Genomic DNA, 576,716 nt, shown 5'->3' on the forward strand with positions numbered 1-576,716 from the left:
ACCCCCATCAAAATACGGCCGCCGCGGCTAGGATTCGATCTTGCGACCTCGTGCTTAGCAGCCCAACACTACATCCACTAAGCAACTACGGTGGGTAAAGAATGTTGGCAGTTAGAGGAAGGTGACAGTCGGCACGTGAGACAATTTGTTTGCATGGTCATGGTGTGAGAATCGGTACGAGCCGTCGAAGAATGACCGTAGAGTGCATTGTATTTAATGTGATGGAGTCCGCGCCCAAAATTTTACACCCGAATCACCCTGTAACGACTGACGACCAGGCATCTCGCTTATGTGTGCAGTCGCCTGACAGTTGCCGGGAGCTGGCGTCGGCCTCAGGACCTACTTGGCCTGTCTACAACACTTGCCGACATTCTCGCCTTATTTCGCACCATCGGGCTTCGGCTGAACTCCTTCAACAGCCAATTTATTTATCCAGAATTTTGGCTACCAACTTTATGCTTTCTTTGTCTCTAAGTCATCCTTTATATTTAAGGTAGTACTGTCCTGAGATTCCAGCGGGTTCACCTTTCCCAAAATGCCTGCAGTTTTGTCGGCTTCTGCTCATATTTTGGGGGATTTTTAGTAGACGTTGAAACCATAGCAAGGCCCCCTACCATGCTGCTTAAACCCCCTACCATGCTGCTTAAACCCAGGAGGAGAGACACGAGGAACCCTGCGAGACCTATTATGAAATAGCTCATCGGTATCGCTTGAGGCGTCGCGCGCTTCCACCACCGGCCAAGCAACTCGACAAAACGCAAGCGGTCGCGTTTCGGCGACTTCAGACAAATACATACCCACACCCAAAATACATTAACAAAATCACGGGGGGCAGGGAAAGCGACAAATGTAGGCTATGTTCAGAAACAGGAACACTAACACACATAATGTGGGAATGCACCTCGCTCCCGTTCTCTCATCCCCCCGTCAGCAGCGAGACTGACTGGACAGCCTGGCTCAGTTCCGGGGACGTCGACCGACAACTTGAGCTGGTGGACTGGGCGGAAAAGGCCAAGCAGGCCCAGGGCCTTACTTGAGCCCTAACCCTCAGCCACGTCCCTCTTTACCCTTCCCCCTTTCAATAAAGTTTATTACCACCACCACCACCTACCATGCTGCTTAAAAAGTCATTTTATTTTCCTGAGGTCTTGTGCAAGCTTCTGTCTTCTTGCCATTAATCAACTTCCTGATTTTCCTGTCACTTATATCCCATTTTGACGACTACAATCCCACGGAAGTTGGCAATGTTGTAATGGTCATAGTATTGAAGCCGTTCTACCGTGGACGCGACAGTCGCTTTCGCTCACTGCGAATGAAAATATTGTATTAATGAGCGCCAATCTTAAGCATATGAATTCACAGCCTAAAAAATTATGCTGATCCCACACACTGTGGGAATCGATGTAAGCGAAGCTTGTGTGTTGTTTGCTTTTTTGACGATAATTAGCGGTAATGCTGACTGCGAATGTATCATTTCTTAAGCGTTTAGTGCAGTAAGAGAGTAGCGAGTTGACGGCAAATGTTACCTTGCGTGCCCCACTGTTTTCTTGTCTGCGTAGTACACACTTACAGCGAGACGTGCTTGCTTGAGGCATTGTTGTGTGCCATTGTTTATAACTTATGAGAGGGTTTAGCATTGTCATTGCTTCACATGGCACATCGCATCTCGGCAGACGTGTAGGCAGAGCTATGAGGCTCTGCGTGCTAAAACCATAATAAAATTATGAGGCACGCTGTAGTGGCGGACTCCCGATTAATTTTTACACCCTGGTGTTCTTTAACGTGCACCTAAATCTAAGTGCACGACTGTTTTTGTATTTCGCTCCCGTCGAAACCCAGCTCACGGGGTATTGGGGGCGAGGATAGAGTCACTGGGAAAAAATTCAGAGTACCGCATTCGTTTTCCCCGCGCCGCCGACGCGTTCATTGGCCCAACCGTACCATGTGACCTCTGAGGTGCCATATACATTCCAAGCGCCAGGCGGGCCGGCTGAGAAAGCGCAGACAGCGCAGATTCCCTACGTTTTTTTTGTGTGTGTGTGTGTGTGTTCCGATTGTCACGCTCGCATTTGACTGCAAGAAAATCATGCCTGGCTGCTGCGCCTTCGGATGCAGCAACCGAACTGAGACTGGAAAGACTTTTTTCTAGATTCCGACCGGAAAAAATGACCGAGAGCGTCGTTCTGCGTGGTTACACAGAATCGGCCGGGAGAACTTCAAGCCTACAAAAAACAACCGCGTGTGCGAGGTATAAGTACACCTTGCTTGTGCTTTTCGGCACTGTTTTAGAAGATATTTAAGCGAAGTGCACGCGGTGTTAGCGATGGTACGAAAATAGGAGTTCACTGCAGGGATCGCTCGCGTCTTGCACGCTTCACGCGGGTACACGTATACGCGTTTGTTGCTCAACACACGCGGTTATTCCGTGCTCGTGGCACGAGAAGACACACTTGTCGCGCGAGAATTACACGTCCTCACGTGCACCAGGTACCCGCATGACTTCTCCGCGCACGTGAGCGCGCTCTCGCCTCGAGTCACTCGACCCATACGGCACTTGTTTTTCGCAGATCGTGACGATCGCAGTCAATAAAAACATGGTGAATACGAGGCCCATGATACTTCCTTTTTTCCACTTATCCTTTGCTCATTTATACATACGCATTTCGAGCTTGAAACCAATGGCCAGGTGATATTCACAACACATGCTTCAAATTTTGAGCTGGTAAGCCGAGCACATGCAATGAACTGAAGTCAGCATACATATTATGTTTTATGTTGAAATCCTACGGTGCATAACCAAATAATGTTGTGCTTGATGCATAACAGGAAATACAAAACAACAGAACACCCAGTAGCTTTGGTTTCACTCTGTCACTATGCATGTTACATAAGCCTCTCTAAAAGCACAAGAATTTTATACATCGCCTATGTAACTTAGAAAAAAATGTGCTGCGTCACCAGCGGGCGTTCCTGCCTTTTTTTTACACATGCAGCAAATCTTGGCAGTCTAAGAAAACAGTCATAAATAGGTTGAAAAGAGTAGCCGCTCATGAACGCACTACACAGCCGCGTTCATAAATCGCAATGTAGCAAACTCTCGCTCATTATCAGTGTACAGAAGTACATATATACGTTGCTGTAATCACGCAAATTGCTCATATTGGCCTTCCGCAAGATTTCGTGCGCAAAATGGTCATCAAAGTTGGTTTTTACGCCTGCTGTGCACAGATCGTCCTACGATCACGGCCAAACACCGGTGGGCACACGGCAGTCGCAGTGTGTCGTGCGTATACGGCGGACAATGTCGCCCTGCAGAATCGAGAACGCGCGGTATCCGTTTACAAACTAAATAAGATGTATCCGATTTAGCTTGTGAAATTATACAATGAACGTACGTGCTTGTGACACTGTCAGGTGTTAGTTTCGTCCTGCTTGGAAACATTCCATAGAAGCCGACGGCGGTCCACGATGTTCATGCCCAAAAGCACAAGCTTGCCTCATTCCGGCTCGAAGTGACGAAATGTTTCCTTCGTAGCTCGCTCCGCGGAAGGGGAAAAGAAACGCGTGCATAAGCTCCCGATAGCAGCGCTAAGCTGCTGCCCACAATCGCAGCACAGTTCCAGCAGTAAACACGATCGCCGTGCAAAACAACCACCGGCTGCATTTCTTCGCACAAAATAACATTTTCTTTTCGTTCTTAGCAACCATTATCTCCGAGCACAGAGGATTTGTACTTCAGTAAACACTCAACCCGATGTGTCACCGAATATCAAGATCTTCCAACACGGCGGCCTTCCCGCGACGCAGTCGGCTTGGAAGGTATATGGCGGTGGCCGCTCAGTGTTGCCAGTCAAATCCCGACCTTTGCGGTACTCTGAAATTTTTTCCAGTGACTCTAAGCGAGGAGTTACGGAGTCGCCATCTGTCGGAAGCGCCTCCCTTGCGTAATATGAGGGATCACGTGGCGCGCTCCTCATAAGTTTCGCTTACGGCGCTCAATAAGAACAACACGCGACAGCCTTCCTGGGCATTTATGTAAGTACTCTCAAAACGAGGGAAGTTTTTTACTTTCGATATGATAATCTTGGGCAAACTGAAAGCACAGAATCGGTTACAGACACTATCTCTTTACCGAATACGTACAGTGAACGCCACTGCGCGTCGTCGCCGCGATGGAGTCTCCCGAACCGGCTTCTTGCTTGAAAGGTAGGCAACGCTGAGAGTAAACTATGTGAAGTATGTTCTCATAGTGGGCTGTCTGTATAACCACATGGAGCATAACAGAATGAAGCATCAATGCAGCGACCGACTGCGCGTATGCATGCATCTCCGCGCACAATGTTTTGCTTTCACTGTGAACGCGTTTTCGCACCGTGCCATGATATTTAGGCCGCAGCATATGAGCATCTGACGGTACAATATACCAACCATTCTTGCGTGGACGCTATCAGAACTGTTAAAAAATAATTTTGTTATAGAGACTTCGACGCCTAGGGCGATTGCGATGTGCCGTCGCTACGATTCAATCTTTCTTTGTCTTGTAAATTCTTGGACATTTCAATATTATTTCTCAAGTTGCATCGCACTGTATGTTTGTCGGCCTTCTCAGCGTACGATTTCCATCTGCTTCTTTTTCGTAATCCAGTGCATTCATTCATTACACAAACATGACCATATGCCGTGCCTTTCTTTAATATGCGTCTTACCGCTCCCTTTCCGTTCCAGGGAACTTGCCAGTATCTAGCATCAACAAGTTCATAGACTAAACCGTCATGACATTAGCCAGGCAGCGGACGCGGGCGAGTGTCTCAGTGCGCGTTTTCTGCTACTCACCGAACATCGCAGTCCCGGTGCCGTAGCAGAAATCTTCGCGGCTGTGCTTGGTGCATACCGGAGTTGTAGCCGATAGCCCTCTGCCGGTTCTAAGTTTCGCGAGCCAAGCTTCACGCAGCTCCTTGTCCTGCGGCTACGTGTGAATAAGGCTGACACCGGGCTCCGTTGCGTACGTCTGGCACTGCGGCAACGAGCAGTAGCCTACCATGCTGCACGCCTCCAAAGGCAGAGAGTATACCTATTATAGTAGTTTCAAATGTTGTCAAGCGGTAAAGGCTCACCACTTAATCAGAACCGCAGCGCAGGTGGGACTTTAAACTTTCGTTTTCAGCTCGCTTCGGCGCTTCCGAAGCAGCCGACGCGGCCGCTGCGTCCACGTGATCCCTCATGCCACGTCACGCCGACGGTGGCGCCAGCTTTTCCACTGGTGGAGCTCGCCCCCAATAGGGATCGAAACCACGACGTCTTGCGATGCCATAGCCGCACAGCTACCGCGGCAGGCACAGAAGCGTTGATTTGACGTGCGACCGCTTCCTTCGTGTTGCATAGACCCTACGGTGATTTAATGTGGCTTTGCATCTGCACGTCCTGCGTCAATAGTCCGCTTGACGAATTTGAATGGTGTTTTTTTTTCAGAAAAAGCAGAAACGTACAGTACCGTACCTTCCATTTGGCCCGCAACTGTTGTCGTCTCTATAGTAGCGTTTCCTTATATTCGTTTCCTTAACGTAACCTTTTCACTGTCACGACCTTCCCTCCTGTGTGGGAACTGCGAGCGAAGAGTGGCGAGGCTGTTATTCACTCGTTTCGCGATTGCCGCCGGTTTTACCCATTCTCTGTATCATCTCCTTGCTCACTCTATACCATTCCATTTACCTCTCCTCAGGACTTGCACGTTAGTAGAGCGGTAAGCGCTGCAGTTCCTGCAATGCTTTTTGCGGGGGGTCACAGATAATTACAGCTGTAAAGAGGCTAATGTAACGACGCCCAGAGAGCTCCAGAGAGCACTGTGCACATGTGACGCGATGAAAGACGCGAATGGTTCATCCAGTTTGCTACAGACATACAATACTTTTTTTTTCAATATGTTCATTATTTGCGTCATCCACAGGTATAATGTGGAGGCACTTCCTTTATACTGCATTGTAATAATAAGTGAACTTGTTTTCGAATCATCTTCTCTTATAATGTTGTATTCTTGCTATCATTATCGTGCGTAATCTACACAGACTACTCAGGCAACCTCTAATGCTTTCACTTTTTGCTTAATTACGCCCGCTATTGAAATGAACATAAACATAGCTTGAACTCATTTTCTCCGAGATAAACGCTGAATAAAACGCTGACGTCATGCTGAACAAGCTCAACAATGGCCGTAGTACTCGATTTTCTGATGTCCCTGTTCGCAAGCTCTTCTTTTTTTAAAGATGTGATCTTGTACTGTAGAAACGTCTTTCGGACGTCTCTGATGCGCTCATTTTTATTCTCAAGTACCCAGTGCAAACTGCCATCGCCGTAACTCCACAATGTCCCAGTGGCAGGCCTACAACCATGGCGTGTCGCACAAGTACGACCACGCTGATTCATTTGGGTTCGCATATACTATTTGGCTTGAAAAGGCCGTCCATGTAACCTGATTGTCTTCTTCAATCTCTTCATACACGAGACAAGTTCTCTCATTAATCTAACTTTCAACTCACTCGGCCCTTCTTTTCGTTTTCGCAAAGTGTGTGTTTATCGCTGTGGTTACCAAATACGCCCAACTGTGTGCTACCACTCAAGCCTTTCTGGCGACGTGAGCAATTGAAGTCGCTGGCTTTCTTCAAAACGGCGCTGACGTTCAATATGGCTATCCTCAACTACTTTTCGCCTCACCGCTTTCTCTTCAGTGTCATCTCTTACACTATCGCTTGTGCTACACACAACACAAACACGCAACGCCCTTAATGAAGTATCACTTACACGCTAGTTGACATGCTGTTTGTGTTCATTCCCTCTACTTACCGGGATAGGAGCGCTACCCTGTCTTTGGGGACATTATCGGTCTACAACCTCGCTCAACAACAGTGCTCGTTATTCATCACATTTTTTTGTCTATAGGAGCACACTGTATTTCCTCTGAATAGACTTCTCGGCTTAGGTGCGACTTTGCACGCCCGCGTATTCTGTTACGCTGACGGCGACCGTTGTCGTCAAGCCGCCGCCTCAATCTGAGCTTCGTCGTCACCAGAGAGCACAGAAAGGTGTTTTCACGAACAAGTCACGTGATTTGAGCCCCTGTATCCGCAGCGTTCTACATTTGGGAGCTGGGCACGCTAACCACTACGCTACCGCTTTCCTTCGCCACCTTCGATTTATCGGCCTTCCCACTTCTCGTTTTCGTCACTGACGCAGGCAGAATGGACGCAGAAACTAAAAAAAAGGGAAGATTGTTTGAGCCGCTGAGTAATAAATGGCTAACTTTGACAGGCTACTATCATCGGAGCGCATGTGGACTTGCGGCTGCGTGCAGATCATCGCCTTCGCTTTATTGTAAATTTTCTTTCACTAAGTCTTTCCGGTTAAAACTGAAACGCTGGACAAAAATGAGACATACTGTTGTATTAAGGCGTAATCCTTTAGTGGCTCATGAATGTCCGGGCGCAGTCCGCGGTGGACGCAGGAAAGCGGTGATCACCGGCGAGGGGAGCAAGGAGAGGAGGCGCCAACGGCGAGGGGAGCAACCAGAGGAGGCTCCATGACAGTAGCGCTGTGCGAGTGGGCGCGTGGGAGAGCGCGGACATGCGGGTAGGGGTGCGCGAACATCAGCGACAAACCTTGCAGTCATGTAAAATTCTTGCTTGGGCTAGTTGGTTCATGCTTGAATGGCGCGGGTCCTGTCGTTTGTGTTCTTCTTCTGTCCTAATATTTGCGCCCTGCTCTTTACACATTCTTGCAGCCATATAGCTGCGATTGCATCCCATGCTCGCGGCCACGGCGGCGTCCGTTCGCAGGACAGTTCAGTCAACAGCAACAGAGGCAGTCATAGATAGGCTTGCGTTTATCGCAGTTTAGCTCAGCAAAGTGCCCATATATTGCCCACAGCACAATTAACTACAAGAACTCGCTTTACCATTGTTTCGTTAAAACAAAAGATCCGAATCTTCTCAAGAAATATAAAACATATCGAAATAAGCTAAACAAAGAGATTAAAACGAGCAGATCTCGTTACCTTTACTCTGAAATCGAGAGTTGTTTATACAGAAGTGATCAACTGTGGAAAAAAAAAACAAATACCTTTATGAGGCCTAGAAAATCGATACAAGGTATCTGGAAATTGTCATTGGATGGCAGGGAAGTAAGCGGCAATGCACTTGCCAATTCCTTTAATGATCACTTCCTTCAGTATTCTGATTGTGGAGTACTTAATGAGTTCATCGACTTTATGCCTGCTCACAACCAATGTTGCGCTTTTCCCAGTCCAGTAACCGGATCCGAAGTGATAAACCTACGGAAATGGCGTTACTTGAACAGAAAGAATTTATTTTATCACATTTTGAACAACAAATGTTAGTACCGAGTATTTATGTGGATTTCTCTAAAGCCTTTGACTGTATTCATCACTGTACACTACTTAAAAGACTTGAAATATATGGAATCCGCGGACATTTCCTGCAACTAATTCAGTCATACCTTAGTCACCGGCAACAGTTCGTAAAAATTGAATCATATCAATCTGACTTAATATCTATTATTAGAGGTGTTCCCCAAGGAAGCATTCTGGGTCCACTGCTCTTTAATATTTACATCAACGACCTTACAAATATCTGCACAAAACCAAAATATATTTTATATGCGGATGACGCCAGTATTTTTATAACAGCTCCCGATTGTAATCAACTGGTAAGTTCAGCAAACTCCCTCCTTATAAACCTGAAAAAATGGTCAATAGCAAGCCAGCTGAAAATAAATGTTAATAAAACAAAATCTGTTATATTTAGGCCGAAATCGAAGCAGTTCAACGCTCCAGTAAACTTAACGTATGGGGGCGAACCACTATAAATAACTGATCACATTAAAATCCTTGGCGTAACTTTTTCCAATAATATGCTTTGGGATAACCACACTGACACTGTTTTGATAAAGTTAACTCGTGTAGTTGGCGTCTTATCTCGCCTAAGAACATATCTGCCATTCAAGGTCAAACTTCTTCTTTATAATTCGCTTTTTTACTCTCATCTAAATTACTGTTTATTGGTTTGGGGCACAACTACTCAAACTAACTTATAGAAACTTTCTTTCCTCCAAGAAAAATTTGTCAGACTGCTTTATGACTTACCATACAACAGCCATACACAGTTTTTTTTTTTTCAAAAAACAAACATTCTACCAGTAAAAAATCGTTATGACTATAAGCTAACACTAGCCTTCAAACGCGAAGTATTTGAAAATAGAACGTTTCTACGCGACTTGTCATCACTAAAAGAGAACATTTCCGTACACATTACCCGTCACAAAGAAAAATGGAATGTTATAACTCCTCGGGCTAACTACTCCACAGAAAAACTGTCCTTCACCCTGCCCACTCTCCTGAATAATTACAACAAAAGCACCACTGACATTTTAAAAATAACTAATGCTGCAATACGGCAACACTATGTATAAGGTATCTAGTCTTTCTCATTGGATGATTTTTGTGTTCATTCCTAGTGTCCATTTCGGTGCCTATGTAGGTTTTCGATGTTCTTTCCTGTAACCTTTTTACTGCCGCCTTGTAGAGGGGGCTGCGGGCCCCTGTCAAGCTGCCGTTTATTCGTGCAGCTTTTACCTGCAGCCTCCTCCATCTTTCTTGATGGAAAATAAACATTATTATTATTATTATTATTATTATTATTATTATTATTATTATTATTATTATTATTATTATTATTATTATTATTATTATTATTATTCAATCAAAAACGCTCATTCCTAACTTTAAAGCAGCAACAGCTTCATCATCAGCGACTCGAACACTCATTTAAACAAATAGTGATGTTTTAAGAAATGGCATAAGGATACTATAGTTCGAGGTCATGTCGCTGCCAATACGGGCCGGCACCAGGTATCGACGAAAGGGCATCACACTGCCGATGCACGCGGCAAGTTACTGAATGATGAAAACAGAAAATATGACTGTTTTTCAGTTCTCGCAACTTATTAAACGCAATGCACCTGCCACCGTGACACATTTTTTTCTACGACAGCCACGCACAACGAGGGGCTGATATTTATGTATCATATACTTCTTCAATACTTCTTAAATACTACTTAAAGGGGTTTAATTTTAGTTTTCATCGCGGAACCGCAAGTGCAGGAAGCGCCGCGCGTACATCGCGGCCACATCTATGCTGGAGCCGCGCTCTTTTTCTGCTAGCAATATGGCCGCCGGCGGCTCCACGCATTCCCGTAGGCGGCGACTGGGACGGGCACTCCAGAAATTTAACTATATAACATCCTTTTGCATAGAAACGACAGCATGGTAGCTAATAGATTGTTGGCTTGGATATCTTTGGCATGAGGCCCAAGACGGCGCCCTGTCTTCTAAAACGCGCTCTTATGTTTTGTTATGATTGGGGGCTCAATCTCATCGCTCGTGATCCGTTGTCAAGATTGGAGTCCGCAATGAATTAGAAGGTAGCTGGCCCATGCCGTCGTCCAACTTATCCACGTTGAGGACGTTGATGAAGGGAATAACTGCTTCTCATCGAGAACGAGGAATATGGGTTTATTTACAATATTTACATGCAGTTCATCAGTCTAGCATGACTGCGAGAGAAAGTACGTCAGTCTAACACGACTGCTTGAGAGAGTCTACTGAGCAGCCGCACAACAGCGGTTTATAAACACTCGGTCCTCCCCTTGATTCCAAGGGGACGGAAACGTTCGTCCAGTCATTGCAAACATGCCGCCTCTCCCCGGGACGGCTTACACACACACACACACACACACACACACACACACACACACACACACACACGCACACGCACACGCACACGCACACACACACACACACACACACGTTCCCGCGGCAACTCCCCCGCTCGCGGCAGATCAGGTCCGCGTTACTGGGTTCGGTAACAATAGTTGGCCCGCCGAACGCATTCAGTCACGATGGCGATTTAGTGACGCCGTGGCTAGAGGTTCGCGGCGGCACTCTAGGAAACGTTGACGCCCGTTGTCGCAACTGGCTGGCAACACTTTTCACCTCAGCTGGGCCGTTCTTAACAGCGCCTCCATGGCCCGCAAAGTCTCGACTGTCCAGCGCTGATAACCGCTGGGCAGGAAGAGAATGGCTGGTGGCCAGGGGGTGATGTCTTGGCTCGCAGTAACCACTTGTGTAATGATGTCACCGCCCCAAAACATCCAACAAGGACAGGCAACTGCAAAATGAACCCCACAACATGGCTCTGCGCCGAGATGACGTACCTTGACTCCCACTTTAGACCCGCTAGGCTTCAAAAAAAAAAAAAAAAAACATAAGTGCAGAAACAAAAAATGCTGCATTTCGCTATGCGAATTTTGTAACGCTGTAACCTTCCTCTCTTACATTTAGTTTACGGCTGGCATAGAGGATAGGATGCTCCTTGTTATCGTCGCCGACCTGACTAAGTACCACGCCCATACCTCTGTCGCTTGCGTCGCATTGAACTATGAATTCCCTTGTGTAGTCTGGCGCGCGAAGCACAGGACGAGAAACTAATAGTGTTTTCAAACTTTGGAAAGCGTTCTCTATGTCCTTATCCCAGTGTATGCTACTCGGTGCTCCCTTTCAGAGGGCGTCCGTTAATGGACTTGCCATTTACGAGTAATTCTGAATGTACCGTCGATAGTACCCCACTAGTCCCAAAAATGAACGAAGGTCTGTTTTCGTGCGCGGCTAAGAAAATTCTCCAATCGTAGCTATTTTCAGCTCGGCCGGCCGTCTCGTGCCCTGGCCGACAACATAGCCCAGATAAGTAACCTGCGAACACCCAAATCTACACTTTTCCGCTTTCATCGTTAAGCCGGCTTCCCTCAACCGTGAGAACACCTGTTTGAGGTGCGATACGTGTTGTTCCCAGCTGTCCGAAAAAAATTACTACATCATCAAGATATGGCAAGGCGAACTCCTGCAAGTCTTTCAGGACAATATCCATTAACTTAGAGAAGCTAAACGGCGCGTTCTTCAGCCCGAAGCTGAGTGCGAGAGGGCGAAAAGTGCCTACAGGTGAGATGAATGCGGCATAGCGGCTGGTACTTTCTGAAAGGGGAACTTGCCAGTACCCCCGCACGAGATCTATAGTTGAAATGTATTTAGCAGCGCTGACTCTTTCAATTCGTTCCTCAATGTTGGGTATAGGGTACAGCTGATCCCTAGTGATGGCATTTAACTTCCTGTAGTCAACACACGGACGAGGGTCCTTGTAAGGGGTTTCTACCGGTATTAGCGGTGACGTGTAGTCACTCTCAGCGGACTCAATAACTCCCAACTCTAGCATGCGCTGTATCTCCGCCTCCATAATCTCTCTCTGTCTTGGAAACACCCTGTAAGGCTTTGATCTTACGGGTTCAGTTGATGTCAGCTCTATTTCATGCTATATTAGTTCGGTTCTACCCGGCCGATCGCTGAATCTGTCGAGATATTCCCCTAACACCCCTTTTAGCTCATCTAGCTTCTCGGTTCTAAGAGCGTGCGAGCTTACCGAATGTTTTACTACTTCTTCTAGACCGATTTCAGAGTTGGAGGTCGCCCTATACTCCTTAAACTTGGTACTAGTGCCATCCTGCTTTTTGATGGTATAGTTAACGACTCCACTCCGCTCTACATACGGCTTCATCAAATTGCAGTGATATATCTTCACCTCCTTTTTGCGACCGGGCATTTTCAGAGCATAGTTAGTATCTGAAAGTTTGTGCAACACTTTAACGGGCCCGTCCCAGTGAACTTCAAGCTTGTTCTTTCTTGAAGGTTTGAGGATCATTACCGGGTCTCCGGCGTTAAACGTACGAAGCCTCGCATTTTTGTCGTAATAGAATTTGGCGTTCTTTTGAGCTACTCCCATGTTCTTTTCGACTAGTTCTTGGGTTGCGCTGAGCCGTTCCAGCAAATTTAGCACGTATTCAACCACTGTTGGACTCTCCCCTCTTTCCTCCCACATCTCTCTTAACATTCTCAGTGGAGAACGGAGTGTCCTCCCATACACTAGTTCTGCTGGCGAGAACCCTGTCGCTTCATGTGGAACCATTCGCAAAGCAAACAAAGTTGCTGGCAGACAGTTCTCTCAGTCCTCCTTGTGCTCGTAACAGAGCGCACGCAAAACTCGCTTAAGCGCTGAATGCCACCTCTCTACACTGTTTGACTGAGGGTGATAGACGGAACTGTGTATTAACTTTACCCCGCACTTTACCAAGAATGTGGAAGTCAGTGCGCTGGGGAATACTGACCCTTGATCCGCCTGAATTTCGGCTGGAAACCCAACTCGTGCAAACACTGTCAAAAGCGCGTCTATACTTCGGTGGAGCTGGGCTCTTTCAGCGGGATTGCTTCTGGAAACTTTGTAGCCGGACACAGCATGGTAAACAAGTACCTGTAACCCGATTTTGTTTTTGGTAGAGGCCCTACCGTGTCTATCACAAGTCGTCTGAAAGGTTCCGTTATTAAGGGCACTACCTTTAGTGGAGCCTTCCATGTCTCTCCTGGTTTACCCGAGCGCTGGCAGGCGTCGCATGATCTTACAAAGTTTTTTACGTCTTTGAAACAGCCAGGCCAGTAGTATTCCATAAGCAATCTTTTCTTTGATTTGTTTATGCCTAGGTGGCCGGACCACCCATTTCCATGACAGAGACTCAAAAGGTCCTCCCTGTACTTAGTAGGTACGACTAATTGATCTAAAATCCTACCCTTTCGATCTCTGTAGTGCCGATACAACAATCCTCCTCTCTCATGTATCGTCACGTTGCGCCTAGCAATGCCTTCTTTAGCTGTGTGGTGTAATTTAGCTAAGCTGTCATCATTCTTTTGCTCCGCTGCCAGTGACTCTCTATCCACACGCAAGAGCTGATCAAAGTTCTTTGAGGCCGGTGATAATAACGACCCTGTCTCGCCTGCGAGTGTATCAGCGGGCTCTTCCTGCAGGGGTGAACTTTGACACCCTAGCGATACGCTCTCATTGAGCTGGTCAGCTGGCAGGCTTTCCTCAACTGTTTTTTCATCACTCGAGCCTAGCTCGGATTCGGTTATTGCAGTTATCTCCTTTGCTACTTCCGCTGGAGCAGCTTGTGCATTTTCGGCCGAAAGCGACGCGATTTTACGAGCTTGGCCGCGGGTCAATGCCTGTACTATGCCCTCTCCCAGTTTAAGCCCTTTGTCACGCAGTAACTGATTCGAACGATTCGAAAAGATGTAAGGGTACTGCAGTGACAAAAATTTGGAAACAGCAGCTTCAGTCTTTAGCTCCCCGAATGGTCCTCTGATTTTGACTTTGGCCATGGGCAGACACACGCTGTGTTCTTCTACAACCTGTTTGATCCATGCTACTTCTCCGGTGAAGTCATCTACCGTCACGTAAGACGGATGGACAATGTCCATCGTGGCGGCACTGTCTCTTAGCACTCAGCATGGTTTGCCATTAACTTGCAGGTCGTGAAGATATGGACTTATAAGTTCCATATTCTAGTCTTTTTCCTCCACGTAGGAGAAAACTACGCTAGGCTTCCCGCAGTTTACAGCTATATGTCCCAGTTTGTGGCATTTATAACAGCGGATCGGCCTAAAAGATTCGAATTTTCTTTTCTGTTCCTTTTGTGTGGTTTCCCCGTTAAGTTTCTCCTCGCTCTTTTCTGCGGGCTTTTCCTCCACTTCTACAGGCTCTGATCGTCTGGTCTGCGAACCCTTTTTGAACGGAAATGGTTTCCACGGTCCATTTCGACCGTCCCAATTTCCGTCCTCGGCGTTCAACTTTCTACGCGTTGCGTACTCTTCGGCTAATTCAGCCGCCCTTTCCACGGTGTTTACATTCCCTCTGCCTTGCACCCACAGTTTCACAGCTTGGGGAATGGTTTTGTAAAACTGCTCTAGACACATGCATTCAATGATCATGTCTCTGCTGTCGTACGCTTCCGCGCTTTTCAGCCACTCGACTAGGTTGGCCTTTAAGCCGTATGCAAACTCCGGATACCCCTCGCTATCTTTCTTGCCTGTGCTTCTAAACCTTTGCCGAGAAGCTTCGCCTAAAAGGCGGTATTTCTTCAGGAGACTAGCCTTAACTTTTGCATAATCATATGCATCCTGTGCACTCAGTCTGGCGATTACTTCCGCCGCCTCGCACGCCAACATAGACAGCAACCGCTGTGGCCATGTACTCGGGCCGAAGTTCATCTTCTCGCAAGTCCTTTCAATATTGCTTAGGAACAAGCCTATGTCGGTCCCGACCTCAAATGGCTTTAACAGCCTGTCCATGCGGTATGATTCTGCCTCACTTGATCGTCCCAGAGCCCCTTCATTTCCTTGAGACAACTCCAAACGTTTGCTTTCCAGTTGAAGTTGCATTTTTCTTAACTCGCGATCTTTATCGCGTTCCTCTCTCTCTCTGTCCCGTTCTTCTTTCTCTCTATTTCCCGTTCTTCTCTGTCCCGTTATTCTCTCTCTCTTTCCCGTTTCTCTCTTTTCTTTAGAAGTTCCAATCCCATTTCAATTTCTTCCTCACTGGGATGTTCGGAAATTAGCTCCAATAATTCCGCTTTTAGCATTTCTTTGCAAACATCTAGGCCCAGTTCCTCACCAACAATCAACAATTCGTCTCTCAGCAGTCTCTTTAACTCCATGATTGCTGCTTTACTGCCTTGATCCTGCTCGCTAAATCTAGCTAGGAAAACACAACCTAGCTAACACTCAACAATCTAGCTTCCCTACTGTTCTAAACAGAACAACAACAAAATGAAGCCTAGAGAGTCAAAGCAAGAACCAAGCACTCACCGCAGACACAGCACCACGTCGCAAAGTCCATCTCACCGCTGCCAGCCAATTGTTATGATTGGGGGCTCAATCTCATCGCTCGCGATCCGTTGTCAAGATTGGAGTCCGCCATGAATTAGAAGGTAGCTGGCCCATGCCGTCGTCCAACTTATCCACGCTGAGGACTTTGATGAAGGGAAAGACTGCTTCTCATCGAGAACGAGGAATATGGCTTTATTTAGAGTATTTACATGCATTTCGTCAGTCTAGCATGACTGCGAGAGAAATTACGTCAGTCTAACACGACTGCTTGAGAGAGTCTACTGAGCAGCCACACAACAGCGGTTTATAAACACTCGGTCCTCCCCTTGATTCCAAGGGGACGGAAACGTTCGTCCAGTGATTGCAAACACGCCGCCTCTCCCCGGGACGGCTTACACACACACACAGGTTCACGGTCCGAAACCGACATCACACGAATTTCGTAGAACTCGGAGCGGACCCTCGCAGCGGCCCGGGTAGCCATGGTCCTGCGTCTTGGTCGGCGCGTGAGAAGGGGGCCCCGACGACGTTCCCGTGGCAACTCCCCTGCTCGCGGCAGATCAAGTCCGCGTTGGTGGGTTCGGTAACAATAGTTGGCCCGCGGAACGCATTCAGTCACAATAGCGATTTAGTGACGCCGTGGCTAGAGGTTTGCGGCGGCACTCTAGGATACGTTGACGCCCGTTGTCGCAACTGGCTGGCAACACTTGCACCTCAGCTGGGCCGTTCTTAACAGTTTGCGTTCGCATCTTTGAGCCACCGGGCACGAAGTACCAGCGTTGACGCCAATGTGCATGTTGTACCGCGCATGCGCACTGGCGTCTACGCTAGCCCACTGGGCCCGCTGGCCTGCTGGCTCGCTGAACTGTAACTCTCTTTTGTCTTGAAGGGACGCGCACCGTAACATACTGCAAAGGTGTTTGCGTTGAGCGTATGTAACGCGAGAAACGCTGTTCTAAACTGTCTGTTCCCTAACTTGTGCAGTAAGCCCGTGTTTATAGTATTCCTGCAAACGCAAGGATCACGAGTATGGCAACTGTAACCGCAAGAGTCACGGTATGGTCGCAAGTTGTCGCGACAGCGCAGCTGTAATTCACAAAGCCTGTCACTAAGGGATGCGCGGCGAGGTATAGCCGAGGAATAAGTAATTGCCAAGATTGGTATTTGGTAAACGTTAATTACCAAGAACGGCGGGTGCTTATATACTGCCGTGAAGGACGGATGCTGGGCGGTGACTCCAATCATTTGCTCGCTACGTCACACATCACTGAAACTAAACTGGTTTCAGAAATTCCCGCTTATATTCTCTCGACCCTTAACTGCGACTTCGCCTCCCACCTGGACTCTTTCTTTTTTTCTCTTTTTGTACCTCGCTCCTTTCCCAATGTACGGGGGCGTGCTTCCACGACGTTCGGTTCTCCTTTTTTTTAATCAATTCATTCACTCATTCATTTAATCATAAATTGCTGCAGAAGATAGCGTTCATCTCCATAATCATCCTTTTTCTCTCACCTGGAATGTGCCATCGCAAAACAATGCTGCTATGTTGCATATGGCTGGGCGTCGCATATACAGTTTTCTATATGAATGTCCAGCAGCGCGCATGCAATTTTCGGTGGGTGACGAGACAGTATAGAGCCCCTTCTCTGCTACTTCCATGCTCAACACTCTGCTCTGTGAGCAACTATTAGACGGTTCGAGGCAGACCACTATCGGAGAAAAATATCCTGGGAACTTGGTCTAAGCATCATTCGATTCACAAGGCCACAAAAGACCCACTGTGCTTCTTGAAAGTGCCTGCGCTGCGTGTACTGTAGGGTTCACTCTCGTTACCTCTTCATTCTTTTTCGTTATATCTCTGTTTATATTTTAATACGTAGCATTAGGATTGTTAGGTGGAAAAGAAAGTGTGAGCGTTTTAAGTTTGGCAAGCTGGTCACGTGGGAGAAGTAGCGAGGAGATAGATGGGACCGCTTAGAAAAATGTATGTATATATATATACATATATATATATATATATATATATATATATATATATATATATATATAAGCTCACAGCTGGGCACGTGCGTTTAAGCTCATAAACTTGATTTGCGCCAAGCAAACCTGTCCATTATTTCACACTTGCTTCATAGGATGCCTACTGCACTATCAATATGCCGGCTGTTTTTAACTGCACCAAATAAAAATACTAACCAATGTAAGTCTTGGTGAGACCATTTTATCATTCGAGTGTTCATATTGATAACCTCTATATACGGATAAGTTGAGACGTTGTGTCCGTAATTAACGAAGCTACGTTAATTATATTTACAAGTATTGATCTTAAATGGCTAAAGAAAATGAGTAGTTTGGAGCCCGTCCTCGAGATTATCTAGCCGAGCGAAGACATTTTGATTAAACATGCTTCTGTAAGAGCTATGTGAACAAATATTTTCCAATTAAACGGTCTCGGAAAGCGTAGCTGACACAGAAAAAGAAAGTCTGTAATGTCAACCTGACCGCACGTAGCCTTTTGTCATGACAGTAATATGGTTCGGTCAGCGTGTTCCTGGTGGCCAGTCCGCTTTCGATTTTGATTAAGAGGAAGCTATAGCTCAGGCCCAACTCCGACGTGGCCTATTCAAATACATGCTAAACGTAATAACGTTTTTCTGAGATTTTAATGACCCTGACCGATTTTAATGAAATTTGTTGCATTTGAGAGAAAAAATTAAATTCTAGTGACTGTTGGAACCGGAATTTCAATTTAGGGCCTCAATTTTGTTAAAAGGATTTTCAAAAATTCAGAAGTTTGAAAAAAAAATAGAAGCACGAACTTTACAAATTAGAACAGATATCGTGGTTCTGTAAACGGCATCCACTAGATCATTGAAAGCGGACAAATTTGATATGTCATTTGATATCTTACGTGAATTTCTTACGTTGTGTACAAGGGTTCCGCAAAAGCTGTATTTACATATTACTAAATTTTTTTAGAATCATGTGTAACGTATCAATTTTGTCCGCTTTTGATGTACTCTTAGATGCAATTCACATATTTGTTACATCATTTTTCTTTGCTGAGTTACAGCGTTGTAAACTTGATAGTTTCGTTTTCTGAAATTTCCGATGTTTGCCACATATTAATAAAAAATTGACGACTAAATCGAAAATTCGAAACCAATAGTCACTAGATTTTAAATCTTTCTTTTAAATGCAACAAACCTCGCCAAATTTGGTGCAATGGTTGCCCAGAAAAACGAATTCCCATTTTACATGGATTTAGATAGGACACCCGAGCTAAAGCTTTCTCTTAACGCTGTTTATTCGAAGGCAAGCAGTTCACAGTTTTAATATAGTATACCAGCGAACATGTGCCACCGAAAGCTTGCTTGGTTGTAGAAGCGACGCATGACGCAATGATGGTGGAAGTTTAGCGCGTCGTTGGCTTGAAGACGGTGAGCTGCCGGTAGCGGCTCACCGAGCCGTGCCGATGGTGACGGCGCCATCCTGACGAAATTTGCGGCGGTGATATTGACGGCTCAGGCGTCTTTTTTTGTTGTGCCTTGATTTCGCTTTCACACACACACACACACACACACACACACACACGCACACGCACACGCACACGCACACGCACACGCACACGCACACACACACACACACACACACACACGCACGCACGCACGCACACACACAGAGAGAGAGATACGACATATATTTGTCCACGTTCACATTTATACGAGTCCACGCGTGCACACATGCACAAAAATGTACGCACGCAGGCACACGGAACTGCACGCACACACAAACGCGCGTATGCTCGCACACGCATACACGCACTCGTGCGCACGCAGATTCAAATACGGAGTGTACACGCATATACGCTCCCTCTCCTTCCCTGCTGCCTCGCAAAAACATGCGCGTGCAAACTGACTGAATGGCACTCGTTCTGCAATCACCATTCGAACTCCAGCTGTAATAAATGGCTTTACGGTTTAAATTTGGCGCTTCTTCAAGTCAATGCGCCCTTTGCCCATAGGGTACAAAACCATTTGCTCCTCTCGTGTAACATAACCGCCCATCCCCGACCAAAACACTGCTTTAACGCACCCCCAATGTTCCGACTAAGTGCCATAAATGCATATGTTGTTACAAAAGACTACCCTGTTGGCGCAGACAGTTGTAACGTGTTGATTCTCGGCTATTATAATAAAATTGTTTAAAATTTTGCCCATTCAGTTACGCATGTGAATTACACACAGGATGGTCAAGGTGCAATGTCCAGAATTCCTGAGTATGTCCATGCTACAAGGCACGATAGTATTTTTTTTAACGTAACACAAAGACATGCGCATGCTTGTTATGTTGTCCAAGGAATAAAATATCATCATAAAAGCTATGACTTAACAAATAAGCAACCCATTCCTACGTTTTAGGAAGTAAAAATAGAAAATATAGTATTTGAAGAGCCCTCCCGGAGAAACCAAAACTGAAACCAAATCGTGAGTTTTGTATTTCGGCCATCTGGTGGAAGACTGCTGAACTCAGTCCTACGCGGCGTTAAAAAAAGATTTGGTATCACGGCATCGAACCGCTCCCAGCATGACGTAGAACGATAGGTGCTAGCGGTTAAACGACTCTGCCATGCACGGCTTCGGACTTTTTTTTTTCTTTATTTCCAGACAATCGGCAAATGCATCAATACACACTGCTGCCACCATCTGACAATATTCACTTTCCCGCCGCTGCGCTTGGAGCTTGCGGTTGAGATTACAAAACTTTCATTTTGGCAAGGGTATCCATCAATAACAACAGTTCATCGTCATACGCTAATTTCTGAAACACTTCTCGTAGTTTACTCATATAGTCAGCAAAGTAGGAGTTCACTGTTCTCACATTTATATTACAATTCCTTACAGCCATGCGGTTTCTCCAGATACTGTGAAGGCCCACAAGAAAGAACATGTCATAAGGTATACTGTCTTGCACTGTGGCTAGGTAACGAATACCATGCGCTGTTAACGGCAATTCTTTTTTAATTGTTCTGTGCATAATATCCAAAAAGAAGACCGCACTCCAACAGTCTAGAAAAGCGTGTTCTATAGTTTCTTGTTTCTTGCAAATCAAACAGTTAGCCCCCCATGGTAAATAGTCCCCTCGTTCTTCTAGCCATGTTTTTACAGGCAAGGTATTATTATGTAGTTTAAAAAAGAATGTTTTCACTCCCCCTGGTATAATCATTCGTTTCACACGTTTTAGCACATCTTTCCCTTGGCCTTCGTGGTACATTAATCGATATAAAGGTTGTGGGAACATAATATCTATTGAATCCGAGCTTATCCGCTTACTACTCACTGTAGCCAAATATTCTATGGAAAAGTGGTGGTTTAAAAATATAAATGCAACGACCACCTCATGTAAAAATTTACTCGCTGCGTAACACCCACCCTCCCTCATCGAGACAACAAAGTTAGGTAAGACATTGCTCAATCGGACTTGAATAACTGTTCGCAAGAAAGGATTTGTCGTGTCTCGTAAGAACAAAAATCTAGAAACCAGTTAAGTATAAATACGGTAATGACAAGCCCCCCTGACCCAACTTGCGAAACAAGTTGTTCCTGCTTATTCTTTCATATTCAGTCTGCCACACAAAAACAGAAAATACTCTATGGAATTTCTTAAAGCCTAATTGGGAACAGCTCAGGACGCATGAGATACCATAGCTTGCTCACCAAGAAGATTCTGCAGATAGCCGCACATGCGAATATAGAGAGGTCACGTCCGGCCCACTTATCAGTTTGAGCTTTTAATTCCTGCACTTTGTCATTCCATAAACCTTTAGTGTCTCGATGTATGCCTAACGGTACACCAAGATAAATCCCAGGCGTGAGCTTCCACTGCATACCTTCAAAAACACGCGGCGTTGTTTGCCACCGGCCATGCCACAAGCCGACACTTATTCAGGTTTATATTGCTGTCCGTCATGTCACAAAACTCACGCATAATTGTCATGGTAGCTCGAACACTCTCCTTATCGGCACAGAAAACAACAACATCATCAGCGTAAGCTAATAAACGCACCTCACACCCTTCTAGGCTGAATCCTCGCACATCCGGACTATCAATAATTCTTTTACAGAGATCCTCTAGATATACTGCGAAAAAAACAGGTGACAGGGGGCACCCCTGACCAACAGAGGAACGCACTTCAATACTTTCAGTTAGCTTATGGTTGATAATGAGGTTAGTTGTACAATTATTGTATGCCATTTTAACTACCTCTGTTACCGTGATCCAACGCCGACATAACCAAGAATTGTCAATAGGAGGTTGTGACATACTCTGTCGAATGTCTTTTCTAGATCAATTTATAACATAGCGACTTTCCTAAAATCTGCATCACAAGTTTCAAGAATGCTGCGAGCCACATGGATATTAGTAAATATAGACCTCCCTCTTATCCCGCAGGTCTAATGCTGCCCTACTAAAGCACCAATAACCCCTTGTTGTCTCCGCGCAAATATCTTCATGAAAATTTTATAATTTACGCTTGTCAGCGTAATTCGCCTGTAGCCTGTTACTTTAAGTTTATCCGCGTCATCGCCTTTTTGGTATCAAGACTGTATACGTCTTTTTAAAGGACGCTGGCAGAAGACCCTCTTGATACGCCTCCATAAGAACACGTTATAATACGATGGCTATCTTCGAGCAAAAGGCTTTATAAAAAACTGCTGTTAAGCCGTCAGGTCCTGGCTATTTTCCAGGGTTAAGGACTTCAATGGCCACTTCGATCTCCTTTGCTATGATATCTTCTGATAATCTTTCTGTTTCTTCGGCATCTAACCTAGGTAGAGTGGTTAGAAAATGGCTTTCATGCCCAGTCTTGCTCGGTATTCTACACTTGAAGAGCTCCCTGTAATATTCCGTAAACGCATAATTGATTTCTTCCGCATCTCTAGATATTTTCCCTTTGTATTCAATCTCAACTATTTCGTTTCTCCTCGCATACTTTTTCTCAGTTCCCAAAGCACGCTTTGTTGACATTTCATCAGCCAAGATCTTTCCCATTCGTGCGCGAATAAGTGCGCCACGGTATTTTTCTGTGTCGATAGCCTCAATTTTATTCTTTGTTTCCCTTATTTCTTCTATAAAGGTGCCTGGCGTTGCAGTTTCAGCATTCCTGAAGCATTTTTTAAAGGTTATTTTCCTCTTGGCACTCTTCAAAACGTATTTGTACTGCTCGCTCTATGGCGTTCATTTTTACGACTTCTTTAAATCGCTCCTATCGCTCACCCCACCTTTTTTCACAATAATTATTTGCTTTAGCAATTTTTGTGCGTACACTTTCTAGAAATTGGTCGTCCTTTAAGAGTTTCGCGTTTAATTTCCATGTTTCCTATTTCATTCTAGGTTTTGCGGGGATCTTTTTCCCTATCGTGAAGGCTACTAAACAATGGTTGCTAAATGCTATGTTCAACACCTTGTAATCATCACACTGTGTGGCGATTTCTTGCGAAAGATAAGCTCTGTCTAACCTTGCATGGCTATTGCCTTGAAAATGAGTATAATGCCGATCATTGCCTCCATTCGCGTAATGTGCAATGTCCTCCAACAGAGCTCTTCCAATGGCCCCCCTCAGAAAGACAACGCTCTTATCAGCCCAGTATCCATAACTCGAACGATCGTCCGAGCTCAAAACGCAATTGAAATCTCCTAACACTATCAAACATCTGTCTGTTTTCAGATCCTGCGATATTTCTTGAAAAAAAAAAAAAAACGTAGCCGGTCACTCACTTTCGTTGGTGCGTACACACATACTATTCGGAATTTTATGTTGCAATATACGAAATTGCACAGCACGAATCGTCCACTCTGACAACTTATAACAGTTTCTTCAACTATTCCCAAACCTTTCTTAATAAACATACAGCAACCGGCCGTTGTGCCAATAGCATAGCTAACGCACACAGTATAGCGGTCACTAAACTGTGCAACCATACCGTCAGTCTGACTCACTCTCTCTTTTAGTCTATTGAATCGCCAATATATCTAAATCTTCTTCCAACATTACGCGTCGGAGCTGGCGCTGCCGTCGTCTCGCCCTGAGACCTCTGACGTTGAGCGTTCCCACGCGCAATGGAGCTAACAACATAGCCATTTCAAACAGCAAGAGTAAAACAAAGGTAAGGCCCCCAGCAAATAGCAACCTTCACAAACCGAGCGTCCCTGTCGGCACGACAGCTTCAACGGGCACCCGCGACGCCATTCGCGTTGGTCACTGCGTCGCCTGCTCTTCTCGTGTGAACGACGCTGACCTTTGCGCTGGGGCGTACTTCCCTTTCTTGGCCCAGGTCGACCGGACCACCATCCACTGCGGCTCCAGGAGTTGAACATTGTCCGCCGGCGTCTCCTCATCTGGAGCATCACTTCGGTGCCGCTTGGAAGGTATGGCCGGCTCCTCAGTGGCCGTCTCATCCGGCGTCTCATATGGCGTCTCTGGCTCCGCGTCCATCTCCCCGTTAAACGCGTCACACCCATGGTCCGTTTCTTCGGGTGCAGGTGGTGTCCTCTCTTCTTCGTTCATTCTTCTTTCTCTCTGCTTTCTTCCTGCTGTGGCGTCCTGTGTCGACGCGGATGGCATTGCCACCTTTTTCGCGACACTTGCCATCTGTTCAACCGACGTTTCCAAGGACGCTGTCAATTTCTCTGTTACCTCCTCTTCCATCAATTCGAGATCTTCGTCGTCAGGTTGCGTGCTGCCAGTAACTCTTGCATACGTACGCACGCAATCATGTGCTTCATGGCCGAATTCCGGGCACTCAGAACACCCTGGCACTCTGCAGTCTCTTCTAATGTGTCCTTTGCGCCGACATCGAAGGCAAATTGGAGCTCTCCCGGGAACGACGGCCAGCACTGAGCCACCAAAGACCTTGAGCAAATGGGACAGAGCGTCCGGTGTTAAGTTCTCTCGGATCGTCATCCGCACAATACGCACGGTAGACTCGGCTTGCTCGAAGCCCCTCACCCTCCAATCCTCTTGTCGTACTTCTTTCACTTCGCCATAGTGGTCGAAAGCCCTCTTCAATGCTTCCCCGGTAACGTGGAATGGAACCCAGTGCACTTTGAGTGTGATGTCTTGCTGCACTGGGTCAATGACGGTGCAAAAGCGCCCTTTTACCTCCAGGCCACCCCGCTTTAACCAACACTTCCTTCACTTCTGGAGTTCGTAGCTTGATGAGCTACACATGAGTCATTTGTAAGGGCCCAATATCGGTCTCCCGGCAACGTCACAGTGTAAGAACAAACACTCCTTCATTGTTTCGCCTGATGGCAAAGTCGGTAGTACATACCGATAGCACGGTAAGGCGACAGAAGACTTGTTACCACGGCCAGACGCGGCCGCTGATACCGCTCTTGCAGAGCTCAACATCTTGCGTCCCAACGCGTCCGTGTCCAGAGGCAGAGTGGCCACGGCTTCCAACGTTTCTACAAGTGATACGCTCGGGTTTTTATAGATACCACGTGAACTTGCACGACTGTGTGTCAAAAATCGCTTTTGGGAACAGTGTTACGCCATGTGTAGAGAGTCAAGATAGGCATCAATCGAAAGCTGAGTCTTCAGACTGCATACGCTGCAGTGACTTTTACGATAGACGCCGTAGTTTTATCGCAGCTATGCTTTATGTCTCGAAAATCGAGTACAAATTTTCGTCGGTTCCATAGGCTTCCATTGCTGAATCTTTAACCGCTCTGGGAACAGAATTCTTGCTTGTCACAGTGTGATCACTGCATTTGGCTCGTGTGGATTATCTTCCAGAACATGTCTGTCACCTGCCTTTTTCAATAAACGACCTGCAGCTTTTGTTATTCGCGAGAAACCCGCTCGTTCCATTGAAAACGTGCTAGCTTCGTGCCGGGGCCGCTTGGGGCGCTAGTTGGTACGTGTCCAGAAAAGCTGGATATGTAGGATAAGGGAGGACTCGGAATTCTCTACCTGGGCATCGGGGCTGCTGCACTACACGTCAGGAGGACCCAGGTCGCTCTTAACTCGGATATGCTCCTGACTCGAAGCTTTACTTCCTTTTTTTCTTACTACCTGACTCCGTTTGTTTTCGCAAAGCACATTTTCCCACTGTGTGCCTCGCTCAGGCTCCACGTCCACCATTTATGCGTTATGCCTCCGCAAGGTTCACCCAGGCATCTATTGTAGTTTCAACTCCAATCCAAGAACTAGTCGATATCCTCACCCCAGGTCTCCCCCCGCATTGCCAAAGGTACGATCTGTCCATCCACAGGCCAAGCTGGAAGCTCATTACGGCCAGTTTCCTCGACGCCAGGCGAGCTATGTTCATGTACAGCCTGGCGCGAGGGTGCCTGCCGTTGAGTTACAGGCCCTTCACAGCCAACTCGGCTCGTGGAGTGTGCCCTTTTTGTGGCGGTCGTGAGAATTAGGTTCATATCTTTACGCAGTGTTTGCTTCCCACAGCTCTTCTCCAACGGATTGCTAGTCTTTTTAGTCTCCCAGGTGTTCCATATCAGACTGTTCGATTTTTGCACCCTTTGCCTAAGTGGGCGATTAACTAGCTCGTGCTTGTTCTTGTCGAGTGCTCATACCAAGTTTGGTGGGCACGCTATGATGAGGTTTTCGGGGGACCGGCGCCAGGCCTTCACGAAGTGCTTGCGAAAGCTAGGAAGGAGGTCTGGTTCCATTTCACCCGGGAGCGGCATCACTTGGGCGACAAGAAGTTTCTCGAAGCGTGGGCTCGTCCTGCCGTGATTTTTGATGAGTCAGGTGGAAAGCTCTCCATTAAGTTATGATGCACGCGCCTAAGGTCGCTCGACTTGGCCGTGTGGCCAGTCGATCCACGGGATTTTGTTTGGCTCATTGGAACCCAGAGCCGGAATCGGTCGTGGCGCACCATCGTGTGGTCGCGCTACTCCGCGGATGGCCTTGGTGGTCTCCGTGGTTGTATGCCTTGACCTCTTGGGTCTGTCAGGCTCGTGTCCTGTAAGACCGACTTGGCTGTTGGTGTGTTGAGTGCAGTAGCTCAGTCGCGCTGCACCACAGCAGCCCCCTTGTGCGGGAAGGACTGTTGGCCCGAACCAAAGCCCCCCGCCCAGTCAACACGGGTAGAGGGAGAGTGCCGGGGTCAATGTACCGAATGATGTTTGTTTGATGAGTACATGTAAGCTCTGGGACGCGGCACCTCCGGGTGCCAAGCCCTCTTCCCATCGGACAATAGCACCAGAGACCAGCGGAGCTGTGGAAGCCAAGCAAAAGTTAGACTAAGTGTGCGTTTTGGCACTACTTTACTGGCCTTCCCCCAGCTCCGCTGGTCTCTGGTGTTTGCGATAGCAGAGCCACGCATAATTTTTCGGATACGTCTTCCGACAGTTCAATAGCATGCGCTTCATGGGCAAGCGTCGAAATTACGGAGATGCAAAAAAGAACAAGTGGAACCGACGATACTGCTGCGTAAGAGACTCACAGACATGGAGGCCAGCCCGGGATAGATTGGTACGTTTCCTAGCAGGCCTTACAAGCTAGAACGGCGAAAGAAATGGATCGCAGCAGTGAGGGGAGTGAGGTAAGTAAGCTTCTGGATCATAATTCTGTGAAGGCTTTGTTTCGTAAATCGTGCTACACGTGCGCGTTTCGCAGCTTGTGCGACGCCAGCGGTCATGGCCGGGTCAGCTACTGAACATTTAAGATACACTTGTCCCGACTGTGCTGATTTGACTACTGCTTAATGTAAGGCTTAGCATTTGGTATGATCCGGATAACACTGGCGTGTGTGATGAGCAATATTTTATGCCGAAGAAGCTTATTTTATGCTGGCGAGCGCAAAATTCATAAACGATACTCGTTTCGGCTGCTGGCGTCAGAGGCGCAGTTTCACATGGTGCGATTTTTCTTGCGACTTCACATTTGCGAAATCGCCTTGCAAAATCAAAGCGCGTATGCAAGCAAAAATCAGACCTTTTGAAAAGGGCATAATGAAATTCAATCATTGTACATGATGAAAAAGGAACATTCGCGTCATATAAATTTGTATCTCGTCGTTAATAAATATTATTCTACAGCTGCAGATGCCTCAGAATGGGTCCCAAACGAATAAACCTGGACATGCTCTTATCATTTCGTCAATGGAGAAAAAAGCACAATCGAAAGTCATCCTGACAGCAACCCCACGCTTTTCCCGGACGTTTACAAAGTGCGGCAAGCTGACGAGATTAATCTGACGAATAACAAGACCTGATAAAGAAGGGCTCGCTTGTCTCACTTAATTGCCGCGCGAAGTGACTCGTAGTTGCGCTGATTACGTCGGCAAGTAGGTCCTGGTTCTGTGTTGAGAAGTGAGCCACGACAGACCGCTTACAACTGCTTCAAAATCGCAAAAGCTTTCGTTTGGCGCACTGCCAGATGACGACGAAGCACACGGAACGTTAGAGCACCGTGGTGTCACGCAGTGAATTTCAAGCAAGATCGTGCCCGACCGGATCAAATTTCTCAATTTTGATCAAGCGTGGTCACTGCTTCACGGTCCAACAATTTGAATCGAGTTAGTTTAGCTCACTCGGCATGACGGTGCTGACGACAGCCTGTGATCGCGATCATGAAGCTCGAACTCGATGCGCAAAAAGCAGCGTTTCGGGGAGGGCTGCCGCTTGTTGCCGCTAGAGCAGGCGACTGCCCTCCCTGAAACGCTGCTTTCTGCATGCAGCGGACGGCAGCTGGCATCAACACAAGTTTTTGCTTGCGCCGTAGCGGCAGCAGCTCTCATCTTTATAAGCGCAGGCACATTTGCAATTTTTTCTTAAAATCCAGGCAATTAACTGTGCCAAGTATTGTACTAAACGAAGTCGACGCCAAAATGCGATCGTCCTGCAAAATTTTATCACGAACAGTGTAACGGTGAGCGCAATACCGTTTTTCGAACACGCGCGGCGAAGTATTCAAGACCCTGTACATAAATCAACCGGCGAAAGCCCCGGGTCCCGGCATAGAGTTCCATACAATAATTACTGTATGAAAATCAGTAGGCCCTGGCACCCTTCCAAAATGTTTCCAGCGACGTGCGGCAGAGGGCAGCCCAGGAAACTGAAACTGGCGGATTCCTTACTTGTGCTGGCAACACTATCCAAACAAACGAAGATGCCTACGACATCCACGGCGGCTCTTTCGTTTGGTTATAGTATAGAGGCTTTCTAGCCTCTATAGTTATGAACTAGAAGGCTTTCAAAGCCTTCTAGTTCACTGTAGTTTGGTGGCTGTGCTCGCGTTTCTCGTTTGTGATCAGGGTTGCCATAATGGTTTATTAATAGCCAAATTGGGCTACTTTTTGTGTGGGTTGGCGTCGAAAATTCCGAGTTGGCTACATGGCTACACTCTAAGAACAGTTTACACCCTTTGGAGTGCCCCTTCTGCCACACAACAATAATCGTCATCTGCCTTGATCCGTTTCCTTTCTTTAACGCTGCGAGCCCGGTACTTTCCAGTAACCAACGGCATGCGCGTTATCGGGTACCGCGAAAGTACCGGGCTCGCAGCGTTAAAGAAAGGAAACGCATCAAGGCAGATGACGATTATCGTTGTGTGGCAGAAGGGGCACTCCAAAGGGTGTAAACTGTTCTTAGAGTGTATATTTGGGCTATTTTTGTCTTGAGGACTTTCGAGTCCCAAGGACAAGTGCACACTGACAAAATTCTGGAAGGCCGCCGTAAAACTCAAAGCTCATTGCTGCTACAAAGATACGTAGGCAATCTCGAAGACTTTTTCTTAGTAATGCCGGCGCGGGGAGGATGGCGTTACGTCATGGCTGCCATATTTATACGTCATTCGAGCGCTAAGCTATCTTCTTTTTGTTTTGGTTTCGGCGCCATCTGCTGTCGGTTCACGTGTGGTTCAGTAAGAAAAACGGTGGGGCTGACAGTTGTAGAGCACATGTGCCATGCCGGCTGCTATACAGCAAACTATTCTGTTGACTTAACACAACAGCTCAATTATTCGCACGCATGTCGTAGCGAGTCATTTTCGTCCGTGTTCCTTCAAAGTTGATTAAGGGTTCCTCGAAGCCTATTGCTTGGTTTTCCTGCCAATCAGCGCGTTATTTATTTACCCAGTAAGCTTAAGAAAAAATCCATAAGTTGCTTTAAACGAGAAACTCGACGGTTCGAGTCTTGATGTACATGCTCAGCGAAGCGCAGTAGTCTCGACTGTCGATCAAAACGAAATATTCTGCTCTAGTATCACCGAGCATTAACAAGCATCAGGTATGCAAAAAAGATTGCCGTAAATCCAATGTTCCTCCTGCTTGCTGTCTGAGCTCGCTTTGTGCCTACTTGCGCAGCCTCTTTCGAACGCACCATTCCAACGCGTGTTCCGCCAGGTTTAGTTGACAAAGAATGATTTGAGAAACCGCATGTCGGATGAGACACTGCAAGCTCTCCTTCACGGTAAGTTTGGTCTGGCAGAGAGTGGAGACTGATGCAAATATTTTCAGCCAGATGAATAGTTTCTGTCACGTTTCAACTCTGAAGTTATTTATTTATTTATTTATTGTTATTTGTCTATTTTAATTTATATAGTCCAAGTGGCAGTAGAAGTTAATTAAAACGAGGCTAGATTGTATATTTAATCCATTGCCGTAAATTCCCAGTGTGAGAAATGACATTTGGGACTCTACACAATGTTTTTCTTTTCGTTCTTTGTTTTAGTGAAGCAGCTACGTATTACGTGAAATTTGCGATTGTTTCATGGTACTTCTTGAACGTTGCATATTATTACAATATTAAGCTCTATAAATATACGAAAAACGATGTTCGTCCAAAGTAAGGTGGCAAGGCAATTGCTCACCAAAGGTCGGTGAGCAATTGCCTTGCCAACGTCTACATGATAACTCGGCAGTTTTCATATCGTACTCCTGCGACAATTTTCCCCCTTTAAACTATGTGCGTACGAGTAATTGTAATTATGGCTTACTTATTTATATGCACGTAATTTATCATCATTGTAATTTCTCTTCGTTCTTCTTAAGTCATCAAATCGTACTTTGCTCACGCGTATTTTCCCTGGCAGCTGTGATGAGAAAAGAAACCTGCGTTTGATATACATAATAGGCGCTTGGGGTACGGTTACGCCCACATTTCATTATTTTGCACGCATTGCAGTGGTGATTTGACAAAGAGTTCCTGCCAGTTTATATATATATATCATCATCATCAGCCTAGTTACGCCCACTGCAGGGCAAAGGCCTCTCCCATACTTCTCCAACTACCCCGGTCATGTACTAATTGTGGCCATGTTGTCCCTGCAAACGTCTTAATGTCATCCGCCCACCTAACTTTCTGCCGCCCCCTGCTACGCTTCCCTTCCCTTGGAATCCAGTCCGTAACTCTTAGTGACCATCGGTTATCTTCCCTCCTCATTACATGTCCGGCCCATGCCCATTTTTTCTTTCTTGATTTCAACTAAGATGTCGTTTACCCGCGTTTGTTGCCTCACCCAATCTGCTCTTTTCTTATCCCTTAACGTTACACCCATCATTCTTCTTTCCATAGCTCGTTGCGTCGTCCTCAATTTCAGCAGAACCCTTTTCGTAAGCCTCCAGGTTTCTGTCCCATATGTGAGTACTGGTAACACACAGCTGTTGTACACTTTCCTTTTGAGGGATAGTGGCAACCTGCTGTTCATGATTTGAGAATGCCTGCCAAACGCACCCCAACCCATTCTTATTCTTCTGGTTATTTCAGTCTCATGATCCGGATCCGTGGTCACTACCTGCCCTAAGTAGATGTATTCCCTTACCACTTCCAGTGCTTCGCTACCTATCGTAAACTGCTGTTCTCTTCCGAGACTGTTAAACAATACTTTAGTTTTCTGCAGATTAATTTTCAGACCCACCCTTCTGCTTTGCCTCTCCAGGTCAGTGAGCATGCATTGCAATTGGTCTCCTGAGTTACTAAGCAAGGCAATATCATCAGCGAATCGCAAGTTGCTAAGGTATTCTCCATCAACTTTTATCCCCAATTCTTCCCACTCCAGGCCTCTGAATACCTCCTGTAAACATGCTGTGAATAGCATTGGAGATATCGTATCTCCCTGTCTGACGCCTTTCTTTATAGGGATTTTGTTGCTTTCTTTGTGGAGGACTACGGTGGCTGTGGAGCCGCTATAGATATCTTCCAGTATTTTTACATATGGCTCATCTACACCCTGATTCCGTAATGCCTCCATGACTGCTGAGGTTTCGACTGAATCAAACGCTTTCTCGTAATCAATGAAAGCTATATATAAGGGGTGGTTATATTCTGCACATTTCTCTATCACTTGATTGATAGTGTGAATATGGTCTATTGTTGAGTAGCCTTTACGGAATCCTGCCTGGTCCTTTGGTTGACAGAAGTCTAAGGTGTTCCTGATTCTATTTGCGATTACCTTAGTAAATACTTTGTAGGCAACGGACAGTAAGCTGATCGGTCTATAATTTTTCAAGTCTTTGGCGTCCCCTTTCTTATGGATTAGGATTATGTTAGCGTTCTTCCAAGATTCCGGTACGCTCGAGGTTATGAGGCATTGCGTATACAGGGTGGCCAGTTTCTCTAGAACAATCTGACCACCATCCTTCAACAAATCTGCTGTTACCGGATCCTCCCCAGCTGCCTTCCCCTTTTGCATAGCTCCTAAGGCTTTCTTTACTTCTTCTGGCGTTACCTGTGGGATTTCGAATTCCTCTAGGCTATTCTCTCTTCCACTATCGTCGTGGGTGCCATTGGTACTGTATAAATCTCTATAGAACTCCTCAGCCACTTGAACTATCTCATCCATATTAGTAACGATATTGCCGGCTTTGTCTCTTAACGCACACATCTGATTCTTGCCTATTCCTAGTTTCTTCTTCACTGTTTTTAGGCTTCCTCCGTTCCTGAGAGCCTGTTCAATTCTATCCATATTATAGTTCCTTATGTCCGCTGTCTTACGCTTGTTGATTAACTTAGAAAGTTCTGCCAGTTCTATTCTAGCTGTAGGATTAGAGGCTTTCATACATTGGCGTTTCTTGATCAGATCTTTCGTCTCCTGCGATAGCTTACTGGTTTCCTGTCTAACGGCGTTACCACCGACTTCTATTGCGCACTCCTTAATGATGCCCATGAGATTGTCGTTCATTGCTTCAACACTAAGGTCCTCTTCCTGAGTTAAAGCCGAATACCTGTTCTGTAGTTTGATCCGGAATTCTTCTAGATTCCCTCTTACCGCTAACTCATTGATTGGCTTCTTGTGTACCAGTTTCTTTCGTTCCCTCCTCAAGTCTAGGCTAATTCGAGTTCTTACCATCCTGTGGTCACTGCAGCGTACCTTGCCGAGCACGTCTACATCTTGAATGATGCCAGGGTTCGCGCAGAGTATGAAGTCGATTTCATTTCTAGTCTCACCATTCGGGCTCCTCCACGTCCACTTTCGGCTAACCCGCTTGCGGAAAAAGGTATTCATTATCCGCATATTATTCTGTTCTGCAAACTCTACTAATAATTCTCCTCTGCTATTCCTAGAGCCTATGCCATATTCCCCCACTGACTTGTCTCCAGCCTGCTTCTTGCCTACCCTGGCATTGAAGTCGCCCATCAGTATAGTGTATTTTGTTTTGACTTTACCCATCGCCGATTCTACGTCTTCATAAAAGCTTTCGACTTCCTGGTCATCATGACTAGATGTAGGAGCGTAGACCTGTACAACCTTCATTTTGTACCTCTTATTAAGTTTCACAACAAGACCTGCCACCCTCTCGTTAATGCTATAGAATTCCTGTATGTTACCAGCTATTTCCTTATTAATCAGGAATCCGACTCCTAGTTCTCGTCTCTCCGCTAAGCCCCGGTAACACAGTACATGCCCGTTTTTTAGCACTGTATATGCTTCTTTTGTCCTCCTAACCTCACTGAGCCCTATTATATCCCATTTACTACCCTCTAATTCCTCCAATAACACTGCTAGACTCGCCTCACTAGATAGCGTTCTAACGTTAAACGTTGCCAGGTTCAGATTCCAATGGCGGCCTGTCCGGAGCCAGGTATTCTTAGCACCCTCTGCAGCGTCACAGATCTGACCGCCGCCGTGGTCAGTTGCTTCGCGGCTGCTGGGGACTGAGGGCCGGGGTTCGATTGTTGTATTCATATAGGAGGTTGTGGCCAAGTACTGCACCAGGGTGGCCAATCCTGCTCTGGTGAGAGAGTGCGTTACCGGTTCTGGTCACCGGGATCAGGCCGCACTCCAGGCCTGTTTGTGCAATTTTCTCAACACACGGTTTTTTTTTTTTTGTATTTTCCGGTGGAGAATTGCGCGGCACCGGGATTTGGATCACGGTCCTCTTGCACTGGAGGCGGATACTCTGCCGTCCCCGTAGGAGTTAAATTAAAAATTAATTTATGGGGTTTTACGTGACAAAACCACTTTCTGATTATGCACGCCGTAGTGGAGGACTCCGAAAATTTCGACCACCTGGGGTTCTTTAACGTGCACCTAATTCTAAGTACACGGGTGTTTTCGCATTTCGCCCCCATCGAAATGCGGCCGCCGTGGTCGGGGTCCGATCCCGCGACCTCGTGCTCAGCAGTCTAACACCATAACCACTGAGCAACCACGGCGGGTCCCGCAGGAGTTGTACGCCTCATTTAACCTACAGTGGTGCCCTATTTGATCAGTCAAGGTGAACCAATCTGAGCTCGGTTATACCGCATGGATGGCACTCGGCTAGAGAACCTGGTATTTATGACCTGCACATGTGAGGCCATACATATTTGAAGATATATATATTTTCTTTTTTTTTTAGGAGGGTTCCCGTACAGTGATAAAATAAAGGAAAAGACATTAAAAGAAAGAAAGAAAAAGAAAGAAAAAGGGGCGAAAAAAAAAGGAACATAACAGGTGATTTGAACTCGTGACCCTTCGATGTTGCCCGGACAGATAGCTCAGTCGGTTGGTTCGTCAGGCCCCAGGCTACTTTCAAGCGCCACAGCTCCTGCTCCGAGCCTCACACTTACGTGGAAAGAGACTCATGTTGTCCGCGATAGTCGGTTTTGTAGTAGTGGGAAGGCATACTTTCTAGGAAAAATGGCCGCTCGAGGAGAAGAGCGAACTCGAGCGGCTTTAGAGGCTAGGAAAACTGCCTTAAAATATTTAGACTTGAGGGAAAGCTTCGTTAACAAACTATAACACGGCAATCAGCACTCGAATACGACGAGAGAAATTACTGAGACGTGGAAAATTCCCTTGAAAAAAATCTGGTTTGCGAGACAAATGCTTGTATGTATTGAACCTCTCAAAAGATGAGGGGGGAAATATGCGCTCACCGAGAGGGCATCGTCAGCACGAGACCACCACAAGGCACCTTACAGAGATGTGGAGAGCTTCGCGGCCGGAACGAAGCCCCCCCTCTCCGCCGGCCAAGAGGGGAAAACGCGCTTTCCGATCGCTCAAGGTTGCGCGGACAAAGCATAACTCTAGCGTCTAGGCAAAGCTTAACCAGGTGCGATGGCGGCACGCATAGCGTGGGAAGCTAGCCGCCAGAATAACTATACCAAGGACTGCTGCTGACGAGGGCGAAATACCTTCGTGTAATTATAATAACCCTAATAGGACTACTTTCGAAAGAAAAAAAAAGGAAACGGCCCAGAGGGCTATACTACGAGAGCTATGACTGATAGTTTTCTATATATATATAGATGTATATATATATATATATATATATATATATATATATATATATATATATTCATCTCATCTATGGGATCGCATGCGCGCGCTGTTGCTTTGTCTCTGCGTGTAGTATAGTTAAGAGAGCCAGTTTAAGGGCGGAGAAGAAGAAAGGAAAGAAAAACAAAAACTGCAGCGCCGTGGTTTTAAAGCGCACCCGTGGTAGAGAAACGGAATGCGATATAAGCGTGCGTAGCCATGATACGCACACGACAAACTGCCTTAAAATATTTAGACTTGAGGGAAAGCTTCGTTAGCAAACGATAGCACGGCAATCAGCACTCGAATATAATTATAACCCTAATAATAATTGTAAATATTCATCTCATCTATGGGATCTAATGCGCGCGCTGTTGCTTTGTCTCTGTGTGTAGTAGTTGAGAGAGACAGTTTAAGGGCGGAGAAGTGGGAAGGAAAGGAAAGTCTCTGAAGCAAACTTGCAGCGTGAAGCAAACTTGCAGCGATATATATATATATATATATAGTCAGTAGAACTATATATATATATATAGTTCTACTGACTTCTTGTTCTGATGTATAGTTCTTGAATTTGTCAAAGGAGTTTGCTTTGTACTTCATAACAGCCGTGCGCAACCCATATAAATCGATTTTGTGTGTTCCCTAGTGGAATTACATTTCTTTATTTTTTTTTTCAAGTCGCACTGAAAGTAAGGTGCAGAGTCCTCCTCGGAAATTTGGCAATACACGCATTCGTGCCTGCATTCACAGAAACCTACGTGCAAGTTTTTTTATTACACGAATCTTGCCAGCGAATACCTGTTTAAATATTGCGCCGTTATACTCTTTTCGATACTAATACCACCTGGATTATTGCCAGCGCCATAATTCAGGTGGCAATTAAATGTATCAACTTTAAGTCACACCTTATGTTATGGGCCAGCTCGTTCTGTTTGTTCCCACTCAAAGGGGAATTGCAGTCACAACTTCCGCTTCTTCGCGCAAGGAAAACGCGTGAAGGTTTCAAGTTTTCTCCAGAGCCCAGTGTGCCATCCAAGCGGTAGGAGCGTCCAGCTGCTTTCGAGTAAATTCAAAAAGAAGGAGAGATAGCGGGAGAGAAATAACATGATTATTTTATGAACGAAGCTTACGACAGGCATCCCTCATTTAATGCCTTGAGCTCGGACCGCCTCTTGGGCACACAATCGTGTGTTATCCGCGCGTTATTTGACCGCGCAAGCTTCACCTGCGTTTAACTGCACCTCGCTGATTGCTATAAAAGAATAAGGTATAAAAAACAGAATAAATTCGAAAGGAAAAACGTTGGTGCCAGTTAGTTCCGAACCCACGACTCCACGCTCAGAAGCCGAGTGTCTTATCCACTGGGATAAACAAGCGCCTCCTAGGTCTCAGGCCTGTGCATTCTGCTTTATGACGTCATTCTACCTGGACAGACATTTCCATTGCCAAGCCCGGCGTGGCGAAAGCGGTGACGTCAAAATCGTGGCGGCTTACTCGGGAGCGTCCCTATTAGATTATACGGCAGTCGGAAAAGATAGCATGACGTCACGGATCGAATCGCACCGGCCTTGTGCCATCTTGGAGGCGTTGTCCAAGCGTCTCAACGCGCTCGCTTGCCCACGAGGGGTTCATAAGTCGAAGGACCGCTCAGCGGCGTTCAATTGAACGCTAATGCTTTCGCATTCACAACTCATAAGAAGTGCTTAGGTGTCCTCGGATTTTTTAAAAGTGAAACAAAGCGATTACCGTGCTAATTTCGGTTTGTTTCTAGCTTTGCTATTTTTCTTCTTCGCTGCTTGCTGTTAATTTCACTGAGATTAATTGATTGTGCAAATTATTTATTAATGCGGTTTTTGATGTCTCCTTCTTTATTATCTCTTTCATAATTTTGTTTCAGTTGATCTGATGGTTCAGTCACGGGCTATTCTGGTTTTTCTGGTCTTTCCTGTGCCTTTCTTTAGTTCTCCTTTTAGGAAGAAGAAGAAGAAACTTTATTAAATACGTATACGTGGATGACATTGCTTTCTTCGCATCAGACAGCGATATTCACTCTCTATATTATCGACTACAGAACTACCTCAACGCCAAAGAAACCTGGTTAAACAAAATTTGCCTTTCACTTAACGTTAGAAAATGCTCGATATTGGTTTTCCCTCTTAACAATCCCGTTAACATATCGATGTCCTATCGCCTCGAGACTATACCTCAAGTGGAGTCGGTGAAATATTTAGGTGTAGTATATGACGGTTCCCTCAGCTGGCTCGGCCATATTGACCATATAGTTAAAAAAGGAGAGCGAGCAGTTGGTATGCTATACGCAAGCTGTGCAACAGTCGGTCCGGAATGCGGAGAGATCCACTTTTAATGATATACAAAATGTATGTGCGGCCCATTTTAGAATTTGGATGTGTTTTATTTTCTGGTGTTCCAGCTTATAAATTACGTCCCCTTGTTCTACTTGAGCGGGAAGCCCTACGACTGTGTTGCGGATTACCGAAATGTGTTGCCAATAACATACTACACCAAGAAGTCAGGTTGCCCTCAATATTGTGTAGATTTCGTTTACTGACGGTGCAAACACTCTTAAAATTGTATGAATTCCCTATTACAAGATTGGAATACATATTCGTTCCCAGCCTGCACTTTTCTTCGGAGTACACTGGCATCGTTTTCATACACCACAGGTGGTCTTCGTACAAACATTGATCAACCCCTTAAATGTACGTCTCTGGGAGGTACCGACTATTTGTGATGTGCGAGAGAACCTACAAATTATATATGATGACATCTACCCAAATAATGCAAAACTTCTCTCTTATAATATATTAAACGACTTATTACAGGACCATTTATTGAGTTTATCTATAAGTACGGTCATTGCGACAGACGCCTCACAGTGTGAAGAAAAATCTGGAATTGGCATTTTCTCTCCCGCTCCAGGCTGGTCATTTGCAATCAGAATTCCGGACTTTTTTTCCGTATTGTTGGCTGAATTTCTAGCTGTAGTTGTAGCCTTACGCAAACTAAATTCGTCAATATCGGCGGTAGTAATAATAACAGATTCTTTATCCTTATGTTCCTCGCTCACAGCAAATGGTGTCACTAACCTTTTACGTACATTTCATTTTCTAGTGCCTGCCAACATAAATTTAATTAGATTGCTTTGGGTGCCTGGACATAAAGGATTAGTCATGAACGAAATGGCTGACAGTCTCGCGAGAGCGGCCCTCAGGGGCCCTGTATTACCATTACTTCCTACAATAGCTTACCTGACGACTACTAGATTCTGGAGATATACAATTATTCAAGACTGTTTGAACCCAGCTGTAGCTAATTTTTCAGAATATCGACACCTCCTATTCCCTTGGCCCAAAAATTCCTTTCACACCAGAAAAACTGAAGTAATCTTTACCCGATTACGTTGTCGAATACCAAAATTAAACTTCTATCGTCACAGGGCTGGTCTGGTGCCCTCCCCTCCGTGCCCAGTCTGTGGAGAAGATGAAACAATAGATCATTTTTTCATATTCTGCCGCCGTTTTACTTTAAGAAAAAATATTCTAGAATCAAGATTTACAGAGCTTGGTTTAAGCTTTTCAATTATAAATATCCTTTCTCTAGGAGCCTCCTCTCTTGGAAAGTGCCACAGGGATATTTGCTCAACCGTGGAGGAATTTATAATTGCTACAAAGAGATTGTCTTGAATTCTTAAACATTTTATTTTTGTTCATTTCCTCCAGTTAGCTTTACCAATTTTAGTATTTAATAAAGATTGCCTAATTTCATCCAAATCTTGGCCAATCCCCCACAGTGGGTATGCGCCATCGCATAAGGAATACCATACCATACCATACCTAATGGTCCGGCAGTTTTTGTTGTGGTGGCCTCAGGTGGCGGCTCGAATTCCTTCGAGTCGGGCAGCATCTTCGGCTTGCCGGACGGCCCAGAGCTGGTCTGCCAACTCTGAACTTTTGAGAGCCGCCTCTCAGCGGCGGCGACGCCGACGGAGAAGGTCCCCGGCGGCTCCGGCAGCCGTGGCGGCGTCTGGAAGAAGCCCACTGTGATTCTTGTTGCTGCATTTCTGTCGTAGTGTCCCGATCCGGCAGATCCGATGCCGCTCTCTCGGGGGGGAGGCGGCGGCCACATAATCTGCGGCGGCGCGGCGTGTGAGACCTCGAGCCGGGCGTGTGCCGCCTCGTTGCCCGCGAGCGGGACATCGGTGTGTGCCGGGGTCCAGAGGAGGAAGACCGTAGAATTTTGGGGTTGCGACGGCGATGACGAGTCGCCGTCGTCACAAATCTGGAGTATGCGGGCCGCTTCCCGCGAGACGCGACCGCGCGCGAAGCTGCGGATTGCCGCCTGCGAGTCGCTGATCACGATCGCAGCGTTCGGTACCGCGGCGAGTGCTAGGGCTATCGCGGTTTCTTCGGCCGCCTCCGTGTGTCCCGTGGCCACCGAGGTGCTCGTGATTTAGGATAATTATTTAATTTTCAGCACACAAAGATCAGCACGTGCTTATGCTACCTCCCGCCACCTGATTCCTGACCTATCCCCTTTAATGCGCACGTGTCATAGCTGCGGATCACCAGCACTATCATCATATACACCACCAGGATTTTACTTTTTTACCCTCTCAACTATCTACAAACAATGAATCCTTAAATAACCGCTATTATCTCGTCGTATACGAGAGCTTCCTTTACACGCTTTTGAGCTCCCTTTGCCTATCACATCAGCGCCGAATATTCACGTCTCGTGTCATCCATAGTGGTGCACCAGCGTATACCCTCCTCTGTTGAGGCTCTAGGTCGAGGCTCCTCTGTCGAGGTCTATCGAAGTTCGTTCTCTCTCTCTCTCTCGGACATCGTTTACACGTTGACAAGTATTTTGCGACAAAATGCGGCCTTCAATTGGATACCAGAGTGTGACATGTCATTCTCTCAACTGAAGGTTCCAATCAGTCGGTCGAAGTGAACGGACGTGTCGTCGGCGCGCTCCGCAACCACCGAGACTACGCGACCTTCACCGACCGCCCTGACCGCCCTTGCCCGGGCCGCTTTCGCCGGGAGTCATATGGGAAGCGGCTTTCTCGCCGTTTCCCACCGACCGCCTTTCCTTCCCGGGACTTTGTTGCCGCTCCCCGCGCCTCTACAGCTCTGAAGCAGTTCCAACGCGGCTGCCCCTGCCGGGGCCATAGCTGCCTTGGCGTGTTTTCTACACCATGAACCAAGAGCGCCAAGCGACCAGCTCTTCCGAGGCCCATGTTCTAAATGGGCGTGCAAAGGTCCTTCGGCCAATTCACCGCTCTGTTTCGATGGAGCATTTATCTACCGCAACGTCATTTTCCAACGAGCAGAACACGCAATCGGCGACGGAGAACGCCGCCGCGCGTTTTTCGACAACAACGAAGACGCCCGAGGTGGATACCGCGGGAGTGGCCGCCGATCTCATCGTCGCCAATTTTCCCTCCCAACAACGAGAGGTAGACACTCCGACCGGGGAAAGGATGGAGGAGGATGCTACCCCGAACATTTACGACGACAAAACTGACGACGACACAGGTGGCTGTTGGAAGACAGTCATATATAAGCGACGCATCCGTCAAACGCACGCCAAGACGCAACCCTCCGAGAACATCTCGAGCATTCCGGATGCCTCCCAGCCTACCGTACGCAAGCGCAGTCGGAATCAGAACCTGCCTCAACTTCCTTTGCACGACGAAAAGGTAATTCTGCGGCCTCACGGAGGACTTTGCCTCGATAAGTGGACGCGCCCAGAACTCGCCAGTGCTCTATGGAGTGCAGCCGGCTTGACCACCGACGATCGTCAGGACATCATATTCCGACTGCGACCTCAACAGAACTTGGCAATCATCAGCACACCCCAGTCACACGTAGCCGACGCATTGTACAAGGTGAGGGAGCTGAACCTTGGTCAGCGGGTCTATCCCATCACAACATATTTTGCGGCCCCAGACAACTCATGCAAGGGAATTGTTCCTGGTCTTTTGCCCGGTACACCGTCTTCCAAACTAGTGGATGAGCTTTTGGCTCCTGGAACTCAAATACTTCAAGCACGAATGATGGGTCAAACCAACGTTGCGTTGGTAACATTTGAATGACTTAAAGTGCCTCGCTACGTGCGTTTCTATGGTGCAGAACTCCGCTGCTACCCCCATCGACCCCGCCAACTGGTCTGCAAGATATGTCACAAGCTCGGCCATTGGGCTGATTACTGTCCTACGCCGCACGTGGTCATTTGCGCGGCGTGTAGGACTGACAACCCCACCCCGTCACATCCGTGCACCCCACACTGCAGATCCTGTGACGGGACCCACCCTACAGCGGATCCAAACTGCCCGCGGCGAGCTAGGCAGACACTGAATAAAGCTTGGGTGCGGAAAGCTCTCGAGAAAGAGCAGCGTGAACTCCAACCCTCCAGCGACCCGACCACTACCACAGATACGGCGGAGACCCGAACGTCGCGCGCCCCAACGAAGGAGACCAGACAAGACCGGTGGGAGACCCGTTCAAGATCCCGTCGCAAGTTCCGGACCCGTTCCAAGTCTCGGTCCCGATCCCGCGAGGCATCGGTGCGCCTCCCAGAGAAGTGCCCTCCTTCCCTACCTTCCCAACAACCCTACAAGAAGGCTCTGCAGACCAACGCCCCAGCCAAGGTGGCCCTGGTCCCTTCAGGGGTGCAGCGGACCCCGGAGAAGAAAACAGCAATGGAGGTGCCTCGGGAGGTAGGTCGGGCGGAGGGTCCCCCACAGCTCGCTCCGCCCCGTAAATCTCTCCCTACCCCTTCCCCTGTTACCAATTCGTCATCAAATCCCGATCCTCTCATAGAAATAGCCCGCCTACGTCGTGACATGGAGGCGCGCTGTGAGCGCCTGCAAAAACAAATGGACGCGCTGGTGGCAGACATGAGCACTAGTATGCAGGCGGCTCTGGACAGGATAGAACGCCAAATGGAGGTCCTTCAAATAGGGATTACGGAGCAAGTAAAATCATGTATAGAGAGCACTTTCGCACGTATGCAAGTTCCTGAGCTTAGCGGTAACAACGAAAGCGCGCTTTCCGACCAAGGCTCTCGGTCGCAACCTTCAAATATGGGCACCCGGCGCCCGCATCCCTATGCACGACCGCCTGCTTCCTCTCGCGATGATGGCGCCGCGTAACGCGGAGCACCTAGTGGTGTGGTAATGGAATTGTAGGGGATTCCGCCGAAAACGAGGTTCCCTACAGCAGTATATCGCCACATCCACGAACCCTCCCGATGTCATCCTCTTACAGGAAGTGAATTGCACCCCTTCTTTATCCGGCTACAGCACGCTCTCGGGTGTCTCTCCTCTTGTGGGAGCCTTAGTTTCGAAACATGTTACATGTCGCATGCATACCACTAACATTGACATTCCTCACCAAATATTGGAAATAATTACGCAAGGTAAACGCAGCGAGAGTCTGTTTATACTCAATGCATACAGTTCCCCTCGTTCGCGAACGCACTGTTTTCAGCACCTATACTAACAGAATTTGGTAGGTTTGGACGGGTTTGTGTCGTGGCCGGCGACTTTAACGCTCCGCATACTGCATGGTGTTACGTTAAATCGCAGGCTAAAGGGACCCGCTTATGGAATGCCATCTGTAACATGAGATACACACTGTTTACCGAACCAGAGCACCCCACTCGGATAGGCAACAGCGTATCTCGTGACACCTGCCCTGACCTTACCTTCGTGCGCAATACTGGCCCAGTCGTTGCGCACGGGCCTTTAGAGGAGCACCTTGGTAGTGACCACTACATTGCGGCGACCACCTTGTCATTACGTGGTGCGCGCAGGCCCGAGCGAAATGTGCGTATAACAGATTGGGCGAAATTCAGGGAACGTCGCCAGGACCCACCTGAGCGCCAAGGGTACGAACGCTGGCTTGAGTCTCTCGCACAAGATCTAGAGGCCACCACAAGCACACTGCGCACCACAACCGAGACACCAGACATAGACCCGCATTTACTTCATCTTTGGAACGCCCGTAGAGGGTTGACACGACGATGGAAACGACAACGCCTCAACCGCAAACTTAGGAAACGTATAGATCAAATTACACGGGAATCTCAGGAGTATGCAGAGATCCTTACGAGGAATAACTGGCGAGGATTTTGCGATCGCCTCTCAGGCACATTGAGCAGAGCAAAAACGTGGTCGATTCTTCGCTCACTCACAGATCCCACCACAACAAAGGGAAAAACATTTCAACAGCTGCACATCCTAATGCACGAGTACAGGGACGATGTCTCGACACTCCTCAGAGAGCTAGAGAAGCATTTCATACCCACAGGCCCGCCGCCGCAGTACCCTGATTATCCTTATGTAGGCGAGACGAACGAATTGCTCGATGCAGACATCACATCTGACGAGGTGCGGATGGTCCTACAAGACCTACGCCGCAACACGGCACCGGGAGCCGACTACATCCGGTTCGCCACCCTTCGTAACCTCAGTGACGCGGATATTAACCACCTCACCCATATTTTCAATGATTGCTGGCGCAAGGGCATGCTTCCCCAAGCATGGCGACACGCCGACATCACACTGATCCCCAAGCCGGGCAAGCCTGTTAAGGTTGAAAACTTACGACCCATCTCCCTAACATCCTGCATTGGTAAGCTCATGGAGCATGTACTCTTGCGGCGTCTGCAGCCCTTCCTCGAAGAAAAATCATTCTTTTCTGACTCTCAATTCGGATATCGGGCTCATCTGTCAGCCAAAGATGTGCTTTTACAATTGCGGGAGGAGGTCATAGGACCTCCGTCGTCCGCCCAAACGAGAGCACTCATCGCCTTAGACCTAAAAGGGGCATTCGATAATGTTGAACATGACCTCATCCTTCGCAATGTTGCACATTCACACTGTGGAATTCGTATGTACAACTATATCCGCGCATTTCTTCGAGATCGCACAGCCACCGTAGGAATGGGACCGCATCGATCCGGTACGATTCGCCTTGTAGGACGTGGGACACCCCAGGGCTCAGTTCTTTCCCCTACTCTATTCAATACCGCGCTCGCAGGGCTCCCCCGGCTACTCGACCAGATCCCTGATGTCGCCCACGCTATTTATGCAGACGACATTACTATCTGGTCGACACGGGGTTCCGACGGAGCCATCCAGGACCGACTGCAGCAAGCAGTCGATACAGTTTCCGAGTACGCGAGAAAATGCGGCTTAAGATGTGCTCCGGAAAAGTCGGAGCTCATAATCATTCGCCCCCGGAGTCGTTCCTCTACTTCCCCTATCACTGTGCACGTGGATGGCATACCGATACCACAGGTTAATCGTGCTCGTATCCTCGGCCTACACGTCCAAGCGGATGGCAGGTCAAACTACACTGTTTCCCTTCTATCCAGACAGATTGAGCAAATTCTGGCCATGATCCGGAGGGTCTCCAACAGGCGCTCGGGCCTTCGAGAAGAGGGCCTGCTGCGCTTGGTGGAGGCATGCGTGATCAGCCGCCTTGCATACCATCTCCCATTTCAGCGGTTGACTCAAGCGCAACAACTTCGCATAGACGCAATGATTCGCAAAGCGACGAAGCTGGCCCATGGCCTCCCGAATTATACTTCCACACGCCGTCTCCTTAACTTAGGGACACATAACACACTTGGCGAGCTGCTAGAGACACATTGGGTCAGCCATCGCCAGCGCCTCCTACTCACTCCTACTGGCCGCCATCTTCTCACACGGCTAGGATACTCTGTCCCACCCCTTGAGTCTGAAACCCGTCCAATGATCTTGTCGTCAGCGATACGCCAAGCACTAAGTATTCATCCATTGCCACGTAATATGCACCCCGAGCATGACAAAGGGCGGCGCAAAGCCCGTGTACGATACATTGGCCGCATGCTTGCAAACATCCCGGAAACACATACTTTATACACGGACACATCACGCACTCAAGAGGTCTATACCTCGGTAGTTTTGGATGGCACCGAATCCCTGAGAGACTCTGCTGCAATGCGCGGAACAAATGCCGCTTACGGAGAAATTGTCGGTGTTGCTCTTGCAATTCGATACGCCATCCGTGTTCCTGAGGAAGTGTATATATTGACGGACTCGCAACAGGCATGCTGGGCGTTCCTATCAGGACATTGCATCCCGAGAGCGGCGCACCAAACTCTCAAACAGATCCCGCAAAATACACCAACCACATCTCCCCGCATCCACTTACTCTGGACCCCTAGTCATTCCTCGCTGCCGGGTAACGAACGCGCACATACGGTTGCCCGAGAAATTTCCCTCCGGGCGACTCGGCGTGGTGAGGCGACTAGTTCAGAGTGGGGGGATCCCTTGCTCCGTTACAAAGACATACTCCGTCATTATACACGCATTCGTCGCACCCACGCCGCACCACCGCCGTCCTTCTCGCGGGAGGAAGCAGTGGCATTACGCCAGTTACAAACCGCAACTTTTCCAAATCTTGTCTCTCTCAATAAATTCTACCCACACTGTTATGCAGATCGTTGCCCTGGCTGTGGCAGCTCGCCCACAATCTTCCACGTCATGACTGAGTGCACTGCAAACCTCTTTCCTCCCTTGCCAACTCTCCTTTACCCCCTACGCAACAAAGAGCTGTGGGACGATGCCCTCCGCGACGGACCTCCCGAGGTCCTCCGAGCTGTGATACAACGGGCTCGAAACATCGCCGGAATCATCTTAGGGACCCTGGACTGAGGGTTTCTCCCACACTGCTCTCGCCATTAAGTATTATTAATAAAGAGGTTTTACTCTCTCTCTCAACTGAAGTTTATACTAACGTCAGCACCCCTCTTGTGTCACTTTGACCCATCTTGCCCGACTGAAGTTCACACTGATGCTAGTGGAATCGGGATAGGAGCGGTGCTTGTACAACGTCACAGTGGCGCAGAACATGTACCGAGAGAGAGAGAGAGAGAACGATCTTCGATCATAAGGATGGCACAGTGGCCGGAGCAGGGGTTACGGTCACTGGTGAGGATCGCTTAAAAAAATATGGGGTTTCACGTGCCAAAACCACGATTTGATTATAAGGCACGCCGTTGTGGGGGACTCCGCAATAATTTGGACCACCTGGGGTTCTTTAACGTGCACCTAAATCTAAGTATGGGAGTGTTTTCGCATTTCGCCCCCATCGTAAGGCCGCCGCGGCCGGAATTCAATCCTGCGACCTCGTACTTAGCAGCCCAACACCAAATTCACTGAGCAACCACGGCGGGTGGTGAGGGTTATAAAGTATAAATAAATAAAACCCGCTCATAGCATGCCGGCAAGCCGGTCTCGCACACGAAACCCCTTGAGCGTTTGCAGTTTGTAGGGCATCGGCTTGAAGGGTGGCATACGAACGTAGTCCATGCGCCCAGTGAGTAAATGCCAGGAGCGGCTTGCACGAACATTTAATGACGAATATAATGACGAATTTGAGAATGCATTCTTGTGTGGACTAGGCGTTGTCTGTGGAACATTTATGAACGCGTACTTAAATTCGCCATTATTTTAGTTAATAAATGTTCGTGCAAGCCGCCCCAGGTCTCTTGTGCTTCTCCCTCACCGTCGCGAGGCGAAAACTTTTTAACCACCCACCCGTGTTGTTTTCTTTGCTCTACAAGCCTCGGCTCCTCTCCTTGCACGCTCCTCTCCTATGCATACGGGAAGTCAATTTAGACTCCCTGATACGAGGCGTGCGATACTTTGCTCCATCCCTTCACAGGCATCGAGGTCACCCTGTAAATGAAGACCCTCTCTCGCATGACAACAAAGACACAAAGAGTGACTTATATGAGCTTTATTTCTTACAAAAATTAGGTTCGTTTGCGGCAGTATACAAATATTCGCTATATACAAGTCATACTACACTGCACATATTATGACGATGAAGAGTTGTTTTTTCGTTAGTGAACACAGAACAGCCGGAGTTTTCTCACTGTTTGGGGCAGCGTTTCCAATTACATTACGTTGCAATTGTTCTGTCAGTAAATTTGGCGCACTTCAAGTGCATGAAAAAATGACTTACACGCCGATACTTATAGGTCGTGGCGTTTCCGAGAGATGCACAGTCATTCTGGAGTATGTAAGGGTAATGATGCCTCGACGAGAAAAAAAAAAAAGAATGCCGCCAAGCGCGAAAATCGAGTAGCTTGAACCGTCCAGTGAGTTGCTTGAAACATTGACGAGTTTCACATGCACGTACACAGAATATCTAAGTGTTCTAAGATGACTGTACATCTATAGGTCCAGATTATAGTTTCGCTCATGATGGAAATGACTCATGCGACGACAACGACGACAGAAAAAAAAAATATATATATATATATATATATTACGAGGGAAACAACACGACGCTAGACGCGTGTGACTTCTAGTGTTCAAGCATTTAAGCATACTGCCGCCGCGAAAAATGGACGATAAAAAAAAAAGTACACCTGAGTTATTGCTCTCTCTCTCTTTTTCCGGCATTGTTATGGACACTGAGAGATGCAACTCTACAGGAGTGGAACAACGCGCGGCGTGAGTCTATCCCGACGACACCGTCTTTTCGATATAGACCTGTCTTCGGGCCCAGATGATGCACGGAAGAGCCTGCTCTGTTTGTTGCGGGTTAGAGGAGGTGGAGACGACGGAGTGTTGCTGCCCAAAACCGCCTAAAGCGACTTCGACGTAGGGTTGCGCGCCGCTATACGTTAGTTAGGTCGCGTTAGTGCCCGCCCCAATGGTCTCTGCCTACTACACATTGCTGTGCGTCGGGGGCACAACGTTATCGAGCTACCACGACGAGCGAGCAACACTTGGCCGTCACGCGACGATTCTACTTGCCCTATATGTTCGCGCGTGAAGGTCCCTCCACCTGCAGCAGTGCTCGTTCGTGCAAGCCGCCAACAGTTGGCGGCGGCGGCTCGCCAGGCACGCCGCTTCGAAGCAAGCCGCCGCTTTTGGCAATAGACTGTTTGTTCTACATGTGTATAACGCTACGGCATTCTTTTTTTTTCTGAGCATGCTCACAGGTTTGGTGTCGCACCAAGAAAAAGAAAAGATATATACACACACAGAAACACACGCACAGATGCAACACACACGCGCGTCCTCGGTTCCCCAGTGTTCATCCGCAAACGTATAGCGGAACGAGAACCGATGCAGCGTGGCGGCGGCGGCGGCGGCGACGGCGGCGGGCGTGACGGCAGCTTGGAGAAGGCACTTTCTTTCGTCGCGGAATGCATCCACTCGCAGCGCACTGCACACCCAGTCTGTTCAACAGAGTCCGGCGTCTTGGGCTTCGTCACAAAGTCCAATGACTAAATGTGCGTTGCACTGGAAAAACAGAATGCGTGTTGCTCATTCGAGGCGAAGGAGGGGGAACGTGAAGAAGAGAAAAAAAAAAAAGGGGGGGGGGGGGGTAAGGGTAAAACACAACGCGCACTTGCGTAGTCCAAGAAGGCCGTTCTTGGGTGGGTCACGCCTTGGCTTTGCTTAATAGCGGCAGCAAGTTGCCGGTTAGCGCTTATTAGTCAAATGAGGCTTGCTTGTTGTTACTGGTGGCTGGCCGTCCGACGTGGGAGGCCCGCTGGCAGCTGCTGCGCTTGCTCGTTCCCGATTTGCGCATTCGTCTTTTTTTTTCAGTTATTTTTCTTTTTTTTTGCCAGCGCTTGCGTTAGGGCGAGGAAGTAGGAGAAAAAGAAAAAAAATCTGACGCACTAGTTGGCGACGCTTATGCGGTCGGCTCATAACTCCGTCACAGGTTTGCTTCGTGACTGATGGGACCTTCTCGAAGACCAGCTCGTGAAGTTCGAACCAGTCATGTCAGATTTTCTGAAAGGGTGTTAACAGTTGGTTACTCTCCCATGCCGTTAAACCGGAAAACGAAAACAAGAAAAAAAATCACACATAACAAAGCAGGCAATAAGTACAAAAAAACAAACAAGCATGCGAAGTGTGTAAGGTGTGGTTAAAGCCCAGTGTCATGAAAAATTCGTGCCACGCTGTTGTTACTCTGACTTAAGCAAAACTGGTTAGCTTTGTCACTGCAGAACGGCTCGGTGTTTTTCTTTAGAAGTGAGAATGTAGTGAAAACTGGCGTGTTTCGCACAGCTGTGCAGAAGCAGGACTACGTCAAGCTCGGTTCTATAGAATATTTGCAGCTTTGTGAAACAACATCGTAAATAAACAATTAGGTCACGGGTGCACTTGATCTAGCTTAATTACGCTATAAAGCTGACGACTAATTTATTAATATTTCTTTTTTCTTTGGAGATATTGGAAAAAACGTTTTAACCCAATGTGCTACAATGGCACCGTCTTGGTTTGTTGCTGTGGTTGTGTGGAAAGAGGAAACGTAAAATTACCTTTTCTTTCAATGTATTTCAATAACGCAGGCAACCAATAGTGTAGTAACTTCCTGCGCTGTTAAAAATATGGCTACTGTCAAAGCTATTTTAATGTGTCATATTTACTGTAACGCGAAAGCAACTACAGTGATCCAGATGTCTCAGTATGGGCAAATGTAGCGGTGCCTACATGTCTCTTTTTGTTAGCGCATACTGCTTAAAGGAAAGCCTGTCAATTGCTGCCATTTTGGCTATCGCAACAGCCATGTTACGTGTGTTGTTGGCATCGAAGGCGTGGCGTGAACAGTGCAAACACTTACACAGTCTCCACATCCCTATTGTCGTACCAGCCGTTCTCATTCTTTCCGTATCTCTCAAAGCGTGGGCTACGCGGCGGGTTGAGAGATGATGCGCCGTCAGGGGCAGTTTGCCGTAGTTTCATCCTGTTGTGTTTATTTACAGAGTAGGTGTCTGTGATGCTGTCATTGTAATCCATGCTGCAGAGACGAGGGAAGAAAAAAAGGGAAAGGCCACAATTAAGGTGCGGGAAGCGACTGACGCGAACTCTCGCGACGACAGCAGCATTTGAAGTTTTTACAAAGCATTTACACCGACTAGCTGCTGCTGCGCTCCATGCAAGTACTTCGGGATAAGAAGTGTTGCGCTCTGTCGCCAGAGGATTGTGAGGATAAAGACGATGGCGGCAACACACCGCAATCTCTTTTGCAAGGCACCTTGGACACCACCATACCACGTGAGACTTATTAGTTGTGAGTGGGGTCTTTACATGACAAGTTAGTTTCAATGAGGACCAGGCCCACCGTGTGAACAGAGATTTAGATGGCGTGTGACAGCAAGATAATTGTTTCAATTCAAACTTACCGATTTGTTCACACTAGACTTACTTTGCATGTGATAACCATCTTTATTTTCACGACGAGCTGCACTTCTTTAAAATGAGCGTTCTTCAGAAGAAAAATTTTCAGGTGCACTACAGCAACAACGCTCTAGGCCACTTGGGTGCCAAATTTCTTTTGCAAATGCGTTTCTCGGGCTACCTTCCCGGACTACCTTCCCGCTATGTCCTGAGCGCTAGATTTTGAATTCACTGGGTCAGCGTTCCTGTCAGGGCTCTTTGACCTGACAAAACCGGTGGTACTGCTGAGTCTTCCATGTTTCTGCCAGCACATTATGCTAAGGTCCGTTGGTGCAGTCCCAGACATTTTGCGAAACCCACCAGACTGCGTTGAAAACCCGTGGAATTCTAGCATTTCTTAGGGCCACTCTTCAACATTTCGTTGCATTATCAGTGTGACGCTTCTAATATAGTACTATGGAAGCGGAATAAATAAACAAAGATGGCTTTTCTTTTTCGGTCTAAAGCCACAATCATGCAATGAGAGACTCCGTAGCTCAGTGCTCGGTATTAAGTTAGGCAACTGGTATTCTTTAATGTGCGTCCCAAACGATCGTTCTTGCGGTTCGCCCCCACCGGAATGCGGCCGCCGCAGCTTAGGCTCGATATCCACTATGTCATGCTCTGCAGCTGAAACTCATAGCCATTGAAGCGCTGCACCGGGTAAATGCCTTAAAAGATTTTGCTTGCGTTTCTTCTTAGTGTACTATGGAAAGGAACGTTCTTTTGTTCCGAGTCACTCAAGTGACTAGGCGTGCGGCAACTTCAACAGTGTTGCGCCTTGAGATAACCTTGCTCTACGTAGCCGCATTAGGTTGTGCCAGCGTTTTGCTTTCTTTCTTTTTCTTTCTTCTTTTCTTAGCTACTACCAACAGACTATATATAAACGCTTCAGGGGAGTTATAAATCTTAAAAAGGGTTATGTAGCTGAACAAAGGAGGTTGGCAGTAAGGACTTGTGAAACGTTGAGTATACTTACGGAACGTCATCGACGTTGTTGTACTGCAGATTAGAGGGTGGAACTCCGATGGGCGGAGGGCCAGCTGAGACCCTCCCGCCGCCGTACGGGTTGGCCACTGCTTTGCCCATCAGCGGGTTCTTGATGCTGTACAACCGCTGCTGCTCCCAAGTTTTCTGGCGTTTACGAAGCTTTCTGTAAAAACAAAAATTCCATGTGTAGCGCGTTTCTCCTAGTTGTTTCAGTGAACTGGTTACAAAGCGTCTATGATGCTACATCTCGTCTGTGCCTTTTCAGCTTCGCGAATGCATTCGTCTGTTTTCTTCTATACAACTTCTTGTCCCGTCACGGAGCACTTGCTCTGTCCTCCTACTGAGATGCTATTCTGAACTTTGCATCAGGATTATCTCTCTTCGCTACCTATAACAAGGCCCCATAGCAAGGCATTCGATACATGCTCCCGGTCGGAAAATGAAGAGCGAAAGACTAGTTTGCTGGAAGAAATGTTGCCATAAAAGAAAGCTGTTGTTTTGTGACTGTCTCACAAGTGCATGACGGACCATCGTTGAAAAAAATAAATAACAGTGTAGCTGAAACACTGGTATTGTGCCACAGATAACAGAAAAAAAAAACCTTGGACGTTACATCTCCGTCAAATAAGCAGTCGTTTTGTTCCTTATTGCGTGTCACTTTAGCAGATGTAATGTCGTGAGGTAACACATAATAAACTAAAACCACACAATAATATACGATAGATACTGTAAGACTGCGCACTCCAAACACTAGAGGTTATAACTTTTGCTGCTGGCAACGCGATCTTGTGACAGAGATGTCCCTAGTGCGTCGCAACTTTGGAACTTCCGTCACTGCAGAGACTGTAGGCTCAGCAGACACAGACTACGCTTAGTCTCTGCGCTTTCCCGTGCCAATGTTATTCAACCAAAACCTCACTATACGCTTTGATGAGAGCGCAAACATTCGCAGTTGGTTTCGGATGGATTAGGACGCGCGGTGTATTATTGCAGTGAAAGAGATACTGAAGCAAAACAGATTGGCGCATAAACTACAAGCCAAGGCGGGCGGCCTATATCTACATACCATGCTTGACGTCTAAACTGAAAATTGTAAGCCACCAGGCGTGGTAAAATAGTGAGGCACGCGCTGAGAAAAAGCGCGTATAGAAAAAGAGATTTTGCAACTGGAAGAGCAGCTGCTCGTGTGGGCTAGCAACTTAGCGGCGACACTCACTTCCTCTGGCAGGAAGAGCACAGCAGCACAATGCCCAGCACGGCGCCCAAGAAGATGACGCTGCTGAGGGCGATGATCGCGATCTCAGTGGTGCCCATCTGACTGATCTTCTCCTGCACAGACACGCCCTGAATGCGCCGGATTCGGAACGTCTCCAGGTAGCGCACGATCACTTGCGAGTTCTCGTTCAGCACGCTGAAAAAGAAATTGAAGCCATCGACTGATGAGCGAAGAACGAATGGTGTGCACGTCGAATACTAAGCGCCGAGTGCATTAAATGCACACTTCAGGCGCAGCTTTGCTGAGCGCTACTAAATGCACTATACGCTACGAAAGAAACGAACAATATAAAGCTCTAACACAAATGGTCTTTACGTACTTGAGGAGCGTGTCCGTGTCAACGATCTCATTGGTATCCTTGTTGATTGCGTACAGGAACAAATCAGACCTAAAATTGAAAAAAATAATGTCAGGACACACACGCGTGCTTCAGCTGCATTTAAGAAAGTTAATGAAATCCATGGCACACAGGAATCTTTTTAATTCTGCTCATTTCAATGAGAGTGTGTCTACAGGACCTGTAAATCATCTAGAAACATAGGTGCTCATTGTTTGGAGTGCATCTTCGTCGCTAGACGCCAACAGCAGTGCAAGTAATTACGGTCCGCAGCGCCGCTCTAAGTTACGTCCACGTAGAGTGACGGTTCCTAATCTCAAACATCTAACGACGACTCACGATTCTGGATGTTCCATTTCGTCCTCGTGATGAGGTTCTAGCTTCGCCATCTTCACTTGGAATCCCGTGATGTTACCGAGGTACCTGATACACAAAAAATCAACATTATGAGAGCATGTACACGTATTGTGTGTTCACTCAGCGCCGCGAACGTGACTTCTTCCTTAATTTATCGAAGCATACGTGCAAGAAAGAAAACACCGGAATCACATTCAGTGACGAGAAATCCTTACCCAAGTATTCTGTCAATGTGTTGCTCAACGTGCACCGGAGGAGTGTCAGTGACGAAAAGGACTAGTTTTGTTTCCGGCAGCACGTAAACCTGAAAGTGGGATTATATCATTAATGAAATGTCACGCTCTTGTGTGATCAAATTTGTGGAGAAAGCACACCAAGTTCTGATTTTCAGAACCGGAACAAATTTGCTGCATGCTATTCATGAAGATTGCAGAGAAAAGTGAGAACCTTGACCCGTATTGACACTTGACCCGTATTCACAATAGCTCCTAGGCTTGAATTCTTCGTAAGAGCAGCTTCCACCCAATCCTGAAGCTGGATATATCATAAGCGTAGGTTACCGGCCAATAGAAAATAACACTGATGAAAGAAAAGCTTTGTGAATACAGGCCTTTGATCCGTATTCACAAAGAAGTTCGTAGGCCAGAGCGGTTGGTAAAAACAGGGCCAGCCAATCGTGATAACGAACAGATTATTAGCGATGGTGATCGTCCAATGGAAAACGTCTCTTATAAGAACTAAAAGTGCTGTGAATATGTTCAGCGTCACATTTTACCGGAAGCTGCTTTTACGAACAGTTTTAGCGTGAGAAGGCTCTGTGAATACGGGTCCTCATCCTCAAAGCTGTTTTATGTTCCTGACGGTAAACAACGCGCTTGTTAGATATAGAACTTGCTGCACATTTAATAAAGGCACAATGTCAAAAGCGGTTCAATAGCGCTGATGTTCTTTTAAATTGCCTGGCTGGGAGACAAAGCACCAATGGAATATGACAGAATCATTAGACGGGAAGCTGCATCGTGAAGTTTGTTTCTGCAAGCTGGCTTTGATGTAAGGCACATGCAAGTGTCGCTGCACTATTTCATCATGTTAGACTACTATAGCACTAGAAAGGCATAAACAGTCCTTCATAGTCTTTCGTGAGAAAATCGCGCCGCGAGCGCTCATAGCAACTTACAAAGACATTGGCGACGGCGGCGTTGCCTCCTTCAGAACCCTCGCGGTCGACGGCCTTGACATCGAATCCGTACATTTTCCCGCCGTCCAGGGAGAAGGTAACCACAGAGCGCACCACGCCGGTCACTGGATCGATCTGGAACTTGGACGACGCATCCTCGGGCTTCTGGATAATTTCGTAGCGAATGGCGCCGTTGAAGCCTGTGTCGGCGTCGGTGGCCTGTCCAGGAGTCGGAAAGAAGAGTGCGTGATCAGGATAGACAAGAATAAATAAAAAAAAACGCGCTTGTTGAGGCCTTATTTAGAGAAAATAAAGACAGAGTAAAGACCGAGACTTTTGCGAGTTTTTGGTGCAATACATCAATAGCGTGCGCCCTGGTGGCGGTGTAATGCATAAGAAACGTTCCATACTGATCGTAGCAACGTGTTTATCGCACGAACGCATCCCTGCTGCTTCGAGAAGACTAGCTTTAATAAGTGGGATGCGTGCTCCTTGAGCACTTTGATGGCGTTTTTCAGTGGCCTAGAAGCGCGAGTTGCAGCAAGAACATAATTGCCGCATTTATATGTTCGATCAGTGGAAAGCTCCATTAGCGTAGAACCCCTGTTGTGGAAGCACGGTATCTATAGCAAGCACTATAAGCGTGGGGTTTAAGATGCGAGAAATGCTACTGATATGGATAAGCAGATATGCTCCTTGGAGAAACTACGTGGTGAAAACACAACGAAGGCGTTGTATTTGAAGGTGAAGCGTTGTAAAGGAAATACCTTACGAATAAAAAAGAACACTCGCCTAAGTATATAGGCAGCTGAACAAACAATATATTTGCGTTCATGGGCCCATGCGGATCTCCCGTTAAAAATAACTGCGCGAGGATTGTCTATATTCTGGCACTGACTTCGGAGTCCGACACCAGTCTTATAGGCGTCCTGCTCTTGTTCTTCCATAATGTTTGTCCATGGTGAAGAGTGGCGTTGCCAACCACGTAAATCCATATACTGCTTCTATGCAAGCGCTCCATTTCTTTCTTCCAAAAGTACACCGACTGGACGACCAGTATAGAGAAAGCGAAGTGCGTCTAAGCGTGAGGCAGGCTGGAGTGGCGCTTACGCCTTCCGTCACCTGGCCCTGTGGTCCAACACCTGAAAACTCGGTGAACTGTCCAAAGTGTGCTGCTCCAGCTTCTACTACAGGTGACATTCACCGCTTGTCGTGGCTTTGACAACGAACGAGGGCTACTCGAGAAGTGATACTAAACCCCGTATTCAATGACGCACCTTAACTTCAAGCCTATACGCTTGACTTGATCTAAACGACGCCTGTCGTGAGCGCGCCGAAGGAAACGCAATAAGTGTCTTGGGCACGTTCACGCTAGGCGTCATTTATATCAAGTCAAGCGTGGACTTCTAGTAAGGGTGCATTTCTGAATACGTGGGTAAGAGCTGCCAAGGTACGAGGGGACAGAAATTTATAGGCGTTGGCTCATGAGCGATAAATTCGTTAAGCCACTACAGCAATTTCTGCATGAGGAGGCCCTCCGCGTATTTATTTAAATAAACATATATGCTGCAGAGCTAGATGCAATGCACGAAGAAAAAAAAGAAATGGGACTCACGTGCAGCTTAGTGACTTGATAGCCGAAGGAGGCCTCGAGAGGCACGGCGGCCACAATGGGCTTGCCCTGGTGGTCGAAGACCGGCGAGTTGTCGTTTTCGTCACCCACGTTGACCACGACGAGGGCCTCGTCGAAAGCGACGTGCGCCGACTCCTCCTCGGGCTTCCTGCCTTTCTTGGCCGCTGCAATCGCGAGGCCACAAGAGAACACGGGTTGACCGACACACGAACCACATTGTAAAAACAAGAGCTGGAATAATAAGTAAAATGCAGTGACATTCCACTATCGTGCGTCTGTCTTGCACGAATGGCAGCTCTTCAGCTCGGTGTTGTGCCAGGTAAGTCATGTCGGTTCTTCGACTTTGTTGACAGGGAACAAAATGACCGCGCGAACTTCTGACATTCTGACTCTTTCGCGGCAAATTCTCACGTGTGTTATTCACATTAAAACAATTCCTCGTTTATCTCTTTCTTTATTTCATTTCGGCGAGAGCCTCTTAGGAGCTCTTCCCTTACTCGAAACGGGGTTGCCGCGTGCAATCACTATCGCCAAACGCTGCAAGAAATAAGTACCAGACTCCCGAGACCCCTGGATACTCTCCTAATTGGGACCTACACGCCAGCTGCGTCCGCCCGACGTTCCGTTCTTATGTTCTGCGTATACGGACTGTATAAAACGTGCCGCTCGCGCATGCGCGACGTACGCGGAACTCTCTAATTCCAGACAAGTATTGCGCCAGACACGGATTTGCTGGCGCGGACAGCCAACACGTACTTGTGGGGAATGCAGTCTTCTGTATTTTTTTTAAATCAACGAACAACTCAATACTTTTGAGACAACCAATCGTTAGATTTTATTCTGTTCCTTCAAATGCGAGAAGTTTCAAATACAAATGAGTTTATCAGTTGCCGGGCCAAGACAATTTCCAGTTTCCCGCGTATTGATCGAGACAAGGGCGCCTGACGTAAAGCTGATTCTCATGTGTACCTTTCGCTAGCACGCAAGTCGATAACTATACGAATTCAAAGCTACATTCTGCAAAGAATAAACACTGCTGCTTCGCAGCAAAGCAGTTGCTTGTACATGTGAAGAACAACGCTAAGCAGAAATGGCCAGGTGAAATCTCGATATTACGCGTGTTTGTTCTCCAACCAACCTTGTTCAATACTCGTTTGCTTGACTGTATAGTGGGCCTAAATGCATCTACACTGTTAAAATTGAGAACAGGAATAAAAAATTGTGCTGTTTGAGCGCGCCCTAAATACGCATTCCAGCCACCTGCGACTGCCCTCAACGGCGGGCGTTTACGGCGTGTGTACTACGATCGCGGCACCGCCCGATGTGTCACCACTTTAAATGGGGAGACGCTGTACTAGCGGGACGCATTAAAGACAACCAAACAGCTGCACGCCAATTTCAAGTGCTCACCCTCAAATCAGTAGAAACGCGAGTTATGCATTTTTACCGACAATGCGTGTCCGCCAAACTATGCAAGTCTCAATTGGCCATTTCCTCTGCTCCCCGTAAGGTGAAATACATATTTACCGCAAATAAGACATTTGCCTTACTTACAGCAATTATGTTTTTCAGTAAACACCAACTACGCCAAGAAGCAGTTCTCTCGATCTACGTATATAAAGGTGCAGACCGTGGCGGAAGAAGTGCAACGGCAAGCTAAACGTGTCGGTGCAGATAAATAATGTTGTACTCGCTAAGAGGCTTCAGCGTGACAAAAGAGCACAAAAAATCACATAAAGCACGTCGCCTGGAACTCGTGGACCCGGCGACTTTGACACCCCTCTGACGAAGGGCGCTTCATCAACTATCACCGTGACTGTGCTACGAGTTCCGCGAAGCACAGTAACTTAAGTATGATATGTCCTATTTGACTAATTTCGTTTACAAATTTGATACTTGGGATTATCTTTCAAGCAGACCCCACAAGATGAAAGCTTATAACAACAGCTTCAATCGCAGAACTTCCAAGCTTGCAGTTTCTCGGAAGACGCTTGCCACAGTGAATGGTAAAACGACACTTACCCGCACTCTCTCGCACCGCTCGGCCCACTCGTTTCTTGTTCATGGCACGCACTTTGACCACGTATTTGGGAATGGCTTCTCTGTCCAGGCTAGAGGTCACCGACAGTCGGCCTGTGTCGGGCTCGATAGCGAAGAGTCCTGCGGCGATAGGGATGACCGCGTATTGACCGTGCATTCTAAATGATGTAGTGCCTGCTACCAGAGTAATTGCGTACGCATGGACCTCATAGTTTCGCAATGTTTCAAGTATAGCACCTGCCACGTACGTGCTCATCGCTTCTGGGTGGGCAGTGTATGCGTTAAAGGTCCCCATTAATGTTACTGTTATCCCACAAATGTTTAAAGCAAGAAAGGGGCATGGCGTCCCTGCCGGGGGCCAGAATCTTCTCACATACACGGTCATGCGAGCTGAATGGCGGTGCTCCCTGCGCGAAAGTCGAACTAGCTACTCGTTTATTGCATGCTCACGACCCCCCCCCCCCCCCCCCCTCCCTAATCAAGCCAAAAACCAAGTAAACAAGAAAGTTCAATGGGCAAAACGGAAGACAACAGCATTTAACTCTGCTACTAGGCTGTTGCGAAAATTACTTCTAGATTTGAAGAACACTCAAAACAACACTCGTTAGCCGGATTAATATGTTGCTGATAATCAATTAATTGCTTCAGATGTTAATTCAAGTGGCGTAATTACGCAGAATATCATTCATCTTATTATTTATATGAGGTTTTGCGCGCGCCCAGAAAGTCGTCCGTATGCTCGAGAACGTTTCCTAGATGCGGCAGCCAATTAATCATGGTGCAAAGCAAGTTGATAGCTTGGGAGTACAGTCGCTAACACTAAGAGGTCGCGAGCACAAAGCTTCGTGAATTCAGGCGCCTTAGTGTATTACGACAGACGCTTACCGTTGTAATTGTTGCCAACTATCGCATACTGAACGGGCCTGTGAGCGATTTCTTCTGTTGCGTTCAGGTCAAGAATAACCTGTGGCGCCAGCTGATTTTCGAACACAAGCACCTCATACATTCGAAGTGGGAACAAACGCACTCCTTGTCCGCTACCGATGATGATGTTGACCTGGAAGACGAAGGAAATGAGTATACAAATTATGACATTGCAACATTGCAAGGAACAACGAGAAAGCAATACAAGGTTCGTTAGCATGATCATAGAAAGGTTGAAAGTAAAGTTGCAGAGCTGTAGTTTCAAAGCACCTATCGATGTCGATTCATATGTGTTCTTCCAACTTTCGCTACAAGCAGGCAAGAAGCCCTTTTACAAACACTGCGCAACTAAGCTCGTCCTAGAACAATGAGACAGAAGTACAAGATTCGTTACCATGATCATATGTAATCAGGCTTCATTTAGTGCAACAGTGAGATACGAGACACTTAGACGAGGGCGCGAGTACGCGTTTTGCGTTTCCCAACACTAGACAAAGGCGCTTCCGAACGTGAGAAATGGCAAGCTTAATCCACATCCAAACTGCCTAATCGCCCAATTACTGCAAGCTTAGCTCGACGCACTGCGTGCCAGCTGCTTCCGGAGGTATACGTGCACTCACCTCGGCGTGGTCAGATTTTGGCGGGTCTCCGTCGTCGGTGGCCGACACGACGAGTCGGTAGTGGCTCTGGTGGATGCTGTCCAGTGCCTTGGCCAGTCGAATTTCACCCGTGCTAGGCTCCACCGAGAACGTGTCTACCTCGTTGGGATCTTAAATATAGTCAAAAGCAGACGCAACACAGCTCAGACAAGGTGACAGACACTACGCTGAGCGCATTCAACACTGGCAGCGTGCGCTTTCGAGCGAAATATCCATAGAGTTCCCGAAAAAGGAATCCTCTCGATTGTGAAAAAGTAGTTACTTGAAGATGTTCTTTTTTTAATGCACACGAATTACATTCTTGAGACGCGCAAGTGCACGTATTCAGCGAAACTTCGAGGCACACAGTGTCCATTCAAAAATCATATAGTAGCTGCGTTGTGATGTTTCTCGTACTTCTTAATGACTTGGCCGGGTTCGGGCACGGCCACCCCCCACTTCCTCCTACATGCGGGGACGCCGCACACTTTGCTTGCGCGTTTTCCCTTTAACTCATTGCAAATTAATTATACCTAGATTGCATAGAACTTAGCTTATCAGCAAGAAGACGAAGGGGAAGAAAAAGAAAAGGAGCTTGAAGCCAGTATATTTTATTCATGGTGTTTTTTTTTCATTATTAGCCGCAAGTCATACAAAACCAACCCACTTAATTCAACCAAACTCAAATGCCAAATGATGCGTCTGAATTGTGACCTATAAAAGAAGTGAAGGAGGGGACGAGGTGACTCGTCTAGCCTTTAGGACACCCACGTAATAACAACTCAAGCAGGAACGCCGACAATAATATTTGAAGTGCTAGAGCGCACCCACCGCTACCGTCTGCACTCGAGCTATGAATCTGGTGCCCGATTTAAGAAACATCCATTGTGTAAAAGTAGTCTGTGATTGGCATGTCTTATATCATAGAGCACGAGGCGAAAACGAGATGAGAGCCAAGGCGCTGGAGAATTACTAACCGCTTTTACTCAAGAGAAGGAGGGAAGCGGTGATATCGAGCTGAGCGGCACCGCAATCTGCTAATGTCGCAGCGACTCTGCTATGACACTGAAAAGTGTTGCGTCGCATCTCACAATGTGGACACCACTAGAAACACGCACGTCACTGGCTCCATACCCAAGTGGCTCCCAAATGCCATAGTTATTCGTAACTGCGTAGCTATCCGTGTTCTCGTACAGCTGCACAATGCGATCACTACGAGTTATACGGCTTTCCCTGAAAGAAAATTAAGATAGCAAAAACGAGCTAATAATTATGACTTCCCATCAGCGGTGAACTTACTGTCCAGCGTGTAGAGGAAGTTGCCGGGTCCAGCGTCCAGGGTGTAGACAACGTCGCCGACACGTGTGTTTTCGGCCACCTCGAGAGTGTAGACAGATTTGGGGAACTCTGGCACTACATCGTTGCGATCGGTCACAGTGACCCAGAGCTTGGCCGTGGCGCTCATGCTGGGCTTGCCCTGGTCGTACGCCACTACGGTCATGTTATAGAACTCCTGCTTCTCGAAGTCCAGCTTGCTCAAAGTCCACACGGTGCCGTCTGTTAAGAGGAAAAAATAGTAAAGAGAATGCACAAACCGAGAGCGTTAACAAGAGTCTCTTGAGCGCTTGCTTCATTTTGCCCAATGCGTATTCGTTGCCTTTCTGCCATGACGGCGAGTTAGCTTGTTTTAATCCAGGGAGCAGCATTAGTCATTTTTACTTTGTATTACTATTCTGAGACGTGTCTGGAGTAAAGGCATAAGTATTCGTTCAAGAGTGTCCTTTCACAGTTTTATGAATAATCTGGAGCTGTCGCTGGGGCTTTCGTAACCGTAAGGGTTTTATTGCGCTATCCCACTTGTACACATGCGAAGGAAAATACGACAAAGAAAGAGGTTCTGTTGAAGAAGAAACGCCATTGTGAAGGCCCCACATTAAATTCTGCAGCATCTTTCGTTCCGTTTATCTGACGCTCACAAACGCCTGTAATTATCTCCTCTGGCACACCTTCTCTATCCTAGCGTTTCTTCCAAGTGTGTAATTCCAGTTCTCCCTTATTAGCAAATTATAATATTAACTACATGACACGACCGAAATAGCTGCTCACCGATTGTACAGAATGTTAAAACGTCTTAATAGATTTCACAGTGTTGCACCGTGCGTCGTAATGCAAGTTGATTAGAAACATATGAGCAGTAATTCTCCGGGCTAGTTTTAATTACAATCTATTCTTACTTGTCTATTTGTCTCTACGCATGCTTAGGTAATGCGCCCTTTATGGGTTTTCAAGTCATGAAACAAAACGTAAAAATACAGACCTTTGCTGTCAATGTAGAATTTGTTATCATGTCCACCTCCAAGCTTGTAGAAGACGAGACCATTTTCACCAGTGTCAGGATCGAATGCGCGGATCTGCGTCACCTAAAATGCGAAAAGAACCAATTCATACATGATTTACGAAGACTAAACACGATGCCTTGACGTCTGCATTTCAACGAACAATAACCAAGTTAATCGTGCCTTTTGACCAGGGTCGAGGTTCTCCGGAATTTGAGCCAAGTACGGATCAGTGAAGAACCTTGGTTTCTCGTCGTTGGCGTCTTCAACGGTGACAGTAATGTTCACTGTCGAGTTTTGAGGAGGGTCTCCGTTGTCCAAAGCCTGAATCCAGGAAGGGCAAAAAAAAATGTATTTGACTCTTGCTGGCTTTACCTTAATGACAGTAAAACGCGGAAACAGACAAACAAACAGAAAAAAGCAGATAAGTCAATTTTACTCACAAGAACATGGAAGTAATACTTGAACTTGGTTTCTCTGTCTAGTATACCAGTGGCAAACAGTTCTCCTGTATGCACATCTACATGGAAAGGAAGGTCTGCGAAGTGAGAGAGAGAGAGAGCGAAAAACGAGGAAACACGCTTGTTAGGAGTTGTGTACACTTACTGAATGAGATGTTCATGGCGTTGGGATTGCGCGATATACTGCAATTACAATTTTTTTTGCAAAATTTCCGCGTGCTTCCACTTTTGTTAGGTGCATCACGTACACCGGTCGACGTCTGTGGTGGTTCAGATGGGTCCATGATTAAATTTTGTTTGTATCTCTCTATTTTGCCTCTTGTTGTGATCACTATTCACTAATTTCGTAGCCTATTCGTATCGCATTTCACGCGCAATTACATCGACCTTGCCTTATTTAGCGTCGACACTTGGTTGACCCGTTCTTTTATTTAAGGTTTGGCGAGGTGGGGCCGATTCTTGAGATAGTGCAGTCTATGGTATAATGTGGTTAATATTAAACTATTTTGGCGCCAATTACGCTCATACCGTTAATTTTACCTACTCTGAGACTAATTAGGGAGTTTTAGATTTTGCCTACCCATAGTTAGCGGACGAAAACCGCCGGGCGTACAGAAGAACGCTGAAGGGTACACAAAAGAACGCAAGCAGGGTGTGGCGTGGTGCGCAAAGGTTTCTTTGGGTACCCAAAACTGTTTGCATACACAAAATCTAAAACTCCCTATTCTTGCTTTTCGGGGCGCCATCGAAGTCGCCTTCCAGACACCATTACTTCGTGCGAGCACTGCTTAGTTCATGCAAACTCTTTCGTTTCCCAATAGCATGTGGTACGACAGCTTTCCCTCAACATAACCCTACCTACGATGCTGCACCCTTTACAGGGATATAGTAGAATTCGGTTCATTTTCGACTATATTGGCGCTAATCACACCGGTACCGTTAATTTTACCTACTCTGCGACTAATTCTCGCCTCTTGTCTACCGTTAATTTTACCTACTCTGCGACTAATTCTCACCTCTTGTCTCGTTGAGACAAACATTTTGACACCTTTTTCAGGTTCGTACTACACTCCAATGTAACGAAATTACCCCTTTTGTTAAGAGAATACAAACTAGATAGCCAGAAACCCATGTGAAGTCACGTATGAATATTTTCTCTTCAACGAATACAAGTGCACAAACGAACTGTTTGGATACAGGGAAGAATATCCGACATCTAATAAGCTGAAATTTAATTTATGCAGCAGAACTCGCCACCAGTACTAGGTCGGCACGTGACAAGCGTCGCAACGTTGCTGGCGTAAATTTTGTCTTTGTCAGGCGGATGGTGATGACCGCCTCGCGTCTTGAAACGTGGGCTGTGCGGTGCTCTAGTTTTGTTGTTCACTTTGCATGGTAAGCCTGTATCAAATAAATTGCATTCATGGCGACCAGTCGCCTTATGCTATACCAAATGATACGCTGATAACGTTACAACGAAAATGTGGAGATGACACGTACTCTGATCTTTCCTTGCAACGATGGCGTAGTCGACGGCGCCGTTCTTCCCGCGGTCCTCGTCGACTGCCCGGAGCACACCAAGCCTTGCGCGCTGTTCCTTATAGTTGCCTTCTGAGATGCTGAAGCTGTATTCGGGTTTCACGAATGTAGGCTTGTGGTCGTTGACGTCCAGCACAGTGATGTTCACCACTATCAGGTTGGCCAGGCCACGGCCGTCTGATGCGGATACATTCAGCAGATAAACCGTCTCGGGCTTCAGCGCACCCACCACGAAGATCTCGCCTGCGAGTGAGCGCACGTTAGTTCTTTCTTTCTTTCTCTCTTTCTTTCTTTCTTTCTTTCTTTCTTTCTTTCTTTCTTTCTTTCCTTCTTTCTTTCTTTCTTTCTAACATGAGCTCTCTTGACTGACTGGTACTTCACATAGAGGGCTGTACTGAGGCGTTTCAGCGAGCGTCTGTAATAACAATCAGGCGAAAGTATGTTTTAGGTCTGACGGAAGTAGAATTTTGACACCATTCCTTTCTAGATAGGTAACTCTCCGCCGACTAACATTGGTAGGTACCGGTACAATGACCGCCTTTGTCCACCTTCTAGGTACTTCGGGAATAAGTTCACCTGAACTGAAAGAACGAGAATTTGAACCTCTCATCAGAACGTATTCGAGGATATAGACTAATTTATGAAAGAGCTCCGATGAAATGGCAGGTACTGAAATCAAAGTGCGCTGAAAACGCGTGTTGACGAGAACACTTAAACCCTGCACAATACGGGTATTCTTGTTTCAATACCACGTGCGTGTGATTAGCGAATATTCGGGCTCCCAAACTTGTGCACATGAATGGAGGCTGGGCTAACCGACATCAGACAGCACCGGTCCTATATATATATATATATATATATATATATATATATATATATTTATATATATATATATATATCCTCGTCTGTCGTTAGGTTTGGCTCTGAACTTCTTTTCGTGTGTCAATTCTTGGCCCAGCCTTCCATTTTTGTAAACGTTTCGTTTGCGGAAGGCAAAAGAAGAAAGGAAGAGTAATACCAGCCAGGGAATGTCAACGGCCATTTTTGAGAATGCAACATTACGATCATTACTCTGCACTTCCTTTACGACGTCGAACAAGTTTACTCCTAGACACCCTTTCTTTTCTTTTTTTTTTCTTTCTAAATCGCACACTTCTCTTATAAGCCGAGCGCTAATTAATGCGCGATGTGTGCGACAGGCAGCTCTGGCCTGCAGGTCACACTCAACGGCACAGTGAACTCGGACAAGGTGCAATGTTTTAAAGCCCCAATGTCGGTCTCAAAGACTCACCGGTCTGACGATCGATCCGCACATTGCCCCGGGCGCCAGACACGATGGAGTACTCGACCTTGGAGTTGGGCCCCTTCTCATCAGCGTCGATTGCCGACACCTGAGCGACGCGGGCACCCGGCCGCGCCGTCTCTGGAAGCAGTACACGCAGAGGACCATGCTGAAACGTGGGCGCGTTGTCGTTCTCGTCTTCCACCTTGATGGTCAGGTACGTGGTCGAGGAAAGATTGCCCAAGTCTCGGGCGGTCACCTGCGCGATGTCACCGTCGCGAGATTAGCAGACGCTACACGTACCGAAACAGTCAAAAAGGAAAGCAAGGAACGTCGACAGGGTAATTATGCACTGAAAGACACACCTATATGGAGGCGCTTACGATGTGCATGTGAAAAAAAGGAAAATAAAAAGCTTGAGTAAGCTCTTTTTCTGTCTGCGTCAGTGTTCGGCACGAGAAAGAGGCTGGGGAAACTTAGATGGTCCTTTATTAGCGCATAAAGGTCTGCCTATAAGTGTATTTGTACGCATATAACACGGCCAAGAATATGACTAAGGGTAAGAGGGAGGGCGGGGGAATAAAAATTATGCAGATCCCGCGCACTGTGGGAATCGGTGTAAACGAAGCTTTCTGTGCTGTTTGCTTTGATTGACGATAATTAGCGGTGATGTTGACGGCAAATGTTTCATTTCTTCAACATTTTGTCCAACACGGGAGTGGTGAGATGATGGTAGACGTTACCTTGCGTGCACCACTGCTCTTTTCCTTTTTTTTTTTTTTGCGTAGTGCACAAAACACAGAGGCAGAGGTGTTTGCTTGAGGCGTTGTAGTGCGCCATATTTTATAACCTTTGAGAGGGTTGAGTGTTGTCATTTCCTCACATGGCACATCGTGTTGTGACAGAAGTATTAAACTGGAATTTGATTACGGGGCTGTACGTGCCAAACTACACTCGGATTATGAGGCAAGCCGTAGTGGCGGACTCCGGGTTCATTTTGATACCATGATGTTCTTTAACATGTTCCAAAATCTAAGTGCACGTGCGTTTTCTATTTCGCCCCCGTCGAAATGCGGCTGCCGCGATTGGGATCAAATCCGCGACCTCTAGCAATACCATAGCCGTAAAGCTAACGCGGCAGGCACAGATGTGTTGATTTGACGGTCGACCGCTTCCGTAGTGTCTCCTGGAACCTGCGGTGCGCTCTAATTAATGCGGCTCTGCTTCTGCACGCCCTGCGTAAGTTTCCCGCTTGACATATTTGTATGGCGATTATTTTTCAGAAATAGCAGCGAGGTATTGCCCCGTACCTTGAAATTAAGTTTATCCTGTTTCCCCGCAGCCGCTGTCGTATATTAGTGGGCTTTCCTTGCCTTCTCACGTCACCTCCCCCCTCTCTTATATGGCAACTGCCTCTTCTCCCCTCTCCTTCTTCTCCTCTTCTTCTCCTCTCTACAGTTCTATCTGCGTCGCCTTTGGCCTCGCACGTTAGTACAAAGGGAAGCGCTGCAGTTTCTGTAATGCTTCTGAGGGGAGTCACGAATAATTACAGCTGTCAAGCGCCGTTGGCCAAAATTAGATAAGCTATCGCTGCAGGCGTGAGCACAAATGAATCAACGCGGCCTTACTACTCACGGCTTTACTGCACGTATAAAGCAAATTTGAAACTGTACACGGCTGTCATGTGAAAAGCGGGAAGTAGACTTTCGATCAATACCACATACAACTTCCAAGTGTGGTGGGCTATTTCACTGGCGCTTTCACTTTCGCAACCTGTAGCCACGACTCGAAGCTCAAGAAGAGTTGAAAAGCGCTGCACGAGCTTTTCATCAATTGGGCACGTCTTGTTTGGATGGCTCGCGAGAATGTCTCCAAACAGACACGATAATGTCACCCTCTCTTCACGCTATGTCTCTGTTGCTTTCCAATTGAAGCGTCAGAACCTGCAATAATATAAGTGCCATGCTGTGGCGATCCCAAAACCTCCTCTTGTTAATGCTCCCGTCTATCGTCTGTCTTCGTCTAACGTGCTCAGTCCTCAGCGACAGCACTGGTTACTCCCTTTTCCACCACTCATCTTTTGCAAGCGGCGTCAGATTTTCACGCGCCTACTTTAGCACATAGTGAATCCAAACGAGGGTGACTGAAAGGTTATACTCACCAGAAGCTCGTAGCGGTCGGCGAGTTCACGGTCAAGGACGGTGACTGGATTTCCGCCGCTGAAAATCACCACTCCAGAGTCTAGGATTGTGAACAGGTCGCTGCCCGAGCCGCCAAGAGAGTAGTGGACCACGGAGTTGTTACCGCTGTCGTTGTCGACGGCCATGATAGTCGGGTTCTTTAGGCAAGAGTAACAAAAAGATTTTAAAAAACATTTCAAGGCATGTAAATCAGACGAAAATATCAACATGGCCTTTTAAGGTCCCATGCATGCGTACGTGTATCTAGTGCTCGAAGGACGGGACACTAAGAATGAAGAGAAACAAACTAGCGCCGCTCGTAGCAATGTATTCGTAAAAACTCGCCGAGCTGTCAAATGTATTTACGCTTCTTCCGTTATTGTTGCACACCCATTTATACACGAAATGTACAAAATACTCAAATACACATATACACGAAAAAAGAAGAAGAAAGCTCCACATTGCACTGAATCTTTGGTTCCCCTAACACAGTTACTGCGAACAGCGCTTACGAGCCGCCGTCTCTTTAATATATCTCTTTAAAATAATATTTTAATATTTTAATATAACGAATATAAAAGGAGGTGTATATTTTCGTAATGTCATGTAGTCATTCAAATCGTACGTTGTAGGCAAGTGGCCAAAATTAAAGTGTATTAATAATAAAAATAATGCTGATACTTGCAAGAGTCCTAAATGTATTTTTGTGAGCACTTAATAATTAAGAGAAGCTGCGGAAATCGATTACAAAACAGAGATACGCTATGACCGAAGCCACAGAATGTAGTAAGAATTATTAAAGCCATCTGTAGAGAGCGGAGGCAGATAAAAAATACCGCTTTCACGCGTATACGAAAGAACTTTTCCCTCGCTGCACGTTATCACAACCCTTAATTAGCAATCTTGCATTTACTTTGACTACTCTGGTCTCCAGGTAGTCACGATAATAAGTTCAGCTATGTTTATCCTGCGTAGTCCCTCAAGCAGCTGCTCTTTAGGTTTTCGTACATCGCCGCACAGCGATTTAACACTGAGAAAACATAAATAAGGACCTAATTCAAAAAATCAGTTCGTACGCTAAAGCGCTTCGCAAGAAGAGGCCGACCGTGGATGCGAACATTAGTGAACGTGATCGGCCAGTGACGAGCAATTCTTACGAACGACCGAAAGCTTCGCGAATTTCGCCCCAACTTCACATGATAATGCTTCCTTACCACTGTGACTAAAGTTCCCGGAGGCGAGTTTTCCCTGATGGTTCCCTGGTATGACTGCATGAACGTCGGTACCTCGTCGTTGACGTCGACGACTTCTACGGACACTTCGCTGACGCTCTGAAATCAAGAGAAAAGAGGATGCTACAACACGAATCTGCTGACGAGCCCGCATGAAGTTTTGTGCCGCAACAAAGTTAAATTATTATTCGCAGGAGGTTTGAGGCTGAAGCACAACTTGTCTAAGGGAACTCGGGTGACAACGCCGTTACAGAGACCCGCTAGTAAAGTGAAACCATCTTTGTCACATTACAGAGGAGGCGAATAATTCGTATAACAGGCGTCGCGCGTTGTGACGACAATTTGCTCAATAGCGTGTCACGTCAGCTGCACTCACCACTTTGGTTGTAGGTCGCTTCTCTTCCAGCATGACCGTAAACGTGTACTTGCTCCTCTTCTCACGATCCAGGCCGATCTTTGTGAATATTTCTCCATCCTGCAGCGGGGCGTCGCCGAGAAAGGATTACCATTGGTGACGTATTTCTGTATACCGCTGTGCTACATGCGGTTAAGTCCTAAAGAGAAAAGCGTGGCAATGACTGCAAGCCGCTTACCTTCGTGATGTTAAAGAAGGGTCGCACTTCAGTGTTGATAATGCTGTAGCGCATCTGGCTGTTGGCGCGGATGGTCCTCGTCTGGAGTTCCACTTGGCCTACGATGGCACCCGGGATGTTCTCGAGAACCTTGAACTTGTAGTGCAGCTGGTCAAACCTCGGATCACGCTCCTCGGCTTCGCTGACGTAGATCTTCATGGGAGCCTGATGAATGATCAAAGAAGACGTACTGATTACTTGAACTGCTCTAAAATGTCGACCGGCGTTTCCGCACGGCGTACGATTTCAGTTTGTGAGAGTCTGGTTCCTACCTTTCGCATCACGTAAAAGGAACTGCCAGGAAAGACTAAGAAGTAGTAGTGAAATAACAAAACAAAACAAAAACGTCTTGTTCACCATGATAGAGTGTGTATATATGCGCGACTAAACGAAGACGTAGAAAGAAAGATATATACAGAGGAGGAGGAGGAGGAGGAGGAGGAGGAGGAGGAGGAGGAGGAGGAGGAGGAGGATGGAACTTTATTATTGCAGGAACCGTTGCGGCGGTTTATTCCTGGGTGGTTCCCTCTGACAGGGCTCCACTGACGATCGCGGCTCGCCGGGCCTGGTCGAGACAGCACTAAAATACGGTATAAATATATACCGCACGAGCGGTAACAAATGAGACAATAAAAAAAATAATTCAGTGGTGCATGTCGATAAACCGTAACATGTGTCCAAGGCATGGCCAAAACATGCACTGCAATGGTTACGATAGACCGAGGAATCGTATCACTTTTTCAGATAGCGACACTGATGGCTTGCTCACGCATCTTTTCTCTAATTTTGCAATTTCATAAGCCTCCAAAATATCCCTTGTCATCCTGCTATGAGCTCTATACAGAATAGAAGCACTTTCAAACATGAGTTTGCAGGGACAATCTCGGCAATGAATGTATGTTCTACTCAACATCGCAAACAGTTTGTAACCTGCGCTCCTAACGTTGTCTATGCCATTCCGATTTCGTGCGGAAGAACGTAAGTTGGTCAAACTGGCAGATGCATCAATGAGAGACTAAAAGAACATCAATATAACGTCACTAGGGTAATCTCGGGTCATTTGGGCATTGATTGCCGAGATTGCCCCTGCAAACCCATGTTTGAAAATACTTCTATATTGTATAGGGCTCATAGCAGGATGGCAAGGGAGATTGTGGAGGCCTATGAAATTGCAAAATTAGAGGAAAGGTGCGTGAGCAAGCCATCAGTGTCGCTATCTGAAAAAGAGATACGATTCCTCGGTTTATCGTTGTAACCATTGCAGTGTATGTTTTGACCTTGCCTTGGACACCTGCACGGTTCATCGACATGCACCACTGAATGTTCTTCTTTGCTCTCTCGTTTGTTTCGGCTTGTACGGCATATATTTATCGATGCGTGCGAAAATAAAATCTATAGCTGAAAGTAGCACTGTCTCTGTGTATGTGTTTCTTTCTACGTCCTCATTCAGTCGCGCTTAGACACTCTATCATGGATTCAAACCAACTAGCCCACCAACGCGTTTTAACCAAGTCTTGCTTACAAATGCCGACGTACTAGGACGGACGCGGTATATCGAAGACGGACCGACGCTGGGGTGACGTTATGGTTACAGTGCTCGCACATGGATGCATAACAGCGGCAGGAAGGCTTCCCATGGCCTGGGGATAGCTGCTCTGTAGGCGACTCAGCTACGCTGACAAGCATTATCGAATTCCAACCTGGAACTCCAGTTTCCGCTCAGACTTCGAGCGCCGGGTAATGGAATGCATTCACCACACGCGTCGTCGACTTCGGTGACACGCTGGCTATCGAGCGCGAACGCGACAACCGTCGCTCTGACAGCGTTTTTCCTGCCGATTTGGTAGCGAGTGTTGCCGGAAACAAAACAAAGCTGCAAACATTTCACTTTTTTTTTTAGCATATGCTAGTTACCGGTGCCAGACCGAAAAAATATTGCCGGGAACTTTGCATGTGAATCAGCGTCAATCGAAGGATGAACTATATCTTTTTTTATTTCTTACCATTGTAAACGCGGCTACATTAACGCTCCCGATACAGCTTACGGAAAATTTATGGAAACGTTCCGCTAATAAATATATGTATAGTGACAGCCAGTTCCGCACAAAAATAACAAGTATACGTATTCGATAGATTATTCCTCTAGAAGTGAAAAAAAAAAGAGAAATAAATTCTTACCGCTGCTTTCCAGAGGCCGTCATTTGCTTCCACGGTCAATGAATACTCCTGGCTCTCCGAAATGTCGAGTGCTCGGGTGATGTTCACCGTTCCGAGAACGGGGTCGATCATGAAAGGCACTGGGGTAAACAGTAGACAGGTTAATATGGGTGAGCGGGAAGCAGGCTTTCAGAGTACAGGCAATCACGGCACAGTTTGGCATCGTGTCTTATTTCAGATGTTGAGATGAAATAATAAAATTAATGTTTTTGGGCACTGTAGACGATCGGCGAAAAATACGGCGTCCGTGGTCAACGCCCGCTGGCCAGCTAATAACGCTAATCAGGATAACGCTGGAAACATTGATCTCGCCTCTTTGAAAGTGTAATTTCGAAGCACCTTTGTGCCTTATGTGACAATGTTAAACTAACATTCTTACAGATATCCCAAACGAAATTTTTGCCCTCTCTGTATTTTTACTGACGGGATATACTAAGGATTCTTGTAAAAAAGAACAAGCGAGGAAACCAACAAACAATTTCGCCAAACACAACGAGACACTCAATGGAGTCGACATTATAACTTTTCTTTTGCACCAAATGATCGCTTAGCTTCTTTTTTCATTAACATGCTCTTTACACTCGTGCGCATTTTATGACGCACACTCACATATCCTTAAATAACTGAGAAGTGTTTCACATATTCATTTATGAGGTGCCTTTCTTTGCTTAAAAGATCTGAATTTTACGCTTGCACTCCGCTTGTACGCCTCTCGATCCGCACATATAGCTTAAAACATGTCTACCTGACAGGCACCGCCCCCATTTGAAAAAAAAAAGAGAAAGTAAGAACGCTCGCGCAGATGCCACCAAGCATACTCATAAAGCGAATTCACTCGGATCTCGCGATGAGGAATGCCGTCTGTTCCCATTATGCCAGTGTTCGCTTCGAAGTTGCAGAGTTGCGTGAACTGTCTTTCTTTACTAGGAAAAAAAAAAACATGCTCCAAGCGGAAAAGAACTTCTAGAGAGTGTTAAATGTAGCGCAGTAGACTTCAATTTACGCGGTAACATTGGAAGATTCAGATCCAGTTTTCACTTCATGAATGCGCAGCCGATTTTCTCATACCCCCTCTTGCATGCAAACTCCCTACCATTTGACGAAAGCGGCGTCTCACTTTATCAGCAGGGCCACACACGCACGATTATAATATTTGTGCACAACGTGCAGACAAGCGTTCGTTCTCATGCAGTGACCGCCTGCTGGGAAATGAGAACCACTTTGAGAAGGCGTGATCGATCACTTAACTCTTGGTCAAGAACAACAAAAGAAGAAAAAAACCGCCTGCCATACTTAGCACCTTGTATGTCGCCCATGTGCGATGACCCGAACGAAATCGCTATAGCGCCAGCTAGTCTACCAAAGAGCAAAAAAATAAAAATAACAGTGGTGTTCGCCAACGGGCAGCCGCAGAAACCAGCTTCTCGAGAAGGACGGCTTCTCGTCACCAGCGTTGTCCTGCCGCGTTATGTTTTCTCGACTCGCCCGACTGCGCGGCGGCGTTCTCTCTGTCATTATATTTCGTTCGAACTTTCTGAGATCCAGCAACCTCCGCGCGCGCGGCCTATCGCGCGAAAGAAACTCGCAAGTGAACAAACCACGAAAGGAAGGGGGGAGGGTAAATAAACAATTTTGAGACCGTGCGACTAAGCGCGAAAGCTGAAGAAGAAGAAGAAGAAATAGAAGATTAAAAAAGTTTGCCAAGATGCTTTGTTCGGATTTACAGTCAACAGGGCGAACTGAGCGAGGGAAAATCGAAACCGCGATGTTATCGCTCCTTGCACTGCTTCCATCGAACGACGGATAAACCGCCCGCGTCGCGGCGCCGATGGAAAGCCGTAGTCGTGTCATGTCGTGTTTTCATCTTTTTCGTTTTCTTATACTTTCCTTCCACTCTGTTTCTTTTACCGCGCTTCGAAAGGCACCGCAGGCTGTTGCGGGATTATACCAGCATCTATTTCAAGATGTGTTGTTACGCCAGCTCGGGGAGCAAACAGAAAGATTGCGTTATGCTACACCGTAGGCGCAAAAGAAACTGGGCGCTTTTATTACCATGTAAATCGCGCCGTTCTCAATCGTTTCACCGCGCGGCGTCTCAGTATGTTTCTACTACGCACTTATGCAAACGACCACTCAACTAGCGCGAAAAGCAGTTCCCACAATAGCTCCGGCACATCCGTTTACGCAGGAATTAATTCGAAAAGTAATGCGAACGCTGAAACGCTTTCTTGCTATTATTTATTATGATTATTACTTCTTTAGGAAAATGGCGCGATTTCACATCACGTACGGCTCAAATTACCTGATCTCAAATTGCAACCGTTCCCCGGCTGTTGCCCTAGCAACCTCGACCGGGTCTGCTTTGCATAGCGATCTAGTTGCGTGCTCTAAATCATCCTGATGCACTTGTGGACAAAGGACAGAAGTGTATAATGGTTAACTGCGCCGATATTCTACTTGACTCAACCACCAGCCACGGCAGAAATGCTTTCTAACAATTAATTCGAGCCTTGAACAATTGATGCCAATAGCAGAGCATCTTTCGTAGGTCGGAGTACTCCCGGTTGAAAATCAGGATGCGTGCATACCCCTGTCTGCAGGCATGACCTGGTGGAACATACCAGTGCGGATTTAGAATATTTTGTCTTTATACGAACCCCAGTAAGTAGCCCAACACCTGCGCAGTACAGCTGGTAATATAAGTAATTACATACGGGGACGTTGATCTATCGCTTATCCACGAACTGGTTCGAACCCAAGGGCTGTGCATAAAAAGCACGCGATTTCAATTCCTCGTAGTGACAGGAAGCGCAGTCTGGCGGTACCTCGTTTGCTGGTGCCCCGGGCAAATGAGTAGGTCATGTTAGTGTTCATCGCTGAGTCAGGATCCGTAGCTTTGACGGTATCGATGACCGTGCCCACGGACGCGCTCTCGGAAACGAACTCGTAGTAGGCCTCTTTCTCGAACTGCGGAGGGCTGTCGTTGACGTCCTGGATGAAAACTGCAACCTGGTGTACAATAATGGGCATATTATTAGATCAAGGCCGAAACATTCTCGCATCCAAAATTTACTACTAAATGCAAGTCACTCTGCGAACGTTTTTAAGCCAGACATCACAGGCCGTACGTTGGTGTCAGTGCGAGACCTCGGAGTGTGAGCCGCGTTTTTCTGAGCCTAAGATTCTACGAAAAAGTAAGAAAAAAGACAAAATGCAATTCACAGAAAGCCATCACTCGGACTGGGATAGCTTGCATGAGCAATACCTCAGTATTGCTGCATAGCACGAAGCGAACCTATCCGGATCGATGGCTGATATTTGGATGTGGATAGTAGTTTGGTCACAATCTATCTGCGCAAGCGTATTACGCTATATTCTGACGCAAAGCGCTCTCGAAAATCCATTTGTAGTCTGCGCTCGTCCTGTCCATGTCTTATCGCGTTGCACGTATTTATTTGCGCTGTAGTTTTTGTCGATGAAAGGTCGCATAGCTTAAAGTAATTTATTGGACACTGACATCTTTCGTAGGCCGGGGTACTTCCATCTACACCGCACTGTTAGTTTACACCGACACTAACTCCCTTTTTGAAAAAGGTAGAACGAGAGCGTGAACTACACGATTACTTTATCAATATTGTAGCGTGGCCAAGTTCCAATACCGCTTGAGAGCATCACCTTGAGCGTCTATGGCTATCAGGGACCGTCTTGATCGAACGAAGGAATGCAGACGTTTCAAAGCGTAACTTGGTAAAACGTAACCACAAAACAACGTCATTTAAATATTTTATGTTTATGAAAAACCAGTCACCGGACGCGTGCAACAGAGCGACTTTCAAGAGGTGACACCAACCGAAGCGTTTTCGCGCGGACAGTTCGTGTCATCTACTTACTGTGGTCGAGCCGGTCCTAGAGGGAGTTCCCATGTCCCTGGCAGCCACAATAACCAGGTGCAAAGCGGATTCCGGAACCTTGTACTTGTCTCGGTCAAGCTCGGATACCACTCTGAGCACCGCCTGCACGGTGAAGCAGAGTTGCAATGTACCGCCGACTGAAGCAGCAGCTTCGGGTAATTTCGGCGTGGGATATTTCTGCTGTTCTACGTTCATAAAACAGGTTTAATGACCACCTCGTGTCACGCTTACAAATAATTCGGGGACTACTTCATATTCAATAATTCGGGGACTACTTGCAACACGTTGACCGAAAACGATGCGACTACCTCTCCTGCAGTGTCTTCTCATTTGAAGCACGTATGGGGGCACACGCCCATGTATGTTTATAACACCGTGTTTCAGTGGGGGCTACCAGCAATGATTAAATGTATAGGAATCTAATTAACTTGATCATTGCTACCAGCCACATTCACCACAGTGGCGGACACTGATATACTTTCATGCAGGACTAACCAACAAGTAACTCAAACTTGCTGAAAAAGTCATTCTTACGATAGTAATTGAACAAGTGTAGTCTTTAGTAGGTTATTTCCTCTTCGTATTATTGAATCATGTTTCATAGGAGACTATGCAAAACGAGATGACGCGAATTAGTTTCCCTCACTGCATTGACGCCGATACATTGTGCACAAAAAGCGAAGAGGGCGACGCCTGAAAGAAACGACACCTAGCGATAGAAAATGACGGAACAACGGGAACAGCAAGGCTTGGGAGCAAGAATGCACGGCAGAGACACTGCAAATTCCTTTGAGCGTACCCCGTTTTCGTTTACGCCGAGCCGGAACTGGTTCTCGTTGTTGCCATCGACGATGTACAGCTCTACTTGTCTGTTGATTCCGTCGTCGTAGTCGGCGACGGGCAGCTGGACGTAGGCACCAACGCTCGGCGGTCCTGCAAGAGTCGCATAGTTAATGCGCATCAATTGTGCACCAAAATTAGAGCGCCTGCAAGTGTTGGCGTAACCACCTTGTCTTTCGCTTTCAGCCATTACTGATACGTTAAGGCCCACCGCTCGGCACTCCTTGTGGTTTTATGCATGACAGTTATACAGCAGCTCCGACTTCTAGGAAGCTTGGTTATTAGTATTCGAGATATATGTAAGTGTGACTGGTTTATAGGTTATGAAAAAGTGGTGCCCGACCAGCGCCGGCTGAGTGGGCACGAGTTCCCACACTGCCCAGCCGCGATGTTACGCCTGAGGAAGGAGCCAATGTGGCGCAGGACCTAAGCTATCCGGAACTTGTCAGCGTATACTGTCCATCTACGAGTCCGAAATTTTGGACCTGCGGCATGACGATGTGGATAGGTTACGGCTGAGCTAACAACCTGTCACTCAGATATTTTCTCTGGCACTCGTCTAACTCTTGCCCTCTTCAATACACGCTTTGCAAATCGCATTTTACTGTACGCCAATCTACACGGGAAACACTTGACCTGAGCATATAGTCTATGGTCTTGGAGAAATAAGTTGCTTTTATTTGCCGAACGCACTTCGATATGATATTTCATATTTTACGCTGTAGATTACAACTGCGCGTTCGAACGAATTTGTAAGCAGACGACCAGACTATAAATATTCCTAGAATTTAATGATCGTCTCACCTTCCGTGACATTCAGGTAGAAGGTGTCGTTAAGGAACGTCGGAGTCCAATCGTTAGTGTCCTTGATGACAATGTGAACACTTGCACGGCCCTAAACGAAAATAATAAAAAAAAAGAAAAACATGCGTGTCATTTGAGCTACATCAGCATTCAGTCAAGTATCGCTTTGTACGTTTTAGTTCTTATATGACATGCGCCGACGTACCGTGTTGTTAGCGGAATCGACGGCTAGAACCTTTAGCATGAAATCTGGCGTCTTTTCACGGTCCGGAATAATCCTGACCGATAAGATGCCGGTCGTTTCGTCCATGCTGAAATCTTCCCCTTCGTTTCCTGCCGGAATAAAAAACAAAACATTCGCTCGAACACTAGCACGGAAGAACTCATCTGCTGAACTAGGATGCCTTGCAACGTACCTTCTATGATGTAGTAGCGAATCTTTCCGAGATCCAAGCCATCACGATCAGCGGCGCTGAGATGAGTGACAGTCTGACCTGGCGGCGTATTCTGAAAATGACGAACAGGGCTTAACTCCCAGGTTACCAAAACAGTCGCTAACCATTACCACTGATGACATTTAATTTGTTCTCACCTCTTCCAGCTCAACGACGTAGTCGTTTTGTTCGAACACTGGGCTGTTGTCATTGACGTCTTCCACGAAGACCTTGACTCGGCTGCTTCCTGAGCACTTGTAGTTGCTGGCCGTGACCTGTTTTCAATTAGTGCATGCTGCAGCTAGAACCATTTCTCTGTTCACTTCAATGAGCGAAAACACGCAATGTTTTGTCATAGGACAACTATTCAACACTTTCCCCTAATAGAAGATGCGACCTACCGTTAGCGTGTAGACGCCTTGAAGAATAGTTGGCATGCTATCTCTGTCGAGGGGTTTCTTCACTCGCAAAGAAATAAGGTTTTGCTTTGTGTCCAGCATGAAGTTGTCATCGGAATTGTCTTCCGTGATCTGATACGATATCTAAGGAAGAGAAGTAAAACCAGCAAGCAATAAAAAGCGGCCCTACATATAAAAATCAATTTCGAAGAGCTTGTGTAGCAATAAAACAGGCTCAAGCTAGAAAGATAAGCTGGAAGGATTGCGTAAATTGTTCTGGACCCACCTTGCCAAACTTTTCAACGTCTTCAGCGATGAGGTTAGGCAACACGATGGTGTCAGGAGGGGAGTTTTCTTGAATGGAAGCGAAGTACTCCGTGAACGGGAACTTAGGACACCTAACGTTTTTGTCGGTCAAGCGGACAACAACCTAGAAGGAAAACAAATAGTTGCAAGTTTATTACTGACGTATGTCCACAATGGCTACGGATGATGGTTGAAATGTGAGAAACGTACGCCTGCTTCAGCTTGGTGCTGTGGATCGTTCCTGTTGACGGCCACCACCATAAAGTGGTAGACAGATTGCTTTTCTGCATCGAGTCGTGTTGTTGTGACAATTCTTCCCTGCACGAGAAAAAGAAACGGAATATAATTTGTTAGGTACGAAACTACGGTAGAAAGAAAAAGAAAATGCCCGGAAAGCTGGCTTCCGGGTGCGCTTGTCGACGAGAAGGAACGTCAGTGCAATGGCAACGCCAAGCCAAAAACCTCGCAACTTTCTTCGTCAGAAAACTGTCGAATTCTCGAGGCGTTCCTTGTCTGCTTAGCAGTCTAGTGCATCGTAATAGAGCAAGAGCTATGTGTGCTCCTTGTCTATTAGGCACGCTTGCAGCGCAACTTTCTTGCTGCACTGCTGAAATTATATTTATGTTGCATGCATCTGGCCTTGTCGATATGGAAAGGGTCACTCTAGTTCAATCAGGCACCCAGACGGACTCGCGCGCAAGTTGCTTCGCAGTACCGATTAAGGGGCGTGCACAAGCTATATGGCAGGTGCTTCCGTAAGGCGCTCTCGGAGCGCGCTACGACAGTACAAGTGCATAAGCTACCATATGGAAGCGGGGCGTGTCATTCTGAATGTATTCTCCAGTATACTCACACCACGACGCAGTCGTAACGTTATGGCTGTAAAGTGAGTTAGCGTTGAGTGCAAGACCTGGTATACGGCCAGGTGTGGATGCGACCTCATTCGCTCGAGAGCCATTGTGACACACACAAAAAGAAACAAGGGCGCGGCCGCCACTCACGCTGTCGTGGTTGATTGAGAATCGCCGCACGTGGGAGCCGTCATCTCCGGTGATGTTGTACCAGACGGGGCTTCCGTTGGGCACCGTGGCGCGTGCCTCGAGAACGGTCGAGCCGGCCTCAATGATGGACGCCGAGTCCACCGTGTACTGTACTGCCGAGAAGGCCGGCGTCGGTTCGTCCACCGAGTCCTTGTACACCTCCACCCGCATCTCCACGGCGCTGCGCCATCAAATTGTTTATTGAGAACTCGCTTCTTTCCTTTTCTTGCTTGTAAATACGCAACGCTGGACAATGCATTTGTGATCACTTTGCATGCGCGTTTGTAATATGGGATGTATGTTTATGTACTGTCGCACCTTCTAAATATGGATTACGCGAACTATGTGGTGGCGCATCATGTCACAAATGCTGCTGCGTCAATAGAAACCGAATTGGCCCCTACGATGGACACATTCCGCGCGTATGCTTACGTGTCGCTAAAGTGGAATCTCACTTTCAAGACAACGGACACCGCGAAAAGGAACAACACATTTTATAAAAACTTAAGTATGTTTGTCTAGTTAATACAGACAGTGTCGGTAACAGAGCGCAATGTTCGAAACCACAAGCAAACATTGTGCCAGTATTTCGAGTTTCCAACAGCTTCGAAAGACGGGGTGAAAACAGCGCTGAGATATCCTGCCAATGAGGTGCTTCCATTTGCCACTACGGTTGATTCAACACAATGGCCCACCGGAAAGCGCATCGGTAAGTTTGTGTAATAAATACGCGGAAAACATGGCTGGCTGCAAACGCGTCATTAAAAATAAAATTAAAAAAAACGAGCAACATTGACGAGAATGAAGTTGATGTGAACATAGCGGATTGTGAAACTGCAAATAATTTGAGCAAATATAACTGCCAAAAGCTTCGGGTGAAAAAACCGAACTTGTACCCCGAAGTCGTTGTGCGGGAAATAGAAGGCATCCTAGCGAAATTACCGCAACGTAGCAACGCTAAATGCAATATAATTGCGCTTATGACAAAATCAACTTGTCAAATATTGAGATATCATCGCCAACTATCTTAATCCTATTCAGTAGTTCCTAACTACCTCAGTTACAGTGTTCTATTCAATACGCTTTTTGTTATTACTTGTTTGTTATGACTGTGTGCCACTTACGACATGGTTTAGGGAGAGATGCCAGCAGGGCGCGAAGTATATGTGGCATTATAAGAATTTCACTGCTTAGCACTGTAGGATGTAACACATGTTATAAATTTCGCTGTAACACTCGTGCCTTTCGCATTATACATATATTCTACACACTTATATACTATTATATTATATTAAACACGATTGTGAAGCACTTCAAAAATGTTTTTTTCTAATTAATGAAAAAAAAATTGAAACTCAATCAGGTTCCCGAAAGGTATCCCGTGTTAGACGATCAAGTCTTGTCATCCAAATTCAAAACCACCTGTTCGCCTCGCCAATAAGTTGCAACGGATGCAATGACGATACATATTCTTTATATTTTCACCTGGCACAGATGACTTAGCGAAAGTGGAAATAGATAAATACACAGATTGAATAAAAACGATTAAAGCCACGCTGTCTTATTCTCCTTAGATTGCGAACAATCGCTATTGTGTGTTCCCGTATTCGCGACATGCAGTCCGTGCTTTGGTAGGCCACCTCCGGCACCGGAAACAATAAATCACTCGTCTCCACCCCGTACCTCATGAGAGGGTAAATTGAACTGTCGGTAGCCACTATTCGTAGCAGCTCAGTTCCGGGCTGAAGCGGCTGAGTGGCGAACACCTGCCCCGTCTTGGGATGAATGGAGAAGCGTTGGCTCGGAGGGTGCAGCTCGAACTTGATGTCGTTGTTGCCACCGGCGGATGAGTCGAGATCGATTGCCTGTACGCGGTAGACGAGCTCGTTCTGCGAAGTGGTTTCCGGAATCCTCAGCAGCCGAGGCATAGACAGGAACTCTGGCGCATTGTCGTTCACGTCGTTCACGGTAACCTGAAAGAATGACCAAGCACGGTATATAAAGCCAGAGCTCTCTTTCCTCGTTCAGCGTGTTAGTATTGATTTATATACTTTCATTTTTCTTTTCTTTTTGTGGCAGAGATGTAAATTCGGCTGCGTAAGAAGTGGTCGAACAGTCTTGAGTATGTCATGGCGTATAAGTATGGTAAATGAATCGAACCGTATTGACAAAGGCCTCTTACGCTAGGATTGTTCGTAAGAGAAAATTTGGACCAATCCTGATGCTGGGCATATCATTAACGAAGGTGGTTGGCCAATGGCATTGGGTATGTACGAACGAAAAGCTTTGTGAATTCCGGCCTTGGTCCTGAAAGGTTTCATAAGGGGATAAATTTGTTTTTCAGAAGGTGGCTTTTTTATCGTTTGTTTCCTTTTTTTTACTTTGCGGCAGATCTCCCTTTCCACTGAGGTAACTTATCACTGACAGGTTTAGTTTCTCGGTAAACAATAACGCTTAAGATACTATGCCAAGCGCCTTTCTTGTTAGGAAAATATTTTAAGAAGGGTCATACTGTCTTCTTGACATAGCTCTTAGTGAGAACAGCAAATTTCCTTGCTGTTCTTCTTTTATTTATTTCAACCGATGTCCTTGTAATTCACCCTATAGAGGCAACACACCGCATAATAGGGGTATTAGCCCTGCTATTAAATTAAACGCGTAGACCACAAACAATTCGTCGAAATGACGTGCGGCTTGTTTTCGCTTATGCCACGGCTATTACAAGATCCCCCCCGGCTTGTTCTGAGTAGGCGACGCTGTGAATAGCCGGAGAGAGACTTCGCGCTTAGACACCACTTCTCGTCGAGGCACGCGCGCGTCGAAAGGAAAATCAGCTGGAGGCATTCAACGAAGAAGGCGGCAGTCCACCTACCTGCACGATGGTTGTGGCGAACTGGGGTTCGGCGGCGTCGTCGCGTGCTTCGACAAACACCTCGAGGTGCTTGACCTGCTCGTAGTCCAGCGGCGCCACCAGCGTTATTTTGCCCGTCTGCGAGTCTATTCGGAATGTCTCGCGGCGCGTGGCCCGCGCGATGCGGTACAGCACTTTGCCCGCGCTGCCGGGATCCGGGTCCGAGGCGTGCACCTGCACCAGCGGCACGTTGGCCGCGTTCTCGTCCACGCTCACGCTGTAGGCGAACCGCTCGAACACGGGCGGGCTGTTGTGGGTGCTCGACACGCGGACCAGCAGCAAGGTCTTGCCGATGTTTGACGCGGCGCCGTGGTCCTGCGCGAACACCTCCATCTCGTAGCTCAGGTTTCGCATGGCATTGAGCGGCAGGCCGGCCGCCATGCGCACTAGGCCCGTCTTGGCGTCGATCTCGAAGATGCCGTGCGTGTTCTTGATCCAGTAGGTGATCTCGCCATTGTTGGCCACGTCCAGGTCGATGGCGTGTAGCTGGATCACCGAGCGACCGGCCTGGGAATCGTGCGGAATGCTGACCGTGTAGCGCTCCTTCTCGAACCGCGGCGGGTTGTCGTTTTCGTCCACCACTTCGATGCTGACGGGCGCCTTTACGTCGAACTTGCCGTCGGACGCTGCTACGGCGAACTCGTACGAGTCGCGGCGCTCGCGGTCCAGCACCTGAGACGTGCACACGTCGCCCGTGCGCGCGTTAACCGTGAACGGGACGTCCTTGTTGAGGATCTCGTACGTCAGCTGGTCCACGGAGTCGCCGCTTTCAGCGTGGATCTGCGGATGGGAACGACGAAGTCAACCCGATACGCAGCGCGTAAGGCGGCAAGCAGTTTTTTATAATGCTGCTCGCGAGTACGCTTACTTGAATGACGTAATTTCTGGCGGCTGGTTAGCCGACCAACCCTTGAGCAAAACGTGCTATTTCAGAAATGTCTACTTACGCTCAAAAAGCAGTGCCCAGACGGTAGGTTTTCAGGTAGTGATGCCGAATAAGCTGTCTTCGAGAATGTTGGTGCGTGGTCATTGGAATCCAGGACATCAATGGTTACCATCGATAAACCGTACAGAGGTGTGTTGTGAGCTGCAAGAATACGGAGCGCACCATTACAGCAAGACTGTAGAAACAACGCAGCGAAGCATCTGAAATGTGACCTTGACGTAATAATGTAATATCAATGTAATAATATGGGCCTGTCAGAACCAATCTAAATGTCCAGGAAAACGATAATTGAAAAATCTAATGGGATGCAATTTACTAGTGACTTATATTTCGGAGCAAATCGAAGTGTAAACGCTATAAAAGCGCGCTACATCGATTGCAAAACTGAAATATAAAGAAAAGAAGAAAAAAATAAAACTCTTTTAAAACTGATGGCCTTCGAGGGAAGATAGAGCAAGTGTTGCAGCAAACATTGTATACGGTGTCGGGTTACTATAATCGAAGTGATTTGTGGTGACTGGAGCTAGCCTAAACCGAGGTTGCATGCGTAGTGTATAATAAGGTACTCACAATCTTTGGCCTGCACCAGCATGACGAATTGTTTCTTGCGGTCGTAGTCAAGGAGATTAACTGTTGCTGGATTGACGCGGATATCGCCTGTCTGATGGTCGATCAGGAATATGTTGTCGTCATTGCCACTTGAGATGTTGTACGTGATGGTGTTGTTCTGCAAGTCCTTGTCCGTGGCGATGAGCTGGTAAAACAAGAAAGAACGCGTAGAACGCACGCGTAAATTGAACTTCCTAGCACCGTGATTCTTGCAACTCGCTTTCCGTTACTTTCGTTCGGAAATGCTACGGACGACTGCCTTCGTAGTCGCAATGACTGGGCGGTGGTGACCACGAACGACAATTAAAAGGCTAATTATATCTTCAGAAATGTTCCGCTAACATGAAACTAGAGTTACTTAACTCCAAAAGCTATGGTGACACATGCTTGAATACATAAAACATTAAAATTTTGTTTATTTCCTTTTTATTTGTGCAGAGTTGGTGTGATTGTCACGAGTGGTGACAGCTGGCACCCGGACGTCAAAAGCAGCATTAGTTTACAACGGTTACCATGGTATAAACAAGGGCACTCTAACCATGCATACGAGAAACCTAAGGTAGGAAACCAAAAATAATAAACATTGAGAGAGACGCACCTTAATAATGACGCGGTCGGTGGCGTACTTCTCGAGCACGGTGCCCTTGTAGCTGGAGTGGGAGAAGACAGGCGGGTAGTTGTTGACTTCTTTGACGTACACGGTCACCTGGACGCCCAGCGTGCGTGTCTCGGGCTGGCCGTCGTCCATGGCAGCGACCACGAGCGCATACTCGGTGCGAGAGTCCAGGTTCTTGCGCACGTACAGCTTGCCAGTCTCCGCCTCGATGCCGAAGTACTCTGCGTGTATGGGACAATGGCGGATTATTATTACTCAAAATGGGAGTGCGCAACACATGGTAAGAGCTCGTGGAAGCGCACAACGTCAACCAGCTGGAGAGACCAAAGGTGACAAAAACGGGAAGGGCCCTGCTCCAAGATCTGGGCTGCGAAGTCGAGGATGAGAGGCACCTACCTACCACACGAGATCAGAGACAGGCTACACGTAGGTACCATACCCAGAAACATGCATCCCAAATACGACGAGGAAAGGCGACAGGCGAGAATACGATCGCTCAAGCAAACATTCGAACGCACCAGCAACAAAGAAGAAAACGTGAGATACACGGACGCAGCGGCGTACAGAGCAAAGAACCTATTTACAATCAGCGTGGTCAGCGAGAGAAGCGAAGAACTGACAACCACGTCCATACGTGCCAAGGACGCGAGCATAGCGGAAGAGTTGGGCATATCCCTGGCCATCGCAACATGCAGGAAGACCCGGGTTATCGAGATAACGGACTCGCAAGAATCGTGCAGAAGATATATGAACGGAAAGCTCGGAAAAGCAACACTTCAGGTCTTGAACAACACCGAGATAGAAGCAGCACAAATCCTCTGGACGCCGGGACACGAGTCTTTTGCGGGGAACCAGGCGGCGCGCGCCGCGGCTCGAGATCATGCACGCCAAGCCATCTCCGACACGCAGAGAACAAGGACCAACGGCTGTCACGAAGAGGATGAATGGATGTCCAAGAAGTACACGGAGATCTTGACACACAACAGGAACGAGAGGAGTCGCTACCCGCCCGCAGATAAGAGGATGAGCAGGGAACAAGCGGTGACCTGGAGAAGACTCCAGGCTGGAACCTACCCGCACGGAAACATTGCTACATGTCATGTATCCGGGGACCTACGGGCGGGACTGCAAGTTCTGCCCGCCGGACACGTCCAACACCCTGCGCCAGATGGTACTGGGGTGCAGGAATAACCCGCACGTACCAACGTCATCACCTCCACCAGGCAATAACGAACTGAAAGAAGCAGAACAAGAAGAAGAATCGGAAGACCAGTGCGAGGCTCAGCTGATGACGCAAGACCCTGAAGATCAGCTACGGTTGGTGAACAGGGCTAGGGCGACGGCAGCGAGCCATGGCCACCTTGACTGAGGAGGCCACCTACTTTTGGGCTCAAGTCAACGAAGCCTGGACAATCAATATAATTTATTCCCTCACTCTGTCAAGGATTGACAATTCTTTAAGAGAGAGTGATGCGCCTGGCGAAGAACGATGCTGGACGCAAAGGTCAAAATTGTTCTCCGAGAGGATATTGCCTTCCATATGGAGCCACTGCCATCCTCAACATCTTCCCACACAGCGCAGAACTTCTAACGAACCCATTCCTTAACCCCACTTTGAGATATGTAGGTACCTTCGAGCCGAGCGAAACAGTAGTGGCTGAGCAGGCACTTTGGGTCACTAAGGCTCGAGCAACGTCTATACTAGGAAGTGAGTGGCACTGAAGAATAAAGGGCTCCTTTCTCTTTAGTGAGGCCGTCTGAGTGAGGCTCATTGCTCATGTTGAGAACCTATTTTTATTTTCCAACTGTTGAAGCTTGTGCATCTGCTTGTTCTCTGGCCACATTCTTATTATATTCGTTCTTTTTTTGTGTGCATGTTTAGTATATGCACCGGCGAGACGAAGTGAGCGCTGCCTATAGCGTGACGAGTCGTGAACTCGTTAAAACAGACGTTTGGGCGAGTTGGTAAGACATATTTGAAACAGAACAGCGCGGTATTCACGGGGACAAGCAGGGAGAAACGACACGGACGAGCGCTGACTTGCAACACCGTGCGCATCTACGTGCGAGTCACTTATCAGACCAATAAAACTGCCTTCGTAAAGTGCCATGAACCCACGCTGTTGCCTGTTGCGGCATCCAGGAAGGACGCCCTGTGCAGCTTTCAACCGTAGAAACCATCGTTCTTTACAAGTGAGTGCCGAACAAGACGTGCGCCGCTAGGCTCCCTCCCCCTTCCCCCGGTTCCGCTATCTGGGTCGAATCAGCTGCGAGGACAGTGAAATATATTGCAATGGCGTCGGAGCCTGTATAAGCCCGTCCCGCGCTGAGACAGCACCGGTAGCAGCCAGCAGCACCAAGGAGGAGCAGCAGCAGCCAGCGTTAGACTGGCGCACATTAATTTCTATACCGCGAATGGTGGAGAAATATGGCTCGCATCCCTCACAGAAGCTTCCGAAGGACGTACACGTGTGCGGGGCAGGAAGGAACAAAAATCGGCTACAAAAAAGCAGACACACACTCACAGAAAGAGAGAGAAATAGGACGACAACCTCGCGGGGCATGTGAGGCGCTCGGTCGAGCAGCAAGTATACAAAGCAACGACGGCGCTCACAGCGGCAAGCAAGCGGTGAGCAAGCGAATCACCGGTACGTTTTTCCAACAAACAGCAGCAACAAGAAGGGTAGAGCCGCGGTGATGAACGCGTTCCGCGCCGAACAGCGAAGGCGGCGGCATCCTGGCCGCGGGTGTATACACGCCAGGTTCGACAAGCGGCACACGTACGGAGGGAGAGGAGGAAAGGGAGGCGACGTCGCCCACCGAACGCCGCCGCTTGCTTGGGTCAATAAAACATCTCAATCGGGTAGGTCCGCGGACACGAAATAACGGGCACCGAAGCTGTTTCCGGCACAATCGTTACTGCGAATTCCGAAACCCAGCGCTGCCCGCGCTCCCCTGTTCCGGCACTCTCCGCCCGTGCGGCTGTCTTCCCCGAAGGGGAACGGCGGAACGTAGACGTCGTTGCGGCGTTAATAAAGAGAGATAAGAAGGGGGGGGGGGGGGGGAATGGGCAGCAAAGGGGTGAAAATGAAATGAGGCCACACTGCCTGGCGAGTAACGGCGCCGACTGCGTGCTGCCGTAGTTCTCAATAGGAAGTCTCGTCACGCTCAAGGCGACGCGATACAGGCAAGAATAACGCCCGCGGGTCGGCGCGTATAGGTATCTGCAAGCTAGGAAAGAGACAGACGGCATACGGCGAGCACTAAGGAGGGAAACGAAATCCATAAGATAAGGGACGATCTGAGGAATTCGACCCGAAATGTCTAACACGGGCGAGCACGCGCACAGGCAGGCAAACATTCGATGAGATGGGCTTCTGCCCGCCGGTCGCGCGGGGAAATGTGCGCGATCTGGTAGGATAGCTCCAAACGAGGATGTGCCTCAGTGACACTTAGCACGTAGAAAAAAGAAAAATAGAAAAACGTGCGGGAGCGTCATTGGTATACTTGATTTGAATCAAATTTAAAGAAAGAAGGAAGGTAGGGACAACATTATGTCGCGCGATAGCAAAATTACTTGGTATGTAGCAGCCACTTCTGCACGCTAGTTATTTTTCACGTAATAAGGTACTCTGACCAGTTCACTGGTGCAGTTATATGGCCCCTTCCCGATCGCCTTTCTCTCACGAGCATTTACTATAAGGCACAACAGAGAAATTCGTAAAGGCCGAGATAAGGACTGGAGGGACTGTAGTCTCACCCGACAGGGGCAGCTCGGATGGCCTGAGCCCGACAACGTTTTTAGACGCTTGTACAACTCGCAACGCCATTTACATTTCTTCACGGTGCACTGTAAAATGAACATGAGAAGAATAATGGCCGGTATACAGTGGCCAACACATGTGAATTAAACCGGCTATTAGACCTCAAACGTTTTCACATACGCACTGGAACAACTTGGCCTGTAGTAAACCATTTCTTTCGTAGAATTCCTAGTGTCGAAACCAGATAAAAGACAAGAGAGATAGAGAGAGAGAGCAAGGGAGGGGGAACGAACACCAGCACTCGAGTACGTCCCCTTTTCCTGTCTTTTGTCCGAGCTATTTTCGAGCTGTTATTTCTTGTAAAATATACAGTTGGGTCTCAAAGCCTGCTTCGTATTCAGAAGTATGACACAGATCGAGAACCAGCTCCAGGTCGAACAGTTCTTCTAGCTAGGAGAAAGGAGAACGTGAAGACAGGTGATCTGGGGGTAAGCGTAGTAAGATCGCGCACGTGTTCTGGTTGCGGTGTCTCTCCTATAGTCTAGTCATATATGGCGACTGACCGATAATGGAAGCCTGATTGTATAGACAGCTGTGCCTGCACTGTCAGCGGAGACACGTTTGGTAGAGAAACAATTAAACCTCTTACAAGCTTCGCGGTCTTCCCCCTTCTAGAGGGGGCGCGAAAGAAGGCCCGCATATACTCGTATACTACATACACGCGCGGTCATTAAGGACAGAAGATCGCGGGCATAGACTGACGATGTCTTGCTTCTCCTTCTGGGCCTTCGGGAGAAGATAGACGGTAAAACAATGGTGAGGAGGGAGAGAGTAAAGGGATACGAGGATGCAATCGACGACGATGGAACGGAGTTGGGGAGAATATAGCTCAAGAGGACCAATTAATGAGCGAGTGCATTAAAGCGAGTGCGCGGGCACTGTTACACAGGCTGCCTTAATGGAACCTTTATAAGCGAGGGCGCTGCCGATTCCCTAATGCGCAGACATTCCTCCTGAATGGGAACGCAACAAAAACAGAAAAGCCGAAAGGTAGGAAACATAACCGGAAAAGACGTGTCGTTATTTCTCTGTCACTTCCCTGGTTGCTTCTGCCCATCTTTCTCTCCCCCCCCCCCTTTTTCCCCCCTTGACTCAGAATAAAAATTTTTGTCTCGCGTAGTCAAGACGCAATAATGTTCTTTTCTTCCTCTTTTTCGTTTCCCTCGACGCAGTGTATAAATACACATGTAACTAAAAATGGCAACGCTCACTGCGCTGACTAAAAGAAATGCAACTGAAGAAAAATAAAATGCAAACTGCAAACATTCGGGAAATTGATTCGACAGGGAAAAACGTGAGGAGACGTCCCCGAAATTCCGCCGTCATCAATACTTCGCATCATATATATATATATATATATATATATATATATATATGTATATATAATATGCATGCACTACTAGAACTGGTCGTTGACGGCGTCCGCTTCTTCCGGTCAGAGGTTTCATTTGCGTTGCATCGCTCCCTCCTTTTGCTGATTAAGTTGCGATCGCAAATAGCTTTGGCTTGTCGCTCGCTTCTGTGCTCGCCGACTGGAAGTACAGGCGAACACGACACGCGCAATCTGAGTTTTTTTTTTTTAAATCTCTCCCAATGCTTCATTCGCTACTGACTCCGTATTAGATTACTTAACAGCAAATATATGCAGGACAGTACCTGTGTCACCGTCAGAGAGGGTGTATGAGATCTTGTTTCCATCCTTGTCCAGCGCCTGGATTTGACCTACACTAGTGCCACGAGCCGCATTTTCCGCCACGTAGAAATTGTACGGAAGGCCGATGAACTCGGGGCTGTATTCGTTGATGTTCTGCACAGAAATGATGATGCTCGCCGACCTGCGGGCCAGGAAAGAAGCACAAGGAGGAGCCATGTAACGGGCGCTGGTGAAGCAAATACCGCGCAAAAAGAGAAACGGAAAAGGCAGCAAGCGAAACCGCTGGCATGCAGCGTTGCGTTATGGTATAACTAAAGTCCCTAGATCGGCTTTTAAAGCTCATAAGGGGACTTTAGGCATAACCGGTGGCGTTGTGGAACCTATTATACACCTTCGTCATTTGCTGCACCAAGCGTAATCGTTCCCAAGCGACAGCATTTGCTGCATGCATAAAGTGAAAATCGTCTTTTTCTGTCTTTTTCCTTTTTTCCCCCTTTTTCTTTTGGTACTTATCAAGAGCATTTGCGGGCATGAAGGCACAGTAGTCTAAATGGCCGCCGCCGCGTGATATATGCTGGCGCCCTTTCGTCTTTCCACTGAACTTTATCTTCCGGTATGTCGCGTTCGCAGCGAACCATCACTAATTCGATTGATTGTATACAGCTGCAGCCCCTTCGCGCGTAGCCTTTTTCATAAGTAGACGAGACCGAATGCTGGATGTATATGTAGCCACGCACGAATTTTCTCGCTTCAACCAACTAGTAAACTTAGGTAACACAAAGGCTGACCTAACTTCGGAAATAAAACTTGCAGCATCCATCGCGTGGTAACGAGGCGAAGCTCGGAAGAATCGCGAGCACTATAGCATGCGCGCAGTTCGGGCACCATTTCTTTCGTTGCACTTAACCTTAGCTTCACGCACAAAAGCATGAGTTCGCGCATAATTTTATTTTGCCAGCTGTGGTCGAACCTAAACAGTCATTTTTTTTTTAAGTTGTCCCCGCAGAGGCTGTATTCCAGAGGCATGTGCAGCTGTACTTGTGTGGTACACCGAGGGAGCGACGCAAGCCACGCAACAAAAGAATGCGCACAAGCAACGAGTTCTCTTTCTAAACAGCATTACAAAAAAAAAAAAAAAACGAATCGAGCGGTTCATCTAAAGTGCAGGTAAGACGGTGGATAAACTCAGAACGAAAGAGTGCGCAAATGACGAGGCAAAGTGCATCGAACCACTAGAGCGTCATGAAATTTTAAGCGGCACTTCTTGACGGCCGTCGGTGCCGGGGGAGCAGCGCTTGTTGACTCGTAGCGTTTGCCCCACGCGGCGAGGAAAAGGTCAGAAGTGAGCCCGTATTGGAAACCATTAAAGCTGATTTCAGGATCAAAGACTTCATTTTTCACGGAAGCGTCGGGAACGCCAACATTGCTGCCAACTGTTGTTCCAAGATTTCTCTCTCTCTCTCTATCTCTATCTCTCTCTCTCTCTCTGCCGTTCTTATTCCTCCTCCTAAGTTGGTTTTTGGCTTTTAGGGACGCCGATACGGCAGCACACCACTCACGAATCGAAGTTTACAATTTAAGATTTTCTAGATGTCGTCGTAAAGTGCCAATAAAAAACAAGCAGCAAAGACCATCTGACGCGAAAAAACAAGGTAGCGTCAATGGCAATAAAAAAGGAGCAAGAAAGAAAAAGAGACGAACGAATCGGGAAAGTGCAGCTGTCAGAGATTACGGGTTTGAATCGGGACTGGAGCGACCAACTTTCATGCGAGGATGAAAAAGTCGCGATCAAGTAATGAATCCAACCTGAGGCAAAATTTCAAACGACACGCGCATCCAGAGAAGGAAATACAAAAAACTAAACAAAAACAGAAGGGGTTGAAAATTTGTAGGAAAAAAAAAAGGGCTATACAATATGGAATCCTTCACAACACTAAGTTAACTTGCTGTTTCTTTTTCATTTATTTCTCAACCGAAACTTCACGGAAATGAGATCTGATTCCGTGGACGTAGCCTCGATGTTTCTGTAGGAAAACAAGTTTCAGAAACATTACTTTAATAGGCGTAGAAAAAAAAGAAAAGAAAACTGATAACTTAAAGCAGACGTTTTCTACGACGTTCGGAGAAATATTTCCCACATCAAAGCGGTGACTCTTGCTGCGATACTCTGGTGCCGCGGTATATCTCGCGTTTGAAGAACGCTTTAGTCTGACTCATGCTGCTGTCGTGGAATTGATGGAGAGGAAACGTGACTCCATGGCGGCAAGCGTACCTTTTCCCCCTTGTTTCCCGAGGCTTTTCGGCGCATGATCGCATACTTCATTTCTGCAATAGACGTTGGTACACTGCATCTGCTGTAAAAATTGCCGCTCCTTCGATAATTTTCGTTAAATATACCGTGCAGCAGTCCTCTTGTTTAACCTAAAGCCCCTCCATCCACGCGCCAGCGCCGCTTTCTGGTCGGCGGAAGCGTGTATGGAGGGACTTTAGTTTAACCCACTTTTCCCCATTTGCTCTCTCTATTCATTTGTATTTCGAAAATTGACTTTACGCTCGCGATTTTAATCAGTGTGCGGGAAGAAATATAAATGTAGAAAGGCGTGTTTCTGTCTGAAGCCTTACATAACATATGAAGATAAAACAAAAATTCTAATCATTTACGTCAGGCGTGCGGTCCCAAAACAATTTTCGTCTCAGTTTTACATATTTAACGAAGCGTATTTACTTTCCTTAACTGACGTTCCCACAATCGATCATCACCTTTCCTCGACCTATTAGTATTTTTTTAAGCTTTTCATTGTGCGCGTGTAAGCCAGCAGGTAATTTCCTTCATACAACCGAGTTCCAGAGAACAGAAACAGACTATAGTTTGGAGACAGTTGGCCACTCCTGCGGAAGACGTAATGATAAGGAAGAGACTACACCTTTTTGTCTACTTTTGAACAAGTCCTTCTGGTATTAATTTCCTGCATGCTTCCTCTCATTTTCCTTCGTTCCATACTTTCGCTACATTAAACTTAGCCGTCAATACTCAGCATCACATGAAGAAAAACATGATAAAAATAGTTTCTTCTCTCGTTAAGCAACAAAGTTAATACATAATTAGGCGTGTAGGTCGACTAATACAAGAGATAAAATACACTGTATGAAACACGTCGCTTTTTATATATATATACGTCATTTTGTTCTACACTAACCCTGTATCCTCCAAAGGAACCTGGGAACTCAGTAATTAGGTTCCGCGTTCCTGCGCGCCAGCAAGCAGATTTCGACGGTATCGTGAAAAGTCCACACATCATGGAGAATAGTGCTTACCCAGTCTTGGGCGGAGTTCCGCCGTCAATGGCGAACACGGTGAATTCGTGCGTTTCTGCTGTCTCGTAGTCCAGGTCCGAGATGAGTGTCAGGGCCCCGGTCATGTTGTTCACGAAGAACTTATCCTGTAAAATAGAAAACGAACAGTATACGGGGAAATGAGAAGGCTCGTAGCAATGCAATTCTTAGGTTTTTTTTATTTTTCTACAGCCGTTTCGCCTATTATCATTACGGAACGCACACCAATTGTAAAGTCGGGTGTGGACAGCAGTACCGATCATGCGGAATGTGGGGCTATTATAGGCATGCGAAAACCTGCCTCCTCTGGGCATCCTTGAATTGTCGCCTCTGTGATAAATTATTCGTGGAAAAACGGCGCTTCCCCATAAGACGCCTTTTTCCAGCTCGCAGCCGTTCGAAACTGCGTTGGGTGGATGGTTGTTGCGTGCCTGGACTTGTTCGGAAGGAATAGCGGGTGCATGCCTTGTATTATGCTGACTCACTCACCTCCGATCCCTCGATCATGAAGCGAACGATTTGTCCGTTGGGTCCAGCATCGATATCGCGTGCCTTGTAGAATGCCGGCAGTTCGGTCCCCACCGGGAGACTTTCAGGAAGCTCGAGAGCAAACTTCTCTGCAAGGGAAAACAGGGCACAGGAAAGGCGTTCTTGCGCGTTGCTTCGACGTAGAAGGTCAGATACATTATCCAAAACGTAATTTCATCCAGAGGTGTGCGCACGAAAATAGAGCACGCATTCACAAAGCGCCCTGTACTCCAGAAATTCACGCAAGAGAAATACAGAGGCGCGAAATGATCAACCTTCGGGAAATAAGGGCATCATCATTCCGGAGCCAACGTTTCGACAAAGGACGCCTTCGACAAGGCTCTGTCGCAGAACGGTTTTCCCTACAATATGTCGGCTGTCACGATTGACCGGCTCTTATAGATGTAGCTCTGGCGTACGGACTGATGTGTGAATACAGGGGTCGGACCGACAAAGGGTTTTCGTTCTGGCGAACTTTTTTTCTTAGCCATTGGTCCGTTGCCTTCGCTAATAACATGCTCACCGACACAATTAGCTTGTGCAAGTTTTTGCGACACTCTGCAGCGTAAGGACTGCTTTCTGAACACGGGCCGAGGATGAAGATAGGAGCGCCGACTCGCCCATCTCGCAATTCATCCGGCGCGTCGCGACGCATTTGGCTCTGCATAGGCAGGCAGGCACCCCTGCGGCGGCGGTGCATGGCTGCACAGCTGCCCTTCGGGCAACCTGATACCTGTGTCACGTCAGACGAGACGCTGAATCGACTAGCGCAAGACAGACACACAGTAAGGTGACATACGAGCCTTATTTGTTGCCCGTTCTCCCGCCTCAGCTTAAGTAGTGTTTAAGCAATGTTCTACCGCCTCTGGTTAAGCAGTCCAGCGACTCACCCTGCACATCTTAACCTTAGATATTTTGGACATTTATTATAGTGTTGTTTCGTGTGAGCTTTCATAATCATCATAATTTTGGCTTTCTTTTCGTTGATATCTGAAGTGGCTGACGCGTTCTTCAATTGATTTTAGGGGATGGGTGCAATTACATGCCGATACAGAAAGGAAAGGAAGCAGACGTCACCATAACAGAAAAGAAAAACCGTCTTTTTTGCTTTGTTGTTCAAGTCAATGCGCAAAAAGGGAGAATTGGGAGAAGGCAGCCACGAGCCAGTATACTAAGGCGACACGGAAATTTCTATTCAACCTTTTTTTTTTTTTTTTGCTAAGCTTCATATACAGCATTCACTCAGCGCAGTAATTTTCTACAATAGTTCTGCCTATACCTTTTATTCCCGTTTGCAGTGTGAATTATGATGTCCGTCAGTCGCTTCAGAAGTCTCTAAACCGGAAAAAAGTTACACTTGCTCTTTTTCGTCGCTCGGACTTACAAGTAATAAAATCAGTTGTGGATTCAAATCTTCTCTTGAAAAACAAGATAAGAAGGGTATAACGAGATTTTGTAAGAGCCATACATATGCTTCTCTCTCTCTATCTCTCTCTCTCTCTGCGTTAATAATATCGCATGGCGGAAATTACTCCTAGCTTACGCGATTAACTTGCACTTAACGTTGAGTGCTCATTCTCAGAACTACGCGTCGCATGCAGAAAACGTGGTCTGCTATCCAGCAGCCCGCTTCCTTGTCTAGTTAAAATTTTCTAGCCATAATGAGTGCTAAAAAAGAGTAGTAGCACCGCTCGTTTGACGCGAACTGCTTGTCCTCAATGGCAACGCAAAAAAAAAAGAAAAAGGAAAGAAGAAAAAAGAACATCTAAATGGGATTATTGAAAATCAGAGCGTTTTTCCGTCCTTCCTCGTTTCTCGTTTTAATTTTCCGGGGCATTGGACGCGTGCTTTCCGAGCGGAAAACGCAGTTACAAGGTTGTTTCTTACTTCCAGCTTCTCTCTCTATCTCTTCTTTTTTTTTTTTCCTGTGTGAGTGCTTGACGAAGAGTGAAGTTCACTCTACGTGAAACGGACACCTTTGTGTTGTCTGATGCGCTACAGAAACTCCGGAGAAGTGCAGGCCATGGACAGAACGTCCTTCTGGAGGGGTGGGTTCACGCCTCGCGTGGCAGCCGAACGCGTTTGGGTGCGACGTGCGGGGACGCCTCCCGGGAACTAGCGCAGCGAACACAGCGCAAGCGTGTTTCGCCACGCCTATTCTATTATGCATTCGATTTGCACATGCTTGGCAGTGCGAAGAAAAGTTGCACTGCTAACGGCGTACTGGACTGATTTAAAGGGCCCTCATGAATTTCGGCGTCTGGGCTCAGAAAGAAGCATCGCTGGGAGTGCCGCTGTGGACTATCATCTGCAGTGGCTTGTAATGGACATCGAACATCGTTTAAATGTTGTCAGTGCGGCTCTAGGCTAACAGTTTCCACGCGTGCAACAAGGTATGCTTCATGGCATTTGCCTTTCTAACGCCACGCGCTTTTACACTCTCATATGGAAGGGGTGGATGCTGGATTGGGGGGGGGGGGGGGGTGCAGCTCCCGTCAACATACTAGTGCCCACACGGCGTTGTGTGCGCGCGTGTGTCTTCTTTCTATGCGTCCTCGGGCGCTGCAGTCTTGTGACAATAAACCAACAAGTCTTGACAGTCTATTCTCGTCGCCCATCTCCACTTGCGCTGCTCATGCAAGAACAAGCAGAATCCTCTGTATAACAACAGTTGTGAGATATTCTGTGCAATGCGGAGCCTTCCTTGCCTCTGGCGCGCGTTTGTTTCTTGAGTTCAGTTCCTTACTTAGTGATATATGACCAGCTTTCCCAACAGCGTGGGTGGTACGCGCAAATTCTTTCTTTCGTAAAAATATTTTGTTAACGGTCAGCCTTCTTTACTAATATGTGCATTTCTGTATTTATATGTCATATACAATGGCTTACATGTACTTCGATAATAAAAATCTTGAAGTCTTGAAATCTTCAGCCATTACGACTAGCCGGCGTCTGTCCTTACGAACCAGTTTAGCCTGAGAATTGCTTTGCGAACACGGGTCCAGATTCTTCTCGTGGGCGAGTTGTTGCGGCAGCATTCTGGGGCCACGGACGATCGCGCCGCACGGACATGACGCAGTCCTCGCAGCTGCAATCTATCCTCAACGACTCATCCTGGCCTCGGAGGCCTCATTCGCCTTCTTGTGCCACGAGCAGAACCGATCGCCGGAGCACCCTGACAACGTGAAGTCGCCGAGGGTAAAATTACAGGTCTTCTCTTGTCGCCCGAAAGGTACATAAATGCAGTGCCAAGCAACCTGCACTTCACCGGACACTGCTTTTTCTGGCGCGGCATAGAGAACGGTGTTCGGCAACACAGGGCGCATGAAGATGACGAACACAAAAGCGCCTCTTGTCCCGTGCAAGATAGGGACTGTAATTTTACTGTGGGCCATTTCGCGCAGTCCGAATCACGGCGCCTATCATATCTGTGTTTCGTTCGAGTATGAGTGTGCGGCCTCCGACGGTCACAGAAGACGCCGTTCAAGCTAGACTGTCGCCGGATCCTTCTTCACGCTGATCGAAAGGAGCCTAACATATTCTTCGGCCGCACGCTCTACCGCTTGTCTGGACGTGTGATAGCCCCTTTTCTTACACAGGTCTTAGATGATTGAGACAGAAGCTATTTTGTCTACACGCAACGGAGGAGCGGTCACCTTCGCCAAAGGTAGGCGCGTTGTCGTTGACGTCGAGCACGTCGATGATCACGGGCACCGAAGTGTTGAATGGCGCGATGGATTGCAGATCCCGCGCGAACACTTTGAGCCGGAACTGAACCTGGTTCTCCGGAGGATCCCGGTCCACGCTGTCCATGAGAACCAGCTCGCCCGTGCTCGGGTTGATCCAGAATTTGTTTTGCGCGTTGCCCTCGGAGATCCAAAAGGTCACCTGCGCCCAGAGAAGAGCACGGGTGGTTAAATAATGCTCGCGTTAGGCCACCCTATTGCCTTTCGCGTTGCATTTCGGCCTCGAAGATGTCACTGCAAGTGTTTGCTTTCTTTTTTCTTTTGTTGTGTCAAAAAGTACGGACACGGCATCGACACTGGCTAAGCCTCGCAAGTGGTCCTTTTGCGTGCGCGAAAACCAACCGATGGTCAATATCCGACTATGCAGGAGCACATGGCAGGCTTTCTATTTACACTGCATATATTTTGTAGCAGCTCAACTACCGGACTACTAGGGTTGTGTGCTCCCTCGTAATTTTTGTTTAAACGTGTCACTTTAATTGCTGTATGTTGCGCTCCATATTAATATTTCTGTAAAAATTATTTAATATTATTATTCTGTGAGCAAATGGTATTTGTTAAATTTGTGATTACTCTCCACTTGATTGTAAGAATGCAGTCCTGACAATTGTTACTTGGGAGGACCTATTATTTCATATTACTCTTGCACTTCTTAGAAACGTACTGTATTGAGGGCGTTAACATGGGAGGAACTCGAAAAAGAAAACCAGATTAAAAAAAAAACTGACGATTTTATAGTTTGTTGCTGATATGCGCTTGCTAAATTGCCGGTGGTTATCAGAGCGGCAGCAATATGATTGTGAGGGTCCCAGCGATCTCTCACAAAGCCAGTGCATCTGTGAAGGCAAAGTACTCCCGAGAGAAACACCGCGTGCCATTTCATATGTAATCCCTTGCTAAACAATGTCACCTCTATTGAACTCGAAGAGCTGATTTCTTTTATAAGCTGCTGAAACAAAAAAATAAAGTAAAAATAAAAGCGTGCCAAAATCCTGGGGCACTGTGTATCACGTGAGCGGGTGTACCAACCTGCTGGTTTCCGGACTCTCTGTGCTGGTTGGTGGCGTTTAGGAAACCGACAGTCTCGCTGCGCGTCGTGTTTTCCCAAATGCGGAAGTTGTAGGAGCTGCGCTCAAACGTCACCAGCTCGTCGTTCACGTCCTGCGACGAAGAGCAACGACGGAGTGCACCAGATTCAAGCAGGGAGGTTAGGCAGAGATGCACAGTAGTATACATTCGTTAAAGTGCCATTTCGCCGGTTGTTTTCTTATCCTGCAGTTACGCTTACAGTTCAGACGACATTGCAACATGCTTGCAGGCTCTGTAAAAAAAATTAAAGAGAAGACATCGCGCTCTTCATTTTGTTCAACTTACTGAGCGGTCACAACCAAATTTATGGTCTGCAGCCCATCACTTGGAATCTTGAACGTTATACCCTTTCTTTAGGAACATTTTTGTGACTAGCTGTTGACTTATTTTCAATAGTACAGGGTTTTTTTGTAATTTGCGCCATCTTCCCTGAAAAAAATAAATAAATAAACCTCAAGGAAGCTGGCACAAATTACAAATTAGGCCTCGCAATGTCGACGAATCCCGCTATCTGTGACCTGCTTCAGTCGCTTTTGCTAATCTGAGACCATGCCGTTAACAAACTTGCGGTTTTATTCCGTTACACAAGTTTTATACCCCATTCAAACAACGTTATACAGGCAGTGTTCTCCTTGCCCCTCTATTTACTTCCTTTCTTTCTTTTTTAGTAATATGTGACTTGTATTTATTATTGTTGCACTCATAGCATGTAGATAGTCACTCGGCGGCTGCGGTCCTGGCATTCGCCTGCTGCGAACATTACTCGCACTCTTGAGGTTTTCTTGGCGGTGCCCATTTTATATAGTATATCTGTTCACCACTCCATCTTCAATCGTTATATTTACCACGTGCTCGGAAGTTTCAACGTTTGCATTTTACATTTTATGTAGTATATAGTATTTTATTATACGTTTTATATAGCGTATCTACTCACCACTCCATCTTCAATCGTCATGTTTACCACGTACTCGAAAGTTTCAACGTTCTATTTTTCGGTCCGAACAAAGACGACAGAAACGAGTAGCCGCCATTTAGGTATATACCACAATGGCCCTTACATATTTCTCGAGTATAAAACATCAGCCCAATATGTGAGCACGATGCCAGAAATCCTACGCTGTTTTAACGCCGCCGGCTCCTTTCGCCATCGTTCTGGCGCCTTCAAATCGGGGTTTAGAAAAACAGAAGCGGAGAAGAACCGCGCGTGTTTCGCGCTGCCTGACGTTGTCCGAAGACTCCCGCTTTCAGCGTCCCGTGCATACCTGGACCTTGACGATGAGGTTGACCACGGGGTTGCCCATGATGGCGGCGTTGGGGCCCTGGAACGGCTTGACGTTGAAGGCGGCCACTTGGAGCGCGTACTCTGCTTGCGTCTCAAAGTTGAGTCGCTTGCTGGTGCTCACGGCTCCCGTGTCCTCGTTCACCGCGAAGGCAGCATCGTCGTTGCCGCCAATGATGCGGTACTTCATCACGGCGTTGTCGCCCAGGTCAGCGTCCTTGGCCTGCGCATGCGTAGCAGTTAGCGCTGCTGCTCAAATCTCGCGCTTTGCTCAAGATGGCGACAAGAAAGAAAAAAAAAAAGAAAGAAAAGATACTGTGCTTGGGAGCGCAAACTGCCCGTCCAAGGAAACTGGCCAGCAGCCCCTCATCAGAAACTTGGATAGCTGCTATGCTTGCTGGTTCGTGTAGATGCTAGGTGCGCCATCGTAGCGGGCACCGCGTCTCGATCGAGCAGTGGTATGATGCACTCGATCGATGAGCGCGGCGGAAGACCGTTGCACTTAGTCAGCGTGCAACATAACTACTGCGCGATCGCTTACGCAAAGCAGTCATGCCGTATGCTGGTTATAATGCAGGGCCCGAAGTGGCAAAGGTGGTTTCTGTCTCAGGACAGAATTCCTTGCGTCGCGTAGTTCCGTAATCGGTTTATTCCATATATATATATATATATATATATAATGCAGATCTGGCGCACTTTTTGGAATCTGTGCGCACCGAAGCTTTCGTGAAGAGGGTTAACTAAAGGTTATAGGACTGCTTGTTAGCTGCAACGCGTTTTGCGGCATAGCGATTACGTGCTTGCCAACAAACCAGCCAGGCGCGCAAAACCCCGCCACGCGACCCACGTGATGCACGCGACCAAGGATTCCCCCTGTATCCGGGATCGGCCCACTTTTAATCACGGCATCCCCGGGATCAGCCCAGTTTGCTACTGCACTATTTGCAGGACCGACCCACCTAATTCGGCAGGAAGCCGACAATGCAGACGTGCCAAACCTCGGGAAAGAAGGCATATAAAAATTCACTTAACTAAAGGAACTGTGAGCTTGAAGGCGCATACTTGTTGCACCGAGGACGTTTGCGCACCGTTTGTTGTTTCACTGCGTGATTACGTATGGAACATAGCGGGCCACCGGCACCTCGGTAAGGGTACGGTACAGGTAGAGCTACACATAAGCTGCCCTGCGTGTAAGCTATCGGGCAAAACGGCAGCAGAAGCCCCGGTTATCAAAGTTCGTAAGGTATTCGCCTAGAAAGCTTCGCTCTAAAGAAAAAAGAAGACAGCAAATAAACTTCTTTAACTTTTGTAATTACACTCGATGCAGGTGTTCTTCATGCCCGCGCAAGTGCATGTAATTTGACAGGTGCGATAGCAAGAGCTCGTATGCTTCGTTCTCTATTATTATTGACGTTTACACATAATAGATAGAAAAAAAGAAAAGGATACTCGGAAAGTGAAATGTCTAAAAACCTGAGTTCACGTTTACGCAGGTCATCGAGGTGCGTGGGGAAAAAAGCAGTGGGGGGGGGGGGGGGGGAAGAGGACGAATACGTCAGAGTAAGTAAACACACTACAGTAAATTGAAGCAGCGAAAAGAAGAGTGCATTGCACCTTTGTACTGGTTGCGATAAGCAGTTAGTGGGCGTTCTTTAGGGCACTCGAAAAAAGACAACCGCAGCAAGAAGCGTGTCGCCTCCGTCAAAAGCAATTAGTGCCATCATTGCACTTGCAAAGTCTTCTGGTATCCGATAAGTTCAGCGAACGAAGTTCGCAAATGATGCGCCACAATAAATTGATTGCATGGCGACGTTCTTGATGTCGATAAAGGTGGTAATAACATAATAATCAGAGCACAACAGTTTCGTGTGCCTCTGAAATGAGGTCGGGCCTAGAGAAACGTTAAATAGACAACAAATTCATGGTCTATTATGCTAAATTGTTTGCTGTGTAGAATACGGGAGTAAGCCTTTTTTGTTTGTTTGTTTGTTTGTTTGTTTGTTTGTTTGTTTGTTTGTTTGTTTCGTTCACAAAGCAACTGATATCGGAGTTGCTATCGATTATTTCTCCGCTTGCCCTGAGTGTCACTTTCGAAGCGAGCAAGAGAAAAGAGCGGTGAAGGTTATTAGTGTGGTACTAGAAGACTAATAGACCGGCAATGTACCGATAGAGGATAATTTAAGTCTAAGCCATTACGCATGAAGCCTACCATGCACGTCAAGGATGAAAGGGTGCTCAGTAAAAAAAGAAAAGAAGGAAAAGAAAGTGAAACGACAATAGAAAGGGGCAATGACCATAAATATGGCGTGACACGTCACGCAATAATGCCCGATAATTGTTTTCATTAGCAAAATCTGAAAGTTGCCTGCAGGGTTATAAGTGGTGCGATAGCACTGCGGCATCTTTCAGCCTTCAAAAGCAATTAAGGAAGTGAGTGGCTGTTTTAGTACGGAAGAGAAATGACAAAAATCTAATGGCATTTTAAGACTGACAGAGGGAGAGAGAGAGAGAAAGAAAACAAGGTTGAGTTGAAGAAGACAAAGACCTTCTTCTAGCACGGAGCGCAATACAGTCAGTCCTAACGCTCCTTCAAATGGTTCCGAGAGGGGGGGGGGAGAAAAAAAAAAGAAAGCGCACTTTTCTTATACCGTCTGCGGTGCGGCCGTCCTGGAAAACTTTGAGAAAAGTTTCGAGCTGTCATATTCGCGGAACGCAGCGGCATTGCGGCACGGTGGCCGCCGCGAAACGACGTTTATGCAAATCGTAACGACTCGACGCCACATTGCGCCGCCAACGACAGATTCTTCGCGGCAGGAAAAGAAAGGCGCGTTTGTCTCAATCCGTTACGTTCGGACGCAGCCGGGCGCCCGCACGCCTTAACGACATGCGAAGAAAAAGTGCCGAAACGTTACGAACCGCTGGAAACCAGAGCGAATATCTGCCACGGAGGCAGGGAGTTTTTTCTACGTTTCAAGCCCGAAGGCCATTTTTCTTCCTTCCTTTCCCACCCCTCTTTCATTTCACTCTCCCTTTTGTGTTTTAACTGGGGCCCGCTGCCATCTATTATCCGAACGACCGGGCCATTCGATACACATAGGGCTGTTTACGAGCCCCCATTGAGATGTAGCCGGATCTGCGGCGTCGCGCGACGAATCCAATCCGGAGCACCCTTCGCAGCCGCCACCAGATTGTTTGGCTCCGCGAGACAGACTCAGTGGGCCGCCGCGATTTCTCTAAAGCGCGCGGCGCCCGGCACGGTTTTACGCGGTCCATGTTCGAAGACCAGGGACGGCTTGCACGAATATTTCATAACGAGAATAATAACGAAGTTCAGAACGTGTTCTTAAATGTTCCATAGACAACGCCTAGTCCGCACAAGGACGCGCTCTTAAATTGGTTATTATTTTCGTTATTGAATGTTCGCGCAAGCCACCCCTGGTCCATTTTCAAGACGTTTGCGGCAGGCAAACAGCGCCGCGAGAAGTAGATTGATTGGTTAATCCAAACAAACGGCCGCTGTGCTGGCTTGCAACCTGTCAACTGCAGACGTCGTGCCGTTCGGTTCACCTCCTCTCTCTCTCTCTCTCTCTCTTGTTTTCTTTCAATCTGCAGGAACGGGGTCGAAGGCGTGTCTATTTGGGGCAGGATGTATAAGGGAATCGGCGCGCCGGTTCGGTAGCGAGTGCTTGTTCGCGCCCAGCTCCTGAGTGGGCCACGCCTTATTTGCTCTATTGGCCTCCCTCTCGGGTGTATCAAAGGCCCCGTCAATCGACTAGCGAGAGCAAGTAATTCGATTCCGCGGGCAACAAAGGACCACGCAGACAAATCAGTGGCCCCGCGACCTCCGCGAAACGCTGCGAATGTGTGCCACTCATAGCAACGGAACGGTAAAGGAGTACATAGCGCAGGCACAAGCAGTACCAAGGAATAGGGAGACACTAAGCTTTCTTTTTATTTTATTTATTTATTTATTTATTTATTTATTTATTTATTTATTTATTTATTTATTTATTTATTTATTTATTTATTGCTTTCCTTTGCGGAAATGTATACAGAAAACAGCATTTCTGGCATAAAGCTGCATCGACGAAAATAATGTAAGGTGGACATTGCTTCAGCTATTAAAGCAAGTCGAGACGATCTTGAGCGCTCCTGTGATAAGCCTTTAAAGGCAGGATGAGAGATAGAGAAGAGCTGTGCGACCAGGTCTGCCCTTAGCTTGCGTAATGATTGGCTGTGCAGACGTTCTGGTGTGACCGAGTGCAAAGCAAGCACGCGTCTCTCCTATGCCATTTCCTTTCTTCCAGAGCATCTATCTGCCTAAAGTTTCCTATGCGGCTCGGCAAACACGCCGTGTGACGGAGAGATCGTTACGACCTGGCTTACCATCAGCTTGAAGACCTCGATGGGCGGGTCCTGTTCCTCGGGCACTTGAACGAAGAAGGTGTCGCCGTCAAAGTAAGGCGGATTGTCGTTGATGTCCTCCACCTGCACAGCTACCGTGGTGGTGCCGCTGAGCTGCGGGATGCCGCCGTCGAACGCAATGACCAGGAACTCGAGCTTGGACTCGCGCTCGCGGTCCAGGCTGCGCTTGGTCACGATGTTGCCTTCCTCGTCCACCAAGAGCGCGCCGTTGGCGTGCTCGCCCAAGATTGTGTAGCGAATGGCGGCGTTGCGACCAGAGTCGCGGTCGATGGCCTGCGTGCACGCCGGTGCTCACTGCAGCTGTGTTCGCAGCCCGCGAAGTATCCGCGTTTTGCGCGCTCGAGTGCGCATAAAGGCTGCCAGCGCCACTCGTTCAGCTGGCAAAACACGTGCGCTACAGCGCGTGCGTGCATGTTTTTTCACTCTTAAAGGGAAAGAATTCACCAAACCACAACGAGAAGCTAAGTTACGTGTGCTTCGCAGTGTATTTGAGCTTCTTGACGCTGTATTCAATAGCTCGCAGAGGTTTTTTTTTTTTTTTTTCGTCTTGTTCTGACACTGCCTATACAGCAGTGATTTATAAGGGGTTAAGTCTTTCTTTCTTCGAGTTACTTCAACTGAGGTGAAGTGATCAATAATTCAATTTTTATTCCAGAAATACATTTAGTGACAGCACTCAACTGACTGGTATAAGCACATTGCGCTTGTCGACAATAAGCAATAGCCACGCGTACGCACGAAGCCTTGCAGTAAATGCCTTCTGTTAACCCTAAAGCTTTGTAACAGTTTAAATGCACGAACGAATGCCGATAGCACGTAAGCAGCGGATAAATGTACACATGACCACAAACATTTTCGCAGCAAGGAAGGAACCAGCACATCCTCGATGCTTCAGCACTTACCTTGGATTTCATAGGTACAGTGTGGCGTTCTTATGGGAAAATTTACCCTGCACCTTTTAATGCTGGCGCGGATGCGTATATAGCTGCGACCAAATTTACTTATTTTTTTTATTTTTGGCGAATTCTCTGCTTCAAGAACGTTTGTGAAGAGCCGCTCATTAATTAGCACATCTGTGTCTCAATGCGGTGTCATAATCATGGATACAACCTTGTAATTTTTTTTCACTCAGCTCAATTGTGAGACATTTTTTTAGCTATCTCTGCGCAATGAGTTGTGCGATGTTTCGTGCATACGCTCAACTCGCCAACGTATCCTGTTTGACACGAACCTGTGTTCGATATTGAGACGTACAGATGTGAATTGAAGCGTAGACATCATCACCGGTTTGCATTCAAGCATTCTGTTTTGTTTCTCGCGTCCTCCTTCTTAGTTTTTTGTGCCTTAAAAGGAAACAAAAAAATTGAACTACGGTTCAATGATCGTACAAATGATCGTAAAAGAGATCGATCCCAGCTAATTGTGATGGTGGACATGTTATTAGCCAAGGTGGTCGCAGCTGATAGCAAAAAAGTTCTTATCAACGAAAATTCAACTCCTGATTGTATTGCAGTCAAGATTTTCTGCCTGTTTAAGGGACGGACGCTGGTTCCAAACCTAGTGGAGAGTTCCATGCTGGTACATATAATAATAGCTGGCATCTGATATTCCAAAAGAAAGCGACGTGTGCTATAGCTACGGGTGTCCAGACTTACTTTACTCGCTTTCAGTAAGAGCCCAGTAATGGGCTAAACGGCACTGCAGCAACAAAGGCACTAATTCCGTGCTATTCCCAAATCATATATCTGGCAACCTCTTGCCAATATGAAAGGCGGTGGCTACGTTAAAATTGAATGGGTTACTGTTCTTGACAGGCCTCTCACTGGGGATCCCTATTTTCTCATTATCACAAAAATGTTATCACGCCAGTAAACGCGTTCGCGAGGCTTGGGGGTCAGCCAGTTGTGATGTTGGACATGCTAGCGAAGGCGGCCGCGACCAATGAGAAAGAGTTATTACGAACGAAGCGCTTTGTAACTTGTAAGCCTCTGCAATGCAAGCGTTCTGCATTGAAAGGGAAGGATGCATGTGTACCAGCTGGCAGGCTGTCCAGTTGCTCTTTGCAAGAAATAACTGTGGTTCTGCAAGAGCACGTCTTTCCTTAGTTCATCTTCCTTCTCAGAGAGTTAATTTAGTTATCTTGCTTTTAGTTCCATGTGTTGTTTTTCTGCAATAAATGAGAATCTTATTGTTCTTTTTTGATGCATCCAGGGGCTTTGTCACATATGTGCTGTATTTTTTATTATTAATTTGTTGTACATATTTATACTTTTTTTTTCACCAATAAACTTGCAATTGTGAATCAGCGTTCGTGTGAGCCTCTTGCGTAGACATGAACCTCTAGTCAGCTGATAATGCCGATAAATGAGTATGCTTTCACCATTTGGAAAGCAGGGCCCGTATTCACGAAAAGCTCGTACGCTAGAATTGTTCGTAAGAGCAAATTTCAGCGAATCCTGACGCTAGAGATGTTATCAGCGAAGGCGGCCAGCCAGAGAGCTACTGCGAAGGACAAGCTTTGTGGATACGGGCCCAGATGAAACCCGTCAATAGGTATATATGAGAAGATGACAAGACGTCACCTTGGATCAGTTCACGTTTGCTGGCAACCACTCGAATTAACTCAGAGTCAAACTCTGATTTTTGAAATCATTTGGTTAGTAACACTCTCGTTATGCTACCCTTGCTTCGAGTTGTCGATTACTTCGCCCTCGCGCTACCATCTGCTCGTTTACTCGCAATTAAGTTGGTATAGCAACATCTTAGAATTTGCGGTGATCCTGGATTTGATTCCCGGACCTGCCACTGCAACGTTCACTTTCAGTGGACTGAAAGTGGCTCGTAGATCACTAATTCGTAGCTCACAGTAATTGCTGGCAGGTGCGTGAAAAAACTTCCCTTCATGAGAACCAGTCTTCAGGCGCTAGCGATGCTGGCACTTCTGGTAATTCTATCACGTACCAATTTCCCGCGGTAAGATGATAGCGCGCCGAAGTTCACACCGATACATTAAGAAAGTTTTCCGCCAGCTCCATCGCCTGGCTCAGAAATCCACCGGCTGCGTTCGGCATCGTTAGCTCCGACCACCAAGGGCCAGCAGGTAGTATTACGTTCCCCTCTTGATGATCCGCGCAGCGCCAAATAAACAAGAAATACCAATTGCATACAGTGGTGCACGCGAGAACCTAAAGATGACGGCGGAGCTATGGCGCATAGCTGCAGGCCGCGCTCCTTTGAGGAGCACGGAAGCAGCTCGATACCATTGGCGGCGCGCTATCGGAGCAGGTCAGCACGCAGGCGCGGCTTCTTCTAAACGACAGGCATCTGGTCTGCGATGCCGGGGGATCGAGCACGGCGGCCTGGGCTAAGCGCCTCCTGGCCGCGAATGAACGGCCCGGCGCAGTAGGGGCCCGGAGGAGAGAGGCAGCGAAGGGGTGCAGCTGAACGTGCGGGACTCACCCTGATGGTTCCCACCGTCACGTTGTCGGTCATTTCCTCGACGACCGAGAAATTGTAGTAGTTGTGCGTGAACACGGGCTGCTGATCGTTGATGTCCACGACGTGCACGGTGAGCGGAGACACGGCCGTCTGTGAAAAGGCAAGCGCGGAGATGCGCGGAATACAAATCATTACCGCCACCGGCTCACAAAAAGCGGCGGATAGGCTTGCCTCGGCTTCAGGCTTGGGCTCTCCACGAGCCAGCGCAAGGAGCAGGCCTCGGCACCCGCCGTTTCGCGTGCATGTGGAACGGATCATAAGGCAGCGGGCCCTTTTGTATGGGCACCACGAATGGCCGTAGTTCGTAATGGTCCGAGCGGCCGTAGAACGCGCAGTGCTATAACAGGCAAGATCCTCGCTCGTGTATGTGCTGCGTGCTTGCGCGCGCGCGCACGTGTGTGTCCGTTCGCGTGTGCTCGTGGGTGTGTCTTCGAGTGTGTGTTTATTTCTAGCAGGGTAAGCAATTTGGACGGTCATTTGTTCCCAGTTTTCTCGGCGAGCTGTGCCGCGTTAACTATTACAGCAATTAGCAAGGCCTGACTTGGTTCTTTCTCTCCATTTTTTTTTCGCGTTCCTGATTATAGCGTTGTAGTCCGACAAATAAATTATCGAGGAGTGCATACAATTGATACTCCATAGGAGAGTCGTACATTATTGCCGCGCGACGAGAACAGCACCACATGGGTAATAAAAATATTTAGCGCAGATTTATTACCCAGCTGCGTAACAACGCTGCACTATTTGTTAAGAAGCAGTCATAATAATGGAAGAATTTATCGACTCCAATGAGAAGATTTTGGATCGCACCGAGCGGAAGTGTTTTTGACCCAGTTTGGGAACATACTCATGGGTGTACAAAAAAAAAAAAAAAAAACATTTCAGTTATAAGCATGCAACGGGATTGTTTAGACATTCAGCGATCGGCAAATAAGTACGCACTGCGGTATTTTCAAACACTGCATGATCGACTTGAATTCACAGAATCAAATCTTATGGCCAAATGTTCTCACTGGTTCAATAGCGTGGAGTATACATCCCATTTGCCGCTCTGCGGGAGGCGAAATTACAACCTAGTCACTGGTATAAATAGCTTGAGGAGTACTTTTGGGGAACACATGCTATACAAAGGAAGACAAAAGAAGGATTGAAGAAGGCTAAACAATACAGTCATATATGCCCTACCTGCACATTCAAACTCTTGCAAGCTTGCCGTGGTCACACCGACGTCCTATATTTAACTGTGCACTGTGCACTGTGTATTGCGAATAAAGAGCCAACTCGACAAAATACGACCTGTCAAGGTTCATAGGTATGACTGCGTGTATTAATAAATAAGCCTAAGGCAGAACATATGCCATTGTTTGGCATAAATGCATAGTTTCACCAGGGCCTTTCATCAAAATCTTGTTGTGAAGTGCAATCAAGCAATTTGTGTCGGGCTAAAGTTCCATGTACTACCCTAACAAACACACTCATTTAGAAGCCTGCGAAACGCCATGCAAATACTTGTTGTCTCATGTTGCAGCCACAATGAAAGTAACTGCTGCAGTTTATATTCCTATTGGCTTCGTAACATTTGAACGAGCAACCCCCCCCCCTTCTTTATTTTAAATATATTTTTTCTTCGTTTTTTTTTATCATTTGCACGCGATGTGCAATCATCTCGAGTTGAGAAGTTCATCAACGTAAACAAATGCTCAATTCATGCCCTAAGTGGCTTGTTCTTTTTTTTTTCAACTCTTAATGTGTTCCCGAAGGAAAGTACCACAATTCGTAGTGAAGAAATTTTTACCTCCATACATAATAAGACACGAATGGTATTTTTAACGTACGTTGAAGCCGTCGGAGACTTGAATCAAAAGATCGTACGACTGTTTCTTCTCGTAGTCCAGGACAGTGCCCGTAGTGACGATTCCACTGGGGGAAAAAGAAAAGGTAAAGATGAAGCACGTTTATGCCGTGTAGACACTAACATTCGGTACGAGTCAAAGACCAGACCAACATGCCGATCAGCACGCAGGTCAGCATGCACGCGCGATGATGTGCAATATTGATGGTGATGTGTGACGCGGTAATGTGTAATATATATATATATATATATATATATATATATATATATATATATATATATATATATATATATATATATATAATTCAAATAAAGAAGTCACATCAACGAAGACACTTCACAAAGCATTTCACGAGTTTCATAAGAAGAACGGAAGATCCGGTGAAGTGCAACGAAGATACGCACGTGAGCGCAACGGAGTCTGCTTCTTCGTAGACGAAGCTTAGAGATGCTGCTGCCAAATGCGTGCGCCATCTCGATGAGGAGTTTTACCTAAATTAGTCTTCCTTAACACACCGCTGATATACCAGATCAACATTCCGCATAAGAAATCATCGAATGGTTCTTGTTGAGGAGGCCGGTACTCACATGTGAGGATCCATGTGGAACGTCTCGTCATCATTGCCAGCAATGATGGAGTACGTGAGCACCGTGTTGGCATCCAAGTCCTTAGCCTACAAGAGAGAGAGAAAAAAAAAGTTGCTATGATGCAGCCTGCATACAGTCATCGCGGCAACATTATTCGATATTGCTTTGCTACCAGGTGTCTTCAACCTCTGTTCGTGCCTACAACGCAGCGATATGCCTTCGATGCTATTGGCAGAGCCTTGCAGCTTTAGCGTTCGAGATTCCCGAGTAAGAATTCTGGATTCGACATTGCAGTGTACAGAGTTTACGCACCACGCGGGCTGTCGTTGGGCGACCTCATTTCACGTAAAAAAGAAAATGGAATATGCCATCCCTGACGCATAATTCCACAGAAATGCGTAACGGATAGCTTCGATGCTGCCACGCACGCAGTTGTGTAACCCGCAGAGCAGTGAGAATAAAATTACACACATTGGCCCCGGGATATGTTGCTCCTGTGTGTCATACGTCTGAGGTAGATCGAACGAGGACGACTGTATTATGAGATCAGGAAAATATTAGTTGCCGTCGCTGCCGAAAAGAGGGTCGGCGTTCCTCCCCTGATTAAGCTCAGAAAAGTTTTACTACGTCGGTGAACTGTGAACGATCGCCTTTTAGCCCTCCTCACCCATTCAGTAGTACGCGAATAGGCCGCTTATAGCGTAAAGAGAGCAGCACCTTGACGACAAAAGAAAGAGCCACTGTTTATCTCTTCTTTAATTTGAATTTGCACTAAACCACAATGAGACTAACAATATCAGTCATTTATGACTCATTCGATGCAGCGGAGGCATCTTTACCGGATTCCTTCGTGAGCATTTGTTTAAACTCGTATGCGTTATTTAAAAAAATCATAATAATAAAACGCTTTCGGCATAAAATCTGAACGTCAAGCACACTAATGATTAGCAATGACAAGTACACCGTCGGCACTGAATAATCGCTTTCTATACCGCTTCCATACTGCTCAGAAGTGAAAGCGGAGCTACAAAGATGTCGCTCCGTGCATCCCGCCCGAAGTGGCGGCTTACAGGCGTCACTTCGCACCAAAATTACTCCTGACGCAGAGGGGTATCTTGCCCGGCTCGTTATTTCTTCCCTATACGTCATCTCTTAGCGGTCTTTTAATCTACAGCACCCCAGTGAGCACACATTACCGTTTCTATTACTTTCGTGCTTAATATTACAGCCTCAAAAAGTATCGCCAGTCTCATTCCAGCGAAGCTTTCACCGCATCTATTGCCGGTCTATCAAGTGTGGCGGATAACGATCAGCATGATAGGCCCAGGCTGGGTTTGCGCTAATTTGGTTCGTTTCATAATAAAGGGGCACTAGAGTAGAAGCTACGAGAATACATGTCCATGTCCATGTTCACCTGTTCGAGACTAAAATTTAGCCGACGACGCCCTGACGCAGAGGAACACGCGGTGTCAGGAGACGTGCATTCGCACAACTGCGCGTTTGATTGGCTCTCCCATGCCAGCTGTAGTTTCCTCTACAGTGAAACAGAATTTATTGGGTATATCACTTCACAACAGCATGCACATTGCAATAATGCACGCAAGAAAGGGGTGGAGGCAAATTACGACAACTCCGTTGACTATCGGCTGTTAATTGACGTGTGTGTCAGACATAAATAACAACACTGGCCTCAAGTGCGCAGAGCAGCTAGTAGAGAAGGGCTTCGGGGTGGTCTAATAATTACCTCCTTCGGACCAAAATTGGTCGAGCAAACGATGTCTCAGGAGCGAACGTCTCGGCTTATCTTCGTGAGGGCGAAGACATGTCTAAACATCGACTCCAGAGGCATTAATCGGTCGACCACTGTCAATCACTTCGCCTCCATCTTCCTGTGTGCCTTTGTCTCGCTTGAATACTATCCACGGCAAATTCTCACGCAGCCACGTATCCTTATGTGCGAGATGTAGTTGACATGCCTGAACCCTTCCCCCTTTTGAGGTAAACTCACGGCTATGCAACTGGCGTTCATTAATAACAAACATTAACATAAGCAGGTAGTGGTGAACGAACTGTCGTCGATCGTTCGCCAGTGCAACTGTGTTGACGTTTCTGCCTACCTTAAGAGGCCGCTCTCACCAGGTTTGGGCATTAGAAGCGCGGTGCGTATAGATTAGGGGCTGACGATTGTGTATACAAAATACTGCGGCTATTATTATTCGTTAGGTTCGAAAGTATTCATACCGTTGACAGATAGCTAAGGAAGGAAAGAAGCAAGCCGACAACTATACTCGTCGCGAAAACAATAACTCAAACGAAAGAACACGTGCTCTATCAGTCTCCCTTCCAGCAAAGACGACGTCATTGGTGTCGCCTGCGAAACACGGACTGCAAAAACTGGGCCTCTGTAACGGGGAGGGCAGCTCGCCTCCTCGCACCCTGGCCTCGCAACATTTCACTCATTTCCGTTTCCGATACTGATAAACCATCGAGAAGAGAAAAAAAATGCGCGTGGTAGGACGCGTTTTGGACGTTGCATTACCAAATTCCTGTGTATGACGGGTATTTCCGGATGGGCCTGGTGAGCAGCATTTGAAGTTCAGGCTACGCGTGTGCTCTCTGGACAGGTCAGAGCGCGAAACCAGCCAGCTGATGCTTTGCCCAACGACGGCGAATGAATGCCGTAGCCGGTGAAGGCGCGCGCCAGGGGAGGTTGCACGACGTTGTACATACTCACCGACACCTGAGTGACGAGGGCCCCCGCGGGAAGCGATTCGCCGACGTGCGCCTCGTACGGTGCGCCCGCAAACTCGGGAACGTTGTTGTTCACGTCGGTCACGTTCACGTGCACCACTGCCACGGCGGTCCTGTCGAGCAAAGGAAGACGCAATTTCTCACACTCGCCGCCTCTTGCAGGACTGAATCATCGTGTGCTTGCGCGCCACTCCCCCCTCCCATTCTCTAAGGAACAGGCGCGCGAGGCTTTGGAGAATTTGGAAGATCAAGGATTCCGGGCGCTGTTGTTTGGCGTGCGCCGCGTGTCAAGCTGCAATAGTCTGTCTTCATTTTCACTTCCCTTTCACCTTTTGCCGCTTTTTATATCGAAAAGCGATCCACTGAACGTGTCTCGCTTCCGGGAGGCAGTCATGATTACTTTTTCTGAGCAAGGGCTTACGTATCGAAACAGATGATGAGCCGCAAGCGGCAGAGGGAATGAGCACGTGTCTACAATCTGAAACTCGAGATGGCTTAAATCCGTTGAAAGGGATCGAAATTTAGATGGTCGCTGTGTTTCGGGAACACGAACAGTGCGCCCTCCTCGACAAAAGCCGCGAGAATCCCTGGCAGGCATTTCCAGGGTTTCCGATCAGTGTAAGATAGATGCTCCTGCCCCCTCCGCCTCCACGTAAAAAAAAATAAGAAGAAAAGAAGAAAATAGTATAACAACTTCGAAAGTATTAGCGAGGATGAGTTAATGTGTTCGCTTTCACTCCAATGTCTTGCGAATGGCTGAGAAAAAGATATGTTGCGTGGGCATCGCAAGTACAGTTTTCAATGTAATTTAGCAATGCGAGAGCTACGCTCACTGGCCACACGTGACAATTACATCGCCTGTTCGCTGCTAATACGTTACGCGTATATGTGGTGTTACAGTGGCGTAAACGACAAATTTCGTGAGAATGTCAAATTTTGAATAATCTTCTGCAATCTGGCAATAATCAGAGCTGCGAAGAATTGGCATTGCATTTCACGCTTATTGCGATGGCACTGTACTGTACACGTACTTCTCTTTCGGCGCAATTTATAGTGCGAGTATATTATTCCGATAGTTCAGGTTGGTCGACATGCGAGAAATATTGGGCTCAGAGACACGGGGATAAAAGTTCACCTGCAGTGAACATTTATGAGCGATATGACGCCGGGGGCGCAAAGAATTGCACCTTGACCTGCCGCGGTGGTTTAGCGGTTATGGCGCTGTGCTGCTAAGCACGAGGTCGCGGGATCGAATCCTGCAGGGTCACGGCGGCCGCATTTCGATGGGGGCGAAATGCGAGAACACCCGTGTACTTAGCTTTAGGTGCACGTTAAAGAACCCCAGGTGGTCCAAATTTCCGGAGTCCCCCACTACTGCGTTCCTCATAAACAGAAAGTGGTTTTGGCACGTAAAACCCCGTAATTTTTATTATATTCTCATTTCGCAAAAAAAAGAACATACTGCGCGACTTTCAACGTTTTGAGCCAACCTGAGCTCCTGTACTAAGGTACGGGTTCGTGTTCGAAAGCTCGTCGCACAGGGCGCTCAGTGTGCGATTTCCACGGTAAGCAAGCGCCCGAATAACAAAGCTGCAACGGTCTGACGGTCAGCAGCCCGTTGCAAAGGGCGGATTTGATTGAGCGCCGGCGGCGGCTGCGGAGGGCTGCCGCTAGGCCATTGACATTCGCCGTCGTGCATGTGTCCTGCACGTTCCAGTGCGGCGAGCCACGTGCGATGAGCGATGACCATGATGGCCCATGCGAAAGTGGTGCAACAGCACTGCACCGCACTGTCTAGCAGCGCTGTCTAACGAAGCCAGTATCGATCAATCCCCACGGCTTCTGCTCGGCTTCGAGGTCATCGACGTCACCCTTTCATGTGATACGAAAGGCGAACGTCTTCCCCTCCCTCCTGGCCTAGGCTAAGCAGCATGAGGAAAGTCAAATAAGGGAAAACAGTAAATGTGCGCGAATATTTCGGACGTTCAGGTAACGAATGTCCCGCTGTTCGATTCGGTCTTACAGCCGATTGCCTTTATTCAAAATTTCGAAATTTTCTTTGAATAGTTTTTAAATGAACTTCGCTGATGTGGAATAGATTGACAAAAGGATTTCAAACAAAAATGGGCGTTAATCTTAGGCCGAATCTCAGCCCGACTGTATGGCAGCGAAGCATAGATACATGCAGACTGCGTGGTAAAACACAACCCTCTTCTGCTCCTCACCTTCTACCTGGAAACCCGAGGGTGTAGGATAATATCTCCAGACTCACGATCCCCTTAATTCATTTACTGCGGAGGGCACGTATTTGTCCTAGATTCCTCGGAGCGTTTGAAGACTCCCACGTAACCTTGAGATGAACCCCTTCGCACTCCTGGAAAGCTTTCGGAAAAACTCGAGTGGCCTCCTGAAGAACTCGTTAATTTCTGCACTTTTCTATATACCAGACATTATTGGAAACTCGAGATTTGCGTTAACCCTAAAGTTAGGTTTTGTTAACCACCGCTAGCGGAGAATAGCTAACCATTAATCATACGAGCAAACGAAAGGAAGAGCATTAAAAAAAAATAATCCTGGAGGCAAACAAACACATTGGGACTTTTGTGGCTCATGCGCCAAGCGAAAAGCTTTTCCTTCCGTTTACTTTAACAACCAGGATAAGCAGACAAATGTACGTCTCTTCAAAAGATTCTGTAGAATAAAAGGGGATATTTTTCTTTCTTTCAACAAAAGCTTAGGTAGGTGCTTGAATATCATAATGCAACTTGTGGCTTCCCTTAAAATGGTGGTATTAGGAGCTAAGTTGTGGCTTTTTAATACTTTTATACTAATGACAACCTTATGTCCTTTTCTTTGATTTTTTTCTATTTTTCTTTCTTTCTCTTTAGTTTCATATCTCGCCCTGTGAAATTCTCTTGTGGGATATTTCTGCGCCCCCTAGGCTGTCAGAATGATTACATAGTTTTCAACTATGTATTTTGTCATCGCTCGTCTAGTTAGAGCTCCTTTGTCGGCCTCTATATAATTTTTTGTAAGGCCATAACGGTAAGCGTGTTACCAGTGCGACAAGAAAACACCCTTAAGTGCGTAAACACTTCTACGGTGTATGTGTATGGGACTGACCGCTTGTCCAAGAGTCATCGCGCACACACCTACAACTATAAATTTTGCCTGCAATGTCCTGAGAATCTTGCTTCGTCCATTTCATTTTGCTTCGGTCGATACTTCGCGTTGGCTGTCGTTGGAATATGTTCTCGTTAGAGTGTTTTAGTTGAGCGTCTTTACGGTCCACTCCGCTCCGAGATCCACAGCGGAGCGGCGGGTGATTTTCACGTTTTAGTTATACGTTTAGCGTAACGGAGCAGACCTTTCGTAGTTCCAGCGCCCTCAAGCCAAATTCAGGGTAATGAAAGAAAATAGAAACACCCACTGATCCCTTTTATCAAGTAAAACGAATATATATAACTTATTTGTACACGGAGTTTCTAGACGTGCGCTTGTAATGCGTTACAGGTCCATTTTATCCAGTGGAAAATAAAGCGCCGTCTTGAGGAACACCACGTGATAGCCAGTGAGCTTGCTTTCCGCATCCAGTGCAATCCTTTCTGACGCCAACGCGCTGTACAGCACGCACCACATCTCCTCCCACGCTACGGGGTATTCAAATGGGTCAGCAGTCGCAACTTCTTGTAGCAAACATAAATCTTCGTCTATGCGAAATAGATTTTGTGGCTTGCGCTGCGCAGACGAACGTAAAGGCGTGATTGAAGTGCACGGCATGGTCGAGATGTCACTGGAGGCAACCATCTTGATAAGAGCGAGACAAGCGAAGTGCCTTGATGCGCGCGCGAGAGAGGGCGCGCGCATTGACCACACCCTACCACCCCCCGCTAGCGAAAGACGGCAGCGACCATGCAACGACGATCCGCGCTCCGCTCAGGCAGCTTGTGAGCGGCCGTGTGTGTCGCTCCGTTAGCCCGCTTGGAGGGCGCATGTGCATTCGTGCTTCCGCTCCGCTCAGCTGCTGAGCGGAGCGTAACACCAAACTAAATCACTCTATTAGCGATAAAAGTACGTCAGCAAATATGCGCAACTTCACTAGCGCGTTCATGGGTGTTCTATAAAAGACACCTTTACAGTTGTTTCTCGCAGTGGCCTGAAAGCAACACTTCGCCTATAAGCGCTTATACGCACACAAAAAGATACCTTAAAGCTTACTGTACAAATTACCTAGATTTCTCTTTCGCGACATGTTTTTGTCTAGTGTGTATATATCAACTTTTATCTCTTGAGATACAAATGTACTTTTGCATCAATTTTCGTGCATTATTGGCCGACGCATAAATCGTTTAGTTGCTATGTACAGCCGCTTATCAGCCTAAAAAATTGAGAGAAAGATAAAATAAATGGCTATCTAGCAGCCTTTAGCTGTTGATTTGTTATCTAGAGAAATTGAACGCCCGTTTCAAATAAAATGCCATCAACCCGATATTAACAGAGACAGGGCGGTATACAAAAGCAATTTAAGAAACCTGCTTAGCATTCGGGAGCTTTTCCGAAAGCGTTTGATATTCTAATGCCAATTCGGTGTGATCCCTACTCGATACGTATAATCAGTTCAATTTTGAAAACCACCATTCGCAAACCCCTATAAGGCATCCAAACACGTAAACACAAGGTGGAATGCATTCGCAGCGAAATTGTGCATATTCCACTTGTAGGCCTCCCCATTACAGGATGCCGTTCCTCAGAGAAAACGCACTAGACGTGGTCAAGAATGTCCTTTTTTCGCGCCATTGTAAATTGCAAATATTTAGTATATACAGCACTACGAAACGAATGGCAGGCTGATTCCACCACGCACGCGTACACACACACACACAAATAGAAAAAAAATGGAAGAAGAAAGAAAAAAATCTTTTAAATATAGATGATATATGCCAACACTGGATAGTGACAGTGATGAAGGTAACAGATGGTATTTTCTGTCTATTATTATTATTGCTATTATTCCAGGGGATCCATGTCTTTAGAGTAACGTTTTCTTTTCATTCCGTCACCGGTATACCTCGCAGCAGTTTGTATGACATCTCCGTGTGCCTAGCGTGCGCGAGTATCTTTACATTTACACATAATAAGCTAGTGACAGCGTCAATCGGGCCAGGGCCGCGGTTTGCGACGTTCCCGGAACGCGAGGAATGCAATAGGAAGGCGCGGCCGCGGGCCGGATCGTCCGATCGACTCGCTTCACTTCGGCGGGAACCCACGCCGGCGTCGCCGCGGGCAAGCAGCCGCAGCTTGGGGACGTCGACAGGCGCGATGACCGGAGAGGAGGCGGACGAAGGGTAAATAGCGGGCGCTCGCTGGCTCGCGCGCGTAGCCATCAAACCAATCCGGACGTTATTGTTCCGGCCGCGCTCCCCTGTTTTCGCTGGCCGCCTATTTTGTATTTCTCCTTGGCTCCCTTCCCCTCACGGCTGGCAGCCGTCCGCTCCCATCGTATGATTGCGAGCCGGCTTCCCGCCCCCGCAGCGTATACACTGTGGGCAGGATACGACCGCTTGCCTTCGTGACCAGCGAGTGACGGTTGCAGCTGCGGCATTTGCGCGATTGCGCCAGCTCGAGTTCGTCCGGACAGCGGCCCAAGAAAAGCGTCTCCCCTTCCGTCTCTGCCGCGCGATGACCCAGTGGCAAACACCGGCTCTCGCAGCGGTGCCACGAAGGGGGAATCTGGCAAAAAAGCGGCTCAAGCCACGACCCGCCCTCCACCACCTTAACTCGGCATCTCCTTTGTTTTTTTTTTTTCCTGGGTCCTCTTTCTTTTCGCTGCCTTTTCGGTGCACGGTCAGACTGAGTCTGTTTGCGCAAGGTGAGGTGGGCGAGGGGCCCGGTGCGCCTCCCCCTCGTGCGAGGTGGGCGCGCTCTCTGTGCACACTAATATCCGGCGGTGGCCGGCCAGCGCAGCGCTGCTGACGCCGGCCGTGCGTGCGCCTGTCCGGTTGATTTGTCAGCGAGACCAAGGCGAACACGCTGCGGTGTAGCGACGGATCGCCCGGAGCAAACACGGCGAAGGAAGATAAGCTACATCTCCGCGGGAGTTCGTTTTTGTAAATACGCTGCTACGAAGCTCTTGCAACATCAGTCCTCGATTTCTTTCTTTAGTTTAATTCAGCGAGAGGTTTCGCAATCTTTGGACCAGTGAGCTGCGAAGGTGGCCGGCTCACCAGGCTCGCTGTTGCCCCCGCTCGCAGGTAGCGGACCGTAACGTGGCGGGAGCGGTCGCGATATGACTCATTACTACTTGGATCGGATGAACTGCTGCGAAAAGGTTATGACGCGATATCAGAAAAGCCTGCATTGAATGCTGTGAACACCGACACCTTTTCATTTTTCTGGTGCGGGGGGGGGGGGGGGGCGGGAGGGGAGGCAATAAAGTCAGTGTAGTATCGGCGCATGAGGTTTTTCATATAAAGACCAGCGTATTATACCTCTACTTGATTTTTCCTATTTGGAGAACTGCTGCCAAACTTGCGATATGAGCGGGATGGTAGAGAAGAAAACGGCTGGCTTAAAGAAACCTCAGATAAATGGTGCAACTTTAAATCTCTTATTTGCGACGTAACGCCCAGAAACGCTTTTTGGATTTGAAGCCATTATACAGACGACACGCTTTATTAGCTTACGTTTTAGATTTACATTGTAGCTTTATTTATTATTATTTTTTTCTATAGGCAACTGTCCCTAAGTGGATGTATTATGGCTAAAGGACTGCGTTCCTGGACTATGCCAGTAAATACGTGCGACAGCTCACCTCCTCTCGTGGACACTCTTGGCGACGTCGGAGGCGATGACGAAGAAAGTGTATCGGTCCGGCTTGACGGCAATGTCCTGGAACTGGTTCAGCACGTACACCGAGCCGTTGAACGGGTGCACGCCGAAAGGTACGCTTGAGCTCAAGGTGTCGTTCTGTTTGAAAAACACCACGCGTCCGTTGTCGCCCATGTCCGGATCCACCGCAACCACCTGAAAGAGCCCGGCGTAGGGTCACCGCCTTGTCATGCAACGGCTTTAGGCTAATGACAAAGAGACGGTGCTAACATATGGAGATGCTCTGCGGTTACGAATATAAGCCTTAGCAAACGCAGGGAGTAAACAACATGCAGATGCATTAAATGGACTGCAAACTGGACAATGTGTTGTGAGACGTTGACGGAAATGAAATGACCGTGATTTATAGTGATAAAACCCAGCACGCTGTTCGCGACTTAAGTAGGAATTATAAATTTAAAATGGCAAAGAAAGTCCCCAAAACCAGTAGGCAGCGCGGCCTGGCGGTGAACTCTTAGCACTTCGGATCTAGTATAGGAGATTACTGTACGTAAGTCGGCGGTTGTTAAGTACAACATACTTATTGCTTAAAATTGGAGTTCGTTTATTATTAGGCTTTTGCACTTTATACAATGCGTATTACAAAGCAAAAAACTGCACGCTAACGAGCGACGCTGCCTACGTGGTAACTAGTGGAGCGGCAGAGCTGTTCATTGCATCGCGGCGAACATGAGGGCTGTTGTACGCGCGCGAGTTGGCGAGTTAGTACCCCGAGTTCTGTTGTCTCTGCGAAATGCAAAATGCCATCGACGAATTGTGCCGTAAATGTGTACCAGCACTGCAATAATAGCACTACTTAGCTTGGCTTGGTACCCGCCGTGGTTGCTCAGTGGCTATGGTGTTAGGCTGCTGAGCACGAGGTCGCGGGATCGAATCCCGGCCACGGCGGCCGCATTTCGATGGGGGCGAAATGCGAAAACACCCGTGTACTTAGATTTAGGTGCACGTTAAAGAACCCCAGGTGGTCAAAATTTCCGGAGTCCCCCACTACGGCGTGCCTCATAATCAGAAAGTGGTTTTGGCACGTAAAACTCCATAATTTATAGCTTGGCTTGGCTGAAAGAAAAACAAAACAAAAACCCGGCGCATGCAGCGCGCAAACGCGTGGCCTTCGACTTCAATTTGTGCTACTTGGAGGGAGCCGCTGCTGCATGCTTAGATTCGGACGCCACATATTATTGTAAAATAACTCAACGCTTCATATAACATGAATTGCAGGAACATCTGCTTGATAAGCAAAATATTATTTTCTTACAGCTAAAGCCGCACTAGCCGTCTGCGTTCCACCAATGACGGCGTACAATCGCTGTCGCGCTTATCTATCACTGTTTCCAACACGTTTCTTCAGCACGACTATACATCCTAATGCACATCGGAAAGTTCTGATAAAAAAAATGTTCCACGGCGTTTTCCGCGTTACCACTGTATGATTGGACATTCAGATCAGTTACCTTTCCGTTGCACTAAAAAAAAAAAAAACAGGTACCATAAAAATTGGTTGTCCGTTCATTTAACGTTAGTAACACTGCATTCACCTTCGGCTACGTGTTGTTAAACTGCGCCACCAACGAATTCAGGTCTTTGAATGGCGCTGTGGTTTCCTTGTTACCAAGAAACCAAAGCTCAATAATGGAAGGCTGATAACAATAATTCGTGCCCTTATCTCAATTGAGACGCTTTGTCATGAACAAAAAAATAGCATGTGAGGCAAGAAGCTAGAGGGATGTTAGCGATCAGGCACAGCGGGAGGGCGTAGGCTGCCTCGACGTCAACGCCGCCGCCCGCGAGTAGCGCGGATCGAGGCGTGCGAAAGAACTGGAATAGGTGAAAAACGCGAGATTAAAAAAAGGGTCGTAACAGTAACGCGAGTTCGTGCTATTGATCCAGAGATGCCAAAGAATGGTAAAGCAAGCGGACAACGCTTGCCATCACAGCCGCCTCTGAATGTATACGGTTTCGTTTACTTGTGCATTATATTACGCCAGGATACAAGTTCTAGTGCTATATTATCCCCGCCGAAGTTAGTGTGAACCACAATACGCACCCACCGACAAAGCAACGCCTTCGGGCAATGTCTACACGACCCGCACGCTGCGCGTTTTCACGAACTTTGAACAGGCCAGACGGTAAAGCAAGCTCTGCCGGTTTCTCTCGGTAGGTTGAACGATTTTGACCGCCGTCTGCTGATTCACTAATCAATACTGAAACGTACGCACTCGCCGAAGCAGTAATTTAAGCGACGAATTTATAGAAATGCAATTAATGCTTATAAAGCTCCCTATACGCGCGTTCTTCGGGCAGCTACCCCAAAGCGCTAATCCATATATGGAATAGGCGCCGGACGGAGTGCCTTCTTTTCATCCATCCCCTGTTTGTCACCACTCTACCGCGTTCATTTGTTCGCTAGACCGGGACTCATTACGGGCATAAAACCGCGGTTTCGGCCTGCTTGTTCTCTCGGTAGTAAATGGAAACGAGCTTGAATCAAAACATGTATTGAACACATGGGTTCTCCGGTGGCGGCCGAGGAGAAAGTACATTTTCAAGTGCAGAGTGGAGCGGGACAGAGGCACAAGGTTCCCAAGATGGGTCCTCATCAGCATGAAAGGGCTCTCAATTTTTGGGTTCCGGGCAGTGGTGGCGGACATACGTGGTGCCAGCAAAGCCTTGAATCGACGGGAGGCAGCGCCTACTGAACAAGCGGGCACACGCTTGGAACAGCTTCTTATATTACTGCGCGGCATATTTTGTTTATTGTCTTTGTATTCGCCCTGTTTAGGCATCTTATTTTGTTCTGCGGTCGTGACGTCGCTGTTGAAAGCTGGTGGAGTGCTGGTTTCAGCAAATGACCTTGAAACCCGATTATATATAACATTTTCAAGCTAAATTTCGTGAGCACAGCCTGAGGAGTATTACAGCATTGATTGTTAGGCAATCTTTATTTGTGTTTATTACTGCTCATGCGGAAATGCGCAATAGCTGTTAGATCGCAGTGGGAATAGCTTATTTTATTCCATTAGCTTTTTTTCTTCTGTTTTTTTCTGGGAGGAGGAGGGGGAGGATTTTCTCATATTTTAGGGTTTAATCTACTAATTAAAAAGAATAATCATGGCACATTAATGCCAGAACCCAAGAAAGAAAGAAAGACGTGATCATGAGTGTCAGGGTTAAAATAACCACAAACAAGTTGGTTACACTGAATTCTTACAAATTCTCGAAGCAATTTTTACTTGATGGTCAAGCTTTTAATCAACCGCGCTGCACGTGATACTTTTGTCGCCAGAGCAGCATTTGCTGTTGGTATAGTATGTGCCATATCATGAGAAGCCAACAAACAAATACGTCAAGGACAACATAGGGAAAATTACTTGTATTTATTAATTGAATTAAAGAAATGATAAATTAATGGCAATGAAAGTGGAAAGTGGACTTGCCGCAGGTGGGGAATGATCCCACGTCTTCACATTACGCATAAATCAGTAAGTACGAGTAATTGTCCCTATGTTGCCCTTGGCGTATTTGTTTGTTGGCTTCTCATGATATGATTAATAAAAATCGGACCCCTCGGTAAACCCCCTTTCTTCTTGTTCATTATAGTATGTGCCAGTGACTTGTAAATAGCTTCTCAGACAAAACAACACATTACCTGCCCTTATATTTTGTGTTTTGTGGAAATCGATTGCTGTCCACGCCTGAAAAAAAAGTGACCACGTATTACATGTAAAATAGAAAACGAATAGGCTGTGACCTGGATAACGCTGCAGTAAGAATAGCGAAAGCCTTCTTTCTCTCTGTCTCTCTCCTTTATTTTTTTTGTCCCAGTGTGCCCATTCTGTCGAGATGTCTCTCTTATCTCCGCCATGCGACACGAGCATAATAGTCGGCGTCAGCTTTTTGCTGTTCTCGTCCTTAAGGAACAAACAGCTTGTGACACTTGGCACAGCAATTGCCTGCGGCATCTTCTTCTTTTATATACGAGCACGTGTCGCTTCGTTGCGCTCTCCGTGAAAAGGACGCTCGCATCCTTTTCAAACTAGCATAAATGAGGTGCAACAAATTCGTCCCCAGAGGACGATCACCCCATTGTATCGGCCCGTTCAAGCCCACCGATGCCACAAGGCAAAATGAATAATAACAATAATAGTAAAAAAAAAAAACAGAAAGGATCTCGTACCGACCGTCGGAGAGTAAGGGAGAAAATGACCGAGGTACCAGCCCTGGTGATCGGGGATGATGGATCGGCGGCCCGTTCAATACTCCCGCCACCAAAGTCTCGCGCGAGATGCCCAGACGCGTATGCCCATTTTGATTGCCCGCATCGCGGAATATGAGCGCGAGGTGGCCTTAATATCGGGCTGGTGGCGTTATCTTCCTATTTGCGTAGGGCCATCCACAGCCACGACCCGCGAGCAGGCCACCGCCGGCCGTTCACTGCAAGATTACGCATGTTCCTTCTTTTTTTTTTTTTTGCTCGCGATGAAAACAAACGAAGCGGATCGGGCTGGGGCACCTGAGATCGCCGCTAATACAATAGAGCACCTCGCGAGCGCCGGTGCGGTAGCTTAGAGAATGGACACACGGCTCGCCCCTATTGTATTATAGGTCGGCCACATTGCGCGCGTTTTTGCTTCCCCTTGCTTGCTTGCTTTACCTTTATTTCTCTCCTCACCGCTCCGTCGTCTTTCGCAGTCTATATTTAGGCAGCTCGTTCTTCTGCTAACCCCCCCCCCCCCCTCCCCTCCGACGTCGCATCTATACACACAGCGAATACGTGAGCTCGGTTTGTTTTGTCTTAACCCCACACACCGTACGGACGCATTTCCCCTTGACCTTACGCGCGACACTGTTGCGAGCGAGGACCTCGTCTTCTTCGTCGTGCGTATGGGAGAGAAGACGCAGTCGTCCCGCTCTGTTTCTATGTGCCTGGCACACCCCCTCTCCCTTCGTCACTCTCCTCACCCTTAGCTCAGCTCCCTCCCTGTCCGCTGCAGTGGTCTCCCGCCCCGCTTGTATTGAGGCGTCGCCGCCAAAGACAGAGCGTGCGCGCTGTGCGGCAGGCAGCAATGCAGTGAAAGAAACAAAAAAGATAGGAGAAAAAAAAAAAGCTAACGACCTTTTGTTCACCGCTCAGAAACAATCAGCTTCTTTTTCCCCTCTTCGATCCACTGTTTGGTCGTTCCTCCGCGTGAATGAAATGAGAACGAGAAGACGGAGAAAAGAGCCAGACGCGAAGAGAGAAACGAACGCGCGCGGCTCCCGCCGAACAATGCCGGCGATTCATGCGGAGGCGGCACGACGCCGCCGTCGTCGCTGTTATTTCTGTATGCTATGCCCCCCCTCCCCCGACCCACCGCTAGCGCCGCGCTTATTGCGCTTGCGCGTCAAAGAGCAGCAAGCAAGCGATTCTCCGTCACCTCCGAAACAAAGACAAGCGCCGGTCCACCGTTTTGTCCTATGCCTGCTCTCTCTCTCCTCTCTCTCTCTCTCTTCTGCTTTCCTTTCGCCTTCCTCAGCGCGTCACTTGTACCCTCCTGTTTTGCTTGGTCGAAATAAATTGCAAAACTGTGGAGTAACCGACAAAGCTCCAAACACTCGCTCGCTGTTATATATATATATATATATATATATATATATATATATATATATATATATATATATATATATATATATATATATATGCGTACCTCCCTATTGTATTCGGACACTTCTCCTGTCATGTGTGTGTGCTTGGTGTTTCTTCTGCCTGGCCGTGTTCGGGAAGGGGAAAAGTCAAATTCGAAAGAAAAAAAAACGCATATTATCTAAGACTGTTAGTCAACTATTATATCTTGGTTGCTTAGTGGATATGGTGTTGGGCTTCTAAGCACGAGGTTGCGGGATCGAAGCCCGGCCACGGCGGCCACATTTCGATGGGGGCGAAGTGCGAAAACACCCGTGTACTTAGATTTAGGTGCACATTAACCCCAGGTAGTCAAAATTTCCGGAATCTCCCACTACGGAGTACCTCATAAATATATCGTGGTTTAGCACGTAAAACCACATAATTTGGTTGTTGTTTTTTTAACTGTTATGCTTACTGCGGAGTAGCAGGTTACTTTGCGGGCAACATTGCTGAGCAGCAAATACTGCGGCGATGGGAAGATTTAATAACTTTCTGTTTTACGCGCGCCCTTTCATTAACTTCTTGTATTGAGCTGGGACACATTATTTGCATTTAGGTTCCGGAAAGCTCTTACACAGGCAGAAGGCAGTGATCACTGGCTCTGAGCGCGTATGCATGTGAATACTGAATTTACTTACAACGGTGAGCCTGGGAAGAGTCAATTGTTAGCGTGCTCGATTGGTGCAAATTAGCGCTTGCATGCATGTTAAGAGCATCTGCACTGACCTGGAAATGTTTTGGGAATAGGACAAACGTCAAGTTTACTCTGAGAGTGCACCCACCGATCCGATGGTGGTTCCAGGCGGGTCTGTTTCGGTGACGCTGAACACGTACACGCCTTCGGGCAGGAACTTCGGGTTGTTGTCGTTGGCGTCCAACAAAGAGACCTCCACTACAGTGGTACTGGCCTTGGCATCCGGGTTCACGTTAGGCTTGCGCTCCAGTGCGAGAACCTGCGTGTGAGAACAGCCGAGCTTGAGTTATATATACCAGCAGTCAACAGCCGTCGGCCCGTGCGTGCGGTCACCAGTGTTCGCGCTGGAGGAAGAAGAGGGGACTAGGAGTCCAGATGCAATCCTGTCATAACCTTACAGCGACCCATGATTCTGCGTGCTGTCGCATCGCTTATATAGTGAATACAGAACTTAAACTGGAAGTGCGATATTTTTTCTTCTCTTCCTGTTGGTATTGCTGGTTCAATTAGATTGATGCCTGTTGTCGTCCGCTCCATGCTTCATTTACCAGAAACGATTTAAGGTAAGAAAACAACTATGGTGCAAATGTGAATACTACACACAGGTATCTTCCATCATAACGCGGCCTAGTAGTAGTTCAAAATGGGAGAACGTTTGCATAGATGGCTTTTGAAATAAGGTTACCACCCACGGGCAGCAGACTTATTTAGACACATACTCAGCGAATGTTCTTTCAATGCAACGGCCATCTCTGTCCACCTATTTTTGGACCGAAGGTCACACCGTTGAAAGCTCCCATCTGTGCCGTACGATTACTACACAGAAAGCATCTTTTTACTGGAGCACTCTATCACGTCCTCCGGGATGCGACGTTGGAATTGATGAGCACTTATTCAAGCGCGCCCTGCATCGCTACCACCTCCAGTGCGACCGAGCTGCGCTGCCATGCGGTGATATTGAGGTGTGTAGTATACGCGAAGCTAGAAAGAGCGAAAGATTGCGCTTTAAGTGCCAATTTCCTCGACTCGAAAGGTCTGGGAACAATTTCGCTGACAGCGCTCACCGCGCTGAGTCTTTGGCGTAATGAGCGGAAGCATTTACGTGCGGCGGAAGCCTGTCGCGCGAGCCCGAGCGGCCGCCTCTCCAGTCACGGTGGCGCTCTCCTTGCGTCGCTCGGCCGCAGTTTCACGGTGAAGGCTCGATTATGTCACGCGAAGAAGGAGAGTAATGGGGGCGAGTGCCTCTCGGCGCCAGAGCCAAGCCGACCGCTCTTGCTGTACTCCTGCTACACACGTCCCGCGAGCGTCGTAGGTAATGCACGCTATAAAGGGAGCCACTTCGAGCCGTCGGTTTCACCTTCTTGGTGAGAGCGGCGTTGCGGTTTCTATTTCTCCATCCTCCACCCGCCGCTATCACGGCGTGCGCAACAGCGCATTTCCAGCCCCGCGTAACCCCCGTCTTTGTCAAACAATGGGCGGCTGTTCCTTGAACGCGGGTAGGAGTGGATGAATTATAGGACTCTCCAGCCGTGCAGACTTCGCTCTCCTTTAACGAGGCGAGAACAGCGGCAGCGCCGCGCACGACATCGCTGCACCGCTGGTGAGCCAGTGGTCAGACCGGAAGTCGTCGCCGCCGCATGCGGAACTTTGTCGTGAGGCGAGAGTAGTAGTGCCTGACCCACATTTACGGGTTTTCGCGTCGTCTTGTTCGGTTTACGACGTCCAGGAGATGAGCGGCAAAGGGTACAAATGACGATGCTCCTAATACAGGGTCCGTGTATGAAGTCTGTTTAAATGGGGCGTCCCTAACGAGGAAGTGCCTAGCTAACGAGCACCCGGGAACTGCGTTTGGTTCTCTTGCGGCCGACGGCCCGCAGGCTAACTGAATCGAAAGCACGCTACTTCTGTACTCATTAGTGGTGGTTTGCAGAGCGGTGGTGCGTTGAGATTTCGTTATTGCGAGCGTTAGCTGTAACGGCATGTGCATATATATAATTGCGTAAACCCTCAGATAAGTGCAAGTGTGAATGAGGTAGAGCGCTGATCATCGCCAGCGGAGAGTGCCTATAACGTTTGAGCTGCACAACTAAGTTCGAGATTCTTATCCGTAATATTAGCGACAGCTTCTGTGCCTCTCTTTGGGGAGGGTGAAGTGCTGGCTGAATCAAGCATACCAAAAATTTTGCTGCTGTTTCTTGTTTGCATCTGAGGACTGCGAGGGTTCACACAACTGTCCAGAACTTTGTAATCACGCTGAAAACTTTCAATGCGAAAGTGTCTTTAAAAGTAAACATCAGGGAAGCGTGCGATACTTTCAAGCATGACAGTAACTTCTAAATGAAATAGAGAATAAATACATCCTTTGTTTTCCATAAAGCAAAGTGTATTGTCTGAGTTGACGCAGCTTTAATTGTTCAAAAAGAAAAGGGTTCTTATAAAAGACGTTTCTGGCGCGATCATCGCTGTCCAGCCTCCGCGGCCCCTGACCTTGCAGATGGACCCGGTGCTGAGGAAGAGATGGTGGACGTTTTACTGGAATGGTGGTATTGGGAGAGGGTGCCGCTACAGTTAGCTCTTCACTGCGATGAGTGGTTATAAGCGTTGGGCTTGGCTGTCTCTATAACTTCGCATCTGCAACATCAAGGTGGAAGACGAACGGGAGTCGATAAAGAAATGGGACTTGTAAGAGGGCGACGACAGGTGTGCGTATATAGACTAATGGGGCAGCCGACAGGTGCCTCGTCACATTTGCAAATGGTGTTTTAAATAAGAAATAACCACGAAAGAGTATAGTCCAAATAAGACCCAGGTACACAACAATATCGAATTTATCAACAGTGGTTGGTCTCCAGTGCTAATGTTTCGACACGGGGACTTGTCCTTGTTGAAATCTTGATTCCACCTCGTCTAGCGAAATCGATGCGCCATGCAGCTCACTAACAGTTTCGATCAGATGAGTACTTTATTACATTTTTTCATGATAAAAGAATATTCCTCGGAGGAATCGCAAAACACCTGACGAAAGAAAAAAAGGACAAAAAGAAAACAGAAAGAAAGAAGAAAGAAACAGGGGGAGGGCGTGAAGCGACGACCATTTTTCGTGTAGCCCTCGCCTCCCTAGCTCCTCCTTGCCTAACGTTGATATCACATACACCGCGTTGCCCAGCGGTTGGTTATTAGGCTGACTCCAACGTAACCTACAAGCGCATTCGCAAATGGATTGCACTGCAACTCGCGCATCTGTCTTCGTCACGGCGTGCCAGAAAGAGAGTAAAATTATGAGGAAGTGCGACCCTGTAATAGGCTGCGATCATATTGCCAAAAATCGGCGAACTTTTGCATTGCATCGCGGCTTTCACGTGCTGTATGATGTGGCAGCGCTTTAGATACTGTTCCTCGGCCGGGAGCACGCTTCGCTCACAATGGCGCCGAGGCGTTCGGTTCGGACGACGCTCTGTGAAGGCGCGTGCATTATTTAGGGCACGACCGCGCGAGCGCAGGCTGCCTGCGATTAACGTCACTTACTGGGGAGGGGGGTCCGTGTTCGCGTATGTTGTACCAACGCAGTGGCTCACTTCTTTCATATTACAGGAGCAGCAAACGCACATTCCCGAATGAGAAATTGAATGGTCGCCTGAGACGGGCCGGTCATAAAGTACATAGGCAATAGAGGGCAATCAAGGGGGGGACGAACGGCAAACTCCCCTTTAATACACTTCAATCGCCCGATGGCATGGCTGCTGCAACTGGGTCGCTGATGTGTAGGCACGCTTGACCGCACATTAGTGAAATCATAACTGGAAAGCTGCATTAGGGGCCATTTGTCACAGAAAGCCCAAACAATTCCCCGCGTTTTCGAAAACGCCGAGAGTTCGCGTAGCCGGACGTGTATTTGTTATTCCTCTTCTCTGCCATTTTCAATGAGCCAGATAACAATACCGCATTGTTCAAGCACTGCGGCAGTGTCCGATGCACGAAACGCTTGGCCAGAATCTCTTTTGTACAATGTGCCTGCGTTTGACGTGCTGGCATTACTTTCTTATAATAATACGCTGAAAAGTATCGCCGGGCTCGTCGCATCTGTACTGTAACTTTCAAGAATACATCTGCGTTTCCCCAGGCTTTTTAAAGCGAAAGCGTTAAGGAGCCTGTGTCGCAGAAAATCGTCTAGCGTCGGACGTCTTTTGGGAAAAAAAGATTTTCGAACCACCCATACCCAGGCCCTCCATGTGGCGCAAGCAAGTTACTGAAATAATTGAATTTCTCACGCAGAAAAATCGTAAAGTACGACTTAAACACAACCTACAGACATGACAGCGTCAGATTGTAATATGAATATACAAGAAAACGTAATTCTGTTACGCGAAAACTAAAAAAAAAACCTTTTCCAGCGTTTCTACCAACATAGACGGGCCACGGCATCCGCCATTTGCGCGCGCCGGCACGTGAATATCTCGGAGGCCACGGAGCGGCGCGCCCGTTTCCTTGAAACACTTCCAGATGGCGCTCGCCTCCGCCGCATCGCGGCCACGCAAGAGGCCGCGTTTCTACCAGAAAGCCCGCCTTCGTGCATAGCGTTCGCCGCGAGCGTTTCCAGGTAAACATTACGGCTACGTACGCTGCAGTTGCCGGGAAGCGTGAGAAGCAGTCAGGGATCTTTAAATGCTATCGTGTTCCACTCTTAAAGGTGAAGCTTAAGCCTCCTCCTAATTTTTTCTTCGTTGTGTAGGTTGGTACGTAATATTCTGAGACCATACGCGTGGTTCACACATTACATACTCACAACTTATATTTTCCCAAATGGGGTAAACCTTTGCTTAACAAGCATATGTTCAGTGATGATTGAGTGCATCTAATGCTGTCGAAATTGTGGTGTGCCTGTACCTTCTGCCTCTCGCTAATTCACGGGGTATCTTTTGTGCCTAATAGAATTTTAGTGTGCCTCTTCGTGCGACATACAGTACTACAACCATGCACACTTCTCTCTCCAGTCTCTGTCAATAATCGTCATTGCATGTCACTAACACGGCTCCTATATCATTTGAATGATATCTCTAATTTAGCAGCGTTGTGGTATCGCCGACTTGCACGTATCCACATAATGTAAATATGGATGTCGTATGGCATTAAACCTCTCCATCTACCAGAAGAAGCGTGAACAAAAAAAGATTATATCTTTCTTTTCGGCAGATGGCGACACCGTTGCAAGTTTTGTGTACTTACACGTTTTCCGCGCACAAACCATGTGAAGGACGTGGATTACTACAAAGGGGACAACGCCGGATCCACGCATCTCCTTGGCTTTAAAGGATATTGCATTATTATTATTATTATTATTATTATTATTATTATTATTATTATTATTATTATTATTAGCAGTAGTAGTAGTAGTAGTAGTAGTAGTAGTAGTAGTAGTGTGCGTGCGTCAATGACACTTGTCTTTCTGAGTTCCCGATCGTGTTATCATAGAACGATTGAGGGACCTAAATATTAAGCTAATGACCGGCACTTCTTTGTCTCGAAACAAGCCGTGATGCTACGCGCGTTGACGCGCAATGTAATTCTCCGTCCACTGTCAGTTAGTGTTGCGTCGTCTGAATTAGTTCACTGGCATGTTTAAAGATTTCACAAGTGCGTACGTTTCTCCCAACGCATCAGGGGTCGAATTCGCAAAGCTTTCTGTTCGTAAGTTCTCTTTGCCACTGGCCGGTCGGTTTCGCTAATAATATGCCCAGCATCAGGACTGGCCGGAAGGTTTCTTAAGGACAGTTCTAACGTAAGAGCCTTTTGTGAATACGGGCCTAGATTTTTGCTAACTCGCGCTTAAAGCGGCACCATAAAGAGGTATTAAGCTGCTTTAGTTAATTACGTTTCTTCAACAGAAAACCATCACCCTTACCCTGACAGCATGCTTGTTAAACGAGGAAAAAAAAAGAACGGAAACAAACTAGAGAGAGAGAAAAGAAAACGCGTAAGGGCGAAAGACTGTGGCGACACCGCACTCACGTGCCTGCACCTCCTGCCTTGACGTCATGAATTCTGGCAGCGTTCACTGGGCTCTATGGTTATTTTTTACTGGTAAATAATTATTACATTGCTTTCTAAGCGAACAAGATACACAGCCTAGCCATTTTTTGAAAACTTTCGCTGCGCCAAAACGACATAAATACGCACGCGCATACAAAAAAAGAAAAGAAGGAAAAGATTGAAATGTAATGCCGTCACACTGACGCACCGGCTAGAAATTCAAGCACGATAATTTTGCCCTTCCATTTCTTCAGTAACAGTCAGCCTTTCTCCGCAAAGCGAGTGCAAAGAGAGTTTTTAAAGAATAACTTAGCAAGCAAGGCTGACTTAGTCTCGCTTTTATGCATTCTCTTTAAAGTGAAGTGTTACAAAACATACTCACAGTCCGCCCCCCCCCCCACCCCCCCAACCTCCCCGAACCCACACACACATGAAAGAGGTATGAAAAAATAAATAAATAGGTAGTTGCGGTTTACTGCTGAAATCATTCGCCGAGTGCGTGGGCTCGTGCATACGCAACGGGACGAGCTCTGCAGAGACTAAGTGGAGCGCCATTGTGACATCCACGCGTTTTCCTACTTCGTTGCGCAAGTTTCTCATTGAACGAGTGCACGAAACGACAACAACAAAAAAGTGAACTTCCGACGTGAAAGCGCGATGCGGCGCTGTCGCCACGCACAGGATGTGGTGCCTCCGTGTCTAGTGGTGGGCGAAATTAATGCTAGCAGTGAGCATGGATGCGGGCTCTACAAGGTGCAACGACGCGTCTTCGAAAGAGCACTTTGAGCGGGTGTGTTTATCTAGCGAGACGGCCATTGCTCGGCGAATTGCTTTCTCACAGCGGCCACACTCTCCCTGCGAAGGGACACCAGAGAGAAAGTAAAAAAAAAAAAAAGCGCGTTCTTTCGCTGCTTGTATACACTCGCGCACGGGACCGCTGGCCCCGGGCCGCGACGCCAAGTCGAAATGCCAATGCGACTCGGCGGACCCCGCATGCTCCCGTTTCGTTGGCGGGCAACTGCGCCGTCTCATTTCGCGAAGTGAGCTGAGGCGGACATCTGTCAGGGGAGCGATGTGTATGGTCGCCGCGCGCGATACAGCTCCGCGATACTCGAGAGCGAGCGAAAACGCGTGCACGCGCGCGCGTTCATGTACATATACATTTAGGGACCCGCGCGTCTGTCAACAAAAGCCCCGAAAACGCTTTGTCTGAGCGCAACGAGTTGGTGCGTGTCGGCCGAGATGAAAAATGAAAGCGCATACTCAAATTTTTCTTCCCCGTGCGGCTACATGAGATCTCTCTCGCTCTCTCTCTATTCTTGCTATGTAAGAGTGACTCCGGCAAGAAAAAAAAAAGAATGCTCCGTCACCACGCCCATTTCCCTACAAGATGACGGACAGCGGCAAGCCATCACAGGGTTTCCGAACGAACACCGCAGACCGCGGCGCCCACACATTTTCCCCAATGCCTATCTGCTCTATTTTTGTGCCCACCCTACCCACTTCGCCGTCGAGGGAAGTTTCTCGCTCGATGTTTGCGCGCATGTTTAAAAAAGCGTGCGCGCTTTCTTCTCGCGAGGCGCTTTTCGCGCATACAGGCGCGCGCGCTCTTTCAAATTGGCTGCCGCTTGCTGGAGGCCAGGAAAACATGCTCGCCCGCGCGCGATCACTCACGGTTGGGCCATGGCGGGCCAGTGGTCTCCGGGCGCGTGACCTCGGCGTTTTGAGGGACGAAAATATGAATTGAGCGTCACGGTGGTGGTGGTGGTGGTGGTGGTGGGGGTGCTGCTGAGGCAAATAAAGTATAGCTCGAAGCAAAGAGTAAAGCGGCAACTTCTGCTAGACCAGCAAAGCAAGTGTGCATTTTTCAACTCCCTGGCCAAAATGCAAAGCAGCGCCGCTGAAAACGGCTGAAAAATGCGAGTGGTATTTCTTCCGGCCAGTCTTCTCTCGTGAATACTTTATTCTGCCAGTGTTCGTTTCACACACACACTCTCTCTCTCTTTATTTCGCTCTGTACTTGCGACGCAACTCGGACCAATTTACGGAGCGCGTGAAAATTCGCGCTTAGGGGTTATGCAATAGAACTCTGCAAAAGGGAGTCGGAGTTCCAACTTTGTTCATGCCACGATGACTGCTTTGTCGAACTTATGTTGATTCTATTGCCACTCGGAATTAAAGAAAATAAATATAAAGAAAAGGGAGTGAATGTGGTGCTGCCGAGGAAAGACGGGCTCAAAAATTAAACCTTATTCTAGAATGCTTGGCCTGCGCAATAACTCTATATAGCTGGTAAGATCGGCCCGCAACAGTATTCCTGGGATGTTGCGGCAACCGAAACAGTACGTTTTAGCGAAATTGTTGGCGCAACAATATCGGGGTGCCACCTCGTGCGGACATCAAGGACAAAAGAACGATGGCGGAGAGAATTAACGGAGGCCGGGCAACAGGATTTGAGCACTTAGTTCTACCGTCAAGCAGGAAGTGCGAAGCGACGCAGATGCAGTGATCGGCGATGTGGTCGTTACAGGGGGCACCGACCATGATTTAGATTTAGCTGCAACGTCTCTCTATAGCCCAACCAAATTGACAGGGCATAACGGTCAGCGCCAGCCGTTCTGTATATAGCGCATGGCAGTGCGGAAATCATGCGAGCCACTTTGGCGACACATGCGACCCGTATACTTCTTTTGAGGGAAGAAATAGTTGTTCCGGCAGAAGAATTTATGTTCTTTCCGGATCACGGGCGGCCACTTTATGGGCGCGTTCGTTTTGAAACGGTTCCTTTTGATCCGGCGCGCTATACATCCGGCGCAAAACGTATCTCCGCTCGAAGGTATAGCGGAATCGGAAGCTGTGCGCCGCGTGAGCGCAGCGTTATATCCGCGTCGCCTATTCTCAGCCGGTCACCGCGCGCTGAAAAATTACCCAGAGGATAGATAATAATGCCGGCGTTTTATTTGTTTTAGCGGCGCATACAGTTTATACTGTTTCTCGCTGAATGTGTTTACTTGAAAGATGAGCAGAATAGAGTCGAAGGACGTATAAGGATACAAACACGAGTATTTGAACCACATCCACAGTTGCGGTTGTTTCTTTCTTGGCCGGCAAACACTACCCCATGGCCTCTATTCTTCAATATAAACAAGTTGACGTCAGTCGCGTGCGTACTATGGCATATGCTTTGAATTTTCTGTGACTCGAAGGTATTGGGGGCGAGATCCACCACTGGAAAAGCTGGCGCCACCGTCGGCGCCACGTGGCATGAGGGAACACGTGGACACAGCGACCGCGTCGGCTGCTTCGAAGCGAGCTGAAAACGAAAGTCCCATCTGCGCTTCGGTTCTGATTAAGTGGTGAGGCTTACCCGCCTTGGGTGTCGGCTTGACAACATTTGAAAGCACTATAATAGGTAGTGGCTGCCTTTGGAGGCGTGCAGCATGGTAGGCTACTGCTCGGTGCCGCTGTGTCGGACGTACGCAACAGAGCCTTGTGTCAGCCTTAATCGCACGTAGCCGCAGGACAAGAAGCTGCGTGAAGGTTGGCCCGCGAAACTTAGAAGCGGCAAACAGCCATCGGCTACAACTCGGGTATGCAGCAAGCATACAGACGCGAGGAATATTTATGCTACGGCATCCGGACTAGCTGAAAACGGCACTGAGACGCTTGCCCGCGCCCGCTGCCCGGCTAATGTCATGACGCCTTATCTGGTCTGTGAACTTGTTAATGGCAAGTTCACTGCCAGGATTCTGGCAAGTTCACTGCAATGGAAACGGAGCGGTAAGAAGCACATTAAAAAACGGCATGGCACATGGTCATGTTTGTGTTATGAAATAATGTACTGGATTACGAAAAAGAAGCAGCGGGCAATCGCACGCTGAGAAGACCGATTAACATACAGTGCGACGGAACTTGAGAAATAATATTGAAACGTCCCAGAATTTAGAAGAAAAAAAGAAGAGTGAATCGTCACGACGGCAAATCAAAGTCGCCGTAAGCGTCGAAGTCTCTATAACGACATTATTTTTGAACAGCTCTGATAGCGTCCACGCAAGAATGGTTGCTTGTGTACCGTCAAATGCTCATATTTTTTGCCCTAAAGCTCACAGTATGATGCGAAAACGCGCTCGCAGCGAAAGCAAAACATTGTGCGCCGATATGCATGGAGACGCGCAGTCAGTCGCTGCGAACCCATGCGATCGCTGAGTTGAGGCTTCATTCTGTTATGCTCCATTCGGTTATACAGACAGCCCACTATAAGAACATATTTCACATAGTTTACTCTCAGCATTTCCCTACCTTTCACGCAAGGAGCCGGTTCGGGAGACTCCATCGCGGCGATCGCGCGCAGTGGCGCTCACTGTACATATTCGGTAAAGAGATAACGTCTGTAAACGATTCGGTGCTTTCAGTTTGCCCAAGATTATTATTTTGACAGTAAAAAACTTCCCTCGTTTTGAGAGTACGTACAGAAATCTCCAGAAGTGCTGCCACGTGGTGTTTTTATTGAGCGCCGTAAGCCAGATCTATGAGGATCGCGCCGCGTTATCCCTCATACTACGCAAGGGAGGCGCTTCCGACAGATGGCGACTCCGTAAGTCCTCGCCCCCAATACACTGCGCCCTTTTACTCATGGAAGTGTCGAAGGCCCGCCAAGTTGGAGTAGCTTGGAAAACTTGGACCAGCGCAACAGCCCCGTCGTTTTCTTCCCTTTGTGCTATGCGTTAGTCACAGTATAGTTTAATCAGTAACGTCTTTTGTGATTTCTGTTTCGAGCTTCAGTTTCGCAACCAAAACTATGCGTTGCCATGAGTACCAAGTTTCTATAGCTTCCCACCGATCCTTTTTATTTATTTATTTTTTTGCTATACGCGTAAATGCTTTTGTTCCTTTCTGTTTAGGGATGCATGCGATTACATGCGACACACGAAATGTACATTTTATGTATGTCAAAAACAGTAAGAGGAGTGCAATTTTTTTTGCTTCTGAACTAACATTTCACTAGCTTTTATTCCGTCATGTCGCTTTTCAGGAAGTTCGCAGTGCTCTCTGATTATCTCGATGCGCAAACGAGAATCGATATTGAAAGCTGGTTGATGCCGCCAGGGGCGTACTTAATGGCTCATGTCGAGGGCGTGACGGACTCCTTTCTTTCTTTTCTTTATTGCTGTTGCTGTTTACCATCGCTCTACCTTTTGTGTTTCTTGACCCTCGAATTATGTAAATAAGCTTTATTTTGTAATATATGTCAATATTTTACATTCCCAACGAAATACTGAACACATTCATATATATGCTAATACAAAGCACCTTTGAAGACATGCAAATATACACTTTATGAAAAGTTCAATTTCTTTCCTTTACAACTGAAAAATATTGAAGACAATGATGTCCGATAATACATTGCAGCTCTTCATATAAATCGCACCGCCCGTTCGTTATAATAGACTTGCCCGAAACGAAAATATACAACAATAAAGTATTTGAATTGCTGCAAAGTGTTGATAATTGAACCATTTAGACTAGATTCCCCCCCCCCCCCCCGCCTCAAAAAAAAAAAAAAAAAAATTGTCGCTAGCGCAGATGAATGATGTCCAGGGTTTGGACAAAACTCAAACATAACGATTGATAAGAAAATGTTTCGTGCTCGAATTTTTTCTCTCAGCTACGTGAGAGGAAATGGAAAATAGCGTTACTTTTTACGCATATTAGAGTCGACAGTCTTTTCTCTCTCTCTATCTCTCTATCTCTCTCTCTCTCTCTCTCTCTAGTTTAGAGAAACAAGCAGGTACGTCGGGAGTAGGGGTTAGTCGCACCCACCGCCTTCCCTTTCCGCCATCATTTTCCTCCAACGGTTGACGTTCCTGTCAGGCAGCAGCGATAGCGTCGTCTGGCAGCGCGCAGTATTCGTTGCATGCGAAACACGGGCGAAGACGCGGCACACTCACCCTCATGGTCAGCTTGTCAACCTTCTCCCGGTCCATCTTGGACGGATCGCGCACACGGATCCAGCCTTCCTTCTCGTCGATCGAGAAGCCGCCAGTTTCGTCGACCAAATGGTACAGGAAGTCTGCGTTTTCACCCTGCGGGAAAAGGCCGCGAAATCAGCACCGATCACGTTGCTCGCGCGTCGTAGACGCAATCTTAGGGCGCGCGATTTTACGGCATTCGGCCTATAGTTATTCCCCAAGTATACATGGAGGCAAACGCCGCGAGTACGTTTTCCTCGGCCGAACAGTAAAAACCGAGCGTCCAACTCTATTCGCAGCAAGAAAATGTGCTAACCATTCACTGAAATTGAATGAAACTTCCTGGGGTGGAGACAACTGTCTGTCATGGTGACTCTTAGTGACGTGCTCGCTGAGGCTTACGAGGGACGCTGGTTAGTCTCTAACGCCTATGTGCGCCTCACTATCTATGAAAGATGCCACAGCATAGTCAGTATTCCAAGACATTGAAATGCAGCCATTTAACGCTTATTTCTAGTGAAATCCTTTTAAAAAAATATTAACAGAAATGAAAAGGTGTTTTTCATGCCCGAAGCGTGCCACCAGTGATTCATTGCAATAGAATATACAATTTCAAGTTTGCCATCGCGATGAGCAGCGGGAATTTGTAGAGGCGCGCCGTTCGCGGGTATAGGGGCTTGTTACACGCGCTCCTGAGCGAACGTTGTCGATATTCTTCATACATGTTTGGCTATTAGCAATGTGACCTGGCTGTAAACACATGTGAAGTACGAGTACTCCATTAGCTACCATGGCAACATCTGTGTGCGTATACGGGATACGGCGCGCAAGCGTTCAGGAATCTAAACGCCCTGAAAATTGCTTTGCGACTTTACCGAGAGGTTGTCGCTTGGCATACTGAACGCTCTAGTTCTCAGCGACGCGGGAGCCATAGGCCAGCGCTGCACCCTCACCGTGTCCCTGTCGATGGCATGCACCTGGACGACGGTGAAGCCAGGGGGCAGGTTCTCCATGACGGTGATGTTGTACATGTCGTAGTCGAACACGGGTACGTTGTCGTTGATGTCAATCACCGACACTTCGACCTTGGTCAGCGCGTAGCGCAGCGAGTTGTCCATCTGTGTCGCCTGCGAACACGAGAAGAGAGAAAAAGTGGGAGGTCAGTTCGGGGTGCGCAGCAAAACGGCGAACATTCTCCGCGACAATTCTCTCGCCAACGCGTGCGCTAGCCGTATGTAACTTCTAGTTTACTGATGTGCATGTACGTGACTCGTACGACCGTATAGATGGTTGCCTATTCGGCGAATATAAGTAATGAAGCTCTTCTTAAGCGCATGTAAAACATCTGCCAAGCGTTTGGGTGTTATTACATGTAAATGTTTGCATATACCGACAGGTAAACGTATAGGCGCGCAGACGTATAGTTTGTAAACAGTGTCGGAGCATGTATTGGTGTTTGTTTGTTTGCTTGTTTGTTTGTCTCTTTTTTTTCTTTCTTTTTGTGGATTGCACGTCTGTAGCATACGGTCCCGGTGGTGGTTTGGGCGAGTAGATTATGCATTGCAAAATGGCTTTGTCGCTAGAGACGCGGACAAGGAACGGGGGTACAGGACACACAAAGCGCTACATAGAACTAATTTATTCCGAAACAGAACATGCGCTAATCATGCAAAACATGGTACGTTATGCACCCTTTCAGTGCACACTATTTTCTACGTAAGCAATTTCTTTGTTGGATAGGGAGAGGGAAAGCATGTACGGTAAGAGAGAGAGGGAGAATGGAAGAAGGAAAGGCAGGGAGGTTAACCAGGCTGAGTCCGGTTAACCTGCGCGGCGATAACACAGTTTGGTTGACGATTCTGTAAGCATGCCTAAATTTGTTGGATGCCTCTGGCCATCCAACAAAGAAATTGCTTACCTGAAGAATAGCGTGCACTGAAACTGCGCATAACGTACCATGTTTTGTATGATTAGCGCATGCTCTCTTTCGGAATAAATTAGTTGCAAGTAGCGCTTTGTGTGTCCTGTACCCCATTTCTTTGTCCGCGTCCTCTAGCGCCAAACACATTTTGTTGAATACGTATATGGGAATAAGGGTACCTGTTTTTTGTAAGGTACCTTTTCGTCCTCTGCCGCTCTCGTTAAGCTGCGTGCCAGTGGACGCTGTCCCTTCGGACTGTGCCCAATTCGAAGTGAACTAGCATCTTCCTTCTCGGCAGCTTCGTTATAGAGTGAAGAAAAGCGCCTTCATGTTCAGCGGTGTTCAGTGGAGTTCCAAAAAGACGTTTCACAATTGTATTCTATCTCTTTCTCTCCTTGTCTCTTGGTTTTCCTTCTTGCTTAAAGGAACTAAGCAGGAACATTAGGTTAGTCTTTGTGCGGGCAGACGCTTGGTAAGCCAGAAATGACGCAAGAATGTGAAACTGCTGCACCAGTTCGCTATGACGACGCAGATTTTGATAGCGTTCACCCAGAGTTATTGGATTATTAAAAGAACAAAAAAAAATGCCTTGCGTTCGAACACCCAAAGCAAGAGCTTTCTGGAACCTTTCCTGCATAATTTGGCGGACCAAATGTGCGAAAATATCTTTAAATTCGTGACGTCCCACTGATGTCATAAAAAAGGAGCAAGTTTCGGTCTTCATTTTCTCGGCCGATCATCAACTTTATTCTATTTATTTATTTTGCAAAAGAAACGCCACATAGAGATTTAAACGCATGCTCCAGCAATCTAAACTAAATGTTCTTCCTTAACGCTCCTTTATGAATATTGCTGTGTTCGCGCATACGAGAACACTAAAGCCGCCATGGCGCGGCGAGTCCTCGTATGCATATTCTGCAAAATCCTAAGCGCGACGCTGTAGTATCAATTATACACTTATGCAGAACGCAGACCGCTCTGTGAGCGCGTAGTCACGGGACATACTATACCCTTTGAAAACTGCCGCAATAAAAGTGCATGGGCTTGGCTTTTTCTGCGCACTGGGATATAAATCCGACATTCTTAATTTAATTGCTCAGAACGCCTGTCTTGCATTAAACACCGTGAGTTACAACGTAAATAAGAATAATAGGCGATGCACACTTTTTACATGTATCCTGTCTGAACTATTTCAGAATACGATGTTTAATTGTCGTTGTTTCTTTTTATTTTTCTGCTATTCACTTTCAATAATTTAAAGCCAACACGCATCGTAAACGAGCATACTAATTTGCGACACTTTTAAAGTCACCGCCTTTGTGTACAAGGTGCTCGCTGCACCTCTGTGGGGTTCACTTTGAACGTGTCCCAAGTAACAATTTATGCGCGAAATGCGAAAAAACCCGTGTACTTAGATTTAGGTGCACGTTAAGGAACCCCAGGTGGTCGAAATTTCCGGAGTCCTCCACTACGGCGTGCCTCATAATCAGAAAGTGGTTTTGGCACGTAAAACCTTATAATTAAAAAAAAAAACTATTTATGACAACATATTACGTTATACGTTCTGGTGTAAAAAAAAATAAGTAAGGAATGAATGCACTGTGCTGACGAGACAAGGCTGCATGCAGTTGATTGGTTTGCTTTACCGAAAGAAGCATGTCAAGGAATGCGGATGCTTGTAAAATAAACATCAGTGACAAAATGGTCTCCCGGCAAATCGGCACTTTACAGTTAACAAAATATCCCTCCTGAGTCGATGTTGTCCTTTTATTACGAAGCCTTGTAATGATCGATGATGGTGCTGTTAAGTCGCCATACGCTACGCGTTTGGAGCGGTGCAATTTTTATATTGAACATTAAAAAAAGAAAAACGAGGAGAGAGGCTCAGCGCACACAGCCTATAGATTACAAGATAACATCCACCATTATATTTTATAACTTTGTTTTTATTTACGTTGGGTAAGCTGTGAAGGAGCTTACTTATATTTCTGGCTACTACTTCGTACACTTGTACAGAACATTTTTTACGTGGCTTCTCAGAGCGCAATTGAGTGCCAAAGCTCAGCCGTTAGCAAATGGCTTGTCCGCCTAACTTTGCTGACAGCTAGATTACTGTTCTTGAAGAATGGATGCAGTCTCAAGTTTCCCGACGTTTTCCTGCTACATGTGGCAAATCAAACGTACCGGCAAAAAAGATAAAATAGATAAGATTTGGCAGCAGTGGAATTTCGACAAAACAGGGAACTTCAGTAATAATTAGTGACAAGAGCATCTAAAGCGCTCATTGAGCAATGTACGAATTTTGTTTTCTTTTTTTTGGGGGGGGGGTGGGTGGGTGAGGGGGCCACAAAGCAGTTACATTTGTCCGGCTTTCATGCCCGCGCGAACCGGCGTAGGGGGCGGCGCTCACTTAACCACCGCCCTCGGTTTCCTGTGCGACTCAATTGAAATTTACATCTTGCGCAACGGACCTCAGTGAACTGTGAGCGACAGCCTGGGACGTAGCCAGGGTTTAAACCAGCGCGAAGGCCCCACACGTCGGCGGCTATGCGCCGTCTGCTCACAGCAGCGCGCGTTTCGCGCCTGCAGGTTCCGGCACGCAGTCTCTCTTGCGCATGCTCTGCAGACGCGCGGGAGCTCGCCGTGTCTCTGCGACACTGCACTGGATCCCGGCTCATCGAAGTAAATACGAAACTTCGCGTGGTGGCACGCGCGCTCCTTTCCAACGCGCCCGCGGAGTTCGTTCACCATTTCTGGAGAGTGCGACGAAGGATGTGACAAGTGGCCCTCTTTGCGACCCATACAGTACTAGACTGTCTGGCTTGCAAAGAGTGTCGGGTAACTGACGTAGGAGGAAGCTACACGCCACCCATGTGTACCAGCGTGTCTATAGACCATTTCCCTGTTTACAAACAGTGATTCTAGGCTTCCGGTTTTGCTCACTGACGTAGCCCACGAAATGCAGCGAGCAAGAAAAGCATCGGCCGCTATACCGAGGAGTGCGTTAAAATCTAAGCCCGCAGATGTTCAACACTTTTCCTCTGTACATAACGACCATTTTACAAGTCAAGATTGCCGTAAGTTATACAATAAATATTATGTATTATTCTTAAGGCGTAATGCGCATGTCTTCTATCTCAAAACTTAAAAATAAGCTTCCGCATATTGGAATAACTTAAAAGCACGCTTTGTGTTCCGGCGCAGCAGGCTGATGAGTCCCGTGACCGGAAGTTTCTTAGGGCCGCTCTCTCGCTGCTGTTATCGCGCGAGTGAAACCGTCTATATACGACCTAGCGCCATGAAAGCGATGTCGATCGCCGTCGGTTGTTTTAAATATTCATTGTAATAGGAGCCGGTAGTGCTTTCTGTTCTCTTTTTTTTTTTTACGCAGTTTAGGTTGTGGCGACGTTTTTCTTTAATGTAAAGGCTGACTTCTTCCCGCGCCCATCCAGAGTTAAAAAAGAAATCCACAACTTTGAAATAAACTTTGATGAATACATTAACGCGTAAATAGGAAATTTAGCTCCCCATTTCTCACACACGAAGTACGATGCCGACAGGACACAAATATAGAATATAATGCGCCTGTTCTCCGCCAGTCTCAGAGGACTAGAAGGTATACCGGGTGTTTTAGCAAACACTTCCAAACATTTTTAAATGTTACCTGTGGTCTACTCGAAGAGGCGGATATTACTTGCGCAATATAATTAAATGCATGACCGACTATTGCGCAAAATTTACGAATTACCTTTTTAACTAATTACCCTATGGCCCATACTGCAATTTACAAATTCTAGCCGTGGAGTTCGCAAGGCGGATGGATTCACTTGGAACTAATTCTCAGGGTTTATTATCGTTAAATTATCGCGATTCGGTGATTATTCATGGGGGGCTCATAAACACGTCCATCTTTGCTTAAAGCAACGTCGAGAAAAAAAAAATGCGATTGGCACATCACAGCGAATGGGCGTTCCATGTAGCTGCAAAAGTGGATTTGAAAACACCCGTACCAGCGACGACAAAATGCTGTTTAAGACGGCTCGAAAGTTTCCCCCTCTAGCTTCTCTTTGATGCTTCTTCCAAAAAAATAAGAGAAAAGAAAAAGAAGGAAAGGAATATAGAAGATAAAAGTGGAGAGAAAAGGCAGCAGCACACTCTTATAAGCGAGGCTGCATTCAGCCAGGCATCGACGAGGTATTACAAGGACAGGCACGGTCGCTGGATGCACGGTGAAAGTTTGCTCGGGTGGCATTCGAAAGTAGCTGCGATCGGTCCCACGCGAAAAGTTTTTTTTTTTTTTTTTTCATCCGGTTGCACTCAAGCGGAGGATGGAATCAACAAGCGTGCCACGTTCGGTTGACACGAGAGAAAACACACGCTAATCAGGCATGCACGCACCAGTCACGGCCGGACGCACGCAGGCGTTATTGACAACGGACTGAGTAGGAAAGCGGCAGCGAGTGAGAGAGAGAGATAGAAAAAAAAAACTGACGCGATACGCCTTGCAATTATTCTATAAAAGTATACGCGATCGGAGAAATAAACCTCGGGAAAGAAGACAGGATATGGAGTGAATGCGCTGGCAAGTGTGTAAAAGAGAAAAACACAAACAAACAGAAAAACGGGGTGTTATAAAGGAAGAGAGCCACCCAAAGGGGGAGAATCAGAAACATTATATTTACTCAACTTGCCGGCTGCAGCGGCGCTAATTAAATTTTTCCTATGGCGACCTGCTGTAATAAAGAGAGGTCTGGGAAAGGGGGGAGACACAGCGCAAGCTTCGCGATCCAGCATCCATCGCGCACGCCGCGCGGCTGTTTCCCGTTCAAGTCAAGAGGAAATGTGCGTTCGGAGAAGGCACACAGTTTCGAACAAATGCATTGAAAGGGGACGGACGGGATGACAATATGCCTATATCGTCTGTTTCCTCCGTTCGCAGTGTTCCCTTCCTTTTTTTTCCCTATCTTTCTTTTTGTCTCTCACGTCCGCAGCCGACGTTATGCCTACGTTGCATGCGCTGTACACCCACACATACATATATGAAAAGCGCGGGAAGGTGCTGCAGCTGCGAAGAGAAAAGGAAGAAAGTAAAACACGGCAAAGGTCGAGAAGTGCTTGCGTCCGCGAACGAAACAAAGACGGGGACAGACTCGAAAGGCTCAAGCGCGGGCTGCTCTGCCTTTCAGTGGCGCGAGCAAATATGAGACGCGCCTGTCGCGTGCGCCAGCAAAATTGGAAGACGGGTGGACCCTGAGCCTTCACTCTTTTTGCCTCTGCTACCAACGCTCGCGAGAAGGGCCTGTCAGTGCTACGAGGGAAGGGGGGAGTGAATATGGGAGCAGAACAGAGCCGAACGCACAAACTTGTTCGCGCGCCAGTTGGGCGGTCCAGCGGTGCTCGTGTCTAGCAAAAGCAACGGAGCGAAGATTTGGAGCGAGAGGCGGGCCCAGTTGCCAGTCCCCAGCGCTGAAGGCTTGTCACTTCGACGAGACCCGAGAGAGGAGACAAGCTTGGAGAGAGAAAGTTGGTTTGCTAATTTTGCTGCTGCGCGCCGCCTTCTCTTATGACACGGTCTCGAGCGAGATGCGAAAGCAAACGAGACGGAGGGCGCAAAAGAAAGAAATGTAAAGGAACCCGTTCATGCAGCTTACATCTTTCCCCGGAGTGAAACTGTTATAGGGGAACTAATTAATTTTGCTCCAAGTTTTGTCTCGTACTTTCTTTGCCCGTGTACGCATTATACGTGTTCAACTAGCTGCGCCAAGATTAGCCATGTCTGGAAGGAGCACGGACACCGCATGCGATATCGAACGAGGCATTCAGATAACAGACACTTTTGGCATAAAAATGGCAGCGTGTCTTTTTCTTTTTGACTGTGCTTCCTTGACGAATGCATGGGATATTCTTGCGTACTCGCCCTATCAATTCTTCGAGAAAACTGGTAGCCCGGTGGCCCGGTTGGTTGATAAGGAAGTGCAAAGCGTGAGCTCCAAAAACGGTGCCAGTATGTAATGGCACAGTTAGAAGTTCTTTGTGTCACTGAAAGCGTCGAAGTTAAATGTTTATTTTGGGAAGTGCTCTCAGCCTGCTTGTAGCCATATCCTCATTTTTCGGAGCGTGCTCTGATAAGTACTGTCAAAATTGCGGGGGCGTTCCATTACTGACACATTCCCCTGATCAATCACCTGGTAAGAGCCAGCGCGTTACTTGTGGTAGGGCACGGAGCAAGAATTATTGAGGAGGTGAAACAGCGCTCGGCCTCGGGCGTCTCAATAAAGCCACGGTGTCGGGAACTAGGGTGCCTACATGGTCTATCCCTCGCCGCCGCTCCTGCGGCGAATGAGAGACCATTCAGGCACCCTATCGGGTACCGTGCCAAGGCGCCCTCTGTCCGCGCCTTCCACGAGAAGACGAATAGTTCCCTCAGTTCTAGTCAGTCACTGACCTGACTAATGGCCATGTACTAAGTAACCCGAAGCAACGAACAAGCATATTTTGCGCTCGCAGATGGAGCGCGTTGGCAGAAGGCAAGCCATTATCTCTATATAGCGAGCCCCTTCTGGCCCGTCGTATGACTGAGCAAGACTGGCGGGCGATCCGGTGCCCACCACGGACAGCGCAGATCAAATTTTCAGTGTGGCCTTCGTCAATAGAGTAACGAAGCATGCATGCTGCGTGGAGGGCGCTGCAAAGCGCACCACGTTGCGATCGGATTCACTTGTCGTTTCTTTGCGCGCCCACTTCGCCGTGTCTTGTTGTGCATTACAAACCCGATCATTGATTTTTCTCGTAGCAGACATTTCAAAGAACTGTGGGCGATAGCGCATAACACGCGACCTAGACAAGGCCGTGCCGCAGCTCGGCCAAGTGTCCCTGTAGAGTCATCTACCGCTTACTGCCTCCAGCCTTCTTGCACCAGAGGGAGGTGAGGTGTGCGGGACGCGTATCGGGGTGATATAAATCAGCGAGGATTCGCGCTCGCGTGGCGGCCATTTCTGCAACAGCTCGTCGTCACAACCAGCTCGCAATTTCTGGCGCACGGCACCCACTGCTTCGCCGAAGGGAAGCCGAGGCCGTGTACAGTTGCGACGCTGCAGCCCAGAGGCGTCGCCCGGAGCCCAGCCGCTTCCTTCTCGCAAAAGCGTGGACGCTCAGCGAATTCGAAGTGCTCTGGGCCAGTTATCAGACCGAGCAGGCACGCCTTGCACGAGCAGGCAAGCGGTAACCTGGCCGCGCTGCTTGTGCATATTGACCATTTTTCTTTCAGTGTGGGTAACGTTTCCGCGCAGAGTTATTAAGCAGCCGAAGGTTGTTATTGTCCCACATTTGTTTTATTTGCTTTTTTTCCACAGCGCCGTAGCTTCTGTACGATTGCAGATTGTCGCAGACACGTTGCCTAACCGGGGCGCAACAAAGCCTATCGAAATGCCCGCGCTGCAGCCGTCATAATTGGTGCACGAAGTAGCGGCCTTCGATAAAACGCTGCACGTTGTGCGGGCAAAACTGGCTGCGCTATACCCGTTAAGTGGATTAAATTATTATCGAGGCTCGTGAACTTCGTGAGTGTGCACGAAGAATAAATAGAAGAAAGGCCTCCACACAATACAAGGACGGACAAAGTGTGCTAGAGAGCGCAAATAAACGGCCATTCTTATTGTTATTTGCGGCATTCTGCGTGTGTGGAGGAAGGAGAGAAGGCAGCTCTTATGCGACTAGAGTGGATATACAACTCAGGCAGCAATCTGTGTGCCGAGTGAACGTATGTAATGCTGGTTTATCTGCGTTACTGAACATGCACAGTCTGCTCGAAAATAGATGTAGCCTCACTGCCACTGCAGCGGGCTTGCATTTTTGTGATAGGGATGCGTTCTTGCTTAGAATAGCTAGTCCTGATACTGCAAAAAGTATACAAAGGATACATAAAGCCCCCGCACTTCTTTCAAAGAAGACATTGAGCTGTTTTGAGAGTATGAATCACCAAATACGGCAAAAGCTAACGCCAACGCTGCTCACGGCTATACAGTATAGGCTAACTTTAAAAGCGAATCCTTTTTTTGCGTTGCATACCTTGCCTTGCATATTTGTTCACTTTTCAAAATCTTTTTTTCCCATCGCGCATGGTGTTCTTGGCTATAGAGAGGTAATGAACGAAATCTGAAACAGGGGATTACCATACAAGTGCATGTTTCTTCTGAATACCCAGTTCTGTTATCTGTACTTCGTGCGCTTCAAGGAAAACGACTTTTACAGGCGTATTCGCTCCGTGCAACATTTTCTGTCGAATGCCACGTGTGGAATTTCCTCCTATACCGACCACATCTAGAGCAATAACTGCCGAGCAACGTTCACCGTTTGTTCCAAATAGTTAGATTCTTTATTAAATAGCGTTACGGTTCCTTTCGTTCACAGTCCCGTACAACTGGTAATATCACAAAATCTCATTAAGCGCCGCGAAAGTATCGTAATTATAGCACTCGCCGTGAGACGGCGATTAAGCTAGACCGCATTCCGTGATACGTTCTTTTCCGAACGTGCCTCGCTTCCACTCGACACGTTGCGCCAAAATGTAAGCTAACACAGACGAAGCAGAAAACAAGGTGCACAAAAAAGCGAGAGGTCGATCGCTAACCAGTGTATTTTTGTTTCTCGAGCAGCCCCGTTTTCCATTTAATACCGTGCGCCATTATTGCCAACGGGCAGAGAGCCACATAAGCTGGAGCCGTCAGTTACCACGGGACGGGGCGGGCGAGGGGTTCGGCCGGGAGGAAGGCGTGTGCGGCGACACCTCCACGGTGCGATCCCGTTTTCTGTCCGCCGGCTGTCAGTTCGGCTCTCCACGACGCTCGGTTCTTCCAAGCAGCAGTAAGGCCCTAGATTAAACTACGATAGGCTCGTGTCGCGCCTTACTGAGGGCGGGACAAAATAAACACGGCGAAGAAGAGTCGAGAAAACAGCAAAGCCCGAAAGGCACGGGGTATAGGATCAAGAAATTGAGGGAGCTGCGGGAAGGGGGAGAGCGGCCACGCGAGGGGAAGGATGGAAAGTTGAGCAAAGAAGTCGTTGGGCGCATTATCGCGCCCGTCCCGACTAGGCCGCCCGAGGAAAATACTCCGGCCGGGCCACGGCGGGATGGTCGTGTTGACTCTGGACGCCGTGTTCTTCGGGAACAGCGTCGTCTGTCTCTGTCGATCACGCTGGGAAGGGGGCAGGCCACGCGGTCTTCTCCGGAAACAGCGCTGCTCTAGAACATTCTTTTTTTCCGCTTCCCTTAGTTCCTAGCTCCATTCCTTCATTTACCGCGTTCCCTTGTTCTCTCTCTCTTTTTATCCTCCTCATTTCCTTGTTCACCCATTTTTGCTGTTCGTGCTTTCTTGGTTCAGTCCTCTTGTCGTCGACCATTGTCTTCTTCCTCAGAGTCACTTTTTCGCGCACATCACGTACAGGAGGAAATAGTTTTCTACCGTTGTTTCGGCCATTTGGCATTTCTGTCTCTCTTTGTCCATCCCGTCGTCTTCGTCGTATGCAGCTGCTCTCGGCATCGTCTTTTATGTAGGGCGCCCTGTACGCAACGGCCTTGTTCCGGCCTTTCAATGCCGTCTGCCGGCCGCGTCGCGAACCGATATTTACCGTGGCCATCTAGCGGGTCTCCGCTCCGTTTCTCGCCGTCGCTTTTTCTTGTGTTTGTACGCTTTCTCTCTTTCTCCCCCTCGCGTAATTCATTGAGACCGATTTCTGATCGCGGGGCTGCGATGAGTCGGCCCGGCGTTAACGGTGGATGTGCAGCGCTCCGGGAGATGGCCGCCAACTCATTATGTTATATAGGTCCCCCCCCCCCCCCCCCCCCGCGCCATGTCCCTGCCGCTATTTCCTCCATCTTCTTCTTCTTTTTGTCATTTCGTCCCTTCATTTTAGGGTTTTCCTGCGTGGGTTCTCCCTTCCTTTTTGCTGGCAGCGCGGCGCTAGAGTTGTCTGGTAGTTACAGGGGTCCACGTGGACGAACAATGACGCCCGCCGTCCGAATCGACTTGTTCCGGCCGACTTCCGTCGACGTCCGTCCAGCGCTCGGTGGAGAGAGATAATCTGGCTCGGCGACTCAGTGGCACGGACGCCTGCAGGATGCTCTCTCTGTTTTTTCCCTGCGGTCACTGCTCCCGGCTGCCAGCGAGGACGGCTGTACCGTACGTGCGCACACAATTCGCTCACGGGAGCGAAAATGATATCCTCGTTCAGCGTTGCTCGGCTTTCCGTTTTTATTTTTCTCCCCGCTACTTGGCCGAAACAAAGGAGGCATTAGAAGTCGCGCGCGGTGACGGTGAGAGTTTCGTGAGCTCCGAAATGTAAATGATGATAGACTAAGGCAAGCAGTGTGCAAAAAAAGAAAGAAAAATGGGGATGGGGGGGGGGGGGGAAGAAAGAGGTATACCTCCATAACGTGAGGCACGAAGTATCGGACGCAGCAGCTGGTTGTCGTCGCGAACGGGAGAAATAAAACGAAACAAGAATTATCATGAATTTGAAAAGCAAAACAGATACGAGATATGAAAGCTCGTGTTTAGACAGAACTGAAGGCACTGCGGTAATCTACTGCTCATTGAAGCATCGCCAAGTAGGTGTTAGGCCTCTGAGAAGTAAGGGGAGGTTTGTGACCCTACGCTTTGAGTGCCAGAAAAGAAAGCAAGCAAGGGCCACTGCAAAAATTGGTGTGTCGTGAATTCTGCCCTCACTATAAATCAGAAGCAACCATATATGTATATATATATATATATATACGAGTTTGTCACTCACGATAATTAATCACGTTTCCCGCGGATACACGTGTATGGGTTCTAGATTTCATATGTCATATCTAGACTAACGACATTTGTCGCTCTTTACTCGCCTTCCCCGCGAATCACGGATCAGCGAAGGGCGTGCTGTCGCAACACCTCCTCTCTAGAGGGTGTTGGCTGCCCGCGGTTGATACCGCGCGCCACTATCTGCGACGCAGCAACGGTATAGGCCCCGCAGCAAAGATTAATGCTCGTACTCGGCAGCCATTAGCCTTGCAACATTCTGGCGCGTGTCGTATCTGCCCGATGATCGTATACTTCCTCTCCATGTGCCATAACGAAGGCTAACCGTGCACATGCATGCCATGTGCGAAGGGGCTCCGCTTGTGCAGCTTTTTAAGACCGCGCTGCTAATGTTCACCTGGAGGGCATAGATGCAGCAACTGCAGCTTCGCCGCGTAAGAAATATAGCAGCGTCGGAGCCTGGGTGCGAACATTAAGGTCTAAGCGTATAAAACATGCAAAACAGACAGGCCACGCCGTGCGTCACGAGCCGTGGTTTGCCTGCGTCCAATCAAGCCGCTCGACGTCTCCCTTTCTCTCGGGCTCGAAGCTCTTTTTTTTTTTTTTGTCGTTATTAGGTTCTTCCGCTCCAACGTCCGCCCTCCGGTCTGATCCCGGAAGCCGTGGTCAGGAGCACAAGAGGCGCACAAAAACACCAGGCGGAACGCAGACCAGAGCCAGAACTCCGAGACGCTTCTCGTCACTGCAGTAATGATGTCCCACTTTTGCTGGCGCGCTTTGTATGACTGGCCACGCGTGCCAGTGAGCTTGTGTCATTACCGGCTCACAGAATAAAAGACAGAGACGGGAGGCCGGAGGCGACGAGCACAGGGGCGCCCCCCAACCGGGCGCTCCGGAACAGAGCTGATGAGGACGGCTGCGAGGAAGGCTCGGCTTTGTCCGGCGCCCAACGAGCGCCCGTGCTGCAGGGCTCGGCGATTCTCGGGATGATTAGAGAATCGCCAAGGCCGAGGTGAAAGCAAAACAGCGAGGGAAAAAAATGTACGCACCTAACACTTTTAACGCGTGTTCGCAACTCGTCTGATGTGATTCCGAAGCTAATTGTCGCGTAACGGGCAACTTATCGTGTTTGTCTGTTGTGTTCGCACGTCTCTGTATGCCCCATTTTCTTCGTACAAGTGTCGCCGTTAGATAAGAATTACCATGGAGTGGTCAGACATGCTATACGAGAGAGTTCTGCCTGGACTGGTCGGTGTATATGCCATGCCTCGGCTGTGCATATACCGGCCCAATGACTTGCCCGACTGCCGGCCTAAACGAGCCCTGACTCAACGTCTCATTAACCGTGCGGACGAGATAAGAAGCAAACTTAAAATACAAATATGAATTGAAGCAGAATGAGGCCAACGACGAGCTGCTGTGACTTGCCCATAAAGCGCGTTCACTGGAACAGGGAACCGTGGTGCGTCCACGTATACACGTATGTGGTGCACACTAAACAACGCCGTTGTGAATGAGTCTACGCATGTGCAATGGTTCGCGCGATCAACCGCTGAGTAAAGAACGTATATATATATATATATATATATATATATATATACACACACACACCTTCGGTCGAGTTAACAATGCTTTTTGTTCGTTAGAGCTGTTTGTACGTCATTGACCGGCTGGCCGCCTTCATCAATAATATGTCCAACATCACGATTGGCTGACGTTTGCTTTCACGAACACTTCTATCGTAAGAACGTTTTTTTGTAAACACGGGGCCCTCGATCATATGCGTATATGAGGGATCTTTATGTCGGTTCTTCGATGGTTAGTTGCGCGCTATTATGAAAGAACACCATACGCTGTGCGTTTGTATGAGGGCGTATATAAAAAGAAAAAGCTACCTTATGTCAATTACAACCTGAAAAACAAGCTGAACACTCATACAGCACTAAGCCGTGCCTAGAAATAAAGTGACGTAAGCTTCTGAACAAGTCTGCATGCCTACTTCAGAAAAATTTCGAATGCGAGGAACAAACGGAAGCGGACTTCTTCAAATAAGGATGTGCTGGAGGTCCTTTCATGAACTACCGCTCTTCTCTCAGTGTTCCCGATCACGATGACCTGGCACTTAGCTGGCCAATGTTCATCAGTGGGAGGCAGGCCCAGTGTGCTGCTACGAGATAGACATCGGCGATGAGGAAAAATAAATCTTTAGATAGAAGGGCCGTGTAAGGCGTCTCTCAAGGAAACGGGTCGCGTTACATCCGGTGGCGGGGCGGCGGAGGGAGCTCTAAAGAAAGGTTTCTCTTGGTACCTAGCAAAGAAACTAGTTGCTCTCGCAGTAACCATGTCAGTGAGCCATGGAGATCAGACACAGGCAAGACAGAATTAAAACGAAGGCGTCGATAGAAAACAGAGCGATTCCCGGAACTAGTAAGAAAGCCACGAGAGGGACGAGAACAAGAGGGAGGCAAAACACGGCTCTTTGTTCCAAGATTGCAGGCAAACGTCAACATGAGAGCACGGCGGCGACAAGCGGGCCCACCGGCGGAGGAAGAAGGTCTCCTCCGCGGAGTCGAGGAAAGCGCAGAACGGACATAAAAATAAGAAGATTGGGACGGCGAGTATAGAAGGAAGGGCAGGCACGACCCGATACGTAGGCGTATCCCCACGAAGAAGCAAGAGCGGAGGAAAGAGAACGGGCAGAACATCGCGCAGGCTTCCCAGCATGGTGCACACTGCTTTTTGCTTTTTCTTTTCCTTTCTTTTTTCTTTCTTTTTCTGCGAGCTGTTCTTGTCTCATCACCCTGGTGGGTCGCCAAGGGGATGGTGGTGGTCGGTTTTCGTGCTTGGTGCGGCCACGGACAGCCTACTTTTTACTTGGCGACCAAAGACCCGCGTCGGCGGCGATCGAGGCGGAAAAATAAGGACAACAACACTGCGTCGACAGGGATGTGCTGCGGGCGACGCTGTCAGCGTCAGGCGCTGCTGACATCCCGCGCCAGCGGCGCGTGCGCAGGCCATGGCTCCGGCGTGGCATACCCCGACCCGCGCCGGCGGATGAGAGGAGAAGGCCTCCCGCGCAGCACCGCATGCAGCTGTGACGCAGCGCGCCATTCCCCAGAAGAAGCGCGCGGAAAGGAATCACCAGCGGCGATCTTCCTTTGCTCGCTGTATTGATCGAGAGTCCCAAGACAGCCAAAGTAAGAGACCGTAGTGTTGCCGCCCTCGATGTCTGCCCGCTAGACCACGTGGACCAACGTGGCCACCAAGAGCACACAGTGACGATGGGGCGAAATATACGCGGGAAATAGGGCGGCAACGAAGGAGAGAAAGTTGGGGAGAGCTGTCCCTCCAGAAGATCCGGGATCAAGTCATCTCCGCTCATCCTGTACCGATTACATTTTTCTTAGGAATTATTCGCTCTGCCAGCGCTTCTATAATAGAGCTTGCCTTAATACCTTTCTGCAAACGTATACTACTTGCTCGACATAACGTCTTCATACATACGCGCGATACAAAAATCCAGGAGAGTTCGTCGACGTCCAACCTTTCGCTCTCCACTTATGCCTGGGCACCGACATTTTGCGTATGTTAGGTGCTGCAGTTTCAGCGTCGCGTCTTCCGAGTCATGTCGAAGCCGCCCTTACGTAGCGCGGGAATCAGCTAGGCTGTAAGAAATATACGCAAGAGGGCCACCGGGGGTATACACTGCGTGGCGCTGACTTGTTCTGTCGGTATATATCATACGCTTCTCCTGGACGCTTGTTCCGGTGGCTTCCTTTTAAGTGTCCATTGCCTTTACTTTCTTGGTCTTCTTTCCCCGCCGCGGTGGCGAAAATGGGAATCAGAAGGCCCCTAGGTTAGGGTTGCGTGTCTATACGCGACGCGCCGCCAACGAGGACGATATGAAATCCGTGTTTTATCGGCAGTAAACGCGCGCGAGTTTCGCAACACACGACGCTTCAGGGCTGCGAGAAAAAAAAAAATCAAAAGTGGGAGGGGGGAGAGGTAGGGCGGACACCCTCGGCGCGTAAACAACAGAGGTTGTCCGCGTTCGCCGACGCGGGAGCACGAGAAGACGCAAAGGGAAAAAGTGACGAAGAGTGAAGCGAAGTTGCCCGCTGGCCATAGCACGCTCGTCCCAGCGTCGCGAGCTTTTTCTTTTTCTTTTTTTTTTCTCCCCGCACGGCGCGAAAAGCCATCAAATCTATAACAGTTTCGAGTCGGGCTATAGCTATGGCTCGTGCGTGGCGAAAAGAAGTAGAAAGAAGCGCGCGCGGGCTATGAACAGCAGCAGCCTAAGGAGGCTATATAGCTGCCAACTAGAGGCGAGCTATTGGGCCATTTCCCCAGGATTGACCACCCGTGGGCAGTATTCTTTTGCTCTTCGTCCGCAGCGTAGAGGACGGACCCGCGGACGCGGCACGCGCGCTCGCAGAAGAGCAGTAGGGGACGAAGAAAGGAAGGCGACCATAAACAAAAACAGGCGCGTTAGTCGTAAAGGAGTAATTTACGGGTATATCTTGCGTTATACGAGCACGGCCGGCACAAGCAGCGGCCGCAGTGGCGGCGCCGAGGAGAGCAACGAAAGTGGGCGGAGATGCGAGAACGACCAGGAGGTGGCAAAGCGTAAACAAAATGGACGTGCCCGGCTCTTCTCTTTGGGGCACCGGGATTTAGGTGTCCCCCCCCCCCCCACCTTCCCCCAACCGACCGCCCACCCGCTTACGTAGATGACGAGAGGCTGCCTATACGCAACCGCACCGTTGCGCGCACAGCTTTCGCCCGCGCACGCTGAGGCAACAATCGTCGCGCGCGCGCCTCGTGGGGCAGCTGAGAAGCTGACGCGGCGATTCGGCCGCCCCGCTCGCGTTATCCCTCCTCTTCTATACCAGCCCTTTGGTGCCCGCTTTTGCCTGGTTCGGGCGGCCGTTAACAACGTTATCCACAAACTGCGCACGGGCGCGCTTCTGCCTCGTATATGTAGGCAGTATCGGTAGCGATCCACGGGGAAGGTATTAAAAGGAGAAGTACCGAAACAATGGGCCGCGCCGTTTGAGCGTGGATATGAGGTGTCTGTTACTATTTACGACGCGCAAGTACCGCCGGCGTGGCTGCGTTCTGAGCGCGCTCCGCCGAGGAAGATGAATGGCGGCTGCCAGTATGCGGGGACAAATCTGCACCCCCCCCCTCTTCCGCCTTCATTTTTTTTTTCGTTTCTTTCGCCATAGCCCAGCGGACTACCCGCAATGCGAGAGAAAAAGAAAATGATGTGGAGGGAGTGGTACCGAGTCAATGCGTACCTAACGAAGGATGCTCTTGCGGAACACGAGTGACGGCCAGGCGCGAAGGGCGCCTGCACCGCGGGATTTCGGCCGCCTAGAACAATTGTCCTTTTGATTCAGCACTATATTGCTCGGTCTGTCGTCGTTTTGCTTTCCTTTCTCGATTCGCTGCGAACACAAAACTGATGACTCTTCTCGGCGAGTTTGTTTGCTCCTGTTGCGAACACTGAATTGAACGATTCAAGGAATAGCGCGACGAGGCGTCGCCGTGTCTCTCGCACGCCATTCGCCCTTGCGCAGAATGTCACAACCAGCACCCTTTCTAACTTTTAGGAATGGGTGGGGTAAAAGAGCGAAACACTGCGAAAAGGGCGCGGCCTATTCTTTTGTTTTTCTCTTTCTTTCCCATTTGGTCGCGAGACACGTGTGCACGTAGTTGCTGTCATAACTCTCGTTCCCTCATTGGCCCTTCGTTGCTTTTTTCGCTCTCTCCCAGCATGACACCAATGGCCGAAGGAGACAGCAAAACTAAAGAATTTCCCGTCTTCTGTTTTGGTCTAAGGCACGGTGAAAGTGAAGCAATACAGTAGCGAAATCCGATCATAATATTCTTCGCTTCTCTTTTTGAAAACTCCCGTTGCCTTTTTGGTCTAAACGTCTAGCAGCCGCACTCCCGCTGAAACAATTTGTACTGCCCATCTTTCACGAAAGTGCACACCTCGTCAGAATACATCACCGTACTTTAACGAACGCTTGTCAAGTTTGTTTCTTTGTCAAAGCCTGCTTTATACAGTCACGCGGCTTCGAGTATTACCAATGAAGGCGTTACTTTATAGCGGAGGCCCGATCTTTATTAATCATATCATAAGAAGCCAACAAACAATGACACCAAGGGCAACATAGGGGAAATTAATTGCACTTGCTAACTAAATTGAAGAAATGAAATGGATCCGGCAACATTGATGCCTTCAGGTAGCATGTGTGGGCTTATTGACCAGTTGCCTTCACTCAAAAAGATCACGTAGTCGTGACGCCTGCGGCAGAAAGGATGTTCCACATCCGCCGCCAAGGTTTGTGAGTGGTGGCGCTGGCTACCACTCTCAGGGTTAGTTCTTGTAGTGATCGATACATAGACACCCAAGAAAGTGGATGGGAAAACGATGCCGCGGTGGTTCAATTGGTAGGGTATCGCACGCATAATGTGAAGACGTGGGATCGTTCCCCGCCTGCGGCAATTTGTTTTTTCATCCACTTTCATTTCCATTATTTTATACTTTCAATTCAATTAGTAAGTACAAGTAATTTCCCCTATGTTGTCCTTGGTGTCACTGTTTGTTGGCTTCTTATGACTGTATATATATCTGGAATCCGAACAAACTTATATCATCTGGGATCCCGAACAAACTTATATCATCAGTAACATCGAAGCCTTGCAGAACCGTGCTGCGTTATTTATATGTTCAGATTATTCACGTTACACCAGCGTCACCTCGTTAAAGCACAAAGCCGAGTTGGACAACTTAGCACTTCGCCGTAAAATTTCTCGCCTAGCACTTTTCCATAAGCTTTATCACCATCCATCACTCCACGATGATTTCTTTCAGTCACCACCAATTATTTTTCCACGCCGTGACCATCCATACAAAGTCAAACGCATTAACTGTCAGTCATTACATTATGCATATTCGTTCTTACCACGCACAATAACTGAATGGAACGCCTTACCATCAGTCATTGCCACGGAACCAGAGTTGACTAAGTTTCAACATTTAATTCGCTCACGACTTGTCGACTAATCTTATTATTATTATTTTTTTGGACTTTCTTACAGTGTTTTCGATATTTGTTGGTGTTTTTCATTGCAGTTGCCTTATGTTCTCCTAATATGTACTAATGTTTTCTCTGTAATAATTGTGACCTAATTATCTTGTATATTACCTATGTTTCAGTGTATTATTAGTTCTGTTACATTCTCTTGTTTTTAGTATGTACAAACTATGACCAGTGCCTGTGATCGCCCCCCTCCCCATTTAATACCCTCGTAATGAGGGCCTTTGGGGGTATTTTGAATAAATAAATAAATGAATATATATATATATATATATATATATATATATATATATATATATATATATATAGCAAGATCGCTTTTGTTAGGTTAGAAGCTTATACTTAAAAGGAGGGCCCAGCTTTTTCTTTTTTATCAAGAAAGTTGTATTTTAAACTCTTTATTCGTGACATCGTCGAAAATGTTTCTCGTGAATTCCCAGCTGCGTCGCGCGCGCGCCTTTCCCTCTCGCCTCTTCTTTCCTTTCCATCTTTCTAGCGCACACCAATTCACTTTTCCATTTTTGTTCCGAAGAAAGCTCCCCTCACTAACCCCTCTCCCCTTCCCCCATCCACACACGTGCACATTCCCTTCGTTATATGGTTAAAAGAAAGAGGTGCCAGCACTTCATTCTGTCTAGACCTAGACAGCGGCCTCGGAACCGTCTAAATTAACCGACGTAGGGCAGCCGATTAATTTCCTGCTCCCGCTAGTGCCTGTGTAACTCACTCTGCACCCACCAGCGCCAAAAAGCGCAAGAATATTTATACATTCGGAGTTTTTCCTTTCTTTCTTTCTTTCTTTCTTTCTTTCTCTATTTATTTTCCTCTATGGCTTTGATCTGGCCTTCGTGCTCACGTGTTACCGCTGCTTCAAGGTTGTCAAGAGCGTTATCACTGAAAAGTAAACACACACGTTGCCGATAACCGCTCACGCTAGCGGCTTGTTTCGCCGGTGCTGTCCTACCTGCACTCGAATTCATTGACATTGCTGTTCTCGATCGGCACCAAGTTTATGTGTGCCCCTGCGGAGGTATTCCTCGAGTTGGGAACCTGGGGCGCTATAACGTAAAGCTATTCCAAACATTTCTATTCTAATCCTGCAATGCATGAGCCCTCCGCGATTGGTCAAAGACTTTTTTGGACCACCCCCACCTCTCCTGTCTGTCACGCGACGTCACGAAAACCGCGATAGCTCCCCATCTGATATGACGTGTCCACACTGATTATGCATGATTGGACCGAACAAAAGAAAAAATAGTTATTTCTCATTTGACGCCTTTTCGCCATTAGCCCTTGGCTATTGGCCAAAAGTTCTAGGGCTGCACCCACTTCACCTGCCTGTTACGCGACGTCACAAAACCTCGAAAACTTACCGCGTCAAAGTGACCTATACGCGTTAAAGATGCATTAATATGCCGAACAAAACTTAATGTTTTTCTGAATAGCTGCATGCTGCCCCGTTCCGAAAAGAATAAGAGATGGCTGCCGCCGATCGCTCAGGCACTGGCTACTCGCGCCTGCCTATGAGCCTGCCTATGAGCATGCCTATGAGTTTATTTCCGTATAATAAAACTTTCTGTGTGACCATGTAACGTTTTCGAGCACTTTCGGCACGTTTACGACCTCGCTCTGTCAGCTATTCCTTGCTGAGGATTCGTTTTAGCGGCATTCTTGACCTTCCGTTGCACGCCGCCGCGATTTTCGGCCAGCCACCGCAAGCTAAGTAAGGGAAAGCGGACCAATCGCAGGCGCCGGCACCACCCTCTTCATCCAGTTATCTATTTTCAGTGTGCTGGCTCGGCACCGTCGAAACCTTCACCACTTAAGCGTGCTCCTAGCCTCCTGGCAGCTAATTACAAACGAAAAACCACTCAATGTAGGCAATATTATTCGTTTTGAAAGCAAAGAAAAGTGACCTCCTATAATCTAGGATAGCGTTTGATTGGGCTGTTGAGGCAACGCTGCGGGTCACCGCCCGATGCTTGCGTCGGCGGTTACGCAAATGTTACGTGAGGAGATTGGAATAAAAACATATTGGAATAGTTTTACGTTACAGGGCCCCTAGCTGCGGCCCCCAGTTCACGACGCTTTTCGTTTGAAAGTGGTGTTCGCCATTGGCTGGCCGCCTTCGCAAATAATATATCTCCAGCATCAGGATTGGTTGGAACTTGATCTTAAGAACAGTTCGAGCCTAAGAGAAATTTCCAACCGATTGTGATGTTGGCCATTATTACCGAAGGTGGCGCCGCCCAATGGGGATGAGTACTTCGGCCCCTGTATTTGGACCAAGTTATTCGCATGCCAAAAAGCTTACCGAAGCGACTGTCGTTAACCCAACCTCGTACTTTGTTGATTTCCTTAATTCACTGGCACTGCGTGATTCTCACTGTTCGAAAACCTTCTGGTCTGCTGTTTTATTAACACAGAAGTTGAGGGCGCTCAGCGAACAGACGCTTTCGCAAATTTCGACGTAAGCTTTCCCACATGCCGATTTGCCTATACGTGAAGGAGTCACAACCAAATCATAAATGAGTGGCCACGTGCTCAGCTACTATGTGCTTACTGAGGTATAAGATACAGACGTGGAACACGTGATGTAATCACGTGCATTGATGACATCGCGAATTCATATAATGCTAACCATTAACTGCTAGGATGATATGTAGAAAACGAACCGCACTTCACTTTTAAGCTCTAGAATGCATGGTTCACACTTAGTCTTCATTTCAGCGATTGCTAGTGCCGCCATTAGTTATGCGAAATGAATAGCGGGAAAGCACACTCGGGCATCGCGAAAAGGTTTCCAGACCCGTCGCGTTATACAGCTCAGGGCTACGTGCTTAGCTCGAGGGAGAGGGTGCGATCCCCGCAGCAGCGGCAGCATTCCAGCGGAATGCAAGAACGCTCGTGTTTCGCGCATTGGGTGCGCTTATAAGAAACCCAGGTGGTCAAAATTATTGCGGAGTCGTCCACCGTGGCGTGCCAGCCCCACAATAAACGCCAGAATTTATTCGTTAACAGGTAGCTGTATGTGCTTGGGAGTAAACAAACCGACGCCTCGCGTTATCTTACTGAGGCTATTGGGAGAATCATTGTGAAATGAGAAAATCGAGGCCTTTTAGTGAATGTATCATTATTATTATTACTGTTGTTGTTGTTTCGCTGCTACTGCTATTAGTACAGCGCGGGTCACCTGCTCCCGTTCAGAGAACATGAGAAAGCCGAGCTGAAGAACCGACGGCAGCGCGGGCCATCATATTCTCACGAGGGGCGAGCACGCCGCTGGAGCGCGTTGGCCTTTGCAGATATCGGCTCACAGCGGCATATCCTCGATATGGGACTCCTCTTCGATTGATCTCGAATTAGACGGGGCGCGTCAATTACGGCGTGCTCTCCGTTCCTTTTTTCTTCTCTTTTTTTCCCCCTTTTGCTGACCCTTGATAATTGCTTAAGCACTGCGACCGGCGCGCGTGAGCCAGGCGTCTGTACGCACGCCATTTGACACTTGATGAATGACTCTCGGCACAGCCATCTTCGAATCTGTCGATGCGCCGCGCAGGTGCGATGGTAATGAGCCATTGTTCCTTCCGCGGTCCTGCGCTCATCTCGGAGCGTGGCGCCGGGGACTGGGCTTTCTCTGCATGGCGTAAACTTATGAAAAAAAGATGGCGAGGAAGCGCATTGTGTCTCGGCCAGACAGCGCATCGTGCTCAAGCCAAGGACGCAAAGGAAGAGTGCACGCGCGCGCCTGAGGCTCTATTAAGTCCGCACTGGAACGCAAGCAATCGTGTATGCTATAAGCACTCGCCCGAGAGAATACCGCAAAAATCATCATAAACCCTCGGGGCACACGGGCGCAACAAGCTGGGACAGGCTTGAGCGTGCGCTGCGAACAGCGTTGCAGTAAAACTGGACGCGGTAGCGGAGCAACGGTGCGTGACTGTATACCTTGACATGGGGTATAATGCGAACACAACGAGGGAAAAGAAAGAAAGAAAGAAAGAAAGAAAGGAAGGAAGAAAGAAAGAAAGAAAGAAAGTGAGCAAGCCTTCCGGCGTCGACGGTGTTAATTAATTTCATCCGTTTTTCTGTGAAGCGACATTTGTTTCGTGGCAGCGCCGTTTGGCGAAAGTGCGTATTATAGGACACCGGAGGAAAAGAAGCCAGCTTCCCGAGAGGTGGCGCCCGCATTGTTTTAGTGGAAAGAAATGCCACGTGCATTCATCACAGCGGCACCGCGCGACCCTCTTTCGCGCCCAAGATGTTCGGGAAAGTGCAATCGTCTTCGACTACTAAAATAGAAGCAGTCTGTACTGGCCGACGCAAGAACATAATGGGGCATTTCACTACGCCGATCCCACTGCCCGCTTTGGCTTTCGAGCAGCATGAAAGAGAGCGCAAATGCACCCAGTCAGCAGGCTCCCGAAGCGGTCTTCTTTCTCACACTGATGTCGCGAAAACTGTCAGCGCGCTCTGGTTCAGTCTCGCGCAGCAAACGAGCACCAGAATCACCCTTGCTCGTCTTAGTCCCTGCAGTATAATGGGGTCACTTGAATCGCGCTGCGGTGTTCCGGATATCCAGCTCGCGATGGCTCCGCGGCGCGTTGTTCGCCGGAGGGCGCAGTGCACGAACTCTGGCTGGCGCTTAAGTAACGGCCGGTGCTTGCGCTTTAGAACTGTGACACCGGAGAACGAGCAGGCGTGTAGCATTCGCCGCCGCTACAGAGGCGCACGAAACGGCATTACAGGTGTCCCCAGCCAAGCGCGGCAGCAAACGACGCGCACTTACGTGAATGCTAACAAAGACACACGGCACAGAGCGTGCTTATACCTCCTAACCAGACTGAGCTACATGGCAAGGGGAAAAAAAGAAAGCTTGCGACACAGGTGGGCATTACCATCCGCGGGGCAAGCGGGGACATCTTCTTTGGGCTAATCAGAATTTATTCTACATTCGGTTTACGCTTACAACTTGCCCCCACGACGCCTTTGAAAAAAAAAAAAGAGAATGAGAAATACAAATGTTGCCCGAGCACGCGAGAACGAGGAAAAAGGCGCTGGTATACAAGGATCATATACACCTGGCACGAAATGACCTTTTCAGCGGCGCGCAAAACGGCCTCCCCAACCCCTCCCGTCGGTATAAAGCAGGATGCAGCACCCTGAGTTGCTGCAGAGCTCCGTTACAATCGCTGCGCGTGGGAGTCGGCCGAGTGGGCGAAGCCGTAACCGCGCCGTGCCTCGGCGCAAATTCCCGAAACGACCGCAGCAGTACAGCGCACGTATGGCGCCCGTGCAGTGCAGAGAAGCTTAGCAGCGACCTTTCCAGTGCGCGGACGGCCGCTCTCGAGAGGGAAGCCACCGGCGCGGGCAAGAGCCACCACCCCAACTCTCATCCCTGCTGTAGCGTCCCCGAGAAACACGGAATCCCTAGGGACGCGACGTAGAAGTGGGCCCCAGGTGGTTAAACTCTCGCAATTAGTAAATACATTCCAGTTTCTCTAGAGGCAACGATGCAGTTATCCAGTGGCGGCCGTTGGCGGTGGCATCCGGCCGCCAACTTGGAGCTGCGCTGAGAGGGCTGCAACGGGCCGCGCCAGCGCGGTCGTTTCGACGACCTTACCGCAAGAGAGAAAAACGGGTGCCCGCCCGCGCCCGCTCCCTTCTGGTTCAGTGCATTCGCGGTGCGTGGTTGAAAACTGGCGTTGAACAACCGGCGCGCGCGCACGCAGGCTTCACTTTCCTCCGTCCCACGCCGGAGCGGTTCGCAAAAGGAGCGCTTGCGAGGGCAAGCCGGGGGCGGAGGGCGGCGTGAAGCCTAACTGCTCCCGGAAGTGCCATAAGCTTTGCGCCGGAGAGAGCGCCGGAAATTAGGCACGTATTACAGCGGCTAACTGCGGGGCTGCTCTCCTGCCGGATGCCGGCCGATCTTAGATGGGCCGCGGAGAACAAAAGAACGGACGGCTAGAACACGCTGGAACTGCCCACTCCGCAGAGCCCATAAAGATCAGCCCGCAACGATAAACCGCGTGGAGCAAGACAGAAATAGAATTTCCGGCTTGCACCGCACGGGCTTGTCGGGGACTTGCAAGGGTTCATGCAAGTATTTCAAGTTAAGCTCATTACAGCATTACCCATTTCAAGGAGAGCGAAGTTGAGAGCGCGCGTTTCAAGAATGCCGCAGAAAGGCGCGGGGCATGGGTGGATGCAAGGAGGCGCCGGGAAGGCGCAATGAAGCAAGTTATGTTGAGTCAGTAATGAAAAACCCACCAACGTTCAAGAGTAGGTTGTTGTATCAAATTTCCAATAGCAAACGATCAAACAATCCATTCATAATCGTGTGAATGACAGAAGCACACCCTTCAGCCATATATGCTTTGAAATAGGTCTCGCAGGTGGTTATACCATGGCCGCTGGACAAAAAAAAAAAAAAAGAAAAAGAAGAAAAAGCGTTAACTTTTTTTTAAACCAGTGGCCATGGTTATACTATGACGGTCACATCAGAGAAAAAAATAGTGAGGTAACTGGACCGTCACGGCACCAACATGTATTCCTTTCGTTGGCCCTGACATGTGTCAACGCGGCAGCGCAGCTCTGGAAGTTGCAGCTCGCATGATTATTTTCGAACCTCAAGAGGAATAAACCATCCGCATTGAAGTGGCACAATGCATTTCATTGCTTCGTGAGGCCCGGTACTGTGAGGAGTTGACGAGGAGGTTCGACCATGCGTTACTATCAACTGCATTTCTATAGCTTGTAATAACTTCCTGACAGAGAAATCTTAGTCGTTAGTGCACGGGAGTTTCAGTCCATTGATGGTCTTCTCTGCTGATTCACTGCCAATATATTAGGCGGGTTAGAATCAAAGGCATCTACGCGCACTGTGACACCACAGCAGTTCTCGTGCGTTCGCTCGTGCTCTGGTACACAAATTCGCCATTGATCCTGCCACGTAGGAAAGTGGACGCTGTCTGGTGAACCCAGCTTCGCTTTGAGAGTGGCAAAACGGGCTCCACGTTCGTTGTTAAAGAACCAGTTATACGTGCGTGCAAACATGCAAACTTATGTCTGGCGCTGGTACACCCACCGTCAGACTCAGCTGTAACAGTATACATATGATACCCTTCGTGTGCCCTGTTCTGGCTGCAGAATACCAAAAGCAACCACAGTTGTGTGTGTGGTTGCTGTGCACGTGGAACCACCATGGTTCAAACTATCATTTACAAGGAACTTTCATCGGAAGTAAAACGTCACCCACGTCCTAAAAGAGAAAGAAAGAAAGAAAGAAAGAAAGAAAGAAAGAAAGAAAGAAAGAAAGAAAGAAAGAAAGAAAGAAAGAAAGATGACTCTAAAGGCACACGTTTGGACATGTTCTAGGTTGTGTCTGAAAGAGGGGGCGGGGTTGGAAGCGTTCAATGTTTCTGCCGAGGCTACGCTTCTCTCGTTATTTTCCTCGCGCCAGACTCTCTGATGAGTCGTGCATAGACCGGAGCTGGTCAAGAGGATTATGGCTGGCATAGTCCAATTAGCATGTCTCGCACTACGACGGGTATAAGCGGATCTGGTTGTCGACACTCTGTACGGCAAAGCTCGCTGCTTGTTATGCTGAGTCAAACGGACGCGCTAACCTATAGGATACGTAAAAGAGACAGAGCGGGAGCTCACGACAGCCAGTGGTCGCAGTTCGTTTGACCTCAGGTGCTTAAAGAAAACAGGCAAATATTTTACTTCAAGGCCGGTAGGTCATTTGATATCATATATTCCCATAAAGTTCGCGCTAGGTATAAATATGTTAACAGCGAGCACGCACTTCCCTGGTTTTGTCGGGACTAATCAGAGAATGCCGTGGCTGGTACACATGATTTGAAGCGTTCGTTTATTCTCTGCACATGACAGACTGATGAATATTTTCCAATCACTGCGACAAGGACAGGGCAAGTTATTTTGTCAAACAAGCTTGCAACAACATTTACAACATCGCTGCAGAAGGCATGAGAACAAATGAATTACTGTTGCAGATGAAATTAATGCACGACCACGAATGTGGTTTGTATCATAAAGTTCATACAAAGATTGCTAGAGTGAAATTTGGCGCTGGTGTCGGCATGCGCTGCGAGCATGGTGATGAAACCAGCATGGACATTGCGAGCAGTGTGGGGATTTGTCCAAATTTCTTCATTTCGGACGAGAATGGCTTTATGGTTTCTTATCTGAACGGTTTTGAAGCTCATCTGTCATCACATATTCATCCAGAGAAATCAATATCATTTAACCTCTAATGCCATTCGGATGTGCGCGGAATAAATAAAACCAGTCGTTTAGAATGAAAGAATGACTTTAGGTGAGCATTGCTGCCTTAGTATCTGAATGTCGTGGTCCACACATACTCAAGTGTCCTGCTCTATTTATGCACTGAAACTTACACGGTAGCGTGATAAAGCTGAGAACGTGAAATACTCTGAAGAAAGCGTTCCGAGATAAGCGCGCAATACACCTTGCGTGGAGAGCAAAGAATATTAACGAAAGGTGAACTGCTCTTTGTCAATGAACCTGTGCCTCATCGTAGGGGTGTACTGCCAATGGTTCCCACGCTGGCTGAACGACTGCAGCCCTCTAGTGACCATGGTATCAAGCTAAATCGTTTGCATTATCACAATCTATATTCGAGGATCTGTGACTATTTTGATTTAGTAATTGTATTGAATTGAAAGCCTCATAGTGTACTAGGCTTTTAATCGCGGAAGGCGTGCCTTCTCGCCTGTCGTCTGCGAACTATTCTGCGCTGCTTCTTCTTCACACATCATTTTTTTTTTTTTCACAGTGACGCTAACCTTTGGTGCCTACACAAATATACGGCACCGAACGACTGAGTTCCTAGGTGCTCGCGCGCTCCAGGTCACTTCGCTGTTTTAAATGTCCGATGAACGAGGCGAATGGGTTCAGCTGACGCGGCCAGATTTCTCAAAAGCTGTTCCATAAGAACGCCGATCTCGTCGAAGCGTACACACGGGTATGAAGTGGTCGGTGTCCTTGTTTTTACCCTTCTTCATGATGCCTCCCGACCAGACGGGCTTCCGTCAAAACCTCGACTTCACACGGGTATGAAATACGTCAGTATTGTATAACAGTGACAACATTAGGGACAGCCTCCACTTTCTTCGAGACTGATGAGAAGGATGCAAGTTTGCGGTTCTTCCAGGCCATCGTTACGTTTATCTCAATTTGTGAGAATGAGGACGCCGTGTCTTTGAGTAAATGGGCGCAGATTTTAAAGACGTCCCATATGGTATCTTGTTTTTAATTTTCTTTCCTTTTTGTCTAGCATCCCTCCTCATAATTCCGCAGCTCCTTTCCCTACTGTTTCGTCTGACCAACCGCTTACGTCACATATAAAAAGACAAAATGAAGTAGAAAATAAAAGGGAGGCGAAGCTATTTGTGTCCTGGTGAAGAATGCCGATAAACGAGAACTCGGCTAGTGGGCTTATTTTTTTTTAGTTATTATTATTTATTATGTCTCTTTTCTTTTTTTGTGCCCGAGCGCCAGTCGCGGCTTGACGTTCCCATAACAAGTTAAACATTACAATAATAAAAGGAAAACGCCGTCGCGCACTGAGAAAAACTTGTTCTTCTCCAAGGTACAGCCAACGCACGGCGACTGGAGGCGACAGTGAGGGAGGGAAAAAAAACAGGCATCGGAGAAGAGGGAAAGCAACCAAAGTGAGAGGCGGCTGGTGCTGCTGCATACATAGACACACAGGTAACGTAATTTATATACGCCCGGCTGCGGGGCACAGCCGCAGCCAGTTCTCGGTGGTATAAGCACGCAGGAATGTCCGTTATATTGACCTCGATACGCCTTTTCGGCCTCCTTTCTGCCGGCGCTGGCGAGATGAAGTCATGGCTGATGCCTCGGGAGGAGGAGCAGGGAGGCTGCGAGAGGGCCCCCCGTTGTCTTGCCGTGAGGCAAAAGCTCTCGCTTCTCCGCACGACCTCTCCTCGTACGCCCGTTTTCTCTTTTTCTTACCCTCTCCCCCTCCCCCCCCCTACTCGCTGGCTCAATCCTTCCCTCGCCTTTGTTTTCTGACCTTACACAACTCCTTTGTTGGTCGGAATGCGAACTGGCCATCCGTCAGACTGCCTAGGGGCACTTTCTCGCCGGCAGCGCTCGTTGTGCCCAGTGTGCGGTTGATTGATTACGCGGCCGGAATAAAAAACCGCGCCGAGCTTCTTTCTCCGCCGGTCCCACCACCACTCTTGCTCTTCGCGGCTGCCTAAGCGACGCGGCAGCCATCGCTTATGTGCCGCAATCTTGGCTCCGGCGCCGTGAACCAACAGTCGGCGCTCGCGCCCCCGAAGAGTGGCCCTGCTCCGCTTGAAGTGTGCTCGAGGGTCCGTGGCTCGTCGCGGGAGCATCAAGAAAGGCGACCGGTCTGTCCGGCAGCCCTTATTTTGGTGGGGAGTCAGCCAGTTTGAGTAAAGTTAGGTTGTGGCGCTGCCACTTCTGCATTCCCCGCCTCCCCTTACCCTCTCTCTTTTTTCCTTTTCTGGCGACCCTGTTGCAGAAATCTTGAGTGCAGAATATAAGCTGGCAGTGGTCTTCACTCGGCTTATGACGATGGAAAAGACAAGAAAAATAAAACAACGATGGGGACTCTAAAAGGATCCCCTTGCCAAGGCGCTCAAGTTCCGAGCGGCAACGCTGGTTTGAGATGATTAGACTGGTGGGCCGTTTAAGCATTTTGTTTTTTGCTTCGTGAGTAGTGCCACTCTTTGGCTTGAACGCATTTCTAGAGTACACGACTTTCCACTTTAGAACCCGGTTAAGAAAAAAACACGTCTGTCTAATATCGAACCAAGCATCTGTCGACGTTAGTGTGTATACTCTGCCTCGTGAAATACAGTTCGCAGGCGCACATGTATACGTTCGAGAGAAAGTGCACGCCTGTCCACAGCAACGTATGTATACTATGGATGTCTATGGCAACCGTAAAAACCCTGCCAGCGAGCAGTGGTTCTGACTTATGCGGTAGTCACATTTCTTTAACGAAACGCTCACGCACGCCGAACGTCGTTTTAGAAATTAGAAAGTGTCAGCCGCTGCAGGCTGCGACAGGAACCATGCAACTCTGTGCACACCTCGTTGTCTGAGGATAGTACACTCTTGTTTTCTTTTTTTTTTAGTGGCATGAGCATCAAGTGACACTCTTGTTTCTTGCGCAGCACTTCCGGTTCACCTCCTAAGACGACCGGGGACGAAATTCAACATAATCAAAAAAAAAAAAAAAAAGAATAGCACATTACAACATTCATGGGTTTCATTATAGATATAATATCAGAGAATAAGTTTAGTACAAGTTGAGTTACTGAAGTGTCAGGAACAATTAGAATTCATTATAAATCACTGATTACCGCACACGAAAGCACAGAATCGTAGACTTTAGAGTACTGTCACGTGAGCAGGACTTTGGCGAAATTCCTGGAAACCCGGAACTAGAACGCGGAAGTAATGACGTCACTAATGACGTCAGACACAATAAGGTGTCAATTTACGCTGCTAATTAATTGAAAGCAGTAGCCTGGCATAGACTGAACATCTCCCTAGCAGAGCGGATGTGACGTCCCTCCCTCCTCTCTCGCTCGCTTGCTCGCAACAGCTGCGCGTGCGCGCTCGTTACAGGCTCTGAACTCAGCACCGGAGAGGGCACGTAAGGTGCGCTTCGTGTGCCACTCGCTAGGGGGCTACGCCCCGCTAGATGGTGCGCGCTGTGCTTCCTCCTCGCCCTCCCTCGCTCCTCGCCCGCATATCGTGCCAGGCGAGAGCGTAACCTAATGAACACCAACGCCGAGATGCGAGTGCCACTAGGAGACACCTAAGTCAAAGATTACGATGGCCTACCATTTTAAAGCGAATCTTTCTTTGTCTTTTCCTTCGACTTTCCAACTGCTGCTGCTGCTGCTGCTATCTGGCACACCGCGTCGGGGGGTGGTTCAGAGCGTGTATATACATTGAAGCTCCTTCAATGTATATGCTTTCATCAGAGAAGAAAAGAGACGCGAGGAACTCGATCGCTTGGGCCGCACCGCGTCGAATGTGCACAATGCCCTCTGGAGCGCCCGGGTGACCCCCGCAAGAGCCTACCTTTCTACCAACGTGCAAATCCAGAGGGAGGCTATAGCGGGTACAACTTTATAAAAAAGGAAAGGCCCCGCTCAGATGACCGAAGCGCGACAGCCGATTGCCTCCGCGACTGAAATAATCCCGCTCAAAAAATCGTGCTTCTGAAACGCACGATTCTCGGTATAAATAAAGACTTGTATTTTGATGACTGGTTTAGTAGAGCTCTCATGTGCTACAGCACATGCCGGATCGCGACGGAAAAATAACCCCGTGCCTTACACAACGCTGCCCGTCGTCTGCTCTTTGATAGAATGATAGAATAGATAGAATAGAAAAGAGGAGGAGAGAGGAGGCAGGAAATGGGCAGAACCGACGAGGTCGCGAAACGAGTGAATAACAACCTTGCCACTCTTCGCACGCAGTTCCCATACAAGTACCACGGGTGAGGGGGGGGGGGGGGGTGGATAGCGAAAAGGTGACGTGAGAAGGCAAGGAAACTCTAGATAAACTAAAGTTCAACTTACGGTACGGTGCATTTTTGTTGTTTCTGAAAAATAAAGCCATGGAAGTATGCCTAGCGGACAACTTACGCAGGGCGTGCAGAAGCAGAGTCTCATTAATTAAAGTGCACCGCAGGGTCTAGGCGACTCAATGGAAGCGGTCGCACGTCAAATCAACACTTCTGTGCCCCCCGCATTAGCTTTGCGGCTATGGCATTGCTCGAGGTCGCGGATTTAATCCTGACTGAGGCAGCCGCATTTTGACGGGGAATAAATAAAAAACGCTTACGCACTTTGATTTAGGGACACGTTAAACAACACGACGGTGCCAAAATTAATCCGGAGTGCGCCACTACGGCCTGCCTCGTATAACCGATTGTGGTTTTGGCTCGTTCAGCCCCATAATCCAATTCAAGTTCAATGCTTCTGCCACGACGCGTTGTTCCATGTGAGGCAATCACAATACTGAACCCTCTCAGTGGTTATGAAATATGGCGCACAACAACGCCTCAAGCAAACACCTCTACCTTTGTGTTTTATGTACTACGCAAAAAAAGAGCAGTGGTGCACGCAAGGTAACGTTTAGCATAAACTCACCCCTCCCGTGTTGGACAAAATGTTGAAGAAATTAAACATTTGCCGTCAACATCACCGCTAATCATCGCCAATCAAAGCAAACAGCACAGAAAGCTTCGTTTACATCGATTCCCGCAGTGCGTGAGATCTGCATACATTTTTCGCCATTTCTCTCGTCTCTGTTAGGAAATTATGTATATATATATATATACGCAGTTCAAATACGATATACTGCAAGCAAATATGATGTGCGAAACGCAACATACCTGCGTGAAACCGGTGTAGGTTCTCTGTTTATGGATAAAAATTCGCATAGGAAGCGCACGCGCTTTGTGGTGCTGATAAAACCAAAAGTAGATGCATATAGCTCTGAGACCCCGCAGTAAGCACGAGCAGGAAAAGTAGCACCAACAGTAGTAGACGCTGCAAATTATCGTGAGCCTGAATCTATGGGCTGTCGCGCTAGTACGATGGTAGATCATGCCTTGATATTCTAAACCACGCATGTGCTATCTGATCTCGGAGGCCGTACTCATGCAATAGTACTGCTCGGTACGTCATTCCATCTTATCTTTTTTTTTTTCTCATTCCTCTTTGTGTGGACAGGTAGGTGCTCTCGCATATCTTTGTACCTGTATCCGTACAACAGACCCGAAAGGAATGCGGAAGGTTTCTTTTTCTTTTTCCGGACAAGCGCAAAGTAATCCAGGCCGTTTGGATATTAAGATGCTAAAGTATCTAAAATTCCGTAATCAGTTTTACGTGCCCCAACTCAGTGCCGTTATCAACAACTGGACACATTGGAGGGGTGCATTTACGAGAGGCTGCAAATACGCACTGATGTCCGATATTAAGGTGCCAGTCGCTTCGTTTTATCTACAAGTGCGACAGCTTGCCACGATCTACCGACCTCAAGTGGGGTTATTAATTTGAGTTTTGCACCTTGCCATTTAGTCACGAGGCGCAACGTGGCGAGCAGCCGAGAGATGACGTCACAACGCGCATGAACCGGAATCCCGAGATCGTTCTTGCTATCATCCTTTAAGCGTGCCTCGCGCTCGAACAACTTCCGGCACTTGTTCCATGGTTAGCGGCGATTGGAATTTAATAAGCCCTGACGAACCGATAAGCAGTGCATAACCGGTCAGACAAGAGTAAAGAGAGCCGTGGCTTGAGAGGAAAGGTGTTCCGGACCAAACGAAAGACGAAGAACAAAAGCGTACAGGCGAGCTGGGTGTGCGCCGGCGTAGTAAAAGCGCCATTACGGCTCTTTGTTTATTTTTCAAAGAAAACAGGTTCTGGGAGATCTAAACGCAGCTCAGAAAGGAGATCAAGTAGTTGACGTGAGCGAAGAGACTGCTGCGCCCCGACGCTACAGGACGCACCGTGCGCGCTCTCCGCGGCCAGGAAGACGTCGCGGCGGCGCATAACAGAGTTACCTGTTTCCAACATCGTTTCGGCGCGAACTCGCCAAAGTTTGAGAAGACAGGCCCCGTGGCTTCGTTGCAGCAGTGCATTTAAATAGGCGGCGGCAGGCGGAAGTATGCACGCTTCCGCGCGTGTGCGAAGGCACTTCCGACAGAGGTTGCCCGCACGAGGGGCTAGTGTATTATGCATACGCGATCTCCCTGCAGTGGAACGACGTTGTCTGCTCCGCTTCACCAACACCCGTATCGGCCATTTATTTTTCGGAGTTATAATACTATCTCGCGCAGCTTCCTTCCTCTGTTGAGCGGCATGTACGCGTTTTAAAGAGAATTGCGCTTTCCGAGAGAGGTCCCAGAAAAGTCACTTTCGATGAACGCCACGACGCGGCGGAGCGCGAGAGATAATCCTACGTGCGTGTCCTGACATGTAAGCACAACGTCAGCCGCACGTAGACCAGCGCCGTCAGACGCCGCGTGACTACAGCGCCGCTCCTTAGCCTCGTTACAGTTCGGTTACCGCGTCGCGGGTAAAGCGCTCCAGCTTCTCGTGTTCAGCGAATGGATTTGGCGCAGCACCCCAACAGCTTGCACCTCTCTGTCGCTTACCTGCCGCTTCTCATTTTCTCCTGGCCCAGACGCAAGGGCCTCATCTGCCCAGATCGTGCCGTCAAAGCTGTCCCCCGACTGCCTTTGTTGCAGCCTGCCCATGAAAAGCGACGTGGTGCTCCCGGCTCCCATAGCTCGGCGTGTTACCCGTTTTCCGCTGGCCCTTCCTGTACTTTCGCGAAGCGCAGCGCCTATAAGCGCATCAATAGTCTCGTGTCAATGCTACAGGTCTCATCGAGGGACATTGACGTCACTGCTAGTTCAACTTCCTTTCTTTTGCGTTTTAATACTGCGTCGAATGAAAAGAGATCACGCTGGTGAGCTCCTGTCCAAAGTGACGTGAGATGTTAGCTTGCTTCAATTAGCTTGCTTCAAGTAATAACAACTCTTAGATTGCAGCAACACTTCTGCAGAGTGAAGAACGACAGTAGTATTGTGAGCCCTGCTTGTGGTTTTCAGTAAGTGGTAGTCAACATCTGAGTGATAACCGTTTTCATTCGCGACTCTTGTTTAACTCAAGCGAACCCTGACCTCTGTCGCTTATAGTTTTTTAGGCATCCTATCGTTCGGTGTCATCCTTGTCTCCAAATCGATCACATACACTGCGCCGCAGTCAATATCTCCTACTAACTTCCTGTTCCTTCGTTAACATCCTCATTTAGCATAGGCGTGGCAGGGCGTTCGACTTGGCTCACACCGGCGGGAACAATGCTACGCAGGCTAAGAACGGCACGGAGTATCGAAAGCACAATGAAGAAAGAACACTTTAGAACAGCAGACCTGGCTCGAGCCACAGAGGAGCAAGGCAGACGCTCCGGAAGCGCCGCGTTTAATCGTACGTTCACCGAGGGAAGGATGGTGGGATGGCCACAGGAAGAAAACGCGGAAAGCCTCCGCTGCCGCAGCTCTCCTGACACGCGAGGTGGGCCCAAGTGACCCCTCGCGAAAGGATCCGTCTCTGCATCGCAGCGCCCGCTCCGAGAGCGAAAGTGAGAGCGAAACCAGTAGACCGCTCGCTCGCCGACGCTGCTATCTGATCGAAGCCAGGCCGAGCTGCACATCCGCACCACTGGCCTTGCAACGCCGCGCACCGGGAAGGATAAGGTTGAAGGGGAGTGTTACGCCGGGGCGCGCAAGGGGCGTCGAGACGCCGTTGTGGGCAGAGCGTGGCGGTACGCAAACGGACAGCACGCGGGGGAGCTGGAGCGAAACCAGCCTCGCGAAGAACGAAACATAAAAATAACGCAAGGATATGTGCACAGACCCGAGGCGTGCGGCGCGTCATTTGGTCGGCTGGTGGTGCGAGAATCGGCACGACGTGGCGCGCTGTTGGGTTCCTGTTCCCTGTGAACTCGTGCGTGAACCTGCCAGGTGTCTCTCCCCCGCCCTTGCATGGTGGCTATTTTGAAAGGGAAGGGCATCTCGGCGCGGTGGCCAGTTACCGATGCCGAAAACTAGGCCTGTCTTGTTTCCTTGCGAAGCCCAGAGGTCCGTGTCCCACTTGTAGCGTATTCTTAGCGGGGCGTACGGCGATTTTGGTTGCTTGTTTGTTCGTTCGATGCTTCATTCGGGCAGCCTATCGAGATGAGAGTGCGGCCGCAGGACACCGCGTAGAAATGATACGTCCTGGAGTACTCACTCATCTCGCTATAGGAAGGTCGCCTTACATCACGCTGAGAGCCTCGTTTCTGTGCTGCCATCGTGACCGCTATGGTTTTTTGTTTTATTTATCTCACTTAATTTGTATCGCTTTCTTTCGATATCGTGAGGTTCAGCTTTTGCGATCATTAGAGGCGAGTATAGTGGGTAAAGGCTCTGCTGCCATAAAATGTATTACTTGTTTTTGTGTGTATGTAAGTATGAGAGCGTTCCAGAAATCTGTCTGCGGTACATACAAAACTTGCGAGGAATGTACGCCAGCCGAACGCATTGGATGCGAAATTTTCGTTTGATAAGACGGTTTATTACCTCGTGCGCAATGCGAGTGGTGCTGTATAAGTGGGATGAAGGATGAAAACAGAAAGACACGGTATACCTGCCTTCTCCTGCGCATCTCCTTTGTACGATTAATTTTCGCTCAACCAACTGTGAGATTGGTTCTGTCCCAAGTATACAGTTCTCCTCCCCCCTTGCCCACGACGTACATCTTTCTTAGACACGCACCGACTCTATGGGTGCGCGATGATCAATGTGCAACCCATAGTTCCATCAGCGCACGGAAGCCGTGGCTCGTTCGTGCGTGGGAGCAAGTATGCTATAAGTGTGCGTGTACTTATATACATAAATGTACACACGTCTAAAAAAAAACAGGGACCGCGAACGTCCCGGACTCGAGAAGGCGTTCCCTGGGCGCGAAAACGGCGCCAGCAACCCGGATGCGGCACGTCCTAGGGCGTACGTCTCATCAACGTCTTGCACGAAGCGATCAATAACCAGCTTGACACCAGACAGAAGATGGGTCACGCTTCGAGGGGCGTCGCGTTTCCCCGTAGGACAGATCGGTGCGCGAGGAGGTGCACGGCCGCATCGACGACGCAGTCTTCAGCGACCAGCCAGCCCTTCCATGCCTCGGCGACCGCCTCCCCCTGCTTCTCGGTCCCTCTGCCTTATTCGTTTATTTTGCTCGTATATTTCGGTGCACGCGTCGCTCGCGCAACCGATGGGATCACGAAGCGTGGCATGCCGCAGCACGCGCGAAGTTTTAGAAGTTTAACGAATCTATGATCTTTCTGCGAGACCAGAGAAGTGCAATGCCGGCAGCATGGGAAAAGCCCCTACGATGCGCTCTTGTTTCAGCAGTGGAACGACGGAGCAGCAGCAATGGAGGTTGCGGAAGCCGAGGCGCCTTTCGGCCAGACTTGTTGGAACTTGAGCAACTCGGAAACGATTGCCCGGCACTCCTGTTCTGCCCACTATTGCAAAACGACTTGTCAAAGTTATGGTTCGAGGCTCCGAGGGGAGAAGATAAAAAATAATATATTAATGAAGAGAGAGAGAGAGAGAGAGCAAAGGCTAATCATAAAAAGCAGGGACGTCTCGCACAAAAACTAAAAAGTTGTATAAGAAGCACCTTTTTCGCAAATTTAGAACCGCAATAAAGGTGGTGTCACGGACTTTAGTGATATATAGAATATCCCGACAACTAATGAGAAAATTGGATAACCCTTCGCTAATCCTCGTCGGGCGTTAAGGCGGGCTAATTTACTTTGCTCGAAGCATAACGGCGCTCTTCAGTTTTGTGAGTTTTGTGAGCGAGCTGGAAAGGAAAAAGATGGTCTGCGAAGCTAACGCTGATTGTCGTGTTCCTGGATCGCAAAAAAAAAAAAAAAATAAATGAGGAGGAGAAAAAGAAACAGAAAAAAAGGAAAATAAAAATAAATAAGAAAAAGTACATACGAAGAGAAAAAAAACGGAAATAGAAATTTTTCTTTCTTTTCTGTTTTTTTCTGCAAGACCTGTGCTGTAATTCCAGAAGAGCCGAGCTTCTTCCATTCTGAGCTTATAGCAGGCATAGGAAAGTTTACACCACTTCCATCCTGTTAAGTTAACGTAATGATTGGTTCTAACGTTCGAGCATCACTGCTGCAAACAAAAGTAGTGGCAGGAATGTTTCCAGACCATCTCTATATATCTAGGTACATGCACAGCGAGTCACACCTCTTTAAATGACTGTCCAAATAGGGAGGGTTATTAAACAGGAACGCTGCCCTAGGGCGAATATTCTTTAGTTAAAAAAATTGGAGGAGGGTGCATATACGGGGGGGGGGGGGGGTCATAAAGCTTGCATGGGAGAGTCATTCACCTGGATTTGAAGAGTGAAGACAGGGGTAGGCAAGGCTTCGAGATCCACTTCTCGAACCATGAATAGTTCGGCAGTCTGTTCTTGAAGCTCGAAGATCCCGAGTTCGTTTCCTGTCAGGAAAGAGGCACGAAAAGTTAGTTGAGCATATTTGCTGCACTCGTGCCTGAAAACGCAGTTCCGAGTGGAACCTTGGCAGTGCAACAACTGGGTGATGCTCGATCTCCTTCTGTTATAGCTCATTGCACTTATTTCCCGTGTAAACTCCCTGTGGTGCGAGAAAGAGCTGATAAAGCGTGACGTTTAGTCGGCTGATGCAATATTTAAAAAACAAAATCAAGGCCACTCCGTTCTGCGGAGGTGGATGACCAGCGGAGCTGTAAACGTCGTGGTAAGAAAGCTTGTGGTAATGACTTTACTGCGTCACTCATTGTCACTTAGTAACGACGGTCGCAACGGCTTTGTGATCGCTATGAAATACACTGATCGGCATACTCGCAACTGCAGACACACTCTTTGAGATTGTCAAATTGATGCACGTACACCGTTGTGTGGTCGGTTGGGCCGGACCATGGCATCGCAAGCGAAATCTCTCCAACACGAAACGCGTAAAACACTCCCTCTTCGGTCCCGACACATCCACATTGAAATCACTGACAATGACGACAGGGGTAGTGTCATCGCAACTAACCCACGCAAAGTGAGTAGCCATGAACCTTACGGGGCTATGAGCCATTCCTTACGTGGGTATGAGCCATTGATGATGTAAGTTTTCGACATGCCGTTCCGTATGTTGTATGCGTGATTAATGTAAACACTGTTCGCTTCACTTTGCTGAGTGTTTGTAGTCTCTGCCTTACGGAGTTATGAGCCATTGCATTTTTTCTTTGCTTACGGGGATATGACACGAAAATTCTATGGTGCCCTATAGCCATATGCATCTCCGCTGTAAAAAGGCTACCGTTGCATGTGAGGCTGATTGGTGTACGGCCACGCCCCACCACTTGAGGGGCTTTATTTCGCCATCACCTCCATACAGAAAAGGCTTCCCTTTGTGGGCACACGAAAGAAAAACACCACTGGAGTTAGAGTATAAGCTAAGTCTCAAGCTGTTAAAAACTCAAAGATAGGCGCGCGCGAGAAGGAATGCGCCAGAAATACTGTTGCAAGAAAAGCCAGAGAAAGCAAAGCGAAAATAAATTTCAAACCACCTTGCTGCTCTTTAAACGCGAAAACCGCTGCGTTGTTCAAATAAAAAAGCCTTGAAAGCGAGATAACAATTTAATATAGTTGCCAATACATAGGAACTTCAGTTGATATGTTAATTTACTGAATCATAGCTCTGTCTCTATGTCGGAGCACTGGCTTCCGCCGAGCGAAACACCTTCCATCTTTTCTCCCGCTACATTGTTGTCGCTGCTGTGAAGTGACTTGACAACAAAAATTGCTCGCAAGTGGTTATACGAACGCCTATAACGCCATAAACACAACTTTCACTGATACGCACAACAATGGAATACACAAATTGCTGCCTCTAGCTCCTTGGGCGTTATTAAGCCGCGAACACTCTTGCGAAGTGCGCCTCCCCTCCGCACCCTCCATGAACAAATCTCATCCTATCTAGCTGTGATACAACACGAGAAGCGTATGCTGTAATGTCGCTAGAGTAAGCTTGGGTGTTTTCGAAAACTTGCTCACAGCGATGATCTGCCAATAAAGCAAAACATTTAAGGGTTACGCTAGCGACGTTTCACCCTTCCTTTAGCGACGATTGCTCGCATGGCTGGACTTTAATGCCGCAAGACAAATAATCTAACGCCCCAAAGAAGGCGGGGGAAAATACTGTTAAAGTAGAAGAAAATTAAAGAAGTTTGTGGAGCGCGGGAGCCAGCGGTGCACATCGGAAGGGGTCGCCTGGAAGATTGCAAGAGCAGTGCGTCTGCAGCCGCGAGGTCAGACTCGTTCGTTTGACGCCGCCAGTATTGCTAACAGTCACGAAGACGGGTTAGGCCGAGCCAAGTGCGGCGCGTTCAATTGTGGCCGTGCGACGCGTTCGCCGTGGGATCGAACAGCCTCCGTGCACCAATCAGACGGAGGAGGCACGCCGCTTGTGCAGCGTGAGACAAAGCCCCCTCCCCTCACGAAATGATTGCGTTCCTGGCGAGAATAACGGATCGGGCCTTTGCGACACCGCGAGATGGACGTCGCCCCGCCGAAGTGGCGGCAATAGTGGGAGAACCGCGTGCGGGCGGCTTCAGGGCGAACCGTCACAACGAAACCCCGCCTCTCGGAGACCGATTCTTCTGCGCGTTCTTGCTTGCTTGTTTTCGTCTCGCCCACCTCGCCCAGAGCACGCACTCGCCAAGATGACGCCGGCGGCGCCCCGAGATGTCGCCTTTCGCCTCCTCGCCGCTTCATTTATTTCCGTCCACCGCCGCAGTGCACTTATCACGCAGCACGCATCAATCTTGAACAAACGAAACATACACAGAGCCGTCGAAACAAAGGAGCGCGGGAAAAAGAAATATATAAGGAAAAAAGCACAGGGAGGATCCAGCACGCACAGTACACGACGGGGTGCGGAGATTCGACTCTTCTTGGTTGTGACAGGCGAGGAAATGAAGGCTTCTTGTAATCGCCGGGCCGCCTCAAGGGAAAGGGCGAAACGGCAGGGGAGGCAGAGCGCTCGGGACAGAGTTTTCAGCCACGGGTTAAACGCGAAGTTTAAAGGGCCCGAAAAGAATCGCAGAAGAATCGGTCAGAGTAAGTGTGAAGAAGGACGCCACGAGACTTTCTCCGGCTTTCTTTTTTCTTCTCTTTTGTTTCCCTCGCACATGCACTTTCGGAATGGAAGCCGAGTTTTGAGGCCACGAAATTTTGCGGTCGCGTGCTGGGCCGCCACGCTGGCTGAGACCACGCGTGACCCCAGCGCATTGCTCTCGCGCCGGGCTTACCGTGGATGATGGAGTAGCGGAGAGGCGCGTTGATTCCCAGGTCCTGGTCGAATGCGCTCACCGGCGCGTCCGTCTGAACCTTCACTCGAAGCCGAGCGCCCTGCATGAGAGATGCGCGCGTGCCGCTTATCTGCACGCCAGCGCAGCGTATATACAACCGTCGCGCACGAAGACAAAACTGAGGGGTCGGCATTTCTCGATTCTACCGTACTTTTTGGAGTAGAGCTTTGCAACACCTTGGACGCGTTTCGGCAAGTTTCTTTTGTTGCTGCACCAGGTGTATGTGCTGCGGGATGAGCCACTTCTACGCCACCGAAAGAAAAAGTAATGTGGTGCCTCTACCCTGTGCATCTATCATGGCGTATCGCTACGGCACTGTAGGTGGAATGGGAAGTAGACGGTAGTCTTTGTCAAGAGCTCACGCTTTCATTGCTTTGGTTAGCATTAAGGGCAGAGTGTAGGACATTGCAGAAGAGAGTATCAAGATAAAGCTATGATTCCGACACTGGTTGCGCAACAGCGGTCGCGCAAATGACATCGTTTCCGTCGAGCTGCCGCCTCATTACGTTGTGCGATGTGTTCAAGGTGTACACACTTTCGTCATTTATTGCCTTGCTTGTTAGTTTCGTTCACGACAACAGCACTGCTTAAAGGTCCAATGGCTTCTTTATCCAGTGAGAAGTTACGTCCCAGCTGGGTACAACTTTCCTCTCTGCAGATAGGCTAATCGTTTAGGCTCCTTTTTGGTGCCAGCAACTGCGATGTACGATGCAACCTTGATGAAACATGGAATGTTCCTTTGCTTGAAACCAATAGTGGAATTATTTGATGTTATATTACGAACCAAACTGTGCTGCAGGGCATTTAGATGTCAGTTGGATACATATGTTAAATACTCGAATCATTGTCTTGCTTCCTCTGGAGCAGTCGGGAATATGACTTCGAGAGAGAAAATGGTGCTCACCGTGATGACCGCTGCTTCCGTGACGTTCGCCTTGTAGATCTGGCGCGTAAACACAGGATTCTGGTCGTCGGCGTCCTTCACGCGGATCGTAACGCTCGTCACGGACTGGAAGCTTTCAGGAGAACCGTGATCCTGCGAAATGAGATTAGCACTTTCAGTACAGACTCTGTAGCGATGCGCGCACCGTGAAGTCAGTCCCGCGACGCACAAGTTTCTACAGGCTATCTTTGAAGCGAGCTTGTTTTGGGAAACAATACGATATGTCGCTACGCGCTTACTCCTACAGAACCAACATGAAACCCCTAGAGTCGGATCTATTTCATGCAGCTCGTATCATACACCTCACTTCAACATGAAATAAACATTGAAATGTCGTTTCTGTGCTAAGCAAAACCGTACGAGGGGTAGCCGCACCCATTCCGAAGAGTACTCCGTTATGCACCTTAAACGGAAAGTTAAAGGATGAATATAAAGACAAAATGCGCAAAGAAATGCAGTTTAAGTCACTATTCTTGTACGCTATATTGCCGTCAAGGTCGGTTAGTTTGCACAATCATACGCCTTCCACGAGTAACTTCCGTAGTCGCATCGTTTTCTTTTTCCCTCTCCTGATATAATAGAATCTGCGTGGAATGGTCACAACAAACGCAGAGCAAGCGTCAATAGTAGCGCATGTAACTGCTAGGCCGGGTTAGTGTAATGATTCTATTCCAATTTTTTTCCTTGTCGCGCTTTGCTAGGGGTCAGAACGGCGCTCCGCGTTGTCAGCAGGATCGGTAGGTCGTGAGCGGTGGATAGGAAGGAAATGGAGTCGATTGAGAAGAATAACTACGTTATCTTTATCATTCATTAAATATAACTACACTGCTCTTTCCTGCGTACGAAAACGACGGCTGTTACTGTGGTGAAGACAGTTACGCAACGACAAGAACGACGTGTCCGATATGCATAGCGTGCCGTTATTAAGCGCTCGAGCGTAAGGGCGCACACTGTAGATGGTACGACGTCGCAACGCGGCACGTCACACATCTCCCCGCGATTTGATGGTTGCACAGTATATAGTATCTCGCAGTTGGAAAATCTCGGGGCCCCGAAAACGCGGGCCACCAAACTCGTTAGCGTTTCCTTGCTGTATCCGTTCAGCGGCACACTCATTATCGCCGTTCGGAGGAACCGAAGCCGTGATTTATGTCTCGTCGTTTTGCGCAGTTCCGCGCGAGCGTAGACATCGCTCGAGTCGTCGCTGCCCACTTAGCGTCCGCCACATGTACGCCCCAACGCGCGCTGGCGACGAATGGTTGCCGCGCTGTCTGACAAACGACCCGCACGCTCGTTGGCCGCGCTGGACCCAATGGGGCGCGAACAAGGCCGCGGCTCAGGAGGAGAGGTGCTCGGGCGCCGTTTGCGTTTGTGGAGCGGGCGAGCGAACTACGTGGCCGGAATGTTCGAGAGCCGCATGCACGGGCTCCGACAACCCCCGGAAACGATACGGGCCGCCTGATGAAAGGCCTTTGTCACGCCCGGGCACGTAAATGCCACCTAATTCGTGTATGTACCTCCATTCTCGCACGCCTTCCGACCTTTCCAACACAAGTACGTCGACCATCAACTGGCTTTCCTGCGGTTACGCTCGGGCTGCTAGCCGTTTGTTACCGAAAGAGCTGCTCACGTCCGCTGTGATATTTCGCTGCCTTTCGCTAGCGCGTTCAATGCCAACTCCGCCAACGTCACGTCTAAGAGCAGCTCGGAGAGCACGGAAGTGACGCCGAGCTGCTCTTAATGCTGCTCTCTCATAATGCGTCAATTTTGTCTGCTTTCGATGTATTGTTAGGTGCAATTTACGGAATCGTGATATCGTCGTTCATTGCAGATTTAGAGTTGTAAACTTATTAGTTTCAGTTTATTGAAAGCAGCTGCTAGACTTTAACTTTTCTTTTTTGCGACGAACCTCATCGAATTGGTGCATATATATATATATATATATATATATATATATATATATATATATATATATATATATATATATATATATATATATATATATATATATATATATATATATATATATATATATATATATATATATATATATATATATATATATGCTTTCTCTCACCGCTGTAGTTCCCGACTCGCGTAATTTTTTTAATTTTTTGTTTTCACTGTCTAAATTCGGTGACCGCAGCGATGTGGCTCTACAATAGGGACTGTACGCCAGGCCAGTGAGTGGTGGGGCTCTGAGCCAGCCAAGCTCTCGCGCTGTCTCGTCTGAGCTGAGAGGGAGTCGGATACGAGTGCAAGTTCTTTCTGGTGGCGTGCAGCTCTCCCGAGCACGCGGCAGAGCACGAATGGAAAGAAACGTGATTTCCGTTTCGCGAATGCGCGCGCTTTCACAAGACCCATCAATCTGCGCGGCTGCACATAAGAGTCGAATCTCAACTATACTTGGATCCCGCGTGTGCGTTTTTTGCCACTCTGGCGTTCTCCACACCACTTCGTTTGTTTGCTTTCTATCTATCCATCGGCTGTGGGCCGGAGATGCCTCGACCAAATTACCAGTAAAAAAAAAAGGGGGGGGGGAGGAGTGCTTGGGGGGGGGGGGTGACTGCCCTAAATCTAAAACAGGTGCGACATTGGCGCGCTTCCGACTAAAGTACAATGAAACACACTTTCGCGAGGAACTTCTTAGACAAGGGGACCCTCAGAGTGAGCCATCTATCTTCATTGCTCGTGCGTGGTCTCAGAGGAGGTGGCCGGGCCTGCGGCACGTGGGCTGCTGCCGCTGAGGCGGCAAGCAAATCTTCTCGCCTTGTGTATTCGCGGCTCTGATCCCATGCTTATCCTTTTGAATTTATTTTTCTCTCGCTCAGTCTGTTTCAGTTGCTCCAGGAGACTGTGGAGAGAGCACTAAGCCGCCCCGCACGATGCAATTAGCGCTTCATTACAGGGGATGTTAGTGCGTGCGCGCATAGCGGGTGGAGACCGTCGAGGCGAGGCTCATCATTGTCATTCAGCCTCTCGACCTGAGAGACATCTGCAGTGCTGTATCCCCAGGTCATAGAGGGAGTCGCGCAAACGAGGAAAAGACGAAGAACGGCCGTGGAAATGAGAACGAAAAAAGGAACCGGAATGGAGGGAGCCCGCCGAAATTGTCCTTCGAGGTGGCACTGCGAGCTGGAGGAGAAGTTGAGAAAAACGAGGATTTCGGAAAATTAAGCTGCAGCCAGCGCGTCGGCCGAGAAAGCTGGGACCGACTTTAGCAGCTTGAATGAAGCACACATACGGTGGCTCCCAACAGACGACGAAAGGCACAATTTTTTCGACTGCATTTCTGAGCGCTTACTGCGATCGCTGCCAAGGGAAGATACTGTTGCAGAGTGAAACTACACCGTCGTTATACAGTCGTTGCATCTTTTTTTCAGAACGCCTATACACATACCTTTATAAAACCGTGCTTACATATTCGGAAATGAATCACACTTTAGTTATGTTGTTCGCTGCCAGCAACAGTCGTCGATTTCATCTTTGCGCATCAAGCTATACAGGGTGTTTCAGCGAAAACTTTCAAAAATCTTTAAAAGTTGCACACAAGTAACTGGAACGCCAATGCATTTATCCGCAAAGTTCTGAACTTATATCTCGAAACTGGTGTAGTGCTGAGAATTCCCTCCAAGTGGACCCGCCTTGCGAAGTACACTTCTAGAATTTGTAAATTGCAATATGGGTCATAACATAATTTGCTAAAAAGTTAATTTGTGAATTCTTGTTAATTAGTCGATCACAATTCTAGTTCGTGAGCTGTTCTACTCGAAGCGGCGGACAATACTTGCACAAGAAATTGAGATCCATAATCGACTAATAAATAATAACTTCACTAATTAAGTTTTTAACTAATAACATTATGACCTATATTGCAATTTACAAATTCTAGCCGTGCAGTTCGCAAGGCGGATCCACTTGGAACAAATTTTCAATATGACACCAGTTTCGAGATATAAATTCCCGAACTTTGCGGAGAAATGCATTGGCGTTCCAGTTAATTTGTTAACAAAACGTCATTTCACGCACTGAAGCACACAAGTAACTGGAACGCCAATGCATTTATCCGCAAAGTTCTGAACTTATATCTCGAAACTGGTGTAGTGCTGAGAATTCCCTCCAAGTGGACCCGCCTTGCGAAGTACACTTCTAGAATTTGTAAATTGCAATATGGGTCATAACATAATTTGCTAAAAAGTTAATTTGTGAATTCTTGTTAATTAGTCGATTTTTCATTTCAACTTTTTGTGCTAGTAGTGTCCGCCGCTTTGAGTAGACCGGCTCATAAACTAGAATTGACCTATCTGCCACAGGCAACCTTTAAAAAATTGGTAGGAGCATCGCACGCCTAATGCTGGTTTCGTGCCCCAATTGAGGCCAGTTGTTTTTTCATCCACTTTCATTTGCATTAATTTATCATTTCTTTAATTCAAGTAATAAATACATGTAATTTTCCATATGCTGTCCTTGGTGTCTTTGTTTGCTGGCTTCTTTTGATATTATTACACAATATGAAGACGGCGCAATTTCGGCGGCGCTTGTAAACGTGGCAAAAACCAATGTTCAAGGCGCTTTGACACCTTCAGAAGGTAATGACGAGAGCGTAAACGCGCTTGTACAAAAAAAGAAAAAGGAAGTCGTAAGAAAGTATAAAAAAAAGAAAAAGAAATGCTGGCTCTCTCGTAATCGAGAGTAGATGTAAGCACAAAATGGCAACCGGCAAAGCAGATTGGTTGGAGATGATACTAGCCACAATCTTAAAATGGATGTAGTGCATGTTAGCAACGGCTAACCCCACCACACCACGCCCATACTGTGCCCTGGTCCACATATGGATGCTGCCCAAAACCGGCTGACGGCTGCACGACAGGCAGTGAAATACGCCACGTAGACAGAGCGCACTGCCCAGCTAGAAGAAGAATGAATTGAATTCTGGTGTTCACGTGCCAATACCACAATCTGAATATGAGTCACGCCGTAGTGGGGGACTCCAGGTTGATTTTGACCACCAGGGGATCTTTAATGTGCCCCCAATGCACGGAACACGGGCGTTCTTGCATTATGTCTCAGTCGACGTGCGGCCGCCGCGGCCGGGATTTGATCACGCGACCTCGTGCTTAGAAGCGCAACACCATCACCGCTAAGCCACTGCGGCGGGTAGAATCGCCCGAAGGAGGCGCCACGCAGCGTGGCGCCACCTCTCGAGGCGACGCAAAACCCGTACCGCCGAGCTCACGGACCGCTGGCGTTCAGCGCTCAGCACCAAAAGATGACAATGAAGTGTGTATCTGCCTTTTGAACGTCACCCCCTATTGGAAAGGAGATATAAAACTTCAGCGTACTACAAGTTACAGCTTCAGTGATATTGTGAACAAACATTTGGAAGAACTCGGAAGCAATATTTTTTGTAACTTGTTTGGGCAGTAACTAGCGTATGTAATGCAGTGCTGTACAAAGGGTTGGGGGCCAGAGACTGCATTTTTTAAAAGGTTTGACTGGTTGCCCCGATGATCTCGTTTCCTTCTCGCAGCTTGCCCGGATAACGGCTCTGGCTTTTGCCTCAAGGACACTTGAAGGTCACCGACAGCGGGATGCTAAAAACATTTCATGCTTGAAACGTGGGAATTGGGGTAGGAGAAACGGCGCAAATCTACAGGGACGCTACAAGCTTTTGTGCACTTTCCGGCAATGCTCGCCACCAAACCGGGGCAACGCGCTCACGAACCCTGAGCTTTCCCCGATGCTGTAGCTGACCGCGTAAAAATGAGGGCACAGACGAAGCAGAGACGCTTGTAAATACATACGCAAGCGAGCGCATAGCCGGAGGCATAGCTCCATTGTTTGCAAAGTACAATGAGCAGCTGTCCAGACTTGGTGCGCGTGACGTTGTCATAAACGCCAGGGCGGTTCTCCCGCACGAGCCCATTCAAGCGTGCTCGTCGTTGCGCAATCGCTGCGCTCCGCATGTTTCAAGCAATCGTTTATTTTATTCAGCTAACTATAGCAAAACGAAATTCCGCGTACGGCTTGTAAGTTCGATAATGCATATCCTCTCCCCCTTCTTTTGTTTTCGCACTCTGAAGCGACGTCACATTCGGGCTGCTTCAGAACCTCATTACTGACTCCCCGGTTTTATTTTGCACGTATCACATCCGCAAGCTGTAAATAGGGTCGCACTGAATAACCAATTAGCTTGTCGGTCATAATGTTTACAAAGCATTCGTAAATACAACTGCGTGTACTTATGTTATATAGTGTACCACTACAAATGCGCTCAAGCAAATAAGAAAATAAAAGAGAGAGAGAGAGGGGGGAGGTGAAACGAACACAAATGGAATGAACGCTCCTAAGGTGGCCTTTTTTTTCACGTTATTCATATCTGAAATTAATTTTTCTAGCCCTTCATGCAGGCATGCAAGCAATGATATAGAACGAGCCTGTGCGCCGGCTTACCCGAGCTTGAATTTCAAGCCGGTACTCTCTAGGACCGTGGTCGTAGTCTAGAGGCTTGTTGATGACGATGATGCCCTCCAAGGGATCGGACAAGGCGAATGAGTTGTTCTCGTTGCCGCCCTGCAAATATGCACACAAGAATTGAGAAGCGAGGAAGAAAGCACTTCACAACAACAACGCGGCGTGGTTGTATATAGATTTTTGTGCTGGCCAACATGATGGGCACGCAAAAAAAAAAAAAAAAAAAGAAAACGTCACTGCCTGCGAGTGCGCGCCCGCCTCGACTTCAGCTGAACCAATGCGCGTAAATGGACAACAAAGTTTGCCGAGGCAATCGTCCTGTTTTGAATGTTTTCCTTTTGCAGCGTAGGTATAAACGAGTGAGGCATCGTATACTGCACGCGCAATAATAATTGGTCGGCAATGTTGCCATAAGTCTCATGCCCAAAACAAAGGCAATAATTACTGCAGCGCTACCCCCAGCTGAGCAGTTTATCTGGCAGTTAGCCGACGATCTCTCATTAATATCGTTCACACTTCATGAATAAACGCATCATTGTGGCTTGCTAAAAGCGCGACTCACTCTCCACGGATATTTAACCTTCCTTGAGAGGACTTTTTTTTCGTCTGCTTCGCGAGCATATAGCGTCATCTCCAGACGCTGCTCGGATCTTCTGCTTGCACTGCTTGACTTTCGCCAAGCTGAGCACAGAACTTTATGCTGTATCTTCGTTCAACACCCCTCCCTCATTTTTTTTTTCGCTCACTGAACATCGCGCCGAGTCGGGACGACAGCACTCAGCGCAACTGTACACCTGCACAACAGCAGACGCAAGTGACGGCCGCGCCACCTGCAGGCTAAACACAGCACGAACACTCTTCCCACGTGGCATATAGTGTGGCCATCGTATACGCCCAGCAATTTTCTTTAAAGTAAATGAAGTCCAATACTTTTCAGTCGGGACTTGCGACACTTTCAAAGGCATCACAAGATGTCAAACTTGGCGATGAAAAGGTCCGGCGATGTTCCTTTTCTCACCCAATTCCTTTTCTTTTTCTTTCGCATGTCCTAAATAAAATGCGACTTGAAAATCGCAAAATAATACTGAGGGCGCAAGGTATGTACGGGAATTTACAGTCGTCAAGCAGCCAAATGTCGGTTAAGAACGGAGATGGTGCCTCATCCATGTTTCAAGACAAATGTCCGAGGTACATTTATGAGCCGTTTCGGTTTCCGCCGCGAGCATGGCGTGCGATTTGGGCGGCCGCGGCTGACGCCTCGCAGCGCTTGTGCAGCCATACGTTGCCCACGTATGCTCTAGCAAAAGCGTTATAGCTACAGTCACGTTTGGTACTCTCGCAACGCGAGAAATTATTTACGCTCAGAAGCAGGCAAACTACAGCGCCTACGCACTTGTGGTAATAATGCACGCGAGGCAGCTTAAGCTGATTAGGCGGAGCGTGAATCCTCGATCTTTGCATCGGGCACTAAGAGCACACGAGTGGCTTAAATGGTGTGGAGTGGCTTTGATAAAACCCCGGAGCGCACTTAAGATTCCTGGTTTGGCAGGAACGTAGGTGTATACATAGACTATTGAACGTGTTTTCTTTCGAGGCTTGTTTTACATGCAGATATGTAGTACACGCTGGAGAGGAACCACAAGCACGCATTATGCTGCATGAGAAACGAAATGAGCTTTTACGTGAACAAAATTAATTTCGTTCAATGTTTTGCGTGAAGAAGGCGTTATGTGTCCTTTAACGTTGATGTTGCTCGTATGTTCAAGAGCTCTCGTGCTAATAATACAAGGAACGTTTTAATCCCCGCAAGTTTGATGTCCACGACGATTTTCGCGCAATGTGCACGTCATACAATTAATAGCGCGGTCGTCTGTAGCGAAATCTGTGCCGCCATCTGCTACCTGCACGCGCATGCGGGCGGGAGTCCTCGGATTTGCGCAGCGCTCATTACGCTATATATATGCAAGAAAGCTCCAATATTAGTGCTCTAGTGTAGCGCAATGTACGATATTATACAGCGATTCACCTCCACAGGAGACCACCGACGCATTCTCAGCTTTCCTGGCGCATGTGCAAATTAACCGTCTAAGCGTGATACCGCAGTAACGGACCATGCCTGTATCGATACATTCTCCCCCTCCACCAAAAATGTGTCCAGGTTACAGCTCTGCAGTTACTTTTCAAATCTTCAAAGTCAGTTTAAAAACTTGTTAAACTTCATTTAGCAACAAAAGTCTGTTCACTCAACTAACTATGTGGCGTGCATAATAGCCACTTAGCAATGACGTCAAGGTGAAAGTATGTAACAATGAGTCACTGATAGTATGTAGACAAACATCGCTGCAACTTTTGCCCACCTTCTTTAAAGAGTACGCATTGTGAAAATAATTTTAGGTTGTACATAGTATATGAAGCGACTTTAGCTCAAACTTTCTTCTAGTCACGCGTGCGCCGCACATACAGGGCAGTTTCACAGTATAGGCAGCGTCCACCTTTATGCATCATAAAAAAGAAAAAAAGAAAGAAAGAAAAAGAAAAATACGGGACGGGGGGAGGGGGAAGAGGGGAGGTTGCACTGTCAATCTAATACGGCCGCCGGATCACTTCTGCAAACGTACGCGAGTGTTCTACAGTACTGGGGACACACACACACACACACATGCCCCCCCCCCCCCCCCCCCCCCCCCCCCTTCCGTTGATGCCTTAGCGCAACGGAAACGTTCGATATTTATTTACTCTTCACTGACGCGTGAAGATAGGGCAAGTGAGCGCCAGTTATCAACTCGTTGCCCTTACGAACGATCGCACCAGAACGGAAAAGAACAAGAAACGACTGCAGGGAGCACGACTTACCACAATGGCGTACGTGACGTCGGAGTTTGGTGTGTTCGGCTTGTCTCGGTCAATGGCGTGCACGCCTCGGAAGACAGTCAGTCCTACTGGTGTCAGCTGCAGATATATCGTGGGGGTGAATGAAACAGAGAGGGAGAGATAGGGAAACAGCATTAAAGTAAATCAATCAATAAAAGGCAGCGAGCGATTACGCGCACATATACCGGAAACGGGCTCCAGCTCCAGGCGGGCCTTACAATACCCGCACGTTGGACGGCGCTGCCTTTTAGCGATGGAGACAATCGGAAAGCGCGCGCTCGGCCATCGATTGGCCTAGGCTGTTTTGGCCAGTGCGTTCGTTAAAGGCTCCCTGACGGGACCCCGATACGGATTCCCGCCTGATTAGAGCTTAGTCTCGCGAGCGTCAGTGCACTTTTGCGGGCGGGACTATTTGCGGAATGCGCCGCTCCGCAGTACTTGAACGCGGCACGTCCGTTACCCTTCGCAGCGCACCATTTATGGCTCTGATGGCTCTGTGCGAAAGCGACGCATCACCCCGCGTATGCGAACCAATGGAAACGGAGGCGGGACCTGAAGTGTCAGAGTGTGCGCGCGTGCATTCAGCCTGCGTTTACTTGGTTACGTCGGACGCTCTTCTATTTGTCCGCATATCATGTTCTAGCTAGGTAGCGGCGTAAAGGCAAGGGGACGTTAATGCATCGGTAAAGAAGAAGCTGCGTTAAATAAGCAGCAGCAGTATCTACTCGTGGTGACAGTTGGTGCCTTCCTGATGCAAGAAAACGACTGATTTAGGCTACCATTCCGCACGATATATAGTTCTAAAGACGGCAATGCACATTTTGGCGTTTGTAGACGTGCTCTCTTCAAAGAAGGCAAGCTGACGATTCCGCAAAGCGCCATGGCCTAAAATGTAGCTGCCCACACATTGTTAGAATTATTATTTTTTTTTATTGCGTTTCTTTGTTACTTTCCGAAATGTTTAGCGTACATAAGTATAACAATAATGCAGACGCTCTGCGTAGTTTAATTCTCCTCTTAACGATGACATGGTCGCCAAAGTTTGGCGCATGAGACGCTGTAGGAAAAGCAACTTAACAGTCAATTTGCAAAATGATCGGTATCAGAACACATGGTTTCATGCTCGCTTTGACCTATTTACTTAAAGGCAACCTTAAACTGCATGCTGTATCACATGAAGAGCAAAGATAATTAGCGAGGGAAACATTGTGCGCGTAACGAGGACAATTTTCGTGTTGATACCGTCACATGGGCAAGAATGCAATGCTGAATTACAAAGGTAGCAAGCTTGAACACCAGGCATTTAACAGAGCGATGAATTGGGCTAGTCGATGCACCCAGCGGTACCTGCGCTAACCTGCTGCCAGTTCACCGTTAAATGTGGCTTTAGTAAAGGCAAAGTGCGAACATCTAGCGCTGCACTCAGCCTGACCTATGTTTAACCTGCGCCGCCCGTCGTCCTCATGTCGAAGACAAGCGTTGTGCACGAATCCCCACGGCCGCGAACCCTACCCGCGTTGCAAAATCAAAATAGCCTCCAGCGTGTGTTAACATTATCATCTCCCGCGCCACATTAACCACAACGAACCCCGTTACGGTCACATTGAAAAAAAAAAAAGGAAACTATGTGGAGGAGTGCGCTGTACAGAAAGCGAATTCACGGCGACCACAATACATTGGCCGACACAGCTTTCACAAAGCAAGCGAAACGATGCAGCGACATTGATAGAGGACCTGAATTGTAAGCTACGTGAAGCTCGAAGGGCACTCGTCTTGGCTACAACGGTTATCGTTCAAGTCTAAGCTCGAGGAGAGAAGGAGCCTCAAGTTGTGTCCACGTTATTTATTTATTTATTTTATGCAAACGCGAGATCGCTGGAAGCCTTCCAACGGTACGCCCTTATCTCTTTCGTTGTATGTGTACAAAAGTTTTGTTTCTGGGCGAGACACTGATGATTTTTGGATGTGCGGAAATAATGTAAACACTTTAATAACAAAAAATATTCCCTCTGTCATAAAATGGACGGCTTTAGTGTTAAAAGATCTAGGGCGCTATAACGTAAAGCTATTCCAAACATTTGTATTCCAATTCTGCAATCAACCCTCCGCGATTGGTCAAACACTTTTTTGGACTTCGCCTGTCTGTTACGCGACGTCACGAAAACCGCGATAGCTTCCCATCTGATATGACATGCACACACTGATTATGCACGATTGGACCGAACAAAAGTAAAATAGTTATTTCTGATTCGATGCCTTTTCGCTATTGGTCAAAAGTTTTCAGGCTGCACCCACTTCACCTGCCTGTCACGCGACGTTACAAAACCGCGAAAACTCACCGCGTCAAATTTAGTGACGTGTACGCGTTAAAGGTGCATTAATACGCCGAACAAAACAGATTTTTTTTTCTGAATAGCTGCAGGCTGCCCCCTTCCAAAAGGAATAAAGGTGGCTGCCGCCGATCACTCATGCACTGGCTACTCGCACCTGCCGGAGAGCATGGGTTTATTTGTGTACAATAAAACCTTTGCGTGGCCATGTAACGTTTGCGAGCATTTTCGGCGCGTTTACGACCTCGCTCTGCCAACTCTTCTTTGCTGAGAATCCGTTTTAGCGGCATTCTTAAACTTCCGCTGCACGCTGCCGTGATTTTCGACAAGCCACCGCAAGCTAAGTAAAGGGAAGCGGACCAAGCGCCGGCGCCGGCACCACCCTCTTAATCCGGTTATCTATTTTCAGCGTGCTGGCTCGGCCCTATCGAATCCCTCTCCACTTGAGCGAGCTCTTCGTCTCCTGGTAGCCACCTACAATGAAAAACCGCTCAATGTAGGCAATGTTATTCATATTGAAAGCAAAGAAAAGTGACCTTCTATAAACTAGGAGAACGTTTGATTGGGCTGTTCAGGCAACGCTGCGGGTCACCGCCCGATGCTTGCGTCGGCGGTAATGCAAATGTTACGTGAGGAGATTGGAATAAAAACATAGTGGAATAGTTTTACGTTATAGGGTTCCTAATTGCCGAAAGTTTTGTCGTATACGTCCATCCTATCTTTATTTTCTTGTACACAGCATATTACATAATTTCAGCGAACGTCTTCTGAGCCATGCTATAACAGTCCAGCGAACAAAAAAGACTAAACTAAAGCAAGATGAAGGCTAAACGTTTCCCTGAATCTCTTTGAATAACGATTGCTGTGGCATTAAGTTGCGCCAGTTCCGGCAGTATGATTACGATTGCGAGTAAAACGTTTTCCTCTTTCTCGGTGGCACGTTGGTAGCGAAGTCATTAAAACGGTTAAAGAAAGAAAGAAAGAAAGAAAGAAAGAAAGGAAAGAGCGTGAACCCGGCCGCAGGGGAGACCGACATGCAGCCGGTAGGGGAGAAATAGCTGGCCGAAATCCGAGGCCGTGTGCGCGCGCATGTCTGACGCGGACAGAACACGAGACTATCCTTGCCTTATGCTCAGGGCGCCACCTACCTATCATGTACACACGCATACAAAACAGGGCAAACGGCCTGGGTCAATATAGACATGGATGGATTCGGTGGAACGCCTGCCAATTACGGAAGAGCAAAGAAGCAGAGCAGCGCCGGCAGGTGGGAGGGAGGCAAGCAGCTGGGCTTTAGCTCGGGACGGCGCGCCGTTCTGGCGGCCATAAGAGCGAGGAGGAGCAGAAGTATCGAGAGAAAAGTGAGAACGCACAAGATCGAAAACACGAGCGACGATAAGAGCAAGGAGAGGCTCGGCTTGAGAGAAATCGTGTCTCGCTATATCCCCATCCACCGGAATAAATAAAGAGAACCGACCAGAGATAAAAGAAAGAAAGAGAAAAGTAAAGAGGCTGCTGATGTATAAGGCCACGCATGGCGGTCGGACAGAACCACGTTTGCATTTTTTTTTCGCTTTTGGCTGGCCGTCACAGAATGTGCAGCTGGACGCTACGGCAGTAGGCACGCGGGACTAAAGCGGGCTCAAGCGCGGGAGAGGAAGACGCTGGTGGCGTCGCGAGTGTCGGCGACGCAGGAAGGGAGAACGGGGTTAGGGGTCACGTCTCGACGATTCCTCAAGGAGAGAGCGCGAACCGAGGTGCGAGCCGAGGCTTAGTGAAAGGCGAGCTGAATCGGGGCGCGTGGGAAGAGCGGCGTGTGCAGCCTGCGTAGAGAACAGAAAATAACGGAAATAACCGGGAAGAGGAAAAGGTGGTTGTGTGCGCAGCACTCCAGAGCGTCGCGGCGTCCTATACGGCCCGCCCCTCTCACGTCCCATCGAAACGAGCCGGACCTGGCCAACTAGAGAGAGCGGTGCGCGAAACGTTCCCCGGGGAGTCGTCGTCGACGGAGGCTGCCGAGCTATGCCTCTCGCCGTTCTCTCCTCCGCATCCCATCTGGTGAGGCTCCAGATGCATCGCCTCGCGACGGAAAAGCCGCCGGGCCACCGGCATTGCCCTCTCCGCACCTTTTGTTCACGGCTACGCGGTCAGTGCAATACCAGACGAACGCATCGATGCCGCCGCTACCCCGTGCGGGTATTTTTATGGACGCGCCGTCTGGACCGCGCCCGCCGGACGGCCCTGCCTGCCGTGCGGCGCTGACGCGCGCCAAGTAGCCATGAGGGCGCGGGAAGCGCGCGACATCGAGCCCCGATGCTTGCTCCGGAGCGCCATTTATTCGTCTGCACTTTTCGGTCTTTCCGTTATACATATATATATATTTTCCCGTCTTGCACAGCTATCTTAGGAAGTCGTTGGCTGTACGAACGAATTGAATAGATGTAAAACACACGCACACGTAATATCAAACTTTCTCGAAACGCCGAGTCCGGCGCACGTTCCTCTGCGATGCGCAATATAGGTCCGCCAGCGGTTACACCGGTCTTGAGAGGAAGTGGAATATGGGAAAAACGTGTAACGCCGTGCGTATTTCGAGCGGGAGGCCTCAACGCCGCTACGCCTGTGCGCGTTGCGAACTTTCATACAGCAATCACCTGTTTCTCCTCATACGTGTTCTGCAAGGAGTATTATGAAACTTGAACGCTGGAATGAAACGCTGGTAAGCAGGGAATGTATATATGACACTGTAAAAGCGTGCCTTTGGACGTGCCTGACCTGTGTGCGTCATTGCGAAAAAAAAAAACTCCGGCCATCCTCTTGTAAGTTGTTTACGCATAAGCAGCGTGCCATGTTCGGGCTAGTCGAGATGTCAGCGCCCGTAAAATCCAAGACCTGAACAACACCACTCAATATAAGATACGTCTTCGCCAGGAATGTTTTTCTTTTGTTGTGCTCCCGTCTTCGTTTGCTTGTTTTCAAAGCCCCACAGTTCAAACATTTAGCAGCAGCTCCTGGTTTCTCACGAATGTCAATTCAGTTTTGTTCACACGCTGGAGAGTGCAAGCTTCGCTTTATATCATGAGCCATAGAGATGTGGCGACGTTGTTCTAGCTTAACATATTGTGCTCCGCCCGACTTTATTTCCCTTTGTATGCCACTCGTATACTGCAAGAGCCAATATAATTCTGCCAAACATTACAGCTGGGCTAATACAAAAAATATCCTACGCAGAAAGCTGTGATAAGATCTTTGGAACCGAGCCGGAGCCACAATATCAATTGAGGAAATTGTATTTATACTTCCCGCAGTACGTGCTGATATTGAATAGGAAGGAACCTATCTATATAGCGCTAATGTGCAAGGTGTACTTAGCGCAAAATAAGGATCATGAGTAATTGCCAAAAATGTTCCTGGGCATCTTAAACAGCATGAAAGACGCTTTCCTTATTCCTTTCCCCGATTCCCTTTTTTACTCCATGCAGTGTAGCAAAGCGGATATTTTCTTTTTTCTGGTTAACCGCTCTGCCTTTCCTTTGTTTCTCACCCTCTTTCCTCGTCGGCCATCGCCGTAATTGAATACCAGTTTAAGTTCAAACATAACATGCTCATATGGTCGTTTTCTGTTTGCTTCCGGAAATTTTAAGAATAGTTGGCTTTCCAACTGCTTTAAACATGGCCGTCATTTTCAGAGCATTGGCAGTGCAGATGCGCACTCGCCACAACATTTCTTGTTATTTGTCGTGGCTATGCAGGACAACTAGACATAGTCTCATAATGATGCGCATTCTTTTTCTAATTACGTGTTTTCAGTCACTAGCGACTGTTCTCTAAGTGTTTTCAATGCAAATTGAATGATTTAGGCATATGCGCTGTGCGGCCAGTCCAACCACCTCTAAATTGCCGCTGTCGGGCGGAAGCAGCCGAACACCGCTCGCTGCTGTGACAGTGATCACAAGCTCGGACTTGAGCTTCATACGGTCTCCCTTCTGTCGGTTGCAAATATGACCAGGGTTTAGTTATCCCCGAGTGTCAGCCGGCTCAAAATACAGTTCGCTCTGTTACGGAGAGCCAAAGAACTGACAGCTGCCTCTATATACGGCGAGGAAAGACAGTCTCCGAAAGTGCCCGCAAGCGCAAGCAGCAGCAGCAGCTGCAGCAGCAGCCCCGGGACGGCGGAGGAGCGAGGGCCCGCATGGCTCCTTCGTAGCGGAATGCGGCAGAATAGAGCCATAAGGGGTCGGAAGAGCGAGGCGGAGCACGGCTCGATTATTAAACGCGCCCAGAGACGAAGCGGCGGCGCTGCATTCCCTCGCCAGCGCGCCGAGCTCGCTCGCGCTAGAATAAGCCCAGTGGCAGGGCCTGACGGGCCGTGAAATTGTTATCTACGCCGCAAGACGACGTCGGCCGCGCGCTTCAACTGTCTCGTCCCGGCTTCGGCTGACGATAGCTCGCGTATAGTATGGTGGCGAGTACAACGCCTCTGGCCACGCTTTGTGAGGACGGCAAGGGTGGAGGGGTGGGGGAGGGCGGTAGATGGAAATCCCAGTGTCGAAAAGTCCGAGCGGTGTATAGAGCAATGAAGCCGTGCGACCGCTTCGCCGAGATGCGCAGGTACGAGAAGGCCTTTGTTTCACCCTGGTTTCACGTTCGTACTATGTAACGCCATACGCCGTTCAAGAAGCCCGCTGATAGGTGGACGCTCACGCGTGGCTTCGGTGTCTGCAGATTTCGCAGCCACGTTGACGAACAAAAAAACGCTGACTGGTCAATCATAGGACTCCTCTGTTATGCTTTCTCTTGTTGAATGTTGGTTTGTGAGGAGCGGAAGAAGCCCCAAAGTGTGTCGCGCCTGTATGCCGTTTTCTACCTCCTATCCCCGAATTATTTGATCTTTTGGGGCACTCACCTCGTCCACTTCGAGGTGGTAGGGCACGTTCTGGAACTCCGGAGCGTGGTCATTCACGTCCTGGATGTAGACGGTGACAGGCAGAAAGGCTTCGTCCTGCAGAGGCACAACATGACAAAAATGGCGGCATTGGGACGTGTGCGTTCGGAGATCAGCAGACTGCAAGACCGCGAGGGATTCTTGCGTTCTTCCTCCCTTAACTGAGCCCTTTCACTAGCACATGACAGCGAGAGATCCAGGATTGTAACCACTCAAAAGTAGTACAGATCCGTACGCTTCAATATGAACGCGTTGCATGCACTACATGCATGTAACACAATATTTTAGTGCGCACATCGTTCATCTATCCCTGCCTGAGAAGAGTTCGGTTTATCAACGGCTGCTGGCACTGCAATCTATCAAATAATTTCCGCAAGGTAATTCGCGACTTCCATGTATAAAAGTGGCGGGCGGCAAATAATTACCCCTTTATCTTAAATAAGCGCTGACGTTGTATTTTAGGCCAGTTTCCGCACTTCTCATATTGAATGCCTAGCTAAGCTGTAGTGGCATCTCCGGCTGTTACCAAAGCCGGAGATGACACCCGTCCTTTTTTTTTTTCGTTTTTTGCTGACAATACCTCCTGGTCACTTACCGTTCCCGAAGCTCCTCGGCAGGTGAGCTTGAACTTCAAGACGCTCTGAGGATCGGGCTGCAAAAGGACGGAAAAGGATCCTCGTCAGAAAAAATAAAAATAAGTAATTAATAAACAAAAACAAAAATGTGAGCAATTATTATGAATGTGTAGAGGTCTTGCGTAATTATTCACTGCGCACTGAGTGTGAATGTTCTGTGATGCACATAGTGGGTACGTAACTGTGTTCAATACGTGCATTCCGCACACATGTTTTCTTTCTGTTGGTGCGATAGTAATACGTTAAAAACCGAACGTAACAATGCCGCTTTAACTAGTTCGCGCTAACTTGTTCCAGAAGCCGTGACATGAATTAACGCTCAAGCTATAGTTTTCTACAGTCTCTACAATGCCGGTGCGGCACTAGACAAGAGACGAGAAGCACAAGCGACCACGAAACTCGATTAGCGCTTCTCGGAGCGCCGAAACTTGGCCAAAACAATGACTGTAATCAAGCCATTCCTGCGGGAGCAGTGATCGCTCATTTATTTCATCTTGGAGAGAATTCCACTCCCTCTCCGCTCTCACAGCCTCGCTGATAAAGGGTTGGCGTTTACGTGAGAAGCAGCTCCGTTCGCGTCGTTGCTCTTCTTTCAGCTTCCAGCGCGACCGGCTTGTTGTCGCTGCAGAGTTGTGCATTGTCTTATTACGCAAACCGCGAGCGCGCCTAAGAGCTGTTATTTAAGCCCCCTCGAAACTTCTCTCGTATACCGCCGCGCACTGGAGGGTCAGTTGACTCAAGAGCGCGGGAATTTATTAAGGGCTTACGAGGGTTAATGGGTGCGCGAAATCGCGCCACTTAGGCGCCATGGGAATAGGCGCAGCGTTCATCACGCCCTATCAGCAGTGCCTGTCCGGAACGCCTCGGCGCATAGCCGCCGCGCGCTCACATGACCCGACCCGCTTTCACCTTGTTTTTTTGAAAGTGGCTTCGGAAAGACTTCCTTAGAGTGAATGCTCGAGCCTAGGCGTTGATCTGCGCGCCCAGACTGGGGCAGCTTATAGCACAGCTTGAAGTATACGAAGTACTGTCGGTCGCGTTACGAGAACAAAGTAATATGGCGACATAATGGGTTAAAGTAACGTGCCAGCTATATGAGACGTCACTGCTCCCACGGTTCAGAAGGAGCAGCAGCTTTAGGATTTGCCTCTTGTTTCGTTGCTGCTTTCCCAGATGGGATACATGCGATTTGCATCGGATACTATTCATCCGCGCCTTTTTTCATACGCTAGAATTGAAAGCCGGTTTCGTTATCAATAGCTGCTAGCTTCACGTCAACAATCGTACTTGTCTAATGCTTCTGTAGAGCGCTGTTTCTGCAGTTTTGAGGTGCACATTTACTGCTTATAACGAGCGCACAAACTCGACAATGCAGAGCTGTTTCTTCTTGTTTAGTTTCTCGTCATGCAGGTCACGGCTCGGTGAGGTTCTACTAGAACAAGAGAGGGTGGGGGTGGGGGCGAGGTGCTATCTTTCGTCATTTGCTATCTTTCGTCGTGCTATCTTTCGCGCGAGTGAGCGGCATCGCACGAAGACAGCGGAACAGCCTCAGGATTTTTTTCCTCGCACACCTTCCGAGTATGAGATTTGCCTCATGGTTCCTTCACACTTCACATTTTACTTCATGCATCTCATAAAACGCGGATAGAGACGACGAATTAAATTATCTAAAGGGTCTTTCACAAAATTGCGACATAAACAGAGTGGGACAGTTCTGTCTCAAGAGTCAATATACCTTCTTAGAGTGAGCAAATTTGTACTGCGTTGCTCTCGAGTTCTAGCCTGTAGCGTACATGCGAGTTGTTCAACTGAAGCAACAGTTCTTTGCGATTCTGTATAGTGGCGATAAACAACCCACAATCAGCAGCAGCAACGACTAAAAAAAAAGGGGGGGGGGGGGAGGGACGGGTGAGGGGTAGGTCCAGGATTACTTTACGCTGTTGGCGCCAAACAGTACTGAAAGCGATTAATATTTGTGTCCACGAGTGATTTGCGTACCCGCTTTGTACATATAGAAATTGAAGCCGTGTTGGCCCTTACGGCAACGACCACTCGCCAGCCTTATTTCCTTTGGGCTCTAGAGAACTGTGTGAATGCATGTTTCATGAAGCTTGCGAAATGTAGAGCTACCCAACAAGAATAGCAGGGGAGCACTCCAGCCTATCATGGTACGTGGGGGCGTAAGCGCAGGCCGTACTTTAATCAGCGCATCCTAAGTGAGTCAAGAAATGTTTGGTCGTCGAGATACCTTTATTAGGTATGGCATTTACCTGATTGGGAAAGTGCGAGATTCTTCATGTATTGTGTGCTTGGCAATGAATTAACCATGACACCCAGCACAGAGTTTCGTGAAATGGTGTGAGATCGCTTACAAGCACAAGCTTTCAGTAGGTCCATGCAAGGGACTAAAAAGCCCTCCAGACGGACTCATACCTCCGTGAGAAAAAGAAATTGAGAGGTTTTCTTTGCCGCAAAACTAGTAAGCTATTATTTATGCTAAATATGAGATATGAAATGTCACAGAAACAAACAAAACAGACGTGCACAACGCACACATTTATGCATACGCTAAGCAAATTATTCATCGCCAGTTCGAGGTCAGTGTCCCGAAGCAAACAGCGATCAAGCTCAAGCCTCTGACTGAAGCGACAATAATGCGGTGTGTGATTTAGAAGGTGACTTACCCGGTCAACCAGGTCTTCCAGCGACTTGGCGACTTTTATGGAGACAGTGCGGTCGTCGATGTCCTCGTGTCGGAAATAGTTGATATCGCTTAAACTGTTGTCCATTGCCTCAACGCGCAGGTCCCTTCGCGGGTGCACTTCCACCCGGAACACTTCTTGTCCTGCGCAAGGAGAAAAATAAGGCTAACATTACCATTTACCCCGCATTCTAAAGGCAAGGCGCACAGTTTGTTTGCAACGCCACCAACACATGTACCTAACTGCGAGTCTTCATCTTTCTCTTCTTCTGGCTCGCCAAAAAATCAACAGGCACCGTGCTGTGCTTTTTTTTATTTGTTTCTCATCATGCAAGGTGTTTTTATTTTGTTGCAACAATATGCGACCTTCACCACCTCCAGTTGCACGCGTGCTTCATATTTATTATTGCCTCTGAAATATGCATTGGGCTAATGCTGCATTGCATAAGCTCAGTGCCCCGTACACAGACTTCCAGTACTATCAATGATGGCTGAGAAGTTAACAAAGCTTAAGGTGTTGTGTTCGCGCTTTATTTTTTGTTGTTGTTTAGTGACAAAAAATAAAACAACGCAACAGCTGATATTCTTATTCGTTTAAGGTCCTTGCTTATCAAAAAGATGCGACGCGCACCGTTGCTTGCTCACCTTATTTCGATATTAACAAGTTAACAGTGCACACGAAACCCACCGTCCGACATCTCTATTACCTCGTTTTCGCAACTTACGTAATATTTTCGTGCCTACACAGTTCGAAGGAGGCATGACAAAGTTTCACCGCTCCGTCGCTGCCATCGGCTCCCACTTGGGCCGAGCGACGAAGACGAAAGGCCACGTTCGCCTCGTGACCGAACGTGCGCACGCTGTATCACCCTTGCACGTAGGCCGTTCTCGTTCCAATCATCCCTTTACCGGAGCCGGGGATGTCCGGCCGTCTTCAGTGCGGCCAGCCAAGGGCTACGCGAGGCGGATCCTGCTAGGACTTCTCTCTTTCTCCCACAAGAAACCACCGCAGCCACGTGAGGAGGCCTCTGCCACGCCAGCCCTTGGCCAAAAATTTTTTTTTTTACGTAACCCTGGCGGCACGCACGCGTCGCGCTGACATGGCCCAGGGCCAGGACTACTACAGCCTCTTGGGCGTCAGCCGCAACGCCACAACATCCGACATCAGCAAGGCCTACAAAGCGCTCGCGCTTCAGTGGCACCCGGACAAGTACGAGGGTAGCAAGGAGAAGGCCGAGCGTATGTTCCGCCTCATATCTGAGGCCCACAACGTACTCAGCAATGACTCATCGCGGCAGCGCTACGACAACCACCTCCGAAAGACGGCGATTCAGGCGATTCCACCAACTCCGTCGGGCACTGTACGCGCCTACTGCTACATTGTGCCCACCTATTCCCGGCAGAGCCCCGCGCCACAGCAGTCGTGCTCGTACACCCAACAGAGCCCCGTAGCCACCTACCCCCAGTACTCGATGACCACCATGTACCGGCCGACACCGCAGTTGCAGCAACCAGTGGTCCACTACAATATCTACCAGCCTTCGACCTCTCAGTACTCGTACACCATTCCACTCACTTCGTACTTGCCGAAGCAGGCCATGTCCATGACGGGCTACGTACCAACATCCTCGACAACCACGCCCTACTACCAGACCCCACCTATCACAACCAACGTCTCACTGTTGCGCGTGCCATCAGACTACGAGCGCCAGACGTCTACACGCATCATCCGCGGGACCCGCATGGACCTTGAGGTTATCAAAGAAAATGCTGCCGAGATAGTGAACGTCTACGAGAACGGAGTGCTGACCCAGAGCACCTACCGACGCACTCGTCCCCCCTCGTAAAGACTTCGGTCGTGTGGGCCTGTACATGCAGCTGAAAATCACGCCCCAAGCCCCTCAACGGTGTATTCACGGGACTCAAGATTGTCACAGAATAAAGGGAGTCGGCCGAATGTGTTGAGTCTGAGTTTGGTTTCATGTGGTTTTCTCAGAGCTGAGAAATCCGATGAAACCTCTGGTATGCACAGAACACCGTTTTTCAAATACTGATTTGTTTTTCATAACCGCCATATCTGGCTCTTCGAGTAACTTAACCCATATTTTTTTGTTTTTGAATATTAGGAAGAAATGCGTGGTTTGCTATCGGACTCTCAGCAGGGCTTGAGAACAAAGCGGGCAAGCGGTAGCCTGTTCTTTCATTTTTTTGTTTAATTTCTCGCTCAACTGCTCTTTTACAAATTCCGTTTCCCTTGCAATCTTGCACAGTGCCTGCGACACCTTCGTTGAGGGCTTCTCGCAGAGCCGAGAAACACTAGGTTTGTCCGCAATGCAATGCCCTCGCTTGTCGACGCTTACGAGAGGGCTACATCTGAGCTTCGCGCCTTCAATGCGTCCTTCAACGCGTAGATTATCTGGGTTTACGTAAGCTTCTGCAACGCTCCAGAAGACATCTTGATTTCATTCACTTCGCCCTATATAATCGCGCGTACACACTGACTCGACAAGAAAAGCTTTATTCGCGCCTTGAGACAACGAAGCCGAGTTGTTTTTATTACTTGCCCACATTTGATAATTGCCGTTAATTTAAAGGCTGTCTGAGTTCTAACATAGCGTCATTCGCCAATCAGTGAATTGGATTAAACATTTGTTTAGCTTTACAAGTTTCCAGAAAAATGCCGCAGTTTGTAACCCAGTCAGCTATACGTGACTATTCTTTATTTTGGCGTACTAGTGAGCGCACTCGAGATTTTCGAAGATATAAAACTTCCCGGAAGACTTGCATGACCAAACCCCGCAAAATTAGGATTATCAATTTAGTTGCCTGCCGCTGCTTTCAAACGCCTATTACGAGCGAGCGGGAAAGACGTTTGCAATGAAATTTAATCTATACTCTATCATTTTCACACCAAATCCGGTAGTTGGAAGGGTAGAACAGAAGAGAATAACGTTTCTGAACATGCTGCAGGTTATTTCTTTTGAACTATATAGGCTTTCCGAGCGTTGGCAGAGACGTATCATACCTGGAGTTAGGTCAGGTTCCGGCGTATATTACGGTTTACGTCGGCAACCTTTGGCCCTGATAACACTACGAATTCCATATTGCAGATATGGTCCCATATTATGTAACAATTCCTGTGACTCGATTTCATTGCTTTCTTATCATACACTGCTCCAGACCGGCCGATCCCGATGATAAAGTAGGCGGTGATAACGAAGTGTGAAAGGGAATAGCGTTGAAACAGAATCGTTACATTTCGATGGGGGTGAAATGCGAAAACGCCCGTGTACTTAGATTTAGGTGCACGTTAAAGAACCCCAGGTAGTCGAAATTTCCGGAGTCCTCCACTACGGCGTGCCTCATAATCAGATAGTGGTTTTGGCACGTAAAACACTATAATTTAATTTTTCTTTAGAATCGTTACGTTATCCCAGCCATGCTCTTAGAAGCCTCTCCTAACGATCTGTCAATCAGACTATATTGCTTATCTTCACGGGCATATAAAAGATACAAAAGGAAAGGGAGCTGTTTACTCTATGCCAAATTTGATTTACGCCTGTATATTTGGCCTGGTGTGCGCGTATTGACATTTTATGCATCAACTAATTCATACAGCGCGTCGAGCAGTACGCTGCGTGTGTTTCTGTAGATACATTCAAAGCCTGTATATGACAGCTTTGAATATGCAGTTTTAGTTTTAATAGATCGGTTGTAGTTTTATTGCTTTCCTGGGTACGGTGCAACAAGGGTCACTGAATTTTTGGCGCTAAATGCGGTGAAAGGTGCTGTAGCTTCGCCTATATCTTAATACCTTGTCGGATTATCTCCCCAAATTTTACCTACCCAAGTGCGACCTATAGTTTCGCCCTCTCTACGCTCTCTCTGTAATGACGACGAGACAACTGATCTCTTCTTTGTATCACGTAGCCACTCGAATGCTTTGAGGAAAATATTTTAAAAATTTATCTTCGCAGGCTTGACCTGGACCTGCCTTTTTGTTCCCTGCTTCCTTTTGAAGCCTTGACTGTTGAATTCAGCCACAGGAATGTTTTCCCTGGAGTATATTACCTCGTTACTGATTCTAACTCACTGGCCAGGTAACTTCGTTTTTTTCTTCTTTGCTTCTACTTTCGATTCTCGCTCCCACCCAGATTATTATATTTATTGTTGTCATTGATCTCTGCGGTAAGATTGACCTTAGCCTTTCTCTCAGCTCTTACTTTTAGAATTTCATACTTTTTATTTAATTTCCGTTGCCATTCGCGCCATCCAACCGATTTATGGCCAGTCTTTTGTAGCGGGTATGTGCCATAGGTTACAAGAATAGTAAGAACGGCGACTCCTCTAGCCAAACAGCTGGCTTCTTGGTCAAGATGCCGTAGTGAGTAGGTCCCGTTGCTATAGAGAAGAACAACGAAAAGAATAGAATAGTTGGTATAGTCAGCTATTGAAAAAGAACAAAACAAAAAGAAGCTGCAGTGTTTGCCTGGTTCACCTCTTTCTTCCGCGTAAACCGTTCCGTCACGGCGTTGTTTCTTTTTATTTTATTTGCATTTAAAAAAGGTAGCCTGCAGCCTTAAAAGGCAGCATTGACTGAGCCTTAGATGGATAGCGAAGATTAAAAGTATACCAGTGACGTGATGGCAAAACAAGGGCAACGCAGGCTTACTGACACACGCCTCAGTCACAACAAGGCGAAGCGTGCCACAGGTTTTGGTGAATGTCAAAAATTGCTTAAAAGCATTTCCTCGAGTGACGTCGAAACCAACTATATATGTCACGTGGTCATCGAACTCATGCTGCGTCTCGATGTGAGCCGAAATGATGTGACCACTACGACGGTGTATTATGTGTCATGGAATTCTGCATCCAGGCTAGTGGGATAAGGAAAATTTCATTCTGCGAGGTTCTCTAGCTTTTGTATAGTGTGGAATTCTGCTTTCTATTGGTCGCTAAACGTTTGATACAGGTGGCCAAGGATTGTCTGCACCCTGAATTCATAAACTTTCTTCTTCAATGTTAGCGGTAATAGTTGCTCACCTGACGGTCGATTGCGTAGACCCACTATGGGGAATGGGACATTATAATTTATCAGAACAAATCTCTACAGTTTTAGAAGATAAAATTATTAGCAAAGCATCAAGATGCAGTTCTTCAAGCGGACAACAATAACAAAATCAACTGGAGAGCACGGGTTGGCAAGAAGTGTAAAGAGGGAAAAAGACGAAGCAAGTTTCCCTTCTATGGAAAGTTTTTATAAAATTTTAGAAGCAAACATTTCAATGGCTCAACATAAGAGTTGACGCCTTATTTCCTGTTACTGCTTGCACGTTCCGCGATTGCGAATGTCAATAGTAGTTGTTGTTGCCTCAAAACATGGCTCGTACCCACGAGGGGTATTAGCAACACTGGATAGATTGTGTTCTTCTTCTTCTTCTTCGCATTCTTCACCCTTTCGAATCCGACTCTTGCATTCTATAAATTCGCGGCTTTCTTTCTTTCACTCACGTTGGCTGGATGACTTCTAGACAACACTTACTCGGCACGATATTTGACGCCGATCGTTATTCGCTGTAGTGTCAATTCACTGCATTCACAGACGAGATGCCCTACATCATGGCTCGCCAACAGCGCCACCTTACAAATTCCGGCTATGGCCGCGTCCGCTCACTGATCGAAGCCCGTTCGTCCTTCTCCCGAAAGATCGGCTAACGGCGGTGACGAGGCGCCCCAAAATTCCACACCTGGGTCAGCTGCTGCGGTAAGCCGCGAATCCCGCCAGCAGCGCGATGCTGGACTACTACAAAATCCTGGGCGTCCAGCAAACGGCCCCGCTGGAGGAGATCAAGAAGGCCTACCGGCGGCTGTGCCTGCGCTGGCACCCCGACAAGAACCCGGACAACAAGGAGAAGGCCGAGCAGAACTTCCGCAGCGTGGCGCAGGCCTACCAGACGCTGTCGGACGAGAAAAAGCGCAAGGACTACGACTACCAGTGTGCCCTCCTGCGTGGCCGTGCCCGCCATCCGCCGCGGAGGCAGGCGGCCCCGAGCCCCTTCTCGACGCTCGAGGAAATCATCAAGGGTATCCACCGCAGGTCCTGGGAGACTGGTCCGGCGCCCCCGGACTGCTCTGGAGCGAGTGCGTCCTCGTATACGTCCACACCGTCGCCGTTCGCGGCGCGCAGGCCGTCGGGCTCCCGGCGCCACGGCGGCTTCCACGCGGGCATCCGGGTGGAGGCCGGCGCGGACGGGTTCCGCATGGTGCACCACTGCACGCTGGGTCGCGGCGCGGCGCCGACGACAACGCGGGTGACGCAAACCTCGTTCACGGTGCACAAGCCGACCTCAGCGGCGACGGCGGCGGTGGTCGGGCACCACCGGCCCGCTATCCCTACTAGCCGGCCCAGGCTCTACGAGGTGCGCACGGTGATTTGCGACGGCGTCCAGAGGGTGTGCTGCTACGAGGACGGCGTCAGGGTGTCTACCGTGGCCCACCCCGTGGCTCCCGTGCGTCAGGTGAGCGCTTCGTGCCTCGGCGAACGACGGAGGTGACGTGTGGGTTTCTTGTCGGGAAGACATTGCGGTTGCAGACCAAACTTGTCTTTCAGGACAGTTTCGTTTGCCTAACATACGCAGAGCTAGGTCGCGTTATGTATATAGTTCAGTAACGGAAGAATAAAGTGAGTACACGGAAGATGTAAATTTGGTGCAAGTGATGAGACGGATTAATGCTCCAGATGCTCGAAAGCACCTAATTTTGACCTAGCTGGGTCTCTTGTAACGCCGCTTTCAATTATGCCAACTTGTGTTATCGGTCTCCAAAGCTATATAGTATATGATGCTGAAGATTTATTTCGTTTTCTTTAATGACACTCTCACTACAACTTTAGAAAACACTTTTATGGCAGGCAGCTCACGATGCGACTTACCTAGTTTGCTCAGCAGTAAAATATTACTCGCGGACGTCTTATTACTCAATGGTTCAGAATTGCGAGAAAAAAGAAATAGTTTTCTCACTGTGATAACATACGAAGGAAGTGTGCGCTACTGCTTCTTTCTTTTTTTCCCCTTCATTTATCATGACAGCTCTGAAACCACTAGAGGCCTGAAGCCCACCGCAGTGCGCTTCTGGTGTGCCCAGAATTGGCAATGTGCGCAAAAGGCCTCCAAATTCAGCTACCGCGGCCGTCTTGAATAACAATGAGATATATTCACAAAAGCTAATTGCTCGCACTTTAAAGTAACTCTGACTGCATGGAAAGACCGTGGCTTAGAAGGCCTGTGGTCTTGCGTACACATAGCGGCAGCAGTTGTGAGAACCTCGCCTTTACACCCGCTATGCGCTCAAGTTATCTAACCTTTGTCGCGAACTATTCCAGTTGTGGTTCCCGGTATAGTTATTCAGCCGCGTACGCAACACAGCGTTTAGAGCGCGCCGCGTGCAGCATTTCTAAGACGTACAGCATTCTAGCACACACTATACCAGGCGTGGGCAAAGACGAACGCGCCCGTAACCTTCGCAAAGCGCACGGCGCGTGACTCATATTGCACGGTCGGCAGGAGAAGATAACGCTGCCGACCCACGCACTTCCAGGCCGGCTGCTCTAAAGTCCCCACACGTTCCGAGCGGTGTAGGGGATGAACGGCGAGAATTCTGCACTTTCTGCGTAATGCCCGGCGTATACGCATTCCGCGACCTTGGTGCTCCCGGCAAAGAAGCCAGATCCTCATAAGAGTGCCAGATAGCAGATTCCGATTTGGCGCGGTTGTGATTCCCCGCTCAAACGGTGCCGTTGCATGTGCTTGCCCTTTCTTTTTTTTTTTCTTCCGCCTCCAGAAAGTTGGCAGGAACCGCATATTGCAGGAAGTGTTTCGACGCTCGGTCACGTGTTAGGCCAGTGTGAAGTGGCTCCGCGGACGTAATTCCCCTTTCTTTGCATGCATGGGATTACTGGCATGAAATCCGCCACTCGAAGTGCGTTCGCGCTTCCCTCAACATTCCGCTGCGCTTAGACGTGAGGGGGCGTCTTTTCTGGAGCTCAGCTGCAAGAACTCGCCCGCTTTACTCGGACGCTGGAAATAGCATTGCGCGCACTAAATGGCCTCTATATATCGACGAAATCGAACTAGCCGAGAAACGTCCACAACAGAAACCACCTTGCACAACGACCTGCATTCTTAATACCTACACTGTTTTCCCTTAACATTAATGACTGAGGTGACAAATGGGTGACCAGCAGTAACCGAGATTACTGATTCGATAACTACGCAAAGAACAGTCGATGCCCGCGGACTTTAGCGTCGTATAGTTCCTCTTTCTATTGACGTACAATCCCTTCCCACTGACTGTGCTTCTGTCGTTTTTCCTTTTCTAGTCAGAGATACAACCCATGGTATTGACTCATCGGACCGGAACCTGAAGCTTCGCAAATGGAGAACAGCTGGGACACCAATATTTCTTTACTCCGCCGGCCAAGTGATGGGATTATTTTTTTTAAACATTGAATAAACAGGGCGCCGTGTTATAAACGTTGATGTTCCTATAGTTTCCATTATCAGTAACAATTCATGTTCTTTACATTCACTCTGTTTCGTAAATAGCACGAATGTTGCTTACGAATCAACGTGGTTTATATTAGGAGGAGTGAATCAATATCCGCTGATTGGTTTATTCTTCCTGAAAAAAAATTTTTGGACCATAAGGTAACGTTGGGCTTGAAGGTGCTTTCTTTTGACACGTCCATGGTGGCTCACTGGTTCTGATTAATGCTTCCGTTGGTGTTAGTTGAAATGTCACTGGTGGTAAATAGTGTTCCTGTATATGCTCCCGCAGGGAGCAGAGTTGCGCATAGCTTTTCCGGCGCCGCTCGCACCGCTATTTGCCGAGCGCTGTCACGTGGTACAAAGTCACGTCGAATGTTCAACTGCGCCGCTGCGAAACCAACCTTACGGGCGCGACGCCGACTCGTCGTTTCCGTCAGTGCCGTCGACATTGCAATCAGCGGACCTGTCGAGCTACGGTGGCTCGAGCGTGCGTTCTATTCATCGGCTCCGGGTTGCTGGTATACGGTATTCGATGATATTAAGTCAAGTACCTTGGTAAAGTGACACGAAACACATCATAGTGACACTTGTATTTCAGTATGACCGGGTGCAGCGCACCAAACTGCACAAACCGCGCGGAAGGCGACAAAACCTTTTACGCGGTGCCGTGTGGACAGACAGACGTACGCCGGCGACTGGTATGGCTACTGCGTATGGGCCGAGACCGGCCGGCTCCGAAAGAAACCAGGATATGCGAGGTGAGTTCACTTTGTTTACACGTAAATCAACATTTATCTCGAGTAACACCCCTGTTAACGCTGGGATGCATACGCCTTGCATGAGAGGTTGTTCACTTGTATACGATTTCTGGCGTATATGTGCAGCGCGACACAGGCGTTGGACAAATAATCAACGACACGTCTCTCTCGCGCTGCACACATACGCCAATAATGTTAACCTGCGAACTCGTCCAATTCGCTGTGTTACTTGCACGATTGTTCCGACTATGCGGGTCTAGAACAGTGTGTTCAAAACAGAATAAATACTAGCAGATACAATTAGCTCGCTGCACCCTGGTTTTTCTCTCCTGTTTTTTTTATATATTGTTAAAAAAATTTTTGTCAGTGTTCTGATTTTCCATGTAGCGTTGAATTATGTGCCAGTGTTGACTGTTTTGTAGCAAGCGAAAACCTCGCGTGCTGCCGCTTATGAGACAGCTGTAATAGCTTCAGCCTTTATCGCCCGCAATAGCTTGCTTGCTCGATCGCCTTAGTCGAAATGAGGAATGTAAACTTCTGCCTGTATGTTTAATAAGCGCTGTGTCATAGTAAATTGACCTTGATGTCCTTCAGTCTTATGTTCGGATGGAGGATCATGTTTAGACATACAGATGGTTGTCATCTGCACTACTTCATTCGTTTTATATTTACAAGACTCGCGGGCTTCTTCTGCTAGGTATCAGACAAAGCACAGCTGTTAAATATTGCACATGTTTCTGCGGTTGTGTTTACTTATCGCTGCAACTGCTTTTATGCAGGACCACTTCACAACAAACCACATGGCCTGCAATAATGAAAGGTATGAAGTCGGACGCAGTCTCAAGCATCTTTTCCTGTGAGTTCTGAATGCACTGTTGAATGGCGTAAATCTTCTTTGCCTCTGATTGGATAGATCGCAAAGCTTTGTAACCAAGCTTTGTGGCCAAAGCCTGCTTTAATGATTTTATTGACTTGATAGTGTCTTCAACTACTAGTTCTTCTGCTCTGAGTAGTATGAAGAGATAAAAACAGGTGTTGTCATATTACAGTCTGCAATGTGTGAATAATTACTTTGCAAGTTTACCATCTTGATGTGATTAGTGCAATAAAAATAACCTGTTATTACTCTGAATTAATAGCTTGTTGCCTTTTCAGTTGCTTTGAATTCGGCCTCCCAAGGCTCCAAGAACCACCACTCTTGCCCTGCTGCCAGCAGCTATTGGTCATCCATTCCCTTATACGAAATAAATTTGATTAAGAAACTCCTGCATCTTGGATCTTTTTGTACATGCAGGTTTGCTACTACGAAGCACTCGTTTATTCTGCAGTATGAATGAATTGTAAAAATAAGCTTTGCATAAAATGTGCGCATGTGAACATTTCAAATGCTTCTAAATCTGCGTGTCTGCACCGCATATATAGAAAACGTGCAGCTGCTATGAACGATCGTTAGTGCAATGACGTTCTGTTAACGAGCGCTGACATAACCGCAAACACGATAGTTCTCTTGGTGACGAGCATTAATCGGCTAGTTTCGGCAGCAAAAATGCGCTCACATAACTGTCCACCTTACGTGTGTGAAGTTTTTCTTTTAACATCCTTTAAAAACATTTCTTGCTTTCCGGCCTCGGCGAGAAAACTTCATACGCATGCTGAAAAACATTGCACCACGTTTTGTTTCAAGGTAATTCGCGTTTGCACGCGAACTTTTTAGCTGTTCGAGCCACGAGCATAGGCAGGATCTTATTTCGGGAGAGGGGGGTCCTACCTCCCTATATGTGCGTTCGTGAGTGTGTTTATATATGTGCGTGTATATGCATACAAACTAAAATTTTCGTGGGGTTGGAACCCTACCCCCCTCTGGCTACGTCAATGGTTCGAGTGTAGCCTGCATTAAAAAGTGCCATCTTGCTCAGCGCTTGCGAACAATTACCGCATGTAGCTCACAACCATAGCAGAGAAAAAAGCAAATGAAATACCGCGCGGCATTTGCCTCCTTCGCGCGCGAGGAGTGGCTTCACTGCATAGCCGGAACATACTGGCGGACCTATGCGCAACTTTGCTCCTTGCGGGAGCACATACCGGAACACTAGCGGGAAATACACTTCTGCATAAATATAGGAGACACTATGACGTGCAAGGAAACGATAATGAGTGAAAGAAAAGGCTTTTTGATTCGTGTTCGTTTTCATGTCTCCATGTCTCCTAAAACTATGCAACGCTATTTCGCACCAACGAATAGTTCGGGCGTTCCGCAGCTGAGTAAGGTCGCGGGTTCGGCTTCCTGGTGTAGCGGCTGCATTCCGATGTGTGCGGAACGCGAAAACGCTCATGTAACGAGCTCTGCCAGCGTGTTAATATATCCCAGGCTGTAAAACTTAACCTGGATTCGCTTACCCGAGGCATGTCTACCTGCGCGCAATTTGATGCGAGCTGTAGCGAAAAATTCATTCTAAAACCTCGAAGAAAGGGCAATAGTGTATGTTCTTGATGAACGGGCTGAAGGACGCTGACCACGGTACGGGTTCTTAACTCGCGATTGCGCCCTAAAATTTACACGTGGATTATACCTCAAGAGGACTGGCGTGCTTTCAAAAACTTTGAGACAAATCGCCGCGTAGTTGATTTTGAAACATTTAGGTGTCTGGTAACATTCGCCCAATGATGGGTGCCCTTAAATACATTTCAGTACTTTTTCTGGCGAGTCCTCATAGAGCTTTTGGCTGATCACTGGACACGAGCTCGCAGAAGTGAGAGGAGTGCACTGAGAGTTAAAGGCATAACAGTAGTGTTTACAAGACGGGCGCAAGAAAAAAGTGCCAAGACGCTGCGGTCGTCTTGGCACCAATAGACTTAAGGTGGTTCAGACGGTAGACGCTGCGGTATAGCGTTCGTGTTGTCACTTTTATTGTATCCATCTTACAAACGTCGCGGTTATTGCTTTAAGTATGAATCGACTAACCCACGAACAAGTTGTCCGTAAGCGTTGCAGAAGTGGAAAACCGTTCCAATGTCTTGAAAGACGAGAGTCACAATGCCCGCGACCTATAATAAGTGGCGCGCGTTCTAAACCAAGATGGCTATCAAGAGGAGGATTACGAGCGAGGAGGAGGGCACGGAGGTGTCTTGTATAGCACGCTGTGACAAATTTGTGGCAGCATGCCGCCTTCATTGCGTGACATTATGAGCTACTTCGAAACGGAACTGTGATTATATACTCAATTAAAAGTGAAAAATCCGAAGACACCTAAGCACTAATGAGTTGTGAATGCGAAAGCATTAAGGTCCAATTGAACGCCGCTGAATGGTCCTTCGAGCTATGAACTCCTCGCGGGCAAGTGAGCGCGTTGAGACGTTTGGCGCGTTTTGAGTTGGCCTTATCGAGTCCTAGTTAGAACGCAGGCGAAAGCTTGCGCGGACAAGGAGCGCGCTTACTACACAGCACATGCACAGGGGCACACATGCAGCACATACGCTTACACTATTCTAGTTCTTGACCATCGCACGCGCGAAAGAGATAAACAAAAGCCTGTGCCTGCACGCCAGGTGTTGGCACAGCACGACCTATATATAGCCACGTTTGCTTGTCGTCTGCTCGTCCTCCTCGAGGAGCTTTTCTCTCTTGTCACTACGGGCGCTACCGTCTACGGGCACTGCGAATGTTAATGGTCGAAGAGTATTTCGAAGGCAGCTTGCCAATAAACGATGAATTCGCTGGTTTAACTGCCAGAATAAGAAAGAAAAAGCCAAAAAGCGACGATAAAAATGACAATACTGCCACAAGCGGAAGATAAATGAACAGTGCACGAAAGCGCATGCAGGCTATGTCTCCTAGTAGGTAACTTCTGTACGCAAAAACTGCGTCGTGTACGTCGAAGACGTATATTCTCAATTTGGACTATCGTCTTAGCAGTACCTCATAAAATAAAGACAGTAAACGGCAGCGCTGCGCTTGATATATTGTCTGCTGTTTAACCTGTATACACCGATCTGGTTTTGTCGAGAACCCGTCGCTGCCATGCGGCGCTCAATATGTGTGCCGTTTCTCATGATGGGAGCTATGTATTCCATATCAAAGTACGCCATATCGAATATGCCCGCGCAGAGCTCCCGATTCGAGCGCACACACATGCTAGAATGCGATTAAATAACTCTCCGGTCGTTGCACCCGCCTTTTATCCGCGCCGGCCACGCCTGCTCCATAACTCGCCCCGTGTCACTGTGTATTCGAGCTTCTTGCCCGCAAATCTAGCGTGCGCAATCATTGTTCAAAGCTCCACCAGCGGGATTTAGGGCGCACGGTTTCACCTCAGCGAGGTTGCTTTTCCCGAGAACGTGTTTTAGCTTGGAATTCCATTCAATCGCGTCATTATTCTGATGCGCATTTGCACGATTCCCGCTTCTGCAGAAGCGAGTCGGCGCTCACTGGGCCCGTTATGAATCGCACCCGCTCATGGAAGAGACCACTTCTCCTAAATAGCAGTGGTTCGCGTTTTGTTCCTTTGCTCGAGCCATCGCCTCTAAGGATCCACCGTTTTGGAGGCGCGCATGCAACGCACTGCCTACATGCGCATGCGGGTAGGCTAAAACTACGCACAGCGCGTGAGCGCGTTCGCTAGAACCCCTTTCCGCCCCGTCTGTACAGTGGCCACGCCATCGCCGCAGCCGGGTTGGGGCAGCGCGCAGGATTATTCCCTTCATCAAGGCATGGGTTCTTCTCTCCGGCTTCGCCCGCTCCTCGTTCGCGCATGTGCCCCTCTTCACCGACCACCGCGCATGCCTCCGTGGCACAGCCGAAACAACCGGGCCGCCGCCAGTAATTTCAGGCTCGCCCGTCGAACGCACCCCCCTCCGCCCTTCCTCGGTTCCGTACCAACAGGGCGCTCGCTTATTAGGACACAGCCAAAGAGAGGACTGGAGGGGGCACCCCACTTTACGACGGGTGGTTCAGCGGCGAAAGGGGCAACGGGAAAGAGGGGGACAGCTCATTTGAATAATGCCTGCCACCGGGATCTCCTTCAGCCTCCCGAAAAAGCGTGCCGTCGGCCCCCGCGCCCATGTGTGCGCGACCCGCCGCCGCCACTCTGCGCTCCATCCATGGAAGTTGCAGGCACGCGGAACCAGCGCACGCTCCTGCCCTCGGCGAGCGCTGCACCATCGCGACCGCGCCGCAGCTCCGGGCCTCGGAGCCAGACCCGCGCCGCGACACAACGCGCTGACGCCTTTCCGCATACTTCAGAAAACTCGCCATCTCGCGATTGCGTCGTGCACCCGCCGAGATTTTCGGGAGAGCTTGCAGGCGCTGAGGCACTCGCACACTCTCGCGCGCTCTCTCCTTGGTGCGTGTACTCGCGTACGTGTGTCTGTGTGTGTGCGCGCGCGAGGCAGCTTTTCGTCCTTAGCGCTGCGGCGCCGGCGTACGCGCTTTCCTTTATTGGGCTCGAGACCCGGGCCTGTAATTGCGCGCCAAAGTGCATTAGGAAGCTAGGCGCAGGCATGCGCGCCAGCGAGTCCGGGAATATACGAGGGATGTGTGGTAGCCGCACGGCTTGTTGCTCTCGCGTTCGCTTTGAGTGCCGGCCTGATTGTCTCGTCGCGCCGTCCTGCCGAGCGGCAGCGTGGGCGCGGTGCGCGACTCTCTGCGGAATAAGAGCGGCAGACTGTTTCAATGCAGCGTGCGTTGCGCAACATTTCTTAACGCGGCACTTCTCCGGCCTGCGGGGCCTTTCTTCTTAAAGAGACTTTCTCATTAGCATCTGCTTGTGGTACCCCCCTCGCTCCGTCGCGGCCAACGTATATGGAAACTTACGATACGCGCTGAGAGTCAAGTTTTGAGACACGGAGGCCGTACAGCGTCTAATGAGACCCTCTGATGTGCAACATCAAGTGCGGAGTCCAGCTATAGTGGAGACGAGGAAATTAACGCGAATTTTTTATCGCGCAGGCTTGCGCTGGATTGCAAATGTGCTACATTAAGGACGGCTCCTTATACCTGCGTTGCCCAACCGGGTCACCCGTACTTGTCTCGGTTCCAACTTGAAACCTTTCATGAAACCAAGTTACTTTTTTCTAACTTTTTTCCATCTGACTTACAAAATGACCTTCACCTAGTTAATCAGTGACGCGACCGTTGGCAAATAACACTCAACACATCAAGTGCTGTGTTATTTCCTTCACTCGTATGAAACCAGCTCCTAAGTTTCCTTACAAAATCTGTTCGGCTGAAGTTCCTCGTGGCTCTACTTACGGATATATTGATGTTTATTTCTGTACTAATCTTGCCTGGAGCTCTCACATCAAACTTCGGGGTTTTTACGGCTTCATCTGCACCTTTCCCCATCTACCATCTATCAACAGGCCTACCAAACTTTTGTACGCCTTCAACTGGAATATGCTTCATCGATCTGGTCTTCATCGACCTCATCAACAATACCTAATAGATAAATTAGAATCTATCCAACATCGTGCTTCCCGCTTTATAACGTCTAATTACAGCCGTCAATCTAGCATTACCCAAATTAAACGCGATGTTCCCCTTCCTGACTTGGATTCCCGCCGCTCTGTTGCCCTTCTATGCCTCTTTCATAAATACTACTATAACTCGTGGTCCAGCCGTTTGTCGCTTGCAATTCCTTCTCGCAAATCTACTCGACTTCATAATCATCTCAGTTTCCGGCGCATTCTTGGCCGCACACAGTCATTCAATAACTGTGCATTACCGCGCGCCATCGGACTATGGAATAGCCTTCCAAATGATATTGTTGCATTAAGAGATCCTGCCAAATTTCGTGAACATTTGCAACTTCACATGTTCGCTTGACTTTGTTTTGCGACTTTGTATTGTATTGTATTTCCTTGAATTTGTATTTTTTTTAAATGTTTACCAGTGTACCTTCTTTTTCCAATGTACAAATTTATTTGTTTCTCCTTCTATGTAGTTCCCTTTTTGCCTTAATTAATGTAATTTTTCTGTAACCTCCCCCCTACCATATACTCCTCCGAGCCTGTAGGTTAAATTGAATAAATAAATGAATCAATACATTTTCTTATCAATTGTGAATGTGTCTCTTTCGGTGTCATTGGAAATTGTAGCGTATGTTCCTAAGCTACAGGAACTTGAAAAGCAATGTGTGGAACCGAGGATGACGGCATTTATACGGATCCTGGCAAGTTGAGCTCGAGCACCGGCTACATGAGCAACCACCTGTCGCGGTGGCTCAGGCGTTCTGCATGCTGCTGCGCACCGGGTCGCGGGTTCGATCCCCGCCATCACATTCCGGTGGGAGCGGAATGCAAGAGCGCCCCTGTGCTTAACTTTAGGTGTACGTTAAGATAACCAAGTTGGTCTAAATTATTCCCGACTTCTTCAGTACGTGGTCTACTCGTATAACTCGTGAGTCGCTTTGCGATGTTAGACCTCATAATTTAATTTAATTTACATGTGCAATCAATTAGCAGCTGCTAAAGAAAAAGAACATCCTACTTTGCAACATACCGCGTCATTATGTATGGTACAGACACTTTTGTTTTCATCCGACAGAAAAAACTCGAAAATTCCACCTCTATATGCAGGCGCCGCACCCTATCAGTTATACAAATAATACTGAAGGACGGTCTGTGCAAGAACATATACGGTATATGTTGTCGTTGTCCTGTCGCGCACAACTCACTACTGCTTGTTTTCTTGATTGCTGGTGCATATATGTTAGTAACCGTTAATGGCGCTTTGAACTAGTAATGTTAACAACGACTTGCTAGTTGCTGTTGCCACTTAGTAGTATAGCGAATACTGCGAAAAAAAATTTTTACGGCGAAGCTGTATACCTCTACCGTCAAAGGAAATTTTCGCGTCGTTGTAAGCAAAAAACTCCCCATACTTGGGTCGCTCCCGGAGATAGTGCAATGCGGGGCCAACCCACGGCGGAGGTGAAGCAGGCGTCTAGCACTCCCCATACGTGGGTCGATCCCGAAGATAGTGCTATGCCGGGCCCACCCGCGACGGAGGTGCAGTTCGCCATTAAGGGGCCCACATATACAGCTTCGCTGGTCATCCTTCTTCACAGAGTGGACAGGCACTGAGATTTTTTAGGCTCTGCTTACTAAACAGTGCTGCAGGGAGGGGAGGGAGGGTCTGCTTCTAAATAGTAGTCTAACACACAACATTACTGCATTATAACACCTTATCTCTGGAGAAGTAGAAGAGTGACATTGTTGCGCTTTGAAGACATCGACTGAACCCGCAGTTTAAAGAATAAAACATGAAGGTTATGGCTGAAAGTACATCCGTTTTATCTTTTGAACTTTGTTAGGGATACTTTGGACGGACCGGGTAGGTATTTCTTTTTCTTCTTAATGGAAATACGTCTGATAAATAAGAACCTTATATGCGTCATATAATGGCTTCATTGCAATACAGTTTTGTAATGCGGTGTAGCATACAAAATGTATTGCAGTGAAGTCAAGTGTGAATTTACGTAAGTACTAAGTGTAAACAACATCTCATTGTTTAGTGTACTTTGACCCGGCTCCACGACACCCAAAGGGTGACGGAGACACCAAAACTTGAACCCGGACTGGTCCGTAGGTTGAGGCTTCACGGTGGCTTCCGCTTCCCGGTGCGCTGCGCAAGATTGACTGTTCGCTATCGTGGACAGCCGATCTTGTATGGGAAGCTCAAACTCCGGTCTCGGCGTCCCCAACCCACGGACCTCCCTGGTTGCAGCTTTGATCTCTCGGTGCCCCTTGCTTGCCCTGGAAATTCTGCACCGCCCATTCCATTATAATCTCGGCTACAATCTTGAGGCCTCCGTTTGTCGGTATTATTACTTTTGTTTTCGCATGCTAAATAATCTTACCGCAGTACAAGTATGTAATTAGATGAAGCCTACTTAAAGAACATTCGTTTTTATGTAACGGATATAAGACCCTTGCCCGTCCGATGTATATCTGGTAATACTTAATTTTGGCATGCTTCATGATAGAGAAGATACGTCGAGTGTACGCGTTCAAAGTCGTTACAGGTACGTTTACAGAATCGAGCTATTTGCTGATTAAGCAGGTTGGGAGAGCCGTGCTTAGTTTTGGGTAGAGAGCTGTCGCATGTATTATCTGGTTAATCTGTGTAGTATATACGCTGAAGGTAATCGGCTATGTGAAATCGAAAGAGCAAGATGTAAGGTAAACTTTCGGTGGAGTGATATGATATTCGAAACGCATTCAGTACAACGGCTTTAGCTTAACGTCTACCGAGCCCTAGCACCTGCTCCCAATTAGGTGAGCGTAGTATACTACGTAATTCGGCAGCCGCCCGGCGTCAGAAAGCTGGGAGTTGGCTAAGTATCTGACTTGACCGGATATTAGCACTCGGCTAGAGTGCTAGAGTCGGTTTGTACTACAGGACGCCGCTAATGAGAGGTGTCCTCACATTGCTACTCTGCGACCGTTTTTCTGGCGTTACAGCGAGCATTTTTGGCAGCTTTCATACTGCATTAGCAAATGAAATTTATCATGCAGTGCGTCATCAGCGCATGACAATGGTTTGATTGTTGGCAGTTTGCGCTAAAACTTTACGTCATCCTCACTTTTCTGTGAAACAGTTTCGAAAGTTTTTCTTTTCGCGAAACCTCCGAGACCATGCGTATTTCCTCGGAACTCACTTGCCAAGTCATCTTAAAGCACCTCGCAACGTGCAATCAAAACAAATAGCGAATATTGTACCATCAGATACCTCATGGTGCGGAATTGTATGCCAATGTCGTTGTGGAGTGCAGTTATGATAGGGATGCCGCAGAACTCCAAACAACGTGGCTGCGCGGATGACTTTCCATGCATATATCCGGCATATAATTCTAGAAACCAGCCGGCTACACGTGCGACGCACACATAACAAAACTTAGCTGATCCATCTCAAGTCGCTGATTGCAAAGGTTGGCAAAAACGTCCGCCGTATTTTTGAACATTTCTTAAGAAGAAAATGGAACTCCTCAAGCTTTATCCTTTTCTATGGCTGAGTCAGCCTGTTCTTGTTCTTTTACGTCTACTGCTTCGGTATTTAGCTCACTTACCGACTTGGATGTTTTCCGAGACTCTCTCGAACCGTCTGTTTTCTCCCAACGGGTAGAACTGGCATGCTGCAAAACAAGAGAGAAGAGGGGAAAAGTTATGGCGGCAACGTTAGACCCAGTTGCAAACAACACACGAAAAAAAAGATAGGAAGGAAGATTGGAGTAGGAAAGGAAAGAGGGGAAAAAGAGGGGGTATATATTTAGGAATAAATGTGGAACAAAGTGTGTGTGCGTGTGTGTGCGTGTGTCATGAAAGCCAGAACAGGAATTATCAACGTCGCCACTAATGTAATTGAAGTCACAGTACTTTTAACCACGGAGGATCAAAGACGAAAACGGCAGTAAGAGCGAGAAGGACAAAAGAAGAAAAAGGCGGGCGTCGCAGTGGCAAAAGCGAAGCCGCGAGACGCGCTGGCGCACAATGCCTTGGGCGTGCGCCGGCGGCGCCGGTCCAATGTCGTTTCTCCCGCCAGGCTGCGAGATTGCACCGGCGACAAAGACGCCAACAGCGATATGGGCCTAATAAGAAGCTCAAACAGGCCGGGCAGCGTCCCCAAACTAATCACGGCTGCGTCTCGGTGCGCGCCGGTCGGATTACAGTCACCGGTGCAGGTTGATGCAAGGGGTGCCCGAAATCAATTCTCCAGGCGACCTACGGCGTATATTTGACAAGACCTTTATCGGAGCCCCCGGTCGGAGCGCAGATGGAAAACAAGGCTCGGAAGAGTCGGCAGCCGGGCGAGAAAGAGCGGGAAGCGGCGCCGCACTGCGCACCGAACGCCTCGCGGGCTCCCGTATATATCTGCTACTGGAAATCAGAGCTGAGGCCGCGCGAATCGCGGTATGTTTCCTTAGAGAAAGAGGCAGTTATAAACTGGCAGTGAGGCCTAACGAGGGCACACAGGCGACTTGTCAGCGTGCGCCTGAACAGGCTTGAGCATCGCTTTCGTGCAGCTTACGCGGACAAGATCTTGTAAGCTGTCCGGACATCCGTCTTTGCAAGCGTGTACTGACTGATGCCGCGGCTTTCGCCTCTGGACTGTGCCTGGCTATCAGAAACACCATAGCCAACCATCTCAGTTAGTTTCGATCGCCTCACGGTAGTCTAGCCAGGACTTTGTTTCGGGGGTTGTTCTCTGCCTGATAGTAACCTGAGGCCAAATTCGCAAAGCTTCTCGCACGTAAGTGTACAGCACCAGGAATGCGTGGAGTTTGCTCCTACGAACAATTATGGCGTACAAGCTTTTTATGATTACGAGCCCTATGCCGCGTTATTTCGAAGGTGTGTTTGGATATGTATTATTAGAAATGAAAAGGGTCCGTTTGTCAAAAGAGAGCGCGCTTATTGGCAGCTGCAATCCGGTGGCACTTGGCGTAAAGGAACATACGCGCTGCATACTTCGCCATTTGGTGTGATATCATAACTATAAGCAATGGCTATTTTCGTCTGGAGCAGCTTTTAGCTGTTATAAAATATTATAGAACTATATACTTAATCTTGTATTGCAGTTGCTCATTCGAGCGGCGAATAAATATAAAGAGTTCATTGTGTTCAGGAAATATGGCCCTTCACACAGAATCTTATCGTTCCATGCACCAGGTTTCCGTAATCATTAATATATTTGTTAATAGTTCTTTCAGTGAGCGACCGCGCACTTTCGAGAATATCACGCTCTACGAGTGTCAAGCTGCTGACCTAAGAGAAAAGCTGCCCGTGAGCCTCCTAGCTCGAAAAAATCATGCATTTACATCATTCATACAAACAGCTCACTAGAGAGTCGAAGTGCGACGCCTCGTATGAATGTCTGAAACTAGAATGAATTATGCAGCTAACCACGTTGAACAATGTCTGTACAGCTGCCTATTGAATGTTATGCCTAGAAGCGCTCGACACACAACTTTATGGGCTTGACCACCGGCGGCCGAGGGCTCCCTGAGAGGCCGTATATAGTCGGATGCGTTAATGTCTCGAATACTCGCGCCAACGTCTTTCTTTCCCTTCCCCATCTCGCTGCCAGTAAACATCCGCTATGGCCCGGCTACAATGCGTGAGTGAGCCACACGAAAGGAGGGGAAAACGTGCCTAGGGACGTCTACACGACCAATGTGCGACACTTGTTCGGATCGAGCGCCTCGCACGCTTCGGAACCGACGCGAGGCAAGTATATAGAGATCGTGAGCACGCTCATGGCCGCGAACAGTATTCAACAAACACAACAGCAGCAGCAACTGCCATATTCCTTTTGAGTCCTGCGCAAGGCAAAGCCGGGAAAGAAAAGTGAGGAGGCTGGAGATGGTCGCGCAACGTCCGGGCCGGAAGGCGATTCTCGGTGCGCTCTGCGTCCTCCGCTCGTAGAAAAAAGGGGTTCGCGCTGTTGGGGAGGGCGACGCCCCCAGCGCTCGCGTCCGACCCGCATAAATCGTCCCGTATCACCGCTGACGCGAGCATACAGGAGAAAAGAAAGGAAAACCCCGACGTAGCGCGCGCGCGCGCGCGGTGGCGCTGCCTCCTCGCTGTCGGCTGTGTATGGGCGCGCGAGGGCCGACAGAACAGCCCATAGAATAAAGAACCAACAGCCGGCCTGGCAAGCGAGCGAGGTCGTTTGTGCGAGACGTGTCCCGATTTTCGGAGCAGGAAAGAAAATTGCTCGCGCTGCCCCGTCTTCGCAATCGCGGAAAGAAGAGGGTTCCGCCGCCGCTTCGTCGCCGCGGCTTCGCGTCTCCAGTGAAGCGCGCCGACAATTGCGGCCTTCGAGACTACGTGCGGAGCGCATGTGGAGGCGTCGTCGAAATCGAGAGCGCCGCTGCCTCGGGAGGAGGTGCGGGCTAAATAGTCGTGCGCGTTACTCCGCAGAAAGTAGGCGCCGCATTCAGTGGACGCTCTGCGCCGCGGGCGCAGTCAGCGTCGCGCTTCACTTCGGTACAGCAAGTGATGGTGGTCTGGATTCGGGAGGTTCTTTTGACACCTTCCCCGCAGCCTTCGCGGTTAGCTTCGACGAGTGATGGGAACGTTGTGCGCGAACGGGTTCATCACCGATGTGCTTTTCCCGCTTAAAACTGCCGCGTCGTTGAACTTCTGAAGAGCGTGTTTTTTTTTTTTTTTCTTGTACAAACTGGCGTTGTCGTTTGGTTTGGCGTGTCGCCATCACGGAACTCTTAACTAATCCTACCTGATAACGGAAAAAAAGAACGACATGAGCTGGGCATAGATAGGATAAGCGACAAAGACCCATGCAGTGACAAGTGTTTATGGCAAACGATAAGTGGCACGCGTGATACCGCGTAGTACCAACCATACAACCATACTGTTACAACCATACGACTCCCGTTCACGAACATTTAGAGTGGGCACGCAATTGAGGCATGTGCTGGTGGGCCCCGCAGATCCTGAATGTATATTTTTATAACGACGGTCAACACTACACTTGTGGCTTATCCTTCCCTCTGAGATGCGTCTGCTCTCTTTGTTGCGACACGAGTAATACACGCAAGATATGGAGCATTTCCCCTAAGCCGACTGACTAGCTATCTGTATCTTATTTTTCCTTTTCTCTCTGGGCACTCCATATTCCGGCAGGGAGCGGACGCCAAGAGAACACTAAAGCTTATTTTCCCTTGGAGAGGCGATTGCTCTTAGCCCTAGCTGGGCCGACCTCTAAGGCGCGTATCAAGGAAAAAAAAAAGAATCAGGAAACTGCTACGTGTTCATAGCAACGTCTGTCCAAGCGTGCTCCCGTATATTTTTCAGAGCTATACTCTTGCGCACGATCGAAAGAAAGAGCTTGAACTCTTCGACCTTGGCACAATAAATGCTGAACGTATTTTCGAGCGTTCAGATGAAGCAAATACAAAATTCGCACGGACGCAGTGTATTGAGTTTTCCGGCCCATTATTCGGTAAGCCTATAGTCACGCGTTTTCGTGCCAATTTTTTTTTTCGTGTCGCTGGGGAAAAGCGAAGCAGAGTTTGCCCAGGAATGTTTAGAATCGTTACACCGAAACGCGGGCGCAGCAAAAGGCAACCACTCAGCGTTTTGGCAACAAAACACAGTGAATCAGCCTTGAAAAGTGTAACATTGCAGGCGAAGTGAAGAAACGTGTACTGCTAATACGTACAGCCGAAGCTGAGCGACGAATCAGATACACGCTAACGACATATAATTCTTGCGTTGCAGCAACGTACTGGTTAAAAATACGATAAAGTATTTCGATCCTTGCCTTTCTTTAGTTCTGCTTTATTTAGTTGTCAGCCAAGCGAAACGGCGGCATAGTTTAATGCTGAGCTTCGTTTCTCTCCATATATTTCTTTTTCCTTGCTACTCCTTTTAGCCAGCCTGGGCCGGAGAAGTGGCACTCAAAAATTTGTCATTGGTAGATAGCATCATGTGCGCGACATGCAAATTTCACGTGACAAGGCTCTTGGTTTAAATTTTGATTATATATATATATATATATATATATATATATATATATATATATATATATATATATATATATATAAAGAGAGAGAGAGAGAGAGAGCTATCATATGATTCAAACACCAGAAAAAAAAAGAAACCTAATGCAGCTCGAGATTCAGTATTATCATTGTTAACATGATATCGAGGAGTGAAGGGTGCAGAATTGTATGTTCTAGTTTATCGTACCGGTGTTATGCACTACGTAGGTTGGAGGCCAAGACAAATTGGAAGGCATAATGTAGACAGGACGGAAACGGAACACCGACAAGATAGCCTCTTATCTACAGTGTTTTTTTTTTTTTTTTTTTTCATGCGAGCTCGAATTGCGAACTGAGAATTGACTCGGATAACGTTACTACAGATGAATTATCTGCCCAGGCGGAGGTCGTTTGCAAGAAAAATCGAAGCAATTCATTCACTCATTAAGCAAATTACAATAATTAAGTTTGTATTTACAAACTTTATGACATGCGCTTACATTGGAAAGTTGAAGAGGATCGTCGTAACAGTCTAGTTTTGTGTTTTCTACATCTCAAGATGGCCACTGTGCACCGAAATAATTGGCCCCAAATTATTCGTTCGATTTACCTGATTACGCACGCGGCACCGATAAGCTCGGCTCGCGGCGCAACTTCCTTGTGACGTAGTAGGAGGGCGTAAAATAAAGCTTCGCCATGCCGCACAATAAAGCGGTCAGCCTGCTGGTGAAGTGACCATGCGTCAAATTGCGAGTTGCGCAAAAATGCCAGTCGGAATCAGCTCGTGGGACGCAGGAAGGGCGACGGCAGCTTCATTTTAGAACGCAGCTCCTAGGCGCCCGTTCTTGCGTCGAACGTCGGCGTCACTTGTAACTGAGCGAACGAGCATCGGCGAAAGATGACAGCGAACGCGGGGAGAAGCGGAGGATCAAAAAGCAGTGAGAGAGAAGAGGTGCGAGGAGAAAAGCGGAAAGGAGGGCGCAAACGAAACATGAGGCGGAAAGCGGAGGAGGGTAAGGGGAAACCGTGAGGAAGAAAGCGGAGAGCCAGCGGCGACCAGGCATGCCGCCTGCGTGGAAACAAAGCTTCGGGCCCACTGCGCATGCGCTACATCGCCTGCAGCGCCGCCGCCGCCGCTAGAGAATGGGCTCCGCGCGAGCCACGCGTTCCCGTGTTCACGCTTTGCATCTGAACATGAACGGCGCAACCAGTGGGAATGCTTCGTCTGCCGCCGCCGCTGATGCCCGAGCAGAGGCTCAGCGCCGCCATCGAGAGCACCCTGTCCTCCAGAATCCAATTCTTTGCCACAATATATCGCGAATTCAAAACGCCTAAACAGCAGTGCTCGAAATTCCCACTAGGGAGTAGTACGTCGGTGAAATTTTTTACGCCACACTTTTACGTCAAGGAAGTGTTTTACGGAGAGCCGCGCTTCGCGGTGCCACGTGCCTAATGAGGGGAAAGTGAACGAATAATTTGACGCCAGTTATTTCGACGTACGTGGCAATTTTGATAAGTAGAAACGTTCCACTAAACTTTTACAATTCCCTTCAACTTTCCACTATAGACATGAGTGGTAAGTTTGTAACTATGGAGTTAATTAATGTAAATACTTTATTTAGTGACTGAATCGCTTCGGCTTTTCTTGCAAATGATGTCCACATGGGTTAGGTAATTCATCTGTAGTCACTTAACTCGAAAAAAGTTTCTAGTTTTGTTTTTTTTTCATTGTCCTACGTAAAAAAGAATACAAACGAAGGAACGTTTTTTATTGAGTTCAGAGGGCATCGTTTGATAACGACAGAGAATATAATAGTTAGAATAGAATAGAAAGAATAGAAGAATGGAATAGAAAGAATAGTTTTGAGACGCCAGTTCCTGCGCTTTTGCGACCTCCCTGTCGTTTAGCACATCGTCAATATGCCGGACCGGGAGCGCTCTCAAGAAGCGTTGGCAGTGGCCATGAGAGGTGCGATCTACTCTTCCCCGCTTCGATGCCTGAAGATTGGGTGGTTACGTGAGATATCTCTCGGCTTCCTCTTCTTTTTCTCTTTCTTTTCTTTTCTGTCAGTCATTCAGTCGACTTGGTAAAAGGGACAGTTCATCGAATGAATTTTATCAAGTGGAATAAACGCCTAACATTGCTTGTTGTGTAGAATGTCGTAGAAAGCTTCATTTATTTAGCACATGCATGGCCAGCCCGTATTTCCCTCTTTGTTGCATAATGCAGGTTTGCAGCCACAACCTAGCAAGAAAAAAAAAGAAAAATTTAAGAATAAAACTTACCGTTTTTCCTCATTAACATGTAAGAAGGCCGAGGATTATCACGTCCAGTAGAGGAGAGGGAGCTGAGGTCTCTAATTAACATATAAGCGTGCTCCCACAGCTCCTTGCTTTCGAGTGGAGTGCGTAAATTTTGCAGCGGACACATACACCCCCTCTTTTTTTTAATTTCCGGGGTAAAGCAAACGCAGGAGTATACAGCGAAGCGAGGAAACAGTCTCTCCCGTTAGTCGCGTACATCTTTTCCCTTCAGCTGTTTGTCTGCAACGCGCAGCGTAAAAATGGACGACAATATGCTAAAAAAAGAGAAAACATTAGACCAAACGCGTATAGGGCAGTGCCATTAGGAAACAAACACCGGCAACCGCAAGGGAACTTGTCACGGAAACAACTCAATTTCGCGCGGCCGCGGTCGACGTTTACGATCCTAAGGCGTCGTCCGGGACGAATATATACGGGCTCGCTGCATCGGCGTCATCCTTCGGCTGTTTCCCCTGAGCAGCGTCGATGCCTGCGGGGCGCGAATTGGGACTCGTGCGCGCTCAGGCTCAGCTGCTTGTATGTGATCGCGCCGGTCGCTCTCTTTCGTGAGCTTTTTCTTTTTTTTTTTTTCGGCTATCGTAAAGCGGGAGGCCAGGCAGGTTCTCCTCTACCCTCCCGTCTGAATTGGTGGCTTTGGTCGCTCAATAATTCTCGCTGCCGCCATCCCGGTGCACCTTCGTCCACGCCAGCCATGAAAGCGAGCCAGACAATGCGCGGTGAAAGCGACATAAAAGCCTAACCGCCATGGCACTCCCCGCGGATATCTCAGACGCCACGCGCGAGCAACGAAGCGCGGCGCTTTATTTCTTTGTGGTGTCGGGTCGGAACGACCTTCTAGGATGAGGATGACTTCGGCGGTTTGGGTCGAAATGCGCACGCGCTCGCGGCTGTCCACCGCTGACGCCGCCTGTGTTTTGCGCCAAAGTAGCAGCAGCGTCAAAGTAGCACCAATAATACTTTCGTGTAGGCTCTTGGGTAGGCAAACGCGGGTTAAAATGGCGCTGCAGAGAAACATTATGCGGTGAAACGCTGCTACGAAGGTAGTAATGGAAAGAAGTCCAGAAAGGAAGTGGTTTGTTGTCTTGGATGCTAGCAGCGCCACGAAAGAAAATGACCCCACGTGTGTTACCTTGTGCCACTGTGCCTTGATACGACGTTGTACGGAAACAATTCATGCAAAGCAAATGCTACTAAACCTGGGCAGCACGTGTTCACAGAGGCCTGTCGAGTGTGACGTAACACCGTGAATATTAAGCAGGCAATTGACGAGCGGACAACAGTATCCAATATTATATGTGTGAAGGCGACGTCAGGTTAGTGTAGGCGTGCAGACGCCAAATCGCCATTTTGAGGAGTGGAGCAATGACTTATTTGTCTTCTAGCTGAACCCGTCTCACTTAGGCCATTCAATTATGCACACAGGCAGTCGCCAGTCAGCCAGCGTTAAAACCATACATCCGTTGAAACAAGGCACGCAGGTGGCGAAATTCTGCAAAAGGGTTCAAGGGTGCGAGTGTGAGCTCGCCCGGCAGTCAGCCGGGGAGCTATGGCCTCAGTGGGGTCTGCAGGGTAGGCACCGAAGCTCGTCAGCGGTTCCTGGCCGAATTACTTCTAGTTTGCTGGCACGTGAACACGCGAGAGATTCGATTTTGGCGGTAAACAAAGCAGGCGGCCCTGTAACGGAGAAGCCCGCTACTGCGTGTCCCCACAACCTCTGCGGCGGCCTAACAGCAGCGCGCCACTTTTACTTCCGCTAATTCCCCCGAGCGCTTCTTCAAACGACGTATAAGCCCGCGGCGTTAACCCAATAACGGGCTTCTGCTTTCCTGCAGTACATCTATCTGGCTCGGAAGAAGAGGGAGGGAAGGGTGCGAAGCGAGAAAGCTCGCCACCGGGCGCGCCAGCCGGAAAGAGCTAACGCAAGGCGGATGCGCGTTGGGGAAGCCGCCTTGCTCCTGGCTTTTCGCACAAGTTTTGCCGTTTACTTTTGCTTCACCCCTTCGGTTTATTTCAGCAGTTTGTTTGTTTTCTGGCCCTTTGTTTCCATTTGTTCCAGGAAACCAGGGAGTCGCCGCGTCGTCGAAGCTGAGTCGTCGTTGAGAGGTATTTATTTGCGGCGACAGCCTCTCTCTGCTGGCGTTGGTTTCGCGTTTCATGTTTGCTCTTCGGTGCCTCAACCGCGTCGAAAAGGTTTCAGTGGCCACTTCTTCGCTACGGAGGCGCATCGCAATAAACGGAGCCGCGATAATGTGAATAGGGGAGAAGCCATCGCTGTTTCCAGCGGTACAAGAAGACAAATAGGGCAGTCAGTCGGCCGGCAAGTATACACCATTCTTCCTTCTTGCAAAGTAGATTATCTTTGCCGCGAGAAGGCGCTCCTGCAGTGGCTCATTAAATATGCTCATTAAATATAGAAGAGAAAGGCGACTTAATGTCGTCTTCACCTATTAGGGAAAAACGCGGGTCCGGATCTATCCGTAAGTTTCCCGCGGTCGTTCCAGCTTGCAAACAAGCAGAAGAACAAAGATGCCGGCCAACTGGGCGGAGAGGGATGGCATGCGCGCAGGCGCGTGCGTAAACCGCACAGTAAGCAGAATGAGAACGGGGTGCCTAACCACATAACGACTTCCTAATTACAGTTGTCTTCCTCTTCCCCGTCTCGCTTTCTGTGTTTACTTCGTTCGGAGTTGAACGCGTTTCCCTGTTTTCGCTTCGATAATAATTTTGCGACTTCTCCATGCATCCTTTCTCCTGCAGCCAGCTTTTTTTCTTCTTCCGCCGGTTTCGGCACGTGTATCCCCTTCCTTTCTATCTTTCTTTCTTTCTTTCTTTCTTTCTTTCTTTCTTTCTTTTCTTTTTTTTCTGCAGGGCAAGCATTGTTCGATGTTGAGTTTTCCTTTTCTCCGAACCGTCGAAGGGGTTGTACTGGGGCAGAGTCTGTGCTAGGTGACTGCAGCGCGTACTCATTCTTCTACGCCACTCGAATAACGTCGATCTGGCTGCATTATTAGCGCCATCAGCGGAAATAGCCGCCCTGCTCGGGTTTTTGTCCTCTTTTCCAACCGCTCGCGTGCGCGCGCGCGATTCTTTAGTGCCGGGCGCGCGCGATGAAACAAAAGGAATGCTAAACGGTACCGGCGCAAAAAACAAAAAGAGGAAGGTGTGGCGGATTAGAGGCCTCGGAAACAGAAAAAAGAAATGAATATACACAAAGGGTTGGTTCTACGGTTTCCTACTTTAGAACGGCAGTGGAAAATAAAAAACAAAATGAAGAAAGAAAGGGGGGCGGGGGGCGGTAGCAAGGACAAAGAAAACTCAACAGGAGAACGGGAACGATTCGACGAAACTGAGAGGCGAGAAGAAAGGGAGCGTGCAGTTTTCTTTTTCATTTTTTTCTTCTTATTACGACAGGAGAGGAGAGAAGTACGGGAGGAAGACAGGACGAGGCTGCGGAGAAAGTACACTTGCTGACTTTTCAAATAACTTCCGCAAACCGAGTTAGCAAAAGAAAATGGTTCGCCATGCAGAACGAACCGCACGCGTACTTGTTTTAGGATGCGGTACTTTGCAGGAAGAACCAGGAAAGAACAGGAGAAACTGCACGTATCGCAAAAAAGACGGAAATGCAGTTTTCCGGAATGTAAACGCGAGTGATATCGTACAACGATAAAAAGATTAGAAGTTTTTTTTTTTTTTAGAAGAAGAAGTGATACCGATAGGAAGATCACGATTCCAGCACGTCGAGGTAGATGATTGTTTGCAACCAAAAGAGTTTCGCACGTTTTCCTCGGTTTCTGCAGCGCGTGCGGTGACATGGCATGGCAGGTTGACGAAAACGTCCAGACCCAATTGAAGTGCACGTTCTTAAAATGTGTTCATTCGCTTTCGGTGTTCTTGTTGCACGAAACATGTGTCAAAACAACGATGCGCAATCACCGTGCCGGTGAAGTCCGTGAAGTGTTCTTTCTATTTATTTTTATCTGTGTCATTCTTTTGCACACTGCCGTAAACCTTGTACGGCACTCGGAAAGGAAGATACACCTGTTCACCTTTTTCAACACACATAGTCTCAGTCATATGCTAACGAAAATGTGGAGGGGGACGGGAATGTCTGCGTTATGAGACGCTGTAGTTTTCTTCTAGAATGCCGAGACGAGCTTGCTTGGAATGCGAACTGAATTCCGGATAAACGTCTAATATAAGTGCATAATATGCGTCTGGCAAAAGTCGCCGCATAAAATATCAAGAATAAAGCGTTAGTATAAACAGCTTGTCCAAACTTTAGATTGATGTTCTGATTTACAAATAGAAGAATATGCACGATTTAGGCAAAAAAAGATACGTCCCCAAAAGGTATTTTTCTAAGTCTCAGCAATGACACAGCAATGGCAAAGCGACACAGATACGACTCGGGCCTCGGGGTAACCTGAGTCGCCCGCCGGGCACAAACAAGGCCTGGGGTGTCGTTCGGTGTCAGCCGCTATGGCGACCAGGTGCTTAAGCAGCATTGCTACAGGGCAGTTTCACGACCAATCCTGTATATAGGGCAACTAGGCAGGAATGTATGTATAGCGTTATTGCCAGTAGTTGAGCGTCGTTATATTAAGGGCGCCGTTTGTGAGCGCCCATTACGCGAATATTTTAACATCTAGACAACGCAACGCGCGACGCTCGGAAAGAGCGCGATTCTGTGGCAGCGGCAAGTGGGAGCGCGCGTCGTCGCTTACACGGGGTTCAGCGGAAGGGCCTGAGGAGCCGACGTAGTAGGACGATTTCCGCAGTCGTTAACACATTCACGCGGTTACGGAATCGCTCTCTGAAAAGCCGCGCTTTGCGGTGGCAGTATAAGCGTCAATCTCGCCTCTTCGCAGAGGAAAGACAAGCGTGCGCTGTGAAAATGAGAGAGTGAGGGAGCGAGGCTGTTATCTCCAGTTTTACTGCCGTCGTAGTGACGCCGGCACCACTCGCCTAAGCACTCGACGCCACACGAGTGAGTGCACGCTGAAGAAATAAATGGGCCCGCGCGAGGAAGCTCGAGAATGAATGTTTACACGCGAGTGCTGCGCGGGCAAACAACCGAAGGAGGCAAGGGAAAATATCTACAGCTTTGCAACGACGCGTCTAGCATATGGAGAAGAAAAGACCCAGGTGCGCGGATTTGGAGCGTTTTCTCTCGCTTTCACCCTTTCATCACTTCCAGCTTTTTCTTTATTCTTTGCTCGACCTATTTCCTGCTCCTAATGTTTTCCTTTCTGCAACTGAAATCAGGGCCTTCGCTAACGTGGCCGTAAGCGCGTGCTCTGACAACTCTTCCTTGGTCCTACACCCTACCATACGTCTTCGTTTTCGGAGAAAGCGTTCGGAAGGAACAGGCAATGTAGTACAGAAGCAAGGTTTGGGTACGGGCTAGTTGGTATTGGTTGGTTGGCTAGTCGGCTATGTATGCGCTGTAAGTTATGATTGATACGATGTAGTACAGACTATTGCACCCAGTAGATGCAAAACGGACCTGGATCATTTTGTTTCACCCAACTCATTTCATCGACGACGCTTTGGCAAACGATAAACCAGAGCACGCGTCCTCACGAAATATTGCGCTGTCAAAGGATGACTTTCGAAAACGTCACATCACCTCCTGTCACTTGTCACGCCACGCTCGAACATATATGTTCGTAGGCGAATGGCAATAAAGGGACCTGTACGACGGGGACGACACGTGTGCATACAGAGACTATACTGAGGCAGTCGATGGGTGTCTAATTGCGTTTGGAAAGTGTCTTTTGCAGTGGGATGATTGTAGAAAATGGCAGACGACACGCGCACATAGAATGGCGAGCCACGGGTGTGGGGGCGCAGAGGTGCAAGTGAGGAGGCGGCGCGAAAGACCACGTGGAGCGTGACATGCATCAGCAGCGGCGCTGAGCAGAGGCTGAGGTGACATGGGCTACAATACTAGCGAACAACTTTCTGTGGCTATCAAGGGAAAGAAGCTACGGAGGTAAAGCGCGCACAAGTGAGAGCGCTTCTGAAAAGAGTCCCGCGTTTTAACCCACGTATATAGTTTAGCTGGGGAAGAGAAAACATAAATACCTTATTAACAACGCTTAAATAATACAAAACACACCACTGAATGTAAAACTTTGCTTATTTGGCGGCTTTCCCTTTCCGCGTCTGGGCAAACTCGTAACCGTCGCACGTGGAAGCTGCGTCGATTCAGCTTCTGTTCCCGCAGCAACCAAAAGCACTGTCAAACGCTGGCGGACTGCTTGGCGCGGTAACACATTTGCAGCAGCCACGCGCCCGCAGCTTTCACTTCATAGCCACAGAAAGTTGTCCGCGAGTACAGCTGACTAAAGGCGCTAGTCTAGCTATGTAGACACGTACTAGTCACCTGACTATAGCCTCCGCGCGAGGCTTTTCTGACGAGAAGCATGTGGCATGTCATGTACATATGTACGTATGTAAAAGACGTCCCGCATAGCCGAAGCGTACATACACGCGTCCGTTCAAGTTGAAGTCCAAGGGTCAAAGAGCCGGGGCCATCGTATCGCCAGACGGAGGCCGGCGAGCAGAAACGTGTTCATGCCATCTGTATACAGCGGCGTTTCCGAAGCTAAGCGGAACGAGCAGCCAGAAAGTGTACAGGCCTGTCATTGCTGAGCGCAGTTATTGGCTCGCGCTTGCAAAATTAGTTTTTTTTTTTCTTTTCCTGACGTGAAGATCCATACTGTCGATACTGCAGTCAAACAATGGTGTGTGGCATTCAAGTCGATTGGTCACATTGTCACCTATATATCGAGCAGTGGTACACCCACTGCGACAATCGCCGCCTACGAAGCTGCGCACTTACGGCAAATGCTCAAGATAAGATTAAGTCACATTAGCATGCCCGGTTATTCAGTTTTGGTTAGCGTGGTCATTATGCTACAGAAACAGAGCGGTGTACAACTCTCTCTCTCTCTCTTTGACAATGGTTCCGTCAGACGTTTCAATACCTCTGGAGCCTACATACGGGACCTCCGGGCCGGCCAGCCAAGCATGTATAGGCTCCCTAATGGTGGCTCTCACAACGCACTTTTCCCTTCTACGAGAGGAGGTACTCGCAGCTCATAACAAACCCGGACGATTATTCGGGTTCTTTCGCCAACGGTACAATGATCCCCCAATCCCCCTAGAACTTTTTTCCTCGTCAACCGTGCTCCACCGTCGCGCGCACGCGTACACTTTCTGCGAGGTCTCCAAGGGCCAATGATAAAGAAAAGCGTCGGGCGTGTTTCGGCCTTCGCCACGTGACCGCGATTGCATACTCCGGAAGCGCTAGCCAAGCGCTTTCGCATATTTCTTGCCCACACTTTCCTCGCGAAGGAGACTACTGAACGAGCGCAGGTGTAGCCACCCCAGGGGTGGACCAGTCACCCGTTGTGGCATCAAGAAAAGCGCCGGTTCCGTTGGATATGAGCTGGCGGGCGGCGAAAGATGATGAGCGCATAGCGCTCGCATATGCATGCGCGACGCTCTCGCCTGCGGCGGCTCGACAGCGGAAAGTGCGTCGTCGTCGCTCAATCGGCGGACGCGACGCCGTCGGGCCAGCGAGAGTGGGGCCGCCGGTTCAGCTCGCCTGCCGCCTTTTGCGTCGTCGGCCGCAGCAGCGCATCTCGCCGCCGCTGATGGTTGTACTGCGTCTCGCCCGCGCTTGCTCGCGCCCCTGCTGCAAGCAAGCATGGGGGGGGCATTAGCCGGCTCCCGCGGAGCGTGCATAACACGGCCCATCAGAGCTGATCGCGGCCGACGCCGTGGAGCCGCCGGCGGCTTTAAAGAAAACAGGCCTCGCAGGAGAGCGAGAGAGCGGCCTCATTTTTCACCGAGTCGAAAACGCAGCACAGCGCGGCGGCCGCTCTGCAGCGCTAGCGCGCAGATGCGATGTGGGGGGGGGGGCACAAAGAAAGGTGAGGGGAGCGGGAGTCTCCAGACGACTCCTGCCACCGCTGCAGCAGCATGATGAAAAATGTAGCGTGCCAACTGCCTCGGCTGCCCTTAAATCTCCGCGGCGCATGGCTCGGGCTCTGGTCCGCCACGGCTCAGGCGCGTGCGCGCTTTTGCGTCTCATGGAAGCAGCAGCAGCAGAGCCGGCGTCCCATATATGGCAGCACTTCACTCAGGGTCTCTCAAGCCTCACTAACTTCCTCGCCGACAGCGCCCCGCTATTTCCAACTTTCTTCTTCGACGATTGTTTTGACGGGGCTAAAAAAAAATATTGAGAGAGAAAGAAAGAAGAAGGCTCATTACGAGCTTATCTCTAGCTGTATACTTTTCGCCCGGCTACTCCTAGTTCGGAGTCGATCGAGCATGCAGAAACGACTTTGCACCCCACGTCCAAATTTACTTTCTTTTCCCTCCCTCTATTTCTCTTCATTTCCACTTGACAGTTTCTCTCGTTATTTTTCGCACCCGTCTGCTGCCTTTCAGTTCTACACGCTTGCAAGTACGTTCTGTTCTTTCATATCAGAGGTTCATTGCGTTCATATGCATTTCTTTTACCTCACTGCCCGCCTCCGCTCCCCTCTCCTACTTTCTTTATCTTTTTATTCCGCACATACTCCGCGGGTTAGGACCGTGACGTATGCGCATGCATTTATTAGATTTCGCGCCCGCGCATTAATTTTTCACCTCTCTAATGCGGCTTTATTCTTCGCACTAGCGCAAGTCAAGTGCAGCCGCGGCAATTCGCTGCCTTCCGTCATCTGCGCGAACAGGTGCCCTAATTTCGCCCGATCCTACTTCAGCCTCGTCAGGCGGATTTTCTCCGCCCCAGCACTTAAGCTTTCGACGATCACCACAAACAAAGACGCGTAGAATAGCAGGCCGCGCCAATACGATCGAGGAAACGAAAACAAAAAGAGAAACAAAAGACAAACAGGGGTGTGCGAGCGAGATAAACAGGGCAATTCGTGGCGGGGAGAAGGGGTGTCGGGGGGTGGAGGTGTAGCGCAATCTGCAACCGGCTTCTCTCGCGCCACATCTTTCTATCCGCAGCGTGATCGTCTTAAACAAGAAGACAATCTGGCAGCTCATCTTACGCGATAGTGCATAAAATATGAGCTCTTTTACGTGACCGAGTTTTTATTCGGCCGACGTACCATCAGAGGGGGGGGGGGGGGGGGACGAAAGAAAGAAACATGGACAGCATAATTTAGACGGAGCTCGAAGGTCGACTTTTAAGAACACGGCGGGGGGCGTCGACGTCATCAGACTAGACGACTGAGGATGCGTGCGTTTTGAGAATCCGTTTTAATAGCACTTCGGTCAAGATGAAGAAATTCGCGAGCCATTTTTCTTTAATTTCATGCTTCCAATTTCTCAAACTTGTGGTTATGACGAATTTGTTTGACAAGGAGAAATCAAGAATGCCAATTTGTACAAGTGAAAATGCCGCTTTTTTTTCTTTTCGTTTTTCCTTTTTTAGAGAGGTACATAAAGGGGTGAGACAATTACCTCGCAACATTAACCAACTCGCCCAACAACAAGCCTTATTGAAATGGGCGAGCGAAAGGATATTGCTCGTCCGCTCGCTACACCGGTCGTTCTGTCTTCCGAGGCGAGGCGTTCGTTAAGAAGCACTCACTTGCATTAGCGGAATCTTTTGCATCCTGTTATTCACTAACAATAATAGGAGAAATGGCAGACAACCATAGCAGCGCAGAGTCGTTCTATGAACAGCCGAGTCTCAGTACGACAAAGAGCAGGATCGGGCACTTAAAACTTCAAGGGCAGCGGTAACGTTGCACAGACCACTATGAAGCAAGGCCAGTCTCGAGGAAATATACTGTGCACGCGCCAACTTGAGAGACTCGAAATAAAGGCGCAAAAATGAGAAAAGAGCCCGCAAAAGGGAAGAATTTCCTGCTCCTGCTTTATTGTTATTATTATTTCTTGCGTGCGGCCAACATCGTGTGCAGTGATTGCTTCGCTCTTCGTGCGCTGATGCCGGGGCGTAAACCGGAAGCGATGGGCGTGCCAGATGCCCGCAGCAGCGTCCGCGGAAACGAGACTCCCTCGCGCGCGACCCGGGCTCGTCTCTCAAGAAATGATACAGGCCAGGCTGTGCGCTTGCCGCCCGAACTCCGGCCTGTGTGCGCACTTGTGCTGCAGTGAACGCGTTTGTCATGGGCGAATGAAAAAAAAAAAAGACAAAGAAAAAACGAACGAACGAAACCCGCTCAAGCTGATCACGCACGACGGGCAGACCGGAAGGGTGCGTGAAGTGCGCGCCTTCCGGGTGGGGCCACGTGCACGAAACAGCCATACCGTAATTGCTGCGAGGAGTTAAGGCGGCGATGGAAGCCGACGCAGCGGGTGCTGTGGCTGCAAAGGGCCGTGCAAACGTGGTGGCCGCTGTGTGCCGGAGGTAGACTTAACGAGGAAAGTGTTTTATACCGGAAACAAATGTCATAAAAAGCAAACACGAAACATGCGCATTACGTACTGTTGAGCTTTCGGTGCATTTTCCTAAATTCATGCTCTACTTGCTTGATAAATGAGACAAAAAGAAATCGACCGTGAGTTAACCGCAGGAGCCTATAATACGAACCGTATATTATAGCAAGTGGATGGAGTTCCCTCTTTAACGAAGACCAACATGTGGGCGCCATATTTTGTCTTTTCTGTTGTTTTTTTCCTTACAGTGACTGCAGCAGCTGTATAGCGAAGTTCGCAGGGCGTTTTTTCTTCCGCGTGATAACAATGCTTTCCTTGCGTGTAAGAAATGGTGCATTCACTAATAATTGTAGTAAGTTATCCCAGCCATGGCCTTTGCCTACTACGGACGAAAGACGACGGAGTACGCAGTGTAAACACTCGCACAATGGGCACAAACAAATACATAAAGATATACGTATACTCCATGCCTATATATTCGAGGTCTCATTCAGAATAGTGCCTTTAGGAAAGACAGAATATCACTTTCATAGGAAGTCGACAAACGAAGACACCAATGACAGCACAGGAGAAATTTCGTGTACTTCTTAATTGAATAAAAGAAATGGTAAATGAAAGTGGATGAAAAAACAACTGACTGTCGGTGGGTCACAAACCCACGTCTTCGCATTACGCGTGCAATGCTCTTACCAATTGAGGCACCGCGGCGCCGATTTCCCGTCCACTTTCTGGGGTATTTATGTTTTATCTACTAAAACTAAAGCTGCGTACTAGAACTAAGCCAGCGCCACACCTCACGGCCTTGACGGCGGATGTTTTACATCGCCAGAGAGTAGATGGGAAAACGGCGCCGTGGTATCTCAGTTGGTAAGAGCATCGCACGTGTAATGCGAAGACGTGGGTTCGTGACCCACCGGCAGTCAGTTGTTTTTTCATCCACTTTCATTAATATTTATTTATCATTTCTTTAACTTAATTAATAAGTATATGTAATTTCTACTATGCGCACCTTGGTGTCTTTGTTTGTTGGCTTCTTATGATATGACTAATGAACATCGGGCCCTCGGCTTCCTTTCTTCTCGTTCAGAAGATTACTTTGTGGCACGCTATGAATAGACGGCGCCTCCCCACCCCGCGGGTCGAGAACACTCCGGAGGCTCAAAACACCTTAAAGTTACGACACAAACTTAACGTAATCACAAGCAATGATTGTACAAAATCAGGGAAGTTATCTGTTACATTGCTGCTGGAGCGCGCAATCTAATTTTGCAGTGATGACTGGATCATTGCGGCAGTGTTGGAAATCGTCTCGCTGAGGCAACTACCAAATCTGGAGGCGTCATGCTGCGTTTTTTTTTTTTTCCAAAGCTCTGTTTTAATAAGAGCAGCGGAAGCTTGGGCGAGTTTGTATGACTTCATCTTACAGTTGCCCAATGCGAAAAAGAAAGCATGAAAAAAAGAAAGAAAACGCGGACCTGAGGTGAAATCTGTATTCATTGTGAGCGTTGGCCTTCCCAGAAGATGTCAAGTCGGAAACCCAGGCTTGCGGCTCATTGGAATACTCTAGTAAACTCGGTCGTCGCTTGTACAGGCTAGATACATATTTATGGACGTATTCTACATCCAAACTAGACGCAACACAGATTGTGCATTATAAGCTGTGACTAGGGCTTTAGCCTTCTCCAATTTCTACTCGTAGCTTATCCGAATGGCTATCTCCCCCATTTGCAATCGGTGCAGATTTGCACAGGCTTCGAAAAGCCACACTGCCCGGAGCATTTTGAACCGATCGAGAGGACGATCTTACATCAAGTTTGGAATCAAGGGAGTACTGTATCCTAAAGCTAAGCGGATCCCATTTCAATAGCTGAATGCTACGAACTTCAGTTTCCGATTACAGAGGCATTGTGTGTTCTTAGTGCATGTGAATATTCTGTACTCTAGCCTCTCTGCCTTATTATCTTTAGAGTTCTCATTCGTCTCCTCACACCTATAGTGTAACCAAGTGGGCACAAGTCGGGTTCGTTCCCCCATTTCCTCTCTCTACAGCAAACTTGTAACACAGTCTCTAAAGTGAGCTACGGCTGCACACCTGAGTATTACGATGCGAGCCGTCCGAAGTTGCGTGCACTAATTGGTGCACGTCTGATGCGCGTTGCCACTGGATATGGGTCATATACGGAATCAATGAAAAGGTATGTCAATTTTCGCCCTATACGGGTACAAATGTGGTGTCTTAAGTGCAAAACGTAGTCGTCGCAGCCAAAGTTTAAAAAAAAATAATAAAGACACACACACACATAAAGGCGGCCATCCTGATCGACCAAAGCCAGCCAAAGAAATATCATCATCCGGGCTACTTAATAAAATGCGCCCCAGACAGTTGTCTCCACGCTTAAGAACGAAAAAATTGTACCATTCTTCTTCGTCCTTGTACAAGTTGAGCTCCAATTGCAGACGCAATGTCGTGAAGACAGAGTATGTATCTGTTTCGTGCTTGTTTGTTTTATTCTGACACAGAGCTCAGAAACAACAGCTTAGACGGTTGCATCGCTTCGAGCAATTTCATTTCCCTTTCTCGATGTCGCTTTATAAGCAGCGTCAAGGCCAAAAACAATAAAATTGAGCAATAAAGGAAGAACTATGTTGTAAATCAATGAAGCCGCATTTGTAGGACCTAGGATGCGGCCTTCGCGAACGGTAGCAAACGCTCTCTCGAGCCCCTACTTCAGTGATTACAATGTATCTAGATATTAACTGAATAGAGACGAACCACTTGGGCTGAACTGAAACTGTCAAAATTTCGCATTCTTTTTTATCTTGTACACTGCGCGTTCGACTGAACATTCACCACATCCAAATCCATTTTCGTCCATGCAAAAATCCATGCAAACGCGGAGTGTACCTCGCTTACAGCGCCCACGCTAAAGGTATATCTTTTTGCCCTCAATTCGAGCCTCTACTCCCTCCCTTCCACCCAACCCTCCCTTCCTCGTATAGGTTTTGTTTTGAGAAGAAAATCGATGGTTCTATAACAGCTACATCGACCTGTCGCCTAGTACTACGCGCACAAGCGCATGAATGACCGCTGCTGCTTTATGGGCTAAACAAGGATTGATAATTGCGGCCGTGTAGGACCAGCTGACGAGAGTAATTAAAAGGACTCGCAGAGTGCCTCAGAAAGTTTCGTGATTTTCTCTCTCTGTCTAATTTTGTTGCTTTCCTTTTGGTTTTACTTTTTTTTTTTCGTTTCGCTTGCCCAAGGGTAGAGAAACACGGCGATCTTTCCGAGACGAGCGCAAAACCGACAGAGTTGGCGGACCTTGAAGGCGCCGGCCGCAACCATGCAGCGGCGCCCTAGATGTGCTTTTTACACGACGCATCGCTCCCCTGTGTAACAACCGCTCGCAGCACTGTTTTTCTTAGACCCTATTGGGAGGGCCTCTGAAAGAAAACAGGTCCTTCCAGTCGATATCGTCTCCCGGTTGTGCTCCGCACCGCGGGCGTTGCTGTGTGGCGGCCGCTCGAGAAAAAAATAAAAGCATGCGGTGCAGCTGAACAATCAAAGGCGCAAAGAACGGGAACTTGCACCGCCTGCTTTTCTTATTAGTCGCTTCGCGGGGCCTTTCGACCTTTCTCTCGGCGACTTATCAGGTACGGCGGCTATTGCAGTAGGGAATGTAGACGCGAAAAGTAACGCCATCCAGCAAGAAAGTTTGCATCAAGGTAAGCAAAGTTGCGCAGCCTTGCGAGAAAGCATAACCGCGGATAGTTCCATTCTGATTTATTTCATTTCTTGTTCGCTACGCCGCCAGCTACTAAAGCGTTGGTTCTGGAGAGGTACGGTACAGTCTGGAAATGGAAAAAAAAGTGTGCCACTTGACTGCGAGCGAGCGTAAAGAATTATAACGAATGGCATTTATGCAATCAGTGAATGTATGCATAGCGTGCATGAAAACTACAGCATGCAGGAACGCAATGTTTGAGAACGTTGCAATGAACGCTTCTACGCAAGCACGAACGGTTGCTCCCAAATAGGCGCGAAATTATTACACGCATAAATGCACACATAAATACAAAGAGCCCTTGTGGCTTTTGGCGCCGCAGAACCTTTAATTGACCAGCCGTGCACAGCGTAATCTTCAACGCGAGTTTTCCCTCGAAGCAAATTAAGCTTAATGCTTAAGCAGACAACCCTTTCAATGTAGGCGAACAGAGAGAGAGAGAGAGAGAGAGAGAAGGGAAGACAGAAAGGCAGGGAGGTTAACTAGACTGAGTCCAGTTTGCTACCCTACACGTGGGGAGGGGAATGGGGAGTGAAAGAGGGAGAGAGAGAACTTAGATATAGGATGTCTACAGTCTGGCACTCAAGTCTGTTTCCCTCAGGTAGCGAAAAAGCGCTCGAACTGCTTTCTGGGCCATTGAACTATGAGGCCAGGCCCCCAAGATCTTCGCTTCCGTAAATGGCCTGTCATCCAGTCTATTTAAGGCACACTGGAGAGTCTCGCGTTGATTATCGAAGCGAGAACAGTGGCACAGAAGGTGACTGATGGTCTCTTCCCACTTGCACTTCGCGCACATTGGTGAATCCGCCATTCCAATACGATAGCTGTAGGAGTTGGTGAATGCTACTCCTACCCACAGCCGACACAGCAGTGTTGCGTCACGTCGTGGAAGGTTCGCTGGTAATGTAAGTTTCAGTGATGGGTCGAGGCTGTGTAAACGGCACTTAGAGTTCTGAGGTGTATGCCAGCAACCTAACGTGATTGTACGAGCGAGATTGCGAAGCTCTCTTGCAGCGTCGACTCTGGATAAAGGTATAAGGAGTGTCGGTGAGCCAGCCTGGGCACGTCGGGCAGCGTCATCGGCGAGGTGATTACCAACGATGCCACAATGTCCCGGCAGCCACTGAAATATGATGTTATGTCCTCTTTCAGAAGCGCAATGGCAGGTTTCGTGGATTTGTGACACCAGCTGTTCATAATTGCCACGTCGTAAACTTCTCAAGCTCTGGAGGGCTGCTTTCGAGTCACAAAATATTGCCCATTTGTTGGGCGGTTCTTTTTCAATGTATTCGACAGCAGCGCGAAGAGCGGCCAGTTCAGAGCCTGTAGATGTCGTTACGTGTGATGTCGTAAACTTGATGACGACCGATTGAGATGGTAGAACAACTGCGCCCGTAGAATTTTCCGAGACGGAACCATCCGTGTAAACATGAATTCGGTTAGAGTATGAACAATGCAGAAGTTCCAGTGTGATCTGCTTGAGAGCCGCGGTGGTCAGGCTAGCTTTCTTCACTATTCCTGGAACAGCAAGGTACACAGGAGGCTTCTTCAAGCACCACATAGGGGATGGCGTTCTTGTTGCGGGTGAGTGCCTCAAAGACAAAGAGTGCCGGTTAGCCGCAATTGATCTGGAGAACGCTGCCCTGGGTCTTTTCTCAGGCAATCGAGCGAGATGGTGGTCAGGGACTCGGGATATATGGCGAACATGCACCCGGAGCGCGTCGATATCTATATAGGTCCTTATTGGGTGGTCTCTCGCGGTGGCAATTGTTGCCACGGTTGAAGCATTTCGAGGTAGCCCCAGACATGTTCGAAGGGCTTGGCCTTGAATGCTCTGTAGGACATGGATGTTAGTTTTGTTAGTATTGGACAGCACTGGTGTGCTGTATCGCAAGTATCCCAGGAAGAGCGTCCTGTATAGTTGAAGCATAGATGCCACGGATGTGCCCCACGTTTTACCGGCGAGAAACCTTAGTATGTGGGAGATAGAAGTAAGCCTCTTCTTCAAATATGTGATGTGGGGGCTCCATGAAAGGTCTCTGTCTATAATAACGCCTAGGAATCGGTGAGTTTTTGCGTAGGAAATTGGTTGGTGGTCAATAGAAATGGGGTACCAGGTCATGGGCTTGTGGGTAAAGGCGACTAAGGCGCACTTCTCGGTCGAAATGCTGAGGCCTTGCGCACGCAGGTACGATGATGTTAGGGTCACTGCTTTTTGGAGCCGTGCACGCACCTGGAGACGTGTAACTGCCGAGGCCCATATGCATATGTCGTCAGCATATATAGAAAGGTTTACTGTATGTGGCAGAACGTCGGCAAGGCCAAGGATTGCAAGGTTGAACAAAGTGGGGCTAAGAACCCCACCCTGAGGGACGCCACGGTAAGTGTAATGGTCAGCAGTTCGGCCATCTGCACTGTGCACAAAGTAGGCGAACAGAAATTGCCCCTGTAGTGTCGGGGAAAGACTGCGCGCTGTAATTGGCCGAAACTTATAAAGTACGTGAAGTGAAGATAAAGAGGAAGAACGAAAAAGTCTTTTATTCGTGTATGTTGAATATTTACGCCTACTTTTCTTGCGCAATTTCAGTGAATGAGTTTTAATTTTACCCCCTTGCCTCCACTTATATTTCTCTTTTTTTCTTTTTGTCAGAGAACTGGCGATCGTGTTATTAATGAGCATAGTGCTTGCTTGCGGAGTAACAAATGAGTTACTCAATAACACCCAGAGATTTGCTTTATACTAATTTGATAAAAATTTCACCTTAGGAAAATGAAACGAAAGAGAGCGTAGTTATATACACACCGCGTAACATATTTCGGTTGTTTTTTGTACGATGTCATCATCATCATCATCATCAGCCTGGTTACGCCCACTGCAGGTACGATGTGATGGCGCGCAAGTCTTGGCCGATAGATAACCATCGTGTATACCAGCGAGATAAGGAGGGAAAAAAAGGTAAGTCTGCTCCACTGTTAAATGGGACATAAAACTGGTATTTGTGGACTGCTTGCAGGTTAATTTTATTAAGTATGCCTTGGCAATAATTTTTTACCAATACAGATCTGGCCAACGCGTCACATCAAACACAGTTTTCTTTTTATTCTTTCTATAGATGAAGTGGATGATACGTTCATGTTATTGTAGTTTGAACACTAATTAAACGTTCCATTCAAGAATCAACTGTAATGTACAATCCGAGCCACTAGTGTTACATGAGGTCTCTGTTCATTCATATTTACGTCATATGAATGTCATACTGCATAGAAGACGATGAGCAAAACGTGAACAAGGTGAATGCAGGAGCCAACGTTTCGACAAGTGGACTTGTCTTCTTCAAGGCGACGTAAGCTTTTACTACGTACGCTTTGACGTACGCTTTGACTGATCAAAGCGTACGTCGCCTTGAAGAAGACAAGTCCACTTGTCGAAACGTTGGCTCCTGCATTCACCTTGTTCACGTTTTGCTCATCGTCTTGAATTTCCATCTCCCGCATTCCCCGTCTTTATACTGCACAGAAGGAAGAAATAAAGGTGAATGTCGGGTTGTACACAGGAAGGTGGAGATCACCTTGACCCACTGGTAGCTCGGGCAACGTTCGTGGCTCTATGCGGGTGTTACACCTGCTCCTTCTGCCTCGGGTCATATTTTTTAACACATTATACTCATCTTTTCCAAGCGCAGAGTGCGTTGTGCAGCACACTAGTACTGACTTTACATGTAGAGGTACCCAAGTTTTTGCAGTGCTCAAGCCTAAATCCGTTTGTTGTTATGACGCGCCTGTTTATTTGGAAAGCGCACGTGTACGGGGGATTACATTCGTTCGCAGTTTAAAAAATAGGGAAGGCTCTATAATTAGGCGACTGCCAGATGCCCGTCATCCGAAGAGTTCATAACGGGTCTCGGGCATGCAAGGCGCCGACACGGCTAATTTTTCCAGAAAAACCGAAACATATATATATATATATATATATAATGGCCCAAGAGCTTACACTGCCGCACTCTTAGCAAACATGCGCGAGTGACGCGACTCTTTTTCGGGCCATCCAGAATATGGAGCGGGGCGGCGTGAGGAACGGAGATCGCCCCTAAGGGTATTGCGACTGGTGTCTCGTCGGCGGTGCGCAGTTCTTTGGACCCCGGTGCAGCAACGTTCGATGCTGCACATAATTGCGCAGCAGCTGTCTGTCCGGTGATCGCCTCGATACGCGCTGCGGGCCACAAGAGCGCGCTGCTGCGCTCGCTGAAGATGACTGAACTCTGCGACCACCTCTGATAGCCCGGTGAACGCTGTCATACGTGCGCGCTTGCGTCACTTGTTCTGCCTTACTTTCTCCCCTTCCTATTTCCATTTCTGCCAGCTTCCCACTCACCCAGTGTAAGGTAGCCAATTAGGTGCAACCTGGCTAACCTCCCTGCCTTTGATTCTCTCTCTCTCTCTCTCTCTTACACACACACACACACACACAAACACACACACACAAACACACACACACACACACTGTTAGAACACAGGAGCAGGCTACTTTACATCCTCGCTCCTCAATTAAGTCACAGAGCTATTTCATACGCATTTGAAATACTGAAAGTCAAGAAGCGTTGTTTTATTTTTGTTTCTTTTGTTTTCTTTTCTTCATCTCTTTCTTTTCTTTTTTTTCTGTTTTAAAGCTATTTGATCGTGTCACCGAACACGCCGTGGTTGCTTAGTGGCTATGGTGTATCGGTGCTACGCACGAGGTCGCGGGATCAAATCCCGGCCTCGGCGGCCACATTTCGATGGGGGGCGATCAATATGCAAAAACGCCCGTGTACCCAGATTAAGATGCACGTTAAAGAACCCCAGGTGGACAAAATTAATCCGGAGTCTCCCACTATGGCGTGCCTCATAATCAGATGGTGGTTTTGGCACATGTAAAGCCCCATAATTTATTTACCGTTTCACCGAGCTGTTTGCTTGTGAGCCAGGCAGGCGCATTAATATTGTCTTCATATCAAAGGGATCCACGACACATTTTTTTTCTTATTATTATTATTCGCGACGGGGTGCTTTCATTACGTTGATTAAGAGTTGGGCACTATATAAGTGCCCAACTCTTAGCCAATGTTTAGCAGCACTTAGCAACTCTTAGCAGCACAGTGTTTTCACATAGGGCTATAGGCATATACCGGAGTACTGCCGGTTGACGATGGTGATCGACGCGCCACTATATACGACATCTCGAGACGCCATGTTCAACCAAGGTGCGCAAAATTTATGTGCAGCAAGTGTTAGCAAGTACGAACAACTGTCACAATCAGAATGGAAGTGTTTTTGCCTCTGCTTTCGTCTTCGATCATTTGAATTTGTACTATGTGTTTTTTTCTCATTTTCCTTCTTTGTTTAAAGAAAGAAAGAGACGGAGAAAAACATTCTGTGCGGCAAATAAATGCTCTAACGCATACTGGTATAGCAAGTTATCTAGAGTTCATTGTCCTTTATGAAACAGTGAAGGTATAGAACGCTGCGATTGCAAACAGCTGCTCTTATGCCAAAGCTACCTTAGGGAGTTTAGGATTTTGTGTATCGCAGACGGGTTTCGGGCACCCAAAAGGACCTTTGCGTCCGCAAAGCGCCAGTGCACGCCCGCGGCTTGCTTTCTTTTGAACTCATTTGGGGTTCGTTTGCAAGCCCGGCGGTTTGCGTCTTCTAATTTTGCGTATGCGAAAATCTAAACTTCCCTACTAGTACGCCTGTTACCTGTGCGTTGTTTTGGCCAGTTGGCCCTTGATGCAGTACAGCGTCATTTACGCGCTCCCTGTCGGCGAGATGGCACGCGCGCAACAGCTTATACACAGAACATCTGCGCCTTACAGCCTTCAAGACGTCCGATGTAGGTTCCTCTTTTCTTCATTTGTCATTCTTTCTTTTTCAACGAAAGTCTTGATTTGCCGGCTTCTGACCATTTGCGCCATAAACATTACGCCTTTCAAAAGTAGTACATGAGCGTAGAGGAATTTCGATGGCTCAGTTTTGCGCTGCTGAACACGTGATGGCGTGTTCGATTTCCAGCCGCAGCGGCGGCATTCCGATAGGGGTGGAATGAAAAAAAAAAGTAGTAAGAAATGAAAATCAAAATAAATATATGCATTCGCGTACATATCGTGCTTTGGGCGCGCGTTAAAAAAACTTCCATGCGGTCAAAGTTATTACGAATCCCTTGTCTATACGACGCCCCTCATGCAGTCCACATGCGCAGCTTCGAGGGCAATTATAAAGCCCGTAATTTAGTTTTAATAATTACATTTCGATGGCGAGGTCTACACGCAACGAGGGATACAAACTCCACTGAAGCGACAATTCGTGGCTCGGAGCCTGCCAACTTAAACACGACGGCGGGAGTGGAATTTCCGGAACGATGGTATCTCGTGTCACAGCTAATGGCCGCCACGTAAAACCCGGCCTCTTCTTCCCTAAGAGGAGCGCGCCATTCTTGAATTCAGGCCTGTCATCGCTATCCCTGAGCGCAGATGAAAAGACTCGGAAGGAAACGTGCAGGCGCGTCGTCTGGAGTTCAAGAATAGGGAGTAGGTGCAGGGGGAAGAGGAGGAGCCGAGAGGCACGCACTGCGCGCAGGAGCACTATTCTGAAGCATCTGAAAACTCAATCCATCAACCGCCCGTGTTCGTTACCCGAGCCGTTCCAGGAGTTCGCGATATTTAAGCTTCATGTACACACGCTAATGGGCTCACCTGCGGTATTTCCCGCAGCGCGCGGCGCTGTCACTCAAAGGACATAATACGCGCAGTGCCCACCGTGAAAACACAAAGAAACGGCGTGCAATAATTGGTGCATTTTCCTTGCCGAAGGTACAGGCTCATTATAATCATGGTTCTGCGGATGACACGTAGACCATAAGAACGCGTCTTTCCCAGCGCGCGCGGCGTTCTCGTTGCCGTGACAGGCCTATCACTCTGCATCGGTGCGTCGGACATGGTATTTTATAGATAGCGACGGCTCGCGAAGCGCCGTTCTCCTCCGCGTCATGGCCAGGCGCTCGGCGAGATCGAGAGCCGCCTCGTCGCCGAAGCGGTGTGTCGTGTGGCAGCGGGCGAAGGAGACAGGCCGTTGCTGCGCCTTGATTTCCCGCCGCCAAGGGGACGAGAGAGCGAAAAAATCGGCAGCGACGTGACGACGAGATGAGAGCGGTGAGGGCCCAAATGTCGCGGCGCTGTCATTGCGCCCTGCGTAGCGCTACAACGGCGGCGTGCGTGTATGCGCCTTGTCTTCGTACGCCACAAAATGTCCCGATTGAGTGACACTGGGTTGGACGTGCGTGCTTTGTTCAACGCGGTCATAGAGCTGCAGAGCGTCTCTTCATTTCTTATTTGTCTCGCTGTATGACTCATCACATTCGATCCTGCGTTCGAAGTTCAAAAGCGGCGCTGAACTGCTGGAAATAACATGCGATAAAACAGGGAGTAACAGTTCGTTCTTATGGTACGCGCACGCTCACGTCTGTATGTGAGTGTGTGTGTGTAAATAATTTTTGTTGTCTCTGTGACTTAGTCCCATATGCTCAAACCATCCTCGCCTCGAGATTCTTCCTCCACTCAACCGAGTGGAGCACAGCGCTACCCTTCGACTGAAGAAGACGCTATGATTGTGAAGGATTGTCACTTGTCTCGAAGGAAGGTGCTGCCATCCACTCTCTTTAAAAAAAAAAAAAAAAAGATTTTGGGATTTTACATGCGAAAACCAGGGTATGATTTTGAGGGATGCGGTAGTGGGAGTCCGGATTAATTTTGACCACCTGGGGTCCTTTAACGTGCACCCAGTACACGGCACACAGGCGTTTTTGCCTTTCGCCCCCATTTAAATGCGACCGCCGTGGCCGGGATTTGATCCCACGACATCGGATTTCGCAACGCAACCTCAAAGCCACTACGTCGCCACGGCGGGGTTCACTTTCTTGAATCTAGGTGGAGTTATTGAGGGGAGGAACATTCTAGAATACGGGGGTAAGTCTCTAAACGCAGTTATTTGGGCGGACGTCCACTTAATTATAACATCGCTTCGTTTTCATTGAGCCTTCAGTGCTACACATATCGAGGGGTCATGCAGCTCCGGAGCGTAAACAAAAGAGCGAAATTCTCACATCCCATAGCCGGATTTCTTTATGCATATATATGTAACCATCAGTAACTACAACAACACGTACTATTGCACCAAATACTGTCCTGACAGCCTCTCGCCGGACGTGCCGCCAGTCTAATTAACCGGATAGGTGTCACCGCTAGGCATTTGATGTGCGTTGCCAGATGATAAAAAGCGGTAAGGGGAAGAGGCGGGAATAACTCTTCCTCACATCACCTTTCTCGGGGGCATCGGCTGAAACGCAACACCGAGGCGAGTCTTGGCCACCGGCACCGCGGCGCCTTACAGGCGCACGCTTCCCGGCAAGGCACCAAGAGGTGAAAAAAGAAAGGAGGTGGGTGTGTATGCGGGGGGGGGGGGGGGGGGGGAGAACAGCCGTTATAATCGGTCGATCGGCGGCCTTCCGCGCCCCGCACATACGTACGCGCACGCATGGACGCGCGTAACGAATCTGGCGCGGAGAAAATGCGCGTAACGAGGGCCGCATTGCGGGCACATCTACGTGGGGCGTCGGCTCGCCACAGTATGGTGGTCAGGGGCGAGGAGGAAAGCAAAAGGGCCTTCAGCATGGACGCCGCGGCAGGAAACGCGAGCTGCTGCCGCCTCGGCGCACGGAACCCATGCGCGGTGCCGAAAGGCGCGCCGATATATCATCGGTCCCGTTGGGCGACGTCTCACCGGACGCGGGCGGGGACGGTGCGCAGGGATTAGCCGGCTTACGAGCGCGCGGCTGAGCTTTGCTCCGCGTGCCACGCCGCAGTCTCCGCGATAATCTCGATCCGTTGTTTAGCTTTCAGAGAAAAAGGCGGGCTCCTCGGACAGAATTTTGAGATTTGCTACTACTGCTACTACGGCCAGGAGAAGGTTGGACGCAGAGGCGTTTCTGGCATCCTCCCTTGAGAGCGCAAATTTAAGCTCGCCGTTAGCACGTGGGATGGGTTGGCACGTGCTTTTATGATGTGATCTTCAGCGGGCGCTTGAGAGTGTTTGTAGTTCAGGAATGAGAATATCGTCTCTATGACAATTTCCTAGTCCACCGAACGCGTGCAAGTTAACAAACTGCTAACACAGGCTGCTGTAGTGCGGGGCTGTGTAGCAAAGAAGCCAGAGCTAAATTTGGCGGGATTATGGATAACTGACGCCGTTGGCGCTTCAGAACAACTTAAGCACTAGAATTTGCGAACGTTTATTGAGCACAAGAAATGTGATCACGAAAAAAATCTTAATACAAGTTCCCTGTTTTTACATACATAATGCCCTGCCAACATCGCGGTTTCAGTCATTCGCTTTGCTGAAAAAGAACTCGTCTCACAACGGAAACCTCGGACAGGGCTATAAGTGTTTTTTTCATGGTAGAGTGCCTCCAGTGCAGAACTCTCGGAAAGTTGGTGTAGATAAAGGTACACTAAAGGTAAATACTAAGTTGGGGTCGACTGCTTACATACCATTCCAGAAACATCGCAATGCGTGATCGTGCCAAGAAAAGAGTTGACGAGAAAATTGCATCTGAAGCGTCCGAATACCTTTTCCGAAATTCAAATTTCCCGCCATCAAACCGGGGGAGTGGTGACGTTGCATACGCCATCACCACCCTTTGCTGCCGTAGGTGAGTAAAACAGCGCCCGACAGACGGCGGTACTGAGCCAAGAAAGAGCGGTGGATTCGCCGCTGCAGCTGCTTTTTGGTCAAGTGGCGCGGACCGTTCACGCATCCCGCGACATCACATGGAAGTTGAATTCTCTGCTACTTGCAGTTTGTGCGAGTTTCGCGAGTCAGCAAAACCAGCGCAACACTACGCGATCAGGAAAGTAGTGAAACGCGAAAGCCTGGGTGGCGCAGGGTCGAGCGAAAACGAAACGTTTCGACCGCCCGCGTCGTAGTCAACGGTAATTTCAATGAGTTTTTTTTAATGAAATAGAACTGGACAAGTATATATAGCATTTAATTTCATCTTACAATACAAGGATGTTTTTTTTTTCAACGAGTAGTTGAGTACTAGTGGCAGAATTTAACTGAGGAGTGCTTTCGTCATCGGGCAAGTGCTTGAATGTCCCGGGGAGTCTCTAATCATGTCCAGCATTTATCTCAATTTCTCGATTAGTAAGGCTGTGTTCGCGATAATATTGACGCCTTAGAGATTCTCGAGCACTAATCTATCACTTTAGCTTGACTTAGTATTTGCCTTTAGTGTCCCTTTAAGGGTCTCGGTCAAAATTCTGTCACTTTAAAGTGTTCCTTAGTGTTGAGCGCATCTACTTCGTTATTAATATCTCGCTTAGTATCTATCTACCTTTATCATACTCATCAAATTAGCGCACTTTCACGGTCGTAACTCCCACGGTGAGGCAGCCCGCCTTTTTTTCCCCCGCCGTAACGCATGTTCGAAACGAGAACACGGAAGCGATTAAAAAAAGAAGACAAAGGCAAAGAAGGAAGAAACAGAACGAAAGGAATCCGAAGAGATGGTGGAGAGGTGCCAGAACAGAACCCGAGCAATGGGCGCCGCACGCCGTTGCTTCTTGCCGCCTTTTCTACAGCAGTGTTCTGATACGACGGCGCTCTTTCACATCCCTCAATGGCGGCTCCCTTTCTTGCCCCTGCCCATTGGTCTGCCCGTCTCGTCTGCCGCCGCCTCTGCTCTCACCCGTGCAATGCAAACAAAGGCCGACGGAGCTGCGCAAGATGTGTACGCGTATACGCACACTCAGGCTATCCGAAGACAGTGCACCGACGCGCGGGTGCTGCAACGCCGTCGCCGGAGCATCGCGGGCCTCTCGAACGCAGTCGTCGTCACGGTCGGCCGCACATACGCCTGCTTGGCTCGGAGAAAAAGAAAAGAAGCCAAGTTGGGGAGGGGGGGTTGACCGCCGCCGACGCCAGTGTTCCGCTCGGCTGGCGCGTTTCTCGCTGGCCGGCGAAGAGCGCGCTCCCGTCTCGACGACGCTGAGCCTTTCGCGCCGCGTGTCCGCCTCTCTCTCGCGCTCTGGGGAATGGTCGTCGCCGGGCTCGGAGCATCCTCCCGCCCCACACGTGCACTACATAGAGCTGGCTTGCCCACCCCGCTTCCCTCCTTGCAGCGCCGTGGTAGCCGTGATGAAATGGCGCACGTTAGGAACGAGGATCGTTGAACCTGCCGTCGAGCAGTGGCAAAGATAGCGCACCTGAAAATCTCTATCTCACCCCCCCTCTCCCTCTACGCATCTCCCTCACCTCAGTCACTTGCGTGTCAGCCGCGGTGCGTAAAATCGGCGTTCAATCCTCCCCACATGCTCGCCTGACCGGAGACGGTGCGAGGACTCCGCTGTACATTGCCTTTGGCGCTGTGTGGGCGGGTGAGTACTGTGAGGATGGGAGGCTCAATCCCCTCGCTCGTAATCAGTTGTCAAGATTGGAGTCGGGCATGAATTAGATGGTAGCTGGCCCATGCCGTCGTCCAACTTATCCACGTGAGGACGTTGTTGAAGGGAAGGACTGCTTCTCATCGAGAACGAGGAATATGTGTTTATTTTCAGTATCTACATCAGGACATTGCAGTTCATCAGTCTAGCGTGACTGCGAGAGAAAGTGCACTGAGCGGCCGCACAAAAGCGGTTTATAAACACTCTGTCCTCCCTTGATCCCAAGGTGAGGGAAACGTTCGACCAGGCATACACACACTTCCGCACAGGTTCACGGTCCTCAACCGACGTCAGACGGACTTCGTAGAACTCGGGGCTTACGTCAGGAAAAGCGCCTTTTATTCCCCGAGCTGATCCCCGCAGCGCGGCCGCCGGTTGCCCATTGTCTTACGTCTTGAACGGTGCGTGGGAAGGGGCCTCGAACTACGTTCCCTCGGGGACTCCCTTGTTCACAGCAGACCAGATCGGTGGTGGCGGGTTCAGGCACAAAGCCTGCTTCGTCGAACTCATCTTGGCTCCAGCGACGGAGAGTCGAGGGCACGCGTATTGTTCTCCACACACAGTCGACTTAGTGACGCCGTGGCTAGAGGTTTGCGGTGGCGTTCCAGGAAAAGTTGACGCCGCTATCGCAACGGGCTGGCAAAACTTGCACCTCAGCGGGCCGTTCTTACAGTACGCAAGCGACGAGAAAAATACGTCCAATTTATCTGTTTGAGAGGTCACGAAACTTGGTTCGGAGAAAATGCACTGAGAATATATATTCGTGACGTGAGCGCGTCATATTGTTTACACGTAACGTACATGCCACTCCTAAGAGTGGTTCATGTGCGTTACGTATGAACCGTATGAAAGGTGTAATTACACGTTTCTGGGTTGCGGTCTACGCTGCCGGAGGTACGACGCCTTCGCTCGGTTTATTGTCTCTTTATAATTAAGCATCGTCGATAAGGAAATAACTAAGCCGATTTCAGGGAAACAATAATCTCATGTGTCCTGGCGTCGGAGTTGTTGTACAAACTCGAGCGAACCTGGCGCCACCCATTATTGCAGGCGTCACTCCCGCTCACGAAAGGCATACAGACCGCGTATGTGTACATACTTGCTTGAAAATGAGAGATCTTACTGGTCAGTTATGTCTTTTTTTATTTTTTTGTTACGCATTTGCTGCCAGGAGAAGCGATAGATAAATCCTCCTGTCCAGCATTGGGCTATATACGCAGACTGTATAAAAAATGAAAAGCGAATAGGTAGGACCCGATGTGATCTCAGATGCCTTCCTTATGCTACGCCCGAGAGCCGCTCGTGCGAAGGTAATTTTCGCACTAATACATTCACGGCCACACAATGTATCCTTTGAGTAAGAGAATACGTAATCGTCTTTTCTCCGCGACCTCCAGTAAGTTGTGAAGGATGCATTTGTGAATGGGAGTGAGGGACATCGCAGACCACACTTATGTTGCATCATGGCGCGTCTTTGCGAGGAGGAGTGCGTTATATGGCCCGTCAGCACAAGACGAGGAAGACGACACAACGGCGACGACGTGGCTACGAGAACGCGGAAGCGCGTGCCGGCATTTGCGTCGCGCGAGGCCGACCATACGCGCTGTCCCTGTTCCTGTAGCACCGGCTGTCTCCACTGCGTCGCTCGTTACATTGCGCCTATATTTAGAGACAATGTCAACAAAAAACTGTACGGGTATACATGCGAAAAGCACGGGCGGCCACTGCAGGATCTCGAAAAAGACGGAGGTGCGCACACGCTGTCAGGCGCTGTAACGTGACGATCCGCGTTTCGCACGCGCGAAGAAAGAGCGAGTGTGTATACCGGCAGTTTCTCACAAACATCTCGGACGACAGTTTGAGCCATGGGGTCCTGACAAGCACTTTCTTGGGAAGGCAGACTACCGGACTGCCGCAGCCGTATACACACGGTGTCACCGTTCCTGCAAGCGTAATACGCGGGCGCAGTAAAAGGAAATGACGATCACAGAGACGCATCCTGCGAGTTCTTCGCGCAGCGGTTGGGCCCAATCGACGAAGTTCGGAAAAAAATATCGCCGAGGGAAGTCCACATCGGTTATTGACATTTTGAACAATGAGACAACGATATATTTTAAAACAACTTTTCGCCTTAACTGGTATGCCAGATGAACAAAGCCAATTCCTTTTATCTAGAATCGGCCGGGGACTAACCAGTATACGGACCTGCGTACGCTCAACGTTGTTTCTCGAATCAAGAGGTATACATTCGAGAAACAAGACAGAAAAAAAAAAGCGATGACTGCGGATCGTTAAAGATAAACATGCTGCCAATGAGCAGATTGAGAATTATATACTCGTAATTAATTCTCTCTCATTTTTATCCCTTCCTCTACTTTCTTTCTTCCTTTACACCTTTCTGCGGTACCCTCATAATCAGAACCAACGCATCGAAACAGGACGCGTAACTTCTGCTGATAACGTCGCTACCCCGCCATAGCGACACAAATTTTCATTCTGCTTGCACTGTACCGCAAGGAGCACTAGACGCCCTTGTTTTCGAGGCTAATAACGAGCCGGAGGAGATAGCCTGTTTCATTCATGCTTCTCAGTGCCCTGACATGTGCCTAATTAAACGGCGACAATGGCGACCTTTATAAGTACGCCCCAGGGTGGACACGCTTTGTTCTTTTTTTCCTCCTTCCACCGTTCTCTGCGTAAATCGTCCGCCTCTGTTTCTCACTATAGGACGCGTATTATCTTCGATCAAGAGCCACTCGTCTCGCAGAGAGTTTCTTTCAAATAATTTAAATGGGAAAGTGTGAGTGCCGCGACTTGCTTCTTTGTTTTTCTTTCTGTATGTGAAGGGGCGAGATGAGAGGGGGGGACGTAGGTGGGAGAGAGCTGAGGTAGGCATGGTGACTCGGTAAGTAAGGAGGAAGATCTTTCAACGGACTGTTCTGAAACAGTTCGGACTATTTTGGTTTCTGCAACACCTGTTGTAACGTTCACCTAACTTTGCCAAATGTAACTTTTTGTCCTCCTTTCAGTACGCACGCAGCAACGGACCTTCTTTGCAATATACATAGAAACCAAGAATGCCGTTGAAAACGTTGTGACAAATATGCTAACAGGCACAGTTCCGTTTACAAAGAAGAAATATGCAGATCCAACGCACGTCTTGGAATCTATGTGAAGCGTATAGCTTTCGTGAAGCGGTTGATCAAATGAGATAAATTTGCTCATTTCATTCTTGTGTCTTTGGAGCAAAAGAAACTGGCTCTCGTGCATGTTCCCTCGTGCACCAGTTATACACAATGTGACACAAGCGGCGATCATTTCGAAGAGCTATGGCCGGCGTTGGCACGATTTAAGCGAACCTGCGATTGGGGCCTAATGTTTAGAAAAACGGGCTGCTGTTCTAGGGGACCAAAGTTCGATTCCACCATCGGGCACGTAATTAATCTTTTTTTAAAGTATGACCTATTCGGCAAACACCAGCACCGAGCAGCAACGGTCAGGAAACTTCGGGATGTCTCGCAAAGAAAGCTTGGCTTTGAAAACATTAACCGACAATTTAGATACTCCCTAATGGGGAAATTTGAACGCAGTCTATACGTGTTTTCATTTCGCGATATATTGTAAATATCGATAATATATCGATATCGAAATGATAAATGTAGCAATGGTCGGCGATCGTCGAAAATCTGATCTGCGGGTCAAGCGCGTCGACGTGACTCGTCGGAGGTTCAAGTGTAATCGCTGGTGCCACGTACCTTCCAGAAATTGCTACACAATTCGCGTCGCGCGTACAATCAGATTACAAAATAATCGCGAACCATGGCAGTTAAAGCGAAGCGCGAACGAGACCAAACCAAGCAAATCAAACAAGCGCGAGCGAGAGCTGACGCGAGCAGACGATAGTACGAAACTAGTGGTCCGGCTGAAACCAGCTACGAGTATGCATCAAGTGGTTGGGCGGCTCCGCATGACACTAGTTTCCCGCGCGCACGTCACAGAAGGGCGGGTCGCTCCAACACCACCTAGATAGCACAAGGCCTGTTCACTACGCTCCATGACGTCATGCTACCTGGCCCGAAATTTCCATTGCCAAGGCTGGCGTGACGAAAGCGGCGACGTCAAAGTCACTGTTGCTTACTCGGGAGCATCCCCATTAGATTCTATGGCAGTCGGGCCAAGTAGCGTGACGTCATGGATAGGAGTGCACAGGCCTTGTGCTATCTAGGTGGTGTTGGTCGCTCTCATTGGTCTCCGCCATTCGCTCTTTCATCTCTCGCTGTGCTCGGTGGCTCGGTTATGCCGCCGACGCCGCCGTTGCTCGCCGCAAAAACGGACCCCCTAAGAGCCGCGCTCTAAAAATAAATAACGATACATTGTATATTTGGTAGGCGTGGTCATTTGCATCATCCGCCTTTTGTGATGCGATAGCTAACCACCAGCTCTTTATGGCACCGTAGACGTCTCTATGGCAAGTTTTGTTACTGGAGGCAGAAAAAGAAAAGGGGGGGGGGGGGGGGGGGGCTAGCTCAGTCAGCTAATAATGATGGAAAAACGAAAGACGTAGTTTAGCTTCCAAATGGCTAAGCTCTACTTCAGTCACAATCGGTCAAGATGCTAATAAAGCGTGCAGAGTTGTTATCGAGACTGCGCTATCTCGAACACTGTCGCGCTGAACACGTATGAACGAATAAAGAAGCAGAGAGCGTGAGATAAGTCATGAGGGATAACGAACAGATGTTCTTAATGAACGCCGTAATTCGGCCGAGTGCCAGTGCATACATGCATCCATGCGAGCACAGTGGTGATGTCGTAACCAAACGCCGTGCGAGCACAAAAGACAAATTTAACGCTAAACAATGGCCCTATATGAACAATTCGATTGCGCTCGAGCACTAGCAAACAATGGCGTTGGAATGTCATTCTGCACAGGTAAACAGATGTCACACAATTTCGTGGCCTCGCCTATGCTATATAGCACGAGCACGTAGAATCACTTTACGCAAAACGCGTCCCGCGCTGTCAGTTCTCCCCTAGCTGAATGTAAGTAGAGCGTTCGTGCGTGTTTCACAGCCGCCCGAAAACCTCATAGAGCGCTGCGCCTTATATTCCGTCAATCCGGGATCCCGCGCACATCATGGCCCATGAATGAGCAGGGAGAGATTACAAAGTCGCGCGTGTAGCGGCGCGTGGGCCAGGCATCAGTTACGAACGCCGAGTCGAATCTCGGACGGAGAAAAGCTCGCCGCCAATGGGATTGCCGTGTAACGCCCGATGCCCTGCGTTCCTTTTTATTCCATTCTTTTCAGTGTGCGTGTCTCCGCACTCGAACCGTTTGTCGTTAAGCGCTTCAACCTGCAAGTGTACGTCGCTGTTGTTGTCGAGAGGATCTGCGGACGGCGACCGGCTGTGTTTTCTGTATTGTATCTGGAGTGGTGCCGCCGATCTCTCGCACCCCTTCGTCGCTATTCTGTGCGAGCGGCGACGATTGAATTTCGACCGGGAGCGCAAATTCAATAGCCTCCCTTGTTTTGCTTGGGGGCTTCTTCCGATTGCCTCCTCCTCCGGTCTGTGTGCCTGCGTCCCTCCGCAGTCCTATAGGGTGCGAAACAGCGCATAGCCGCTTTTGCATACGAGTCGCCACCGCAATAGGCATTTTGCTGCTCCTTCTTGTGGCTAGCCGAGGCCTCCGATCGGAGGCCGCAAAACTGGGTTCCAATAATGGCAAAGACGAAGACAACACGCGCCCGATGTCTTTCCTCTTATGCCCGCCTTCAAATAAAACTTGGAAACTCTGCGCGCGCGCGCATATGTGTGCGTGAAAGAGAGAAAGATATAACGACCGAATGAAAGGACGGAGGAAAGCAAAGGGTCGAAGAAAAAGCTAGGAAGCACGTTCCCTTACGTTTTGCCGAGTTTACATACATGTGCCCGGGAGAGCTGCAGCACGTTCTTGTTCGCAATTCGCGCTGCCTGGCCCCTCTCCGTTCCCCTTCGGCGAGCTCTGTCGCCACGCTTCGCCAAATCCCGCGAGTGTTCAAAAGAATGTGATGGCGCCGCCTGCGCCACGTTTCTTCCGCCATTTTCTGGCAGCGACAGTTTCAGGCTGGCTTCTCTCTCTCTCTTTTGTCTCCTTATTCTGTTCATGACGGTGCACGTGGACTGCTTCGCTTGCACAATGAGCGCGCGAAAATGGAGAAGCTGCGAGAAAAAAGAACACCGGGCAGAAAATAAAAGAGAAAGCGCTGAACGACAAAATATGTAAACGGTAAAAGGAGGAAAGCACGGAGACGACACAATTGAGCAAAATTGACACGGAACGCAGGGATTCACGGATTCTGGTTTCAGCAGGCGTGCAAATGCCAGTGGCTGGTGCCCGAAAAACCGCGAACGCGAATGTGAAAACCGCAGTGAAAGCTGTAGCGGTTTTAAAGACAACATTGTCTAGCGGATTCAGTGGGAAACTCTTGGTTTTTGCACGATTCCTTGCGATTTAAATGAGACGACGGGTGACAGGTGGTTCTATTTCTCGGAAATGGAAGGCATGGAAACTAAACCCAAGAATGGGCGCACGTTATCAGGTATTTCCATATATTTTACGCGATTGAACGAATCGAACCGTTGTGTGGTGCATGCGTGGGTGTAAACCGCCTATACACTCAGTGGTATTTCAAAGCCGTTGCCATTTCGCATTAACTCTGGACGATGTTACGAAGTAGGCTACGCATGCGCTTTCAAAACGTTACACGGGTACATCGTCAATGGATGTCGACGAGAGAGGGCTAAAAAATAATAGATACAATAAGGAAAGTCTTCCGCGATCACTTGAGACTGTCGCAGGGGACGAGATATTTTTTTTTAATGTCGACTGGCCTGGGAACTAACGGAATAGCTGGTTATCATTGCTCTGACCTCGTACAAGAGACTCATACCGATATGTGAATTTTTCTTTAGGCACATGGCAATACGTCATGTCGCAAGGACGTGTATTTACGCTCTGTGTTTACGTAGCGCTTTTTATAGTGTACACAACTTCATAATAAATTATTAGTGGCTCTTCATTCTTTATAGCACACATAGCTTAATCGCGTGCATGTACGGTTAGAATATGCCACAAGTTTGCGACCACCATTAAAAATATGGAGCACGAGGTCTGTGTCTATGTGCGGAGAATTTCCTTTCAAATTTTGAACGCCTGACTGAAGCATTGGCATTAGGGTCATGTCGCTGAAAGACAGGCATGCTAACATTGACACTGGAACAACAAAGACAGCGTTTGTGTTGTCCTCTTCGTTCCTTCTGGTGTCCTTCTGGTGTACTTCTGGTGTCCTTCTGGTGTACTTCTGGTGTACTTCTGGTGTCCGTGTGCCAACATGAATTCCTAACATAGTGCTCAACATTCAGTCGTTCTAAAAATATTAGACGGTTTTAGCTTACCGGCTGCCACGACTGGCATGCATGGAGATTACCGGGCTCTCGGTGTTCGCCGCACAGTCGGTGAAGTTTACTGGGACGCGTCTTTCGCCGGTTACCGTCATTGCGTAACGCCATGCCAGCGTCAGGGCATGCCCTTTTCTATCCCAGTCCACGTCACATTGAATGAATTGACTTAGGCGTGTTCGTCCCAAAAGGGCGCTCGAGAATCCCTCAGGCAAGCGCTCACTCTGAAGGAGTCCGCATAAGCCGACCTTTACTCTGCCCTGCAGTGTGTATACAGGAGCCATGTTTCAGGCCGTCGTCATGCAGCACAATCAGTGCAGTGTAGCCGGAGAAGACTTGGTGTTAAAGTGAAGCAATTACTTCTGTCTAATGCCTTTGTGGACGTTTTCCACTGGACACTGCACTGTTATTAATAGAATAACAATGCTTATCTTGCTTTAAGAAACAGAATAAGGATGTACGAGAAGAAGGGAGACCTAGGGGTCGGGTTTTTGTTAATCATAATTATATGAAGCCAACAGATAATGAAGACATTTGCGTCAGTTTATTTAGGCTTCACCCGCTTCCAAAGTCATATCGCGCTCTTACGGTGAACTGCTGTAATTAGCATCCATATATATGGGGTCGCTTGCATTTGGCAGAAGTTGCCAACAGTTGCTTGTCTATACTATGGTTTCTTAAGTAGTTATTGTTTGCCCATTTTTATTTTAGTTTTTTATAGCGACAGCATTTATTGGAGTCATTGGACAAGTCTTGTCCGCTGCGTAAATTCGTTAAGGACTTCATCTCAACTGCGTCGCCACTAACGGAAGGTATAAGGGAATCTGAGCTATGAGCAACATTTACAACGCGTATTCGTCTGATGCTGATCCGGCTAATGTGAATGTGTCACGTCGCCTGCCTACTGTGGTGGGTACATCGATGCCAACCAAGGCTATTATTTTCTTGTGCGCGTGTCACCACTGCGACGCGCATTTCATTTTTTAATTGCTTTTCTTTCGTGCTTTGGATCTGAATGATGATCTGCGATGCATTGCGTTTTTGCATTATTTCAGTCTGAAAATTTCACTGGAACAAATATAATACATAAAGAAGGAGGGGCTAAAAGCGAAACTTTTCCAGGCAATGTCAGCTGTACGGGCACTGAGAGGAAGGCCGGACGCACAGACGAAACGTCAGTTCATTAAACAAGGTATTTTTACTTCTGCGTCAATCCGCCTTTATATACATAATGACCGAGAAGAAGGGGAACCAAGCGGCCTGATTTTCGGTATTCACAATCATATGAAGCCAACAAACAATGGCACCAAGAAAATAGAAAACAAAGAGGGCTTAAAGATGAAAGTCACCAGGCACTATCAGCTGTATGAGCACACGTTGTTAAAATTCAATTATGCGGCACTTTGCAAAAAGCATTTTCTTCGCAGTCCAATTTAGCGAAAAAGACGCTCCGCACGATGCTTGAACAAGAAAGCCTCTGCAGCGCAGCGGTATGCTGCCGGACACGGCCACTGACTAGATGTCTCAGAATGAAGTTTGTCTACTCCCTGATATCGACAGGCCAAAGCGACAAACACGCTACGCCACGCGGTGAAAAAATATCAGTGTGTTCAGTCGTGGCATGCAGTGTTTACGAAGAAAAGGCTCTATACGAGACGTCACACCCGACTAATGAGCGCCACTGAACTTTCTGCTTTCTGTAGGTTCCAAATTAGGATGAATTTAGACACGACAAGGCTGCAGGCACGTGTTCTATTTTATATATATATATATATATATATATATAAAACAACGCCGACAGAATTTAGGCAACCAGCCGACGAAATCAGCCACAATTTTGCTCGTTATATTTGAGAGGGGTACTCCGACTGCGCGTGAAATGTGGTTGTGACGTACTTGAACGGGACGCCCTGATTATTATGACGGAACGAAGAGCGGATTTCGCGCCACCACCCGTGTTTAATTAGTGACTCTCCGGTGGCTTGGCTATAGTGCATACGCCTGGCTCTCTGATCGGGCAGTGCATTCATACTAAACGTCAACGAGCCTTTCTTACGCGCGTAAATAGCTTTGCGAATTCAGTCCCAAATGCGCGCAGAGAGCGTGCATAATAAATGCGGCATAAATTGCCAGAGGAATGGCGCATTTAATGTGAACGTACGAGGTAAACAAGAACGCTTTGCATGGTCGACGGGATCCCCATCCCATCAACTCGGGACTAACCGGCGCGCGCGAGCCTCCCGTCGAAGCCGGTTCTCGGTCGAGCGGAGAGTTGGCGGTCTTACTCGCTTTCGACAGTAACAGCGCAACGCGCGTGGAAAAAAAAAATGAAAGTAAAAGAAATCATAAAATGGAACCTGTCTCGACAGTATACGACGTTTTCTGGAAAAAAAAAAAAAAAAGAAAGGAGAGCGCTGGAGAGATGACACGACGCCTGTCATCTTCGGCTACACAAAAGAGGCCCCGCAATTCTGTGTTGGCGCTCCTCTCGGTTCGGACCGTCTTAGGTTTCCTTCTTGCTTGCTTCATTGCGTCCTTTTTAAGCCTCGAAAGTACATACTGCTTATATAGCTTTTAAGCAGAGCCATGGATCGACCCCCTTCTTTTTGTGTGTGTGTGTGTGTGTGTGCACACGCCACTCTGGTTCCCTATCTTCTTCTTCCTGTCTCACACGAGAAGCAACAACACGCGCTAGCACGCGCGCGCGCGCGCGACAAGTATGAGAACAAAGCGAAAAATACCAGGCAGGAAGCGAAGACAGGGTGGGAAGGAAAAAAAAAAAAACGTCCTGAAACAATACAGTGCAAGGGGGGGGGGGGGGGGGGGCACGAGAAAAAAAAAACAGCGCGTTCTGAGAGCCGAACTCTCTGTGTCCTGTTCCTTATTTACATAGGGTACGAGAAAAGGCAGGTCGAATACGCCCTCCCGCCGCACGCCTTCCTTCCGCCTTCCTTCACTTGCAGCCGCGTAGTCCTCCTGGCTGCGGCTTACAAAACACGAGAAAATCGCCTTTCACTCGCTGCTCTCGCGGGCGCCTTATCTGTTTTTGGCATGTTGGGGTGGTGGTGGGAGGCTACCAGCGAGCGTATATGCTACGAACTGGCGCAGGCTATGCCGCGCGCGTCTTTCTCTCTCTCTCTCTCTCTCTTGCGCGCGCGCGCGTGTATGCAAGCTTTTTTTTGCGCCTTCTTCTTCACTTTCGTTCTCTGACAGCGCGTTGTCTAAGCTGATCTCTCTCGCTGTCTCGTATTTCTTTTCTTGCTCCTTTTTTTCTTTTCAGCTTCCTCTCTCTGCCTGTATTCCTTCGAGAGAAGTCCCTTGTTTGCAGCAAGCGAGCCCAGCGCTGCTACGCTCAAGCCGGAGCTCTTTAAGGGGAGCCTAACTATATGCCAGCAGCAAAGCGGTTCGCATATACGCCTAGCGCGCGGGAGAGCGGCCCCAGTAAAAAGACAAATTGCGGGGCGGGGAGAAGTAATGAACGGCGCCATAAGTTGGCCTCGCTAGGATGGGAAACTTTGAGCGCTTTATTAAGTTGACGGACTCGGAGGAGAATAGCTTTTGTTTCTTCGGCGCTCTTGTTACTCGTTCACTCGCCCGCTTTGGCCGCTCTGGCAAATTTTTCGCTTGAGGCTGCGCTGGGCGCGCACCCGCAGCGATGGGTGGCGACTTGGCGTTACACCTGCGCGCGACCCGAGAAAAGAGATAGGGGCCCGCGTTAAGAGCGCGGCCAGAGCACGCGAACCAACGAGTTTGGAACAGGGAGAGGAGGAGGTTACGGGCCGGATTAAGAGGGAAAGTTTCGTTTTGTCGTATATGGCCGATGAGATATTTTTCAACGTGTTTCTTTCTACAGTGGTCGCGCGCGAATAACGTTGTTGTATTGTTATTATTTATTACTAACATTACTCTAAATTAACATTACTATCAGTACTCAAAAGTAATAAAGCATTGCATGCCCCCCTGAGCAGTTGTAGTGGTGGTTTTCAACAGCTTTGCCTTCACTGGGCGTCCACTTACTCAGGGCCGGGATGACTAGTCAATTTTTTAAAAAATCAGAACGTTCATTAAGGCACAAAAGCAACTGAAACGCCCATGCATTTCTTCCCACATTTCTTTGTTTTCTTACAGGCTAGCGAAGCGGCTGTTGTGCTTCGGGTAGGCGTGCGCGTTGTTGTCGGAAAAACATCCCATTCTGACTCTAGCTTGTTAACTGCGTACGGCGATTACCACGCACTTCAAACTTCCGTCGTGGAACCACCAGCGTCGACCAGCCCGATCTTGGGTTAAAGTAACATAGGACAATCCCTCTTATTATAATAGCGCGCATTACTTATCGCAAAGAAGTTATCATTGTCCTGTAGATTGCCACACATCAAAGTAGGCCTATATCTCAAGCAAGACCTGTGTCACGGCCACACTGGTATGTAAGAAAAAGTAGAGGGGGGGGGGGCGGGAATTCGGGCTCGCATGCCGGACTGTTACAAACGGCCTTTCAAGTTTCCTTTTTTTTTCTTTCCTTTGATATTTGGTCATTTTTCTCGTACACTATATTTAAGCTCATTGGCTGTGAATATTGCAGACCGGTAAATTTATCTCCACCTTCAATAGATGTCCCTGCAGTGGAGTGCAGAAGAGGAAAACACAGGTTCATGAGCTGCAGGCCAATGAAGCTAGCGATTGCGCAAGTGGATAATATAAAAAAAAAAACTTATATTTTTGCATCACCATAAAAGAGAAGAGAAGGGTACCGGGACCAGCACGCTTCGTTTGAACTATTGGAAATCATTCTCTGGGAAAGGGCTCCCCGGACCGTGCCGCTCGCTCGAGCAATGCTAAAGGCTAGGAACGTCAGCACCATTGCCACCAGCGGCAACAGCAGCAGCAATATGGCCGCCGCAGCAGATCAGCGGTAGAAAATTTTCGGAGAGGGGAAACAGAGAGAAAGAGAGAGAGAGATAGAAAAAAAATACAAGCATAAGGGAGTTAGGAAGCCCCAGAAAAACGACAACGCTTTCGTTGCTTAAAAAAGAGCAGAGCTGCGGTGGAAGTCTGCAGCGGCAAGGCACGGCGGCAACGGCCGATGGACGGCAAAAAATGCCACGCGTCTCCTCCGGTGCCGCTGCCTCCACCGCGCTGCACGGCTGCTGTGCAACGGAGCGATTCGAGAGCGGCTGCAGGGCCAGACGCCGGTCTCCGGCGTTTTCGCTCAAACTGTTGTTGCCGCGCCAATAAATATCGCTCTCGAGAGCGCGCCTTGCCCGCTCGGCTCACGGCAAAGCGCGGAATGAAACGGCGCACGCTGGCGAAAAAAGAAAATACAAAGCAAATTACAGCACGAAGGAAAACGCGGGCACGCGGCGAGCGTTCGAGTTCTTGCCTGGCTTTTTGTGCAGCGCGGCGACCGCCGAAAGGAAACGCTGGCAGAAAGGAGCGGCGCGCTTGTTGTTCGCCACTGAGCCAGCGTCGCTGCTAACACGTGAGCGCGCCGGAACGCAGCCGGACAAGGCACAAAGGCACGGCGCGTGACCGACGAATCGCGCGACAATTCGCGACATGCGCAGACCACGAAGGTTGAACCGATCTCACAATGATTGCACTACACGTGCATACCGTATTGCTTACGGGGTGAACATTCTTATGTTTTCCGGATTTTTTAAAGATCGCCCGTCGCAGATAACATAGTTGGAGTCCTTGAGCTGGATTATTCAGAGAGGCGGATATGCACAAGAAATTGAAACGCATATTCAACGAATTAAAAAAAAAATCAACTAATAACGTCTTAATTAATTACTTTGCGACACATATTGCAATTTACGATTGTAGCCGGTGAGTTTGCGAGGCGCATCCACTTGAAATGGATTTCCAGATTGACCCCAGTTTGTAGATATGTGGCATCAAACTCACCCCAAATGTTGCCGCGCGACTGGCCGCTCGAGTCAGGTTGCGTGTATTGGCGAGCTTATTTCACTCTCGGAAAAACACTGTTATGTAGCACGTATTGAGGAACAGAAAGCTGTATCGGGAGTTTTCCACGACGCTCTACAATTTTCTCATTGACACTTTTCATCTAATTATAATATTTGAGAAGTTGATTAAGTAATTAGGACTAATTATCTAATTAGGTAGCATGAAATATATAGTTTGAGTATCTCCAAGTGACGGCAAATAACATTACTTTTGTTCTGCCCAGCTACGTGGCATCTGCATATATTAAACTGGCTAAATTTAGCTAGAACACTCTATAATATAACCAGCCTAGCAACTAGTTTCAAAGTTGTTGCAGCACCGCTATGGGCGGCGGCGTGCTGTTAAAACTACCATTACTGTCATTATTAATATTACTCTAAATTAACATTACTATCATTACTCAAAAGTAATAAAGCATTGCATGCCCCCCTGAGCAGTTGTAGTGGTGGTTTTCAACAACTTCGCTGGGCCTCCACTTTCGCAGGGCCGGGATGACTAGTCAATTTTTTTTTTATCAGAAAGCTCTTTTATGCATTGGGAGGCACAAAAGCAAGTGAAACGCCCATGCATTTCTTCCCACATCTTGGGAATTAATATCTCGAAACAGGTGTCGTCCCCGAGATTCACTTCAAGTAGACGACTTGCAAACTCACCGGCTACAATTCGCTAATTGCAATATGTGCCGTGACGTAATCAATACAGAAGTTAATTAGTGGATGTTTGTTAATTAGTTGCATATGTGTATCGATTTGTCGAGGTAGGAACGTCCGCCTCTTCAAATAATGCAGGTCAAGTACAAGAATTGTGCTATCTGCCACGGGCGACATTTAAAGATTCCGGAAAACTTAAAAATGACCTCCACGTATGGCATACGGTTGCACTCACTTTCTTTTTCTTCCGTGCACTGCGAATCCAGTCAAGGTTTTCCAACTAAGAGCATTGCTAGGGAATGAGAGCTCGCGAGCAAGTCGCTTCACTTAAATTTTCCACAGCCTGATCACAATGTGATTATGGTTGGCGAGCACATTCCGAGGCTGGCGATATATCAGCTCCGCGGTGCAGCGTGGCGTGACCTCGGTAGGCCTCTGGCAGAGCAATGGAATGGCTCTTTTAAAGGTCCTTTCTGTCTCTTATTGTTTCCTGATTTAAGTGAGATATGCAAGTCCAATGGGATAAACGAAAAGCGGAGCTTGGCCAAGGACACACGAACGTGGGTGACTGTACGCGTATGTGCGCTCAAGATACGGGCTACGTGCAATCGTCAGGACAAACCGACGGCTCAGAAACAATATGTTCGGAACCGAAAAGCGCGCTTTTCCTCTGCTTTGCGCACTGCAGCACTTTGTGTGAGAGGCCGTGAGACTGTCCTTGGCGCGTGTGTAGATCGGTTATGCGCATTCGTCAGGAGGCCAGGAACAAGATGTATGCCAGTGTTTTGACCAAACGACAATCGAGCAGCTATACGCGCACCTAACTGCATGTTACCCGGCCCGTAAATACCGTCCTATAGCTTTCTTTCCTCTTGGTCCTCCTCCTTCTCCTCCTTCGGGTGACAGTGAATGCCTCTAAGTATATGTTGTCGAAAGCCATATGCGCCAGTCGCGTAGCACTCAGACAGAACACAGTGATCGCAGTGTCGCCATACAAGATCAAGCGGATCAGGGCAAATAGATGTCGTTCCAGATTTTGCGTCGTAAACTCCGGAACGGGGGCATGCATAAAAGTACAGCAAACAAACCAACAAACAAACCGTGAAAAAAAGGAGGGAGGAACGAAAGTGCGCCTGTTTTTTTTCTTTCCAGTGGCAGTAAGCGCACCAATAAAGAGTCTGCCAGAATACAAAAAGGAGGGAGAATTGGATGGGCGAGTGCATTGAATGCAACTTTACGTGCACAGACTGAGCAATCGTGCCGGCAATATCTTTTTTCATGCGGACCTCGTCGAAAGTGGAAGGACGTGCAAAAAGGATGCCACTGGTCGGCGCAGCGCTGCAGTGTGAACGCCTGAACACATGGAAACCTTGGATGACTGCACGGTTTCTTCCTCGCGCTACATCGTGCAGTTTTTCCTTTTGTTCGCACGCATTCTGCTGTATGGATATCGACAACCACGCTTGCCTGTGTTTGGCACGCACTAAGGGTTCAGTTCTTAGAAGTGCCGGCTCAAAGAAGTGGATGCCGCTGTGAACACTCTTACTGACGCCTCAACGAATAAGCAAAGGCTCTTGCAGCTTTTTGGCGTGCAGGCTCTGTGGCTAAGACTTGACCATACGCTCTTACGTTCACCAAAGTGCGCTCTATGCTTCAAGATTATGCGTGGAGATCGCACTTGAAAGTTAGAGAAATTTTTTTGCCACCGAAGCGGTTTTTCTTCAGGTCTCCCGGAGACTTTCGTTTCACAGAAACTACGCCATCGCCCGACATGGCTCAACACAGAACAGCACACTTCAAAAGACTGTGCGTACACGTGTAGACATCTGCACTCGCTACAGATGCGCCGGTCCCCGGCTTTGTTCTCTGCGGAATTACGCACGAAACAGCGAAAGCTACTTAAATATTATCACAACAATAAGCGCACGCCGTCAAGAGCATCATTCCTTTAACAAACCGAATTCATTTATGTGACTCTTTCTCTCGTTTTTAAAGCGAACATATTTTTTGTTTTCCTCTTTCACCCCCGTTCTCGTACTCGCATTTTCTCCGCTGAGGGCTCTATGGCGCAACCGAGTCGCGGGACGCGTCGGCCTCCGAACGCCAACCGCACGGCTGTCGCGCTTTGCGGAGCCGCGGTCGGTGGCAGCGCTGTGTCGCGTTCCTCCGATGCAAGGGCTGACGGTTGCGAGCAGCGTTTGTCGCCGAAATCCGCTGCGCGTCTCTTGTCGAGATGCGACGAAATATTCTCTTCTGCCATGGGCATATTTCAACGCCATATACTTGCAAAACTATTTTTGACTATCACTGTTCAATTAACGGTCGCAGCTAACCCAGTACGGTTCGGAAATAAATCAACCCCAAACTTTTTTATGACAGCTTCGCCCGCTAGTAACATTCTTCTTTTTTATACATTTTTTTTTGCAGCCTCTGTCTTTACGGTAAAGGAACCATAACCGACTATATAGTGATCCTCCACACCCCTCATGTTTGCGAATTCACCAAATGGTTTATCTCCCTGCATCCCGTGTTGTCGCTCGGGAAGTCTCGCGCGCGTGAAGTCCAAATGAGAAACCTTACTCCTTCCGGCCGTTGCTAATCAGGGCCGGCTCACAGGCGGGCGGCCATTACGTTGAAGAAGCACATTGCTGTAATCTCATGTGAAGTGACCGTCCGCCCACCGACGACACCCTTTCTCCCACCTGGCTTATTTACGACCTACATAGTATGTTCGATCGGACAGAGTTCTTCAGTCCCGGTGGCATAGTAAACAACGAGACGGGAAAGTGCTGTCCATATATAGCGCAAGCACTGCCATGTAATCCCAAAAGCACACGGTAGTCCAGCCCGAACTCACGCGCGCAACACACATGCGCAAACACGTACCCGCCCACTCACAAACACGAGAAAGATAGAGGGAGATAGGAGCAATCAACCTAAGTGGCAAAGCTTCGGTGACCTAGAGAAGAAGTCTAAGAAGGATTACGACTTGCTTCCTAGAGCAACTAATTTTCCCCTCAGTGGCGGAGCGCTTATAGGCAAATGTGGCCTTCGCTTGGTGGTGGCGGCTAAGCACTGCTGCCGGGTGCACGCGGAAATAGTACGAGCACGGGCTGCTGGGGCAACTACGAGGAATGGGACGGCAGCTCGGCGCACACCGCTTGCCTCACGGGAGCCGCCTGCCGACGGTGCTTTCGCAGGTGGCAGCCCTGCGTGCGGCAAACGTGTAGAGGCGCATTTGACGGCGGTTTTGCTGCTCAGCGGCAAGATCTCCTGTTATTTTTCGTTGACCAAGAGACTGCTCGATATTATTGAGGCAGTTGTATATCGAAGTGGCTTATATAGTGAGGGACACAAGAGATGCCATGGCTGCGCATTGACAGTCCTTATAAATAAAAAAAAAACAATTTTTTTTCCTAGTGACTTTCTTGCCCGACCGCACTGGCAGCAAGCGTACCACAACGACGTGCCGCACGGCCGCACTTCTTCTCGAGGCCCTAGTGGATGGCGCTTCAGAAACAACCGCCGATGATTACAAGGCGCATAGTTTTGCCACCGTTTTACCTTCTGCTCGCCGCAATCGCACACGAAAAAGAAGCGGCTGCGAATGCGAGTACAGGCGAGCCGCTTCGCTGTACACCAGTGGTAGCACCTCCGTAGTTTGGAATTGCCAGCAAAGCAAATGAAGCTACGAATGATGTGACAAGATGTGCAAGCTTATGTTTGAACAAACGGAATTACATCTGCGACTCGCTACCTGGCGAGAGCAGTCAAACCAGTCTTGAGCCCTTGTCATAGTGATGCTTGTTATTCTTACGCTCATAAGAAAGACGCTGGCGCTCGTAAGAAAAGACGAGGCAAAAGCGCACGGACAAAAGCAAAGTTTTAAAGAATATTGCGTTAAAGAAGCTGTGCCGTTACAATGGAACCGGTTAACTCATTTTTAATTTAGAATGTTGAAAGAGAGAGAGAGAGAGAGATAAAGTTTAATGATATCTGGAGAGGTGCCAGGTCTAGCCATCTCAACGTGCTACTCCAGATGAGATGATCAGGCATGCGAAAAGAAAGGGAATGAGATAAAAAACAAAGCACACACACACACACACGCGCACGCACACGCACACGCACACACGCACGCGCGCACGCGCGCACATTAAGACATGCGCAAATTTAATTTGTATTTGTAGCCGCTTTACAACCTGAGGGGCTGTTTTGATTAACGCTTTAAACAGGCGACAAGATAGGCGACTTCAGTAGCTGCACGTTCTTCAATCGGCGATGTCCGGGATCTCAAGTGCGTCCCCCTGAAGCCCTTATAATATTCCTGCGGGATACAGGGCTCAATGAGCTAGTCTCTAAATTAGAATGCAATACGCGAACCGATGTGAAGGTAATGCTAGGAACGCACACCCCTTCCCACTTGGGGGAAAAAAACGTCGATTAGGAGGCGGAGCTGCGTATAAAATATTTTTATGTATCCTGTAACTTTTTCTCTTTCTTTCTTTTTCTTTCTCTCTTCTTTTCCCTTTCTTTCCTTTTCTTCCTCTCTTTCGGGGCAGTATAGGAAAGAAAGCATAAGCGCGAGCTAAAGTATGAGCTATTATGTAGAAGCATGACTATATATGTCATACTACATACTACATGCGCCGCGCGAAAAGTCAGGGCCTTTGTAAGGCTTGTATACATCAGAACGGATTCCGTGAGGTGAAACTCCCGCTCAAGGGAAGAGATGGACCCGGCACAAATAAGCGAATCAATGAAATCCTGTCGACGGGTAACAGAGCAAACGATCCAGAAGGACGCGACAGACGAAAGCAGGGCACAAAGGCCAGCCAGAGCATTGTGCGCAGAGCGGTGTAAAAACACACAGAGTGGCGGACATAAGCATCCTTCTTACAGGCCACGCCAGACCAGCTGGATGGAGCCAAAGGTAATGCTCCCGCCGGCTGGAGGAAGGCATGGATAGATAGGCCGGCAAGAAGGGAAGAACCATGACAAAACAAAAAGGTGCCGGAATGGTGCACTGCACAGCAGAGATGACTCAGCAAGGGCGGGGTCTCGGCGCGTGAATTCACGCTTTGCAAGCAACTGAAGAGAGAAAGAAGAAAGAAAGAAAGAAAGAAAGAAAGAAAGAAAGAAAGGAAGAGAAAAGCGACATGAGAGAACGAGAGAATAAGACGAGAAGATAGGAGGAAAGAAAATCTCTACGGGAACTTGAGCAAAGCACATAGCGACGACATGATCTATCTGCGAGAGTTTGGGTTGATCATTTTCACGAGTCGGAATAGCATTTTACAGTGTCGCGCCTCTTTCAGGAGAGCAGGGTGAAATCGGCGCCCGCGTTTTTTTTTTTTTTTTCATCGCGTTCCCTTCGGGTTCTGGATGCCGGCTCGCTTCTTTTATGTCGCTTTATTGCGTGGCTGCCTCCGCTCGACGCGCGGACAAAGCTGCTCAGGGCTACAGCATGCATGTGTCGCGCGCGTGCGCGCGCAGTCAGAACGCACAGCCATCCAGCCAGCCGTCTATACGCAACTATCGGGAACGCGAACGCTGACAATGGTGGCGGCATGTAGCGTCGATGTCTATCTCGCCCTTGGCGCGATCTCCCCCCTTCCTTCGTCTCTGGCCCTCGTCTCTGCATCTGAGATTTAGGGCGCCAATCCTTCCTGTCACGACGACGGGCTGAAAGAAATGTAAAACGCCGGCGATGCGGGACCTCTGGGGAGGAAGCGGCGAAACTGAAAGCAGCGGCCTGGCACATATTGCGGCGGCGGCGTTCTTGCGCGGAGACTCCTCAGATCGGAGCAATATCAGCCGTATGCCACACACATGTGCGCATATCTGATTTCTAGTTCGCCTCGCAAGCATGCGTTTGTGCGCGCACATCTACCGGGGAAATGAGATGAATAGCTCAATAAAAGAAAACGTGTGCCATATCCCGAGAGTGAATGGAGAATACGAAAAAAAAAAAAGGAAAGGACACTCCTTACGGGACACGCCGAAAAGCCTGAGAGCCGTTAAATGGACGACATGGGGATCAAGAGCACGGAGTGAAGAAAGGCAAACGGACTTGCTATCGGAAGGTTTTGGCACCGACCACTGTTTTCTCTCTCTTTTTTTCTTTTTTTGACGTTCTCGCTTTTGAATACGCAGATAGTTTGCGAAGGATATCAAAGCCGTGGGTTCAAAGGCATTCGTTTCGATTTTCTTTCTTTCTTTCTTTCTTTCTTTCTTTCTTTCTTTCTTTCTTTCCTTCTTTCTTTCTTTCTTTCTTTCGTTCGTTCGTTCGTTCGTTCGTTCGTTCGTTCGTTCATTCGTTCACGAAAAAGACGCACTCGATCAGAAGGGCGCGCTGCTACGCTCTTTGCAATAATGAACACAGTGGTTCGGTATTAAAGAAGGCGTAATGCTCATATGACATTGACGCTATAGCTATACCACATGGCGGTGCAATTTCTGCGTCGAATCGTATGCGTATTCCGAATATATTCTTTTTTATTTGTCAAAGCTGAAAAAAAGGTACAAAATTCACGCAGGAACTCCTCTTGGAGTGTGTCTAAGTACGTCCAAGCATTATGCCACTTGCTCATCTGCACGAAGCGCGGTGTCATAATCAATGTTCTGAAACTTGATCCGACCAGTAGAGACAACAGCGCTGCGCAGACGGCGGCCCAAGGTGAATTGATGGCGCAAGCAAACTACTGCAGGTGGCGGTGCCAGGTGCGCTGATGACGTTCCGATCATTATAAGCCGTTATCGCTATTGAGCGCCTAATCCGCCCGCGTCGAACCGTTATCAACCGCGATCAATCGCACTCCGGCGGCGGCTGCGTATGGCACGGCCGGGCGGGCTACCTCTATTGAAAGCCATCTGCGATGGGGACACAGTGCGCCGAGTGCTGATAGCTTCGTGTGCCGCTGTGTTCTCGCCGCTTAGTTGGCGGTGAAGCGAGAGGCAGCACGAAGGTAAATTCCCTCGCTGCTGCGGGCCCTATCTTGAAAGCGATCGTCGTACGTGACGGACGGAATGACGGACGGACGGGTTTCCTCGTTGGGTAGGCTAGGAATGCATTTAAAAATTAGGAATGCACGATAGGCGTAGTAAAAGGAAGCTGTGGAATGAAAGAGCACGGTAAATACAAATGCCTTTCTGATATTCCGCATTTGACGGCCGCCTTCTGACTTGTATATACGTGCAAGTGACCGCCCCTCATCAACGTGTGCGCTAATTGCGCGCAATGGCACCTGAAAGTGGCTTTGAGCATTCGCTTTTACTGCCACTGTTCAGCCACTTTTATGTTTGGTAACTCTGCGCGCCTGCCTTTCCTGCAAGCGTAGAGGTCGTAAGCCAGCTCCCCTCTCGTATTCTCTTATTTTCGTTGCGCGTGCAAAGCGGTGTTCGGCTTCAGCCCGTTGTTATAGCGGCTTCTTATTAATGATTCATGAGGTCAGTCGTCCGCACACGCTGCGCATGCATACGGGACCTCGGCACCAGGAACTCTCACGGTCTTTTCCTGACTCGCACCGCGGCATTCGGGCGTTCTTTATCGCTTACAACAACAAGAGGTGACGTGTTGCTTTGAACCGTAATTGAAGCTTTATACACTAGCGGCTTTTCCGGGGAAACCAGAAAGCTCAATGAAGCGTATTAGTATATTTTGCCTGTGGTAATCACTGGCACATTTCGTGGGCATAGGGCTATAAAGACTATATACACTAAGTAAAAAAAAAAGATTTTAAGATGTACAAAAAGCGCTTCAGCCATTTTTGTTTACTTCGTGTCATCTTGCTCAAACGGATCGATTCTTTTTGTCTTTGTAAATGACTTTTAGGAAAGCGAGTGGGGAGGCAGGGGTGAAGAGTGTAGTTACTGCCACTGACGTTATATATATACAGGGTGTTTCAGCTAACTTTAGCCAGAGTTTAAAAATATGTCGATGCACCCTAAGACGACGCGACCATGACGACGCGGCCTCTTGGTTACTTTTGTATCTAGCAAACGGCAACAATATATAGCAAACGGCAACATTGATGCCTTCAGCATCAATGTTGCCGTTTGGGTTTATTGACCAGTTGCCTTCAGCCAAAGAGATCACGTACTTGTGGCGCCTCCGGCGGAAAAGATGTTCCACATCCGGCCGCCAAGGTTTGTGAGCGGTGGCGCTGGCTAAAACTCCCAGGGTTAGTTCTTGCAGTAACACATAAATACCCCAGAAAGTGGACGGGAAAACGGCGCCGCGGTAGCTCAATTGGTAAGAGCATCGCACGCGTAATGCGAAGACGTGGAATCGTTCCCCACCTGCGGCAAGTAGTTTTTTCATCCATTTTCATTTACATTAATTTATACTTCCTTTAATTCAATTAGTAAGTACAAGTGATTTCCCCTGTGTTGTCCTTGGTGTCTTTGTTTGTTCGCTTCTTATGATATATATATTAAACGAGAAGAAAAGGGGTTAACCGAGGGGCCCGATTTTTATTAGTCACATCATGAGAGGCCAACATGTATATATATATATATATATATATATATATATATATATATATATATATATATATATATATATATATCAAGGACGAGGTTAGGAGTAAGACAATATACAAGTAAGTTTACCGTGCGAGGTTACGATATGATTTGTATAGGGGTTCTAGTTGGTCTTCCATATCCGATTAAGTTGAGCAGGTTGCTCGAAACAAAACGAATGGATGGTAGACGTTTCGTGTCAGGTAGGCGTTTACCATCGTCTTGTTTTCCAGTAACTTGTGTAGTGGAACTTTTTGGCACGTAAATAAATAAATAAATAAATAGCAATTACGTCATAATTATACTTACGACGTTAATTTCTTCACCTCTTTCAAGTTTCAGTTTTTTTATCCAATGATTAAAAAAAACTGAAACTTGAAAGAGGGGACGAAATTAATGTCACCAATCCAATCATTTCCTCCCTGCCTTTCCCTTCTTCTATTTCTCTCTCTCTCTCTCTTATCCAATCATTCCGTCGATATATCTTATTAGATGTGTTTAAGGAGGTGTTGGTCCCTCTAGGCGGCGCTGGCTGTGCTCCCAAGTCATATTTAATTCACATGCAATATGAATTTGTGCGACAAAACAACAAATGACAAAACGCCAAAACCTTGCGCCATAAACCAGAGAATCACCGAGTTCATATGGCGTAAACATTTTCTTGCTCACGCCTTCAAGCCAATGCGTCAGAGCGAAACCTGTATGACTTGCGAACGATCGTAGGCGCGTGGGGCATTGTCACCGTGAACGCTTGAGCTCGAGGCGCAGCACGAGAACGACCGAGTTGCGAAAGTGCACATTCAAGTGCCAGTGCGCATTCGCGGGTCTTCGAAGCGGCTGACCGAATTAATACAGCCTAGCCAGCAAGAGAAGTAGCTACACGTCAGCTGATCGCCTGCCATTTTCCGCCCCCAAACGGTGCTGCGCCTACTCTTGAATGCATGATCCAACTAAATATCGGGCATCGGGTTCTTATCTTTAACAGGCACTTTACGCGTCCTGATTCATTATCAATGGAGTGCGCATGAATAGCCAACCGCTGAGCGCGACTCAACATACAGGCAGTATAGTGTTCGAGGGAATGATTCGCACTCAATTCAGCTGCTAACATTGGAAAGCTCTCGAATGACGAGTGACTCAGTCGCTAGCAGTCCAACCTGGAATATATTAGCGTGGCTGAAATGTGCTAATAAACAACCACCTGTCGTTCTGCCTCTCACGAGAAACCAAACCGAAAGAAAAAAAAAAAACAGAAAAAAAACGGCGCTTGTGCACTTCTCATCGGAACATGTATTGTTGAAATTGGGGAGCGAAGCGAAGCCTGTCGGCACTGGCATACGAGATAGCGCGCTCGGGTCACCCCGATGAAGTTACCATTCGCACGCTTCGCCGCTCGCCAGGCGTCGAGTACATATATATATATATATATATAGATATATATATATATATATATATATATATATATATATATATATACAGGGGCGCGTGCCGGTCCCCTTGGTGTTGGATCGTGTCGTACCACACGCGCGGAATCGACCGAGAGCGGCGGGCGGAATCGTCGCAACACTTGCTACTACACATACCACCACGAAATGGCGATGCAGTCTGCGACCGCTTTGCCGCGCGATCCGCGAGAAGATCCGCGCGGGAGGCCAAAACACATGCAGCATGCCTGCCGAGCAGGTATTGCGGAAATCAAAGTTACGCAGCGCGGCGACTTTTTTTTTTTTTTTAGCTCGTCGGGCACGCGTTTCGATGCGTATGGCAAATGATCCCGTGGCTCAAATACCTCGCCGGCGTTGCGCGCACGCAAACATCATTTCGGCGCACACAGGCCTACAGACGGGGCTGACAAGCGGCTCCACTCGGGTCCCGTACTGTAGAGATAAAATCCGTGCCCTTCCATCGGTGTGTATGGCTACCGTTTTTTGCGTGTGACGGCTGCTCTATGCGCAGTCACACACGCTGCGTTGCGTTCCGCGTAGGGGTATAGAGAACGCGTTTCGATGCAATAAGTACGCTATATGCTTGAAAGGGGCCGCGCATGTTGCGAACTTCTCGGCGTTTCCTAATTATGTGCACACACGCTCGCCACGTCCGCAACGCACCTAAGAGGCACGTATCGTGTCTATGTATAAGAAGGGGCACCTCTGTGTAGAAATTTTGATGAAGGTATATAATGTACGCGTACGTCTCCAGAAAAAAAAAAAAGAGGGAAACTGTAGAAAAAAAAAAAAGCCAATGAAAAGAAATGTCCGACTGAAGCCGATCGATTCGTTGTTGCAATTAGGATTTATAAAGCATTTGGCAGACTGCTAGCTATGAGCAGGAAGCAGATAGCTTGAATTTTTTAGCAGTGGTCTCGGTGTGAACTAAAGCATCCGGACGTGGTTCAGGCGGCACGCCGCCTCGATCACGCGGATGAAATTCAAGGCGTTCGGCAGGACGTGCATTAAGCATTCACCCATCATGTGAACTCGCGGTGATGTATTTTTCGAGCGAAATAAATATCAGCGGTAACCCATCGTGGAGATTAGAAAGAGGCAGATTTCACCACCTTGTCCATGACATCCATTAGACACGTCCTTCAAGTCACTGTCCTATATATGTAGGTCGCATGTGCACTTCTGCAAAGAACACGCAGAGAAAGAGTGTACTTCCGCGTCCACAAGACCGAGTCTGCCACAGCGCTCCTCAGTAGTGTTCGAACTTCTCGTGTGGAAGCTTGTGTGCACCTGGCATATATTTGTGACTTATAGCTTACAGACTATCTTATGTTATACTTTGGCGGGTATCCGTAACTTTTCCCCGTTTCTTTCTTTCTTTCTTTCTTTCTTTTTTTCTATCTATCTATCTATCTATCTATCTATCTATCTATCTATCTATCTATCTATCTATCTATCTATCTATCTATCTATCTATCTATCTATCTATCTATCTATCTATCTATCTATCTATCTATCTATCTATCTATCTATCTATCTATCTATCTATCTATCTATCTATCTATCTCGTCTTTTTAAACGTTCTCGTCTAATCCTGTTTGCGCTCATTTCAAGCAGATGGCGCAGCCACACGTATATAGGGCTTGCAGGTTCCGAGTCTTTGATACGTGTTCGTATATCTGCAACGTTCTGTAACACTGGCTCCAAAACGAAATGAAGTTTGTGGTTCCGTTGAGACAACAGCAGCCTGAATCCCGAACAAATAAACCCTTCAATGAGAGCGTCCTATAATCAGCTTGTATTAAAGAAGAAAAAAAAAAGGTAAACATGGGGAGAGCGGTATACACGGAGAGCAATTTCTGATTGGTATGGGGGAAAAAAATAACACGTGTGAAATGAACCGACTCCTCACTTCTACCGCACAAACGGTGCAATTGAATGCTGTTCCGAAGCAGAAACGAGGGCTCGTATCATTTAGAGTGAAAGTTGAAACATATTTCACTCGGAACTTTCCTGACGCCACCTGCGAAGCCGATCGGCCGGTGTTCAGCACTTTTACGACTTGCGCACTCACTTATGCAACAAACGGGAAACACGCGTGATGATAAAGGCGCAGTCGTCGTGCGCGTCATCGTTGCTGATTGTAACATTTCCTATGGGCACCATGTAAAGAAAACCGCTATCGACCTACCGGTCCGCGCAAGTGGTTGCGCTTCTCGTGGCTCCAAGATACAGATGGCAGCGCTTTCCTAATCATAAACGTATATCTGAATGCATCTTTCAGTGTAATGTTTGAGGGCTGAGTCAGCAAGCTGATTTCTTTTGGTGATTGCGATACCACCGTATAACCGTCTTAATGGATAATTATTTAACCGCTACTCGGAAGGGTCAGTTGCAAGTTGCCATTATCATATAATACTCGCATATTACCCTAGCGCATTTAACGTAGTTTTGTTGTTGACCTGCATGTTTATGTTGCGGGAAAGGATGGAGGGCTTAAGTTTGTAGTGCTGTGCAAATGGTGCTCATCGCGCACACACAAAGGCGAGTTCTTGACGCCGTAACTTCCTGTAGCTACCTAAACGTTTGCAGAACGACTACACATATGAGCACACATCGCAAAGTCTATCTCGTGCTCGTATTAGTGCCGTATAATATGCATAAGCAAGAAAAAAGCTCAGAACACAGTCGTTTTCGATGTCTTTGGTTTATTTTACTGTTTCCCGCTTTTCATTATAAAGAGGAAACTGATTGACCCTCCTTTTTTCTTCTTAATTAATTTTTCGCTTCAGAACCTGCACAAGAATCCTGACACGTCCTGTTTGTACAAATGAAGAAACACCGCGTCGACACAATCGACTGTTTAAGAGCTCGTCAACTGCCTATACGTTTCCTAGGCAATGCCAACCTCATATGACTTGGGACAGCGTGTATATGAAGGGATATAACGGCGCTATAGCGCTGTTACATCGTTTATATACGATTTTTCTTCGCGCTGCCGTTCTTACCCTTATGTCTACCCTCTTTAGCACTTTCCATATATTACGCTGTTGACGTTCGCTCTTTGATTTCTCGCTCCGAGCCGCTTTTGAAAGTCCGCACTCAATCGCATCACCCCGGCGAGCATCGACGCCACCCCAGTGTCTTATCGCGTAATTTCTTTCCTCCATATTTCTTCCGGGCTCTCCGTCCGATCATCTGCTGGGCGTGGCGATTTCTTTGAACTCGCATTAAACGTGCTCAGTGAACATCTGTGGCCCGTTTAAATATTAAACACTTGGACGAAAAAACAATTCTCTTCCCTCGTTGAGACCGCCAACCAATATGGAGTGCCCAGTACACGATGGCCGAGGGCTTTCATGATGAAAGCGTATAACTTCGTTTTCGGGTTATAGTGTGCAGCTTTGTTTCTCTTTCCTTTAGAGTGGTTTTCTCACGGGCACGTGTTATTTAATAAGCACAGCTTTCTTCCCTCCACCTGCACACGGACCATTTCACTGCGGCGAGGGCCACGCATGCACTTTCGTTGTCTATTTATTTTGCAACGATCGCTTCGTTTCTTATTAATCGGTTCGCGATTATTGGTACCTTTTGTGCGAAGCCCGCAACAGTCCTTCAATTCAATCTCGACGCGTTCACTGTAGAAAAATTGGTAGAGAAATGAGGGGAAAAAATAAATAAAGAAAATGGCTTCCATGACGCGCCCACGTAACTGCGTATCTCTTCTAGTTTTTGTTCCGAGGAAAGATAAGGTACACAGAAAAATTCAAAGGAATGCAAAACTTTTGGGGAAGTGGCAACGAAATAGGCAATAGGGAGGGGAAAATCGCGGCACCACTGCGAAATGCGACGGGCCTCGCACGGAGGAGCATCCCCACATTCGCGAGAGCTGCTCCATATCCGTCGCTCTATAACGCAGTCGGTGTCAAAGCCGCTCCAAGAAATCCAGAGCTGCGGAAACAGAAGTCACCATTTGAATTTAGAGTGCTTTCTTCGCTCCGTATACGTGAAGCCGAGCTGCAGCCAGCGGTCTTGCAGTGAGAAAAAGGCCCCTGAGCTATTGCTTCACGTCGTCCCTCCTGCGTCACGTCCTTTCCCGTATTGCTGTTCGCTTCGCGCTGTAACTGAGTAGAAATCGCGTTCTGGTGAACCGCTCCGTCCCCCTCTCGCGCCTCCCCCTTCTTCTTGGTTGCCTGGCATCAGAGGAGCGAACAGAAGTACCTACCAAGCAACATCGATCTACGCGGCACATAAAAAAAAGGAAGCAATAAAAAGAGGGACTTGCCTTAGGGTAAGCGAAGACTTTCGATCTCATTATCGCTTTCTTCCGCGCGCTTATTCCAGCGCTGCCATTTTTTAACCTTGACTTAACTCTGAAGGCGACAGCATCCCGGAGGGATGCTTTTAATGGACTATCCAACTTAGGAGCGAATAATTTATCGAGAGAGGACACCGCTCTTCCACGTGTAGCGCAGCGCCGATGAATTCCGACCTTACGGCCAGGCAACTTGGGGCATCCATGAAAGGGCGTACCGCGTGACGCTCCCATTGCCGCCATCACAGAGGAGGTATACACACCCCGCTACCTTCACGGTGCGCTTTTTGTTCTTTTTACTCTTCCTGCTTGTCGACGCTGCCAATGTAACCGAGTCGCTTCTGTAGCGGTTTTCTTTTTCATTCCCCACTTATTTACCGCGCACCCCCACATGCCTGGCGGCCTCATGAAAGCGACATCTCTCCGAGGGTACACGCATACGCCCGCGCTGCTTGCACACAATGGCTCGCTTTCTCTCGCGCGCATAGGGGCGGCAGCCTAGCGCGCAAGAACGGCCAGCGAGCCGCGCGGCCCGCGCGCACACATGGCGCGGGATGCCGCGAGGAACGCGAGCCCATTCCGGTCACGCGCGCGGCTGAGGCGGCCGCGAGCGTCGCGCCATCGACGTCCCTGCCAGCCGCTCGCGTCACCTCGCCGAAGGATCTTTTATAATCCGCGGCGACACGGGAGATCACCGCACTGTCGCCAGCACCGAGCTTCGCCTCTCGGGAGCGGCTGCGCAAGGGGAGACGTGCCGATAGACGCCTTCGAATTGTGGCACCGCGGGGCACACATAACGTCCCCTTATCGAAAAGGAGGCCTCCGCGATTGTTGCCGTTGTTTTGTATCCTCTCGGTTCCGTTCGGTTTTCTTTTTTATTTCTGTTTTGCTCCTATTTTATCGTTTTTCGTTTACTTTTATCTTTCGCATGGGCGGCGGAGCTGCACACAGCGAGGATCGGTGTATAACCGCGCACCTCGAGGCGCTGCAGTTTTGCTTGCGACGTGGCCTCGTTCCATCTCGCGCTACACTCGAGCGTCTGTCTGTATAAATGCGCGATGCCAAAGAGAGACAAGGGAGCGGATAACGCTCGTGCGTCCTGCGCTCGCTCGCAGTCAAGGCGCGGCATTACTGCAACGGCGGGCGCGGCGGCGCGCCGCTGCAGGCGTCGTGCGGCTACGAGGCCTCGGCTGCTAAGGTCGCGGCGCGTCGGTCACACTCTTGGCACTGCGATAATGCGCGCGTGCGTCGAAGGAGGCGCTCTCGCACGCACCAGAGAGTCGCGATCGAGGCGCTTTAGTCTGTTGATAATCTCTGCGCATAAAACACTCGCCACAATCTTGCACCGGGGTATAGTCGGGCGCCCCGACAGCAGCAGCACAATGAACGCGGCGATTTCGATTCTTCGGGCGCCTCGCAGAGAAGCGCTTTGCCAAGAAGCCAATGTTCCGAGAAACTCGCCAGCGAAATGGCACGTAAAAGCCACGGGAGGCGCGAAATTTGCCTGTACCCTCTTAGGTAGCTATAATAAAACCGAAATAAGTTGGCAGTTCGCTTAGCTTAGTCGGGAACAACCAATGACACACAGAAAAAAAAGACCAGAAGATAAACACGCCAAGCAGAAGCGTGGAATACCTGAAATTATCTCTGTCTTCGGTTACGAGGAGCGCGTCGCGGCTTGGTAAGGGCAACTAAAGCTATCGTTGTATTTTTCAGAAGATCTCTCATCTCTGGCACGTTCGCAAAACGCTTGCATGGGGGAGCCGACGCACTGCAGTGAGAATAACGGGGTCTCCATGATCGTCGTACGTATATACCCGACTCGTGCCTGCGGGCGCGGCTGTGAGCGCCGTATCAGCGCGCGCTCGGTTTGCCGCGTGTTTCGCCGCCGCCTCCCTGCAGTTCTCTTTCGCAGTCCGGTCGAGGCGGACCAGGAAGCCGCTCTGACCTCCACTCAGTGTTCTTGTTTTGTTTGTTTCTGATTTCTCGCCGCAACCCTTTTGTATGGCGCAGCTTGCGTAATGCTCGGTGCCTGCGTGCATAGGACAGTCGACGGCTCTGCACAATGAAAGTGCACACGCAAGCGCCGTCACACTGGGACAGTAGCGGGCAACACAGGCGCCCGACGAGAATCTGACCGCAGCAGTAAGCGAGGACGATGCAGTCACCGAGAAAACATCGCTGAAGGTGCGTGCTGGGTAGCAGGCTATTACTTGATACCATCCGTGCTTCACGCCACTTAAAGAACGCAAACAACGGAGAGAGATAGAAAGAGAGAGAGAGAAGGCCGTCTATCGAGTATCAAGAAATGGAGTCAAAAATGAAATAGGGGTTTCACTTTCCCGACAACGGCATATGTTAGAGCGTGTACTCAGCTGGAGCCTGATTAACGCAATTTATTATGCATGCGTTTCATAGCGCAAGTTCTTCATGCTTGGTGAGGTAATATAACTGAGGGAGCAAAACAATCATCAAAGAGGGTCCAGTTGCGTGCACTGTGAATACTAGTTGATACGCGCTCAGTAAGAGCAGATGAGCTTAAACTATGCTTCGCTATGGCGCCGCCAGCGCATGAGGCGATTCCTTCCGTCGAGAAGCTTCGTAACAGCAATTCAGGTGGTGTGTGTCGCGTAAGTGCAGCACCTTAACGCGCCGGGCAATAAAGGTGCGCTGAAACGCTCCGACATGCCTGACCCTGATAAAGGCTGCGAAGACGCCGTCGCAATCCTAAATACCCTCGAATGAGAAAGCGGTCTGATCGCCAGTTTGCTGCAAAAAACAAGCACGTCCCACTTGCATTAAATGCCAACTCCACTTCTCGCTTTCGCAGCACTCCTTGCGGTTGAGTCTCTGCTGTCGTTCTTCTTTGTATTTTTTTCTTCTTACTTGCGGTCGTAAATTTCGCCAAAGTCCCTGCATTCCAGCACTAATGGCCTCAGGGAAGAAAAACCAGAAAGTTGTGTACACGCTGCAAGGTGGTTCACACGTACAGTGTAAGCAGGACGCGCCGTGTTACGACTGGTGTTTCACGCTCTATTTCTAAGGACGAATGCATGCGCTAGCCTGCGCACCTGCTGTGAGGCAAGTACCTCTTCCGCCCTTCCCCACTTATGTCACTTTACTATGTTGTTGTTTTCTTTTTTTACACCGCACGAAAAAGCTGCGTGCCCTCTTTCGTGCACAACACCGGCATTGTATAAAGACCTGGCGACGACCGTTTCAGCCAATCTCGCAAACATTTTTTTGCGTAAACTTCCCGTATGCCCCCCCCCCCCCCTCTCTTACCAGTGATATTCACCCTCTGAACTTCACGCTCGGTAAATGCACCGTCGCGCCCTGTTTAAGCAACTTTCGCGCTACCAAACGTCGCAGCGAGTATGCGAAAGTGGTTCGCAGTGGTTTTCAGGTATATGAAGGGTGCTTTTTCTTTAGCTGCACTAAACTTCTTAAAAAATTGCCTATGGCAGATAGCACAATTCTAACCCTTGATATAAATTACTCGATGAGGCGGCCGTTACTTCTACGAGAAATCAAAATGTTCAATCGAATAGTTAACGTAATCACACTAATTACCCTTTTTAATTAATTACTTTACACGACATATTTCAATCTACGAATTATAGCCGCTGAGTTCGCACGGCGTATCCACTTGGAAAGAATTCTCTGGACAGCCCCAGTTCCGAGATATTAATGTCTAAACTGTCCGTCAAAATGCATTGGCGTTCCAGTTACAGCTTAAAGAAACCGCTGTTTTATGCATTGAAGCACAAAAAATAATAACTGGAACACCAATGGATTTCGACGCTTACTTTGTAAATTAATATCTCAGAACTGAAGCTGTCCAGAGAATTCGTTCCAAGTGGATACGCCGTGCGAACTCAGCGGCTAAAATTCGTAGATTGAAGCATGTCGCGTAAAGTAATTAACTAAAAAGTTAATTAGTGTAATTACGTTATTTATTCAATTGAAAATTCTGATTTCTCGTAAAAGCAATGGCCGCCTCATCGAGTAATTTAGATCAAAGGTTAGAATTACACTATCTGCCACAGGCAATTTAAAAAAAAATTGGTGCAGCCAAAAAAAAAAAAAAAAACTGTATAGGGGAGACCGATACGAAGTATACCGCTTAACAATATCACCGCACCAAAGAGGCCCTGCAGCTTTCTCTTGCAATGGACTCCAACTATCAGTGAACCGACCCAGATGATACATTAATATTTTTCGTTGTCTTAATGCCGCTGTTTCTCGCTGCTGAGCAAGAGGTTGCGTGTTCGATTCCCGGCAACGGCGGCCGATAGTGTGATGAAGGCAGAATGCAAAAGAACGCTCGTGCACTGCGCTTTGGGCGCAGGCTTAAGCACCACGGGTGGTCGACATCATTCTGGGGTTCCCGCTATACGACGCATCTCGCAGCCTGTGTGTTCCTCCGAGACGTTGAATACCATATAACATGCACACACCGTGGTCGTTGAGCGTTCGATCATGTGTGCCAGTAAGCATAACTACAATCGCAGGGAAATGTGCCCAGGCAGTGCACAGTGTGTATACGGAACGTCGTACATTTATAACGCTGATCTCTTCCCCGGAGAAAACGCATTATCTTCTATAGCTCGAGCATTCAGACGAGCCGCCATCCGATCATGCGAGTAGCCGCCGTCGCCCGCCTATAGCCTCTCAACAGCGTCCGTGAAAGTTCTTGTCAGATATTACAGCTGAGTACTCTGCTCCGCTAAAGCTTTTCGGTCTCCTGCTCGAGGGATGTGGGATTTGTGGCAGCGAGAGTGCTCCATAATGTTTGCAGCGTACCGTTAGAACTTTCCACGCTGCCTTCTTGCACTTGCTGACTGCCGCTCGGCTATAGCTGAAACACGCATGCAATTTCAATGAATATGAAATCCAGACTCTTACTCTTGCTGTCAGGGTCTACATTTAATACGGGCACAGAGCGATAACGTGCAGGATACTCGCTTCGGTCCTGATTTCTGAAAGTACTCGAGCAAGCCATTTCGATCATCATTGCTGCGCGTTCCTATCAGGCTATATAGAAGGCGAATCAGGAAAATTTAATTTTGTACATCCATTTATCGGTTAAGTGTTCAGGCTACTGAAGCGCCGAGTGGAGGCTAAGGATCTCAACAACAAAGAGAGGCGGCAATGAAAATAGTCTCCTATAGAGGCGGTCGGGGCTTTCCTCCTTCCGGTTATGTTTTATGCGTTCTCCTCGCATTCTGCGACCCGAGCAAAAGAAACAGGGTTAGCCGGCAACAAGCGGGGGCCTCATTCTTTGACTTGTGTGATGCACAAGCTGGCGACATCGTTTCCATCATTCTCTCGCCGCGCTTCTTCTTCAACACAACAGCGTGCGCGCAAGCAAGCGACGACGATGAGCCAGCTGGCGAGAAGGAGGGGCTGAGATGAGGAATGAATCATGTTTCCCATCGATCCAGGACGATGTCGCTGCTGTTGTTGTTCTCGTCGTCTTCGATCTTTTATCTTACAGCGATCGCCTTTCCCCCGCTATATCCTAAAGCGAGAGCGCTCTTTACCTAGCAGCTTCCGGGACGTATGGCATCGCCTCAGTGCTTCGAAGCCGACGTAGCTGCGCAACGCGAGCCGGAAGGAGCAGCGCGGCGGCAAGACTTTTTGTTACTGTGTTAATGAGTTCTACGCCAGGGATCAAGCCACGCACCAAGCCCGGGTGCGCGATAATTTGCGAGTCATTAGGGCACGGTAGAATGCGCCTCCAAAGTGCAAACAAGCCGGAGCCGGGGTAACAAGATTTTGCTGCCGCTTCTTTCTTTTCCTTGCATTGCCATTTTTATTTCGCTGTGCCTTCCTCGCTCACAGACTTTGTTTACCCAACTTGCTTTGCGCGCCACCCACAGCTAGTCTTTCTCTTTCTTTCTGGCGCGTCACTGTCTGATTTCTTTCTTTCTTTCTTCTTTCTTCCTTTCTTTCTTTCTTTTTCTTTCTTTCTTTCTTTCTTTTTTCTTTCTTTCCATAATGTCTAAATTTAAAAAAACAATATTGCGAACCGATCAGACATGATATTGCTTCTCTAACCCAATGAGAAACACGCGAACATGTTCCAGTTATTGGCCACTTCCAAGCATCGTCCCAAGATGGCGAGCTGGGGCATGTTGCCTAGCTCGATTCCTACCAATAGACACAATATTGCGACGTTTCTGGGTACGGCAATTGCGTGACGCCTCGGAACGCACGTTGACAAGAATATCATTTTGTGTGCCGAATACCATGCCGCGAGCTCAAACCCGGCTGTTTCATTAGTTTTATTAAAGAAGTCTGGTTATAAAACGCAGAAACACAAGGCAAACCAATCATATTCCTATCCCTTCGATGTAAAAATTTCATTCAAACGTTGGCCTACTTCAGTTGCATATTTCCTGGCAGACTTGTCAGAAATATAACATAGAACGGGCATCTATAAAACGAAAGAAGGGCTCGCGAAACTGTGGTAAAAACATGAGGCATGTTATACGCTGGCGCTAACTGGGTAACGAGGCTCATGCTACATGTGTCCAGGGGACGTCGAAACCAGGAAGGAAGGTGTAGACACCTCCAGGAAGGTGTAGACACCATAGTTGACTACTTACACAAAGTCGGGCTCTAACCTTCAGCAGGAAAGTCGGAACACCTTTTTAGGAATCGAACATAATACCAAAACAAAACGAACGCCCTGATACAGCTCAGTCTATTAAGCAAACAGATACTAAAGGTGCCATTGTGCCGAATACTCGGATTCATCATAGATCACAACGACAATGCTGACTTTAACGTTGTACATTATCACAAAGATTGCCGAAATCTCACGCACCTAATGCGACGGATTATTAGCAAAAAACACTGACTTAGAGAAGAACAAGCAACACAGCTCGTGACTGCACTCGTGTATAGCAGGTTTCTGTACACCACCCTGTTCCTAACGCTGACACAAACACAAACTCGAGAACTCGAATCTTCACTGAATACCCTTCACAAGGCCGCCCTGGGTCTACCGATATACACCTCAAATCAGAGCCTTCAACACGCGGACCTCTTTCACACTCTCGCCGAACTAACACAACACCGAGACAGACAATTAGTGCACTTGTCTTGCACGGAGGAAGGATGCGACATCTTGAAACGAGCAGGCATCGCCCCTATCCAGCTGACACCAGGCAGTCAAAGCCCTCAGCTACCACGCAACATTGCATTTCCAAACATACCAAAAAATATGACACCACACTATACATGACAGTCGACGTCAAGCGCAAGCAAAATATCTCCACAGAGACTGGAAGCGCATCACGATATACACGGACGCCACACGCTCTAACGTGGGGTCATACGCGTATGTAATATATACACCCGGACAGACAGCACTGATCACCTAAACAGCTGGGCCATTTTCCAAACCTCCCAACATAGCCACTCTGCAAACTCACGCGATAATATATGCCATGCAAGAAGCCTCTCTACTCACTAAGCACCAATCCAGTAACATCAACCTGTATACCGACTCCAGCAGAGCCATTCGCAACATACAACGCCTACTACTGCAAACCCACCTACATGACATTCTAATAGAATCCTGTAATCGCAAACCGAACATTACAATCACCCTGCGTTGAGTATCTGATCATGCTGGGATCGAGGGAAATGAGTTGGTTCATTAGCGTGCCTCCGCGAAATTAACCTGCGGGTGCCCTCGATTCCCTGGTCAAATTCAGCGACAGTGGAAGACGCCGCCATGTACAAACAGCAAATAGCTAAACACTACAAGTAGATCAGGGAAAACCGCACTATTTTACCCAAAATCACCCTTCTCTCAACACGGAACAATCTATGTCCTTCGCAAAGTTCAGACTAATCCTCTTCTCACCCCATTAATGCTCTACAACTTCGGATGGCGTAGCGCAGCTCACTGCCCCAACTGTCCGGAGACAAGGACCCAGATACAGAAAACATTCTGTACACATGTAATATTGCCATTACCTCTGCTTATTTCCCTTATCCTTCCCTTCCTTCCTGGAGTGTTTGGCTTCACTCGGACTCGGCGGATCAACAACGGGCCTTCGCGGGGCAAGTGGTCCTCTTTACTGGGCCTTTGTGCTGGCCTTAAATAGTTTTTTCCTTGCGGCCTTCGTGCTACATTGAAGCGTCCTAAACCGTGTCGACAACGCAACAAAAGCGCGAAAATTGTGAAAAAGAAGCGTATCACGAGGACAAATGTAGCAATGACTTTCTTTTTTCTTTTTCTTTTATTTTAAGCAGCTCTCGAGCGGTATTAAGGTACAGAAGAAATGCGAGCTAGCCTCAACTCGGCCCAAACACTTGCGCAAAGCTATAGGCGGAACCCTCAGGTCTCACTCGTCACTTCAATTTCTCGCTCATCCACAAAGGCATCGGCAAAGAACGCGTTGTGATGGCTTTGCAGCATCCACAAATGCACAGCGGGAAGCTGGCGGTGGTTTCTTTTATTTTATTTTCTTTCTTTCTTTCTTTCTTTCTTTCTTTCTTTCTTTCTTTCTTTCTTTCTTTCTTTCGCTCTCTCAAGCCACGCATTGCCCCCATGAGACTCTAAAGCGGCGCCCGACCCACTAACGTTCTCTGCTAGCGCACTCCGATCGCTATGCATTTTTTGGCACTCTTGTTTGCACGTTTTAAATCAAGATCCGCACTCCAACTAGTCTACTGTGTCAAGGAAAAAAGAAATAACGATTTTTTTTCGGGGCCCTCTGCGTTTCGTCTCTTTCCTTCTTATTCATCTCGGTCTCATCGCTTATCTTTCCTTGTGCTGCATTCAGCAGATTTGGTCTCTGCAGTTCTCGAGCTTTTGCGTGTGCGTGTATGCGTGCGCGCCAGTGCGTGCGTGCGACTTTACGCGCGTGCGACCGAAGTCGAGACGGTATATTTCATTTGTGGGCTCCCATGCGTGTCACGGCACTTCTCTTTGCTGCGGGATGTGGCGAGGATGTACGAGAAGTTCGGGGCTTGGGTGACATAAAAAAAAAAAAAAAAAAAAAAAAAAAACAGAAAATGGTGGGGGCGGTCGAGCGACCTTTGCGCAGCCAGCGTGTAACCTCCACCAGCACGACGCAGCAGCACGGCACTCGTCTTTTTCGAGCCGCCTCCGCTGACTGAAAGCTCTCGCCTGGGCTGCGCGAGCCATTAAAGCTGGAGGAGGCGCGAAAGGGGGTGCAGACACTGCAAAGTGAAACCAAATGAAGGACTAAAGGAACGATATAACGCGAGCAGAAAAAGAAATACAGCTGAAAGTAACGTGCGCATAGAGAGGGAGCCGTGCAAAAGGGCAACAAAAGAGAGAAGGTATCCTGAGGAGCAAAGAAGAATGCAAGTGTCAATAAGGCGGCTTCGAAAGGGAAGGAAAGGAATGACGAGGGAAGGTGGTCGGAGGCGGACGTAAGGGGGCGGCGCGCGAAGGTGCGCTTGAAGGGAGTGAAAAAGGCAGTTCACCGTGAAATATAAATCCCACTGAGCAACATCACGCTTTGCAGCACCGCTTCGAAAGTATAAAATAACGGAGAAACGGAGAGAATGAGATACAAGCACGAAAAGAAACGAGACGAGTAGAATTGGGGGATGAGAGAGCGAAGGGGCGGGGGTTGCGGGGGCTTCCGTCTCGCAGCAGGAGCAGCAGCTTGTTTGCCTAGACGAGCAAGCAGCAGCAGCAGCAGCAGCGGCGGCGGCGGCGCGTCCCTTTTAGCCCTGGAGTGATTTCGACGACTCTCGCAGTGGCCCGCTAGCCTCGGCTGCTTTATGGGGCGAGAAGCGGAGCAACTCTGAATGGGTGTTGCAGGCTGCCAGCCCTGAGCCGAGGTGCGTATCGGAAACGGATTCGCCCACCGAGAGGCGGTGAGGGGAAGCGCAATCGATGTCGAGATAAATACGCGTCACAAACAGAACTCTCGAACAAGTGCTGCATGCATCAAGCGAAAAGGTTACGTCGAGAGTAAGAAAGAAGGAGAAATGCAATAAGAAAGTCCTGTCTTGAAGCTGTGTTTGCTCTTTAGCGCTCTTTGCCTTTTGCTCGGTGCACGTTCCGTTACCTCCAGGGTGGCCAATCCCCCTAGAGGGTACGAGCCATGTTCTGAGGCAACAACGACGACAAGCCCACCAAGGTGGAGGAAACCTGAGCGACGGCAGGTTAGTTAGGCGGGAGGGAACAAATTCGGTGCTATGTCCTATAGGCGCCACATAATACAGCCCACATTAAGCGCAGCGGCTGACTCCGGGCTGTGTTCCTCGTGGCACATTTCGAACCCTCTCTATGGAGCCCGCAAACACGCAGACACACATGCGTGTGTGTATTCCTTTTCACTTCCATTAAGCACATGGCAGACAACAAACACCAAAAGAGGTAACGGCACCAGCTTAAAACAATTTGCAGCGCACACTAACAAGTCGGAGCAACGGCTACTAAAGGAGCCCATCCTCCCGATAAATCTGGCTCACGACAGCGCAAGTAATTTCTAGAGCCTCGGCACAAAGATTGGCGCTCTGATGGAACGTATCTTTCGCGAGCGCGACTTGCGAAGTCGCCTTTGAAGTTTGGGCGGCGAAAAGGAAGTGGCATGTTTGAGTACAGAAAAGAGCAAAGAAAAACGGAATTATCGCATCTGCCACGAAGATAAATATTCTTGGCGGTGACAGCTTGTAGGCATGGGTCGGCCCTTTCATTATATAAACTACTCGCTAAGCCTCCGAGCAGAGTATGGACCAATAACGTCCCCGTGAATAAATAAAGCAAAGTATACCTTTTCCCGATATTACGCTCGCAGACTGTTGTTTGTCCCTACCGCCTTGATTTTGCATCAGTTTTACTGGGACCGTTCCCCGCAAGCACTATGAGAAGGTCACTTCGTTTGTGCAAAAGACACGCACACACACAAAAAAAAGAAGAAAAAAAAACAAGGAACTCTCTGTCTCTTTGGTGACAGTTCTCATTTTGACTTTGTTTTTATTTATTTATTAATGTGTAAGTGAGACCCAAAAGCGCGCTGCAGCATATTCTATATGACTTCAGAACATCAGCTCTCTGTACAACGCATAAATATGATCAATGGAGTTGGAGAGGTGCTTGCAGAAGCAAGAAATGTTCAGAGGATCCTTCTTTATAAAGTAAAACTAAAAGCTGAAACGCCCTTCTTTATGATAGCCAAAGAGTAACCAGTGAAGGCTTTTTATTTATTTATTTATTTATTTAATTCATTCATCTATTTTTCTTCTTTCGTCTCTCTCTAGGATGATGAGCCAGCTACCATTCCTATTGCTTGCTCTTCTTAGGACAAGAGGTTCACTGCAATCGTCCTAAGCTCTCTGCGCTACGCCATCACGCATGACATCATTACTGCATTGTTCTGCAAGCTTCAACCCTACTGCAGAATCTCATCGGATTTCCTCGAGAAAAGTAATCGCGGTGTCTCGGAGGTTGTGGGGAATTTCGTCATCAGTATTTTTCTTCGCATATTTTTATTACCTTGCAGCGTTCAGAAGGGATGGAGCGCTCGAATGGATTAAGTTGCAGGGCACCACTAGTGGGAGTAGCAGTTAATACTATAAGTGCTACGGTGAATGTGTATAAGCTACATCTTTTTTAAATATCGAAGAGAATGTTACTAGACCATCTCTTCTTCTTTAACATGGAGTGGATTTTAATAAACTTGGATATATAGTTTAGGTTCTTCTTCTTGTTCTGCTGTTTAGCTCGCATAAGGAGAAAAATATATACACAGCAATATAGAATAAAATGAAGTGAACTATCTGCAAGGCAGAATTCATATTCTGGGATCAACATCACGCAGAAGAGCTACAACACACCCCTCCCCCATTCGCCCTCACCCCACATTCTTTCCTACAACTCGAAACAACGCCACACAGCCCATACACATCGCCCGCACGCGCACACTTCTATTTTAGCCTGCACGCTGAATCCCCCACTGCTCTGCACATTATAGGCGAACTCCGCTGAAGCGAAGTGTCATCGACAAACGAGAGGACTCCGCTGCAGGATGTCACTTTTCTTTTTATTGCTTTGTGTACGCAGGCCGTACAGAGCAGGACGCCCAGCACACAATCACCAGTTCAGTGGAGCACAGACAACCGCGCATTCCGGCGGCTGATTGAATCGCAGCGAAAGGGCCGCCGCGGAGGCCTTGCAGCCTCGACGACTGCTGCCTCCAGGTGCCAATACCGACGGCGACTCCTAATGCTGGATCAGGCGTGCGTATATTGGGCGCTGAGATCATCGCCGCGATTGCGAGCCCGGTTCCCTTCTGCGGCGTCAGAACGTGAATGGCGCGAAGCGTATATGCCGAGATGGGTCCCGAGGCATCGAAGAACGGCGAGGGTGGCCGAAAACCTGTTCGGGACGAGTCCAATTTTAGACCGTTCCGCTGGCGACTGCAGCGGCACCTCTTGCATGTGTGTGAGGCCGCCACTTTCTCTCCAGCCGAAGCTGCTGCAGTATCGCGCGCGTGTTCCGTTGTCTGGCGACGCCACTTCCTCAACGAGCGTTTCGCTTTCACGAAAAGCTGAGCCGGGTGCAGCGTCCCGCTTCGCTTGAGCGGCCGACATTGCGCGCCGCCGTTTCAGGGACGGCGCAGGCAGTCCTCGCCGATCACCCGGCAACATAACGAATACTCGTAATTGCAGCCGATGGCTGGGGATTCCAAAAAAATGATTCGCTCTGCGCTAAGAGGTCTTGACGCAAGCACGCTTCGCGTCTAAGCAAGAGAAAGCACTGATAGCCGAGGCTGCTCTGTGTGTAGCGACAGAAACCGAACGGACCGGCACACGTCGTGGCTTCTTTCGCATTCTTTTTTTTTTATTTGGGAAGGACCCAATTCATGTGCGCGAAGAATTGTGTCGCTTAATATTAGAGCTCCAGTCTCATTACGGTTTCTGCCCAAGTATAGTAGAGTTCTCCGTACTGTCAAAGAACGTCTGTCCGTAGATGTAAGCATTTCATCGCGCCTTCCTTCGTTTTTATTTGTTTAATTATTTATTTTTGTCATAAACGATCAGCTTTTGCAATGAGCTTTCTTCCACGCAACGGATGTTTTATTTTTACACGACATGCGGCTACTATGTATAAGGAAGCCGGACAACGGCAACCGACGCAGTCAGGAAGACATCTCCTTGTGATGCGCCGAGAGTCGCACGTAGTACATTTCCTAGTCCCAACCGCACTAAAAGCAGCAACACGAGGTTTTGATACGCCCGTCTATCTATCTGGGTCCCAGGAAGCGTCCAACTTTCTCCGCGGTCTCTGAGCGCAGTAGTAAACCAGTTTAGCGAAGCATCTGCTGCACGTCTCGGCCAATAAGAATCGGTGCTATACAGAGGCACGCTATAGTCGGGAACGTTTCCTACTGTATTCAACCCATGGTGCGCACGTCTCGATGTGTTCGCGTGGGAGCTACGATACTTGGAAGGCGAACAGGTGTGACGGAGTAGAGATGAACAAGAAAACCAGCGGGTATATGAAACGGGAAACAAAACGCTCTCCTGACCCGACTGGAGAGTGCGCGTGAACGCGACGGCGCTTTCACGAGGAAGGAAGCGAGCCTCACAGGCCGAATCCTTCCCTGTCGGCGAGACGCGTGGAAGAATAATACTGGCTGGTACATATTTCTTGCGCAGCCAAACCCTTGCCCCTCTTTCAGCGCCTCCTCAGTCTCCACCTCGGGCGGGTCTTTTGTTCTGCTGTCAAACCGTTCCTCGCTCTCATTCTCTCTCTTTGTCACCCTCTCTGTGCCCCCCCCCACGGTTTGCGCAGCTACAGCGTATACCCTCCACAGCTCGCGAGCTTTTGCTGGAATTTCATCTTTTCTACCCCTTACTTCAAGCTATAGCGCGTGTTCTATAACAGCTCACTCAAACTAGGCCGACCCGACACTGATTTACCTTCGTGTCGGTGCTTCCGTCACACTGTACCGACGCCGAGTTCTCCGCCGACCGTCGGCAGTCGGTCGACGGTAGTCGACGGTAGTCGCAAGAAACCCTTTTATACATCGACGTGCATACACGCGCAGTAATTAATATTAGTCAGAGCTGCATATGTGTGTGTGTGTGTAGGGCGGGGGGGGGGAGGTTGTGTACTTTGAACGACTACTGTTCACTCAAAGGAAGAAAAACCAAGGCGCATTATTAGTTGGAGTCGCCCATAATCACATATACTATACAGATAATGGTCCTGCGAGTCAAATGTAAAATTTGCTTGACATTTCTGGTAGCGGCCTCCGGCCTGTAATAGAACCTTCACGCATCAACCTTGCGAGAAGGAAACCGAAGTAAAGTATACACTGCAAGTTGACCGAAGGGTCAACTGCTTACGTGAGCTATATTACAGTTGCAAGTGCATGCGAATGAACGCCTCATTCCGAAAGTCTTGATTAAAACTGCAAAAAGAAAAAGAAAGGTGGTGGCGGGGAGGGGATCGAAAAGCAAACGAGGGACGAGCACAATGACATTACAACAATTTTTTTCCTTCAATTCTACATTTGTCATTTTCAGGACGACTGGTCAATTCTGGCACCATCTTCGTTACACCGAACCGCTGACGAACAACGAAAAATATCCGTTCTGAATAGAAATGGAATAGAATCATAATGGGTGGCAACCCTTCGAGCACTTGCGCTGATACTCTTCCTCTAGCCCCCTCATTATTCACCTCCGGTCTCCGTACGAACCTAACTTTACACTCCCCGATGTTACATGTACCACGAGCCTGGAAATTTCCATTCAGTATCCCAGCTCTCGCTTGCTATTTCTTCATCCTAATTTTCTTTTTTTTTCCTTTTTCATATCACACTCAACAATCTACAAGGGTGAACCAGAAAGTCCTTGCCCCAATTTTTTTGCCAAATTAAGGCTGTAAGTGTGAAGTCAACATCTCCATTCCCAGTGGTGGACCTTTCTTGGACTGGCCCGGCCTTATCTGCCGGTAACTCCGCGGCAAGGCGCTGCTGCCAGATGTTGAAGATGGCGGTTGTGCTTCACACGTCCATGGCGTACGAGCAAAGGTGTGTGATCGGTTTTGTATGGAGCAAGGGACGAACGCCCATCGAAATCCACAGGGAAATGCAGCCCACGTATGGGTAAAGGTGCCTCGCTTTGAGAAGAGTGAGGTGGTGGTGTTGTGAATTCGCAAAAGGCCATGAAGACTTGCACGACAATGATCGGGGAGGTTGCGTGCGTCGAATTCTACCACAGGGGCATCTCCAATTTAGTGCCGCAATCGGACAAATGTCTGAACCGTATTGGGGACTATGTGGAAAAATAGTGTAAGGTACGTAGAACAGTACGTATATTTGTAATTACCTGCACGTGCCTTATTTTGGCTAATACAAAATAGGGGCAAATACTTTCTGAAAAGCCGCCATCTCCGCTCGTGAAAGCAGGTTTCCTTCCGCTGTAGCAAGGTGGGGCGTTCTGGCGCACAGGTTGACCGAACCTAAAGCACCTCAGAATGAGGGGCTGCAGGCGAACTTACCCGCCGCCGTGGCGCGCGTTTCGTCCGCTCGATGACTCGTGAGTACCACCTTTTCGAGCAGCTGTGTCATGCAGTCTTACGCTTGGAGCACGCGCACAAGACTGCATGACGCAGCTTCTGCAGCGCATCGCAGGCGGGCAGATTCCTTCAGCAGAATTGGCCTAAACTTATTTCTAGTTTCGATCTCGTGTCAAGTATTAAGGACACACGAATCCTTCAGGATATTCCGCGCATATTTCTCTCTCTTAACATCTCACCACAGAGGTCATCTCGCCAAGTGTCGGAATGACTTGGTACGTTCAAACCTGACCGCCTCCTTCTTGCCCAAACCCCCACCCCTCGCTGTCACCCTGAGTCTTTTACCCATGCTGTCCATGTACGTGGTTAGCAGGAGGGAGCCTTCCTTCAGGTGGCGTGTGGGAATCAATGATAAGCAGAACGAGCTTTTCTTTATATTGTGGCCATGAAGACAAAAACCAACGCCTGCGGCATCGTCAACGCTTCGCACTAGACTGACGCGGAAGTTAGGATACATTGTGCTGCCCTAAGTGACTGCTCCAGTTGTCCGTTCAGGGCATATAAAGCTTATCTCAATTGGTGGAGGTGGGTTTACGTGTCGGTGCACTTCGTCGTGTTGTTCACTTCGAGCAATGCGCCGAAATAAACTCACTTTCTAAATACAGCATGCCGCGCCTCGTTTGTTGGTTCCTTCTTCGCCCTCTTCTTCGTGTAGATGCAAGGACGGGGAGTCTGTGTTACATTAGCAAACAAGCACAGTTCGCTTTGCTTTGCTCTACAGGCGCACCGACGGCGTTCCGCAGAGATCGGTCGCACCGCGCAAGCGCATCCGCTCCAGGCGCGCCGCGACCCGCGGGCTCGCTGCCGAACAAGCGACCCGTCACGGCCCGATCCGGACCACCTATTCCAGAGACGGAAGCTGCGCGATCTTTTCGCTACTCCCTCCCCTCGGCTCCGACGACCCGTTCGCCGTCTCTCTGCCCCATCCTTCTATCGAGAAGCTACTTGTCTTCTCCACTCGACACTCCGTGCAGCTACTCGCCTACTGACCGCGCTTCGGTCTCGACCTGTCACCGAAACCGGTTCCTTAGAACCCAGAGAGGCCCGGCAACGGGATTTAACTTTTGCGCCTAGCATATTGACGATTGTACCTTGCCGCGAACTACCGACGGGACCGAGGAAAGCTTTCATGAATGTACGCACGAAATTCTTTATGCTCTTTCCTTTCCTCCTCGCGGGGCCCTCGTTGTCGGCACCTCTAACGCCCTTGGTGTCTCTGATATGCGGTATAGGTAGAGCCTAGCGTGCGACGCGGAGTTACTTTTCTGAGAAGCTCTTTATTCCTTGCATGTTAAACTATATACTATTACGCGACGGAACTACTCCGTGAGGAGGCTTTCGCCACAGCAAGAAGGCCCCCGCGGGCGAACGAGCCCAGAGGCACTTGGCTGGCTGCGGCTTGCGCAAGTAGGGGTTCAGAGTGGAAGCAAGTGAAATCACCTTCACCCTGCGTTCAAGATGGCAAATGTGCGGGCTGACTTTCTAATTATCTTTATTTGTGTGTGGGTGTTTTCCAGTGTGACAACACTGCCTACACTTACACGCTTATTAACATTACTAACAAAACATTACTAACAAAACATTACTAACAAGACATTACTAACAAAGGTGCCAAATTTAGGCACATTATGTGCTGCACAAAATTTTGGCGAGCACAAAATGGAGAAAGAGAGCAGGATTTGCTAGACTGTATCTCCTGCTTCCAACGGACGCTGCCTTCTCTTACGAATACCAAGGACGATTAAGTGATGGTCACTGCATTGAAAGGACATTAACTTGGACGCGAACTGATGAAAAAACAAAAGTGCACGAGAGTAACCTTAGGGTAGACTGCCCACGAGCCAAGCCGAATGCCACGAGCAAAAATTAACTGAACGATCGAACAATAGAAGTAGGACAACAGGAGCAGCTCGAAGGGTTACCACACAGGAATGTAGAGGCACGAAGAAATTGCAGATATCTAAAGTAATCGGACAAGAGCCCGAATACTTCTTTGTGTGTGTGTGTGTGGTCGCAAGTGAGCGACTGAAAGCGAACGAGGCCGGCGGCGCCTTCTCTCCGCACAGCTGCACTATCCATCGCCTGAAGTGGCGCCGCTGAAAGCATCGCGTCAAAAAAAAAAAAAACGAAAAAAAAAACCGAAAAGACCAATGAGGGGTCGGCCTCCTAATCCATCCCTCGGGGCGTCCACGCTTTTCTCTTTTCCATGACGCGGGCCTTTTATTTACCTACCCGGACAGCCACGCTATCAAACGCCGCGGTGCCTCGCCCCAAACCGTATAATTTTCCTCCGAAAGCGAGATTCGGTGCAGCAGCTGCCTTTGGCGGCCGCGATTTTGATCCCGCGCTTCGGGCCACCGCTCCGTCGCGAAGCGCAGCACTCGCAACGGCCGGCTATTTCGCCGTGTGACACCTATACCGATAGACAGACGCCTAAAAAAAGTACAGACACCTAAGCGTCTACGTGTGTAGCATTGGTGAGACGTTTACATCTGAGGCAATGGTTCGAGTCTGCTAGCCGCCGTTATTAAAGGAACCACTAAAGAGAGACACAAAATAAGTTTGAACTCGTAAAGTATTGTTTCGAAACTCTATATTCGTTATTTTCGCGGTGATAGCTTGCTCAATTAGAACAGAAAATGAAAGTTGAAGTTTTATCTTTTGAACTTCGCGCTGAAACACTAGCGCCGATACGTCAGTGCGGAGTCACAGATCTAAAAAAAAAATTTTTTTTTTTTCGTATATGGGCCGCCGTGGTTCAGTTAAGGTTCTTGGGACTTATTAAGTTGAGTCTTTAGGATCGTTTAACTGTCAATGTTTGGTCCAGTTTTATCGGTAAGCAAATAACTAGTGGGTTGAGCAGATGCCGTCAAAACCTATGACATCATGGTGTGCAGGTGCGGCAACTTCAAGGCTGCGTCACCCCCTGTCTCTCGGTTTTGAGTATTTGCTGGCTTCTGACGATGGCTTCTGATTGAAGCAGGGTAATTTAATAACACAGCTCCAAGTACTTTCCTTATTTCTTCCTTTAAGTAGGCAAAACAACAAAGCTGTATATGCAAGCAAATATGAAGTAAGCGTCTTTTGTATCAAGCAGTTTTTTTTTTTTCAGTGCAACTACTCTTGTGATAGCGTCTATTTGAGGTACGCATCAAGGGCCGGACTATGAGAGCCGGGGTGGGTACACAAACTCTATTGCGAGATGTGTGCTTTTGTGCGCTTATTTAAAAGCAAGACTATTAAATCTGTCATAAGCGAACGTTCGCCTAGTTGAGCGGAGTCATTACACACGAAACATCATCCCACTTTCATTTCCCCAATTTGTGTTCATCTTGGAAATGCTCGCTTTCTTGTTTTTAATTGTTTATCTGTCTGCGCAATATGTATAGTCCAATACGTGCTTCGCTTTTTTTTTTTCACATAAAAGGTTAAAAATAATGGACACGAGCACTGGTATCAGCCATTTGCTATATATTCGTCGATGTGGCGTTCAGTATAAATGTTCGCGCCTAATAGTAAGCAATAAGTATCGAGTGCAAGTGGAAGTATCGAGGGATGTAACTTGTGCACCTTCTTATTGTGGAACTCTTCGAGATACTTATACGGGACCGTATACGATCGACGCTATGTATGGGTTCTGCGTAATGCGGGCGTACGTATTACGTAATTTAGCGCTGGGGCAATTGCGCTCGTAATGTTCCGATTTTTTTTTCACATGAATATATCACCAGTGGCTATATAAAACAGCTTCCTGGATGTACGTTGAAATTGTGACCACATAATTTAGCGGTACATTTTATAATTTAACGCCAAGGATTTAATATTTGAATCTAATATGCAAGTGAACCGTTGCTGTGGCAACAGTGTCAGGGATGTTGGTTCATGAAAGCGAAATGTGTAGGGGGCTACACCCAACAGAGACTGAAGATCGTAGCGAGAAAAAGTCCCAACTGACTTGTTTCAGTATTTACTGCGCTTTCCAATGTTTAGTCCGCAAAATTTATTTTGATGATCTTGAGTGCGTCCAGTTGGGTGCCGGAAGAAAGGTAAGCCGATGGCTAAGAAGCGAAGAGGGGAAAAAAGTATTCATGAACACAGGGACATGTACAGTCACCCGCAAAAGCTTACGGGGCGCGGGTTTCACGACAAATGCGGATGTCTGCTCTGTTAAGGCGTAGTGCTTCTAATTTAATGGATCACACTGTAGTTCGAAAGAACTGCTACGGATGAAAGCTTTTAATAGGGTGCTACGTGCACAAGCTTCACGGAAATTTGGCTCTTTCGCAAATCTCGCGTCTCGTAAACTATTGCGGGTGACCGTACATAAATCAAAAATGAAAAAACGAAAAACAATAGAAAGGTATGACGTACACTTTTCATTTTGAACGTCGTTAAAAAGTTAGCCTTCCTTCTTATTGTGGTATAACCAGGCGTAATATTACTGGTTCCGAACTTCTTGCGTATGCTACAGCGCTCCTTTTCGCGCTAAGGTCTTTGTTAAACGGTTCCGCAGAACGCCCTCAGGACAATATTGCTAAACAGGGTTCCCTTTTGTGCAAGCGTATCGATGAACAGAGCTCGTTACTGGCGGAAGTGGACCATACTGCAGGACTGCGCGTCTGCGTGGCGAAGCCGTGCTCCCCCTTCCCCCCCCCCCCCCCCCCCCCCTCGCTCCGTCTGCGGGACGCCGTATGTTATAACGCCGGAAAGAAGTGAAACACAAAGACCGGATACGTAATGCAATAGACGTGCAAGCATGCGAGCAAGGAATTTAAACGCGTCTAGCCGGTGCATAGGAATACGCAATTGCTTATGCCAAGGCCTAGTGTCTGAAAGAGATTATTGTTTAGAGAGCGAAATTAATGATTCGTTCAGCGCTTCACTGCAAACGAAGCTATTGATGCAGCGGTTTAAGGCGACGGACAGGCAGTTGAACATTACTACAGGCGCATGGCGACAGTTGGAGGATTATTGTTAAGCGTCATGGAACGCTTACACTGCAGCAGCCAACCTTAGATATATTTTTTACCGTGCGGTCAACGCAAATAACATGCAAAAGAACCTTTATATATATTGTAGCGAAGAGAGACGCTAGTGCGTTCAGCGCTACTGGCTCTAAACGCTAGTGGGTCGAGCGCTCCTGCTCAGCAACGGCTCTCGTGCTTGGAAGCTGTGACTGCCCTGCCCGTCGACGTTGCGCTGCTCCGAGCTCTGCCAAATAAACACCTTTAGAATATAAAGGTTCTTTTGCATGTGATTTTGCGTGAGAAACGTGCAAGGTGTGACTGGAAAGCTATATATATATATATATATATATATATATAGCTTTCCAGTCACACCTTGCACGTTTCTCACACGTGGACAGCGCGAGCTGAGCAGACCACTCTCCATGACAAGACGCAACTTTCGTGTACTGCAACGTGCAGCGAGACATACAAGGACAACCTTGTGCGCACGTGGAAAAGAATAATTCTTTAGAAGTTGAAGCTCTCTATAACTTACCAGCGTCGTGAAAAGTACTTCCTTACAAGTTGGCGTCGCAGTAACTGTAATGCCAACTAAGGCAGTGCTTTCGATGCTGCTGCCAAGGTCTGAGGCTCGGTTTCTCACTGCGTTGAATTTGTTGCTCTGCGCATTACTGTTATACTTTCTGCCCGTCTCCCTTCCACTACACTGTGACATTCGGGGTTGTGCTAGGATCCACTCGTTGTTTTTGTTTTTTGTATAAAACATGGATGCCAAATATGCAACGTGACACCATTTAAGTTGCTTCGCGAGGCCGTTGTCTTCGTGCCACCGTCTTGTTGTTTGTACGCCTGAAAGTAGGCTGTTAGATTGTGCCACCACTACCTGTATCGAAACTGTGCCTCCGTTCTGCACAGAAGTGATGTATACGTAAATTGAAATCACGAAAAGCCCCTTCGGCTACATACAGCCCATTACATTTCTCTACAGCTTAGGGCTTTGCGCTTTCATAATCTCGTGGATACTGCTCAGGATGTTGTTGCCTGATCAATTCATAAACAATAAACGCCTAGCAGAAGCCACCTGGAGATCTAAACATGGACCCTTGGAGAGAGGTGGTACTGAACGTTGCAAGTAGAATTTCCTCTCGTGCGACATAAGTAGCCTTCGACAACGGAATCTCGCGCTTTGAGAGGGGCTGAAGACGCTGTTTACCTGCCACCGGTGTATTGACACGGTAAGCCCCATCAAACAACCTGTGCAAGACTTCTGAATATTGCTGACAGCGAAACAGCGACTTCGTCCCCTGCGCTGACAAGACCCCAAACGTTTCAATAAAACGTGTGAGTCTGAGTGGTAACATGCATACCTATTCCCGTATATAAGATAGATCGAACATTGCGCTTGAAACACGGACAAAAGGACACGTAAAGCAGGACAGGGGTTCCTTCTTTGGCGTATACTTAATAAATGAATCAACTAGTCCAAACCGAAGTTGCATTTCATATCTAACTAATTCACTAGGTCGCTCTCTTTGCTGTATTACCTGCGAAGATGTAGACAAAATGCTAGACTGAAAAGCTTGTATATAGCATGCCTGATTAGTTCAAGCAGGCTAAGTGACTATTCGTCCCCACGCCGTTTCAGAGGGGATGCCAACAAATCATCATCACCTGCTGCCCCCCTCGCCCTCTTTTTTTTCTGCAGTTGATCGTTTTTCGAATTTGAGATGTTCACGAGGGTGCTGCCCGTAGTGAAAAGGTCAAAAAGCTTAAGCTGTGGTATAGACCATACATTGAATGCCTTGTCGGATGTACAGAGATAACTAACCAGTGTGCCCTTAATTGGCAGAATGTTTTCCGGGATCACTCGATTGCTGATGTTACGCGTGGTACAGTGTGGCTTTAGTAGCTCACGGCCTCCTGTAGATAACTTTTTGAAACCCATTCAGCACGTATACCAGCACGTGTAGCAGCACCGTGTTGAGCAGGGTCCTGTTCTTCATCGTCAGCTTCGGTTCACGCTCGGAAGAACGCAAAGAAAAGCTGCTCCACCGTGACACAGATGCCATTAAAAACGGTCGCGTGCCATGAGGACTGGGAGGAGGTGAATGAGAGGAGAGGGGGACGCAACTGTAACAGCGAGTCGAGCACAAAAGATGGCGACTGGTTGGCACGTCGAAAGCGCTGTACGCGAGCCGAGCTCTCTCTTGGACAACGCAAAATGGGTCAGCACCTGTTTGAGATCCGGACGACCTTCGCTCGATCGAGAGAACCCCCTCCCCTTTCCTCGCCCCCCACCCCTCGCCCTTATGCCACCTCCTTGTGCATAACCAGTTGGCGTGTCTTCCACCGCCTCGAAGCTCTGTTGCTGACGTAGGCGTCCTTGGTCAGTGGAATGCCGCCCGCAAAGAATCGGCCTCAGCCAGAAGAATGGCAAGCCCTCTCCTAGCGTCCCGTGCTCGCCTCGGCGCAGCGCTGCTCGCCCCGGAGAATGAAAATTGACGGCGTGCATGCCGCAGAGCCTTCTCGCGCGCGCGGACATTGCAGTTTTGTTTGCTCTCTTTATATTTTTCAGTGATCCGACGCCTGACTCCTCGTGTGCTTGCTTTACTGCACGCGCCCGGCTGATCACCCGTGCCGCGGAGATTATGGTGAGCACCGCATGACTGACACGCCAGTATTGACCTTGCTCACCACGATCGCGGGGGTCGAAACATCCGCAGTGAGCTTCGAAACCTCCGGTGTGGTCTGCTAGAATCGTTGGACTGTGCATGCCCCTCAGTATGACCTGTAGACGAGGTCGGAAACATTATTGTTGTTATTGTCATCATCATTTATTTTCTCTTAAAAACACCGATGGGGTATTACTTAAGGGAGGGGGGGGGGAGGTGCAGCAGGAAACATTACAGTGCGTGGTATGACATAAATGACAACAGTGAACAAGAAAAAAAAAGAAAAGAAAAAGACCGAAGTAAAAAACCTACGATAACATTAATAATATTATTATTTTTTTTCTTTCTTGGAACAATCTCGCTCAGTAGCTTGCTCCTTAAAACAGAAAGCTTCAAGACACGTGTAGAAACAAGATACGCCGAATGCCAAAGGAAAAGCGACAATAGACGCTTGTAATCTGCTGCTGACAGTTACTGCGCTTATTCCTCACGCCGTATTCAGAGGAACATGGATGTCGAATGAAATGACCGCGTTGTTGATAACGTCACCGAAAGTACGTAAGATCAGCAGGAAAGTTAGTTCTAGGCGCATGCGCATCTCTCATACAATGACTGCAGAACATACTTAGCGAATAAATTAATAAAATTGGGAAAATAACCTTAAAGTTACGCGTGTGGGACTGAGTGTTTTACAGGTAGCTTACAGGAACCGGCAAAATTCATTACTTTATATGTGAGAACGTTACACAAGTTCAGTCAACTCCCGTTTCCCAGTTCTTAATACAACTATACCGCCACTATAGCCGCTCTCTTTAGTCGGCGCTGTTTCGTGTAATAGGTGAACGAACGCGTCACCCCCTCCTCCTCCTTACCCCCCTAACGTATTCATCCTTCTTTTGGCAAGGCTTCGAACGTCTTTCTCCTATCTTTTTCCTGCCTGCTTTGAAACCGCCAGGAACCCACGTAGCGGCAAATCTTTGCTGGGGCACGAGAGAACACACACTCGACGATAACGGTGCGTCGAGGGGAAAACAATAACACCGGGAAAAGGCGACGCGATCAGCAAAACGGATCAGCCCGCAAATAGAGAGAGCCACGAAAGAAGAGCATGAAAAACGACGCAGTTGAACTGCGTGCAACGGAAATGGCCGCCTACTGGAAACAGATTAGGGATAATATATGGACGCCGTCTGTGGAAACGAGATCGAATTTCGACTGAGAACATCTTCTGTAGGAGAGCAGAAGGAAGTGGGCGGGAGGTGGGGGAAAGCAGCTCCACCCCGCCACCCACCATTCCGATGTTACTTTTCTCCTTCTTTTTCCCCCGAGATTTCCTGCCGGATTCTTCGGCCTTATTTAGACTGGAGAACAAACAGCGAGAGGGATAGGGGCTCGACCGGGGAGCGCGGCACGAGGGAAAAGCAGCGGCGCACCTCGACGAAGAAGCGCGCGCTCGCTCGCAGCCGGCTATCTCCTTCCGCTCAGGTTGTTCTGCCCGGAATGTGCATAATGCGAGAACGAGGTCTCTTGTCCGCAACGTCTCGCGGGCCGGGCGTTGGCTGGGCGCGAGACAAGATGTAAAGACGCATTCGATTGGGGGCTCGCGTCTTTCTGTCGCTTCCGCCTTTCGGCGCGCGAACGAGGAGATTCCGAACGTGACGTCACTGTATCGGAATTGCAAAAATGTGGGAAAGAGAAAACGATAAGCGGAAGGGGCGTTGGGGAACAAATGAGGGAGAACGATACGGCCGGTGGAATGTTCTCAGCGCGGGGCCCGAAATCAGGATGGGATTTCCGTGGCTCCAGCGGCATAAAGAAAAGGTGGGGCGAAGCTGAGCTACTCCTGCTTGCAGACGAGACGAGCTCTGCGTGCGCAGAAATTGAATGACGCGCACGCCGTGCACCATAGTGTAGTACATGCGAGAAACCGATTGACACGGAGAAGCGAAGGAAAACGATGGCAAAACAAACGAAAAACAAAATCACGATGTATAAGCGCGTTTTCCTGAGTATGTAAAGGCGCACTGGTATAGGTGTCCTTAACGTCGCGGTTTCGATACCGGCCGCGGCGGCCGCATTGCGATGCGGGCAAAATTAAAAAAAAAAAAAAAGCACTCTCGTACTTCGAGTTAGACTCGCGTTAAAGAACCTCAGACGTTTAAAATTATTCAGTAGTCTCCCACTACGGCATGCCTCGTAACCAGATTGGGGTTCTGCCACGTAAAACCCCAGAATTGCAACAGAGCGCAGGGTATTAGGGGGAATTACACAGTGGTAAATAAACATGCATTCACAACGCACGCTCTACACATGCTCAACTCCAGCAGCAAGTTGTCTTGCAGCTACAGTGTGAGCAACCGTCATGCTATACATGTTGTACATGTAATCCCTTATAAAATCACGCTTACATGTGTATTGAGTAGCTACATCTTTTTAACAGGAGCAAACGTTGTCTATGAAGTACACGTGTGCATCCGTATTTCACCGTACTTTCTGGTTGTTTTGTATCCGCTTTCTAATTGTATACCTCAACTGCATGCCCCTGCCCCTGCTGCCCATTTTCCTCAGAACAGAACAAAAGAACCACCTACACGCACATTAAAAAATAACGGCTAATTTTAAAGCACGGTTATTGCTGTTTTTGTACGTTTCATTTACTTGATAAGTATTTTAACCACATAATTGCGAAACATATTTCGGATAAGATCTCGGTAAGTATATGCTGTTCCGAAATTCACCACGTTATATCGTTCGCTCAGCGATAACTGGAGCCCTGAATGTTTTCTTACTGGTATTTCCTTCATGATACAATGCATCAAAGCACAAGCGAAAGCTACGAGGAGAAGCGTTCAGCTTCTAATCACTATTTAATCTCCAGCGCTTGAGTCGTCATCATCATCATAATCATCATCATCATCATCATCATCCTAGTTACGCCCACTGCAGGGCAAAGGCCTCTCCCATACTTCTCCAACAACCCCGGTCATCTACAAATTGTGGCCATGTCGTCCCTGCAAACTTCTTAATCTCATCCGCCCACCTAACTTTCTGCCGCCCCCTGCTACGCTTCCCTTCCCTTGGAATCCAGTCTGTAACCCTTAATGACCATCGGTTATCTTCCCTCCTCATTACATGTCCTGCCCATGCCCGTTTCTTTTTCTTGATTTCAGCTAAGATGTCATTAACTCGCGTTTGTTCCCTCACCCAATCTGCTCTTTTCTTATCCCTTAACGTTACACCCATCATTCTTCTTTCCATAGCTTGTTGCGTCGTCCTCAATTTAGGTAGAACCCTTTTCGTAAGCCTCCAGGTTTCTACCCCGTAGGTGAGTACTGGTAAGGCACAGCTATTATACACTTTTCTTTTGAAGGATAACGGCAACCTGCTGTTCATGATCTGAGAATGCCTGCCAAACGCACCCCAGCCCATTCTTATTCTCCTGATTATTTCAGTCTCATGATCCGGATCCGCGGTCACTACCTGTCCTAAGTAGATGTATTCCCTTACCACTTCCAGTGCCTCGCAACCTATTGTAAATTGCTGTTCTCTTCCTAGACTGTTAAACATTACTTTAGTTTTCTGCAGATTAATTTTTAGACCCACTCTTCTGCTTTGCCTCTCCAGGTCAGTGAGCATGCATTGCAATTGGTCCCCTGAGTTACTAAGCAAGGCAATATCAGCGAATCGCAAGTTACTAAGGTATTCTCCATTAACTTTTATCCTCAATTCTTCCCAATCCAGGTCTCTGAATACCTCCTGTAAACACGCTGTGAATAGCATTGGAGAGATCGTATCTCCCTGCCTGACGCATTTCTGTATTGGGATTTTGTTGCTTTCTTTATGGAGGACTACGGTGGCTGTGGAGCCGCTATAGATATCTTTCAGTATTTTTACATACGGCTCGTCTACACCCTGATTCCGTAATGCCTCCATGACTGCTGAGGTATCGACAGAATCAAACGCTTTTTCGTAATCAATGAAAGCTATATATAAGGGTTGGTTATATTCCGCACATTTCTCTATCACCTGATTGATAGTATGAATATGGTCTATTGTTGAGTAGCCTTTACGAAATCCTGCCTGGTCCTTTGCTTGACAGAAGTCTAAGGTGTTCCTGATTCTATTTGCGATTACCTTAGTAAATAGTTTGTAGGCAACTGACACTAAGCTGATCAGTCTATAATTTTTCAAGTCCTTGGCGCCCCCTTTCTTATTGATTAGGATTATGTTAGCGTTCTTCCAAGATTCCGGTATGCTCGAGGTCATGAGGCATTGTGTATATAGGGTGGCCAGTCTTTCTAGAACAACGTTCCCACCATCCTTCAACAAATCTGCTGTTACCTGATCCTCCCCAGCTACCTTCCCCATTTGCATAGCTCCCAAGGCGTTCTTTACGTCTTCCGGCGTTACTTGTGGGATTTCAAATTCCTCTAGACTATTCTCTCTCACATTATCGTCGTGGGTGCCACTGGTACTGTATAAATCTCTACAGAACTCCACAGCCACTTGAACTATCTCATCCATATTAGTAATGATATTGCCGGCTTTGTCTCTTAACGCATACATCTGATTCTTGCCAATTCCTAGTTTCTTCACTGCTTTTAGGCTTCCTCCGTTCCTGAGAGCATGTTAAATTCTGTCCATATTATACTTCCTTATGTCAGCTGTCTTACGCTTGTTGATTAACTTAGAAAGTTCTGCCAGTTCTATTCTAGCTGTAGGGTTAGAGGCTTTCATACATTGGCGTTTCTTGATGAGATCTTTCGTCTCCTGCGATAGCTTACTGGTATCCTGTCTAACGGAGTTACCACCGACTTCTATTGCACACTCCTTAATGATGCCCGCAAGATTGTCGTTCATTGCTTCTACACTAAGGTCCTCTTCCTGAGTTAAAGCCGAATACCTGTTCTGTAGCTTGATCTGGAATTTCTCCATTTTCCCTCTTACCGCTAACTCATTGATTGGCTTCTTATGTACCAGTTTCTTCCGTTAGCTCCTCAGGTCTAGGCTAATTCGAGTTCTTACCATCCTATGGTCACTGCAGCGCACCTTGCCGAGCACGTCCACATCTTGTATGATGCCAGGGTTATCGCAGAGTATGAAGTCTATTTCATCTCTAGTCTCGCCGTTCGGGCTCCTCCACGTCCACTTTCGGCTATCCCGCTTGCGGAAGAAGGTATTCAGTATCCGCACATTATTGCTGTTCCGCAAACTCTACTAATAACTCTCCCCTGCTATTCATAGTGCCTATGCCATATTCCCCCACTGCCTTGTCTCCAGCCTGCTTCTTGCCTACCTTGGCATTGAAGTCGCCCATCAGTATAGTGTATATTGTTTTCACTCTACCCATCGCCGATTCCACGTCTTCATAGAAGCTTTCGACTTCCTGGTCATCATGACTGGATGTAGGGGCGTCGACCTGTACAACCTTCATTTTGTACCTCTTATTAAGTTTCACAACAAGACCTGCCACCCTCTCGTTAATGCTATAGAATTTTTGTACGTTACCAGCTATATTCGTATTAATCAGGAATCCGACTCCTAGTTCTCGTCTCTCCGCTAAGCCCCGGTAGCACAGGACGTGCCCGCTTTTTAGCACTGTATATGCTTCTTTTGGCCTCCTAACTTCACCGAGCCCTATTATATCCCATTTACTGTCCTCTAATTCCTCCAATAGCACTGCTAGACTCGCCTCACTAGATAAGGTTCTAGCGTTAACGTTGCCAAGTTCATATTCCAATGGCGGCCTGTCCGGAGTACAAGCGGAGGCCTGTCCACTTGAGTACATCTCTGTATATATAGAAACGATTTCGTTCAGCCCGCTTGTTCAAACTATATATGACTCGTGAAGCTGTTCGCACGCGACTGTCGAAACCAGCGCGCTGTCAAAACAAACCGTCGTCAGTTTCTTACGCCCCTCATCGATGCTTTGCACATACACGACGGATAAACGCTGCACAACGAGAATATCAGCGTCTCTGCAGAAACATGTTTTTCATCGTCGCAGAGTGGTCATATATGAAGCGACCATATGGGCTACGTGTGATGTGCCCACCAGGTGTTTCAGGTCCTTGTACAGTGCGCATTATGCGCGGTAATCGCAACGTCGCCAAGATGCGTTGCCGCCGCCGTCGGTGCATACACGCAATGAAGATGAGAATCTACACAGCGCGTGAGGTGCACGAATCAGCATGCGGGCTATAAGTGCAGTATACGACAAGCCCCAGTGTCATCACTCGTTTCGACAGGCAAGGTTAATGCTTCGGGACAAGTTCACAGTCGACGAATGTCCTCCATAGCCTCGCATATAGAGAAGAAAACGCGGATAATCCGCGTACTTGTCAGCTCTTGTTGCGTATATATGCGCCTCCTATAGACCATTTAAGGAAGTACTTTTCTACACCAGGTATCACAGCATTCCTCCCCATTCGTTTTCTCGAGGATACCTACTTAGACATGAAAGGAAACACGAAAAAGAAACAAGAAAATAGAGGAGCCCTTTGCTCTTCGCGATGATATTTTCCATTGTCGTTACGCTCGCTACCATCGTCATCAACATCATTAATTTTTCCCCGTTTCTACCAACTTTCCCAAATTCTCCCTATGCTTAGTAGTTAGCCCGACTGTTATAAGCATTACGCTGGTCCCTTCCGTGCAAAAAAAAAAAAAAAAAAGAGGAAACAAAAAGTAGTGCGCTGCTCCCTACCGAATTTCTCGTATCTTTCTTTTTAGGCGCTGCTGTATTTCTTGTTATTTTTTTCTTGATCTCGTGCCACGTTTTTTCCATGCGCTTCAGACCAGCTATAGCCTCACGTCCGAGCGCATTATGAGAGACTTCCGCGACCGACATTTCGATATCTCCTACTTTTTTCTGCGGCTCATTCGCTTTCCCAAAATTCCCTTGTGACATCAGCGCGCGCTTCAAGACTGCGCACGCACCATGGCAACGACGGAAGAAAGGCCTCCGCAGAAATTCCACAACACCGCGAACACCGTCTTTGAAAATCTGGTTGAAGTGAACGAAAGTTTCCGGTTCCCGCGGTAGGATGGCGGCTGCTCTTTGCGCCTGTCTATATACTTGCGTTGTACGCCGCGGGTCCAGAGGAGCCGCTCTACTATTCCGTGGGGCGCTAACAATATCCGGGACGAAAATTGGATTCGGAAACGCCGGAAGAACAACCTCTTTGACACTGCTTTATTTTATACTTAATTTTTTTCCCGCCCAATCTTTATTTTCTTCGCATATACTGAGTGCGCTACCGCGGCACGTAATAAAAGTTGGCCGCAAACGGATTCACGGTGGACGTACCGCAAGTAACAACCTATAAGATTACATTCTCTTAGTGAAAAATAAAAGGGTGAAAAAAATTAAGAACAGAAGTGGCGAACGTGACGACGTACGGCTGCAAGTGCAGTTATTTCCAACTCAATTCGCCGTCGCACATTGCGTACTACGTGGAGTCAGGGCTAGTGTCTTAGCGGAATTCAGGTGAAATAAAGGAAAGAAAGAAATGTTAGAGAAAGTAGTATCGTAAAATCTGATTTTGCAGTGGCGCAGATAGGAGAAAATCGAAGCCCATTCAATTTGTACGCCTGCTGTCATTGCATGGTCCCTATAGCATACAGGGCAAGCGGTATGCGCATTCACCCCAGTGTCTATAAATTTGAGAGATGAGGCCAATGCGTGATCTGAATCGGGCGCGGCTGAAGGCGGGCGAGGCAACACTTTCTGAAGTAACGAATAACTTTCTGAATAAAAGAAGAGCGTAAGCCAGAGGTCTGATTGATGCCTTTAGTTCACCGAGCATTCCCGGGCATAATGACAGGCATCTGATGCACGCATCTCGATCGAAAGTCAAGCATTATACGCCTATAAGAGTCGCTTCAGCAGGTCACGTTACACTGCCCCGTCGCGTGAGTCCACTGTCATGTCATGAGGAGGACGGAAACAACCCAGCAAACAGCACGTTTGCACGTATAGCTATGGAGGCGGCAGACATCAGACGCACATCCCGGCCACGTCCATGTTATGATACCTATAGGTAATTGCGCAGTTTGCTGAGTCGCAACCGCGTGTGCAGATGAGCTCTCGGGGCTTCCGAGTGCCTCAGCCTATACACACAAAGGAGATTATGGACACTTAGATTCGTAAAAGAGATGAAAGGCAGGGAGGTTGGCGATTAGTGTCCGATTGTCTACCTTGCACCGCGAGAAGGGGAAAGGGCACGATGGAAGAGGAGAAAGGAAAACAACGATGCGGGAAGGAACTTTCCGCGTCACCGGGAGACGGCGTCGTGTAACTTGTCGAGTGCTCGATGGTGAATTGCCCTTAACAAACTAAGCAACGCAATCGGCTCAATACACAAATCGTCAGCGTGACAAGTGGAGTTACCACTGCGAGGACCACTCCCGTGCTGCTCACAGGCTGACCGCGGCACGCGGGTCAGTAGAGGACAGTGCAGCATGAAGGAGTTCAGTTAAAGAGAGAGAGAGAAAGAGAAATAACGGAGGCTAAGCAGAGTTTGCTGAGATGCTGAGATTTTTGACAAGAGAGCCGCAGAGGCAGGACCACCGGTCTCAAACCAATAAGGAAAAAATCTTATTCCGTTTACGTTGCCCATTGAGCGTTCCACCTGTGATCACTGATCACTGCGCTGTTGTTCGTTTGATTTTTTTTTTTGCTTATTCACCTCGGGAAAGAAAATCTTGGCATTTTATTAGCATACGTTCCGTGTAATAGCGTGCATAACAAGATACAGCAATATTGTAGCGAAGTGACGCAGCCGTGAGATATCAGAAGCATCAACTCACCAGGGAGACGGAAGAAGAATGGGGATGAGTTCTGGCAGGGGCAAGTTCAAATTCACAGGTACGACGACGAGAGTAGCATTTCAATAACTAAGTTTATTCACTTGGCATTTGCCGTATTAAGTTTAAACTGTATAAAAATATTTACAAACAGAACGATGTCATACCCGTCGTCGTCGGCCTGCCTGACCGGCCTGGTCTCCCCTGGTGAAGTTGCGCCGTGTCTGCTGCTGTCTACTTGCTCACTCAAAAACTACCCGAACTACTCCTTAAATAAGTTTCCCCAGCATCCAAGGGACCCGCGGACCGGCGGGAGGCGCAGGCTTCTCCGCCAATGAGGTATTTCGTTACCCCGACCAATCAGGCAAGCCGACATCATCCAATGAGCGTCAGAGTTCAAGGGGTCAAGAAATGGTCGCGTCAACACTCCGTGCACAAAAGCACTCTGACCCTAACTAATCGGCTTTTGACAGCCGAGCGGGGGGAAGAGGGCGCGTCAGGTGCACGTGTGACGTCAGGCGCGGCGGCCGGGTGGTCAGTACCTGGCCGTGGCGCCGTCGCGGTTATTTGGGGTACAAAGGTTGTCCCCGCGTCGAGGAGCCCACAAAATTCCCCGAAAGTAAGCAAAGAGGCCCGCGCCACACACTTTTCGCGACACCTCCCCCCTACGAAAAAGAGTGTCCCACTCGTTACAAAGCATTACTACAAAACCAAATTAACAAATTAAACACGTACAAATTAAACACGTACATTTAGGGATTCATATAAAAAACTGCATCCGTAAGGAAGATTTAACATCACATAAAATAAAACAAGCAACAAACAAGTTTTAACAAAATGGAAACAAAATGCACAAGACAAGAAACATGAAAGTTCATTCGCGCGCTACACAATAAAATTAACAATGAAGATTATTCGCTTGCGCTGTGATACACATCAGTGTCCGTGCCGTAAGCAGTGATAGTTCGAGGCTCAGCCTCCCTACGAAATGTCCCCCAGTTAAATGTAGTCCAGTTGGAGTAAAGTTCAGTCCCGTACGGGTTTTTGTCTTGTCGTCCTCGATCACTACGCGAACCGCACTCGCGCACACCACCATTCATATCGCACTCGCGCACAGCATCACTTGGATGACACACTTCCTCTCGATGTCCGTCAACAGACTCGTCGTCTGCGTCGTCATTATCCGAGCACTGTCTGACGTTGCACGGTTCTAACCGCGCAACATTAAAAGCGTCGCGTTTTTTGCCGGTTTGGTTCACCAACATCTGCGGAGGCTCCATTCGGTGGGCCACTTTCTTGGCGTTCTGGGTTCCGCGTTGAGTTCCTTGGCCTACCTGAAGTAGAGGCTCATTTTTGGAGCTTACAAAGGGGGCGACACTGGCTGGCTTTCTGTGGGCGAGCGGCTGTTTCTGGCAGTCAGAGCAGGATAGGACGTACTTGCTGACGTGGCAAAACATCTTTGGCCAGAAATAACGGCGGCGAACTTTCCCCCAGGTGCGCCTGACGTCGAGGTGGCCCGCCGAGCTATCGACATGACAGTGCCGTAACACCTCCGGCCTCAAACACCGTGGGACAACAAGTGCCGTGCGACCGTCTTGAAAGCCTTTCGCTCTTCTATACAACACACCGCCGATCAAGCGAAAGCTCCGTGCCGTTCTTTTCGTTTTTCTGGCAACGGGCGCACTCGGCTGCTCTAGGTGCTGTATTACTTCTCGCATCCATGGATCCTCTCTCTGCCTTTCGCCGATGTCCACATGATCCAGCACGAGCAACGGTAAGGGATTTTCGTCGCTTGCTGGCGCGGAATCATGCGGAAGTCGGGAAAGCGTGCGGGAGTTGTTTTGCTCAAAGTTGGAGCGCTGCTCCTCCCACTGGGGTCCGTTTTCCTGGAGCCATTGCCGGCACTGGGGCGCAAAGTGGCCGATGCGGTCGCATAGCTGGCAGCGTGGTTGCTCGTCGTCGTCGCGGGTATTTCCCGCTGGCCAGGGCACTGGAGGACGACGTACACCTTCTTCAATAGCTTTCAGGCGGTCGAATAATGGGGCCATAGAGGCCGCGATCGCCCTCAAGTCCCTGTCGCGGTCGGTGGCCTCTCGCGGGCAGTGATGCTCTGCAGCAGCGCAGGTGGCGAGACAGGTCGGAGGCGGTTGCATTCTTGCTCCAGCGGGTGTCACTCCGGCTGGAGGTGCCGAGGCGTATGGGTACCACGACTGCTGGCCGGCAGAGAAGTCGGTGCCGATCGCTTCTGGTTGCGACGCATGCATCATCAAAAAAGCTGCCCGATCAATTCGGTGTGAAATTTCGAGGAAAGCAGAGCAGCTGTACGGGTTTGCAATAAGAATTTTTTCCAGTACGTCCGGACGCAAGCCGCGCATGAGGTGCCGCAACCGCTCCTCTTCCGTCATAGACGGGTTAACTCTGGCGCACAGCAGCACAACATCATAATAATAATCTTCGGGAGACTCTGACGGTAGCTGCGTCCGGTTTTGGAGCCGCAAATATGCGATCTCAACTGAGTGGCGACTTGTGAAAGACGTTTTTAAGAGCGTCGTCCACTCTTTCCATGTATTAGGGGCACCCGTTAAAATTTGCGTGGTGTGCCACTTTTTTGCATTGCCCTCTAATGCCAAATATAAAAATTTTACTTTCGTCCCTTCATCCCAGTTGTTGAGGGAGGCTACGTATTCGTAGCAAAGCAGCCACTCGGATATTGACTCTTCTGGTGTGCCTTTAAATACTGGCGGTCCGATGAAAGGTTCCGCTTGAGGGGTGGACATGGTAGCGAGGACAGTAGGGGGTTCGGTTATAGTCGAGCTGTTAGAGCTAGGTTCTTGAGGTTTGTTGCCACGGCCCATATTAGTGCGTGGCCTTCGGTACCCAGCACCTCCACCACTTTGTAGCGAAGCGACGCAGCCGTGAGATATCAGAAGCATCAACTCACCAGGGAGACGGAAGAAGAATGGGGATGAGTTCTGGCAGGGGCAAGTTCAAATTCACAGGTACGACGACGAGAGTAGCATTTCAATAACTAAGTTTATTCACTTGGCATTTGCCGTATTAAGTTTAAACTGTATAAAAATATTTACAAACAGAACGATGTCATACCCGTCGTCGTCGGCCTGCCTGACCGGCCTGGTCTCCCCTGGTGAAGTTGCGCCGTGTCTGCTGCTGTCTACTTGCTCACTCAAAAACTACCCGAACTACTCCTTAAATAAGTTTCCCCAGCATCCAAGGGACCCGCGGACCGGCGGGAGGCGCAGGCTTCTCCGCCAATGAGGTATTTCGTTACCCCGACCAATCAGGCAAGCCGACATCATCCAATGAGCGTCAGAGTTCAAGGGGTCAAGAAATGGTCGCGTCAACACTCCGTGCACAAAAGCACTCTGACCCTAACTAATCGGCTTTTGACAGCCGAGCGGGGGGAAGAGGGCGCGTCAGGTGCACGTGTGACGTCAGGCGCGGCGGCCGGGTGGTCAGTACCTGGCCGTGGCGCCGTCGCGGTTATTTGGGGTACAAAGGTTGTCCCCGCGTCGAGGAGCCCACAAAATTCCCCGAAAGTAAGCAAAGAGGCCCGCGCCACACACTTTTCGCGACAATATGGTCGAAAAGAAGCAGGGCGGTCAGATTCAGTCTTCTCGCTTTAAGATATAGCTTTCATATACCATACTGCGCCATCAAACACATCCTATAGAGAATGCAGAACAAGGTCAGTGCGCGTCAAACGAAAAAAAAAAAAACGAAAAAATCTAGAACGACAGCCGCACTTATATCGCCTTCCAGCGGACGGCGGCGCATGCTTCATCCTACAGCGCTCGTTACGCGCCAGTTCCCGCGAGACGTGCTCAGAAGTTTCACGTCGCCGCCGTGCCGAGGAGGAGCGACAAGAAAGAAAAAATTAAGTGCATATACAAAATTAAGAAGAAAGACAGAAAACAAGAAAACAACATGACAGAGTGAAACGAAAAGAATTCTATCATGCATAGTGCGAACATATATCGGCCTCCTCGTTCAAGTCCTTGCTCAGAAAACGAAGCGCGTCGTCTATACGTATACGAATACAAGCTCTCCTCCCGCGCCCCTTCTCAACAAGTGACGCCTATAGTACGAAGCAGGAAGAGCAGGAGCGGGGGGGTGGCGTCGGTTTCCTTTAAGTCCCACCTCGCGCATCTAAAGTCGACGCATGCTCTTAGAACTTCGCCATTGAGTGCCAATATGCATTCTTAGGAAGGTGTATGTACCTATATACCCGAGCCCACACGCACCTCAGAATCGAGGAAAATGCTGTATAGCAGCTTTCGATGAGAGCTTGACGGGCCTGCATTATTTCTTCTACGGCGCATACGCGAACACGGTGAAGTCAGCGGTTCAATATTTTATAGCGGCTCGCGGAAGTGCGCAGTTCGGAAGCATAAACACGATGCGCCTATATATATATTTTACGGCGGCCTAGCTCATCTCAACGGGAGGAGGCGTGCGAGCCGATGCTGTCATTAAAAATTTAAACTTGGGGGTTGTTCCCACTGGTCGACTTCATCTCCTTCTTTAATTTTATTTATTTGCTTCTCTGTTCATTATATTTTTATTTTTTTATGGCGCGCGCTCGCGCTACTGATTTTGTGTGTGCATGTGTGTGTTTGTTCAGCGATGCGCATGCGGGTTCTCACGGTGAGCGAATATCTGACGTTCGCGTTTCTTGTTCTTATTTTCAAGGCGCAGAGCAAATTTCGAATAATGCTGTCGTGCTTGCCGAAAATTCCGCCTAGTTTGTTGTTGTTGTTCTCCTCAGTGGCTTTGCCGCATGTCCCCAGTAGGGGATTGGCCATGTATCGGGTGGTTAAATTAGGTTAATAAAAAACAGGGGCGTTAACAATTTGAACGTTGGAGCTGAAAAAGGGAAATGTTTCTGTGTGGAGAAAAGCAGGAAGGAAAAAACCGTCCATAAGAAAATCAAATAAATAAATAAATAAATAAATAAATAAATAAATAAATAAAAGCTATGCTGAGGAGGGGGGACGATCAGTTCAACATGGTAATCGATTGGTTTCGATTAGGTAATTTTGGATTACCAAGCAAGCATATTTCTCTGACTGAAAGGAGACTCCAAAATATAGGATCACGGGCACAGATAAATTTAGGCCGATATTGCGAAGCGAGATTTCCAGTAATCGTTTTCTTATAACAGAAAAACACCTGCAAGACAACAAGAAATGGTCTATTGTCTCCGCTTCGCCACAGAATAAGTATAATGGTGAGGGAACCAGACCAGACTTGTGGAGATAGAAGTTCAAGGCTGGTATACGGCAGCGCAGCCTCGTGATGGACACTTCAATTTTTCGTGTTTGGCAAAAACCTCTGTGCCAAGGGTATAGGAGATGTCGGTAATCCACAGAGTTGGCAATTGCGGAGCCTGATACTGCCTGCATAATGACACTCCTGCGAAATCTAGCACCAGTAACATGAGCAGTCAAAGTGCAATAAGGGAGAATCGGGCTACTTATTGATGCCTTGGCTAGAGAATCTGCAACTTCATTTATAATTAAACCTATATGGTCAGGCACCCAATTTAAACGCACAATTCTCAAGTACCCAGGTACCAATGAATGAAACGTCCTCATTACACGAGAATTGCAGTAATTGCGAGAATTGCATTACGCGAGAAGCGCAGTAATGGATGAGCACAATGATAATCAATCAGTTATCATCACGGCTGACGTAATTGATGGTCCTAGTTTGCGTAATGCCAGTACCACTGGCATGAATTCAGCTAAAAAGATCGGTATAAAATCTGGCAGCCCAAGAGAAAATGTCCAATCAAGAATCATGGAAAATATTCCTACACCTGACTTTTCTTCACGTTGCGAAGCATCTGTCGTAATTACGATGTTTGAAGGTTCTGCAGATGATCTTGTAATATACCTTCTAGAATACGATGCACAAGTAATTTTGCATTATCAGGAAAAATGTCATCGAATTGAATATCCGTGGTAACAGCTCCGTCGGGAATCGGAAGTATATCGCGTATGCGCACGTCCAAAGAGTCAAGTAATTTTTGCGCGAATGTAATTTGTGGAGGATGCAATCGCGACCGGTTGACACCACAAAACAGCGCAGGCTGCCAAATAAATATTGTTTGAGAATGTCAGTAGCGGTGATTCATAAGTTCTCAAGAACGTTTGCACTGTTAAAAGCCGGAAGCTGCACGAAAGAGGAGGAACATGGAATTCTATATAAAGAACAGAATTTGCAACAAATTTAGGAAGACCTAAACACAGACGCAATGCTTCTCTTTCTAAGAGGATTAGAGGACGGGACATGTAGGCTGGAGCTCCAGAGAAGAGCGCGCAACCATGTTCTGATACAGGGCGAGCGTACATACGTCATTAGGAGTGCATCTCTTCATCTCATTCGACGATCGCTCAGCCTACGCAATATGCCAATGGCACGGATACCTTTTCCAGTCACATGATCTATGTTTGGGCGCCAGTTGAGAGAGGCGTTATGAGTAATTCCGAGGTATTTAACAGATTCCACCTGTGGTATGTCTTGAAGGTGGTAAGACAATGAGATGTGCACTATGTCACGTATTGGAAATACGAGAATGGCACATTTGCTGGCATTGAGTAAAAACTGGTTAACATCTAACCACCTCTTCAGAGCGCAAAGGCAAGCTTGCGGTCGTTGGTATGACGTGTGGATGTCGTTTGCAGATACGAAAAACGCAATGTCGTCTGCATAAACATAAGTTCTTTTTCGCTCTCTAAACTTCATTTCCTTTCCGGGAGCAATATCGTCCGCAAAAACTGTATTAATTTTAGGCAAGCAGAATAATCTTCTTTAAAAGCCGCGCCTCAGAGTTATTATTATTGCACACAAATTGCGTTGCAGTAGAATAATAATAATAATAATAATAATAATAATAATAATAATAATAATAATAATAATAATAATAATAATAATAATGATAAGCTGATGATGGAGGGTGAGAACAATAAAAAAATGGTGCTCTCGCGAAAGAGGAGCATAATTGAAGTTCGAGACACTGCATCTATTGTCTTACCGAGGTAAAGTAGAAACACGTTCGCAACTCCTGCCCTTTCATTTTCTCTATTATGATTTTTTTTTGTCGCGGAAATGGCGCGACGAGTGATATCCATATTCAGGCTTTGTATAAAAAGGTAATTTTAAAAAGTGCGTTCACCACGAGAATGTCCTTGAACTGTCATATTGCGTACGTCTCGCGAATCCTCTTCGAACTAAAATAATGACAGGCGGAGAGAAAAAGGTTCCATCGATCGACGGGCACGTGATCTATCTCATTTATCGTCGAGATGCGTTATTATGCGGCGAATCATAGGCAACTGTCCCTGGGCGGTATCGCGTTTCTGCGGCTGCCCTCGTTTACTCCCGATGCGGGGGAAATATCGTGTGGAAGTAATTTGTCATCGCTCTAGATAGAAGATGGATCAACATGAAAAGCGGAGAGCTTAAAAACTTTTCGAAGCATTCATATTATTGTTTCATTATCTATTTATCTCAGCGGAGCGTGATTTCGCTCTTCTGAGAAATAGACAACAAAGAAGAAGAAGGAGAGAGAAAGAGAGCAAATAAATAAAAGGAAACTTGCGCAATCATAGGGAAGATGATATGTCACGGTTGGCAGAATTAATTTAGACGAAGCGCTCGAAAATTGGATGGATATGCAGTGAAAGCAAATAGCGAAGACAGTATCTATAATATGTGCAGTATATGTGCGTCGAGAAACTATAACGGGTTGGGCCCGGTGTGGCGGGAGTAGGGGGTAGAGGAAGGTGGGGAAGAGGGAGGGGGGAGCGGACTTGCGAGCGATTTGCTTGAGCCCATTGCTTTCACCACCTGAGGTGCAGCGTCGGTCCCTCAGAGCTACAAGGACAGCTACAGGACGCCGTGTAGTGGCTGCGCATGGTGTACATTACGCGAAAGTGCCGCCTCATCTCCGGCGGGTGCCATTCAGAGCGCTGGATCATATTGTGAGTTGCAGCAACTAACGCACCGCTCCAGACTCGAACGCTCGCGCGACACATTTCTTAGTGCTTGGCGGCTCAGAGTTTCTGATTGAAAGTCGGCCGGAGAGGCCGCTCCAATCGGTCATATTGAAAGAGCCGGTCGACGGCCGTCTCCAGCACCCCCTCCCCCCTTCTCTTCCTCATCAGCCCCCAACAACGCTGCCTGGTTGGCACCCATCAAGCACCGCCGCTCTCCTCTCCCCATCAACTCTGCTTTCGACGTCCCTTCGCGAAAGTCGCCGTTCCCGCTTGCTCGGGCGTGGGACCCTCTGATTAATGCGATCCGTAAGCAGCTGCACGCTGCACCGCTCTCCTCGTCTCCGCAACCTTTGCTGCTGCTACACAGTATGGCGCTACACTGGTAGACGCGTCTTCCCGCACAGCAAAACTTTCACTCTTTCTTTCTTTCTTTTTTTTTAATTTACGAATCTTTAGCCTTATTGTGTGGCGTACGCCTGCCAATTCAATCTCCCTACCGCTGTAAAATTCTTACTTTTGCTCTTTTGTTTCTCTTCCTCTTTTTGCATTAATATCCGTGGCTTTTCTTTTTCTTTCTTACAACACACGAAGAAGAAAGAAGGAGGAACTAATCTCGCTCCACTCTATTTTCTTGTTTCTTACTATGGCACTACATGATGTGCCGTTGCACTCAATTTAGTTGCGCGTTTGAACGGGCAATCCCATTTTGTGTCCGCGACGATGGACTGCGCTAAACAAACATATTGGGCCTTGATTTTTAAGAAAACGAGGCGAGCGGGTATGGGGCCATGTGCCCAAGGGGATTCTGGAGCTAGGAAACAAAGAAACAAGTCTGGCGGCATCATTCTGGCTGATCCTATTGTCGCGGCCGTCAGGTGCAAAGCAAATTAAACGTGTCAGACGGGGGGCATCCGTGTAATGGATTTGCTATTATTGCTGCTATTAACTTGCGCGAGGAAGCTGATAAGGCAGTGTAAATGTTTCTTTTTTTCCGAGTCTGTTCCTCAATACGGAGAAACGTGATTGTATTTCCTTCAACGTTTATTATACCCGGCATGGTCTTAGCTTATTGGCGTGAGCCTACATCACTCGTGCTTGTTAACCTTTGCGTCAGATCGATGCTTGAACAGAAAACAATGCTCAGATATCGTGATAAGATAAGTTTACATGCGTGCCGCCGCGAATTACTTTACCGAGCGGCAACACTTCAAGTAGCGAGCACGAAAAGAGGAATAAGTGCCTTCTAAACTAGTGGATAATATACATAGTTGTCGCAAATAATGGGAGATTAAAAAAAAACATAACGGCGTAGGAGTAGCAAGCCAGCTTAGCTCTCCTTATGTCTTCTATTGCTCGGTTACGCTCTTAATAGAGTCATCTTCAACAGCAAGCCAGATTGAACAAAGCAAAGCCACGTAGGTAAATGATCCCCGTGACGCAAGCGGGGGAAAAAGAAAGATTATCCAGGCAGTTCACGCGAAGACTTGAAAACGACTTCATCAAAATTCGGTAATGTAGGGAAAATATCGAGGTCAATAGCTTGTATGGGACGGGAACGTTGCAAGCAACACAGTCGACGTTACCAGCCTGACGTATCCACCTATATGCAGTCAATAAACTTGAGTGGAAGATGGTGCACGTGCCATGCCCGTGCTCTATTTCCTTATCCTCGTCTTGGTAGCAGCACGCATTCCGGATAAGCTTGCTGCCTGTCTTTTCACGGGTGATTGCGGGGGGATCGTTCTCAATGCATAACTATAAAGTACAGTCGCGACTTAGTACAAGACGGAAGGACCAACAGACTCTAGGACTTCCTCACTCACTCACCCAGCCACCCACCAAATTTCTACAAAGAAGAGAGACAAACAGATAGACAGAAAGGGGAAGTAAAAGTAGGACAGGCGACACCAGCCTGCGTCTTTCTACCATTGCTGTTCGCAGTTCACTGGGCTTAAACAAGAGAAGAAAATAAAATGTCGAAAGCGAAGGTAGCATGTCACACACGCACACACCCAGAAAAAGAGAGAGAGAGAGAGAGTCAGCACCGCAGCAGCCTATTTCTTGAGAGCCGCCTTCTGTGCTTTAAACCAGGCCCCAAAGAGAAAGAGGTTTTAGGCAGTTTTCGTCGTCCTTCCTGGGGGCGACTCTGGAGAATCAACTTTGTTCTTGGGCGGTTACAGCCTTTTGTCGTACCCAATGATCAATACCGGGCCGAATAATGCGGGAACGTTAATCAAATCCGGCTGTGTGCCCTGGCCAGTGCAAGTCTTTTGAGACCCGTGGTCTGCTACCGGCTTCTGTTCTTTTCTGCTCAAAAAGCGAGCAGCTATTTTATTGCGCTGCCCAGACCTTTAAGCCGTAGCAATAAGGAAGGCGCTCGAGAGTGTTATCCATCTGGCCATCTCATCGACCGCGGCACCACCACGCACGCACATACACACCTCTCGCTTCCGGTGTCCCGGAAGCCACATGAAACACGGACACTCCCCGCCGTGTTCTTCGTTTTCTCCCTTTCCCACAGAATACAACAGATAAGGAGAAGGAACACAAAATGGTGAGAGAGAGAGAGAGAAAAAGAAAGTGAACGTGCTCGTTGGACACGAGCTATAAATAATCGGGAGTTTTAGGAACCGGAGAACAGGGAGAGGAGGTATAGATTCGGCAACAAAATTTGCCTCGGCGAAACGCGCCGCTGAAGCAGGCGTCAGCCTCGGTCTTAATTACGGGGTTCACTCTGCGAGACCTCATTAAGAATCGATGCCAGCAGGCCCCAAGTTTGCGCTCGGGGAAAGAGACGGAGAGGGTAGAATAGAGGGCGGTTGAGTTACGCTAAGGATGCGGTGGTCGAGGGGGTTGGTGGATGAGGGCACGCGCTTCGCGAGGAGGAGAGCCAAAGAGACAGTGCGGCGCAAGTGGGGGGGGGGGGGGGGGGGGAGAACAACAGCGCCGAGGAGCAAACGTGGAACAAAGAGAGATCCCGGTTACGCCGTGGCTGCGGCTGCTGCTGAGTGAAAGAGGGGGGGCAGAAAGGTTCGTAGCGAAAGGCAAGAAAGGGAAGCCGAGTGGCAAACATCACCACTAATCAGGACGAGCGAAATAGCAAGAGGCGCGCGCCCAGCGTGGCCGGCAAACGCGCGCGTGGAAAGAGGATCACTTCGCTGCTCCACCATCATCGATTCCGCGCGGAGGGGAACTCCGGAGAAGTGCAGGCGAAAAGGCAGCCCGGAGCAGGAGGAGCCTGGGGATGGCTTTTTTCGCGCCAGTTTACATCGTCATTAAATCGTTACTGCGCCGACGTCGGCCACGCGCAACTTGGAGAAGACAGTGTGCGCAGGCAGCGAGGGGTGCACCGCGAGAAAGGGGCAACGCGCACGCAAGGTCTGTGCGCGCGCCACGAAGCATCAATTAGTGCCCCTGTGTAACCTTAAACTGTGCATTAGGAGCCGACCCGATGTGGAGGGACACGGAGCCGAGCCGGTCGCGCGATAGGGCTCGAATCAATGGTGGCGCGAAAGGTTGCACAAATTGGCACGCGTAACCGCTCAGCTGGAACACCAGTTTACGACGCTGATTAAAAAAAAAAAAAAGTTGAATTGCGCTAATACTGGAAGCCATTGACTACAGTTCTTATTTAGTCTTTCCTTATTTTATTTGATTTTTTACGAAGTTGTTACACTCCTAAACAATACGTTTCCGTCCACCGTCAATACGGCAAAAAAAAAAAAGAAAGAGAAGAAGCACCAGTATACGGCGCCGGCCAGTTATATTCGACGCTTTATTTTAAACCACTCTGCATATGGAGGGTGCTGAAATCGTTCTGATCGAATGTTCTTTTAACTGAATCCTTAGCGCTAGGTCTCCACCAATCTGGACGGAACAGTAGTCTTCCACTCAAGGCGCCGGATGTCTACTGTGGTAATATGTACAGTTCGACCGTCAGCCACGCGCTGCTGCATAAAACGCGTGCCCACACTTGTGGAGCTGAACAAATATGACACGTCAAAATGCGTTCACAATGTGTTTGGATTACAGCTCTAAAACGCACGAAAACCATTCGATAATCGTATGTCACTTACCATAAAAATAAAATATAAAAATAGAAATAAAGAAAGGAAGAGATTGAAAAAAGAAACTGATTCATGTACTAAGATGAATGAATGAAAGAAAAAAAAAAATAAGCGTAACGTGCTAAGCTAAACAAGCCGCGCAGGAAATTAGTTCACCGTTTTAACAAAATTATTTTCCGGACAGAACGCAATTTTGTTTTTGTTTCTTACAAGACACGAGCAAACTCAGTTCACTCAGTTCCGGTGCTAAAAATCAAAGTAACGCCATTATGCAAACAAATAAGTTGTATTGCGCATGGTAGAACGCAGCACTTGTATTTACACTTCCGTCGTCGCTCTGAGAGATATTAAAGATTTCAGTGAATTGCGGCGCTGGCAGTATAGCAACGACAGAAGTGGGGGATGATGGGAGGCGAAAGGTTTATTGACTGTATATAGATAAACGCTTCTTTTCCCCACCTCCTGTCTTCCGTCTTCCCACGCTTCAAATGCTTCTGAAGATTGTCTCTATCCGTCAAGCAATAACCTTGAACATTAGAGTTGGCGTGATACGCACAGGTGACGCGGCAGGATCGAACGAAGGTTTCCATGGGTTACATTTGCGTCCCGTTACCTGGATCTCCTTTAGCTCGCCGAGTGAACTGCGAGAGTCTCGGCTCACGGGCGGCTGTACACCATTTACTTCTTGTCATTGCTCGACCTACATTTAGTTGAGGTGCGCTTACGCTTCCGGAGCTCCAAAACGACCAGCTGACGTGCTTGCTGGCCGCCATTGTGCAATGGCTACGTCGATTTCTGAGCTGTGTTTCTGCAAGAGCGCGGTTCCATGCTGCCTACCTGGTTTTCTGACGACCGTGTGGGGTGCTTGAAATCGTTGTCCCACTTACAAGAGAGGTTACACACTCGTATCTTTCTTTTTAAACTGCACCCTGCGGCTATAACAGGATACTGCACGCATTGCGATGTCGGAAGAAGAGAAAGACTATACGCTCAAAAGCGCAGCGAGCAAAGTAGATAATTACTTGAAAGTAGTAAAAGTCTAAGTTATTTGGCCAATTTTGCAGGAAACGCGCATGAGTACTGAAGGTCCTACTTTGATGAATCGAGGAGCGCACGATGGTGAACTTCATAGCTTTCCTCGTGACTGTCAGTGCTCGTGTAAGTCCTTTGACTTTTTCTTATCCGCATTCGTTTTATTCGTTTTGCCCATCGTGTCTGTTCACAACATTTCCTTTCGTGTACCGCCGTTGTCTCCGTCCTGTCAGTTGCAGGGCTTTACATCTTCACCTTCCGGTGAACTTGTTCTCTGTCTTTCGATGTTTTTGCCCTATGTTTAGGTGCTTAAAATTTATACCGGCGCAATATCGTACTGAAAAAGAAGAAGAACGCGATCGTGAAGTTAGCCAGAAGCCCAACAGAGCGTGGCAACCTGGGGAGCCCGTTGTGTGGGACGATGGCAGCCGTCACACGCAGGCCGCGTCTTCACCTGCAGCTGCTTGTTCTGCGCCGCCCGCAGCTGACCGCTCGCGAAAGCCGATATCTTCTAGGCGCCACGAATAAACACGGCCGCCAGAATAGGACTGGTGGTCGCGCGCCCGAACGAGCCGTGCGCGCTCTTTCCTGCGGCGAACCAATTTCGACGGCGGATTGGGAAATTGCGTTCTCGACAAGGCGGCTCAAACACACACGCGCGGGTGGCTCCAGCCGCGCGACGGGACGGGGTCTCCCTTTCCTCGCACCGCATGGCAGGGACGCGTGGGTGCTCGTCGGAGACGAGCTACGGAGTGGTCGCCGAGCCCATCCCACGTCCGGGCATGCACGATGGTGGGCGCGCGAAACGCCTCGCGTGCAAGGGAAGCCTGCGCTGAACTGTAAAGCCGTCCAGGGTTCTGGCGATTGGGTGCGATCATTCCTCGTTCGAAGAAAACAACAACGAAGAAAGTGTACTTGCGGGAAGTAAAACGAAAACAACCTCTCTATTTCCTCTTTTTCTTCTTTTCTCTTCTTTTCCAGGAAGGTCTTACTGGAAAACTCCGCATTATCCGTAATACTCCGTATGGTCGGTATATCACTCTCAATGATAGTAATTTCGGAGAACATAGCTAAGGCAGCTGAACCGGATGGGACAAAAGGAATGCCATATCTCCCAGCGTCTATATACCGATGGTTGTCACAGGGCGCAGTTTTCTGCATGAATGCATTCAAAGGAAGCCCGTCGCCCGGTCAGGTGTCGCTCGCACTGGACGTTGCGTCACGCAAAAGTGTACAGGTGATCCGTCGAGAGCACGGTCTTTGTTGTCTGATTAATAAACCACGTCGACGCAGAAATATTAAATAAATGCTTACCGCAGCGCGTGACGCGTTGTCCATTCAACAACACTGCCGCGGCGCCTCAGCTGAGGGTAGCTATTCGGCGTGAAGTCGCAAGCTTTGTTTCCGATCGCGATGCCGCGTTGTGGTCCGAACTCGGTGCTAAAAAGCTTACATAAATTTGTATTTCAGCGCACGTAAAAGGCCCCCATGGAGGTGAATGAAATTAATTTGAGGTCCTGCACTATGGCGTCTTCGTTAGTGCATGAGCCATCAGATCAAGTTGCCCTATATACGAACCATGTTATCGTCGTACGCAAGCGCCTAATTAGCGCTCTTCTATTTCTCAGTCCCTACGACACGATGTGCGGTGTTGTCTCTTTCTATCAGCATAAGCTATTTTGTACAAACATATAGTAAATAACAGGTTAAAATAGCGCACGGGTGTTTTCCTTCTACGCCTTGTTAAACCGAGCAAAACTTGCAGCATGACAAACTTATAGTGCTTCGACGTACTTCCAGAGACGCAAGCAGCGAAGCGTGACAAACCGCGCTCTGCCAACCGCCTCGGTTAGGCGTGAATCTTCAAGAAGACAGGCGGAACTGAACACCGGCCGCTCGCGTCGAAGCGCTCATCAAATGCCGCGGGACACAAATGCCGTGGACTGCGGCGTCTCTCGTTCGCGGCTCGCGCTTTGGGGCCGCGGGGCGAGGAGCTATATACGGCGCGGACGGCGGGCGACGGAGTGCGTTAGCGCTGCCACGCGCGTATACGAAGCACACGCACGCACGTTCGCTCCAGGGACGGCGAAGCTCTCCGACACGTCCGAGTAGCAGCAGCGCGATTCCGACAGCAGGGGGTCTCTCGAGGGCACTCCGCCGCCGTTATACGAAGAACGTGCGGCGCAAGGGCGATGGGGCGTCCGGGAGATGGTGCCCGGAATGGAATAATCCAAGAGGTTGACAGCAGCTGTGGGGGAGGGGGGTGTCTACCCCCCCCCCCCGGTCGTCGGCGGCCGCGGCGACGTGACGCTAAGGAAATGGGCAGCCGAGTAAAACGAATACGGGGCAGCCATTGGAAAGCTATTTCGCCTGGAGGGGCCGCACGCGGCCCGCTCCTCTATATCAACCATTCTTCCACTGCAGTATCTGGGCTCTTTCCCAAAGAGCGTATTCGCGACGGCGGCGGTCGTTTTCTTTTGCTTTATTACTCTTACTTCCTTGTTTATCTGCTTTTTTTTTTTTATTCGAACTCGCAGCGACTACGTCGTGGAGGACACGCCCGAGAGCACAAATCGAACGCGCGCGCATCTCGGCCTGTTTCTCCTTGGTCGCACGCGTACTGCGTGTTTTGCCACGCGGCTGCTCTGTAAAATCCGACGGCAGCGGCCGTGTTGTGCATGCACTTTTTGTTTTTTACACTTGCTGCGCAGTTCCTCGCGCTATTGTTTGATCGCTGCCAGGTCCTTCTGACGATGCGATGCGTTCGCATATATATGCCTTCTCCGGGAAAGCGTTGAACCGGAATAAGCAGGATATGTGGCAAGCGGGGATCAGACCTCGAGATGCCTCCGCATTTTCCTATATACCAAACTCGCCGGGTATCTCAGAACAAACGAAAGGGCGAGTTGCATGACACAGGGGTCGGGAATGTCGGTTATATGACTAACAAATGTCTATTAAGCGAAGGTAAATTCTATACCAAGATGTAATCACGCTTAAACCGCCTTCTCGCCGTCCTCTTTCTTTTTGAGACGCTTCCCAATATTCTGTCGGAGTGGCTTAATATATGCACACGTATGACGAAACCAACAAAATCTAAGAAAAAAAGAGGCAGCGGCATGGAAGAGCCGTGCCCTAAACGGTGGCCCGAATACGCCCGTTCACGCGAGCGAGTTTTTCGCTGACAAGAGCGCACGGCTACGGGCCGTGCTCTCTTTCGCTGCTACACAACTGCGTGGCGCCCTCACGCGCAAGCAGCGGCTAGACGTAATACGGATGCGGGGCTAACCCCATTGTTTCGTAGCGCCGGTAAAAGCTCGCGTCCACCCCTCTCTCTTCTTTAGCCCGCTATGTCTACGTGGCCGGCCGTCATTCAGCTAAGGGCGGCGGTATGAGGGACCGGGCTCGCGCGCGCCACTAGTAGCCGCCGTGGCACGCGCGCCGACATGTGGGCAGCGCGTGCTGCAGCCGGCGTCGCGTGTGGCCGCCGCTTCTTCTTCGGGGGCAGCAAGGAAAGGCGTCTCGAGAAGTGGGACAGGCCTGAGCGCCGCTCGGCCGGTTCAATCGCCACGGACGAGCGCCTCCGAAATGGGTCGGCGGCGGCAGTGAGCGCGTGAGCTCGCGAGACATGCAGGCGTTGTCGCTGCGCCCACTGCACACACTGCTGGCGCCCACGCGTCATAGGGGCTCGCGGGCACCGTGCGTGCGCACCTGCAATGCCGCGTCACTTTTTTTCTCGACGAATTCGGCTTTCGGCGTGCAGTGACTGGTCACAAAAGTGCGGTAATGCGCGTATGGGAAAAAAGGAAGAGTTCCGTGTCACGCCCCTTCTTTCTTCTTTTGCGCTCTGTCATTGTGACAAGCTATTCAGCCGTGCTCAAATCACACCGGCTTGCCTAACAGCATGTGCTCGATTTGATTACGCCGTTCAAGGATCTTGTAAGCTGGCAGGCACACGTATGTACGGCCACGCCGAATAGTTGTTTGCTCGCTAGTGGCACACCTCGAGCTGCAAGAATATAGACCTAATGGTCAGAATGAGATGCCATGGAACCATGCGACGGGTTTGTATAAGCTTAACCAGCTGCTACAGGGATCTTTCGTTTGTCTGAGAACAAGCTCAGCAAAGCTCTGATGCGTGCTGCGTTGAGTCCGGGAGCAACAGCGCATCAGCAGAGCTGCACAGAATATTCCATGACACAGGCCTGAACTCTGATTTCGGGAAGTCCCGCTAAGAGTGGAGCGTAGTTCTTGTGAAAGGACATAAGAGAAAAAAAATGCAATAACTATAGGAAGCAAATTCCAACGATTGCGCGAGCAGCGGAAAATAACGCTCAGTACGGGAGCTCGGTGAAGCTTCAAATTAGATTAAACGCTACACGCATATTCACGAGCGCTACACGTCTTAGCCGGCGGGCGTATTCCCTACGGCTGCTTATTATTGAAGCATCACTAGACCATTTGGAATGTTCTAAATAATTGATAAGCTTCAGCTACTGAATGATTTAGGCTGAGAAGGAACAGGTGTCATACGTTCGCACATTGCTGCTCTTCCTGCTTTTTGCTTGTTTGTTTGTTTTTGGTTAATGGCAAGTACGGTGACAGTTGTAGATGCGCATTTCTATAGCATCACCGTTCTTTATACTTTCATGTTCATTAAAGGCTCCTTGGAAAAAATATTCATTTGCCCCAACCACGAAATTCGACTCAACCAATTTTTCCTTCACTTCCAAGGCAGGCAAATTCTTGCACGAGAATGACCGAAAGAACATGAGTAAGATTAACTACGCTATCCGGGCGACTATTAAGGCAACGTGCAAGTCTTGACTGTTGCGTCTGTTTATTACAGGATGAGAACGCCACTATAGCTCTCTGAAATCAGAGTTCTGAGCTGTTTTTAATGAGAGACGAGGGTTTGCAACCTATCTAGTTCTGAATGCACAACTAATCAATCTATAGCTCATCATCAAGCTCATATTCAGGTTATCCTATTGAGCTCTTAACTTTGTTCAAGTTAAGGACATTTCTTTTCACGACATACATCGCGTCTACCGTGTCCTAAATTCAGAATAGCACGCGTAGTTTGCTCGTAGTGCTAACAACTTGTTGCGCTCCGTGATGAAAGGCGATGTTTATTTCGACCTAATGCGCATAATAACTTCATTATCGACGCCTAAAGACGTTATTGCCGTAATAACTTGAGGTGACGTCTCAACAACCAACGACTCCACTACTGCAGCATATGATGTACCCAGGATACTTCTTTTGATGACAGTGAAGGCCTACGACGGTATAGCGAGGTGATGATGATGAGTATAAACCCATGGGCGCCGGTATTCCTCTTTGGTAGGGGCATGCATAGAACGCACAGAAAAAGGAGAAGGAATAGGATATCGTACAGCTGTGATGCTAAACCGCGATAAATAAATGCTAAAAGCGGGACAACAAAAACTACGAAAGAAAATTGGAGACTATAATGCAAAGCTTTCGATGCGTCTATCTTGCGAGACCAGGTTCTTGTGCAGTACTGAATTTCGCAAGGTGTTGTGAGCCTGAACTAAGTAACAAGATCAGAAGATGAGTGGCGAGCGCTGAGTAGAAATTATATACCGGCAGATTCGCCACCCTGCGGATGCAACGTTCTGCAAAAAGTAGCTAACGTTACTCCTGATAAGCCTTCGACTGCCACAAAACCTTCCACTTATACCCTCTCTCTCTCTCTCTCTTTATATATTTAGGGATGATTGCCTGCCGACAGCCGAAGTACGAACTTCGGCGATGGCAAAAATTTAGCTGCGCCAACAACAAGAAAATTAAACCTTTGGCTGGGGTAAAATAAATCGAAACGCTGATGACGCAAGTTTTTCTTCGTCTTCGCAAGCTGATAGTTGGATCTCAATGTGGTCGGCGTAGGCTTTTGTTCAACGCGTCACTGAGCGACTTGGCGTTGCATGGTGTATATATGCACCGAACGCACAAGCTTTCCATGCCAACAGCAGCATCAGATCGCACAGCCTATATTAGTGAGCGGGGGGACATTCACGTCTTGGTAGAAAACGTTGCGCATTCACGATGTCCTCTAGCCAATGTTCACCTCGGTACAAGCGCTTTCCGCGTTCTACACTTATGCATTACAACTGTACATGCCAGACGCCAGACGCGCGCTCTAGACTGGCCGTGGCCTTATGCGTTCGAACGCTGACGTGGATCGGGCAAGTATATAGAGATCAAGCAAGGCATTAAACAGGCCCGCGTCTGTTGCTGTTCAGTAAATTGTCCCGTTTCCACCGTGGCGCAAGCGCCTGGCGTCGACAGACCTTGTAGGAAGCTGAAACAGCCGCGACGCCATCTGACTGCAGCACCCGCGGTGGCCATAACTGGACACATCACCAGACTTGGGATTACTTCATGCTTGAAAGGCATCTACGAAAGACGCCGTATACGATGCGGTTCCTCAAGTGTGTGCTCAGATAGACACCAAGTCTTTCTCTCTTGCCACTCCGTTCGTGCATCCATGCACTACATCCATGCACTCACTCTGTGCATATAGCAAACTGGGAGTTATTTCCGTTAAACCCCTGCCTCATATCCTTCCTTCGCTGTCTCACTGCCACCGCTGTATCCATGTGTTCCGAGCATACAGGTGATACTTTGGAGCTGTATGCCAGGAAATAGATTGTCAGCGGGAGGATCTACGCGCCGGTTCACTGGGGAAGCTGAGGTCGCGATCTCGCGTATAGCTTTAGGCGCCTTTTCGAACAGGCGTTTATTGATTAATTGTTCACTAGATCGGCCCGACGAACCATGCACAACGAGTGTATACAGGTTGTTATATCTCCACGCTGTGGGGCGTTTCGCCGTGGACTAGACGGAGGCGAAGCATTAGGCGCCATCTGCGACGTCCGGAGCCCCATCTCAGGGTGGTCGCACGGCATTGAACTGTCGGGAAGTGTTATGGTCTCTCTATAGAAAATAGGTGTCGCGAGAAGAGCGCGTCGCTTCGCGAGGACCGCAGTGATGAGCGAGGAAGCGGTACTCACACTGGGACTGGACCCCCGGCGCACAGGAAAGCGCGAGTGCGAAGGAGGCGAGTAGCCACCTCCAGAGTGTCCTCCGGTTACGCATGCGCACACAGCGCGGTACTTGGGGCGACGCTGCCGCCATCGCGGCGGGCTCGGTGCTGGTAGCGGTGGGAGCTCTCCGCTGGCGCACTCAGGTGGCCATCGTGGGCGCTGCACGGCACTCTGCAAGACAAAGGGGGAGGGGGGGCGGGAGAGCGACACGAATGTCAGAGCCATCTTGTTTGTTTTGGTTTCTTTTTCGAAGAAGCGAAGTCCGCGTTCTCCGAACGCTCGCTCTGATTGAAGAAGCATTGCTCCTACTAAAAATGTGCACTTTCTGTATTATTTGCTGGAATGAAACAGCACAAAGTTGTTCAAAAGGGAGGGCCTGTTTGGCCAAGAGAGAAATGAGCAAGTGGGATGTGGTTTTCTTTTCTTTTTCGATCCAAGAGCGAGCTTTACCACCTGCGTAATATTTGTTCCCCTAAGGCACATTTTCTGTATGGAAGGCAACGAAATGCCTTATAAATAAGTGCACTTACAATTGACATCCTGCATGCAATGGAAGAACTTACTATATGAATCATGCGCAGCGCGAGCATTTCTCTCTTAACGTGAAATACAAATTTAAGCAAAAAGAAAAAAAAAACGATTCGTGTTTCCCCCTTCTTCAAGTCTCGTGTAGTGTGTTCCTTGCGGTAACTTCCCAACAACATAAGAATAATATGAATATACGCAAGTTTCATTATTGCAGGTGATATGTCGTTACAAGGCATATGCTTCCTCAAGAGGAACTTTGACAAAAAGAAAAAAGAGAAAGAAATGACTTAGCGATATAACCCGTATCGACGAATCATTATTTGAGTTCTGGAAAGTGCTTAATCATATAGTAGAAAATTTTAGCATTTCAGTAAATGAGCCATGTTTTCCTCATAGAATTTTAATTTAAATCAGCCGCGGCATCCAGTTCGGCTAGAAAATATTCCCGAGCCGTGACGCACGCTGTAGAGCTGGCAACGCGTGGCGCCTTGCTCTGCGAGACTGCCTATCAGACTGAACTCTTCTGAGAACTCTTCTAAGTGAGCTCTTCTAAATGAACTCTTATAAGAAAAAAAAGATTAGAGGATGCTTAAGCTTTGTCTTTAAGAGTGGAGCACGGCAGCATTCACAGATCCATGACAGCTTTTCACGCTTCCGGGCAACTGCAGCTCATGTAACCGTAATGTTTACCGGGAAACACTGGCGGCGAAATATATGCACAAAGGCGAGCTTTATGGTAGAAACGCGGTCTCTTGCGTGGGCCGATCTTCTGTTATTGCTGCGCACTTTCGATATTTCAGTCTGAAAAGAGTTAACATAAAAGGCGTGCGCTTTTGGGTGTTTTGTTTCGTGACATTTGTTTGTGGGCTGCCATTCTCAAGATTCCCAGGAATAACTTTGTAAAAGAAAAAAGAAAAAAAAACGCGAGTCAGGGTATGCGCAACTTTGGTGCCGTATAGAGTATGCGCTGCTCGGAATGATTTTTCGCGAAAAGACGGCGGGACGCCGACGCCAGATTTACTCCGACACCGGGGCGCTGTCGCATTAAAATTTCGTCCTTACTACGGCTTTACCACATGGCGGCGGCGCGGTCCAGCATTCCGTTTCGCGCTTGCTTTTTCGAATTGGAGGATTAAACTTGGGGCAAAGCTTACCGGGTGAACAGATCTGGCCAAACGTATGCACCTTGCGTAAATTTTCTAGCGTGGTTGAATTTTCTCTATGGGAGAGTCGTGAAAGACTACTTGGAGGCAAGCTGCTACGACTAATCATTATCGTCATGCCAGCGCCAATTAGGGAGCATTAGAATGCTGATTGCTATACGAATTAGCTGATAGCGAAGTCTTTATTCGCCCCCTCCCCCCCTCCCCCTTTTTTCTATTCTATAATTTATTGCCTCCTAGCTGTAGCGAATCTGTAAATGTAGCCACCAAACATAAATCGTAATTTATCGCTATCAGTTATTTTTATTCTTTTCACAAGCACGGTTGCGTCACACAATTCTAACAAAAATATTTAGGGCATACGGAATGTGAGTGACCAGTCTTAGTGGAAACCGGGGAGGGAAAAATATATATAAGCACAGCGCGAGAATGGGCGCCATCTTTAATAAGGTCTTCATAGTGTTCCGTGAAGAGCAACAGCCTTAAATTCAAAACACGAATCCCGCTCCGAAACGATACGACAAAGGACGCGTAGGACCACGGAGAAAGAAAGAAAGGAGGGAGAAAGGCTGTTGTTTTGCCACGTTAGCAGCTCCAGAAAAGAAGAGAGAATGAAATATGCGCCGCCGCGTCGGAATGACGACGGTGACCCACCGCGATGCCCATGGGAAACGTGAGCACGTCGTCGTCCCCAGTTTCGCTTCTCGGTTGGATTCACAGTCGCACTGCTCGGTCTGCAGTGCGCGCCATTATAGTGCTGTGCCGCGAAAGAAGGCGCCTCGTAACGAGGCCTTCTCTGCCTCGTGGCGTCAAGGCGCGGGCGGTGCAGAGGGGAACGATGAGGAGAGGGAGGGGGCAGAGCACTCACTTCAACAGCCGCGATCTGAAGGAAAAGTTGAATTAAAATAACGCACATAAGGAGGGAAAAAAGGGGGAGAAAAAAAAATGAGACGCGGAGAAAACTAGACCACCAAGATGGGTCGACCTTGCTCCAGTGCTGCCTCTTACATAACGCAGTCTCGCAGAGGAGAAGTCACAGCTTCACCAAAAGAGAGAGATACTGAGAAAAGCAGAGGAAAAGAAAGAGTATACAGTGTATCGCGAAGACAATAGGCGGTGCCGCGCCACTGTCCGAGAGTGGAAATTAAATGCGCGCCAGGCGCCCAGCTAGAGAGCCCTACTTTCTACGTCGACGAGCGTCGTAATGGGTTCCCAAGAATAGAGGTGACGGCGCCGAGCGCGTTTCGTAAGAAGTCTTTCGGAGACGAGAAATGCGCCCCCCCCTCCCCCCACTCGAGTGCAGCGCACGCGATCGCGGGACAACTGTCGCTGGAGCGGCCGCGGTGTGCAAGGGTGAAAGGGCTGCTGGGCGAGCAGCGTCGGTGCCACTGGAGCGACCCGATTCCGTGGAACGCGGCCCTTAACCTCCGCGAGAATAGGACGAACGGCGAAAGCTTCTCGCGTTTCCACGCTTGACGCGCGTTGGCATGCAGCCGAAGGGTGGCGCCTGAGAATAATATTGCTGCATATGCATACATCTGCTGAGGTGGACCGCGTGGCCTAAGTTATTGAAAGTCAGTTATATGGGGTCTATGGGACCATGAACTACACGGCTTTTTTAATGTTTGCTTGCGGGTTGCAATTTTTGGACTACCGCAGTCATTAGAGAGTTTTAGAATAGGGGCCCCAATAGTTTGGGGCCCCAAAGAGCTTTGCGGGTGTTAGCGTTGGGGCACGCAGGGCTGAAGAGTTTTAGAATAGGGCTTTGCGTTTACGCATAGCGTCTTGCGCTGACAGCGCCACTACGGCGTCAAAGAAAAGCTATTAGAAATAATTAAATAATATATACCATCCTATGATAGGAATATAGTAATTTTGACTTTCGTGTATTCGCGTTTAATTACAATTTAGAGGTTATTATGTAAGCAGCAAACAATTAGTTGCGCTTATTTTTGAGCAAACCAACTTTAGGTGCCTTCACCAGCCAAGCTTAGCCGTGTTAGCCCTGCGAAGCATAAAATCCACAATCGAATTCGGAATCAGCTGCGTAATGAATCAATCTTATAACACACGCTAGTTGAGAGAAAGAGGTGACTGCAGTCACTTCTCCTAGCTTGCGAACTTCACGCGTTACCACGAATCGAACCCAGTTTGGTGCTAGGTTAGAGCCGTCGCTTCGATGGGTGCTGCCATGTTTGCTGACGCAACGCGTTTGGGGCCGCTATTTGGGCTCCCGCTAGATCGGTGAAGTAGCGTTCCCAACGCAAAACCCAAACGCAGTTCGCATCTCGCGCATGCGCAGTGGCTTCGACACTATTTCTTTGGGGCACCGAAACATTTGGGACCCCTATTCTAGAACTCTATTCCTCGTGCTCGCATGAATAAATCCGCCAGTGCCTGCCAGTGCGTAGAATTGTGGAACGTTGTTCAGAGGCCATTAGTGTCTTGATATAGTTGACGTGCGGCGCCGCAGTTAGCAATGACTCGAAGTTTTTCGGATCCCATTTACTTGTACAAAGGCCTATGCGAAATGTGACTTTTTTTTTTTTTTTCGGTTGTCACTGCCCTCTAGAACAGTTCTAATCCCTTCTTCAGTGCTTGTGTAACGCTTTGCGAGGGTTCTCCCTGGAATGCATGATAACAGAGAAAGCCCTGCCATGTTGGTGTGTACTTTCTGCGATTTGTGGCACCCTGCGTGACTTTGCAAATACTTTCATTGCCAAGCACCGGCTCCAAGATTGTCATTATTTTACACTGTGTTTCACGGCAGAAACGTAGACACAAGCGGTCTATTGAATACATTTGAGTATAGTGGTGTTTGAGCTGGGCCTGTACCACGAAGGAAAACTGCGTCAGCTACACAAGGTGCGATACAATATGTGAATAACGCCGTTGCGAAAAATAACGGCCGTACGAAAACTCTCGTTATGCTAAATTTTTTGAATTCCCTAGCCCCTCCCCTCCCCACCGCCTAAAAAGCTTCGGGCGCTTTTCGTTTGAAATTGGAAGCAACGGAAAGCAAATTAAAAGTCATAATAATACGTGAAACGAACAATAGGAGAACGGACGCGCATCGTAAAGTTATTCAAGGAAGAAAGCACAGACGAGCGCAGACTACCAACAATGGTTTATCCATCATAAACCATTGTTGGTAGTCTGCGCTCGTCCGAGCTTTCTATCTTGTCCCTGTTCGCTTGCGCCATTCTTGCTTGAGTACGGATTACCAAAACGCGCTCAACAGTCAGTACTTCTAAATCGTAAACTTTTTTTTTTCTCTTCCGTTCCAGAGAACATAATGCGCAGAGCAAACCGCTGTAAGTAGAATTAATTTCGCGAGACAAAGCCGCGCGGTTTCGCTAGCTGATGCGTTAGGCCGGTCTCTATGTTCGCTGCACCATTTGCGAGCCATTTTGCCCATTTAAAAGTCGGATATGCGGGCGAGGTAATGCCTCCTCGCGCTTATTTAATTTGCCTCATGCAGTCTGCTTTATTCGCCTAATGACCACCGGGCTGCAGTTCCGTCCCACTTGCTTCGATAAAAGTTGCCGCTGCTCGTGGGGGACGCGAGTGATTTCGCGGAAGCCGTCTGCACGCCCGGCTGCATGCCTTCTTTTTCTTCTTCTTTTTTGTGTATTGTTATTATATTACGCGACAACCCCAAAAGCGTCTGCATCAATGGCTCTCTAAAGCTGCGGCATGGCCGAGCCCGCACGGGATAAAAATGCAAATTACCACGTTCTTTGCGCCGAACACGCGTATGTAAGCACGCACTGCATAGTAGAGGGGGAGGGTGTACGGTAGTCCGCGGGTCGTTGCTTTTATAACGAAGGTGCGTGCGCGCTCAATAGAAAAGAGAGCGCTCCCTTAGATGACGTCAATCGCGGTGAATAATCAGGCGCTGGGCCAAGAGAAGAACTGATGGTACGGCAGAATGCGCCACAAAAGTGTAACGACACGCAGGCTTGGCGCAAGACAATCCAGGCTGCGTCCACAATGGGCGAAGAGCGATGAAGCGAGCGCTGAGCGGCGCGTTGCTGCGTTGTTGTTTCTTTTCAATAACGGCCTGTATCTTGTCTTTCCACTGCCGGTGCACATTCAACGAAAGTGATATAAACCCCAACGCGTGCTAACGCTAATGGCATATTGTCCCTTTGGTAGCGCACGCGCGCAGAGCTATTTATATATGCTGTCCACCCATGTGGGATGTGAATTAGTATTTTCTTTCAGTTTTTTTTTGCTCGCCGCATACACGTGAAGCAGCAGTTGTATAGACCAAAGGAATTTTTTTTATCCAATCCGAACGTATGCAGAACCAAGAGTTGTTTCTGAATAGAAAGAATCGCTTTAGCGAACAGAAAATATTTAGCAATCCGCATCATTTAGGCAGGCTCGGACAAAATCTGCATGATTTCAGCATTTTCTTTTTCTTCATTAAAAAAAAAATCATTGCTCATTCCGTACACCGGCACGCCAGGCATTGCGGTGGCAGCGCCACGCGAAAGGCATATAACATGAGTTGGTTGCGACAGTGAGTGTTTATGCAACGAGCGGATCAAAAGCTTTCCCAGGACAGATCTTTGGAATTCTTTTGAAACGTTTTCTCGGCCTCTTTTCTCTTGATGCATCTTCTGTGCAGAGTCGCTCCATTTTTGTAAGCGCTCCAAGCACTTGCACTGCAATACGCGCATGCTTGGGCTTTTAAAACTGATAAAAATAAATTATCGTTATCATGATTACCTTCGTATTTAATATTGTAAGCACTATTGTCGCTTTAAAGCGAGTATTTTTTAAGGTATATGAAACCAAAGTTGTTTTCGTAGTAGTAGCCAGACGCATAGTCATCTCTGTCTGGGCAGATTAAAGGAGGTGATGGGTGGTCACCAACGTAAAAATGTAAGCTTTATGAGACCCTAACATGCGACGCGTAGCTAGCATGGATGCACGTTATTTTACACGTGAAGCTTTTATATTGCGACTGTAGATGCGGTGGAGTTAAATGTTCGCCGGGTTAATCCTTCGAGACTATAACAAGCATCGCAACCTCGTTGCACTCTGCTTCGTTATAGAATTTAGGTTGTGTTTCTGCTAGGTCGCACAACTCCGTCGTTTTCTTCTTCTTTTTTTCTTCTTCTGAGCTACTTGGTCATTCAAGTTTGCGAATGAAAAGTACTGCTCAATAAATTAGCTTGTCGATGCATACCTTGATGTGCTTGCAGATAGTAAATAGCTTGTGGAACTGCAGATATATATATATATATATATATATATATATATATATATATATATATATATATATATATATATATATATATATATATATATATATATATATATATATATATATATATATATATAAATGTGTACTCGCCGTCAGGAGCGGCTGGCAGCCCCACGGGGCCAGCGGAAGTCGCGTAGTTCTAATCGTACCGTCCCTTTGCTTCTGTCACACATGTCCCGCCTCTTTTTTGCTCGACCTTATTCGCACTTTCCTGACGTCCAATGCCAACCGAGACCCAGTCGACTCTGCTCGGTTGTAGAACTCACGCTCGTAAGTGGAGACCTCCGTAGCGGAGGGGTTTGATATACCCGAGCTTTCTTTTTCTTTTTAAGGCGAACGCCTTTCTAGGCTCATAGGCGAGTTTGCGTCAGCATACCTGACCGCCGAAGTGTCCGCCGAAGCGTCATCACGCCATATGACGTCAGATTAAAGACAGCTTGAAGAATGAAAAATGATTGATAGTGACAGTTAGTGAATGATAACGTTGTAATAGATATTGGTAGGTGTCAATAATGACTAGTAATGACTAATAATGACGCCGAAATGACCGATATGTCTAACGATGGTTTGTAATGACCACAATTGATTAGAAATGACTAGAAATATCTAGTAATGACTAATAATGGCTGAAATGACTTGTAATGACTACTAATGACTACGAAATGACCAGTATGTCTAACGACGAATTGTAACGACTACGATTGATTAGAAATGACTAAAAGTGCTTAGTAATGACCAGTAATGAATAATGACTGAAATGATTTGTAATGACTACTAATGACTATGATATGACCAACATGGCTAACGACGGCTTGTAATGACCCCACTTGATCACAAATGACTAAAATGCTTAGTAGTGAGCAGTAATGACTAATAATGACTGAAATGACTTGTAATGACTAGTAATGATTACGAGATGACCAATATGTCGAAGGACGAATTGAAACGACTACAATTCATTAGAAATGACTAAAGGTGTTTAGTAATGACCAGTAATGACTAATAATAACTCAAATGACTTGTAATGACTATTAATGACTATTATATTACAAACATGTCTAACGATGGCTTGTAATGACCACAATTGATTACAAATAACTAAGAATGCTTAGTAGTGAGCCGTAATAACGAAAAGCAAGAAGAGAAAGAGGAAGAGGCGAATGATAAGAGGAGGAGAAATAGGCTTTCGCCGTTCACCTCATATGAGATCTTAAGAGAGCCTGTAATTTTTTTCTTCTTTGCGTTAGGTTTCCTTGTGGAATGGGGTAACACACGCGTTATGCAGCGCTCTTGCAAGATGGTAGCATTTATGGGCGTTACACTGCTTATGCGTTGCCCTGTGTTTTCCTCCTTTCCTTTAGAGGCCCTGACTTCATGGGCGCTAAGTGTATGAGTGACCGCCGTGGAGCCTCCCGCCGCGTCGTCCTTGAAGGGGTGCGCGGTGGCGAGCTTCCCACGACGAGGAGGAGCTTCCGAGAACGAAGAAGCACCTAGTTTCGGAAACCGTTAACCTACTAGCCCCATGCGGGTCCTGCCATTCACAGTGCGCGTGCCCCCCCTCCCCCCCCCCCCAAAAAAAAAATAAAAAGAAAAAGAAAGAAAGGAGCAGCCACGGAATGCGCGGACGCACAATGAAACACCCGGGGCATTTCCTCCATCGGCCGCCGTTGTAGCCCAGTGCTACTATATAGTGCGCGTGCGGCTCGATGAAAAGGAGGAACTCCACCTGCGCGCGACCTTCTCCCAACAAGTTGGCGAGCTCTCACAGCCTTAATTTTGTTTCGACTCACCTCCCTGTGCGCTTCTCTGGTATTCTTTACTATCGTTTCATTTTTCTTCTCTCTCCTTTTTTGACATGAAGACCAGCGCAAGGTGAACAGAAGGAAAGAGAGGCGGGGTGAAGAAATAAATAAAGAAAGATAGACACGAAATATAGAATGAGACCGGGCAAATCCCGAAGAAGTAGCAGTCAACAAGAGCGGAATCACGTCTGCCCGAGAAAAAAACTTTTGAAGACGCGGCGGGGCAGGCGTGCGCCGGCGGCGCCTCCAAACGAGCCGCCGTGCACGCAACATTAGACACAAAAGGACGCGCGGGGCGATTTCTTCGAGGACACACCTCAGAGCCGCGATAAAAAGCGAAGCGTCTGCTGGCCAGCCGAGTCGCTCTTCTTTTTTGTTTCTAAATGGCGCAATGCTGCGGCATCGACCACTGTCGGACTCGAGAAGGGAGGGGAATAGTACGCCGAAGGGAAGAACGAATAACCGCACGCGCGCGTGCGGGCTGCGTTGCGATCGAGGTCGATAGCTTCGGCGTTTGTAGTTGGGCAAGACCAGCAGACTTCCGACCGAAGAGGCATCAGCGTGTCCGCGAAAGTGGCGAGTGTTCGAACATCGCACGAAAAGCAAGGAAACCGAAAGCGTTATAGAGAAATAAAGGGGGAAAGAACGGAAGAACACAGCAAAAATTCCGCCATACATATTCGATGGCTTCCAGTGTGTTTTGAGCACGGTAATACACTTGTCGTAGGGATCGCCTCGCTTGTCTATTCATTTACCGTGTGAGGTATCACTGACTACCCGAGACAGGCGAGTCACTGCGGTAGTATAAGTGAATAATCGCGCACGGCTTCTGGGATGAGCCGATGCTGTGTTCTATGTACGGCTGAATTTGGATAGCAGGGATACAGTTTTGGACCGATGGTCGCTTCTGTATAGCATAGGCGAGTAGTCAACTATATATGCATGATGTACTGCAACCGCACATGACGCGTTTTGGCTATTCGACGAGCCTACCCAGCGGGGCGTTGCTACGATAGGAGTTGCATCAGCATGTCCTGCATAGTTTGGTTCAAGCTAGACGTATAAGCGACAATGCTAAGTGACCACAACTTGAACCATTCCTTTCAGTTGTTTCGTAATGTTTCCATGGAATAGTTGTTCAATGCAATTCATATAAGAAAGATGTTGATGCAACCTTGTCTGATAAAGGACGTGATCTAGTAAAGTAACCATTAAGCGAGCTACTCGTTACTCCGCTAACACTGTTATATTATTAGTTCCAATTAAGAATATTTTTCTTCCATGAAGATACCCGATAAGTAAGGGTGAAAAATGTAGCACCAATAGGACATGAAAAACTTCCAAACGTGCATTAGAGCGTACATCGGGAGGCAGGTATGGTGTATGTAAGTTATCAACATTCCACGCTGGATAAAACATTTGGGTTAAGGACTTTCAGAACTCTTGAGTCGGTGAGCCATTTCATGCTCTCTCTCTCTATTTCATTCGTGCAAAACGCAAGACTTTCAGGACCCATCCATTTCTTATGAAATTTGGCCTCGAGAGCCGAAGCTGCGCAGTACTCTGATGAAAGGTTAAAAAAAAAACAAAATGATAAAAAAGAGGCTCAATGGCAACGAGGGGAAAGCGAAACGCGTGGTCTAGCTAAACCACGGGGGGGAACACGCTCGAACAAGGAACTAGCCGCTCGGTACATGATGTTGATTTCGAAAGTTCGTTGCGCGTTTCGCTTCGCTCAATGCACCTGCGAGGTGCTGTCCGAGCTGCGGAGCGCGTGCTTAAAATTGTTACGCGCGGCATTTCGAAGCACAACCGCTTCGCTTTTCCTCCACCCCCTCGCTCTTCCTGAAGCGAGATCAAGGGCTCGGGGCGATTCGGTGCTGCTGTTGCATGCCTACGCCGCCTTCAGGGGCAGGCAGCCAGCACGTGAGCAAGCAAACTGCGTACCTCGTCGCGCCGAAAGAGTCAACTTGCGCGCCGGGCGGCCTCGATTTTTTTTACGCCGCGAGCTGCAACTGAACGACGTTCGGTGCCACCGCGCGCACAGGCGGCGGTGGAACGATGCGGATGCGACTGGAATTCCGATCTCTTCATTCCGTCCGAGTGCCTTCCAGTGCGGGAGGGTGAGAGAAGCGTTACGACAACGCCTGTGTTTCAAGGAGGCCCGACGACGCCTCGCCGCGTTGTCGCCGGCGCAGCGTGGGAAGAGCTGTTCGTGGAAAATCCGGCTTCGCGAGGAGGAGGAGCAGGCGGTACCGGAGGCGCGCTACCGTTTGACCACGACTGCGGAGTGACCGCCGGCGGACGACGAAGGCCACCTCCTTCAAGGCTCCGCTGGCCCCGGTATTCGCGCGAAACGCGTGCGCTGTGGGGCAAGTTCTCTTGGGCGGCCGTCGCCCGGGCTCGCTGGCGGTGCCGTTGGCCTCTGCGTAGGCGCGGTTTCGAACCTCACCATCGAGCCTGCTTCCCAGTTGGCCATTATAACTCGCATTTAGCAGCCGCAAGCCTCTGCGGATGCCCTATATACGGCTCTTCCAAGCGGATCCGTATCGGATAAGTACGCCGATAAAATACAATAATCAACTCATACCCCGATCAAGGCCCGATTCATGAGTCAGTCTGTGGCGAGAGGGACAACAGTCGGGAAAGTAGAAATTCATTTGTTTGCTGACGCCTGCACTAATTGTGTTTCATCGTGATGTCAAATTGAGCGAATAGATTAATATATATATATATATATATATATATATATATATATATATATATATATATAGCACTGGCAACTGCGGAATACGTTCGCACCATCTATCGGGAACCTATATTGAGGTGACATATATATGCTGCTTGGAAAACTTCGTACATGCTAATGGATTCTAGCAGAGACATCCTCACATACCAGAGATTCTCCCGACAGACATTCGGTGCCCCTCGCAAATCACTCAACACTACGGACGCCAACGATCTCCGTAAAATCCAAACCAACGCATTCCCCAATCTTAACTTATTCAACAAAATGTTGCCCGAAACATACAAATCCGAGTGCCCTTGATGTGGTGGCAAGCCAACTCTGTTGCCTATCTCATAAGATCGCCCCGAGAAACCCGTCGAGGTATGCGAACACCTCCCCATCCACACCCTCAATAAGGCGCAGTGGGCCGTACCACTCGCCAGCTCGAATCAAGGAGAGAAAATCGCCCTCATCCATCTGATCCGGCCGGCAGCGAAGGCCACCGGAGTGCTGGACTGAGGGGCCCCGACCACATCGAGTCCGACGCCTTCCGGCAAATAAAGTTTAATGAATGATTGAATATGCGCCTCACGAGTGAAATACGCTTGTACTTACAAAAACTGAAAGGTTGCGACGAATAGAGATGAATGATGCTCAAGGTTGGGCAGTATTCGAACATGTGAGTGAGTGAAAAGAACGGTTTCGTGCTTGAACAAACGTTACTTGAGAAGCGAATGCTGTTACTCGTCGCAGACAGTCCTTTTGGAGGATATGACGGCGACGCACTGCTGCCGAGAATTGCCAAATCTTGTTTGCGTACCTCCCTTTCCCTGTCCGTGAAGACGCTTTATATTGCACGTCACATTGCACTGCTGCACAACACCTTTCCACTACCAACGTTAATTACGTTCAAGCTCGATGGCCCAGGACATTACGGCTTTGCGCAGCAAAAAAGAGAAAAGGAATGAACTACTTTGATGCCGCTCGTAGATTAAGATGAGAAAGTGACTGCGAAATGGTAACTGGAATGGCGCCTTCCAAGCTGTCGCATAATTGTGCCAAGATTATTCCGCGAATGATTAAGGAATGCTTTCCCTGAAAAAAAAAAGAAGAAAGAATTCGGTGAGGGGTGGTACAAAAGGAAAGAATGTGACACGAGTAGGTCCTCCTAATCGCGTTGTGGAGTTGATGAGATCGACCCTCGGCTTCTTGGAAGAAATGCTTCCGCAAAGTGCCGCCTCCACTGACATCTTTGCGAGAGTGGTATCTTCTAACGCATCTCTCCCTACACCCGCCTCTCCCGCGTCTTCTGATATTACCAAATGTCTCTGCGTGCCACCTCCGAAACCTGAAAAACGGGGATTTAAAGGCCATCTTTCTAATTTAAATGTTGGTTTTGCATTCGGCCCTGTGTGTAAGGGCTTTCTAGTTCTCCGTGAAACACCACCATTTTTGGGACTGCTCGCTTTCGGTTTTTCTTTTCTTTTTACCCGCTTCTCCCACTTACTGCTTTGCGCGAATGCTCGGTTCTCGCCTTTGATTTGCGCGTTCTCTGATTTGCCCGACTCCCCTCCGACCGCAATTTAAGCGATTCATTTGTCTGCTGCGGGGAACATTAAGAACAGAGCCAAGCGCCGTTCATCGTGGCTGCCATTTTCCCGCTTCAGTGAGACTGTTGTGGGGCTGTCGTGTTGGCGCGGAATTACCCTGGTCTGTCGCTCGAGAGAAGACTGCGGGAAAGCCGGCCGCCTGACGTGCCCTGCAGTGCAGACTTGCAGATTTCCCGAGCGAGAGCTGCCGCGAGTCTCGCTTTTATTGCGCCTTTTTCTCGTCCCCCCCCCCCCCCCCCCCCTTCCCCATAGTTGTCGCCAAAGAGGGTCTGGAGATGTTCGCGGGTTTATTGGAGAGATTGTCTCCGGCGTTAGTACATGCCATCGTTGATGCTCGAACTTGTCATTTGTCTGGTACTTCTTCCTTCCCGCGAGTCGTACGAAAAAGGAAACGAGATAGGAAAAAGATAGAAAGCGACAACTTGCTTCGCAAAAGAAAGAAAGGAAAAAGAAATGAAGAGAAATTATTTGTAGATTCTTCGCTGTCAGCATCAGCATTGAAGAGCTTGTTTTGAAGAACGTCCCTCATTGGGCCTTTTTTGTCCGGAAGCTGTCTGCAAATAACACACACACACACACAGATATATATATATATATATATATATATATAACATCCGCGGCAACTTATACAATATAAAAGCGATAAGTTATAGTGCAACGAGGAGGAGGAGGATGAAAAGGAAGGAAGGAAAGGTAGGGAGGTCAACCAGGCGCACGTGCGGTTTGCTACCCTACACAAGGGAAGGGGCTTATGGGAAGAAAAGAAAGGAAACGGTGGGAAGGAGGTACTTGGCGCCTATCGGTCAATGAGGCCAGTCGCTTTCATGAAACGTAGCAGTGCCCGCGTCGCTTTGTAAGCCATGATACGAGAATGTTACTCTCTGAAAATGTTCTGTTATCTAATCGGTTTAACACCCTCTGAAGAACGTCGCGTTCGTTGTCATAGAGATTACAAAAACACAACACGTGCTCGATCGTCTCTTCACAGTTGCACGAGTAACAGATTAGCATGGCCCCTGCGCAAGGATGGCACGCTGTGTAACGAAATGAACCAGCATCTATAGCATGTGCATAAAATGGTTCCGGCTATGCTGCCGGCGCTGTCTTTACTACATCGAAGCTTGGTCCTGATGACAGCGTTTCTTGCGCACGTATTTAAGAAAATTTGAAAGACGCTTAAACTTCATCTATAAGAGTGTAACGCGACAGCGTTCAAAGATCCCGTACTTCTTTTCATGCTTCCCGGCAACTGCAGCTTGTGTAACCACAACGTTTACCGGGAAACGCTGGCTGCGAACGTTATGCACGAAGGCGAGCTTTCTGGTAGAAACGCGGCCTCTTGCGTGGGCCGATCTCCTGTTATTGTTTCGCATTTTTAATATTTCAGTCTGAGAAGAGCTAACATAAAGGACATGCGCTGTCGGTGTCTTTTCCCATTACATTTGTTTGTGGGTTGCCGTTCTCAAAATTCCGAGAAATACCTTTGTAAAGAATGAAAGACAAGGTATGAGCAACTTTGGTGGTAGAGAAGTGGTGGGATATGCGTGGTACGGAATTTGGTTCGAAATTCTTTTGTCGAAGCGACGCCGGACGCCTGATTTTTTGCGACACGGGCTCCTTAACGCTATCGCGTTAGAAAAAAAGAATGGTGGTGGTTACCCAAGCTAGGCACAAGATATTGTTTCTTTTCTTCGTCGAAAGCGGTGCCGGTGACCGAGCTGCTCCTCAGTTTATGCGCACCACAAGATCATCGTCCCGCAATGGGCATCTGACATTTAAGTGTACGGAAAGGCTCTTAAGATTAGAAATAAATCAAATTTTACTATAAATAAATAAATAAATAAATAAATAAATAAATAAATAAATAAATAAATAAATAAATAGAATAAGGCATGCGTGCTTCGCTGGTTTGTGTTCCAAAAGTATATTTTGCTGGGTCGACTGTGGTCTCTTGCGAAATTCTTACGAACTGCGCCAAACACTTTCTATACGAACGAGAAGCTTCGTGAATTCGGCCCCTGGCCTCTCGTAAACAATGCGACTACGCTCTCTGCCTACACTGCCGTGTATATCAATGTTCGCTCCCTTTAAGCACTACCTCCAAGCAGCTCCCTTTCTTTTCACCACCACCCTCCCCTCCCTTCCCTGCAGTATATTTTTCAGCATTCAATCAAGATTCAAATTTTAAAAAATCCATTAAACGCCGTATCACATCAGAACGAGCAACTTCGAGAAACGAAGCTGCACGGGCACACCGCACACACGCGAGTGTGTCGCGAACTCGCAGGGCCTTTTCATTGACAAGACTCGCACGCGCACAGCAATACGTGACAACCGCTTTACTGCAACGATTTCAAAGTCAGCGACGGCCAGCGAGAAGTTTTTTTGAACAAGGAACTCTGTTGTAAGCCTCTGTTTGTTAGCGGTCCTCGGGTACGAGTTGAGGAAACGCGCCTCGCGACGGCCTTTATTTCAAAGTCGGTGCCTGAGCGCTGCAGCGGGGTGGAACTAATCCGCCAAGTCAACAAGCTCGGAGAGCACTCCTGCACGTCTCTGCTCCGTCTTTGTGGCGCGGTTCTTTATTTAGTTTTTTATTCTTCTTTGAACTTCTTTCAGTGCTCCGGCTGCTACCTGTTATTCATTTTAGGTTTTGCCGCTGCAAACGTCCTTTCGAGCATGCGAGAAGTCGCGAATGCGGGATCTCCAGGCTCATGCCGTAATGAGGAAAGTAGCGCGTGTTGGCGCGTTCCCTCTCGCCTTTTGAGGACCGCCGCTGCTTTTTTGTTTTTTTTTTGTTTTCAACAACGAGGACATGACGCGCTACTCGGCCACCAGTTTGCGTTGCTCTCGCAGAAATGCGGTTGTCATGACAAGTTTGCGACTGCTTCGGAGTCCAAGAGACGCGTGACGAAAGCTGTCTCGCGCGCGGCGGTGCGTTTCGCTATCACAGAGAGCAACGCGAGCATTGGTGCAGTTTTTCAAGTCGACAGGTGTCGGTGATCGTTCACATAGTAGATGCGACGTAGTACATCTCCACGAATGCCGTGCTGCTATAGAGCCCTTCATCTCCATTATTACTTCCATCCATTTATCATCTTCCCCACCAGTTTGGAGTAAGAAACCGGGCGTGCATCTTTCTGATCTCCGCCGTGTTTTCATTTCATTTCTCTTCTTTCTTTCTTTCTTGAGGTCGACAACAGCACTGTTCTGAGTCGCCTCCTGGAATTCTCCGCAAGAACAGCGTGTCGAGCTCGAACAGGGAGATGAACAGGTACCGAATTTCCGTTACGCAACCAGTTTAGTATAGTCTGTTACCAAAATTACTTGGTGCGCAGCTTTGGCCATGTATAGTACTTGTCTTCTGCGTTGTGCTTTTGCTGTTTTCCTCAAGCGCTGTCCGAGTATCCCGCCTGTAAGAAAGCCCAGCTGATTTGTATTTCCGCGCGGTTCGTTGACATGTTAACCCTTTTGCATTCTGCTCTTACTTTGCCACTGGTTACTGCTAGAAAAGTTTCTGATGGTTTCCTTGAAACCTATCAGAAGGGAACGATCCGGTGAAAGATCACCTTGACGACACAGCGTAGTATTCGAGCTATCCTTTCCGCATAAACGATTTTCCTTGTCTCACGTGCTAGCGGCATTTTGGCGCACCTGAGATGCTTGATCGAACAGATGGCACTTTCCCGCCTTTACAGAAAAGGGAGGATGGTTTGGGTGGGGGCGGGGGGGGGGGCAGAAGAAAGGGGTGTGCTGCAATTAAAACTCGCGGAGCTGGAGATACCAGAACGGGGACTGAAGCGAACGCACGTGACCGCGTGACATACCTTAGCAGATAAACATTCCTTTTGCTTATACAGTGTGGCGTAAGTGTGTATATATATATATATATATATATATATATATATATATATATATATATATATACATATATATATACGTACACACACAAAGGGTTTAGCGTCTGGAGAGAGACAGAGAGACAGAGGAATGGGGAAAGGCAGGGAGGTTAACTAGTTTCGCCGATTGGGAAGGGCTCCGGACCGGCATTCGCTCTTTCGCGCTCCACGCCATGACAAATCAACCAGGAGTCGTACCTATGACCTCATGCTCAGCAGGGGGACGTCATTGGCACTGAGTCGTAGCAGAGGGGTGGCGTGAGCGTAACTGAATTGAAAGCTGCAATTGACGTCACATTAAACTTTATGTAAAATAACACGCACCAGTTGCGCATACGCAAAAGTCAACTGCCCAAGCTTCGTGCAAATTTAGCTTGCTGCGCATAAACCGCGCTCCGCAATACTTTAAGCTGTTAGTACATTGCTGACAAGCATTACGCCACGGCATGTACAGGGAGGCTGATATGTTTCCATGAACTTCACTTATAGCTGCCAACTCCGGACGCCCCATATACACGCGATTTCCAGATGCTAAGTGGATAATGTGAAAGCTATGTGCATTTGTTCCCGAAACGAACTCAAATAAGCACGAGGTCGCGGGATGATATCCCTGCCACGGCGGCCGCATATCGATGGGGATGAAATGCAAAACCAGTTGCGTACTTAGATTTCGGTGCACGTTAATGTACCCCAGGTGGTCAAAATTAATCCGGAATCCCCCACTGCGGAGTGCCTCATAATCAGATCGTGGTTTTCGCACGCAAAACCCAATTTTTCTTTAAGCAAACGTAAATTTGTGCATTTTAGTGCGCTCGTTTCAAGTTTTTGCTACTTTCATGCCATGATGTAGTCTTGACTACCTGACGTCGGGAGCGTGGGCTCCTACGGCGCACTAATTGTCAAACCTCAGGTAATCAGTGCCAAGTCAAGACCGCCTTCTGTTCAACATCAGCAATTACCATCCCATCATATAATGCCAGAACTAACTAACTAACTAACTAACTAACTAACTAACTAACTAACTAACTAACTAACTAACTAACTAACTAACTAACTAACTAACTAACTAACTAACTAACTAACTAACTAACTAACTAACTAACTAAATCATTCAATCTATTCGATGTACTGTTTTATTTATTTATTTATTTTATTTCAGCATACCCTAAGGGATATTACGTAGGGGGACATGCAGCATCGTCCAAGGTAACATGTAACAGGGGACAACAATATACAAGGTAAAAAAAAAGTGGAAAACATTCACATTCTAAAAAAAATTGTAAGGCCAACTTGTGTTAAAGTTTTATTTTATGCAATGCAGAACAATGCAATGGTTATACAATGCAAAACACTGAAATTTAGTGTCACGAAACAGTTTTTTTTTTAACTGTAAGTAAATATAAAAACCGAGAAAAGAGAAAACAGGGAGAGGGATAAAAAGGGTACGAGCATGGTTGGTGAACATTCAGGACATAACATACGACCGAACAAGTTTCTGAAATTGATTAAAGTCGAGCTCTGTTGCAATGTCAGTGGCAGCTTATTCCACTCGGTTGTAGTGCGTAGTATGAGAGAATGAGCGTATCATGATGTGCGACAAAAAGCGCGCTTTAGTTTCAAAGGATTATCATGACAAGGGAGTATAGCGGACGGGGTATGAAAAAAAAATCTTCATGAAGGAACGGGTGGTGATAAAGTTGACGAGAGAGTGTGAAGCATGCTATTTTGCGACGAAATGGCAAATTCTCGAGTTCTGCACACCATTTTAACTGTGTGACGCTAGTTGTTCTTGAACAGTCCGAAAAAATAAATCTCGCAGCACAATTTTGCAGAGATTTAATATCATTAATAAGGCACTCTTGTTCAAGGTCCCATAAGGCCGACGCGTACTCAAGCTTTGATCGAATAAATGTAGTGTATGCTGGTTTTCTAATGTGGGGTGAGGCATGTGCTAGACTACGTTTGATGAGGCCTAGACAGCGGCTAGCAGATGCTAAAATGGTTTCAATGTGGCTTTTCCGCCTGAGATCACTGCAGAAACGGAGCCCTAGGTACTTATAACCGGAGGAAAGCTCAACGGTAGTGTTGTTTGATACGTAGGAAGTTTGAAGCCTAGTAGTTCGATTAGTAAAATACATAAATTTAGTCTTTGAGGGATTTAGTGACATTGACCAAATATCGCACCAAGCATTTCCAGAGTTAGGGTCACTTTGAAAAGCCTCTTGATGAATTACAGAAGAAATTTTACGGTAGATTACGCAGTCATCTGCGAAAAGTCTGATTCTGGATGAAACGCTGTCTGGTAAATCGTTAATAAAAACAAGAAAGAGTAACGGCCCAAGCAAGCTGCCTTGCGGTACACCTGACGTCGCCTGGCCACATGAAGAGTTAAAATTGTTTACTGATTATACGGTTCTAATCCCTCTGAATTGTCATACTGTCATAACACGCACCGCTCCCCTTTTTATCTCCTCCAAGGGAACGTTCCGTTGGGCCTGATGATGAGACCTCTCGCTTTAATTTGAAGCATTCCGTGCTGTTGCTTATCCGTTCCACGTCAGTTTAGTTTATGTGAAAAGTCTGTGTGTTCAGAGTAGCAACGCCAGCGCTTTTGTGTGTGCTCGGACAGAAAGCATGTTTTCTTTTGTTATGTCATAGTTCGCCGATGAGAGATGACTACACGATATGGATGCAGGCACACGTCTTACACTGGTGTCAGTTTTGTTAATAATAAAAGTGTAAGAATGTTAACGCACGTCAGGGGCGACGGCTACTTCTCCGCAAGCACGTGTTGCAGAAAAACAACGCAATGAAACAAAAACGACTATTAGAGTCAAACTGGAACACAGAAAGAACTGCATCAGTAGTTGTGAGCTCACTGTTGACGACGAAAGAAAGAAACGTAACTGGCACGCGCGCGTCTCAGGCAAAGCTGCACAGCGGGGGAAAAAAATCGCGCTGTTGCCTTATGAAGGCTGAACTCCACATCCATTTTTTTCCACTTCTGACTTTGCGAAGACCGCCATCGCGAAGCGCTTACTCGAACAACACGGGCGCAATGCGACGGAGCGTTAGAAATAGGAGCCTTTCACCGTAAAGGGGCTTATAAGTTACGACGACCGCTGTCTACAAAACAAACACGAAGCCAGTCTATAGCGTGCGCCGCACCGAACGTGCGCAGACCGAAGCTGATCTGCTCTTGGCCCACCTCTGCGGCTGGATGGAGCTAAGAATTCCTGCGAGGCACTATACGTATATGTAGCAACTCCTGCGGCACACTCCAGTAATTGCACGCCTCGGCCCGCTGGGGCCACCGTACATAACAACGGAAACAGGAAGCAATCCGTCGTTCTTTCGATTCCTTTTGTGCTCTTTTTTTCCTATCATCATCATCATCATGGCTGAACTTGGGCGTTGGCTGCCGGCGAAAGTCATCCCGGAAGAGACATGGCCTGAAAGTGCGCCCTCGAATTGTGGCTGTGCGATTCAGGCTTAACAAAAACGGCGCTTCTTTGCAGTTTCCCCGAGGCGAGATTTAAGGGTTGCTTTGTGTTTTGTTTGTGTTTATCCGTTGCCTGCTTATTTGTTTTTACGCACTTTCTTCCTTTCTTTCTTTCTGTTTGATCTTACATGCCTTCATAGCCCCCTTTGGTGACGACGACGAATGTGGCGCGAAGTCGAAGGAGAGTAAAAGGGGTTGCGAAAAGCGGAAACGGCCGTAACGAAGCGAGGCGCGCCGCATCATTTTTGGCAGCCGTGCCTGGAGGCAGAAGCATCCCGTCCGCTGGTGTACTGTGAGCGGTCACTTCGGCCTTGCGCATCGAGAAAGTACCCGCGGTCCTTCATCCTGTTTTGCTTCTTAGGTGCTCAAAATAAAAAGAAAGGAAAGAGAGAAGCAAAGAAAGACAGAAAGAAAGAAAAATCCTTGAACGTAAGCCAATGCAATGTGCGCGTGCCTACACTGACTAACGGTACCGCTGCTGGTCATTTATGGCTTTCTCCTCTTGAACGAAAGCTGTCTGTCGGTGCTGGCATGAGACAAGTAAATGTTGGCGCATTTGTTTCTCTTGCTGCCAAAAAAGGGGGACGAAACACAGGACATATCAAACAGATCAGCTCTTTCCTTTCTCTCTTTTTGAATGGAAGGTGGTGGGCGCGTGGAGGGGAGGGGCGAAGGGGGAGAGTGGTGATGGGCCGATATATGATAGGAATCCACCATGTTTGCCAACGAACTGTTGGGAGAGTCCGGTTTTAAGAGCTGCGCTCACGGTGCACTTATACTATAGAGCCTGCGGTGTGCGCTCTATTTTTGTACACGACATAGAGACCTCCGCTCATTCCACCCGAACATTGTGCTTAGAAGGACACATAAGTGATTGCGCAAAGCTTTGGAATGACGCAATCAGCCGCAGGGCAATATAGTAGAGTTGGAACAAATAAATACTCCGTCCATTTTATCATATATCATGCTACGCTCAAGGCACTGTAATAAAAACGGACGCCAACATCACTGCGTATTAGTTGTGTGTAATAAAACGGCATGGGTGTGCGGGAGTTCTAACGATTGTGCTTTTTACGAGCGGGAGAATTCAATAAAAGGATAAACGAAAATTACGGAAGCAAGAGATATATTTATTTCCACTTCAGTACGTGCCCAGTAACTTTCAACGACATTATGTCAAAAGCTTAGACGCGTGTTGTTTTCCTGCCTTTTCCCTATTCCTTTCTATGTTTAATTTTTCTTTATTTTTTTGTTATTTTTCTGCCACACAGGGCGAATTTCCCCGTGTATCCTGCTTGAATAGTCGAGCACGTTGCTTGAATCCCACAGGCACGATTCACGGCATTTACGCTCGCCTCCTGCTCCGTCCGCACACGCTATGACAAATAGACAAAGTAACCAGCTCACAACATTCCCGCAACATCGGCTTAAGCTTATACTATAGAGCGCCCTGAATTGCTGTCCTAGAACAAGTATCTATAATGACCTCCATGCTTATGCTATATGAACAGTCTAGCGCTTCAACTTACGACTTCAATCTGCACTTTTAAATATCTTTTGCCCTTCCAGGCAACAAATCGAACTACCGTGAAGTCGCGAGTAATCTCCCAACCTTGTTCGATGATACTCGAAAAACTGAATTGTGGAGCAGCTTGCACAAAGCATTCCGCGGATAAATTTAGCGACGGTTAAAAAGCTTGGCGCATGAGAGTGACACAGGACTGGCACTAGCTCAAAACTGTTACCTTTGTCACTAATTCTCTCTTTTTTTTCTTTCTTTGATCTTTATTATATTTATCATCGCTACGTTATTATTCTTTTTTTTTTCGAGCTGTCATCAGCAATACTGTCAACGTCCGCAAGTGACACTTACGGTAATTAGAAACTAAACTACCACACACCTGCCTATCTGACTAGAGATCGGCAGGGGCGAACAAATAGAAGTCAACATTTTCGCACTCGTTGACTCGCGCAAGTCGAGGTGCCCTCGAGCCTCGTTCGCGCTGCGCACGCACCCCATCGGCTTCTCTGTAAGTTGCGCGCGCAGAGACTCCGGCCGCTCCAGTTGGAAGAGCGCGGAACTGGTGTTTAACCAAACGAGTGCGGGAGGAAAGAAGCGTAGTGTTTTGACGGCGCGCCGCCGTACCCGGCAGTGACGAGAGCGCTCCCCAACCCTCCCGGGAGGAGGCGCAAAGCGGACGTGCGGAGGAGACGTTACATCCGTGGGAAGAAACGGTTGCCGCTCATCTTCGAACTCGCGCGCCGCGCTTACGTGCTCGCTTGTCATTACGCCGCGTATAGGGAACGCAAGCACGTTTGACGCAACTTTTAATGATCCTCCAAGATCGCTCGTCGTCCCCGCGAGGCACACAAGCTTTGCCCGCCGCTGGCCGCCGTTTCCTTTTTTTTAATTTTTTGTTGCTGCTGTTGTTGTTGTTTTCCCCGAAGGGATCAAAAAAGAAAGGTGCGCTAAGAGGAGAGGGAGGCGTCCTGGAGGGACCCAACGGGTGAATCGAGTACACGCTTCACGTATAGCGGAAGTGTTGCGCGTCGGAAGCGAAGTGCGAGCGTATTAACGGCCGCGGCCAGTAAACACATGCTGCAGGCCCGGGCGTGAGAACGCGCAGTAAAAAAGCACGAAGCGCAACCACCATGATAGCTATTCAGCGAGGCTGTTCCGCTGCATGTTCTGGGCTTAGGACGGAGCAGAAACAAAGTAAGGAATAATAACGACGAGTTAAAAAAAAAGGAAACACCGCGCATCAGTGGGCCCCGAGGCCACAAATCAACCCAGCGCCATTGACGCCGACGAAAATGACCGGGCAGCGCGCGAAGCCGGCTCTTTCTGCAGCACTGGACGCGCGACGCTGAGGCATCGGTCGCGCCTGATTTCTCGCCTCCTCACTATACACGAAGACAGCTGACGCACAGGGCGAGCTCGGCCCATCCTTCCAGCCGCGCTCTCTTCTGGCCGGAACCGATTGCAGGGCCATTCAAAGACCTCCCGGTCCGAACAATGGGCGATGAACGCGATTATGGTGCACGCCTACTCCGGCGCGCGCTGGCGAGCGCCGAGGGAGAAAGGACCAGAACGGGCGGCCTCTGTCCTGTCGGAAGAAGGGGCGACTGACCCACATCGGCGCTCGGCCGGCGGTGGAAGGAGACGGCGGGAACGCTCCGAGGAGGAAGACAAAATGGGCGCTCGCGACTGTCTTGCTCCGACTGCCGGGACTGTTACGCGAGCACGAGCGAACTTCCGAATGGAGGCTGCTTCGCTGACCGCGACAAATTACACCTTAACTGCTGTATTCGTGATGCTGGGACACTCCGAGCAGTAATCTCGCAGTCGTGGAGACTCGAGGTCATGCGGAAGGTCAAGAAGCCGTTCTATGAATTTGGTTTAACATCGACAACAACGTCTGGCGACTGTTGCAAGCCGCAATGGCGTGCGGTTTCCTCGTGTACCTCCACACGGTACGAATTTATGCTTTGCGTAGTTCAAGTTATTTCTAAATTCCTAGACTGGCTTCTTTTCTGCTCCTTCGCATATTGTGCAGTAAGTGGCAGCGGAGCAAATTTTTTTCACGGTGACCTCCCTGCTCGTCGATCGCAATCCACGCCTCGACCCTGGCGCCCAATTCGTCATTGTTTTTAGAGTTCCTGTGTGTACCTATACTTTTCCGATAGCCGATGTTACAGAAGGAACACCACAGAAATTTAATACCTTAATCAACTGTGGCTGTTACGCAGGTGGTGTTACCCATATAACACTTGACGCTTTGCATGTGGCGCAACACAGCCACTGTTTCCGCGGCTTGGTATTTTCTTTGCTTGCAGTAAACGCTAATGTTTTGCTTTTGCAAGCGCATGCCATTTGCCATTCCAGAATGGACGTGCCTTCTCCGTTGTACTCGAATGTGTCAGTTGCTCTCGTGCCTGTCACGTTTTGGGCTACAAAGCTAGCGTTAACTTTGTAACATTGAGCGCGTTCCTTGCGCCTCACTCCGCATTCCAGAATGTGTCCGCGGATGGCAACACGTCGCTTTTCTTTCACCATATCGCTACGCAGGAGGCGTGCACGCAGGTTCACTCGTGGCAACTGACAGACGTAGAACGAATAGAAGAAGTAAGTGGAAAAGAGCTGCGAGCTGCGACGAGAGAAGAGAGATGACAATAAACGAATGGGTAAGTATCCGGGGAAATGGTGGATGTAGCAATCTTTCGTGGAGTCATAGCTGGCGTTTACGACCGCAACTGTAGGACAACTGTGGGATGCGCGGTTCTCCCAGCGACATTGTCTCATGTAATACCTAATGTTGCCGCTGGCTGGGAGCGTATCATCCCCCTGGCGAGCACTGCGGACAGCAACCTACTCTCCCCTCCACGGTCTCGCCTCGTTCCATTCGTTTCGCGCTGCTATGCCATGCTCTCCCCTCCTCCCTCGCCAGCGGTGGGAGCCACATCGGTATAATGCGCGCTTTCCTCGGTGATGACCGCGAACGCTTGCAGGCAGGTCACTAAAACGCGAACAAGAGAAAAGGAATAGCTGATTTTTGTGCACGTAGTACTTTTGCGACGGGCATTTGTCAACGTCTGGCGGCATTTTGAAACCGTGATCGCGAAAACTGGCGCGCGCACGCGACCACTCGCTGCTTATAAGCTTTATGCACCCCACCCGCCTCCTTCAAGGCACTAACATGGCGTCAGTATTTGTACGACGGCCAAGAATATATTGGCTCTTCGTTTCGAAAACTATTTTCCCGTGGAATGCGCGCGCGCACTTCCTAGCCCCGCTTGGCAGACTGCTTCTCAGCAAAACTGGCATTCGCTTCAGCGAGCACCCGACGACAAACGACCTGAGAGAACAGTAACGTTAAACGGTTCACGGACGTCGTCCCTCCCCCTCCCCCCCCCCCCCCAAACTATACGTACTCGAGGTTCCGTGCACTCCGTCTGCTGTTTCTCGCACAATTCGAAGCCGGGAGGTAACGGCGACTGAGGCATAGCCGATAGAGAAGGTTGCCCAATGTTTCCATACAATAACTGCGAGCCTCTTACGCTACTCTGTGACGCAGCGAAGTTAAGCTATCTCCTGCCTTGACTATGATATCGTGGTCACAATCGTAAGTGAATGCTTGTTAGAGCGTCTTTTTATGACGACAATAAAATAACAGATCGAGTAAGAACTTGTTTGTCATTGATAAGCAAATGATGTAGCTAAGTGGCGTTGATAAATTTGTGACGTGTTTATCTAACGGTTATTGACAGATTCATAGCGGTTGGTCCTAACTAGACCGTCAAGTCCCTGAATGATTCTTCGTAATCGCACTTCAATCTGGAAAACTTCACCTTTCAAAAAGAACCGGCGCCGAAGGTCATCATTACACCCAAAGAAGCTAGGATAAGATCAAAGATGACACCCGGGGACCGCGAACGTCTTGATCGAAGCAGTGGAGCGCACATTGCCGCACCCTTTCGGGTCAACGGAATCGGCGCAGTCAAACTGGACTCTGCACGATTTCGCGGCTGCCACGAGCGACCGAAGTGCCCCCAACCCACTCTCTCTCTCTCTAATCGCAGGTAATAACACCGGTAATAGAGCGAACACGTCCGACCCACAGTCCGTCCAGATGCTTTCATCGATCTGTAGACCGGGGCAACCGGCGCCAGCTCTCGATGCACTGATGAGCGTTTCATCCCGAACCGCCAACCACGTCCACACGAGTCGCGCAGCGTGCAGCACAGCGACCCGAGAAGATGAAGACCGCATCATCGAGGCGCAGCAGCACAAACGGCCGGACTTCAGGCAAAGTTGGCTGCGCAGCGCTGCAGCCGCCGGCCGCGATAGCCGCGTGGCGGCTCGCTCTGCAGAAACGGTCTGGCGGCCGCAACAATTACGCGCCGCCCGGCATTATCTAAGAGCGTCACTTCGGCCGAAAGCGAGGTCGCCGGCGGAGGCATTCGGCGGTCGCCGCCGCATGCGGCGCGGATCGAAAATCGAACCGGCACGCGCTCCCGGCATTCGGCGCCGCTGGGAGAGGCACGCACGCACGGTGCGGCGCCCACCACGCGGGCAGTGGGGCAAGAAGTGCGAAAGTTGCGAGGCCAATACCGACCGGTTGGGGGACCCGCTCAACCCACTCGCGCCCCCGAGCGAAATTTTCAGAACGGGTTTGGCGATAGACATCGCGCGGCCATTACTCACCGGTGCACTGGGTTCATGCCTTTCGGTTTGGGGCGAGCGTTGTCCACTCGAACATTAAATGCCTGGCGCCCTATCGGGAACAGCTGTTCTCGTTTTTATGCCGCCGGTGAAATAAAGGTCTAGTGGCACAGTGGGAGCTGACGTGCCAGACGGGAAGTGGCGCACGTCCGCCACGCGTTGTGCGCGAGTTAAAATAGTATTTCGAATGAACTTAGACGCCAGGACAGACGATCACTCTTAGAAATCGACGGGGACGGCCTATCGCGTACGTTCACTCATTATCGGTAAATAGTATGGTAACGAGAAAGCGTCGAATGTGCGCTAACTACGGCTAAGATAGACTTGATTTCAATTTTTCGCGTTCTGCAATGGCGCTAGCATTTCCGACTGCCATTAAGCACGGTGGATTACAAATGTGACAAGGAGGCAGGATTGGGATGAAATATAAAGTTTATCGGCACCTCTAATTTGTCTCAATTTTCTAGAGCTTTGTTGGGTGGGAGCTTGTTAGAATATAACACGGACAAAATAGTAGCGAAACTTTGCGAATAGAACGTCTCACGTGTGGGTTGGTAATTAGTTTCTGATCAAAAAATAACAAAAAAATAAAGAAATTAAGCTAATATACTTATATTGCTGTATATGGTCTTACATTTCACACAAAGTGTGATAAAAAAATTGGCCGCACCGTTCTTGCGGATTGCACGGCCTATACTTATTGTCGCGCAATACGTACGTAGCTATACGGCAGTTATAGCAGCAATGTTCGATAGAGCTTATATCGTTCTGTTCTGTTACTGAATATAAATGATGCGCTCTACGAACACTTGTAATTACCAGTTTGTCAACTTTATACCGAGGCTCATTCCCTATGTCCTTGGACTTGATGAACTAAACTATTCGAGTGGCCGTTTGAAAGTCTCAAGAAAACAGCGCCGAGGGGAGCGGTGTTGAAAAATGTCAGGCGATATCGTCACATTGGTGCACTCGAAGTAGGATTTTGGGATTTCGCCGTCTGTGCGGCAAAACTAGTTTCTCCCAGTTTACAGAAGTCTGTTGGCAAGACGCCAAGTCGGCCAGCAGGATAAGTGTATAGTTTCGTACACCGCCCCCTCCATCTCTATTCTTTTTACAATCGATACCATGACAAAAAAAAAATTCTTCCCTGGCGCCACATTCTTTATTAGAATACGCTTACAAAGTCGGATGCACCGAAGAGTCATGAAAAGAAGTAGAATCGTGTCGATAGCTTTTCGCTCGGAGGCAGGCACGCGCAGCTGAACCCTTATTGACGCAAAGTCAAAGCTGGATTGAGTAAGCGGGCAACCTCAGTTACGCCCGGGCGTTTCGTCATTTTTTCCCCTTTCTAGGATACATTGATGTAATTCTAATCGAGAAGAAGAAGAAAAATAAAGAGGAATAAGCGACTGCGATTGAGGAAGACAAGAAAATTGCAATGCCAGGCTGAATGACAAAAGGCATCGGCGCAACGATTCGCAGCTCCGCTCGATACCCGTCGGATCGTATGTTCTCGACCGTCTGTATTAGAGATGCTGTGACCAGGAGTAACCTACGAAAAATGTGGTGCGACGGCTTTGTTCTCTTATAATTTTATGGGCTGGGTAAAAAAACGATCACGATTCGACTGTTTCGGCTTAGTTTTGCAACGCAGAGACACGTGCGTAATTTTTTTTCAGGTGCTCAATCTCTCCCTCTGCGAATTTTTGTCTTTTCTTATACCATTGTTATAATGTTCTTTTTAGTGAGAGTTTACGTGCACGCATACGCCTAATATACGGGGTGATCATCTCGAAGTTTTGCGGAATTTCTAAATATCGCCGACGGTAGATAGCATAATTCGGGTCCTTGAGCTGTATTGTTCGAAGTGGTGGACATTACCAGCATGATAAATCGAAACACATACTTACCTATTTAACAGTAATTCACTAATTACCTTTTAATGAATTACTCTACGGCATATATTGCAACTTACGAACTGTAGCCGGTGTGTTTGCAAGACGTATAGACTTGAAATTAATTTAAAGGAGGAACCCGTTTCGAGATATTATTTCCTTTGGCAAAGTTGGGGTCGAAATGGGCGTTCCAGTTACTAGTGTGCTTCAACGCTTAAAAGGGCGTTTTTTTAAAAAAAAACTAAGTGGGACAACGGTGCAGTTTCACGACAAGACTGATGGCGCATATATCTCCAAACTGGTGTCATTCGTGAAAATCATTCAAGGTGGATACCGCCTTGCAAACTAACAGGCTACAGTTCGTAAATTTCTATATGTGCCGTAATATAATTAATTAATTAGTTAATTAGTGAAAATTCGATATTTCGTTTAAAATGTGTCCTTATTTCCCTTGCAAGCAATACGTCAGCCTCTCTGAGTAATGAAATACTAGAATTTTCATACCAGCAACAGGCAAACTTTAAAATTTCTGTAAAGCTGGAAAAATGATCACCCCGTAGACGTGCATTTATACCCTTGCATGCGCAGCGGAGCCTTTGCTGGACGCATGTTTAAATTATTCGTGCTGAGAAATCCCCATCGGTGTGACTGCTTTTTCTACAAGCCCAGTATTCTGGAACAGGAACTCCCTATCTTCTTGGAAAGCCCGTCACTTACGAGCACCTGCACATAACGATAACACAAACAGACGAACCAAATGCAGGGGCGAAGAGGCTTGAGCAACGGGGTCGGCAGTTTCCTTACGATTCCTGCACGAGAGGCAACGCCTTCACTCGAGCCAGCTCGTATACAAGCGAGCCCCGGCTCTTCGAGATACTTCGGGCCAACGCAACGCGCATCCGCAGGCGGCCGCGTGGAGGGGATTTATCCTTTCTCTCAACGCAAAAGCCGAAGAAGCTGGGCACAGGGAGAATGGCGGTGGAAGGGGACAGGCAAGGCGTGCCTATTATCCGTCTCATTAGTGCTGTTCAGCGCAGTGGAGCCATCTGTGGCCGACCGATTCAGCGTACTAAAGACGCACGACGACCATGCCAACTTGCGATATCGACGAACTTGGCCAGTCAAGTTAGGGTTATTTTCTCGCTACGGGTAAGTGGTATATGTGATAACGCAAGGATCGAAGAACGAAGTAGGCAGTATAACACCAACCACTTTGACTACAATTTTATCACCTTCCTCGTACCGAAGCGATTTACAGGGGCAAGCTTTCCGCGCGAGAATTCTTCAGCGCAAGGAATTCGGCGCTTTATGTGAAGGGCACATCTCTCTCGTCTTTCGGCTGCCCAGTCAAGGATGCCAGCGCGAAGCAGCTCTAAATGCACCTAACTTAAAGAGCGTCTGCGGGAGGGGGGGGGGGTGGGGGTGAAGGGGTGGTGAGGGGGGTTTTCCTGAAGGAATTGTGCGATGCCTTGAGATGGAGGGGGAGCAACAGCGAGGGGCGGGGACTGCGAAGGTTCAGACCGCGGCTCCATTCGCAACGTCCGCCGGGATGCTCCACCGTTAGGCACACCCCGCAAGGAAAAGAGGGAGTAGGTGCGAAAGAGAATCTCATTCAAGCTCTTTATCTGCCACCTAACTGTGCTCGTTGCGCCGGTACTCGATCATGGTTCGCGCGCAAAAGAGAGCCTCACAAAAGAGCCACCACGAGTGCGCGCGCCTCTGTGTCCGCCGCGGGCTGCGGGACGGATTCACAGCCTCCGCCTCAGCCCCGCTCGGCCCTCGGTCTTTGCTCGCAGTAACGGCCGGGATGCAGCATCCGCTCTCCCTTCGGCGAAGTCGATACCTGCGGCTGCAGAGCGGGGGACACCAACCAGTTCGACTGAGCGCGAGCCCCCATTCTCCATAGCTGTGCGTTGCACGGCTTCAGCGCATACAAACCAGGAGCAGCAGCAGCAGTGGCGGTGGGCCTGCCTTGCTACCTCGCTAACACAAAGGCGCGCCGGAGAGTACACTCGAAACTGTCGGGACCCGCGTGCCGCGGCCGCTTTCATTCACGCCGTGGTTGCGCCGCGCGCGCGACGCAGCCATTGAAACGGCGCGCGCGGTGCCGTGGCAAGGGTGGATGCGCGCTTTGCAGCGAAAAATATAAAGAGCGAAACAGCGTGCTAAAGACTGTAGAACGCCGACAGACTGGAATCGCTCGAGAGCGTATCGAGCCGGTTAAAGGAGAGAGCCAGTTCTGGCGCCGAGAGCTAGAGCTTGAGGAAAGGATACCTCTCTGTATCTCCGGAGGCTCGTGCTATTTTTCGACGCCATACTGAATTGAAGAAACAGTGTCCTGTATTCAAGAATATCGAATTTTTGTTCCTCCGTCATTCGCTCCTGAAGCGAAGAAGGCGTGAGTGAGCATTAGATATATTCGTGACACGAAATACCCCATTTACGAAATTAAGGTTATATTGCGCTCAGTTTTACAAACACGATATTAAGGAAGGACAGGACGTGGACGGACGTAGCGCTACGTCCGTCCACGTCCTGTCCTTCCTTAATATCGTGTTTGTAAAACTGAGCGCAATATAACCATGAACGTTCACCAACTAGCCCCCTTCATTGCTTTACGAAATTAAGGCTGAGAGCAGAAGGATGTACAAGATGCTCAGCTGGTTTATTTGTTACCCCGTTCCCCTTTCTTTCCTTTTTTTTTTTTCTATTGTAGAGGGCGAATGCAACATTACAGCAAAGAACCTTCTGGTTAGTTTACTCTGAACTTCCTCTTTAGTTTTCTTTCAACTCAGCAAAACTATTTACACTCGGTGCTTCCGTGACATGATTGCTTCGTCTTGGTCTTGTGGGTCACGTAATGTTTTCGTTATACAAAACTATATATTTCTTTTGATATGTGCCGAACGTCATATGGAGAAATGATGATATATATATATATATATATATATATATATATATATATATATATATATATATATATATATACTAAAAGAAAGAGAAACAAATTAAATTAAAAGCATGCACGGAAAAGTAAAAACCTCGTCTTTTTGGGGGAGAACACCGCTGTGCTTGGTCATTCTGCTTACCTAAGGAGAGGCGAATTCGGGAAGGGACTGCTAAGTTGAACGTAATATGTGGTGCATTCATGGCATCGCCGTTTGCAGAAATCACGAAAACATCAGGCGTACTGATGGGCGTTACCGCAAAACGAAAGAAAAGGGTGATAAGAAATCGCACCAACAACCGGTCTTAATGTCATGATTATAAAGAAGAGGCACAATGGGAGGCAGCTGCTTGAGCAGATGAAAAAAATGAGGCATCCTAATTATTCAGAGCTGCCCCACTCGCCGTGAGCTATTGCTTGTCTATTAGCGCAAGAAAGAGACGGAACCAGACATGCGAAGTTTGATAAACAGTCCAACACGATCGCACGTGGACGAAAGCGCGGAGTCTGTCATCTCGTCTCTTCAGTCTTGTACATTAACCGCTGGCGTATTCTACGGCATGCCACTTATCCAATAGGTGGGCGCGGTATGGAAAGGGGAAAGGGGGGAGGGCGGATGAAGGGAGACAATTCGGTGAAAGAAGCAAGAAAAGTGGAATAAGTCCCTGCTACAAAAAACATTCGTTAAATGTCGGAGGGATTCAATGCCGCTGGAGGCTTTCTTTGGACCACTCCTGAGACAAATCGGCCAGCCGTTTGTATAATGATGAACAATCCGCGCAGCCCACAGAAGTGAAGGAGCAGGTGAGAGATGAATTTGTTGAATCGACGAGGACTTCCTTCGCACAAAAGAAAATGTAGTCGTTATCATTCATTCATTCATTCCTTTTTTTTTTTTTTTACTGGAAGGTAATTCGCGGCGATTTTTCAGGCGAGCGCAGAGCGTCGCCGTATAAGAGCTTAACCGAGGCTCAACTCCCGGGGGCTGTAGCCTCGTTCGCCGCACTGACTGAGCACACGATCCGAATGATCGACTGGCTGGGAAACTAACGGTCTGCTGCTGCCTTACTGACGGGCCACAGGCCACATGCATCGCACGGGACAGACGCGCGGCAGAACCTGGCGACTGTACGCGGATTTTTCATTCCAGTAAAGTAGAGATTCAACGGTGTGCCCCAACGGCTATCTCACAAATGCAAGGTATGTACGATGCACACATTACACGGCGACTCATTCGTTTAATACATCTTCTCGGTGACAACACGCATGATGCAAAGCAGCTTATGGGAGCAGATTAAGTTGAGCTGCATTAGTATGTTACGGTTGTACAATACAGATAAATAAATAACTAAAATAAAGCTGCTCTTACCGTGAGAGCAGGCTTAGTATATAAACCAGCAATGACGCAAGAACGAAAGACGCGTGGCGACGCCGCCTTCCGGTTCCCTCACGCGCTCGCTGTGACGTAATAGATTTTGGCGGTGTCTGTCGGGACGAGTGACTCTCTTTACTGGCTGAAAAGGGACTACATTCTATTCTAAGTTAGCCAAAACTTAACTGAGACCTTTTATTGAAAACTGTTAGAAAGCCACAACGGCCCAAATAGGGCCGTTGTGGCTTGAAATTCATGACGTCACGCTGACGTACCGGTGCTGGAGTATCGGCGCAAAATTAAAAAAACAAGTTTGAAGGTTGGCCTTCATTTTTATTTGATCGTAAGCGTTTCTCCTCCCGCAAAGTTAACGAAAATATCGTTTTCAGAGCACGCTTTATCAGCCTGGACCAATTTAGAGTTTCTATTGAGCGTCCCTTTAAGTTGGGCCTATTGCTTGAATTGCAATTCACTTCCACTGCACCGCTAGCAGCTTAACCAATGCCACGGAATCGTAAAGCAAAGCACAAGCATTATTGTCTCTACGTCCGCTCAGCTATTTTCTCTGTCTCTTTCTTTCTTAATGTGGCAACTATGTCGATCGCAAAGCAGCGAAAGTAACCTCACGTTTAGGGAAGACAATATTCTTTCCACAGTTGCGTAAAAAAAAAAAAAAAAAAAGTCGCGGTTCACTTTGTTAAGCTTTCGAAGACAACCGTTTAACAACTCACGTACATTTCTATGTGCCTCGCTCGTCGCTGAAAGGATAAACTGCGCGTGGTAAGCTCAAGCACGTTGAAAAATAGAGCCCGCTGTTAGCGCGGGGAGATGTGTGAATAAGGCCTAAAATAAAGGACCGAACCTCGTTCATAAATCAGCGAGGTTTCCGTTCTCCGGAAAAGAGATTGCGTAAATTCAGGAAAGCAGAATAACACGAACTCGCGCACTTTATCCCCCCCGCTTTCTCGACCATGTTCGCGATTTCAGGCCCGTAGCAAACTTGAACGTTGTAGTGCCGCGAAAGAGTTGGCGCATTGTTCCTTCGTTCTTGGCGCGAAGTTGAAAATTACAGTGATGAGAGGCGCTGCTTATCGCCATTGTGTAAATATATTCTGTTAACATATTATTGCGCGCGAATTCAACGCGTAATTCGAGAACAGCTTAAGAAACCTTTAAGAACAAGCAGAAGAAAGAAGGAAGGAAGGAAGGAAGGAAGGAAGGAAAGAAGGACCGAAAGAACACTCATATAGCGCAGACTTGACGAGGCGGAAGAAAATGGCCATACACGATCCCTGTCCCACACGACAAAAACCTCTCACGACGATTTCGCGGGGGCGAAGGCGAAGTATGCGGGAGTGTCTCAGGCCGTGACGCTTTTCATACCGAGATATTATTTGCTCATCAAGAACAAAGGGAATCATTTTCTTTGTTCGTGCGAGCGAAAACACAAAAGTTAAGGAAGAACAAGAGAGAGAGAGAGAGAGAGAAACCCAGGAGACAGGGAGGAGAGGGAGATAGAACTTCGTGTGGCTCTGTTTGTAGCTTTCACTTTCCCGAGGAAGCTTTATCCCAGATATCTTTCTACGTGGCATGGGAAGACCAATGCACAGACAAATTCATTTCGACGTGATCTTAATTTCTCGTTAGCGCAATTTTTTCGCGTCCGCGAAAGCGCAAATGGCTGCCCCAATCTTGCTTCTGGTCTCTTCTTGTACCACGGCCGCGCGTTGTCTGTCGTCCCGCCCCCGAAGCGACCGCTTTCTCTTCTCTGCTCGTTCATTGGGCGTCCCGCCCTTTCCCCGCATTTTCTGTCCTTCGATATTTCTAAAACACTTTCACCACACTGTGCCTGGAACTCGCGACGATCGGCACCCGCCAGTCACGGCTCCGTGTAAATTTTTTTTAAACCATCCTACGACGCAAATAGACCGCGTCTTTGTCGTCCTTGTGCTGCTTTGATGGATGCGCAAACACTGTCCGTCTGATTGTTCACGGCGTGATTCGCCTAACCATCCGAGTGAGAAATCAACACAGGACTTGATGCTTCTTGGTTGCATCTCCTGTGCCATCTCTCCCACTGCGGTCTTTATTAACGGCGCGCAAAGAGAACGAAGGCAGGCACGCATGCACACACCGTTCAAGTCCACGCTGCACTATGTGAACGGAGTGTGAGTGCATTTGTTTGTGTTCTGTGTGTGCGTGTGAAAACGAGACTGCGTGGGTGTGTGGATGTCCGCGTGAACATGTGCGTGTGTGTTTGTGTGCGTGCGTTTGAACAGGCGTTCGCCTTTTTCTCTATTACTCGAAGGAGCCGTGGGACGTACTGCTAACACAAACCTTTAACGTCAGATAGATTGAGAGGAGAGAGAAAAAAATTTGTCTTGATATGGGCATGCTCGCAAAGAGTTCTGCGTACACCTAAATAAACCTGCATACTCACTTGATGATGATGATGATGATGTGTAGTGTTTTATGGCGCAAGGGCCAGGTATGGCCAAAGAGCGCCATGACAAATGGTAGTGTTAACGATGTATTATGGAAGATGTGACTTGGCTGTAAAGTGGCCTAAAAATAGTCGCTGTAAAGTGCGTAAAATCTACGTGCTATAAAATTATGGCGATGATTAATGACGAAGACTGTGAAGATTAAAATCCATCGTAAAAGAATGATGCATTGTTTAAAATATGCGAGACGTTAAATTGCTTACAGCACTACAGCCTCGCCAGAGCCCTTGAACCACAAGGGCCTAGAGGCATGTGCTTATAGCCTAGAGGCATGTACTCACTTAAAGGGACGCTAAAGAGCAACAAAGCTGCACTAGAAAATTACCCTTCCCTATAAAATTCCACAAAAAGCCACACTTACTGTGGGCAGAGGCTTCGTAGGCCAGAATAGACGCTAGAATGAAACGCACATGCGGCGACGTCGCCTGAAGTTTCCCCACCAGCACGCCCTGACGTCATCAATTTCTACAGTGTCTGCTCGCGGGGCCAGTTCATTGTTTATTTTTAAAGAACATCTACAATGTATTAACAGAGTCAGAGACTGAACTTAGGAAGTTTTAAGAACATTTAGTGAGCTACGATGGCAAAAAAAAAAGAAAGAAAGAAAGGAAGAAGGAAGCTTTGCAATTTGCCACGTCACATTGTCGCTGGGAATTCAGCGCAAGATTCGAGGAGTGACACTTTGACTGTCATTTTCATTTTTTTTATTAATCAACGGATTAATGCGAAATAAACTAAACACAGTTTTGAAAGAATACCTTTTCGTCTAAACTGACTCAATGTACCTCTTTAGTGTCCTTTCAAGGAGAAATTTTTGTCTCATAGTCTGTGCATATTAAATTAGTTCGCTTAATAGATGGGCTAGTTGGTGAGCCATGATATTGAAGCAGCTCAGTTAAATCTGACACGTTCATGCACACATAGAAAGGACATACACAGGCGCTGGACTGTCGCAATATTTGCCGTCCTGCGCCTGTGTACGTCCTTTTTATGTGTGCGTGAACGTGTCAGATTTAAGTGCGCTGGTTCAATATAAGTTAGTTCAGTTGAACTTTGTGGATCACAGGTTTGTTCCTTCGTTGTGTCTGGTACGAAGCACAGTTTTTATCAATGATTGCCGCGCATATTTTCAGTGTTATCATTTCAGTTTACGTATGATAGCTCATACACATTTGGACTAGATAAGACGATTGGACCCAGCGCACATCAGTGAGTGTGCATTGCTGTTCACACAGAAAACAATTAGCGAAGTGGCGTATTGGCTGAAACAAAGGGTCAGGGACTTTCATATAGACCGAATCGAGTTCGATGATACTTAATTAAGCAAAAAAAAAGGAGTGGAGAATGAAAAGTGAGCCAAATTCAGAAAAACAGAAATCACCGTCCAAGCACTCCGTACAGATGGTTAACCAGCAAAGCTGAAACGCGCGGCCCTGATGTTTATTCCCGGGTTAATCCCGACGGTTCGTTAAACGACGACTTAGTAGGCTGCCAGATCCTCGATACGCAGTTGCTGCTTGCACTCGGCTGCACGAGCCTGTTCTTGTGCCCGGGCTGCAGCATCGGCATGGCGTAGACGAGCTCGTTCTCGGTTCTGCTCGGGGCGTTGCTGATCGAAAGCTGACTGCTCCTCAGGAGTACGTATGACGCGTGGCCTACCCATTTCGGAGCCGCAGAGAAACTGCTGCGCGCGCGCTCGGCTGCGACGGAGAGCAACGACGTCACTACTGGCGCAGCTAATCTAACACCACCTAGAGAGCACAATGCCTTTTCACTCCTATCTATGACGTAATTTTACCTGGCCCGACTGCATAGAATCTAATGAGGATGCACCCAAGTAGGCAACAATGATTTTGACGTCACCGCTGTCATCACGCCAGTCTTGTCAATTGAAATTTCGGGCCAGCTAACGTGACGTAATGAATTGGAGTAAACAGGTCTTGTGCTATCTAGGTGATGCTGGCTAATCGCGCACCTCTCTTTCTCTCGCGCTCTCTTTTTTTTTTTTCGCGCATGCGCATGGGGTTGCGCCGGAGGAGTTTTCGCCCTACAGGAAACCGACAGACGGACGGACGGACACATCGGCTAGCCATGCACAGCTTCGCTGTAAAAGTCCAGCTTCAACTTTCGCTAGTGCAGCGCTGCGCATTATCACGCTCCGAACGCGTTGTACCACGCAAGCCATTTCTGCACGGTACTGATATCGCGCTTGGTGCTCTGCTCAGCCGCCGAAAATTATGTCAGCGGCTCGGGCTCCGGCAGAGCGCCGAAAACGCCGATATGTTACAAGAAGTCGTCCCAGCGCTGGACGCTTGCTTTTCGCGCCACCGAGATGACACCTATCAATGCTTCCTCGCGTTAGACTACGTGCAGGATCATCCACCAGCTTTTGTGAGTGTTGCGCAAGCAAAAATCACGCTTCATACTTCCCATACGGGGTGGAGGCAGCGACGTGCGAGCAGCGCCACAGAACAGATCGCAACACTGACTTCAGCTTCTCCGGCATCGCCGTTCGCGGTATCTAGAGTCAGCGCTATACGCATTCAACAGTAAATTTCTTCCCCTATACCCTGAGGAAGGCCTGTTTTTTCTGCTCGTACAGTCGTCTTGTCGGACACTTTAGAGAAGAGGGCTCAAGCGCCGGGGGCAACCTATTTTGCGCGACTTCCACCTTTATTCAGTAAGGCTTACACTGCTGCGATCCGTCCACAACGAAAAAGAAAAAAAAAGAAAGAAGGAAGACAGGGATGTGGCCAACACACGAACAAAAGCAGTCAGACGCCATAAATTCAGGTCTGGTCTTCCTTCTTTTTTTTTGCTCCTAGTTACCTTCTGAAGCACAGATATCAATTGTGCAGTCCTATAGACGACATCTACGGGTAATATATGACTTTTTAGCCTGTCTCGACAAAGAAACAAAGATAACATCACAAGTAAAAAACGTGATGGTCGCTAGATTCCGAGTGCATAGCCGAACAGAAAGACGCTCGAATCCCTTCAGCCGTGATTCCCCACACCCCGACTTCCCCTTTCTTCGTTTTTTGTTTTCTATTCCCAACACTGCTGCTCTCCTAACACAAACTTTTTCTTCCTTCCGACTCTATTATCCATTCTTTTCCCTCCTTTATTTTTCTTTCTTCCCCTTCCCTCCCTGTTGCCTGCAGCGGCCACTGGACGGCTCCTTTATCGGAGCTCCGCAGGTAGCAATTCATTCACAACCGGAGAAATCGCGCGTTTAGCCTCGACAATAGGGTGAAATGTATGTCATCACCCTCCCTCTCTCCTCCATGTCCCCAAAATCGAAGCTCGCGCCTGGTCAGGAGCTGTCGCGGCGCTCGCCAGCTCAATAAAGACAGCCAAGGCGACGGCATTGAGGGCATAGATGGATAGGCTTAAATTATGCATATTGAGTGTAGGACGTGACGGCGGCGGGAAGCCGGTTCTCGGAAAGGCAGCGAAGGGTGCCCCGAGCCCTTTGTCATGCCTTAATGGCAGTCGAACAATTGTTTCGGGCCGGAATTCCACAATCGCCGATCGTATATATATGTCTTCCACGGCCGTACCTAGCGAATGGCGCCAGCGCTGCGCGCTTTGCGAATGAGCCCTCAGCACAAGTGTGGCGCCATCCATCACTGCCGCCCGAATGCACAGTCTAGGTAACCTGCCAAGAATCCAGATTCACCATCGGTCGTTTTCCCTTACTTCCACGCGTTCTATTCGTGTATTTTTTTCTTTGTTCTTTCTCGTCGTAAAAGAAAATGTGAGGACGAGGAATAAGATGCCGAATTTTTTTTTTGTTGCTCCCGTTTCGCAGGAAAGGTTAGAACAAATTGGGCGCACATGTCTCGGTAGAGAACGAAAATGCTCGTCTGTATAGGGTGTCGTCTTCAGGTTATATTTAGGGCTTGCTTGTTCTTCAGAATCAGTTCGTACCTCTTGGAGCAGGAAGCTTAAAACTCAAGGTAGGTATTAGCTTTCTTTTTTTTAAATTCTATTTTTGCGTTCTGCAATGGGAGTAGTCACATTCCGAAAAAAAGAAAGAAAAAGAAGACGCCTCTCGAAGGATTTGCGATGCCAGACAGCGTAGCTCGACCACCTACGAGCGTTTAATGGAGTGTTCAATTTCACACACACACACACAAATGAACAGTTATAATGTTAAGAAAATAAAATTTTGTGGTATACATAGCGGTGTCCACGCTCTTCTTGCGGTGCCCAGCAATAATGATAAGAAAAACATTTAATATAATACTCTAGCCTACAACTCGGTTCTCACATCTAAATGAACCTGCATTTTCAGGAGCTATTCATTTGTTTGCTGAAATGAAACAGAAGCTTTCGGGAAGAATGACTGTCGCGACTAGTTAACGATGTCATATTCGTGACCCAAGTTTGGTCCACCGCGCTATGTCTGCTTGTGATGTCAGTAACTACATTGATAGTAAAATTGATAATGACTCTCACATATTTAATAGACTTGTAATATGCAGCCCAATGTTCGCTTGAAAAAATACAATTGACTGTCAAAATTGCGAGAGTGCACGACAACTTTAAAACACACATCTATAACGCAAAATGACTCACGTAATCACATATAGCTTATGATGCTACGTTAACGTTAACGGTCTTTTTCGAGCTTGAGTCGTGGTGACGGTTCCGTGGAATTCTTCTTCGAGTTCTTAAGCATGGAGTGCTTGTGGCCGGCATTAAAGGAAGAACAGTGGGGGAAGCCGATGTACGGAAGGGCTAATGACGCATGACGGTGGACGACAGCGAAGCGATCGAGGCATGGGCGCCTGGTGAAAGCTGTGAACTGAGAGGGGCATCACATACAACGGATCTTCAAGAGGTTGCCGAACTATACATGCGTGTCAGAGGATTTCATGTTTCGTTCTAGTTCCCATCTATGGAATAGTTTTTGAAACAAGTCACATATTTAAACATACAGTAGTCTACAAGAGCCCACTTTGAACATCACCGCGCGCAATCCATCTTCTATTTGTCGCTTTCATGGATCGAAAGAAACGAAGAATCTGGTAGGAGCCCTGCAACGTCTACACAGCATGCGAAGTAAGTAAAGGCTCTGCCCAGAAGTACTGCAGAGAGCGCTTGCGTTACCCACGTCGACAGTTTAGACATTGCCAACGCATCACTTTATAAAGGTGGCAAAAAAAAAAAAAAATGTAGACAGGCCGCGCGTCCGTTCTAGTACCCCCAAAACTTCCTTGCAGGCAAAAAAAAAACTTCGCAACTATGAATAACGGTATATAACCTGAAGGAAAAGAAAAAGAAAGACATTTGGTTCTTTTTTTACACTATACAACAGCATTCTCGACGTCGCCTCACCTCACTTACTATGCCATCTAAGAGTCTCTACATAGCAAGTTTGCTTTACGCTGCTTAATGTCTACCCATCATTATGTGCCCATAAACTCAACCGACTAAATCCCATTTGCAAGAGATTCGATAAGCGAGAGAGGGCGATAAAACCTCGAGGGTATCAAGAGGTATTCCGCGTGACGTGGTTCGAGTGTGCGCTCGTCATTAACGAATCGAGCAGAGTGGCATGTCTCCCGCTTATCGAGATTCTTGTGGCGTCACCATTCCTTCGCAGGCCGAAGCGCACGCAGATACGAAATGGTTTAACGGACACTGGGGAAAGAGGGAAGAAGATAGAAGAGAATGAGCCAAGAAAGCGAGCTCAGGCACCTTGGGAAAACCTTGAGGTCATTATACTATGCGTGCACTTCCTGCCCAAGTGGCACCTCGCCCGCATAGGCGTTCAAGGGCTCTTCCAGAGCGGACACGGCGGCGGATTCAAAACCATCGTCGCCGATTAGTGAATCGAATTGGAATACGGAGTGGGATTACGCAGAGTAGTTCCTCACGCAGCAAAGATCCAATTCGGGGCCCGCGTCTTATGTAGCGAACCCTTCTGCGCACTTATATGTATGTATATGGGGGGAGAAGGGCTGAGGCAAAATTTAAGCGCCCTGGGATCGGTGTAGTTTCAGGGCATGGTGGCAGCGTCGCCGATATTCCGATAGCCCATTTTTATTGAAAACGTATTCGGAACGTGCAGCTGTGCTCAGCGATAATTATACTGTTAATTGGAAACATTTGCGCCATAAACCTGTTGAGTTGAGTTGAGTTGTTGTAGGCTACTGGTGGGATTAGCCTTGCAGTTGCTGCCGGCAATTGCTGTTCATGCTGTTGTACATTGCGACGGATCAGGGCGTTTGCATTTAATGTTCATGCAAGGTCGCATTTATTATAAAACGCCATTATTCCTTGCTCTTTTTTGTGAAGCTCATACAACAAGCTGTCCCCGAAAAAAAAAAAAAAAAAAAAAAGACACCGGCGACATCTGCGCACTCATTAGCAGCTAAATATAGAGAACAGCTGCCAGTATCTCTTAAGTACTTCTATGGTGTGTCTGGTTTACGATAGTCTCGTGCATCACTGAGCCAGGTCTGTGCCAAAAAAAAAAGAAAAAAAAGGAAAGAAATTAAAAAAGAAAGAATCGTGCAGATTCCACGCACTGTGGGAATCGATGTGAGCGAAGCTTTCTGTTCACTGACGATGTTTGGTGGCGATACTGGCGGCCTACGACATTAGTGATGTGATGTTAAATGTTACCTTGCGTGCACCGCTTGAGTTTGTCTACGCAGTACACAGGACACATAGCGAGACGTGTTTGATCCAGGCGTTGTTGTGTGCCATTGTTCGTAGCCTGCGAGAAAGTAAGCCCTGTCATTCCCTCACACGGGCACATCTCATCGTGGCTGAAGTGTTGGTTTGCTGGACAGCCGCTTACGTGTTGCCGTCTTGACGCTGCGATGCTTTAAGGCGCGTGTATAGTCTGACGTAGCGTGAGTGCACACACACACACTCTACGTCACGCTGGTGAGGAAATACGTTCGACGCACTGGCGCAGCCAACGTAACCGGACGCGGCCGAGCGTTCCGACGTGCCCGACGTCGCGATGGCCCTTTCTCCATCGGCGCAGTCGGCGCGTTGGTCGCGCCGACTGCGCCGACCCACAACCCATTGCGCGAAGAAGAAACGACGCCCACGCCGCTTCGCCGATGGTCGCAGCGGTCGCAGCAGACAGCCGTTCAAGGCGGCGCGCGGGTTGGCTAGTCGTTCTGCGAATGCTCCGAAGAGAGCGGAGCGCGCGTCGAAGTGTCGAGGGGATGGCGTGCCGGCTGGCGCGCACGGGACGTAGCGTGACTGACCGCTAACGACGCTTGCCCGCGCGCCGAGAACGTTGGACTATAAACGCGCGTTTAGGGTAGCTTTGCGTCTGCACGCCCCTAGTCAGTTGTCCGCATGTGCTAACTTGCACGGGGTTCGTTTTTTCAGAAATAGCAGGAATGTGCGAAAATTTTCTATGCGATTGTACTGCCATGTCTAGTAGTAGCGTTCCTTTTATTGCAGAGACCCCAAAAGAAGCATGCTTTCTGACTGCGCCTTTCCCTTCTCCAGCAATCATCCCATGTACACAAGCTGCCACGACCGAAGAGTGGCTATTATTCACTCGTTTCGTCAGGGCTTTGGTTTTACGCATGCTTTGGGCTGTTGCATGTAAGTATAAACGTCAGCGCTGCCGCTTCTGCAATGCTTTTGCGGGGTGCTAACGCGTAATTACAGCCGTCCGGAGGGCATTATCTTGACGGCCAGGTAGTTCCAGAGGGCACTGGGTCAACGACCAGAAAGCTCCAGAGGGCACTGTGGCGACGCCAACGAAGTTCTAAATGGAAAGGGCTCACATCGCCTCTTCTGCATCCCTACCATGTACGTTATAATCATTCTCAACCATCCCACAACGCGGCGTGCAAGGCAGCTTCCAGCAGCAGCAGTAGCAGCAGTAGCAGCAGTGGAAAAGTCGAGGGAAGAGGCAAAGAAAACTTAATTAGGCTTCTTTTTGATGTCCCCTACAATGCCCATACACATAATCTGTTCATTAAAGCAGATATAACGCCTGTTTAGAAATTATACAGCTATGGACTAATTGTTGCGTTTCAGCGCGAATTAAAAGAAAATCGAAAATTTTTTCGCAACCTAGCCAAGCTGGAAATAAAGCCCACATCCTATACTATACGTCATTGAGAATACTGGAAGGTGGTCACTCACTCCCCGCGCAACTCTATTCTATTGGTACACTATCGTATATATTGCCTAAACTTCTTAATAATCTGAATAAATGTGGAATCGATTTAGGTCGTACTACAGCTGTAGGTTGCCACTATCCCTCAAGAGGAAAGTGTATAACAGCTGTGTCTTACCAGTACTCACCTACGGGGCAGAAACCTGGAGGCTTACGAAAAGGGTTCTGCTGAAATTGGGGACGACGCAACGAGCTATGGAAAGAAGAATCATAGGTGTAACGTTAAGGGATAAGAAAAGAGCAGATTGGGTGAGGGAACAAACGCGGGTAAATGACATCTTAGTTGAAATCAAGAAAAAGAAATAGGCCTGGGCCGGACATGTAATGAGGAGGGAAGATAACCGATGGTCATTAAGGGTTACGGACTGGATTCCAAGGGAAGGGAAGCGTAGTAGGGGGCGGCAGAAAGTTAGGTGGGCGGATGACATTAAGACGTTTGCAGGGACAACATGGCCACAATTAGTACATGACCGGGGTAGTTGGAGAAGTATGGGAGAGGCCTTTGCCCTGCAGTGGGCGTAACTAGGCTGATGATGATGATGACAGCTCGCGAACTGCGCCACGTGGTATGTTATGTCTTCGAATAAATTTAATATTGATTTCCTTGTAATGCATTAAATCGAATCAATTTTGCGTTGTCTTTTGTTAGATTCCTGTATGTTTCATGTATGCGCCTGTATTTCCTTGTAGAGGGGACCGTGGGCTCTAGTCAAGCTGTTCAGCAGCTTTTACCCAAGGCCCCTTCATCGCTTTGATGGAAATAAAGCTTATTATTATATTATTATTATAAAAAAAAAAGACCTCGGTACTCGCGAGGGTTTTGACGCACACACAGGCACCGGACCAAAATCGTTGCCAAATGCAACAAAGATATCAGGACCCACATTCACAAAAACCTCTTACGCTAGAAGTGTTCCTAACATTAAATTCGAGTCAATCCTAATGCTTGACATGTTATTAGCGAAGGCAGCCAGCCAATGACCAAGAACATTTACGAACTATGTATGAGCTTTGTGAATTTGGCTCCAGATTTCTCTGTCGTCAAACTATTGCAGATGATCATCATAACACCTGATTTCAATCGCGAGAATATATGGAAACCTAATAAGGAGTGCTCGCTGATGATAACAATAGCCAGTCACTTACGCGTTAAAGGGACCCTATATATATCATCATAATTAGCAAACATGTTCTGCTGCGCGGGGGTAAGGTCACGGATTTGAGTTCCAGTCGCGGTAGCCGCATTACGGTGACGGCGAAACCCAAGGATGCTCGTATAATTAAATTTAGGAGCCCGATAGACAACCTTGTGTGGCCAAAATCTTCCTACAACGGCGCATCCTGTATATAACCCAGTGTTGCTTTGGTACGTTAAAGCACGTGAAAAAATGAGTAAATCGAGGCACACAATTTTCCTAGAAGAGTAAATATAGAAACACCAACTGTCGTAGATTCTTTTCATCGCGGAAATTTTGTTCGCGCTGGCTTCTAAGACAGAAAAAAAAAGAAATAATATTTCAGAAATCAGCCCATTCTTTTGTTGCATAATAATACTCCTGCATTCGCAGTCATTAAAGGCGGTCGTAAATGTAACGCCCTTTCGAGCGAAATCGCTTCATTGCTCGAGAATCATTGTCAAAATGCCAGCTCGCGGTGTCGCAGTCGCTGGAAAAGTAGTCCGCTAATACATGGCATTCCCGAAAGTTTTACGGCACGAAGGGCAATTTATGGATGCAAAGAGTGTTTCGCAACAATGCGTAATGAGTTTCGAATGATCGCGGCTGACCTCTCAAATAAGCAGCTATCAACGGCATGACAAAGCGCCGCGTATAGCAAGAAGCTGCACGCGAGTCGCACTTGCTAATGACAGTTCTCGCTCGCGGCCGGAATCTGTGGTCGCGGAACATGGTCGGTGGTGACTTTGTGCCTTCCCGCCTTTTGGAAAGCGGCGACCAGTAGCCACTTGCGTGTTCTATTTCTGCTGCTCGTATCAAGAGTGTCAAGGGTTCATTGCTTCGCAGCTGTAATCACTTAACCTGAATTTATGCACCGTTATCAGAAAGTTCACTGCTGTGGAAGGGCAGGTGATGAAGAATGTCGAGATTACCAATCTCCGTCAACGCAAATCGGTCAATTCATCAAGTGTGAGAAGGCGCACCTTAACAAAAGTGCCCAAAATCGTCATAATTGTGGCTATTTCAGCGCCGTTTCTACCTGTCCATCTTTGCCCGCGGCTAGCACTCGCGCTAAACAAAACCTCGGAATAAGCAAGTTCATTATTTAGCACTACGACCAACTGCAATTCTATTTTCCATATGTTCCCTCTTTTTTGCAACAGGTGAAATATGTCATCCTTCTTCAGAGCCGTGGATTAGTGTCCCGAATTATTTTATTCGATGCATTAATTACGACCTTTCTCTCGTCAAAAAAAAAAGGGGGGGGGGAAGAAAACAGTGGTATGACCGCAGCCGTGGTCGATTGGTTAGGGCGTCCGACCCGGCTGCGGGAGGTGCTGGGTTCGAACCCCACCGCCGGACACCCACCGGTGAAACGGGTGCAAGCGGTTCTCCGCCAGGCGCCCGGTTACCAAAGGGGGATCTATGCTCGGGGGAAGCTGCTGCCGTCCATTAACGTAGGCCTTCGTGGCTCTGTGCCTGGGTGGCTGGATGGCCTTCGTGTGGTTCTGTAGCTGGGCGGCTGGATGAGGCCTCGGCTACTGCCGTAGCCTGGCTCTCATCCACCATCCTCATTTCATGTAAGGATGGTATGCACGCTGCGTTTGTACATTTTGGCTGTTTTTTTTTTTCATTTCGCTTCATGGCAGATGCATCTTGTAGCACAAAAGCGTTTCTCATTCATTTTTGGTTCTACACAGCGTCACAAGATGACGCCGCAAGCGCTACTCCTCGTGCATTTCGATAAAAATAAACGCAAGTACGTCTGCCTTCTGCTAAATATTTTTTTGTCTTCCTTCTTTATTTCTTTTTGCTGTTTCAAGCGCGACAAACGTCACAGAACAAGGCCGGTGTGGTTGACTCCCAACCAGTAAAGTTCGAAATTTGGAACTGCGAAGAGACAGATATTCTCCTTTACTTGTACCGCGGTTAGGAGCAATCTAATCTCTTCTCAGTGTTCCATAACCAAAAGGTAGCGTCAACAAATTCGCTTTCGTCTTTTGTACGGGAACACTGCAGCCCCCGCAGCCACGGGGACTTATACGTGGGAAAGAAAGGGCGAGGGCGGCCATTCTACAGGCCTGATTCACGCTGATTCAATAAAAGACGCACCGCGAAGCCCCAAATAAAGCATACGGGTCAACTGTTCAGCATATCTCGACGACATGCGTGTAATGCACGAAATCATCGAACAGCGCTGCAGCACGCGGTGGTCAGCAAACAGCTGCCAGTGCGCACGTTCGCCCTGCCGCAGATCAAGGCGAGTTCGCAAGCCACATTGGTGCGCTCAGGCTCGCGTTCCCTTGAAGGCGCCGACTAGAGCAGTGCATTACGCGTTGTTAAAAGAGGTCATTCGCGAGGGGAAAAAAAAAAGGACCGCAAAAGAGAGAAGAAAACGAGAACCACAGTGAAAGAGCCTATCGACGGCACGCACGTAAGCGCAGCCGCGTAGCGGATTCCGAAACGCGCGTATGTATGCAGGGACCATCCTCTTTTGCGTGGGTCCCACAGCGGGGCAGAGCAGCGAGGCGGCGGTCGACGAACGTCTGGTCGACTCGTGCGCCGCTGAGACGAGCGGATAGTGACGTCTCGAGACGGCCGCGACGGGCAACGTTTGCTTTCTTTTAGCGCGCTCGTTGGTCGAGTTCTTGCGGGACGCATTCTCTCTCTAAGAGAGTTGCATGCGCTAGTCGCAGGTGCCAGAGAAGGGCCGCCTCCGAGATGCGGCTGTTTGTCGTGCGGCGCGAGCGGCGCGCGCGGGGAAAGCTCGTCGCACAGCTAGTGGGGGCACGCGCACGACCCACTTTTGCAACGGCTTTCTTTCCTTTTCTTTTTTCCCCGTTGAACGTCTCTGATGGCACCCTGCCGCGGAAAAACGCGACAGCCGGTATATATATATATATATATATATATGCAGTGAAATATTCAAGATGATGGGGCTCTGTGCTGTCGCCCCTGCCCACGGTTGAGGGCCGCAGTCCATGTGGGTCAGTAGGCGCCCGCGCGGGATTACGAGTGTATACAGTGCAGTTGATTTGTTTGAAGGGACACGAACAAACATCCCCGCTTCACGGACCGCCCCCTTTGGCTTGACCCTCGTGGCCCCGTCTCCAGCAAGGAAGGTGCGGGACCCCAGCCGCCCGCTAGGACGGGTTCCCGCACGAACAGTATTTCGTATTGACCAGCGCATCGGAAAGCCTCGCATATAAGCATGTAAACATACTTTCTGTCTTTGCTTTCCACGAATGCAAAACATGTCAATGACAAATACTTTACGGCTTTAAAGATGTACGAATCTTCTTTCGATTCTCGGAGTGCGTGTGACAGCCACTCTCCTTTGTCTACCTCGCCCCTACTTGCATGGAATTGAGCCTATCCACGTTCGTCTGCTTCTACGATCGCCCAGTAAAGGAAGCGGAGGAAGAGAGAAAAGATACAAGTGGCGTCGTGTGCCGCGGGCATGATAAGAGTCTGAGACGGCGCAACGCGGTAAGAAAATGAAAGCGCGATATGTGCGCCAGGCATATATAGTGTCACACAAAACCGGAAGACGAAGATTAAAGCGCTGCGAAGCGAATATGAATACGCGTTTTGCGGTGAAAAATCTTCATAACTCGAGCTGAGCGCACGCCGGCGTATTTCTCTCGGCTAGAGTATGAGAGTCTGCTTTTCGCCGAGAACTACCCTGGCGCCCGGCGATGCGTAGGTTGTTTCCAAGAAGAGCATAGCGTTGAGTTCTCTCGAGAAATAGCATACACTCAAAGACGAATGACACACCGTAGCACAACATAACACGAGTGCATGGGTTTTCACCGATTGTTAAAAAAAAAGATTAAAAAGAAAAACATACGACATGGAGCAACACACGTTTCTTTCACTTGAAGCTATGTGAGAGAAAAGTATCTGAACGCACACCGTCACACATTACCGAAGTCTATGCGCTCGGTACATAATGTTTCTTTCGTTGCAGAGAGCGCATCTGGCCCTTTTGGAGCACCTTTTACGCCTGCCAGCATATTCTAGGTGTAGCATTATGATAATGAAGTCCACTGGCAACCAGTATATTGAAAAAAGAAACTGCTTGCAAACTTGAAGCTATCAGCGCTGCGAAAAGAACGTACTCTAGTGCTGCCCCTGCAGTACATGATTCGCCACCATGTAGAACTTTCTCTTTACAGGTGCAGTCGTCGTAATGCCCAACATGCAGCCTTTTGACGCACTCGCATTTGTCTGCAGTGGCACTGTGTTCCCGGTGCAAACAACGCTACATTCCGTCTTTCTTGCGAAGAATTCATGCGAAGCATTGTCCAAGTTTTTTCCTGGGCTACGTTTCGTACACCGCATGCGCGACAGGAACTGCAACAGCAACGAGAAATTTCTAAGTGAATCTTATATGGACAAATAACTTTTTTTGTTTCGCCGTTTTATAGCTTCACGATTGCTACGAACTTTTGCGGGTTTGCAACTTAAAAGTGTCTCGACGACGTTTACTTCGTCTGTAAACACGCAAGCGGGTCGCTTAGCTGCGTTTTGTTTGCATGCGCATTACTCGCTGAACGTTTCCTTATAAGAGTGAAAAACAGGGAGAGAACTAAACCATGACAAGGCACCAGTGTCTTCCTGCATTGACCTTCGTGTTCTCTGGTGCTCCTTTCTACAGGCTGCGGCAAGCCACAGACGTACTAGACCAACCATACGTTTTTTCTCTGTATCACGTTTTCGATAGCTTAGGTCGCCGCAATCAGCAGCAGAAGGAGTGGATTGCAGCTGAGGTCATTAAGCTGCCGCCCAACACCTCCTGGCCGTAAATTCGGTTCAAGCCGATACAGTCGTCCGAAATGCAATATTTTGCTTCGTAGCAAATAACAGAGTGTATGTAAAGTATTCGCCATTCTTTTTCTTTCGTTCTTCCACGGAACGACGAATGGCGTCGCAGGGACCCCAAAGACATGTTCTTGCACTAACAGTGCGTTTCGAAATCTCCGGCTAGTGGCATCAGTAGAAGCAGGACACAAGTGCCATGCCTCATGCCCACCGCCATTTGTCATGCGAGCTGCCTTACTAGCTTTAGCATTCAATACACGGTGGAACTTAAGTGTTATAATGTAATGTAAAAATGTGTCGACGCGTTTGCATGCTGCGAGGCTACTCGACATTACGTGTCTGGCGAACTGAAAGCTTTATTCGGTGTTACTCGATAATTCATCCCGTAACGCATCTGCGAACAAAGCGCAGCTGTCTCGCGCGGTCTGCGTAAATTTCTCTCGGCTGCGCAGAAATGAAAGGCAGCAGCGGCGCAGCATTCCCCAGACAGGACAACCTGACCATGACCGACGAATCGCTGGCACAAAGTGGTCAGACGAATACGCGAGCGACCGTCGGTAACGCCAGCCTGGCTCTTCTGGGCGTCGTGGAAGGCGCATCTGAGATGACGGCACTGCGGAGACGCCGCGGGTGTGGTTAGAAAAGAACAGAACCATCTGGGCTTGTACCTTGCGCACACAGTGCAATTACTGTCGCTTACGAAAGTAACCAGCCCTTCTGAGGGTGTGCAAAGCTGACGTCTGTCCAGACTCTTGGTCAGGCGCATGAGATACACCGAATTCTGGCCAGACTGTGGTATCTTGGGTTTCTAGCGAGCGACCGTGCACGACGATGATTCAGCTGCGAAGTTGGGCGGAATGAACAAAGCTTTGATGCAATGGCCGCAGCGGACTTGCACTTAAGCGGAGATGGAAACTGAAGTGCATGTGAACGTCGAGCGAGCAGCGATGGAATCCTACTGCGGCGGAATCGTTCCTTCGCGTTACTTTTCTGTTTCAAGAATTCACGCAAGCTGATTGAACCACGTAAGATGTGGGCAGAAATAGCTCTAATTATTCAGGGGGGAAGTTTACGAGTCGCACAGCCACTTCATCAACACAGGACCTTGTTGCTAAGAAAAAAGGAGGAACACTTGCTTTGCACGTACTGCAATGAGAAAGCTTGTTGCCGTGAAATTGTGCTTTATTAACTCCCAAGAGTTTTTTTTTGTCGGTTTATTGACCTGCGTGTTTCATTTGTCGACCCTACCTGCGGTCATAGCTCTCTGGTTTTACAAGCGACAACAAAAGGATAAGAGGCTCCTCCGCTAGTTTTGCCGTTCTTTTAGGGAATAACTCGGAATTTCTGCTCCATTTCAATGGGGGCGAAATGCGAAAACACTCGTGTACTTAGACTTAGGTGCACGTTAAAGAACTCCAGGTGGACAAAACTTCCGAAGTCCCTCACTGTGGCGTGCCTCATAATTAGATCCTGGCTTTGGCACGTGAAACTTCATAATTTTAATTTCTGCTCCTTTTCGGCGGCAACTTGCAGCGCGTGCGTGTAAAGAACTCGGTGACCTGCCCAGTATTCGATGATAAAATATTTGCTGAAATTGTGCATGAGGACGCTTTACTTTACTGAGATGAAAACGTATATCTATATATAGACGAGCCTATGGTGCCGTAGCCTGGCGACGACTGCTCATTTTCACTCGGTCATTGCTTGAAATATGACGCAATGAGCGTCAGCATAGGAATAGTTTGTCTACGCAGCGCTTAAACACAGATAAACATGGCACTTTTTCAAGCTCGGGCGAATCCGGAATCTACAATTCTCCAACGGTGGATTTATAGGGCAAACCAAATCAAAAAATGATTCCGTCGACAGTGCGTAACGTGTCTCAGTGATAGCGGCACCGAATCGCAGCGACGACAGCTATAACCATGGCGATGCCACTGTGCATGCTGTGTTGCCCTGGTGGTGATAGGTCATGCTCGTCATGCTCTGTCCTAAGCCTGAACCTGTGATTTTGGTCGACCATGTCAACGTGTAATTCAACGAGCGAGCATTGTTATCCACGGGACTCGTAGATTGGCAATGTGTTACGAGTGGGCCCACGTCACACTTGAATCACTTTCTCCCGCACTCGCTATACTTCTTCGCGGGTGCTACTAAGCCTTTTATTGCTTCTATCATCTCTGCTATAGCAAGACGCCCAGGAGTATACACGCGGAACCTCTCTGTCTGCTGTAGCAGCGCGCATATTCTTGTGGATCTGCCTTTTTTTTCTAGACTCTCGTTCTTTGTTCATTCTTGAAGCAGCGCGAGCAAAGGATAGTCGACGCCCGCATTGTATTGTGAGCCCCGAGAGATCTGAAGCGTGTCAAATCATAACGCGCGTGCGCACACAGGCACTTTCGTTTCTTCGATGCCCTTGCAAGTCCCAGGTCGCCCCTAAAACCGCAAGCGCGGCAACTCCCCATACTGCCTTCCCTGCGCGCTCTCAGAGAAATCGAGCAGCGCATTTGTCGGGCGTCTGTCGAAACTTAAGTGTGCATGGCGGCCCACAGGCCTTCCCTGACGGCCCTCCAGCTTCTGTAGTTTACTTTCGTCTCAAGGAAGACATGAGCACCCACTCTCGTCCTTTTCTTGCTCTGGAGATAACCATTACGGAATGACAATATCTTTTTCTCTCCATTTTCTTTCCTTCAGGCACTACTATATATGCAACGAACGAAACAGAAAAAAAAGAAAGAAAAAAAAAAAAACACGGAGTGTGCTGCGCGCCACTTCAAAATCTTAGAGCGACAGGCTCTCACGAAGCCTCTTCAAACAGCCCTGTACTTTCGCGAAAAGTGCTTTACCCTGACCCCGCAAGCGATAAACGAGAAGAAAAAGACAAGAAGGAAGCGGTGCTCCAACACTTTGAGACAATTAACGCGCCGGGCGAACCCGTGAGGCAGCAGAGCCCCGCTTTACGCCAGCCGCCACTCTTAGCCGCAAGCGAACACCGAAAGACAAGGGGCGCTGTCGGAGACAATGACGTCTACATGCAGCCTTCTGAGACCTAACCAGTGATGTACACTAGACGTACGGTCATGAGAGACCCATGCTTTACTTAATTTTGGCGCACACTATATACGAATAAAGATGCTTCCTTATTTTTTTCAGATGGCTGTGGCGAACTATTTTTCTTGCGTTTTGCATTGCGCCTCTCTGACGTTGACTGTATCGTTCCTGTAAGGCTATTCGTATCGGTATCACTTTCGTTCGCGCTTAGCCTTATTAGAACAAAGGGACCTCGCTTCCTAAACCAACAAGATCTTTCTGATTTTTTCTGTTGATTAAGGTGGACATTCAGTGGAATCACGTTGTTATGTTTTGAAGGCCTCACGATTTCTCTCTCTCTCTCTCTTTTTGGCAGATGAAACAGATGTCACGTGCTAAAGAAAATAAAGACACGCTCGCACAGAGTCCAACGAGGTCTGGTTCACGAAGTTAAGAGATGGAGTGCTCATGTGGGCAAATTTGAGACATTAAATGGAAAAACAAGGGATAACGGCTTTTTCAAATTACAAGAAGAAAAAGAAAAGAAAAACAAGGAGCGAAACTAGAGATATTAATATGAAGATAAGCTCTTTTCATTAATTCTATATTCGCGAACTAGCATTTCGTGCTGTAGTCTTCCTTGAGAAAATTAAGAGGTCTTACTGCTGGTTCGTCCCAGAGGGCAAATTAATGTTACAGAGAAAAAGCGCTCACATCAAACGGGCACGATATTTTTCTTGGGGGAAATAAAAGAACGTATCTGTATGGCAGAAATGATTTCTTTCGTGGCTGGGTGTGTGGACGTTTGTGGAAAGTTATTTTTTTTTCCTGAGATAATTGTGTTTCAAAAACAATATGAGCATGTCATCCTTGTAACATGAATTTTCACGAAAAAAAATAAAGTTTGAAAACTTCTTAACATCGTTAATAGCACTACCTTTTACTAACGCCGCACTTCACACAGCTAACTTGTCCAAAAGATAGGAAATGTATATTAAGAGATATCCACTGCAGCTTGAAAGAATTGTAGTCGACTCATACGCCATGTCTGAAAGTAGAACATAGGCTGACCTAAGCGAGAAGCTAAGATGTACAGACTGGAATTTTGGCGAAGATAAATAAAAAAACAAACGCGTTGTGATTGTCTAAAGCATATCTTTTTCTTTAAACGTTTCCGTTGTCCACAGTATAATACCGTCATTATTCTGCAACGTTATGGACAACCTACAAGAAACACATTGGCACGCAATGCAAATATGCTGAAAGGAGTCCATAGGCAGGTAACGATGATATTCGTTACGTGCTCAGGAACGCCATTCTGCAATCCAGTGCTTCACGTTTAAGATACGACGAAACAGACAACAAAGAAAACGGGGGCAACGAGGGTTGCAAGGGGGCACACACGGACAAAACAAAGGTTGCAAGGAATGCCGAAACGTAAGACGAAAAGTTTAACTCACCTTAAACAGCTAATCCGTGCGGTCGGTTCGAAGCGGCACACAAAGTTTGCGCCCCAATGTGCGCGTGAATCCAAAAAGTGTGCCGCTCAGTCACAAGCTCGGGCCCCCGTCCCGAGCAAAGCCTGTTTATGAAATCCGAACAGTGGCTCTCTCGGTTCGAAGGCCGGAGGAGTTTTGGAATATTCACAATTTCCAAGAAATCACTCGGTCGTCGCCCTAAGTCGCTTCGATGGTCCGCAGAAAGTCGGCCGGTGACACCGTCTTACTTGTCCGCTCTCGTGCTGTCGGAAGAGACGCAGCTCGTCACCACCGCTCTTGCGTCACTGTGTGCCACCGAAGAAGCGGAAGCTTGGCAAGGTCGTCTTGCGGCGAACGGTCTGTCGACGAAGTCCTTTTTCTTGCAGGCGTAGCGTGGTACCGCCGCCAGCAAACAAGTGCGACCGTCGCCGGTCGCGTGCGACGTGTCGAGCCGGTGTCTTCTGCCGGGATGGTGCGGGACTGCCGCGGCGCAGTGCGTTCGAGCGGCGCGCGTCTAACGCACGCACGCGAGCGCGTGTGGTCAGCCGCTTTGGCGAAAGGCTCACGGCCGGTCCGCAAGGCCCGTCCACCTGAGCGAGTTCACCGGGAGCGTGCGAGCGACGCAGAGTGCCGAGCGAAACTGGCCCCGTTTGCCTCTTGGCTCCGAGGGATGCAAGAGAAACCGGAGGATGGGGAGAGAGCGGGGAGAGGAGGCGCCGGTGTCCTCCTCCTAACGGGACTTGGGCGCTTCTCCTCCCCAGGCACCGTTACGGGCTCCTTTCCTGAAGCGCGTGGAAGAGAGCGGAGGAGCCTCGGCGTCGACGCGCGCTCTCGCCGGCCGGCGTTTTCTCGGGACCGGTCTCCTCGGTTGACTGTCCAACTCTTTCTCCCCTCCTCGCCGCGCACCGCAACCTGCGTGGTTCTGGCGGTGGCGCACGCCGAGTGTGGCATGCCCGGCCGCAGTGGCACGGGCTCTTCCTCGTCATCACCGGCCTGCAGTCCTTCTTTTGTCTTTGTCGCGTCCCGAATGCGGCACGCCGACTTTTCTTTCTCGGTTCCTGAAGACAGACCCCCCCCCCCCCCCCCCCCCTGTGTTCACTATGTAGCCGTTGGAGCAACGGGGACAAGCGAGGGGGACTTTGTTACGACGAACGCGGGGCGACGACTTCAGCAATTGGGGGGTGCGCGACACTTTGCCGATCCCGAATAATTATTCGAGTTCGGCGCAATCCCCGCTTCGCGCATGCCGCTTACGGAAAGTCGGTTGTTACGCCACGAAGGCCATCGTGAAGAAGCGACTAGCAGAACGGTACGCAGGGACGGCAACACGCGGTCATATCGAACACCAGGCTCTTCGCGTACATTAGATTATTGCGTCATTTTGATGTTACTGACCCGGACACAAGACTTTTAACTCCAGTTGGTCACCCTTCCCGAAACATAATTGGACGGCATACACTACAATAGCCTCTTCATATCCTATCTTACCTGATAATGTATAAACATGTATTAGTTTCAATAAATGTGTGTGTGAGCCAAGAATATAAAGATCATCATGCCCCCCGAGAATTTGGCCAAGCAAGCAGCACATATATAATTCCTCTTTTATCATAATATACCGTTATTCAGTCCTTCCTTTCTCCCCGACTTCTTATTTCCGTGTCTTTTATAATTTATCTTCCTATTTTTTTTCTAAACAACAGTGATTTTTCCATTGACGCCGTACGATTTTATTCGATTGGTTGAAGGCTGCTTTACATTGTAGCACTTTCCTCCTCCTCCTCCTCCTCCTCCTCCTCCTCCTCCTCCTCCTCCTCCTCCTCCACTGTGCCAATGTGTCTATATCTCTCGAGCCTTGCAATGTGTACTCTCTGTAAATTACCTTGGAAGCCGCATGAACCTTTATAGTCCCTCTTTTAGGCGACATCCTTCTACATGATCGCTTCTAGATTATACATTTTCATTATGAGCGTTCCTTATATACACACCTCATTTCGCTCGTTGGTCGCCGCTGTGCCCGTTCGTATGCTCTGACAAACCTAATGCTCGCCTGCAGCCATCTTTACTTTTTATGCTTATTTATCAAGCGTATTCTCCGACACCTGGGAGGTTATTCTGGATTGTCATAAAATCAGAATCTTGTGATGTCGCACCTGTACTAATCGCAGACCAGCAAACGAACAGCAAATTGGCAATAAGCAAGCAAACACTGCAGCTTCGCAAAGTTTGCGGGTCTTGCTGAAAAGGGCACTTCCTAACGGGCGAAGACAACTTTCCAACGGTTAGAAAATCAAAAATACGCCTTCGCAGACACTTTCCAGGGCGGAACTTTGCTTACAGTTCTTTTCGCGTCGCTTCCATGAAAAGGCCGCTGTAACGAAATAACCCCTTGGCGAAAAAATAACTAACTAACTAAGTAAATAAACAAGGGCAAGAGGGCAGCGAAACAAATCGTGGCGTCGTATAAGCGAACGCTCCAGACGGAGGAAAAGAAGTGGTCGCGCGACGATTGCCGCCACGGCCACCGCGCTTTGCTTCGGGGCCACGTGCCGCTGCAACTGCTGCACTTCTCTCCCGCCGCGAGAAGAGATGGCAACGTTCTCCGTCAAAGCCCTTTGAGAGGAAGCGTCGATCGCCTCTTAGGAGCCTCTCCTCGAGCTCGGCTCGGACCGGCCGAGAGCCTCTTCCGGTCAGTGGTACCACCGCTAGATCGGCCTATACACGCCCACACCCATCGGCGAACGATGGTCGCGCGTCCGCAGGACCCCGCCAACTCTTATCGACGTCGCTCCTGGAACTAGCGGGAGCTTGGAAAACAAGCAGGCGCAAAAGGCTTCGCCGAATCAATGAAATGTACACAAAATGTTGCGCAGAAACACGAAAGCCGCGAGTGGAGCAGCCGTGCGCTTCTTTCGTGTTTGCTTGCGATACGACGCTCGCTCTCTCGAAAGGGCTCGCATCTTTGCTCATCGCACCTACGAGGATTTACTCATCAGAGAAGCGTTGCCCTTGCGCGTCTTTCCTTTGGTGCTCGAACACGCAACACGTGCAACAGTCTACTCCAACGTGGCTAGCCGGGAGCAGCATTCAAGTGTTTCGATATACGCTGTACGCCCACTTGCCATGCGCCGCGGCCTTTAGTGGGTGGCGAGAAATTCACCAAGGTCGAACGCAAGTACGTGGGATTTCATCCGGCGCACGGTGGGCTTACCCTTTGCTGTGACACCTCGCCTGCGACTGATGTCGTTTGACCGCGTTCAGCGGTGTGCCAAGTACTGGCGAGTCTGACGTTCGAAGGACGACGCTCTCGCGGAAACGCCGTTGATTCAAATAGTTCCGGGCTATAACGCAATTGGCTGGACTCGCACACCCACTGACGCCGCTGATTGGATCGCGGGCGTAGCGATGGCACCCACTAAACAATGAAATACACTTACAATATCAAACTTATGACGGTCAGCGACTTTAACAACATAAACTATCCTATTAAGTATACATGCGGAAAGCGCCCACAACGATGTAATTACCGTCACTTATCAGATAGAACAAACAAATTCTGGTTCTGAAAAACCCGTTGTTCGAGCAGCCTGTCTCGAATTCCGCTAAGCGAATTATATGACGAGGGCTGTAGTATTCACGCACACACACACTGCTGCACAATTTCATGTAGCCCAAATGATCGCCATCAGCGTAGGTGAAGCGGCTATAGATATGGTATATTATCACACATAGGACTGAACCGTCTTAGCAGGTTAACGGTTTTCACAGTGCGCCGTTCCAAGATTGCAGAAAGCTGCCGAGTGAAGTGCATCACTATTCCTATTAGCAGACTTGAGGTTATTCCAGGTAACACGGTGACCGGTTATAAATACTGAGTTTTCCAGTTTTGCGAATATTGCTATGAAATGGATTGCGCCTTTTGCTTCAGGCAAGCGTCGCAAGAAATCTATCCCGTCGGTATTGCGCAGGCGCATAATAATAATAATAATAATAATAATAATAATAATAATAATAATAATAATAATAATAATAATAATAATAATAATAATAATAATAATAATAATAAACACTAATTGAGATTCCTCCTCTTTGAGATTTTCACTACGATGATAAAAAGCTCAGGACCAATAGAAACATGCGCGCCTGCCAGAACCAGCATGTTCGCGGTAGGCAACGCTAGGCAGAGAGAGAGAAGGGAAGACGGAAAGGCAGGGAGGTTAACCAGACTGAGTCCAGTTTGCTACCCTACACGTGGGGAGGGGAATGGGGAGTGAATGAGGGAGAGAGAGAACTTAGGTGTAGGATGTCTATAGTCGGGCACTCAAGTCTGTTGCCCTCAGGTAGCGAAAAAGCGCTCGAACTGCTTTCTGGGCCAATGAACTGTGAGGCCAGGCTCGCCAGATCTTCGCTTCCGTAATTGGCCTGTCATCCAGTCTATTTAAGGCACACTGGAGAGTCTCGCGTTGATTATCGAAGCGAGAACAGTGGCACAGAAGGTGACTGATGGTCTCTTCACACTTGCACTTAGCGCACACTGGTGAATCCGCCATTCCAATACGATAGCTGTAGGAGTTGGTGAATGCTACTCCTACCCACAGACGACACAGCAGTGTTGCGTCACGTCGTGGAAGGTTCGCTGGTAATGTAACTTTCAGTGATGGGTCGAGGCTGTGTAAACGGCACTTAGAGTTCTGTGGTGTATGCCAGCAACCTAACGTGATTGTACGAGCGAGACTGCGAAGCTCTCTTGCAGCGTCGACTCTGGATAAAGGTATAAGGAGTGTCGGTGAGCCAGCCTGGGCACGTCGGGCAGCGTCATCGGCGAGGTGATTACCAACGATGCCACAATGTCCCGGCAGCCACTGAAATATGATATCATGTCCTCTTTCAGAAGCGCATTGGCAGGTTTCGTTGATTTGTGACACCAGCTGTTCATAATTGCCACGTCGTAAACTTCTCAAGCTCTGGAGGGCTGCTTTCGAGTCACAAAATATTGCCCATTTATTGGACCGTTCTTTTTCAATGTATTCGGCAGCAGCGCGAAGAGCGGCCAGTTCAGAGCCTGTAGATGTCATTACGTGTGATGTCTTAAACTTGATGACGACCGATTGAGATGGTAGAACAACGGCGCCCGTAGAATTTTCCGAAACGGAACCATCCGTGTAAACATGAATTCGGTTAGCGTATGAACAATGCAGAAGTTCCAATGTGATCTGCTTGAGAGCCGCGGTGGTCAGGCTAGCTTTCTTCACTATTCCTGGAACAGCAAGGTACACAGGAGGCTTCTTCAAGCAGCACGTAGGGAATGGCGTTCTTGTTGCGGGTGAGTGCCTCAAAGACAAAGAGTGCCGGTTAGCCGCAATTGATCTGGAGAACGCTGCCCTGGGTCTTTTCTCAGGCAGTCGAGCGAGATGGTGGTCAGGGACTCTGGATATATGGCGAACATGCACCCGGAGTGTGTCGATATCTATATAGGTCCTCATTGGGTGGTCTCTCGCGGTGGCAATTGTTGCCACGGTTGAAGCATTTCGAGGTAGCCCCAGACATGTTCGAAGGGCTTGGCCTTGAATGCTCTGTAGGACATGGATGTTAGTTTTGTTAGCATTGGACAGCACTGGTGTGCTGTATCTCAAGTATCCTAGGAAGAGCGTCCTGTATAGTTGAAGCATAGATGCCACGGATGTGCCCCACGTTTTACCGGCAAGAAACCTTAGTATATGGGAGATAGAAGTAAGCCTCTTCTTCAAATATGTGATGCGGGGGCTCCATGAAAGGTCTCTGTCTATAATAACGCCTAGGAATCGGTGAGTTTTTGCGTAGGAAATTGGTTGGTGGTCAATAGAAATGGGGTACCAGGTCATGGGCTTGTGGGTAAAGGCGACTAAGGCGCACTTCTCGGTCGAAATGCTGAGGCCTTGCGCACGCAGGTACGATGATGTTAGGGTCACTGCTTTTTGGAGCCGTGCACGCACCTGGAGACGTGTAACTGCCGAGGCCCATATGCATATGTCGTCAGCATATATGGAAAGGTTTACTGTATGTGGTAGAACGTCGGCAAGGCCAAGGATTGCAAGGGTGAACAAAGTGGAGCTAAGAACCCCACCCTGAGGGACGCCACGTTAAGTGTAATGGTCAGCAGTTCGGCCATCTGCACTGTGCACAAAGCAGGATCTTTTGAATAGATACCTCCGAATCCACCGAAACATGCGTCCACCTATTCCATTATTTTCCAGGGCATCAAGGATGGCTTCATGCGTTACATTATCATAGGCGCTTTTCGCGTCGAGGAATAGTGCAACCGATATACGCTTGTGGTGTTTTTCCTGTTGTACAGACGAGACTAGGTCGATGACGTTGTCAATAGAGGATCGGCCTCTTCTAAAAACAGCCATGGCATCGGGGTATACGTTGTGGCGCTCAAGATACCATTCTAGGCGGGTGAGAATCATTCTTTCCATGACCTTCCCAACACAGCTGGACAGCGCAACGGGTCGGTAGGACGCTAGGTAAAGTGGCGACTTTCCAGGCTTCAGGAGTGGTATCAAGCGGCTGGACTTCCACCGCTCAGGAACGACGCCATCATTCCATGACTGGTTATAACATTCCAGCAGTCTGCTTCGGCCATCTTCACCTAGGTTGCATAAAGCAGCGTAGGTGATGCCGTCTGGTCCTGGCGACGATGAGCGCCTGCATGAGGCCAGAGCAGCGTCCAATTCCTCAAGTGAGAAGGACACATTCAATTCTGGGAAGCGTGTCGCAGGAACCTCACCCAGAATTTCGCTATTGATGGTGACCACACTGCCCGCAATCTTCACACAGAAATCTTCGGCTATATCGACCTGTGAGCGGCCTTGATGGAGGGCTAGGGCTGAGTATGGGTGTCGTTGCTGTGGAGACGAGCCAAGGCCGCGCACCGCCCTCCATATGATAGACAGTGGCTTGCGGGGGTCAAGTGATTCGCAGAACGTCTTCCACCGTTGTTCCTCCAACCTGTCCATACGACGTTGGATTTTCTTCTGTATACGTCGAGCGACTCTAAGGTCATGAATTGACTTCGTGCGCCTGTATCGCCTCTCGGCTCTTCTGCGAATCGTTCGAAGTCGCTCAAGTTCCATGTCAAAATCCGACGCTAGGCAGCCACCTGAATGACGTTACGACTTGGAGCAAATGTATTATACTACCAGAATATAGCATATTCGGTACCCGCATGTTTCCGCGTGTCGGTGATTCAGGTGGTTCGGGGACCGGCTTGTTCAGCTTGTCAGTACACTGTCCTATAGCATACAATCGCTCCACCTGAATGACGGTCAGCTAGGGGACAAATTCACGGCGACACGGTTCCAGAAATCCAGAGTGACGGACAAATACCAGTAGGAGACTTGAAGTGGTACACCCAATTGATGGAATTCACACTTGCACGCTCTCACACATTTGATTTGCATACATCTATATATAGCTTCGCATGGCTCGGTCAATATAAAAGTCTGTTTGAATGAGTCCCTGCCACCGGCGTCATTAACATTACAGTCGAGCCGTCATATGCGGGCAATCGAACCCGGACACATAGAATTCGAGAGCGCGCGAAGCAGTACGTGGCTACACCGTTAGATAATTCGACGCATAAAAACGTGCCGATAGAACGAACGTGTGGTTGAAGTTTCCGCCACCCTCCGGTAAACTACAACCATCCGGTAACTCGATTGCGACAGAGGGCCACTTGGAGATTATTGCATCAGGGACTCGCTAATCAACACCTAGTTACGAACGGCGGAACTGCACGCGGCGCGAGCGAGCGCTTGTCAGCACTGAGCAGCATGCGCTCTGCTAACCGTTGTTACGGTTGTGCCGGGTGGCGGAGGCGAGCTCGTCACGCGATTGCGCGATCACCGGCCCCCGTATAGAGAGAGCAGTTATACAGGCACGCATCGCGCACGCGAAACGCGCCGCGCAAGACGTGGCCCGCCGCAATTGGTCAAAAGCTTCCCGAACGCAATACCGTGGTTACTGTGGTTACCGACAGCAACCGCTCATCACAGAGGGCGCCCGTACGGGTACAACAAAGCGCCGCAAGCGCGAAAACAGCTTATTTTACCTGTGAAGACTTCACAACAGGTTGTAGCGTGCGTGCCATAAGTAGAAGCACTATTTAGGCCTAAATGACTAATGGAGAACAGCCGTGGAGTGTCAAAAGTTACCGGGGTCATTCAGGAGAGCGCCGGACGTTGAATTTCATTTCTTTATTATTTTTTAAAATTTGTTTTTCTGCCCGGTTCCTTCCTTCCCCAGTGTAGGGTAGCAAACTATAGGTGTAACGTATTTGACTTCACTTCCTTTCCTTTTCTTTCTCTCTCACGTGTCGGAGATACGAGAAATTCACCATCATATGATCTCGAAAGGACACGACGTCGTGTTTCAGTGGCTGCCTGGCCATTGCGGTATCTCCGGCAACGACCTCGCTGACGAAGCTGCTAGGAAAGCACGCGAAGGAGTAACCCCTGTTTCTGTACCTTTATCGCGGACTGACGCAGCCCCAACATTTAGGCAAACTTACGCACCGTATGACATTGGAGGAGTGGCACACATCTGAATTCACCCAACATGGATTGCATTCCCTCGATCCATCTATGCAACTGCGGCTGTTACCAGGGCTTCCGCGTAATGAGGAAACAATGCTGTGCCGCTTACGCTTGGGCGCCGCATTCACCAATGCATATATGTTTTTGATTGGAATGGCTGATAGCGCCGAGTGCAATGCTTGCGGTCTCGAGGAAACTATAGAAAATCTACTATCTTTTGAAAATGGAAGACATGACCTCTGCACAGCTCTCAATCAGTTAGATAGAAAGCCGTTCACCTTGAACAAGATCTTGGGACCATGGCCTTGCATATCGCAGCTACAAAAGGCCACAAAAGCACTGCTGCGATATTTGAAAGCTACCGGGTTAGGTCAGCGTCTGTGATCCGGTCTGAGGGACCGAATGATATCCCCAGTGGACTTTCTCTTCTTTTAACCTTTCCGTCCCCTTTTTCCTTTCCCCAGTGTTGGGTAGCCAACCGAGCTCAGTCCTGGTCAACCTAGCTCCCTACCTTTCATTTATCATTTACTCTCTCTCTCTCAAGAGAATATCCTCACTGTTCGATATAAGAAATAATTTGCTTTATCCGCATTTCATATGAGCCGGCTTGACTGCATTTGAGCTCTGCGTGAAACTTTTCAGCGGCAGCGCCAGATTGGAACGTGATTTGGTGTGCTTACGTAGCCTTGCTCTGCTGCACCTACATTTGTTTCTCTTTTCTTTTGCACAAGGTCGAGGCTTTCATTCCCAGTCACGGCAGTCGGAGTTCCATGAGAACTGAGTGCAATAACACCCGTGTACGTACATTTAGGTGCAGGTTAGAGAGCTGCAGGACGCAAATATAGTCCTTAGCCGGGCTCGTCGGTGTCATCAGACCACAGTGCAGGCTCGGCAATTTTAAATCGCATCAATTATAAGTTTGATTTTAGTAACGCAAAACAGGACGGGGAGTGTCTGAAGCCGTTAAAGTTAAATTGCTGCGCTGAACGAGCAGGCCAAAGCTTTAAAGTTATCGTTTGTTACACATTTCTAAGGAGACGAAGTGCGGTAAACGCCCGCGCACTTAAACTAGGATGCACATTAAAAAAACCTTAGGCGATCAAAATTCATCTGGAACCCGACATTACGGCGCGTCTCGTAGCTTCAGTGTTACCTTGGGACATCGACTCCCATGAATTATCGTTATCACTGCCGGGTCTTTTACATACAGAAATCGTTGATACAAACAGCAAGGATCACGTTAAAACTTCGGTGATATAGGCTGTCTACGTTCGCGAAGAAAAAATAAATTATGCACATCCAACACGCATCTTGGCATGTATGAGAAGCGAAGCGTTCGTAAAGTGGGTAAACAAATGCTTATATATTTACCCCTTTTATTCCCACGTCTTTGGCGTAAAAGAAACTGGCGGGGGGCTGTGTGTGCTTTCGGGCGTTCGTGCTACGCAACGTGACACATGCGGCCATCATCTGAATAGTTGGCACGATGGAAGTGTGTACGCGCGGTTGGGATTAAAGCATCGATCTGCTCTTCTGGGGCAACCGAAGTTCGATCTAACTATTGGGCACGTGACTCTCTCTCTCTCTCTGTCTATATGTATATATATATGTAAATTGGACAGCAGCCACAGCCATGGCGAGGAAAGTCTGAGAGGACTTGCAAGAAAGCTTCGCTCTAAAAGAAAGCTTCTCAGTCTGGTTAACCTCGCTAGCTTCGCTTCCTCCCATTTCTCTCTCTCTCTCAGCAGCGGGAAGTCGACATGTGCGCATGTTGCCTCTCGAGGCTGCGCCTTGCGGAGGCCGTTTGCACTAAAGAATGTAAGGACGGAGCAAAATGAATTAAATAAAGAATAAAAGATGAAAAGAAAGAAAGAGGTAGAGAGAGAGAGAGAAAAAGAAAGTGACACCGATGATGATGATTTTTGCTTTAGTTGCTAAGTTGCTCCATTTGAGTATTCACGGGCTCATGGCGTTTGTGCGCCGTGTGTATGCCGCGTGTGGCCCAGCTAACCTTAGACAAGCTGTTCAACGAAAAAAAAGAAAACATTTAGAAAACCTGGTGCGAGATAAAATTCCAAGACTTACGGTGCTAGGTATGTTTGTATCTTGCACCTGGTTTTTCAGATCCCTTTTTTTTTTCGCTGAACAGCTTGGCAGGGACACCTGATATACAGGGTGTCCGAACTATCGTGCACCACTATTCAAAAATATCAAAATGCCACTTAGCTGGACGGAACCAAAGTAATGTTGTTTGACAGCGCTTGGAGATACTCAGATTATTTTTTGCATCCCGCATAATTGCATATATATGCTTAATTAATTAGTCACCTTCTCATATATTACAATTAGATGAAAAGTGCCAATGAGAAAATTCGCAGCTTTCTGTTCTTCAATAAACACAGCTTTCTTTTCTTTAATACGTGCTACGTAAAAGTGTTTTTCCGAGCGTGAAAGTAGACCTCAAATACACGCGACGTGCCTCGAGTGGCCAGTCGCGCGGCAATTTTGCGTGTATTCAAGGGCTCCTTTCGCGCTCGAAAAAACACTTTTATGTAGCACGTATTGAGCAACAGAAAGCTGTCTCTGGAGCTTTTCTGTCGTTCTACAATTTTATCATTGACACTTTTCATTTAACTATAATATTTGAGATGTTAATTAAATAATGATGACTGATTGTGTAGTTAGGCGGAAAGTAGAAAATAATATGAGCATTTCCAAGCGACGGCAAACAACATTACCTTGGTTCTGTCCAGCTACGTGGCATTTGCATGTTTTTAGATCTTGGTGCATGATATTTGGTACACCATGTATATATATATAGAAGTGTATAAGTTTGTCATTCTTATTTTGATGCAATGTATTTTCCCATATCCTGCAACAGCCTCCAAATGGAGGCTAGCAGTATGTATGAAATAAATAAATATATATATATATATATATATATATATATATATATATATATATGTGTGTGTGTGTGTGTGTGTGTGTGTATATGTACACGCTCGGTCCATAAAAACGGAAAAAAAAATACTGGTGAGCAATGTCGCATCCTTGTTGTTACGTGGTAGGCCACATCGACAAAACACACACACACTCCATTTCAGTATTATTTTGCAACATGGCGGACATACACACCGACACGCACCATCCCATGCACGCGTCTGGAGATCGACTTGCTTTAAATGCAGATCCCACAGCTGAGTGCCAGGTGTGCAGCAAGAGCAATTTCGTCATCGATTCCTTTGCAACTTATAGAAACACGACTCGAGCGCATCGCAGCCAAAGTGACATGCATATACATAACTTGATTCGTTTTTTTTTTCTTCTGATAGCGCAATGCAGTTCTTTTCCGTGTTACCGCTGTTTCTTTTTAGGTATATCTAGCAGGTATACCTGCGTCATAAGCCGGTATACAGTGAGCCGATAACGACAGGTAAACAGTACATATGGTTAGCGTTAGAGAACGGTATGCGAAGTCAGCGGTGTAGGTCCGACAAAGCAGGGAATGTAATAGCGTAGGTACAGCGACGAAACTTTCTCGCCATAAAAAAAACTTGAATGGCCGTTGCCGCTGCCATGGTTATCCTTATCATCCACTTTGCGAAGGAAGCTAAGGTAAAAACATGCAGAAAAAATTGCTGGGCTTGGTGGCTGCTTCTTGTCGTCACCTTCAAACCCGCTACTTCTTGCTATACAGATGCTATCTGCCGTCCTCGCTCATCTGCTCCTTGCTGCCGGTGTGACTGCTTCTGCTGACACATCGCCGGCCTGTGGATTGCTGTGCTACGACTTTGCTCCGCCCACTATCCAGCTGACAACCGTCAATGTGTCAAGCTTCAATCCGCCTCTGTCTGCCTTCCTGTCGCCGCTCAGCCTGGCCCTGGATGGTGGATGGACAGCGCCATCGTCACCAACATCAGCTACGCTGCCAACTATAAGTAAGCTGAAACTGTCGGCCGCGCTTCGTGGGCTTGGTCGCCACCTACAAACCCGCTACTTCTTGCTATGCAGGTTGGTGTATCACAATCCATCTTTACTCAGAAGACTAGTAATTACTCCTTGCTGCAGCTACCGATCCCACGTTTATGCTGTGCGACCGTTGTTGCGTGTGCTCATGTTGTTCAGTTGTTGTTAGTTTTATTATCGGGTGACGTAGAGTCAAACCCCGGCCCTGATCCTATTCTCGTGGAACTACAAAAACGTTCTGCGGGCCAGTCAACGCTAATAAGCGAAGTGCAGGGACTAAAGAACCAACTATGAACAACAGAGCACACCCTATCTGACCTAACTAAGAGAATGGCCGGTATTGAAAAACATTGCCATTCTCTGCCGTCCCTCCAAGCCGAACTATAGAACTTATCAAAAATAACACCGTTCATACAGCACGCCTAACAGATGATATTGAGGCACGTTTGGATGACGCCGAAAACAGGTCGCGACGTAACAACCTAATTTTCTACGGCCTTCCAGACGCCAAGCCATTTGAATCGTATGCCAAATCTGAGCAAATAATCATTCGGAATTGCCGTGACCACCTAGGTATAGATATTAACCCTAAAGAAATCGACAGTGCGCATCGCTTAGGCCGCCACACAGGCGGGAGATGTAGGCCGATAATAGCGAAATTCGCGTTCCACAAAATAAAAGACGGGATATTTTCAAACGGACGTAAGTTGAAAGGAACGCCCTACAGCGTAGGTGAGGATTTCGCACGCAGGGTTCAGAACGCCAGAAGTCATTTGGTCAAATTTGCAAGGCAGAAATCTGTTCCGTTTTTCCTACGCTTTAAAACACTACACATTGGCTCGAAACGCCATCTATTCAATGAAACCTCAAAAACAGTGCACGAAGACCAGTAGCAACCATATCGGCGTCAAGCAGTTATAGCCAGTTTTCACCCTACACCAAAAGCTAACCTTTCTTTTGTCGTAATCTTCCCTAACATTCGAAGTTTCATACCCAAACGTGATCACCTGTCTCATCTTGTCAAGTTTTCAGATAGCAATATTCTGATACTAAGCGAAACATGGCTATCAAGTGATGTTGCCGACGCAGAAGTACTCGCCGATTTACCGAATTTCAATGTCTATCAGAAAGACCGCAAAGGCACTCGCGGGGGTGGTATTCTCGTTGCAGTCAGTAAACAATTACCATGTTCTGTAATTAATATTGACTCCAGCTTAGAAATTTTATGGGTATTATTTGAAGCTTCACCACAATCTGTATTATTGGGTGTATGCTATAGGCCCCCATATAACAATCCTAACTTTTCCCGCGCATTTAATAATATTCTAAACCAGCTTATCTTGACATATCCTAAAGCCGATCTCTTTCTTTCGGGCGATTTCAATTTTCCTGGTATTAATTGGAGCGACGAAAGTGCAAGGTTAACATAACAGAAGCTAGAGATTTTCTTGATGTTTGCATTGACTATAACCTAACGCAGTTAGTAACTCAGCCAACGCGTGTCACTTGCGATTCCTCTAACATTTTGGACTTAATACTGACAACCCATCCCGATAGCCTGTCTTCGATTCACTATCTCCGTGAAATTAGTGACCATAAAGTTATTCATGTAGATTTCAGTTTTTGGCCTACTGGTGTCCCTCTCACAAGAAAACAATAACCTTATACTATAAGGGTAATTATGATGCCATAAATAACGAACTTTGCACCTTTTTACCGACATATCAGGCCAATTTTTTCCATGTTCTGTCCAGGAAAACTGGCTACCTTTTAAGCAGAAACTAACCGAGCTAGTACACGTGTTCATCTCTAAAACTACTATACGTGTAAACAACCAAAAATCATGGGTTAACAAAATTTTTCACCGCCTAGATAACAAGAAAAAACGTTTATTCCGGAATGCCAAACTTAAAGAGGTCGCCCAAAACTGGGAAAAGTATTATACAGCTGAAAAAAAAAAAAAGCTTATCTCACAGGAATCCGTAACGCCAAATTAGCTTTCTTTGACAACGATTTGCCTAATATGTTAGCTAATAACCCCTGCAAGTTTTGGCAGATAATTAATCCCCAAGCAGTAGCTTCTACCACTCTTACTAACAACACCCGCCGTGGTTGCTCAGTGGCTATGGTGTTGGGCTGCTGAGCACGAGGTCGCGGGATCGAATCCCGGCCACGGTGGCCGCATTTCGATGGAGGGGAAATGCGAAAACACACGTGGTACTTACATTTAGGTGCACGTTAAAGAACCCCAGGTGGTCGAAATTTCCGGAGTCCTCCGCTACGGCGTGCCTCATAATAAGAAAGTGGTTTGGCATGTAAAACCCCATAATTTAATTTTTTTTTCTTACTAACGACTCTGGAGAGGTCACTTCGGACGCTGAATGTGCCGATGCTTTTAACAAGGCCTTTTTATCTGTCTTCACTAAAGAAGTAGACATTTCCTTACCTATGTTTTCATGTCGTATCACGTCTTCCATGTCTGAAATCAGCTTTTCTGTTGGCGATATCTCATCCCTCATCGAAAAGACCAAGTTGTCATGGGCGTCTGGACTGGACGACATTACCGCGATACTGTTGAAAAATATAGGTCACCTTGCTTCGGCTTATTTTGTTTTATTATTTTTGCAATCTTCAACAGGTATCATTCCAGATGACTGGAAAGTGGGAAAGGTCGTTCCCATCTTCAATTCCGGTAACAAAAACTCACCTCTGAGCTACCGACCAATTTCCTTGACCAGCGTACCTTGCAAACTCATGGAACACGTCATTTACTCTTACATCATGAATTTCCTCGACTCTCATAACTTCTTTCACCCTTCTCAACATGATTTTCGTAGGGGTCACTCTTGCGAAACCCAGCTTGCCATCTTCGTTCATGACCTTCATGCTAACCTTGATGTTAACGTACAAACCGACTCCTTATTTCTTGACTTCGCGAAAGACTTTGATAAAGTACCCCACAAACGCCTAATTTTAAAATTATCGTTCTTAAACTTGCACCCCATTGAACTAAATTGGAGAAAATAATTCTTGACTAAACGTTCACAAGTAGTCTTTACAAATAAGAAATTATCCAGCCCACTTCCAGTGTCATCGGGGGTGCCTCAAGGCTCTGTCCTCGGTCATCTTCTGTTCCTAATATACATTAATGACCTACCTTTGCATGTATCTTCTAATAAACGCATGTTTGCGGACGACTGCGTTATTTGCCGAACCGTTACTAACCCATCTGACCATATGATTCTACAACAAGATCTCGACCACATAGTACAATGGTGTGATGACTGGCTAATGTCCCTAAACCCTGCTAAATGCAAGCTCATTTCCTTTACTCCTCGTCTAATTCCCCTTCACTTCACTTATAACATAGCTAACGTCCCCGTCGAATCAGTAACCACTTATAAATACCTTGGAGTTACCTTGTCTAACAATATGTCTTGGAACACGCACATTGCTAAAGCCACGTCATCAGCTAACAGAACTTTGGGTTTCTTAAAACGAAGAAGAAGTAGTTTAATGACTGGAAAATGTAGAGTAGAGAGGCCGGCCGGAAAATGGAGCTTCTGGCCTGCTACTCTACGTAAGGGAAGGGGAAGAAGGGAAGAAAGGGTCACAATGGGGGATGATAATGGGAGGAACGAGGTGAAGGACACATTGCATAACTGGTATCACAAGCGTGAGTCCAGGCCTGTGTCGCCTAAGAAACGTGAAAGAGCACGCATTGTCTCTATCGTCTGCCAACTCTGTGGCCATGCGCCTATAGCAAGAGGTCCTCCGACAGTGGTCTATTGTGTAAATGTCTCAAGGTATCTGCCATTGTCAGTCTTTCGCGCGCATACTTAGGGCACACCACGAGCACATGGTTTATAGTCTCTACGGCGCCACACACTGAACAGTCCGGGGAGTCTGTCCGTCTAATGATGTGCAAGTATTTGCGCGTGAAGGCGACGCCTAATCGCAGTCTGTGTAGCAGGCATGTATTAGGGCGTGGAATTCAATGCAGAACAGGAAATTGCATATCGGGATCCAGCCTTTTAAGGCGGACGTGACGGGCGTCTGGCTGGGCCCAGTATCTTCTCGTCGCACTCCTCATTAATTCCGACAGGAGGCATGTGATGTCCGGTCTGGAGACTGGCACTACAGTTCGCAGGCCATTGCTGAGGGCGCGCCTTGCTGCAGCATCGGTCATCTCATTACCATTGGGCCCACAGTGTCACGGGATGCATTGGATCCATGCGGTGATGTTTTTCTTGAGCGCATGAAAGTAGCTCGGTGATCTGCAGTGCCAGAACCTGATATGCGGTGGGGCGCAGGAAGCATCCCAAAATTTGCAGCGCGGGTTTTGAGTCCGTGAAAATACACCACTCTTGAGGTCTTTCCCCGCAGATGTGGCGAATCGCTTTCCGAATAGCCACAAGCTCTGCAGCGGTTCATGTAGAATTATGATCTAGTATGAAACCTCGAGTCATCTGTTGAGCTGGAATCACCACAGCTGCTGTCGATGCCTTTGGTGACGCGGAGTCGTCTGTGTAGACATGAAAATATGTCTGGTATTCTGACCAGATGTATGTCAGATCAAGTTGTTGTAGTCCGCTAACGGGAACTAATGATTTCTTCAGAATGCCGGGGACATGCACGCATATGGAAAGTTGAACCAACACCCACGGTGGTTTGACGGGGTGATATGGAAGGGCATAGCCTGATGTTATATGGGGTAGATGGCAGCGGACTGCACTTAAGAAACTGCTGTCCGGCCGCTCATATAGAACCGACGTCAATTGATGGCAATGGTGTCGGGTCAGTAAGCGTAAATACACACGAAGTGGTTCGTGGGACAGGTATATCGATAATGGGCATACGCGGGCTTCCTCAATTGTGCCTTTGTTGGAGGCACGCCGTAGCAAGCCGGGTTTTGAGTCCGTGAAAATACACCACTCTTGAGGTCTTTCCCCGCAGATGTGGCGAATCGCTTTCCGAATAGCCACAAGCTCTGCAGCGGTTCATGTAGAATTATGATCTAGTATGAAACCTCGAGTCATCTGTTGAGCTGGAATCACCACAGCTGCTGTCGATGCCTTTGGTGACGCGGAGTCGTCTGTGTAGACATGAAAATATGTCTGGTATTCTGACCAGATGTATGTCAGATCAAGTTGTTGTAGTCCGCTAACGGGAACTAATGATTTCTTCAGAATGCCGGGGACATGCACGCATATGGAAAGTTGAACCAACACCCACGGTGGTTTGACGGGGTGATATGGAAGGGCATAGCCTGATGTTATATGGGGTAGATGGCAGCGGACTGCACTTAAGAAACTGCTGTCCGGCCGCTCATATAGAACCGACGTCAATTGATGGCAATGGTGTCGGGTCAGTAAGCGTAAATACACACGAAGTGGTTCGTGGGACAGGTATATCGATAATGGGCATACGCGGGCTTCCTCAATTGTGCCTTTGTTGGAGGCACGCCGTAGCAAGCCGAGGCATATTTTGAGTGCCTGCGCTTGAACGCTCTCTAATGTCCGTAAGCAGGAAATGCTCAAGTTTGAGAGTATCGGAAGGCTGTATCGAAGGTAGCCTACGAAAAAGAGACTGATAAAGTCGTAGTAATGAGCCTTCCGTGGGGCCCCATTTCATGCCTGCTACGAAGCGAAGAACACGGCAAAACAGATTAAGTTTTTGCTTCAACATATTAAGATGCCTTGACCATGACAAACCACGGTCAATGATAATGCCCAAAAATCTGTGGTGGGAGACATAAGGTATTATAACACCGTTAATGGAGATCGGGTAGCGGCAGACGGATTTGCACGTGAATGCAACCACAGCACATTTTTCAGCAGCTAAGAGCAAACCCCGACGCCGTATGTAACATGAAGTAGATGACACAGCACGTTGTAATTTCGCACGTAGTCGTGGGCGTGTTGTACCAGAAGCCCAGATGCAGATGTCATCTGCATATGCACTGATGTGGATGTGAGGTGGAAATTCGCTCACCATGGCCAATCAGTGCCACATTAAATAATGTTGGGCTGATAACTCCTCCCTGAGGAACTCCACAGCATACCTGATGACGATTAGTTTCTCCGTCAGGCGTGGACATGTATAAACGAAACGGCCGCTGAGGTAGCTCACAATCCACAGGTAGAGCCGGCCGCCAATACCCAAGTCATCTAGGGCATCGAGAATGGCTTCATGAAGGATGTTGTCGTAGGCCCCTTTGATGTCTAAGAAAGCAGCGGCGACGAGTCGGCGTCAACGTTTTTCATGTTCCACTGTCGTAATGAGGTCAATGACGCTGTCAATTGAAGAACGACCCCGCCGAAAACCGGTCATCATGTTCGGATAAAGATCATTTCTCTCCAGAAACCATTCGAGCCTCGCCAGTACCATTCGTTCCATAACTTTTCCAACACAGCTGGCTAATGCAACTGGCCGGTATGAGGTAAGCTCATAAGGAGTCTTTCCAGGCTTCAAGAGAGCAACCAGGCGGCTGATCTTCCACCGCTCCGGAACAATACCGGAGACCCATGTATCGCTGTAATAACTGAGCAGCGCAGTGCGACCAGCCCTGCCAAGGTGGGAGAGAGACGAGTACGAGATCACGTCAGGGCCAGGGGCAGATGAATGCCGACACGACGCAAGAGCAGCCTCTAATTCAGGCATCGTGAAGAGCAAGTCGTAGTGGTCACTTGGGGAAGGTGGCGCAAAAACTTCGAATTGGATTGAGGCTGGTTGAGATGTGCCCACAATCATTTTGCAGAAGTCGTCCGCTACCTTTACATCATTGCGGCGTTGCTAAAGGGCCAGAGCACTGAAAGGGCACCTTTCTTGTGGGGGAAAACGTAGGCTCTTGACTACATGCCAAATACGTGACAGCGGCGTGTTAGGATCCAGTGATGAGCAAAACTTTCTCAAGCGCTTCCTTCCTAATTTCTCGAGATGGCGCTTTATTTGTCGTTGAGCTCGGCGACAAAGGGCGAGATCGTACGTGGATTTCGTCCTTCTATATTTCCTTTCCGCGTGCCGTCGGACTGCGCGTAACCTCTCGAATTCCACTTCGATAAGAGACCCCTGTGTAGGTGCACATATGTTCCGCGTGTCCTCACAGAGGGCGGACGTGATCAAGTCTTCTATTTGGGTTGGTGACTCTAGATCCGCACAGGAATTCTCCACGAATGTCTTAAACGTGGGCCAGTCTGCGCACCGCACATGAGACGAAGTGGTAGGTGCGAACCACTTCACGCAGATATACGTTGGTATGTGATGACTGCCATGTGTTTCCACATCACTGAACCAGCTAATAGAGGACTGTAGTCGTTAGGAAACAACCGTCAGGTCCAAGCAGCTACTACAGGACGCACCATGCAGAAACGTAGGAGAGGCATCGTTAATATTGACGAAATCCTGTGAGTGCATAAAGTCGGACAGAGCTTTGCCTCGGTTATTCATTACTGCACTTCCCCATCGGGGGTGATGAGCATTGAAGTCGCCCACAATAAGATGAGGAGCTGTACAACTCTGGATTGCTGAGGACAGGTACTAGAAACCAATGTGATCTCTGGGTGGAATGTAGCCGCCGAGTATCGAGAAGACCCGTCCTTTAAGCGTTAACGTCAAGCAAATGTAGTGGTTCATGTTATGGGGCTGGAGGACATGGCGGTAATGTGGAATATCTCGGCGTATGCACACTAACACCTTGCTGGTATTATCAGCTTCTGGAGACCACAGCAATACATATCCAGAAAGGCGGAAAGCAGAAGGCACGTTGGGCTTACATATTACAATCACAGGGAAGCGGTATTTCTGGACGCGCTGTCGGAAGTCACTTAGGCGACCACGCAGGCCTCGGGCATTCCACTGCATCACTACACTGCGACGTATGTGCATCTACACAGAAGAGGGGCTGTGTGGTATCGCCATAACGAATTACTGCAGTGCCGCCAAGAGCGGCTCAATTGCGTCCAAAAACTGAACAATAACGCTTGCTGTTGGCGTACTGAGGCCTGAAAGCAGCCTTGCGCATGGAGTGTACAAGTTGTTTCAGAAGAACGTTCACCTGCTGGCCTTCCGGCTTGTCCATATTGTCCGCTGGAACGGCATGGAATGTTGGACGCGTTGGTTCGACGACCTTGGATGACAGAGCAGGCCATTCCACATCAGAGGAGGTGGATAATATACCCGCATCTTTCTGAACCACCGTGGTAACATGGGGCGCTGCAGCAGGCGGCGTCTTATTCTGTGGATCAAGACGTTGAGGCAACAGAGCTGAGAGTTGCTGTGACGGTGGCTGAGACAGACTAGTAGGGTGTGACTGTGGGCGTCGGCGTCGGGAACGACATTTGCGGCGACGAATAGGCGCGCGACCGCTTCTTGCTGACTTGAATTGTCTTTTACCGTCTTCTTCAGGATGAGCCTCTCGTTCTTCATCCTAGGACAGTCTTTAGCCGTCGCCTCATGAGCGCCGAAGCAGTTGGTACGCTTGACAGTCTCCGTCTTGCAAGTATCATGCTGGTGTGAGCCGCCGCATCGACGGCAGGATATTTCGTTTGTGCAAACAGCACTCACATGGCCAATCCTGTTGCATTTGTGGCATTGAACAGGATTGGGAACATATAGACGGACGGGATGCCGCACATAGCCCACCTTGACGTGGGATGGGATAGAGTCGGCTTCAAAAACTACTTTAACACACCGTGATCGGCCGAAACAACGAATGTCGACTATCCTGGCCGTAGAATTGATGAGTGTTCGCAGGTCGCTGTCCGTTATTCCGTTATTTCAGGGTCTACACCTGTAATAACTCCAGCGGAAGTCCGTTTTCCATGAGAGAGATAGGGGCGGACCGGCATACCGCCTAACACTCCAATTTCTTTCAGTTTGTCCACGGACGCCCGAGATTTCACATCTACCGTCAGGACATTCTTCCATGAGTTGATTCTGACCTCTTGGACTTGTCCCGGAATCACCTGGTCGAAAAATTGGGTCAGCCGCTGTCTGTTATTGGTATTCAAATTAGCCGTCTCCGTTGTGGCTACGAAAGCCACAGAGAACCCGTCAGGTGCGTCAACATTCTCTGTAGGCAATTTCCTCGCTGCTGATGTCCGGCGCAACGCGCCAGGTTTGTCAACAGTATTTGTAGTCGACTCACCAGTTGTTGATGTCCGGCGCAACTTCCTTTTCAGGCGGCGCGATTCAACAGGCGAAGCTGCTATTGTCGGAATCAATCTCAGTCACCGTGGAGTCATCTGCCGAATCTGGAAGCTCCACGTCGGTGACGGCCGTAGCAAAGAAGGCATCAAGAAGACGTGCAGCAGTTAAGTCGACTGCGTTGACGGGAAGGTGCACGGGACGTGTGCCCGCCATCCCGAAGGATGCCGCGATTACTGTGTACACACAATATTAAAAAGCTACAGAAAAGTGGAACAGCCGAAAACACAGACGTTCTTTATCACCACTTCTTCTTGTTCCTATCTCGTTTCTTACAACGTCATTTACGTAACGCTCCGAGACACGTAAAACTACTTGCTTACAAATCATTAGTGATGGCTAAGTTAGAGTACGCATCTCCCATCTGGAACCCACCCGAAGTAGGTCTCGCTAATACCCTCGAATCCGTTCAGAATCGTGCTGCTAGATTCATTCGTGCTTCGTATTCATATGAAATCAGTGCTTCATCCCTCAAAGCCGAGTGTAACTTATCACCTTTGTCTTGTCGCCGACGCATTGCAACCCTCTCTTTATTTCAAAGGTTATTTCACTCACCACTTAATTGAGCTCTTTACATGATCCCTGCAGCTCGCATATCTCATCGCACTGGTCATGTGTTACAAGTTTCTCGCCCACGTGCCCGCACTAAAACATTTTCTGCTTTTATTTTTTTTTACCGGAGCAGCAAAAGACTGGAACGGCCTTTCTCGCAGCGTCGCCACTATCACCTGCCCATCAAGCTTCATGCATAGAATATCAAATGTAACATCACACTGATCGCTGTGTCAACAATATTCTGCGTAAAAACAAAAACAAAAAACCCACCCCTTATGTAATACCCCCTCGGGGGTCTTTAAAGAAATAAAAATTTATTTATTTATTTATTTATTTATTTATTTATTTATTTAAAGGTACATCACAGGCTCCGGTCGGACCATTGAGTGATGGGGGATTATACAATAAAATACGTGATGAGCATGAACAAGAACAAAGAAAAGTAACAGTAAGCATAACAAAATAATGCATCATTATACAGTCTCAGTTTGTAATATGTGTATATGAGCGCTCACTGAAATATTCGCGGTTGGTGGTTGAAACAATGGCATCTGGAAGATCGTTGTTACAATGAATGAAATAAATTAGAAAGTGAGAAGTACAACTGTGATATATGTCACAGTTGCCGCTTGCAAATTTCGAACTTGCAAATTTAAATATTCTACATGTGGATTTCACCGCGTTGCAGATATCTTATGAACAACTGCTCAGCGTTCTGCGAGTTGTAAATTTTTTTTTCTGCTCTGAATATTGAAAGTGACAGAACAGTTGCAGTTTTTCACTACGCTGATCTGATCGCTTCACACACAGCTTATGCACGTCGTGGGCCGCATGGCGTATTTTGCGTTTACTGACACATTTGAGAAAATCAAAACTACATCCACTAGATAGAAAAATAACATAACGCTCAGTTCGAATATATGTGAAACAAAATTTAAAAAATTCTGATGCCGTGTTTATGACGGATGCACAGGCGACCCATAATTGTTTTTTTTTGTGTGCGGGGAGGAGGGGAGGGGCGGTACTTTTTATATGCTCTTATCTCACCTCAAAGATGTCCACGACTAACGTCGTCTCTTCGAATATACATGGAGCATGGGGGCGCGTTTTTACGGGTGTTCGCGCTCGCGCAAACCGTACATGGTGCTTTTTTTTAATCTACAGAGATTTTTTGTATAAAATAGCTGTGAGTGTAGCAAATGTGGTGTCTTCGGAGGAAAGTTCCTCGACGAGTCGGTTGTACTTTGCCGCTAATAACGTGAGCTTCAGAAGAATAATTAACAATAAATTATTAATTACCGTTTTAATTGAACCTTGGGACAGTCGCCTGAATGACAAATTTAAAGGCAGTGGCATTTTATCGTGAAAACTGCACCTAATTCGAGAAATTCACCATCGAATTTCATCCAGGCAATATTGAAGCCGATAGCAGTGGCCACGCTGTCATATGAGACGGAAGCGCCTCGTGACGAAAAGCGTAACGAAGTTTGAAACTGAACGTCGCAGCCAGTCGCGGCAGGTACTGATCCGTCACGTTTTGCCTGGTAAGCATCTGTCGGGATGTGGCGTACCAGTATTTGCCGGGACATGCCATCATTCAAACTTCGTCACAAACATCGCCATGGGGCGTTTCAGTCTGACGCAAGAGCAGGGCGCACTCGCTATTGATATTTCCTGGATTGGGCGTTGAAATTTGGTGATGAATATTTCAAATCATGTGCGATTTTCTAGATTCAAGAAAATACGGATACATTAAAATTTGACTGCCTCCGAATTTGTCACATAAAAGACTCCTCCCAAGGCTATAATAAAAAGTTTTTTAACAAATATTTGTAAGTAGTCTTGCGAAACCTCGGTTATTCGCGACGAAGGTGTGCCAGCATCGCCTACGAACCATTTTTCATAAACGCCACAGTTGCTACGCTCATAGCTTTCTTGTGAAAAAGTCTGTATGGTCTTAAAAAATATTTGTGTAGTACCGTGTAAGATGTACGTGCTAAACTACAAACGAGAAGATCTGGATTACGATACTCTGCTCAAGACAGCCAAGAATGCACACACAGGATTGGATGACGCGGACCTGGCAGTGTGAAGTAGTATCGCTTCGTGTGAGAGGTTCAAGAGATGTCGAGCGAATTAGAGTGGTTATGAAATTAAACGAAGCTCAGTCGAAAGTGGCCTAAATTATACGGACCATTAAGCGAATGAAATTTGCGTCGTTGTTGGTATAGTAGTGAACATATTATTTTAGATGCGGGCCACGACCTCCTGTTTTGGTATAAGTTACCATCTGGAGAGGAAGGACAAGAGGATGGGGTTTTAAGAAAAGGTTATACAGTTAAACGTGCATTAGCAACTAAGCTTCTTGTACCAGGACGGAGTCCAAGATGCGGAACCACAGCACTGCAGGAACCGGCATTTTGGATTTGCTAGAGTTATGCGGAGAAATCGCAGCGATGTCGACAGCATGTCAGATGACGTGGAAAACAAGCCGACAGTTGTCGAAAGGGAGTCGGAAGTTATCCAAGGCATGCCTGAAAAAAGAGTAGGTGGAAAGTTCAAAGCTTACAAATAGTGGCACAGAACGTGAAGGGTTAGTTATCACCCGTTCATTCGGTCACAGGTTAGTAAAAATAAACCAAAGAATTTGCGTGTATATATGGCTTTTTCTCTTGCTTCCTTTCCCTTCTTTTTCCTTTCTTTTGTTCAGAGGGCTCGGAGAATTTTCGCAATTAGCTTTCCTATTTTTTTTAATTGAGCACAACGAATTTAGAACGGTTATGTGGTTTTTACCACTCGACTGATAAGAGGGCAAGTACATTAAAGTACAATACAATACCATAGAGTACAATACTGTGACACTTTTATGTGCGTTTTCGCTTAACGCTAGAACTGGATGTAGTTCATGCAAGACGGGTGGAGAAAAGAAAGACGACGTTCGGCTGGCTAGCTGAACATGGTCTTCCTCGTTACCACAGTACAATACAACGCAATACAGTACAGTACACTACAGTACAGTACAACACAACACAACACAACACAACAGAACACAAAGTTTCCTCCACCTCTTATAACATGTAAAATTATCCAGGGGAGTGCAGTCACAAATCACGCTTTCCTGCGACATTTTCATGGGGTCGCTTCAACGTTCATTTTGGTATTTATTTATTTATTTATTTATTTATTTATTTATTTATTTATTTATTTATTACAGTGACACTGTATACCTCTACCGTCAAAGGAAATTTTCGTGTCGTTGTGGCAAGCAAAGAACTCGCCATACGTTGGCCGAGCCGGAGATAGTGCACTGCAGGCCCCACCCGCGGCGGAGGTGAAGCAGCCGTTAAGCACTCCCCATACCTGGGCCAATCCCGAAGATAGTGCAATACCTGCCTGACCTGCGGCGGAGGTGAAGCAGGCGTTAAGCACTCCCCATACGTGGGCCAATCCCGAAGATAGTGCAATACCGGCCTGACCTGCGGCGGAGGTGAAGCAGGCGTTAAGCACTCCCCATGCGTGGGCCGATGTCGAATATAGTGCAATGCCGGGCCGACCCGCGGTGGAGGTGAAGCAGGCATTAAACACTCCCCATACGTGGGCCGATCCCGAAGATAGTAGAATACCGGCCCCACCTGCAGCGGAGGTGAAGCAGTCGTTAAGCACTCCCCATACGTGGACAGATCCCGAATACAGTGCAATGCCGGGCCAACCAGCGGTGGAGGTAAAGCAGGCGTTAAGCAGTCCCCATACGTGGGCCTGTCCCAAATATAATGCAATGCCGGCCTGACCTGCGGCGGAGGTGAAGCAGGCTTTAAGCACTCCCCATACGTGGGCCAATGTCGAATATAGTGCAATGCCGTGCCGACCCCGGTGGAGGTGAAGCAGGCGTTAAGCAGTCCCCATACGTGGACCGATCCCGAAGACAGTGCAATGCCGGGCCGACCCGCGGCGGAGGTGCAGTTCGCCATAAAGTGGCCCACATACAGAGCTTCGTTGGTCATCTTTCTTCACAGAGTGGAAGGGCCCTGAGATTTATTTATTTATTTATTTTAAGCGCTTCAAAGGTACTTAATAATCGGTTATTATACGAGGGGTGGGCTTCTTGTCACCGGATGATTTCTGATAGGAATGCCTTGAAGCAAGGCGGACTAGAGAGTGCCACTGTAGCCGGGGACTGGTCATTAGAGTCCCTTGATGTTTTGGCAAAGAATTACAATAGCTGCGGAGATGTTCGGACGCGAGGAGCGTAAGTTGCGCATTGATGACTGATTCGTGTTGGCGTACGATGGGCAGGTGAAATAACTGGATGGCAATAATGGAAGTATAGTAAAACTGGTAAAAGAGACAAAGGCTTGCTATTGTAAGGCGGGATGACAATGTAATGACGTTGGCTTTAGATATGAGCTTAGTGACGCTACATTCATTGGAACAGTTGTTAAAGATCTATCGCTTTCTTTATTGTTATGAATTTTAAGAAGCTGACGCATTTAGTCGTGCAGGCTATACTTTCGCGTCTAAATTAATGAATGAATGAGTAATAAATAATAATAAATAATAAATAAACGCTTTTTGCGTGGTTTTGAACTGACTCCACCACATTAGAAATGATAAGGATCCCAAAGCACGCATGCATACGCCAGTTTAGGACGAACAACGGTTATATAGGCCAGTATAGTTTTGTCGGACAGTGAGCAGATAAGCTTCAGTTACGTCTGTTTGTTTTTTCTTTTGTAGGAGCTTTGGCACGGCGTTAAACCAAATCAACAATAAAAGTTCTGTAACTGCAATAGGGGGAGTATATCTTTTGTTTAGGCTATCAATTTCGTTCTGAAGAGTATCCAGTTAGTTTCAACGGAACGTTTAGCAAAGTCAGTTAAGTATCATGATCACAACTTATCTAGTTTATAATTAAAATCCCTGTAATTTGGTTTGACGTAAGAGTCATTGTACCTTATTTGTCCTTTTTTTTTCTCTTCCCGTTGTTATGATTGGGGGTTCAATCCCATCGCTCGTGATCCGTTGTCAATATTGGAGTCGGGCATGAATTAGAAGGTAGCTGGCCCATGCCGTCGTCCAACTTATCCACGCTGAGGACGTTGATGAAGGGAAGGACCGCTTCTCATCGAGAAGGAGGAATATGGGTTTATTTACAGTATTTATATCAGTCTAACATGACTTTCTGAGAAAGTACATCAGTCTAACATGACTGCTTGAGAGAGAGTGTCCTGAGCAGCCGCACAACAGTGGTTTTTAAACACTCGGGCCTCCCCCGATACCCAGGTGACGGAAACGGCCGTCCAAGCACCGTAGGCGAGATGACCAGGCACCGTAGGGGAGACGACCCGACACTGTAGGGGCATTTATTCCCCGAACTGCAGCGCGCCCGCCGGCCGCCCATTGTCTGGCGTCTTGGTCGGCGCATGGGAAGGGGTGTCAGTAGACGTTCCCGCGGCTCAGTAACAATAGTTGGTCCGCCAAGCCCGTTTAGTTACAATGGCGACTTCGTCAAACTCGGCTCCAGCGACGGAGAGTCGAGGACGCACGTATTGTTGTTCACACACAGTCGACTTAGTCACGCCGTGGCTAGAGGTGTGCGGCGACGCTCCCGGAATGTCGCCTCCACAGTCGCAACTGGTTGGCAAAACTTGCACTGCAGCTGGCCGTTCTTAACACCGTTTCTTGTTTTATTCTACGCAGCAATCATAAGCGCCTTGAAAAATGCCGTGGTCGCTCAGCGCAGACAAATGTATTAGTGACGATAGATTGTCAGGATGGAAAGCAACCAGAAAGTCAAGCATATTTGAGGAATGATCAGTGTGCCTCGCAGAAAGGATATTAGTTGCGGTAAACTAAAGGTTAAGGACGCATCGGTCAATTCTCTTTCATGTTGTTACTACGAGGTATCATACTGAGGTTTGAGCAATTTATCCCTAGAAAATTGAATTCGCCCAGAATAGTAGGGAGGCCAGATAATTCAATTAGGCTAAAGAATTGAGGATATCGTGGGAGAAGGGGTCGAACGAACCGCCGACAGAAAGCAAGCGTCAAGAGGGGCCGAAAATAAACCGGGCATAACGTGCAATGGAAAGGAGGACTATTATTTCTAAAGGTGAATAAATATTTATTACAGAGCCCTTCTGGCTAGTGTGCCAAGCAATCGAAACGATACCGCAGCTTTTAGTACTGCAGTCACGGTGAAAAATGTCAAAGTTAGGGAAAGTAATTACCAGTTAATTATTGGGAATTCTTAGATTCAGCCATGCTTTGGTTAATTTGACAAGTTTAGGATCAGTTGCGTCGACGATATGATGCAGAGGATCGCGATTTGGCGTGATAATTCGAATGCAAGTATAAGGGAACGAGAGAGCACAATAAATAAAGCATCTGGAAGCATTAGTAGTTAAGAACGATTGGGGATCTATAACATTTTGTGACTCCTGGTCAAATAAAGGCATACGTTTTGTTGCTCATGATTATTTGATCATGCCGAAGTTTGAGAGCTTTCCGCTAGAGCCTTACTGACAACGTGCGCGAGGGCGGGTCTTGTTCTTTAGAGATTAGTCCTAAGAAAACAGTGGCATGCCAATAACCTTTTTATTTATTTATTCCGATACCTCAAAGGCCCCCGAAGGAGTTTTACATGAGGGGTGGGCGCGTAAATCTTATTTAACATAAGTTAGTTCTTCAATGATGTGATTAAAATGAAGAGGGTTCTCAAGAAGAACAGCTGAAGCGGGAAGGTCATTCCAGTCTCTTGAGGTACGAACAAAAAATGAAGAAAGATGAGTGCTGGTTGGGGCTGGAGGAGGATATACGGCTTTGTTATGGTTGGTCCGGATGGAATGGCGGTAAACTGGACAAATGTTGGAGGACCGGGGAGATGCATGGAAGAACTTGTGGAATAGCGAGAGACGGGCAGCTTTCCGGCGAAGTACAAGGTTAGGTAGATTAGCCTGTGACTTAAGTTCTGTAGTACTGGAACTGAAAGTAGAAAGTAGTGAAAGTGAAAGGCGATAAGTAGTTGGTCTAGGTAATTAATTATATATCTGATGAGTTATTTCGCAAAAGTTGGTTATATTTTGCTAGTTCGGTAAATTATTTTGTTAGTTTAGTAAATTATAACTGTATTTGGTTAGTCTTCTCAATACTTATTTGGTTAGGTTAGTAAAGTTAGGTATTAGCGAGTTTAGTTAGTTCATTGGTTTAGTTAGCTTAGTTATTAGTTTACTTCGTAAGTTAGGCTTGTTCAGTTATTCTTAGTTATTTTTGTTAGTGGATTAGTTACCTTAGTGGATTATTATTGGCGTAATTAGTTGAACTCATTTGCTTTGTTAGTTAAACTAGTTAGTATTGATTGAAGTTAAGGCCGGTATTAGTTACTTCGCTAGTTTAGTTACCTCAGTTCGTTATTAGTTATGGAATTAGTTTAGTTATTTAATAAGTGCAGCTTTAAGTTTTTTGAAGTTTATTAGGTAGTTAAAAGTTCAATTAGTAAGTAAGGTTAGTTAGGCGCCCTTGCAACTGGACCTACACGCAGGCTCTCAGCAACTATCGCTATCGGCAATCATGGAGTCACTGCAAGGAGAGATCTGTACCGTGCAAAAACTGAAACGTGAGCATCTCAATAATAATAATAATAATAATAATAATAATAATAATAATAATAATAATAATAATAATAATAATAATAATAATAAGCCTATTCATGTCCACTGCAGGACGAAGGCTTCTCCCTGCGATCTCCAATTACCCCTGTCCTGCGCCAACCGACTCCAAATAGTACCAGCAAATTTCCTAGTTTCGTCACTCCATCTAGCCTTCTGCCGTCCTCTACTGCGCTCCCCTTCTCTTGGTACCCGTTCTGTCACCCTAATGGTCCAACGGTTATCTAGTCTGCGCATTACATGACCTGCCCAGCGCCATTTTTTTCTCTTAATGTCTATTAGAATATCGTCTATGCCCGTTTGCTTTCTGATCCAAACTGCTCTCTTTCTGTCTCTTAAAGTTATGCCTAGCATTGTTCGTTCCATCGCTCATTGCACGGTCTTTAACTTGTTCTCAAGCTTCTTTGTCAGCCTCCAAGTCTTTGGGCCGTATGTCAGCACCGGTAAAATACACTGATTGTATACTTTCCTTTTCAATGATAACGGTAAGCTCCCATTTAAGAGCTCACAATGTCTGGCGTATGCGATCCAACCCATTTTTATTCTTCTGTGAATTTCCTCCTCATGGTCCGGGTTCCCTGTGATTAGTTGACCTAGGTAAACGTACTCCTCCAGAGACTCTAGAGGCTGGCCTGCGATCTTGAAATCTTGTTCCCTTGCCAGGTTGTTTATCATTATCTTTGTCTTCGGCATATTAATCTTCAGTCACACTCTTACACTTTCCCTGTTAAGGTCCTCAATCATTTGTGGTAACTCGTCTGCATTGATGCTGAATAGAACAATGTCATCGGCAAACCGAAGGTTGTTGAGCTATTCGCCGTCGATCTTTACTCCTAAGCCTTCCCAGTTTAATAGCTTGAATACTTCTTCGAAGCACGCAGGGAATAGCATTGGAGAGATTGTGTCTCCTTGTCTGACTCCTTTCTTTATAGGTATCTTCCTACTTTTCTTGTGTAGAATTAGGGTGGCTGTGGAATCACTCTAGATATTTCCTAGGCTATTTACGTAAGCGGTCTGTACTCCGTGATTACGCAATGCCTTTATGACTGCTGGTACCTCTACTGAATCAAATGCTTTTTCGTAATCTATGAAAGCCATATAGAGAGGTTTATTGTACTCTGTGGATTTCTCGATAACCTGGTTAATGACATGGATGTGATCCTTTGTAGAGTAACCTTTCCTGAAGCCAGCCTGCTCCCTTGGTTGACTAAATTCCAGTGTTGTCCTTATTCTGTTGGAGATTATTTTGGTAAATATTTTATATAATACTGGCAGTAAGCTAATGGGCCTATAATTTTTTAGTTCTTTAACGTCACCCTTCTTGTGGATTAGCCTAAAGTTTGTGTTCTTCCAGTCTTCTGGGACCCTTGCAGTCGATAGACACTTCGTATAGTGAGCCGCCAGTTTTCCTAGCATTATGTCTCCTCCATCTTTGAGTAAATCGACTGTTATTCCATCCTGTCCTGCCGCTTTTCCCCGTTTCATGCCTTGTAAGACCTTTCTGACTTCATCTCTAGTGATAGGAGGAGTTTCTGTATACTGTTCATTATTGTTTTGAGTAGAGCGCTCCTGAGTCGTCTGAGTACTGTAAAGGTCAGTATAGAATTCTTCCGCTGCTTTTACTATATGTTCCAGATTGCTGATGATATTACCCTGCTTATCCTTCAGTGCATACATCTTGGTTTGTCCAATGCCAAGTTTCCTTCGCACTGATTTCAGGCTGCGTCTATTTCTTACGGCTTCTTCAGTCTTTCTGACGTTATAGTTTCGAATATCACTTATTTTCGCCTTGTTGATCAGTTTTGACAGTTCTGCGAATTCTATCTTATCTCTTGAGTTGGACACTTTCATTCTTTGTCGTTTCTTTATTAGGTCCTTTGTTATTTGGGAGAGCTTGCCTACTGGTTGCCTTGGTGCCTTGCCTCCCACTACAATTGCTGCCTCTGAAGCCAGCCTCGTTACGGTTTCATTCATTACCTCTATGTCATCATCATCATCTCTCTGTTTTAAGGCTGTATATTTGTTTGCAAGTACCAGTCTAAATTTGTCTGCTTTTACCCTTACTGCCTCTAAGTTGACCTATTTTTTCTTGACGAATTTTACTCTTTCTCTCTTTAAATTCGGGTGGATCCTGGCCCTCACTAACCTATGATCACTACATTTTACCCTACCTATTACTTGAACATCCTGCACTATGCTGGGATCGGCAGAAAGTATGAAATCAATTTCATTTCTTGTTTCACCATTAGGGCTTTTCCAGGTCCATTTTATGTTGCTACGTTTCCTGAAAAACGTGTTCATTATTCTCAGCTTATTCCTTTCTGCGAATTCTACCAGCATCTCGCCTCTAGCATTTGTAGAATCGACACCGTAGTTGCCAATCGCCTGTTCACCCGCCTGCTTTTTCCCCACTTTTGCATCGAAGTCCCCCATTACTATTGTATACCGCGTTTGCACTTTTGTCATCGCTAATTCAACATCTTCATAAAACTGATCTACTTCCTCATCGTCGTGACTGGACGTTGGAGCGTAGGTTTGTACTACCTTAATTCTATACCTTTTATTGAGTTTGATTACGACTACTGCTACCCTCTCGTTGATGCTGTAAAATTTGTCAATGTTGCCCGCTATGTCTTAATGGATTAGGAATCCCGCCCCGTATTGCTTCTTATCCGGGAGACCTCTATAGCAGAGGACATGGCCGTTATTGACCAATGTGTAAGCCTCACCAGGTCTTTTAATCACACTAAGGCCGATAATATCCCAAACAATGTCTGCTAGTTCTTCGAAGAGTCCTGCTAAGCTTGCCTCACTCGAGAGGGTTCGGGTGTTAAACGTTGCAAGGGTCAGTTTCCATTGTCGGCCTGTCCGGACCCAGATATTCTTAGCACCCTCTGCTGCGTTGCAAGTCTGACCGCCGCCTTGGCGGTCAGGTGCTCCGCAGTCACTGGGGACTGAGGGCCATTTCTTTGAGGAGATCATTTCATTAGGGAGGTTGTGGCCGAATACTGCACCAGGGAGGCCAATTCCTGTTCTGGTGAGGGAGTGTCTTTGTTCAAGCTTAGTGGGCCTTCCTAATTTGGTTGTACCTTGATTAGTATAGCCCCACTCGCTCTCGGCATCTTTCGCCGGTGTCAGGCGCCACTCCAAGCCAGCAGATGTAGTGCACTGGAGGATGTCATATGCAGATACACCATCGTTTAAAAGAAAAGAAAAAAAAAGACAGAAAAAGTGGGAGGATTTGAATTTTCGACTACCGCAACCGAGCATAAGACATAGCTCAGTAAGATAATGCCGCAAGTGGCTAGGCTACCTTGTCGCCGCCAAGTACGGCCCAGGGGGCCCTTCATGCGTAAGAGATCCGATCATTTGTCAGCCCTTTGCAGGTTTTTGCTGATCAGTATAGGTTGCACGACATAGTGTCAATTCTCGGTTGCCCTAGCCTCTTGTTTCCCGCATCTTATGCATGCACGCGGACTTGAGCGCACCTAGGTACACGATACATTTTTGCTAAATTAGAACAGCGCTTAACACTTGTGCGCAAAAATAAAAAAGGGAAAAGTTTTTCAGCGCTTACCAGGGGGCTCCCAGTGTCGTATGGTCCGCTTGTCGCGTATGCTTGTCTCTTGTCGCCCGAACACTCGCGTTCCCGGGTGGCTGTTCAGAATGTTCAGTCGCACTATCGCGCTGAGATTCGCACAAAGCAGGCGACCTTGACGGCTCTCGGTGGTGTCATCATCCTTTCTACAGCTTTCGACAGCTTTCGATTATAATAGAGCTAATGAGAACGACGGAAAGGGGGGGGGGGTGGTAACTGACCTCGTAGTTTTTCTGGTACAACAACAACAACATAAAAAACATATATATCACAATAACAACAACGATATACAATATAACAATATACAACATATAAAACAACATAAAGCTTTTACGCGTAATTACATAAAGGTTCGACGCGCAGTCGCTCTGCAGTCGGTTTCTAACTACGGACTGGTCCCAAGCGTACTTTCTTAATTTCGAATTAGGCCGCTGTTACAAATTCAGGTGAGCCTGGAATGGAAACGAAACGACGTGTTGTCGTTATTTCAGTATCGTTCGCTTTTAATCTTTTGAACGCTATACCGAAACGGGGCTGCGATTTGCACGTTGGGACGACATTGTCCGCACGCCGATAATGGCAGTCTTGCACAAAAGCGGTCGTTCGCACAAAACGGCGTCTGCTCCGATATGCGCTTCCACTTGCGTTAGCGCCGCGGCGCGTCCACTGCTTGCGCAATATGAAACGCGTCCATAGCGTTACGGGGGAGTTTTGTGACCGGAAGAAAAGTGTTGAAGGACCCTGAGTATACTGAACAACAACTTGTGGAATACTTGAAAGACTCCGGAGTAACCTCTACCCGGCGACAAATGTGATTCTATCGACAAGATGATGGCGCGGTGCAGACAAGCTCTCTGCGTAGTGTGAGTCATGAATTCCGTTGCGATGTACAGGTGTCTGGCAGAGTATTCCCCGGTTTTACCAGTCACCCAGTGGAGGAATATCTGGGTCCAGCTATCCGTTGTTACAACTGCCGGAGATTCGGCCATTTAGCGAAGAGCTGCAGGGGGAAACAGACGCTGCAAATATGTGCGCAGGAGCGCACACCAGTCCTTCAAGTACGTGCACTCCAATACAAGGAGTGAGAGTCAGTACGACAATCAAAAGTACGCGAATTGCAATAGTTCCCACATCTCATCGTTTTCTGGTTTTCCACAGAACAAAAGAGTGTCACCATAACGTCAACACGAGCTTGTCAACTTAGACGTCATGAACCCAGGGCACCAAAAGGCGAGTCCAGTGATCTCCTACCAGCAAGATACATATACCCCTAGCTACGTTAAGCTTATGAAGAATTCGGGAACATGGAAACAGACCTCCGAGCCACGACCAGAACCCCTCCGAGACCGCTGACGGCAACCAAGTGCTTCTGCAGCACATCTATGTAGGGCCTGGCAACACCCCAGGGGAACATTTCAACCAGCAAAGGAGAGAACTTATTTCACCACAAAGTTTCGCGATACCGGGAACAACAGCAAGGGAACGGTGCAACCAGCAAGATAGACAACACAAGCGAGCTCTGCCTTTTCCATTGAGAAACTCATTCTTCAGGTGCTTTTCACAGCCATAAGACCTATACTTACCGCACTTCGGCAAACTCATAGCCTCCCTGAAATCAAAGTGATCTAGTCAATAGAGCATAAGGGGATGCAAAACACTGTGTGTCATAGGCTCATAATGGATACTTTATTGCAAAATTCAGCTATATAAGTCCGAGAGTACGGATTTCCGGAACCTGGTGGCACAGCAGTTATTCTGTGTTGTGCCTAACGGTAGCAGGGGTGGGTAGTGACTATTGCTTAGCGAACTATGTTGTTTACACATAAGCTTGATCTGCTGCTCTGCTGGATGATCTGTGTGCGTAAAGACCAGCCGCCAAATAAATTAGAAGCGTCTACTTCTAATATTCCGGAATACGTGGCAATCCAAGTCAAAATTGGAAGCGTAAGCATATCAGTAATCAGCATATATTTTAAACTATACACAAATGTTTCCTTTTCTGCACTCACGTGGATTTCGTGCATGTGTAAGAGCACTGTTATCAGATCTCCACATAACGTCATGTCGGCAAGCAATCACCGTGACCGCCGTGGAAACATGCAGTGGACGGCTATCGAGAGGAGTGACCTACGTCTGTTAACAAACGGCGCCATAACATTCTTACGTGGATAAATTACTCCAGCTGTCTCCACCTTGCGTTATGTTATTGCGATCTCGCAAGCGGCTTAGAATGGAGAACAGGTGTGGAGACAAGAGGAAGTTACCACTTCCCAATACTTATTCGAAATTGTTGCCTACAGCTCATGCATATATACATAGGTTTACTGCCGTATACGCCGTCCACAGATGTGCTTCCTCATTTTTCTGCGAATATTGAAAGCGTATGGATGATGCCTGTGCAGTCATTTTGTGTATTTGTAAGCAGGATTCTAGTCAATAAATATTTTTTAAGCCTAGTACTCAATGATAATAAACGAAAAAAAAATCGTTCCCTAAAGAAAAGCTCTCACAGCTCTCCCAATTGTGAATGTGAAGGAATTGTGATGTCGTGTGTGTGCCTTCTGGGTGACGATGATAGAGGTGGGGAAAGTGTAGGGGGATTAAATTGTACGCGCGTCTATAGAGAGAAATTATCATGGCTTAGCTCGCATATCCACCGCAGTGGCGATACTTTCCTCTGTTAATAACAATACAGCGAGTTCGACAACCCACCGTGGCCACTGTGCTTAGAAAGGTAGCGAAATAAAGGGAAATAAGCGAGAGAGAAAGAGGTAGAAAGTGATCGCATGTGGTTGATGCGCCGCCACACTCGAAAGAATCGAAAGGCGTCTAAATTTGTATCTAAATTCAAAACGGTGCGTTAGGTAGATGTCGACGCATAGATGCTGCAGAAATTGACACACACGGCCAATTATTTTTGCCTTAAAAGGGAAGCTGAAGAGTCTGTCGAATTCCATAAGACGCTCATATACGGATGCGGGAATCTTATAAATCATGGAGGCAAAATTTTGGGGGGGAGGGGGGGGATTTTTCACTTAAGAGCGATATCGTCGGTTAAAATTGCGCTGTAGCTCCGCCCCCCGTCGAGCGCCGCGCGCTGCTGCTGACGCTGACGATGCGAGCGGAGACCGGAAACCGCGGCGTAGTGACGACAGCACTGGTGTTCCGTTCCTTCGCAGTCTCCGCGACTGTGCCTGACCGGGCTTATTTATGCGTGCGTGCCGTCCTAATCTGCTTCGCTCGACCCTACATTCCTTTATTTGTGTGTATATAGGAGGGGTAGTTGACGTGCGCAGCATCAATTGAACTTGTAGGCCGATCATGCCGGCGTTCTGTGCAGCCTACGCTTGCACGAACACCAGCGGCCGGGACGATATTCCGATATTCCATTAGTTCCTGCAAGATAAGAAGCTTTCAGCTAAGGGGGAGGCTGCTGTGAAGCGAAACAACTTCAAGCGCTCAAGAACAACAGTGTTGTGCTCTAACCACTTCCGTGACGATTACTACCGGAGTTTATCAATAATGCGTGCTTTGGGCTCTCCTTCGTGTTAGCATGCTGAACGGAAGGTGCATGTTTATCTCCACCCTTGACGCAGGTTTCATCGCCAAGCGCCGCGAATTTTCTATTCGCACGTGTATTGTGAAACAGCCTGCATGCAACTACCACAACGCAGTGCAAGCGTAAAGTTTGCAAGTGTTGGAAAGCCTGCTCACGCCAGGACGCTGCGCGCCCCCTTCTCTCGCACACATAGAGAAACCGACCATCTCACGTAGCCGACGGAATTCGCCGGTTACGAGTAGCGTGCGGATGGCGCGTTGATGAAGGTTCTATACTACACGTGCTACAACAGCCAGTAAACTTTTCCCGCGTTTAAACCGTCTGTGTAGATTGCCGACAGCTTTGGGGCAGCGCACAAATGCCGAAGATCACATCACCGCTTACGTTCTACGAGGAGGTTTGCAGGAACATAACACTACAGTTGTTTGCCCGGAAACGTACTCACTGGAACGCTGAATGCAGCTTAGCAAAAAACATACTCGCCAAAGAATATTTCCAACACAAGGAGATGCTAACACTTCGCCTTCGTTCGCGTGGAAAGCAGTGCTTGCACCAGCATTTTTTGCTTCTTGGAGAGGCCGGCTCTTCGCAATCGGCTCATATATGTAGGGAGTAAAGTATAAACCCCTTACAAGTGATCTTGCACGCGACAGCGACAGAGCGACAAGCGAGGCGATGGCTCCAAACTCCACGCGAGCGACGGCTTTGAACGACGACTTCCCGGTATGAGGGCAGCAATATACGCGCCGAAACTAGCGTGACGCATGCTTTATCAATTTAAGTTGATGTATTTTACTGAAAAAGGAGCATAAAATATTTCTGAAGGTCTTGCACTAGGTTCTTATTCTTGCACGTGTAAAATTCAATAGTTTGCTCGTTCCGTGCGACAAACAGTAGTATTTAAGTTATGTACATCCAGTTCCGGCTTCGCACTATTGGCTAGTCGCTCATATCACTTCCGGGCGACGAGCGACGAGTTCTAGATTTCTAGAAACGAGCGATCGAGCGACAACACCGAGCGATCTGTTCAAGCGACGGCCCGTTTTGTCGCTCGAAGCCGTCGCCCATCACCGTCGCGAGCAAAATCGCTCTCGTGGAGTTTGGACTTAACGCTGAACTCCTCAGAGAAACGCAAGCTCTCTAAATTTTCCATGACCGTCTCAGCAAAACAGCACCAAACTACCTTGCACCGTGCTTCGTGTGTAGCGGCAGCAGTCGGTCCGGACGAACACCATTGTTGACGTCACGAGGCGCCCGACCAATCACAGGCGGAAACGAGGCGCGCGAGCTGGGCGTATCCGCTGCTGCACTTTTCGTCCAAATAAAATATGTTTGCGCTGTCTTTCGCTCAATTTCGATGCGATATTTGAATTCGGAGGGTTGAAAACCACGACGTGCTGCTCTTCACTAATTTTTTCTGGAAAAGCTTTCAGCTTTTCTTTAACATTGTCCTCGTCCCGTTGCACCGTCTTAAAGTTAGATTCAACTGTGAACTTACCAGCCCAAAAAGGATTATTATACTTAGAATGCACTACTCATAAGACACATGCTTCGTCGATTCATAACCTCTTAGCTTGATCATCGAACTCTTTCCCGACTTGTTAATTTCTTGGTGCCTATAAACGCCCGGCTAACCAGCGGGGCCAGAGATTTGTGGCTCGTTAAATGGCTTTGCTTTGTGAAGGTCCGAATTCTCTCGTAGGTATTGTTGGTGTTCTCATGTAAATGCTTACACTGCAAATGACTGAACCTAAGCGCTAGCACTGTAGTGATATCCTTGTTACTCAGACGTGGACCAACTGGGAAAAAAAAATTAACGCAGAAATTCCACTGGAGTCGGCTAAGTATGCACAAGCATCGTGCCACTTGCTCATCTACACGCAGCCCGGTGTCATTATCAATCTTATCAAACCTGATCCGGCCAGTATAAACACAGCTCAAGCCGTATCGGTGGTTATCAACCTTATTGGACTTGATACGATCCTCATCGGTCGTTATTAACCTTATCACAATCAATCCGATCCTTATCAATCCTTATCTGAACTTGCTACACGTATTTGACATAATCCGACCCTCATCAATTATTATCGGTCCTTATCAACCATACCGAACTTGTTCCGACCTGTATCAACCATTATCAGCGCTTACTAACCCAATTAGAATTGCCTTGACCGTTATAACACCCTTATCGTTCTTTAGCACCTTATCCATTCGCGTCGAACCATTATCAACCATGGTGAGACCCACATAATCCCCCATCACTCCTTATCATCCTTGTCAACTTATTTACTGTTTATCTGTCTGTGTTGCGTGTGGGTTTTTAGCGCAATGGGTAATACACTCGGCTTTTGAGCGTGGGGTCGCAGGTTCGAAACTCACCGCCGCCAGCGTTTCTCCTTTCGAATTTGTTTTGTTTTATTTATTAATTTCTTTACAGCGATTCGTCTTACGTGACGAATGGGCTTCCTCGTTGGGTAGGCATAAAAATGCTTACGTATTAAAAAATGATTAAAGTTCTTTTAGAACTGAACAATGCAGAAACACTGCAACTGAAAATGTCGAGGGTAATTTCCTCTCGGAATTGGCCTTTTCAGACTATTACCATCTGTCACAGTACCTTTCTTCGGAGTTATGAATTTCATGGTAATTTTCAGAAATGCGTCGAGCGTTTCTCGCCATACTGGAAGTTCCAGTTTAAGAGCAACAGGTCAGTACAAACTGCTTTATGACTGATTATGTGTATCGGCCGCTGCGCACGTGAGCATTTCATTCGTATAATCTATTTCATTCTTATTTTTCTTATGGATTCTTCATGAATTACTCTTCCTTTTCCTTCCTCCTGTTTGTTATACAGTAGGGAGCGAAAAATTTCCTATTGCGCTTGCCTGTGAAAAATTCATTGCCCATGTTCCTAAATCTGTTGTTTTTTCGATTATGTCCAAAAGGGTGTCCACTGCTGCAGGGAAGGGAACAGAGATGGATAACAGTTTGTTTATTGACGGTGCCATAGAGCTACATTTTGGAATTTGTTAATTTCATAGTTCTCACTCTTTCCTAAACGTTTTCGAGTTGATGTTCCAGTGGACGTGCGTGCGTTCTTTTTCTCTCCCTCTTTGATATGTTGGGATAAATTAAACCTACAGTAGCACGCCAAACCTTTCGCTCGGCTAACCTCTCCAGTTATCGTTAAAATTTCTCTAACCTGCAGCGTATACAGACTGACACGTACCGGTTGATGTATACGTGTTCCCTGTGAAAGTACCCTCTTGAAATACACACGTTGTGTTTCCATTGGGTGAGCCACGCAGGCTGAATAACAAAACATTGCAGTGAGTTTTCAAACGGCTATTACCCTGGAAGTGGTCTGGAATAACACAGTGCCAACTTTCTGAGCAGTTTAGCTCAGAGGACCCAAAATGTAAAATATACTCTTTTTGTTCACTATGTTGTACATGTATATCCCCTGCGTTTTGGCTCTTCTAATTCCTTCTCTTATCTTTGTACTGTCTCTGCCTTATTATCTTTATATCTTATCTTACGTTACATGTACGTTATCTCTCTTTATGGCTTATCTTGCTGCATTTCTAGGATAACAAACCGGATTTTCTATTGCGGTTGCTGTTCTTCTCTTTCTCCTTCTACATTTGTGGTGTAAGACGATTCAAGTGCATACACGGAGTGATGACTGTGAGGGACGTCGTTGCCCTCCCCACGTTTCTATACCTACAATGTGCGCGAAGGATGCAAGACATTTCAGTCGATAGCGAATCCGGAATACCCTGCTTCAGAAGGATTACTTTTAAACAACTGCGCAACAAGAAAATCTACGAAGTGCAATCCCTTAGACCGGCATCACCTCACCGCGCGGTGATGTTGATGCATGCCGTGGTACACGATACACTGATAGACCACCGCTGAGGTCAAATATATTAAGAGCTGAGCCAGAAGAGCAAATAGCTAAAGACAGGATAGCAATTCGCGGAGCACGCAAAAGGCGCGGCTCCCGAAAGGAGATATTGAGCGCACCGACGGGAATGTTTTCTGACAATCAGACCGCAAGACAGGGCGAGTCTCATACTCGGTATATTAAGGCTCTAGCAATCGCTGTCCCTCTGTATTTGAATCGAGACTGCTTGCAGTTTTGTTTTCTTTCTTTCACGTGAGATTGGATATCCATCTTCCGGTTAACCTCCCTGCCTTTCGCATCTCATTCATCTCTCTCTCTCTCTTTCTCTCTCTCTCAACACTCACGTGAGACAACAACCGAGTCAGTAGGCTGTTTTAGAATATAGGGCCCCCCAAAGATAGGGGGCGCCAAACGATTAGCGCATCGCTACAGCGCATGAGCCGAACCCGAACAGTATCTTTGGAACTTAGGTTGAACAGGGCGAATAAAACAAGGTCACGAAGAAACAAATACCAATAATAATCTAATTGTAGGGTTTTACGTGCCAAAACCACTTTCTGATTATGAGGCACGCCGTAGTGGAAGACTCCGGAAATTTCGACCACCTGGGGTACTTTAACGTGCACCTAAATCTAAGCACACGGGTGTTTTCGCATTTCGCCCCCATCGAAATGCGGCCGCCGTGGCCGGGATTCGATCCCGCGACCTCGTGCTCAGCAGCCCAACACCATAGCCACTGAGCAACCACGGCGGGTGAAACAAATACCACAGACAAGTGCTGACTGCCAGCTGGAATTTTGAAATTGACTGCCAACTTCCAGTTGGCAGTCAGCGCTTGTCTGTGGTATTTATTTCCTCGTGTCCTTGTTTTATTCGCGCCGTTCAACCTAAGTTCTAAATACGAACCAACTAGCCCTCATCAAGATCTTACTAGTAGCTTTTGGTCCCCCCCCCCCCTCTAACGCTAACTTTTAAAAAAATAGCGTGGTTATCTCAAACGCCCCTAACCTGCTTTGCGTCGTCTCAACCTCGCCGCGAACATCTCAAAAACGCGTCAACGCCTCCTCATTAAAAATAATAAACCCTCAGGTGCACTTTTTTATCCTGTAAAATATTACAGATTGCATTATTTTATGTTTCTTTTCTCGAATTATGTTTTAATTTTTCTTCCGCGTGCAGGAAGGGCGCTCCTATCGCGTGATGCTAACGCAAGCCGGGAACCATATTCACCTTCCCGGCGGGACACACTGCGAACGCAAAGCGGTCACTTGTTGGGGTGCCATAAGCCCTCGACCCCGATTCTAAATCTCCCCACTAGCTGTACCTTCGTCATAATTTGTTGTCTATGAAACCCTAAATAGCGGCGTTTATGGGCTGCATAGAGAGAACAGCATACCATTTTCACGATCGCGTAGTTCCGTTTATATTGCTTCCCTATACGCACCGGTCGTCACAGTGAACTTAAAGGGAGCAAAAGGGAAACAGTAAATCCGGATAAGTTATAGCAGATTACTACGTGAAAACCTTTTCATGTTTCTTAGAAGAAAGAAGGGGACTTACTAGAGGAGTGACTGAGGACCTAATTTTCATTTGGTAAATTCGCACACAAATCGACGAATGATGATGTCACTGTGTAACCACAATTATGATGTTCATGTGCTTACCTTTTTTTTTTCTTGTTTGAGGGGGGGGGGGGGGGGGGGGAGTGTTCGCAGGAACGGCTACAACTGCTGTCAGACTGACTTTAAAATTGAACTTTGATCAAGACATGGCCACAAGTTCTCGATATCTATGACGGCATGGCGGGTTCATTGGAGAATTCTAACGCAGTGTGGCCTCCCCCCCGCCCCCCTCATCGTTTTTCTATATTACGTCCCTTTCCTGGCATAGGAAAGATTTTGCGTTCAGTAATAACCACTTCTTTGATGCCACAAAACTATAAGTTACTAAATCTACGAATGAAGCATAACCGAATATTTTGCTTTTTTTGTGTCCCCTTGAATTGCAAGAAACACTTATCGAGCTGCGCTGCGCAAGTCTGTTCCTTGTGTCAGCATGACTACAGTTATTACTTTTTTGCGGGCATATGAAGTGTAGCCAAGCGGAACGAGTAAGCCCCCGCAAAATGAAGATGCCCAAACGTGCGAGCGAAAATTTCTAAGGGAACACGAGAAGAGAGAGAGAGCGAGGCCGCGGGGGAGGCGTGGAGCAGTCGCGCTCAGCCCCGTGCTCGGCTCGTCACGACTGAGGCAAGTATGCGGGCCACGAAGGGAACATTCGCACCGACCGGCCGCCGGCGCGCGCGGCCGTTGTGGTTGGTCTCGCTCTCCGCGCGAACTAGGCAGGGCGGTTCCTCCTAGGCGGTGAAAGAACGAGAAGGAAAGAAGAAAAAAGCACTGAAACGCAACACAAGACGCGAAAGAAACGAAACAAAGCGCGGAATGGCACAGAGCGTGCGGAGCATGACGGCCTTGATCGACGCTGGCGTGTCCAAGGTGACGACGCCGCGAAACACGACTGCTACCGTGAAAACGCGCCCCACACACTGCAGCGGCAACAGTGGCGGCGACGTCGGTGGCAGATCCAGTTCCAGCTTTGTTCTTTCTCCGCGCACGTCGCGAAACAAAAGAATGCGGGCTACGCGGCTGGCCTTCCTGGCAGCTATAGCTAGGCATGCCCGGCATGGCGCCTCGCGGCGCTTCCCTCCCGAGGAGTTTGGGGCGTAGCGGGCCATGTTCGTATTAGTATACGTTCCCCTGCACGTAATGCACGTGGAAAAGGGGATTTACAGGGAACTGGACGCCCTCTACATGCTACACCGGGCATGGCAATGACGGAGGGGGTGGCAGACGTTGTCAGACAGATACTTGCATCTCTCTCTGCCTTGCAGTGAGTCCGCCGGCGCTGCGATTACGACAGCTGTCGAGAAAACAACGACGACTGTTGGGAGCGCGGCATAGGCGCAACGCGAACGAAGCTTTACAGGAATACGCAAATTGTGTAACGCAGTGCTAGTGTAATTCGAAGCTCTGTTGGACGGTATAGGAGCGAACGACCGAACAACGACCGTTGGAGCGGGCAGCCTTTCACACGATTCGGCGACGCACGTGCGTTGGCACAGAAATAATTATGCTGCCGTGCTGTCGCGTAGTTCTTTGCTCCTCTACATTCTGCTTTATTACGGTTCGGAACATTTCCAGGCGTTCTCGCTCGGCCCAAGTTTCAATCGTAAATGGGCGATTCTTCGTGACGCCTTCTATGGGGGGAAGAACGTTCGCTCCCCCTGTGTTAGAGATCCCCATCGTCTCCTCATTTCCATCCAAACAGCCTACGGGGAAACCACTTCGATACTGGTGCGGCACGCAGTTATTCTCATGTAAATTCACAAATAGTATCAAGAAATGTTTCGATTACTTCGTCGAATCTTTGCCACGTGTTCTTTGCTCTAATTTCCTTTTTCATGCTGGTTTCAGCTGCAGCCTTTTAGCAAAGCTACCGTGCTTTAACCTCACGCAAACACGCCTGTTTTAACGGAACATTCATGCTGTTGTAGTTTCTTCGATGTAGCAAGAGTGGCCCGGTATAATCATATCGTACGCGCGCAGCGAATGCTGCAGTACATTCTCGTGTGGACGCGAGTACCACTGATTACTCTCGAACGTACGACGACACCTGTACACATATAGCACACAGCCTCGAGCTGTAGTGTCACTCGATTAAAACGGCTGCCGTTGCTTTATGGACGCAAGTGCTGCGTTTAAATAGCTTTTTTTTTATTGATGTGATATAAAGAGATGTTGGCGCACAATTTAAGGCGCCGGCTACTCCCTATCTCTTGGGTGGTTCCGTCATACATCATACAGGGTTCAAGATTGCATATCAAATAATCTTTTCACACATGCACCAGGACTTATCACGCAACGTTTCCACAGGAAGACTATGACGTAAGGAGCACATGATACATACAATATACGAGGTAAATGTCTCCACACTTATGTAGATGAAAGTCTCAAAAGTACAAACGATACTCTCGCCTAATAACACATTGTCTAGTCAGCGGGTGGTACATACCTCACGTAAATGCATTATCACATACAGTCACAACAGAACAGTCAACATAACATAATTCACAAACAGATGCATATATGATGCACATTGAAATGAAGGGAACAGTGAAAGCGCTAATAACGTCCAACAATGCCGCTGTCTTCAAGGAAAGTCCTTAGTGCTTTTAAAGCGCTCTTCTGCAAAGCCGTTGTTGGCCAAGGGCATAAAAGTTTCCTTAAACTGAAAGGTCTGCGGTCTAATTTAATTAGCGCTGATTTAGGTCGGCATCTTGGTGTGTCGTGATGTGGGCAATCTAGAAGGAGGTGATATATATCTTCGTCTACAAATCCACAATCACATTCGGGGGTTTCCGCTCGGCCAATTCTGTGTAAGAAATGCTTTGTGTAGGCAGTGCCTAGCCTTAATCGATGAATAAGAGTTTCCATAGTTCTATCTAGTGACAATGAAAATTTGAATTAAATAAAGGGATCAATATGGTATAAGTCCGAGCTCTTAGAATTCTGGTCAAACCAAGTGTTTTTAGACATATTGAAAGACGTTGTCCTTATAATGCAGCGTAATTCATTCTTTGATATTGGGAGCGGAGCCGTATCATCTTTGAGGTGCGCTTGTCGTGCTGCTTCATCGGCTGCTGTGTTGCCAGGAATGTTGCAATGCCCTGGTATCCACTGGAACGCTACTGCGTGTTTCGCTTCGATTGCCTTTGTGAGGTTTTTAAGTGTTTCATATATTATACTGTCACTGAATGTTTTCCCCTTTGTGCTGCAGAGTGATGTTAGAGCCGCCTGTGAATCGCTAAAAATTACCCATTTTTGCGCGTCTCTTACTGACAATATAAATTTTATCGCACATAGGATTGCGAACAGTTCAGCCGTTGTGGACGAAGTCTCGCCCGAGATAACTTAAATGATTCTTGTTTGTTGAGGTGCGGTATAATGAATGATGAAGTTGAAGAGGTTACTGTACTGGAGCCGTCTGTAAAGACGTGTGTGTATCCTGAATACCTCATATATATCTGGTATAGTGCTAGTTGTTGAGCAGCTTCAATGAGCATGTCTCTTTTTCTGAATATCCCATCTACTGACAATTCGATTTTCGGAACTGTAAGCAGCCATGGAGGATATTCGATGTCTGAGTTCCAAAATTCATTTCTTAGCAACATGTGAAGATTTTCTTGAATTTCTATATGAACATAATTTCTATCTCGTTTCATTATGCCTCGGTTCTTATGCTGGGTTTGAAAACGGAAATAATGCCGGCATGTTTCTGTAGTTCGCATAACTGGAAATGGGGATTTGCGAGCCTCAGCTATTACAAGAGAACTAGAAGTCGCTCGTGGAACTCCTAGACATACATATATATATATAGACGTAGTCCTCTAGCTAAAAGTATTTGAAGTTGCTCTTCTGGACGAGTGGGAAAGTCCGTGTAAGATGGGCGCGGAATACGCAATTTTTTGTCGTATTAATGCATTGTAAACGGTCAGCATGGACGATACTGATCCGCCCCATGATGTGCCTGCAAGTCTGCGAATTGACCTCGTTTTCAAGTTTTTTTATGTGGGGTGCCCAGGATAGCTGCCTATCAAGTATTATGCTGAGAAATCGATGCTGTCTGACAATAATTAGAGGGTGTCCTTCCAGATTAAGAGTGAAATTTTTTTGCTCCGAGTGAAGGGCAATACAGCTGTATTTGCGTGTGATAGTACCATTCCTCTCTCTCTCAAAAATTGGTTTATGATATTTATGCCGTCTTGCAATGCCATCTGAAGTAGTTGAGCCTTAGACCCAGATGTCCAAATACACACATCGCCTGCATACAGTGAAAACGTTAACTGTGATGGCAGCCTTCTTGTTAAATCAGCCATGACGCAGTTAAAAAGGAATGGACTGAGTACGCTTCCGTGTGGTACTCCCTGTTTGACAACCTGTTCAGCACTCTTTCCTTCACCCGTCTGAACAAATATTTTGCGACCTGATAGAAATTCAGAAATCCATCGCAAGGACCTGCCAGACAGACCAAGTTCCGACATGCTTAGCAAAACATGAACGTCACTAACAGTGTCAAATGCCCTCTTGATCTCTCGGAATACTGCTATAGTCATGTTTCCACGTGCACGCTCGTGCTCCACACAGGTTACTATATCTAATATTGCATCCATTGTGCATCTATGTTTTCTAAAACCTACTAAGTAGTTGGACAACACATTCGTTTCATTACACCACCATTGAAGTCGCGCGTCAATCATTTTCTCCATTACTTTGCATAAACAACTTGTCAAACTAACAGGGCGGAAGGATTCAAGGCACAAGGGCGTCTTACCAGGTTTTAAAATTGGTATGAATCGAGCGACTTTCCAAGAGTCAGGTACAGTTTCCTCTATCCATAAGTTAATATAGTTGTCTAAGAGAGCATTTGTACCTGTCGGTCCGAGGTTTCTTAGCATATTGTACGTAATGCCGTCCGGCCCAGCGGCGGACTTCTGGCGACATGATGCAATTTCACATCGAAGCTCGCTTAACGTGAAAGTATGATCTAATTGAGGATGTTGGGCCCAGTAGCAAGCAGTAATTTTTCGCTTAGCCAACACTACTGAAACATCAAATTCTGCACATTGCGATGAAAAAGCAGGTCTGGAAATAAGCTCACAAAATTCATCTGCAACTATTACTTCACACGTGTCCCGAGCTACAGCGAGAGCACGAAATGGGAAGCTCTGTGTTACAGGTCCGCTTAAAGAACGAATTACTAGAAAAATTCGTGGGACAGACGTGTGAGGAGACAGCGTGCCGCAGAAATCGCGCCAGTGCCGTTTACCTAAATTTTCCATTCGTCTGCGCATTACATTGTGTATTTTCTGAGCGTTTCTGTATGCTTCTAAACTTCCGCTCCGTCGGTAAGCTCTTTCGGATCGGCGTCGGATGGCTCTTAGGTGTTCATATTCTCCGTCAACTGCAGCATAATCTTTTGGAAATGGGACCTTCTTTGTGCATATGTTCATATTATCCTGCAATAATTCAGTAAATCTTTTCACTGTTGCATGTTGATTAATTTGATCCGTTAGGCGGTACCGAAAAGCTTGCCAGTTAGTTAGTCTACTGTAACGTCTGATATCATAGTGCATGCTAGGATGGGAAAATGATCAGTTCCGCGCGTTTCCAGATCTGTTGTCCATCCCACACCATTCACTAGATCATGTGAACACAGGGTAACATCTATGCAGCTTGAGTAATTATATCCACGAAGGAATGTTGGCGACCCATCGTTTAAAAGAGTCAAGTTGCATTTATCTATGGCGCACTCAATAACGTTACCCCGTGCATCACAATAATCACTGCCCCAGACGATGTTGTGTGCATTGAAGTCGCCACATATAAATACATTAGAATGAGCTATTTTGAAGATATCCACTAGCGCTTCTACTGAAATCCGGTTTGAAGGTTGTAGGTTGTTGGGGACTCGGTGCTGACGCCCGTTATTGCGAATGGGTCGCAAGCCCCAAGGGTAGCGTTGGCCTGGCGGCCTGGGGCACTGGAAGCATCCGAAGGTCCCGGCAAAGCAAGAGTAGACTGGTAACAGAACAACTTGTTTATTCTAACATCGCAAAAGAGCGGCCGGTCAGGTCGACCGAAGTGGAGAGACGGGAGAGCACGTAATTCAACAGAACAAATCGGAGCCTCTCTCCTGGCGTCCGGGGGCAGCTGCTCTTATACTCTCGGCGTCGCGGGCCAGAAGGAAAGTCACGGGATGAGCCCACGCGACGGCGGAGCATGAGCCCACGCGACGGCGGAGCATGAGCCCATGCGACGGCGGAGCACGGTCGAGCCGAGAGACATGTTGAGACGAGTGTAGTGACGCATCGCCAACCCGCCGACGGACAGACCTCCTGGCTCCTCACTTGGGGAGCTCCGCTCCCCGGCTGCCGCGCTTTGACAAGCGTGGGCACACACACACACACGCACACACGAAGACACGTGGCACTGAAACACGCCTGGACACGCTTGGCGGGGAGGCGTTGCGGCGGCGTCGAACGGGCCAAAATGTCCGCCGCTTTGAACGAAGCCCCGGCGTCCGTTGCATCCGCGCCGGCATTACCGCGCGTTGTAGGCGAAACGTAACAAGGTATAGATTAAGCACTGTTATACAGAGCTTGCCAAAGGATACTTTACATGCCATGAATTCCGGGAAGTTTGAATCACTGGACTGTATTTGATAAGATGGTAGGTCCTTTCTGACGCATAGGAGCACTCTGCTAACAGCACCTTGACGAGACGTCTTGTATATCACATAATTGGAAACGCGAATGTCGTCATTGATTCCCGCCTCTTGAATGCAAAGTATTGGGAAGTTGTATTGCACAAGCAGTTTACGAAGGTCAGCACACTTCCTTCGAAGACTGTTGGGATTCCACTGAAATATGGAGACATTTTTGTAGCGGTTATTTATGTACTGCCTGCCGCAGTTCCGGCCCGGATTGTTGACACAATAGTGCTTCTAGAGGCAACAAGGCTTTCGCTTCTGGTAGGTTGTTTGCTTCCGGCAGAGCAGATAGGATTGCCTTAAGAGCTGCGAAAAGCATTGGCAAAATCAGTTGTGTCACCGATCCTGTGGTATGTTCGATATTAGCTGGTGTTACTTCTGCAGTAGATGCGTAAGGTCGCTGAGAGAAATGTGTGCGAGTACTGGAGCTTTCTTGTGTATTACTTTCTGGGTGTTGTCGTCTGGGTTTCCGTAGCACTGATGCATAAGACTGGGCGCTTGACTGTGATCCTCTTGATCGGTCTCTTGATAGCATTGTTGGTTGTTCTCTAGAGGAGGGATGGCTTGTTGGTGCTCTTGGCTGTGGTGGTTCCGGTGCCCGCTGAGGTGGGTGATCTGGCACTGGATTAACAATCTCAAGCTTTGGTGCGGGTTCATTGCGTAGCGGTTGTCTTCCATGGATTAGTTCATGTCGACGCATTTGTGCCGCTGTTTTTTTCTGAGGGCAGCCTGAGAAGGAGGCGGCATGGTTCCCCGCACAGTTTGCACATTTAGCTTGAAGTGACTTGCACTCCTTGTGGTCATGATCTTCTGAGCAGATTTTGCATCGACGTGTGCTGCGGCAGGTTTTCACCATGTGCCCAAATCTCTGGCAATTATAGCAGCGAAGTGCTGGTCCTAGGTATTCCTTGACAGGGTGACTGGTGAAACCCAAGTAAATTCTTCCTGGAATAGGGCGATCGTCTCTGAAAGTCAGAATTACCGTGTGAAGTGGATGTGACTTTACTGCTCCACCTTCTTGGCGGGAATACCTTATCTGTCTGCGTGCCGATATAACTCCTGCGTCTTTCAAGAAGTCTAGGAGTTGTTCGTCTGTATACTGCAGAGGCACATGTTTTACTTTCCCAATGTTTCGCGTGTATGACTCTGGGATGAAGGGCTTGACTTCCAGGCCACCTATACTTGAGAGCATCAAAAGGCGTTTCGCCGATGCTAAGGAAGCAACGCTGACACTGAAACTTCCATCTCTGTTCGTCCTGAAAGACTGTACTTTTTCTTTGGCAACTTTGTTGGTTCTGTTCGTTCACCATCTCCCTTTTCGTTCTTGCCCATCACCATAACCTGACAGTATTGAATGGAATTCTGGTATTTTACGTGCCAAAACCCCGATTTAATATTGAGGCATACCGTAGTGTAGGACTCCGGATTAATTATGACCACTGAGGGATCTTTAACGTGCCCCCAGTGCGCTGGACACGGGCGTTCTTGCATTTCGCCCTCATCTAAATGCAGCCGCCGCGGCGAGTATTTGCTTCCGCGACCTCGTGCTTAACAGCGCAACACCATAGCCGCTAAGCCACCGTGGCGGGCATAAGGCGGCAGTCTAGTACTTGGGTCTCGTATTGCGAAACCGTAGTATTATGCGCGAGTGTTAGGGAATGCAGATACAATACGATGCAAGGCATTAACGTAAAACAAAAAAGCAAGTTTTTTTATTCACGTGAATAGCAATAGAGAGCATCCTACGACTTCCCCATGAAAACTCGCGAATATTACCGCAACTGCCAGAGCTCACACACTGCCTGACACGAGAACGGCTGTGCAATTGGGTTTCCTTTTGAATGCACCAAACCAAACTAATTTGCCTTCACATCTCCGCAGTACCCCGCTTTCTTTCTATCGAAATTGGTGGCTGGCGTGACGATACTTTTTGTACTTTCTGCTATGCTAAGGCTTGCGAGGAAATGAGGAAGAATCTTACCTGCTGCCAGCGGCTACCGCAATTACTCTGGCCCGACGTGTATAGTAGCGGAAAGCTGTCATCGTGGGCATGCCGGCGACTGGCGCTCCATTGTAACCAGTGAACGATGTTACCACACCACCAGACCGTCGACGTGTTGCAAAGCTGTAAGCCTTCGCCATACCATTACTGGGCAGGCCTCATGGAATGTATCCTTGCGGCGTATATTTTTACAGCGTTCTCACCACGTATGTTTCACGTAGGGTGATGACTCTCTCGTATTCAAGGGCTAATTAATGGTGTTTCATGCGATTGCAACTTGAAGCGACCGTCGCGCAACTTGAAGCGACCGTTACAGCGTGGGAATCATAGCTTCGGCGGTGCGGGTTCGGCGGTGCGGCTCTGCAACGGAGGTGTGCTTAAAGAGACACTAAAGAGAAAAATGATTTCTTCTCGATCAGTAAATTGCCTCTCTACTACACCCAAAACACCACTCTTACCACGATAAGACGCTTGGTAAGCCAGAAAAAGCGCAAGAACGAAAGACGGGTGGCGATGCCCCTTGAAGTTTCCGCACGTGGTCGCTGTGACGTCATAGATTTTGATGGCATCTTCTAGGGCCTACTTAATTATACAGTGGTACAGATTGACAACATTGTGTTCTAAAAGAACCAAATATTAAACATGAGAAGTTTCGGGAACCTTTACTCAGCCAACGTGGCCCAAATGCGAAAACATACTTTGGAATCCCTGACGTCACACTGACGTACCGGTGTCGGGGTTTAGCGCGAAATTCAAATACTGATACCTCGACCTTCATTTTCTCGTCTAATAATCAAACTATTATTTTGAGATGACTGCCTGCAGTGTTCTGAAACAATGCTTTATTAGTCTAAACTGATTTGTTGTTTCGTTCTAGTGTCCCTTTAAGTTCTGGAAACAATAGAGAAGTTACAGAACGAGAGAATCGAGGGTTTGTTCAGTAGTTTTAACGAGCTTTCGCTTATTTTTATTGCTCTATCACTCGCAGAAATAAGATTTTTTTTTCTAAGTATCTGTCTTGTTCTTGCTCAAACTACGCGGTATTTTTGTTATTTGTGCCACATGTACGTGTCAATGTCATGGAATTGACTGCAATGAATAATTCAAGGTTGCGCAATGTTAAAAAGCGGGCATCGGCAGTGAGTATTAGCACAATTGCGCGCTGAATCGCTATCAAACCACGCAGTCAATATTTTGTGGGAAAGCCGGGGCCTGTATTCACACATAGAGTGCTATAACGTAAAACTGTTCCAAACTTTTCTATTACAATTCTGCAATCAGCCTTCCGCGATTTGTCAAAAACGTTTTTGGACCACCCCCACTTCGCCTGTCTGTTACGCGACGTCACGAAAACCGCGATAGCTCCCCTTCTGATATGACGTGTACACACTGATTATGCATGATTTGACCGAACACAAGAAAAATAGTTATTTCTGATTCGACGCTTCTTCGCCATTAGCCCTCGGCTATTGGTCAAAAGATTTCGGGCTGCACCCACTTCATCTGTCTGTCACTCGACCTCACAAAACCGCAAAAACTCACCGCGTCAAAGTGACGTGTACGCGTTAAAGATGCATCATTATGCCGAACAAAACTGAATTTTCTTCTGAATAGCCGCAGGTTGCCCCGTTGCGAAAGGAATAAAAGATGGCTACCACCGATCGCTTATGCACTGGCTACTCGCGCCTGCCTATGAGCATGGGTTTATTTGCGTATAATCAAACTTTTTGCGTGTCTGTGTAACGTTTTCGAGCACTTTGGGCACGTTTACGACCTCGTTCTGCCAACTCTTCTTTGCTGAGGATCTGTTTAAGCGTAATTCTTAAGCTTCCGTTGCATACCGCCGGGATTTTTGACCAGCCACCGCAAGATAAGTAAAGAAAAGCGTACCAATCGCAGACGCCGGCACCACCCTCTTCATCCGGTTATCGATTTTCAGTGCAGTGGCTCCGCCCCAACGAATCTACTTGAGCGTGCTCCTGGCCTCTTGTCAGCCAATTAGATAAAACAAGTCGCTCAGTGTAGACAATGTTATTCGTTTTTCAAGCAAACAGAAGCAATTTCGTGTGAACGAGGAGAGCGTTTGATGGTCTGTCGAGATAACCCTGCACGTGACCGTCCGATGCTTGCGTCGGCGGTTGCGCAAATTTGACGTCAGGAGATTGGAATAAAAACATATTGGAATGGCTTTACGTTATGGGGCCCATAAACCCACTCACACTCTAAAAAAAGAGAGAGAAAAACTTGGAGGGCGCTTAAGCTTCGCCTTTAAGAGTGGAATGCGATAGCATTAAAAGATCCCTGATTGCTTCTCACACTTCCCGGCAACTGCAGCTTATGTAACTGTAATGTTTACCGGGAAACTGGCGGCGGACGCTATGCACGAAGGCGAGCTTTCTGGTAGAAACGCGGGAAACGCGGCCTCTTGCGCGGGCCGATCCCAGAGAATCAAGCAAAGCCGCGCCAAAAAATATCATTTTCAGGTTTCTGTTATTGTTTCGCACTTCTAATATTTAAGTTTGAGATGATTTAACATAAAATGCATTCGCAGTCAGTGTTTTGTTTCACGACATTTGTTTGTGGGCTGTCATTCTCAAAATCCCAAGGAATAACTTTGTCAAGAATCTAAGGCAAGGTAGAGCAACGTTAGTGATAGAATGGTGTGACAAAAAAAAAAAACGCATATACCGCATGTCATATAGGAAGGCCTAGCAAATACATATACTGAAATATATACGGAAATTTTTGCTCGCGGACAACTCCGCCGACGCTGACATCGGCACCGGATTTTCCGCGACGTGAAGCCCTTGATTCTATCGCGTTAAAGAATGTGCCTTCGCTAAAACTGCATGTCGCCAGCCAATTGCGACGGCGGACTTATGCTCGCCGAATGCGGATGGCTAATGACAAGCACCACTACGAAAAAAAAAAAAGCTTTGAAGATTTGGCCTCAGGATAATATCTAGCACCACTTACAAGTTCACTGATATAGGGTGTCCCCGCTAACCTTAGCCAAGCTGTTCAGCGAAAAAAAAGAGAGATAAAAAAACACATTGCAAGATACAGTCATAAGACCTGCTGTGTTCGGTAATCATACCTGTGAAAACCGAACGCCATATGTTGTATAATTGTTTGCACCGTGTTCCTAAATAATTTTTTTTCGTTGAGCAGTTTGGCTAACGTTAGCTGGGAAACACGGCATATAGGATGACTCTTAGCAATTCTACATACTTATTACAGGAGCACCTTCTCAGTTCTCGTCTCATGTTAGAAGCCATTTTCTACTCTTGCCACTAAACCCGGCTGCAAGCCGGGAGCCCATAATTAAGTGTACCATCTAGGAGCCATGGACTATATGCAACAACGGCACCGTTACGCTACTCCTTGTATAGCAACTGGCATTAAAGTTTCGCAAATGCTGTGCTGACGTCACTCCATGCGGGGAATGACGCTAAAGCTGCACTGACGTCACTGCACAGACTGCCTCATTTCGTAATTTTGTTAAGACATTCAGTTTAAATAAGAAAGCCGCAGTTTAGCCTGAGAGCTGATGCATCGATTGTGATAGCAAATTAGTGGACAGCTAGCTATACGAAGGAAGGATAGTAGTCTTATCGGCCGTATATACTTGTAAACATAGGCATACTAACTAAATTAACAAGCACGGTGTCACGCGAGCACAGGCAAACATGAACACATCTCACTCAATGACCGCGGAAACAGCAGCAGAAAGCGAATTGACCTTCGTGCAGCCGCTTGTACCAGAGCGAACTAAGTCGTGAAAACACAGCGCAGCGCGGATGGCGTTCAGGATACAGCGGCAAGGCCGGGCGGCATTTTCACAGTTGCTAGTAAGTACAGCGGGGCGTGGCATTTCCCTTAGGCGGCCAACGCTTCTGCGCAGGCGCGAGTAAGAGCGGGTGCGAGGAGAAAATCTGTGGGCTTTTGGTTCTTGAATATCGGACTTTGCCTAGGCACAACGAAGGAGAAGTTTCTTTGCTCGTGTGGTATGCGTTTGTCCCCTTGACGTGTCGGCATTGCGGAGCGAGGTAGAATTTGTTTACCCTTCGACGCTGGCTGCCGGCGCGGTGAAGCAGGTGAAGCAGGTGAAGCAGTGGGCATGGACGCGCCATTCTGTGTCTAAAGGTACGTCGGACAGGCTTTCTCGCGCCTGCGGCGCTGGTGCTGAGTCAGTCATACCGGATTATAACTTTGTCGCGCCTTACGGCACTCTAGCTTCAAAAACTCATCACTGATTTCCTCGAGGGAGCAATAGGAGCCGTAGTAGAGACCGGGCCTGCTCTCCTGGAGCAGTATCTTCGCTCTTGGCAGACTTTTCGTGTGCTGCTGTCCGCGACTTTTCAGGAGCATTTTTGAGTGGTCCCCTTTGAGTGAAATAAACGCACAGCGCCTTAGCAACCGCGGTTTAACGCGATTGCCTGATGTCACGTTGTGAGGGTTATTGGCTTTGCGTCTCGCCCACGTTAGGTTAGGTTAGATTAGGTCACGTTAGGTTATCGTAAAAGGCGTTAGGGCGGCGTGGCGTTTTTTCACAGTGGTTACACCGTGAAGATTATTGTATTTGCTTCTCGGCCACGTTTGTTTAGGTTAAAGTTAGGTTAGCGTAAAAGGCATTAGGGTGGCGCCCCGTATTCTCATAGGGGTTGCAGAGGCGTCGACCATCATCGGCGGCCTTTCAAATACTCGCGTTCAACCGCGGTTGCTAAGGCGCTCTGCCTTCTAGATTTTCAATATATGTGGCCCGGCCTCTACTACGGTCCCTACGGCTTCCACGGAAAGCTCTGTGATGTTATTTTGCAGGTATATCGCCGTAAGGCGCGAGAAAGGTATGTCCCGGTACGACTGACTTAGCACGAGCGTCGCAGGTGCGAGAGTGTGTCCGACACAGCGGTCGCCAAATTGGGCATCAGTACCCGTTGCTTCACCTGTTTCACCGCGCCGGCAGCCGGCGTCCGAGCGCAAACAAACTCGACCCCACTCTGCAATACCGGCACACCTAGGGACAAACGCATACAACACGCACAAAAAACTTCTCCTCTGTAGCGCCTAGGCAGGGTCAGATATTCAAGGAACAAAACTCCAACATTCCGCTCTTACTCGCGCATGCGCACAAACGTCCGGCGCCTCTGGAAATGGCATGCACTGCTGTACTTACTAGTACTAGCAATTGTAAAGTCGCGGCAGGGCGCGCACGGCCGCCCGGGCCGCGTATTTCCAATTGCTAGTAGGTACAGCGGGGCGTGGCACTTGCGGAGACGACGGACGTTTGCGCGCATGCGCGAGTAAGAGCGGGGGCGAGAGAGGAAATGTGGGGACTTTTGCTCCTTGAATATACGACTCTGCCTAGGCACTACGGAGGAGTTTCTTAGCGCGTGTTGTATGCGCTTGTCCCTAGGCGCGCCGGCAGAAGTCGCTGGGCGCGGTAGTGCTGAACCTAGCATCGCAAGTTGGCGGCTCGACGCAATTATATTCATTCAATCGTGTTTGCTCATTAAAACAACGTGTCACTGTTTCGCATTATTGGCGGCGCCTCCAGGACACCAAAGCGGCAACGGGGACATCAAATGTAGAAGCCGGACTGGTCCATGGGTTGGGGCTCACAGAAGCCTGCGCGTGCCAGGGGAGTATAAGATCGGCTGTCCGGTATCGCGGACAGCCAATTTTTTATGCGAGCACCCCCTAGTACGCTTCGGCCTCCGTGGCCCCAACCCACGGGCCGCCCTGCTTCCAGCTTTGATCCCCTCGCTACCGCTTGGTGTCCCGGAGATCCTGCGCAGCGTGCTTTAATATAACCTCGGGTGCTCTCCTGAGGTCTCGGTTTGCCGGTTACGTGTGACCTGTGAAACTGGCTCCCTGATAAGAGGCCAGTTTCACGCAGTTCTGTTGCGGTAATTCCGTACATTCATAAGGTATCGCACAACATTAAGAAAGTGGCAAGTAGGCATAACGTTCAGGTTGTTTTCTCGGCGCCTTGCAAGCTGTCTAAGCTTTGTGCCATGAACGGAGAGAAACGCCCGGCTTGTTCAATCCAGCATCAGAAGAAGTTCACTGAATGCAGGACACGTGTAGTCTACCGAATACCCCTAAGCTGTGGGCGCAGGTATATCGGACAAACAGGTCGATGTTTCAATGAGCGGGCAATGGAACATTGTCGTAATCTGCGCAACAAGGAAGGGAGTTTCCTTGCAGAGCATTGCAGAGACTGCTCTAATTGCCGGCCTCAGTTTGACAAAACCAAATTTTTGAAGTGTGGAAAAGACAGGTATGAGCGGGAAATTGTGGAAGCCTTTTTCATCAAAAAAGAGGGGAACGCATGCGTCAGCAGGCCGTCCATTATGCTTAGTGACAAGGAGATGACTTTTTTAGAAGGTTTCATTTAGGCCTCTTGTTAGAGTGATTTCATTTGTTTTACCGTCTGTCATCCTTTTATTTAACTAGTTTTTATTTTGCTGACGATTTTCTAATGGCTCTTAGGCTTTTGTTGTTTTTTTGACGCAGACGCTGTTCTTAGACCTTTATCGTTCATCATCACTTCTGTCCATTTCATTGTTTGTCGCGTGGTTCTTTTTTCGCGCGGTTACATGTTCTATCAATTTTTAGGTGAGTGACTATTAGAGATTTTAGTTTTGACGCAGACACTGTTCTTAGACGCATTTTTCATGTTATTTCCGTGTTATTCGTTGGTCATTATTCCCATCGTCATGCGGGTTTTATCACTGACTGGGTCTTAGGCGTTTGAAGTGTGTTATGTTGTGGTTAGATTGGTTGGTAGTGAAGTGTAGACGGTACTTTTTATGTCTGGTTTTTTGTCCCCGTTGGCGTTGAAAAAGGCTGTACTAGATCAGTTGGCTCCTGTGCTGATCCACGTGTGGTTCTTGTTTGCTCTGTCGATAGCTGCGCAGATAACATTCCTGAATGGTCGATAGATTGCTGTGTTTTTTTTTCCTTCTAAAGTTTTGTGCGTGACTCGGCGTGAATGACCTACATAAGGCAGGCTTGTTGCGAAAATAAACTTAGTTGTGAGTGGCGCCCGTCTTGTCGTTTGTGTTCTTCTTCCTAAGTCCTGGTCTTCTGCGCCTTGCCTTTCCTACTTCAAATATTCAGGGAGCAAAGGCCCCCAGGTTTTCTCTCTCGCACCCGCTCTTACTCGCGCCTGCGCAGAAACGTCGAGCGCCGTCAAAAGCACCACGCCCGCTGTATCTACTAGCAATTGTAAAACACGCCCAGGGCCGCCCAGAGTCGAACGGGCCTCCCTTCCTACCCTCCCCCCGAAGCCTTGCGCGCGACGGAAGGCGGCGCGCTTCCTTCCCGCTTTCCTCGCCCGCGTGCGCGAGATTGAGCCGCGATCGCCGGCTTACCCTCGCTCGCTTTTACTCGCACACAGCATGCAGCGCGCGTCGGCGATTTTATCGCTCTTGGACTTTATGCGGAACCTCACAGAGACGCTGACGCCGTAGGTAGAAATGCACCTGGAGTGTCCATGTAAGTGGTATCGCAAAAAAAAAACAAAAAAAGAACATTTGGACAGAGAAAAAATAGGGTCGGGGTGGGGGAGAAGTGACATAGCAGAAGTAACATCTAGAATATATTCTCAACGCATATGATTGATATTACGTGTACATATTCATGATAATACACGAGGCCGCCAGTCAACGTCTTTAAATGTCAGCATGAATACAATACTTTCGAGCTTCCAGTATGTTCTCCCTGTCCTATACGCGCCATGCACGCCGACGGGCGCGCCACTGGTGGCGGCTTCGCGCATAACACGTGGGAGAGGAGCCTGGCGCGCGCCGTAGTTTGTTGTGTCGTTGATCGCGCTTCTCTGTCTTATTCGCGTTTTCAGAGCAAGATAGGCAACACCATTCGCACGTGTGGGGTGGCCAAAGCTTCAGGGAATGTCGAAGAAGAATTGTTGCAGGGTGGGGGGCTCAAATACCGGTGAAAATGTGCCGGCGATACGGTTCTAATCATTCCCGGCAAAGCCTCATCAGCGGGAGCAATGGTAGCAAAAATGGATCGTCGCTTCGAAGGGAAATTTCTTGTTCTCATCCTTTCCTTTTTCTCGTCGGTGTTTTTTTCCACTCGATCATAGTTAGACGCGTGAGCAACGAAGTTCGTCTGCAGTGCAGCATGAGGTTTAAAGGCATTTCGCTAAAGTTCGGAATGCTGTTTGCCGCTTCTTTACCGCGTTGCGCTAGCTAGGCAGCACGACTGCACGAGCGCATTGCGTTGTATGTTAAAGCTACTGAAGTTTGCAAGAACTGAAATTGTTGGTTTCATGTGGCGCGGTAAATCCTCGCACCAACTGTCGCGCACTTCATGTTTTTACATCTATTTTATGCGTGGCTTCGCACATGTGTAACTGTTGCTAGTTGCTCCGGATTATAACTTTGTCGCGCCTTACGGCACTCTAGCTTCAAAAACTCATCACTGATTTCCTCGAGGGAGCAATAGGAGCCGTAGTAGAGACCGGGCCTGCTCTCCTGGAGCAGTATCTTCGCTCTTGGCTCTTGTCGATTCTTGTCGATTCTTTTGAGCTGCGAAGTTTTCACCCTGCCTTGTTTGTAAAGGGTATAAATCACGCTGTGTCTTATCGGAATGATACCAAAGAAGTGCTTCTTTAACAGCTTTATTCTTTTCGCCCGAGGGCATCTTAGATACTGTTTGCGTTTTTGGAAATGTGTTTAGAAAATAGGTAGTTCATGGCGAGAATTGCTAATAGCTGCTGCATATGGTATTTTTGTTCCATTTCTCGCTGAAAAGTTAGCGTTCCGCTTGGGAAGTCATCCCACCTCGATGCTGCCTGAGCAAACTTAACACGCCAAGTGATTTATTTGTTTCACAACGTAGTCCCTTCTTGCATGTGAGTTTTGTACTCAACTGAATTCTTTCTTATACTTACGCTGCAGACGACTAAACCGGGCCTTGCCGCCAGCGCTCATCTACTTTCACTGGCCCTGCTCTGCCTTTAAATATATCATGTGGCACCTCTCTCTAGTAATATAAGAAAGTACTGAAAAGCTAGTCAGTCTTTCGCTTTGTACGTATCCAAGCAGCTCCCTTGGGGAATGTAAAATTGCACAAACTGCAGCGGGAACGGTAGTTCATCGGCGTATGCAGCAGAATTGCATCGGCGGTACAGCACTAACACGCGCTTTTATTAACCCGTGTGTTTGGTGGCTTCGTTGGCTAGTGTACGCGTTTCCATCAATAAATTGGAAATTACTCTTCTTGAGGCGACTTCGACTGCAGTTATTCGGTGGTGTCACATGTAATCATCGGCGGAAAAATCACAACGGCATATGCAAAGATTGCACCGTGCGGATTTGTTTGATATAAGTCTGCACTAACGACGGGTGCTTATTATTCAGGTACAGAAGCAGCATTGCGGCAAGGGTAGAATAAAAAAAAAAACATCGAGAGATCGCATCACTCAACAAAATTTATCGGCTAGTCAAGATTAGCTCCACGTCATGTAAATGGGGTTCATGGCGTTTGTCTGCGGGACACACCTTGCACGTATGTGGACCATGTTGTCCCAAACACCGGTAACATCGTGTTCATACCCGCTCGCACAGAGGTCAGCATCTTCCCTACAGCTGTCACCGCAGAAGAAGCAGCCTGGCACCCGAACAAAGGAGAAATCGCAGCCGCGAACTTCAGCCATCCTTGCTGCAAAGGGTTGTCGTCTGCTACTGCTCCCGCGTGTACTGTTGGAAGCGTCCGCTAGGTGGCTTTCAGTGGCGCCTCTATAGGCGGTGCACAAGGCGTATAGGATCTCGTTCGGTAAGCCCCTGTTTACTTGCATGTAATTAAGAGCGCATTGGATTTCTTTCTTTCTTCCTTCCTTTCTTTCTTTCTTTCTTTCGTTTCTTTCTTTCTTTCTTTCTTTCTTCTGTGTTTTTTATGCAGCACACCGACATTTGATAACTTTATTATCTAAAGACTGCATAATTCTTTCTGCCATAGCATTACCTAGCGGCTATAATGCCACTGTTCAATATTTAGGCAAGTATATACGTAGTTTGTCGATCACTTTTAGGGTATTTTTTTCCTAGAAAGTACGGCCTTTTCCCTCGGCTCATCAATGATGTTTACTGGCAGTTCTGCCTTTTCAAAACTGTCTCCGGACACATGATCAATGAAAACTTTATTAGAACATAAATCTATACCGAAGATTGCGCTATAAAATGCCGCCTGATCCTAGCCGTAACGCTCAGAGAATATCGAAATATGGAAAGAGGAGTACCGCCATGGCCTTCAGTCATTTCACCAGTTTCATCTCCCTGAAACAAAAACGGACTTAATGCACGCTTATGCGCTGTGTGGCCGGAGCCAAGAAATTGTTGTAGAGTGTAACATGTGCTGAATGACACGTATACTCACCACCTAACCTAATTCGCAAGAGTAAGGTACACTTTATACAGCATCAGAACGACGCCAGTCAAACTGTATAGCTGTTTTCGCAACACTGTCTCCTTCCCTGCTTCCTAAGATATCCATAGTTGCCATCCACACACACACACACACACACACACACACACACACACACACACACACACACACACACACACATATATATATATATATATATATATCTCAGAAGCATGGCTGCGGCAACATGGAGAGCTATAAAATACAGCACTTATCTTTTTTCAGCAGCGAGTTTTTGTTTCTTTAAATTCCTCTCAAGGTTACTGATCGCAGGACATCGCTCACCTACCAGCTTCTGAGTCATGGAGAATGGGAAGAAATTGTAATCTCGGAAAAACATCTCTGTCGAAAACATGGACGAAGCGGCGTGCTGCTGTTTTATAGCTCTATACGTTTCCCTAAGTGCAAGGTGTCTCTAGGACTCGGTGTTCTCGGTTTTTATTTTGGCTTTTACTTTTAATAGAATATGGAGTACCAACAATTCCAAACTGCCACCCTTCCAACTTATATCTCTAGTTGATCGGGCTCCTCAAAAACACTTGTCCGTGTTTCTTGTCGTGCTGTCTTGATTTGCGCTTATACATTTATTAGAATATGGAATACTAATAGCCCAAACGGCCAGCCTCCTATATAGGAAAGTAACCTTGGTCAATCCCCACTTTGCGTGCGAAGTCCCAGAGGGAGTGCAGCGTTCCGCGGTCTCGACTGTCGCTCTTGGGTATTGTTCAATGTTTATAGGTTTTAATGTGCGGCTTGAGGTACTTCTACCTAGCGTGTTTGTAGCCGTGTCACTCACACAGCATGTGTTTCGTCATCGGTCGAGTTCCTGTTCGGCACATCTAGCACGTGACCGGTGTTGTAGGGGCAGCAGCGTCATCATTGTACGGCGAGTCACCTACAGTCAGCGCCAACCATCTGCTCTGAAACTCTCCAAGATTAGGCGCCGATGCCGGCCTGTTATCGGCAACATTCAAAGGCCAAGTTCTCTAATCTTTCAACTCTCTCTCTCCCTCTGTCATTCACGAAAAAAACTTGTATAAATAGAATATGTGAGGTTAAACAAGGCCGCGATTTCTCATTAGCAAGGACATATAATTCACAGTGCACCAGAACAGAAAATGACATTTTATAGCGCAAGATATAATTTTAGCGACAGGATGCGACTTGTCGTTCAACCAGACAGCAAATTCCTCTTGGTTCACGACAACGAAATCGTCTTTCTTTCTTTCCTCTCTCCTTTCTTCATTCTTTTTCCGTTCCAGGTTGTCCACGTTGCTGGCGCACGGCTACTTTTTCGGCTGCCGGCGGATGTAGGCCGCCAGGATCACGCGCGCGCGTGCGGGGGACACGAAGCGAGCAGGTCTCGTCGTCGCGAGGCGGCGGGCGCCCGGGCTCGACTGCCAGTCTGCGCGCGCGCTTCCTCCGTACCTTGTTGGTTTTCCGGCTGCGCAAGCCCGGTCATCGGTCTCCGTGACACGAGCGTGCTCATTTGTAAGCGCTTCCGCCGAGTCGGCTTACAAGACCACCTGCCGCATCGTCAGCAGCACGTTGATGTTGTTTTTTGAAGCACTCTTCTCTCTGCGCGACGGACGTCTTACGAATAGTCTTACGAATAGACAGCGATCGCAAGTTTAGCCTCGTGCGACCTCTTATTACATTTAAGTGCGCATTTCCTTCGATCATTTTATAATTTATTTGTGTGGACTAACGTCCTGAAACCACGCAGTGGCTTATGATGGACGCCGTAGTGGAGTGCTCCAGATTATTTTGGACCACCTGGGGTTCTTTACGCATTCGAAATCCATGGTACACAAAATGTTTTGCATGCCACTGCCATCAGAATGCGGCCGCCGCAGCTGGGATCAAATCCACTAGCTTGTGCTGAGCAGAGCAACGCCATATAACCATCTGAGCAACCGCGGCGGGTCTTCAATCCTCTTGAGAGTTCACTCGGAAACAATTACCTAAAATATGCATCCATGATATAATTTATGATGCACGCTGGGACTGTATGGAGGTGAGTTAGAGCATACTAATTATTGCCTTCAGTTTTCGTAAGAAATTGACAGCGATTTGATCTAGATTGTTGCGTCGTCACAGACGAGGAAAAGCTACGCGTGAAGTACATTTCGAAAATTGCGATCGAGTTGATACGAAAATCCAGGAGGCAGCATGACCATGCCAACTTCTACCACTCGATGTTGCCCCGTATACTGAGAGTTTAGGCCAAGAAAAGCGGTTTTTACAAGGAGCATGAGGAATAAAACTTTTGTTTGGGCCATTTGATTCATAGCTGAAAACATTGACGAGTGGTGCAAGAAACACGCGCCAAGAAAGACACAAGTACACAGGACGGGCGCAAACTTCCAACTGTGTTCCAGAAGCCGCGTACAGACGCTTACAAATGCTCGACATAAACATGTGCAACACAAGTTTCCACAGAGTATCGTTGTTGCCGTTAACGATAAAAGTTTGATAGCCTTGGAACTACAAAGTGTCAACGCACTAAAACCAGTCAAATCGCACTTGTCGATTTAAAACGTACGTGCACACTGTGTTGAAATTACCTAAGCAAAGCAAAACTGGCAAGGGTGAGAATATATGCCGATCAACAAACCCCTTAACTAGAATTGACAGTTTGCAAAAAGACCTTCATGACGCAATGCTTGAATGTGCAATACACAAACACCATCAATGTTTCTGTTTTCCATCCAAGAAACGAAGTTGTCTCTTCGTCAAGGACACTGATGACATGCTAACGCATCTTTTTGCACACCTGGTAATGCTATAAGCCTGTTGCCAAAAAGCCAAAAACCGTGTTTTTGAACACTGGTTTACAACCATAGTTTCTGCAATGAACATGCATCACGGGCAACGTGCGGGTGGCTTCGAATGCTCGCACGGCTAAGAGGGGGAGCTCGTGCTGCGTGCCTGGAATCGGAAGGCTGCTGTTGCAGGAGGGAGAAAATTGAGGAAAGCCCTATTAAAGGACGCCCAGCAAAACGCGTGGATCGTCAACGTCTTCCTGCATATCCCGGGTCAGTGGGATGTGCCTTCGTAAGTAGAACTGGACATCAGCTGTGTCACGAGTTCGGGTCAGCTCCACCCATGGGAAACGGCGGTGTGGGGCCGTACGCCCCTTGCCAGCGTGGACCGCTTGTCTGCGGTCTATGCGGCTGGCCCAGCCCCTGTATGCGGTGGCTTGAAATTGAAAATGATGACACTCACACCCCTCTCAAATGCCAATGCCGGTGTTTTAGTGGCGCTGGCACTATACCAGAGAATAAACATTTTTATTCGGTGAATGAAGCTTTGGAGAGGCGTCCTCATTCCAGAATGCCTTGAGCTCGGGCCGCGTCGATGTGCTCCGGTAGGTCGCGTGTCCCCACCACAGTCCTGGCACATTGGGGCTCCTGCGGTACTTGTTGATCCTCGGAAGCTGTTGAGGGGCCGGGTGATGAAAGGGAGTCAGGGGATGGAGAACCAGGGTATCTCCTCCGGGGCGGCGGGCATGTCCGCTCGAGCATGTTTGTTGTGAGGACGAAGCCGGAGCAGAACCTCTGAAGCGGCACCTACCCCGACGAGCCAGACTCTCGGCAAGTGGATTTGGATCCAGAGGTACATTAGCATAGGGTTCATATATCAGACGGTGATAAGAACCAACATGAAAAGCGATTATGCGGCTACGCTGTCTAGTGGTCTGAGGAGGTTAAGCAAACGCAGTCCTGACATTTGAACTAACGATTGTAATATAATATTCTGGCAATGGGTCTTCCAGAGGCGATGTAGAGCAGCTTTTAATGGGATTTTATGTTCATAAACACGTGAGATAAGTTTGCACATCAAACATCGCAACGTTGTTGTTGAGTTGAGTTGAGTGGTTGTAGGCTACTGGTGGGATTAGCCTTGCTGTTGGTACCGGCAATTGCTCCACCGTAGCGACACTTAAAATAAATAAATCACATAAATCAGACACAGACCTCACAATTACAAATGGTCACTCCTAAGTTCACCATGTGGAGGCCAAATCCGTGCCCTGTAGGTAATTTAAAAGAAGGCGAGAGACCTCCTTCCTACACAACTGGTTCCCGCGCAGGAAAACAATGTCCTGAAGAGCACTGCGAGGAACTCCTGTCTTCTTGAGGGACCCGAATAACACACTCCTTTCCGCGTTATACAGAGTACAGCACATAAGGTAATCTTCTATGTCACCGCACACACCACACGTTGAACATAATGGAGACAACGCCAGACCAGTCTTATACATCCACGCAGGGGTACGATCAAGTTCGTGATAAGAACCGTTCATAAGTTTACCGAGCTGCGCCAAAGAGCATAAACCTGGGAAAAAATCCACCGACGACTACGATACTCCCTAATCAGAAATTTGAGCGCAGCTCTATACGTGTTTTCATTTCGCGATATATTGGCTAGCGTAGACAATCTGTTTCGTGCGACATATTGCAAACGGAGCGAAGTGTGGCGCGACTGATAATCGGGAGGGGCGATTCACAGCAGCCGCTGCAGACAGACTTTCAATCGTGCAACGATTTGATTCCATATGTGGCATCGGTGGACGCGCTGGCCGCATGCCATCGGTGAACAGACGACGGCGTGCTACTCTGGCGCCATCTCGTAGCGGTTGTCGCCGCAGAGCCCATCTTGCACGGCACTACGCTTTTCTCCTCTCGCTTTCGCCATGCCCTCCTCTTCCACTTTCTGCCTCATGGTTCTGCTGCATCCTGCTCCATCGCTTTCCTCCTCGCGTTCTCTTCGCTATCGCCGTCTTTCATCCACCGCGGCGCTTCGCGTTCGTTCTTGAACTTCGCTGTGCTCGTTCGCTCGGTTACACCAAGGGACGCCGATGCTAATCACGGAAACAGGCGCCTACGAGCTACGCTCTAGAGAAAGAGAGAGTGAGATGGAGAAAAAAATTGTCGAGTCGGTGAAAAACTAACACACAGATTTATGGAAAATTTCGCCCTTCATTGTAGTAGTAAATCATTTCAATAAGTATTAATTGACGCCGTTATTACGGCAACAGTGTGAACACAGAAAGTCAACCAAGGGCTCTTTCCTTCGTTTCGAGAAGCGCAGTACTAAAATGTGTAAACTTACTGCGGTTATAAAATGTGCAGCTTACCTAACTCTGATTACCTACAAGTAACGTTGCCGCAGTAAAGCTTTCTAGAAACTCTTCTTCCTTTCGGCACCATATGAAATGCATTTTAAGGGGCACATTTTATCACAAAGGTCCCTTCTGCGTTTCTTGAAGGACACTGGATTACATGAATGCTTGTGACAGGGGAGATTCCTCTACGACTGACTGTGAATGACCAACTATTATTTCTATTTTCTCTCCTTATCAGTTCTTCCCTTTTTTCCGCTCCCCCAGTGTAGGGTAGCCAACCAGGCACGTCCTTGGTTAACCTTCCTACCTTCCCCTCTTCGTTTCTCTCTCTCTCTTTCGCGTTCGGGAGCTCGCCAGGAAAGGTACGTTTTCAGCCGTCGAAAGCAGTTTTGCACAGACAGAAAGTTGTGCCGTATTTTTTCTATACAGATCTATCAGAAAAATGTTATTAGCAGGTGAAATTATCATGGTCTTTTTTATTTGTGATGAATGCTGTAAGGTTCATGGAAGGATCACGTAATCATTGCGTTGCGCAGGTGGCCAAACCCCGCAAGAAGCAATGTCCACATTTCTTGCTTTTGTATTTTAGTGTAACGAAAATAAAAGAAATAGATATAGTCACGCTACAATAATAATAATAATAATAATAATAATAATAATAATAATAATAATAATAATAATAATAATAATAATAATAATAATAATAATGGAGGCGGCTACTCCTTTTCGTATAGACTTTATTAACCTACGTTATTAATGTGCCGCGAAAGCCACACAAAAGGCGGTGGGCTTCGTCTACGCGGGGATGATAAGCAATTACCTTCCAAGAAGTGCTTTTCCAATATTAATACGAAAAAATACATAATAAAGAATATGTGCTCAAAATTTCATGCCGGAAGAAGCACTAGAAGAACTTTGAACATGTTGCCAAAGTTGCCAACCCCCTAAAAACTCCAAAAAAGAAAGAAAGCTGTAAACATGCAAGAAGCTGATTTTTCAATGCGTTTACAATTGACATTTTCGGCTTCATAACTGATTTTACCTTTTCAGAATTTGGAACATTCCCCGAAAAGGAAATAACTAACCGTTGGCGGCAGCGTGCCTGTTTGTGCAGCAGCGATTTTGATCATATCAGTCCAAATTCTTAAGAAGAAGCTATTATATTAACAGGGTTGTCGTGTTCACGTGCAACACTAAAAAGGCAAGAACGCCTCATTTATTATCAAACCTGAAGAATCAAATGCCCCGATTCTGCAGTAAGCGGCATGTTACCATCGTCACCAACATGGTCATGTCTCCTTCACGAGGGCGAGCCCCATGAAGATCGCCGGTGTCTGGCTCAATTACCAAAAAGCAATCCAATAAAAAAAAAGCTAAAGTAATTGTCAAGAAGAGTTTTGCAATAAGATGACTGGTAAATGATGCGGGAAATTAAGACCTCGATGAATTGGGGTCTTGATGCTTCACAACTGAACTCCTAAAAGTGGTTTCTGGAAAACGCTGTTTTTAACTGACAGAATGATTATTTATTTATTCAAAATATTTTACAAGCTGGGGGGGGGGGGGGGGGGGGAAGAATGGGAATTGGGTAAGCAAAGCTTAAAAATTTTACATTGTATAATGAGCTTGCAATTTATACAAATCATAGGAACATTTTGTTAATAATGATACGATGAAGAATCAAGTTTACACAAAGTTGAAAACCCTCAGAGCGATAGAGACAAAAAATGCAGACAAGAAGTGAATTAAATTTAGAACTGCGTCTTTATGTTACGGTGGAATTTTTCTTTGTTAGCTTCAGCTACCAGTATGTCGGGAAGGTCGTTCCACAAGCGGATGACATGTGGAAGCGCACATGAATTAAAAGAGTGTTTTACCATAGATGCGCGTGAAAGAAAGATGATTATGTAATCGTCGTGACATCAATGGAGAGCCTGGCAGAGTTATTGGTGATGGCCTTGGTCCGTGAACATACTCGCGAAACAACGATAAAATTGCTACATTACGACGAGTGTTCAAAAAAGGAAATGATAAATTACTATTTTCGCAGCTCAAAAAACTTTAGGCGCAAAATTATGCCCAATTGTTGTAATTTTTCCTATGCATTTACTGAACTAAAATAATCTTGTTAAATTAAGCAGATTTATTACAATTGAACAAAAAATGTTCCTTGCCAAATTGGCTTTGTATGGTCAAAGGTGAAACATTTATTTTGAAGCAAATTACAATGTGAATGTTATTCTTTTAGTTCTGTTAAAGTCTATTTTGTGAACACTATTAGGCAGAAGTTACAACGCACTGATTGTTTTAGTAATTGTTTAAATGATCTTTAACAAAAGTACCAAAATGAATACATATAAAAGGTTAGAATTACAACATATTCTCAATATTCAAATTCTGAATATATTCAAACAAGCCTTAGCGCGCATAATCAGGAATGCCTGTACTAAACACCTGCGCACTTTGAAAAATCTTTGTTTACAAAATCATGAGAAAATTACAAAAACCTTCTACGTCCCGTATGTGCCTATCATCCTCTCTTAAATAGTTCGAGTTAATGGGAGAAATATAAGTTAAGTTCGCATCAAAATATGTGGGTCTAACTCCCGCCGTTTAACACAAGCAAAATTCGCCCCTTTCTCATAATCGATCTCCTTGCGTCTCAAAGTAGTGTTTCCCGTACCGCAACATGTTCAGGGCATACGTTGAAGCGCTCGCTTATAATTTTAGAATTTGCTTGAACAGAAACTTGGTCGATAACTCATCCTGCCCGCTCCTGCATAGAGTTTCTTACGCATGCAACGAAAATATACGCTAGGCTTTGCTGTCAGCTTTGCACCATACACATTGAAAACGAAGGCCTGTTGGTCGCTTTCTCTTTTTTAATGGTAACCGTGGCACCTTTTAACATTTTTGCTGGACATCGCACCGCAGACTGAGAACAGCTAAATGCCAGTAAATGTCTGCTTATTTTTGTTCGGAACAAACACCGATATATTCGCTGCTCCACTTATGGAGGCGCCAACAAATTGCAGCATTATGTCAGGCCAAATTCTGTTTCAATTATTATCCCCATAAACAATAATTTCACAGGCGTAGTATGCGTTGTTTTTTTTCTGGCAGGAGTACTTTGAAACACTCAGTGGTAAAGAGAGAAAGAGCGAAGGATAAATGAAGGACAGGGAGGTTAACCAGGACTCATGCCGGTTGGCTACTCCTCACTGGGAGAAAGGGAGGAAATAATGAAGGACAGAAAGTGCACTGTTGACGCCGCCGACGTTGTGGAAATTCTCAGCTGTGTATCACAGACGGTCACTCGGTTCAGTTGCATTCAGGAATCGCAGCAACGCTTTGGTGGCCTTCTGCAGCTGTGATACGCGAGAACATGGTCCCAAGATATTGTTTAACGAGAAAGATAATCTGTTTCACTGGTTTAGAGCTATGCGGAGGGCGATGACTTTCTTTTTCAAAGGACGGGTAGTAGCACAAAAGGTATTCTAGTTTCTTAGGCTACCACAGGCATACCACCAGCGCTGAGGGCGTTGATGATGGAAATGAGCTCGAGAGTCACGAGTTTGAGCGCTTTTTTGGCCTTCTGCTGAGCAGACGGGCGCGGTAGCGCGACAGGAAGGCGACCTCCTGAACTGATGCAACGCTTCCACGTACAATGTTGAAATCATATCTTTGCTGTAAAAACAAAATGCGTGCCAACTTTGGGGTCAAGTGGGTGGAACTCAAGTGAGCGTCAGCTTCTGAAGGAATAAAATGTGTATATTGCTCATAATTGCGCATAAGCGGTTCCTGCCCCTAGCCGTATTCTTGCAACAAACTTTGCACCAAACGCCCACCCGGAAGCTCACATCTGCCTCTAAAGGAAGCTGCAAATGTCTGTGTGTGATTACTGAAGGTGCAATGAAATTTGTGTTGTCAACTTACAATCATAGCGCTAGCCTGCTTCGTCCATCGCGGCGCGTGTGCTATAAATATGTATAGAAGTCCTCTGAATATTTTGAAAAGCGTAAAAACCGACACCACACTTTTTAGGAGCTTCTGTCACTTATGTACGTAGCATCATAGCATTCTGACAGACATGGACAGCGTAAACTTTTTTGTCGTGTGTCCCGCGCTGTTAGTATACTGTGAATCTGTATCAAGAAGTTTAAATCAATATGTTGCCGTATGTACGTTGGCGGCGTAACCGCACGGCAAACATTATATACGTTGTTAGGAGTACATTTGTTTGTTTAATGACAAAATAGAGCGCTAGAATTTTGTATTCCTAGTGGAAAGCGTAAAGTAGGAAGCTATCATAACTATCGGCCGATCTCTTTGACATGCGTGTGCTTGTACCTACTTCAGCACATTATATTAAAGTGGGGCTGAAAACCCCAGATTACCAACAACCTATGCAACTGGTGCAGGTGTTATGATTCCTTTACTGTAAATTAAAGCAAGCATCCCAATCTGTTAAGCTAGTCATGCACTTAGCCTGTATTAGACCAATGTTAAAGCGTGTTAATATGAGTCATTTCAAACTAGATTATTCCCCGCAGGGGCGTCTGCGTCAGCAGGCGTTTGGTGTGTTGCGACACCACGTACCCGAGCACACGAGGGTTGGACCCTCCTGCTTGTAGCCGTGCACGGCTTAGCCGTGTCTGGTGAAAGGGGGATCCTGGAGGTTGAGCCGATGCTGGGTGTTTGGACCTTTAAGGCCCCCCGGTGGAGGCAACACACCTCTTCGGCCTCTGCTTCACATAGACGGCACCTCCAGAATGACCCACCTGGGGGAAATCGGCAGTCGCGCTTTCCTGTCTCTCTCACCTCAAATCTTCGTCTTTATCTCTCACTTTTTGACCTTTCCTGTCTTCTTCTCTCTTCCATTTACTTCCTTTCTCCACGGCGGCAAGGGTTAACCTTGTGTGGCTATCCTACCTTGGGTACACCATATTTGGTTATAGCGACGGCGTACGGCTGGCGTCGTGCAGGCTTGTGCACAAGCTCTGCCGCGTCCCCTCGTTGGGCTCCGTGGTGGGCGGTCGGCGCTGTTGCTGAATTTTTATCTATTTACACGGAAACTTCTTTACCCAAACTACCAGATCGCCCTCAGAAACGAGGGCGCACCGAAGATGTCTTTAAGTTTTTTGGCAATCGTACACAAAAATTTCCCCGCTTTCATGTCATCCACTTTGACAAGCCTGAGAAGACGGTGAGAATGATCTCACCTTTCGTTGTCTCCAAATCTCTGACGGAAGTTTTCGGTTCCGGATACAAAGCATCGAAAATGGCTAGCGGTGATCTTCTCCTAGAGCTCCGCGATCAGAAACAATATGAAAAGCTGTCCAAACTTGTATCTTTCGGCGATGTTCCAGTCACAGTGACCCCACACCGTACCATGAATACTACCCGTGGCGTTGTATCGGATGCTGATCTGCTAGAATTGTCTGAAGCTGAATTTCTAGAGGGTTGGAATGATCAGAACGTGATCAATGTTAAAAGAATTAAAATAAGACGTGACGGAAAAGAAATCAATACCATGCACCTAATACTTACATTTGGCTCAAGCAACCTACCCGACACTATCGAGACAGGGTATGTGAAAATCCGAGTGAGACCGTACATCCCAAATCCCCTACGATGCTTCAAGTGCCAGCGATTCGGCCACAGCTCACAGAACTGCCGAGGCCGCCAGACCTGTGCAAAATGCAGTGGCTACGAACACCTATCTGAAACATGTCAAAACTCTCTCCACTGTGTGAACTGTGATGGGGAGCAGGCTGCGTACTCACGGTCCTGCCCATCGTGGAAAAAAGAATAGGAAATTGTAACAATTAAAGTCAAGGAAAATATAATTTTCAAGGAGGCACGCAGGCGGATATCCCACCTGCCCAAGAAAACCTTTGCCGATGTGGCGCGTCAGGGGGGCAGCGCCACAACGGTCTCCGGCGGGTGTCCGACCCACACCCAGTGAGGCGGCAGTGACGCCATCCGCCCCCCCCCCCCCCCCCCCCCGGCGGCTGCAGCTAGCGCTGCTACGCCAACCCAGCAGACGGGGCCATCGACCCTGAAGGTGGGAGCAGCTGAGGCTGCCCCAACCTCCCCGGCCCCTTCCAGCGCTGGCAACAGCCGGCGCAGCCAAATCCCTCAGGGGCCCCATCGACCTCCGGGCTGGTGGGCGCAGGGGTCTTGCCCTCCAAGGCGGGACTCTCTGTGGTAACTTCTCGCTCGCAAGAGCACGTGTCAGGCGCCTCACAAGAGGCAATGGACACTACACCTATTCTGAAGGCGCGCCAAGCGCCTAAGGAGCGGCGAGGCTCCCTCGAACGCTTCAGAAAGGGCAAAACCCCGATTAGAGGGCCTCGAAAGAGCCCTGTAACCTAATCTCTGAAATCTCTGTAAATAATACTTCTGTTTCCGAACACACAGCACCTATTTACTTCAAATATGGATACACAGATAATTCAATGGAACGTCAGAGGTCTTCTTAGAAACCTTGATGATGTACAAGAACTCATCCACAAACACAATCCAAAAGTGCTGTGTCTACAGGAAACACACTTAAAATCGAAACACACAAATTTCCTCCTACACTATGTTACGTTTCGCAGAGATTGCGATGATGCTCTCGCATCATCGGGCGGTGTTGCCATTGTTATTCAGGAAGGCATAGCGTGTCAATGCTTGCAGCTACAAACGCCCCTTGAAGCAGTGGCGGTTCGCGCTGTTCTCCTAAACAAACTTATCACTGTCTGCTCGCTCTACATACCCCCACATTACAAATTAACTAAACATGAATTTCAGTCCTTCATAGATGAATTGCCAGAACCTTACGTTGTCCTTGGGGATTTCAATGCGCACAACGGCCTGTGGGGCGACTCTCGTATAGATGCGCAAGGTCGTCTTGTTGAACAGTTCCATTTCTCTTCTGGTGCGTGTCTGCTGAATAAGAAGGCACCCACATATTACTGTCTTGCAAACAGAACCTTTTCTTCAATTGATCTCAGCATAGTTTCTCCTCCTATTCTGCTTGAACTCGAATGGGAAGTTACAAAGAATCCTTACGGAAGCGACCACTTCCCCATACTGCTACGAACACCTAAAGAAACGAATATCCACCACAGGCACCTAGGTGGAAGATTGATACAGCTGATTGGGGGAAATTTCGAACTCTCTCGTATCTCATGGCATGACATGTCCTCGTTACGAATTGATGCTGCTGTGGAGTATTTTACAGCCTTCATATTAGATGCCACATCTAAATGCATGTCACAAGTAAATGGCTTGGCATGCAAACGGCGTGTCCCGTGGTAGAACGACGACGTAGGATCGCTCGTAAAAAACAGAACAAAGCGTGGGGGTTGCTACGCGCCTCTCCCACTGCGGAGAATCTGATTAACTTTAAGCAAGTAAAATCACAAGGCAGGAGAACGCGCCCACAGGCTAGAAGAGAGAGTTGGCAGAGGTTTTTATCGGGTATCAACTCGTACACAGATGAGGCAAAAGTCTGGAACAGGGTTAATAGGATAAGAGGGCGAGAAACATACTCCCTCCCTTTGGTAAACACACAAGGCGATACCCTGCAAGATCAGGCAGATTCACTTGGGGAGCATTTCGAGAGCGTGTCAAGTTCAACCAATTATTCACAATTTTTTCTCAAATGTAAACAAATAGAAGAACGTAAGCCATTCACAAGAAAAAGTCGAGAGAATGAGCCTTACAACCGTCCTTTTAGTATTGCCGAGGTGAGAGCTGCCTTAAGTGCACGGAAGAGCTCCGCACCGGGATCTGACAGAATCATGTATGAAATGATCAAAAACTTACACAATGACACCCAAGTTACACTCCTGGCACTTTTCAACACCATTTGGGCAGCAGGATACCTTCCAACTGCATGGAGGGAAGCAATTGTGGTCCCTGTTTTGAAACAAGGCAAAGATCCTTCCTCAGTGGCAAGCTACCGCCCGATAGCCCTCACAAGTTGCCTTTGTAAGGTATTTGAAAAAATGATTAATCGGCGACTTATTCACTTCCTTGAACTGAGCAAAATGCTTGATCTCTATCAGTGTGGCTTTAGAGAAGGGCGGTCCACAACCGATCATCTTGTACGTATTGAAGGATATATTCGCGACGCTTTCGTACACAAACAGTTTTTCCTATCGATATTTCTCGATATGGAGAAGGCGTACGACACAACGTGGCGGTACGGGATCTTGCGAGACTTGTCGAGAATGGGCATCCGTGGCAATATGCTAAAACTGATAGAAAGTTACCTGTCCAACCGTACCTTCCGCGTGAAAGTCGGGAATGTACTCTCAGGTCCATTTATACAGGAGACTGGTGTATCCCAGGGAGGTGTGCTCAGCCGCACGCTCTTTATAGTTAAGATGAACACACTCCGCGCTTCATTACCACCAGCTATATTTTATTCCGTGTACGTAGATGACATACAAATAGGTTTTAAACCCTGTAACCTTGCAGTGTGCAAAAGACAAGTACAACAGAGTTTGAACAAGATATCTAAATGGGCAGGCGAAAACGGATTTAAAGTCAACCCCCACAAAAGTTCATGCGTTCTCTTTACAAGAAAGAGAGGCCTGGTTCTAGACCCGTGCATGGAACTGGGTGGAGAACAAATACCTGTCAACAAAGAACAGAAATTTCTAGGTCTAATACATGACTCTAAGCTTACTTTCGTCTCGCACATAAGATATCTCAAAACTAAATGATAAAAACTATGAACTTACTAAAGATACTATCACACACAACATGGGGTAATGACAGGAAGTGTATAATGAATATTTATAAGAGCCTCATTCAATCACGGTTAGACTATGGCGCCATAGTGTTCAACTCTGCCGCCCTGAGTGCACTAAATATGCTGGATCCCGTCCACCACCTGGGTATCCGTCTGGCCACAGGCGCATTCAGAACTAGCCCAATTCAAAGCTTGTATGTAGAATCGAATGAGTGGCCACTCAATTTGCAGAGATCTTACACCAGCTTGACATATTTCCTTAAAGTGCACTCTAATCCTGAACATCCGTGTTGTGAAACTATTAACGATTCGACATGTACTGCACTCTACCGTAATCGACCCACTGTTTGAGGGAGCTTAGCGTGGAAATAGATGTTCCACTGTTCGAACACCGCTTGATGCCTCCAGCGAAGTAGCTACCGCCTTGGTACTGGCAAGTGATAGAATGTGATATGTCTTTTGCAAGAGTTACAAAATACGCACCAGAACTCGAAATACGAATGCATTTCCATGAACTCCAATTGAAGTACTGTTGTCCGGAATTCTACACCGATGCGTCGAAATCGCATGTCGGTGTGTCTTACGCGGCTGTTGGACCCTCTTTCTCTGAAGCAGGTATACTGAACCCCCATACAAGCATCTTTACTGCAGAAGCGTACGCAGTACTGTCTTCAGTGAAACACATAAACAAATTAAAGCTAAGAAAGCGATAATATTCACGGACTCGTTAAGTGTTGTAAAAGCACTAATGTCCTTAAGAAAACACAAAAATAATGTTTTCATCGAGCTTTACTGTCTCTTGTGCAATATTTATTCGTCTCGTAGACATGTGACAATATGCTGGGTCCCTGCTCATAGATGCATTGAAGGTAATGTGCTGGCCGACCAAATGGCCACATCAGTTACACCTCAAGCTGGTAATACCACAACTGCTATTCCTGCCACAGACCTCAAGCCTTTTTTGCGAACGAAACTGCGAAGTTACTGGCAACGCATATGGGACAATGAAACCAATAATATGCTCTATTTGATTAGGCCAAGGATAGGTTTCTGGCCCCCCGTTACAAAAACAAGACGGACCGATGTCCTATTCTGTAGACTCAGAATAGGACCCACATATGGCAATCACAATTTTCTGCTTACTGGCAACGAACCTCCAACCTGTGGTAGATGTGGTGAAAGGCTCACCGTCCTCCACGTCCTCGTGCAGTGTCGGGAAGCCTAAAGAGAAAGAAGGAAACATTTTCCTCTAGCATACCGGTATTGTATCCCTCTCCATCCCGGTATGTTTCTTGGTAAGGAACCCCTTTTTACCACTACAGCTGTCCTAGGTTTCTTGAATGATGTGGTTCTGCATGTTAATAGCCCAATAGTATCGTAACACATCCTCTTTCTAGAGGATGCTGCTATGATAGTAGTTCTGGACAGCACATACCTTCAGGTCCTTGCGCTTCAAGGACTCTGTTTGAGCAGTAGTACTTTTTCAAATTTTTTGTCGAGATGGCCAATTTTATCACGATGCAATTCTTTTACAATGCTTCTTTCGCATCCTTGCCACGCTGTATAATCATAGTCATAGTTTTATTACATGTAGCTATTACGCATTTTGCAGTGACCGTCTTTTAGGCCCCTGTACAGCCCTGTAACATTTATTGCTTGTAATTTAACGCTTCACTTTGATTTCATTACCATTGGCTTGGCGCTCTTTGGCCATACCTGGCCCTTGCGCCATAAAACACAACACATCATCATCAAACTAGATTATTGGACAAAAATAAGAAAGTGCAAGGAAAACGTCAAGGTACAATCTAATATGGTATTCTTGAACGGATTCTAGTAGCAAAATTTTAAGCTGCGTGAATCGCCTGCATTAAACAAATGCTTAAAACAGGGGAAAATTGTTCCTTTACTTGCTGTAGAAAAGTTGCTTGAATCTCAATAGCATACTAGATATTGTTTTGTGAGAAAGTGTTAAGCATTGACAATATCTCTAAGCTTCTATATCAGCTTTCTTCATGAACAATGGATTAAAACTGTTTACCTTTGCAATTCTCAGAATCTAAACATCGTAAAATTTTTGAGGAGACCACATTAAATTTTTGAGATATAGGCAATAAAAAGTGTGCCTGAGTACAAGTACAGACTGAAAACACTGGAGTGGTGAGTGGCTGGCTGCGGAATGCAACAGTGTCCGCAGCTGCTACCTCGACGTATCTGCTAGGTTCCATGTATGTTTCTCCAATAGACCATGAATCTGGCAAGCGGCGTGATCATGCATGGTCTCATTGCAGTGTTGGCCTGTGCTGTTTTTATAGCGAAGCTGTACATGGCTAGCCGATTCGTCTGTCCGCCCCTCCGTCTGTCACTTGTACGCCGAAAACTTCTTCGACGCACCCCCATGCGCATCCGCGAAAAAACAAAAACAGAAAGAGAGGCGCACGATTGTCTGCGTCAGCAGTGACGTCGTTGCTCTCCGTTGCAGCCGAGTGCTGTCGCAGCAGTTTCTCTCCGGCTTCGAAATGGGCAGGCCACGCGTCATACCTACTCCTGAAGAGCAGGCAGCTTTCGATCAGCAACGCCGCGAGCAGAACCGGGAACGAGCTCGTCTACGCCGTGACAATGCTGCAGCCCGGGCACAAGAGCAGGCTCGTGCAGCCGAGCGCAAGCACCAACTACGTACCGAGGATCCGGCAGCCTACGAAGCCGTCGTTTAATGAACCGTCGAGATTAACTCACTGATAAACACCGGGGTCACACGTTTCACCTTCGCTGGTTAACCATCTGTATGGAGTGCTTGGGTGATTATTTTTTTTTGTGCACTATATGGCGGCCAACTCAGCCGATGTGCGATTCTGTCTGTACATGTATAGCCCCCGCAAGGGCATCTGCGTCAGCAGGCGTTTGGTGTGTTGCGACACCACGTACCCGAGCACACGAGGGTTGTTTCTTAAATGGGAAGTCCTCGACACTTCATACAGTAGCGATACTTACCCGCAGTCATCAAACTCCTCTCATCACCACAAACCTTAGTAACTAGGCCAGGCCGATGGAAATTACAGCTCGCTGACTGGCCGATGTTTATGGAGAACGCGAAACTAGAAGTTGTCTTTTCGCCAGAGCTAAGTGTTGACTAACTTAACAAAAAAAAAAAATAACTGAGGTTATAATCTCAGTGGCAGAAAAGGCAATAGCCCAGTCATCCGGCATTGTGCATAAGAAGCTAACCCCTGGTAGACAAAGGAGTGTACCGACGCTAAAAAAGAACAAGATAAGGCCTGGGGAATCCTACGGAGGTATCCCACCTATAGCAACCTCTTAAACTTTAAACAGGCCAAAGCCAAAGCACGATTTATAAGAAGACAGGCGGAGAAATCATCATGGCAAAAATGAATATCTTCAATCAATAGTACAGTCACATCAAAACGAATGTAGGACCAGGTGAGGAAACTTAAAGGGGAGTACTCATCATACGCAATACCACTATTTACATGTCCAGGCACACAAACAACACTACAGGACGAACACTATTAGGCGAACACTTTTACAATATCTCCAGCTCAGCAAACTACTCAAATGCATTCTTAAAATGTAAAGAGTCGGCTAAGAAACAGAGACTGTCCACTACTGGGGCTTCAAATGAACTTTATAATAACGTCCTCACAGTACAAGAATTGAACAGAGTTCTCTCTGCCGGTAAAAAAAAAACGGCAACAGGTTTGACCGTGTCCACTACACAATGCTGGCACACCTATCTCAAGCATCGGTAGAGACATTTCTTAAATTTTTCAATAATATATGGGAGTCGGGGGTAATGCCTACAGATTGGAAAAATGCAGTATAATAGTGACTTTTCTGAAATCAGGTAAATCCGAAATAGCCCCAAGCAGCTACAGACCCATTGCACTAACAAGTTAGCCAAATGTCTAGCCAAATGCTACGAAAGTATCATAAACATAAGACTCTCATTCTTCCTTGAATCAAGAAGCCTAATAGACATGCACCAGTGCGGATACAGAAAGGGCTGCTCGACAACTTACCAACTTTGTACAACTAGAACATGAAATACGTAACGCGTATCAACACAAACAACTCTGCCTCGCAGTTGTCTTCGATTTAGAAAAAGCATATTATATCACGTGGCGATATGGAATTTTGAAAGACCTGGCTGACCTGGGAATTCGCGGCAGAATGTTAAATTAGCTATGTGATATCATGTCAAATAGAACATTTCAAGTACGTCTCGGCACAGTACTTTCACGCACATTTACATAAGAAAATGGTGTTCCACAAGGTTGCATTCTGAGCACGACACTCTTCATAGTCAAAATGAACTCTGTTATTAAGATCATCCCATCATCTGTTATGCACTCAATATATGTCGACGATCTGCAAGTGGCTTGCCGCGCCTCAAAGTTACCCACCTGCGAAAGACAACTACAAATAATGATAAATAATCTTACATAATGGGCTGACAAAAATGATTTGCGGTTTTCAACACAGAAAACTGTTACAGTTCTCTTTTCCCGGAAGCGAGGGTTACATTGCAGTCCAGTTCTCACATTGGATGGTACAAGGCTGCTAGTCAAAGAAGACTACACGTTTTTAGGCGTAACTTTTGACACAAAACTGAACTTCCTGGCCCACATTAACACAACTAAAATTAAAGCAAATAAAGCAATAAATATCCTCAAGGTTTTATCGCACAAGCATTGAGGATCTGACTGAACATGTCTACTACGTATATACCGGTCCCTCGTACGTAGCATCCTCGACTGTGGTAGTGTAGTTTATGGTGCAGCTAGGCAGTCCTACTTTAAACGACTTGATCCTGTTCATAATATCGGCCTATGACTGGCGAGCTGTGCCTACGGAACATCGCCTGTCCAATGTTTATACGTTGACTGCAATGAGCCTTCCTTACAGCACCGCAGAACACTACTTACACTTTACTATCTACTGAGCATTCGGTCATCACCACAACATATATGCTACAACATGGTAACACAGTGCAAATCACGTGTACACTACACAAATAAACCGACCATGACTCGGTCACTTATCTTACGACACGAAGAATACTGTCAGACTTATGATGTTCCTCAGGAAGTCCTGCAGGTTGCTGAAAAGCCACCAAGATTGCCCCCATGGTGCAATTTTACACAGCTATGTGACTGGACCACTCTAAAGAAAAAAGATATTACATAAGAACATATAATACAAGAGTCCCAAGCTCTTCAATAAAAATATAAAAACTACATGGAATTTTACACTGGCGGCTCTAAAACACAAGAATACGTAGGTGTCGGGATCATAACGAAAAATTGGGAATATAGCGTTCGGATAAATAATTTTTCTTCAGTCTTTACCGCCGAAGTTTATGCAACATGGATGGCACTTAAGGAAATTACTACCGACACGCAGAACAATGTTATTATTTATACCGATTCAGTAAGTTCCCTGAGAGCTCTAAACTTAAACTCCGCGTCTGAACCCCTGCTTGGCGATATCTTAAACATGGTCTCTAATAAGAAATACGGAGGAACCATACGATTCTGATGGGTCCCAAGCCATCTTGGGATACCAGGGAATGAAGCAGCAGATAGAAGCGCATCCATGGCAGTGCAGAAAAGCATAACTCACATAACACTTCCATACAAAGACAGTAACCGAGTGATTCGTAAGGCCCTAGCATCAAAATGGCAACAAGAATGGAACTCGTGCATAAATAACAAGTTACATATAACTAAACCCCTGCTTGGCGAGTGGAAACCATGCAGTCACCAAGAACGGTCCTATGAGGGGATGGTATGTCGACTTCGAATTGGGCACGTGCATCTAACACACAATTTTCTATTTCGAGCAGAAAACCCACCAAATTGCGAGAAATGCCATGAATCGCTTACGGTAAACCGCATCATTATGTCCTGTCCACATACTGAAACACAGAGGCAGAAACATTTCAATAATTTGAATCACTTGAATATACATTTACACCCAGCCTTAATATTGGGCGACATAGCCGCTAGTGCCATTCACTAACTTGTTCGAGTTTTTAGAAGAAAATGGGTATTTACATCGACTTTAAGGTAACGCAGCTATTGCTGCCTTAACATTGGATCTTGTACTGTCCTGTGACTGGCGCAGCATGGCCTTAGTCGCTTTTGCACCATTAAACTCGAAATAACTAACTATGTATTTAGCATTCGTGTGCATCTTACTATGCGCATATCTTTGTATCATGTTCTCAACGTTGTACTTGCAGTTATGTAAGCGTTTTTTCCCAATATATTGCACCACAGTCATTTATTAAACTTTATGTTGAAATGTACAAAATGTGGCCACCCAGTTAGGGCCGAGATAGCCAGCAGCATCGGCAAAAAATACCATGCAGATCCAATTCACTTGTTGGAATCGACATGAGGCGAAGCTTGCACGCAATGGTCAAATAAATTCTGTAAAACCGATTGCAATGTGGACAATTTTCTTTGTTTTCATCCGATGCAACACGGACTCGTATGCAATGTTTGCTTCATGCACCACTGAGGTCAGAACTTTAATGTGATGTAATGTATACATTACATCGTCCCTGAAATTGCTAAAGAAATTGCGAGATGCCCCGCCTTCCCGGCGGCGCGGATAACCAGACAACGCGGCTGGTCTGAACAGGCGCGGGCGCTCGCCGCCTCGCCGCTTTGAAAATGCGCTTGTCCGCTTAGACGCTCCGCTTTCGGTGTGAATGTGCCTTGACTGATCAAATAGGGCACCACTGTAGGTTAAATGAGGCGTACAACTCCTGCGGGACCCGCCGTGGTTACTCAGTAGCTATGGTGTTAGACTGCTGAGCACGAGGTCGCGGGATCGGATCCCGGCCACGGCGGCCGCATTTCGATGGGGGCGAAATGCGAGAACACCCGTGTACTTAGATTTAGGTGCACGTTAAAGAACCCCAGGTGGTCGAAATTTCCGGGGTCCTCCACTACGGCGTGCCTCATAATCAGAAAGTGGTTTTGTCACGTAAAACCCCATAATTTAATTTTTAATTTAACTCCTGCGGGGACGGTAGAGTATCCGCCTCCCGTGCAAGAGGACCGTGATTCAAATCCCGGTGCCGCACAATTCTCCACCGGTAAATACAAAAAAAACCGTGTGTTGAGAAAATTGCACAAACAGGCCTGGAGTGCGGCCTGATCCCGGTGACCAGAACCGGTAACGCACTCTCTCACCAGAGCAGGATTGGCCACCCTGGTGCAGTACTTGGCCACAACCTCCTATATGAACACAACAATCAAACCCCGGCCCTCAGTCCCCAGCAGCTGCGAAGCAACTGACCACGGCGGCGGTCAGACCTGCGACGCTGCAGAGGGTGCTAAGAATCCCTGGCTCCGGACAGGCCGCCATTGGAATATGAACCTGGCAACGTTTAACGCTAGAACGGTATCTAGTGAGGCGAGTCTAGCAGTGCTATTGGAGGAATTAGAGGGCAGTAAATGGGATATAATAGGGCTCAGTGAAGTTAGGAGGCCAAAAGAAGCATATACAGTGCTAAAAAGCGGGCACGTCCTGTGCTACCGGGGCTTAGTGGAGAGACGAGAACTAGTAGTCGGATTCCTGATTAATAAGAACATAGCTGGTAACATACAGGAATTCTATAGCATTAACGAGAGGGTGGCATGTCTTGTTGTGAAACTTAATAAGAGGTACAAAATGAAGGTTATACAGGCCTACGCCCCTACATCCAATCATGATGACCAGGAAGTCGAAAGCTTCTATGAAGACGTGGAATCGGCGATGGGTAAAGTCAAAACAAGATACAGTATACTGATGGGCGACTTCAATGCCAAGGTAGGCAAGAAGCAGGCTGGAGACAAGGCAGTGGGGGAATATGGCATAGGCACTAGGAATAGCAGGGGAGAGTTATTAGTAGAGTTTGCGGAACAGAATAATATGCGGATAATGAATACCTTCTTCCGCAAGCGAGATAGTCGAAAGTGGACGTGGAGGAGCCCGAGCGGCGAGACTAGAAATGAAATAGACTTCATACTCTGCGCTAACCCTGGCATCATAAAAGATGTGGGCGTGCTCGGCAAGGTGCGCTGCAGTGACCATAGGATGGTAAGAACTCGAATTAGCCTAGACCTGAGGAGGGAACGGAAGCAACTGGTACATAAGAAGTCAATCAATGAGTTAGCGGTAAGAGGGAAAATAGAGAAATTGCAGATCAAGCTACAGAACAGTTATTCGGCCTTGTCTCAGGAAGAGGACCTTAGTGTTGAAGCAATGAACGACAATCTTGTGGGCATCATTAAGGAGTGTGCAATAGAAGTCGGTGGTAACTCCGTTAGACAGGATACCAGTAAGCTATCGCGGAGACGAAAGATCTGATCAAGAAACGCCAATGTATGAAAGCCTCTAACCCTACAGCTAGAATAAAACTGGCAGAACTTTCGAAGTTAATCAACAAGCGTAAGACAGCTGACATAAGGAAGTATAATATGGATAGAATTGAACATGCTCTCAGGAACGGAGGAAGCCTAAAAGCAGTGAAGAAGAAACTAGGAATTGGCAAGAATCAGATGTATGCGTTAAGAGACAAAGCCGGCAATATCATTACTAATATGGATGAGATAGTTCAAGTGGCTGAAGAGTTCTATAGAGATTTATACAGTACCAGTAACAGCCACGACGATAATGTGAGAGAGAATAGGCTAGAGGAACTTCAAATCCCACAAGTAACACCGGAAGAGGTAAAGAACGCCTTGGGAGCTATGCAAGGGGGGAAGGCAGCTGGGGAGGATCAGGTAACAGCAGATTTGTTGAAGGATGGTGGGAACACTGTCCTAGAAAGATTGGCCGCCCTATATACACAATGCCTCATGACCTCGAACGTACCGGAATCTTGGAAGAACGCTGACATAATCCTAATCCATAAGAAAGGGGACGCCAAAGACTTCAAAAATTATAGACCGATCAGCTTACTGTCCGTTGCCTACAAAGTATTTACTAAGGTAATCGCAAATAGAATCAGGAATTCCTTAGACTTCTGTCAACCAAAGGACAGGATTCCGTAAAGGCTACTCAACAATAGACCATATTCACACTATCAATCAGGTGATAGAGAAATGTGCGGAATATAACCAACCCTTATATATAGCCTTCATTGATTACGAAAAAGCATTTGATTCAGTCGAAACCTCAGCTGTCATGAAGGCACTACGGAATCAGGGTGTAGATGAGCCATATGTAAAGATACTGGAAGATATCTATAGCGGTTCCACAGCCACCGTAATCCTCCACAAAAAAAGCAACAAAATCCCAATAAAGAAAGGCGTCAGACAGGGAGATACGATATCTCCAATGCTATTCACAGCATGTTTACAGGAGGTATTCAGAGACCTGGAGTGGGAAGAATTGGGGATAAAAGTTGATGGAGAATACCTTAGCAACTTGCGATTCGCTGATGATATTGCCTTGCTTAGTAACTCAGGAGACCAATTGCAATGCATGCTCACTGACCTGGAGAGGCAAAGCAGAAGGGTGGGTCTGAAAATTAATATACAAGTAATGTTTAACAGTCTCGGAAGAGAACAGCAGTTTACGATAGGTAGCGAGGCACTGGAAGTGGTAAGGGAATACATCTACTTAGGACAGGTAGTGACCACGGATCCAGATCATGAGACTGAAATAACCAGAAGAATAAGAATGGGCTGGGGTGCGTTTGGCAGGCATTCTCAAATCATGAACAGCAGGTTGCCGCTATCCCTCAAGAGGAAAGTGTATAACAGCTGTGTCTTACCAGTACTCACCTACGGGGCAGAAACCTGGAGGCTTACGAAAAGGGTTCTGCTGAAATTGAGGACGACGCAACGAGCTATGGAAAGAAGAATGATAGGTGTAACGTTAAGGGATAAGAAAAGAGCAGATTGGGTGAGGGAACAAACGCGGGTAAATGACATCTTAGTTGAAATCAAGAAAAAGAAATGGGCATGGGCCGGACATGTAATGTGGAGGGAAGATAACCGATGGTCATTAAGGGTTACGGACTGGATTCCAAGGGAAGGGAAGCGTAGTAGGGGGCGGCAGAAAGTTAGGTGGGCGGATGACATTAAGACGTTTGCAGGGACAACATGGCCACAATTAGTACATGACCGGGGTAGTTGGAGAAGTATGGGAGAGGCCTTTGCCCTGCAGTGGGCGTAACTAGGCTGATGATGATGATGATGATGATGATGATGATGATGATGATGATGATGATGATGATGATGATGATGAATGTATACATAGCTCGGTGAACTGACTCGAACGTCACCTCGCGAAGACTTGGACCGACCTGTGAGGCTGAGTTCGTGTGACTATGCCTGAGTAGAAGTTTGGTGAATATGAGTCCGAGCAAGTTCAGCTGAGTAGAATTTTCGCGAATATGAGTCAGAGCAAGTTCGGCTGAGTAGAATATTGTTGAATATGAGTCAGAGCAAACTCGGCTGAGTAGCATTTTTTTGAATATGAGTCGGAGTAAGCTCGGCTGAGTAGAATTTTCCTGAATATGAGTCGGAGCAAGGTCGGCTGAGCAGAATTTTGGCTGTCTTAGTCCGCGTGAAAAAAAAAAAAAAAACATTTCACCGGCGAATACAATACTCCCTAATGAGAAATTTGAGCGCAGCTCTATACGTGTTTTCATTTCGCGATATATTGGCTGGCGCGACAATCTTTCTCGTGCGGCACGTTCCAAACGGAGCGAAGTGTGGCGCGTCCGCCTCGCTATATTGGGAGATCGTGAGAGACAGAGCGTGGGTGACGCATGGGTGCGATTCACAGCAGCCGCCGCAGACAGATCTACACTCATGCAGTGTTTTGTTTTCATGCAGACGACTCGCGTTACTCTGGCACCACATCGTAGCCATCGCCGCCGCATAGCCCGTCTTGCCCGGCACTATGCCTTTCTTCTCACGCTTTCTTTCCACCAACGACGAGAGCGGCCATTCGTCGCGGGGAGGTCGTGCCACCAGTGTCAGCGGCGACAACACCCAAAAGAGCATCACATCGAACCTTATGCCCCTGTCACACGGGCACTCGAAAGTCTTTTGCGCAAAAATACTTCTCCGGAAAAAGAGTTTCGTTCGCAGACACACGACAGGGAGCGATCTCTTTTTCAGAAGCGGTCTTTTCTGGAAGCGTAGTTCGTCAATCTCTTTTAAGGCCGAAAAGGAGTAGCCTCGAAACCAGTGGGTGCCAGAAATTATAATACACTAGAGAAAACTAAGCAAATGCGTATTTTTCTGTCACCTAGGCTAATCGTAAAAAAATAATTTGATGTCTCGCGGAAGGTGTAGTAAACTCAGCAGTGTTCACTATCTTCTGTATCCTCGTAAGCATTGTCGAAGGGGCCTCGTAAGCAGGCCAAATGCTCTGTAACCTGCTACAATAACTCTTTCCATTTACGTTTCTTAATCTGGCGTTCTTAAATCTACTTGAAAAATGTGTAATACAATAAGTTTTCACTTTATACTTTGAGATACATCAGTTTGTTCTGGCCGATTTTGTTTCGGATGCTAGCGCCACGCTTTCGGTAGCGTCTCCAGATGGAAACCCTAAAAAGAGTTCGTCTTTGCCGTGTGTCTGCTGCGCAAGGCCTCTTCAATAAAAAGCCTTTCAACTTGGTAAAAGGCCGCTTACGTAAAAGAGTTTTTGCGTGTTCGTGTGACAGAGGTATTACTCGTAGCCACTCGCCATCGCGCCTTGCAGGAGCAGTGATCCCTGTCTCACACGCTGGTACCGCGGACTGACCTCAACCGCAGACGCCGCGGACGAGCGTAGCCCACAGAAAAACCTATATAAACTTAGAGAAGGGAAACTGCCTTTCACAGTGGAGCGGAAAAAGTGGTGTTGTGAACTAAAGTATACGACCGAGAGATGACGCTGACAAAATCAAAAATAATATCATCATCATTACGTATTGAGCAATATGGCCGCTACTGTAGCAGCTGGTGGCCCTCGTCGCGCTGCTCGCTCGCTGTTTTTGGGCGTTTTATTACCGCTTTCGGGGCGGTATTCGTGCGTACGGTAGTCTAACGTGACTACAGGTACCTTTATTATGCCGCTAGGCGACCGAGAGGCCTCAACTGACAAAAAGAAAACACTTCAAACAAGCAAGCTTACATTACGAGCAGTAAACAGCGCTAAGCGACAGGACCAAGACAGGGACACAGACCAACCAACCAGCCCAAAATGCGTACTCTTCTGAAGCTTACAAAATAAGTGCTCGGCAAAGATATCATGTCAGCAAGATAAGCTCGAGCTCGAGTTCCAGCCCCATTGTTTTCATAACACATTGGCGACAGGCACGTAGTGTACGAAAAAAAAAACGTTATGATAAATTTTAAAGCAGATATTATCTGTTCTTGATACTTCTGCTGCACATTAAGAGTTCAGGTGCGGCAGTAAAGGCTTTGGCACAAGTGGAGCACGTTATATATATATATATATATATATATATATATATATATATATATATATATATATATATAGAGAGAGAGAGAGAGAGAGAGAGAGAATCGCAGGGATGTTAACCAGTCAAGAGTCCGGTTGGCTACCATACGCTGAGGGAAGAGAAAAAGGGAGAGAGAGAGGGGGTATAGAAATGTGCATGGAGACGACAGTGCTAACAAGGACTTCTGCAAATATTGTGCGAATGAACAAGGACACGAAATAAACATATAAGCACGCCAAATTAATGCTCACGGATGCTTGGAAAAATGCAATTTACGGTTGCATATTAAAAAAAATTGGTTTGTGTATTCAAACAGGACAAGGAGGTTGCAAGGAGATGAACACTTCGATTGTGTAACAGAGGTGAGCAAGGGAAGCCTCAGCCTGGAGCCAATGTCTCAACAAGCAAACATATTTGTGAGGGCCGTGACGAAGACAAGTTCCCACGCTGAGGCTTCCTTTGCTAGTCCACTGCTGATTGGCTGAATGTTAACCCAAACTTACTCCGAGCATATTTCAAAAACTTTTTGCAAACACTCTGTGCTCAATTTTGTCATTTGCTGTTTGAAGAGAAAGAAAATTTGTTTTTAGTGATTTGTCTGTTTGAGAAGTGCGGAGTTGGCCGATTGTGTGGACATACCTTCGCTAGCTATCTCTTACGGTGGAGGCTAGCCTAGTTATTGATATAATGCAAACTTCACATGAACCATTTGTAATTAACAACTGTAAAATAATGCGCGTATTCAGACCTAATTCTAATCCTAGCGCTTGCCATCTTAACAATATTCCTTTAGATTTCGTCATGTCATATAAATATATTGGTGTACAATTTACAAATAACTTAAAGTGGACCATTAATATGGAGTACGTGATTAACAATGCGAATCATATGCTTGGATACCTACGGCGCAAGTTTTCCAAAGCACCATCTACTAGAAATCTATTGGTTTACAAGACTCTATTACACTCGCAACTTGAATATGCATGTGCAATGTGGGCTCCCAGTCGCGTTAATCTTACTACTTCACTTGAACTAGTACAAAATAACACTACTCGTTTCATTCTTTCTAATTATAACCATACCGCGAGTATAACCTCAATGAAAACTAACCTAGCACTTATTCCACTAGGTAACCGCCGCAAGGTCCCCCCCCCCCCCCCTTTCGCTATTCCATAAAATTTTCCATCCCACCACACTTCACGACCACTTCATACTGCGGCCTCAGTAGATTTCAAACCGCGTCAATTAAAAATTGATTCACGTTACACGAAGTCTTTCTTTCAATCTTTCATCCCCGTATAGACCGTTTCATCGGGCGAGGAGGAAAGGGCACGCGGAGAGCCTTTCCTCCTCTCTGGCTTGGGCGATCCGGCGCGGCGCTGCTTGAAAGTATTGCTGTCGCGTGCTGCGGAACGACTTCGAGATGTTTTAGATCTTACTTTGTGAAATTTACGCCATGTTCGTTGATACAAGGTCGTCAGGGAAGCCTTTCGGTGCATTGGTAACTACTGTAGGCAGAAATATTTCTTGGGGACGCAAAAATGTGACACGCATAATCAGCCGCGGTGTACGAGCATTATCAGTCGCGGTGCGTGTATGTGTTGTTTACTATTTTGCTTATATCGATTTTAATTCAACAAAGAAAACCGGCGTCTCTGTATTACCAACATTAAATGGTAAATCAGCTCACTGTCTGATGGATTGGCGTAGGCAGTAAAACATAAAACATAAGAGCGCATGCTCGTGCACGGCCAACCTAAGGCAACCACGAAACATCTGAGCGGCAGGCGCTATCAAATATTTTTGATACACTGGCATCGTTCTCACGCATTTCAAGTCTAGTATGCTTGAAATTACCATATGTCTACGCTAGCCTTGCTGCATGAGGGCCATGGCGCTGCTCAACACAGCGACCACTGCGGTTGCTGAGCCAGCACGATACACATATAAGCTGTGTGCTTCGGCATTGCCTTTTTGGCCTGTATACAGCCATAATATATGAGAGGGTTCGCATAAAAAGAATGTGATGGCTATTTTTGAGCGCAAAATTTCCGTAATACGTGTGAGTGCGTCGTAGAGAACTGAACGAACACAACCGACAAAAAAAATTCGGTTATCATCCTCTTTCTCTAAAAAGCCAGAGAAAACGGGCTAACGCCGCACAACGTTTGTAAATATATAACCACTGATGCCGTATGCTTGGACCATGCGCTATACAGAACAAAGATATCTGTAATCCAGCACCTACTACTGCTTAGGACGCTCGCGCAGTTCGTAAACGGTCGCTTTGCTGGACAAGCTTAATTCAGACTGTAAGGTATGCTGCTATTACTAGCCAAAACTATTTTATTAATGGGTGGAAACCTCATCCATCCAACCAAGTAGTCACGCAATGTAACCTGCAGTGAACAGTTTGAACGCTTGTCAAACAGCACAGCTCCTATCGTAGCAGAACAGTACCCATGCTGTTACGATCGTCGCGTATGTTTTACGGCTCCTAAACCGCAGTTTAGAAATAGAGGATAATACTGCAATAAGGTCACATTAGTGATTGGAACATTTAGAAATACACAATTGATCTCCGAGGCTGATTGTAGGCTCAAATATGCGAGCACACATATCGCGCTGCGTGTTCCGTACACCTCAACGCCAGCAGAAATTCCGGCCATGACGCCTTAAACCACTCCAGCACGTCTCACAGAACCGTTTACCACGTAGAAGACGCACGTCATACTAAACAGACCGCACGACCGCGAAAACAAACGCCAGAACCTACCGCCGAGCGTATACCTGCCATGCAAAAGACCGCTTTCACCCAAGCCAGTATGGCGCTGCTCATAGGCGGCGCCACTGCGTTCACAATATGGCGGCGCCTACGAAAAAACGGTCTATACCTCCGGAGTGGAACCACCTTCCCTCAAGTATCGTAGCCCTCACCGATAACATATTTTTTTTTGCAAAACATTAGCTAACGTTGTATAATTAGGAGAATTCTTATATTACCAGAACTCACTGCACTTGTTTGTTTGTTTGCTTTTCTCTACTAATTTGTAAACCCACCCCCCTTTAATGCCATATATGGCCCGGAGGGCACTTCAAATAAAAGATAGAATAATAAATTGAAGAGTGACTGCCAGGTTTCAGTCAACATGAAGTATAATTTCTTCAAAATTGCATTGAGCATTTTTAAAGGTCTTAAAATTATTCTCATTTTCGTGTAACAAATTAACGTTGTGAGGGACAATGTGATACTTGGTGGTAATGCCCGTCAAACTGATTTGCAAAGAGCAGATGACATAGTTTGTGAATTAGCAAGTAGGAGCTCGCTACATTGTTTCTGTTCTGGTCGTCATGGCTATAATGACAAGAAAAGAAACAAGTTGGGACTCAAAATGTTACTTCTACGTTTGTCATGAAACGCCCTTAAAAGCAAGAAAGCTTTTATGTAAAATTTTTGCAGTCACGCTCGGTACGATACAAAACTGTAGACTCTTGCTTTCCTGATTGAGCTCATATCCCTCTGTCTGGTAAACTTGCAAACATTTCATGGTAAGACACATAGTTCAAGAGGACCTGTTGTGATTATGGGGACCTTTGGCTTGGCGTGGGCAGCTTGCAGACCAATAATCTCTCTTTTGTCCGTCTTCCTGAATATAGAAATGATGAAGCCACGACCCACACACGCACGCACGCACACGCACGCACGCACGCACTGTTTTGAGCATGCATTTCTTTCAATTGTGTCTTTGTGTGGGCAGTGCTTCGATTCGATGACAATTTTTTCTTCCAGATACTAGGTAAAAAACACACTCATTTTATCATGTGTCAAATACAATTCTTCGAACTGTATCACCGGAAAACATTTGCCACTAATGTGCAGCGAATTTATCGCAGTGTATTATTTATGCTGTACTCCGTGTTCAAAATTTTAGCAACGTGCCAAAGTAACAAGAGCCTCGTTTGAAGTGCCTTTGAAGAACAATAACTTTATAATTGTTATTATTTTCCACTTGAACAAGTGACAACAGGAACCTGTTTAAGCCACCTCGCACGCAAAGAAATTAAAAGTTGAGAATGCGAAGCAATGCTTTTTTACACACCGGTGCACACACCCAGAGGCTGCAAGGTTAATCCGCAACACGCGCCCACACGCGGCAGATCAGTGACAGTGGAAGCCGTGCATCCGTTATGCCAGTGACGCGCTGCAGCGGAAAAAAGTCACCGTCTTTAAACGCGTTAGCTTGGTGGCGGCTGTCGAATGTTGGACGCACAAACTGGCTTAGATATTATTGTTATCTAATTAAAATGAGCCTGCGTGATGACGCTTACAGGAAACGCTGCAGACCAATGTTCGCAAACATTACCGCGGTGCAATTTGAATCGATAAACGGCAAGTACTGCAATTGATACCAGTGGGCTGTTGCACATCGGACGTCAGTGAGGTCTCAAAATCTGTATTCCAGTAGACCAGATATTTAGCCGCGTTGAGCGCCCCTAGCAGAAAAATTACGAATCAATGTATACGACCCAGTTACAGTAGCTCTGCTTACACGCTACGTGCTGGAACACGTCGCGGTTGATTTTTCGCCGCCTGTGGCGATCGCTGGAACTTGAGTGTGTGCGGGGCTTGCGTAGCTCTCTCCGCCTCACGGCATTCGCAGTGCGTGTGAATAGCGGAAAGGCACGCAAAAGTGCGTACTATCAGCACCCGACGCTAATGTAAGTGTCGCTTGATTAGCAACGTAGCGTGTCAACAAACGCATAGAAATTACAGAACCGAATCTGACTTACGAGTTTTATTGCGATAGCAATTATATGGACATTCCAGGGGCATTTTTGCCGTCGCCGTGATCTTCCATGTAAAGTGCAAGGCGATAACACCATCGCCGCGCGTCGTATGCTGTATGTACGAGTGAAAGCACACGAGGGAAGCCGATAATCGCAGCTCAATCTGTCGTGCGCGAAGGAGAAAGCGGAGAGCAAACGCGCCATCTTCCGCCGCGCGAGAGGCCGTGGAGGGATGTTTGGGAGGGAGGGGTCGCGCGGGGCGATGTTGTGCTCTAGCAGCAACTGCTCATTTCGCGACCGGACGCAAGGGTAACAGATGATCGCGGCTCAATCTCGTGCGCCATATATGGAGGAATGCGGGGAGACAGCGCAGGAGGCATGGGGGGGGGGGGGGGGGGGGGGGTAGGGCGGCGGCTTCGACCCCGCTAACAAATATGTATTTTACATGGACAATCTTGATAGGGATCTGCGGATGGCCCATATCTTTACGTGCGCTGTGTGCTCGCCACCCTTGCGTTGAAGGGATAGACCGCACGAAGCTCACTTTGCTCGATGCTGCTGCCGCGCTTGCTCACACCAGCGTTTTGCAGCGACTGCCCGCGCTCGTCTAGTGTGATCATGTTTGCGCTGACACCATGCTTGTTAATTCTGTTAGTAAGCTAGTGTGCCACCACCAGCACCGCCTTCCAAGTTTATATACGGCCGATCCTTACTTCGTATATAGCTTTGTACTAATTTGCTATCGCAATCGATGCTTCGACTTTCTGGCAAAACTGCGTCTTCTTCATCTGCCTTTTTCGCGTGTCAGTGCTGATAGCACGCACCACTTGTGCAGTCCACGCGCTCCACTCAATTAGTTCCACTGTTCAAGGACCGTTCAACCAACGTTTGCAGATAAAATAGTATCTATAAACATTACTCATAAAGGGAAAATGAGACATCCACCCAGTGTAGTTAAGCGCTACAAAGGAAACCAATACGGTTTCCTCGAAAGCTTCGCAGTTCAAGAAAACTTCGTCCTGCTCCGGGACTCGAACCGGGACCACCTCCTTTCCGGGGCAGCCGCTCTGCCATCTGAGCTTACCAGGCAGCTAACAGATGGCAGGCAACGTCGAATTTATCAACAACTCAGAAAGCCAAGAGCTCTTGCCTTTGCTTCCGACACCTGCGACTGCGCTTTCCATCGCATGCGGCCGAAATCTTACTTCCGGTGCGATGAAGATCGAATCTTGTGAAACAGGAAACAAATTTGTTAAACGTTACCACTCGGCGCTGGACCAGCCTGCATGCATCGAAAGTTTCTCGAATGTTATCGATGGTTCTATTTGTTGCCTGTTTTCATCAAACCCTGTGTAATCTGACAGTATGCGCGACGTGAATTGTGTAATACTTTCTGGAAGGCAGGTGGGCACCAGCGATTACACTCGAATCTTCAACGAGTCACGTATAAAACCAGACGCGCTTGGCCCGCAGATCAGGTTTCGACGATCGCCGACTGTGCTCGCCGCTATCGTTGCGCTTTGAGTGTCACGTGCTTTTGTGGGCACAGGTTCGCCAAATAAAGAGCTACTTTTCAGATCCACATCTCTTGCTACTTTTGATTGGCGCAGCCAATCGTGCGCCTTTCTTTCTCTTTTTTTTTTTTCGCGCATTGTCATGGGGTTGCGCGGGAGTAGTTTTCGGCGTGCAGGCGAGAGATGGACGGACGGACGGACGGTCCGACGGACGAATCTGCTAGCCATATACAGCTTTGATGTATAAAAAAAAGCATAAAACTGAGCTTTGAATGCTGAGTGCCAGTCGTCAGCTAGCCGGCAACGAAAATATCCTGGCTAGAAATAAAGCAAATTCCTTAGTCGCAATTGCCTTAACTGCGTGAGCATCAGATCAGTTTGTAACCTTTGTTCGGGAAGGTTCCACATAATTGTATACGGACACATATGATCGTGAACCTTCAGGCAAAATGAAACATTTGGGGCATTTCGTCTTCCTCCTTACGAGCATTGCAAGGTAACGTCATGTTTTTTTTTTTTTTTAGCCAGGAGTGGTGTTATAAAAAGCAGCGTCAGCTGGTTTCAGTCTGTAGGATGTACTATTTACCAATAACGCAGTAAGAACAACCAATACCGCACGAGATATGAGTAAAGAAAGCCGGGGTTTAGTCCTAGCTAGTGCATGTATGACGACCACTATTATGATGTGCCGTATTAGCAAAGCCTCTGTTGTGCGATTATGACAGCTCTTAACACAAGTGCGTTTCTGTAAGGGTATCCCATCTACAATCACCGCGGAAATGAAGTCGTTACGTGTACAGAGAAGGATGCGGTGCTGTTGACACAGCTGAGGTAATCCCACGAGTTGAGCCCGCAGTGATTACTTTCTGCCGAGAGTTGCGAAAATGTTACCAACAGGCTGATGCAACAACTCAATATAATATTGCGAAGGGATTCGGTCTCTTGAAATCCCAATTCCGCAGATGAACGTACCGTGCCCTCGAAATAAATGGAGCTTTTTTTTTGGGGGGGGGGGGGAGAGGAGGCCATTTTCCATTTCATTAACCTCCATTGTGTTGCAAGAATGGTGCTACTCATGCGCATTGCGCACGTTAAATATTTGATCTTATAGAACCGTGATTTGACTTACTTGTGCTTTACATAGCTATCAATTATCTGATTAATGAACTCTCAGAAACTGTCATTGTTACCCATAAATATACATAACTGCCTCAGTTTAAAAGGATAATAACTGCGCATTATTAAACAACAAAGCAACCATTGAATGAGATACTGTATAAATCTTCGTTCTGCACATTTTTGTATGTTTCATAGACTTTCGAGTCAAAGGAAAGAAAGAAATCGACGTAAAAAAGTATTTTTTTCGAGTATGTGTGCCAAACTGTCCTTTTTTTGTGGTTTATGCTGACATGCGCACATCACGCTTGTAATAGTTATTGAAAAACAAATAAACAATGTCCTACATACGATATCTGCATGTTAGCGCAATAGGAGTATACTGCAAGGGATGCAATGATTTCATCAAGGCTAACTGCACCCTTGAGTTAAGACGCTAGTTAAAGTTCATCGCAAGTTGAAATAATGAAATCAACCAAGTATAGGGGTCTGCGGTTATTCTAATGTCAGATCAGAGATGAAGCTGCATTCTGTAATCAATACGTCGTAGCGAGGGCAGGTGCACAATAGGCGCTCGATGGTTTCCTCGCACCTACAGGAGTCGCACATCGGGCTCTCTGCCATTCCGACACGATAGGAGTAGGCGTTCGTGAACGCCACTCCCAGCCACAGGCGGCACAGCAAGGTTGTTTAGCCGCTGGAAAGGCTAGGTGGTAGTTACGCCTCTCTCCGAGGACAACTTTAAACCAACTGTACTCAAGACTGTTCTCCGAGTAAAAGATACTCGGACCGTGGCCACACCCTTCACTGGCACGAAAAGCGATTCGTGCACTAGTACACTACGTGAAGTGCACCAGCTTAAGAGACCGTTTATAGTGTCCCTGTGCATCATCCCACACGCACTCAGCGCTCCCTCTCTCTCCCTTTTTTCTTATTTATGTTCCCCTTTTCCTCACCCCCAGTGTAGGGTAACAAACCAGGTGCTCGCCTGGTTGATCTCCCTGCCTTTATTGTCCTTGCTGTATATATCTCTCTCTGTTAGCCCTAACTACACAAATACATAACAAATTCAGCAGAAATGTACACAATAGGTTACTGAAAGCCGACAAATACGGCACTAAAACAAAATTTGGAAGCGTAAAAGCAAAGATTGAAAGTATTAAAGGAAAAAAAAAGACATTGATGTGCTCGATCTCGTACTCTCAAACAAAACTTAGACGTTAATTCGCATATATGTGGACTTGGTGGCACCAACCAGACGACCATGCTTATTCCTGCTCTTTTCGTTGTGAAGATTGCGCTGTGGCCAAGCGGCCTAACCACCGGGTAGGCCACACATATGCACGCAAACGGAACAATGCCAGTGGCTTCGGATGACAGAACATCGGACAACAAATCTGCGCAGACTCCGACCACGATCGACGCCCTTCAACAACGCAGCGACCACGTCACGGATGCGGTCACGTCATCAGGCACTCGGCAATATATAAACCAGACCCATGACCCCAACCGCTTCAGTGGACACCGACCAGACGACCATGCTTATTACTGCTCTTTTCATTGTGCAGGTCAGTAACAACTACTCTATACCCTCTTTACGGGACATTGATGTAACGCTGACGGTGCTTCCAAGTCCACACTTTCTCGCTGTATAGATTGTTGAGTGCTGTGATGTATTTAAGCTATTGCTACTAACATCGGATGATGTCGAGCTTAACCCCGGTCCGACCTCATACTCGGAATCTGATACTCGTCCTAATAACGACCTTCTGAACCAAATTCTGAAAGAACAATCTAAAACCAACAAAACGTTAAAAGAACTAGTGACTAACTTGTAAAAGGTTGAGCGAACAGTTGATAACATGGAAACTAGGCTTGCCGCAATTGAAAATGACATGGAACGACTGAAGTATTGCGAAGAGAAGTTGGCCGAATGTGAAAATAAATATGACACCACGAAAGATCAAATCGAAGATCTTACATTGAAATTGCACGATTTAGAAAATAGAAGTCGACGGAACAACTTGATTATTAGGAAAAACCTAACGAAGCTTTAGTTTCACTCGAAAAGATAGTGAGCGAAAACATTAAAAAAAAAACGCTAGGCATTGAAGTGAAAACCCTTGAAAGGATTCACAGGATAGGTACCCGCACAAGTAACCGAGACCGCCCGATCATCCTTAGATTGTTTGATTACGCCGAAAAAAACACAATCTTATCGTGCTGCTACAAACTGAAAGACACACCGTTAACTGATTCCGAAGATTTTGTTAATAGAGTAAGGGAAATGCGCACGCACATGTGGCATTCAGCGGTGAATGAAAGGGCAAACGGAGCAAAAGTTAGGCTAACATTCGACAAACTGAAAATCGATGAGAAAGTGTATACTTGGGACCCAGTGAAGAATATTAGGACTGAATTACCGCAGAAGGCAAGTATATCAAAACAGTCCCTTTCCACTTTGACTTCGCTGATATCCTCTAAAAACAAGACAGTTTCAAAATGAGAGCCCAGTACCAAAACTCTACGAATCCTTTCCCTAAAGGCCCGAAGTGTGGTAAATAAATTTGATCAATTAGAGAACCTAATCCTGCCTTATCAACCTCACATTTTAGTAATAACAGAAACTTGGCTTAACCCTAGTGTACGTGATTCTGAAGTTATTCCTCCTTCATACAAGCTGTACCGTAAAGACAGAGGATCAAGAGGCGGCGGTGTCGCGACAGCAATTCAATATAATATAAAGTCCTTAGAACTTGATGGCATTCCCGACCATGAAAGTTCATGGTGCAAAATAACGTATTGTAACAAAAACATAACTGTAGGGGGCGTTTATCGGCCCCCAAATGCAGCACCTGACTTCATCGATTAGGTTCATGATTACCTTTCAAAACATACTAATTCTAGAACAAAACTTATTATTGCCGGGGATTTTAACCTTCCCGGAATAGACTGGAACAACCGCTCACATGACTGCCGTGATGTCGCAAGTTAAGAATCACTGCTAGACGTGGCGTTTACGTTTTCACTGAACCAAATGGTAACTGATAAGACCCGTATCACTTCAACATCATCATCTTTACTTGACTTAGTTCTTATAAGTAGTACATTAGAGGGATCTTCCGTGTCCATCGAGAATGACATTTCAGACCACAAAGCGCTTATTCTAACCTGTCCCATTTTAACCACGCGAAAATACGAAAAACCACAACCTACTTACTTTAAGGATTATACACGCGCAAATGATCATGCTGTACTAGGTTTCCTAGAATGCCAGTTTCAAACATTCAGTGAACTAAAAAATATACAAGAACTCTGGATGCGTTTTAGAAATATTGTTAAGTATTGCAAGACACCTTCATTCCAAATAAAAAGAAACGCATTAACCGAGAATACCCGTGGAAAACACGTGAAATAATCCAACTAAAAATAAAAATAAAACGATGGCGGAGAAAGGGAACCAAGTGCACGTTAGACGATCTTCATCATAATCATCATCATCATCATCATCATCATCATCATCATCATCCTGGTTACGCCCACTGCCGGGCAAAGGCCTCTCCCATACTTCTCCAATAGTTCAAGTGGCTGAGGAGTTCTATAGAGATTTATACAGTACCAGTAGCACCCACGACGATAATGTGACAGAGAATAGTCTAGAGGAATTTGAAATCCCACAAGCAACGCCGGAAGAAGCAAAGAACACCTTGGGAGCTATGCAAAGGGGGAAGGCAGCTGGGGAGAATCAGGTAACAGCAGGTTTGTTGAAGGATGGTGGGAACATTGTTCTAGAAAGACTGGCGGCCCTATATACACAATGCCTCATGACCTCGAGCGTACCGGAATCTTGGAAGAACGCTAACATAATCCTAATCCATGAGAAAGGGGACGCCAAAGACTCGAAAAATTATAAACCGATCAGCTTACTGTCCCTTGCCTACAAAGTATTTACTAAGGTAATCGCAAATAGAATCAGGACCACCTTAGACTTCTGTCAACCAAAGGACCAGGCAGGATTCCGTCAAGGCTACTCAACAATAGACCATATTCACACTATCAATCAGGTGATACAGAAATGTGCGGAATATAACCAACCCTTATATATAGCTTTCATTGATTACGAAAAAACATTTGATTCAGTCGAAACCTCAGCAGTCATGGAGGCATTACAGAATCAGGGTGCAGACGAGCCATATGTAAAAATACTGAAAGATATCTATAGCGGCTCCACAGCCACCGTAATCCACCATAAAGGAAGCAACAAAATCCCGATAAAGAAAGGCGTCAGACAGGGAGATACGATCTCTCCAATGCTATTCACAGCGTGTTTACAGGAGTTATTCAGGGACTTGGAATGGGAAGAATTGGGGATAAAAGTTGATGGAGAATACCTTAGCAACTTGCGATTTGCTGATGATATTGCCTTGCTTAGTAACTCAGGAGACCAATTGCAATGCATGCTCACTGACCTAGAGAGGCAAAGCAGAAGGGTGGGTCTGAAAATTAATCTACAAGTAATGTTTAACAGTCTCGGAAGAGAACAGCAGTTTACGATAGGTAGCGAGGCACTGGAAGTGGTAAGGGAATACATCTACTTAGGACAGGTAGTGACCACGGATCCAGATCATGAGACTGAAATAATCAGAAGAATAAGAATGGGCTGGGGTGCGTTTGGCAGGCATTCTCAAATCATGAACAGCAGGTTGCCACTATCCCTCAAGAGAAAAGTGTATAACAGCTGTGTCTTACCAGTACTCACGTATGGGGCAGAAACCTGGAGGCTTACGAAAAGGGTTCTTTTTAAATTGAGGACGACGCAACGAGCTATGGAAAGAAGAATGATGGGTGTAACGTTAAGGGATAAGAAAAGAGCAGATTGGGTGAGGGAACAAACGCGGGTTAATGACATCTTAGTTGAAATCAAGAAAAAGAAATGGGCATGGGCAGGGCATGTAATGAGGAGGGTCATTAAGGGTTACGGACTGGATTCCAAGGGAACGGAAGCGTAGCAGGGGGCGGCAGAAAGTTAGGTGGGCGGATGACATTAAGAAGTTTGCAGGGACAACATGGCCACAATTAGTACATGACTGGGGTAGACGATCTTATCGGTACATTAAAATAAAAACAACTATCGGAAGCAAAAGCCCGTTTCTTTGAAACTACGTTACCTTCGTTTATGGCGCATGACCCTTAAATATTCTGGCGATATTTGTCAGATGAACGAGAAAAAATAACGCAAATCAATATGTCGCATCATGGTGGTGGTGGTGGTGGTGGTGATGTTGAAGCAGGCGGGGTTAGCCTGGCATACATAGCCGGCAATTGTTCCGCCTGATCCTCCTTCGAGTTGAGATCAGGGGTGTGTCACCAGGTGTCGATGAGCCCCGTGTCTCGCAGGAAGGCTATCAGCAGTCGTTGCGCTCTCTTCCTGAATGCTGCGGGCCCTCCGGGGAAAACAACGTCTTCAAAGGTCCTGTGCGTGAGACCGCTTTTTTGCAGGTTGTCGACCAACGCTTTTCTTTCTGTGTCAAACTGTGGGCATAGCCAAATGAAATGTTCGATGTCACCAGTGTCACCGCAGAAAACACAGAGTGGGGAAGCGCGAAGCCCAGTCTTGAATAACCAAGCTGGGGTGTATGCGGAGCCGGTCTTGATGCGGTATAAAAGCGTCGCTTGTTCGCGTGTAAATCCATGAGTCACACAGGATTCGTGTGGATTCTTGTGCATCTGTCTAAAGTGAAGGCGGATTGCATCCTTAGGGTTTTGAAAAGCTTTTGGAGCTTTCACTTTTGGGACACATGTCAGCGCTTGGCGTGCAAGGGCGTCAGCTTCCTCGTTTCCATCAATTCCTACGTGTGATGGAATCCACTGAAACCTTATGTTAAATCCTTTGCTCGTTAGGTCGTCAATCAGTGCCAGAGACTGCCTTGTAAATTTCTCTAGAGGTAGGCCCCGATGTAATCTTTGTGATGCTGACTTGGAATCCGTCAGCACCACGACATCTCGTGCAGAAAAGGCACGTAGTTTCCGCAAAGCCACGGTGATTGCGGCGCTTTGTACTGTTGTAGACGAAACTACGCGATCCAGTCGGCCAGACCATGACACATCAAGGGATGGTATGCAGAATGCCGCTGCACAGCTATCTGTTTGTGCGCACACCGAACCGTCTGTGTACACTTGTAGATGGCTTTGAAACACAGTGCTCAAGTGGTCCAGCACAATAAACTTGGCTTCGGCAGTTGAAATGGTGCGTTTCGTGGGTAGGTGGGGTACATTGAGGCTGCAGGTAACGTCCGGAAAAGACCATGGTGGGTCAAGGCGACTTCGTTTAGGCCATTCCAAGCCTAAAAATCGGAAGGTGTTCAGCGCCGCATGGAAATGTGAGCGAGTTCTTGATCTTAGCCGCCGGAGAAGCGCCGTGCCTGCGCGTGACTCGCCCAGCCTTAATAGCTGCGTCAGCAAGGCCTGAGATGCCAAGAGGCGGAGTGGAAGAGACTCTGCCTCATTAGTGACTTTCTTGTTTGAAGCCGCCGTTGGAACTCCCATCGCCAAGCGAAGTCCCTTTCTGTGCACTGCCTCCAAGCGCTCGAATTGACTCGATGACGGTGATATCAGAGGGAGCTGATAGAGAATGCGGCTTGTTATCAGTGCAGCGTTCAGTTTAAGCATGGATATAGGATTGTTTCCCCAACGTACACCTGCCAATCGACGAAGTGCGTTGATTCTTTGCACTGATGCAGCCACAACACTTTCGACCGCACCACGCCATAGTAGCTTGTTGTCGATGTTGACGCCCAGGAATCGAACATGAGTTGCACGAAGAATTGAATGCCCTCTGATATTCAGCGTCAGACGTGTTGACTTGCGTCTCACTCCCGGGAAAAGCATGAAGGCTGATTTTTCTGCTGATAAGGATAGGCCAAGCGTCGATAAGTGGCGATCGATAGTGGAGATTGCGGCCTGGGCTATCCGGGCCAAACGTTTGTGTTGGTACCCTGAGATCCAAATGCAGATGTCATCTGCGTAGATGGACATTTTAACTGCCGTCCGACCTACTTTCAGGGCATCTGGAAGGCTGGCCATGGCAACGTTAAAAAGCAAGGGGGATAGGACACTTCCTTGTGGGACGCCGAGGGAAATGCGTCGCTTGACACTCATTATACTTCCCAGCTTAACTTGTACACATCGATCACTGAGAAATTCATGGACAAATCGAAGAGCATTTCCCGAGACGCCCATGGCTCGGAGTCCGTTGATGATGCCTGTATGAAGCACACAGTCGTATGCCTTGGCAACGTCCATAAATATAGCGAGTGTGGAAAGGCCGTCTACGCGATGGTGCTCGATATGGCTTAGTAGATCCAAGACACTGTCCTGGGCACTCAACCGTGGACGAAATCCGGTCATACATGATGGCAGTCTATTTCCTTGCTCAAGATACCATGTTAACCTCGTACATATTAGTCTTTCCATCAACTTTGATACGCATGATGTTAGCGATACTGGCCGATATGAGGTGAGGTTTGCAGGATCCTTTCCAGGCTTGAGCACTGGCACCACCCATGCTGTCTTCCACGCTTCTGGGATCTCTCCTGTGCTCCAGACGTGATTAAATATGTGCAGAAGTGCTCGTTTTCGTTCATATGGCAGATTTGTCAGCATCTGATTGCTGATCGAATCGGGACCCACAGCACAGCGTCTTCTTAATTTGCTAAGCGCCAAATCCAACTCACGAAAGGTGAACGGCGTATCCATGGTATGGAATGCTTCAGACAACAGATGGTTCGATACTCCTGCTGATCTGCCAGATGTGTATACGTCTGCAAAATATTCTGCAAGGGTTTGCAAATCTTTTCCTTGCTTTAAAGCAAGTGCTTCGAATGGCCTGTGTAGGCGAATCTTTCCGGAGAGGCTATTCATTACTCCCCATATCCTTGTCATGGGAGTAAACGCCAATAAACTCTCACAGAAAGCAGCCCATTGAACTCGTCTTAATCTTTTTGTGTGACGACGGATGACAGCGTTTATCCTGTTGTATTCAGTTTTCGCAGATGGATTTCCCATTTTTCTCATTAGTTTTCGCTCCGCTCTCCTACGCGCTGCGCAGAGGTTCTTTAGTTTCAAATCAGGAGTAGGGAAATGATCTGGCAGTTTCAACATTGAGGTAGCCACTCTTTTGCTCCGCAGCATATCTGCGAACAGCTCACCAGGGGATTCGTCCAACGCTTCTCTGTATGTGTCCCAGCGGGTCACAGCACAGAATTGTCGCCCAGCAGTGTGAAATCCGGTGATGTTGGTGAAGATCGGAAAGTGGTCACTGCCCACCCTGTCTGGGGCCGTTGTTGACGATACGACAAGGTCTGTAGAATGGATCACGAGGTCTATGGCACTCCATGAATCTGGTGGTCTGAAGAAAGTCGGTTTGCCATCGTTCGCGATACACAAGTCAGCAGCTTCCGCGGCTGTGACTAGTTCCTTGCCTCGGGAATCTGCAGTCTTATCTCCCCAAAGCGAATGATGTGCGTTAAAGTCCCCACAGATTATTATAGGAGAGGGGCAACGAATGCAACGGTCCTTTATGAACGCCTCCACGGAGACCTTCCTGCGCGGACTTATATACACCGACACCACACTGAGTTTTCGTTTTCCTAGGCACACTTGCACAGCGGCGACTTCCAAGAAGGTAGAACAAAGGTCTTGCACTGGTAAGGTGACGTGAGGTATTTCTCGCCTGATGTATATCATCGCACTTCCATTTGCAAATGATGGTATACTCGGATTTCCATGTCTGATGTACCATGGGATCGTCCTTCCATTTGGGAGACCGGCCTCCGAGAGGGCTAGAATTGGTATAGGTATGTCTCGAAGGAAAAGGCTGAGTTCAGAAAGACGCTGTAATATACCGGCGCAGTTCCATTGCATTATTAAGGGCACTTTTGGACGACGGAATGGACCAAGTGGGCGAGACATTGCCATTGTGCTACTGAGTGTATGTGGAAGTAGAGCAGAGTATTACTGACTCAAGAGCCAGCACTGCTTCCAGCATATCCTTCGTTGAACTAGCAGGCATCTTCGCGACGTGGGAACGTAGTGCCGTGAACAAAGCGCGTATCACATGCTGGCAGTTTTCCTGCTGACTGTTGCCAAGTGGTACTTGAGGTCGGTTTACTGCGGCCGCATAGGTGCGCTTTTCGGACTCTTTTCGAACAGGTTTCTCAGCCGCTGTGACCGTTTGCGTTGGCTCAATAACTTCGTTTATCGGTGTGAGACGCGGGAAATGAGATGCGTACTCTGTTTCCAAACCAGTTAGTTGTGGCGCTCTGGTCGTCTTCTTCATGTTCGAAGGTGCGCTTGCACTCTTTGGACCCAGAACAAACATCTTATTTCTTCGCTGAGCAGCTGTCCGCGCCGGGCATCGACCGTAGCTAGCAGGATGGTCACCGCCGCAATTTGCACACACAAAGTTGTCTTTACTTGCACACGTCTTAAAGTCATGAGGTCCCCCACAGCGCTTGCACCTCTGTTCCCCATGACAGTACTTAGCGATATGTCCGAAGCGCTGACACTTAAAACAGCGTGGTGGTGTCTCCACGTAGTCGACAAGCTCGTGTCTGGTGAAACCAAGGTTGATCTTCTCCGGGCGTTCAGAATTTGGAGCAAATGTGAGAACCACCGAGTTAGTGCGCCTTGACTTCCATTCAGATGACGAGGTTTGGACCCGACGGATGATTCTTCTTGCATGGAATACTCCCTGAGGTCTCAGGTAGGTGAGCAGCTCCTCATCCGAGTACCATTTAGGGACTCCTCTAACAATGCACGTGTTTTTCATATAACTGTGTGGGACACGGGCAGATATGACTATGCCACCGATATTCTTGGTCTCTAGAAGGACGTTGGCTTGTCCTTCTGTCTCTACATTTAAGAGCAGTGCTCCCTGTGCTGTGAAGTGGCTCTTCACTGGTGCTCCACGGAGAATCGTTTCAAGCTGAGAATACAGGACAATAGGGTTTACTTGCCTTAAATCATCTCTTTCGGATGTTGCGGTGATTAACACTGGAATGCCCTCCGCCCTGTCTTTACAATGGCGCACAATTCGGAAACCACCCTCGTCCATGTCTAGGTCTGAAGCGTTCGCCACGTTGTCGTCATCGATGATAGTTGACTCGTCTTCAGATTCACCAGTGTCTTGTCGCTTGCAGTCAGGCTGGCTTGTACAAACCAGCTGGCGTTTCTGACCCGGTGTCAGCCCTTGGGAGGCCATGGCGGGGTGCTCGTCGGTGCCAGCTTGGTTCCTTCTAGCACCTTGTGAGGCGGCGGGTGGCGCAGCACCCGTCGGTCTCCGATACGGAAGGCACCTTTTCGAGTCGACAGACGTCTTGAACCGTTCTGACCAGTAATATTACCAGACAATAACGAAAATAACGATAAATGTAGGCAGAGCTACTCAGACAGGCTAGCAGCAGGTTCTTCGTCTTCTTCGTCTCGGTATCAAAAATCTATGTCGCATCATGTTTTTCAGGATCCTGAACACATTGCTAATGAGATGAATAACTTCTTTCTGACAGTTTTTACAAAACATGCTACAAATGCAGCTTTGACACCTTACGATGTCAAAATACCAATGGAAGAATTAACTGTAAGTGAAGAAGGCATACTGTCTCTATTGCATATGCTTGATCCTTAAAGATCTACCGGCCCCGGTCAGATTTCTAACTCATTCTTAAGTCGATACGCAAGCTCGACATCAAAGCATCTATTTAAAATACTCACTCTTTCTCTTCAAACATCAGTGTTACCAGACAATTGGCGCAAGGCTGAAATAATTCCAATACATAAATAGGGCTCGAAATTAGATTTAAATAACTACTGCCCAATGTCATTAACAAGCTCGTGCTGCAAAATAATGGAACACGTGATATTTAAGGCTCACTTACAAACTTTAGAATTTTTTAAATATTTATCTCACCTAGAAACAAACGAACTTCTATATAAACAACAACACGGTTTCATATCAAGCCTGTAAACTATAACCCAACTTGCTGAGTTAACTCATGACATAGCTAACGTACTTAATAATGATGGCCAATTAGATGCAGTATTTTTAGACTTTTCTACGTAGTTCCGCACCAGGATTAACAAAATTATCGGCTTTTGGTACTAGTAATAAAATAATATCCTGGATTTCTAACAGTTTTCTAACCAATCGTAAACAGAGCGTTGCAATCGATAGGCATCTTTCACAGCCACTCTATGTCTACTCCGGATTACCTCAAGGATCGGTTCTGGCACCACTTTTGTTCTTGATGTACATTACCGACATCCAGTTTTGCATTAAAACTCAATTCAGATGCGCCTGTTTGCTGATGACTGTGTCGTGTACACAGTCGTACACAATTCAGACGACCAGATAGAACTTCACAATTCGCTGCAAACAATTTACTCTTGGTGCAACACTTGGGGCATGAGACTGAACACATCAAAAACACATTACATTTCTTTCACAAATAAGAAACTCCCGCTTAACTTGGCATATTCGATTGGAAGCTCAATAATCAACAAAATCGGCCAGGTAAAATACCTAGACGTTAAACTTACGCCTAGCCTCATATGGGAGCCTCACTGGGAGCCTCGTACCTCGACCATGTGTCAAAAAGCCGTAGGCAAACTATTCTTTTTAGAAAGGAAATTGCGCGCAGCACCACCACACCTCAAACTAAATGCGTACAAAACACTAATAAGACCATGCCTAGAATACACTGATTTAATCTGGAGCCCTCATCAAAAATGCCTTATATATAATATAGAACGCATACAAAAATTAGCAATTAGGTTTGTATATTCGGATTACAAAAGGCAGTCCAGTATCTCAGGTCTGCTCACAAGGGCAAACCTAAAATCCCTCTCGCAGAAAAGAGCAATCTCACGACTAAAATTCATCTATCAATTATACCATGGTCGTTTCCAGATAACACGTTCGCATTACCTGCAAGATCCTCCAAAACGCTTAACCAGATTTAATCATTCCAATACAATCTATCTTCCCCCCAGTCGTGTTAATGTTCACAAACAATCCATTTTTCCGTCAGCCATTTCCCAGTGGAATAAGTTAACTAACAATATTGTGTGTTGCAATAACACCGACTGTTTTATTAACCGCCTTCAGTGTATTGACTTTTCACCATTATTTTTTTTATCATTACATTTCTGTACCACCCCTGCACGAGCCGGAAGGGCCTGCAGTATATTCAAACTATATATATATATATATATATATATATATATATATATATATATATATATAAGATAAAAAGAAAGAAACTGAATACACTAAACTGCGGTCCTCATAACTAAGAGAACACTGAAAAAGCCGAAAAATGAAACACGCGGACATTTCTCTTTAAGCGGATATACTGTTGAATCGGGTACGGGTTTCAATACTGACTGCAAGGCAATCAAAGCAGAAACGCGGAAAGAGGCGGTGCTCATATAGTCACGCAAACGCCGATGGCAGCAGGAAATGAGAACGAAGCTTTCGTGTATTAAGTGGTTGAATAAAAAAAGATATAAGCTTTGATATATCATCCCTTGTGCTCAGGGCTTAATCAATAGAATGGAGCTAGTGGTAAGCAGGCTGTAGGATGGCTGAAATAAGGTGCATGCGCAAAATTGAAAGCTGTATGATTATCTATTGCTGTGCACATAGATGTCCTAATGAATGAGGTCCGTCATAAATGCCACAAAATATACCTTTTCCGTTGTTTCGCTCTCTTCCTTTCCGTAACATTCACTTTACTTGAGTGACTGTTTTTTTTTTGCGCCCAACTACACTGAATGAGCAACACGATGCTGCTCCACACGGTTCTGCGCGCGGAAATACAGCGAGTATAGCTCCTGATCTTCCACTCGCCTGTTCTGAACTGAGATTCCTTTAGGTAGCTTTATAAATGGTTACTCGCTCCCTCCTTTAAGTTGCTGACGGACCGCGAATCACTGGACGCTTCACGTCGGAAGAGCGCTGACCAAGCTGAGCGATGCAAATCAAAGCCGTCTGTAATATTTTTCATTAGTCGGCGAGGGAAACACGTCTGCCGGGTGATTTAACTGCATGCTCTCCCAAACAAGCTTTTTCGGCAGTTTCGTGAGAAAGCGTGCTAGTTATATATGGGAGCAGACTTGTACGTGGCGAATATTACATAACATTAATTACTTGTAATCAATTACTTTTTCGGGTAATTTTGTAATTTAACGCTTAATTTGTTTACTCGGTAACGCTCTCTGTAATTGCTATTTCTTCTTTTTCTGTAACCAATTATGTGTACCCAGTTACATTATTGACGAGCCAAGCTGTGACAGGCGACGCAGTTTTGTGGACCTGAATTTGACGAAAACTGCAGTAGCACGACCGAGATTGTGCCGCCGCCTTGCAGCCTTGCGGAATCGCATGTTTTGACAGGCGAACCCGGGTGCTCAGTCTTTTGTTTCTTCGTTGAACCGGTACTGGCATGTGCCGATATCGAAGACCGTTAATGGCAGGAAACATGCATGGATCATTTTTTTTTTCGGCTTTTCCGGGAGCGTCTTCTCCCAAGTCCTATCAACAATGAAACGCGTTGCGCTTTATGAAGGATCTCGATTCTGAGTAACCACAAGAAATTATGGGGTTTTACGTGCCAAAACCACTTTCTAATTATGAGGCACGCCGTAGTGGAGGACTCCGGAAATTTTGACCACCTGGGGTTCTTTAACGTGTACCTAAATCTAAGTACGCGGGTGTTTTCGCCCCCATCGAAACGCGGCCGCCGTGGCCGGGATTCAATCCGGCGACCTCGTGCTCAGCAGCCTAACACCATAGACACTGAGCAGCCACGGCGGGTCTGAGTAACCACAATCTTTTGCGCAAGATGCACATACGTTACCAAACCGCCTCTGACCTAAATAAAATGTTCACTTGCAACGGTCACTAGATGTTCTTTCAAATGCAACAAACCTCATCAAATTCGAGGCAGTGGTGGCCGAGAAAAACGATTCCTCCTTTCCCATGTATTGAGATAGGAGCCCCCGAGCTAAAGCTTCCTCTTAATACAGTCCCGCTTTTCTCGAACAACGGAGTCGAAAGAATGGTAAGCAATTAGCTACCAGCAATAACGTAAATAAAAATAGGACTTCATTAACAAAGTGTAGGAAACAAAATGGTGAGCGTTTGTGGACCCACGCGTACCTACTACCGGTGCTCTCGTTGCCAGAAGAAAGTAGCGCAATTGACTTACCACGAGTTGCAAAATATAAATCACTACAGAGCAGACGCTATCGCGATCCACTGCGTTCAGTTGCTCCACATTGCGCAACGTTTTATGTGGAAACTGTCACTAAATGTTAAGCGAGTGTTGCTCAATAATCGGCCGCTCTAATGACGGTCGCGGCACACGAATGGATAACGCGGGAACAAATAAAGAAAAGAAGGAAGGGAACAATGAGGGAGAAGGCAAGGTATACATAGACAGATCAGAGCGGACCACAGGCGCTCTCGCCTTCACACGATCTTCTTTCAGTAAGTTGCGGCCGGTTAATGAACCCTGTTCTTCTCTCTCTCTCTCTCTCTCTGTGTAGCTGATGCATAGTGAGTGGCTGCAAACTCAGGCGACGAGCTCCGGCTCAACACGGCAAGAAACTAAACTCCACGTGCAGTGCAGTATACTCGCCTGCTTCGTCCCTTTAAATAAAGCCCCGAGAAGAGGAGAACACCGGAGCGTGGCTCAAGGCAGGAAGGAAGGAACGACGTTTAAACGGGGAATCAGGCCGAGGGTGCGCCCAGGGGTAGGGGGCGGCAGGCTTTCTCCTCCCCATCCTCGAGGCGACCTGCGATACAAAACAAACAGCGCTCCTCGATCCACACACCAAGAGAGCGCGCGCAGAGTGTGTGCGCTCCCGGCAAAGTTTGCTCGTCCCGCCATGCGCAGTTCCTGAGGCTCTGTGCTCGCCGCCTTTGTGTCTGCCTGTGTTTGTGTGTGCGCGCGCGCTTGGAGCGTACATATCCAGGCGGTGTACAGGGGGGTCGACGGCGAGGGATCAGCGTGCGGGAGCAAGCGCGGACGGAGCGCCCCGCCGCCTGTCCTCGGAGCGAGAGCATGTGAGAAAACATTGCAGGTGTGATAGATTAGGCAAATAATTTATACAACGTGCACTGTGGAGGCGCAGTCGATCGCTTTGTGTCGATCTTGGAAGAATTTGTCGTTTGCTTCGTCTCCGCGTAGCGGGAGACCACTCGCGCAGAGTTTGGCTTGTTCCCCCTCCCCCTACAAACTTCACTGCTGCTCCGCGCTTCCATCCCAACAGAGAGGTCGCGTTGCGAGCGCTGGAAGACTTCATTTCGGCCTTAATGTGGAATGCGCCATGCAAACCACTACGCACAGAGTTGGATACGGAAAAAAAAGTACTATACATCCGCAATGAGAGATCCGCCTGTAGCTAGCACTCTTACCCTGCTCCTCATCCGTAAAGAGAGCAAACAAAACAACGTACCGACGGTTTAGCATGAAGGCAGCCATTAAAAGAATACCAGTGGTTCCCCAAGCAGAAAACAAGGAAAGGGCCTTGTATATTTAATTTCTTCGAGAAGTGACTGTGGGAGAGGTTGAGGTGGGAACGGTCGCTCGATTTTCTATTTTTATTACTCAGAGTATTTGCGAAGCAGTGCTCACACATAGGCTGGTCCAAAGACGGGAATGAAGTGCGCAAAGATTTGCTTCTCGCCTAAGCCTCGAGAAGGAGCGAGTTTCTTTGGTAGAGCCTCGCCATTTCCATTTTTCTTCACGTATATTCGTCGACGCTCTCTCGTTCATTCCCTCAGTATTTTTACCATCTGAAAAGCCGCAGCCCTCGTAAAGCTGAGGCCCTTAACTGCTTTACAGATAGAAGGCTGGGATGTTACAAATCATCTTCTGTTTCCTGCGACCGGGAGGAGTTGCCCCCGCCATTGCCCGCGCGGTGCAGCGTGACCTCTCCGATACTCGATAGGTAAACCCTTTCCCCCGACTCATTTGTGCGCGAGAAGACAAAAGAGAAGCCCGCTGTCTTCGCCCGGTGTTTGTTTCCATCTCTGACAGAGATGGATTAGTCGCCGTTGGACCAAGTGTTAACGTATTTTGGAAAGCCTTCATCAAAGCGCCCTATCGCGGCCGTCTTCCAATTGATCACGCGCGCAGACCGTCCGCTCTCCGCTTCTCTGACCTCCGACGTTGCGCAGGGCGGAGGAGGGCAACGTGGCCGAGTCGGGCACCGCGTGAGTGCCCCTGCTTGTCGGTCGATGCAGGGGAGAGAAAAAGCCGCACGGTTGCACAATCGATTTCATTGTTCAGGTTCGCTGTCCTCAAAACATTGAAAGTTCGCCCCAAATCTTCCTCCACTTGGCTTCGCGCGCGGGACCCTGTAGGAAGTGGGCTTCATGTACCAGCGCTCGAGGGAAGGCAAGAAAAAAAAGAAGAAAGAAAGGGAAGAGAAGAAAACTGCTGTAATAAAGGACCTGGATCCTGTCAAGGCATTCGGTCCCTGCGGGTGCAATGAACCCCTTACCCCAAACCACGCATCTTCGCCGCGTCACAGGCGCGCTCGACCGTCCGCCTGCTCGGTACACGGAGCCGCTTTCGAGAGATGCGCGGCTGGAAAGTGCAGCACATATCTATCTACACGAGACTCATCGAAGGATTCTCGCGGCGCTTTTCTGCGAGCGCCGACATTTTTCAAGCACCGCTGCAGAATGCCCCGCTCCATGACCCGATGCCTTTCACTCGTTCCTTCCTATTTTTTCCTTAATCTATGGAAGACAACGAGCGACTGCATAAACGCTTCAGATGCAGTGGTGGATTTGTTCTTGCCGCATTGCACCCACACTATGCGTCTTCTGTGCGAAAGAACTGTCACTTGCGTTCGTCACGCATGACTTGCCTGTGGAGAAACGCGATACGTCACAACACGCACATTCGTCACGGCCTGCTACCCTCAAATCAGAGAAGGCAGGGATAAAGGATGAAAATAAAGAGCATGAATGTTCACCAGGAGGAGCGTGCCATTGGGGTGCCGCTGCGAGAGTTAAAAAGATGGAAAGATCAAAAGAGAATCCGTGGTGAAAACAGCTCACAGACTCGGTGAACCATGTCGCACTGTCGAAGGCGATCGCCACAAGCTTAGTAGCTCCCGGGCAGCGGAGGGGCATATTGTCAAACGGGAAAGAATGGTTTATGAGACTTACGCGTGATAACTTTCTTGCTTTAGACCAAGCAAACCTTAGAAAGTATTCTTCGAGAAGAAATGCGTGTTTTCACACCTTGGTGACAAATACAAAACAAAAAGAACCCAGTACGAGAATGGAGGTTAAATTTGTCGTCGCTCTTATCACGTGTCGCAGTCCCCAGTGCTGAAATTTCGCCTTTAGTGCTTGCTACTTGAGTGTAAATATTCGTGACTGTTATATAACTCCGTTAATTTAAAGGATTGGGTATATTTTAAAATTACCTACACGAGGGCCCACATACACTTTCGTAAGGGTGGTCCGTACGAATGGATACCGAAATATAATGATTACAAGCATCTCATTAGTGAAAGCGGCCGGCCAATGACAAACGGTTCTTACGATCAAAAAGCTTTTTCAATTCTGTCCGTACGTGGTAGTATCATGGCTTACATCAAAGCGGGTGATCTGGCATGAAACCACCTTTTTTTTTTTTGTAAGGAGCGTCATCAGTGCTAGTACTCGCAAGAAGAAGAAAAAAAAAAGTTATTTTGGATGATGCGCCGTGTTCGTTACATCACAGACTCATGCCGCCAAAACAAGAATAACCAGCAAGTTGCTGCTTACAAAGCATAATCCTATGGCAGATCAGTGGTGGACGCGAGCTCATTTTGGCACTCCCTGCGTTTCGACACGAACAGAACAGTATCGTGCGTCGATAATAAGGTGAATGACCACCTACGTGTTGCGCAACGTAGGCACATTTCCAAGGCGATTCGGTGGAGGCATTTGCATTTATTTTGAATATTTCACCTCGGTGCGAGTGATTAGTCGTCATTATAATATCCCTTCAGGAACGCCATCCAGAGACTTCTTTTGGCGGCTGTGATATGCAGCCTCTGGCAATGACACGAATAAAGAAGCGGTTTGTGCAATCACTCATGCTCCGAATGTCGTTAGGCACAGCTTTATTTTTGTTCCTCTAACATTAAATCTCTTTGCTGCAGTTTTCTTGATACTGTCGTAATGACACGTTGCACAAATCTACGCACCTAAGATGAGATATTGCTTATTTACTTTGCGTGCAGGATCACGATAGCAATACAAAATGACAGAGAAGCAGCCTTGGAAATAGTTCATAAAAAAACCGACACAACATCGGGACGGACGTTCACAGAGGTAAGCGATTCAGCGGCTGCTTTCTTACCTTTTTTATGTTACGGTGGCAGTGCTTATATTGCACCCATTGAATCTGCTTGTAAAAATTTCAGTTCAGTGTTAATTTTCTTCCGTTCTGTTTCTGTAATGATCGATATTTTTTCTTCGTCTTCTGTAGTATTTCCACAAGAGGTTGTGCGTTTGATGCACCGCTTTTGTCAAGGTTCTCAGGCCACTATACAGTCTCCACAAGAGCTTCTCTTACTGATGGAGTTCCTGGGGCTCTGGAGGCGTTCCTAAGTTCTAGTGGGTGAAGACGAGAGCTTATCTCTCCCTGCATGCATGCTGTTGTAGTTCTCGTAATACAACACCAGCTTAAATATGTCACTTGAATACACCTCATGTCAGGAGCCCAGAGGGCTATAGCTTGTACAACTTCGTGGTGTCATCCACTGCATCGACAATACGATTAGGCGTGAGTTGGCTGCGGTACATTACAGATTTGATTAGTAATGTTCCCATTGTTGCGTGCAGTGCTTTTTCACTCAACTAACCTTATCTGGGTCATGATTTAAGGTCCCCGTAGAGGAAAACAGGATTTGTCCGCTGCTCTCTTATGGAGAAGTTCGTGCTGTATTGCTCCTTAGACGTAGTACGCATTCCAGCCTTCAGCGCCTTGCCCGATAAACAAAGGCAAATATTCGCGACCTGTCCCGCTCCTCCCAGGCGAAACCGCTCCGAGGTGTTACTCTCTCTCTCTTTTTCAGCTTCGTGTAGGCAATGAGAAGACGCGAAGATCTGGCAAACACAGTTACGTTGTCAACACCGTCACGGCCTCGTTCGTATACACACTGGATGTTGTACCTCTCGTTCGAACCTTCTGTTCTGCATGTTTCTCTGTTCAAAAGCGCTCGCGCTGTCGGCGCGCTGCGCGGGGTCAGTCCCGCGAGGGTACCACAAGGAACCGCGCAAAGACCGTGCGGTACTGGCACCGTAATACGTCCCGGCGTGGCGACGGCGGCGACGAGCCGAAGAACAAACGAGCCAAATCAATCAGATTACCGAAGGGATTCGTCCGACTCCGTGGATGCCGGAGCCCAGGGGAAATCGGCGGAGAGGCCCCGTCTAGGATCAAGACGCCACCGAGAGTTGCCGCGTTTATCAAATACGCATGCGCCGCCGACCCGGCCGACGTGTTCGCGCGCCCTCCGTCCGCGTGTCGCACGAGCCTCGCTTGTTCTGCATAACCCAAGACCGTCCCACCTTCGCTCTGCGCCGCTTTGCTGCTTCTGTTACTTACCCCGGCGCTTTTCTTATTCCGCTGCGAGAGGAAGAGAAAGGCGGCGGCACGTGGGGATCACCGAGACTGCATGTCTTTCTTTTTCGCCTTCTCTAGCTCCTTCGTCGCTGGACACCATCAGCGAGCGGCTTTAGCGTTTGCGAGTGACCGCACGCTGTCTACCGCCCTTCCTGCAACTGCTGCTCTGTGCCCGGGTTGAGAGCACCGTGTCTGATAACGGCGCTTCGTCCTTTAGGTCATTTGCTTCTCTTTATTTTATTTTCCTTCGCCCATTGGACGAAAGCCATCTTTGGTGCGAGACTAAGTAATGGCGCCGAGGCGGGGAAGGGGCGCACGAGTTCGTGGCTCCCCGTGCGCGACGACACTGCTCCCGCCTCTCTCTTCGCAGCTGAGCTTAAGGGAGAATTTTCGAGCATGTACAGCTTTTCCACAGATCTTGAATGTGGAATGCAGAGGATATTGCTTTATGGCTTCCACATCTTATATACCTTAGTCGGAATAATAGAAAGATTTCTTTCGCTCGATTCTTTTCTTCTTTTCTTTTTAATCGTAGTAGCCAAAAATAACTTGTAGAAGAAATTGAAAGTATGATGCGACATGCGGGCTGGGGGTATGAGGAGCGTGTTTCGCAAAGTCGGGAAATCGTGATAAAGTTTATGAAAAAGGCATACTCAGGCAATTTTCCAGCGCAACGCTAGCGATCAGAGGTCACGAGATGATTTTATGGCTGCAATACTGTGAAACGAGTCGTAAGTGGACGTGATCAACCGAGAAACGCGATTCTCAATTATTACAAGGAAATTGAGTAGGTACATCTTATGCGAGTTCCATATAGTTGACGCATGTTCCAGTTTAGTGTGGATGAAATTTTCGTAAGCGACTTTCCTGACGGATGCGAGACAGAAAGAAACGGATCGTTTGATGTAACGAAGTTGTGAAGTTAGGCTATGTAAAGTTAATGGAATGTTGAATTCAATAAGTCAATCAATATGGTGTAAACCGGAGCTCTGGGAATTTTGATCCGAACACATAGTTGTAGATATTTTGAGTGATGCTCCTTTTAGAATACAGCGCAGTTTACTTTATGATAGCCGGGAGGGAAATCACAGCATCTCCGGAATGTGCTTGTCGGGCTGCTGCATCGGCTGCTGTGTTGCCGATACAGCAGTCGACGCGCTGTGAATATTACAGTGTACCGGCACCCGCTGAAATACTATGTCGCGGTGCACTTGGTTTGCCTTTGTGAGCTCTTTGAGTCTATCAGAAATTATAATAGCATCGAATGTTTTCACATTTGTGCTGCAAAACGATGTGAGTGCTGCCTGGGAGTCGCTGAACACTATACTCACTTTCCTTTCTTTTACGCTTCCCGACGCGCCGTCCATTCCCGATGGACTGGCTGGTCCTAAACAGTTTTTGCTTGCGGATCCTTGTTCCTTTTGCGCGTCGTTTATAATGAATTTGTTCCGCCAGGCCCAACTTGCAGTCGTTCCCGGATTATAGCATGGGCGGAATTGTTACATTAACACAGCCCTTCTTCCGCTCTTGTAAAGTAGTTTTAAAAATTAATGTATGAGAGCGTCTGCGCAGCGCTTCGACGCCGTGGACGTTGAGGATAATAATAAATGCAACAATCTAGGCCCCGAAGTTGTGGTGTGTTGTTTAATGACCACTTTATTACTGCACCATTTGATCACGAAACTGTACTGCACACGTAAACGCGGACGAATTCTCGTTCTAGTGTTGGCTGATTTACCAACGAAAAGCGTTACAAATTCAACTTCAACTAAGCATTTACGTTGGCTACGACTCATCTTCCGGCTCTTGCTTATTCGGAAGTAGAACTAGAGGAATTTCGAAGCGCTTGCTACTTCAGCGTCGTGTTGCACCTGAGTATACAGCAGGGGGAGCTTAGACATTCTTCAGGTCGTTTCGCCTTCACCGCTCGGCATAATGACTGTCGTGAATGAGGCTTGATTGTTCCTGTACTTACCATAGAAGAGCTGTTCTATTTAGTGGTTTAATTTTGGCCAGCTGCCGTCGATAAGCTGTTCATGGACGCGATTATACAATTTCCAGCGAGCATACTTTAAACGCCCGAATCCATGCCAATGCTGCCCAATTGTGTCCCATCCACAACTAGAAGTAATCATCATGGCGAGTATGATGACATGATAGGTTCGATAAAGAAAAAAAAAGTGCGCCGCGACCGGTATCGAAGCGGATACGTCGCCCCTAAAGTGACGCTTCTGCAAACAGCGTCACAATGCCTTTTCCTTCTTGTTTATTACACGGGAGCAAAAAGAAACGAAGAAAGAAAGAACAGAGCACTACAAGAAATGAAGACAACTCTAAACACATGCACTCAAAACTCAGGCAAGCAAGCGCAAGCGTCCGACAAAGATATCCAGTCCGGAGGGGCATGGTTCTTGAGCCACACAAAACCTGCGAACGTGAACAGCAGGTTCACGAAAGAACTACCGAGTGCATCGTGATGTTTCTGCGCGCCTGTCGCACATTCTACTTCCCCGAAGGTTATGAATGCGAAGTAAAATAAACATATCATATGGTGGGTCACAGGGATTTCTAAAATGCAGAAAAGAAGTGTATTTTGTGCTACCTAAACCTTTCTTAAGGATTCTCGGAGAGTATCCCAGAAGGGCACTGCACCCGTGCTGTCTGCGAAACAGTGATTAATTGTTTCAGCGCGCAAACATAAACGGCAGTTTGTCGGCCATGGCACAAAACACCACATTTTCTCCAACAGCGTTTTGAGCGAGAGAGAGAGATTAACACTTTATTTAAAATCAGTACTGGAGCCGATGGAGGTCCTCAGTTCATAGCCTCGCTGGTGCAATCTTTCAACGCAGCGTTGATAAATTTCACCAGGTACTCTTGTGCCGGTAAGGAGGTGGCTTGTATCAGCCACGTAGCCAATGGAGTAGAGGGGTGGAGGGGCAAGAAATGAGAGGTGAGGACAGTGCGACAGAATGTGTTGGGAGTTAGGGTAACCTTCACAAGAAGGGCAAACAGGTGGATGTTCATCTGCGAAAGCATGGAGAAGGTGTAGCCGGGTTCGAGAGAGCAAAGAGTTTGACTGTGCTTGCCGCAGTAGAACGCCATGAGCACGCGGGAGTGTCGGGTGGGGAGGGGAAAGGCGAGCCTAAGGAGATGATAGAGCTCTAGGCTGTGCGGTGTGTAGCGCGAAGTGTGCGGAGTTCGTTCGGGGATGTCGGGAGCCTGGCGTAAAGCTTCACAGGCGAGCTGCTTAGCCCGTTCATTCCCCGACAGTACCGCATGATGAGGAATCCACACAACCTCCATCGATGTGCGTAAAGATTGTGTTATGAGAGAGGCAAGTGGGGCGGGAAGCGTTCCTTGCAGAAGTTGGCGACAAGCGTCCATCGAATCAGTGAATATGATCGGAGGTTGTATAGAATTCGGAGATAGATTGCGGAAAGCTGCAGCCATGGCATGCAGCTCTGCTATCAGAGGATCAGTAGTGGGAAGCAGTTCGCGGTGAACTATAGCTAGGGACTGCGAATGTACGACGAGAGCGGAAACGCGGGGACATGTGCTTGCGATGGTGAAGAAACATGGGTGCGAAAAATGAGTGCGGAGGTAGTGCTGGTAATATAAAACGCGGGCTGCACAGCGCAAAACGCCCCTTTGGAGTGCATGCGTCGTGGAAGAGGAGCGACATTTAGGAGGCTTTGTGTAGCAGCAGGGAGTACTGAAAGAGGCGTATTAGAAACCATAGGGACGGAATAGCCTAAGCGCTCAACGATAGTGTGTCCTTGTTGGGTGAGGCGTAAGCGATCGCTCTTGATTGCGCTTAGGAATAGAGAGAATCTCGTCGGTCGTGTTGTGAACGCCCATCCGGAGCAGAAGGGAGGTGCTGGTGCTGACAGGAAGACCTAAGGCTAGCTTCGTGGCCTTACGTAAGAGGGCATCTAATTTGCTTATGTCGGTGGAGGGCAGGTTAGTGTAAGGGAGCTGATGGGCGAAGGCGAAAAGCTAAAGAGGCATCACGAGGCGAAGCATGTCAGGTTCGGAAGGGTTGCCGAAAGTAATTGAAAAGAAAAATGTTTTTGAGAATTGGAGGAATGATTATCCGACGACCACGCTTCAGTGCAACTTGGTAATGACATTCAAAGTAATGTGAGCGATAAAGGAAAGCTGCACTACGTCATCGACGAAATGCGAGTAAAAGCAGCAATGGCTTACGAGGCACCTGTTGCGATCGGTATTGATATTAGTATTGGTATTGGTTTGGGTTTGTGCACAAAACGTGTATAAACCAATTTACACATTTGCTTTACACAATCCTGGGCTGCGTAAGCGCTGGAGTGCTTGAGAGCCGCGCAGTCAGTCAGTTGTGACAGCACTTCAAGTTTTTTGAGTGAAATAAGCTACCAACAAACAAAACGTCTTATGTCAGAAATCATTAATGCTAACAATTTTTACAATAACCTACACAGCATTGCTTAGCTTGTCTACGAAAAGAAGACATACAATATCTCGTTTCCTACAATTGAAATTTGAATATATAAGAAATAGTATGACAGTGCATTTATATCGTGATGGGAATGGCGGCCTCCAGGGCCCTCCTGAGGCAGCCAGCGATGTTTAACGGTAGCTGCTGGGCACGTTTGAGCCCAGCAACTACCCTTAGTCGTCGCTGGCGGGCTCCTGAGCGCCCCAGCAGCCGCCGTTCCTGCGCTCTACACAATGGTGACGCCGACTGTACATGTAACATATCAAAGCATACACAATCGCGCAGTCACTGGAACATGTTCTTAAGGCCTAGTGTTAACAGCGCAAAATGTAGACGGGACACGAGACGAGAAGAGGACACCCCAAGCGCCGCAAGCACCGCAGCGCTTGTGGTGTCGTCTTCTCGTCTCGTGTCCCGTCTACGTTTTGCGCTGTTAAGACCAGGATGAAAAATCAACAATCCCAAGCTGCTATTCTATGTTTAAGAACATAGACTAGCAGCTTGGGATCATTGCCTTTCTTTATTGATGTCATATTCCACGCATCCGCGGGAGCTTATTAAAAAGCGTTGGCACATAGTGCAATTCGCTTCGTTTTCTGTGTTCAGTTTTATTCTAAGTACTAAATAGCCTTCAGTTTCGTGCAAACTCTACTTTTTCTTTTCACATGTTTAAAATATTTGGTCTTAATAACGTTGAGTATATATCAAATAATCAGGTAATTGGCTCACATTGAATGTGCCTGAAGCTTCACGAATGTCTCCTTTTTCCAGAGCATTACAATGGATGCTATCACCGACATTTATTGCACATTTATTTATGACTCAATTGACTTCATTTTTTATAATGATATTGAACAGAATCCATACAAAGTGATCCCGTATCTTAGGTGTGACATTCCTGGAGACTTATGTACTAGCCTTCGTAAGTGCGAAGGAGTACAGCTTTTCGTAATTTTATATAGCTGTGAAGCTATTGTTCACATTTTTTTTGCAAGCATAATCAATGTGTACTTGCCAAGAAGTAATGCTTTCCAATTCTACGCTTAGGTACCATGCATTTTTGCTGTGTTCAAGCGGTGTACATGTGCAGTTATAAACCTTTTTCAAACGATGGTACACAGCATAATTGTTAAAACAGCACCCGTAAGTCACTTAAACGCCAAAGTGTAGTCGATAGTCTTAATCGAGCAACTATATAGGTGATTCGGAAGGAAGGCGAAATGAGAAGTGTACTGAGGTTGTGGCGGTTGAAGCATCGGCCTGAGAAAGCCTAACTGCGGCGTCTCGTGATAGTAGACCTGCGTTGCTATGATGATGTCATCCGAGAACGTTTCGATGTCTATCTAATCACCAATGCGTCATCAATGCAGCCTGAAACATAACAGCTGTTCGCTATCTACGATATAACTTCTAAAATTAGTGCAGGACTCCGTGAAATTTAAGCGAGAGACTAGCCATACCTTTCACTGGCTCCTGACGCGGCGGCAAGGACTAGCTGTAATGAGGAACAATGAAGTAAGCCGGTGAATATAAGCTACGAAAACTGCTTGACATAGTGTAAAAGTACGAGCGAGTAGCTGATTGGTGTCTGCACCGCTTAGATATTAAGACGTTCCAAACTGAGCTTTGTGCGCCGGATATTTGTTTTACAACTCATCGAAATAGTCTTCCAACAGGGACCACCACCGTCACTGAGCAGTGTAACTATACCTTGGCAAGCGTCAGGAGCGACGTTGAAGTTTAACCGCACACGAACGACGTCCGTAAAACCAGCACTAGGTCAGTCTAACGTGAACGAACATTCATATAGTGCCATGAGCTCCGAGCTAATGCACACTTTAACAGATCGGATCGGAAAACATTTATTGGGCTCTAGAAAAGAGATCTTCGCGGCTTCAGACGGCCTCTTCCATCTTCTGATGGATACTTCAGTCTGCAATCACAGGGTTGGTGCCCTAGTCCAAGGCTCCACTGAGTATGGCCAACCCGCGAGCTCGCTCTACTAGGCGCTTTTGGCCGTTCAAGCTTACGCTGGAAAGCATACTCTCCCAGGCTGGTTCTTTCCTAGCTGTAGCATAGCCGACAAAGGCTATAGTTTGTACCAAACTCCAATCTTGTTCTGAATATAATTACTGGGGGCTCTCGCGTAGCACGAATTTAAAGCGGCTGTCGATAGAGTTGTCGTCATTTTTTCGACGCGAACAGTGGGATGAGCGGAATGACCACGAAATACTAGCCGTCTGCCATCCACTGTCGTTTAAAGACCGTAAAGAACACCCATGGCAAATTTCCGTGTACAGAGCGATAGAAGTGCCTCGTTCCAGCCACTTGAACTGCATTCCATTCTCGCCAACGTTCAGCAAAGAAACTCTTCTGTCGGGCGCTGAGCTTGTAAAAAGAGAAGACGGCTGAATGGTGTCGATTCCCGCGCGTGCTCGAGCACAGCGCTTGTTAACACTTGAGCGAGAAAGAAAAATGCCAGAGAGACGACGTTGCACAACCGCGAAGGGAGGCCCGGCAAGGATCGCGCGACGCGGCGCGCGGAACAAGTGGCCATCCGACGGGCCGCCGTCAAAATGCAGTGTGTCTCGGAGGACGAGAGCTCTCGGGAAACGAGGCTCCGCTCCATCTGCGCACGTGAGAAGCGGGCCGCCACCGTTGGTCGCTGCAGCGAGGCGCGCGTGCGTTCCCATGTCGCGAAAGCTCGTTGGCGAGACGCATGTCGCGCACTGCACAACAACCGCTTGCGCCCGAGCGTGTCTGCACGCGCAGCTGTCGCTACCCTGTGCCCTGCAGAGCGAACGGACACGGTTTTCACGCTCTTAAGCCAGCTTTACGCGGGCCTTCGTGGAAGACGCCCTTACAGCTGCTTACCGCGGTTTTCTTCGCGAGTCTGGCGTTGGTGGACGAGTGGCTATCTAACTTTCGGAGTAATTAAGCAGAAACGAATATTTCATTTCGTGGGTGTGGTGGAGGGGCGGAAGCAAGTGGGAGGTGCCATTTCTTTGAGCGCCCTTTTGTTCGCCGGCTGGCCTGATACATCGTCTACGTTTAGTGTACATGCACAGCGTAGATCGATCGGCTTTCTTTCTTTTTATTTATTTTGTTATTTTGGAAGTTTGAAGATCCAGTTCATTGACAGTATTATAAAAGTTGAAAATGTTTTCTCTTTGCTGCACGTTACACTATCGTGCGCTTGCAGTCACTTGCGGCGGTAGGCAGAACTCGTTATTAGAGAGTTTTAGAATAGGGGCCCCAAAGAAATAGCATCGAAGCCACTGCGCATGCGCGAGACGCAAACTGCGTTTGGGTTTTGTGTTCGGAACGCTATTTCACCGATTTAGCAGTAGCCCAAGTAGTGGCCCCAAAAGCTTTGGGCCAGCAGACATGGCAGCACCCATCGAAGCGACGGCCTAGCACCAAACTGGGTTCGATTCGTGGTAACGCGTGAATTTCGCAAGCTAGGAGAAGTGACCGCGGTTATCGCTTTTTCTCAACTAGCGTGTGTTATGAAGATTGATTCATTAGACGCCGCTGATTCCGAATTCGATTGTGGATTTTATGGCTCGTAGGCCTAACGTGGCTAAGCTTGGCTGGTGAAGGCACGTAAAGTTGGTTTGCTCAAAACTAAGCGCAACTAATTGTTTGCTGCTCACAGAATAATCTCTAAATTGTAATTAAACGCGAATACACGCAAGTCAAAATTACTATTCCTATCATAAAATCGTAGATTTTATTTAATTATTTCTAATAGGTTTTCTTTGAAGCCGTAGTGGCGCTGTCAGCGCAAGACGCCATCCGCAAACGCAAAGCCCTATTCTAAAACTCTTCACTCCTGCGTGCCCCAACGCTAACACCCGCACAGCTCTTTGGGGCCCCAAACTATTGGGGCCCCTATTCTAAAGCTCTCTATTGTCTACCACCCAAAGCGCCAGTCGCGAGGAGCTTATCGTCGTCCATCTTGAATCGCTTCGGAGCACAAAATTTGATAAGAAATTACCAGGGAAATGTGTGGCGCTCAAGTCGTTCAAAAATACGATAATCGCATATGGGCAGTCTGCAGCTTTTGACTCGTCCATGGGCTTACTTGTGGACGCCGGTTCTGGTTTCCTTCTTCAGTACTTGAGGCGCAATTTAGTCGTCTTAATTAAAATAAATTACTATAAAGCAATGTTGAGACCTGAATGTGGCACCAGCTGCTCGCTGTGAAGTGGAAGAACTTGATGAACACGCCGTGGCTGCACTTCCTTTTGCCTTTCGAAGGCTTCTTTATGAAAACCAAATATCTGTTGCTCAGAACTGGTCTAATTTAGCGAAGCTTTTTTTAAACATACAAATAAAGGATGGCATTTAATGCATATATTCGCTTCGCCAACATTTAGTGCTGCATGGACTTCATCTGCCACAAATTATAAACGACTTCTTTCTCTTGAAAACCTTCGAATGACAACGTTAAGAGGCTTAATAATTTCTGTAATATTTGTGACGACAAAATAGGCTGCATAAGGCTGACGTATTGTGCCAGAGCAACGACGCAAAATTAAATACATAAGTAAATAAATAAATAAATAACTTTTTGTGCTATCATTCTTGTGCTATTTGAACTGCGTAATCGACGCCTTGCCAAGACACTGCCCTTACAAAAGTGCATTTAGGCAGTCTGTAAACTAAACTGTCTAGAGAAAGTTTGTCGGCTATAATTTGCATTCATGTAGATTTTTAATTTTGTTTATACGTTATCTATACATTATATTGATCATAGTTAACTAAACTGTAAAGAATCAGTCATCAGGTTCGAATTCGGTAACGTACCCAGTGAGACAACTATCGCAGTATCGGATGACATTAAAAATTGTGCTCATGATCGTGGCGCTGGAACACTGCAGAAAATGACATAGTTTCCTTCTCTGTGCGCGCGTCTGCTCGACGTGGGAACAAGCAGAAGGAACGAAAGCACATCTCTCTTGATACGGTGCGAAGTATAACAAAAACAAGCAGACATTCACTTTTTTATGCTTTATTATTTCTCTAAGCTTCAATTCCTCTATTGAAGCTACACAATAAACAAATAACTGGGGCGCTATAACGTAAAACTATTCCAAAGTTTACCAATTCTGCAATCAGCCCTCCGCGATTGGTCAAAAATATTTTGGACCACCCCCACTTCACCTGTCTGTCACGCGACGTCACGAAAACCGTGATAGCCCCGCATCTGATAAGACGTGTACGCACTGATTATGCATGATTTGACCAAACAAAATAAAATTTTCTGATTTCTAGTTATTTCTGATTCGACACCTTTTCGCCGTTAGCCCTCGGCTATTGGTCAAAACTTTTCGGGATTCACCCACTTCACCTGCCTGTCACGCGATGTCACAAAACCGCAAAAACTCACCGCGTCAAAGTGACGTGTACGTGTTAAAGGTGAATTAATATGCTGAACAAAACAGGTTTCTTCTGAATAGCCGCAGGCTGCCCTGTTCCGAAAGGAATAAAAGATGGCTGCCACCGATCGCTCAGGCACTGGCTACTCGCACCTGCCGGAGAGCATGGGTTTGAGTATAATAAAACATTTTGCGTGGCCGTGTAACGTTTTCGAGCACTTTTGGTACGTTTACGACCTCGCTCCCCCAACTATTCTTTGCTGAGGATCCGTTTTAGCAGATCCTTAACCTTCCGTTACATGCCGCCGCGATTTTCTATCAGCCACCGCAAGCCAAGTAAGGGAAGCGGACCAATCGCAGACGCCGGCACCACCCTCTTCATCCGGTTATCGATTTTAAGTGCACTGGGTCGGCCCCATCGAGTCCCTCTCCCCTTGAGCGTGCTCCTCGCCTCTTGTCAGCCAATTAGATAAGACAAGCCGCCCAGTGTAGGCAATGTTATTCGTTTTAAAAGCAAACAAAAGTCACCTCCTATAAATGAGGAGTACGTTTGATTGGTCTCTTCAGACAACCCTGCGAGTCACCGCCAGATGCTTGAGTCGGCGGTTACGCAAATTTCACGTCAGGAGATCGGAATAAAAACATATTGGAATAGTTTTACGTTATAGGGCCCCTGATGTGGCCTTGAATAATTCTCGATCTCGAAGTCACGTGTCCCAATCAGTGACTTCATAGCACGGCCATGTGCGTAGGCACGCTTACGCGATTGACGTCGACACTCCGGCGGGGAGCGCGGTGCCCGCGAGGAGAAGGCCAAATGGCCTTAAGTTTGGAATTTCAGATCTCTCCGCGCCGCGTAGGGATCTAATGCTTAGCAGAGACGATCACAGGCGCGCATTGTACACACTGCGCTTGTCAGCTTAAAATGGCCAGTCCTGGTGAGGAGCCCTTTAAGGCACTGTAGATTACTTTCTCCGTGTTTTTTTGTAATATGGTTTATGTCCGCATATTATGCACACAGGGGTGCTATAACGTAAAGCTATTCCAATCTGTCTCTGTTTCATTTCTGCCATTATCCCTCCACGATTGGTCAAAAATTTGGGAATCCGCCTACTTCGCCTTTCTGTCACGCGTCGTCAGGAAAACTAAGGAAACTCTCCATCCTATGTGACGTGTACAAACTAATAATTCATAATTAGGCTGAACAAAAGAAAAATAAACTTTTTTCTGATCCTAAACGCGTTTTTCACCATTAGCCCTCCGCTATTGCTCAAAATTCCTTCGGGCTGTGCCCACTTCACCGGTCTGCTACGCGACGCCCTTTAACCGCGAAAACTTACCACGTCCAAGTGACGTATACGCTATAAGGATACATGAATGTGCCGAACAAAGCTGAAAATTTTTTTACAGATTAGCTGGAGACTGCCCCGTTTTGAAAGTAATAGAAGATGGCTACCAGCTGATTGCTCTGGCACTGGCTACTCGGAGCTGCCGGCGAGAATGGATATCCTTGCGTGTAATAAAAATATTTCCGTTACAGTATTACGCTGTCAAGCCATCTTAGCACTCATACGACTCCACGCTGCCAATTCTTCTTCGCTGAGGACCCGTTTTAACGGCCTTTTTGAGTGCCTGGAGCCCACCTCGGCAATCTTTGACCAGCCACCACAAGCTAAGTAAGGGGAAGCGGACCAGTTACCGACACCTGAACCACTTTCCTCATCTGGTTATCTACTTTCATTGCACTAGCTCGGCCCCACAAAAACTCTTTCCACTTCTGCGCGCTCCTCGCCTCTTGTAAGCCAATTAGATAAAAAAGACCTGTCAAGGTAGGCAATACTATTTGCTTTGAAAGCAAAAAAAAAAGTGTCCTCCTATTAACGAGGAGCGCGTTTGATTGAGGACGGAGTAGCGAAAACAAAAGGTGAAAGGAAAAGAGGTTAACCAGATTATGTGTTCGGTTGCCTACTCAGCACAGGGGACTGGGGTGAGGCGGAAAAGATGAGAAAACAAGAGAATAAAAAAAAAAGGAACCCATCAGTTTACACATTCTATAGTTCTTCCTTGGGTCCCGTTTCTTCAAAAAGCACACTAGCGCTTTTAAAGCAGTTCGGGCCGACGTCGACTTGGACCAAGGTCCAGGAATTATGGCTTACGTAAGGGGACGGTTGTCACTCTTGTCGAGCGTGGTGCGGAGGACTTTGTGTATTTGGCTCTTCAAACAACGCTGCGGGTCGCCACCCGTCGGCTATTACGTAATTTTAACGTCAGTAGCTTAGAATAAAATCAGAATGGAATAGTCTTGCATTTTACGGCCCCAGATAATGTACACAAGGTCATCTACATATATCACCTGCGCTAGTTAGTCTACCAGTCTTCCACTCCTACAATAATACCGCACGCAAAAGCAGTGGTACCGCCGGTTTCCAATATAATGGATACGCAATTCACACACCAGCACAGGTAGAATCATGTCTTATATAGGGCTAGAATATTACAAACTTTCAAATGGCTTCATCGTTAAGAAAGATACAGCAATACGGAATTGCTCCACCAGAGAGCCGTGTGGCTCTAGGAATGTTTATATTGCATTGTATAATTTGGAAACAGAGCTAAAGAGCACCGACATAAGCCACTGCCCTGAGTGAAGTTGCGCAGCGTGAAGCGTTCTCCCGTATGACCGCTTTACCCATTCTGAGAATATTAATGAACTGGACGCTGGGGGGGGGGGGGGGGGGGGGGGGGGCTGCTCAGCCGCTGCATTTAAAAAACCTGAGGCTGCATGCACTCAGGTTAATAGCCACTGCCTCAGTAGGATGAGCTGCGTGTGAAGATGCGCACGCTCATGGTACCTTCGGACATGCGCGTTTCTTGAACACTCTAGGTCTCTGCAGTTTGCACTGCAGTGCAATATGTTGTTAATAATTAAAAAAAACTTAACGAGCCCATTCAGGATGGGCCAACTGTACGATGAAATGCTGGCATTAGGGGTTTCTGAGCCTTTAATACCGCGGGTCAATCAAATGCCCCGTTGCAGGTGGATACGGGAGCCGCGTTGGCGCCTCAGTTGTTCTCAGTGCTGAGTCCCAAGGAAGTAATGCGTCCTGCAACTAAATACAGCGCTGCAACTTTTATACACTTTCTGCCTGTGAGAGAACTACATTCTTACTTCAATGAGAGGCGGGAGAAGTTAGTCTGGCTGGCGGCCTGCCATGCTGTTCCAAGTGCTAGCTGAGTGAAAACTATGACATACACAGCGTCAACAAAAAACTCACAGACGGAACATATGCACACACCCACACACTCACACGGACACGCAAATACACATTACACCTATTCACAAACTCTCATTAAGATTCTTCGTAGCGCGGGAAGCGTGCTAGAAAGGCCGGCAGGCATGCGTATGAGGTTGTGCAAGGTGTGTTTGCGGTGTGCAGCATAAGCTTCTTTTTACCCCAGGGTGTTGCCACGATGTAGCAGAATAGGAGTGTCGAGCTTAATGTAGCCTGGGGAGAGCAGAAAGATGGTACCACGTTCTATCAGAGATTCTCAAGCTGACGTGTGCTATCCACTAACATATTTTCAAGACGGGGACTCGCAGACCTTTTGCTTCATATAACTGCGCTTCAAACAAAGCTTTAGGAGATATAGACCACGCACTCTTCAGCAGAAAACGCATATTATCCAGCACTGCGAAACGACGAAGGCGCCGAGAAGGTGTCTTAGAACATGACTAACTACTCTCTCAGTTTGTGCAGAGAGTCACGCGACCACTGTTACAATTTACGAAGCGGGGTGGCCTCAGTGAACTTTTGCAATGTACTGTAGAGCCCTGCCTGCGCGCACAATGTTGATTCTTTCGTTCCTATTTTTTCTACCACACATACTCTCGCCCCCTCCTTCTATCTCTTTATCCCCATTCCACAGCTAAGGCTTACGAACTAACTTGCGTCTAATTAATATCAATTCCATTTGCTCCCTTTCTCTCTCTCTCTCTCTTTGTTCACTACCACCTTGCTCTAAATATTTCAGTTTTTCGTAATAGAGAAGGCAAAACCCAAAGAACACAATCAACTGCTGCTTTCGGCGCATAATTTCGCCGCCGAAAGATGTATGACATTTAGTCTACCTTTCGTGATACGAAAGCGACAATTTTCCTTACACGCGGCTATCTCAAATAAACGCGCATGGAGAACTCAGTGAGTGCCTGCTTCATGAAAGGTATCTGGAGCATCTTTTGGACTTTCTTTTTCAATTATGTGCCACTTCAGGGCCTGTATTGACGAAACATCTGTCGCACCCATGCGTTGGCCCTTCATTGAAAATTCTTGTGAATGGTCTTGTGAACGGGTGCTGAACCCATATTCGCAGAAAGGTTCGTACGCTGGAGTGGTTTGTAAAAAAAAAAAAAAAAAAATCACCGCCCAAGCACTCCGTACAGATGGTTAACCAGCGACTCTGAAACGTGCGGTCCCGGTGTTTTTCGCTGGGTTAATCCTGACGGTTCATTAAATGATGGCTTGGTAGGCTGCCGGTTCCTCTGTACGCATTTGCTACTTTCGCTCGGCTGCACGAATTGTTCCTGTGCCCGGGCTGCAGTATCGCTACGGCGTAGACGAGCTCGTTCCCGGTTCTGCTCGCGGCGTTGCTGATAGAAAGCTGCCTGCGGCTCAGGAGTACGTATGACGCGTGGCCTACTCATTTCGGCGCCGTATAGAAACTGCCGCACGCGCGCTCGGCTGCGGCGGAGAGCAACGGCTTCAATACTGGCGCAGCCAATCCAACACCACCTAGATACCACAAGGTGTTTTCACTGCGATCCATGACGTCATGTTACCTGGCCCGACTGCCATATAATCTCAGTGGGGATCCTCTCGAGTGGGCAAGAACGATTTTGACGTCAGCCCTTTCATCACGCCAGCCTTGTCAACGGAAATTTCCTGCCAGGTAGCGTGACGTTATTGATCAGAGTAAACAGGCCTTGTGCTATCTAGGTGGCGTTGGCTAAGCGCGCGCCCATCTTTCTTTTTCTTTTTTTTTTTTTTCGCGCATGCGCACGAGGCTGCGCCGGAGGAGTTTTCGGCATACAGGCGATCTAAGGTCGATCCAAATAGGTTGCGAAGCTTCGGGCGAAAAGCGGTTCAGTTCAGTTCAGCAATGGTGGTTATGGGAGCAGTGATTGAAGCGCGACTATGTTTGGAGGGATAAACATTGGGGGAAAAAAAAAAGACGTTTTTTAATTCAAGCGAGACACAGTCAGATTAATTCAACGAAAATTAAATTTCCTGTCAATCTTATATATTCGTGACGAGTTAAGAAAATACAAGTTTACTTAATTTTATTATAATAAATACATTTCTTCCCAGCGCCCATCGTTACAGGGGGCGTTGACGCCTGCATGCTATCACTCGCAATGCAATGCAGCTCTTGAAATGTGAAAGAAAGGCGCGCTCGTACAGTTCACCTCTTGAAATACGCCCCCCTCACACGTTGTGTCTTTTTGCTTGTCGACGTTTGTCTTAATTTGGTGACGCGGGTAGCTTCATCGTTTCTTAACCTGTTCAGTCAAAAGTAGTGAGTTACGACCGCCAGATAATTGTTCAGTTGTTTTCGTGTGACTGCTCTGGCCGACGGGCTTGGCGTCCGACGATAGGGCCAGCACTCTACACCTTAAGCTTTCGTCGGCGTCCAAAGAAAGTATGTTCTGTGCAGGGGTGCGATTTCGACAACCGTACGACTGGCCTTTTCCTGCATCGCTTTCCGCGCTGAAAGCTCGAAACGCCCATCAAGTCGAATGGCTGGGCATTTGAATATATAGCTCTAAAGGCAGGCCATCAAAACCAATTTCGCGCCTTCGAATACAAGATGACGTCACTTCTGTTTTTAACAGATATGGCGTCACATTATTTTTTCTTCCGCCGGTGTGTTCCCTCCACATATAGATGGCGCTAAGCCCTATGAAGCGCCGATTAACCACCATGTTTTAAACGTATGGGCTCCTATGGAAGCTTCGCTACCAGGTATATTTACCTTGGACGATCGACCAACCGACCGAACCGACCCGACCGACCAACCGACTCGACTGACCCGGACATACCGTATTAGAAATATTAATTAGGGGTCCTCTCTAGGTTACTGCATTGTCATATGGGAAAAATAATGCAGCATGAAATAGAGAAAAGAAAATGAGCCATGAAAACCATTTCAGCGCCCGCGAGCTTAACTGAATGGCTTTAAAGAAAGCGCTTTACGCTCACGCTCTATTTATTCTGAACCTAAATGACAACGCATAAACGCAAGCTAAAGCCGCGGCCGGATAGCATTTCTTACGCTTGTTTGCTCAGCAATATGATTTTACGCTTGTTGAACAGCAGCAGCTACTGTGTATTTCTTCACGGGATTTGAAAGAACTGGCTCCGGCAAATGGACACCGCCTAGCGCCGCCAGACAACCAGCTTTGCAACGCCTGGTGCACTGCAGTTGCGACCGTTCACGACCGAATGAAATAAAAGAAAGAAAAAGAACAAAGGAGAAAATATGAGCATTCCTCTCGCATATGTTTCTGCTACAGATCTGCAGCGCTGTCACCCTCCCGCTTCATCCGCGTTGGCTAGTAAATATAGGTGGTGGCTGAAATTACTGCCAGTTTATCATCCGACCCTGTCGGTGTCATGGAAGAGTGCACGCAGAGCACTCCTTTGAAAGAAACATCCGCAACCGATATTTGTAAAAGTTTGCACGAAATGTCAGTTCGCGTCAGGTTACTGCGGTGAGCGAACAAAAACGACGAAAGAAAAGGCACACGTACTACATGGCACACAGCGCTGTAGTATCCCGCTAGCTATACAGGGGTATGCAGTGGCTCGCACGAGTTGGGAGAAGCAAGGCGCGCGCGCGCGAGAGAGAGAGAGAGAGAGAGAGAGAGCAAGGACAGGAAAGGCAGGGAGGTCAACCAGACGAGCACACGGTTTGCTACCCTACACTGGGGATGAGGGAAAGGGGAATAGAAAGAGGAAAAGAGGCAGAGAGTGAGCACTGAGTGCGTGTGGGAGGATGCACAGGGACACTATCAGCGGTCTCTTAAGCCGGTGCACTTCAAGTAGTGTACTAGTGCACGAATCGCTTTTCGTGCCAGTGACGGGTGTGGCCGCGGTCCGAGTATTTTTGACTCGGACCTTTGCGACATTCAGATACGGTCATATTTCACTCAGGGTGCGCACCTAGATGGACGAGGCGAAACAAGCATTGAGCTCGACCTTTTTAGTCACAGTTTTTTTCCTGAATAGCTTCGTTTCATGCATGCTGAAAATGTGCACATGTGCTCCAGATGGATTACAGAGTAGCACCAGCTCTGCACGAGGTCGTGGTATCGAACCCCGGCCACGGCGGCCGCATGTCGATGGGGGCGAAATGCGAAAACACCTGTGTGCATAGATTTAGGTGCACGTTAAAGAATCCCATGTGGTCTGAATTTCCGAAGTCCCCCACTACAACGTGTCTCCTAATCAGATCGTGGTTTTGACACGTAAAGCGCCATAATTTAATTAAATTTTAAGTAGCACCAGCTCTCTTGGCTATCTCTTCATCACGATAAAAGAGGGCCCCTACAGTCCTGTTTACACTACTCGTCATGGTTTCCTCAGCTAGCCCTTCCTTGCTTCGCCGTGGTCTGGTCTGTTTCCCTTTATTATTTTCGCTCATTGCAACGAAAGGGTCTCGGCTCTAGCACCATTGATGCTTTAGGCAGCATAGGAGGTTTTACGCATTGGCCATGTGACTTGTTCCTGAGATGACATCTGGGGTTTAATGGGGGTTTCACATCGATCGCCTTGATAGTGAATGGCGCAGGCTAACACTACCAGCGCTGTCTTATTAATACACACCCGTAAATGCCGAATAGATGCACAATATAGTGAAGGGGGAGAGGGGGGACCGCCTTTGTGCTAACATTGTCGCCAGAAGTTGTGTGTTCGGCGCCTCAATTGGTATAGTTGTATTTCTTCCACATTCATCTAAATTTTCCTTTATTAAAAATACGAAGCTTAACTTGCATTTAACCATCTGTTTCCGCTTCGAATTAACCATGCAGTTAAACCTCTGCTACTTAAGTCTACAAGTATGAAGTAGCAGACTACGCTCGTAACCAGCATTCTAGTGAATGCAGATCGCCCTGATGCGATCATGAAAAAATCCGTTGCGGCCGATAACGGGTGCAGCTGTTCCCACGCTTGGCTCCTTTGACCACGGCTTGTTTTACGGCTCGTTGCTACGACTCGTCACTATTAGCTTGTTTAAATGGCAACCTTGAAGTAGCTTGAAGACCGGGGGGGGGGGGGGGGGAGAAAAACCTTTCACTGTTACAAGGGAAACCTACATACTGCTTCACTTATTCTCTTGTATTTTTGTTTTTCTAAGCTCACGTTCAATAATGTCCTGCGCATACGTAGCATAGGTAGTGCGCGTTTCTACTTAACTGCAGTATAGCCCCACTGTTCGCAAGATAGACGTGCATCCGAGAAAACAGCTTTTATATCCCATTACTTTACAGTCGCTCGTTGATTACAATCACTCGTATGCCTTTTACTACATTCGCTGATACATGCCTATATTATCGAACATAGAGCACAGCTTGCGGTAGCCGCGGCATTAAATTTAGAGGTTATGGTTTGCAACTACTACGGGTGTTACAGAAATATATAAACAACCTACACACTTGCAGGTACCCGAAACAACCTCTGAGCTTCTGTAAGACAGGTAGTTTTAAGGCGTTGCCTGTGGATGAACAAACGCATAGATACGTCCAGAGCCACAACAGCCTATGAAAGCTATCTCTGATTATACATATATAAAGAAGACAGCATGTGCAACGGCCAAATGCAGTGCTAGATTCGGCGAGCTCACTGATACTTTACCTTTGCACTCTCTGGTGCTTCACTGGCCTCTTAGAGAACACGAAAGATAAGGCATGCCTCGCTTAATTTTGGCCGCTGAAGTATAGTCTCCTTGATGGAGAGTTCTCTCTCTCTCTCTTTTCTTTATCAGTAGGAACAAAGTCATAATGTGGCATGCTGCAAATAGCGCATCGTACTACTGTGGAGTATGCATCAAGCAGAAATGGCCTGTTTCCAACCACTTTAAGAAACTTCAAAATTAACAGCTCACCAAAGTAGTAAAGGTTAATTGGCAGACTAGCTGATTGTTTTCGCAGCCCATTATGAAATCTTCTCATAAGGTCACGAACAACACGCTAGCCAAGTTCTCGCAAGAGCGTCTCTCGTATCTCATTACACGTGGTCAGGTTCTAAGCAAAAGGCAGAGCGTACACAGCAGTAACACGTTACGCAATAAAGAAGGGCTGCATCGAATCGAAACAAGTGGTCATGGAAGGTCATTGCTCACGTTGCAAAGGACAATCGGCAGCTCCAGTGGTGTTGAGTTGCGCCAGCGCCTCGGAATACGATGCCGTTTTCTCTTGTCTACGCCATTCTTGTGCCATCGTCCACGTGCTGTTTAATACGTTGCGCAACGTACTGGGTGCTTCAACCGGCACAGCCTCGTTGTCGATCGCTGAACCGCTGATCCGTGGCCGAAGTTGTTCGCTCGTTTCGTCGTTTCGGTTACACGTAAGAAAATCTCCGCGAGTCCATTCGACCGCACGATTTGCTCTTTCGATGAATGCGTGCTTCCTAAGCGAGGGGCATGTAGAACTCCACACTAAGGTGTAGAAAGGCCGGCAACGCTCAGAATGTCGCGGCCACATGAGCCCACCATCTGAACAAGATCCTGGAATCGCGAAAAATGAACAGCTTCGTGTTTCTCCTTAGCGAGTTTTTCGTCTTTTTCTACTGCTAAGGCACGTACCGTATACTATATTGCGTCGGACGGAGAAGCTGGTAGGATTCGGTACGCGTTTTTGAAGCTGTTCCGGTTCGCTTACGCAGGGTGCTCATCTTGATGGTGTACAGGAATTACGCAAATAAATCTTGCGCATGGTGCGCTCGCACAGCCTCTGTATCTGAACCATGTCGTTGGCGCTTTATGCTAGAACATTTTATCGTGCAGTTATATCAATATTCAGCTAAAGCCTGTAATATTGCCCTTTGTTTTCTAGATTTATAGAGGAAGCTTCATTTAGCAATGTCCAGTAATGTGGAAAGCTGGGCGAGTTGGTGATTAATCATCATACCTTAGTGGTGAAGCAGCGCACTGACAAGGACAACGCGAAGACGCACAAGAAAACACGGCACTCGCTGCACTTGCCAACTACATTATTTCAGAACAAACACTTCATATTTATATGCCTATGCACCCTCAGACATCAAAGATAAGCAAGGCAAGATAAAAAGAATTTTCAAATTCATTTGCCCGCGCATACTCGGGCGTCAAAGATAGGCAACCTATCTCTCATGGTTTGCAATGCTATCCTATTTGTTGAAACACTAACTGAATTTTTTTATTACACTTTTTTTTCTCTTCTTTCTTTTTTCTAGCGTTCTTCCAAAAAGGCAACCTTGCGATGGCTGAGAAGTATAGATGGTTGACAACAGACGACCTGCACTTGACAAATTCTTTCTTATGCTTGACCGTGCACCTATAGCCATTTACTTTTATTTTTGTTGAAACTCTAAGATCCAGTCCAGCACATATTTTACCGAGTTTGTTTGGTGCTGTAAGATAGATAGATAGAATAAACTTTATTTTTCAACGGATAAGGTTATCTACCCACGCCCCGACACGCAGATCAGGGGGCGAGTGCCGCCGCCTCAGATGCAGGCTGGGAGGTCTTGGGTTCCAGCAGCCTCTTCAGCCAGTTGGACGAGTCGGAGCTGGAGCTCAGAGTCCAAGCTGCGCAGCAGGGTCTCCCAGGTGTCTCTACTACCTATTTTGTGCGTGCCCCCGGGAGAGTACGGACATTCCCATATTATGTGGTTGAGGGTCCCTCTCGCCCCACAAAGATTACACCTATCGCTCCTGGCCTCGGGGAACATGTGGTTCGCCATAATCGGGTGCGGATACGTATAAGTTTGTAGTCGTCTCCACGAGACTGATTGTCTGTTGTTTAATTTCGGGTCTGGCGGGGATACCAGTCTACGAGCCAATCTATAATGCTGCGTGATCTCCCCATATTTTAGCATATGCTCTCCGCTCCCTCGGTCATCGAGGGGCCCCGTAGCGGCTCGGCGGTAGAGATCTCGAGCCAGCTCGTGGGCCGCCTCGTTTCCGGGGACGGCTTCGCGCGCCTGAGTCCAAATTATTTGAATTTTTCTATTTAACTTTCTCTGGCCTAGGATTCTGGCCGCTAAGGGCGAGATCCTTCCCTTGCTAAAATTTTGTATGGCAGTTTTGCTGTCACTGATCACAAATTTCGCGTCCGTTCCAGCGCAAGCTAATGCGATCGCAATTTCCTCGGCAACTTCTATGCTGCGCCCGCGCAGAGTGACAGCGGTCACGGCAATACCCCAGCCGCTGGCGGCCGTTGCCACTGTAAAACTGCCGCTACCTCCCGCCGCGTCTACATAGGCCACCTCATGTTCCGAAATTTTGCCGAATCTAATTTTTAGTGCTTCGGCTCGTTTATGCCTCCTGTCTTTGCAATGTTCCGGGTGCATGTTTTTTGGCAGGGGGGGGGGGGGGCGATAATCAGATTTTTTCTCAATTCCCTATCTACTTCCACCTTTTGGGTGGGGCCTCTGTCCGGATTTATTCCAACTTTGGCCAATATGGCTCTTCCTGTCCTCGTGGTGCTAAGTCGCTCAATTTGAGAGGTTCGCACCGCTTCCGCCAGTTCTGCCCATGTGTTGTGCACTCCTAGAGCCATCAATCTCTCTGTAGATGTGCACATGGGCAGTCCCAGCGCTCCTCTTACGCATTTTCTCATTAGAGAATCAATCTTTTTTCTTTCCACCACTTTCATCTCGAGATATGGCGTTGCGTAGCTCACCCGGCTGAGTATGTACGCCTGTATTAGTTTAATCAAATTTTTCTGGGACTTGTTCCGAGCCAACCGCTCCGAGCGCGTCCTTAACGATGATATGGACTTAGACTCTTGGTGCGACGAGATAAAGAAGGATGCGGCTAGAGCCACCAAGGAGGTGACAACCGATCTGGAGGTGGACAGAATGGACAGTAGGCTGGCGCATCTATTGGAAGCCAAGCAGGCACTGCTCGCGAGATGGAAGACTCAGCGCCATAACAGAAGACTACGCAAGAACATTTCCGATATAAACAAGATGATAGAGGCTCATTGCAAGGTGCTATGCAAGCAGCAATGGGACGAACTGTGCGACTCGGTGGAGGGCCAGCTCAAGAACGGTAAAAGCTGGGGTCTCCTTAGGCACCTACTGCACGATGGCAACACCAAGTCCAACCAGAAGAGAGCTTTGGCGAAAGCTGTCCATTTGGCGACCGACTCGACTCCAGATGAGGCAGTCACGGAGCACCTCATAGACAAGTACCTGGAGACCACGGACGATCCGGTGCCCCCCCAGTTTCCCGAGTACGAAGGGCGTGACGTACCATCTATGGACGAGGATTTTACCGTGGCTGAGGTCAAGCGAGTTCTCGCATCCCTCAACGGCAGATCTGCCCCTGGGCCCGACGGGATCACCAACAAAATGCTCAAGCATCTCGACGACGCCTCAATCGAGTTCCTTACGCACAAGATGAATGATATCTGGTGCAGCGGCCTCATTCCCAAGAGCTGGAAAGCAGCCCACACAGTACTCATACCGAAGCCAGGTAAGGCGCCGAGCATCGACAATCTAAGGCCCATCTCCCTGACGTCGTGTGTTGGAAAGATGGCCGAGCACGCCATGCTTAACCGCCTCACTGACCATCTCGAGTCTAACGAATGCTATACACACAACATGATTGGCTTTCGGTCGGGGCTTTCGACTCAGGACGCCATGAGACTGATCAAGCACCAGATCATTGACTCTACCTCCGCCGACACTAAGGCAATTCTCGGCTTGGATCTGGAAAAGGCTTTTGACAACATATCGCACGCCTTTATTCTCAAGAGCCTGACAGAGTGTAACGTTGGCAAACGGGCGTACAATTTCGTGCGCTCCTTCCTTTCCTCAAGGTCCACTAGACTCAAGATTGACGAGTTTTTGACCCACGAAATCCAGCTTGGGCCAAAGGGAACACCTCAGGGGGCAGTGATCTCTCCGACGCTGTTCAACATCTCCCTGATCAACCTGTCGAGGGCCTTGAACAAAATCCCGAACATTAACCACACGATCTACGCGGATGACATCACCATCTGGTGTTCCAGTGGATGTGAAGGGCAGGTCGAGGGTGCTTTGCAAGAGGCCATCGATGTGACGGAGCGGTATCTTATCCCCACCGGGCTAAAGTGCTCGCCCGCTAAATCCGAGCTCTTGCTCTACAAGAAGAGGCCCAGAGGCGGTTCACACCGGTCCTGGAAGCCAGCAACAGAGAGCCGCATTACGTTACTCACCGGTAAGGGCTCCCCAGTACCGCGGGTAGACACTATCAGGGTCCTAGGAATGTTCATCGAGTCGAACGGGGCCAATGGAGCCGCCCTCAAACGCATTTGCTCCAAGACCGAAAGCGCCCTCGGCCTGATCCGAAGAATCGCCAACAGGTACCGCGGAATCAAGGAAGACAATCTGATCCGGATTATCCACGCCTTCGTGTTATGCCACCTCGCTTATTCAGGGGCTATGCACAACTGGCTCGTATCGGAGCGCAACAAGATCAATGCCCTAATCAGAAGAGTCTTCAAGCTTGCCCTCGGCCTTCCCATCCGAACGCACACAAAAGACCTCCTCAATTTGGGAATTCACAACACGTTCGAAGAAATCATTGAAGCCCAAGAATTTTCCCAGTTTGTCAGACTTTCCGGTACGCCAGCGGGCAGAGCCATACTTGGCAAGCTGGGACGTAACCCCACGGTCGTCAGTCTCGACGCTGTGAAGCTGCCTAGCGACGTAAGGTCCAAGATTGACATACACCGGTTGCCACGATATATGCATCCCACCTACAACGAAGGACGAAGACGAGCCAGGGGTAAAGCTCTGCTCGCCAGTGCCCGCTTGAACAAGGACCGAACATGCTTCGTAGACGCTGCTTCGTATGTTCAAGAAGAGGCCTTCTCCTCAGTGGTCATCGACGGTGATTCTAAAATCCTTAGCTGCGCTACCGTCTGCACTTCTAATTCCAGCGTTGCAGAGCAGGTTGCTATTGCTCTTGCATTAACGGACAGTGTACACGACACGATTTATTCTGATTCCAAGGCCGCTGTCAGGGCCTTTCAGATGGGAATGGTGGCTCCCCAGGCCCTACGTATCATCCAAAGTGCCAAAGACATGAAACATCACTCTTTGGCCTGGTTCCCTGCGCACCTTGGAACCATTGAGGGTGCCTCGATCAACCCCAACGAGGAGGCGCACTCGGCTGCACGAGGTTTGACTGACCGTGCGCTGGGCAACGCGTCCTCTCCTGGGCGACCCGAGCCTCTCTACTCATACAACGAAATCTGCAAATATAATTATATGTCAAGAAGACTCCTACCTTCGCCGCACTCCTCGCTGTGCAGGGCCCAGGCAGTCACTCTAAGGCTTCTGCAAACAAGCACTTACCCGAGCCCCGCGGCGCTGCACACAATGTACCCCGAACGGTTCCCAAGCCCGGACTGCCCTCTGTGTGGTGATTATGCGGACTTCGAACATGTCCTGTGGGGCTGCGCCTCTGCCGGTCCCCCTTTCACTCAAGAGGAAATGATGAAGTTAATTAAGGCCCAGGATCAGACCTCTCAAATCCTGGCAGTCCAGAGGGCTCGCGAGAGGGCCGTCAGGTTTCACCTGATGGTCCCCGAGTGGGCCTAGCCAGGTGACGTGGAGCTTGCTTACGTCTATAGTGGACCGAATAAAGTTGTTTCTCTCTCTCTCTCTCTCCTTTAACCCTCGGCCTTTGCTGGCCACCCGCCTAATTAGGCTCAGGTTCTGTATTGCGTGATTCTGCAGCCTCTTGACCGTCTCGCCATTGTGGCCGTGTGAATGGAGAATCAGGCCCAAGATTCTAATTTGCTCGACTATTGGTACCTCCTTACCCGTCACTTTAATTTTGATCTCCGATGGTACCTTAAGTGTTTCGGATTGTATATAAACAATTCTGATTTCTGCGCCGAGGATGCTAGGCCTCTCTCGGCCGCGTAATCGACTATGATGTCGGTGGCGGCCTGGAGCAGGCTTTCGACGGCTGAATCACTTCCCCGGTTGACCCAGAGGGTGATATCATCCGCATATATACTGCATTTTAATCCCTCGAGCTTCGCCAATTGCTCGGGGAGTTTCCTCATAGCCACGTTGAAGAGTAGGGGAGACAGCACTGATCCTTGGGGCGTACCCTTACTCCCTAGCTCAATTGTGGGCGATTCCAGCGTTTGGAACCTCATGCAGGCAGTTCTTCCCGTCAGGAAGTCCCTGATGTATCGATATGTCCTGGTACCTAAATTAATCTTGTTCAGCCCTTCCAGGACCGCCTCATGCTTTACGTTGTCAAAAGCCTTCGTGAGGTCTAGTCTCAGAATTGCTTTTGCATCTTTAGACCTTGAGTCTATTATATCATGTTTGATTTAGAGCATGACGTCCTGCGTACACAAGTGAGGTCGGAACCCGACCATTTCATGCGGCCGCAGATCGCCCTGCTCCATGAAGCACATCAGTCTGGTCTGGACGACGTGCTCCATCAATTTCCCCACACATGAAGTTAAGGAAATTGGCCGTAAGTTTGCCAATTGCGGAGGCTTCCCGGGTTTCGGTATTAAAATAATGCTTGCCGTCTTCCACTGTTGTGGGAGCTCGCCTTTATCCCAACATTCCTGCATGTACTTCGTTAGATAACTAATGGAATCATCGTCTAAGTTCCTGAGCATTTTGTTCGTTACTCCGTCATGGCCCGGAGCCGACTTCGTTCTGAGTCTTACAATCTCTGCCCTCACTTCCGCTTCTGTGATGGGGGCGTCCGACACCTCGTTAGGCGCTCCACCATAGTCGGGAAGTGGAGTTCGCGATGTTTCCCCCACGAACGTCTCAATTAATTTCTTCATGAAATAATCATCGTTCTCTTCGAACGCGTGCCTCGCTTTTGCCAATCTTATACCGGATTGAGTCTTCGAGCTTGCGGGGTCTAACAAGTGCCGCAGGATGTTCCACGTCTTGGAGAGGTTCATGCTCCCCTCCATTTCGTCACACTTGTTGGCCCAATGTTGTTCGCATAATGTAAAAGTATAATCTTCGATTTCCTTATTATGCCTAGCAATCCTTGTTCTGAGGTTGCGGTTCCATTTCTGTTTTCTGAGACGACGCTCCATGCTTTGCTTAGCTTCCCACATATGCAGAAGACGGCTGTCCGCTATCTCCGGGCCGTTATCCCTTCGAGCGTTTTCGTCGTCTCTCTAACGTCCGATTTGAGCGTCGTCGTCCATTCCTCGATGTTTCTGATGGGCCCCAGTTCCTGCGCCCTCCTGATATCTCTAAACTTATCCCACTCAACGACGGCCGGCGCGCGAGCCGTGCGCGTTTGAAGGCCCTCTTTCAGTATGGAAACAATTATGTAGTGGTCTGTAAAAAGTATTTGTAGACAATATCTGCTACCTATGTTTTTCAGGTTATGCGCAATCTTGTGTGCATATGGTATTGACAGAATTTTTCTGCTGGCACTCGCTTTTCTATTATGCTCTTTCTGATAGCCATTGCGCACATAACGAACCAACTTATAGGCTGATCTGCACAGCACATGTTTTTCGTATCCTGCATTCTTGAACCTGATAACTTGTTGCCTGAAACTTTCCTTTATTTTTTCCGATCAAGACTTAGTTAAGGCTGCTCTCAGACATGAAAAAGCTATGCCGCTTTTAACGACCTTTAAAATTAAATTGTGGGGTTCTACGTGCCGAAATCACTTTCTGATTATGATGCGCGCCGTAGTGGAGGACTCCGGAAATTTCGACCACCTGGGGTTCCTTAACGTACTAAGTACACGGGTGTTTTCGGGTGTAAGCCGTGTACCCGTGTACACGTACGGTGTACACGGGTATACGGGTGTAAATCTTATTACACGGGTGTTTTCGCATTTCGCCCCCATCGAAATGCGGCCGCCGTGGCCGGTATTCAATCCCGCGACCTCGTGATCAGCAGCCCAACACCATAGCCACTGAGCAACCATGGCGGGTTTTCCGACTTTTCAGTGTCCCGAATTTTAGCTAAGCAAGGGCTTTTCTGATCGTGGATTGTATGACCAGCAAACATGGTCCGGTGTAGTAGTTAATGCCACATCTAAAAACTGCAGCTCGCCATTCTTTGGCAATTCAACAGTGAAATCCAGTCCTTGGCTGTTGTCCTTGAACACATTAAAAACCTCTGCGACTATTATGTCCAAAAAACGTATTCGACTATAGTAAAAAAAATCATCTACAAAACGAAACACCCTTACTACACGGTCGTTAAGGTTTGAATCAATTGCTTTGTCAGTGCTACCTAGGAAAATTGGGCTGCTGAGCACGAGGTCACGGGATCGAATCCCGGCCATGGCGGCCGCATTTCGATGGGGGCGAAATGCGAAAACACCCGTGTACTTAGATTTAGGTGCACGTTAAAGAACCCCAGGTGGTCGAAATTTCCGGAGTCCTCCACTACGGCGTGCCTCATAATCAGAAAGTGGTTTTGGCACGTAAAACCCCATAATTATTACCTAGAAAAATTGAGCCTGTACATATACCGGACTTTTGTCTGTACATAACATTAATCAACAGTACAAAGGTGCACTCAAGGTAGAAGGTTAATAGTTCAAGAAAAGTAGTAACTGGTACGCCACAATTGTTGACAAATTCCATCTCATCGTTGTATTCCGTTATACAATGCCTGACACTCGATAAGAAGGGACCATGCGGAATGATGTAATACAGATCCTGTACATCTATGCTAAAGAAATCGCACCTTCGAGGGTTAGACGTGCTCAAGTACGATACTAACATTTCAGAGTTTGGTAAAACGAACGGATCAAAAACTATTAAGGCCTTAACGTGGTTTTGAAGCTACGCAGAAACAATTAACTGCCACGAGTCCTTTTCTGATACAAAGGCTCTGAACGGAACAGCAACCTTGTGTGTCTTGGCCACGAAAAACCATTGGAGGCGCAGATTGCACAAGCGCTTAACTGCTGAAGCAAGCCGCTCTAAATTGTTGCTTGCCAGTAAAGTGATCGTAGCGAGCAGCTTCAGCTTCGAGCTCTCTGCAATTCTATTTTATTTTCTGTGATCTCTGTAATCAGTGACTAGAAAACTGGCGGACGTCGTCTTCTGCAATGGGGGACCCAAACCCCGCCCAGCAATTGTGTCCTGAACGACCAGTTCGTTATGCCGGTGACGTGAGTGACCGCTTCGACCCCAGCATGGTCCCTATTGAGTCACCTGATGACTCCTTTGCTGATGATATGGGCTCGGACAGCGATTTTACCGTGGTGTCAAGCCGACGTCTGAAGAGAAAGATACGAAGAACATCACCGACCAGCCGCCAGGCGACGAAAAAGGCAAGTGGCAAGCAGGCATATACGTACCAACCACGACAACAGACAACCTTAACACACTGAACAGGCAGAGCCTGTCGGAATATTTTGAACGAACTGCCCATGGTCATATAAGAGAAAGACGTATAAACGCTCCAAAGAACATCCTCTCGGTGGAAGTCAATGCACCGACAGTACTGGAGACACTGAAAAACGTCACTCAGTTGGGAAGCATCCCTGTTCGCGCATTCCCCACATACGGCAAGGAAGCGACGACAGGCGTCATCTACGACGTGGGCATTGAAATTACAGACACTGACGTAGCGAAACTACTATCATCGTCGGCTCCTGTGCTTAGCTTTCGCCGTTTTGGACGATCCAGATGTGTGAAATTAGTGTTCCAGTCGGAAACTTTGCCAACACACGTCAAGGTTGGATATGTGAGGCATCCGGTACGTCCTTACGTGCCGAGGCTTTTACAATGCCACAAGTGTATGAAACTTGGGCATGTCAGTGCAGTTTGCAAGGGTGCAGTAACATGCAAACGATGGTGGTGGACCTCACGGAGACAGCAATTGCAACGTTGCTGCGAAGTGCCCAAATTGTTCTGGTGCTCACGACGCAACGTCAAAAGAGTGCCCAAAGATCAGAAAGGAAATGGGTATTCTGAAGAAGATGGGTAGAGATCATTCCACGCACAGGGAAGCGGCAAGGGCTATCCGCCACCGCAGACGCCGTTCACGACACCAACATCAACGGGACCGCAGCCCTCCTCGCGTAGGAGGAATGACAGCTCAAGTGCAGCATCCACCCCTTCGTCTCAGGAATGAAGAAGCACGTGCCTCAAAGCCTTTGTATGCTGCGAAAGTCCAAGGTGGCTCATCATCGGCCCCAAACACATCGGAGACTCAATGGCCCTCGTTACCATCACACCACATCGTTACCATCACACCATTACCATGCACAGCTCCTACACGCACTGAAGAAAATGAAAAGATGGATGACATTGACGTCACGAGTATGATGAAAAATTTGATGGGCTCCATGCGCAGGATTCTTTCCGGCCTAAATACCCCGGCTGCCAAGGCTGCCGTGCAACTACTTGAAGTGTTGGAACCACTACTAGTGGTTCTTCACTAAGCAAGTATGGCGATGATGTTTGAAGAACGGGTGCGTCAATCGCTTGTTATGCAATGGAATGCTCGAGGTCTACGTGGTCGTTTGTCGGATTTGCGACAGCGGGTATTTAAGTACTAATTTCCAGTTATTGTTATCTGTGAACCTAATATGGATTCTTCTTTCCGTATTTCTGGATATGTCCAGATGTGGTCTCGTAACGACCAAACCTCGAGCAAAGTGTTAGTTTGTATACGTCACGATATGGTGTATTTCAGACATGACGTCCCATCGCATACCACTAATGATTACGTATGCCTTACGATAAAACACAGATGTCGCACGGTTACAGTGATTGGAGGATACATCCACCCAAGAGCGAGGATCGATTGCTCGCACCTGATGTCTCTGCTGCAAGCATCGCAAGGTCCTCACATTGTGATTGGTGACTTTAACGCGCACCATCCCCTGTCGAGTAGCACCTCGATGAATTCTCGTGGCAAATATTTGGCCGACTTCATGTGTAGTCAGGGACTAAATGTGCTCAATGACGGGTCTCCTACATTTATTCGTGGCACGTCCTACAGCAGTTGTCTTGACCTAACGTTTGTATCAAGGAGCCTTCTGTCTTCAGCATGCTGGTCGACGGATCTAGAGACTCATGGTAGGGACTACATCCCCACTTACCTTCACTTTAGGTGGTTTCGCCGTTCAGCCTCACGTTGCATTCGTCAAACAGACTGGATTTTATTTAAGACTTCTGTCGACACCGCCTGTCAGAGTATGACATCTCCATCCGAAATAGAGGACATCATTGCCTCTACCCGGCGGGACAAAACCAGAGAAGTCAGCATACTGAGGCATATATCATCGGTCGACATACAATAGGATGCCCTTCGTGCAATCCGTCGCCGTGCGGAACGGTGATACAGAAGAACAAAGTCACCGTCAGATCTTTCGAGCAGTCGCCGAGCTCAACGACATGTTCTTCGACATCTGGAGAAGCTTGACAGACAGCGTTGGAGGGCATTCTGTGGATCCCTAGATCCAAGACAGCCTCTATCTAAGATCTGGCGGGTTATACGAAGTCTCCAGACAACTCCACAACAAAGACACTCATTCCGTGCAGTGACTCTACATCAACGCCGGACCGAATTGGAGGTAGCAGAGGACTACTGTAAACTCATTGTGGACGCATCTAATGCAGTGACTTCATCCCTTGTCACCATCGCGCCCCCGTCACCTGATGAGTGACTCGAAGTACCGTTTACGATGCAAGAGCTTGACGCTGCGATTTCGGTTTCTCGACGCTCATCGGCACCAGGACCAGACGGAATCACATACGCTGCACTCTGCCATCTTGGCACCGAATCACGACGTCTTCTTCTATCTTATTATAATACGACGGGGGAGACAGGAAATCTTCCAGATTGTTGGAAATGCAGTCGCGTTGTAGCGCTGCTTAAACCGGGGAAGTGCCCTAACGAGCTTTCCTGCTACAGACCGGTCGCCTTAGCCAGTTGCGTCGGCAAAGTAATGGAAAGAATGGTCCTGTCAAGGCTGGAAGGGTTTCTAGAGAGAAATGATTGCTTTCCTGATTTTATGCACGGATTTAGAAGAGGCTGTTCTTCCATTGACGGTGTTATCGACTTGGTCTCCACTGTTGAACAGGAAAGAAGTCGCCGTCGGTTAGTTGGGACTGTTTTTCCGGATATTAAGGGTGCATATGACAATGTACTCCACTATGCAATCCTTGATGCACTGGAAGATTTAGACGTCGGTGGCTGGCTATATGCATGGATTGTTAGCTACCTCAGTGGCCGCACGATGTATATGTCGACAAGTGATAGCGACACCGGACAGTACCATATACATCGAGGTGTTCCACAAGGGGGAGTTCTCAGTCCAACTCTTTTTAATGTTGCATTGATTGGCCTTGCATCCGAACTTCCTAGCACGGTGAAGATTAGCGCTATGCGGGCGACATATGCATATGGACAGCTGGAGCCACCCGTCCCCAAATGCGTGCTAGGCTTCAACGTGCAGTATCAATCACAGTTAAGTATCTGAGGCGTCAAGGCCTCCAACTCTCAACAGAAAAATGTTCCGTGATTACATTCACGCAAAAACAAATGACCAGGTATTCGATAATCGTTAACGGAGTAGCGATACTTACGGTTACACACTACAGATTCCTTGGCTTAGTCATAGACCGGGGATTATCTTGGTCAAGACACGTCGCCGCATTGAAGTCAAAGCTGAAGAGTTTTGTTCACGTCCTTCGCGTCGCTGCAGGAACAAGATGGGGCCCCTCGGAGTCATCATTACCCCAATTGTACCAAGCACTATTCGTAGGGTATATACGATACAGCATTCCGGCGCTCTCAAGCAAGGGACTTAGCAATGTGCGCGCGCTGGAGAGCATTGCGCGCGCTGAAGTATTGCGCACATGTTTAGGCTTCCCACGATGCATTTTAACCAATGGAAAAATAGCGGAAGCCCGTGCTTGTCCTATTGGGGTATACTTGCTCTGCGAGCCCATTCGAATGTACCTTCGCGTGTTGACCCGACACAGGCACCATCCTCTGTCATCGCTCCCTGCCACCCACCCAGGTTCCAGCTTTTCAATTAAGGACTATATCGCGCCATCAGAGTGTTTTGCCGTCAAGATTTTATCCCGCCTGTATTCCGAGAATACCCCCGTGGGTTCTGCCTAAGCCTGTCATTACATTGCAGATCCCTGGAATTACTAAAAAGTCATCCGTTGCATCTATTGGCCTCAGGCAACTCACCCTGTTGCACATTTCTGCAAAGTACGGAGATACTGTACACGTGTATACCAATGGCTCTGTCACCCCATATGCCTCCACTGCAGCCTTCGTCATTCCACATATGCTCATTGCTCAGCGGCTTAAACTAGACCATAGCTCAACATCAACTGCCGCAGAACTTGTTGCTATCCGGGAGGCACTTCGATTTCTCTCCGAGGAGCCTCCTCACGCATGGACGATATTCTGCGATTGCAAGCCAGCTCTACAAACGATTGACAGTGTCCTCAGACGGGGCCCGTATTATTCCATGGCCATAGAAATTATAGAGCGTCTCGACCACGCAACTAGAAATGGCCACAATGTCACCTTTCAGTGGTTACCCTCACATTGTGGCCTGATCGGGAACGAACAGGCAGACGCTGAAGCGAAAACTGCTTTAGATAATGCTTGTGAAGTACGCATTCCGTTCTCACGAACAGACACAAACGCCCTACTTCGTCGCGTAAACCGCAACTCTACGTTAGAACACTGGACCCAACCAGATCGACGACACAAGTGATTACACGAATGGGACCAAGAAATGAAATTTCGTATGCCTCACAAGCTCAAAAGAAGCCACACGAGCTTGGTGCACCGGATTTGCCTTGGTGTCGCATTCACCAACCGTTATAGACATATGATAGGTGCCAGTGATACTAGCCCAAACTGTGAATGCTGTGAGGTGCCAGAAACACTTGAACATATATTTTGTGTGTGTCCCGCGTACGCGCAAGAACGACAGCAACTAATCTCTTCCATTGAGAAGATCCATGAGAGACCGCTATCAGACGAGTTTCCTTTAGGTCTTTGGCCTAATGCAAACAGCGCAGCCCTAGTAACAAGAGCCGCTATAGCTTTTCTCCAAGCCACTGTGCTGGACGCACGGCTTTAGAGATGCCACAACTATGTGAATTTGTATATACGCATCTCTTCCTTATACCATCATCATTCATCAGCCCTTTCCCTCCCCCTCCCTTTGCCCCAGTGTAGAGTAGCAGGCCAGAGCAATATATAGCTCAGGCCGACCTCTCTGCCTTTCTGTAAATAATTTTTTCTCTCTCTCTTTCTAGCCTGAGCGTCGACACGGACTAAATTCTTTTTTTACTGCTGTCATCGCTTTTTCTTGGAAGAGACCTTCAGGCACGGCTAGAGAACAACCTTCCTTATCAGAAGTAAGAAGCTGTAAATCGTTCCTCACGCCAAAGTTCACCAAATTCCTTACGTGTTGCTCTTTTCCGTCGGAGGTCAACGTCCTGGAAAGCACATCCACATACTCTGTGATGAAACGTGGACGTTCTTCCTCAGCCACATGAAGCGCTATGGATTTGGTCAGTGCTACGTTTTATGGCGATGTGAAGGCCGGCTCGAAGCAGAACTTCGGACCGAGTCCAAGAATCCCTTCGTAGTTCTCAGAAATGGTGGTGTCTTCTAAGGTGCCCAATCTACCTTCCGATGGTTTTTGCTTCTTCGGTCTAAGTAAGTGTGGTCTCGTGTTGACCCACAACCAGTCCGCGAAACTTTCGGACGTCCTACACTATTCCCTGAAGTGTCTGTCGTGCTCTCGAGCGTGAAGCAGTGCACACGTTACTCTCAGGGAATCCTTGAAATGTCGTTCCTGTCTCCATAATTCGGCTTTTACAATCCTACAAATCCGTTTTGAATGTGTTGAAGATGTCTGAAGGAAACCGCACATGACCTCGAGTTCCGTGAGGCGCACGTTGTACCTCACATGCCAAGATGCCACTATTGCCTTGCAGACGCATATCGCCATAACTGTAGCCAGGGCGCTAGGCTCATACAGCTTGAAGTTGTTCCAACATATAAAAGGGCCATATAAGAAAAGAGTCATATAAAAGCGAGGTGCGATGCGCATAGTTTCTGTGACCGGCGCTGTGTAGTTTTGTACGTAATCAGAACGAGCTCCGCATATGCTTTTTCTCCCTTGCTGTATCCCAAAAACTGATTGGGTCATCGAGCACGCTTATCGCCTCTTCAATTCGGTAGAAGTACACGCTTGAAAGTCTTTATTCTCGCATATCAAATTTTATTCGGCGTGTGTTTAAGCCGGTATTTCGCGTCATGGTATTACGTCTCACGTCGCTGTAGAGAAGCTGCTGGACGTGACATCAAGAGGAAACGGTGGCGGTACTTTTGGAGCAAGCAAGATGGTTCACGATCTCCGCAACTGCAACAAACTGCACTGACATGTGCTAATAGAAAAGCAATTCTAATGCTTGTAAGCACGGGGCTTTCAAAGGTTTGCTTGCGATCAACAATGCGACGGAAAGTGAGGAATCAGAAGCTGAGAATCTGTGCATTCGTCTGCTCCTTTGGCGACACTACTGGTGCATTCCAACTAGCAGTTCTACGCGACGCGTCGGAGACCCCAACTCCCTTCCTACTTTTATTTTACTCATGGACAGGTGGCCTGCGTACTAGACCCAGGCAATGCAGCTGACTGCAGAGCTTTAATTACCTTATCTGGCCCGGACAGAACTGGCTTGGAGTCACTCGCAGGCTTAGAGCACCCACTCACGCTCACCAAAACCGAACTCAACCGGGTTTATTCGTACTTACACACACAAAGTTATACACTTATGTTATAACTCAGACTCATACGCAGTCGTACGCACTCAGACTCGAAGATATCAAGCAAAGTACGCTAAAGAGAGAAACAAAAAAATGGGGCGTTTTTAAGCATAAGAGCGTTGCTGCTCTGTAAGCTTGACGGCGTACATATATGCAGTGGAAGCACAAAGGTAGTAATGCACCGCTTTTTGTTCTGTCGACGTATGATTCAGAGAGAGAGAGAGAGAGATAAAATTTTATTATGTCGTTCATGAGGTCGAGGGGTGGCAGGGGTCGCGAGACTAAACCTCAGTCCCCCCTTCCTCAGACGGCGGCCAGTCCTTGCTTTCTCGCGGCGTCTTCGGCCATCCGGATGGCCCAGAGCTGCTCTTCTGGGTCCAAGCTGGGCCGCAAAGTCTACCACTGGTCGACCGTAGTTATGATGCATGTAGTGTTAGTGTGGTGGGCGTTGGTGGGTGAGGTTTTGGGGCATGCCCAGATTATATGATCGAGGTCAGCGCGGGCCTCGCACGCTTTGCACAGTGGGGGTTATGCATCGGGGTAAATGCGGTTGTATAGCCCGGGGTTTCGGAAAGTTCGAGTCTGAACTAGTAGTCGCCAAGTGGTGGATTGAGATTTATTCAGTGTTTTGTGTGCTGGGGGGTAGCGTGACCGCTCTTTGCGGTAGTGGAGGAGAATTTCTGTGAACGTGACCATTTGGTCCCGCGCGTGACCACGATGCAGAACAAAGGACTGTTGCGTCATGCCAGTGCCAGTCACCTTATCATTAAGTGCGAATGGTAATGTGTGGGTGGACTGGCAGGGCGAAAGTGGATGCATGGCGGGCAGCTTTTTGCGCGTCCCGGTTGAACTCAGTCCCTGCCGTTAGTAATGCCTGTATGCGTTGTGACGGGCTTCAGGCACTACCCCAATTGACAGGTGGCGCTCGGGAGGAGTAATTGCTAATGTCACTGGAGCCTGGAAAGTACCGCACCCCTTTTCTCTTCGCCACCGCGCCACCGATTGGTCAGCTGTCGTCACGTGATAACTTTTCACCATAGATGGTCCATGCCACGCCGAACCAGACGCGCAGATAAAGGCATCGCTCGCACACGCCGCGTGTACGAGCCATGGAAGAGATCGGATTTCGCATCTTGTATAAATTAGGTCATATGTAACTTTCGTAGACTTAAAACAATACGAAAACAAATTCCCGGCTGCTGCGCTTTTCGCTATACCAAGCGGAAAGAGCGACAGCAAGCGTCGTGCTGTCTGGCCTCACCGGATAAAGTACGATAAGTTCACTCCCAACAGGTGAATTTGATGATATCGCGAAGCTTCTTAGCTTTGCGGTATCATCGAACTGCCTAAATGCCATAATGTGACCGAAAAGCTTCTTCATCAGTTTTTTTTCTTTGCGGACTGCGGTTTGCCATGCGCAAGGAAAGCGAGGAGATGCTAGAAATATGCAGATCCGAGCAAAATTTGGTCCGAAAAGCATCGTAATGTGGGCGACTGTGTGAAAAATGGCATAATGTAATAAAAAAACCATTGCAATAAATAACTATTGACCTGTCAATGTCCAAAATTAAAATATACACTTGCTCGTGTGCTGTTTATTAGTGATTAAAACAACTCAATAGTGGCCTGGATAACCCTGTTTTAGCATCCGTTTCCTTGTACTGCCGTCAGGGACCGTTTATCTTCGTCGAAGTCGATCTGTATCAATCGTTTCGAGCGCAGGTAAATCAGCAGCCGCATTGGAAAGCGATTAGACCCACTCTTATAAACACTGCATGTCAGCCCTTGATACCTAGCTAGCCTAAAGAAATGCTGTGTGACATACGAGCATCAGGTTCGTTTCGCATTTAGAACGCCTGGCGCAAAGTTGAATGCTTCAATTTCCGAGTACCTGTAATTTATATCGTACCTAGCTTTGAGAAACACGGATTTGTTTGCGGATATCACGGGGCCCACTGCGACAATCATGGTGCCGTTCTTCACTGCAGCAAGCTTACAAATTCCGAGGAGGAGCTGCTCGCTTTTTTCCGCAACGCGTCGAATAGCTACGAGTTAGCTACGAGGGTAAAACAGTGAATGTAAACAAACCCGAGATTCACGTAGGCCTGCTACGTATAGAATGCTTAAAGTACGAGTACTGTTGCTTAATTATGCACGTTGTTTAGCAATTTAGTATACTCCTTGGATAGCTTCCCAGTGAGCACAAAACTTATCGGGAAGGAGAACAAACGAAAGGACGGCTGCTCGAGAGCCCGTCCTGCCGCTGCTCTCGCTTCATGCAATCTGGCACCTGTAAAAATCTTCCAATCAAACTTATCTCTTATGCTTCGCACACATCATAAATACACCATCTCATCTTTTATCTAAAATACGATGAACTGTGTCGATTTGTGATAATATAAACTTGGGAAAGTGGAGATACATAGCTGAGCTGCTTCCGCCCGAGGGACGCGTTGGAACGAATCTGGCAACAACAGCACACTATTGCCTGGGCGCGCTGCAGCAGTTGCGGTATTTTCTAGGTTCCAGTGACTTTAGTAATTGCCGCCACCTAATTCAGGCATACGTACACGTTTTTAGATAATTCCTTCACAATGGAAGACAGCTTAGATAACGATCTCAATTTTGCTCCCCAAGTATTTTATTTAGAATCAAATCTGGCCTTTTGGTGCTGAACAAAATGAAGCCTTAAGGAAACGACATTGACGGATGGCATTTAATGTGAGCCTATGCTTAATTTGTTTTGAGACTGTCTTCGGAACCTATCACATTTAATTAAAAAGAAAGAAAAGATCTAGGTCGGTATTCATAAAAATTTCTTCCACTGGAATTGTTCGTAAGAGAAAACTTCACTCAGTCCTGTTGTTTGGCGTATGGCAGCCGACCAATGGCAAAGATCACTTACGAACGAAGAGCTCACTGTATTCGGACACTATTCTTTAAGAGTTGGAATATAACTTAAGCATATAAAAAGCGGCAAGCTCGCAAATTACTGGCTAAAAAGGGCAGCATCTCCTTTTCCAGCATGAGCACAGAGTGATGGAAACGTTGATAAAGATAAAGGCAGTATTCACAGAACGAACAAAAGAAAGAATTCTGCTTAGAACTCATCGTTCTAAGCAAAAACCCGTTAAGCCCGCTAAGCAAGCTTTGCAGCCCTCTAAGGTGCCTTCAATTGATGGTTCTTAGAAAACAATGCTCATTCTTGCAATGATGGTATAATAGTTAAATTAAATTATGGGTTTTACCTCAAAGGAGCCTTCGATAACGTCTCACATGACCTCATTCTAAACAACCTTGCATTCTCCCGATGCGGAAAGCGCATCTATGATTATGTCCGAGCCTTTTTATCTGACCGAACAGCCACCATCGGCCTAGGTGATATTCGGTCGGATATCATAACACTTTCCGGCAGAGGGACTCCCCAGGGTTCGGTTCTCTCACCCACCCTGTTCAACGTGGCGATGGCAAAGCTACCACCGCTCCTCGACAAACTTCCGAACGTGCAGCACGCCCTGTACGCCGATGATATTACAATCTGGGTGACCACAGGGTCAGACGGCGCCATTCAAGACGCACTACAGGAAGCCGTAAATATAGTTCAAGAGTATGCAACAGCCGGAGGACTCACATGCGCAGCTGAGAAGTCGGAGCTCCTGCTTGTATTCAAAAAACGGAACAAGGCCCATATTCCACCAGCCATCCCATTGCATCTCAATGGCAACGTTATTCCAAGGGTAGACAGACTACGTGTACTAGGACTTCACATACAACACAACGGGAAGGCCACACATACCCTACACGTGCTCCGCCAACAACTTACCCAAATAACGCACATGATAAAGCGCATTACAAACCGCCGACAAGGACTGAAAGGAAAAGACGTACTCCGAATTGTGCAAGCCCTCATAATTAGCCGATTAATCTACCACCTCCCCTATCATAATCTGACTCAGACTGAGATGCACCAGATGGACACCCTCCTCCGTACGGCACTAAAGGCAGCGCTGGGACTACCCCAACATGCGTCCACGCAGCTCCTACTACGACTGGGGGTGCACAACACCATCCGCGAACTAGTTGAAGGTCATTTTAACAGCCGCCAATTGCAACGTCTGCAACGAACAATGCAAGGGTGCCACATTCTATCCCGGCTAGGATACCAAATACCAGGAAACCCACAACAGGAAAGCCGCACACTTCTTCCGCTTAGCATTCGCAAAAAAATTCACGTGGCCCCTATTCCCCGGAATATGCACCCTGACCGTCATAAAGGTCGACGAAAGGCAAGAGCGCAAGCCCTGGCTCGCCTATTTGGCGATGACAAATCAAACACTCCAGTCCTATGCACCGACGTGGCCCGCTACCCACAGAAACGTGCCTTATGTCTAGTCGTACTAGATAGTGCAGACATTCTGAGAGCTTCGGCCACGCTCAACACTGTGGACAGTGCCACGGCGGAAGAGGCTGCTATTGCCCTAGCCATCGTACACGCTTCAACCATGCCGGCGCCGGATGGACCTATCACAGTGGTCACTGATTCTCAGACCGCCTGCAGGACTTTGGCACAAGGAAGGGTGACAACCTACACACACCGCATCCTTACATCATTACACCCCACAGCGTTACACAAGGTGCGTATCGCCTGGACACCTGGGCACGCCTCTCTCCATGGTAATGAACGCGCTAATGCGGTAGCCCGAGAGCTCGCTAACCGGGCGCCATTGGAAGAGCTGTCCAACCCAGACGACGCACCGACAGAACCACTGAACTACACTGAAACTTTACAATATTACAGAGATACCAGGAGACACTTCCCTCCACCACATGATTCACTTAATCGAGAAGATGCCGTCACGTGGCGACAGCTTCAAACTAATTCATTTCCCTGCCTCTTTTATCTTCACCTCTTCCACCCCACACAATATCCCTCATACTGTCCCTATTGTGGAGCAAAGCCCACAGTATATCATTGCACCTGGGAGTGCCCACACCCTCCGGGCTACTCCCCTATTCCTTCACCTTCCCCTTCCTCCTGGGAGACTGCGCTGACCAGCTCAGACCCGCAAGAGCAGCGACGGCTGATCCGGTGGGCACGCGGAGTGGCGCGAGCCAATGGGGCCCTGAACTAAGGGCTCCACCCTGCGAGGAAGTCGCCCAAACTCATGATAAATAAATGTTTTCTCTCTCTCTCTCTCTTACCTGCCAAAACCACTTTCTGATTATGAGGCACGCCGTAGTGAAGAACTCCGGAAGTTTTGACCACCTGGGGTTCTTTAACGTGCACCTAATCTAAGTACACAGGGGTTTTCGCATTTCGCCCCATCGAAATGCGGCCGCCGTGGCCGGGATTCAATCCCGCGACCTCGTGCTCAGCAGGCCAACACCATAGCCACTGAGCAACCATGGCGGAGGTCGTACCCTCTGGCGATCATAAACGAAAGTGCGGCAAAACTCATCCCACGGTGAATGTCGACGTTAATGCGATTAGCAATGAAGCAGTGTAGCGACGCACCGTATCGCCACCGCAGAGACTCGTCATGTGCATCGGACATGTACGCAGCCGTGGGCACTTCTCTGGCACTTCCCTCTGGACACGCTGCGTCATTCAGCGGCGCGCATGCAGGCTTCTTTTTAATATTTAGCTGCCTCAAGTTTTTTGAAGACTGCCTATGGCAGATAGAACAATTTTAACTTTTGATCCGAATTGATCGATGAGGCGGCCATTATATCTGGGAGAAATCAAAACGTTCAATTGAATAATCGACGCAATTGCGGTAATTAACTTTTTAATTTCTTACTTTATATTTCAGTCTACGAAATACAGCACCAGTTCCGAGATATTAATTTCCAAAGTGTCTGACGAAATGCATTGGCGTCCCAGTTGCTTTTTAGCGAGACCGCTGTTTTATTCATTGAAGCTCAAAAGTAACTGGAAGAGGAATGCATTTTGAGGAACCATTTGAAAGTTAATATCTCGGAACTGGTGCTGTCGAGAAAATTTGTTCGAAGTTGATACGCCGTACGAACTCAGAGGCCATAATTCGTAGCTTAGTAAGTAAGTAAGTAAGTAATTAAAAAAAGTGAAATAACGTAACTACGTTAATTATTCAATTGAACATATTGATTTTGATTTCGTCGGACTAATGGCCGCCTCATCGAGTAATTTAGATCAAGGGTGAGAATTGTGCTGTCTGCCATAGGCAATCTTCAAAAAACTTGGTGCAGTTTTAAAATATTTAGAAAATTTGGGGTAGCTAAAAAAAAACCTGTATATTCGAATTCCAATTTTGTGGTGTTTAAGTGCCAAAACCACGATTTAATTACGAGGTACGCCGTAGTGGGAGACTCCGGAATGATTTTGACCACCAGGGATCCTTTAACATGCCCCCAATGCGCAGGACACGGGTATTTTTGCATTTCGCCCCCATTGAAATGCAGAAGCCGCGGCCGGGATTCGATCCCGCGAGCTCATGCTTAGCAGCGCAACACCATAGCCGCTAAACCAACACGACGGGTCCATATATATATATATATATATATACGAGGGCGAAACAGAAAATCTTTGCCCTGATTTTTTTCTTTAGCCAAATTACCGTTAGAAATTCAAATTCAACACCTCCATTCCCAGCGGTGGACCTTTCTTAGACCGGATCGGCCTTATCGGCCGGTATATATAGCTCTGCGGCAAGGCGCTGCTGTCAGTTGTTGAACATGGCGGTTTCGCTTCACACGTCCACGGCGTACGAGCAGCGAAGTGTGATTCGTCTTCCGAGCAAGGGACGAATGCCCACCGAAATCCACAGGGAAATGCTGCCCACGTATGGGTAAAGGTGCCTCGCTTTGAGAAGTGTGAGGCGGTGGTGTTGCGAGTTCGCAAAAGGCAGTGAAGACTAGCATGATAATGAGCGTTCGGGGATGACAAATTCTACCTCAGGGGCATCTCAAATTTAGTGCTGTGATGGGACAAATGGGGGTCTAACTCAGTGTGGGTACTATGTGTAAAAATAGTGTAAGGTGCGTAGAATAGGACGTATATTTGTAATTGCTTGTATATACCTTATTTTGGCTAATAAAAAAATAGGGGCACATACTTTCTTTTTCGCCCTCGTGTGTATACTGCGGGGGGAGCATTGAAGAGTGGCACATACTAGGTAGCACATACTTACCCAAGCTGGAATCGAAGAGGGTCACAGAAAAGCGGCACATACCTTGAGGCACATACTCCGTGCTCCAAGGTGGCACCAGAGTGCTTCACTGAACAGCGACACACACCAAGTGTCGCATTCCCAGTGAACCACGTTGTTACAACGGTTGTTTTCGAACCTTGTCCCATCAGCATGGCAGCCTGCTGCGCTACCCATTAGACCTTGACACCTACTTCTATAGGAGTAGCTTGTTACTATAATGACAAGGTTGTCGAGAAACCGCTCATTAGCCCCCTCATAATGCTAATCGCAATAAATCTTTTGCGGAAGCATGGTGTCTTCACTCATTGAAATCCGGGACTAATATAGAAGCGTGCTTTGCTCCCATAGATTAAACGCTTCACGGAAACGCTTCAAGATCACAGGGCTGAGGCGACGTCGCCTATACCGAGAGAAAGGATAAAACCAAAAATAATGATTTGTCAAATGTTTCCTCAGAGCTAGCGCTCTGAGGAAACGAGGGAAGAATATAGGCAAACAATACGGCCGTGTTTACTTTCGTGTAAACTCAGGGGAACTGCGGTGCACTTTCTGCCTTATACCCGACTTACACATGTATAAACACCGGCGCACCGTTCCGTGCGTGCTCGCGTCATCTAATGTCTTCTGTGTTAGCGCGGGAAGCCCGCGGCTCCCCTCAGAGCAGCATACGCATTACGTGTATATTTGCGAATGCTCGCAGGCAATTCTTATGCACGAAACCGCAGGCACTGAATTATTGACAGAAAGTGGCACAAATCAAAAGCAAGATCAAAGTTTCCATGTGCGACTCTGTTTGTTGATTCAGACTTTATTCCTGCGGTATGCAATTTACCTTCTCCCGTCTTTCGTATCCTCCCATTCCGCCTTGCCTTTCTTTTTTTCTGCTCTCCCCACTTCTCTCTCTCTCTCTCTCTCTTTCATTATTTTACTCATTGTATAGCAAAAGGCAGACCACCGTAGCCAGGCAAACGGGGTAAACAAAGCCGAACCGGAGCGATTCTCTTCAAACACGAGAATCTCCGACCGACTCGTGCTTCATAGAAGGGTGAGCCTCGCCGGTCCGCTCACGCCGAAGAAGGATAAATAAAACCTGTGCCCAGCTGAACAGCGGCCCGCGGGCGTTCGGTAAACAGACTGCGGCTTTGATCACACTATGTAAGACAAGCTCCCCGTGTCCATGTTACGGAGAGCTTTTCGTTCGCTGAATGTAAGAGGCATGTAGCGGAATCACACTGCAAACATCGTGTCTGCGCGAAGAGCTTCGACATCAGCAGCATGAGTGAGCACCTAAACTCAGCCGTTTGCGAGTGTGAACTTTTCAACCCTTTTCTCGAGCTGCATGCGGTCGACAACGCGGGACTGCGTCTTCGCGTCATTTTGAAGTACTTTTTTTATTATTTTTTCATTCGCCCGGAGTCCGCCTTCAGATCTTCAGTGTTGTTTCGCTGATATTTGTATAGCACGCGAGTTTTGCTTTTGTTTGCTTGCTCGTAATTGTAGTTTCACTTTTTTGAAAAAGATGACGTGAGAAGGCAAGGAAACGCTACTACAACAGACACGACAGCGGTTGCGGGAAAACGGGATAAATATAAGTTTAAGGTACGGTAAGGTACGTTCCTGTTATTTCTGAAAAATGAGCATCATGCACATATGTCAAGCGGACAACATATGCATGTCGTGCAGAAGCAGACCCGCATTAAACCTCATTGTAGGCGACTCTACGAAAGCGGTCACACGTCAAGTCAACACTTCTGTTCCCGCCGCGGTAGCTTTGCGGCTATGGCATTGCTAGAGGTCGCGGATTTGATTTCGACCGGGCCGAAATGAAAAACGCTCTTGCACTTAGATTTAGGGACACGTTAAAGAGCACCACGCTGTCAAAATTAATCCCAAGTCCCCCACTACGGCATGCTTCATAACCCGACAGTGGTTTTGGCACGTCCAGCCCTATATTCAATTAAATTTTAATACTTCTGCCACTATGTAATCTGCCATGCGAGGTAATGAATATGCTCAACTCTCTCACAGGTTATGAAGGCGCACAACAACGCCTCAAGCGAACACCTCCCCCAGTGTGTTATGTGTACTACGCAGACAAACAGCAGTGGTACACATAAGGTAACGTTTAACGTGAGCTCGCGCCTCTCATGTTGAACTAAACGTAAATGAAGCATTCGCTCTCAACACCACCGCAGCTCGCGCCTCTCATGTTGAACTAAACGTAAATGAAGCATTCGCTCTCAACACCACCGCTTATTATCGTCATTCCAAGCAAACAGCACAGAAAGCTTCGCTTACATCGATTCCCACAGTGCGTGGGATCCGCATAATTTCTCCTCTTTTTCTCTTTCTCTTTTTTAGACCGTGGGATAAAAAAAATTAGTTGATGAAGTTTTAAGTCCAAAGGGTAGAATCGGAAACTATACGGAGCTAGATCATTTATCTTTACATTAGAGAGCGAAAAAATTAAGAGAGCTGCTTCGACGGTTACTCGTTCAAGCGGGTGAAAGTGATGTTATCCGAAACGACGATCGCTTACATCCTGCCGCGCGGGGCGAGCAGCCTGCAGGCCTTGCGCCAGCACACCGGCCTCGCTCGCGCACTTAATGAAATTCGTGGTCGCCGCGCCACCTGCTCGTCCTCCCAAGTTCCCTAAACTTTACCAGCCAGCCGCGAACGCCACCCCCTCCTCCCGCTAAACTGGATTCTCCGAGCGAGCCACTTTCGCCACGTGCGAGTACACTTTCAGTGTTGTTCTCGTTTCTAATTTTTTATATGCCTACTTGATTGAAGGAAGGCGCCGTCCTCGCGACTTGATCTGCAAGAATGTTCCCCAAGCGCAAACACTGCTTTGACGTCGCCACAGCGCCAACGTGTGTGCGATAGGTGCCAGGGACGCATCACCCAACGTGCAACGGCTTCGCGGAACATCGTTGCCGCACCGGCGTAACGTGCGCCATGCCTGGAACCTATAGCATGCAAGAAGCGGCTGCGCTGCTGTCAAGCAGAGCCCAAGTCTCGGCAGCCCGCCCCAGCAGCTCCAGTGACACTGCGTGTCGCTCGTCCCCAAGTCGATCAATAGTTAATTAAGAAGGCCTGTTTTCGACTGTTCCACATTCCTTTCACGCAGCAGGGCAGGGAGAGAAGGCCAGGCTCGGCGGAAACCGAGGTCACTTCCGGAGGCAGTTTCCGACTTTGTTTCCGCGCTTGTGCAGCGGTGAGAGAATGCCCACGGTGAGACCTTGGCACTAAGCTGTGCGCATTGAGAGGATCAGTGTCCGAGTCGAGTGCAGGCAGAACGATAACTATACGTTAAAATAAATTTATAAAAAAAATATGGAAGGACGCACGTTACATCATCGTCTGGTGGTTGTCAGGCAGTCTGCTGAGGTTTTCTGCCACAGTGCGCAGTATAGAGATGGCATTCAGCGGCTGAACATTATGTCGCGCGTTCGACCCCCGGCCACACCGGACACTCCTCGATGGGGGCTGAACGCAGAAACACTCATGCGCCGAGCTTGGTGTGCATTTAAGTGAATCACAGGTGGCCAAAAATAATCTCGAGCCCTCCACATGCCTCTTCTCTCACAACGCCAAAAGTACGCAACACCTTTATGTAACTTATACTCAAGTTAGTCTCGCCTCTATAACCTCTAAGATATTTATTCAAAAAGTTATACTGTCACTTAATTTTCTTGTGATCATCTTGTATTCAGTAAGTTGTTATGCAAGATCACATGAAGTGTAATATTCGACAAGGTGTTCCGGCTGCGCCACTTGCCCCTTCCCGTAAAAACGTACATCCACAACGATCCGTGCTTGAATGTTGCCATTGCTACAGCAGGAATTGAAAAGTGTTCCCGCTGAAGATTAGTCGCAACGCTTGCAGGAGCGCACTGGAGCGGCAGTGCACCTTTCCCCAACTGATCCCACAGTTTTTGGATTCGTCGCTGACCCAACGTATTCGATGAGCCCAAAATACTCTGACGCCCATCAAGGCGCCTTTTGCTCGAACGCGGGGAACAGTTTAGCAGCACGTCGTAAACCGACTTTGCACATATACTTGAGGAGGAGGAGGATGGTGCTAGCTACGGGTGGATCTAGCTTTGCAGAGTCATGCCAGCAATTGCTCCGCTGTCTGTCTGTCTGTCTGTCTGTCTACAGTCCGTCCGTCCGTCCGTCCGTCCGTCCGTCCGTCCGTCCGTCCGTCCGTCCGTCCGTCCGTCCGTCCGTCCGTCCGTCCGTCCGTCCGTCCGTCCGTCCGTCCGTCCGTCCGTCCGTCCGTCCGTCCGTCCGTCCGTCCGTCCGTCCGTCTGTCTGTCTGTCTGTCTGTCTGTCTGTCTGTCTGTCTGTCTGTCTGTCTGTCTGTCTGTCTGTCTGTCTGTCTGTCTGTCTGTCTGTCTGTCTGTCTGTCTGTCTGTCTGTCTGTCTGTCTGTCTGTCTGTCTGTCTGTCTGTCTGTCTGTCTGTCTGTCTGTCTGTCTGTCTGTCTGTCTGTCTGTCTGTCTGTCTGTCTGTCTGTCTGTCTGTCTGTCTGTCTGTCTGTCTGTCTGTCTGTCTGTCTGTCTGTCTGTCTGTCTGTCTGTCTGTCTGTCTGTCTGTCTGTCTGTCTGTCTGTCTGTCTGTCTGTCTGTCTGTCTGTCTGTCTGTCTGTCTGTCTGTCTGTCTGTCTGTCTGTCTGTCTGTCTGTCTGTCTGTCTGTCTGTCTGTCTGTCTGTCTGTCTGTCTGTCTGTCTGTCTGTCTGTCTGTCTGTCTGTCTGTCTGTCTGTCTGTCTGTCTGTCTGTCTGTCTGTCTGTCTGTCTGTCTGTCTGTCTGTCTGTCTGTCTGTCTGTCTGTCTGTCTGTCTGTCTGTCTGTCTGTCTGTCTGTCTGTCTGTCTGTCTGTCTGTCTGTCTGTCTGTCTGTCTGTCTGTCTGTCTGTCTGTCTGTCTGTCTGTCTGTCTGTCTGTCTGTCTGTCTGTCTGTCTGTCTGTCTGTCTGTCTGTCTGTCTGTCTGTCTGTCTGTCTGTCTGTCTGTCTGTCTGTCTGTCTGTCTGTCTGTCTGTCTGTCTGTCTGTCTGTCTGTCTGTCTGTCTGTCTGTCTGTCTGTCTGTCTGTCTGTCTGTCTGTCTGTCTGTCTGTCTGTCTGTCTGTCTGTCTGTCTGTCTGTCTGTCTGTCTGTCTGTCTGTCTGTCTGTCTGTCTGTCTGTCTGTCTGTCTGTCTGTCTGTCTGTCTGTCTGTCTGTCTGTCTGTCTGTCTGTCTGTCTGTCTGTCTGTCTGTCTGTCTGTCTGTCTGTCTGTCTGTCTGTCTGTCTGTCTGTCTGTCTGTCTGTCTGTCTGTCTGTCTGTCTGTCTGTCTGTCTGTCTGTCTGTCTGTCTGTCTGTCTGTCTGTCTGTCTGTCTGTCTGTCTGTCTGTCTGTCTGTCTGTCTGTCTGTCTGTCTGTCTGTCTGTCTGTCTGTCTGTCTGTCTGTCTGTCTGTCTGTCTGTCTGTCTGTCTGTCTGTCTGTCTGTCTGTCTGTCTGTCTGTCTGTCTGTCTGTCTGTCTGTCTGTCTGTCTGTCTGTCTGTCTGTCTGTCTGTCTGTCTGTCTGTCTGTCTGTCTGTCTGTCTGTCTGTCTGTCTGTCTGTCTGTCTGTCTGTCTGTCTGTCTGTCTGTCTGTCTGTCTGTCTGTCTGTCTGTCTGTCTGTCTGTCTGTCTGTCTGTCTGTCTGTCTGTCTGTCTGTCTGTCTGTCTGTCTGTCTGTCTGTCTGTCTGTCTGTCTGTCTGTCTGTCTGTCTGTCTGTCTGTCTGTCTGTCTGTCTGTCTGTCTGTCTGTCTGTCTGTCTGTCTGTCTGTCTGTCTGTCTGTCTGTCTGTCTGTCTGTCTGTCTGTCTGTCTGTCTGTCTGTCTGTCTGTCTGTCTGTCTGTCTGTCTGTCTGTCTGTCTGTCTGTCTGTCTGTCTGTCTGTCTGTCTGTCTGTCTGTCTGTCTGTCTGTCTGTCTGTCTGTCTGTCTGTCTGTCTGTCTGTCTGTCTGTCTGTCTGTCTGTCTGTCTGTCTGTCTGTCTGTCTGTCTGTCTGTCTGTCTGTCTGTCTGTCTGTCTGTCTGTCTGTCTGTCTGTCTGTCTGTCTGTCTGTCTGTCTGTCTGTCTGTCTGTCTGTCTGTCTGTCTGTCTGTCTGTCTGTCTGTCTGTCTGTCTGTCTGTCTGTCTGTCTGTCTGTCTGTCTGTCTGTCTGTCTGTCTGTCTGTCTGTCTGTCTGTCTGTCTGTCTGTCTGTCTGTCTGTCTGTCTGTCTGTCTGTCTGTCTGTCTGTCTGTCTGTCTGTCTGTCTGTCTGTCTGTCTGTCTGTCTGTCTGTCTGTCTGTCTGTCTGTCTGTCTGTCTGTCTGTCTGTCTGTCTGTCTGTCTGTCTGTCTGTCTGTCTGTCTGTCTGTCTGTCTGTCTGTCTGTCTGTCTGTCTGTCTGTCTGTCTGTCATGGTCGGCACTCTGATTTTGTCAGTGCTGTCGGCACGAAAGCCCGTCGCACTACAACTCGCGCCCATCTATTGCACTGTTGTCAGCCTATTATAATAATATTGGTATCAGCGGCTCATTGTGCAGAATAGTCAGCATCTTGTCGGTATCGTACCGATCCAGTGTTACCGCACCTTAAACGAGTACGTGAAGTGATGCAGGCGCTGCCACCACCAGCAAGAGAGGGCCGACGCTGCAAGAAGTCTTTGTCAGCAACGGGATGTCTTTAAATTGTCCTCCAAGTGTAACGCAGAGGTTTATCGATAAATTTGCTAGCCATCAATGCAAGACGGCAACTATGTGGTTCAAGGTGCAGTACGGACGAAACCTTGGTCGCTTTCTGTTTTAGAGTTGCCGTCTTGCGCTACACACGTTTTCGGAAGAACTTCAGTTTGGCCTAGTTGGTGTTTACTCCATATCATATTGACCGCAAATAAAGACGGGGACAGCGGAAGAGGACACCGTGTCGTTTTTGTGTCCTCTTCCGCTGTCCCCGTCTTTATTTGCGGTCAATATGATATGCACGTTTTCGGCACCACCACCGACGTAGAACTATATACCAGTGAAGTTCTAACGCGGTACACGGCATAACTGTTTGCTGCAGTGCGCGTCCGTGCGTTTTTCCTTGTTTCGGGGGGCCTTTTTCCCCGATATCATACCGCGCGGCTGCGCCCGCGTCCCTTCCAAAACTTTTTGCCTAGGGTGCCTGAATGGTGCCTCCCTCGCCGCCGCTGCGGGGAAGGGGAGACCATTCAGGCAAACTAGTTTCGCCACTAATCCGCTAGGGCAGGGCGCATGCGCCGTCGCACAGTGAAAATTTAACCGCCTCGGAGTTTATCTTGAAGATGGCCTCCCCCCACCCCCCATACCCCTTCGAGTGTAAAGTGCTGGCCCGACAAAGTGTCGGGTATATTGTGCAATGCTTACCTTTTGTCGGCATTGCGCGCGTTGTGTATGTAACAGTTGCGTGGTACCAATTGGAGACATTGCACGTGTGTAGCCGCTCCTGAACAGTTTTACGATTCTCTTCCTTCAATGGCTCCCTTGCTACTGTTATACTTGAGCATTGGCCCCTAAAGGTGACGGATGACAATAATGAAATGAAATCATGTAAACAATTCCAAATAGCTATGACACGATACATAAGCACCTTGTTCCGTTACGTCCTACCGGAAGGACAGAGCGGAAACGTTTAAATCGGAGCATAGACGATACTTAGCGCGATCATTTTTATTCTTAGCCGCGGTTTTTCATGGTTTTCCTGATTTTCTGCATTGCGTAAATCGCAAAGCATAGAGGCCTTGCAAACCTGTTTTGCTGTTTATTACTGGCATAGTAGACTGGAAAGAGCATTGCAAATGGCAGCGGAAATTGCATCAACTGAAACGTGTGTAGTACAAGTTGTCGCGAGTAAACACGCAAACTCGAGTGTAGCCGTGAAATGTTGGCGGCCAAGTTTACTGACAACAGCAAAAAGGTTGGGCTGCTGCCGCAGCAGACCTGGCTCGCATGCAGTGTCCGGAATCTTGTCAATGGCTCGGGGCGGCGCCGTCACCCTACTTCTTCTCGTCAACGACCGGAGCTTCCTGGCCGTCAACGATGCGGCGCACCATCTTGTTGTTCTGGTACTCCTCGATAGTCTCTACGCCGTTCTCGAGGATGATGCGACGCTCAAACTTGATCTTCTCGACCGGAGGCTTGGGCACGGCGACGAGAATGTTCCGCGTCTGGCCCTTCTCGTCGGTGATCTCGTAGCTGGCCACCTCGTCCGCGACGGTGGTCTTCACGTGGTACTGACCACCGCCGTAAACGGTCAGGCTACCGGCCAGTACATTGTCAGTTCCCAGCGTCACCTCGCCCACTTCTATGCGCGGCTCCTCGTCCTTGCCCTGCTGCTGGATCACGCCGATCACGGGCCGGATGTGTGTCTCGTGCACGCAAACGCTCGAGTTGCTCATGCTTGTGGCTTTTGGTTAGCGCTGTCTCCCAGCAGGCCTGCACCGTGTCCTTTCGGTCGACGGTCCCCCTGCGAATACTAGATTGTAAAAGAAACGTCAAACAGCTGCCAAATAAGCGGCGTGGTAACTTATTGTAGAGCGCGCAAAGAGGTATAGGGCTGTAAAGAGACTGTCTACATGAGCTTTGATTTAGATAAGGCAAATGCAACAAATAAAACACCCTACACATATTTAAAGAAATAAATTCAGAAACCTCCGGAGAAACTTGGCTACACTGAATCGACATTGCGATAAATCACTGCTCTTAGAGATGTACATACTTTATGGCGTTCTAAGGCTGTGGTTGCGCCCGTGTTAATGGACGGAAGTGGATGGGACGGCGCTTTTATTGGCTGGTGGGACGGTACAACCGAAGAAAAGTGTGACGCGTATTTACTCTGTCAACTTTTGCCGGACGAGGTCTTTGACAAGGCGCTTCCAGACTGCCCTTCCGTCGTACGGAGTCAAGGATCAAACAACTTTGCTGAAAGCGCTTTGACAGGGACCATGTACGTTTAAGGTGAAACACATTTGGTATATTCCAAAATCGTGTAGCAAGTGCCACTCTAATAGACAGCAATCGACGAGGTGCGTGGTTTGCGTCTTTTACGAAGCGTTTAAGCTAATTAGTCACTAAAGGGTCATTCAATACACCTTTTATTCTGTTTCAGTAAGACTCCTATCGCCCAGTGAGGTCATGTTCATCCGACCGTGGCAAGAAAGCCCTGGATTCGCGGCTCCCTTTTTACAACAAATCTTACTTGTTTCACGATGAAAATTATATGCTTATGCCATCAGCTAGCAATCACAGCCAATCATTTTGTATAAATTATATTAAAGAATTGAAGTTGTAATTTTGGTATCAGCAGTGGTTACTTCAGTTTAAGTGCTAGTGGAGACGTAGTGAACTTAACAGACAAGACAGAAATGTCAAAATGTGCAGCAAGAGCATTGTCGGATATTGACACTATACTTAGTTCTGCACAATGGCAATGCCTTCGCATACATTTATGAGTTACGCAATTTATAGTGGAACTCGATCCACCGTCTGTGTGGGGAGCTTAAGAACCACTCCATGAGTTGTTGCAGTTTTTTTACAATCCACTTTACGAGTCTTCTGCAGCACTAGCGACATTTCAGGGACCTTGAAAGTAAAAACAATACCCTTTCATTTTTCGACTTGTCCGCAGTTACAAGGCCACCCATGTGCACAAGACTATCCTAAGGAAGCAATGGTCATGTGTGAAGTAGACTTGAAAGGTTTCAATATAGAAGGTGCTACAATGTGTACAAAGATGCTCACGACTCGCATACGGTTTTCCAAGAAAAGAGCTCTAATACAAGGCGCATATTTCTCTTGACCCTTCAGTTCAGTAGCTTTCAGTGGTTCCGGAAAATGGAAATAAATAAACAAATATAGGCTATACATACGCAGAATGGGGGTAATCTAGCTGAAGCGGTGCATTCACCTGCCGCGATGACTCAGTATAGGTATGCGGTGTTCTGCTGCCCCGTAAGAGGTCGTGCGTTCGATCGCCGGCCCAGATGCCCGCATTAAACGCTAATGCACGAAGAAATAATCTGAAGCCTAGCTCCCACTTCAGCGTCTCTGAAAAGACCAGCGTTGCCCTCTACTACTACTACTACTACTACTACTACTACTACTACTACTACTACTACTACTACTACTACTACTACTACTACTACTACTACTACTAATAATAATAATAATAATAATAATAATAATAATAATAATAGAGGATTAATGTCCTCCTGCGTCCTTAATTCCACCACTCCGTCAAATCCTTCACCGCCCTCGACTGTAATTTCTTTCAGTTGACAACCATTTTGATTATTTAACAAATCAACCGTTAGTATAAGAAGCATTGGACGACTAAACACTATATTAATCGCTACATTCAAAGAGCACGTATACTCGGGGAAGTGCAGCACCTCACAGGGGGCGCTATAACGTATTCCAAACGTTTCTATTCCAATTCTGCTATCAGCCCTCCACGACTGGTCAAAAACTTTTTTCGACCACCCCCACTTCACCTGTCTGTCACGCGACGTCACGAAAACCGCGATAGCTCCCCATCTGATGTGATGTGTACACGCTGATTATGCATGATTTGACAGAAAAAAGAAAAACAGTTATTTCTGATTCGACCCTTTTTTGCCATTAGCCCTCGGCTATTGCTAAAAAGTTTTCGGGCTGCACCCACTTCACCTGCGTGTCACGCGACGTCACAAAACTGCGCAAACTCACCGCGTAAAAGTGACGTGTACGCGATAAAGATGCATTAATATGCCGAACAAAACTGAATTTTCTTCGGAATAGCCGCAGGCTGCCCCGTTCCGAAAGGAATAAAAGATAACTGCCGCCGAGCTGTCTACTCGCACCTGCTGGAGAGCATGGGTGTATTTGCGCATAATAAAACTTCTTGCGTGGCCGTGTAACGTTTTCGAGCACTTTCGGCACGTTTACCACCTCATTCTGCCAACTCTTCTTTGCTGAGGGTCAGTTTTAGTGTCTATTCTTAAGCTTCCGTTGCATGCCGCCGCGATTTTCGACCAGCCACCACAAGCTAAGTAAGGGAAAGCCGACCAATCGCAGACGCCGGCACCACCCTCTTCATCCGGTTATCGATTTTCAGTGCACTGGCTCTGCCCCAGCGGATCCCTCTCCACTTGAGCGTTCTTGTCGCCTCTTGTCAGCCAATTAGATACGACAAGCCGCTCAGTGTAGGCAATGTTATTCGTTTTTCAAGCAAACAAAAGTGACCTCCTATGGACGAGGAGAGTGTTTGATTGGTCTGTACAGACAACCCTGTGGGTGACCGCCCGGTGCTTGCGTCGGTGGTTACGCAAATTTGACGTCAGGAGATTGGAATAGAAACATATTGGAATAGTTTTACGTTATAGGGCCCAGGGGCTTTCTATTTCTTTCTGCAACAGCAACATCAACTCTGGAATGCTGACTGCTTTGCCCAAAGGCGAGAATGAAGTCGCTATAGGAACCCTAGTCTGTTAGCGACACTTCTAATATCAAACCCTGGCTGAATGCTGAGTATGAGCTCAGGTTTTCGAGCCTATATACGAAGTCCCCCCAAATAATCAGGGCCTCTATTCACGAAAATCTCTTACGCTAGAAGTGTTCGAAAGAGCAAATGCCAGCCAATCCAGATATGGGGCATATTAGCGAAGGCTTCCGGTCGAAGGTCAAGGAGCACTTACGAAAGAAGCTTTGTGAATTGGGCCCCAGATGTGTTTATTGACCTCACAGCCTTAAAAAGGATAGACAGCGCGAAAGCGGAAGGGCCAGCTGTAAGCAGTGGTCGAGTTTAGCTAATACCGCTTAGTTCGAAGGCAAGCACTTTGCGATCACGCGAGCTGACGGTGCTCTGTCGCGAGATGCGGCGCTAAGTGTTGCGACATACGCCACTGCGCCAGTATGCCGACGGAACGAGATCGTGTGCCGCGACTGCTACTATCGACGATAGAGACGCTGTTTCATGCAAGCGGTCTCCAACGATTTATGTTTGTGTGCAGTAGACTGGGAAGGTAACCAAATTACTTTTCTACAGTGGCAAGAAAGCCACTTTTACCAAGAGAAAAGGTTTCCTAATCCAGAAAAAACGCAACTGCGAAAGACGGGTGGTTGGTGCCGCCGCCTTCGCCGTCAAGTCATGGATTGTCACAGTGCTTGCTCGGCCCTGTTTAGTAAATTTTTTATCGGTAAAGATTCATCACAATGTATTATAAGATAACCCAAGTCTGAGCTTAACTAGTTACAAGAACGTTTACATAGCGACAACGGCCCTAATACGAGAAAATACATTGAAATCCATGACATCACAGACACGTACCGGCGCTGGAATTTTAGCGCGAGATTCATAAAGTGATGCTTTTACCTTAGTTTTCTCTTCCAGTAAGCTGCCTATTACCGCGAAATGAACGAAAATGTAGTTTTGAAGCGATAATCTATCAAGCCAAATTGATTTAGTGTTTCACTGTATTGTCTCTTTAATGAAGCGGATGTGGGATTGAGTTCGCAAAACGAATCGTTCGTAACAGATGTTTGCCATTGGCAGGGCACCTTCGCTAATACTACACATTGTTGTGATATGACACTGGCGCAAGTTCCAGCACAAGAATTATTTGTGAATACGGGCTCTGAAGACAATAACGGTACCGGTTGCATGGACAGCAGGTCGGAAAATGGTGTTAACGCTACCTGTGGCTTGTATTCTGTACCGGTCCAGCCATGTACAGTACACGACCACCATAAACTGAGGTGTACAGTTAACGTGCCTGCGCTACATCTGAACAGTTTGAGGCGCAAGTTACCAGTTAAGTTGCAGAGCGGTCCGTAGAACAACATCACGTCCACAGATTCTTATATAAGTATAGTGTCACGTCTGCCGATATAGGTGTACAGGGTGTCCCAGCTAAATTTAAGCAATGCATAAAGATATGCCGAAGCATACTAGGAGAATGCGACTAAATGCATACTGTCGGCTGTTGTATGGAGCAAGTCAGACAATTTCTTGTTTTCTGCTTGATCGCCTAATTAGGCAATAATAGTTAACAAACTTCGCAAGTAATAAATTTAAGGCATAACTTCGGACAAGAAAGTTCAGAGCGCTCTTGGAAACATTTCATTCAGCAGCTTCTAACTTCCTACTTGTTCCGTAATTAATTTTTTTATACGTCCTGAAGAAAGCACGCTAAATACGAAAAAAAAGCACGTGACTCGACCGCTTGCGCTCCGCGATTGCAGTGCCCTCATACGTGCTCCGAATGAACGCACAGCGCATTTAGCCTGGTGTGCTACCTAGCCTGCTTATCGCTATCATGAAGCACCGCGAAGAAAGCACACGACAGGCGTTAATCGCAGTACCAAATTGCTGCCCTGTCACTTTTTGAATGGCAGCACAACAGGCTAAATGCCCTGTTAGTTTTCATGCTCCGACGTTTGAGAGCACTGCAATCGCGGCGTGCAAATGGGCGTGTCATGTGCTGCCATATTTCGTGTGATTTCTTTAGGATGCAAAAAAAAATTATTGCATAGTAACTAGGAAGCTCAAAACTGCCGAATTAGGTGTTCCCTAGAACGCCCTACAACTTTATCATTTGAAGTTCTGCCCTGAAGTTAATACTTGCGAAGTTGGTTTATTAATCTTAACTAATTATGCAATTAAGCAGAATACGAAAAATAATTTGACTTGCTCCGTACAATGGCCAATAACATACATTTGATCACGTTCTCTTAAAGTGCTTAGGCACATTTTAATACCTTGGCTTGAGTTAGCCGAGCCACCCTGTATAACTTTTCCCGTTATAGGATTGCGCCGCTCGTAACGTTCCATCCTCTTGCGCAGTTACACAGTATATGCACTAAAGAAACGCCGATTCAGTGCTGTACCACCAGATTCATGGAGATTCGTAATCTGCAAGGGCCTTAGAACGTACTTCGACCAAGAAGTGCGTTTTCTTTAGAAGGAGCCAAAAGAGAAAGAAAAAAGGAAAAAAGAATAGAAAGAAACTTACTTGAGAAGCGTAGCGCTCACATGGAGAGCGAATTTAGAAAAGTGAAGTGTTTAACAACCACAGTATACTATAGGCTATAGTTGGTTTATACTGAGAAGATAGAGGAACGCGTGGCAAGAACGTGGACGAATGTATACAGGATGTTTTTTTCTTTAGCTGCTCCAATTATATTAAAGATTGCCTATGGCAGATAGCACAATTCTAACCTTTGATCTATATTACTCGAGGCGGTCATTACTTCTACGAGAAATCAAAATGTTCAATTGACTGATTACCGTAGTTATGCTAATTACCTTTTTAATTAATTACCTTACGCCATATATTTCAATCTATGAATTTTAGCCGCTCAGTTCCCACGGCGTGTCCACTTGGAATGAATTCTCTGGACAGCACTAGTTCCGAAATATTAATTTCCAAAGTGTCAAGCGAAATACATCGGCGTTACAGTTACTTCTTTACGAAACCGATGTTTTACGCATGGAAGCAGAAAAATAACTGGAACACCAATGCATATCAACGGACTCTCAAAATTAATATCACAGTACTGGTGCGGTTCAGAGAATTCGTTCCAAGTAGATACGCCGTGCGAACTCAGCGGCTATAATTCGTAGATTGAAATATGTGGCGTAAAGTAATTAATTGAAAGTTTATTATCGTAATTACGTTATTTATACAATTGAACATTTTGATTTCTTGTAGAAGTAATGGCCGCTTCACCGAGTAATTTAGATCAAGGGTTAGAATTGTGCTGCCATAGGCAATCTCCAAAAAATTTGGTGCAGCTGAAAACAAGATTTTAAACATATTCAAGAATTTCACGAAAGCTCGTCATGGTCAGGTAATATGTATTTAAAAAAAAAAAAAACTCGCGATGTGTTCTCGTCACTGACCAAGAAAAAAAGCAATCAAGGAACTTACACGGGTTCTTTGCTCACAATGCAGTGGACATAAGGTCGTGGTCAGTTTAAGTACGCAGCAGGTGACATAATGCATTGCACACTAAGGGTTCTGAAACGTTTAACTTAGGCCTTCATCATTCAGCAGAAGAATGACTTTTTAAAAATAGATACGTACACATGGGCTAAATAACACGTATGCAAGAACACGATTCTCTGCGTCGGCGCCCTCTGTGTCCCTATTTATAGCATGAGTGGCGAGCTCTACCGAAGGAAAAGCCGATACTGAAGGACATTCGTTCCACGTAAGACTCCACCTAGCGGAGCATTGCTTTCCCTTTTGGAAATATCTACTCCGTTTACTTAGCGTAACCTGTGCGGAGCAAGACGTGCACAGCCGATCTCCAAGCTTGCAGGGACGCCGCGCCGAGCGACACCGCCGCCCCAGCTCTGGCCGCCCAGCCTTGCTTACCGTCGGCCGATCGACGAACGCTGTCCGCTGGCGTAGTCGCTCGTCTCGCCGCGGTGTCCCTGCGAGCCTCCAGCGGACGTGGGCCGAGCTGACACCTGGGACGGGACCGGGGCGAAGAACGCTGCTCTCGAACCGTGGCGTCTGATCAGCTCCGCCCCGAAATTTCGAATGGTCGCGAGCTCGCTCGCGGATGTCTCGCTCTTTTTGGAACGCGCCGCGCCATCCCGTGCGACACGCGCCTCTTTTTTTTTTTTCTTTCCTGCACGACATTGGGAATATGTGTGGCGAGAAATTGATGATCATGGTGATGACTTTAAAGCCAGGCACATACCCACAACGGCGGATTGGTCAAGAAGCGACGAGAAGAAGAAAAAGGAGAAGAAAAAGAAGCGACTCCCTCGCTGCGAGGGAGTCGATTACTGTAATATAGATTGAGTTTTCCCGCAATACCATATACAGCAATACAGGGCCAAATACAACAATACAGGGCCTTCAACGCTAAACTATCAGAAATTATAATAAAAATGATAAGTTATACTATGGAAATGCTTATCTTGACAAAATTTAATTTAGGCACTTTGTAAGCAGTCGTTTTCGACTTCCATTGGCATCGGAGCATCGGAAACAAAAAGACGGACCCACGGACAGACAAAGAAAGAAAGAAAGAAAGAAAGAAAGAAAGAAAGAAAGAAAGGCAGCCTGCCGTTTCGGAACTATATGGACGGCGGATCACTGTCTAATGAGCTCTTTCGTTCTGCTGCGCAGAAACAGTCAGCAAATAAAATGCAGGCGGCATTGGAACGTTGCCGTGACCTAATCTTGTCAGGAGGTGATTTCACGACGACTGTTGAATGGGGCAAAGAGTAACATAGATTACCCTGCGGCTCGACTTATTGCCACAGTAAAAACCAAAACACTACGAGAATGCGCAGGAGACGCACAACCGCTTGCACTAAAAAAGCAAAGCATCAATGCTGTACGATAAGCGATACTGTCCGATTTGTCTGCTATGCACTCGTCCTCGTTGCAGTGGTGTCCTTGCAGCGGTCATCTTTCTGTGAAAATATTGATGCTGGAAATAGGTATGCACTAATGATACTTAAATGTGTGGCGAGTGACTGCCCCAAGTACTGCATGGCGCTGCCAGTGCTGGGTCCGGTATAGTAACATCATTTGTGTGCTTGTGACTTGTGTTTGTGTGTGTGATGCATGTTGAGGTGATATTATTGTTCGCTTGCTTTTTCTTCTTTATTCTTTTCGGAGTAGTCTAATCGAGATTTTGGGATAACCGGCCTTACAGAGGCGTACCTTTCCAGTTTTCTACATTAAATAAACATATCTAATAAGAGGAAGAGCATGAGTTCAACAGCCATTTTGAGCCCTTAAGCAACGCGAGACAAGCAGTGGCACCACCAACAACGACGACGACCACGACGACGAAAAATATATCATGCTGAAAAAGTTAAAACCTTTTCTCGAAAGGCTCTTTGTATAGGAATGCTTGTGGAGGAGCTAACGAACGCTCTGTGCTCTTCGGCCGACACCTTAGCATGATTTTCGCAGAGCTTTAGATTTTGCGTAAGAGAGAGAGAGATAAATATAGAGAAAGCTTAGGATAAAAAAAAAAAAATACGTCGTCATCGAATGTTTCGTGCATTTCACCGCACAATATGCGGAGACTGCAGTGGTCTGGAGAATAAGAGGCGGTGGGATGGAAAACTGCGTGTCGGAAAGACAACACACACGCACACATGCATGCACACAGGCGCACGCACGCGCGCACGCACTGAGACATACGCAAATTTAATTTGTATTTGTAGCCGATTTACAACCTGAGGAGCTGTTTCGATTAACGCTTTAGACAGGCGACAGGACAGGCGACTTCAGCAGCTGGACGTTCTTCAACCGGCGATGTAATCTTTATTTCTCTATTCCACAGCAATAAAGCGCCGCCTCATGTATGTAGGTGGGTAACATAAGTACGCCTCTCCATGCCGCCAACACCGGGAACAAGGAGTTGCCCGAGCAGTGCAGACCGGCTTCCCTATCTCCGCTTCCGCAGCACGGCGGACAACGAAAGCACTGCCTGTTTTCGCGCGGCCGTAAAGCCGTCCATGCGGCTGCGCTACTTAACCGCGCCGCCGCAGAGCCGGAATCGACGGCTTTCCCCTCTTAGCGCACGAGCCCCTAACGACACCTTTTCCAACGGAGGAGCGGACGGGGTTCGCCAACACGCTGTCCACGTCGCTCGCTCCGAAGAGCGCCATTTCCAAAAACGGAGCCCCCCCCCCCCCTCCCTGTGGGAAATAACCCCCAGCAGTAAACGTGGCCTCAAAGCACATACGTACCTACATAACGGCCGACACGTGAGACGAACAAAAGAGCGAAACTCTCGCGAGAAAAGTCGAAACCATTCCTGCGATGGCTGCCATGCCTGGCTGTGCCGCGCGCTCTCGCGTGTTTGTGTGCGTGCGTGCGTGCTTATGTGCTCACCCGTCCGCTTGCACACACACACACACACACACACACACACGCACACACGCACACACGCACACACGCACGCACGCACACACACACACACACACACACACACACACACACACGCACACGCACACACGCACACGCACACACGCACACACGCACACACGCACACACGCACGCACGCACGCACGCACACACACACACACACGCGCACATACACCACACACACACACACACACACGCTCGCGCGCGCGCGCACACACACACGCACACACAGACGCATTTTGGTTTGGCTTTCGCTCGCTGGCATCCAGCGCGGCGCCGCCCAATTTCTGCCTGCAGTATTTCGAGCTCTCGCTCTCTTTGTCTTCCTTGCTCTCTCTGTTTTGCGAATTTCGTTCTATGGCGCCTTCTTACGGTTCGACTCCTCTCAAGGCCGCCGGAGCCGCCGCGTGGAGACGAGACAGTGGCAGATCCCGGGAGAATGCGCAATATCGTGGCGCACAATCGGAGCCGACCGAGAGAGCTGCACGGCCGCTACGCGAGCCGCCCCATTTTTTCGATCTCGAAGCCCAGTCCACTTACAACCTGAAGGCCCGCCAAGCGCCGTAGACAAACATCGTCCGGAAACGACGCGTCCACTTTAGCGGAGCCCTCCCACGCCGTTCTTTTTCTCTTCGTTTTTTCGCACTACCCGAATGTCCCCCGTGTTCGCTGTTTTCTCGTCACCGTTAGCATTGTGTATGTTATTTTCACTGGAGAAGGTATGGTAAGGCACGGTTGCCTATTTTCTTCGAATCCTAGTTTACAATTTATGTAAATGCAAAGAAATAAAACAGAGAAAGGGAGGAAGGGAGAAATATTGAAATGTTAAATCAGGGCGGTCGTCCTTTGCATTGCTTTCTTTTTTTTTTCACACGGCTTAATTCCTTTTTTCTTTCTTCTAAAAATACAAAGCCAAACGACACCTAGTGAAATGTGCCCAGTTGATTTCTATTGCCGTTTTTTTCTTCTTTATTATTTTGCCCCCTGTACAGCTGCAGGGACTCTCTCGCAGTGGAAGTCCAAGCAGTCAGTGTCCGCCCTCTCACAGTCCTGAAAAAGGAAGACAGAATAAATTTTTCCGTACCAAATTCCAAGCAAGCTGTCTTTTTTTTCCCCCTTCTTTCTTTCCACCATTTCTGGTTCGCTTTTCGTGCAGTATCTCCGAATACCAGCGCTATTTGCGAGGCTTTCAGGCTTCTTCAAAATGAACTAGCACTGCCACGAGGTTGAGGCTGATACGAAGTGGGGCATAAGAATCTAGGACCAATATCCTCGCAGGCATCTTGGCCGAAAAAGATGAGCAAGAAAAACAAAAGAGTGGGTCTGCTATATTCGTACGTAGAAAGAAGCGGAATACGAATCTGTAAACTTCTTTTCTGCGAAAACAACACACGCGACGAAGACTGTCCTGGAGTTCTGACATGTCACTTCGATTTAGGCATCTAAAGGCACAGTGAATGTATTCCCCATTGTGATTCAATGCAAATGTGGAATGTTTTAGCTATTACGTGTAGGCGCGTGCAATAGTCAAATGTAGAACATTCAAATCGCATATTAAAAAAAAGCATTTTATATTTCGATAACCCAAGCCTCACCACTAACGTTAGAAAGTCAAAATGGATGTTTTCATGTGAAGGAAGCGGGAGACGTTGCGTATAGCAACGTTAAACGACTTCCGCCATCGTACAGAGACGTCTTTCTCTTTCTCTCTCTCTCTCTCTCTACCTTTTTTTCCTCCTTTTTCATACCGGTTCATTGTTTCCTGCACTGTACGACTCCATACCGCGGTTTCATTTTTGGGAAGGCAAACACGTTAACTGGCCGAAAATTTTTATGTAGAAATATAAGGTGTGACACACACACACACAAAGAAGCTAGACTGGTCCAATAAATTATTGTACTTACAGGGTCAGTTCTCTGTGACATTATCACCTTCAAAGTAGTCCCCTTCAGCATTCACACACTTCTGCATTCGGTGCTGCCATTGCAGGTAACAGTTCTGGAACGAGGGTTTTGGAAGGCCCTTCATCAGATTCTCTGTTTTTGCCTGAACCTCTTCAACTGAGGTAAAATGGTTTCCCTTTAAGCAAGATTTAACTTTAGGAAATAAAAAAAGTCGCATGGAGCCAAATCAGGTGAATAAGGAGGATGCCCCACCACAGTAATGTTTTTGCTGGTCAGAAACTGCTTGACAGATAGGGCCGTGTGAGCGGGTGCATTGTCCTGGTGCAACAGCCATCCATCACTCCACAACTGTGACCTTTTTTTTTCAAATTTTTTTCCCGAAGCCTCTTTAGTACTTCAATGTAGTAGTGTTGATTAACAGTCTGACCACTGGGAAGCCACTCAATCATTACAATTCCATTAATGTCGAAGAAGACAATATTTTCCTTGAATTTTGATTTTGACATGCGTACTTGTTTTGGTTCTTGGGGATCCTGGAGACTTCCACTGCATTGACTGGCGCTTACTTTCTGGGTCATAGGTGAAAATCCATGTCTCATCACCATGTCACAACAGATTCCAACAAATTTGGCTCGTTTGCAATGCGTTCTAACATGTTCACACACACGTCTTTACGGCACTGTTTTTGGTCGTCGGACAGTACTTTTGGAACAACCTTCGCACAAATCTTCCTCATGTGTAATTCGTCCGTTAAAATGCGTCGAACAGCTTCCCTATCCAAGGTAACCAACTCCGCCACTGCACGAACACTTAATCTTCGGTCACCACGGATCACATCACGAACTTTGGCAATGTTTTGGTCTGTAATCGCTGACCTTGGGCGCCCAGCACGTTCATCATCTTCCACACTGTACCTTCCCCCTGAAAACCGCTTATGGTCATTCAAACACACGTGCACGAGACAAAGTTTCATCTCCATAAGCCTCGGTTAATATTTGAAATGTTTCCGTGGCTCATTTCTTAAGTTTCACAAGAAACTTGATGTTGATTCGCTTTTCGGTTTTTACACCAGACATTTTCCCGGCAGAATGCAGTTGCACGTGTTCACTCAATGACGCAGCCTCCCAACTGGCGTGATCGGTTCCGTCGAAACTGGCCGCATGAATAGAGGAGGTGTGTGGGATGACGTCAGCAAAACAGTTGCTGCCAACTCCACTCTTTTTTCAAGCTACACACTTAGCCTCGTTTCTTTTGTGTGACACATGTATAGAACAATTATGCCCACATCACTCAGTGCCGTTGGAGCCGATTATACACGCACAAGCCTACATCTATACAGTGGCTAGAGCGCACAGAAGTGCTTCGTTATAGAGGTCGTTTCGTTGTAGAGGTGTTCGTATTGTGCGGGAACCACCAACGATAATTGTCGATGTAAGCCGTGTTACGATCGGCCAGCGGGGCTAGTGACCTTCAAGCCTCTCCTGCACCACTGCGACGAATCGCTTCGTGAAGCTAACAATGCGGACCCTTCGGACAGAGTTGCGGCGGCAGCAAGGCGAGACACGTTTGGCGGATCGAGTGTTGTTTGTTGGTTCACTGTCGCCGTCACGGACGATGGGAGCAAGAAACTCCTCGATAAGGGTGTTCTACGGCGTTTCCTCACGGACTCTGGTAACCGCCATGGTCGTTTGACAGACGCTCCAGCTAACTCCTGAGTCATCCCGGGAACCAAGACGCGCCAACTTACGTCAAGCGTGACAATCCCTCTCTGCGAAGCTCCCCTCATTTCTGTGTGTTCAGTGAACAAAGGTGCGGGAGTGACTATGTGAACCCTCGCCCTCAACGCGGTTACTTCGATGACTTTGGACGCTCCGATTGGACAAAGGTGGGGCGGCAGATTTCCCTGGCCTAGGGGTCTAGGGAGGACAGAGGGGCTTTAAGCAGGTTTTTTTGTCTTCTCAGTGGCTTTTGGCTTCTCAATTCAGTTATTCTAGATTGATGAGACGTAACGTTCTCCACTCTTCATGTAGATATTGTTAATAAACCCAGCACTCCTCATTCTCGATGAGAACATGCTCCTCCCTTTAACAACGTCCTTAGCGTGGATGATTCGGACGACGGCATGGGCCAGCTGCCCCTTTTGACATGCCCGACCCCCACTCTTACAACGGATAGCCAGACGCTTCTATAGAAAGCTATTCACTTTATTAAAGTAATGATCTGCTTGAAGGACGCGTATATTGGCTGCAGCGAGGATATTTAGGTATATAGCATTTGTTATTTCATTGCGTAATCCCGTGTACATTTAAGCAGTTATTTATTGTAAGAAGTGTAATATATAAGTAACTCACGTTAAGACTTTATACCGAGCGGTTAACCAGCAAGTCTGCGGCGGTACAATGCAGGCGGCCACATGGATATTTCCAAGCGCTTCGTCTTGAGTGTGTTGTCTACAGCGGCGCGAGCGCCGGCGTGGAAGGCGATTGTCATCCTCCTCTCCCGGCGCCGTCACAGGGCGAGAAGGCGGTGGTATGAAGAGAAGTGCTGTCCTTCCCGAGCGCTGGCGCATTTAAACCTTCAGACGCCCCGAAACTTTAGTTTTGCCCGTGTGTCAGGGGTATGATACCCCTGACACACGGGCAAAACTAAAGTCCTTTCCAGTAAACCCCTTTTGCTACTCTGAAGGACCCTTTGCAGAAAGGAGTTGCGCCGATGACACACGGCACCGCACTGAACTTCTTTAGGTAGTTCCTCAGATGAACGCCGCAAGAAAAATAGCGCTGGCTGTTAAAGCCACAAGAGAGAAAACATTCTTAAAAAGCTGCGTATTCAATTACACTTAGCTAGGTAGAACCTAAAAATATATTTTTTTCATTGTTGATGGCTAATAATGCTTATAGTCGTTTATTTTATTCGCGTTTTTGCGTTGTTGGCAGCCATTTAACTTGGTCCAGCAACTATGTTCAGCCGGTGTTTTGCTGTGCGTGCTGTTTATTCTGGTGATGCCCACGTTTCTATCGTCCTTTTTCACGTCTCTGTCGTCCCTTCCTTTGTGCGCGCAGGCGTAACGCGTTTTATTCAATATGTTATTCCAACAACTGTGGTTTCTTCTGGGTATTTCCTGCGGGCGCTGATTGTGCAGTCTCCATCTCGCGACGTGAACACACCACATGCGCGCAACAAACGACGACGACACTGCCGGAATTCAACATGGCGGCACTAGCGACATTATGCGAGAGTTTGAGAGTGTAGCTAGAGGAAATCTTCACTATTCGACAAATTGTATTACCGCTAACAATTAAAACATTTTCGCAAGGTAAAAAAAATACTTATGGGCACCGTAGTTGTGTGGCAGGTTTCCTTCTATTGACGAGTTGTGCACGCTGTGTACGAGAGTAACTCCTTTTCCGCTCGAAAAGTAGTTGCGCGATCTCCTTTCCCGAAAAGGAACTTTGCCGTAAAGGAGATACTCCTTTGTCGTGTGTCACTGCACTTGAACGCCTTTCCGGTAGATGTCCCCTTACCTAAAGGACTTTAGAGTGCCCGTGTGTCAGGGGTATCAAAGAGCTTTGGGCGTTAGGTGAGCAACGCGCACTTGTCATCGGCTCCATTGCCCATATGGGCTGAAGCTCCTGTCAGCGACCACCGCGAAAACGGGCGAATGAGCCGAAGAGTGCTATTTGTTTTAAAGATAAGTAAAAACTGCTTCGATTTTCATAATATCAGCACCTGCAATCTCTACTTCAATAATAACAACGCTAGTTTGAATGAAGTATGCGCAGAAAATGCAGTGTAATTTCCTATTTTTGCGTAAGCGTTTAGCTTTCTGAATGTTTTATCTGGTTATTTTTCTGTGCCCCCTGGAAGTAAGAAAAGTATAATCTCTTGCGCAAACTTTGAACTTCTTGCCGGAGGATAGTGTTGCTCCTTATAGAAAACTCGTTGCAAATAATCTCAAATATTTGTTTATGTTACCTTTATTTTAAAGAAATAATTCTCGACTATCATTATCGAGAACATTTATCAGTGGTTTCCTAAAATGCACGTGATCCATACTGCCACAAATTACGATAAAACTTGGATGTATGCATTCTGCACATCGTTGTGCCCATGTGCATGTACATGCGAAACTTGCATTGGATTAAGCCTCATTAAGAGCATTAATTTTTCAGGCTCAAGCAGTGAGTAAAGCCAAATATTGAGAAAGAGGAAAAAATAAATTGAAAGTTCCTAAACACATTTATATAGTATTACTGCTGATTATAAATTTGCATGAAATTTGGCCAGAATGCAGAACAAGTCTTTCCAGAAGAAGTGCAATACTTGAAAAATCTCCTGCTGCGTAGGTGGTACCATGAAAATCTTGAGCGCTCTCTCCTACAAATGGGCTTCTTTTTTTTTTGCTACACTGCAATTGCGAGATTTAGCTTTAGCTGTCTATCTTCCAGATATTCTTTTGATTCTCCAGTCCATCCGGTTATTCAAAGTGATCAACTCCCGAGTTGGATGGGCCCCTCAACTCCTGTAGAACTTCTCCTCAAAGCATTTGTGACCCTTGTTGAACTATAGCATGGCTACAGAAATGGTTATACCTCCACAACAGTGCCTGAAGCAAATTTTGTTCTTTGGGCATAACAACCAAGTCTTTGCTGTTGAGAGGCAGAGCCACAGTTGGGTCTTGCCCTGAACACAGCAAGACAACAGCTTTTCAATTGTCAACCTAACGTATGTACCTAAGAAGCATTGCCTTCGTCTGGGTACGGGTGAAAATTGGAGAATGGACTGGTGCCGGGTCAGCCAGGCCTACTGCTTGTCTGTACTTACACCTAAAAAGCTCACCATCTAGGCAAAACTTGTTACTGTGAGCCTCAGCAGTCAGAGAATAAATGGAAAAATGAAGCCACCATAGCTGCTTCATTTGCCTAAATTCATTTGCATTTCATATCCTTAGATTAGGATCATCTTCCCATATTTGTTGGATAATCACCTTGACTTTCTTTTACAGGTGAGAAAAGAATGTTGGAGCGCAATTTTGCACACAAAATCTAAAAATGAAACTCAATTTCGCAGCCCGCACCAGCGCCTAATCAAGAGAAAGATTGACCAGTACGGCATGTAAGAAACTAGTTGGGCGAATAAGCTGCACATCTCCGAAAACGCTGTATATGTCTGTGTCTTTGCGGCAGATGAATAAGACTGAAGAGTGCGGGCGAAAAAAAAAATTACCTTATAGAAGAAGTGAAATGGTAGCAACGATTATCTGTTTGTGCATAGCCATGAGAGGTACTGGCTGAGTATGGACTGTATAGTGCATATATAGCCCGATCTTATCGAAAGCGTAGGATCTACTGAGAACGCCTTCAGTAATACATACAATTAACTCAGTATCTAAAAGAATAGCGGACCAGCACTACTTATTAGAAACCTAAATTATTACTCCCGGTTTTGTGCTCGCGCTCGTCTAAACCAAAAATGTTCGAGAACTGTTCAGCTGACCGAAAAGCTGATACACCGAGCAAGGAACATGACGGCATTCGTTAATACGGCATCGGTTCTTTTCCCTTTGCTACCGTCCTTCGGAGTCTGTAATACACAAACTATGAATGCATATGCAATACGCTAACTATGAATATTCCGGACTATTAGCCCCTCTTGCTTAGTGCAGCTCGCCTGGGGAGAAATGGAACAAAAGGCGTCCTTCTGTATGGTACGGGAGTACCTAGGGAAAGCCAGATTCTGAGAACGAAAGTACCGAGAAGTCTCTTTTGCAACCCACGTATGCGCACGACGCTCGGGCAAACACGAGAAAGAAGCTGTCTAGTAAATGAAGTGGCCAACGCACCTCGCTGCACCGATTAGGCTGGGCCAACTCGTGGCCTCCGAGATTGCGCCAGCACAGATGCGATCTCGGAAGCCACGCTTAGCTGCGCCAGCCTGCGCGGCGCGCCGCAGTGAGAGAGAAATGGGGATGGCATTGGTCTTTCGCACGGCGACGCGCACGTAGCGTCTGTTTTGAACTTCACCGAATGTGTGGCGAGTCCCGCGGAAAGCGATATATTCGATCTGCAAGGGTTGGGTGTTTTTGGTTTCGGAGACAAATCTAGTTCTTATATCCATCAGCAGAATAATTCTACATTGTTAAAACGAGGTTCTTAAATACATGAATCTCTAGGGGATTTCAAGGAAAATTTCGCTTACTTCATTAATATCTATTATTGCGTTATATCCTGTTTCGTTATAAAGAGGTTTCAGCGTAACTCTGTTCTTTTTGGCATGAAGTGAAATCTGCACTGAAAGTGACACGTGCAGGGCAGGACACATTCGATTCTAGTATACGGACGCCAAGAACAAAGTATAAAACACGACCAGGAGTCCATACCAAAGCATTCGAGCATACAGAGACTGTAGCGCGTTACCGAAAACAGCACTGTCTAGCTCATCGCACTAAATAGTGCTCAATAGCCAGTAAAGAAGAAGAGCTCCCGATTAATTTTTGTCGTGTTTACTTCTCAGTTTCAACTTTGCCAGGCTGCCTACTTAGCAGGTGATGTAAACACATCATACTACACAGCACCGATGACGCTTTTAGTTAGCAACAGAACAGTTTGATGTAGACCTTTTGTCACTTTGTTCATCTCCTCTACCCCCTCCCCGTTATTTTTTTTTTTGTCCATCCAGCTTTCTCTCTCTCTTTCCAGCATATGGTGTCAGATAAATGCTTCGCTATGCAAAAAAGAGGTGAGGCGTGCAGACAGAACACAAGAGTAGAGAAGTGGACAACACGAACGCCGGCGTTCGTGTTGTCCACTTTCTACTCTTGTGTTCTGTCTGCACGCCTCCCCTCTTTTTAGCATAATGAATCCTTACCAACGAGCTCAGCTTTCTGTCATTCAAATGCTTCGTTGTGTATACCGCGCCGATAAAACTGCGCTCGTTAAACAAAAACAAAGAACAGAAATAAAAAGTATCGAACGACGTCGCATTTGATAATTGACACAAGCCTTAACTCACGTCGGCGTGTACTAACTCCATAAACATGGGACTCTTGTTTGCAAGTGTTGTGTATGGCCTTGCCAAGAGGGCGTAAAAGTGTCCCGCCCGCACGTCTAATACACGAGCGATGGGAGGAAATAGCCGCGATAAACTGTACTTGCCAATTCTAACGGCCGATGTTTTTTTAACGCCCTGGGCAAACAACATCGGGAAGGCCACTGTTAAGCGTCCGCCTCAGGGAGATTTGCATATCGGGAGCTGCAAGTTCGCTTTGCGCGGGCAGCGCGGGCCGTATCGAAATAACGGCTACGGCACGCTCGGGAACGACGTCTCTATATGAATACGCGAGGCGCTCAGCTGTTAGAACTCCGGCTTCGAACTCCTATCCTATTGCTGTTGTCATTGCTATATGTCGCGTTGGCTATTGTTGTTGCTTCGACTCCTTACGGCCCGAGATAACGTCTCAAATGAACGGCCACTTCAATAAATAAAGGGACAGAACGACTTCTCCGAGCGATAGGGCCGAGCCGAATGAAAGCACCGCCGCCGAACAGCCGCGGAACCATAGCTGCAGAGTCGAGGATTTCCCACGCATGCGCTGCCGTTCCACTGGGTGAAAGAAAGGCGACAAAGGCAAGGCGCGATGCGGCGTTCGCGTTCATGAATACCATATTGTGGCAGTGGTTGAGAAACGCCGCCGCGGCAGCTACGGGGGGCGGCCTTAAAGCGCGGCGTTCGGTTTCACCCGAGCCGGACCGACGGTCGCTACAGCGCCGCTGTGCCGCGCCAGCTCGATGTGGCAGTGCCATTCGTCGCACTCGCATTTTGCGACAATGCAGAGCGGGCGGCACGCTGCTGCTGCAGAGGTAACGGCCATGGGTTGCGTCGGCTGCCGCCCGTAGGAACATAGAGGTCCTGAAATGCGGGACTCCGAGTTTCTTCAGTGAACGCCAAAAGTGATGCAATGAAATTGAAACACATACTCGCGTTAGCACTCAATCATGTTGCAAGCAGTGAAAGTTATTCCTCTCACTCTCCCTTACCCTCCCAAGGGGGCATATACGTATGTGGGCGTTCAGTTTTGCTATGTGCGCTGCTGGAAATGCGTAAAAGGGCAAAAAATAACAAAGGGCACGACTTAATTTCCATAGCTTATATAGACCAAGAAAGAATATGTGGATTTGCCTTAATTCTTACAATGGGTCGGTCCCGGAGGCGAGCAGCAACGGCGAGATGGCGGGTTAGTTAGGTGAAGCGACAACATCACTCGGCAGGGAGATAAAAGTAAGGGTACTACTTCATCATGCTCGGTTTAGCATGAGCGGTGATGACTTTTTGCATGCCGCACGCAGAATTTCTTTATTTCGGCCTCCCACATTAGGCACCTACTTTAGATTTTGTTGTTTGCTTGCTGACTAGAGTGCATGTTTTCTCAGAACGGGGGGGCGGGGAGAAGTTATGTGTACCAATAATTGTCGCTGCTGCAGGAAACACCTAATATGTGACTCCTGTTATCAAGAAATTCAGATAGGGATATCAAGACTTAGATCAAGATATATCGAAGTCTGGTTTAGGCAACTTCGCAATACGGTCTCGATCGAGGCTTTCGGACGCAATTATTTTAGAACCTCTAATGTAAACTTGAAGGGTGCTGACACTATGAAAAAGAGAAGCATTTGCCCTTTGGTGGCTAGCAACCCCAGACCAATCGCACGGGCACCAAAACCTCGCTGCAGTGGAAACCAGCGCTGGCCAGGAGGCGCTACGGCAGTTCGAGCGTGTAACTAAAATATGCTGGCACCGTCCAGTGGGGACACCACCATTCGCATACGCTATCTTTTGAACGATAACAGGCGCGCATCCGTATCAGCGCTTGCTTTAGCCCGATTCGTCTAGCCAAGCTCTCTTCATGGACAGAGCATGGCTCGACAAAATTCAGGTGCGCGTTGTGAGGAGCGCATGCGCCCACACCGTTTATATAGCACGTCACTGACCGCGGTCAAGTCAAAATCCGGACGCACGTGTCTGAATAAGAGCAGTGAATTTGCTGACGCGAAATCGCCCGCTATAGGCTGTGAATTACGACGCTGCTATTGCAACGAAAAGTTTCAGTGCTGCTTGTCCGTGCACACTCTTCCTAAGGAGCTTTTCATAATGTGCCTCGCTTTTATTTATTAGATAATAAGCTCAACAGATGGTTGCACAACGAGAAAGCAGTGCGTGGCACTCTGTCCCTTTAAACATAGTTTCCTGAAAAGGTTTTGTGCAGCGTAACGAGTGCATGTGAAGGTAACTGATGTCGGTAAAAATGCCAACCACCTGATGAAGGAAGCGCATCGCTCAAGGGAAGGAAAATTCCTTCAATAGTTGCAGAATATTAGACGCAGTGATGAAGCGAATGTGCGGTCGTATGGAGAGTTCAGTTGCCACAGGACAAAAGCGACTGGAGACCTCTTGGGGAGGCTCGCTTTTTTCTCAGTAGTTCCCATAAATATGATGATGATGATGGTACCATGAGAAGTCTTACAGACATGCACACACCCACACACACACGTGCGCGCGCGCCCGCACGCACATGCATGCACACACGCACGCAAACGCACACACGCGCAAACACACGCGCACACATCGACACGCACACCCATGCACACGCACACGCACATTCGCGCACATACACGCACACACACGCACACACATGCACGCACACCCACGCACACCCACGCACACGCACTTGTACACACACACACGCACACAGACACAAGCACGCGCGCGCACGCAAAAGAAATAATGAAAGAAAGAAAAAGAAAAGGCTCGAAAGACTTTTATACAGCAATTTTCACATCACAGCTTCGCGATTGTCGCCGCCGCCGTAGGTTATCCGTGTCTGGGTAATGTTAACTTTGCCGCGTGTTGCCGGATCCCTTGTGGGTTTAGTTTGACTTATTTTAGTGCACGTTTCCTGCGTCCTCAAGGCGTCCGTCGCATCTACTGTGTCGAGTGGGCGAAAGGTGTAAGAGACCCTGTCAAGAATTCTTGATCGAACTGCACCGCACTTAATGAGACATAGAGGAACATTAAAACACGGACACACGGGCACTGCACTATAACAAGAAGGTTTATCGCTGTGCGAGATGCCTTTACCGTTGGTGAATCACACATGCGTGGCTGGAAAGAAAGGGGAGGGGTTCTGAGGGTGCACCAAAAGGATGAAGTCTTGCTGCCGACAGGTTGACTTACAACAGACAATACGACAAACCAAGTAAAAAACAAATTTTAGCATGAAACCATTGACACACGTACGATCCTTAAGTTTCGGGCAATTAGGTGCGTAAGAATCCTCTCATTCTCTGAAAAAGCCACCGAATGGCACCCGAAGGGTGGCCTATGAATTTCAATCGTTTATAAAATGTCAAAGTAGGCCGAAAGGACGATGGGGGCGCAGTCTTTTCATCGCCAATGCGGTGGTCTGCGCTCTGCAGGGCAGGTTAGTACGGGCAAGCCTCGTATGGACTCGTGTGCAATCAAGCACACGAACCCTAACGTCGAATGCGCAAAGCGACTTGTTTACAGTATCCCGTTGACCTGCCACAAAGCTTATATATAGACGAAAGAGGAAAGAAGCCTGAACGCAAGCCTCACGGAGCACAGATATCACTCTACGGAAATAAGATACCGGTCATGCGGCGCTGCATTGTATAGACTGCGGCTGTGTACCCGAACTCAAAAAACGACAACATCAACAACTAAATAATAATGTGGTATACATGAAAAGAGCCGAGCTAACTCAAGAAATTTTAGACAAGATCTCATCCGTTTGATGCACCCTCAAAATCCCTCGTCCTTCATTTCCAGCCACATATTTATTTATTTATGATACCTGCATCGCCGATAGGCATTACAGCAGGGAGGGGGGGGGGGGTGCACTTTCACACTCGCAATTACAAGATATCATGCACTAACGCGTAAAAAAAGGCGTCATTTTAAACAATATTAACAACATGCCGCGACACAACATTCCATTCACGAACTGTTCTCACAAAAGATGAATAGCAGACCACGTCACCCTTAAAAAGAAGTTCATAAAGTTTTAGATCGTGGTCTCTTCGCTTCGAGACATAGAACGGTGGTTTCAGATATTTTGTTTTGTCTATACTAGTTTGAGAATAATAGATACGGTGGAAATATCTTAATGTCAGTTTTTTTTCATTTAATCTCAAATCGAAACTGTGATCAGATGTCATCGTTTGCCAAAAATTCGCGCATTAGTCTTCAGTTGTAGTTCAGCGCCCGTGTGTCTGCGTATTTTAATGTTCGTCTATGTCTCATTAATTGCACTGCCGTTCAATAAAGAATGACCAATCAACTAGCCCGCCAATTCCTCGAGAACATTTCGTGCATACCATTAATATTTCAAAATCAAACCCAATTATGGTGTTTAACGATCCCCAAGCCGCACACGGGCTCAGTCGCACGCCGT

General features: G+C 47.8%; 5 protein-coding genes and 1 non-coding gene across 6 annotated transcripts in view; 3 read left to right on the top strand and 3 right to left on the bottom strand.

Annotated features, from left to right (window-relative positions):
• Positions 1–47,347: 47,347 nt before the first annotated feature.
• On the bottom strand, positions 47,348–388,595 carry LOC126548228 (protocadherin Fat 3-like). The gene is made up of 65 exons (XM_050196372.3): positions 388,002–388,595; positions 333,862–334,065; positions 220,814–220,879; positions 201,429–201,589; positions 198,705–198,761; positions 198,071–198,166; positions 190,817–190,912; positions 187,943–188,062; positions 181,451–181,582; positions 180,487–180,586; positions 177,536–177,645; positions 139,632–139,805; positions 138,658–138,792; positions 126,771–126,941; positions 120,250–120,461; positions 113,422–113,551; positions 110,688–110,773; positions 110,083–110,167; positions 108,212–108,340; positions 104,714–105,025; positions 100,311–100,550; positions 98,989–99,120; positions 97,870–98,101; positions 94,178–94,305; positions 93,671–93,795; positions 90,358–90,536; positions 84,860–85,098; positions 84,223–84,406; positions 83,654–83,793; positions 82,668–83,486; positions 81,479–81,768; positions 79,757–79,976; positions 78,966–79,073; positions 78,736–78,879; positions 78,453–78,593; positions 78,210–78,326; positions 78,034–78,124; positions 77,823–77,950; positions 77,618–77,708; positions 76,773–76,906; positions 75,953–76,075; positions 74,888–75,071; positions 72,024–72,142; positions 69,807–70,010; positions 69,590–69,688; positions 69,196–69,312; positions 67,963–68,139; positions 65,811–66,060; positions 64,481–64,762; positions 62,963–63,057; positions 62,703–62,843; positions 62,501–62,603; positions 61,483–61,740; positions 60,166–60,314; positions 59,507–59,678; positions 58,604–58,741; positions 56,564–56,745; positions 54,949–55,167; positions 53,987–54,075; positions 53,754–53,837; positions 53,397–53,465; positions 53,018–53,212; positions 51,791–51,964; positions 50,216–50,392; positions 47,348–49,380 (listed from the first exon to the last, which is right to left on the bottom strand). The coding sequence occupies exons 2-65, from the start codon at positions 333,983–333,985 to the stop codon at positions 49,293–49,295; spliced, it is 10,266 nt and encodes a 3,421-aa protein (XP_050052329.1). The 5' UTR covers positions 333,986–334,065; positions 388,002–388,595; the 3' UTR covers positions 47,348–49,292.
• LOC126548231 (uncharacterized) lies at positions 202,267–203,402 on the top strand. Its single transcript, XM_050196374.2, has one exon. It carries the CDS (start codon positions 202,546–202,548, stop codon positions 203,290–203,292), a length of 747 nt encoding a protein of 248 aa, XP_050052331.1. The 5' UTR covers positions 202,267–202,545; the 3' UTR covers positions 203,293–203,402.
• On the top strand, positions 206,904–209,979 carry LOC126548230 (uncharacterized). The gene is made up of 2 exons (XM_050196373.2): positions 206,904–207,963; positions 209,823–209,979. The coding sequence occupies exons 1-2, from the start codon at positions 207,238–207,240 to the stop codon at positions 209,865–209,867; spliced, it is 771 nt and encodes a 256-aa protein (XP_050052330.1). The 5' UTR covers positions 206,904–207,237; the 3' UTR covers positions 209,868–209,979.
• On the top strand, positions 275,613–275,685 carry TRNAT-CGU (transfer RNA threonine (anticodon CGU)). Its single transcript has one exon. It is a non-coding gene; the product is annotated as a tRNA-Thr (tRNA).
• A 164,726-nt stretch (positions 388,596–553,321) lies between the features above and the next one.
• LOC126548553 (uncharacterized) lies at positions 553,322–561,057 on the bottom strand. Its single transcript, XM_050196779.2, has 2 exons — positions 560,816–561,057; positions 553,322–553,932 (listed from the first exon to the last, which is right to left on the bottom strand). Exon 2 carries the CDS (start codon positions 553,853–553,855, stop codon positions 553,454–553,456), a length of 402 nt encoding a protein of 133 aa, XP_050052736.1. The 5' UTR covers positions 553,856–553,932; positions 560,816–561,057; the 3' UTR covers positions 553,322–553,453.
• A 3,211-nt stretch (positions 561,058–564,268) lies between these two features.
• Positions 564,269–576,716, bottom strand: part of LOC126548320 (uncharacterized) — a 22,695-nt gene continuing 10,247 nt past the window's right edge. The window contains exon 4 of the mRNA XM_050196466.2: positions 564,269–564,391. The gene's annotated coding sequence lies outside the window, so the exon portion shown is untranslated. The remainder of the gene's footprint in view (positions 564,392–576,716) is intronic.

This window comes from Dermacentor andersoni, chromosome 1, assembly GCF_023375885.2.
Source record: "Dermacentor andersoni chromosome 1, qqDerAnde1_hic_scaffold, whole genome shotgun sequence".
NCBI lineage: Eukaryota > Metazoa > Arthropoda > Arachnida > Ixodida > Ixodidae > Dermacentor > Dermacentor andersoni.

What these genes read in the sequence shown, in the direction of transcription:
- LOC126548231 (XM_050196374.2), top strand. Translation starts at nt 202,546, where the DNA reads ATGGCCCAGGGCCAGGACTACTACAGCCTCTTGGGCGTCAGCCGCAAC.
- LOC126548230 (XM_050196373.2), top strand. Translation starts at nt 207,238, where the DNA reads ATGCTGGACTACTACAAAATCCTGGGCGTCCAGCAAACGGCCCCGCTG. An exon ending in CCGTGGCTCCCGTGCGTCAG is followed by an intron (nt 207,964 to 209,822) that starts GTGAGCGCTTCG and finishes TTCCTTTTCTAG; the next exon opens with TCAGAGATACAACCCATGGT.
- LOC126548228 (XM_050196372.3), bottom strand. Translation starts at nt 333,985, where the DNA reads ATGGCGGCAGCGTCGCCCCAAGTACCGCGCTGTGTGCGCATGCGTAAC. An exon ending in GAGAGTCCGGAAACCAGCAG is followed by an intron (nt 98,102 to 98,988) that starts GTTGGTACACCC and finishes CTCTGGGCGCAG; the next exon opens with GTGACCTTTTGGATCTCCGA. An exon ending in AGCGGTGCGAGAGAGTGCGG is followed by an intron (nt 56,746 to 58,603) that starts GTAAGTGTCGTT and finishes TCGCGATTGCAG; the next exon opens with CGGCCAAGAAAGGCAGGAAG.
- LOC126548553 (XM_050196779.2), bottom strand. Translation starts at nt 553,855, where the DNA reads ATGAGCAACTCGAGCGTTTGCGTGCACGAGACACACATCCGGCCCGTG.